The sequence below is a fragment of the Schistocerca americana genome, chromosome 2, assembly GCF_021461395.2.
Source record: "Schistocerca americana isolate TAMUIC-IGC-003095 chromosome 2, iqSchAmer2.1, whole genome shotgun sequence".
NCBI classification, from domain to species: Eukaryota; Metazoa; Arthropoda; class Insecta; order Orthoptera; family Acrididae; genus Schistocerca; species Schistocerca americana.
Genome location: NC_060120.1, coordinates 624,489,507 through 624,903,485, shown reverse-complemented (window position 1 = coordinate 624,903,485; position 413,979 = coordinate 624,489,507). Strand labels below are relative to the sequence as shown.

The 413,979-nt window shown below is 42.5% G+C and overlaps 1 protein-coding gene across 3 annotated transcripts; it reads left to right on the top strand.

Annotated features, from left to right (window-relative positions):
• Positions 1–87,130: 87,130 nt before the first annotated feature.
• LOC124596396 (fibronectin type-III domain-containing protein 3A) lies at positions 87,131–412,225 on the top strand. 3 transcript variants are annotated; one of them, XM_047135521.1, is made up of 20 exons: positions 87,131–87,320; positions 180,208–180,470; positions 309,126–309,289; positions 345,999–346,152; positions 348,171–348,323; positions 348,850–348,998; positions 349,122–349,312; positions 351,215–351,385; positions 353,490–353,672; positions 366,980–367,226; positions 367,499–367,703; positions 368,701–368,919; positions 373,757–373,929; positions 377,157–377,426; positions 378,829–379,082; positions 386,346–386,549; positions 391,698–391,864; positions 393,388–393,515; positions 402,652–402,843; positions 408,933–412,225. In XM_047135521.1, the coding sequence occupies exons 2-20, from the start codon at positions 180,320–180,322 to the stop codon at positions 409,059–409,061; spliced, it is 3,504 nt and encodes a 1,167-aa protein (XP_046991477.1). In that variant the 5' UTR covers positions 87,131–87,320; positions 180,208–180,319; the 3' UTR covers positions 409,062–412,225. The 3 variants fall into 3 exon arrangements, with proteins under 3 accessions (XP_046991477.1, XP_046991478.1, XP_046991479.1); XM_047135522.1 differs by lacking the exons at positions 87,131–87,320; positions 180,208–180,470 and adding an exon at positions 90,209–90,270; XM_047135523.1 differs by lacking the exons at positions 87,131–87,320; positions 180,208–180,470; positions 309,126–309,289 and adding an exon at positions 344,507–344,532.
• The last annotated feature ends 1,754 nt before the right edge of the window (positions 412,226–413,979 follow it).

Below are 413,979 nucleotides of genomic sequence, written 5' to 3'. Positions count from 1 at the left end.
GTTGCGATCTGTAACACCTGGTTGTCTGACCAACCTTCTATGTCAGCTGGTGTCTTAAGATCCTCTATAAATACCAACACATCCTCAGACGCTCTACCAGAGAAAGGAGAAACAAGACCCACCGCAGTGAGCTCCACTCCTAGAGTTTGCAACTTCCACACTTCAATCTCGCGATTCTTTACTGGTAGTTCATTAAACATAATCACATTATCTGCTCACAATTGAGCCACCTGATCCACAAATGACTGCGCCGCTTCTTTATTGAAGACGACTCGTGTGTCTGATTTTACCTCTGCGTCCATTACACACGATAAAAATTACACTACAACAAAACAAAAGCACAGGACTGTTAGTACCGAAGTGCACTACCAAATCACTTCTTGTCTCTAGCCATGGAAATGGAAATGATCGTATGGCATTGTTGACCGGGATGTCCCATGCGGGGGAGTTCTGCCGCTGTATTTCAAGTCTTTTTACTTACCCCACTTCGGCGACTTGCCGGTCAATGATGATGAAAATGATGCTGAAGGACACACAACACCCAGTCCCCTGCCGGGAATCGAACACGGGCCCCCTGCGTGGTATGCGGAAACGCTACCGCTACGTCTGTCACCACGAGCCACCTGGACTCTTTACGTTGTCTAGCCGTGTGCTCAAAATGGTTATAAGTGAAGCAGTTCCGCTACTGATTCAGCACAAGGCGCAGACTGCCCGAGTAAATTAGGCTGAGTGCAGCGTACAGGCGCTAACCATTCATCTTTACCATTACTTCTAAATTGCGACAGATCCACATGTTTCTCTGGTTTCATAAATGTAACATTCGTAAAATCACGCCCCATAAGCTTCGACTCCATGATTACTACCACACAAGAATAAAACAGTCTCACTCAACACAATGATGATAATGCAGGCTGTGGCTTGAACGACGTGCTGCGGGGTTGGCACACGATCCGCTGTTGATTGCTGCGACGTCAGCCCTCCTGACACCACGCTGTATGGACCACTTTGTAGTAGCGACTCTGTAGGTGATTGTGCGTGTGTGGTGATGCCATAGGTGATAGTAAACCAGTGGAAACGCTGTGGGCAATTTAACAATATAACTTTCTTATATCTTCAATTCGTGAACTCTGGACGGTGCAGCTGGCATCGGCTGCTAGGACGGCGCCCGGTGAAGCTGTATCAGGGGTCCGGTCCTGCGGCGAAGGCAAAGCCACGGCCAGTTGCGACTGCGTCACACCCTGGCGGAGCGACATCCCAGGCGGTAGCTCCCTTGCTCTTCGGTGCACAGGTCCCGACCCGCACCCCTCGGATAGGAGGCGGACGGCGGCTGCTGTTGTGAGGCCGAATCCCTACCTGGACCTCGGTGTCGGCGGCAGCAGGCACTGACAGCAAGTCAGTGGGGCTGTGGCACTAAGTCTCTTGAAGGACCTAGTGCGGCGACAGATGCAGCCTGGTCTGGAACTGGAAGCTGCTGGTGGTGCTGCCCATTCGTCTCGCGGTCCGGCGGTGCTCCGGCGTCGTGGTGCGGCTACTCAGCGAAAAAAGCGACTTGCTTGAGAGTGGTGGCAATGACCTGCATACTGCATCGTCCTTTGCTGAATGGAGCAATTTACCGCTGTGCTCAGCTATCCTCGCTTTGCAGCTCACTTGTACAATTGTTGTTTGTGCCCTACATGTCGACATAGCGTGGCTAGCTCTGTTACCGCAGTACTCTGAGGTGGCCTCCATTCTACTTTCAGTCACTTACACTAAAGCTGTAATATTTTTGCCTAAAATACTGAGTAGCGTCGGTACACTGTATACAGTTAGGAATGGTTTGCGGAAAGAGACACTGTTGGTAAGCCTCCGTGCGTACCCTGATCTCTCTAATTATTTGTTCATGGTCTTCTCACGTGAAGGAGGAGGTTGGTTCTTCCAAAAATGTTTGAGTTCCTCCCAGTAGAACTCAATTTGTTTCCTTGCACTCATAGTCAAAATATAACGACGTACCTCAATCGCGGTACTGTAAAAATACAGCTTACTGTGCTGTAAGTTGTTTGCCGCTCTTCTTCCAGCAGCCCTCACCCATAATACGTCATTTTCAAGTGAACTCTACAATTAAGAGACTGTTTGTACCTGACAGAAAAAAAATCGCACTATTCGTTAATCTTCAACATCTGTCTCTCTTTGTTTCAGGTAAGAGCTCACCAGAGGAGATTTTCGGCTTCGTTTTGCCCAGCGTTACCGTAAGTACAAATGTTGGCAGCAGCTCTTTATGCGCGGCTACGTCGCTTCTAATCAACGCGAGAAAATACATCTTCATAGTACAGAAAAAATTAGCTTAGAGAACAATAAATAGAATCGCTTTTGAAGCTAGCAAGATAGCTTTGCATTTATCGATACTTGAGCGTTCATACACGACACTATAAATCACAAGTTGCTGAACATTTTTAGTGTTGAAAACCTCTTTTTTACTCTAATTCGTAACTTACTCATTTGTGGCTGAAATTTACGTGCAGTAGAATTTAGCTTGCGAAAGCTCAAAATCCACGCTTTAGACACTTGTCTTTACATGTCTAGAATGAAAGTCTGTTGTAAGATTTGAATAAACAAGACCGCTGCGACTGTTAGAATTCTTTATTGAAGAACAACCGGTTTGACAAATTAAATTTGCATCTTCAGCTGCTTAAAGTCAAACGATTAAAGGTTATGTTTAAACCGGATAAAACCATTCCCAACATTTATATCCAGGTATTTAAAACTTCTAACTCACGAATGTGCGAGCGTCTATGATAAAATGATGCGGCTACGGCGATCCCCAACCACCATTGTAGGCAGTCTGGGGAGGACGTGTTGCTGTTGTCACCACAAACTCATGGAATATTTCAAATCAAGGAATATTTCGGCTGTGGTTCCCTTACATATAAAGTACTGTGTAGTCTGTTGTAAGTTATAGCTACACAGTCATGCACCTCATAACATAGAATGATGTTTTTCTTAAAGACAAGGTTTGAAAAAGAAACAGTCTTGAGTATCCCACATAAATCAGAACAGCACACGCCTATATTTTGTGTATAGTTTTGTTTTAAAGTATATAGCAAAATTACTGAATAGGCCTAAGGTTGCAAATATGAAATTTTACTTGCGTGTTGCAAGAATAAATAAAAATTTATGGAATCAGTTACAAGTAAGCATGGAAGTCTGGACAATCTCACATAATGACATGTAAGTAAATTGCGAGTGCTTTTTCGCACTTGTTGTGAATAATTCCACATTCGGAAGCTGTTTTATGTGGTGATGGATTTTATTCTGGAGTTTAGCATGGAAGCGAATTTACATTAGTTACACTTAAGTATGACATTTGCAGTCAACTGGAATAGATGTATCACATACAGAAACTTCATTAAATTTCGTGACTAGAACAGGAATGGGGCGATAAATTGTTACCACAAGTTAATTAATTTTCGGCAGTGGCTTAATTAGTAGCGGAACTTCTATCCATTGGTCGTAGTCCTTTTTAAAAAGACTGACTGCCGTAACAAAAACATCCATGCGTAAAGTCATTATTATGTTTATGAACTATTAATAAGTGTGAAAGTATTGAATAATAAAAATTCAGGTTAACTTTCACACTTTAGAGGTTCATTGTCAAATATCATTCGCTACGATTTCTGGTGCTTACACGCACGCTACTGAAATCAATACTGTCACTTCGCACACGTAAGTCAAATATTCTTTTTTTTTTTAGATTATGTGGGAGAATCTTAAAAGAAAGAATAGGAGTGGAGGCTATAATATCTGAAAAACAGAAAGGTTTTATCCAAGGCGCTCGTGTATTGATAGAATATCCACATTGCGGAATCTAACAGAGAAGAGAGTTGCTAATGTGTAGGCAAGTATGAAGAATAGTGGCGTGTTAACCATATACATCAAAGTAGTTAAAAGAGTTCTATGCGAACTGTTTGAACAGCGTCAAAGAGGGAAATTCAGTGTCACCGGAGTTTCCTGTTACAAAAGGACTACGCCAATGGTGTAGTGTAGCACCGACGATATTTAAAATCTGTGTGGAGGAAGCACTTAAATCCTGGAGGTACAAATATAAAGGCATGGTAGGCTCTGTGGATTATAAAATTTGTACACACTTCTCTTCCCTGATGCCAAGGTCATTCGTAGTATGAGACCAGCGTGATGCTGAGTACACGCTTCGGAAGCTGAAAGAGGAGTATGGAAGATGGGGCATCACAATAAGCGTTACTACATACAGGGTGGTCGGAAATTCCCGTTACAAACTTCTAGGACTTGTAGAGGGGAGTGAGTACGTAATATTTTGAATAGGAACACATGTCCGGAAACGTACCGTTTCCGTGCTACAGCCGTTTGAAAACATGTTTGCTAGGTAGGTTTGCAACACGACAGTCATAGTGATGGGTGTTTACGTCAGATCGGCTGATGTCATTTGACATCCTGTCCCATCTCACTGACCTGGTTGAGCCTCATCACGCGTCTGTCACTGTGGAGCAACATGATTGAGTACAAGTTTGCAGAAAACACCGACATGATCTTCCTGAATGGCGAAACTCACGGCAATGGAAGAGCTACTCGTCGCCTTGATCAAGATAGCTCTCCTCAACTTCAGACTACATCGAGTACCCTTTTCGCCACAATCACGCAGCGGTTTCGAGAAAGGGCATCGTCACCAGCAGCAGGCGTGACTGTGGCGCTCCAGGGAGGTCCCGCACGCCCGAACTGGAAAAGGCGTTAGTGCATCACGTTGATGAGAACCCGTCAACAAGTACACGATCAGTCTCATTGTCTGTTAATGAGTGGAACTGTAAAACAAGTGATTTACTGGATCACGCCGAGTCAACTACTTGTAAAAATGGTCGCATTAGCAACACGTTTTCAAATGGTTGTAGCACGGAAATGGTACGTTTCTGAACTTGGGTTCCTAATCAAAATATTATGTACTCACTCCCCACTACGAGTCCTAGAGGTTTGTAACGGGAATTTCCGACCACCCTGTATAATAGTACAAAAAGGCCTATAATCTCACAAAACTATAGTATGCCAACAATGAGCTCTCAGACTAGCGACCATGGTGGACGGCGGGGACTGCGGATAAGTGGCTCTTGGTGCGTATATGGGTCGGCCGGGGAGCGTGCCGAGGTAGTCCGTGCGTTTGCGATAACAATGTGTCCGGATGGCGCCTAGCTCACAGGAGGTCCCAGATTCGAGTCCCCGTTTGGTACACATTTCCACTCGTCGCCGCTGATTTTGCGTGAAGTCCGCATGTAGCTGATATCACCAGTTCGTTCCCTTTCCTTTCCTGACTCCCACGTCAGCCTTCAATTTACATAATAAATAATTAATTTTAATGAAATTTAAAAGATTCACTGTTAGAAAAGAAACGTAAATTGAACTAAAACTTCAAAAGTGATGTGAACAAAAATCTGATATAACACAGGAAAGCTACAGGGTGGCGCACGAAATGTGTTACCATTTTGTTTTTTAATATAAACTTTATTGTCAATACAATCTGAAAGGAACATATACTACAATGAAGAGCCGTCCATGGAGATTTGTTCTAACTCAGCACATGCTCAGTATGTCCACCATTTCGTTTCCTAAGTTCCTTCAAACGAGCACTGAAGTTAGTGATTACCCTACGGCACATGTCTTCCGTAATTTCACAGCAAGCTTGAAGAATAAGTCTTCTGAGCTCCATTAAATCACGTGGACGTTTCGGGAAAATTTTTTCCTTTAGGTACCCCCAAAGAAAAAAGTCACATGGATTGGGATCTGGACTATTGGGGGGCCAATTTTGTCCGTCATAGAAGCGACCTGGGAACCTGAGTGAAATGATCCGCATGTCGAAATGCTCGTGTAAAAACTCCAACACAGTGTTTGCAGTATGTGGCCTTGATCCATCTTGCATGAACCACTGCGTGTTGAAGGGCAAGGCAGTAGCAAGAAGCTGTGGAATGAAGCTATTGCGAAGCATGCTCAAATAATGCTCGCTGTTCACAGTTTCTTCAAAGAAAAAGGGTCCAATAAGTCCGTGACTGTAAATTGCTGCCCACGCTGTAATCCTCGGAGCATAATGTTGTCGTTCGTGAAGCACTTGTGGGTTTTCAGTTGCCCAAAATCGTACATTTTGTTTGTTAACCACACCGTCTAAATGAAAATGCGCCTCGTCTGAAAACCAAACGGTGTTGAGAGTTTCTGCCCTATCCTCCGCCCACTGAGCAAACAGTAGTCTGTGCTGCTTGTGTTCTTCAGTGAGCTTCTGTGCACAGGTCATCTTGTATGGGTACATATGGAGGTCACTTTTAAGAATGCGTTGAACGGAGCGTCTGGATATTCCCAGTTGCACTGCTCCCTTTCTACACGATTTCCCGGGACTTCTCTGTACAGCAACTCGTACCACTTCAATATACTCCGGCAAACTAACAGGCTTAGGCCGAGGTCGCTTCGCTTCCAATACTGTTCCTTCCTGTACAAGTTTATCGTACAACCTGTGGATGGTCCTCTTGTAAGGGACCCATCGTGTATTAAACTGTTGTCGAAAACGCCTCTGAGTCACAACAAGGCTTTTCGCTTCATGAAAATGTAACACAATTGCCGATCGTTGCTGTGTCGTCAGTCTTCCATTGTCAGCCATTCCTGTTTACTAGTCTCCTAGCTGCAGTATCGTGAATTACACGTAATTTCGTAACTCATTTGTTTTTCCAAGCTCTGCTGGTACTGCTGTAGATATCCCAGCGGGATATCTAATGTGCGTCGTAAATTGTGAATGAAACAATTGGTAACACATTTCGTGCGCCACACTGTAAAATCGTGTTTAAACCCAGAATGAAAAATATTTCAAATGTCACCTGATAGTCGTAAAAGATCGTTCCAAAGGTTTTATTATGCAGTATGGTGTTATTATACGTTTTGTATATCTAAGATACATGGGAACTGTGGGAAGCTGCCCACTGAAAGAGAGATACTCTATGTTTGAATTTTCTCTCGTCGGGAGCTCTGTTGGAAAAAGAAGAGCCCGCTTCTGCTTCGACGGCCAGAGTTTTCTTTTTTTGCGGTCCCATTTGTAGCGTGTTTGATCTGAGAACGGAGGCGGGCCGGCACTTTGTAGCGCGCCCTTTTGGATGTGACGGCGGCGATATCCTCGGCGAGCGGCGGGCTGCGGTCGGCTCATTGGCGGTGGGGCAGATTGGCGGACAATCCACAAAACAGCTGTCAGCGCCAGCCGCCGGCCGGCCCCCCGCGGGCCGCGCGACAGCCGATATTGCCTCGCAGCGGCCGCCTCCGCCTCCTATGTGACGTGCAGCCTCTGACATCTTTCATCCCCCATCTTCATTATCCTGCACCAGTGCGAATACCGCCCCGTAAGCCATTTCCTCCTCATCCATTCTTCCTTTGGATTATGGGGCGCACAGGCGCCTGGCGTGAATATTCTCGTTTGGTACGAAGAAGTTTTTATTCCATTAAAGATTCCACACTTACGAATAATAAAATTTTTTTATTTGTTATAATTGTGTAACAACAATAAAGAATTCTTACAAAGGTAAAAGAACTGTGTGTCTCTAATGCGTCTAAAATAAAATGAATAATCTAAAACTATAATACAAAATACACTCTTGGCCTTTAAAATTGCTACACCAAGAAGAAATGCAGATGATAAACGGGTATTCATTGGACAAATATATTATACTAGAACTGACATGTGATTACATCTTCACGCAGTTTGGGTGCATACATCCTGAGAAATCAATATCCAGAACAACCACCTCTGGCCGTAATAACGGCCTTGATAGCCTCGGCATTGAGTCAAACAGAGCTTGGATGGCGTGTACAGGTACAGCTGCCCATGCAGCTTCAACACGATACCACAGTTCATCAAGAGTAGTGACTGGCGTATTGTGACGAGCCAGCTGCTCGGTCACCATTGGCCAGACGTTTTAAATTGGTGAGAGATCTGGAGAATGTGCTGACCAGGGCAGCAGTCGAACATTTTCTGTATCCAGAAAGGCCCGTACAGGACCTGTAACATGCGGTCGTGCACTATCCTGCTGAAATGTAGGGTTTCGCAGTGATCGAATACACGCCAGTATGACGAATACACGCTTCCAATGTGTGTTCACCGCGATGTCGCCAAACACGGATGCCACCATCATGATGCTGTACACAGAGACTGGATTCATCCAAAAAAAAGACGTTTTGCCATTCGTGCACCCAGGTTCGTCGTTGAGTACACCATCGCAGGCGTTCCTGTCTGTGATGCAGCGTCAAGGGTAACCACAGCCGTGGTCTCCGAGCTGATAGTTCATGCTGCTGCAAACGTCGTCGAACTGTTCGTGCAGATGGTTGTTGTATGGCAAACGTCCCCATCTGTTGACTCATGGATCGAGACGTGGCTGCACGATCCGTTAAGCCATGCGGATAAGATGCCTGTCATCTCGACTGCGAGTGATACGAGGCCGCTGGGATCCAGCACGGCGCTCCGTATTACCCTCCTGAACCCACCGACTCCATATTCTGCTAACAGTAATTGGATCTCGACCAGCGCGAGCAGCAATGTCGCGATACGATAAACCGAAATCGCGATGGGCTACAATCCGACCTTTACAAAGTCGGAAACGTGATGGTACGCATTTCTCCTCCTTACACGAGGCATCACAACAACGCTTCACCAGGCAAAGCCGGTCAACTGCTGTTTGTGTATGAGAAATCGGTTGGAAACTTTCCTCACTTCAGCACGTTGTAGGTGTCGCCACCGGCGCCAACTTGTGTGAATGCTCTGAAAAGCTAATCATTTGCATATGACAGCATCTTCTTCCTGTCGGTTAAATTTCGCATCTGTAGCACGGCATCTTCGTGGTGTACCAATTTTAATGGCCAGTAGTGTATATGCTAATCTGAAACGAATCTGTCTGGATAGCCGTGTGTGTTAAAGCGCCGCTTCCGGGACGGTCAGGTGTGCCGGCCGCAGATCGAATCCGCCCGACGGTTTAACGACGAGGGTCGGCGTGCCGACCAGCCTGGATCAGGCTTTCAGACAATTTACCACCCATCCCGCTAGGTGAATACCGGGTTGATCAGTTTCACGACTGACAAACATTTGTAAAACTTCCGCTCGCTTTCACATGGATAACACTACACGCAAACGGTTGACACACATCCCGTCTCGGGAGGTAAATGGGTGGCGGCAAGGTTGGCATTCGGCCACCTAGTAAATTAACCGTGCCAATCCATTCAATAACCTTGCGGAGCCTGCGCCGATGCGTGACAAAGGCACACGGAAAAGAAGAAGACACTAGTGAGAAATCAAAATCAGCGTTCTGAGCTACGGTCCCACTTGGACGAATGAGGTTTTGTTCACAAATTGTACAGGCTGACTATTAAGTATCATCGTCATGACTGTCATATGCGTATGGTGATATCGTCTTGGACAGTTATTACAGTACATTCTATAGCATCGTCATCGACCTAGTCTTGCAATCGTACACAGAGAAGACAGCAAAAGTGTTCATCACTACTAACATTGGTTGTCGCAACAGGTTCACGAATGATGCTGGTGCTGTAGGCTGGAACACAGGCCGTTCTATGGTATCTCATATATGGTCAACAGGAGATAGACGTCGTGATCGTGGTAACAGCGGGACTCGACAGACATCTTGGAGAACCTGTGTGCACAGGCCTCGTCCTACAGTTAGAGCACATCTCCCTCAACTTTTGGAAGAATCTTCCGTTAAAAACGGCACTAATAGCTTTGGAGCGTTGCAGACGACGTAGAACTGATGCCAGGCGGTAGTATGACCCTCCACCGCTGACGAAATAAATGACAACATGACAGTGAATTGTTGAGTATGTGCCAGTCTGTTGTATCCAATCAACGCAGTAAGATGTGTCGACATGGAGATATGACAAAATGGCAGAAAGAAGCTACCGTATTTGGACGTGTCCGTTACCAAGTCGGGAATGAATTTTCTCCATTTGTTGGGGTATCAACGCGGATTGTCTGACGTGTCTGTAAGTTACGGTGCACAACTCGCTATCACGCAACACGGCGAAAGAATAGAGGTCGTAAAAAGACGAGTTTCACTCCCAACCAGTAACAGTCTGCTTCAGATCTGTCCTACTTTGGCTGCTCTGCCACGTAATCTTCAGTTACCGGAGTCGTTACAGTTCATTTTAGCTGACAACGCCTCATTGGCTGATTTAGTTTTGCGTTTTATACATTGGGGGGGGGGGGGGGGGATTGTCATTCTATCTAAGTTTTAGTGCATATCCTTTGTCACTCTGTGTTCTCTACCCTCGTGCTTTTAGGCTGCAGGTTTTAATGTGTTGCGGAGTGGCTGGCTTATCCTTTCTTATTCTCACGATCAGCCAGCCACGGTCATCTGCTCTCATATTTTAATCCCTTCTACCTGTTTCTTGCGTCTCTCTGTGGTTTTCTTGTCTTATTTTGTCCATTGTAGTCTTTGTTGACCTTATGTCGTTCTTGAGGTTTTTCTTTTCTCCCGATTTTGTGCAGTAAGTGTCGTTTGTTTTATTGTTTCCCTAGTGGACTTGTTTTATAGGAACAAGGACCCAAAGACCAAGCAGTTTGGTCCCTTCCCCCTGGCCCCTTAAGCCAACTAACCACTCAACCAACCAACGTGCTAGGGATTTCTGCTACCAGTGAACTCTTGCTCCTGTCAACCAATTTCCGAGCGAACACTACGAAGGGGACTGCATGCAGTGGACATTTCTTGTCGGTACCCGGCAAAATTTCGTTGCTCGGAGTGGCAAGTCCTGCTGAACGCCTTCAGTAAACTGAACAATATAGAATCTGGACAGTAGCCGACTGGACGCGTGTAATGTGGGGTGACGACGAGTCACGGGTATGCTTATTCGAATGACGCATGGCTTGAGTAGCCGACAGTCCAATGATGTGTTCAACTCAAATTGTGCGAAGGGTATAGTTCAGCCTGGAGGTGCTTCTGTGATGTTTTGAGACGTGTTTTCTGGTACGGTAGGAGCTATGAAGGAATGGTAAGGTGTCGGGCTAACATTAATTCAGAAATTCTTCGAAACAAATTTATTAACAAACAACTCTTCCTTAACAGTTATTAAAAACATATTGTTCTACCCCTTCTACTTTCTCTTCTTTCAGAAAGTAGCCATGACAAGGCTTACTCTTAATTGATAATATTTACTTGTAACCAATATCAACGGTAAGGCACCGGTGATACAGTAGAGTCAAATTTGAGCCCAAAGCAGCTATAACATCAATTAAAAGTTTCAGTTCAAGCTTGATAACTACTTGTGATAAAAAATTTAAAATCCTCAATGCTATCTTAATAATGCATCTAGTTACCATTAAACAAATTTATAGTAACAAATTGCCAGCAGTTCAAACCTAAAAACAGTAGTAAATAAATCCAATTTCGCAAAAGTACTTGAAATACACAACAACAAATTACAGCGGAACCCCTTTATAACAAGTTTTGTACACACCAGTTTCTCGTGTCACAATTTAAAATTTGCTCCATTACTGTACAGGTGCACCGAACAATTTCAAAACATGTTTAGGTGCAAAACTCCTTTAGATTAACGCCAAATTAAGAGATATGAACGTTCAATTACAAATGGTAATTACTTAACCCAAGAACAAATCTTCAACATTAGAATTCATCCTCTGCTATCTCAGCAGTTTTACAGAGGCGTTATCTTGCAGTCTTATTTTATTTCACAAATCAGTCTTGCGCACACTTCTTGGCAATACATTAAGCACATCATTAAATTGGCTTGATAAGACCTGAAACATAAATCGGTTAGCACCAGGGCAAACTGAATGACAACCTTGTAACATGAACGGTTAAAACAAACAAATGATAAGTCTCGAAATAGTGGAACTAACGGCTCCTCACAAGGGCAGACTCACTAACAATTTTGCGAGACGAGCAACAAAAACACACAGATGGGCAAGTACTCAATAATAAAGTTACTCAGCTTCACGTGGAGTAATCCAGTACTCGCGTGTAAATGCAATCAGGACGCAGCGACAGTATTGTGACGGCTGTACAGACCCCCAACCGTTGCTTTAACCGCCGATCTGTTTCGGGCAACACCAGCTTTGTGCGGTCGAAGCGCTCTTGCATGCAACAGGGGAACTCCTTTCCAAATTGCAGCTCTCCAAACAATGGCTCTCAACTTCAAATTGACCGCGCTATCACTCCAGGTGCGGCCAAGTAGTTTTCCAGCACATACACGGGCTGCTCTCAGTACAGGGATCCGCTCGCCATCTTCCAAGTGCCGCTGCTAACTCAAGACTCTCTCGCTGTCCGAGCAACGCCTCCTCGCGGACCACATTTGCACCACAAGCCTCTCTGGTAAAGAGATTCTATACAACCAGTGGTTCCACCAGAGAGGCACAAAGTCCGACGATACTAAACCTTTGCGGAAGGTCTCGACACACCGTACATTTTTATAATGATGTAAGCCAATCCAATTAGGTAACCGTGAATACGAACCGAGATATTTATTTCAGTATTTTCTGTGTAAGCGTTTCTATTTCTTCCATATCTTCACAATGATTATATTCTTGGCACTCCTTCTCCCAAAATGACAAAAGCTGTGCTCACAGCTTACTTTCCTAGCTTAACGAGCAATCAGGTACGTTACCGCACCTCTACTGCCTCACTAAATCGTCTGATCTTAATGTCATAGAAAATTTCAGGGGCTATCTGGAACAAAATTGAAATGTACAACTCAACATCCTCTTAATTTGGTAGCTCTAAGGGATGTTATCATCCATGAATGGCATCGGCTGGATATGACCTATCTGAAGAAACACGTGTAGTCTCCTCCTTGCCGAAATGAGGCCATTATCATGGCTAGACGTAGTGTGGGATTGGCTGTAATGTTTTGTTCGGTGTGTTCTTCCAACAAACTTCATAGGTGTACGGTGAATGTAGATCATGCCCCCCCCTCCTCACCCCACTTGAGTATGTCTGGGGTTTTCCCGTATATCGCTGCCTGAAGGACTCTGGCGCATGATCCACACGCATTAAAGTGATCAGAGCCTACGTCTGACGTCAACATGCAATAACCACTTCCAGACGTCAGGTGGCAGCACTAGCAGTGGAGGGTACATGAAGCGTATCAGTGGAACGCGGTAAACAGTGCAGTCGTTATCGTAATGCGGAAACGGAGCGTTTTTTCTGACATCCAAAAGGGCATGCCCATTGGCTTTCGGCCCAATGGTGGAAGCATTTACAAACTGGCTAAGTTGTAAACTGGTCCCGTGCTGCCACGGTTAAAGTATACTGTGTATGGCAAAATGGTGCTATCCAAAACCGGCGCCTAGGCAACTGTGGTGCGACGCGCGCCGCAGATGACAGGTGTGAACGACTGCGGCAGAGACGTGTAGAGGCGAATAGACGTGCAACTGTTGAGCAACTGCCGCCCAGATGAACCAAGAGGCTACCAACAGCTTCTCCTCGACGACCGTTTACCGAACTTTGCTGCGTATGGACCTCTGCAGAAGGCACCTGGTTTATGCACCCATTCTGACTACTGCTCGTGGCGACGAAGGCTGGAATTTGCATACCAGTGCCGCAGCTGGACGCCCAGAGAGTGGCGACAGGTCGCCTTTTCAGAAGAATCACATTTACGCTCCATCCGATAAATGGCTGATGACGTGTACGGCGTGGTACCTCCGAAAGCAAACATTCTGCAACTTTCTGCAACCAGGAGGGAGCATTATGTCTGGGGAATGTTTTCGTAACATTCTCTGGGTGATCTCGTCATTCTAGAATGCAAACTGGACCAATACAAGTATGCATCTATCCTTGGGGACCATGTCCACCTCTACATACCGTTTTTTTCGGCAGCACGATGCTGTCTACCAGCAGGACCCAGTGCATCGTGACACTCAGGTCACAGTGTACGTGCATGGTTCAAAGAGCACCAAGATTAGTTTACTGTACTGCTGTGGCCACCAATCTCCCCGGATTTAAAACCAGTCGAGACTTTGTGGGACCACATCGTTCGCGGTGTTTCCGCCATGGATCCTCGACCAAGAAACCTAGCGCAGATGCCAAGGCAGTAGAGTCCACCTCACTGACACACTTTCTGCAAGTCTCGCAATGGTCCACGCTGCAAATGTTGGTTTTTCTGGATTTTGACAGGTAGACACAGTGTAGTTGCTGCTCTGCTCATCGACGCTGTATTGGCAAAGGGTCGGCCGCGGTGGCCGTGCGGTTCTAGGCGCTTCAGTCCGGAACCGCGGGACTGCTACGGTCGCAGGTTCGAATCCTGCCTCAGGCATGGATGTGTGTGATGTCCTTAGGTTAGTTAGCTTTCAGTAGTTCTAAGTTCTAGGGGACTGATGACCTAAGATGTTAAGTCCCATAGTGCTCAGAGCCATTTGAACCATTTTATTGGCAAAGGATCATCAGCTACGCCCAGATAGATTCGAAAACGCAACTATGTGCCATTTATCGCTGCAGCTGCGTCTTCCGCCACACAATTCGACATGAGACTGAGGTTTTGATGGTTCAAATGGTTCAAATGGCTCTGAGCACCATGGGACTTAACATCAATGGTCATCAGTCCCCTAGAACTTAGAACTACTTAAACCTAACTAACCTAAGGACATCACACGACACCCAGTCATCACGAGGCAGAGAAAATCCCTGACCCCGCCGGGAATCGAACCCGGGAACCCGGGTGAGGTTTTGAGACGTCAGAATAAATCCGGCGAGCGTCACTCTTGTTTGCTGAATAGCTCCCAACAAATGACTCCTAATGCACAGATACGCACACTGTACACAAATTTGGTTATCGTCTGTGTTGCATGACACCGGACTCAACATTCGAGAGGACGGCGGTTCAGATCCCGCCCGGCTAACCAGATTTACGTTTTTTGTAGTCTCCCTAAATCGCAAATTCTGGGTAGTTTTTGTCCTTTCCCATCGGCTTCTTTCCCTGTCCTTACCTACCTGACCTTTTTTGCGCTCCTAATGATCTCATGGTCGACGTAACACTGAACTCTTAATCTTCCTTCCTTTGCTCTTACTAGTTTGATGTACCGATCTAGGTGCGAATGTGTACGCTGGTGATGCCGCAAACCAGGGCGACGAACATGTTCTCAGTTCTTGGATCATCAGTTCTAACAATGATGCACAGCTGACACCTCGCGACCAACTCGTCGGACAGTTATTTTGAGAGATCATCTAGTCTGCCAAGTTGTGGTTAGCCTCAATTTGTTGGTGGTTCAGCAGGGTGGGTGGTTGTAGAATTTTCATGGTGTCGTGGCATTGCAGGTGTTTCAGTTTGTGTCTGATGCTGTCTCTGAATGATGAATGATGACGGCATCTATAGACGGATCCCCACCTTATTTTCAATGGATGTACTGAGTATTCAAATAATCTAATAATAGGGAAAAAGTCCCGAAATCGATAATGTGAATTAAAATAAAAAGGATCTATATTGTGTATTCTGAGAAGTCAATTAATTCAATCGGCGTTTCATCTTTGTGTTAAGGATATTTGGAATTCATGTTCCGCTTCTATAACCTCGGCAACAGAGTTTTATCTTTTAATTAATCTCTTTCCTGTTCATTGAAATTCGTCTCCATCTTCAGTTAGGTGAGCCTTAGGAAAGATGTAAACGACTTTGCACAGAGTTACAATGTGTGTGTGTGTGTGAGGTGGGGAGAGGGAGAGAGAGAGAGAGGGGGGGGGGGGGGAAGGGATGGAGGGAGAACGTATGTGTGTGGGTGTCATACAGATGAATTCCTCAAATTCCTTAATCATTTGTCCGTGCTCTCGAACTTCAGATTATTTTTTACTGTTTGTGCCCCGCAGACCCACAATGGAGTTCATGGACATCAGTGATATTTATTGCTAATTATACCAGTAGGAAAATTACCAGATTGAGACAAGAAGATCTAAATTTCGTTGTAGATCCTTACATAATGATGAATTTCCATCGAGATAAAATAAACTCCAGGATATGATAACGGTTGTGCCACGTCACTGGACACGCGTGAACGTGTGTCTTTTGAGAATTACGATTGTCTGTGTGACGAAACCCCTGATTCTCTTAGTAAATGAGTAGTTTAGTACCTTCAATGTGAATGATACGATTCTCTTCATTGTGATGAAGTCACCGGATATGCCCACAGAAAGTGAAAAACTTCAGGATTAGTGTCGAAACATGTAAAGACTGGCACACCTCCAAGCATTCTTTATCCTGAAGCTGCAGCAGAAGCCGTAAATTCTTGAGAAAGGTGTCTTGCGATCTTGCAGCACCTCTGCCAGCAAATTCCTACTCCCACGTCCACAAAGGTGAAAGCCGCTTCGCCCGTGCCCGATGCGCTGTACTTGGAATGTAGCGAACTGGAGAAGGAGAGAGGCGGCTCCCTGGCGCGCGTTAAAATGGATGCTTTCCAGCAAAGAAAGGCGACGCCGTCAGTAAAGTGGCTACGTCGAGTAGAGGTAACCCACTCGGCGGAGTACCAGTCTAAAATACGTACAAATACACAGTCAATTGTAACATGGAGCATGTTGTCTACATACAGTACCTCACGATGTCCACTAGGGCGAACAGAAAATGAAAAACAGCCTTTTGAGAGAGGAAATAAACTACGAGCAGCTTTTTAAAAAAAGTGTTGTTATTTAGCTTGATGCGAATTTCCTTTTTTATGTTAAGTTGTCTATGTGTCCTCGTTGTTATCGTCCAACAGGACAGCCTGCTTAAATCTGATATAATTATATCACATATTACATGAAGTGCTAGAAATCATTGGCGGAAGATGGAATTATTCTTTCGATTTTAGACTGCAACGAAATCATGGGAGCGGATGCACAGTATCGCCTCACACGTTCGTGCTTTCTTTCCTAAGCATGGTTTGTAGAGTGTCCAAGACAGGAGGTATTCTGGGGTATAAGACGATTGAAACGAGGGTTTTCACTGACCACGTCACATTTCCACAACATCCGATTAACCGACCAGGAAAAATGAAAAAAAAAACAGAGTCACGTGCGTCATGTGAACATGAAACGAGACCATCACTACCGCTGATTTCTCAGATTCCTAATACAATGGCGTGATGGGAAAGCGAACATCGCAAGCTGTTTATTTTTCTTTAAAACTTCATTTGAGCTATACACTTACTAAGACTTCCAATGACGGATGCTGGGAGCGGTAGAATAGGTTGATTCCCTTATATTCTGTCCCAACATCCCCCGAACGAAACGCAGAGTTACATTCTGCCGATAGTAATTTCGTTCATCTCAGCGCAGCCGTAGGAGGATCCGAGTGGAAACCGTCATCAATAATTTGACACCTTGAAAGCAACGAACTCAGATTCTATTTCAAACAGTTTATGGCGGTCTTAGCGATCATTCTGTGTGGGTTCCATACTTTTAAAGTTTTGTTTCTGATAGACATATTTTTCTTCGCAAGATTTCTTCTTTGTCCGCAGCTCGTGGTCGTGCGGTAGCGTTCTCGCTTCCCACGCCCGGGTTCCCGGGTTCGATTCCCGGCGGGATCAGGGATTTTCTCTGCTTCGTGATGACTGGGTGTTGTGTGCTGTCCTTAGGTTAGTTAGGTTTAAGTAGTTCTAAGTTCTAGGGGACTGATGACCATAAATGTTAAGTCCCATAGTGCTCAGAGCCATTTGAACCATTTTGAACTTCTTCTTCGAATAATACTATCCTTCCAACATTATTGTCTTGAATACACCATGACATCGCTTACAACAACACGAACGTGGATTACATTGGTTTATAGACTAAAATATTTTGTGCTTATTGTTTTAGTTACCCATATAAGAAAGAAAAGCCCCGACAAATAAGCAATCGCAAAATTCGGTTTACGTGGAAGGCAAATAGGGGGGCTGCGAAATAGCGTGAGGTAACTGGCAAACATCTTCTGAATCGCATCACTGTTTTCCAAAAGGAAATCTGACAGATTCGACGTTATCAGTAATTCTCGGTAATCCTCTAAAGGCTCTACACTGTTGCCACAATATACAATGAGTCGGGTTGATATTCCGAAAATACATATTATTTTATTCAAAAGCATTTCTCGATATGTCAGTGTTATTCCTGGACCCAACATTTTATTAATTAAACATGAATCTATGGCGATGTGTCAGCTCCACTTACAGTTACGATTACAGTAGACCGGCCGCGCTGGCCGAGCGGTTCTAGGCGCTTCAGCCCGGAACCACGCGGCTGCTACGGTCGCAGGTTCGAATCCTGCCTCGGGCATTGACATGTGTGTTGTCCTTAGGTTAGTTAGGTTTACGTAGTTCTGAGTCTAGGGAACTGATGACCTCAGATGTTAAGTCCCATAGTCCTTAGAGCCATTTGAACCATTTGATTAGAGCAGGAAAGACAAAATCTGCAACCATACGAAATCCAGTTGCTTCTTACACTAACATACAGATAAATTCAAAAACTCTTCCTTAGTAGCTTGTTCCCCTTTCCTCCTGATTTCGATAACATGGTATGACTTCACCAGACAGTGGAAGCTGTGGGGACCGATGCAGACTCTTCACGCTCCACGAGCACTCCCAAGTAACATACAGAGATCACTCAGAACATCGATGTACACTGTTCAGCCAGAACATTATGACCACCAATATAACAGCCGGTATGTCCACTCTTGGCACGGATAACAGCTGCGACGCATCAGTGCATGGTAGCAATGAGGCATTGGTTGATCGCTTCCGGAAAGGGGGACAATGAGCTCTGATGCCATGTTCAATTTATAGGTTCAGATCTCGCGAGATTGACGGGGATGGGGAGGGGGTGGGAGGCGGCAGCACATCAGTTAGAACTTGCCACTGTGTTCCTCGAACCAGTCCATCACCCCCATGGCCAACATGATCATCATGATGGGGTGTACGTAGTCTGCAACCAATGTACGACGCTCCTTGGCAGTCATGGTGCCTTGCACGAGTTCCATTGGACCTATGGATGCCCACGTGAGTGTTCCTCAGAGAGTAATGCAGCCGCCGCCAGCTTGTCTTCGTCCCGCAGTACAGGTGTCAAGCAGCTGTTCCCCTGGAAGACGACGGATTCGCGCCCTCCCATCGATATGATGAAGAAGGTATCGGGATTCGTCAGCCCATGCAACGCTCTGCCACTGCACCAACGTCCAGTGCCGATGATCACGTGCCCATTTCTGTCGTAGTTGCCGATGTCGTTAATATTGGCTGTGGAGGCAGATTGTTACGAGTGTTCGGTGCACTATGTCTTCAACATACTTGTACTCTGCCCATCATTAAAGTCTTATGTTACTTTCGCCACAGTTCGCCGCCTGTCCTGTTTTACCAATCTGCCCAGCCTACGACGTCCGACATCTGTAGTAGGGAGCGGCTGCCGAACGTCTGGACGTGGTTTCACTTTGCTTTCGCCCACTGCACTCCTCGAGCACTCGACAAGTCGTGCATTTCCGGAAATGCTCGTGCCGAGCCTCCGGGCCATCGCAATCTGCCCTCGCTCAAACTCAGATACATCGCGCGCCTTCGCCACTACATGCACCGTGCGTAGACCTCACTAGCAGCCACTCCTCGCCAGGTGACGCTGCTATCGCCTGGACGGGTTTATTTCGATAGTAGCACGGTGGCCATAATGTTGTGGCTAATCACTGTATTTGTCAGCGCAGGGCCCAAGGATTGCGCATTGTTTCCGACTGCTACCATGCTGTGTTCAATAGCACTGAAGTGATGTGTTTTTGCAACGGATTCAAATACCTTCATATCCTTGAATTGTTTTTCGATCAAGTATGCAACAATTTGAAATCAAAGGTGTAGCGCATACCTTCAGCGCGAAATGGCGATGAATAGATACGTGTGAATATCATTTTCAACACAGACCTTCATCGGTGCCTGAAAGAGACAACAGCAGATTTGCATTACGTTCTAAATGAGGATACCATCACCGATCAGAGACGGCTTCTACTGGCAACATGGATTCGTCGCTTCAAGTAACCTAACGTTAGTCGTCAGTCCAGGCGTCCTCCGTCCACAATTCGATCGCCGGGTGCGCTGATATTTCATTAGTAGATGTGGGAAAACGCCCGTTGTAGTCCGGAGCAAGGATTCTCAATGATATGGCTACACGTTATTCTTTTCAGTACTGAGTTCCCAATTGACCTTCTGGGCTGAGGTGGTCTGTCGCGGGAGACAGTCCGATCCAGTTGGCAGCATACTCTGTTACCCGGACATTTTTTACAGTAAGTCTTGACCCTGCTGTGGCACCTTTATCCGAATGGAGGTAATCATGGTAGATCCTTAACATGGTGACTGGTGAAAAGACCTGTACTACTATGGAGGTAGAATGCTACATTTGTCTTCCTCCGATTACCTGATCAGGATCAGGAGGACTGATAGCTCCTGTCTTACCTATCCTACGCAAGGATATGCGAACATGTACTACAATTCATCGCCAGAGAAAACCAGTTTCAGTGTTAACGTGAATCCATTAGCGATGTTTGATGTACACTGTTATCTCAAGTACCGTGTCATTCTGATACGAGAGGCAAATTCGTGGGGTGATTGTATCTGTTCGTCATGAGCCAATAGTCCCGGAAGCAGTAGCTTTTTGCCTTGTAGAGCTACTCGACAACGGAAAATTATCCGCACATTGTTAATAGCGCCAGTTTCTTTCATATTGTAATTATCTGATCTTTGAATATAATTCGTTTAGCTACCAATCGAAACTATCTTTCGAATCAAACACGTTAAACGAATTACATTCTAAAGTACTTAGGAGGCAACATAGTAACGACACAATTTAAAACTGCAGTCATGATATAGGTGAGACTCAAACGCTACACCAAAACTTTCGAAATTTGCGATTACAGTAGTTTTCAGCCTCAGTTTTACTTCAGTTGAAGTGCTCACAGTGGAAACATGTCATGGTGATCAGATCTTGTTCATCTTTTGCGTATCTATATCTCAAATAAGTAAGATTCCTATCCCATTCAAGGTACATGATGGGATGTCCTGTTAGCTCAATATGGCAACCCCCTCCCTAGTTCAGTAGTGTGAAGCGTTTATACCAATCACACCATCTCTCTCTCTCTCTCTCTCTCTTAACTAGAAATAATGCAAAGCTCTTAACGAAAAGTATGTATTTATTCATGAAATATTTCAGCGATTGCAAATTACAGTGAAAATAAAATTGATTCTTCATCAAATTTCCAACTTCCCTCACAAGGATGATTCTTTTTTTTTCGTAGTGAGAAGCTTCCTAAATATAAATAGTTCAACTAATAATTAAAAAAGAATCATACAATAGATAAAAAAAATTTGGTTCTTTTTCACTCGCAACTCTTATCATTAAACATACTGTGTTTTCATACGTAAGCAAGATGACGCTGATGAGGCACAAATGTGCTGAAACATCTCTAAACGAGAAATCTAACGTATGAAGAATTTGTTTGTCGCAAAATCAGGCGGAACCTAGTGCTACAGCCTGCGCACTTCCATTACTGCACATACATGTGGATGCATGATAATACAATCGACTTTACTTCCGAATCATAAAGTTATTCCGGACAAATTTTTATCTTTTTTTTACTTGTGTTTTATATACTTATTTCTACTGCTCTGAAATTCTGATGTTGTAATAGCATGTGATGCATCCTTTAAAAGGTGTCTTTGATATCACAGTTTTTATCTGTTATGTGAGGTTTGCTTGCAACGCGTGTTATGCGACCGCTGTGCTAGATAGCAACATAGCCACATTTAAGTAATAGAATTTTTTGACCCAACCTGACATTGTAAGACGGGAACTCAGTATGTTCTTTGAAATTTGCGGGGATAGGTCGTTAGCTAGAGACGTATGTAGGTTTGAGGATAAATTAAAAGTGTTAAGTTGGTCATTTGGCGATTTACCATGCGATGTTTATTGAAGGTATAGTTTCAGGACGGAAGAGCGCGTCCATACACACCTGAAGGTGAGTGAGTGCTGGTCGCGGTCGAATAGAGAAAATCTCTGACGTGACAGGCATTTTTCTTATAAGTGACTTCAGACGTATCTGAAATATTGCTGATATTTAACATGTACTTTTGCACGAATGATTGAGGTCCATGTAGAGTCGCGGTTGGGTGGGATTGCGAACGACTCTACTCGTTTTGACAGTTGTGTACGATTCTGAAGTGAAGTTGCGCTACTACCGTTCACGCTGGCAGCGTATGTCAGACTGTGCCGTAGTCTTCTGTGTGCCTTGTTTTAGTCACATATGATTCATACTTAATGCACATGCAAAGAAGATAAGCGGGGAACATTAGCTCTCCTTACTGCGATGATGTGATGTACGTGCGCTATGCCAGTAGTTTGACACACTACTGCAGGCTGCCTTGGCCTAGTAGACAGGCTGGGCTGCCGTAGAGCTCGGCCTATAAAACAGGTTGGACCTTCTCAGCCATATCCACCAAACTGGAAATCAGAGAGGGGAAATATTGGGATGGTCATTTCCAGTCCCGGCCTGTAACCCATAACCAAGGAAAACCTCCTATAAACTTTAGTTGGAATGGGTGGATTAAAGCTACGCTGGTGTGGCAAACTTAAGAACGTACGTATCTTTCACATGATGTGTTACTGGAAAGTAACGTCGCTCGATGAAACTTGGACCTTGCATAGATAGAATTGCTACTGTACAGTACAGAAGGTAACGCAAAAGAAATGCGCAATGAGACGAACAGAAATAATACTTTTATTCCAAGACAATAATTACACAACAGTTATCGCAATTTGTGATGGTCCCCTGGATATCACGAAAGGTGGTCCATGGCTCTTAATAGCTTGAGTGACCACCAGGAACAGCAACGTGTGCTCTGCAGCATCTTCAATGCTCGCCCAAGGCTATTAGGGAGTTCTTGTGGTAGGGCGTTCCATTCCTCCACCAGCGCGGTGGCTGTAGCACCTGGACCACCAAAACGATAACATTCTACGATGCTCATATGGCGAAATGTTTGAACTCGTAATTCAACCCGAACAAGGTACATTCAGCTGTCAACATTACTGGGACACTCTACCGCTCTCCATGTGCGTCTTTTCAGGGGTCGGTTCGACCCTGATTTCAGTTTTGTGGGTGACAATACGCGAGCTCTTCGATCGATAAAATATTTGACGGACGGACTGGCCTGCCCGTACACCAGACTTAAGTCCCGAGTAGCACGTGAGGGATGCGTTGGGGAGGCGTACTGTAGGATGTCCACATGCACCACCGACCGTGCAGGAGCAGTTGTCAACCGCACTGGTTATAGGAATGGAACACCCTACCGCAAGAACTCCTCATCTACTTTGTGGCGATCATAGAAGCATGTCACACAGCATGCATTGCTGTCCTTGGTCATCACACAGTCTATTAAGAACCATGTCCCGCCTTTTATAATGTCCAGGGTAAAATAGCGGTGACTTCAGTGTATTTATTGTCATTGAATAAAAGCGCCATTTCTGTTGGTCTCACTGGGTGTATCTGTCAGTTATCTTCTGTACTATACTGTAGCTCTTCTGTCTATGTATGGCCCAACTTTCTTGGCAGTGACACATAATACGAAAATTACTTTTGTTCTTAAGATTTGCACGCAAATGTGTTTTAATTTGTTCCTGTGATTATTCTGTTCTAGTCAATCAGTGTGCGTGTGCGTGTAATTAATTATAAGTGTCAAAGAAAATAATCGTTACTTCTCTGTATGTCAGAGAAATAGACAGTAATCCATGTGTACTAATCCGCAATTGCCTGCCACTTCGCGGTCGACAAAGATCCATCTCATTATCGTTCCGATACAATCTGGCACTCTTCTTAATGCTGCAGCGAAGGCGATCTACATCTACATCTACATCTACATTTATACTCCGCAAGCTACCCAACGGTGTGTGGCGGAGGACACTTTACGTGCCACTTCCTTTCCTGTTCCAGTTGCGTATGGTTCGCGGGAAGAACGACTGCCGGAAAGCCTCCGTGCGCGCTCGAATCTCTCTGATTTTACATTCGTGATCTCCTCGGGAGTTACAAGTAGGGGGAAGCAATATATTCTATGCCTCATCCAGAAACGCACCCTCTCGAAACCTGGCCAGCAAGCTACACCGCGATGCAGAGCGCCTCTCTTGCAGAGTCTGCCATTTGAGTTTGCTAAACATCTCCGTAACGCTGTCACGCGTACCAAATAACCCTGTGACGAAACGCGCCGCTCTTCTTTGGATCTTCTCTATCTCCTCCGTTAACCCGACCTGGTATGGATCCCACACTGATGAGCAATACTCAAGTATAGGTCGAACGAGTGTTTTGTAAGCCACCTCCTTTATTGATGAACTACATTTTCTAAGGACTCTCCCAATGAATCTCAACCTGGTACCCGCCTTACCAACAATTAATTTTATATGATCATTCCACTTCAGATCGTTCCGCACGCATACTCCCAGATATTTTACAGAAGTAACTGCTACCAGTGTTTGTTTCGCTCTCATATAATCATGCAATAAAGGACCCTTCTTTCTATGTATTCGCAGTGCATTACATTTGTCTATGTTAAGGGTCGGTTGCCACTCCCTGCACCAAGTGCCTATCCGCTGTAGATCGTCCTGCATTTCGCTGCAATTTTCTAATCCTGCAACTTCTCTGCATACTACAGCATCATCCGCGATAAGCCGCATGGAACTTCCGACACTATCTACTAGGTCATTTATGTATATTGTGAAAAGCAATGGTCCCATAACACTCCCCTGTGGCACGCCAGAGGTTACTTTAAAGTCTATAGACGTCTCTCCATTGATAACAACATGCTGTGTTCTGTTTGTTAAAAGCTCTTCAATCCAGCCACACAGCTGGTCTGATATTCCGTAGGCTCTTACTTTGTTTATCAGGCGACAGTGCGGAACTGTATCGAACGCCTTCCGGAAGTCAAGGAAAATGGCATCTACCTGGGAGCCTGTATCTAATATTTTCTGGGTCTCATGAACAAATAAAGCGAGTTGGGTCTCACACGATCGCTGTTTCCGGAATCCATGTTGATTCCTACAGAGTAGATTCTGGGTTTCCAGAAATGACATGATACACGAGCAAAAAACATGTTCTAAAAGTCTACAACAGATCGATGTCAGAGATATAGGCCTGTAGTTTTGCGCATCTGCTCGACGACCCTTCTTGAAAACTGGGACTACCTGTGCTCTTTTCCAATCATTTGGAACCTTCCGTTCCTCTAGAGACTTGCGGTACACGGCTGTTGGGGGGGGGGGGGGGGGCAAGTTCTTTCGCGTACTCTGTGTAGAATCGAATTGGTATCCCGTGAGGTCCAGTGGGCTTTCCTCTGTTGAGTGATTTCAGTTGCTTTTCTATTACTTGGACGCTTATTTCGATGTCAGCCATTTTTTCGTTCGTGCGACGATTTAGAGAAGGAACTGCAGTGCGGTCTTCCTCTGTGAAACAGCTTTGGAAAAAGGTGTTTAGTATTTCAGCTTTACGCGTGTCATCCTCAGTTTCAATGCCATCATCATCGCAGAGTGTCTGGATACTGTCTCGATCCTCTTGCTGATTTAACGTAAGACCAATACTTCCTAGGATTTTCTGTCAAGTCGGTACATAGAATTTTACTTTCGAATTCACTGAACGCTTCACGCATAGCCCTCCTTACGCTAACTTTGACATCGTTTAGCTTCTGTTTGTCTGAGAGGTTTTGGCTGCGTTTAAATTTGCAGTGAAGCTCTCTTTGCTTTCGCAGTAGTTTCCTAACCTTTTTGTTGAACCACGGTGGGTTTTTCCCGCCCCTCACAGTTTTACTCAGCACGTACCTGTCTAAAACTCATTTTTCGATTGCCTTGAAATTTTTCCATAAACACTCAACATTGTCAGTGTCGGAACAGAAATTTTCGTTTCTGTTAGGTAGTCTGAAATATGCCTCCTATTACTCTTGCTAAACAGATAAACCTTCCTCCCATTTTTTATATTCCTATTAACTTCCATATTCAGGGATGCTGCAACGGCCTTATGATCACTGATTTCCTTTTCTGCGCTTACAGAGTCGAAATGTTCGGGCCTGTTTGTTATCAGTAGGTCCAGGATGTTATCTCCACGGGTCGGTTCTCTGTTTAATTGCTCGAGGTAATTTTCGGTAAATTGAAATCTCCACCTAAGACTATACATGCTGAGAAAATTTATGTGAAATGTATTCCAAATTTTCTCTCAATTGTTCTTCCACTAATGCTGCTGAGTCGGGAGATCGGTAAAAGGAGCCAACTATTACCCTAGCTCGGTTGTTGAGTGTAACCTCCACCCATAATAATTCACAGGAACTATCCACTTCTACTTCACTACAGGATAAACTACTACTAACAGCGACAAACACGCCACCACCGGTTGAATGCAATCTATCCTTTCTAAACACCGTCTGTGCCTTTGTAAAAATTTCGGCAGAATTTATCTCTGGCTTCAGCCAGCTTTCCGTACCTACAACGATTTCAGCTTCGGTGCTTTCTATCAGCGCTTGAAGTTCCGGTACTTTACCAACGCAGCTTCGACAGTTTACAGTTACAATACCGACTGATGATTGGTCCCCGCATGTCCTGACTTTTCCCCGCACCCTTCGAGGCTGTTGCCCTTTCTGTACTCGCCCGAGGCCATCTAACCTATCTAACCTAAAAAACCGCCCAGTCCACGCCACACAACCCCTGTTACCCGTGTAGCCACCTGTTGGGTGTAGTGGACTCCTGACCTATCCAGCAGATCTGGATACAGTACCAAAATTCGCAACATGACTCCTACAAAACAATCCTCGTAGAAGAGTATACACCGTCGTTCTAACACAAATGGTAGAGAGAAAGCGTTTCTGGTAAGTTTATTCTACCTGTATGCTCTTGGTAGAGGAGAATACCGAAACGTACGCCACGTTTCTGGGTCAGTTTTATTTGGCCGCTTTTATCTGCATCTAGCGAGGCCAGCTGACGGACGCGATATCTCAGGAGGCTGGCAGAGTTTGTATGAGAGCGCGCTGCACCGGCGACGCTGGCAGCGGGCACCGGCGCGGTCGTTGCTCCCGCTTTCTCCTGCCCGCCTGCGCAGCAGGTGCACCGTCTCTCGCCACGCTCTCAGCCGTGAGGACACTGCTTACACGCCATTCATTTTGCTACCATCAAAACACGAAGCACCCCACACTGAGTGTGTTGTGAACTCAGGAATGCTGCTGTCAGAATTGAATCGATGTTAATTGGATGGTACATCGCGTACCGCTGTGATCCGCGCGTTCTGTCCTTGCGAGTAGTACGGTAGAAGGTAACTGTCCACTTTGCTACTGCTTATTCTCTAATTTTCTCTCTCCTCATGTTATTCCAGGTTTTCTTCTTATACGAGGGTAAGTCCATTGTTATTTGCAATTTATTAATTATTTTGTTTATTGTGGTGGTACTGTCGTTTTAAGTTGATGACGTATGTTTTGTTTATTTATTGTTATATCTTGGTAATTTTCAAGCTGCTAGGTAAGTTTCGTTATCGCTGCCGTGCTGTTAATGATGGCTGCTCCGCTGTCTATTTGCACCAAAGAAGAGCAACGTTCACTGATGGTTTTTTTGTGGTCATTAGACAGACGATTAACTATTGACAAAGTGGCACATCGTCTGCAAATTATTCACGATTCTGCCTGCGAAATTATCCACAACAGATTTGGATTTCATAACGTCTGTGCAAGATGGGTCCCGAAACAACTCACCCAGTTGCATAAACAAACGCGCTTGGATATTCATCTAACGTGCCATTGACATGTGAACACCATTCGACGGTTTCGCAATACAACACTAAATAGGAATGGTAAGACCAGTGTCGTCGCATCAAGCGAATTTGAATAATGTATTCCTTCGAAGAACAAGTCTATATGCTTCTCATTTACGGAGAATGCCAACAAAATTCAGTGAGTGCTTAAGACTTGTACGCTGAAAGATATCCTCAATGTACTCACCCTACACGTCGTACATTTAAATATGTGTATGTTAAATTGAGAACAACTGGATCTTTAACGCATCGGAAACATATCCGGCAAAGGAAATGGAAATTGGTACCCTTACCACTGTGGCTCGAGATCCTTGCGTTAATTCGCGTCAAATCGCAAGGGAAGCCGGTGTGAGCCAGAGTATTGTTGTTCGTGTTCTGCAACGCCATAAATATAATCCTTACCATATCAGTCTCCACCAATAATTAACTGGTACTTGAACTCTGCCAATAGTCTCAACTTCAGATTCAGAGGGATGACACATTTATTAATTGGATTTTATTTACTGACGAGCTACATTCACGAACCATGGAAATGTCAATTTGCATAACATGCATTATTGGGCAACTGAAAATCCATGTTGGCAAGTTGCCACACCAAAAACCGTGGTCGGTGAATTACTGGTGTGGGATTCTGGAGGATAGAATTATAAGCTCCTATTTCATCGAAGGAAATCTTAATCGTTGCAAGTACACCACATTCCTGCAAGAAACATTAGGACTGTTATTGGAAGAAATACCTTTAGGAACAAGGAACAGAATGTGGTATCAATACAATGGACGTCCGGCATATTTTTTTCGCTGATGGCTAGAAATGAGTTGCAGAGACAATTCCCATATCGTTGAATTGGACACGGATGAGATGTGTCGTGGCCGGGTCGTTCGCCAGACTTGACGCCTCTTGATTTTTTTCTTGTGGGGATTTGTAAAATACATTGTTTATAAAGATGTCCCAAATACACCTGAAAATATGCGAGAGAGAATTGTCAGCGCATGTGCTTTGATAAGTGCCGAAGTGATAAGGAATACCACTCAATCAATGATAAGAAGATTGCAGCACTGCATTGATACCAATGGTCATCACTTCGAACACCTTCTGTAAATGGACGTTCATGCCACCTTTGTGACCTTTGCTGACCTTCAAAGACTGTTACACATCATTGGATTCGTATTGATAGCGGCTATCAGAAAATAAGTACCACACTATAGCAACCCATTTAAAAAAAAACAAAGTTGATACTCATATCTCTGACGCAACCCCATCTAGCAACAAAAAACCAATGTCGTATTATGCCCCAGATTGTCCAAGGCAACTTTTTTCCCACAAACTTTTCAGCTCCTTTCGGAGTTATTCTTGGTGGCAATAGTTAGTGACTCACTCTGTAGTATGATGAACGTAAGTGAAGAGCAATTTGTATGGTGCCAAATGTGTCTCACTTATTTTTATTTGTGAGACATCTTCAGTGGCTTGCAATATATGTGTTCTGTATACAATAATTGCTTTACATAATAATTACAGATTTGTTACTACGTTATAGTTCTTGTTGTTAGGTAAGAAACTGCCTTATGTCACATACATTTAATAAGATTAAATTACTATTTGTTTCAACTTACGATTTGTGACATCATTGGTGCATACGTGCCATCGTGGAGTTGCACTTTGGTGGTCTGCCTACCCAGGAAGCCCCATTTTCCTCGTTTTTATGAATACATTTCAACGTAACACCCCAGTTGTATTCTTTATTGTGTTTTGGTTTGGTGCATTTAAAATATAGAATGTTGCCAATTGTGGCTTTGTGGTTTTTATCTGTCGTTTGTTTGTATCGTGGTGTAGTGTGTGTGTGTGTGTGTGTGTGTGTGTGTGTTTTGTTTTGGGGCGGTATTGTGAGTATTGGTTTATTATTTAATCTGTCTGTGTTCTAGTAACAGTAAATTAATCGTACTGAATGTCCACGATAAAAAGTTGTTTCTCACCTAACAACCAGAAAGCGACAAAAACTATAATGCAGTAACAAATCTGCAATTGTTATATATCACAATTATTATACACAAAAATAGGGCCCTGAAGATGCTTCACAAATAAAAATAAGTGAAACACATTTGGCACAATACAAACTGCCTTTCATTTAGTTGCATTAGATGAACTACATCTCCGAGAATATAGAAGCAACTAAGGAGCAAAACAAACAATATAAAAAGTGCCAATAACATCCATGTCAGGGATTTCGGGCAAGCTACAAAACAGTTTCGAAAACATCCATCTCAGACTACACAACACCAAGCCATGCATCAGATCCAATCAAACATGCGAAATACATTATTTAATCCCTCATTATATTGATGTAAAAGTCAGAAACAACTTATTGGGTAGCACATGGAACGAACGATTTTCCAGAAAAATCTGAGCTGAAAAACACAATCAACTCATTTTATACCAAGAAATCATGCATAATAGAATATAATAATGTGTTCACATCGATTTATAGACATTTACAAGGAACCAATACCAATGATCAACATTATACAAAAAACTGAACACATCACAGCAGTAACACCTAAACATACACAGATAAACGCATATACAAAATTAAAACACTAATAAAGACAACCTGCAATGTAAACACAACAATGTGTAACACATACATCACAGCATATTCCATCCAAACTAATAAACCTGACAGATAGAGAATAAATTGGGAAATATAGACAGGTATTAGGCAAAGGGCTCAAACAAGGCAAAGGGCTCAAGCATGACATAAGTACCAAGATAGACAGCCACTATGTAGAACTGTAGAAATAGAAAGAAACCTGATAGGGGAAGAGAAACAGGAAAATAGCACTGTAAAAGTAGGATTACCATGAGAACTAGTGAAGAATGGAATAAGCAATATAATTACCATGTTGAAGAAAGAGCATAACAGAAACCCCAATTAGAAAACGTGGTCACAGAAAATTAAAAGGGGAACAGTATTCAAAGAACATCATAGTGAGCAGGTTTGATAGAGGGAACGTCACAGTATTGGTCAATAAATACAATATACAGAAAAAAACAAAGAATTCGGCTCATCAAACAATATCACAGTCTCAAATCTGGTCCAAAAGTCCGTTTCGAGACAATCATTAAAAACAACCTCAAAGGCATCAAACATATGTTCACAGACAATCAGAAACAACATACCCCGCAAAAGACCCCAAACCACCAACATTCAGAAGCTAACTCAAAGTTGACAAACCAAATATTCCCATAGGGCCAGTCATGAATTTTAAGATGGACCATCATACTACATGGAAAACTCACAAAAATATCATAAAGTCACACTATGAAATGAAGAACTTCAGAAGAGTGAAAAACACAAATGATCATATAAAACAATCAAGAAACCTACACATTCCACAAACAACTTCACTCTTTTTTTCACGCAGAGAAAATCTACACTTCAGTATCAGTTGTAGACACAAAAAAATTCAAGAGAACCTACTGACATAAACAAAATACCTGAATGTAATATTAAAAAAATATTCAAAACCGTTAAAGAAATCTTGTCCCAAAATTAATTCCAATATGACAAGGAATATTACAAAAAAATGGCCTTCCAGTGGGATCTCAAATATCAGGAACATTGAAAACCATATTCATCAGTCATATAGAAAATACAATTTTAATAGAATAATCACAAAGAAAGGATACAAAACTATTTCCTGATACAGATTTGTGGATGATAAATGTGTATGGTATATGAACCAATGATAAACCTGTGTGGTATTTGAACCAAAAGAGAAAATAAAACAGCTTCATGCAGTATACATAAAAATAGCTAGTACACCACAGAAAAAGAAACACAAAAAAATGAATATACTTCTTGGACATAACAACAAAGAAAGATGAGAATAAGCTCCAATTTGAAATTTGCAGAAAATCAACAGGAACAGACACATTAATACATGACACACCAAACCACCTTCAGAACTAGAAAGTATCATCTTTCCAACACATAATATACAGACTAAATAAAATCTCACTCAGTAGAGAAAACTACGGAAAAGAATTAGCAACAATACAGTTAATAGCCAAAACTGTGGACATAACGCCCACAGAACACAGAAACCCAACCAAAAAATTATAAACCTACAGAAAATGGAAAACAATTAGTGGATGCAAGAGCAACAAAACTCCACGAACAACACAAACACTACAGTGCACACAGACACACAGTACAGGAATACTCATTATGCAAATAACAAAAATAAATGGTACACATTAACATACAAATACAAATCAATATAAACAAGAAACACTACAGACACATTTACAGACGTCAATGGAGAAACTAGATTAATATCAAAAAACTAGTACATAAGTACATAACAGAATGTGAATACCTTAAATCAATCCATCTGAGAATGACAGGCAGCAGTTTCAAAACTAGATATAAGAAAGATGTACGACAACGGAAATATAAAAGGAGCTGATCCACCTTTATTCATCATTTGGTTTTGCTGCATTTAACTGACCATCGTTGCAGATAAAATTCCTGGATGTATTCTGCCTTAGCACTTATTAATGCTTGGACATGAGGTATCTAACATAGAAAAGGACATGAAAATTGTTAGGATGAAGAATCACATTTGAAAACTCCTGATGTTACAAAAAACGTCTAGAATGCAGAAAGTACTTGCAATGAACAAGAAAGAAATAAATGACCAAATCAAAAAAAGTAACAAATCATCGACCATGGTAGCCACTAAAACAATAACGAACAGAGATTTACAACGTAACCGGACTAAATAAACAAAAGACAAATTAAAAACACAGAGCGACAGTTGGCTGTACTACATACAATAAACACATGAAACCAAAACACAGTGAAGCATGAAAGTGAGGTGCTAAGTTAAATGTGTTCGTAAAACGACGAAAATCGGATGTCCTTAGTACGCAGACCACGTAAGTACAACTCCACATCGACACATATACACTAAACACATCGCAAGTCGTAAGTAGAAACAAATAGTAATTTAATCTGACTAAACCTCTGCCGTTCTGAGAGAGATTTGTGGACTAGTGAAAGATAGAGACACCTGTAGGAAAAGGAAAAACCGCTGACTGCATAAGTTGTACAAATCGCTGAACATTGTGGCTGTGGTTAAAGTGAGGATATTGAAGTGATACGGACATGCGATGGAAGAAATTATCACAGTTAACGGACCCAGGGACAGACCACAACTGAGATGGATGACGGAATAAGAGAGCCTATAAATACGATGGGACCAGCTGAAGAAGAACACATGGACCGAAAAAGATGGAGGAGGGCGATTGGCGAAGCCAAAGACCGACTGCGGTTTGTGTGGGCAATCGTCAGTAAGTAAACTTGTGCAATAAAAAGTTGTTTCTCACCTAATAGCATGAAAATAACAAAAGCTGCAATGTATTAGGAAATCTGTCATTATTATCAAACACAGTTATTACATACAAAAACAAACGTGTATTACCGGCCGTTAAGGATACTTCACAAATATAAAGAAGCGAAACGTGTATGGCAAATTTTTATTTAAGTGTTTTGAATATTTGTGTAATATCACTTTCATTTAGTTGCGTTACACCATCCACATCTCCAAAAATATGGAATCTATCAAAGAATGACGGAAAACATATAAACTGTCGAACTTATTAATACTTACATCTCAATAAATTATGTTCGGTACCTTTTTATGCAAATACGTACATAGGCGTTGTCTATTTGTTCAAGAAACCGAATACTCATAAAAACAATAATTCACATTTCTAGATATTCAGCTGTAAAGCAGAGGGCCGCATGCTTCATTTATTAGCTGCAGCTGGAACTTATGGTAATATTGTCTCTGTATAAGTAGAATTTCCGTGTGCATTTCTTATAATTTTTCAAAATGTTTCTATCGTCTCTACATTGTGTTCACGGTAAGAAAGAAAGAGCAATGTTTAATGTCTCATCGTCATTGGGGTCATTCGAGGCGTAGCGCTGTTTGAATTGGTTAAGGACATAGGGAGCAGAACCTACGGCCTGGTTAATGACACTCACTGAATAGAGTTTCGATAACGCATCTCCGGAAGGGTGTTAGGCCTCAGACCACCATAGGGCACATTTCAGAGGATACCAGTTGTGTAATTTGATCTCTCTTTAATCTTTTGCTGTACAGATAAGCGCGATGGCCACATGAAACTGACAGCAGGAAAAGCAAATGCCAGACTGAGATTCATGGGAAGAATCTTAACAGAAATGCAACTCATACACGATGGAAATGGCTCACAAGACGCCTGCTCGACTGATTCTTAAGTATTGTTCGTCAATCTGAGATTTTTGCCAGATAGCGCTGATAGAAAAGATAGATAATATCCAAAGAAGAACGGCGCGTTTGGTCACGGTATCGTTTAGTGGGTGCGAGGTAGTTACAGAGTGCTCAGCAGACTCCAGACGTTACACGAGACGCGTTGTGCATCACGTAGAGGATTACTATTTAAATATCGGGAGACCACTTTCTTGGAAGATTCGGACAACGTATTGCTTCCTCTCACATTCATCTCGCGAAATGAAAATTGGAGAAATTAGAACTAATACAGGGACTTTACCGACAACCATTCTCCCCACGCGCCATTCGCAAATGGAACACGGAAGTTAGTGGTACTAGTACCTCTCCCACATACCGTTAGGTGGCTTGCGGAGTGTGATGTGGATGTACATAGTGAAGTAAAATATTGTTGTATGTATCAACATATATCCTTTGAAATACCATGCTAGGTGTTTACCTCAATTCTGTTAACACAGTATCGTATAAATTTCACGTTACGGCTATAAAAACGAGGTAGAAGGAAATAGTCGTGCAGCTTTCTTCCTTGCCAAAGACCTTTGATTTCTAATTACATTTACAAACTTCTAAGACACTTAAAGGACGTCGGGAAGAAAATTGTTTCAATGGAAATCTGTGCTCATATGTGAACTGTTAAACTGTCATGCATGTCAAATGAAAGAGAAGTAGTAACGCACACTAACTTGAGTTAACTATTACATTTACTACCAATTAAACGACCTGTAATCCATTTTTAAATGTTCGCTAGAAACAGTTGCGATAGCTTTTTAGCAATAAATTTAGATATTTATATGAGACTAGAATTAGTTGTCGTAAATCATTTCTTAGTTATACATAGCGACAAAAATTGTATTCTATATATATAATGCTAGAACTACTTTAATTTGAGAGTTTAAATCTCGGAAGTATAGTATTAATAAATATTTTTTTACTGTTTATTTATGTCAGTTTCTTAAAGCGTTTAACAACGAATCTGTCACCAGTTACAGTTTTTATGTTAGCCGACTAGTTTCGAATCTTACAAGTTTATTTTCAAGCCTGTCCTCCTGAAACTGCACTGACGGTGCCTGATCTCAATAACAAACATCAAAGTGGCGACACATGCTTTATAAATGTTTGTAGCATGGATGCCACGATCCACACATGCCTCTTACCAAGTTAAAGCTTCGACTAAGTAACTGGCATGTGTGGATTGTGGCACCCATTCTGCAAACATTTATAAAGCATGTGTTGCCACTTTGATATTTATTAGTAAGATCAGGCACTAGTCGCCTAAAATACTGTAACTGTTGACAGAATCGTTATTAAATACTTTAAATAATTTAATGAAGTTGCTGGTTCTCTGTCAACAAAGTGTTGAAACTGAAGAAATATGTCAGGTTGTTTCCCACACACTAATTCTGTACGGTAGGTGTATGCACAGCTTAAAAATGTGCGCTTTCACATGTAATTGTAGTCTTCATTCTTCTAGAGCTGTAACTGCTGTTAAATATTTTTAATACTGTTGATGGCAAAAGCAAAGCGAATAAATCGAAGACAGAAAAATTACAACGAGATCTCGTCTACTAGATGAGTTTGCTTCTCAGTTCTCAATTGCGTGTTAATAATTAATGTGATTATTGATACTGTCACATGCATAATTAAATGCGTTTTCGATAGCCGCGTTTCAGTAGCGTAGAATTATATTATACTTGTAAACGTTAGTTTTGGAATATGCTACGCAATTTATTGCAAAGGTTTCTACTTTTTTAGGATAGAAACAGTTCGTCTTATTTGATAGTTCGCGGCAGTGCTCCGATTTGCGCTTAAGATTTTCCAGTTTTGCTATGTCTTCAGTGGCAGTTTACTTGTTCGTGTAATATAAGAGCTGATTACTATTTGCCCAGAGGTATGGCATCATATTGTTTACAAGTTGCCGTGCTTTTTTATATGCTAGGTGCAAATATAGCAACCCAGTACGGTGACACTCTTTATTTTTTAGGGTTGCCAACAAAAGTGTTTCTTTTTCCGGTGGATCGATGAAGATACCAATAACCCCACCGTGTTATTGTAACGTGTTCCTCACTACTTGGGGCGAGAATGACGCTATGGAGATCACTGTCGTGCTAGGGTGCGGGAGGGTTCGTGGGTAGTGGGAAAGAAGAGGGACGGCGGAGATAGATTGATTTCGTTAGCTGCAAGCGTCTTGAATAATTTTCATAATGAATCCGACTTTAAACTGGGAAGAAGCCTGGATAGAATGACAATGGGTATGACTTTGAGGATGCAAGCTCTCAACAGTTTTCGGGCAATGCAATGTATTTACTAACACTTTCCCGAGAAGTATGTGCTTCTGAATAGGATAACACCGGTGTCTGGCATCCGTGCCAATAGTGTGATACACCAAGGCATCAATAGACACCACCGCCGGAGTATATAATGAGATCATTACTCTTACCCTGCACTGCGAATACACGAGAAAAACTATGGGTAAGTAGTAGTAGTAGTAGTAGCAGCTATATTCATCCGTAGATCTCTTTTTGCGAGGATATACGACCTGTCAAAGTATTTACAAGTTTAGACCAATTTAAAATGAGCTAATTCGTATAAACATACTCATTTACAGATTTTTAGTTAGACACAATCATCAGATTTACTCTTGGTATACAATTTTTTTTTACAAATAACTTATTAAATAATGTAAAGCCACACTGTTCACTCATATCTCACTGTGAGTCACTGCACACACTATATACACATTGTTTCATAACACTTCACTCACTACACTCACAAACACACACACACACACTGGTAATCTCTGGGCCATTTTCTGTACCGCAACTTCCCGTTTGCTATCCTGAAAAACTGAGTCAGCATCACCCTATAATGAGTGAGATATTGAGCTCAGAAAGAGGAAAAGGTGTTAGTACTGTGTTATCCATAGGTTGGGGGTAAGTTTTTCTAGAAAAGGAAAAAAAAACATAGTGTGAAGCTGTTATGTGGAACGTTTGATGTTTTATAATCATTATTATTATTATTTATTTGTATAACTTTTATTTACCAATACCCTACTCTGGTTTATCTAAGTAACTCTTCTGTGTATAAAACGTATTGCATAACAGGTACTTTTTAGCTGCCTTTTTAAATAGTCTTATCCTTAGTTACTTGGTCATATCGCAATATTTTACGAATATGTACGTAGTTTTCCAACGTTCATGCGCGCAAAAGATCCAACAGTCGACGTCTGTTATGTCGTATACGGTGTTAGTGTCTAGGAAATTATGACTTTAAACCGACTGTAATGTTTACATATTCAGTCGGAATACCAGTTAACCGTTTAAGATCTATTAAAGAAAGAAGGCTGTTAAGGCAAGTGGATTTTATAGCTATAAAGCGCAACACGAGTACAAAGCTTCTGACGTAGAAAGCGCGTGCCATATTTAAGTGGATGCAGATTAGAGAGGCAGAAGCAGCATTGCTAAGATCTTTATTGCACTTCAGCGTTTTTGTTGCATGTCGTTTCTGTTAAGCAGTGATTCTCTAAATGTACATTCTGAGTCACGTAAAGAAAATCCCAAGTCCCACCACGTGTCCATCTCATCCATTTAATAGGGAAAAAATGGTTAAAAACTATTTCTTGCGCTGTTTTGCACATCCTATAGTTAATCAAATCAGTAGGAATACACAACAGCTATAAAATATTTTTTCTATCGAATTAACTCATTCAGTGTCTCTAAATGCCTCTTGTGAAATTATCGTTGTGAGAACCAACTTTACTGCCTTTCTCTTTTCTTATTGCTGTCAGCTGAGCATGCTGAAGAACTTGTTGCAACTGTCATTCCCTAAATATGCAGAATCCCAATATACACTGTTCACTTTAGTTTACGTAATTAGCCAATTCTTGTGAAGTTAATACTGCTAATTATTCGTATGATGATATGATTTTAACCAAAGTTCTACGATTCTTAACATTTGAGAGAATGTATAAGTCTAACTCATGTCGGGGAGAACAACTAGGCTACACTCAGCTGACAACTGGTAGTGATCTGAATGGCACTAACAGTTGTGTGACTGTTGCTGAAAATGTATTATTCACTAAAGTGAGAGTGGAAACAGTACTTTTCAGGTGAAGTTATTCGGGATGATAAGTAACGTAATAATTCGTGGAACTAAACTGAAGCGTTGCCATTAAATTTCTCAGGGATCCATTTTTTTCATTTTAATGGCCTTTCTCAAAAATTTACAGTAAATATATGCTGTGAAACCCACAACGCCAGTTACAGTGTTGTGTATGATATCGGTAGAAAGGAAGACTAGTTGTCGACTTAGTTTTATTGGAAGAATGCTAGGAAAGTGTAGCTCATGTGTAAAGGAAGCGCGTATAAAACACTTGTGCGACCCATTCACGAGGACTGCTCGAATGGCTGAGATCCCCAGCAGATGAGATAAACGAAGGCATCGAAGCAGTTCAGAGGCGTGCTGCTGGGTAGAGGCCAGCCGTGGCTTAAACTGATATCCTTGAAAGATGCCACAGCGTACTCCCAGGTGTTAATAATCTACGGTGTGTTAAACAGTATGATGAACAGTATTAGGAGTAAGGCAAATAAGTATATACGAAAAGTGTTTTATTGTGCGCCTGTTGTTAGCTGTAATGAGAGGGGAAGGAGATAGGGGACCTAAAAGCCAACAACAGTTCTCTCTTCTCGAAGAGCATCAAGGGAATTGTCGTATGAACTGTTCCCTTCTGACCGGCGGACCTCCGAATGTCATATTCTCTCACTCCTTGAGCATCGGGATTTGCGCTGGGACACTGAAACACAGCCTGGTGGACAGAAATCAAACAAAATCCAGTGTTTCAGCAATAATGTAAAGACAACTGTTCTTGGGAATAAGGATATCCGAGAAAACATAGTTGTGGATGGCAACAGCGGATGCGTGGGCTTTGGAGTTTGAACTGGGAAGCGTGTGTCCAGATAGTGGCGATTGCTTTATCGGCGTCAGGTATGCGTCTTGTTTGCTGGGGCTCCCTGTGTCTATGTCTCATGCACCGCAACCGAGTTCCGACTTCTGGGCGGCCCCGATAAGCGTCGCGATAACTGGCTAACGTCTGCGTATATCCACCACCGGGTATCGGCCCAAGTACATAAAACTGGCAGCCGTAGGGTTGGCGAGCTAAATCGTCCAACTACTCCGCTCTTATCGCTGCATTCTACACAATACCTGACTCATCGCTCCTTTTTACAAACAGAGTGATAAGAAACAGCGAACGTTGGTGTTGAAGCGGTATTCAGACATTCTCCACGCTTCTGCCTTATCTTCAAACTTGTCCTGCCTTATGTTCCTAAGTCGACTTTATCTCACAGTGGAGGAGCAGGATTTGACATAACACGGGAGAAAATAAGAAAGCAGGATAGAACAGAATTTAACATCCAGTCGATTACGAGAAGAATGACTTTTTCCATCCCAACCAGCATGGATTCCGAAAACATCGATCATACGAAAACCTACTCGCCTTTTTCTCACACGACATACTGAAAGTTTTGGATCAAGGCAGCCAGGTAGACTCAGTATTTCTTGATTTAGATGCAGTATTTCTTGATTTACGAAAAGCGTTTGACTCAGTACCTCCCCTACACTTATTCACAAAAGCACAGACATATGGTATATGAAGTGAAATGTGTGACAGATTTGAGGACCTTTTGGTAGTAGGGATACAACATGCTATTTTGGATCGTCAGATGTAAAAGTAACCTCGGGTGAACCGCAGGGAAGTGTGTTGGGACTCTTGCTGTTCATGTTGTATATTAATGAGACTAATGACAATATTAATAGTAACCTCATACTTTTTGTAGGTGATGCAGCTATCCGTAATGAAATATTGTCTGAAAGAAGCTACATAAATATTCGGTCAGATCTTGATAAGATTTCAGAACGGTGCAAAGACTGGCAACATTACTTTAAATGTTCAGTAATGTAAAACTGTACACTCCACAAACGAAGAGAGAAATGGTATCCCATGACTGTAATATCAATGAGTCATAATGGGAATCGGCCAACTCATGGAAATATCTGGGTGTAACACTTTGTAGGGATGTGAAATGGAGCGATTACATACGCTCTGTCGTGGGTAAAGTAGGTGCTAGACTTCGATCTCTTCGCAGAATACTGGAAAAGTGCAATCAGTCTAGAAAGAAAATGCTTACAAATCACTCGTGGGACCCTTTTTATAATATTTCTCAATTATGTGTGACCCGTACCAAATAGGACTAACAGGGGATATTGAACGTATACAGAGAAAGGCAGCAACGAATAGCCCCAGCTACTGCACGGTGATCTGCATAGTATAGACGCAGATGTAGATGTAGATGCCGAGGCCGGCCGGGATGGCCGAGCGGTTCTAGGCGCTATAGTCTGGAACCCCGCGACCGCTACGGTCGCAGGTTCGAATCCTGCCTCGGGCATGGATGTGTGTGATGTCCTTAGGTTAGTTAGGTTTAAGTAGATCTAAGTTCTAGGGAACTGATGACCTCAGAAGTTAAGTCCCATAGTGCTCAGAGCCATTTTTTTTTTTGTAGATGCCGAGCTCTGTACAAGCGTAGACCTTGCTAGGATAGGACCAAGTTGGGACAATCCCAATAGTATTGCTTGAAGAACCGCCCAGGCTTTCATCTTAAGTGACAGGGGAGACAAGTGAGCGTAGTCAAAACATTTTAACGGTGTACGTTTACGTTGTTCTCTGTCTTATGATTATCGAAACATTGCAGTAAGAATTCCGGCGAAAACGGAAAGGAATGGTAGTTGATCCGACAACCAGTAATGTAAACTCTGAGCAAGTCTTGCACCAGTGCTTTATTAGGTCGCCAAAATCATCGAATACCTTGTTGTGATACAAGGCGTGCTCATAGTCTCCCGCGCGACTTTGTCCCATCTAAGCTTACTGCTAATATAGCCACGAAAACTAAATCCTTTAACCACGGAAACCAGTTCCAGATATGTGTCGGTTTATAAAAAAAATCTTCCGTAGGATTATTCGCCGGAAATTGAGCTGAAAGTGGATAAAAACGCAAAAAATGGAAAATAGAAATTATGCAAAAAGAAGGAAGGGAATCAGCGTTTAACGCCCTATTGGCAACGAGATTATTAGGGATGGATCACAAATTCGGACTGAGGAAGGATGGGAAAATAAATCGGCCTTACCCTTTCCGAGAAACCATCTCGAAATCAATCTGAAACGATTTAGGGAAGTTACGGAAAAACTAAGTCTTCATGTTCGAATGGAGATCTGAACAGCCATCCTTCCGGACACAAGTCTGGAGTCTTGACTGTGCGCCACCTTGCTTCAGAACGGAAACTCCAGTACTACCGCTCAACATCAAGAAATTGCTACCAATAATGTTTCAGCGACAGCAATAGATAACTCTGTCAATATTAAAGTAAGGTACTGTTCATTCTTTACCGGAATTCCTCTTTTATTCATACCTGTGTTGATCGTGTCAGGAAAGAATTCCTCTCTGCAGTAAAACCTCCTAAAAAGTCCACTTCTTGAATCACAATCTGCGGAGCCTGTCAGACTATTACGTTGATATTGTTTCCATCTCTCGTTATCTTTCAGACACAGAACACTCTGGAGGTAATCGCTATACTATCAGAATAGGGACTTTCTCTATGTTTTCTCGTGTACTGGCATCCGTTTTAAAGATAATATCGACAGCCGTTATGTAAGCCAAAAAGACGTCAATGGAGAGCGAGTGACACGGGCGTCTTCTGGAAGGAATCGCTGCTTGAGCAGAAATGCATTCATTTGAAGATTAAAGATTAGATATCTGAAACCCTAAAAGCTTTCTGTCATGCGATGACTGCAGTTTTGTGTTATTGATATAATCCAGTGCGTTAAAAATAAGGAACGACGAGGTTATAGAGACGGAGCACGAGCTCGGTTTGGGTAATCATAAGGAAATAAATCAGACACAAACTTTCTAATGAATCAGTATATTTAACGTTTTAGGGGAATCACGAAAATCTAAATCTGAGTGACCGGAGAGGGGTTTGAAACTCCACCCTCCTGAATACGAGTCCAGTTGTTTAGAGCCCCACCACGTCGCTCGGTCAACGCGTACAACCTTAAGAATTCTGTGCAAATTCATTTTTAAAGCTAGATATCTAATTAATATTGAAAGTTTTGTAAAATATTGATGAATATTATCTGATTTAGTTTTCAAGTATTTACATTTTTTGTATAAGTTGGCCGTGAAATTTCAGGAAAAAATATTTGAGCCGTTCTTGGAATTCTTACGATATAATCTTTATAGAAGATGCCTACAGCTGTCTTTGACGCTCCTGCTTCTGCATTTCAGTGGCAGCTGACATTTTACGGCGACGCGAATCAGAAAGAAGAAAAAGAGACAGGAGAATCTGTGTCCTACCACAACAACCGATGTGCACAAAGTGAGAATAGCAAAAATGCCTCAAAGAGCCTTCGCCTCTGCTGGCTTATCTTTCTGGAAGCTCTGAGTTGATTGGGGGAGAGGGGTGGCTATATGACTGCTAAACACATGTTTGTCGTTGAGTTGTGCAATTAGCTACGTTCGTTTATTGGACTAACCAAGAATCCGCTTTGACTGACTGTCTATGATGACAAATGACATCTCCAACACTGTTTTCGTATCGAGGCTCCAGTGAGGTTAGAAGTACCTTCATCCGACCTCTTCGTTACATATGTGGGATCCGCAAATCTACGTTTTGGATCATTGCAACGGGTGCTCGGAAGCCGTTGTGTTTACTAGTTTCCCAGATGGGAAGTGGGGAGTTGATCTGTAAATGGGAACTTCTTACGATACACACGAGAGCTACAGTTTCAATTGACTTATTTGTTAAGAAATGGCAACCGCTTTTTTTGGCCTAAGGAAAAGCCTTTGTGAAGTAGAGACATATCCTTGATTCGGTGTGGTGAGTTACGTCGAATGTAGCTACACTGAATCAACAGCATTTCTCCACTAGATAATGGGCTTCCACGAGGGCAAAATTGGTCGTGATTTATCAACAAATAACTAATTACCTGTGAAGCTGTTGTATTCACAAAGCAAACAAGAAAGATTAGGGTTTATTGTCCCATAAATGACGAGGTCTTAGACACGGAGCATAAGCTCAGAATCAGACCGGCCATGTCCTATTCAAGGGAATCATCTCAGCGTTCTCCTTGACCGATTTAGGGATGCCATGAAAAATCTAACTCTGGACAGCCAGACATGGATTTCAATTACCAAGTCTCATTTCCTATTGTAACTGCATCAGCATCGCCTGATATAATTCAACTACATTCCATCACCCGTGATATTCATTATATCTTTTCAGCTGATTTCCCAAATCATTTGGGGTCTCTGAAAGAAATTTAGTGTGACTGTCAAGCCTCAAAGTTTCTATTACTTCCCCTTAACTTTAATGGTTCAAATCGCTCTAAGCAATATGGGACTTAACATCTAATCTTAATGCCCTTCACAAAGTTCGTCTTGGGTTCCTTTACTGCTTGCTCAGTCTCCAGGTTAAATAATATCTGGGAGAGTCTGCAACCTCGTCTTACGCCTTTCTCAACTGTTGCTTCCGTTTCATGTCTGTCGATTCTAATAATTGCTATCTGCTTTTTTTTTTCAGATAGTCTTTGGCTGCTATTTTGTATCCCTACTAATTTCATAATCTGAATCAATATATTCCAGGTAATATTGTCGAAAGCTTTTTTTAGATCTGCAATCTGTTCACAGTTAAGTTGTAGTGCCAGTGTTGCCTCGCATGTTCTTACATTTCTTCAGGATCCAAAGTGATCTTCCCTGAGACCAGCTTCTGCCAGCCTTTCCATTCTTTTGTAAATAACATGTGTCAGTCTTTCAAATGATAGAGCACAGCAATCAGTCGTCCTTCTCTTTTAGGTTTTGCTACGCAAATCTAGATTTCGGCTAGTGCCTAGCCGTTATCAATGCACTATTTCATGGCATCAATGCATGTCCTAGTGCGTCAGTCCCTGTTTTTCGGGCTTCTGTCACAGTTCGTTCAAGACAACTCTAGTATAACGAACTGTGACAGAAGCCCGAACAATAGGGGACTGACGCACTAGGACATGCATTGATATCATGAAATAGTGCACTGATAATGCCGAAATCCAGATTTGCCCAATAAAACCTGAAAGAAAAGGACGACTGATTGCTGTGCTCTATCATTTAAAAGTAAAAAAAAAGGTTCAAATGGCTCTGAGCACTATGGGACTTAACAGCTGAGGTCATCAGTCCCCTAGAACTTAGAACTACTTAAACCTAACTAATCAAGGACATAACACACATCCATGCCCGAGGCAGGATTCGAACCTGCGACCGTAGCGGTCGCTCGGTGCCATACTGAAGCGCCTAGAACCGCTCGGCCTCTCCGACCGGCTTTGAAAGTCAAATCGCAGTCGTTGAATGTAACCTAATGTGTGTCAGTATTTTGCAGTCACGAGTTTTTGAAAGGATGATACAGTACTATTCATACCCGGCAATACGCACCTTAGTTGGATCTGGAATTATTATATTCGTCTCAAGGCCTGAGGGTTTTCAGCCTGTCTCATAATATATAATGTATGTGGCACACTAGACGGGATAGTTTTGTCATGACTGTCTCAATAATTCTGAAGGAATGTCATCTACTCCAGGGTCGTTTTTTCGACTTAGATTCTTAAGTGCTCTTTCAAATTCCCCAAGCTGTATTATGTATGTCTCCCATCTCATCTTCATCTATTTCCTCTTCTCTTTCTATAACAGTGTTTTCACCGAATATACGTGGGCTTATTTTATCACTAGTCAATATTTGTTATATGCTGAGAACGTCCTAAAGAAAGGTCCCATGCTAGAAAGACGTGCGTCTGGTACACGTCCCGTCTCGTTGCGCAGTGGTCCATTGCGAGCGGTGCCTGGTGGCTTGCGGGCTGCGCGCCGGTCAGCTGACGGAGAAAGCGTCCATGTTTTTCCCGCGGCCTCGCTTTCCTTTGAACCGCTCGTTTATCCGGGATTACCGCCGCGCTGGCAAAACGCCACCGCCTCTCAAAGGGCAATTGTAATTGAAAATCGGCAGTCTATCTTCCGGGGAGCTCGACGAGGCTGGCCCCAAAGACCGTGCAGTAATTACTTTTCCTTTGACCTTCAAATTTCTTGTGATTCAGTTTTAAATCGTTTGCCAGGCCGTAAAGAGATGCGCTCAACCGTGGCGCGCTTTCGCTGCCGTCGCTTCCAAATCTCTACCTTTCTCGCCGTCCCACCAGGCTAAGTTTCGGAGTGTATCTTGCGTTGCTGGAAGATTACGCAGCATTTCAGTCGTTTAAAATATGCCCCTCCGTGTTGCAAGAGGCAAGATATTCAATCTTGTTATAGTAGTTTAAAACGTTTGACATAACTCCACATTCGTTGGGCTAGGGTCCTTTTGTGGCCAGGACCCTTTTGAGACAGGAAAAGAAAATTGAAAGATGCCACAGCTCAATCACATATTGTTGTCTTTTAATACTGGTATTCAGTGAGAGTCCTGCCTAAATTTTCTGTTTCACTTCATATTCCAAATTTATTATTCCCTAAGGTCATCATCAGTCGTATTTTTTAGAGCAAAAATCATCTGTAGATGGTGTCCACAGCAGAAGACGAAATAAGGATGTAATATGTGCTAAAAATCATAATTGCACACATTTCCATTTTGTAAAGCCATTTGACAAGTATCTTCCGCCGTCGTATTTTTCAATTATTTCGGTATCCAAGATACTTACACAACAAAATAACCTGTGTTAACTATGGGAAACATATTTATTATCAGACGAGTGCACTTCTTTAGAACCCAAAGACAACTCAGAAGCTTCTAAGGTCTACGCCATAGAAACAGGAGTCATTCGTACTTAATACGACAAGTAAATCAATTTACTTTTCTTTTTTTCAGCATTTCCTTTTGCTGCTAACTGTATGTGTCCATTTACAGCCATTCTAAGTGCACTTAGATGCTGTGGCATCTTTCAATAAGTGGCTGTTAATATTTTCCATATATAGTTTCCTACAGGTACATCTCATGGTCAATTTATGACTTGACTCGTTCCACAAGTCTGCTGTCATTATGGAATCTATGCTACACGATGTATTTATGCTTTAATTAAATGTTAATATTAAACTGTTCTTTGCATGTGCAGAAAGTTGTCACAGCGCCGAGTCCGTAACTAGAGATATCCTTGTTATTATTGTAAACGGTCTAAGCCACCAGTATGAACAAATATGAGTGTTACTCGTTTATTTTGTAATATTTGTTGTAACATTGATACAGAAAACATTTGACAGAATAGTAGTAACACCCACTGTATTTTGAGGAAATGCACAGCAGTAAAGATTTGAAATGACACCACAGCCTTGACCGTATTTCATAGAACTGGTGAGTGTTACTGAACATTCATGTTAGATTAAAAACTTGTTCCGAACCAGAACTCAAACTTGGACACGTGCATTTCAAGGGCGCTACTTTCCGAATTGAGCCATACAGTGAGATCTCGCGGACGGCTGGGTGCTTTTATCCTGTTACTATCTCTCTGCGTGCATTCCAAATTCCGCAGGCGTTCTGCCTGTTACCCTGCTATTGAGTAGCGTAAACTGTAGCACAATCTAACGTTCATTACAGAATTGAATTATTATAGGAGTTATCGCTCGGTACATTTCAGACTAGTATCGCTATGGTATTATAATAAAGGCGGTTCTCATATTTAATCACCCTAAGAGCTCCCGAAGGAGAGAGAAACTGTCTAGTTAAAGTTATTGCTATTTTTATCAGATATTCACCATTTGAAGGGCGCTAACTGTGCAATACACATGTCTGACTTCGTACCGCTGTTCGACATTGATTTTTCAACTGTGATAAATACTCAACACTGCGAATATTCCGTCGAAAGCAAAAGATTTCAAACACTGATAGTTGATGTTTGAGGTCACAGAGACTGACACTGTCATGTAAAATGTAAACGTCAAACAAGTACACTGTTCTTGTTAAAAGATGATGTTTTTTAATGTTGTTAGTTTTGTTTAGTTAAACAGTCGTTCGCACATTCTAGTGCAGTGCATAGATCTGTTATCTTATCAAGTAACGTGACGAGCCTTACCGGAACAGATCCGCCACCAGTTTTATTGTAGTGTTAGAGCCTTTTTTTGTATCATGCTTTTAGGCAGACAGTCATGGTTTTTCTCATTTGAGCCTGAGATACGTAGGTAAACGGCGGATAGTATGGGCCGCTTGCTGCTTCTCTGGTTTGTGACAAAACAACGGACGCGCGCAATACTTTCAGCATCTGTTTATACTTTTAAAGACAAGAAATATTATCATTCTAATATTTATATTTAAGAAGTATGTATAGTAGACTGTATCGTAATAATGAAGTCCCGCTTACTCATGTCGGTTTCTGTCCGTCATGTTTTAATGTGGAATGTCAGTCGGGTATTAGGAGCCGTACCGAAGTCAGGTGTTACGCCAAAGGACACAACGCGGTTGAAGAAGCGTGGCTGTGAGTATCGAGGGAAGTGGTCCGAGAGTGCAATTAAACAAGCGGTTTCGAGTGTTTTGGAAGACGAAGTGGCGGAAGGGGCTGATGTCGATCGTTTAATTGTTCCTAGAACTACACTGCAAAGAGGATTACAGACAGAATGAGATTTTCACTCTGCAGCGGAGTGTGCGCTGATATGAAACTTCCTGGCAGATTAAAACTGTGTGCCGGACCGAGACTCGAACTCGGGACCTTTGCCTTTCGCGGGCAAGTGATCTACCAACTGAGCTACCCAAGCACGACTCACGCCCCGTCCTCACAGCTTTACTTCTGCCAGTACCTCGTCTCCTACCAGCTTCTTTACGTTATGATATGAGTGTTTAGATTTAATATTTTCAAATGTTCGCCTTGAACTTACCTTCTTCAGCATAATGTATTAAGATTACAGACATCTGTGACAACTCAGATAGGGTTTTTCAAACAAATATTTGAAGAAAATTATGAATGAATGCTTACAGCACACAAGAGGGATTTACGTTCCATGTTAATGTCATTAGCTAAGATTGAATTTCAAAAGTTGGCTTACGATTTGGGGGAAAATTAAATACTGCCTCACAGATCTAAAAGAAAAAAAATTGCAGGCAGAGATTTCTATCAAAAGTTTACGAGGAATACCTCAGCACATAAGTTTAATGCGTTGTCTCAGTTTCAATCGACCACAAGTTGTAAGGTTTTTTAACCAACTGTTTTTTTTTATTATCTTGAGCTGTTGATATATAACGACAGTAATTTGTTTCTGAACCACAAGAAAAGCTTTTTGTTTAGAAACCTATATTTTGTTGTATGACCCATACCACCCGATACATCGGTTTCTATTCTTTACGTCTCGAACTGTATGTCTTTGAAAATCTTTTCTTGCTGCGAATTGTTGTGGTAAAATCTTTTTTTAACCATTTTCACCAAATCAAATGTTCAAGTAAAGGTTTATGCAGTTATAGCTAACTTGTTTCAAAAAAACCACAAAAATTTTATGCCAGTTTCAACTTAAGTGGCCCACAGCAGCTGCCGTTCCCCCACAGGTCCGCTAAACTGAAACATAAATAATGAGCGTGTAAACAAGCACTGTTAACAACATCATGAACCAAGAAAACAGAAAATACAGACAAAATAACTTTATTCAGTTTGAAAGTAGTCTTTAAAGGCTACATTATTGTGTCAACGTTCAAAAACCCGCTGTAAAATATAAGCGAAAGCTTCTGTGAAGAGTCGTTAGAGCCATTGTCCTTAGATGTCATTCGACATGCATTGAAACGTCATGCAGACAAGCTATGCACTGCAACCGTAATGGTTGCCTACCCTACTCCAAACCGAAACGGCAGCAGCAGCTCTAGTCTCTTGTAACGGTAATTTTTGTGGAAGATGGAGTCCGATTACATGAGTCAATAATAACTCCAACAGTTTCCTGCCGTGCTCGATTCTGGTCATCAGTCAGTTCGTACAGCACCAATCTTGAGTAGATCCTTCTCATACCTAAAGGTGATGCAAACTGCAGCGTTAGCTCTGTCCTCGCCAGTTCCTGGTTCTCCAGTATCAACAAAGAGACAACAACTAGTTTCGTGCATTCATCTGACATACTTTCCCTGTCACGGCGTAAAGTTAGCGCAGGAACGCCAGTCGGAAACGAGGGAGTAGAGAGGGCTGTGAAGAAGACGCCAGCCAATTGCACGCTGACTGACACCTCTCCAGGACGACAACGCGACGGCAGCGGCCTCTATGTGAAGAGAACATAAGCACCGCTCCCGAATGGTCGCGGTCCACTTCACAGCAGCATCAACATGAGGCACTTCAAGATTTGTTATTTGCATGTCGCCCTTTGCTCGCGACACTTTGTATTATTGTCAAAGTTAAGTATTGTCATTGTTCATTTCGTAATAAAACTCATTAATACGACTTGCTTGAATTGTTTGTCTAGCGATTCGAGGAAGCAGGTTTCCTAGACACCCCATATTCGACGACTAGGCAGGATTCAACATTCTCGATATTCTCTAATCCTTTCCATCCTTAAAGCGTTAGAAGCGGTCGTAAAGACGACTGTGTTCATTGTTTCTGTTTTGTACACTTATACGAAAGTCAAGCGCGCATCGTAGGCATCTATTATAATTTTTGATAAAGCTTGATGTTTGTGCTTTGCTTCTTTACGTTATGGTATGAGTCTTTAGATTCATTGTTTTCAAATGTTCGCCGTGAAGTTACCTGCTTCAGCATAGTGTGTTAATCATTACGCGGCCCTTCTCTATATGTCTCTCCATTCTCATGCATGCTGTTAACAGATGTTTCCGTTTAGATATCTCTTCATTCACAGACTTTATTTTTAGGCTGCTCAACATAGTCGTAAACTTCAAGCACGATAACGTTCAAAGCTGATAACGCTCCGTTTTTAGATGCCCCTCGTATTACACGATTCATAAACAAAGAGCGGAGACGGTCTTAAATTGGCGTGCCAACGTGAAATGCATTCGGCAAGGAAATAAATACTTAATTTATGAAGAGCGAACGCCCATAAGTTACAGCTCTCGTGAAAGCGGAAGTGTGGGGGAGGTGGTGAGATGAGAGAGGTAGCAACGGAATTAATGCCTACGACAGTAACAGGTCAATGAACTTACAGCGGATGAACAAAAATATGGAAACACCAAAAACACAACGTATCACCATGCCTAATACGGTGTAGGAAATCCGTTGGCATTCAATACAGCTTCCGATCGTTTCGGAATGTCTAAATACAGGGTGGCGCACGGAATGTGTTACCATTTTGTTTTTGAATGTAAACTTCATTGTCAGTACAATCTGAAAGGAACATATACTACAATGAAGAGCCGTCCATGGAGATTTGTTCTAACTCGGCACAGGCTCAGTATGTCCACCATTTCGTTTCCTGACTTCCTTCAAACGAGCACTGAAGTTAGTGTTTATCCTACGGCACATGTCTTCCGTAATTTCACAGCAAGCTTGAAGAATAAGTCTTCTGAGCTCCATTAAATCACGTGGACGTTTCGGGAAAATTTTTTCCTTTAGGTACCCCCAAAGAAAAAAGTCACATGGATTGGGGTCTGGACTATTGGGGGGCCAATTTTGTCCGTCGTAGAAGCGACCTGGGAACCTGAGTGAAATGATCCGCATGTCGAAATGCTCGTGTAAAAACTCCAACACAGTGTTTGCAGTATGTGGCCTTGATCCATCTTTTTTTTTTTTTTTTTTTTTTTTTTTTTTTTTTTTTTTTTTTTAAAAAAATTCTTTATTCAACATTAATAATATTTATACAATAGAACCCACTACCTTAATGATTAGTGGGTCTTAAGTGATCTACATACATGATGTTCAGCAGCTATTTCTATTTATTATTATTATATTATGCTATGTTAGTTATTGTAAGCTACAGACAGACTACTAGAAGACAATAGGCAGACTACAACTAAAACTACTTACTAATTGTTAATATCTTCCTACTAATTAATTCCTAACTGCCTGCAGCGTTACAGGTGTGTCAGCAAAGATATAAACCTACTGCTTTAGGCCCTGCTCATCGAGCTAATCCCGATGAGCGTGCCCCTGACACTGGGCTGGCCAAGACTGTTTGTCGCTGCAGGTTCCTAACTTAATTTCTATATCTAGAGCTACAACTACTACTAACCTACGTCAATTCCGGTGCTTTTTAGTCTTCATTGGTGTACCCTGACCCCCCTAGTCCTGCACGTGGCGGATTGCAACTAAGAAGTCGACCTGTCCACGCGCAGGCGGTATAGGATGAGGGTAAATGGACACATTCGGTAAATGTCACTAATCGTGAACGACCCTCAGGTATCTCATAATGAGACACATTATGTTTATGTCTTAATCATGGAAGTCAGTCAGGTATGCCGTCAATACTTTTCGTGACACCTCGTCTGCCAATTTGTTTAAAGTGTCGAAAGTTCCTTTGTGTCTTAATAAGTCATATGTGTTATTGTGTGGAAGTTGTTGTCTTAGTGTCGTTGCTACATCATCGAAAAGGGGGCACTCGTAAACCACATGGTCGGGAGTGCCCTCCAAGGCACCACAGTCACACTCGGGTGTAGCCTTTTTCCCAAACCGACACAAGTATGTCGGGTAGGGCCCATGACCAGTGAGAAAGTGTATTAGACCCCGCGTTGGCTCAAAGTACTTCATTCCTAGCCTTTCTTTTACGTCTGGCAAGAACTCAAAGGTTCTTCTGCCAGTTTCTTCCATTTCCCAAGACTGTTGCCACAGGTCCTCCCCCCTTTTACGTATTTCTCTCTTATCTATTACCAATATTCCCATGATGTTCTCTGTTTTCGCGTTGTTCCCTTTCTTTACCCAGTACCAAGCTGCTTGTTCCCTAATTTTGATGTCTAAAGGACAAAGCCCCATTATTATTAAGAGTGCATTTCCTGGAGAAGTTCTATACGCCCCTATGGATCTCAAAAGCATGTTTCTTTGTACCCTTCTCACTGCCATGGCAGGCACCACCCTTGTGAGCCTATGTGCCCAGACTCCCGATCCGTAACCCACTACTGATGTTAATATGCTATTGTGATATAACTTGATTAGATGTGGTGGAAGATGAAATCGTTTGTGACCTATTGAGGTAAGATTGTTTAACAATTGCAATGCTTTTTGGGATACGGACTCAATGTGCCTTCCAAAGTTCCACCTTTCATCGATGATGACGCCCAGGTAGCGAGTCTCTTGTCGTCTTATTACTGGTGAGCCTCCGATTCTAACTGTAGGGTTCCTCGCCAGCTGTCCCTTCAGTAATAAGTACGTCGATTTGGTCGGTGAGATCGTCATCTTAGTATTTGTGCACCATAGTTGTAGTTTGGTCATCGCTCTGTTTATTTTTGGTTCGATGTCCTCGCGGCTTCGGCCGCCGACCAGCAAGAGGAGGTCATCCGCGTAGGCTATCACCTCTAGCACTTCTTCACTCTGTTCCAAACTGTCTAAAAGCGGTTCCATGTGGATGTCCCAGAACAGGGGACCTAGTACGGAGCCCTGGGGACATCCCTTAGTTATGGATTTTCCTACTCTGCCGCTAGGGGATGATAGCCAGACCTCCCGCCCTTCACAATAGCTCCTCAGACAACCATATAACGACCCTGGACACTCTTTCTCCCGCAAGCAGGAGAAGAGCGAAGGCCACCACAGGTTGTCAAAGGCGCCACTGATGTCAACCATGATGCCAACTACGTACTTGTGTGGGGTAGAGCCGCAGACCTCAGCCGCCAGAGCGATCGCATCAGTTGCCGATCGCCCCGGCCTGAAGCCGAACTGCCCGCCACTCATCCCACACAGCACTCGGTGTGCAGTCAGTCTGTCAGCTAGCAGTTTTTCGAATAGTTTCCCAAGGATATTCAATAGGCAAATTGGCCTATAGGACTTAACATCCGCTGGGTCCTTGTTAGGTCCCTTTTTGATTATGACAACGTTTGCCTCTTTCCAGATTTTCGGGAATTTTTCCTGTCTTAGGCATTCATTATACAACTGGGTTAGTGGTGCCACCAGTTGAGGTGCCAGGAACTGCACTACCTCCGCCACAATGCCGTCTGGGCCGGGGGCTTTTCCTGTTTTCAGTGCTTTAATGTGGCCAGCCACCTCCTCTTCAGAGAAGGGGTAGACTGCCCTGTTGTTAGCAACTCTATCCAGATCTCGATTTCGTACCTGGGACTGTCCCTCCGTGTCGCTGGCCTCATCGTCGTCAGGGAGCAGGGACCGGAGAAGAACCTCGGCAGTCTCCTGCCAGGATTCTGTCATCCCATCCCCGCACCTGACCGTTGATAGCATCATCGGGGACCGGATCTTTTCCCTCACTAATTTGTAGGGTACTCCCCATGGATCCAGGGCCAGCTGGTCCAGCACAAATCTTTCCCAACTACGTAGTCTGACTTCTTTTAGTTCTTTTTGGAATTTGTCTTTTGCCTCCCGGTATAACTGTAACCATCGTTGTTTTTCCCACCAGACGACACTGCGCTGGTAGTGCCTCCTCAGCCTTCTGACAGACTGACGCATCTCCTGAAGTTCAGCTGACCATGGTGACGGGGAGGCCGCCATGGCTCTCCTCCTGGTTGGTACAGCTGCCTTGACCGCTCTTGTTACTGCGCCTACCAGTTCTTCGGCTCGCTTGTCTATGTCCAAGTCCTGTTGTGCATCACCCTCTGGTAGTGGAGGAATGTCGCACTCTCTCGCTAGTCTCTCCCAGTCAGCTCTCTTGAAATTCAATTGCAACTCCCACCCTGCGGTCCAGTGGCAACCTCCATTTCCTAAGCTGAACATTATAAGATTATGGTCGCTTGTTGTCGCGTTTTCCTTAACTTCCCAATTCTGAATGATGTTAACAGAATTTGGTGTAACTAGCGTTACATCTATATTGGTGCCGCGCCCCCCTCCCGCTGCGTAAGTGGGAGGGTTGCCAGGTCTATTTGCAACTACAAGTTGTAGAGCCATAATCATTTCCTCTACTTTTTCCCCGTTTTCATCTCTTGTGCCACTGTACCACAGGGGGGATTTTGCATTTATATCTGCTGTTATAACCAGTTTGCGACCTCGCAACGCCGTGGCTACTCTGGTCAGGTGATCCAGATGTTGTTCAATGTTTTCCCCGTATTGAAAGTACATGTTTATAAAGGTTATAATTCCCATGGGGGCCTGTACCTCCACGACGTTGCAGTGACTGGTAGAAAACTGTGCCAGTGTTGTTGCTCGTAGAGACTGGTTTGTGATTACAATTGCCGCTTTGGGGGCTTCCCCACTACTCGTTATCTGCCATGTAGCGGCTGCAAATGGGAGTTTTCCAGCTTGAGAGTACGGCTCCTGCAAGCAGAGTACATCAAGCCTCTTCTCCTCCACCTCTCTTCGGAGCTCCTGCATCACTAGTCTGCTGTTATGCGTGTTCAACTGTCCAACAGTTAATTTTGTCATTATGGGAAGTAAGTGTGCATTCTGTCTTCAGGCCAAGTCTTGCTCCAATCAAAAGCGATCCGACCATGAGCTAGGACTGATTGAATGTAAATGTCATTTAAGTCAAACTTCTCCCCACGTCTGTCAAACACTTTCTTAAGTAAGTCTCGCAGGGCCCCGAAGTCGGTGGGAAGATTCACTGACTTTAACTGTATTCTATCCACAGCCTCCATTACTGAGAAGGTGACCTTTCTTCCGTCCTCGTGTCCTACCCGGACCACATGTCTTAAGGCAGTGGTCAGGATAGCCGGCTGCTCCAATCTTGCCAGTTGCATTGTGAATTCTATATTGGGATACACCCTAATCGGATCTACAGGCGGTAGCCTGATTACTGGGGTATCTGCGTCAGTTGGGGTGGTGCTGCTGCTAGTGACTGTACTTTCTTGGAGAGGTTGTTTGGTTTGTACAGCTTCGTGTGTGGGGGCCAGGGAGGCCGCCACCACTACAGGATGCTTCTGCCGTTGTAGGTTGTTGTTCGGCCTTTCTCCCCGGTTTAGGGAAGGGGGAGCTGTGTTTTCGTCCGGAGAATCGGTTTGTATACATCTGTCCACCATAAAGGGATCTGTTTGAATTTCCCTCTCAACTGTCATAATGTTTGAGGTGCCCGAAAGCGACCTTAGAAATTCCTTAAATTTATTAGCCCTCACAGCATCCCTCCTTCTTTTACTCGGGGACTTGTGTTTGAGCATCCTGTTAGCTGCGCTCTGCTCAGCCATAGTCAATTCTTGAGATCAGGCGTTGTTCAAGCATCCGGTAAGTGGGGCAGTTCCGTCCCGTGGCACCACAGGATTTCTTTCCCCGATTTTTACATGGAATGCATACCCCTGCTGTTTTACATTCCTTGCGGTTGTGACCACCTTCACCGCACCTGGAGCAAGCCGACCCCCTGGTGCAGTGCCTCAGAATGCGGTCCAGGTCGCCACAGTTATGGCAGCGAGGTACCACTATATAGTCCCTAGTGTTAATGGCATGAAAGCCTACATAAAGTCTGCCCATTGTTCTTATCCTTTTCCATAATTGCGCAGAGACCTCGGCCACGTGATGTACCACATCGCGATCTCGAGGTCCTGTTTTAAATTTCAGTTTAAAAGAGTTTTTGAATTCTTCCTCATTGATGTCATCGAAATTTTGTGATCTGACTGTCTCATGTAGTTCCTCATTGGTCATAACCGTGGGTACATCGTATAATATTATTAGAGGGTTTCTTTTTCTAGGTGGCTCACACTTAACGACTGCATTTAATTTTTGATTTTTTAAGAGTTTTTCTTTGTCTTCCTCACTAGCAACTTCCACAATAACCGAATTCCTACTTGGTTTGACCTTTTTGATTTTGATTTTATCCTTCACTGGGTCTATTGTTGTTGTTAGCAGCTCTTGGATTCTCTTAACGCTGGTGTCTTGGCCAGGCAGAGTCCTCAAGAAGACTGCTGTGTCTGACCGTTTGGCAACTTTTTCTATAGTGTCCTTTGTTGAAGTCTGTTTAGTTGGCGCCTGTGCAGCCACAGCCGCCCAAGTCTTACTAGGTTGCTTTCTTAGCCTGTCGTTTTCCTTTGTCAACTCCATTACGCGGCCTTCCAATCTTGCATGAGCTATGGCCCAGGCCGATAGCTCATTTTTAATTGTATTAAGAGCCGCTTGACTTATCTTACCATTCTTAACATTTTGCTCTAAGAGCATTGTTATTCTTGTGTGTCTCTGTACTACGCTCTCATCATCTGCCTGTCCCATCACGTCCTGTGGTGAGGGAGCAGACATATTAGAAGCCCGTAAAGGCGCACTCGTATCACTCGCTTCGGTTTCAGCCATCATAGGTAACGAGTGATAAAAGAAGTGGGAGCCCGTCTCTTGCCCCGGACCGGCTCCTCTGGCATGGGGGGGGGACTGTTGCAGCTCGCCCACCGACCTCGCCCCTAGGTCAAGGGCACTCCAGAGCTGCAGGGTTCAACGCGCCGTTGCCAGCGCACTGGTCCCCATCGAAGGCCTCGTCGTCGACGATTTCACTCGACGCTCCTCGGCAAGTGCACCCCGCACTCCGGAGAGGCGGATGCACCCCTCGCCCTTCGCCGCCTACTAGCCCGAGTTTCCACCTGAAGGCCAAAGACCCACTCCTACTCAGGTGGTGGGTCGGTCCCCCAGTCGTTCGGCGGTCTGGGCCCATCTAACCTAGCCCAGGCGATGTCACCACCTCCTGGGTTTGGCAGAACACGCCCCGGTTACCCAGGGGCGCGGCGAAGCACCCTTGCCGACTCGCGCCGCGATCCCACGCCGACAAACGAGGTCGCCGGCATGCAGAGCACCTGCTGGTCTGTGCCCTGCGAACAGAAAGGGACTGGTGTTCGGTCCCTCGACACAGCTCCCCCTGTGCCACGCACCCTTCGCTTTCGCATCGGGTTGGGTCGCAGCTCTCCCTTTTGACGCAAGGCAGAATGCCGAGCTTGACGTCTGGCACCACGGGAAGGCGGAAAGAGCCACTTGGGAAGGAGAGGCTGTAAGAGACGCTTCACTTCCCCGAGTGAGGACTGCCGCGGCACGCCCGACTGGAAAGCGATACGCCCCAGTGATCCATCTTGCATGAACCACTGCGTGTTGAAGGGCAAGGCAGTAGCAAGAAGCTGTGGAATGAAGCTATTGCGAAGCATGCTCAAATAATGCTCGCTGTTCACAGTTTCTTCAAAGAAAAAGGGTCTAATAAGTCCGTGACTGTAAATTGCTGCCCACGCTGTAATCCTCGGAGCATAATGTTGTCGTTCATGAAGCACTTGTGGGTTTTCAGTGGCCCAAAAGCGTAAATTTTGTTTGTTAACCACACCGTCTAAATGAAAATGTGCCTCGTCTGAAAACCAAACGTTGTTGAGAGTTTCTTCCCTATCCTCCGCCCACTGAGCAAACAGTAGTCTCTGCTGCTTGTGTTCTTCAGTGAGCTTCTGTGCACAGGTCATCTTGTATGGGTACATATGGAGGTCACTTTTAAGAATGCGTTGAACGGAGCGTCTGGATATTCCCAGTTGCACTGCTGCCTTTCTACACGATTTCGCGGAACTTCTCTGTACAGCAACTCGTACTGCTTCAATATTCTCCGGCGAACAAACAGGCTTAGGGTGAGGTCGCTTCGCTTCCAATACTGTTCCTTCCTGTACAAATTTATCGTACAACCTGCGGGTGGTCTTCTTGAAAGGGATCCATCGTGTGTTAAACTGTTGTCGAAAACGCCTCTGAGTCACAAGATTTTTCATTTCATGAAAAAGTAACACAATGGCTAATCCGTGCTGTGTCGTCAGTCTTCCATTGTCAGCCATTGCTGCTTACCAGTCTCCTAGCGGCAGTATCGTGAATTACACGTCATTTCGTAACTCATTTGTTTTTCCAAGCTCTGCTGGTACTGCTGTAGAGATCCCAGCGGGATATCTAATGTGCGTCGTAAATTGTGAATGAAACAATTGGTAACACATTTCGTGCGCCACCCTGTATATATCCTGTATGGGTTTGAAAGGCAGTTTGTAGCAGTAGCGTGAAGTTCAGGTAACGATGATGGAGGTGTATAGCGAACACGTAGCCTCCTCTCCAAAGTACAGCACAAAGGCTAAAAAATATTGTGATCTGGTGACTGAGGCGGCCAAGGGAGATGCGACAATTCATCCTTGTGGTCACAAAACCAGTGCTGGAGGATGCGAGCGGTGTGAACAGCGGCCCTGTCGTCTTGGAAAACGGCATCACCATCGGATGGTGCAGCAATACAACCTTGTAGGGACCCTCGGGGGCCATGCAATACCCCGATATCGTTGCCCAATGCATCACCGAAGCCCCGCAATTTCTCTCTTTTGGTATGTAAACTCGGCCAGAAGTTGGAAACAGTGTGAAGCAAGACTCATCCGACCAAATGACTTTCTTCCATTGTTCCAAAGTTCAGGTTTAATTGAATCGACACAACGCTTTCCCTTTACCTGGATTTGCATTTCGGACGAGTGGTTTTGGAATGGCAGCTCGCCCTGCAATTTCGTCCTTGTGCAGCTCCCTCCGTGTCTTGGTACTGAGCCGGCCGAAGTGGCCGTGCGGTTAAAGGCGCTGCAGTCTGGAACCGCAAGACCGCTACGGTCGCAGGTTCGAATCCTGCCTCGGGCATGGATGTTTGTGATGTCCTTAGGTTAGTTAGGTTTAACTAGTTCTAAGTTCTAGGGGACTAATAACCTCAGCAGTTGAGTCCCATAGTGCTCAGAGCCATTTGAACCATCTTGGTACTGACACGGATCGCGAGTGCGACATTCACCTCTTCAGTAACATTCACAGCTGTCGTCCTCTAATTTCTCGTCATAATCCTCTTCAATGACCGTCTGTAACGATCACTCAACACGCAATTCCGTCTGCATTGTGACATAGCGATAACGCTTTTCTGCTTTCCCTGTAAGCGGTGCGAATCTTCGATACAGTCCTCTTGAAGCACCAAGGACTTCAGCTTCTTTGATTACGGAAATACCCACCATATGACCACCAAAAATTTGCCCATGTTCGAAGTCACTTCGCACTCACAACTAAACAGAATACTGTTCTGACCGCGACTGGCACTTTCAACTTGTTGAGGAGGTTGCAGGGATATCATCCGCGGCGAAACACAACAGCGCAACCTGCAGGCTTGGATAGCATCTGCATTTATGTTCAAGCATGCATTTCTCGCATTGTTTCCAAATTTTTGTCCAATACCAGTATATTCCATAAGCCACTGAGACCAACTGGGTGTAGAGCACTTTGCACGCCAGAGCCATTCATAACAAGTGCAGTCACTGGCCTAAGCTAGTTAAAAGATAAGAGGCAACTGAAATAATTACTTCTCTGGAACTGACATGCTAAAATATTCTTTCTTGTAACGTTGTGCTGCCACTCTTTGTACTATAACCCTATGAAAGCTGCGTTTAACATTCTGCTTTATAAAGGATACATGTTTCCTGAGTGAATCGACGATCATTGTGGATACTTTGTGAATAAAGCCGCCTAGATCACTTAATATACTTAGGTAACCAAATACTATGTAAAATTTTAAAACGTAAACAAATACTATTTTCAACACAAACTTGTGTGGTTTTAAATGGACATCCCCCATTATTTCGTATGCAATCAATAGCATGAAAAATCAAAATAATAATGGCGTTTGTTGCACCGCAATACGTCAATTTCATCCCGAGAAGTTGCGAAGAGAAGTTGTCGCTTGAAATAGATGAAGCGCACAGCTAGCGCACGTCGTGAGACTCAAGCGTGCACCCACGCTGCCGGTATTCGTGATGAAATTGACGTACTACGTCAGTGGAGTGTTAATGTATGGTGTGGTATTGTATGACAACACATCATTGGCCCATATTTCATTGATGGCACTCCTAAAGGGGGATAGTTTAGTCCCTTCTTGAGCTGTACCTTACTTGAACCGAGCCACCTCTTATGATGTGTCAAATAATGCGGTATCAGAAGACATGGCTATAGCGCTCATTTAATTAATAGTCCTTTCAAAAAGACGTCGCGAGAATTTTAAACTCGAAATTTTTGATCGAAAATAGAGGAGAATGATAGTTACAGCTTCCACTCGTGATATTAATAACCTGCTTGCTGAGTTTAGTTTCTCATTTCTCCACCCGGTCTGGTGAGTTTGAGGTCTCTAAACGATGATCGAGAACGCAATGTCGCTAATTCGATGCCGAACTATCATTGCAGACAGACAGACATACAGACGTGGTACTGCTCAAGAACCGGGCCTACGCCACCGTCCGATCACATTGCCTATCCGAACTATCTTATCACACTTTCACGGCTGTGACTACCACCCTATTCTTAAAAATTGTAGGTTGATCAAGTACATACAGCTTAAACGGCTTGCAGCGACACTCGGTGGTCAAATACTGCATGTTTCACAAAGTTACTTTTGTTTATTGGTTTTATTCTGATACCAAAAATTCATTTGTTGTGGTATTGGGTGGGGCACGGCTAAAAATCGTACCTGAGAAAAATAATGTAGGAAATTGGAAGAAATGACCGAAAGATAAATAAACATGCAAGGCAAGCTGATAGTTTATAGGAAATGTAAGACGAATTACATGAAACAAAGGAGTCTTCCAGACAAATAAGGAAGTTATATACTAAACTGTTATATATCAGTTACGTTGTACGCTGCAGAATCTTGGAGAGGAAAAGAAGCAACGTACGAGCGAATGAGATGAAGTTCTTGAAAATTGTGATAGGAGTAACAAAAGGGAGAGATAAGACATGTTGGGGATACAACGCACAAGCAAACACTGCACGAGTAAACTGAGAAAGAATTTCCGCACTGCTGCCTAACAAAAACAAACTACAAGCTTGAGGAATATCAGACCAACTGTGTGAAATGGGCAGAGATCTTTTGACTTACAAGGAGATCCAGACGTACCCCACAGAAGTGTTATAGGAAAATTACTTTCTACACTATACTGAAGCGCCAAAGAAATTGGTATAGGCATGCGTATTCAAATACAGAGATACGTAAGCAGGCAGAATACGGCGCTGCGGTCAGCAACACTCATATAAGACAACAAGTGTGTGGCGCAGTTGTTAGATCGGTTACTGCTGCTACAATAGCAGGTTATCAAGAGTTAGGTGAGTTTGAACCATTGAACGAAACATCATCGATATGGGCTTTCGGAGCTAAAGAGCCACTTGTGAACCTTTGACGACTGCACGACACAAAGGTTTACACCTCGCCTGGGCTCGTCAACACCGACATTGGACTGTTGATGACTGGAAACATGTTGCATGGTCGGACGAGTCTCGTTTCAAATTGTATCGAGCGGATGGATGCGTACGGGTATGGAGACAAGCTCCTGAATCCAAGGACCCTGCATGTCAGTAGGGGACTGTTCAATCTTGTGAAGGCTCTGTAATGGTGTGGAGCGTGTGCAGTTGGAGTGATATGGATCGCCTGATACGTCTAGGTACGAGTCTGACAGGTGACACGTACGTTAGCATCCTGTCTGACCATCTGCATCCATCCATGTCCATTGTGCATTCCGACGGACTTGGGAAATTCCAGCTGGACAATGCGACATGCCACACGTCCAGAAACAGAGTAGCTCCAGGAACACTCTTCTGAATTCAAACACTGCCACTGGCCACCAAACTACCCAGACATGAACATTATTGAGCATACCTGGGTTGCCTTGCAACGCGCTGTTCAGAAGAGATCTTCACCCCCTCTTACTCTTACGGATTTATGTACAGCCTTGCAGGATTCACGGTGTCAGTTCCCTCCAGCACTACTTCAGGCATTAGTCGAGTCCAAGCCACGTCGTATTGCGACTCTTCTGCGTGCTCGCGGGGTCCTACACGATATTAGTCAGGTGTACCAATTTCTTTGACTCTTCAGTGTATGTATAAATGATATAGTGGATAAAGTCGGAAATTCCATGAGACTTTTCGTGGATGATGCTGTTGTGTAAAGAGCAGTCGCAACGCTAGACAGTTATAGCGAAGTGCAAGAAGACATACAGAGGATCGATACTTGGCGGAGGGAGTGGCCATTGATTCTTAACATAAACAAATGTAACGTATTATGCATAGACTGGCAGGAAGACCAATTATTATATAATTACAGGATTGAGGAACAGTCATTGGAAATATTTATGAAATAGTTATATCTACAAAATATCTGGGAGTGTGCATACAGAATGATATAAAGTGGTACGACCACATAAAACTAATCCCAGATGAGACAGATATAAACCCGAGAGTCATTGGAAGAATCCTCAGCAAATTTAGTCCATCCACAAAGGAAGTAGCTTACGAAACCCTCGATCGAGCAATATTTGAATGTTGCTAACGATCTGGGATCTGAAACAGATAGGACTGGTAGGAGGCATAGAGAAGATCCAAAGAAGATCAGCGCGTTTCGTTACAAGTTCATTTAGTAAGCACGACAGTGTCACAGGTATCCTCAGTCAGGTCCGGTGGCCTAAGCTCTAAGACAGGCGTTTTGCATCACAATGTGGTTTACTGCTAAAGTTCTGAGAGCGTACATTACCAGAAGAGTCAACAAATATATCGCTTCCTCCTTCGTATATCTTACGAAAACGCCATGAAGATAAAATTAGAGAGATTCGAGCCGACATAGAGGCCTACCGGCAATCCTTATTCAGCTAACCGTTCGCGAGTGGAACAGGAAAAAAGGGATTGACAATGGCATGCAAAGTACGCTCCACTGCACACCGTAAAGTGGTTTGTGGAGTACAGTGTACAGGTAGATGTAAATATTGAGATGGTCATGTGAATAAAGGATAAAAGAAACACGTCTAGGAAGCTTCACGAGATGAGTGTGGAGAAAAGACACCAGGGGGGAGGGTCAAAAGAGAACTGGCTAAGAGGCGTGAAAGAAAACTTTCGGAAGAGATCAGAAGACTGGGCAAGAGTAGCGACAGAGAGAGTATGGGAAGACCTGAGAAGATTAGAGGCTTGTGTTCCTAGCAGACCCTCCTAGTGGTGGCAAACTATACAAGATAATGATGATGATGATTTAAAATCCAGCAGAGTTACTGGTTTTTAGGGTTCCGTACTTCAGTCAGTATAAACGTAACCCATATAGGATCACTTTGTTGTCTGTATGTCTGTCGAACCGACTGTTAAAAACCATTTTTCTCAGAACGGATAAACGTATCAAGTTGAAATTTATGTCACATACTCAAGCCTGCGGTCCCTTGGCGGTGTAAAAAACTGAAGCGTCTAAGTCAATGCATTTATGTCACATATTTTGATACTCGCAACCTCACTCATCGAAGCTTATATGGTACTTCCTGTTGGTGTAGAATCATGAAGTTCGGCAAGGAGCAAGGTTTCACAGTATAACCAAAGGGAAGAAATCCGAAATCTGTAAATCTGTAATTATATCACGCGAAAAACTTTGTCATTTGTCTGTCTGTCCATCTGTATGTTAAGACTCCTTTTTCTCAGGAACGGGTAGACGTATCAAGTTCAAATTTATGTCACATACTGAGGCCTCTGGTCCCTTGGCGATATAGTAAACGTTAGCATGTAAGTCAATGAAATCAAAAGATGCGGCTATTTACGTCACACATTTTGATGCTCGCAAATTCACTTAGGATACTTCCAATTGACGTTCTGTAGATTCATCCAATTTGCCAAGAAACAAGGTTTCACAGTACAAGTAAAGGGAGAAAAAAATCAGGAAATCGTTAATTTTTAATTATATCCCTCCAAAAGTATCTCTCTTGCCATTTGTTATGCGGCGCCAGACTTAAGACTAAAATATTCTTAAAGTCTTGAAATACCTGCTACCTACATCTTGCGAGTACCAGCGCCGATAACAGGCAAAACTGATCGAGATTCTCGATTTCTAGAATGGATGAACTGTTTATGTACACACGGAACTCTCAGAGCGCGAGTCCTTCTCGGACCTGGACAGCTTTTATGTATACACTACTGGCTATTAAAATTGCTACAACAAGAAGAAATGCAGATGATAAACGGGTATTCAGTGGACAAATATATTGTACTAGAACTGACATGTGATTACATTTTCACGCAATTTGGGTGCATAGATCCTGAGAAATCAGTACACAAAACAACCACCTCTGGCCGTAATAACGGCCTTGATACGGCTGAGCATTGAATCAAACAGACCTTGGATGGCGTGTACAGGTACAGCTTCCCATGCAGCTTCAACACGATACCACAGTTCATCAAGAGTAGTAACTGGCGTATTGTGACGATCCAGTTGCTCGGCCACCATTGACCAGACGTTTTCAATTGGTGAGAGATCTGGAGAATGTGCTGGCCAGCGCAGCAGTCGAACATTTTCTGTATGCAGAAAGGCCCGTACAGGACCTGCAACATGCGGTCGTGCATTATCCTGCTGAAGTATACGGTTTCGCAGGGATCGAATGAAGGGTAGAGGCACGGGTCGTAACACATCTGAAATGTAACGTCCACTGTTCAAAGTGCCGTCAATGCGAACAAGAGTTGACCGAGATGTGTAACCAATGGCACCCCATACCATCGCGCCGGGTGATACGCCTGTATGGCGATGACGAATACACGCTTCCAATGTGCGTTCACCGCGATGTCGCCAAACACGGATGCGACCATCATGATGCTGTAAACAGAACCTGGATTCATCCGAAAAAATGACGTTTTGCTATTCGTGCACCCAGGTTTGTCGTTGAGTACACCATCGCAGGTGCTCCTGTCTGTGATGCAGCGCCGGCCGAAGTGGCCGTGCGGTTCTAGGCGCTGCAGTCTGGTCGCAGGTTCGAATCCTGCCTCGGGCATGGATGTGTGTGATGTCCTTAAGTTAGTTAGGTTTTACTAGTTCTAAGTTCTAGGGGACTAATGACCTCAGAAGTTGAGTCCCATAGTGCTCAGAGCCATTTGAACCATTTGTGATGCAGCGTCAAGGGTAAAAAAAATGGTTCAAATGGCTCTGAGCACTGTGGGACTTAACATCTATGGTCATCAGTCTCCTAGAACTTAGAACTACCTAAACCTAACGACAGCACACAACACCCAGTCATCACGAGGCAGAGAAAATCCGTGACCCCGCCGGGAATAGAACCCGGGAACCCAGGCGCGGGAAGCGAGAACGCTACCGCACGACCACGAGCTGCGGACGTCAAGGGTAACCGCAGCCATGGTCTCCGAGGTGATAGTCCATGCTGCTGCAAACGTCGTCGAACTGTTCGTGCAGATGGTTGTTGTCTTGCAAACGTCCCCATCTGTTGACTCAGGGATCGAGACGTGGATGTACGATCCGTTATAGCCATGCGGATAAGATGCCTGTCATTTCGACTGCTAGTGATACGAGGCCGTTGGGATCCAGCACGGCGTTCCGTATTACCGTCCTGAACCCACCGATTACATATTCTGCTAACAGTCATTGGATCTCGACCAACGCGAGCAGCAATATAGCGATACTATAAACCGCAATCGCGATAGGCTACAATCCGACCTTTATCAAAGTCGGAAACGTGATGGTATGCGTTTCTCCTCCTTACACGAGACATCACAACAACGCCGGTCAACTGCTGTTTGTGTATGAGAAATCGGTTGGAAACTTTCCTCATGTCAGTACTTTGTAGGCGTCGCCACCGGCGCCAACCTTGTGTGAATGCTATGAAAAGCTAATCATTTGCATATGACAGCATCTTCTTCCTGTCGGTTAAATTACACGTCTGTAGCACGTCATCTTCGTGGTGTAGCAATTTTAATGGCAAGTATTGTATATATCAGTGCAGAGCATCGACCAAAATAACGTTATTCGTTTCCTTAAAACAAACATAGTATAACTGGAGCAGGAGTACTAGATCTCTAATCACGGGGAAGTTGGAGCGCCAGAAAGCAGTAAAGCGGCCCCGGGCCAGGCATCTGGGTTCCTTTCAACGGGAGTCGCGTGCTCAGAACGGAGTGTTCCCAAAGAGGAGGGCCGGCGCAGATAATGGAACTGCCGGCGTCCGCTGATTACGGCCGGAGGGCGCACCGAGCTCGCCGGGCCAAGAGCCGCGCGCCCTCATCAGGGATGAAAGGCGACGCAGGTGGCCTGCGACGTCAAACTGTCTCCTGCCACGCCCGTCTCGCGGCTCCCGTACGTGACGCGCCGCACGAGACGTCGCGGTTGACGTGAGCAGGGTTTACCCGAACCGCTGACCTTTCTGCCAGTCTGTGGCCAGACGTGGAAACCGCTGCTACTTAACGGAAAGTCGAGACCGTGTAATACGTCAATGTACACTTCACATTATCACTGTTACATGGTTTCTGTCGTTCTCACTAAGAATCTTTTATTTTTCCTGTTCGGAATAAGCTGCGTAAGTCCAGTCAGTATACAGTAACATTAACAGTTTTTCAAGCCGATCCTACTTGACACGGCCGTGCGGTTAAAGGCGCTGCAGTCTGGAACCGCAAGACCGCTACGGTCGCAGGTTCGAATCCTGCCTCGGGCATGGATGTTTGTGATGTCCTTAGGTTAGTTAGGTTTAACTAGTTCTAAGTTCTAGGGGACTAATGACCTCAGCAGTTGAGTCCCATAGTGATCAGAGCCATTTGAGCCAACCTACTTGACACATGGTTGTTTCTTTTCAGTACGCAACAGCATGTGGTCACCGTTCTGTTATTCTCGGCCTATAATTTCCGCCATTGATTGACTGTTCCGTCGGTTCTCGGTAGAATATTTGATGCATTATGAATGAAAACACACACAAGAACTAGAAATCTGCATACACAAAAAGGAACTTGGGGAACATCTACTCAAAGACGATAGCGAAACTGACTTAACCAACATTTTGAAAACCTTTGACAAAGAACTTAAAGCATTAAAGCACTTTTACAAATCACAGTTTCAATTCACAGCAATTAATGTAACCATTCCCATTCATCCCTCAATAAGTTCAACCCGCAAAACATTTACGCGATCTGTTGTAATCTTTTTATATGCAGTAAATGAAATTAATACAGTAAATGAAGTGTGCACGCCGGCCGGAGTGGCCGAGCGGTTCTAGGCGCTACAGTCTGGAACCGCGCGACCGCTACGGTCGCATGTTCGAATCCTGCCTCGGGCATGGATGTTTGTGTTGTTCTTAGGTTAGTTAGGTTTAAGTAGCTCTAAGTTCTAGGGAACTGATGACCTCAGCAGTTAAGTCCCATAGTGCTCAGAGCCATTTGAACCATTTTTTTGAAGTGTGCACATATCTATATTCAGGTGCAGCCCATTCACATTTTTAAAAACAGAAACAAAACATATTTATGTAGATAACCATTTAAATAGTATTTTATCAATATTTTTGTATCCAATGCTGCAGCACATTCATATTTCCAAAAAAGTATATAAAAGTACCTAATATAATAACTGAGTTGTGCACCTGTCAGTATTATTTTTGAAAACGAGAAATATAAATGTTATGTGCGCTGGATAGAAAACACATGCAGCAACAGTAGCACACTTTTTACAACCCTACCACCCCTGTAAGTACAATTCACTGTCAGAAATTCATGTTTTTTAACCTCTGAAGTGCCTTTTCTAAATAAACAATTTTTTTCGTTAGCGGAAGACTCAAGATAACTTACACAGCACTTGGTCTGCTACTGTGAAAAGACGTTTATACTCTCCACCAACATCAGCTATGTAAATAAACTATTCTTCACCTGAAGATGGTGGTGTGAACCATTGAAACGCATAGTGTCAAAATAAACAAGTGAAAACTGTTTTATTTGTACATACAACGCTAGTGTAATATTCTACAGTATTTGTTATGTTATTTTACAAACCGGTATTCAGCTTTTACGCCATCGTCAGGTACCAAGATAAATATGTGTGGCTGTGAAATTTTCGTAGACGTGAAATTTTTGTTTGATCAAGGATTTTAAATTAGTGTATCTACAGAGTATCTCGGTTGCTTTCCGAAGATGACTATTGTTAATATCTGATTTATAGTCTAAAACGAGAGAAATTATTTCAGCGGAAATCCGATGTAAAACTTTTTAAGTTAGATAAAATGTGTGACACATTAAATAATGAATCATATAAAAATTACAATAATTGTTCTGAGAGTAAAATAAACTGTGCAGTAAACTTTGGTGATATGTTCCAAGGGCGGGTTGAACGAGATAATCTTGCCTTTAAAAGGTCCAATATTACAAATAGGTAAGATATTACATGTCATGTAAGCGCTGGAATGAAGATTAAACAAAGTGAACTTGCTAACAGGGCAAGTGAAACTAAAATAACTGCTTAAAGAAGGCCGTTAAGTGCAATATGAAGTCTTATATCACGAAGGAAGATGAACTACCTTGAAATATTCGAAATTAATGAACACCTGTCTAAATGCCTAAGTTTAGTTCTGACTGATACTCCATACAGACTACTTTTCGTTTGGACGACGTCAGTGCATGGAAACGTCAGTAACAAGATTTAAAAACAAATGTTATAGTTTATTAAAACATTCAGTAAAAAGATTGGGTTTAGATTTACAGGTATTACGAAAGCTAGCCCACCTGTTAGTTAATTTTCTACCTTCACTGCGCCTGAATATTTTTGTGTTTGTCTTGTATCATTCAGAACAACATTACGCGCTTTTCTTTCCTTTTTGTCCTACCAGTGTTTGCTTCCTCATGTATCGTATTGAACGGAATTTCTTCATGTGAATGCGTGTGAGCGCATCTGCCAATTGTTTCCGAAGTATCGCGATTGTCACTTTACATCCTTTCATGTCTTGGAATACAGACGAAGTGTGGCTGTAAAGTAACGAGACTGTTGCTGTAATACATTTTATTTCAGAAACATACATATTTAGTTATTGTCACCCTCAATGTATTCCCCTCCTCTACACTTACAATGTTCTATGCAATTTCCCATTGATGGAACAGCGCCGGATGTATTCCTCTGTGAGCTCGTTAATGACGCGTGTTGCTTTTTTTTGCATTGCTTCAACAGACTTAAATGTTGTTCCTTTCATGCAGATTTGAGACTCGGGAATAGACAAGTCACACGATGCTAGGTAAGGCGAGTGGCGTAACACGGGGATAGTGTATTCTGCTAGAAACCTCTAAACAGACAATGCGGTATGAGCCGGTGCGTTCTTGATGTTGAATCCGTGACTTATTTTTCCAGAATGTGGGTAGGTTTTTTTGTTTTATTATTTTACTAGCGGGGTTGAACAAGAATCTGAAGGTTGTAGTGTTGACTAATAATTTGAGCTTCAGGAACCCAGTGAAGAAACACAATCGGATGAATATTGCAAAAAAATATCGCTTTGAATCTTAATTTGATCATTCGAACTATTTTCGCTCTCTGTGAAATTAGGCTCTCCAACCGCTTAGTTTCTGGATCGTTAGTGAAAAACCAAGATTCGTCATACGTTACCAATCTTTCCAAAAAATTAAGATCATTATCAGTTGTATTCAAACATTTTCTCGAGCTTGTTTTTGTTCAATCCCGAGAATCTTCGGCACCAGTTTCGCACACACATTTCGCACACACATTTCTCGAGTTAAATTGATTACGTAAAATTTGCCTTGCGCAGCATTCTTTGTCAATTCCTAGAGTTTCAGCCATCGATCGAATACTCAACCGATGGTCATACCGAATCAGTTTAATTACTTTCTCGATATTTTTTTAGTTTTTGATCTTGAAGGGTGTGAGTTATCTTCAGCATATTCTCGAGCATCTTCGAAACTCTTGAAACACTAAAAAACCCGCGTCTGTGATAAACAGTCTTCGTCATACACTTCTTTTAGTAGGAGATTGGTTTCAGTAGCAGTTTTTCCAAGCTTTGCGTGAAACTTCACGACATTGCGTTGCTCTATTATTACACTTAACATTTTTCCGGTAAAACACAATTACAGCACGTACACAAAGGAAGGCCACGGCCACGCTGATTTCTCTGTAGACACCACAGATGCCGAAGTCGACTGAGTACGCTCCATGCTTTACAGTTACTGGTCGTTCATCTTTGGCAATGAGTATTTACTCTGTGCCAGCGTGAGTCCCGCAATTTTACAGCCACACTTCGTATAACGTACTCATAACAGTGTTGTTCAAAAAGCTATCGAACGCAAACTTTCCACGCCATTTTACTACTTTTCTCAGTGGACTCCTATATGCACTCAGCAGATGAGAAAAGTGAATAGCAGCTTTTCGCTTATTACTGTGCGGCTGGTCCCGGCGGAGGTTCGAGTCCTCCCCCGGGCACGGGTGTGTGTGTTTGTCCTTAGGATAATTTAGGTTAAGTAGTGTGTAACACTACTTAACACACATCCATGCCCAAGGCAGGATTCGAACCTGCGAACGTAGCGGTCGCCCGGTTCCAGACTGTAGCGCCTAGAACCGCTCGGACACTCCGGCCGGCCATGATTTAGTATGTCACTTATTTTGTCTAAGTTAAATAGTTTTACATCGCATTTTCTTTAAAATAATTTTTACGTTTTAGTCCTAAATCAAACATTAAAAGTTGTCTTCTTTGGAGATCGACTGTGATAATCTGTAGACACATTACTTTAAAATCTTTGATCCTACAAATATTTCACAGCCACACACAGACTGACGGAAAAAAACCGCGGCACCAAAATGGGAGTCGTGCAACATAGACGAAAGTTGGCAGGCGTGTTTCTACATCTGAAAGAAGATGTTTACTCCAGTTTAGCGCCAGTCTCAAGGGTAGCGCTAGTGGAGCCACTGTGAGGATACAGATCAGGATTACTTTAAATAACGCTGTAACGGTCGTGAGACTGGGCGTGGCGAGTTGGTGTTAGTCAAGAATGCCTTTAAAGCGACAAAGACGATGTTACCAAGACCGCACAGAAACTGAACGAGGTCGTGTAATACAGCTACGAGAAGCTGGATGTTCCTTCTGCGATATTGCAGAAAGGCTTAGCAGAAATGTAGCCACTATACATGATTGCTGGCATTCACAGGAACGTACGGCCGCAAGAAGACGGGCTCCGAAAGGCCACGTGGCACTACCGAGAGGGAAGACCATATTGTTCGACGTATGATCTGGTACGTCGTACTGCATCTGCAGCAGCAATTTGAGCAGCAGTTGGGACCACAGTGACACAACGAACTGTTACAAATCAGTGACTTCAAGGACAGTTTAGTGCCAGGAGTCCTGTAACGTGCACTCCACCGATTCCAAACCACCGCCATTCTCGATTTTAGTGGTGTCAAGCGAGAGCTCATTTGAGGACAGGCTAGAGGTGTGTTGTGTTTTCTGATAAAAGCTGTGTCTGTCTCGTTGGCAGTGATGGCCGTGTGTTGATTAGAAGGCCAGTTGAGGGCCTGCAACCAACCTGTCTGCATCCTAGACGCACCGGATCTACACCTGGAGTTACAGTCTGGAGTGCGATTTCGTATGACAACAGAAGCACTGTCGTGGTTATCCCACGCATCCTGACTGCAAATTTGTATGTTAATCTGGTAATTTGACATGTTGTGGTGCCATTCATGAACAGCATTACAGAACGGTGTTTTCCAGCAGGATAACGCTGGCCGACATACTGTTGTAACCCAACATGCTTTACACAACGTCGACACGTTTCCTTGACCAGCTCGACAACCAGAAATGTCTCCAATCGAGCACAAGTAGGCAATCATCGGACGACAATTGCAGCGTCATCCACAAACAGCATTAACCGTCCCCGTATTGACCGACCAAGTGCAACAGGCATGGAATTCCATCCCTCAAACTGACATCCGGCGCCTATACAGCAGAATGCATGCACGTTTGGGTACTTGCATCCAACACTCTGGCGGTTACACCGGTTATTAATGTACCAGCATTTCACATTTGCAATGACTTATCTCGCGCTTACATTAGCCTGTGGTCTTGCAATGTTAATCACTTAAATATGTTACCTAGACAAATGTATTCTCGAAATTTCATTACTCACCATTATTTATGTTGTGTTGCAATTTTTACGTCAGTGTGTGAGTAAAGCATAAATGAATCAAATCAGAATTAAATTTATGAGATGTTGTCATTGTCTAGATCACACTTTATTTTTTGATGATGTAGTAGAACAGCTTTCGATTTATCCACTAGTTTTGACACTGTTAAGTTTCTCTTCTCCATAAATCTGGAACATCCGATGAAACAGACCCATGTAGACTTAACATCAGAAAGTATTTTCTTTTACTTTGTAGCATCAGTCTACTGTGTTTTGGCAAGAAACGAAGAACGAGGATCTTTGGTAGCCGCACTCGGACAGCTGCAGTTCGATATCCGTATTTACATTTACGGTGTGTTTTGAGGTCCTGAAAAGCAGTCTCCACTCCACTTTCCCAATTTACTTCCATACATTCAGCCCTACGTACATTTTCTAAAGGAGCGTCTTCAAATCCGAGTCCGGCTGTCCTCATCCATGTTTCTGTCGATTCCTTAAACCACTTTTCAACGAATGCCTGAATGGTTCCTTCATGACCACCGCACGATTCTCTGCCAAATCCTTATCCAGCTAAACTGGTGCTTAGTCTGTACTAAGTTAAACGTCTACGGGACTTTTATACTACGTGCTTTCCTTCTGAGGATGAATTGTTTAAAATCAAGACACAAAGGAGTTACTGACATTAGCTGCCAGTGGGCACTGATTTGAATCAATGGAGAAAGTTGAAAAATTTATGCCGGACCAGGATTCTTTTTTTTTTTTTTTTTTTTTTGTAACCATATATATTTATTTAAATATTTTAACAACGATACATTTAAAAAAAGACATTTTATTCTATTAATCTATTATCCTAGTGATGGTTAATATTATTGTCATTTTATATGTTTTCGTTTTTCTCTTATTGTTTGTTCCTTAAACCCTTTTACATGGCCATTTGTCGTCTTTTTTTTTTTGAGGGGGGTAGACATTGCAGGACAGGCATAACAGTTTATATTTGGCATCGTTGCATTGATTTGAGTTTATGTTTCTGTATGTGATGCACTTGTGATGACACAGGCACATTGTGTATCCTGGTTTGATCTCTTCCTCTAGTTACACTGTTTAGTGGGACAGTATGAAGGACCGTCACCATGATAGGTGGAGCAAAAGTGGAAGAAACTTTTTTTTTTTTTTTACATATACTACAGAATATACCTAATTGAAGAAGAGAGAAAATTTTGTCATATTACATAAGAGAAGCAGAAAGGATAGTGTGAGTAATCAATAGAATTTTATAGGCACAAAGTAAAGGAAATCAAAATATCTAATAATAATGAGTAGTTGGCACTTTCCACTAAGGAGCACTTTGTGTCACTGATTCCACTAGGAAGAAACAGTTTATACTACTATACTTCACTATTTGATGCGAGAAGAGAAAGCTCTTTATCTTTTGTGTTGCACTTGTTGTTCACTATCACTGCACACGTTATTCTTGTGGTGAGTGTGGTGAGGTGGCTGGTGGCGGTGCTGAGGGTCACAGGCTGGGGAGGACTCTGGCGATCGCTGTCTGCAGTGGAATCTGCAGGAAGTTTTTGAAGTTCTCGCGGTATCGCCTGTGCTGCTGGGCCGTCTTGTTCTCCTCCCAGAGGTCCATCAGGAAGGCCAGCCGGTCGGTCTGCCTCCGCGCTACGATGGCGTGTGCCGTCATGGCGAGGATCCAGAGAGTCGCCAGTCGCTTGGGTCGTGGAAATGGGTTGCAGTCTGGGGCGGTGATTGCTTCCACTGTGATGCTTCCCGGCGCCGTTCTGTGGATTCGAACACGGGTCTCCTACTTACTAGCCAGATGTGCTGACCACCACGCCATCTGGACATAGTGGTCACAGCAACTGCTCCGACTACCCTAGTATGCCTTGCGTCAGACCGAAATTCTCACCGTATATCACACATTGCTGATTAGCCTCATTACTTGCGACACCTCGCTGATTCCCGTAAAAGTTCGCACTTGGTGTACATCTATACTGAAGGGATCATTGGCCGGACATATCCGAAAGAGCGTAAACCACATATGTAACTAAGGTGAGGACGACCAATTGATCACTTCAGTTGGGGATGCACACCAGGTTCGAACTCTTACGGAATTCGGCGAAATGCCGCAAGTAATGAGAATAATGGGCAAGGGGCACTACATTAGTCACTAGTAATGTGAGAATAAGTCGAGAATTTGGGTCTGACGAGAGGCGTGCTCGGGTAGTCCGTGCACATGCGATGACCACTGTATCCGGCTGGGACAGTGGTCAGCGCATCTGCTTAGTAAGCAGAAGACCCGGGTTCGAATCGCGATCCACCACAAATTTTCAACTTTCCCCATTAATTTAAATTAATTCCCACTGGCAGCTAATGTCATTAATTCCTATGTGTCTTGATTGATTCATAGTGGCTGCAGGATCTTTCGGACATATCCGAAGAAACAGATACCACATATAGAATCTATTTTACTTGAATCAGAATATTCTGTGAAAACAATAAGTGACTGCTTCAAACCATGCAGACAAGGAATGTTGAAAGCGAATGACTAACTAAAGCTTTGAAATGAGTTAAATGCTCTGAAAGAAATCGAATAGACAAACAGTGGTGAAATAAATTAAGATTTAATGACACCGTTCACGGGTTAGGCTTTAGGCCTGTTCTGACGACAGACTGCTGTCTACAAGTCACTACAGGTAGCGATCTATGATCGCGGGACATGACATCTATATGTCACCAGTTCCTCCAGCTGGTATAGCCAGTAGATGAATCCCGATGGCGCTACTGCTTTCTTTGTCAAGCAGCACCTAATTTGGCCTCTCAAGGACGGACGGACCTCGCGCCACACCTCTTTGCCACGGAAAAAGTCTGAGGAGATACCAGAAATCGAACTTGGGTCCTTTTGCACCGAATGTAATAAATATACTGGTATATTGACTGTTAAAAAATTTTGCTAAATTCGAACCTGGATTTTTTTCTTCCCGTGACCGCCATTTCACTTCAGTGGATCTGATTCATTTGACATACATCCCTTGTGACAGGTTAAGCGACGGTGCTCCGCCGACTTCTTTCCAGCTTGGTGTTAGTCCGACATACCCTACCTTGTAGGAGAACTGGGATCACTGGTGGAAAAATCAGTGACAATAAAAGTTTGAGTCAGACCTGTGTCCATACTCAACCTAAGAGTTATAGCATCTGTTCGCTGTAACCATAGAATCCCAGTTTGGAGCACAAGTTTAGCACAAATTGTCAATTGTCTCTGCATATCGATTGGAGACGTTGAGCCAGTAGGTCAAGTGTGCTCTTTTGGCTCAGCTTTAACTCGTCACAAAAGATCTTTTCCTCTCTTGTTTTGATCAGCACCGCCAAATCCTACTAATGCTTCTGTGCACATTGAAAATAACAGCGCAAAAAGCTTGGTTACATAATAAGGCATATGCAGATTTATTCTTCTTATCAACTATGCAGTTTTTTTATTTATCGGTAGCAATTATTTAATGGTAAACATAATTTTAAAAATCGTGGCAAAACTTGTATAGTATTTCATTAAAATTCAGAATCTAAATATTTATATATTCCCGAAAATTTCCAGAGTATCTTATCAGAACGAAAACAGGCTTTGATAGAAACACAAAACAGTGAACTGGCATTTTTGTTTAGCTCACTAATTGAACAGTTAGAGCAAATTGTTCTTTAATGCTTGAGACCCTCTAATTTCGTTAATAAAAGATTGTAACCTTCACTCTTTTGATCTTGTGGAGAATTTTCTGCATTTATTCCCAGAATCTCGTCCTTTGAGCCACAATGATATTCGTTCGGCGAAACTTTTAACAAGCCGAGTTTCACGAAAAAGACCGCGAAAGCATTGTAACACGAAGCTGATTTTTCCTGCGATTCCGTTCCAGCTTTTTCTGTCTAGTGGTGACGATTCTTAATACAGGTAACATAATATAGTAAGTTTACAATAAGCTACAGCCAGGTGCATCCTGTTGTATTAACTCTCAGGGTGGCCACATGTAAGTGTTGTCTTTCATAGTTAATATATCCATTCACTTACACCCAAAGAAGGAAAGATGGCTGCACCGAGCTGGCTTTTTACGCACGTACTTTGTCATTTATGCGTGGTTAATCATGAAGTGTGCTACGCTAGTCGTCATATCCTTCCCCAAATCCCGCCCCCTCCCCCTCCTCGCGTTTTTCATATGCGCCGCACATATTCACCTACACAAAGACCTGTACTGTGAAAACATCGTCTCCCTGTTCAGAGTTTTCGGGCAATATAGCGATCAATAATTCCAATGGAATGGCATCCGTGTTTGACATCGGCCGACCGACGCAGTGCAGCCATGTAAAAGACCAATAATGCAGCGTTGCTGTCGACCGTTCATAACGCACACGGGCGAGCCAACGGCTAAAGCTTAACACAGACTACGCTACTTTAGTTCCGCGGTAGTCGCTAAGCACTGTGGGAAGCTGAGCTGCCGGCCAGGGTGGCCGAGCGGTTCTAGGCGCTGCAGTCTGGAACTGCGCAACCGCTACGGTCGCAGGTTCGAATCCTGCCTCGGGCATGGATGTGTGTGATGTCCTTAGGTTAGTTAGGTTTCAGTAGTTCTAAGTTCTAGGGGACTGATGACCTCAGAAATTAAGTCCCGTAGTGCTCAGAGCCATTTGAACCATTTTGCAGCTGAGCTGAACAAATCCTTGATAGGCAACGTAATTCCGTGATGATGTTACAAACTTTCAGGCGTGATGAAGAGGGGTAAATGCATTAATTTTAATTAAGGGGCCCTGGACCGAAAAACGACGGAGACGAAAGTTATAAGCGAAAATCATTCTGGTTCCTCTGATAGTGAAATACAAATGGTTCAAATGGCTCTGAGCACTATGGGACTTAACAACTGAGAACATCAGTCCCCTAGAACTTAGAACTACTTAAACCTAACCAATCTAAGGACATCACACACATCCACGCTCGAGGCAGGATTCGAACCTGCGACCCGCGGTAGCGTTCTCGCTTCCCGCGCCCGGGTTCCCGGGTTCGATTCCCGGCGGGGTCAGGAATTTTCTCTGCCTCGTGATGACTGGGTGTTGTGTGATGTCCTTAGGTTAGTTAGGTTCAAAAAAAAATGGTTCAAATGGCTCTGACCACTATGGGACTTAACTGCTGAGGTCATCAGTCCCCTAGAACTTGGAACTACTTAAACCTAACTAACCTAAGGACATCACACACATCCATGCCCGAGGCAGGATTCGAATCTGCGACCGCAGCGGTCGCGCGGTTCCGGACTGTAGCGCCTAGAACCGCTCGGCCACACCGGCCGGCGTTAGTTAGGTTTAAGCAGTTATAAGTTCTAGGGGACTGATGACCATAGATGTTAAGTCCCATAGTGCTCAGAGCCATTTGAACCATTTTTTGAACCTGCGACCGTAGCGGTCGCGCGGTTCGAGACTGAAGCGCCTAGAACCGCTCGGCTACCACGGCCGGCTAGTGGAATACACGTAACGGTACTGTTGTTGCTACGGTTGTAGGACAGGCAATCCCGTCGAGGATTCGTTCTTTGTCAACGGCTGTGGTTCTGATATGATGGAGCTCCACTTCGCTTTGGACTGAGGGTTCGTGAATACTTGGATCAAATATTCCCTGAACAGTGGATAGGCAGAGGAGGTCCTGTTTCGTCGCCAGCACGTTCACCTGATCTCAGACCCACTTGATTTCTTTTTGTGGGGACATGAAAAAAGTCTTGTGTACGAGATGTTTGTCGAGAATGAAGAGGGTCTCCTCGCAATTATTCTCGCTGTCTGCGACACTTTTCAAACGACACAGAGAGTATTCGAACGCGTACGACAGAACTTTGTGGACGATGCCATGTCTGCATTGACGCTTGGGGACACCATTTTGAACAACTGTTGTAAGGATAGCAGTTTCTGAAACTTCTGAAGGTAAGTGGGACTCATTATTATTGTAGCGTAGACTTACGATTTTCAGTCTCTCTGATATCAAGTTACGTGTGCCGTTATTAGTCCCTCAACAGGGGGAAATTATCTGAGGCTATTGGAGAGTATTCAGCGAGAATTCTTTACGTCACGTCCAGGATTCGGAAGTTCTTGGGCTCTTAGTTTGAGCGCTGCGCAAGGCTGAAGCGGAACTTGAGTGGATTTTCGGTAATACCGCTACACTCGATCGTTTCCTCACACTGATACGTTTTCTCTTTTCCCTCATCCGTGGAACTCTGTAACATCATCACGGAATCGCCCCGTTGTATGCTGTCACTATGGCTACAAAGTGGTGCCACGACGCCAATGCATTGATACTGTAGATATTCCATGTCGCTATAACACATATTGTTTCCGTGTTGTCTCCTTCCCTTCGTCCACTCGTCCATGACTATAGTCGGATCCACGAACCACGACGATTCGCGAGTATTATCGAGGCACGGACGGAGATCGTATTGTAGGCGATTCCAAGTGACAGTTGCGGTACGCGCATGAGCGTGCTTTCTGCTTGAAGAAAGATTATATCCTGCAAATTATGTCTCTCGCTTGCTTATGCAGAATTTATCACTTACACCACCATCAGCGATGACAACCCGCAACAAAAGAATAGAAATTCACTAAAGAACTCTCTACGATCGTGTTTAATACTCGCATTAGCAATAGCATTCACAGCAGTGCTCATAACACTTGCGAACGCTCATTGGCTGTCGGAAAATGCGTGACGTAAGTGGGCAGAACAAGCCTAAACTCGATCGCCATCGTTCATGACTCCAACTATAGTAGAGAGGAGTTGAACTGAAATATAAGAAATATGGAAACAAACTTTCATGTACGCTGAATTGACACGATGAATTTTACCATGATTTTACCATGGCGATGATGCTGAGCTTTTCTGTAGGCAGGGGCCGTTGCCTGTTTATTGTCTATATTTGATTCGTTCCCGGATTGTTTCGAGCAGTCCTGCTACTGATGTAATCTCTACGATACTATTACCGTTATTCTTGGTGGTTTTACAATCTCTTTAATATTGGTAGTATAAGATGTGTAACAGTCTGCTGCAAATGTGAGAAGCAACGAAACACGAGCCAAGCAGCTGAGATAAGTAAACTGCAGGTAGAAAACGAGGGATTGTAAAGTATACGGCAGCCCTGTCAGGAAGGATAAGAATCTAATCAAAGCGAGTGGCAAGAAGCTTTTGAAGGGAAGTGAAAGTAAACCATCGTTTCTGCGCTGTTGGAGGAGATAGTCAGCTAAGCTTAAGGAATGTATGGCTTGGACTGCCAACTAAGTGGGCATTCAATCGGAAAGTTCTATTCCGAGTGAATATGGTACAGCGTAAGGACTGTTGTGGTGGGGTAGATGTTATCCAGCAGTCGACAGTGGACAAAGAGAACTTTGTTAAGAACGTGATCATTAATACACAGGGTTACTATAAACGATTCATTTTTTTTTCAAAGTTCTCTACGTTCGAAAGTATTTCATGTAAAAATAATACTGATACATTAATAGAACCGTAAACTCGCCGAGTTTGCATTGTGCCCACAGCTGGCGTTAGCAGTGCAGTGCATTAAATGACAACGGAGCAAGAATAGAGATTTTGTGTATGGGAATATGCGCGATGTTTATCTGTTACAACGGCGCAGCTTGCGTTCAGAAGGAAATATGGAACAGAACCGCTACATAAACAGAGTGTTGTGCAGTGGTATCGATAAATTAGGCACACTGGTCATCTCTGTAAATAGGAAAGTACCTGTCGAACAAATGTGCCAGGTGCAACCGGGGAAATGCTGAGGAAGGTTCCGTGCGCTGTACAAAAAAATCAATGGTCCGCGTAAGCCAAGAACTCGGAATAGCGCAGCGACTGTCTGGGAAAATTTTACTATGGTGATGTCATTTCAAACCAAACCGTATGCAGCTCGTGCGACATTTAAAAGAGGAAGACTATGGTCGGCGCCTTCAATTTTGAATCACAGTGCAGGAAGTACTTGAGAATGAACATTTCGGCTCCAAACTGATATTCAGCCACGAAGCAACCTTCCACTTTTCTGGAAAGGTTAATCACCACAGTATGAGAAAAAAATTGGAAATTTGTAGTAAGGTCTTATGGGACCAAACTGCTGAGGTCATCTGTCCCTAAGCTTACGCACTACTTAATCTAACTTAAACTAACTTACGCTGCCGGCCGGTGTGGCCGAGCGGTTCTAGGCGCTACAGTCTGGAATCCTGCCTCGGGCATGGATGTGTGTGATGTCCTTAGGTTAGTTAGGTTCAAGTAGTTCTAAGTTCTAGGGGACTTATGACCACAGCAGTTGAGTCCCATAGTGCTCAGAGCCATTTGAACCATTTGAACTAACTTACGCTAAGGTCAACACACACACACACACACACACACACACACACACACACACACACACACACATGTGCAATCGCGGCTACCCGTGCGGCCAGTATGCAGTATGAGAGGTTGCGGCGCTAAGCATTCTCTGAATTTGTGGTGCTTGAACGAGATTCACCGAAGGTTGTTTTCGGTGTAGTGTCAGAGACGAAGTTGTATGGGCGGCTTTTCTTCTGTGAGAAGACGCCGGACTTTCGCGTCGCTGGATTGGGCGTCGTAGCGAAGACGATGTAGCTCTGTTCTGTTCCCTTGCCGCCCCTCCCCCCCTTCCCCCTCTCCCATGTCGTCTGACATAAAGCCTTGTAACCTTTTCCTTTGGGGGTACATTAAGGATCCTATTTAAGTAACCCCTCTGCCAAGAGCTCTGGAACAGCTCAGAGAACGCATCAATGCTGCTGCGATGATTGTTGATGGGATGTTGCTACGTAAGGTATGCACCGAACTTTACCTCTTGGACGTGTGTCATTTAAATAGAGAGGCACTCATAGAACTTCTGTAGAGTTCAAAATGCAAACTTGGTGAGTTTCCGGTTCTATTCATGCACCAGTCATGTTTGTTCGTGTAATACTTTGGAAAATATACAGTTTTAAAAACGAATTAATCATTTATAGTAGCCCTGAAACTGACGGGAGCCATCGTGTGCGATTAGAGATGCAACACTGAGGCAAGGGGGCAAGAATTAAGATTAACACTGATTTAGAAAATGCACTTCAGTTGCTAAGTTCGGCATCCTCAGAGAATGGACCGAAATATCTCTGTTGATAACTGAAATTGCAGCGCTGAAGATGGAATTTAGTTTGCTTGACTCCTAGAAGGCAGAGGCCGGTTGCATGTCAAATAAGGCGCGTTACGTGCATCTTATCTGATTATCGTACTGTAGCGGACACTGTGCTTGGACGGTTGCACCGGCTGGTCTGAAGCCGTACTATGCGATATCGCTGTGACAGTAGACATCGCTGACAAGTTGATTTTTGCGAGAAGCGTCAGACCGTTTAGAATCAACCAGAACTGGTTACATACACTACCTTACAAAAAAAGGGGAGCATTCAGATGATATAGCCGGATGACAATGTAACTTTTTACACGTATAGATCATCGTCGGGTATACAGGTTGACTTTTTTCTACCGTGTACAAACTCTAGAGACAGATCGATGAGAGGATACGGAAAAAAAGGTCTGATGAACTTATGTCCGCAAATGCATGGTGTCCATGCTAGAGACCATTTATTCAGTCATACATTGTTACAGAGACTGCGGTCTAATACGCGCTGTACCATGCAACCACAGTTACAGTATGTGCTGAAAATGGTTTCCATGTGTCTCAACGCATGCGTGTACGCTCCGTAGCATGTTCTATCTCACACTTTCACATCGGCTAGGCTGAATCCGAGCAGTGTCAAAGGCAACATGAACACGCTGCTCCAGTGTCGCCACATCTGAAATGGGCTCTGCATACACGATACTTTTGAGATGGCCACATAACCAGAAATCGCCCGGGTTGAGATCCAGTGAACGAGCAGGCCATGCTACTGGCCCCGCTCGTCCGATCCATCGAAGAGGGAAGACGCGGTTGAGATGCGTCCAGACGTTAATGGCGAAATGGGCTGTAACACCATCGTGTAGCAACCGCATAACCCTTGGAATCATCAATGGCACTTCTTCCAGAAAGGGGGACAAAGTCAACCGCAAGAAACACCGACAGTTCCAGTCTGATAGGCGACGTGGGAGGAAGACTGGTCCCAAAATACGGTCGCCAGTTATCCAGGACCGCACGTACCGGCTGCACAGACACTGATGATTCTTTTTTTTATCTTACTGGACTTAACTGCTAAGGTCATCAGTCCCTAAACTTACACACTACTTAACCTGAATTTTCCTAAGGACAAACACACACATCCATGCCCGAGGGAGGACTCGAACCTCCACCGGAACCAGCCGCACAGTCCATGACTGCAGCGCCTTAGACCGCTCGGCTAATCCCGCGCGGCTACTGATGTTTCGCTATCACCATACCATGGGGGTTCTGCCTATTATCCCACGGATAACCGTTATGTAAATTGAAGATACCACCCCGCATTAAGATGGCCTCATCTATGAATAGGATGGATGATACACATCCCGGAATCGTGATTATCTGGTGAAGAATACAGTGACAAAACTGCTCGTGATGTAGAAAAACTGTCGCTAGTAAGCCCTGCTCACGCTGTAAGTGATAAGGGTAGTAACAATTGTCGTGGAGAATGTTCCACACGATCGTCTGGCTTATCGTGGATTGGTGGGCCAACTGCCTGGTACTGACACGGCGGTCGCCTTCCACAGTGTTAACCACATTTTCCTCCAAGTCTGGTGTTCCAACATTTCGGATACGTCCTTCCTGATTTCCTGCGTCCTGAAACGACCCTGTCTCAGACAAACGGCGAAACGCTTTTGCAATCATTGAATGCTGCGGTTGTTGTCGGCAGGGTTTTGGTACAACCTTGCTGCCCGCCGCCCGTTTCCATTTGCTTTTCCATAAGTAAACAGCATGTCGGCAAGCTCTCGATTAGAATACGCAACCAGTATGTACAACGCTGTATCACATCCACTACAAGGTGATTCAGCAAGAGAAGTGAATCGGACACAACATTACCAATTACTGTGGCAGGAGAGCGCTAGGGCATGACGTATGAGGAACAGTGCCACCCTCTAGGAGGAAACCATGCATACTGTAACTGTGGCTGTATGGTACAGTGCGTATTAGACCGCAGTCTCTGTAACTAAGTATGACTGAATAAAAGGTCTATGGCATAGAAACCATACATTTTCAGACATAAGTTCATTAGACATTTTTGTTCCGCATCTTCTCATTGATCAATCCCTAGAGTTTGTACACGGTGGAAAAAATCGCTCTGTATAAATGGTTTGTTGTAATTACTTGTGACAGGTAGAGCAGCCAACAGAGTGCATTAGTGTCGATCGTGTTTGGTGTTGTTATCAGATCTGGTAGGGTATATAACGTGCGCGATCAGCATCAGATGTTGAGTGACCACTGTGAAGGAGACAAATATGACGTGCATTCGTATGAGACAGCGTTATCAGCACCTGACAGACTTTGAAAGATTATTGTAAGTTTGCAAGCGGCCGTCAAGTCGAATCGTGCTTTATCCAGACTTGTGGAGTATTCGGATGTGACGGTGACCCGATGATGGACTTCAAGGGAACGTGAGGGAATACTCGGCGTCAAAGTTCCGGTTGCGCACATATAACATTGTAACCTCTGCACGTCTGCGCCTGCTATCTGAGAACAATTAATGGACTCCTCGCAGCCTTGTGTATCATTCCGTCCAACTCGTCGGTGTCTAGCAGCAGCCGTACGAAGGAACTACCGTCCCACGCGTAGGGTGCCCGTAAAGCCACAAACGGGTGCATCTGGAATGGTGCCATGTCTGGGAAACATGAACCGCTCAAGTATGGCTTCGCATCGTCTTCAGCGATGCATCACAGTTCTGCATTGCCCCGGATGACCATGATTCACGGGTATTGCGGCGATCTAACGAGAGTTTCTACTTTTTTGAAAGGGCACAATAGTGTTACTCCTGGCGTGATTGTGTGGGTATGACTTCATGTCACGTTTGGTAGTGATTGTGGGAATTCTGACGGTGCAACTATAAATTACGAACATTGTGCGTCCCCGGGTGTTGTTACTTCACATATGAGAGTATCGTGGTGGCATTTTTCAACAGAACAATGCTCGTCTACACAGGACTTATCTCTGTGAACTGTCTACATGATGTTGAAGTACTTCCATGGCCACCAAGATCCCCAGATTTGTCCCCAATAAAACATGTGTGGCCCCAGCGCAGATGCCAACTCCTTCCCCGTGTCAATATCCAGTATATCAAGGACCAGTCACAGCAGCTGTGGGCCAGCTTTCCACAGGTGAGGATACAACGGCTTAGTGTGGACCCGTCCACATGTCGCCAAGGTTGTTTCGAGAACGCTGCAAGATTTTCGCTGGGAAGTCCTTAGTCCTTCCACATCCTTCATACAGTCCAGACCTCTCCGCATGCGATTTTTACAATTTTGGAGCCCTGAAGAAAGGCATTCGTGGGTATCGATTTGCCTCGGACGAAGAAACGCACGACTGCGCACAAACGTGTTTCCCAGGCAACCGCCAACACTTTTCCATGAAGGCACTGTCTTGCCCCACAGATAGATAAATGTATTAACATTTATTCCGATTTCTTTCGAAATAATAAACAGTTTACTTACTTTTTTCCATCGTTTTCATTAGAGTGCGCCTTATATATGGTAATATATGTTAAAAAACAGTGACTGAGCATAAATTGTCTTTCACTAGTAACTAGCTCGGATTATTTGCTGTAAAATGCATGTGCTTATGATGTCGTTCCCCTCATGTCCTATGAACCTAGTGCTAGTCAGCAACCGATTAAATGTCAGTAGAACGGTCAGGAAAACAGTACACGAAGCAATGAGTGCGAGGGGTCGAACAGGACTGATGAGTTTAAGACAATATTAAAAATACCGACAGTCATCGTTAATTTCAAGGCAAATATTTGGTAGGAGCAACATAAGCGCAAAAATTGCAGTAGGCAATTTGGTCACCCCTAATCGTACCACATAAAAATGATTATATAAATATTATTTGTTCCTAGACGGAAAACGCACTTCTGTATGTTTTTGTAAACACGCAGAATGCAATAATGTCCTATGTTACATGGCAGGAAGCAATTCTCGTTACTGTTTCGTAAAACGGTCTCCATAGCTCTTCACTAAGTTTTTTACCTGTATTTTTTTAATAGCGTGTTTGGCGTCTCACATCACTTTCTAGATGACTCAAATGGGTCTTGTCCGTGTACCTGACGCCCGACTTGTGTATAATTATGTCACCAACCTCTCCTTACTGCTGGACTCCAAAGGCGATATTATCTTTCTAGTTGTTGTACGAAAGCTGAAATACAGGCGCAAATTGTTTCCTACACAGGTCGGCTTTATGTGTGGTGGATACGCAAAGAAGCTTAGTCAGATCTGTAATAAATGACATGTTATCAGCCACCAGTATTTGATATTTTAATTCTGAACTATTACTTTTTCTTGAGTCAGAATCAGGCGCTGGTATGCACATACAGAATGGGCGAACCTGAAGTGCAGCAATGAATCTGAAATCACCCGCGTGTGACAACGCGTGTTTAGTTACAAATTTTGAATGTTACAACACAAACAGATGCAAGACAAGAATATCAGTGAAAGTTAACCGCCCAACCTCATATCCTTTATATTTAAGATGATTCCTTGTATTCAGTTCGATCTGTTATTACTCTCAATTGATGATCTGAGGACGACTTTTACGTAGTGATGATGATTAATGGGTGACCAAACACAGATACTGTTCGTAAGTAAGATTCCAAGTAAATGAAAGATGGGCGTTAATAAAGAAGAGTACGTAGTACACAGTTCGTTTCTGCCCTCTGTATTTGCATATGTTTGTCCAATCCCGTATCTAGGTATGCTACTGGGAATTTGTATCTACGAAACCTGATTTATTTCTCATAGTTCGTTGTCTGAATCTGTCAATAAAAGACACAGGTCGCATATTTATGACGAGTTGTGTAATTGCTAATGACATACTATACGATGTTCGTTTTTTACTACTATTCTAGCAAATTTAAAACGTCGTCTAGGCATTGTTTGTAGGAATACTATTCCAGTGTAGTATCGCAATAACGAAAATATTGAAGAATACTATACAGACTCTCAACTTTGATCAGCAACACTGTCGATGAGCATTGTACTATGATTTCATACGGCCATACGTATCTTAAATAATAAAGTATCGAGAAGTTTGAAGGAATATGGATATTTTTTGCGGGGAAGTTCTTGTTATGAATGCCTTCAAACATATTGAGAACTTGAAGCAGTCACATTGTGATGGGGAAAAAAGAGTTTTTTTTCCATCTGGGTTAGAAATACAAACATGGACTGTGCAATACATAAAAAGTATTGCCATGACACATTCATTGGATTCGCCAATCCACATCTAAACTAAGACCTTCCAAACTAACGGCTACATCAGGTTGCCCCAGAATTCAGTCTGTCATCAAAACTTTCATTGAAAAGAACTTCCTTATGTTTTTTAGGTATTTGTTGGGTCGTCCACTCACAACCAAACGGTCACCTACCAGTTTAACCTAGACCTGAGGTAACTTTACAGAACAGTCTGTCGCCTCAGCCTCCATTTAAAATAAATAAACAAATAAATTGTACACCATATTGCGTGACGATACTGATCAAACAAGAATGGTAGTACTGCAATCATCAATACGCCCGAGAAAACGACCCTGTGACTACACAAATGTGCAAATCGCAACGGCAAGGCAACTACAAAGTGCGGTCCGTCTAAATATAGAATGGTTCATCCTGCTTGCAACAATACATCGGTCTGCGCAACGAAATTCGCTGTCGTGAAGCCATCTCTTTTGTCGCCCCGCTCTGCCACGTATGCAGTCAGTGAAGACTTTTCACGGATTCTCTTCACAACACGAAGACATCTAGCCGAGAATGGCAAAGTAGACAATAGGAGTGGACCGTTCTGTTCCGTTCGTTCATTGACTCGAGCATAGTCGAGTGACTGACCTTCTAGAGTAGACTCGCTTCGACGCGACGGCCAGACGCGCGCGCCGCGCTGCGGCTGGCTAGCGAGTCTCTCAGGCCTTTCCCCGAATCCGCGACACGTAAGCAGGCTCAGTGAGTCCGTGTGCTTCGTGGCGTGTGGACGTGTGCCGTTGTGCAGCGTGTATTATCTCAAAACCTTGTAGCGCAAGGCCCCTGTTTGCCCCGCCGAGTGCAAGTTTCTGTTTACCGCACGCGTGGACGCCAGTGCTGTGACAGATAGCGTGCGTTAAGCTGCGTGTGTGCCGTGCTACCGGTGCAGCCTACTTCAAACGTCAAGTAAGTACTTCACAGTGCAGTCGGAGAATCCACAGATGTAGAAATTCAAGTACAAAAATTCTGCTGTACGTAAGAAGTGCGTTTTTAGTAGGTCAGTGATGGTTTTGTCAGTTTTAAGAAGGTGTAAGCAAAAATCAGAAAGCAAGTGTGTTCAGTGTCACAGATAAAATAGGAATTACGTACTTTGGATAAAAGTGTAACGTTGTTATGAGCAGCATCGCAGGTGTGGTGCAGTGTATTTTTGTTACTGTAATGACTTGTTGATTTTAAGTTGTATGTGTTATGTAATGCAATGTGGCCGCCAACCACAGCAGGAGCATTTCCCCCCGTCCCATGTAGCGAGCCAGGCACCGTTATGCGACACGACCTCGATATCTCCCGTCCGGCGGCGGCCAGCGGATGTTGTAGCCGGGTCTGTCGCGGCGCACGTTGCCGAGAACGTCAGGGCGGCTGCAACCCCGCCACGCCCAGGAAGGCTCCCGCCCGCCTCAAGGCTGCCGCAGCCATGCCACGCAACAATAACACTTTGCCATGTGCGGGCAACATGTTTGCGATCGGAGCCGGGCTGCCCTGGCACGCTTGTTTGCGCGTGGGAGTGAGTCTCTTTGCAAATGTCATGTCCCTCTCACGCCGACTGCCCGTCCGCTGTGCTGTGCGTGACGCCTACGCTTCTCACGCGTGCGGAGCACGTGTCGACGGCGCGTCGCCGCGTGTCAAACTTCCTAGGCCTGGGCAGTGCCGTTCGTAAACGTTTTTTATCAATTTTGACAGACCAAGATGGATGCGTGTGATTGCTACCTTCATTACCTCTAAGGGTGATTGAGGTCTTGTTCTTGTTTTTGTAGCAATTGCGTAGTAAAACCCCGTTTCAGTTCGTGTAAAGTATGTGTACATAAAGATACTTGTTGGGGGCTTGTCCATTATCTAATACATGTTTTCTGAATTTGCCCTCGGATGTTTCGTTTTTATAACGTAAAATTCGTAAAATATGATACAGAGCGTTAAATATGGCGCTTAAGTAATCACTTGCGCTATAGTTCGATTTATTACCACAACCGTTACTTCGCATTCACTTTCGTCGACTTCTCCAACTCTCAACCAGATTATCATCATCCAACCTAACCTAGAGCTCGGGCTACTCTACCGACCGGCCTGTCAACGCCTCCAAGATTTCGGGGTTTCGAGCTGGGTGGCGGTTTTTTTTTTTAATAAATAATAGTTCATCAGGAACTACTTTACAATGCAGTTGAAGCATCAACAGACGTAGAAATGCAAATAATAATTGGTGGTATACGTAGGGCGTCAGTCTTTGTCAGTTATAAGAAGATTCGAGCAGAAATGCGGAAACATGTCTCCATTGTTTCGGAGAAAATAGGAATTAATACAGATATTAAAGTATTTGCAACCTCAGGTGGATACAGAAAACTTTTAAGTTTTATTGTATACGTGTGCATCCTGAGAAAAAATCCATGTATCATCATTGACTTGTAAACATTTGTATTCTCTTGAAGATGACTGCATACACCCGTGTTGCAGCTAGAATGTCATAGGTTCTGATACTGGTGTAAATATTATGTGATTTCAGTTCATCGTCGAGGCTTTCCAAGATAACATTCTTTCGTCGAGGACGTAAGGCTATTATCCTCATCTTTTATTCGTTTTTTCGTGCTCTCTGGGAGGGGGAGGAGGTCGACAATCCATGAGTTTCATGATGGATGACGAAATCATTTTTTTATACTTCGCGATAGTTGGAACTAGGTATATACTTGCTACTATTCAATGTCCATTTCATGTTCTGGCTTTCTTCAGATTGATGCTGAATTGATAGACCTACCTAGCGAGAACAGTTTGCACATTATTTAATGTCTGGGTACACCCTTACTACCTCGAGCGTTAGGTATAACTAGCCATGGTAACTATGCTGTACACAGTACCGGAACACATTCACAAAATCTCTGTTAAAAAAAAGCACTTCGAATTTTTGCATGCATGTTTGTTGACGCCTAGCATGAAAGTCTCTATTAATGTTGTGACGTCTTAAAGCGGACATAAAAACACGCTGTAATGGTTGTGAAGTCCAACGATATTATCTGTTCAGAATTCCACAAATTGTAATGTTTTCGTGTACTGAACAGGCCCTTTGCAAAAGGACTGATTGCATTAACTGCTGACAACGGTCTTTTCTTCAGTCAGCTAAATGTGTGTCAAAGTATTATTTATATGGGTGGAATTCTGACTGCTAGTAACGTTCAGTGTTAATGATGTAGAGAGGGATCGGTGTTAACGATCCTGCGAGATCGTTTCGTGTATGGTTATGTTAAGATTCTCTGGATCACTCCTGTCATATGTCACAATAATTCCTTCTGGAAAAACGCGGCAGATTGTTTAGTCCCATACCAGTTGGTGAAGTAGATCTCCAATGTCTCATTTATCGATTGAAAAGGGGGCGGGGGCAACTATAAACCAAAAGGAATCTCTTCTGTGGTGTATGAATCGTTTGTCGTCACCCGAACGGTAATTCAAAGCACGATTGACACAATTCCAGAGCTGGGTTGCCATAACACTGAATATTGCAATATAGTTGTTCGCATACACCATTTCCGCTACACAGCTTTACCATTTCGTGTAGTCTCCAAGTTCATTATTAGAACTTGGACACCATTGATTAACTTCGATTCCGTAACACATCATACGGGTTGATTATTCATGAACTTTCGAACAGGTAGCGAATGTATGATAACGCGCTGCAGTTCTATGGAGGCTAGCAGTTGCAGGACGTGTCAGCGCTGAGCGAAAGGAAGGAGAGAGGCCGAAGGTTGAGCCTGTGTACGTGGCAACCCGCTGGATAGCAACAGCAACTGCTGCCGTGGCTGTCACAGCTTCCAGTCTCGCGCTGCGTCCTGCCGTGCGACCGAAAAGCTTCCATCTCTCGTGGCATATCGTGAGGAAGGTATGGCTCTGACAGTCAACTTCTTAACACACACGACATACTAACAAAAACAGCCACACAGGTACTATTTATGCGCAAAAATGTACTCTGGGCGATTCAAAAGTTGTGATTCCGCATATCAGACTGGCAACTCGGAGCTCATGTATCTGATAGACTCTGTTTTAAGTATAAAAATTCCAAGATTTAAAGAATGTGTTGAGAAGCAGAAAAAGGTGATTGCTAGTCACCAGTAGTTGAATCAGCTGTCGCGGATAGTGTGTCGCTTTTCTTGTCCTTGTAAGTTTACATGTGTGGTGGCACTGGTTGTTTTAGCCTCTGAGTAGTGCTGTGTCTTCATTCTAGGTTCTATGCTGCTACATTAATTGATGGTTGCCCATCCAATAGCATGTCATAATATTCACAAATTCTGTCATACTGCTCATTATGACGGAATTATAAATAAAGAGCACCACTTTCGGCGGATTCTAGATCACTGTTAGTTTCCTGTGTTTTATACTTTGTACAGTATACTTCCTGTTAGTCCCATACGTGTACCCATGCAGTCGTTCCAATCTTTTTTTTTCTGGAGTGGGGGAATGAGAGTCTGAGTGAGACGTGCAAACAGTGGGGCATATAATGTTTACAATTATACGGTGCAGCGTTGCCGCTGATTGAAGTTCGTTCACATAATTTAAGATTAGCGTCACACTTACCTTCCCGCGTCTAACTGCACTGGTGAAGGTCTAGCTCCTCTCTTCTATACCTGACTGGTAATGGTTTGACGATACTGTCGTGCTTGACGATGTCATTGATGAGCATCCCACCTATGCAAGTGCTGAAGAGCCCACCGTTCGCAGTAACATCGTTTGCACCTTACACTGTTGGTCGGTAGCAGGCTAGTCCTGATCTTTGTATTTCTAAGTAAGTTATTCGAATCTAATGATAATCCGCGATTAGTTTGTTGCTGTCTCTTCTTATGACACACTCATAATTTTTTTCTTATTACAGCCACACATTCTTGAGTCCCTACACTAAATATCTATATATATCTGAAGCTCATTATAATGATACATTTCTGTTCTTGTTTTTCGCAAGAGATTCCACCGTTGTTTAAATCATTTTATTAATCTCACTGATGCTGTGAGCTGCTACGCTGGATATTTCACTCAATGATGAGTAGGTAATGACGCTTCAGATGCTGTGCAGTTCTCCGAGACGCCCCATACGTACTGATATTTCAGAAGCACTTAAACCGTAAATCGTCGCTCGCGCGTATGAATCAGAACAGTAAATGACGAATACGAATTATTTATAGCACATGCTGACTAGATTAGCTCTGCTCACCACTAGTAATATACAAAATAAAAATACTGTAGTTAGAGACAGTAGCTTTTACTTACAAAAGCTTTCTTTCCTTTTGGATATTTCATCGATTAAATCGCCGCAAGTGTTGGGCATAGTTCGTACAATACCAAAGTAACTGCAATAATCAAAGAAAAAAATTGTTTGTTTGTTTACTGGTAAACGCCAAAACATGCATTTCAGATCACCACTCCACTGATTTTTCTAATATTTTTATCATGATATCCTTTGCATTCAGGCACATTCATTAGAGATACATTTTTTCATCACTGATACCTCGTCGAAATGCCACTCTCGGAGTTTATTGGTATCACGTGTTTACATTGGTAGTATTCGCTCTCCTCGCACAGACGACTCAAGTCCGCAAAGCGTGTGATTAAATACATCAAATGTTACAATTTGATGTAGGTTGATTCTTTCAAAGAAGAAGACAGCAACCAGCCTCTATTAATACTACCGTTTATTTAAGTAAATAGCGCCGTAACCGGTTTCGAACTGACAAGTTGATCATCAGACGGCTGTTCACAAGATGCACTTTACATAATCGTCAGTTTTGTGAATCTTGTGAACAGCCGTCTGATGATGAATGACAGTATTTCCAATACTTTAAATGTGCGAATAGGTTGAATTGCAAACTTTCGTACAACTTAGTAGTATTTCCTTAGAATTGTTATTGTTTCGCCAGTGGGTGGAAGTAGTCACCTCAGTACTCCCCTATTTCGAATTTTGTCAGATAGACCAAGATAATGTGATTAGTCTTCGTCGCCTCTGCTCAAATATAGCCAACTATTTTCTTCATCGTCTGGTGTACATCCAAATCCAGTGACATCCGTTTTATAGTAAACGCTTAATTAAGCGATTACTTAATCAATATTTTTATATGAACTTTACATTAACCCTAGTTCAGGTTACTGAGGAGCCCAAAATAGTAGTGTCAAACAGTTTTGTAATTATGCTCCAAGGCGTATATAGTTTGTTTGTATGACTAGGTTATAACAACATTAAACACGATGTGTTTCCTGTGCATTTTCTCATTTTTGAGCACGCAGCGTGGAGGACTACTAAATTTAGTTTTACACAACTCTTAAGATCCCTTTACAACGGCTTATTGCTTGTAAAAAGTAGGCGGAAGGGGGGTCGTTATTCAACAACACTTGGACGTTGGCATCATGTGTTCCTTGGCTTCCATGATGTAAGTCTCTCAGCTCGTGTGAATAATGAATTTGCGTTACGGATTTGCATATGCAGAGCGTTATGGTGGTAAGCATTCTTACAAACTTTTGATATTCTAGATTATGCTTAAACTGTTTATTAGTCCTGTAATATTGCCACTTTACTAGTTTTTTAAAATAATGCCCCCATGTTGACGTTGTCGTAATTGTGTATCCCTGTAGCACAATTAATAACTGACTGGTTATGCGATTCAAGACAGTCTGTGTACAAATATTTGGCCAACAGTGTCGAAACTACTAGTGTGTTTCTTTTATATTCGAACAAAAAATCATCAATGGCTGTATACCTGTACCAGTGAACCCGACTATGTTTCGCTGTTGCCAAATATGTGTGGGAACTGCATATTCATCCTAGACTCCTCCCCCTCACCGCCACCTCCGTCTGCCGATCTCCTCCTTCCCCCTTCTCTTTGCCCTTCTTCTCCCCCTTCCCCCCCCCCCCCCCCCCCCCCACCGCCTCCTCTGTCCAGTTGCTCCTCCCCCACTTGTCCTCTTAACGGTCCTCTCTGACTTGAACCTTGTGTGTTGTTATTGCAAACGAAACCTTCATTGTGAACTGGAGTCGCTTAAAATTAATCGATAAATCGGTTGGGATCATTGGTATGTGGGTATGATATGGGGGTACGAGAGATACCTGTCCCGCTACTGGTGGTGGTGATAGTGCTTCGTTGACAATATTTCCAATAACAGTTTTAATGTGCGAAGCCGTAAAGTCACCTTTCCTGTTGTCTGTATGTACGGAGAAACAAGATATATGGGAGAAAGAATGTCTAATGGTATACATGCCCTGCTACTGTGGCTGAGACTGACTGGAAGAAAGAAAATGAAACCGCACATCTTCACGGCGCAGCATTTTCTTTCTCGCTGTCGATTTTGAAAGAAAACCTGTACGCTGTGTGCGGTTTTTTTTTTTTTTTTTTTTTTTTTTTTTTTTTTTTTTTTTTTTTTTTTTTTTTAAAGTTATAGCTTATGTCCGTCAGAATTTTCATTAGAGTATATATAAAAATGAAGCAAATCGGGTTTTTCGAGACTTCTGGTATATGTATTTACTGAGTTTTCAATTGATTTTAAACAAAGTAACAGCATAAACAAACTGAAACAGTGAACTATTGAACAAGTGATAACAAAACAGTTGGCAGTAAAATAATTTGGAACTGTTGCCAATGTAAATTATACGCCGAACTCTGCAAGGTTGACGTTTAGAAAATTCCCAAGTATTCGTGTTTTAGAGAGTGCTGGCAGAGTAAAATTACGACGTGGTCTGGTGGAGTCGTCTCCCTCCCGTGGTGATGTTCGAAGGGCGCTCCCCTTCGCGATGGATGGCGCCCGCGGCGACAGAGCTGTGGGGGCGGCCGGCTTATTATGGTAGCCAGCCTCACACACTGGGGCTTTGTCTTTCGCGAGGCTGTACGACAGATAGGAACTGCGCTGACACAGACCTGTATGGAGGTGGTGCCGTGCGGGCGCGCTCCATCTCGCCGTTAACATGTTCATGTCATTTCTGATTCACAACTGAGGGTGTAGGGGAATACCTACATCGCTCGTTAACGGTTAGTTAATATCTTAACTGATGCAATAAGGTGACCTAGTGCCACATCACGTTATTTTTGTTTGTTTACATTTAACTCGCGTTATGACGTAGTGTGTATGTATTGGACGCAGTAATTAAGGAAACATAAACGCAAATGGTTCAAATGGCTCTGAGCACTATGAGACTTAACATCTGAGGTCATCAGTCCCCTAGAACTTAGAACTACTTAAACCTAACTAACCTAACATCACACACATCCATGCCCTAGGCAGGATTCGAACCTGCGACGGTAGCGGTCGCGCGGTTCCAGACTGTAGCGCCTAGAACCGCTCGGCTACTCCGGCAGGCACATAAACGCACAAAATACTCTGACAGTCTCACCGTCTCACCATAATTCCTTGTACCTCAACACGAGAACGTGTAATTTGGTGCAGTGAATTACAGAAGACAACCACATTGTGTTTGCGGTGACACGTAGGGTACAGGGTGCTGGCGTTCTTAATGCATTTTGTGTGCTAACATTTTCTCATTTTGGCTACCTTTTCTTAATTCACATTTCATTCGACACCCATTTTTACGGTCTCGGAAATGCCGGAAGTACTTATCTCTACGTGTTTTATCCAAGTTTCAGCTACAGCACCATGTACGAGTCTGTAAGATTAATTAATTAAAAATATTATATTGATTCGTGTTTTATCGGCTGTCAACTATTGGGTTAATTAGTTCAGATATCAGTTCGTGTCATGTGACAGGTATGCTGTTCTTTTCAACATAACTTCTGCACCGTAATCAACAGCGATTCGCCTTTTATCTGCGCATCTTTCCTTCCACTTTCCCTCCAAGTAAAAACTCGAATCGTAAAATACGTAGAGTCTTTCTCACTGTTGCCTTCATTATATTCATTACCCTTGTTTTTCTTGTTGAATTCTTTTTTTCTTAATCAAGCAAACCATATTATCTTTAACAGTCTCCTGTAACACCACATTTCATAGGCTTCTAATAATTTCATTTTAGTCTTTCTCCATTGTCCATGTTTTACACCCACAAAAAGCCGTGCTTCACTTTCTGCTCTTGTGGTTTTTATTTTAGGATTTTAGCAGCTGTCTGTTTTTGTAGGAGGTCCGCTTACCTATGTAATGATTGCTACTAGCCATTTTTGTGTTTTACTTGTTTATCTCTGCTACTTCTAGAGTAGTAAAATTGCGTTTTTGAAGTGGTAAGATTTATTTTGTTAAGTTTCTCCAAGCTAGTCGGAGCTTTCGGCTTTGAATTTCAGCTGGCAATTCATTATTAGTGGAATATGTTCATTGTTAATCTCGGGACCTTCATAGCTCTGGCAGGCATTATTTTGATTCCTGAATGTTTGTTGTACCAAAATGTAGTCAGTCGGATACTTCTTTCATACCGCGGTATCATCCACACATGTTTCGTCCTCGAAGAGTCCCCGAAAAATGTATTCCCGTCCAGTAACTCGTGTCCAGCACAGAATATTCCTCCCTTGTCATTTCATTTACCGAAACCAAACACCGTTATTTGCTGTTCCTCACCTTCACCGAAGAATATACTCCAACCCCACTTTACGATTAAATTCTCGTCTCTTTTGAATATTTTATGAGTTCATTAATGTTATACGCTTCTTCAGTTTCATTCTCATCTGTAGCTGTGATTGATATGTATGATTGTGATATCTGTTGCATATCAATTCAGTTTCTCCATCAACGCCTTTCTCTGTTGGCTGCAGGTAATCCTTAATAATATTGTCAGTTTCCTTATTCATCATTATTCCCAGCCCCTGTAAGAGCCTCCTCCCGCACAGGCCATGTGGGCCCAACGGTACCGACTGGCCGACGTGTCATCCCCAGTCCACAGGCGTCACTGGATGCGGATATGGAGGGACATGTGGGCAGCACACCGCAAGAGCCATGTATATAGACCTAGAAGTATTAAAGGCTCCATTCTGACAGTCTATTCTTGGCATTATACTTGTAGTTTTTCTCGTGACTTTAACTTCCGTCATTAAATGCCTTCTAGCTGAGGTTTTAACATTTCCGTCAATCCCCCCCGCGCTTCTCTGTTATACTTAATACTCGGTACCGCCCAGTTGTTGAATCTCATTTGGATCCCATGCACCTGAGTGGTATTAGCGTGTAAGTCTTTAGGTAGTGAAAGCGAGGATATATATGACGATTTATCCATATTGAGTGGCAATGCAAAGAATTCTGACCATCAAACGGAAAATTTGACTCAACGTGAGGAAATGGTTTACCATTGCTCGTTGTTTATAACGCAAAGGTCCGTTTCAGTTACATAACTGCAGCATGTTTTATGAAGGACACAGAGTTATCACATGTGTTTGATGTGCGAAGCATTAGTGAAAAGATAAGTGTCGTACAGCTTTGCCATTTTATCCAACGTCCCGTTCCACTGTTAAAATGTCTCCCCTTCCAACACCTGGAACACTTTTGTCTATTTACTTCACAATGTTTTGAAAAATAAAGTGAATAGGAAAATCTTCTGCAGCCAATATCAAAATGGTTCAAATGGCTCTGAGCACTATGGGACAACTTCTAAGGTCATCAGTCCCCTAGAACTTAGAACTAGTTAAACCTAACTAACCTAAGGACATCACACACATCCATGCCCGAGGCAGGATTCGAACCTGCGACCGTAGCATCCGCGTCGTTCCGGACTGAAGCGCCTAGAACCGCTCGGCCACAGCGGCCGGCTTCTCTTATTTGACAATGACCGGTTGCGACAGGATCTTGTTGTCAGAATCAGATTTTCGGAAAGCTCTTATTAACGTGCTTACATGCTGCCACTTCAATGAGAACGCCTTCCACTCGCAGGAAACATCACGATGGCTTGTGAAACACATATAAACAACATATAAAATATAATTGCAACAACTGTGTGCCGAGGAGTGGATGTGTACTAATAGAAAGTGCATTCAGGACTCCAGGAATGGACCACAGGCACAGAAATGTTATGTGCGTGGGCTAATGCTCTTTCTGTGTGTGCACATCCAGTCCTGAGCATCCAGTGTTCTTTTTATGTGTATGACAAGCCAACGTGATATCGTTTCTTGGGCGTGGAAAGTGGTGTTGTAGTGGCAGCATGTATGCATGTCAATAAGAATTTTCCGAAGATCCGTTGTTGACAGAAGAGTCTGTCGAAACTGGTCATTGTAAAATAAAATACCAAGCTATCTTGGCTGCAGAAGGTTTTCCTTTTCACCAATGATAGATCGCTCGCTGCGAACATGTACAGCCGGCCGGGGTGACCGAGCGGTTCTGGGTGCTACAGTCTGAAACCGCACGACCGCTACGGTCGCAGGTTCGAATCCTGCCTCGGGCATGGATGTGTGTGATGTCGTTAGGTTAGTTAGATTTAAGTAGTTCTAAGGGAGTGATGACCTCAGAAATTAAGTCCCATAGTGCTCAGAGCCATTTGAACCATTTTTGAACATGTACAACCTATAGAAAAGAAATGGTCTGCATCATCGCAAATTTGTGCTTTAGTGGTGAAATTCTGCTAACCTGAATCTTATGCTACACCTCTGTGTACGACAACCGCCTGGCTTTCTTGGTATATTTTCAGTATTCATTCCCTTTATTTCTTTGTAGCTTGTCTCACTAATGTTAAAATACATGATTGCTAGTGGAGGAGACATGACTAGGAAATGTGTGAAAGTCCAGTAGTATCTATGGAGAGACAAGTCAGGGTTAATGTTTGTGGGCAAACGCCATAGATGGTTGAACGTCGATTTAGAGACGTATTGAGCATGTCCAGGTTCTCGTGTTGGCCAGTGGGTTCCATTCGAAGTCTTTGGCCGATTTTCAAGCTTAGGTTTCCTCATACTAATATTTAGTCCGTAGTGCTGCGTGTCTTCATTCTTTAAAAGAAGCTTTAGTTCATACTCATTATAGATAGGGAGGCTAATGACGTCAGCAAACTGCAGTTCGTTGAAGTTTCTTCTGACTGTCAAGGTACCACCACGCCAATGATTGAAAGAACTTTTCTGGATATTTTGAAGTACCAGTGCAGTAATAAAAATAACCTACTTGGTCTTGTTACGCGTCCGCTTGCTTGAGCAGTCGAAATCGTAAACGTGCAGAATATGAAAAAAGCCGTTGCCGAACAATATGTGCGTCCATATCCATCAAACCGCTTTTATGTTTTATCCTGAGGTTATCTCCCATTGTAACATATAGTAAGCTACTACGCCGTCTCATTCGCCTATAGAGCGTAGGCAGAAGAACGCATAAATTCCTCTGTCTGCAATAATTAACCTAACCTTGTCTTCCTGTCCCTACAGTACCGACACATAGGGATCTGTTCTATGTTCCTCACTTAATACTCGTTCTTGAAACTTTGAAAGTGTGCTTTCGACCAGTTTCCGTAGCTCGGAAAAGCCTGTGTCCATTCATCCTGTCCTTTTTCGTATACTTCCAATATCTGTATTGCTATTTGATGTGGTCCCAAACATTTGAGCAGTATCCTACGTTGAGTCGCTGTAAGATGATCCCTGACTGCAGTGGGCTGGGCACAGCATCTTCGCTCGTCTTCTGCAACCAATCTCGTTACTCAATTTTGTAAACGTCTCTGTGGCATCGCTTCAACGTTGCTGCTGGAGTTCTACAGATGACTTCTGTTTTCAGCTGCAGCCGTTTGAGCTCCATAGTTGAAATGTGGTAACGGCATTGCCAAATGTCAGGGATCAACGTACGCCGACTCGACTATAGGATGGCTCACTGGAGGGCATAGTGAGCAATCTCCTTAGCAGGTTGACTGAGTTTTCCTAGTGTCGTCCTAATGAACCGCTCGCCTCCGTAGCTCAGTCGTCAAGGTACGCTATGTGGAGGACCTTAGTTCGCTTAACGGTAGTGCCAAATTTTTCCTCGGAAGGGGGGGGGGACGCCGGCCGCTGCGGCCGAGTGGTTCTAGGTGCTTCAGTCCGGAACCGCGCTGCTGCTACGTTCGCAGGTTCGAATCCTGCCTCGGGCATGGATGTGTGTGATGTCCTTAAGTTTACTAAGGTTTAAGTGGTTCTAAGGCTAGGGGACTGATGACCTCAGATGTTAATCCCGTAGTGCTTAGAGTCCCTCTTTGAAGGGGGGGGGGGGCAGCGGAGGGTGGGAGAGGACAGGACAGGACAGGCCTGCACTAGCCTTGTGAGACCAACTGGGGAGGTTCTTGAATGAGAAGTTGTAGCTTCTAGGTCACGAAAGCCTACAACGGCCGGAAGAGCGACGTTCTGAACCCACGCCTCTCCTTATCACATCTGGATGACGTTATTCGCGGAGGCTGATGTGACGATCGGTTGGTCCCGATTGGCCCATTAGGTTCAGAACGCGGAACTTTGTTTTGCTAGCAATCAACTGAATTCTGCCACTTGCTGAATTTGATCATTCAGTTTCATATCCAAACTCGCATTCGGGAGGACGACGGTTCAATCCCGCGTCCGGCCATCCTGATTTAGGTTTTCCGTGATTTCCCTAAATCGCTCCAGGCAAATGCCGGAATGGTTCCTTTCAAAGGGCACGGTCGACTTCCTTCCCTGTCCTTCCCTAATCCGATGAGACCGATGACCTCGCTGTCTTGTCTCCTTCCCCAAAACAACCAGCCAACCAATCATATCCAAACATCAAGGTAATTGTGAATCACTGGTCTTGTAGTCACAGGATATTACTTCTTGAAGTTTGCTAAGAGCACAGTTTTACATTTATGAACGTTTAAATCAAGTTACAAATCTTTCACCACTTCAAAATCTCATCAAGATCAGACTGAATATCCGTGCAGATTTTTTTCAGACAGTAATTCGTTATAAATAACTGCAGCATCGGCAAAAACTCTGAGGTTACTGTTATTATTGTGTCTCGGGTAATTAACACGCAACATGGACAGCAAGGGACCCAGCACACTTTCCGGAGGGATGGCTGCAGTGACTTCTACATCCACCGATGACTCTCCACCTAAAACAAGATGCTGTGCCAGTCCTATTAGGAAATCGTTAACCTAGCCACAAACTTCGGTTGGTACCACATACGGTGATACTTCCTTTAATAAGCGTTTGTGTGGTACTGAGTTAAGTTTTTTGGAAGTCAACAAATACTGCAGTCACCTGTCTTCCTGATCCAGTGTCTCAGTATAAGTGGGAAGAGCGCAAGTTAGGTTTGGCGCGAAACACTGCGGCAATTGCACAGCCGTCAGAAAGGCGTGTGTATTTGAGGAGGGCGCGTGGCGCGGCAATTACGAGCCGTAGTGGTCGCTACGCCGGCCTGAATGGCGCTGCACTGCCTGCGGGTATCGATCGGCAGGGAGGGGCCCGCCCTAGCGGCCCGGCATGGCGCTGCCCCCACTCCTCTCCTCTCCACTAGTGCGCTCTCCTTCCGGACGGTACTCGCCCGTGATGCGGCGTAATTTTGTTACCCTGTAATGTCCCGCCATCACCAGAGCCACTCTAGACACAGGACATGTTCAAACATCACGGCCACTGAGGAGCACATAGACCACCCCCTTTGGGAAGTGGTCTCCTTCCCTCAGCAGAGCTCGCCCGACATGTTGGCTGGGAATGAGAAATATTACTTCGATATCCCAAATGGGACGGTTCTTTCTCAATTGACCATAATAGTATCCTTCTATTCTGAATTACGGTCTTGTTGCATCTAACGTATGCCGACTCTACAGCAGTACTCCGCAAACCACCTTATGCCGCCCTCACTCGGCACGTGAGAGCGAACGTGGAAGTGGAACTGATAGACTTTTTTTTGTAACATTCGATCGTGGAATTTCACGTTGCGAAGAATTCAAACGCGTAAAATGTAGAATCTGACATGCCAGATTTTTACTTCGTGGAGAGGAACGTGGACAGTGAGATGCAAGGCCGCTTTCACGTAAAGAGCAGACTATAGGAGATAATATAAAATAGGGTTTTGACGTTCGCAGTTGAAGCCAGCATTTAATGAATTCTGTAACTCCCTTATTGTGAATATATGCTATTTCAAAGCACTGACACTTCGATAATCTCTCTAAATCGCGTCGTTTTTGATAAGATTTTCAATAATTTAATTATGGGAGACGACACATTGTCGGTTAGTCTTCTTGTATTTGGTGCTTTGCATATTATAACTGGCGAGCTATGGAAGAACGCCATTTCAAGGCACTGCCGCATTTTAGATTTATCAAAAACGCGTCATTTTTTGTAAGATTTATTACATAGTTTCAACATTGCAGCCCAGTCAGCAATCATGATAACCTAATATATAAGAAACTATCAGCCTCGATTGCGGTAAAGAAACCAACCTTTACCTAGGTTTCAGCCTAAATAATTGAGCCTTCTTCAGAAGATATACCTGAATCTATAATCTAAGAGGGCATGGCCTATACATAAAAGGTCTAGGTAAAGGTTGGTTTCATCACCGCAATCGAGACTGATAGTTTCTTATATATAAGATTTATTATAATTTTTCAGCTACTGACATATCGGTTGTTTAAGTGTTTAGAACACAGTAAGATAAAAGGCAGACTTCGGCTGTTGTAGTGTAGTAGACAGAGGTGCGGATTCTGGTTCGAAAGCGTGCCAGTTCGCAACCTGCGTAGTGCTGTTTTTTTCACTTTCGTTTTCAAAAAAAAATCTCTTACTTCAATATTTTGATAGCAGTATGTTCTGTAATATTAGAAATGAGTTTGTTCGATTTTGTGAACGTACCAGGGGTCATGGACCAATGAATTGCAACACTGCTCTCTGTCACTTCAGTTTTTATTTATTTACTAACCCAAAATATATTTAGAATTATGGAATACGTCAATTATGTATAAATATTTATGTATACTAACTCTGTCTCTCTCTTACAGTACAAAATATTTGTAAATAACATTACAATAAACAATAAATAAATGACCTTTTCTCTTCTTTATGTTCAAGAGAGAACGAATTATATGCAACAGGAAATTTTACTCTTTCATGTTTCAAGTCTTTTTTACATCATATGTTCTAAAATTCTGCTGCTGAGGTCTAATAAGAAAGCCCTTAAGGTTTTACTAAAATGTGACAATGGTGAAATATTTTTACGTTATGTGGAAGACTGTTGTCTGTCTGTATCGCATTATTCGTGATCGAAGTTTTAAAAGCTGATGTCGTTACTGAGTGGCACGAGACTTTTCTTTTTGTCTTGTCAAGTGTTCATGAATCTTGAATTTTTTCTTTGTGTGTACTACACACAGAATAACATGGCTAGCATATGGACAAGGGAGTAGTATATGAGCGTTTTAGTAGACCTAACTTCGCAATTTTACGCACGGGAGAGTGCTGCGATCGCAAATCACAGTGACAAGCACGTTCCGTTTGATATTGCAGCTCGTTTCTGAACGTGCACCAACCACGATGGGAAACATGCCCCGTTATGACGGCTGTACGGTATGTGGCGAAGGGTAATTCAGGTACAGTTGCGATTCCCCGCTGCCCCCATTCCTGATTCATTCGCGATTGGTTCGCAGGAAGAACGGCTGTACGTAAGCTGAAATTTTTACATTCATTCGCGACATGTGTAGGAGAGAAACTATTAGGTTGCTTGACTGTTCTCAGAACGATCATACTCGTAACTGTAACTTAAAACATCGCTCGTGAGGCGCCTCCCACTGGAATTCGATGAGCATATTCATAACGCACTCGCGTGTATTAAGCAAACCTGTGTCGAAACTCTGAGCTCTTTGACGGATCTCCTCGATATCTTCTATTAATCCCTGGTACGAGTACCAAACAGACGAGCAATTTTCGGCCGAATGCGTGGTGTCCACGTCATGTTTTTCGTAGATGAACTACATCTACCTCCGCATACTTCCGGTGAATCTGAGCATGGCATCTGCTTTTGCTAAGAGTGTGCAAGGAGTTGTTTGGTTTTCTTCGGCTGCGGGATGAGGAGTGAAAGTAAGGTGTGGTTTCGAGGCTTTTTATACTAATAATGTAAATACAAATGCTTTGAACTCTCACTAAGCGTTGCGAAATTTTGGCGACAGCCTTGTTTTCGTTTTTCTGTTTGTGTGAGAACGATGAGGCTAATTCCAACGTGAATATAGATATCTCTGCCTGTTCTCTATTAACCCGAGTAAAGGTTACACGAAAGTGAGAAGCAGTTAGTTACTTCAGCCAAACACCTTATTAATTATAAGGGCTCCTCAGTCGGAGAACATTCATGGGGCCGTCCTGTGCCGATTTAATATTTGGCCTGTTCCGAATGCATCACTCGGCATACAGATAATTGTGCTGAAACATCCGAAGTAAATGTTACGTATCTGTAACAGTTGCCATACACTATAGAATAACGTACGGGGACTTTAACGCAATTCCCACTTTAAATGAGATAATTGGCTCTCTTTCTCTTTTAGATTTAAATTGAAAAAAGTCTTATCAGTGGTTGTAACATCACAACTTAGCCTAGCACGTAAAAACTTAGATTAAGCGAAGAGCTATGGTTTATTGTACCGCAAAGAACATAGGATTTGGGTAGAATTGTTTCATGAACTTCCGGAATTTTCTTTTCCTGAGCTGTAGAGCCAGAAGTCATTCCATCCAATGTAGTATCTGTAGTAGAAACACTTTCCGTAAAAGTATTTTCAGCAAACAATATTGTCGAGTAGGTGGAGAATGCTCGTCCGTTGTTCTGAAGCCGCGAACACATGCACTCTTCGAGGAGATTTTATTTAGGAAACGTCTGGTAGTTGGGACTCTAGAACGATGAAGAACTGCCTCATAATCCATATACCTTCTGCAAACGTGTACGGATAATTTTCTTTACTTCAGCCCGTTGTTTCTGAACAGCCAGCTTTCCTTACTTGTTTTACGAGTTTTACAGTGTTACTCTGCAAACTGTTGCGATTCCCGTCGTGCCTTTCTGGATCGTGGTACTGCCTCACACGAGATGTACTACTATAGCCATTCGACACAGACCAATGTGTATAGTGCACTGAAGAGACCACTTCGTGTTATATTTTCCTGTTCCATTCGCAAACGGAGTGAGAAGAATTTACGCCTCGGCACAAGCCACAATCACTTGGCTGTGTCGCGTAAGGACTAGAATTACAACCTCTAGACTGAGTGCCAATGTTTTGGCAAAGGGCTGCCATACTATATTGACCTCTTGCTTGCTCTCTGTCTTCAAAGACCGTTGCTGAAATGATCATTGTGTGTGTCACCACAAAATAACATTCAAAATCCTGCGTGGTTGACAAAGATATGAATTGTCTTGCTCAAGACGTGAACCAGGACGAATATTAACAGGCTCTCTTGGAGCGTCAGGTTCACGCCATATCACGGAAAACCGCATCGAAACCAGTCTTCACTGGACCTCTCATGTAGTTGCCTCTCCCCTGGGGCGAGGATTGGGAAGTAGCCCAGTGTTTGCCTCAACGTGTGCGATAGGCCGCCTATAGCAGAGTCGACGTCGACAGTTGCTGTAGGTCACGTTGGCTACTTCGCGCGGGTACCTCATCTAGTACGTAACACGACTTTGTATACGTCTGTATGTCAACGTTTGAGTTTTGTCGCAGCTCTGTATTACCCGACCACAATATTATTGCTCGAGACCTACCGTGGCAGTTATAGAAAACACCGGGACTCTAGAGAAATACGGGTCCCCGCAACGAACTTGTGACGTCACGCCAGGCGGCTTGTCCGCTACACTTCGCGAACGCTCGGCTTCATGCAGTGTCCACCGGGAATCAGTTGATGTTATTGAAAGGATACGCGCTAAAGGTCTTAACTTTTTCGTATACTATCCAGAGCGTGCTTTCATTTGTAAACTGGCAGTGAAGAATTATTAAGCTCAATCGTTACTGGGTCCTCGCCGGAGACGGCTCCTGGCAGTCGTAAGACTTGCAGTGTCACGTGCCGTGACGTAAGCGCCACACCGCCTACTGGTGCACGGCGCACTCGGTAGAGAAAGCGAAGAATGTAATAGCTTCCTACAAACCTCAGTTAGAACAGTGGATGGCCAAATGGCGCATCAAACCCAATCCAACAAAGAGCCAGCTGCTACTTTTCAGACACCGCAACCAAACGCAAAGTGCCAGACTAAAACAAGACGACCTGCACATAACCCTATGGCAAAAGAGTCAATCCTGTCCAGAGTGCAAAATATCTACGGATGACTCTCGACTCTACTCTATCATGGAAGCACCACACCGAAAACATCATCAGCAAATGCAAACAAAGAATGAACCTTGTGAAGCTAATCAGCTCAAAATTCGGGGGCGCCAGCCCAGATGCAGTGCTACACACCTACAGAACATTTGTCGGACCTATCCTAGAGTACGGTGCCTGTCTGTGGACAGCCTCCAGGGCGCAGTATGAAAGAGTTGCCGCATTTGACCGCCACAACTTGAGACGAGCGGGAAAGCTGCACTACACAACCGCCAACGACTTAGTCTACGCGGGCACCAACACCTGCCCTACATTAGACAAGATCACTCCTGAGGTAGCCAATTACGGCCGGAACAGAGTGAGAATGGATGGGATAATGAAAGACATAATATGCAACCCAATCCACGAATACAGGATCACCCTATTTCGATACCCCTACCCCCCAGACTTCATTGCCCATGCCATTCAACGAACATACCCAAACAACAAAGAACTTATAGATAAAATTAGAAAAAGAAGAGTGTAGTAAATACAGTGAAGTGAAGTGGCCCATTATCTCCCTCCAACTCTCTCTAACCACCCCAGTGAAGTGAAGTGCAACGACCTCCACAAACCGTCGAACTCATAACTCATAATTAGTTAGAATAAGCTAGGAATAGAACCCACCAATTAAACTATTAGCCAGACACATTCTAAAATAGAGCAGTAGGTTAGACGATATAAATAACTCTAGAACAAAACTCTAAACAGAGATGAAACAATCTACCAATAGATCATTATTTAGTATAAAACCCTAGCATAATAAACACATTTCAACAGACGATAACCCAGTGCCATCCCGACTGGGGTTTTGGTGGTTTCCCCCAGTTGTAAGGCGAATGCCGGGATGTGGAATTCCACCACTTAGACATAAGAAAACTGACTATAAAATGGCATGAGCCAAAACATACAGAAATACCAAGTAGGCAGGTTTCCCCACTGAATCTAATAAACAGAGTCCCAACAGCATCAAACAACCCCAGGCTGAGAAGGACCCGAGTCCTCAGCAGCCGCCATTACCCGAAAGGGTATGGCAATCCTTAAAAAAAAAAGGCCTGCCTTTCCCGTGGGTCTCGCGGAAACATGCGGTGACGTTACAGTAAACGGATGTAGCGGTGACTAAGGAAAATGCATCGCTTTGTGAATGATTTCAATACAGTTATACATGATTATACTATCAAAAGGTTCGGTGTGTTCTCGTGAAATATCACGATAAATATGATAAGCTGAACGAAACGCCCTCACTGCCGGCTGCAATTATATTGTGGCCGACTAATTGACGACTATTGTTTTCGCTTGAAGCCATTTGCGCTTCATAGCTGAAAGCAGCGCTGACGGCTGTCAGAGAATTTGTTTCGCCAACTCTATTGTAGAAACCACGCTCGTGCTAGCAGTGTACCACACCAACGATGGGTAATACGCCAAGCAGATTCGATTCTGGGCTGCCTCAAGTCCCAGTCTCGCAAACTTGATCGCTGTGCGTTAAGCTTAACATCTACAAACATACTCCGTTAGCCGCCTTATATACAGTGCATGGCGGATGATACCCAGTACACGAGTTCCTAAAAGCCTCCTTACGAGCCCTAATTTCTCGCGTCTTATCTTGAAGGCCCTTACGTGAAATGTGCGTTGCCGGCAGTAGAAACGTTCTGCAGCCACGTTGGGTGGCCCCACGGTCAGAGGCGGCTTGCCACGGTTAGCGCGGCTCCCCCCTGTCGGAGGTTCGAGTCCTCCCTCGGGCGTGGGTCTGTGTGTTGTCCTTAGCGTAAGTTAGTTTAAGCCAGATTAAGTAGTGTGTAAGCCTAGGGACCGATGGCCTCTGCAGTTTGGTCCCACAGGAACTTACCACAAATTAAAAGAAAAAAAATAACCTTTCTGCAGTCGGCCTCAAATGATGGTTCTCTAAATCTGCGCAATAATCCTTGCTGAAAAAGCGATTGTCTTCCCCACAGGGATTCCCGTTTGAATGCCTAAAGCATCTCTTTAATAGTTGCATGCTGACCAAAGCTATCCGTTACAAATGTAGCGGCTCACCTCTAAATTACTTCGATGTCTTCCTTTAATCCGACCCGGTGGGGATCCCAAACACTCGAACGGTACTGAACAACGGGTCGCACTAGCGCTCTGTACGCTGTACCCTTTATGGATGAGCTACACTTTCCCAAAATTCTCCCAGTGAAACGAAGTCGAGCATTCGCCTTACCTTCCGCCATCCTGATATGTTACCTAACTGTTAGTCGTTCCTTTTCCTCTTAGGCCCGCAAATGGAGTGAGGAAAAAATGCTTCCGCAGGTGCCCTTACTTCTCGCTTCTTGCCTTCTGGGTACTTACGCGAGATGTGTGTTGGTGGCGTTAGGATCGTTCTGCAGTATGTCGCAAATGCCTGTTCTCTAAACTTTCTCAATAGTATTTCGCGAATGGAACGCCTTTTACTATTCAGGGATTCCTATTTTAGACCACGGAGCATTTTTTAATATTCACGTTTTGATGGAACCCACCGGAAACAAACTTAGCGGCATGCCTCTGAATTGCTTCAGCGCCTCCCTTTAGCCCACTTTGGTGGGATCCCAAACAATCGAGCAGTACTCTAGAATGAGTCGCACAAATGTTATGTACGCAGTCATCTTCATCGACAAGCTGGTGACCTATAAAGCGTGTACAGTAGACATTTGCTACCTGAAAAGGTCGAGGAAAGGTGCACAAATTCCTCTGTCCGAACTCCAACTGGTAGGCAGAAGATCTGAGGGCTCTTACGTGTTGTGAGAGGAAGAGGACTGGATATGCTCAATCAAGAACTGCAATATTAATATTTTTAGGATCGAAAGTGATTAAATTTTTTCTGTCGAACGCAATCACGATGTTTTTACTTACGACTAGGTCTACGGAAACTACAATGAAAAACATAAGAACCAAGTTACAAAAAAGGAGTTACATAATGTTTTATTTACAGTTGACAAAGCATATTTTGAAAATATAAAAAATATGGTCCATACTAGCGGTTCAGCAGATCTGTGGTACGAGTGGTGTCAACTGAGTTAAAGGCCAGTAGTACGAAAGTATGTTGGTGAAATAAACTGTACGTAGCTCTTCCTCCCGTTCATAGCGCTATATCGCGTGTCCTCTGTATGTGACTCCAAAAATGAGAACAATTTTCTTTATAATAGTAATAATAATAGTTATTATAATTCTGCATGTTATTTACATTATGAGCAAGTGGAAGAGGGATTAGCATTATAAAATAGTATAGTAAGTAAGTTATTCCTTAAGAGGGCAGAGTACCATCATAGAATACCTTATTCAATAACAAAAAGAATTTTTAAAGTGACAATGCGTAACTTCGTTTTTCATATTAGGACAGAGTACGCATCATAAATGAAAGAAAAGCAAGATTTAAGCGTTAAAACAACTAGAACCAGTGCAATATGGGTATGAAACATGGCATATCGTAGAACTTTGTGTCGACTATTGTTGACGCTCGTCTTTGGTACGAGCATATTTACATTGCTGGTCACTTGCGTGGTGGAGTCGACGCGACTCGGACTCCGCGGTAACACCACCTCACAGCGGACGTACTGAACGTCTCCGGCGAAAGAGAATTCTCAGGTGGAAGTTGTCCGTGCCCCGTGGCTTAGCGAGCATGTAGTTTCCACGAATACTGGGCGAAAACACAAATTTCATACTTTTGTTGTTTTCTTAAAGGGCACATTTTTTCACTGTCCACTGTCCTAGAATTTTTCTAGTAAACCGAAATAATCATCCGCGTTTCCTACAACTGACTTAACGTGCTCGTAACCATTTCATATCGCTTTGCAACGTTACACCTAGATACGCGGGAAGGTCCCTGCTCCAAAACCGATAATGTTGTGAATAAAAAGACGCTCTGGTAATAAATACCAAGACTGATGAAGCACTGCAGCTTTTAAATATCATTTAAAAGCTGCATTACTTCATCAGTCTTGGTATTTATTAACAGAGCGTCTATTTTTTTATTTTTTATGAAATTTATTGGATATGAAATTAGACCGCGATCTAGGTTTTCCGTCGTCATCCTCAGAACACGTGAGACGGGTGTTCAGGTGGGTCCTTAAGATGTTTCACAGAGCTAATGAGCTCAGTATTGTCAGGACCATGTCCAATCTTACTTCCGCCGCCCTATCTCCGATCACGTGTGGATCAGGAGTAGTTGCTGTTAAGTGGGCCCTGGCGTTGCTGGCGCGCAACAGCTGTGTCCGGCCGGGCGCCGTGGGAGCGGCGGCTGAATGGCCGCTGTTCATCGCCGACGCGGGCACACAGTGCAGTGCAGCGGCCGGCGGCAGCCGGAACAGGATGTTGGCGCGGATAGCGCTCGCGACTTCCTCTGGCGCGCTCTATCTCGCGCCTTGTTACATCGCAGTCGCAGCCGGGCTGCACGCGCTGCCCTCGTGCTGGACCATCCCCTCTGCACAGTGGAGCACTTCGACAAGACTTAACAATGGAATGCTCAGACTGACACAGGACGATTTTCTGATACTTATAAAATGTGAAGGTCGTGTCCGGGCATCAGTTACCTAAAGCACGACGGAATTCGAAAGAAAGAAAAAGAAAAGACTTCGAAAAATAGATTTCCTACCTACCAAACCAATTTGGGCTATTACTACAACTGCTGGTAGCTGAGTACGTAGCGCAAACGTCTACTGATCCTATAGCTAATGGTTCGAATCATGTTGGTAGCAATTTATTACTATTATTTAAAATTTCCTATTCATTAACAAATGGAGATGTCAATTAAAACAATGAATTATAAATTTAATAATTGTATATTTTTCTTGTTAATTGCTAATCACGTAAAAATGAGAGTATTCACAATGAATTAAAATCCGAAACATAAAACAGAGTATAAGATACTTTTTGGACTTTATTTTTCTTAGGCTGGAGCGGATTGTATACTGGGTGATTCTTACTATTGTTCAAAAAAAAAAAAAAAAAAAAACGGAGCGACGTACATGATGCCGAGACAAGTAATTTAATAGAAGACACATGGGGCTGCGAATGTCGGGAAATACCCCAAAAGTATCTGAGTGGTCAGCGCAACGGAATGTCATACTTAAAGGCCCGGGTTCGATTCCCGGCTGGGTCGGAGATTTTCTCCGCTCAGGGACTGGGTGTTGTTGTCCTTATCATTTCATCCCCATCGACACGCAAGTCGCCGAAGTGGCGTCAACTCGAAAGACTTGGACCAGGCGAATGGTCTCCCCGACGGGAGGCCCTAGCCACACGGCATTTCCATTTTACCACTACCCCGAGCTCTGCCATACTACATTGGATAATGCAAGAATGTTTGTAGAGTAGCCGTGTGGAGGAATGTGTAGAACTGCGCCCACCAGTGAAGGTAGGATCGACAAGCCCAACCACTCCACACGCGGGGAGGTACGTCATCTATCAGATGTTCTACATTTGTCATCTATTTTGCGTTATATCCCGAAATTTGCGGCGCCTTGTCTTATATCAAATTACTTGTCTCAGCGTCATCTACGTCGCTTTGAGGTGTTCTAAACATTAACAGGAATCACCCAGTAGATTTCATTTATTATGGGTTGCGGTTGTGGGTAATGGATTGTGGGTTACAGGTTATTTGTGATGGGTTGTCATCAGCTATGGATTTTGAGTTACGAGTATTCAAATGGTTCAAATGGCTCTGAGCACTATGGGACTCAACTGCTGTGGTCATAAGTCCCCTAGAACTTAGAACTACTTAAACCTAACTAACCTAAGGACAGCACACAACACCCAGCCATCACGAGGCAGAGAAAATCCCTGACCCCGCCGGGATACGAGTATTCCACTATGCACTGTGGGTTATTAATTATGCTTTAGCATATCTATCATATTTTAATTTATTTTCATAGTAATTGAGAGTAGAAAGGTGTTATTTGAGTTCAAAAAATTGATTCAATATTTGTCAAAATTTCCATTTGCTAATAAACACGGAATTCAAACAAACTTGCTACCAGCAAGATTCAGACCAACGATTTTACGATTATTTGATGTCAACGCTAACAGTCGCCCACTAGCCATTATATTAATAACCAATAAATGTTAGGTATGTAACGTCGGTTGGAAATTTTCTAATTTTCGAGGGCGATTTTTTTTCGAACGTTTCTAGAACTGTTCACGTGCCAGAAGTATGAAGAAAACTGAAGAGAACCAGTCTGTAAGGTCTCTTGTTATTGTATAGCTTTCTTGCAAAACAACAAAGAAACAAAAAAAAAAGACAGAGAGCGACCTATAGCCTATAGGTTGCGACTTCAGGTTAGTACGTTTGGTGGAATGAGATTTTAGTTAATCAACAACAAAAGAAGTATTCAGTGCTCATCTGCCGCTACTTAAACTTATTCAAAACTCTAAAAGTTTTTATCATAAAGTGTGTTAAGGTGAATAATTGAACTGTCACGAATATTGGTATTTTCCTGGTGTAGCGACGAATTAAAAAAAATCCGACTGCAGAGAGGTCTTCTTGCGAGTTGATGCCAGGTGCTGAACGGTCCCGTCTAATTACTGGTCCGGAACTGTGTTTGTGTGCGGCGAGTCGTGTTTTGAGCCTGTCGGCGGAAGGATTCCCTTGTCCGCCAGTTCAAGGCGGAAGCGAAGTAGTCCGCGGTTGACAGTGTTCCCTATTGGCAATTGTCGACTTCACAGGCGGACGTACGACGCGTTGAAGGAAGTAGCGCGGAAGCAGAAAGACTTGCGGGTTCGTGAGCGCCATGCGGAAGTTGCCGCACGGGCCTGAAAGAAACCGGGTGGGTGTGTGTATATGATGGCAGCCTCAGGCGGTATTTGTTGCGTCCCTCTTCCTCGGCACGCAATAGGGGTAGCGTTATAAAAGTAACGACAATTTTAACCCTGTCTCGCGGGCCAAAGCGAGACTGGCGACACTATTTAAACCGATTTAATAGTGAATTAGTACAGACTACTCATCCACTTCGTCCAATACACATTTCCGATTAAATCTGCAGATTCAATGATCGCGTAATTGTCTCGCACGCTCATACCGCGAAGAACGCGTGTATTGTGTCCGCGAGAAGGACGTCGTGCGTGCGCCGGAAGCTGTGAGGACGGACGAAAAGAACGTTCGGTAACACTTGATCGGGCATGGCTGAAAGGTGGAATGCTTCACCGTGTCCGTCGTTTCCGCCGTGGCGTGCGGCGGTCTATGGGCAGCTCGTGTGGACCTGCGGACGCTGTGGAGCCGGCAGCGGCGCTTCCGTTTTCCTCGGCGCCTAAGTATAGCGGCCTCCGTTTCGCCACGCTATTTCAGGACCTCCTACCCGTGGCCCGCCCCACGCTGTTTCTACCCGCCGCTGTCCCTATGATGGAGGTATTACGTCAGTGAATCTTCAGAGCATCCAAAGTAATTCACCCATTATGACGTTTTATGGAGAACCACAATCTCTTCTGTAAAGATCAACGTGGATCTCTCGGAGATCTTGCGAAACTTAGCCTGCTCTGTTCCCTTCTGATATCCATAGAGCTGTAGACAACGGCGCTCAGGTTGACGCCGTCTTTCTTGACTTCAAGAAGCCATTTGACGCCGTCCCGCAATGCCTGTTAGTGAAAACAATACGTGCGTAACGAGTATCGGACCAGATTTGCGACTGGATTCAAGACTTCTTTACAGACTGAACTCGACACGTCGATCTTAAAGGAACAAAATCGACAGATGTTAAGGTAAAATCAGGAGACACCAAGGAAGTGTGGTAGGAGTGTTAGTGTCTACAATGCACGTAATAGAGGAGAGAGTGTGGCAGATATGATACGCGAGTTGGGATGGAAGTCAAAGCAAAGGCGTTATTCGTCGCGGCGAGATCTATTTACGAAATTTCAGTCACCAACTTTCTCTTCCGAATGCGACAATACTTTTTTGAGCCCAACCTACATAGGTAGGAATGATCATCAAAATAAAATAAATTGGAGCTCGAACAGAAAGGTTTAGGTGTTCGTTTTTCCCGCGCGCTGTTCGAGAGTGGAATGGTAGAGAGATAGTATGATTGTGGTTCGATGAACCCTCTGCCAAGCAATTAAATGTGAATTGCAGAGTAATCATGTAGATGTAGATGCATATAAGCGATCTAGTAGAAAGCATCGGAAGCTCTTCAAGATTATCTGCAGGTGATGCGGTTGTCTATAGCAAAGCAGCAACGCCAGAAGGCAATATCGATTTGCAGAATGATCTGCTGGGGATTGATGAATGGTGCAGGCTCTGGCAGTTGACCCTGGTCGTAAATAAATGTAACACATTGCATAGGAAAAAAGTCCACTTATGTACAACTGCACTATTGATAACAAATTGGTGGTAGCAGTATATACGGTAAAGTGTCTACGAGTAGCTATCCAGAGCAGACTTGGGTAGAATGACAACATAAAACAAATAGCGGGAAGGCAGATGCCAGACTGAAATTCTTAGGAAGAATCTTGAGGAAATGTAAGTCATCCACGGAGGAAGTTGCTTACAAGACTTGTGTTCGGTTGTATATTGAACATCGTTCATCAGTGTAGGATCCTTACCAAATAGGACTGGTAGGGGAGAGAGAGAGAGAGAGAGAGAGAGAGAGCGTTAACGAGACGCTCAACAAACTCCAGTGGTAAACGCTATAAGAGGTGCATCACGGAGAGGTCTAGTGTTGAAAAGAGAGAGAATAATGTCCGGAAACAGTCGGGCACCAAAGATATTACTTCCTTCCACAATGACCGCATTCCGCGCGCAATGACCACGATGAGAAAATAAAATAAATTTAATTTTTTTTTCATAATGTGGGGCCACAGTCATAATATATTTCTTTAAAGTCAGTACCGCCATTAGACTATTTTTTATTTGCAGAGTTACATTTACACGACCATGATTTCGGCTTCAAAGTACCATTATCGAGTGTTTTAAGTGTTATACAGTGCCTGAGATGGCATACTGTCGTATTTAAAATACACTATTAGGCACATTGTCTATGGGTCGATATTTCTGGCAAAGCCTACTGCTTTGTTTTATCACTGAGTATACCATCTTGACTCAAGATGCTGACGAATAATAAGTGGCATAGAGACCCTATAGGCTAATCTTGGCTCTGAGCATTATGGGACTTAACATCTGTGGTCATCAGTCCCCTAGAACTTAGAACTACTTAAACCTAACTAACCTAAGGACATCACACAACACCCAGTCATCACGAGGCAGAGAAATTCCTGACCCCGGCGGGAATCGAACCCGGGAACCCGGGCGCGGGAAGCGAGAACGCTACCGCACGACCACGAGCTGCGGACTAGGCTAATCTTAGCAACAACAGTACTGGTGTATGTATTCCAGTACTGTTGTTGCTGAGATTAGTCTATAGGGTATATGTATTTCACTGTCAGAGGTATCAGGAAGATATTCGCTCACAACTTTCTACCCGGTTTTTTCCGCACCAGGGTCCCTTTTCTCAAATTGATAGTTTCCCCTCTCCATCGTCCGGAAAGTTTGTAACATCTTCGAATGCTATGTATCGCTTGAGCCTTGCCCCGCAGTGACGCAGGGTCAGCAATCGTTAATCGGACTTGGCATGTTAATGATTAAGGGGTGGCCGGATGCCCTTCCTGCCGCCACACCGTACCCCCCAGGACGGAATTAGTGTACCCCAACTGTCTGCGTCGAGTGTAATCCATGGAATAATGCGAAAGTGTTCAGATGTCTGTGAGCCGTGTAACTGAGGCGGAACATGGGGACTAGCCCGGTATTCACCTAGCGGGACGTGGACAACCGCCTAAAAACCACATCCAGGCTGGTCGGCACATCGGCCCTCGTCGTTAACCCACCGGGCGGATTCGATCCGGGGCCGGCGCGCCTACCAGAGTCCAGAAAGCAGCGCGTTAGCGCTCTCGGCTACCCTGGCGGGTTTTGTAACATCTTGGAATCACTGTGTATAATTATCTGTTCCTTTATTCCATACATGACGATAAGTACTTTCTTAAATAAAGGTCTCTCTTGGCATAGATATTTTGGTCAAGTAACAGATTCGAATTCCCCCCAGGGGGTCCACAACTCTTTTGTGGATACGTGCGTAACGAGCACGGGACCCCGAGCTAATGTGGCCTTCCTTCCTTTCCGGGCTGCATACCTTCCCTTCCCCATCCCCCATCTTCGCCCCCCCCCCCTCACCTCCGCCTCTTTCCTTCCCTTTCTCCCCCTCTGGGAGTATGTTTTGTGCCTACGTCCGGAGACGGACTCTCGAAACTGTAACAAATTCTTTGCTTTCTTCGCTTTCAAGTCTTCGTCCTTCCTTTGTCCTTCCTTTGTCCTTCTCTTTTCCTTACCTCTTCTCTTTGCCCTTTTCTCCGCTGCGGCGTTTGAAACCTCTCTTCTTTCCTTTCCTTTTCTCATTTTTCCTCCCTGTGCGTGTCTGAAGGCCGACCCACGCATTTCCATGCGTAGCCGGTGACGGGGTAACGCGTAATTCCCCGCCCCGGGTAGACAGGTAGGACACGTACGTACCCCCTGGTAACGGCCAGGCCCAGGGAGGGGTGATTACCCGAGCTGATACCTTCCGAAAGTGCCGATTGGTCCCTCCGTCCGTTTGTCGGGAGGTGTGACCTGAGGTGTGAACTATCACCTAAGGCGGGAGTGCCCTCAGAGAGGGCCCCCACAAGGTAGGAGCGCGCCATCGGAGACGCCGGTAATCATGGGGGATACTTTCGCAATGGTTTCCTCATCTTCTATGTCAGCTCACAAGCGTAAGTTCAATGAGTCTCAGCCACAGACAGTCCTTCCATCGTTGCCGCAGTTCCTTGTTGTTTCTCGGTCTGACGAAGGTCATGACTTCTCCACAGTCAACCCTTTCATTATTCAGAAAGGTGTCGACGCAATTGCAGGTCCTGTAAAGTCTTGTCCCAGATTACGAAATGGCACCTTGTTGTTAGAAACAGTCAGTGTCCTCCAGGCACAAAAATTGCTGCGTACTTCACTGCTACACACCTTCCCTGTCTGGGTGGAACCGCACCGTACTTTAAATTCATCATGGGGGGTCGTTTATACACGCTCCCTCGACGGATTGTCCGACGAGGAAATTCAACACTACCTGTCTGACCAGGGCGTAACGGCAGTTCATAGTCATGAAAAGGGTTGACACGAACATCATTCCAACCCGCACTGTCTTCTTGACATTTGACAAAGTTCAACTCCCATCGAAAATCAAAGCAGGCTATGAGATAATTTCCGTTCGCCCTTACATCCCAAACACTACGCATTGCTATTGGTGTCAGCGGTTCAATCACACCAGCCAGTCCTGTTCCAATCCGGCCAAATGTGTTACGTGTGGCAAGGATGCCCATGAGGGTGCTTGTCCATCTCCATCAACTCATTGCATCAACTGTATGGGGGACCATGCTGCTTCCTCTCGAGATTGCCCCATTTTTAAAGACTAAAAGCTCATTCAGGAAATAAGAGTGAAGGAAAAGGTGTCGACCTTTGCTGCTCGAAAATTATTCGCCAGACAGCCCACCGTGCCTCAGACATGAAAATACAGCACTGTCCTTGCCTCTCCTCGGCCAACAAAGGAGGCGGCCACGCAGACTTGTGACTTTACCTTTAGTGCCACGGTCGTCAGATCGGCCAGCGCAAAGATCGCCCGTTCAACCTCCCCACTTTCGCCTGCCCACTCTATGGCTCACCCTTCATCGGGTTCTCCTAAATCTCGAGCCCAAAAGTCAGACACCAAGACTTCGAAAAAAGAACATACTCGTGAAGATTTTTTACGTACCCCAACTTCACAACCATCGGTTCCTCCTTCATCTAAACATCATGTTTCCAAGAAGGCTAGTAAGAAACCCAGTTCGTCTCCTTCTCCACCAAGGCGTGTCTCATGTACAGCACCACCTGGCGGTAATCGCTCTCGGCCGTCTTCTGTGTCGCCGAGGCGCACTGCTGGCGACCGATCAACCGGCCGATCGCTGGTGGCAGGAGCTGCTCCTGAACAACCTATGGATCAGGATCTTCTGCCTTTGGCTGAATGCCATTCCATGCTGTCGGTCGCAAGCTCTGAGCAGTCGCTGAGTTGACGGCAACCTTGGTCACTGTGGTGTCACCGCCAGACACCACACTTGCTAGGTGGTAGTTTTAAATCGGCCGCGGTCCATTAGTACATGTCGGACCCGCGTGTCGCCACTGTGTGATCGCAGACCGAGCGCCACCACAAGGCAGGTCTCGAGATACGGAATAGCACTCGCCCCAGTTGTACGGACGACGTAGCTAGCGATGCACACCGACGAAGCCTCGCTCATTTGCAGAGCAAATAGTTAGAATAGCCTTCAGCTAGGTCGTAGCCATTGACTTAGCTGAAGGCTATTCTGACTATTTGCTCTGCAAATGAGCGAGGCTTCGTCGGTGTGCATCGCTAGCTACGTCGTCCGTACAACTGGGGCGAGTGCTATTTCGTATCTCGAGACCTGCCTTGTGGTGGCGCTCGGTCTGCGATCACACAGTGGCGACACGCGGGTCCGACATGTACTAATAGACCGCGGCCGATTTAAAACTACCACCTAGCAAGTGTGGTGTCTGGCGGTGACACCACAGTCACATTACTCCATTTTCTGTTCACCCTATGTCTATTATCCACTGGAATATCCGCGGCCTTCGAGCCAATCGGGATGAATTGTCGATCCTCTTACGATCCTACTCACCGGTCATCTTCTGTCTTCAGGAAACAAAGCTGCGTCCCCATGACCGCTTTGTTCTCCCCCATTTTCAGTCCGTCCGATTTGATCTCCCCTGTGTTGAAGGCACTCCAGCACATGGAGGACTCGTGATTCTTCTCCATGATACTCTCCATTATCATCCAATCCCTTTAAACACTTCCTTCCAAGCTGTCGCTGTCCGTCTTTCCCTTTCTGGATATACCTTTTCTCTTTGTACTGTATACATTCCATCGTCCACACCAATGGCACGAGCTGATCTCCTTCATCTTCTTGGTCAGCTTCCACCCCCCTATTTGCTGGTTGGGGACTTCAATGCCCACCACCCGTTTTGGGGATCTCCACATCCTTGTCCGCGTGGCTCACTATTGCTAGACGTCTTCCACCAAGCGGATCTAGTTTGTCTCAACACTGGGGACCCTACATTTTTGTCTGCCTCCACGACAAATTTCTCTCATTTGGACCTTTCGGTCGGTACTGTTCCGCTAGCTCGGCGCTTCGAATGGTTCGCCCTTGATGATACACACTCGAGTGACCACTTTCCATGTGTCCTTAGACTGCAGCCTCAACAGCCATATATTCGCCCGCGACGCTGGAAGTTTGCCCAAGCCGATTGGACACTTTTTTCGTCTCTAGCGACATTCGATGACCGTCGCTTTCCTAGCGTCGACGATGAGGTCACACATGTTACAGACGTTATTCTTACAGCTGCGGAACGTTCAGTACCACGCACCTCCGCATTGCCCCGGCGCCCCCCAGTTCCTTGGTGGTACGCGGCATGCCGTGACGCAATACGTGAGCGGCGACGTGCTCGTCGCGTTTTCCGCCACCATCCTACTGTGGACAACTGTATCCGCTATAAGCAGTTCCGAGCGCGATGCCGTCGCATCATCCGCGATAGCAAGAAGGAAAGCTGGAAATTCTATACTAGCTCATTTACCACCTTCACTCACTCCTCGGAAGTTCGGAGTCGGATTCGACGGTTCTCAGGAGCGCCTAGTTTCTCCCCGGTCTCTGGGCTCACTGTCGCGCATGATACATTAGTGGACCCCGTCGCAATTTCTAACTAATTGGGTCAACACTTTGCTGAGATTTCGAACTCTTCAAATTACCCGCCAGCGTTTCTCCCGAAGAAACGTGCAGCGGAAGTGCGACCTCTTGCTTTCTCCTCTCAAAATCGCGAAAGCTACAATACTGTTTTCTCCATGTGGGAACTCCAACATGCACTCCCTTCTTCTCGCTCCTCCGCCCCAGGACCGGATGGTATCCACATCCAAATGTTGCTGCATTTATCATACCATAGTCTGCTTTACCTCATTCGCCTTTATAATCGAATTTGGACCGACAGTATTTTTCCCAGACGATGGCGGGAAGCTATCGTTCCTGTTCCGAAACCTGGAAAGGACAAACATCTCCCCTCTAGCTATCGCCCCATTTCTCTCACGAGTAGTGTATGTAAGGTTTTGGAGCGTATGGTGAATTGCCGTTTAGCTTGGTGGCTGGAGTCTCGCAGTCTTTTAACACCTGCCCAATGCGGTTTCCGAAAGCATCGTTCTGCAGTTGACCATCTTGTTGCTCTCTCCACTTATATCATGAACAATTTTCTCCGGAAACGCCAAACGGTAGCAATATTTTTTGATCTGGAGAGAGCATACGATACCTGTTGGAGGAGAGGCATCCTCCGCACACTGTTCTCTTGGGGCTTTCGAGGTCGGCTGCCCCTTTTTCTTCACGAATTTATGACAGAGCGCACATTTAGAGTGCGGGTGAACACCACTCTCTCCCGTACTTTCTCCCAAGGAAACGGGGTACCCCAGGGCTCCGTGCTGAGTGTTGTACTGTTTGCCATTGCCATAAATCCGATTATGGATTGTCTCCTTCCTGATGGCTCGGGTTCCCTCTTGGTGGACGATTTTGCGATCTACTACAGCTCTCAACGGACAAGCCTTCTTGAACGACGTCTTCAAGGATGTCTCGATCGCCTCCACTCTTGGAGCATCGAAACCGGCTTCCGTTTTTTTCCCAGTAAGACCGTTTGTGTTAATTTTTGGCGACGTAAGGAGTTTCCTCCACCCTCCTTACATCTAGGACCTGTCAACCTTCCGTTTTCGGACGTCGCTAAATTCTTGGGTCTTATGTTTGACAGAAAACTGTGCTGGTCCTCCCACGTTTCCTATCTTTCGGCTCGCTGTCTGCGATCCCTCAACACCCTCCGTGTCCTGAACGGTACCTCCTGGGGAGCCGACCGAGTGGTCCTTCTCCGCCTCTATCGCGCCTTAGTGCGCTCGAAATTGGACTATGGAAGCATAGTTTACTCCTCTGCTCGGCCGTCTATTCTTCGGCGTCTCGACTCTATCCACCACCGTGGATTAAGTTTAGTGTCTGGAGCTTTTTACACCAGCCCTGTGGAAAGCCTTTATGCTGAGACTGCTGAACCTCCGCTGTCCAATCGGCGAGCTGTCCTTCTGAGTCGTTATGCTAGCCATCTGTCTTCCATGCCTGCTAATCCGTCCCATGACATTTTTTTCGACGCCTCCTTGGATGTAGGGTATGCAGGCCGCCCTTCCTCCCTACTACCACCGGGAGTCCGCTTCCGTCAACTGCTCCATTCTCTTTCCTTCCGCTTTCCTAAAACCTTCTTGACAACTTGGGGTACAGCACCGCCTTGGCTCCGTCCCCGGATCTGCCTGCTCCGTGACCTTTGTCAATTTCCCAAGGATGGTACCCCTTCACTTATTTATCGTCGGGCATTTGCTGCTCTATGTCCACAAATGAAGGAAGCCACATTTATTTACACTGATGGCTCGAAAACATCGTTAGGTGTAGGGAGTGCCTATATTGTTGGCGACACCCCAAATCTATTTCGGCTTCCCGACCAGTGTTCGGTTTATACTGCGGAGCTTTACGCTGTTCTCCAGGCTGTCCAATACATCCGCCGCCATCAGCGGATACAGTATGTTATCTGTTCAGATTCTCTCAGCTCTCTCCTCAGTCTCCAAGCTCTCTACCCTGTCCACCCTCTGGTCCACCGGATTCAGGACTGCCTGCGCTTGCTCCATTTGGGGGGCGTCTCTGTGGCGTTCCTCTGGCTCCCAGGACACGTTGGTATCTGTGGCAATGAGGCGGCCGATATGGCGGCCAAGGCTGCAGTCTCTCTCCTTCGGCCAGCTATTCGATCGATTCCCTTCGCCGATCTACGGAGCGTTTTATGTCGTCGTGTTGTTCTTTTATGGCACGCACATTGGTCGACACTTCCCCATAATAAATTGCGGGACGTGAAAGCTCTTCCCTGTGCTTGGACCTCTTCCTCCCGAACGCGTCGTCGGGAGGAGGTAATTTTAACTAGACTCCGGATAGGGCACTGTCTTTTTAGCCATCGACATCTTTTAAGCGGCGATCCTCCCTCACTCTGTCCCCACTGCTCTCAGCTGTGGACGGTAAGACACCTTTTAATTGAGTGCCCCTATTGGACTCCGTCACGCGCCCGTCTACAGCTGTCGCCTGATATATCGTCCATTTTAACAGATGACACGCGCTCGGCCGATCGCGTTCTCGAGTTTATTAGTGCCAGTGAGATGACATCAGTCATTTGAAGCTCTTTTTGGGGACAACCAACCCCTTTCTGTAGTGGATTTTTAAGCCTTCCTTCTGCTTTTAGTTTCTCCAATTTTTTGAGTTTCGGTCCCATTGCTGCTGCTTTCCATTTTCGTTTTTTTACCGTTTCCTAAGTCACAGACCAGGCGCTAATGACCATAGCAGTTTTGCGCCCTAAAACAAAAAAAACAAAAAAAAAATCCAATTGACAGTTACACCTTTTACGCATTAATACTTCTCGCAAGTTTAGAACATATACGGTTCTGCAGGTATTTTTTCGAGTAACAGTGCCTTCAGCTAACATACATGGAGGATATGGTAAAAATTAGGCAGCTGTAACCGAATTTAACTTGACAATTGTTTTAATGATTCTACGCTGTAGTATATTCACGTGAAATTGAGGCGTCTTCGTGATTTTTATTCCTCTGCAGCGCTGACGCAACTCTTGCCACTGTTTGTGTAGTGACAATCGCCACGAAGCCGCGCCAGAGGTCGTTATCCAAATCAGCGCCCGCTATCACTTGACCCTTGTTTATGAAAATGTTTTATATAACAGCCGTGAACTGGCCGGCCGTGTTTCCTTTTATGACTCCTCAATGAATGTCAAATGTAATTCGCACCGACAGTGCCCGCTGCTGTAAAACCTGCAGTAAAGACTGGTCAGTCTGATGTACTATTTGAGATGCTGTGCCTTTAAGTCATTTGAAGGGACGTTTATTGCACCTGTTGAACTCGCCGTGCGAATAGCTGCAGACTTACTGGAACGGTAGCATGGAATCGGAGACTTGTTGCACTAACGACTTCTTAGGAATAACGGACAGACAACTAGTTGCAAAAAAATGATGGCTTTCAAAAGATTTGGTTGACTGTCCTTTATTCCTGCTGTTCTGTCCTTGCTGTATTGCAGCCATGTTCAAAATATTGAAGTAACGAGTTAGTAATGTTTTCTCGTCTTTAAAGACCTGACCAGTGGTTATGGCTAGGGCAGCTGGACAATAGCGAAAGGATAATGCTTTATAATTGTGGTTATGAATCCCTATCTTCTTCGTGTAATATATCACATGTCGTCTGCTGTGCTGTCTACACGTAATACTTCAATAGGGATTGGACAACCTCTTGTCCGAAGAATATATTGGGTTGGTGCACAACTTCGTAGTGTTTTTCCGTAAGTTCAACAAACACAACGGATACACATAAGAGACTTTAGCCGTAATAATATAGTCTCCTTCACTATTTGCAAGTGTCTCACAACGCTGGGGTAACTTTCCTATTGCACGACTATAGAAATCACGAGATTTGGAGGCGAAAACTCGTCGAGCCATGTTCCGATCGTATTTTCATCTCGAAAGGAATTTCTTTGAAGATTGTTCTTTAAAAAGCGAAAAAGGTTAAAATTTGAGAGCACTAGATCAGGCGAATAAAATAGGTACGGAGTGACTTTCCAAACCAACTCCCGTAAAAATTTTTATGTCAGTCTAGCAGAAAGCGGGCGGGCATTATCGTGGGGTAGCATCGCTTCACGCAGTCTTCGTGGTCGTTGATCGTGGATTGTCTGTAAGACGTCTCATTTGTGATGGTTACACCTTTGGGAAGCAATTCGTAGCACACCAAACCGTTGCTACTTCACCAGATGCGTAACATTACCTTTTGTGGAAGCGCGCGGGTTTTTGCACGGGGAGTTGCTGCTTTGTTTGGGCTCAACCATTATATTCTTTTTCTTACGTTAGCATAAAGACGTCATTTCTCGTCACCAGTAACGATACAGGATAGGAATGGTCGGCGCTGTTTACGAGACAGTTAATGACGAGCAAGTAGACCTACACATGTGGCCATCCACTGATTTTTGTGATTTTGGCTTAGAGCATGAGGTACCCATATACCTGCTTTTTGAACCTTCCCCATAGCCTTCAAACGTCGCACGATGGTGGAATGATCATAGTTAATCACATTCACCAGTCCTCGAGTACACTGACATGGACCATTGTAGATTAGTTCATTTAAACGATCTTAATCAAACCCAGAAGGTCCTCCTGAATGTGAATGTGGATAGTCACTAATGTTAAAACAATCCTACTTAAAACGAGAAAACTATTTTCTTGCTGTGCTCTTTCCAACAGCATTACACCCATACACGGCGCAAATGTTTCTGGGCGCCTTGGCTGCTGTCACCTTTCTATTGAACTCAAACAGAATAATATATCGGAAACGTTCCGATTTCCCCATTTGGCCATCCATTTTCTAGCTTCCACAACTCCACACATTCTCCAAATGACAATATGCAAACTCAAGTAGCAACAGTGAACTACAAACAAAAAGTAACCGATAAATAAACCCAAAGCAACCGGAATGCCAACACGCGAAACAAAAACGCTACGAATTTACGCACCACCCTAATAGTTACTGAGACAATGAGATATTAGACATAGTGAAGTTAGTAAGCTTTCTTCCACCACTAGATGAATCATTAAACATCTATACAGGGTGTTCTATCTAGCGGGAATTCACGTAGTTAATCATACAGCTTAAAGACATTTGAAACGAAGATTTCGGTGAGTGACAGTCGGCGAAGAGAGAAGTGGTGGTGGTGGTGGTGGTTAGTGTTTAACGTCCCGTCGACAACGAGGTGATTAGAGACGGAGCGCAAGCTCGGGTTAGGGAAGGATTGGGAAGGAAATCGGCCGTGCCCTTTCAAAGGAACCATCTCGGCATTCGCCTGAAGCGATTTAGGGAAATCACGGAAAACCTAAATCAGGATGGCTGGAGACGGGATTGAACCGTCGTCCTCCCGAATGCGAGTCCAGTGTGCTAACCACTGCGCCACCTCGCTCGGTAAGAGAGAAGTACTTTTGTGCGTGAGTAGTGGCCGTTAACCACCTGTTCGCAGAGTTTAACGCTCAGCGTGCTCGTTCGCGAGACAAACGTAGGCAGGCTTGAATCAGCCTGCGCGCCAGCCAGCCTCATCTTGTTTTTCATTGGTTTTCCATATTCGTCGAGCCAAAGGCCGCGCAATTTCCTATACGTACATCGGATATACAACATATAATCTGTTAAAATATGAATACACACATAACAAAAGTTTCACGTTCTGACCCGACTGACCGCCATGTCATCGTCAACCACTGGCGTCTTCTGCTACAGCTATGAGGACACATGTGGTCAGCACATCGCTCTCGGTCGTTGTCGGGTTTGTTGACCTTAGAATCTCTTCTGATCGTATAAGTAGCTCCTCAGTTGGCCTCAGGACACTGAGTGAACTCCGTTCCAGTCCTCCCACCAAGGAAAAATCTATGGCAGTGCCATGAATCAAACCCGGGACTCCCTGGTGGTAGTCAGCCGCGATGACTACTCAGCTACGGAGGCGGACACACACATAAGTCTATACGATTCACAATGGGCGCATACGACCTTCTTCCCTTACGTAATCCAAAAGTTTTGGAGGTGGAAGAAGATCTGGACACGGAATTCAGAGGAAAAAAAGATAACTATATCGTTCGTGGTTGAATACTTCTCATCAGTGGATCGTGCCACAGGTGAAACAAACTCCGAAGAAGGAGAAGAAGAACGTTCTTTGTATTTGACTGTAACGACGATATTTTTTTTCGCCAATGATATACACACATCAAAAATGTTTTGCATCACCCCGGTTTCCAGATCTCCTATAGATAGATGTTGACTGTGGATATTTTAACACAGACCTAGTCCCTTTGACTGTTCAGAGATGTCACTAAACCCGCCCAACGACGTACACAGCCATGCATGAGCAGCGCCTATTAGACGGAGGGGGCCCGACAGCCGATAAGTTTGTCACTCCACCAGGAAGAATGTACACGGCTCGTGTTGTCGGCAGTTCAAGCATGCCTACACGGTCAATACCGTGGTTCGATCGCGTCCGCATTGTTACTTTGTGCCAGGATGGGCTCTCAGCAAGGCAAGTGTCCAAGCGTCTCGGAGTGAACCGTAGCGGACATGAGGAGATATAGAGAGACAGAAAGTATCGATGACGTGCCTCGATCAGACTGCCCAAGGGCTACTATTGCAGTGGATGACCACTACCTACCGCTTATGGCTCGGAGGAACACTGACAGCAACGCCACCATGTTGAATAATGCTTTCGTGCAGCCGCAGGACGTCGTGTTACGACTCAAACTGGGCTCAATAGGCTGCACGATGCGCAACTTCACTCTCGACGTCCGTGGTGAGGTCCATCTTTGCAACCACGACACCATGCAGTGCTGTACAGGTGGGCCAACATGTCGAATGGACCGCTCAGGATTGGCATCACATTATCTTCACCGATGAGTGTCGCATATGGCTTCAATCAGACAATCGTCGAATACGTGTTTGGAGGCAACCCGGTCAGGCTGAACGCCTTAGACACACTGTCCAGCGAGTCCAGCAAGGTGGACGTTCCCTGCTGTTTAGGGGTGGCATTATGCGGGACCGACGTAAGCCGTTGGTGGTCGTTGAAGGCGCCGTAACGGCTGTAAGATACGTGAATGCCATTCTCCGACCTATAGTGCAACCATATTCGGCAACATACTGGCGAGGCATTCGTCTTCATGGACGACAATTCGCTCCCCCATCGTGCACATCTTGTGAGTGAGTCCCTTCGGGATAACTACATCGCTCGACTAGAGTGACCAGCATTTCTCCAGACATGAAACCTATCGAACATGCCTGGGATAGATTGAAAAGGGCTGTTTATGGGGGACGTAACCCACCAACCACTCTGAGGGATCTACGCCGAATCGACGTTGAGTGGGACAGTCTGGAGCAACAGTGCCTTGATGACCTTGCGGAGAGTATGCCACGATGAATACAGGCATGCATCAGTGCAAGAGGACATGCTATTGGGTATTATATGTACCTGTGTGTACACCAATCTGGACCACCATCTCTGAAGGTCTCGCTGTATGGTGGTACAACATGCAATGTGTGGTTTTCATGAGCACTAAAAAGGACGGAAATGATGTTGATGTTGATCTCTATTCCAATCTTCTGTACATGTTCTGGAACTCACGGAACCGAGGTGATGCAAACTTTTTTTTATGTATGTACTTTTTTGCTGCTTTTCAGTAGGTACTGGAAAGAGTAGTACACTACTAACATATGCAGCTGTGGATGTTTATAGTTGATCTTCCCTTTCTAAAAAAAAAAGCAAGAAAATGTACTAAAAGTGAAGCAAAAGTCTGCAGGCACAGGCAATCCCAAGTAAACCGTTGCAAAGTGAGTTCTTCCAGTGGACTGCCTCCCAGGTAGCATATTTTCCTGTTATTTTTGCGAAAATTTTGACCGTGAACATTGATACTTCTTACGCTGTTTCCTCCGCCCCCTTTTTTTTCTCAAATTAGGTCGTATAACGTTTAAACTTAAGAATGCCATTTGATTTCGATGCATTATAAAGTAAGAGCATTAACAATTTGAGGATGTACTCACCCTTTTGCACTCTGCCGGAACCTTTGTATACATACTTGAAGCAGTTTATGGAACACTAGATGTTTCGAATGTACGCGGGGCTTCATTTGTAGTTAGAGACCGAGTCTTTTTGGTATGATGTTCACTTTACAACTAAGAATTTTTATGCGAATATGACTCTTCTTAAATTTGGAATCTAATAATGGCTTTTATTATGCTTACGTTGCACGACTGTATGTTTACAGATGAAAAATTTGTGTCCTTCACATCGGAAGTTAACTTTGTGAGAGAAGCTGGTACTATTGCGACGCGACTGGTATTCAGCTCAGCGGACAGGTATGCGAGGAGTGGAACTCGCTAACGGGACATGTCTGTGCCACTGACATCACACCGGACGGTGTTGCTATTTGGCTGCGGCACGGCGGGAAAAACACGTTGCTAGCGCACATGCCACTGCTGACATTTCTATGCAAATGTAGATGAGAATATACCCTCCGACAAAGTAAGCAGGCAGTCAGTCAGCTACCTCGCAGCACGAACACGAATTATTGAATCAACTTGAAAATAAATCCGAGTTTTAGATGTGAAAATAGTGAAAATCGCCTCAGCTCTGAGAAATATATGTATATTTGTGTGCAATTCTTTGTAGATTACTCACAATTTCGGAAATTGGAACTACGAATGCACTACAGCTCCCACAAACATGCGTTTCTGGCGCGTTGACATCGCGCTGAAGATGCTGACAGGACAACAGAAGGCCCTGATGATGAAGCCTTTTATTCGAAGCGTACATTGACACCAAAAAGTATTGGCACAGACAAATTTTCGCACCTAATACAAGATGTATAAATACTGGAAACATTAACTGTACCATTAACTCGGACTCAATGAGGAAAAAATTTGGATATAACAATATTTTCCCAACACAACAGAAACACGTGTAATCATTAAACGAGGTTTTCTCCTGCTCAAAAAAGTATTGGCCCACTGTAGGACATTTGTTATTGTGCTTGACAGCGCCGCGGGTACCAGATTTGTGCAGATAAAATTCACAAACAGTTCCGTCGCTTACCTGACGGCTAGTGTAAGGGGCATTCACTTGACATAATGAGTCGGAAGGGGCAGGTGCTTTCTGTATCATTCCGCAACAACCATAAGGTAAAAGTCAGCGTGAGATTGGTAATGAACGCTCTGTTAATTATACAACAATGCGGGAAATCATAAAGAACTTCCGAGAGTCTGATACAACAGGCAAAACGCAGATCCGACGTCCAAGAATTCTTACGTGTAGGGAGCGTCGGATGGTAGTTCGCCTTGCACAAAAAGAGCGCTTAAAAATGCGAGGTCGTTTATATCGGACATCCAGTCAGCGTCCATCAAATCAGGTCATTGCTCAAACTGTTAGGAATGTTCTGACCGCAGCTCATATTCATGGCAGATCTCCTAGAAAGAAGCCATTATTTCGGAAGTTAGCAGAAGGAAACGCTTGTAGTTCGCTAAAGATTTTGTCAATAATGTGGATGAATTGTGGAATGCTGTGCTACTTTCTAGCTAATCGAAGTTTAACCTGTCTGGATCTGACGGAAAGGAAAAATTGTCGCGCAAACCAAATAAAGAGTTCCAATCACATGTCCTATCTACAGTAATAAGAGGGGGAGGAAGCATAATGGTTTGGGGTTGCATGGCAGCTTCTGGTGTTGGTGACTTGGCAATTGTGGAAGGTGTCGTGGATCATCGTCAATATATCGATGTGTCGCGAGGCCACGTACGTAATAGTGCACAGAAACTGGTTCCTTATGGCGTCTTTTACCCGCAACAGTACAATGACCCTAAAATAAGGCTCTGAGGACTCGTGAGTCGTTATCACGTAATGCTCCAAGAAGGGTTTTCACTCCACCACAGAGCCCTGATCTTAACCCAATAATAATGGACTCGCGTTCGGGAGGACGACGGTTCAAACCCCCGCCCGGCAATCCTGATTTAGGTTTCCGTGATTCCCTAAATCGCTCCAGGCAAATGCCGGGATGGTTCCTTTGAAAGGGCACGGCCGACTTGCTTCCCCATCCTTCCCTAATCCGATGGGACCGATGACCTCGCTGTTCGACCCCCTCCCCCCAAATCAACCAACCAACCTTAACCCGCTAGAGCATCTTTGGGCATCCTTGGATACAAAAGTTCAAAACGTCGTTCTACAGAGAAGGGGAAGTTTCAGACGGTGTTAGATGAATGGTCGAAGAACTTACCAGATATACTCTCACTGGGTGGCCGAGCGGTTCTAGGCGCTACAGTCTGGAACCGCGCGACCGCTACGGTCGCAGGTTAGAATCCTGCCTCGGGCATGGATGTGTGTGATGTCCATAGGTTAGTTAGGTTTAAGTAGTTTTAAGTTCTAGGGGACTCATGACCTCGGCTGTTAAGTCCCATAGTGCTCAGAGCCATTTGAACCATATACTCGCAACTTGGTCGTTGCCATGCCAAGACTTCTACAAGCTGTTATCAATTACCAACGTTATGCACACAGGCTACTAGAATTAAGTGAATTAGGCATTTACTTCATTTTTGTGCAGATGTGCCAATATTTTTTCGATGTGCAGAGCAACTGAATTTTTTTAACTAATATTTTTGTGGAGAGACAATTATCTAGCATAATATGTTTACAACTGTGCGTTTAAATAAATGCAACAGTTTCTTGGCATCATCATTATTTGTTTGTAATGTATATATAATGGCAGGTATGCCAATGCTTTGTGGTGCCACTGTAGAAAATGCTATAATGACAGCAGATGAATTTTGTTATTAAGTTTTCGAATTTTAATATTGGTTGTTTAATGATGCATCGGTGTCGCGCAAGTTCCCCAGTTTTTATGTAACTGGGAAAGTCTTTGATGTTCAGTTGTCACAACTGCCCCGTGGCCATGTTGTCTGGCCGAGATGTCCCAACGTCTAGTGACAGCCCCGTGCGTTGTAATTTCGCTGAATACGGCAGAATTCTCAGGAGTGTGTTTCCCTGTTAGATAAGCTCAGCTCGGCAGCAGCAGAAAAACTTCAGTCCCTGAGCCTTTGCTGTGTGCCCTGCCCTCTCGACCCGGGGGTCACAGTCAGCGTCGTAGCAACAGCGGAGTCCGGCGTCGTGAAATTCCATGAGTAATAAGAAGCAACTAATGATACTCCTGGTGACTCATGTCTCTCAGTATTTCACTTTGTAATGGTTCCCTCCGATTTTCTGTTGAAAGGCATATGTTAATTATCACTACATGGATTTAAGTATCGTGCCGTCAATGTTGTGGCAGTTCCCACAGGCTCTTATAGTTAAAGGACAAAGCTTCCTGCCGACTAAAACTTCCACACGTTCTGGGTTCAGGTGTTTTGACCATAGGCCATTGTGGAGTGGTTAACTTGCCTCTCTTTCGACACGCACAGCTAAGGTAGTGAATGCACTTCTGTACCGACATCAAATCACACTCGCCACATGGTATAAACGTCACAACTCAACAATCCATACTCATAGGTGACTAAATGCGTTACAACGCTTTATTATACGACTCGGTTTTTTTAAAATTCTGTTATATTTATGCATTTCTGTCATAATGTATTGAGATCTTTCTTTTGGGTGACATGCAGTTTTGACCTATCATGTTACGGAGTATTTTTGGTCGGGTTTGATTAGAGATCTTGTAAGCAGTCTCGAGCTGATATCGGCGTATGCTAAAAGCAAAGATTTTCTTTCGGAATAGAGGTGTAGCTTCGTAATTGTGTCGACATTTTCTGTTCGCTAGTTTGTTTCAGTTCGCGAATTTCCTTTAGTTCCCTGCCAGCTGTCTTATTCTGACTATTGTGTTTATAAGATATTGAACTGCACGGTTAAAAGAGAAGAATGAATATTGTAGCACGATGAAATATGAATACTGTCTCTTCTTTACGGGTCCAATCAATGTTGATCTTCGGTCGTTGTGAACCAACTCATTATAGATAGCTGCTTCCAACGCTTGCTTTTGTGGTTTTTTTCCATTAGCACTTTATGTACGAAAAGGCAGGCTACAGTTACACAACTTTGATACAAGGGCAGTTTGCTTTTTGTTAGAAGTTATATATAAACGACGTACCGATGGAGGTGGCGCAGTGCTTATAGCACTGGACTCGTATTCGCGAGGACGACGGTTCAAATCCGCGTCCGGCCATCTTGTTTTATGTTTTCCGTGATTTCCCTAAATCGCTTCCGGCAATTGCCGGGATGGTTCCTTTGAAAGGGCACGGCCGACTTCCCTCCCCACCCTTCACTAAACCGATGGGACCGATGACCTCGCTGTTTGGTCCCCTCCCCCAAATGAACCAAACAAACAATCAACGATGGTTTCGAGAAGTACGTAATTCGAGAAGCAACGTGTTTATTGTTGGTGTCACAAAATGAAACAGCAGCAAGGATTCGCTAGCGTCCTGTACGAAAGCACTACTTGAATGTGGCAACCTGAAGCTGAAAGCTGTAGTTTATGAACTTGCAGTAGTGCCGATAACATTAATGGAAGCTGACGGATAGCGGCAGTGCAGTTAGACTACGCCTCAAGGTTGCAAACCACCGGCCAACGGTCGCCATCCGTTTCGCGGAAACAGTATGACGCAAGTGTTGCCAACGCAACGAGGAAATGCTATGCTCGAACAAGTAGCGATTAATCCCATCTCCCATAGGGCGTTTCATCATTTTCTGCGTACGTGTTTTTGCAGATGGATCGATACAACTACAATTGCCATGCCGTTGGTTGTAATTTACATAAAGAAAATTTTCCATGTAATTGGTTTCATTTACAAGTGCACGACCGAAAATGCCTACATGCATCTTTAATTTATTGAGTCGCCTTGGTTTTTATGGTATATACAGTGGTTTCAATGATAACTGCGAAAGCTGTCTTCTAGTACGTCAGTAAAGAGTAACGTTTTTTGTCTGTATGCCTAGAGGACTGTGTGGCTCCGTAGCTTTTTTTCTCATTCAGAGGGCAGGTGTTCCATTCCCGGTTAGTGATATTATTTGTGTGTCACTTACCTGTTCTTTCACCTCTGGCAATGTTCGTTGATGTGAAAAATGTCGAGTTATCCTTGGTTTGGGGTCCACGTTAAAATCCCGATTACCCGATAACCAGCTGGCTAAGTCAGACCAAAGTTGGGAGGAAGTGAAGGGCATATCACTTCAAATATATTCATATCTATATAGGAGTAGGTGGGTAGGACAAAAATATGGAAACACCGTGAGAAACGCATGCCTGAATATAATTAATAATAAATATAAAACCTGCGAGTTGCGCTGCTATCTTTGACCACGAACGGCACCTGTTCAGTATTCTCAATACGTTGAAAATGTCAGTAGTGGTCAGAACAGCGTTCTGTGTAGCTGTGACTGCATTATGTCGGACATAAATGACTTCTAACGTGGGCAAATAGTTGTTCCTCGTATGATGGCTGCTTCCGTAACCAAGTCAGCCGAAGTGTTTGATGTTTCAAGAGGCACCGTATCGAGGATTCACACCGCATACAAGGAAAATGGAAAACACTGTCGGCTAAGCCACAACTCTGACGAAATTGTGTGTTGCGATCGTGACGGACGATCATTGAAGAGTATTGTAACGTAAAATAAGACCATGACAGCTGCTAAGACCACTGCAAAACAGAATCTCGCGCCCGCGAACTGCTCGCCAGTGATGCAAATGGCCGTAACAAGAAAACGTGCTACCGAAGCAGAAAAACCTGGGTTATGAGACAGCGGAGGAAAGTAATATGGTGGAATGAGTGTTGTTGCATACTGTTTCCAACTTCTTGCCGTCTTCACGGCCCAAAAGTGTTGAAAAATGTTTCCGCCATTGCAAGATGGCGATGTTTTGTTAATATTAAGATACTATTTGGTTTTACGAACTTGATCGCTGTGGGCCTGCTTAAATCCTTTTTTACACGAGCGACAGTCCGGATAAAATTAACTATTCTTTGTGGGTACGCGCCATATGCTTCTGAGTTAATTCGCCGCCAGCCATGTCGTGAACAGGTCACTGACCTCCAGGATCTGTTGAGTATGGCGTTCAGATATCTTGAGTATGCTGCAGACTGCTCTTGCACAGAAGGACGGGACTGTGGCATCTTCTGCTACACTGGAAAGTAACCTATTGTCGCCGAACTCACTTTGCAGCGTCTTAATCTTTACTTTGTTGTTTCCTTTGTTATCGTGATACAATGCGAAGGTTGCTGGATGGCCTTCTTCCGCAGGAGAGCAGAAATATCTAAAAGTAAAACCGTATTTATGCTTTAAAAATTTGGACAAAAAAGCTCTACACCACGTAAATAACGAGAGAACTAATTTCGGTGTTACTTAACACTTACAAAGACACCGGCGCTATTTTTTCCCTTCTAAATATTTGTAGATTTGTTTATAAGTGTACACTTTCTTGAGAAAATCAAGATATTTGAAATCCTGAGAGAACACTTGGTCTATTCCTTCAGTTTTCAGGAGTGCCGAGAATTTACATTTCTACCTTTGTCAAGAACATCCACTACGATTTTTGCTTTTGTTATTAATAAGCTCTTTCATCATACTTGCTGTTACCTTCTGGTGCCAAATTTTGATTTCTTCGTAAAAACTATATTCACTTGTAATCTAACATACACGTTCAGGTGCAAAATTGCACTGCAGACAGCTCTTACAGCACATGCAATTTCGCGCTGCCGTGTAAAAGGAAATAACTACTCATAACAAACGAGATTCAGTACAGGAATAAAACGCCAGGGGCGCTGCGGTAAATTTAATTAAGGGTTGTAGATTGAGACAATAAAGTTACCCATATAAAAGTTACCCATATAAAAGGGGCCTAGGAGAAGTTGGTAGTCATGCTATAAAGTAAAAAGCAAAGGGCAGTAACATGGATGTTGAATAGCTTCGGGGAAGTGTTGTATGTTGCACAGAGCAATACGCGGAAGGTTGCCTTTACGGGAGATCTGGAGCTTTTTGCTGGAGCGCGCGTTGTAATCTCACGCAGCAGCCGCTGTTAGCCAATCGGCGGCGTCTGTGTCGGCATTCCAAGTGACGTCACCGCCGCCGGGCTGGCCGTTGCTGCCAGCGTAAACAGTCGCAGGGCTCGCGAACTGCGATGATGTAGCCGCAGCTCAGAGACCGGGAATAACGGCACTCTCGTTTGCAATTGGCGTCGACCAAAATCTGTAAGAGCCAAGCACTGCAGCTGAAAACTACACGCTCAAATGAGAAAGGTCGTTAAGGTTGACTGTAGCTGTGCAGCCTGTTTCAGGAATTAAAACACTGTTCGTCAAGATTAATATTTCATATTCACTATGCGCTGCAGACCATTAACTCCATCTTCAGGCGACAAAATTTATTTTTCTTTCGTCAGCATTGCTTTTAACAACGTAGCGCTTTTACATATTCTGCAGTTTTGTCCCATTTGCTTTGGTTATTTTCCTGGTGAGCACTACCTGTCGAATGTGTGTTGTTATGTCGCCAACAAAAAGAAGCTCCCCAATTACAGTTTCAAAGCACGATCTTAGTGTCACCACTCATTACTGCCATTAATGTAAAAGTTAGGATTACCTTGGTGTCAAAGGAGGTGGATAGCTGTCGTATTAAGTGCAGCACATAGTTTTGTACTAACTTCATTCATTAACTTTTGTTACTAACATCGAAGTATTTTCGTTCTCATACAGCAATGCACTTCGCATTTTAGTACCTTCTGACTCCTCGCGAAATGAGTGCAGAATACGACTGTGTCTTAGAGCACAGCCACATAGTTTTCTTTTTTACTCAGTAAACCTGGTACCTTGAACACTCCTTGTTACTCTTTCACGCAGCCTACAGATTACTTTAACGATCAGTGCACCAGCTTTATTAGCGACTGCTACCATTGTGATGCAGCTCATCCTACAATTGGGTTAGATAGAGCAGCAATCAGTCGTGGAATTAAGTTGCTTTAATATGACATTTATAGTTACAACGCAGATCAAATTTCGACCTGTGTCAGGTCATTATCAATGCAGTGCGGAATTGTAGCAGTTGTTCGTGCTCAAGTGAATGCTTACACAGTTCGACCATTACGGTTAATGGTGGTGACTATAAATGTCATATTAAAGCAACTTAATTCCACGACTGATTGCTGATCTATCTAACCCAATATAACCACAGTCGTTGCGTGCACCCACCACATGGAGGGCAACCTGATGGTCATCCTACAATGTCTTTGTGCGCTTCATATTCCATGTTGTTTACTGCGTATTATTTCACATAAACTGAAACACTACACAACAGTGCACGAGCACTCGTGATAGTGTTAACTGGTGAACATCTGCCTCATCTAGTGAACGCCAATGTACTTGGCAAAATGACTCATTCTTTTTTTGGAATGAGCGACAGTAGATGCATTGTTGTTTAGCACTGTTGTTGTAATGTGCTGTATTTCATAGTGTTCGACGGAGAACATCCTAGATTTCATGACAAGCTGATCTGGATAAATTTGCTATGTATCAATATCCATTACATATTCTTACGTTCTTTTGTTACTTGGCGTGTCGTGAAAATAATGAATCTCAAAGCTGATAGTTAAGTGACGTACTCATTTTCCATCTCGTGCTGTTTGTAGAGAAGTAACGGTAGTTTTAAATGAAACAAGAAGCATAAATCCATTTACGGAGATTATTTCTGTTCATTTCTAATTCTTTGTCTTGGTATGACCCTCCCCTTCGCAGAAAGATCTTCCACATTAACGTCCTCCAAAAATCATGTATACCGAGTGATTCGCATCTATTCTCAAGGCGGTAGAACAGCTCAACTCGGGTAGTTGTTTATGATCTTGCATCTAGATGGCGCTGATTCTCCCGCATTTGAAGGTGTCCACAGCAAACTCGTCATGCAGAAGTGGAAGAAAGGTCAACATTTGATCACCGAGAATTTGCAAATAAACAACCTAGTTCATGTTCACTATTACCTGACTGAGTAACGGTGCGGAAAACTTTCCCAAAACATGAGAGAGCCACCTTCGCCTTGAACTACATTCTCCACGTACTACAGATTAAACACCTGATTTCGCCGTCCATGCAATTGACGCCGTGCGCTATTTGAAAAGAAGCAAAGTCGCTACTCGTCGGAGCACCCAGTCATGTGATGTATGTTTTCTGTGTCTGGACCACTGAAGACGTGTAGCTTTCTTTGCCGTAGCGAGCAATGGCCTCCTGCGGGGTACTAGACTCCAAATGCTCATTGCGACCTCGGAAACTAGTTGGGAAGGACTTTAGTCCGTTGACAGAAAGCAGTTCTTGTCGGATTAGAAACCAGTTGTCATTGACAAGGCGTGACAATCGTCTCCGGTCTCTGTCCGTTAAGATATTTTTGCGGCCACTGCTCTAAGGCTGTGTTCCATGTCCATAGAACGCGTTATATACTTTACTCGCCGCGACAACAGGGCGAGAGATTTAAATTTCGCTAGTGAACTTGTCCTAGAAACTGGTTGTCCTAGAAACTCATACTGAAAGGGCCTTAAAAATCTGTGTTGCTTTTTAACTAGCGCTCCAGGCTCCCTGTGACTGTTCATTATAGTTTTATCCGCCAACTAACGCCGTTTTGGCTCCGTGTTAACTGCCTTCAAGAACCACTAAGTGCTTTCCTTGGAAAACGCTCCATTTCAGTTTACGATATTGGCGCTTATCACCTTGGTTGTTTTGCATCGTAAAGCCCCAACATGGAGGCGCTACAGTAACCCTCAAAAACAAATTGGACAGTCGGCGTTGATACACCAAGAAATCTGGTAACTCGATTCACGGCGTAGTCATGGGCACATGCAATCACGATGGTGTTCTGTAAGTTGTATCCATGTACCCAGTGAAATTTGTGCCCAGGATAGGTGCAGCAAAGGTTCACTAATATGTCCGTCCAACCTGCGCAACTTGCTTGGGCAGACGAAAGTGCCGAGGACTCTAGACGCGTTGACACGATTCATATTTTACGCCAATGTGCGACCACAATAGTGTTCCCGGCAACATTGCTGTTATGTCGTTGCAGTACGTGGCAATATTGCTGTCTGGTAGGGCAATATTGCTGAAGGGACAAGCTGTTGCGTGTAGCTGCGGACGCATTGCCGAGTTTTTGCCCGTATTGTCAAGTCACGTGACTCTTTTTGCTCCACTTCGAAAGTTGGCGCGCGTACCTAGTGATGCTCTGTGTTTGTTGTCTCATGAATATAGAGGTGGGCAAACAAGACAACCATTAAATCTATGAATGTCCGTTATCAAGGAGCAGAGCTAAATGTTCAAATGTGTGTGAAATCTTATGGGACTTAACTGCTAAGGTCATCAGTCCCTAAGCTTACACACACTACTTAGCCTAAATTATCCTAAGGACAAAAAAAAACACACACACACACACACACACACACACACACACACACACACACACGCCCGAGGGAGGACTCGAACCTCCGCCGGGACCAGCTGCACACTCCATAACTGCAGCGCCTCAGACCGCACGGCTAACCCCGCGCGGCAAGCAGAGCTATGGAACACAAAAAGTAACAGAGACAGAAATCTGAAAAAGAGCATTCTTGCTGCTACTGTCTAAGAAGAAGATCTGCACTAGTGTACGGTTCCACAATTTTATTCCACATAGGTTCTTAAGACCTGTAAACTTTACTGAAGCTTCATCACGTTTGTCAACATGGTCATGTTCCGCAACGGCTGTTATAATCAATAGTTACTGTTTTCTCCGTCTTAATGTTACTGCAGTTAGACTATTTTACGCCAGACGCCTTTCGCTTTTCTTTACAAAGCATTTTCTGTGGTCGTGTGGTCGTTGGTGTTTTTGCTGGTTGTCTACATGTTCTTAAAACAGGAATAGCAGGTGTTTAGAAATGTAAACAAGAGTGAAAGGCACACACGACCACAGAAGATATTTTCTAAATAAAAACGAATCATGCCTGCTGTGAAGCACTCTTTAATTACAGTAAGTTTGAAATGCAAAGACCAATAATAATTGCTTCATCGCGTGTGTTCATGGGCAGCAGTTTGCCATCTTTTTGTACAGCTGTGCTTTCATACATCTCTTCTCATGCCCTATAAGTCTGGTCGTAGGTGTAACGCATTTATGAAATTAATAGATTTTCCCACTGTGCTGGTGAAACACAATAAATTATTAGCACAAACATTTCATTGTTAATTCAAACCACTTTAATAAATTCTTTGAGCCGTTGCACTAAAGCGTTGCAAATGCTTTGTACCAAGAGACATATCGATGAGAAGTTCGCTTTAAAGAGGTAAATCAGATTTCTGTGTGAATCACAGCCAGCCAAAAACTGAGACTCGAACTTGTATACGGGCATTCCTATCGATATTGGTCTTGCCAATTCTTGTACAAATTACTCTGAAATGATGTACTGAAAATCGTGTGCTGAAAAATGTATTTATCCAGTATCAGTTCACGAATTCAAAGTTTCGAAAGCAACTCGCATAATTAGAAAAGAAAGCATTCACGTAGCCAGATTTCTCTTCTTCTTGCAGGTTTTTTCCGTGTGGAATGAAAGTTCAGGAGAGCCGCACTCACTTCCATTATCACGCCTCCCTGTATTTCTCGACCACGATGTGGCTCGTTTAGCCCCGAACGCTGCCGAGCAACAGTGGTTGCCAATGTTATCTTACAAGAGGCTGCCATTCGAGTGGCTGAAATGTTGCCGGGCAGCTCTGCCGGCAGGACTTTCGTAGTGCAAGTAGACCGTGTCTCAAAGGGATCGTTACTGGTGGGCGAGGGTTGTTGGGTTTCAGTAGCCTCCAGGAATATTGGGCGCAAATTTAACAGATTTCTGTTTGAGTGCAAATTTAACAGAGTGCAGTTTTTCATACAGCCAATCACGATAGCTCCCGGCCCGTTTTACTGCGCTGACTCCATACAACTGACGCACATACATACTACTTCAGTGCCGTGTCTTTCGTCAGCGATGGAGGATCACATGACTGCCTGTTACCAGCTCTTCACCGTCGACAGCGCTCCAGAGCGTTGGACTCCGTGACACTTACACGGAGTCTAGGGCTTTTCAAGTAGCAACAGGCGAGTACAGACATCCTAAGAATTTGTTTCCTGTCTAGGGATGCAGCACAGTGTGCTGTAGTCTGACACATGTTATAAGGAATTAGTTTTAATATAAAATTTAAGACAAACGACGCACCATGAAGGAGTTACCCGAATGGGTCGGAAATCAGTAGATGTAGTGTACAGACAAACAAACAAATGATTACAATTTCAGAAAAATTGGATGATGGACAAATCGAGGAAAGAGTTTCAGAAATTGAGCAAGTCAATAACCCCTTGGTCCACCTCTGGCCCTTATGCAAACAATTATTCCTCTTGGCATTGATTGATAGTTTCTGAATTTCCTCCTGAGTGAAATCGTTCCAAATTATTTTCAATTGGCGCGCTGGATCGTCAAAATCCCCTGTTGATAGAGGCCCCTGCCCAAATGCACCAAACGTTCTAAATTGGGGGGAGATCCGGCCAAGAAAGGGTTGGGCAGTTTCACGTATTTCTTGTCATATGCTGTTATCGAGCCACTGGTTCACCAGATAGTCGTAAAAGTCGTGAAGCTTATTGTCCTCAGGCGTGGTTTCTTCAATACACAGCCAACAATCATCCAGCATTTCCAGAAGATGATGTGCAAGAGCTGAAGACATTCTTATGTGACAGCGAATCTCATTTCCCTTATAAGCAGGTACAAGTCCGTGGCAGTGAACTTGTTTTCACAGACATTGATTAAAATGATAATTACAACTCGCAATCCCTGTTTCAAAACACAAACTTGTTGCTGAATCATATATATGTTTCTCGCTATTTGTTTGGCGGCAAAGCGTAGAAGCTAGAACAGTGTTTGTTTCCTCCCAAGTACTCCTAAGAGCTGCATGAAGTGTAAACAACTGTCCAAATAGCTTCCTCGAACTCTTGAACGCTGCGTCTACAAAAATTGACTCACAGCTTCCCTTTTCGCTGACGAACGTCAATATTCTGTTATTTGGTCCTCTGCTGTCATCTGCAAGTAAAACTTTTCTGCCATCGTTCATCAGTAAATTACGTACCAGCTTGAAAGAACATTCCTCCAGCATCGATCGGACGATGCGTAGGTTCCATAAGTGTTCGCGTAACACGACGCAGCGATTGTTTTACACTTCTACGTGACTGTAACGATGTTATTAATTCGTAGCCTCGACTGAATAGCTGCCCTACTACTTCAGCGTAATTTGATGAAATCGTAGCATCTGATTCTCTCGCACGCTCATTTGCACTTACGAAAAGTTTTTGCACTTACGAAAAGTTTTTGCACTTACGAAAAGTTTTTGCACTTACGAAAAGTTTTTGCACTTACGAAAAGTTTTTGCACTTACGAAAAGTTTTTGCACTTACGAAAAGTTTTTGCACTTACGAAAAGTTTTTGCACTTACGAAAAGTTTTTGCACTTACGAAAAGTTTTTGCACTTACGAAAAGTTTTTGCACTTACGAAAAGTTTTTGCACTTACGAAAAGTTTTTGCACTTACGAAAAGTTTTTGCACTTACGAAAAGTTTTTGCACTTTATTTGCTGCTTCATTTGGGGTACAAACATAACTGCCTTCGTCTACTAGTATGGTATTTGTATTAGCGGATAGTCTTCCTTTGACGTACTCTTTTTTATGCTTTGCTCAACGCCAATATGTTACATCCAATTTGTTGGTATAGTCCACAAAATACTGATGCCCATTGTAAACAATTAAGGCTTTCCTTCGGCAGTCTCGATGAACACCATCTCCACAACACTAAGAACACTGAACATTACTTGCCAGCCAGATATCAACTGCAGTACTGAACTCCGGAACAAAGCAACGCGCCATGTCCATTCGAGTCCGTGAATAAACCGATGCGCGGGCAGGGTTCTTAGGGCAGGAAGTGGACTTTCCCAGTACTACTTGGCAGGTAGTGCGTTTAGGCCGGTGTATCCTGCTTCTGGAACAACCTGTTCAGAGGCACTACTACTTGAAGTGTCATGGGCTCTGCGGAAATGTCAACACATTCTGACTGCGTGCTAGTGTCACAAACTCGCGCTCCAAGGCGACCACTGTACCCTTTCAAGGGGATGACTAACATCTAGTCCTCCGAGCTTATGACATCAAGTTGTGTTGAGTAGGCCTACGGGCTGCCGGATGGGATTCCAGGGATAGCTGGGCGAGACGAGGGTAGGTATTTCGCCAGCGGGCGCGGCATGCCGGCCGATAAGCAGGCCTGAGTACATTTTTGTGTCTGGCCGGCGCCTTATCTTTATGAGCGAGCGGCCTGCTGACGATACAGCACGCTGGCGCAGGCGCACCGGACGCTGCTGCACTCCTACAGGAATGTCCCCTCGATTCGCACCGTCAGGCTGCGTGCACCTCGATAGTTGCAGGCCAGGAGTACTTGTAGCATTCGTGAGGAACACATTCTGCCGCTCACTCATTCTGACACGGTGATAGGCAGTTAGCATTCGAAGCAAGCCATTCGGAAACCCGCCGTCTGCCTTACTAACTAGCGGCATGAACTGCATGATCGAAACTGAATGACAGTGTGACAATACTGTGATACAAATTTGACTTTTTGACTTGTAAGATTTGCCCCCTTAACTATTATGGAGGAAGGTGCCAGGATAGCTGTCTCATCCTGGATTTTTGCAAGTGATCAGTCAGCTTCTTACTCGTACATCTTAGTTCTTTTTAACATGTGTGCTATAGTTCAGATCGGATTTTAACAGCACTTTTTTGTGACAGGATAAGACTGGGCAATTGAATGGGAGTGAAAGTGGAAGTGAGTGTAATTTTTTATGAAGTTAATGTCTCGTAGGTATAATGTATTGATCGTGAGTGCATATAGATAGGATTTAGGAACTATAGGAATATATGTATTTATGTATATGTACCGTAGGTTTTTAAACTGTACCTTCTCCAAAACGAAATGCTTTTTTTTCTAGTTACCTTCTGTGTATGCCGATTTATTTCTGTAAACATGTTATGCCAAAGTTTCTTTCTAGACATGTAGGTGTCGAAGTATGTTTGGGTAAATAGAAAAAAAAATAGTGTTTTGGAAGAGATGGCGTTCGGAAATCCCAATTTAATCCACAAACACGAAAAAAAAAATTCAACAGGAGATTCCTTTGCAGCGAGATGAATATGTACGTTATTCAATGACGAAATAAATATCTTGTTTCGTTTAATATATTGAAGAAGCTGGTGTTTGGGTTGATCACCGTTTCTTCCAATCTTTCGTAAAATACGTGAGCGAAAGGCTACGTATTTTCTGCACTGAGATTACTTAATACAATATAGGCACTGTTCACTCGCCTGTGGTTTCTAAGTGGTGTAAGTGCGTAATCGCGAAAAATAAATTCTTCACAGCTTCGTGTTTCATATGCTGAAGGACAACATTCACAGTACTAGAGCACTGAGCTCTTCGTTGACCTCGACGCTATAGTAAGATGTTCTCTTTCGAAGCCAATTCATTTTCTTGAAGTTTTTTAAGTTTCAGCCCCTCATCTCTGAAGTATATTCTCGCTAAATTTTGAGCAATTTCTATGTCTCAGCATGCGACACCCGCTTGTATTCACCCCTCAGTGTCCCTCCACAATTTTTATCCCCCACATTCTCCTCAGTTACCAGTCTAACGATTCCTTGAGGCGTCAGGATGCGTGTGTATAGACTGGCACCTTGTTTTTTAAATTGTGTTGTACATTTCTTTTTCCCACATTTGATTCTATACTCATCATTACTTATTCGATTTGCCCACCTAATCTTCAGCATTTATCTCCTGCAACTCATTTTAAAAGCTTTGATTGCTTTTTTGTCTGAACTGTTTGTTGTGTACTGTCTCTTTCGTACAAGGGTGCACCCCAGACAAATACCATCAGAAAAGACTTCCTGACTCTTACCAGATTATTTTTTCCCCGTCAATAATGCTGTCCTAGCTGTAGAAAATCTTTATTTTATTTCCCCTCGTAAGTTATTTTGCTACACAGATAGCAAAACTCTCCTAGTACCTTCAGCGTCGCCTAATCTAATTCCACTACATTCCATTACCCTTATTTTACTGTTGTTGACGTTCAGGGTATAATCCCTTTTCAAGGCACTATCCATTCCGTTCAAATGCTCTTCCTTGCTGTCTATAAACCTTAAAGTTTATATTTCGTTTCCCTGTAATGAACATGGGGCCAAGCTACGACCTCGTCTCACCCCCTTCTCAAATACTGCTTCCCTTTATATCCTAAGACTCTTATAACTACAGTCTCTACAGTCTAGTTTCTGTACAAGTTGTACATAAGCTTTCGCTCCATGTATTTTATCCCTGCTACCTTCAGAATTGCAAACAGTACATTAGTCAACATTGTCGAAGGTTTTTCTGAATCTACAAATGCGAGAAATGGAGATTACTATGTCTCCAATTTATGATGATCAAAGGTAAGTTGAAGGGTCAGTATTGCCTCGAGTATTCCCACATTTCTCCGGAATCCAAACTGATCTTGCCTAATGTCGGCATCTACCTGTTTTCCATTCTTCTCTAAATTATTCCTGTCAGTATTTTTGCAACCGTGACCTATTGAACTAATGGTTTAGTAATATTGATATGTCAGCTGACATGTCGCTTGTAACTGTCGGATAATTTAGGGATGCTTACAAACAAACCTCTAAGACTAATCTTTTACTCGAGAAGAACGGCAGTAGTGACTTACGTTGTGGTCTGCACGAATTACAACTTGGTGTTCGATAAGCAATGTTGATAAAGAACAGTATAACTTTTTACGTAAGACTAGTTGATCTTTTATGCGGAGAGACGGTAGATACAAGACTCGATAAGAAGTTACTAGTTGAAAGCGTTTACGATTCACCTTCTGACTCCCAATTAGCCTCAATTTTGAGCGCAATGCAGAAGTTAGATGCATCCCCGGCGGGACTGCCATTTCATTTGACACGGCAAAACACGCCTCACCGCTAGCCACTCACTATTTAGGTCTGTCCTTCGCGGAGCCGCTGTCTCTACCGTCTGACATTTCGTGTACATCATGGTGCTACAGCTACATAAATCTCCACACTGACACAGTTCCGTTCAATCTCTTCACTGCGTGGCGCCTTCATCTTGTAACAGGAACTCTGCGCTGTGTAGAAACATTTACCGGGCTTACGGTAGATGGAGTTGTTGGCTGTATAGCATGTCCTCCAGTACGCATAGAGATTGTCACTTCCGCGATGTCTGTGTTAAAGTAAATGTTTTAAATATCTATTTTACATTCTACATATTGTCCTTGAGACTTGAACGCCATCCATTGTGATTACGGCCGGCTAAGACGTGAAGATTTTTGGTTTGAGCAGTCTCGCATTAAACACCCATTTAAACAGCCATTTGTTTGCAACTATGAGGGGTATCAGGTGCTGTTAGAAAGGAAACAATCACAAATGTTAGTTGTCATTAATAGGCCCGTAGCTCTCTGATATTTTCAAAGATAATCTGTCAGCTTTATTTTCAGCAATCTTTTTCCGGTTCCCCCAAAGTCGCGTCAAGCCATCGTCTTTTATTATATGCAACGTCCTTCATTCAGTTTCAAACATTGGCCTCTAGGATGACAAGTACATGTTCATGATATTTTTGATGGTGGTTCTTATTTAGCCAGCACGTTAGACTACGCAGGAATTTACTTTTATTTACCTGGATGTTGGGATTTTTTCTCCTTTGTTTAGAGGCTCGTGATCTAGTCTTCCTTTCAAACATCAGAATTTTTAATTTGGTAATTTAAAAAATTTAGTGGCATTTTTGCTTGCTTCAGTCATTTATACCTCACGACTCTCTTGCCGTGTAATAAGGAATTTAGACAGTGGTAGCACGTCCTAGCAGCGTGTTTTACTGGTTTTCATTTCCAGTTCGTATAAATATTATCAACTATCGCAGTACCAGAGCTTCACAATCCACCACACGCTAGGTCTGCTGTCAATTGCAAAAACTTCCGACATGTCACCTGTTTCTTTGTTCTGACGGCTAGCGTGTAGATGTATAATACGTTTCTTCAAATTCCAATCCTTCCACCCTTTATCGTACCTTACATTACAGACTTGAGCACATACTCAAATATGACAACAACAGGGCAGGAGATAGCCCGACACCTTCCCGAAGGAAACTTCTCAGTATTCGATTTAAAAATGTGCATCATAAGAAAAACAATTGAAAAATTAATCCGGGACTGCTGACGGAGGTTTGAGCCCCGTCGTCTCGAAAGTGTGTCACTGACCGTTGTGGTGGAGCATTCGAGAGGAGCTCGTTTCAAGTTCCCGTCTGGTGTTCTATTTTAAGTTTCCCCCTTATTTCACAATCATTGCAGCCAGCTATTCGAGTGGTTTCATTAACAGTGACACAGCACAGTCCTTCCCTCAGCGTTTGCCAAGTAGTTCTAACTCTCCATCTCTATCGACACACCCCTCCCCACCCCCACCTCCCGCCTATATTACACCCTAAACGCTCTTTCCTATTTTGTGGATAACGGGTACGCGTCCACAGCCCAAATTTATTTTGACTTTTGGAAATACATTCGTGCGTACCTGTCGGGTATCGCTACAAAGGTGCGTTACTTAAGATATTTTCAGCTTGTACAAAATATTCTCCGACTACGATAAAACATCGAGATTTCGACGAATACCTCCATCGTCTTCGTCAGGAGAAAACTGACTGTCAAAACTGTTGCTGTGGTGGCATTCATAGCCCGTTTTTACGTGCTCAATCGATAGGATAATTTCACCCACTCAGATATCCACGCGCGCTAGCATGCTGCTTCCGGGATTCAGGGAGGCGCGCCGGCCTCGAATCTAATCCGTTGGGCGTATTGACGACGATGGCCAGCCTGGATGTGGTCATTAGGTGGTTTCCTACATCCGACTAGATGAATACCGGGCTGGTACCCACTTGCCGCTTCAGTTATACGATTCGCAAACACACAAAAAGAAATTGCCACGTTTTCACACGGGGCAACACACAGTTGGAGTGCACAAATTACGCCCAGGGATAAAGGGAAGGCGACAGAAAGGGCAACTGGCAAACGTTCCATTAACAATGCCAAGTACAATCTACATATACATCGATACTCCACAAGCCACCGTCCGGTGCGTGGTGGAGGGTACCCTGTACCGCTACTTGTCATTTCCCTTCCTGTTCCACTCGCAAATAGAGCGAGGGAAAAACTGTTGTCTATATGCCCCCGTAAGAGCTCCAATTTCTTATATTCGTGCTCCTTACGCGCAGTGTATGTTGGCGGCAGTAGAATCGTTCAGCAGTAAGCTTAAAATTCTCCCAATAAACCGAAGTCGACCATCCGTCTTCCCTACCACAGTTCTCACGTGCTCGTTCCAGCTCGTACCGCTTTGCAACGTTACCCCCAGATATTTAAACGACTTGACTGTGTCAAGCAGGACACTAGCAATACTGTATCCGAACATTACAGGTTTGATCTTCCTACTCATCCGCATTAAATTTTTCCACGTTCAGGTCTAGCTGCCATTCATCACACTAACTGGAAATTTTTTCTAACTCATCTTGTATGCCCCTACAGTCACTCAACAACCACACCTTACCGTGCACCACGGCATCATCAGCAAACAGCCGCAGATTGCTGCCCACCCGGTCCGCCAAATCACACTTCCCTGGGGCACTCCTTCTCATATCTGTGAACTTATTCCATATGCTCGTACCTTCTTTAACAGCCTGCAATGGGGCACCGTGTCAAATTCTTTCCCAAAATCTAGAAATATGGAATCGGCCTGTTAATTATAGTCACGGGATACGGACCAAGAAGAAGAAGAAGAAGAAGAAGAAGAAGAAGAAGAATTGGTAGAATTGTGTGTTATTTGGCGATTCATTCGGTTCAAATATTTTCGACCATGGCAATAAACCATATGATCATTCTGGTCATTGTTTCTGCAACCAATGAAGAGACATTTTGGCGGCACACTTTAAACCGTTACTACTTCCGAGGCGTGGATACATCTCCCCATCCCCACTAACTCTAAACTTTCCAAATGCTGGTCCGGTTCCATTCCAATTGAACCATTTTTCTTTAATTGCCCTTTTATCACTGAATATACTGAAACAGTCACCCTACACCACACATCAGTAGGTGGCCGATGGGTCATAACAGTTGAAGACGACCAACCGACCGGCGACAGGATAATGTTTCCATTATCGGTTATCAAACAGTAATTGCTTGATGGAGACGCTGGGGTTCAGTGCGTAGCTCTTGAACTGCAACCCACTCATTTTCGGTTCTGTACTGTAAGGCATCTAACGTACCTCAGGGCCACTTACTCATTTCTGCGCAGACACAGAAAATGACTCTCAGGGTCGCACCAGCTAATGTTCGCGGCCACCAAAGTGCTGATTAGTAATTCGTTGCAGACGTGCTTGCTAATAACGATTCGAACAAGGTCTCTCAGACGAAAACACGAAAGAGGCCGTACCGCTCCCTGAGGAGCTGGAGTTTGTAGTGCTGGCAGCCGTGAGCCGACCTTATAGCAGCGCGGGTGACGTCATTTATGCAACCGGGAGGCCTTAGCCGTCTCAGTGTCAAGGCAAAAGACGGCCGCTCCTTATTGGGAGAGACTGACCGCTGTGGCGGACGCACGTCTCGTTCCCACAGGGCACAGGTATTGTGTGCAACTGCCTCAATCTTTTGCTGCCAGCTGCTCCAGGGACATCGGACCATCACTCCGATACAGAGACGACTGCAGCGATAAGCAAGAAGTCGAGACTGGCTACTAAGACCGAGCACTATCTCAGTGTTTCACGACTTTGTGGCATTCGCCTGAACTGGGGAAACCACAGAATTACAAAATTATGATTTTGGGTCGACGATATGAAGAATGCTCCGCCCAAATCTACCGACACACTTCAGTAGACATATCATTTTTCTCTCTTTATGGAATTATTTCCCTATTTAATAGCATTAGATGCCCTTTAATGGAAGAGTGTAGTTGCAACCGACGTAATTTTCTGAGAAAGAAAACCTTATGTTAACTTCCACTTTCGAAGAGTAAATCGACGTTTCAGCCTTATTCCATGTTGATATCACAGTGGTAGTGAATTAGCACTATGTCAACAACGGTGGGTTTCAGTTCTAGCAAAAAGCAGCTTTACATTTGCACAGCCTTTCACTAGAAACATTAAACGCTTCGTACGATCTCTAAACATAGTGTCATACGTATCCAAATGGCAAAGTACCTCTTTTTAATATTGCGTTGCCATTCGTAATGAAAGCCTTTCGTTCGTCGCTTGAAAGAAACGGTAGAGCTACCCTCACCACAGATTCTGAGTGTTTCCCCGCTACAGAGGTTTAATTTTTACGGTTCCGTACGTCAGTCGGCAAAAACAAACCGCAAGAGGGATCGAATTGCTACAGTTCTCTTTTTAAGACTACCAGATACATTTCTGTGCTATTACATTTGGATCAGTGTGATCGATAGACGGTATGTTTTACGATGTTTAGCTGGACTGACTATACCATTTTCATGTACAGTATTTCTACGGATAATATACTCTTCTCTGCAAGTGCAGCACGCACACGCGTAATGTCATCGACTGCAAGACCTTGCGAAGATGGATAGGTAAGTCGTCGAAATATTATACGTAAAAGTGGAATCTAACTCCACTGGACGCTAGAAAAATTATCAACTATTCCTTACAATACTGGAAAAACCGCGCCCCTCAGAAATGTTTTACTCGTAAATTTTCACTCTTTCCCTAAATCGTCTAAGGCAAATGAAAGGATGGTTCCTTTAAGTAGATCTCGGTTAATTTCCTTCCTCATCCTTGTGCTGCCCGTTCTTCTGCTCCGTATCTGATATCACCATTGATAAAATAATAACCTTAACCTTTCTTCTTCTTCTCTTTCATCTTCCGAATGCGCGTCTCCAGCCCTGTACAGCGGCTTAATAACGTAGGAAGATTTTCCCCTTCAGCATCTGTTGTCACACTAAAGAAACAAGAAAATCTCTCAGGGTAACTTAGTTCTTATAGCAGCAGATCTCTGAGTTTTAAACTGTGACAAGTTTCATTACATAAGTATTCAGCCATTTCGTTGTATACGCGATGATGAACCAATACCCCTTTTCTTACTTGCGATGTACCTAAGAGGAATGTAAAGAGCGTTTGCGTATGTAAAGCAAACCTGTTTAGGCATTACATAACTTCCAAGACTAATAATTGATCCATACAAGTGTCAATTTTGGACATTAGCTATGTACTAATACATGATCAGCTTGTAGGGGCTGTTGAAGGCATAGAGTGCGTTAGGTAAAAAATATTGATAGTATTCAGTTCGGATTATGATTTCAGAACTTCACGCGTTGGTTGCAACCGAGGTGATAGGTCGGTACCTTTTATGAAACTGAGGGCGAACCCGTGCAGCCAGTCACAGTTTAATTTTCACCCGAATGCGCCGTCTTTCCTGCAAGAAGGTATCTCGCAGATCACGTGCAATTTTGCATTCCATTTTAGCTAATAGAGTTGAACGTGGATTGCAGCGTAACGTTTTATATTTCATGAGGTTCAAAAATGGCTCCGAGCACTATGGGACTTAACATCTGAGGTCATCAGTCCCTTACACTCAAAACTACTTACACCTGACTAACCTAAGAGCATTACACAAATCCATGCCCGTGGCAGGATTCGAACCTGCGACCGTAGCAGCAGCGCGGTTCCGGACTGAAACGCCTAGAACCGCTCGGCTACAACGGCAAGCATTTCATGAGGCCTCGCCCCCAAAGTGACTGGCATTCTAATCAATTTTAAACAATTAGGCCACGTGTATGTGTATACGTGCAATGAGTTGGTCGTCGGAGGGTAGAGGGGGGGGGGGCGGAGGCGGAAATTAGTTTATTACTCTCGTCCACTTTATATATGGAGCCCTGGTAGTTTTCCTGTTTGTTGTACGACCTAGTTCTTGCACCCAGTTTAATGCAGAATTTTCTTGTTTCACCTACACAGAGCATCGGCAGGGATGAAAGCTCCGTCCTGTCGCCAACGAAGTTGTTAGAGAAGGACCAAGTAAGAAAATCATTCGTGCCTTTTCTAATAAACAATCCCAGCGCCTTAAGACCTTTAGGTAAATTTAGCTCCCAGACTGGTATTTCAATACTGTCCTTCCGAATTCGGGTGAAGTGTCTCACCACTACTCAACCTCACTTGGTGGAAAGAGGAAAACGCATAAGAGAAAGGGAGGGGGCGGGGAGAGGGGGAGGAGTAAAGAAGGAATGACGTCGTGTTTCCTGGCTTAGGAAGTGCCTCAGGGGAGTGTGCAGGCAGATGATGCCTGGTGTCTGGTTTCGGTTGTTTGAGAAGTGCGGCGTCTGCTGGCGGCCGGAAGTGCAGTCAGCGGCGTTCTCGCGTTGCAGCGGCGCTGCTTTCCGCACACGCCAGATGCTGGCCCCTCATCTCACAGTTTGCTGCAGCCAAGAATACGGCACACACTCCTGCCCGGCGCCTCTCGAATGCCCAAGTACCTCGTTTAATATAGCGTTTCCATTCTTAATGAAAGCCTTTTGTTCGTCACTTGAAAGAAACGGTAGAGCTAACCCGCTATAGAGATCTCCTATTTACGGTTCCGTACGTCAGTCGGTGAAAACATAACCCTTATAGGATCACTTTGTTGTCTTTTTGTCTGTATGTTATAAATCCTTTTTCGAGGAACGAGTAGACGTATCAAGTTGACATTTATGTCACATACTAAGGTGTACAGTTATTTGGTGTAATAAATACAGGCTCTTACGTCAATGCAATCAAGAGATAGGGGCGTTCAAGTCACATATTTTGACAGTCGCAAACTCGCTCATCAAAGCTGTAGGCTACTTCCATTGGCCTAGAATCATGAAATTTAACAAGAAGCAAGGCTTCACAGTACAACCGAGGGGAAAAACTCGAAAATTGTGAATCTGCAATTGTATCACAGAAAAAATGTTTCTTTCGTCATTTGTTATCCGACTTCAAAATCAAAACCTTTCGTAGGTCCTGGAACTTCTAGAACCGATATTTTCGCAGTATCAGAGTCGACAACAATACAAAATCGCAGACATTCTCGTTTCCCGTGATTGATGAACTGTATATATATAATTATGAACTGTATATATATATAATTAAGTTTGTGCAGAACCCTCCAGCACGAGTGCTATTCGCACCAGGCCAATTTTCTGTTATGGAGACGAGTCAACCTCCTTGCAGCGAAAGCCACAGTTCCTAAATTATCATTTTATCTTAATGGCAGTTTTCCGTGCCGTTATATAAACATTCCATCGTGTTTTTAAAGTCTCGTAACCCTGCATGTTGGTTTCCCCGTAACTATCGCAACTTGCGTGGTGTACCACTTCTCTCTGCTTTGTCTCATTACATCGACGCTGCGCCAGTTCAATTGCAGTTCTTGTTTTTTACATCCCTGTTTTCAATTGAGCTCACAGATTTCACCGTTTCCAAGCAGACTTCTTCCTTCCCCTGCCGCTGCCTTCTCCCCTTTCTTTACCCAAGTTAAAACTAATTTTTTTCACTGAAGTCCGTACAGACATTTCTCAGTGCATTAGGAATTTTTAGTTTTTCAAGGCTGTTGCAGCGTCAGATCACATTTATTTAAAAATTTCATAATTACTTATATTTTGATGAAAGAGAACTGCCATATTAGTTGTTAGTGGTTAATGACATCTGATTAACTGTTTTAAGAAATCAATCTAATGGTTTGTATTCAGTTATTATTCGAAGAAAAATTGTGATTGATATCACCTTAATTGTGTTGAATCAGGGCTTCAAGAACATTTTGGTTGTGTTTATTCATAATATGTCTCTTCACTGCGTATTGATGATTGATATTCATCTTCTCATTAGCGTAGTTACGTATAATGTAGCCGTCAGGTCTGAAAACGGTAGTAAGCCGTTTTTAAATGTGCCGTTTTGAGCCGCGGTCTTCGCTAACTCATTATCTCATATTTACGTTAGCACGCTCTTTATCCACATAAATTTTACCTTCTCCTCGAGATTTTAGTTTTCCTTGGTAGCTGTCACAAATCCATTACAACTAAATCGGGTTTCTTGAGTAGCATCCACAATCCTTTAAAAACCAAATTGTTTTGTATTGTCAAGTTCTGCAAATAATGTAAGCAATTACCGGCCAAGGCTGACCATGGTGTGTTAAAATAACAACTGTGTATGTCTGCTTCATGTATCTGGATGATTAAAAATTGCGCAAAGACTGTCTTTCACAGTATTATAGTACAATAACGCAATAAAAATCGTGTAAACGTAAACTTTAAAAACTATAAGTGCGTTCTTATAATTTGCGCTTTGTTGAAAAAAAAAAAATAATCCTCAAATCGTGCAACTTCATGTTTGTAAACCTTGCTTCTGTTTACTAGTCCCTTCGTCTTATTATGCGTACAAATTTACAGCGTGAATGGGAATAATTTGCTGCTTTGTTTGTTTGTGGTAGTTTGGCTAGAAATTCTTTCATCCGTCACAAGCTTGTAATTCAGTCTCCGACCCGTAGTTCGGTTTGATCTCAACAGCGAGTGCGCCAGTGCAGGTACAGAATCACGGAGATTATAAAGGCAACAGAAAAACTGTGCCAGTCGCGAGAAGAGACATTTCTGTGTAATGGTTTGGCATCTCGTCGACTGCTGGGCTGGGATTGTGAAAGGCAATGCCCATGGTCTTGTGGAATGAATCTGCCCATTTCATCTTACCTGTTAGCTAATTTAGAAAAGACATGCGTAATTGTGACTCGGACGGCCATATTGTGACTTGAAGCTGGTTTCTCCTAAGAGATTATTCTGTAGTGACAGGCTTCACTAAGCTTGATCAGTTTTATTGTCATTTACTAATGGTAGTGATTGTTCATTCCTACTAAAAAATATAACTCTACAAAATTCGAACCATTTCTATTGGATTACCTTCTCCCAAAGAAAAAAAGAAAGAAAGGGAGAAAGATAGAAGTCTAACGACGCGTGGACGATGAGGTCATTAGTGACCGAGCGTAAGCCGGGTAGGATAAAGTTAGATAAGGAAAATTTGTCTTACAACACTTCGTAAAATCACGGAAATTGGAGATCTGTATAGTTCGATGCAGATTTGTGAAGCCCATTCCTCTCTCATAAGCAGTCACAACTCTTACCTTTTTTGGATAAATATTAGCTTTAGCTTCAATTTAACTTCCGACACCATAGCAACTGCATTTTGACTTTTATGTCATAGTACTTAGAGTATTGGACTCAATAGGTAGGTAAGTCACGCACGCACTTACAGAATTTCTTTTGCCGTTCGGGATATACTCCAACCCTCCATTAAGAATGAACTTCTTTAGTTACAAGAAAGGTTACACCCCTTAGGTGAACATGGGTGTATTGATTCCAAATCGTACAAATTTCAAAATTGTAATTAGTATTTCTCCCATCGAATAACAAGAAGCATGATGCTGCTCCTTGGTGATTGCTAGGGCCCTTCTGGATGTGAATCTGTAGCGAACGACGCGAAAAGTACGGAGTGTTTCCCATTTTTCAGTATAACTGTTACTCCCCTGGTTGCACACCGTCAACTCTCTACCACTCTGAAATACAGGTACTATCATCATCCTACCATACCTAAATATTAAAATATATAGAGGACCGTTCAATTAATAATGCAACACTTTTTTCTGAAAGCATATTGTTTTTATTCGGGATTCCAGTGCACCATATTATTCTCCACTGTTTTGGATACAAAACCCTGTTTTTCAACATAATCTCCTTTCAATGCGACGGCCTTATGCCAGGGCCTGCATGCCCAAATGGTACCGCTCTAGCCGGCATGTCGGAGTCGACATCATGCTACGTCAATAAATCCCCACCATCCACACAGTGCTTCCCGCGGAGTGCATCTTTCATTTGGCCAAAGAGATGGAAGTCTGAAGGTGCGGGATCTGGGCTGTAGGAGGGATGAGGAAGAACAGTCCAATGAAGCTTTGTGAGCTCCTCTCGGGTGCGCGAACTTGCGTGAGGCCTTCCGTTGTCCCGGAGAAAAAGTTCGTTTGTATTTTTTTGGGGCAAAAAACACGATGAAGTCGTTTATTCAATTGACTGAGGGTAGCACAATACGCTTCAGAGATGATCGTTTCACCATCAGGGAGGACATCAAACAGAATAATCCCTTCAGAATCCCAGAAGATCGTCACTCTGACTTTACCAGCTGAGGTACGGCTTTAAACTTTTACTTCGTAGGAGATGTGTTGTGGCGCCAATCTGTGGATTGCTGTTTTGTCCCGGATTCGAAGTGATAACCCCTTGTTGTATCAGCTGTGACGATGTTCGATAAAAAATTGTCACAGTCCTCCTCGTAACGCGCAAGCAGTTTCGCACAGATGGTCCTTCATTGCTCGTTGCGTTCTTCTGTTTGGCGACGACGAATACAACATGCACACACCTCTGAGCACCTCAACTGCTGGATGAGTGTATCAGCACTACCAATGGAGACGTCCAGTTGGGCAGCGAGGCGTTTGATTGTGATCTATCGGTCACCTGGAGTGAGAGTGTCCCCACGTTCCAACACTGCAGGAGTCACAGCTGTGTGCGGCCGGTCGGGACGTGTAGATCGGACAGGTTTGCACGACATTGTGGCGATGGCGGTGGTGGTGGTGACGACCATGACAGACGCCTCGATTAACGACTCTCCGCGCTTTTGTTCACTGTCAGCTCTCCGTAGACATTCTGCAAGCGCCTGTGAATATATGCGATGCTCTTGTTTTCCGTTAAAAGAAACTCAGACTGGTCTCTACTTAGAATGCACCTCCGTTACTGACTCCATTTTGAAGGCTACGTACAGCACTGCCAATTTCGTAAACTGTAGGGGTCGAAGCCGAAATATTCCACGATGTCCTACAGCAAATTTCGCATTTTTCAACCGAAACTGGAAGAGAAAAAGGAAATGTGTTGCATTCATTGAACGCCTGTCTCATATTCCCCTACACTGCATGCGTACCGATGCTTGTGACGTATTTATCACGCCCCTTCACGAGTAGCAACTAACCTTGTCTTCTCAATAAGCGGGTGTCAGATGGAAGAAGCCTACTGTATCATCATCGATTTTACGGCTCACTTTCTTGCGGTTAACGATTAAGTGTTCGCACGGAGGACAGTTTTTTTTTTCCTTCTCCCGCTAAAACGAGTTGCAGAAAAGCGCGCGCGATTGTGTGTGTGTGTGTGTGTGTGTGTGTGTGTGTGTGTGTGTGTGTGTGAGCGGCTGCAGCTGCGGAGGGCTGCGTGTGAGGCGAGCCAGGCAGCCAGGCGAAGCGAGGAGAAGAGAGGAGCCGCTGAGGCCGCGGCGGCCGTTGAACTCTGAGCTGGCGGGCCGGCGGCTGCTGGAATGTGGTGCTGTCTGCGCGTGCCGACACCGCCGCCAAGCGGCGCGCCCAAGTTCAGGACGCGCGTTTCGCCGCTCTCCCTTATATGGGCGTTCATTTTGCGACGTCGGTGGTTCCTTCGTGTGGACGGCAATAAATCACACAATGGCCGCGCGTTAAGGCACACGCAGACATTGTGGAAAGTATCGCAGAAATGAACAGAACTTCTTTAATAATTGACGCTGAGGATTCGGATTAAACATGTAGTCTAAGCAAAACTGTTGTTGTTGTTGTTGTTGTCTTCAGTCCTGAGACTGGTCTGATGCAGCTCTCCATGCTACCCTATCCTGTGCAAGCTTCATTATCTCCCAGTACCTACTGCAGCCTACATCCTTCTGAATCTGCTTAGTGTATTCATCTCTTAGTCTCCCTCTACGATTTTTTACCCTCCACGCTGCCCTCCAATGCAAAATTTGTGACCCCTTGATGCCTCAGAACGTGTCCTACCAACCGGTCCCTTCTTCTTGTCAAGTTGTGCCACAAACTCCTCTTCTCCCCAGTTCTATTCAATACCTCCCCATTAGTTATGTGATCTACCCATCTAATCTTCAGCATTCTTCTGTAGCACCACATTTTGAAAGCTTCTATTCTCTTCTTGTCCAAACTATTTATCGTCCATGTTTCACTTCCATACATGGCTACACTCCATACAAATACTTTCAGAAACGACTTCCGAACACTTAAATCTATACTCGATGTTAACAAATTTCTCTTCTTCAGAAACGCTTTCCTTGCCATTGCCAGTCTACATTTTATATCCTCTCTACTTCGACCATCATCAGTTATTTTGCTTCCCAAATAGCAAAACTCCTTTACTACTTTGAGTGTCTCATTTCCTAATCTAATTCACTCAGCATCACCCGACTTAATTCGACTACATTCCATTATCCTCGTTTTGCTTTTGTTGATGTTCATCTTATATCCTCCTTTCAAGACACTGTCCATTCCGTTCAACTGCTCTTCCAAGTCCTTTGCTGTCTCTGACAGAATTACAATGTCATCGGCGAACCTCAAGGTTTTTATTTCTTCTCCATGGATTTTAATACCTACTCCGAACTTTTCTTTTGTTTCCTTTACTGCTTGCTCAATATACAGATCGAATAACATTGGGGAGAGGCTACAACCTGTCTCACTCCCTTCCCAACCACTGCTTCCCTTTCATGCCCCTCGACTCATGTAACTGCAATCTGGTTTCTGTACAAATTGTAAGCGAAACTACGTGTACATAATGCTGTAACTCAGTATAGTGTCCATTAAAAGGGATTCATGTCCATACTTGGTATTTTTTGTTGTACATAGGCTTTACACCATTGTCTAATTTACGTTTCTCTGCCTAACATTTGGTCCAGTAATAGGGATTCTTCTCCTCGTCCTCCTCCTCCTCCTCATTTCCAGCTTCTCTACAGGGCCGGCATTTTTATGTGTGTTTTGGCAATGTTAGTGACATTTGGTGGCCGGATGCCACCACTCCCTCGAGGACGGAACCTGTGTACCCCATCCGAATATGTCTAGAGTAAATCTCATGTCCAAATGTGAGAACATAGTCTAAATGACTGTATTGCATGTAACTGAGGCGGAAAGTAACAGGTATTTACCTAACTCTGCGGTTCCCGACCCGGGGGTAATTAGAGGGATTGCTACGACTCAGTTCTAATGCAAGTCGTGCTAAAGTGTCCCTGTTTCGCTGTACACGATATGTTCTGTTCATTCCTCATGCTCTCTGCTTAGATGTTTCATTAATACAAAAAGTTCATGGTCATTGCCCTCAGGCGTGGACTTAAGATTTCCATGTGCGAAGTAACCTATTAGAGTATACAAACTGGAACAAGCGACTGAATTCTCGCTGTAAAGTCAGGTAGTGAAAAAGAGAACCCGTGTTCCAGAGGTGCAGCTTGGAAACGAGCACCCACTACTCTATTCCCTGCCCTGACTGAACCTCAACTTTCGGATTCGCCACTATAGGCGTGATTCCACCTTGTCTTCAGAATCACGGTGGAATAGGTCAGGCGTGATGACAGACTGGTGCCTGTAGCACTCAGTTAAACTGTGTCGTCATGGCGCGTAAACAGCAGGACCATGTGGTGTGGAGACTGACAGTACGAGCCACCGAAAACGCATCTTGATGACAGAACAACTCGGGGACCTAGTGAAGCAGACCTCTTACTGCGGGGTTTATTTAAAACTTTGGATTTCGAAGGAAACTGTCGACTGCTTTTCGTAACTAACCTGTAAGAGTCGCACAGAAATATACTGCGAGAAGTTCATGCAAGAAGTAAAAGCAAATGCTAGCCAGGCCTGAAAGTTGCGCTGTTGTTCCGGTGTTTGACCGCGAACGTCACCTGTCAAATCTCCTCAAAACGTTGCAAGTGTCAGTCGTCGAAACAGTGGTCTTTGTAGGTCAGTGCATTATGTCGGAGCTAAGGGACTTCGAACGTGCGAAAATTGTTGCTGCTGGTATTGTGACTGTTTCCGTAACCTAATGGCCAAACGTTTCGTGTTTCAAGAGGCACCGATCCTAAGATTTAAACCGTATACAGGGAAAGCAGAAAACACATCATCCGCTAAATCACAACGCTGACGGAAGTGTGTGTTGAGTGATCGTGACAGGCGGTCATTGAAGAGGATTGTGACGAAAAATAAGAGGACAACGGCAAGAGTCACTGCAGAACTGGATGTCGCACTCGCGAACCCTGTCAGTGCCAAAAACAACTCGAAGGGAGCGCCATGAGCAGGGCATTACAGGGCGAGCAGGAATTGCAAAACCACCTCATCAAAGACGCAAAGCCCCATAACAGGAAAACATGGTGCCGAAATCATAAAACCTGAACTATGCAGCAGTAGATCATTTGGTCGGAAGAGTCTTGTTTCACTCTCTTTCGAACTTCTGGCCGAGCTACGTCCGAGGAGTGAAACATGCCGGGGGTTGGGCGGTGTTTTGGGCAGCCTTATCATGGTATTCCACTGGCCCCATTGGTACTCTGCAATGTCTCATTACTGCTAAAGATCATGTGACCATTTTGGCTGATCAGGTCCAACGAGCGGTCAGTGTTCCTGTTCGCACAGGTCCAAATGGCTCTGAGCACTATGGGACTTAACATCTGAGGTCATCAATCCCCTAGAACTTAGAACTACTTAAACCTAACCAACCTAAGGACATCACACACATCCATGCCCGAGGCAGGATTCGAACCTGCGACCATAGCGGTCACGCGATTCCAGACTGTAGCGCGTAGAACCGCTCGGCCACACAGGCCGGTTGTTCGCACAGCTCACATCGCCCAGGACAGGTTTTGTGAGCACGAGGATGACTTTTCGTATCTGAACTGGTAACCATAATCGTCAGATCTGGATGTTATTGAGCCTTTATGGTCTGCTTTGGGGAGAAAGGTACGTGTTTGCTATCCATCTCCATCATTACCCGAACAGGTCACTATTTTGCGGGAAGAATGGCATGAGATTCCCTTGAATACGGTAGAGGACCGTATTTGTCCATTCCGAGACGACTGTGAGAACGGGGCGTGAGTCGTGCTTGAGTAACTCAGTTGGTAGAGCACTTGCCCGCGAAAGGCAAAGGTCCCGAGTTCGAGTCTCGGTCCGGCACACAGTTTTAATCTGCCTGGATGTTTCATATCAGCGCACACTCCGCTGCAGAGTGAAAATCTCATTCTGACGATTGGAAGCTATTTTGGATGCCACTGGTTTCCCTACATAGTATTAGGGAAGGCGACGTGTTGTATTTTTATGTTTGTCCACCCCGTGTAACTGTGCTTCTGCACAGTTTTGTGCAGGTTGCTTATTTGCGTTATGTTGCGAGACGGACGACCAAAACCGTTTCCCTGGCGTACTCGAGCACGAAGGAGCGTTCACACTTAGCACGAGAGCTTCTCTATAACGGATTATGACATCTTAGGAAAAAATTGCTTTTGTATTTACGAGCAGCAAAAATTATTTCTACATTGGCGCATCACTACTTTATATCTTGTATCTTTCGTCTGCATACGCCACTCATTTAAAATAAATAAATCACCGATTTAGCTCTATACTTACTAGCCTCAAATGCTTGTTAGTGTTTAATTAACCGATGTGGCGATAATAGTTTACAGCCCCTGAAGAGTATGGCATGACAGTAGGTGCATCAATATGATGGGTTTCGTAACGGCTTCGAAGCGTGTGGTTAGGTGGGGAGCTTGGCTGCGCCTTTTGGCGAACAGACGTCGGTGTGACGGTGCGGCGGCGCGCCGTTCCGGTGTGTGGCCGCCAGCCAGACGGCCGCGAAGGGAAGGGACAGGCGTCGTTGACCTAGGTCGCTCCGCTCGAGCCGTCTGCGCCGCAGGGCCAATCGTTACCGGCGCGCCCAGCCAGCCAAAACTGCCTGCCCACTTCTCTTTAAACACCACCGCGTGCACGAATCCCCAGACAAACTGACTCGTCTCATATTCAAGTAACAATTCCCAACAAAGCAACAAAATTGTGTGTTGGCTGTGTCACACCCGCAGATGTCTGCAGAAATTTTTCCAAGAGGAGGCAAAATTCCAAAATTATCAATTTTGATGTAACTGAGTTGTGTGCTAGAAACACGCCGTGCCTCATTAGCTAAATTTGACAGGATATATACGAAGAGCGTTCAGTAAGTAATGCAACACATTTTTTCTCGTGGAATTTCAGTTGAAAAAAAAAAGCCATATTTGTATAGTGGAATATTTCCGCTTAAGCCCTTACAGTTTCATGAAGTTCCGATAGGTGCCCGTAGGACTGTTGACATTTTTAAAAATATCGGGAATCCAATATATCGATATTTAAAAAATATCATAGATAACATTATAGCCCGTCGATATATCGAGAAAACGTAACGATATATTGAATTATCTACGGTATACATATCGACTTACAGGCGTATAAAAATATCGGCTGCATATTGTAAACACACTGCCGGTTTTAGAGCTGTATATTTGTGTTGATTTATTATTATTAGATATTCTGTACATCTGCTTATCCCCCTTAGAGCAAGAATCGAAAGGAAAGTGATGCAGCCGGCCGGAGTGGCCGTGCGGTTCTAGGCGCTACAGTCTGGAACCGCGTGACCGCTACGGTCGCAGGTTCGAATCCTGCCTCGGGCATGGATGTGTGTGATGTCCTTAGGTTAGTTAGGTTTAAGTAGTTCTAAGTTCTAGGGGACTGATGACCACAGCAGTTAAGTCCCATAGTGCTCAGAGCCATTTGAACCATTTTGAAAGTGATGCACGTTCACGCTTGGCGAAAACCATTTTGTCAACAGTGATAACTGTATGCAAATGGCAAAATAAAAGGAGTGTTCTAGCAGTGGTGGACACCAAAAGATCCTGAGGAAGATCCCAGCAGAGGGGTCGAAACGTCGAACATTTTAGAAGAAACATGACGCGGCCTAATAACCCAGAAGATTTTAAATTCAGCAAAATAAAAGGTGTCCGATGGGTCCGTCTTTCGGTTTCTTCACATATCGCATTTGTCCGGAACACTCCATCTCGACTTCCCTGTTGGTTCTTTTTTTTTCATTTCTACAAATGCTAGCGACCTTTAGTTTTTTAACTTAACTGGCGTGCTATTTCTTCATATCGGGAAACTTGTTTTCCATGCACACTGCCACCATTCAGTGCAATCGGAGTTCTTCTTTGTGCCACCTATACTTGCTTCACACAGTCAAAGAGAAAGATTGAACGCGATGAAAGCTCAAAGCAGTAAGACTCCTTCACACAGTGAAAGTAAAATAATGTTCTATTGCAATTTCAAAAGAGCGATTTCAAATATATACCGAAAATTGCGAAAAAAGTTTAGTATAAAATAAAGATATCGGCGCCCGATATTACCATTTCTATATCGATGAGGAATATATCGCAGATAAAATAGGCAAAGTTTGCAAAAAATATCAATATATCGATATTTTATCAACAGCCCTAGGTGGCGGCACTGTACATGGTGTCTGTAACGGAGGAGCGTTCCAAGGCGACAGCTGTCATTGAGTTTCTTTTGGAGGAAAACCAAAGAATTGCAGATATTCATAGGCGCTTGCAGAATGTCTACTGATAACTGGCAGTGAACAAAAACACGGTGAGCCATCGGGCGAGGCGTCTTTATTCATCTCAGTGTCGTTGTTTGACAAGAAGTTCCATATTCGAATCTATGAATAGCGCTATTTGTTTATTATTTATATTCATCTTAATTCTATATCTATATAATACGCGCAGCATTCAGTTAACTTCCACACTCTTTGCGAGCAGCGACATCGTAGCGGTGGAATTTTTCCAGCTTTTAATGCAAGCATAAGAACTTTCTGCTGTAAGTAATTCGATGCTGCAGGAAACTGCCCGTCAGCTGTCATGACAGCAATTTCACTGCGTGACGACGTTTCTGTTGAGACACGTTCGTAGCAAATGAATGAAATAACAAGCACACTAGTCAAAACCTACTGTTGTCTACAACAGGAAAATTCTTTCAGGGCGAAAGATAGGTATAAGAAAAGGGTTTTACAGCATTTAAGCAGCTATAAAATTAAATAGTTTAAACCAGGGTCTTATGACCTGCCTAGGAACACACTGATTTTTACTGTAGGAGCTGGGAAGAGCTGCAGAAATTTTATACGCATTCATTGCCTAAAACTGAAGACCAGGCATCTCACTTACACCATTTCGTACTCTTCAGGAACATGCTGTCTGGATGTACGTACGACTGAAATACAGCACACTGGGGGATCCTTTCACCCGAGGAGGACATCACCTAATACGGACGCAAATGTGAAAGCCGACTTGCAACTAATGTTCAATTATTCTCAGCGCGTTTGCCTCTGCTATATGTAGCTCTTTACAGGTTATTTATTACGTTTTGCCTTTGTTCTGTCTTGTCCTGCTGCATGCTGAGGTACCGATCTTGTTTCGTTTACTTCAGTCTGATCTGTCCGCTTCCCTTGCCAGTGCCAGCTAGTAGTTGCATAATTCATAAGATTCTGCTCCTAACATTTCACAGCTGCCAGAGTGGGCGGTATAGTTCCAGCATTTCACTCCTCATATAGCAAGAAGAGGATCGCACGGGGATTTCACGATATTGTTTTGCTTTTCAGCGTCTTTCTCTTGCGTTTCCCCCCATTTGTCAGGCATCATACAGTAACTTTGAAACACAATTAGATTTTCTATTGTCGTTATCGTCGTTATCGCCATTACCATTAGTGAGGTTTTGATATATTCTCCGTTTTTGCCACGGCAGACTGAATCTTTGCTTATCTATTTCATCAGCGTCTCAGAATTAATTTTATGAAGTTAGTCTTGTAATATATAATGATTGTGTTCTGGTTATGGTTTTATTTTTCGTATATATTACTACATACATTGTTTTCTTATTCTCAAAGTCTACGTTCTTATCTAGTCTCTGAACAGCCTGCTCTGGGTTTGCATAAAGATAGTTTTGTTGAATTTTTCCACTGACTTTTATTTCTCTCGTTGTACCACTGAGATATCTCTCCTTGAGGACTCACAAGTATTATAATATCTCATTTGAAAAATTTTACTATATCACCAATGGTGCCCATTTCCACGTTCTGGTCAAGATTTTCTGGGGGTTTTCCTTGGTTTTAACCCACATATTGGAACTATAAATTACCCTCCAAATATTCCCAATTATGACTTCCATAACCCCACCACCAGCTCGCTGGTACTTGGCTGAAAAGTCCTGACAGCCTGCTGTATTTCATACGTAGCTTACTATCTCCTACAGTCATTTACCTTCAATATTATTGTTTATATCACTAGAATACCAACAAGAAGCTTTTATTTCGTTGTTTATTCACTAAAGAGTTTTACGTATTGTAGAAAATTTTGGCTCCAGATGCCGTGCATATGTTGCATAAAATTGCTTATAGACTACATTCTTCTGTTGTGGTCAGTTTTTATTCTTTACCATCAGATAATCTTATCTCCGATCCTTGGAGGGATGAACGTTCGTGAATGGGAGCTGACTGGCAGATTTCTAGTCCAAGTCAGGTCACATTTCAAATAGCGATACATTTTTTAAATTATATACGTATAATAATGCTAGGATTATTTACGTACCTCATAGTATTCCAGGGTTTTCCGCTGACTTGAAAACTGACGAAGAGAAACAGTCTAAGCCGCTCGGTATCTCTTCCGATACGACATATGTTCATCCCATTCCATTATTTTAATTTAGCTGTTCTGCAGGTTGAATTACAGCCTCGGAAATGAGTTTGCAGTTTGTAAAAAGAAAATAGTAAATTATACATATTGACTGAGAATGCTTTTATGGAGCCATTCACATTATTTTACAAACGACGAAAGTACGAACATTGTTCAAACTAACTTCTAACGCAATTTACAAATTTCGAATATATAACAAAGACCGGTTGAAGAAGACGACTAAATCTGAAAAATGGGCGCTAATAATTTTTTTTGAAAACAAGTGGAAGGCTTAAAACTTACTTACTTCAATGCCTGTGCAGTTAATGACATTGTAGCCTATAAAGGGAGAACGAAGAACGGCTGCACCAGCGCATGTGGAAAAGACGGTTGGTGTAAACGAGAGGTTGAAATGCCTTAACTGGATCTCAGTTTAATAAACTGACTCAAGTAATCGAAATATCGCAGAAGATATATGTACTACTTTCGCCAGAATGTTAAACAATTACATGAAGTAACAGTTGAATGTGACTTAGTCGAATACCTGTTTGACGTAAATGTCGGTTTAAGTAGCGCAACACACACTCAGGCCAAAGATTTGATTGCCGTACTTACAAGAGGTCTGACAAACTAAGGTAAGTTGGGGGGAGGGGCAGAAGACAGGGGGGGGGGATGGCAGGAGGTGTAAGTTCCTGTCTTGGTGGACCAAGAAAAACTATGTACGCTGACATAAACCGCCGTTGTCATACGATCGCCTCCCTACTGAACATTATACATAGCGGAGGTACGGAGTTACGTTAGCAAGTGAATCGCTCCATTCTTCGACTTGCTGGCCCTATCAGACGCTTCAGAGAATAGCGTAATTGAGATTTATTGGCCATTATATCGGCGGTGGAAAATAAGTCTGTCTGGCTGCCGTCGTCTGCAGATATAGACATTGAACCTTGTAGACACCGTGCTCTATCACGGTTGTAGGTTGAACGAATTGTTCTCGGCTATCTTAAAGATCAACCTTGGTAGCCGGAGTAAAACTTTGCCTGAGATAACATTCCAGTCACCTGTATCCGCACTTGAATAAGCAGTCAATTAATAGTTTCAGTGAAATAGTTTGAGTGAAGATATTTGTAATAAGGAATGCTGAATACTTGATTCCCAAAGACAGACATAGTATTTCAATAACGTGCACATTTATCGCACAATGTGCCTGAGAATAGTCCACCAACATTTTTATTTACAAAGTTGTATTTTTCTTAGAAACCACAACATTATATGTATATAGCGTCGTAAAAATTGTACAGTTAACTTTGTTGCCTCGGTACTGTCAGGAAGCAAATACAGTCCTCTGAAATCGTTCGGGCAGGATCGTGTTGTTGATTGGTACTGAATGTGCAACAAATATCTAGTACGATGATGGGATACAGTTGACTTTTAGATGCTTTGGTATCAATCTTCAGACGTTCGGATAAGCAGATTAATTCTTTTTCAGAAGAGAGAATTTCTTAAAGTTTTGTCAAGTGAAGTAAAGAGTGTACTCGGAGAAAGCAAAGAAATTGGTCGGAAGTTGTTCTGCGAGAAGTTGTTTATTTGCACTTAATAAGCTCGCTATGGGTGTTTGTTATAAGCAAAACAGTAGTGTCACCAACACAATTCAATTATCTTCATCTGGAAAACGGAAAAGAATTTATCTTTTCGTGAAGTAAGATGGCAGAATATACTATAGGAATAAATCAGATAATACTACTGTTCAAAAAGGGGAAACAATTGAAAAAATTGTGAGAACAGACTTACGAGACAGCCTGATAAAGATTTTTGTATGGAGCATAATGCCACGAACCGAAAAAGGGAAGATAGAGGCAGCATATTAGACCAGCCTGGTGTTTATGGAGAAAGATAAGAATCTAGGGGATACATAGCATAAGCAAGAGATAACTGTACTAACTGGAGGATTCAACTTCCGTAACATATTGACTATAAGAGTAGTGACATGAAATTGTTGTATACGAAAATAAAAGAAAGGAATCGACTGCAGAACGGAAGATTAGCAGAGACGACTTAGCTAAAGTAGTCTGATCAGCTAAGAAACAAAGGCCGTTGTATCTACAACGTGCCGGACACTCGTCGAAGACAAAAAGTGATCGACAGTCAAACAGAAAAACCTGCAAGCAATACTCGGAATGTCGGCGAACACTGGACACTATTAAAAGTGACTACAACAGTCTCGTGCTAATGTATTTATCAATAAATTAACTGCTTCGATGTGTAGAAACTGGATAGTAATTGATGAAAATATTGTTTGATACTGCAGACAGAGAATGGAACAACTCGCTCATAACACAAATGTTTCCAGACATATTGATAATTTAGTTATAGTAAGGCCGAAGCAAAATTACATCTTTTATTTGCGTAAGCAAGGGAGGAAAAAGTATCCCTAGAATCAGATTTATTAAGATACACGAACTTAACGGTGTTCATTAATTGCGCACGTGCTAATCATTTGTACTAGCAAAAAATGAAAATTCTGTTTTAAACTCTGAGATATAAATGTCAGTTAAATTTTTGTAGCGGCCATGATGGTGTTGCTGCCTGTGCTACCGTGTATCCACAGCTCATTCTCTTTCTTAGTGAACAAAGTTTCTGCTGGAAATCAGAAGTTGGGAGGAGGGGGAGGTCTTTCTTCCGTTGAATAAGCTAACTGAAGTCGAGAGGAAGCAAATACTTCTACTTATACTGTAGTTTGCTTGGAGTAATGAAAAAAAATTCATCTTGCGTAAGGGCCAAGGAATCCTTTGATACAAACAAATTACCTAAAGGAAAGCTTCCTGATTTACGGTTTCCATAAGTTCCCAAAACCTCTTCAGACGAACGGGTTGATGATTGCGTCCTCCATTCTCTTCAAATGAAATAGTGTTCGGTCTTTAATAACCTCGATATGGTTAGGACATCATCTTTCATTTGTCATTTATCCCAGGCACTTGCACCAAGTGAGATCACAGCTGTTTGCCGCTGAAGTATTACCAGTATCCCTTCATTCTCGTGAAGACGGTGCCGTATCTGTGTTGTCACGCTATGCGTATAGGCGTGAACTCTTGTTCCTGTTAGCGGGCATACATGTAGGACGTTGCGGCTAGCGGGGAACCGGGGATGCATCCTATCGCCACGGTAAATATTTACGCACGATTATGGCGCTACAGCGGTGGCAACACGGTGACTTGGGAAGCCGTCCTGCTCCCAGCTAAAGATGTCCTCAGGCTGCCGGCAGGAGAGATTCCATTCTGCTCCAATTGGCACGCTCGCTCGCCTTCATTATTTCACAGCCGAGCTCTTGGTCGGCAGCAAATTTCTGTATCGGCATTGCGTTGTGCCAGCAGCCGATATTCATTCTCCCACCCTCTCCTTCCTTCCTTCCTGTGTGTGTGTGTGTACATCCTTCCAGTACAGCATTACGGCATTCGATAGCGGAATGCCGTAAATGATCCTGTAATTTATCTAAATTAAAACAAAAACCAGTTTTGTGGTAATATGAATTGAGTGTTGGCGAGGTTTACGTAAAATAGCCTGAATCGTAACAGTTATAAATTTTTCTCGGTGGACTGTACCTTCCTAAGATATCCAAAAATCATTACGTTTATGTAACTGTAATTCGATTTGTACGAGTATTTATGGCTACGATGCGCAACACCTTGCTTAACCACCCCTATCCTCTTCCCCCTTCTCCTCCCATCTCTCGACGCCCAAACCCACCTCCATTTTATGTCATTAAGCACATCTCAGAAATATGACGTTCCCCACTTCAGTTTTCATGCCAGGCAATAAAACATGATCCCTAAATGAAGGGGAAAATTAAGTATTGGGCATAATAGATGGAGGAGCCTAATGGCTGACTGATACAATGTTTTGGAGCATTACGGATTATCAGATTCCTTTACTATCGCTAGAGCTTTCTGCCTAAGAGAAAACAACAAAAAACACGACAAACACTCTTGAATAACGTACCAAAAATTTATTTGAAGATAGGGCATTGCAATAGTCAAAGAGCATGCAGATAGAGTACTACTGATCCGGAAGAAAATAAAAAATCGGTCAACTATTTTGTGAAATTATTTGTCTAAAAGTGATAAATAAAATCTTTAGAAAAACATTTGATGCACCTCATTTGCTGTACATGATTTCGAGTATCACTCAGAGGCGCAGCAGATGTCTCTCTAAACTGTTTTATTCTATACTTTTAAATAAATCATTTCGTAAAACATTTGACCGATTTTTATTTATTTTTTTATTTTAGATTTACGTTCAGAAAGCATAATCTTGTTGACACGTCATTTTCTTTCCTAGTGTCTTCTGGTGTCGAAATGTCCTGAATTTAGTACTTGATTCCAAGGAAACCATTTTGACAGTTACATGTAACACCAGTGTTACTTTTTATGCTCAGAACAGCTAGGCCTAGAAGATATGAATTTCTCAACACTTCATTTTCAGTTTTCCCTCAAATCGCTAAGTTCTTCCTAATTGTCCTGATTACTTTCAAGCAAATAAACCCTTGTTCGCTAAACTAGACTTCATGCTGGTCAATTTGATATCCCATTTATCCATTTCCCATTCTTCATTTGGATATGAAAATTCTGAGATAAACGCTTTATTTACTCGTAATTTATTTGGAGACTTGTTTTCGCTTAGCGCAAACGTTTGACCGAAAATGCAACTACATTGTCGATTCCGAGCAGACTATTTGGGGACATGTAATGACTATGTCGTTAAAATTGAAAACTGATGCTAAACTGTGACTGAAACCAGGATTTCCCGCTTTTCGCGAGCAGACGCCTTTAGCATTAGATCGTGATACCACCAGGCTTGACGCCAACTTTCATTGGCATCGTTGTGACAGTCTAAGATTTTCGAGCACAGTAAGATGAGGCACTCGGACGGATGGTCGTAATACCACCACGGAGGAAAGGATTTTAAAGACGAGAGTGGTTTCCTGCTCCATGAACATACAGGGTGAACCAGAACTCCGCCGACCAACTTTCGAAGGCAGTAATGTGGAGCAAAACAAGAAAGTAAGTCAGTCTAGTAAACGTAGGCTCTGAAATACATACCTTAAGGGCTATGAGCACTTGAGTAGATGTTTCACAGTACGCTAACGAAGATAACACTTGAAGGTTGACCACCTAAAACAGGTCCTGTCTTAGATATCTACAGACTGGAAACTGCAGATATTTATAGATGATAGGCAACCACGCACTTAAGCTGCCTATAGCTCAACTAGTTCATCCTGTATGTATCAGTTGAATTAAATTCAGGTAAATGAAATCAATGGGACCGAGGGAATGAAATCGGCAAAGACGCTCTGATATGAAATATCATGAGAGAGACCCATTCAGAAACGTTTTCAGGTTAGCCACAAATTTATGTCTGTCATTTGTCACAATGTTTAGTTTCTTGCAACTTCGGCGTTTTTGAACGGTTTGCAGTGATTTCATTTCATGTCATCGCATCTTGATTGATTTAATCCTTCGTTTCCTTACAGTACATTTCTTCGTTTCACGTGAGGGCAGTAATAAAAAATTCCTCTTTGACTGGTTGTAAAGCAGGGATGGTATTTCCGGTTTAGTGTTCTGCCACTGGAAACGTAGAGGTGGCGGAGGAGGAATTAGGGAGCCGTGTGCAGAGGAAATGTGCGGGAGGTGGGAGGTGGCGGGAACCTCCCACGCGCCAGCCGGAAGCACGGCACACCCTTATCTCGCCCGCTGCCGCCCGGCATCCGCTCCTGCTTTCCCCGCTGCCTCATTCTCCTACAGACTTTGCTTGGCTTCAGCTAAGCTATAATTGCTGCCCCCCCTCCTCCCATATCCACTGTCTGACAAAACAGTTGAAGCACCCAGAAGGCATGATCGGATGTTACGTAACATTGTACACAAACATGTCGTCGCCGAGTATCTAAATTGTTAGAGCTGTAGTTCTCTGTGACACGCAAAACGGCCACCAGAGTGCATTAGTGTAGTTCGTGTTTAGTGTTGTTCCCAGGCCTGACACATTATTAATGGCTGTTCACAACGTCAGATATTGAGTGATCACTGTGAAGGACGCGGAAACGGTCGATTTGTCGATATTTAGATTTGGGGGTCTTCGAATGTGAAAGAAGCCCGAACATGGGCTGCATGGGAACGTGAAGACAGGTATTCTCGTCTCCAAGGTTCTTGTCAACCACATCTCACCACCACAGGGGACGATCGCCTTATTGTGTACCAACCCCATCGGAACCCTTTTACATCTGTGATTGCCATTCGAGAACAATTTGTGGACGACCTGCAACATTGTGTCATCCTGCACCATTGGTCGGAGACTAACACCAGCTGGACTAGAGATTATTGTACCATGCATAGGGTGCCGTTCACACTGTAATAAGAACGGCTGCGAATGGCGTGGTGCCGTGACGAGGAAACGTGGACTGCTGATGATTGCGGCGTCCTGTAGTGTTCAGTGATGAATCTGGGTCCTGCACTGCCACGGATAACAGCGTTCGCGACCCGAGGAGAATTCCCATTCTATCTGCGTTTTGGAAGGAGTCTGTGGTGATCCACCGGTGATTGCTTCAGGTTATGGTTGGTGGTGATGGAGGGAAATGTAAGTGCACAACGGTACAACACAGATATCCAGTTTGGTCTTGCGTAACATCTCGTGCTTCAGTACCGTGGTTTCATTTTTCGATAGGACAATGCTTTTCCAGACATAGCATGTGTCTCTATGAACTGTCTGCGTGATATATTCCGGTGCTTCTGTGGGCTGCTTCTGTCACCTATCGATCATGGAGTGCACCAGTTCGGGCGTGAACTGTCCCAGTGTCATCAGCCAGGATATCAAAGATCAGTCACGACAGTTCTGGCCAGCATGACTCAGGAGACGATGCAACGGATTTGACACCCTGCGCAACGGAATCAGTGCATGCATTCAGGTCAAAGAGGGTGCAATGCCATACTGATAAGAGCCCTCATAATGCCAAATATTTGTAAATTTTATTTGATTTTGTAATCTATGAAATAACATCACATACCCTTTCATATAAAGTTTCATTTCGTTTCGTCCTTTCCTTTTCGGTGCTTCGCTTTGTCAGGCAGAGTATATAAACATAAGATATCCAATAGAGATTTTTCTATGCATTTATTACCGGACTAGTATCGGGCGAACATGTCTATCATCAGCGGCTGAACACCACATGTACAAAACAACGCGTAATGCTCATTCCCGACACAGTGCAGGTCTGTAACGTTCGTTTCTCTTCTCCTGTCGCTCTGAGAGGTGTGGATGTTGTACGAACAATGCACTGTGTTACGGTATGGCCGCAAGCTGACAGATATCACATGCTGACAGATATCACATATATAGGTTGTGTACCGGTGTAATCCCAGCAGTTCTACCGTAACGTTATATACGAGCCGGAGACCTGAAGCGACAGCAAATAAGTTCATACATGGCTTTCCATAGCTTAGAATGAATAACTGCATCATCCAGTTGCACGACAGTGAAACATGGAGCGGGGTGCGGTACTGTTCAAGACACAGGAGCTTCATTCAGCAGCACTGGGACCGAAATCCAGGCCGACCATCTACATTCAGATTTTCCCTAGTTTCCCTAAATCACTTCAGTCAAATCGTTCCTTTGCTTCCACTTTGACCGATTTTTCTTCGTCCTTGCCCAACTGATTCAGTGTAATCAGTATAATTAGTGTGATTTTTAGTAGAAAATGTAGTAAAAAAAGATAGTTGGCTGGCTCCACGGCATTGGTTAAATGTCCGTAAGAAAATAAATCAAACAAAGAAATAAGTGCCTTGTATCCGTTATTAGTTTCTGCGAATATTAATTATGATTTGGTAGTAGTGTATACAAACAAGCATACATTTTATGTAATGGAAGATAAGTGTCACACAGTATCTCTGCATAGGACCCAGCAATATAACTGTCGAGTATTATGTCCCACCTCCGAGCCGACATTCTGGTGAGAGTGAGATCTTAGTAATGTCATCAATTTTTGACCGGACGTTAGCTGCTCATCCAGACTGGTGCTTGTACTTACTGAAACGTCGTCATCTTTAGGAATGATAGCTTTTCATCTCTCTGATGTGTGTACTACATCCACAATTGACCTAAGAGTCGAATATCGTCTCATATGCGAATATGTAACCTGTTGAGCACCTACGAGGGGCGTTCAGTAAGTAAAGCAACACATTTATTTCTGTCAGCAGATTGGTTTTATTCAGGATTCCAATACACCATACTGTTCCCTACTATTTTGGCTACTAAACCCTGTTTTCAACATAATCTCCATTCACTGCGACGGCATTACGCCACATTACCTGGAGGACCTGTATGCCCGCATGGTACCACTCTACTGGCCGACGTCGGAGACATTGTCTTGCTACATCGTGAATTTTAAAATTTTCCGTGCTAATTGAATGTTCAAACAAATTTTCGGGTTACAGCCGGTCACCGTTTAATTCATCACACAATATTTTGACTGGCCAGTGCTGAGGAGACAAAATACCGTGTGACGAATTAAATGTTGACCGGCAGCAAGCCCGAAATTTGTTGGAACGACCTCACCATCATCCAAGTACTGCTTTCCGTGGAGTGTACCCTTCAATTGGGCAACCAAATGGAAGTCGGAAAGTGCGAGGTCCAGGCTTAGCGTGGATGGGTAGGGACAGTCCAATGGATATTTGTGAGCTCGTCAGGGATGCACGGACTTGCATGATACCTTTCATTGTCATGGAGAAGTAGTTCGTTTGCATTTTTGTGGCGACGAACACGCTGAAGTCTTTTCTTCAATTTCTTGAGGGTAGCACAATACACTTCAGAGTTGATCGTTGCACCATGAGGAAAGACATCAGACCGAACAACCCCTTCAGAGTAGATGATGGTCGCTCGATTTTACCAGCTGAGGGTACGGCTTTGAATTTTTTTCTTCATAGGAGAGGTGGTGTGGTACCACTCTATGGATTGCCGTTTTGTTTTCGGTTCGAAGTGTTGAACGCATCTTTCATCATCTCTGACTGTGTTAAATAACAAACTCTTACAGTTAGCCTTATAACACGCAATAAATTCCGCACAAGCGGGCACACCTTTCCAGTACCCCGATGGTGGACGAGCGTATCAACACTACCAACAGAGGCGTCTAGTTGCGCAGCTAGGTGTTTGATTGTGACCCGTCAATAATCTCCAATGAGTGTGTCCGCACGTTCCAACATTGAAGGAGAGACAGTTGTGGGCTGCTGGCGGCACGCGGAGAGATCGGACAGGTTTGCGCGACCTTGTTGCAATGTTGACAGACACCTTACCCAACGACTCAACGTGCTTTTGTTGTTCACTGTCAGTTCTCCATCGACATTCTGCAAGCTCCTATGAATATCTGTGTTACTCTGGTTTCCCGCCAACAGAAACTCAATGACAGCTCTCTGCTTGGAACGCACATCCGTTACAGACGCCGTTTTGAAGGCTACGTACAGCGTCTCCACCCATCGAAACTTAATAATACTATGGGAGCTGAAGCAGAAATATTCCAATAATGCCCCACAACAAATTCCGAATTTTTTCAACCGAAATTGGCCGAGAAAAAAAATCACTGCATTACTTACTGAATGCCCCCCTTGTAACATAGTCACTACCAAGAACTATATTGTCGAAATGATAACAGAAGAAAGGAAGACTCTGAATCTGGAGTATACAATATTTACTGCAACTTAACAGAAAAATCTCACTAAAATAGTGCTCGTGGGACGTGAAGAAACCACCAATTAAATCCTCATCCCCGTTCCATTTTTCATTGCATCCCTCAAATTTCCTGCTTTTTTATCGATTACTATGTCATCGTAGTGTTTAATAAAGGTCACTGTTAAGTAAGGAATCTACAGCTTTCTGCGACGCTTCACGTGGCATCCACTTGGAATAAACGCTTCTTTAAGAAGAATCTCGCCGGCCGCTTTGGCAAAGCGGTTCTAGGCGCTTCAGTCGGGAACCGCGCTGCTGCTACGGTCGCAGGTTCGAATCCTGCCTCGGGCATGGATGTGTGTGATGTCCTTAGGTTGGTTATGTTTAAGTAGTTCTAAGTCTAGGGGACTGATGACCTCAGATGTTAAGTCCCATAGTGCTTAAAGCCCTTTGAACCCCTAAGAAGAATCTCCTTAGACTACCACTGTTCTCTCGCCTGGCATCTTTTTCCGTTTAAAGACACGCGAACGTCTTCCACCTCAAGCTGGTTCTCGGTCACTCCCATCGAATAAAACAGCGTGCCGCTGGTTGGAAAGTTAATTGTCCGATGACGTCCTAATTGCGGTATTACTGCCGCTGCGGACGTCAGCGGCAAGAGTTCGGAGTGCCGCGCCTTACAGCGAGTGGCGGTCGCAGCTGCGTCTGCAGATGTCTTATCGCCTGGAGAAACACTGCCGTGTCTTCTAAGATTTTCACTGAGGTAACTCACGTTGCATAAGCATCATGTTCGTTTAGCAGAGGAAACTGAAGAGTATTGCGAATTGGGAGACACTAACTATTTTGACCCGCGTGATCGTCACAGAAATTTTTAAAAATCTAAACTGGCGACACTTAAAAGGCACAGGCACCATCTTCAGTAACATCAAGACACTATACCGGACACATTACAAACAATATACGGTACTGTCGGCTGCCTGCAGCTAACGGCAACTGCAGATTTCTTGTAACTGGTGATTATAGCGGACAGCTTTGCCGGCGAAAACTGAAGTCTGTCAGCGCTCTCATCATACTACGTGCTTAACAAGATTGTATCGAAATCAATAGAAAGCTGAAGTGTTAGTATAACTATAGCTTGCAGCAAGGTTGGCTTATGATCTCACTGTGTTAAATATTAATTATTAAGCTTAAATAAAGTTATACTTGTCGCCGGTGCTCATACGCGAGGTTTTTTAAACATACATTTTATCACAGAATCACTGTCTCGACTCGACAGACTTATTCCCACGCCTCTGGCCCCTGTGTCCTGTATCTGTAACACTTCAACTATTACCCCTGAGAAGAGTATCTGCACACATCAAAAAAAGTTTTGCATCACCTCGATTCCGAGAGTTCCGGAACCTGGAATAGAGATCTACGTAAACATCATTTCCGCCCTTTTTATTGCTCATGGAAACCACACATTGCGTATTGTACCGCCATACAGCGATACCTTCAGAAGTGGCGGTCCAGATTGCTGTAGACACTGGTACGTCTAATACCCAGTAGCACGTTCTCTTGTGTGGATGTATGCCTGTATTCGTCGTGGCATACTACCCACAAGTTCATCAGGGCGCTGTTGGTCCTGACTGTCCCACTCCTCAATGGCGATTCGGCGTGGGTGGGTCACGTCGTCCATAAACAGCCCTTTTCAATCTATCCCAGGCATGGTCGATAGGGCTCATGTCTGGAGAACATGCTGGTCACTTCAGTCGAGCGACGTCGTTATCCTGAAACAAGTCGTTCACAAGATGTGCACGATGGGGGCGCGAATTGTCGTCCATGGAGACGAAAGCCTCGCCAGTATGCTGCCGATATGGTTGCATTATCGGTCGGAGGATGGAATTCACGCATCGTACAGCCGTTGCGGCGGGTTCCATGACCAGCGGCGTACGTCGGCCCCACATAATGCCACCCCAAAACAGCAGGGAACTTCCACTTTGCTGCACTCGCTGGACAGTGTGTCTAAGGCATTCAGCCTGACCAGGTGCCTCCAAACAAGTTTCCAATGATTGTCTGGTTGAAGGCATATGCAATACTTGTCGGTGAAGAAAACGTGATGCCAATGCTGAGCGGTCCATTCGGCATGTTGTTGGACCCATCTGTATCGCACTGCATGGTGCTGTGGTTGCAAAGATGTACCTCGCCATGATCGGCGGGAGTGAAGTTACGCATCATGCAGCCTCTTGCGCACAGTTTGAGTCGTAACACGACGTCCTGTGGCTGCACGAAAAGCATTATTCAACATGGTGGCGTTGCTGTCAGGGTTCCTCGGAGCCATAATCCGTAGGTAGCGGTCATCCACTGCAGTAGTAGTCCTTGGGCGGCCTGAGCGAGGCATGTCATGGACAGTTCCTGTCTCCCTGTACCTGCTACATGTCCGAACAACATCACTTTGGTTCACTCAGAGACGCATGGACACTCCCCTTGTTGAGAGCCCTTCCTGGCAGAAAATAACAATGCGGACGCGATCGAACCGCGGTATTGACCGTCTAGGCATGGTTGAATTACATACAACATGAGCCATCTAATAGGCGTTGCTCATGCATGGTTGTTTACATCTTTGGGCGGATTTAGTGACATATGTGTACAGTCAAAGGGACTTGTCTATTATACAATATCCACGGTCAATGTCTATCTACCCGAGTTCTGGGAGCCGGGGTGATGCAAAACTATTTTTGAAGTGTGTATATTAAGTGAAGTGAAACAGATGTAATATATGAAATGATGTAAAATGGCATAAACACTACAACCCTACATCATCTTACATACTGTACAATTCGATACGAGACCTTTAAAGTCGGCCCTCTTATATGCTACTCGTGAAGAGTATAATAGTAACTACATAATTCCATGTATTTCGCTGTCGTTCACAGAATGTATCGGGTATATCACACTTAATGGCGTAAACGGATGCAGTTAAATGTACACGATAGTAGAAGCAAAAACAAAAAAAGTCTCAGTAAACATGGACTTTAAAACGCATAGGTTAAGAGCTATGAGCACTTCATCTTCGATTATGTGTAACAATTCTGTTCCACTGCAAGCTCTTTCCTTTCCATATTTCCGAGTCCTCCCTAGGGCATGGGTGTATGTGTTGTTCTTAGCATAAGTTAGTTTAAGTAGTGCTTAAGTCTAGGGACCGATTACATCAGCAATACGATCCCTTGGGAATACATATACAATTGAACTTTCCATATTTCGGGAGGTGATAGTATGGACTAAAACAAGAATTAAAAAAGTCCAGTAAATATGGGCTCTAAAGAGCAGTCCGTGAGAGCTATGAGCACTTGTTCACTGTAGGGAAGATGGAGTGATCATAGCTCTTAACGTATGCATTTTGGAGCCCATGTTTACTGAAACTCTTTTTGTTTCTAGTATCGTGTACTTTAAGCTGTAGGCGTGTACGCTCTGTAGACGTAAATGCAGAATCTGACCACAGGAGAGGGGTCTGCCACTTGCACAGTCCGTCCTGCTAGGTGCGTCTTGCGTTTAGACATTTTGCCGTTGTAATTTGTTGTCGCTCGTAACCAAAAACAAAAGATAATATTATGTTCGTGGACAAACTGAACGCACTGTTCAGAACATATGACGGAGAAACTTGTGCAATCATAATCGCCGGCGTTGACATTTAAGAGAAAGGAAAATTAGGTTCTAATGTATTTTCGACGACGTCATGGAATGCAGAGTACAGTCACGGATAGGACAATAATGTGGCAAGTAATCGGCCATATTTTTATGTGGAATCAACTTTTTTCCGTATGTAGTACAAAGAAGATACGGAAAACCTGGGTAGATATGGCTGGAAGTGTATTTAAACACCCCTCCTCCCTAATGCGAGCGCAGTTCCTTAACTAGCAACTGTCTCGAAAAGTACGTGTATACAGGGAAGTCCAAGTAGACGTTTTGGGGTGCGCCGAGGCCTGATGTTCTTTTGTATATATGAATTAAATAACCTAATACGATGTTAGACTAAGACAATATTTTGTGCTGCAGTGTTGGCGAAATTTTCACACTGCGTTACTATTGACAGCAGAATGTGAAGATCTTAAGAGTATTGGATTCGCTGCTGAGGAGAAATTACATAGAAAAAATCTGGGTGTGTCTGTTGCCTTTCAGATGGTACGGTACTGTCGTCAGGCTTGCCCATTCGTTAATAATTTTTCTTTCTTTGCTCGGAGAAAACCTAATGAAAAGGTTAATTTCCCAAGCGGCCGCACAAAGAAGACGGTATGAGAGAACCCTCGTGTCTGACGGCAATTAGCAGGGCGTGGGCGGTGCTACGCTTAGCATCGGCGCTGCTCATATGTTGAGCATACATTCTTATTGCAGATTCTCGAATCCTAGGGTAGCAAATTAGAACTGAGTAGAAGAACTGATTTCCATTGCATGTACAGTTCCAGTTTCTCCCACTACAGTGACAAATATTTTGGCAAAATAGGTACCGTAGAATTCTGAAAGTAATGGAGAATATGACACCAATTTCGTTAGATATTCATTTGGTAATAGAACATGTTAGGTGACATTCTTCATCCGCTAACACGGTTTGTTTCTCTAATAAACCAGCGCGTACTTTTGTTCACCGTGCTGTTACTTTCCCGCTACTCACATTGTTTAGCATCTTTCACCATGACTGGATTAAATTAGAATCGCAGCTCATTTGCGGTTATTATGAGAGGCAGTCAAATGAAAGTCAAACACCCGCTATAACGGAACCATCGAATGGTTCTATTCAAAAATAATCAACAGACGCGTTGAGACATTCCAACAGCTGACATCTCGAGGACAAACGGCAAAACCAAAAGTGAAAACATCCCACAATGAATGTGCAGCGCTCTCAAGACACTTTTCAGAAACTACGAAGCTCCACAGTCAAAATACCCGGGAATGCTGTCGGACGGAATCATCTTGGTGCACATGGCTTCCTCCTACGGGGGGAGGATCCACCTTTCTGTGAAGTTTGTGGCGTGCCGCTTTCAGTTCAGCATATTGTGGCTACGTGTGTCCTGTGTACTGATAATAGGGCAGCCCTCGGTCTCCCTGGAGATCCTCGCAGATACCGATACCAGTGTTTACAGAGTGGTGAAATTTTGTGATCTATCAGGCCTCATCCCTAAACTGGTGGGAAAGGGCGGCTGACTTTAGTACATTATAAACTGCTCTGCATGTGGGGACAGCCTTCGTCCCCACCCTTGAGATTTCATGTTGACTTTTCGTCAAGGCGCTGATGACCGTGATGTCGAGCGCCCCCTCAACCCAACTCATCATCATTATCATCCTGTTGCACGGTAATGCCAGCCCCTACGCTGAAGGCTACGTTTCAGCGATTTGGTTGGGAAACACTGCAAGATCGTTCGTACAGCCCGGATCTTTGGCGACTTCAAGAAAGACGTGCGTGGACGTAATTTCAATCGGGCGAGGAAGTGCAAGAATGGGTGCAGTTGTGGATCCGTCAGCCGCCGACCGGACCAAACAGGAAGTGATCGTCCCACATCCCAGTGGGATAAGTGTCTTACGCGTATGCTGAATAATCTTGAATGCAACCATTCCATCGTCTCGTTGTGACGGGTGTTCTTTTTTCATTTGACTGCCCTCTTATGAAGTACATGCATGTGCCCAATATCAGTTCAGTGAGTCGATGGTCTTTTATCTTGTGAATGACGCTACTATTATACAAAGTGGTATTACCTTCGAGATAAGTAAAAAATATTTACTGTTTTGGCTCCTCGTTCGATATGGAAGGTGCTGCTTGTGTCTGTCTTCTCCTGGTTTAAGAAGACGCTCGACTGTGGTTAGAATTCGTTTCATTCTTTATACTGATCCTCACGAGGATATTTACCCCGTAGGTGTATCGACAAGCTCCCATTAATGGTATCTCAAGAGTTTCTTGCTCGTTTTCATGTATTGTGCATTTACAAGTGTACTTATAGCCAGATGGATGAATGTCAGAATTGAATACCGTGACCATATAACTCCAACAGTGGTGATGAGCTAGTTGAAACTGTCAGTCAACTATGAAGATCAGTTTACATCTACATGAATAGTCCGAAATTCAATTTTGCTGTGAATGAACGAGCGTGTCTTATTAGTCGTTTTCTTCAGGAATACATCTCGGAAGAAATGCTGTATATTCCTAAGCAAAAGCACACTTGTTAAGCCCAATCGTCTTCAACTTTTGGTTCTCTTGCGAAATATGCAACGGAGAATACAACGTTGTTCTACAGTCCTTGAAAAACTGATTCTGTAATTTAAATCTCTGCCATCTCCAACTATATCTGTATAGTATAAATCTTTATTTCGGTTAATGCTCAAAACATTTAGAAGGTTTACCAGTTTCTGCTGCCAATAACATGACAAAAAATATCCGTTTATATCTCCTGAGTACATACTATCGGTGTAAATGTGCCACTTACGACCGTATCACGGCGTGACAATGGTTATACCGGCTTCTACTGCCGATAACACAACAAATATGAAAAAAACTTTATATTTCCGGAGCCCATATTTTGGGTGCGAAAGTGTCGCTCACAACGGTAGCATGTCGTGACCCCGGCTAGGGCAGCTCTCCTGCGTGGTTGGCGCCGGCGTGCGGCGGGCGCTGATGGTGTGGTGTTGGTTCTAGATCGAGCGGCGCGTGCCAGAGGGACTATGTACAGTAGCGTTGTGACGTGACGCGGCCCACGACAGCAGCAGCGCTCCAGCCCAGCAGCCACGAGCCGGCGCCGCAACCTCCCATGTTGAAGGCTATGGTCGCGGGGCAGCCGGTGGAAAACCATAATGACATGTATTGCTCTCCATATGACTACTACCCGGCCGACTTCTACCCGCAGCCGCAGGAGATGTGCCCCGCGCACCCTCACATGTGCGCCGTGCACGGAGACTACGGTAAGGCCCGCCCTGCACCTCTCTCTCTCTCTCTCTCTCTCTCTCTCTCTCTCTCTCTCTCACACACACACCAATCCGTACACTGTACTCATAAATGGGAAGTGCCCCAACGGCTAGTGAGACAGGGTTCAAGCAACATTCGGAGTCTACCTTACATTATAAAACCATGTAAACAGATATTTTAATTTGGTTATCATGCTTGGACAACTAATAAAGTACTTATCCTTAGTGTCTCCTGAATGATTCGACGAAGAACGCTTGACCCGAATGACACATGTATCACCAACCAGCTTAGCGCCCGCTGCTTCGCTCATGTAGACGTACAGTCCACGCACATTTTTCTTTTGTTGTTGTTTTTCTTTAATCGAATTTTATGTTCACAAACTGCAACAACTTCTAAACTTTTCACGCTAATTAAGGCTAAACGTGGTCTTTCCCGAAAGAACGTCTGACGAAAAAGCAATCCTGGTAGCTGGAGTCGAAGGTTTTTCTTAATCATGCCTTTTTCGTTCTTGTACTGATATTTCTATAGAAACTTTCATCCCATAACACACATTTCTTTACATCTGAGAAGTGAAATACCAGTTTTCATAGATTTAGCTTTAAAAATATTGTGATATAACAAACATTTTCTTAAAAATTTTCTTTCCTTATTTCAGCCTCACAGGGGTTGAATGTCCAAAAGCAGTGAAACAAGTAATCTTTTTCGTTTGCAAAGCCGGATTCAAAATATTCGTAGGTTTAGATTTAAAAATGCTGTCATAATAAAATATTTTCATAAAACATTTCGTCCCCTATTTCAGCCCCTTGCGTTTCCAAAGGCAGTGAAATATGTATTTATATATTTATAACCGAGAAGTCTTTCCGTAAGTATAGCTTCAAAAATGGTTTGTAGATCAATAATGATATATGCAGAGAAAAAACTTTCACACTCATATCCGTAAAATTCCCAAAAACATTGAAAGACATATTTCTTTATTTCTGATCGAGGAAACAGATACCAGTTTTCGTAGGTATAGCTTCAAAATTGTCTTCATGGCGACATTTTCAAAAAACCTTTAATCTCCTTTTTAACAACCCCCCCCCCCCTCCCCTCCCCTTAGAAATGGAATTTTGAACAGTCCTCCCTTAAACGATGCCTACCTTCTCCAAATTTGAAGTTTCTATCCTTAGCGGTTTCGGTTGGGCGATGATTAGTCCGTCAGTCAGGGCATCACCGTTTATACGTTTATAGATTGCTGTGTCCACACAGTTATTAAAAAGAACATTAATCAGGCCTCTTTTGTCGCTTGATAGTTTCTTCTTTTATTATCTAACATTATCAGACGGTGAACGGTGAGGTGGCACTTTAAGACACTGGACTGGTACTACGGAGAGGTAGGTGCAAAACATGTCCATCCAAAATGATTCAGAATTTTGTAATGTTTCTTCTGAATAATGCGAATGAATACTTACTTAAACACTACAAGGCCGCTTTGGCACCACCCTAATTCATCTGAGTTGCAGCTCATTCTACAGGGTGGAGAAAAACAACGTGATAGTAAGGTCACAACAGGGTAGCGAATGCTCCATTAAATTTCGGGTGCCCAGCCGCATAAGTTGAGCTTCTTCTAATAATTTCGACGTTCTTGTACAACGTAGAATGCCCAGTGTCAATACAGTTCTGTGCCACCGTCAGTTTGTTGGGTTGTGAGACCCAGGTGTACATGCGGTGTTCTGCGCATCTTTCATGGACGGTACGTGTCGTTTGTCCGATGCATGAAGGGTCACACTGACACGGGATCTTGTAAACCCCAGGCTTCCGAAGCACCAAATCATCTTTAATGGAACCCAGGAGTACTGCTGTCTTCGGTGGAGAGTGAAAAATCGCTTTTACTTTGTGGTTCTCAGGATCCGTCCTATTTCACATTACAGACAGCGGCTTCCTTTCAATAGTAAACTTCCAAACAAGTCGCGACAATAAATCTCAGTGTGATACATTGACATCCCACATTGGATCAGTTGCACAGCCACAGATATAATTCATGCACACTATACTTCTCTGCCACCGATTAACGTCTCTGGCGCCTGTGAACCAGTGGCCGCATGCGCAGTGGCGTGGTCCGCGAGTTTAAAGATGGCTGAACGACATACAGCCGAAATAGCAGAAGCTGAAACTGATTTTTTGCAACTGCATACCCGAAACTTAACAGAGCAGTCATTGCGCCGCGAAAACATGAAAATACAAAGGGCAGGGATAGTCGAATCGAGCAAAATTTTCCATGCGTTTGAAATCCTCCATTGTGGAGCTACGGCGCTGAAACGACAGCCAATCAGCAAAGTGCGTGTTCAACTAACCTGTCCTAGCTAACACCTGTTATGCTAAAGTGCGCGATTAGTAATTAAATTAGTCGTAAATAATGATTTCAGCAGAAGAGCGAAAGCTAGGCAGATTTCAAATTCCTATGCATCACTGCTTACGTTAGATGCGAGTTTTCTGTGTTTACTCGGTGAAGCTTGACTATTAACTCTTTCGCGGCGGCACCCGAGTAGGACTCTTGCAATGTTAGTTACTCAGGTGGACGCCGTCCGAGTCTCGTTAGTGTAGTGCTTAGCCGCCATTGCGCCTATCGGTAACCACGTAGACAGCACAAGGAAGAATTTCTGCAATGTGCTGCCACGTAGTGTTCGAATTCAGTCATATCTATACTAGAATACAGCGCGTTATCCAGTGCTGCTCTGTGTTGTCTCTATACTAGTCTCGTCTGTCAATAAGAGCCAGAAGAGGAGAACGTGCCCAAAAGAAACGTCCTGATTGTGTCCAAATCTTGCTGTAGCTCTTTGTATGCGTTAGTGTTTCAAAACAAAACGCTATTAGGCAAGTTGTGTAAGAATAGCGTGTACAAATTTTCTTTCGGAATAAAAATATGGTTCAGTAAAACTGTATATTTACTAATTTTACTATCTCATAATTCACCTTCTACGAAAAGTTAAAAGGAGGTTACATCGTTTCAAGTGACACATCACACAAATTTATTGCATGTATAATTGCAGTGCTATGATCGCCGGAAAATGTGTTGAAAGAAACGACCCAGCGGCCCCAACCACGGTAGCTCAGGCCTGTCTCGAAAGCGTTAAATCAACTCAGCAAAAAATACTGTAATCCATTAATTGCTTAGTCGGACAAAACAGCACTGCTAGATGCACTCATAAACACTCTCGCACTCGTCACTGGTTGGCTGTCTTTTGTGCCCATAGATTAATAGCAGTGCATTTCTCGTCTATAGTTATCCAAATTTTTGCTTAATTGTGCGTCCTCTGCTCTGCTCTAATCTTACCAGCCCTCCCCCCCCCCCCCCCCCCCCCCCACCCTCGTCCCCCTACGCCCTGTATGATCAGCGCGATGTAGAAGAGACATTAAACTTTAATCTAGTTCCATTCGCTCTTTACAGAGGAATATTTGTTGTTTTATTTCTGTAATTTGATGAAAGATTCCGGATCCGGACTGTATACTGCGTTAGGAATACTTTCACAGATGTGTGTTTCTTACAGTGTTGCAGTTACATTAACTATACACCTACAGTCACACTTCCATTGCCGTGCGGTTTCTTTTTTTATTATTATTAATTTTCTTTGTTGAGAAAATGGAAAAAACAAGCGTCAGTGCCTTTACAGTTACAACGTGAAAGTTAAGTTCGTTGGAAAGGTTTTTCTGTTATACCAGAACGTCAATCTCTGCCACAATCATTGCTTGTAAAACATCAAGGCAGTATTAGAGTTCTGCACATGTACAAGTCAACTGTTTTGATTGCTTTATTGATTCCTGCACGAAAGGTAGCCATGTTACTGCCATGGCGTGTACATGCGATCCTTGATGTAACCCTACAAAAAGACGTCTAACGACATGGCATGGGGAGAACGCAGGGACCATGCGATAGAATCATCACGGTCCATCCACATCTCAGAAAACGTTTACCGCATGCTGTTCAAACTCCAATATCCGGGTGCATCATCATGCTGAAAGATGATGGATAGCTACAGCTTTTCGGTCTGTGGTAGAAGAAGCTGTAAATATTTCCCATTATTCCCCAGGACGACATGGCATGGGGAGAACGCAGGGACCATGCGATAGAATCATCACGGTCCATCCACATCTCAGAAAACGTTTACCGCATGCTGTTCAAACTCCAATATCCGGGTGCATCATCATGCTGAAAGATGATGGATAGCTACAGCTTTTCGGTCTGTGGTAGAAGAAGCTGTAAATATTTCCCATTATTCCCCAGGACGACATGGCATGGGGAGAACGCAGGGACCATGCGATAGAATCATCACGGTCCATCCACATCTCAGAAAACGTTTACCGCATGCTGTTCAAACTCCAATATCCGGGTGCACCATCATGCTGAAAGATGATGGATAGCTACAGCTTTTCGGTCTGTGGTAGAAGAAGCTGTAAATATTTCCCATTATTCCCCAGGTAAATATTTCCCATTATGGTTTTCCCTGCAAGAAAATCGCCCTATCATCCTATCGTGCATTAGGCCACACCAAACACGAAAATTCGGGTTATCACAGCTGTCTTAAAGTGTATTTGTGGGTTTTCGTAGACCTATAGCCCTTTCTCCTGATCTGACGCCATTCTGTTGCAGCCCAAGTCAAATCTGCAGAAAATGACAAAGGATAATGTCGTTTTACTAGAAGCCACAAAGCAGTCTCTCTAATAAGTTTCCAAGTTACAATTTTTTGAAAAGCATAATGGAACTTTATGGACACAGTATTTTAACAATCATAAATTCTTGAATATATTTTTGATGACAAAAGTTAGCATGACGAAACAAGTTGGTTTTTATCCTGAACCTTGTTGGCTGCTGTCCAGAATGAAAATATTTTGAATAATTACGGATAGAAGGATTTTACTACCTCGTGAAGATAATGAGGTATGAATAGTAAACCAGACTGGAGAAAGGAACAGGACGTGAAATATTCAAAGGAAGCGTCCCGGCAGTTGCTTTAAGCGGTTAAGAAAAACCATAGAAAACTTAAATCTGGATGGCCGAACGTGGATTTGGAGCCCTGCGTCCCCCACAGCGGATCCAGTGTCTTAATCAGTGCGCCACCTCGCTCAGACTGAACACACACACACACACACACACACACACACACACACACACACACACACACACACACACCATCCTTAGTTCTAACGTTTTTGGTGTAGGATGCTGCAAATATTAGCTAACGTAGAGATTAATGGTTCAAGTGGCTCTAAGCACTATGGGACTTAACATCTGAGGTCATCAGTCCACTAGACTTAGAACTACTTAAACCTAACTAACCTAGGGACATCACACACATCCATGTCCGAGCAGCATTCGAACCTGCGACCGTAGCAGCGGTTCCGGACTGAAGCGCCTAGAACCACTCGGTCACAGCGGCCGGCATAGAGAATAATAACTAGTATGTCGTCTTCTAATCTGAGTAGTTTTGATACACTGTGTGAGAAACGAACTTTCAGTAAACAGCATGTTATGACAGGATATGCGTTGTTGTGACACATGACAACTTGTTAGTTCAATAACAGTAACTATAGTACTCTAAATCTGAAGTCCCTATTGCTAGCAATTTTTTGGTTTTTAGAGAACTGTAACATAAACTCATTAAGTTATGTGTTGTACTGGCGACGCTATCATTAAAAATCAGAGATATGGACAAAATTATGACCTAAACAGTGAAGAACTTGCCCCTATAGGTAATGTTATTTATCAATTTACTTGCTTCCGTATCTCTATTAGTGTGCACGACAAACTTAGTAGTAAACTCCTTGAGTCTTCTACACTGCTTAAACACACTGCAAGTCAGCCACCCCTACGTATGGGTTTTACGCAACGTGCAATGCCTTCAGGTACCACACGCAAGAGTTTCATATTCTCTCGATGGTTACGAGCAAACTGTCAGTGATACACAAAAATTAACAAGATCTTTTCGTAGGAAATATTATGTCGCTGAATTTTGTATTTGGATACGTTTTCGCTGGAGACCGTAATTTTCGAATTGTTCAAGGAAAACGGATAAAAGTGACCTCCTAACGCGTTTTTCTCGAGTGCCTCGAAAACCGTGATCTCCAGCATAAACGTATTCCTGTACAAAATTTGACTACATTAAATTTCCTACAGAAAAGACCTGTTCATTTTTTTCTATAATACTAATAGTGTGTGCTTAGATAGCGAGAAAGTATGACAATCTTGAGCATAGTTTTCGAAGACTTTGCGGATAACATAAAACCTACTGGTAGGGGCAGCTGAACCACCTTTTATCTTAGTCTTACCGTGGCACTAGTGTGACTTGATCTAGATCCCAGAGAAGCCGACAGCAGACATCGAAGGAATCCTGACACACTTCGCTAGGATGGTAACAGGTCATTACAGCTCAGGCGAATATCTGACAGAGATGTTGCTGGTGAATATTCCGTCGATAAGACTCAGCGGACCCAGGAGCACATCTGAAGATGTCCAATGCAGCTCTGTACGAGAGGTCACCAACGATGATACAATCTGGGAGATTCAACAGCTACTAAGTTTTCATTTTACGTAACAAAGGAACTCCGAAAACTTAAAAGGGAATGCCTGAAAAACAGCCAATTTCGTTCTTTCGAAACACTTTTATGTGGCATTCGGGAGGACGACTGTTCAATCCCGCGTCCGGCCGTCCTGATTTAGGTTTTCCGTGATTTCCCTAAATCGCTCCAGGCAAATGCCGGGATGGTTCCTTTGAAAGGGCACGGTCGATTTCCTTCCCCGTCCTTCTCTAATCCGATGAGACCGATGATCTCGCTGTCTGGTCTCCATCCCCAAACGCCGGCCGAAGTGGCCGTGCGGTTAAAGGCGCTGCAGTCTGGATCCGCAAGACCGCTACGGTCGCAGGTTCGAATCCTGCCTCGGGCATGGATGTTTGTGATGTCCTTAGGTTAGTTAGGTTTAACTAGTTCTAAGTTCTAGGGGACTAATGACCTCAGCTGTTGAGTCCCATAGTGCTCAGAGCCATTTGAACCATTTGAACCATCCCCAAACAACCCAACCCCAACTGTTAGGTGGATCGATATTAAAGGCACACTGTGCAACAGTTCTGGAGACTCCACCTTGTAGCTTGCGCAGGGATCATAAGAATAAGTTAGGCAGAGAACTGGTTGCGTACGAATGCACGCAGGCAGTCCTTTCTATCAGCGAATGATACTGTATACGACAAATTACTACCATGCCGGATAAAGAGCTTTACGAGTAAATACATAGCTACATGGATGATACCATTTTCTGTAGTCAAACGTTCAGCAGAGAGAGAGAAGATGGGGGGCATGAAGATTCTGGGATTGAAATTTCTTGCTGGTCACCCAGATATAGGTTTCCCTACATCGTTAAAGGTAAATACCCACCTTTGCAGAGGACACGCTCGATTTCCTGCCCTGCTGTTCCCCAGAGGTCACGTAAACGAGTAACAGGCTACCGTTACAAAATTGATAACGGCTCGCAGTTGTGATATTTTGGCGGACGCGCGACGACCGGTGGACTGCTTTTCGCATCGAGCGGGGCCTGAGAGAACGTGCCTGGCACATATCGGCTATTTCTCCCCGCCGCCGCCGCTGTTCTGCTGCCGCAGTCAGTCTGAGAAATGGCCGTTCCCCGCCGTCTCCCCGCTTGCTTTATTCTCGGAGCGCTTGCGCAAGCCTCCCGTAACGCTATTTGTCGCCAAATTCTGGATCGTTACTTGTAGCTGAACTGCTAAGAGATGTGCCATTAGGTAGGAGAGGTGGGGGTAATTGAAGGGTTAGGCTTAAATGAAGGGGGATATACTCAGCTTAAAGTAGAGAAAATATGGATTCTCACTACTGTAGCAGGTGCGTTACAGAATCACATAATCAAATTAGTGTAACGATTATAACCAATGTGCTAAAAATGTTGAGCGATTTGCAGCGCAGGAAGAAGCCTGTATTAAACTGCATGTCGATTGCCACTGGGGTGGACAATTTTGATGAAATTTAACATGGTATAGTGATAACGTTCAGAATCACTTGAGCCACTTTGTGGACTTGTTACTCAAACATCAAAACCGTTTGCGATACACACATTTTAGCACTATGAGAGACTGTTTTGCACGCAGTGGCACGATGAACTCCGAAAATAAGTTCGGTGCTCAGAGAACACTAGGTCCCTACGCTATATGGAGTTAGCATATTTTGGACATCCAGAATGGGGATACCATCTACACAGGTTACAATGACAGTTGTAACTAATTAACACACAAACCATATTATTGGATTTGTTGCAGATTTCGCCCATCAGACGCGAGGATCTTCTGGCCTGATAACAACACGTTGACAAACTCTGCTTGGCGCCAAATTCAACACGTTCACTCCAGGCAAAACTGCAATGAATCAAATAAACGTGACATATACCGACTCATATGTACATTAAATATTAGGCATCTCCGTATTCCCTTCGGTAGGCGGAGTTTTCTTCCTCCACTCCCCACCACCCCTCCCTTTCAGGCCCCACCCCCCTCCGCCCCACCCACCTTACTGCTCGAAAACTATCAAGACGTCTTGAACAAACTATTCCTAAACAAGCCCAGTGCACAGTCACCTATCGGGTTTCCTATCTAACAGAATCCGCTGCTGACAGAAATTTAATTTTCAGTATTTCATATAACAGTTTACTGACTGAATTTAAAAATTGAAAATACTGACAAAATCCACTCATTAAGAGGTATAATCTTACGTTAGATTTTACACAGTAAGACAAGTATTAAAGCTAGCAACTAGATTTGTCTTGAAGCAGTGCAACTCGTGGTGCACAAATACCCAGATTATATTCATCCTATATTTGAGACTGAGAGCACTCAGCGACTTCCAGCAGACTTACCACAGTTTCAGATCTTTTCAAAACGTTCTCGCGTACACGCTTAACTCACTTGTAAAGTAATCAGTAGTTGTTTTGTACATGGGAGTTGGATTCTTCAGAGTTTTGTGTTTTTATTGGTATGTTCCTAAGAGCTGCTTTAACCTACCTTAACACAGCCATTACACAGTCAAATAGAAAAATAAAAATTGAAAACTAGGCTGTTTAGAAAAATGCTATGAAAATTAAGTTCTGAAAGAATTTTAATGCGTTTACACGGTTTTATGAAATGGAATTTTTCGAGTCGATTTCCGTGATTCCCTCCAAAATGTAGGTAAGGGCTATCGCTTAGATTGCGACCAGTTGAGTGGGATCCGCAATTTTTTAGGTAACGTTTGTTCTTTATTGGCGTTTTCCTTGCAGTTCGTCGTTGCTTTAAAGGCCCGATTTACGACACATAGTCGCCGCATCTCAGGGACGAACGAGAAGATCGTTTACAGAGCGCAGAAGTGGCTTCTTTCCAAGTGGGCCGCTTGGCGGCATTCCATTAGCCGCCGGGGTAGCCGGTGCGGTCTCCACGTCACAACACCAACTCAGCCGGACCCTGGCCACGCACAAGTAACTGACAGCTTCCACGAATAGCTCTGATGCGCACACTCACGCCGCTCGCAAGAGATGTTACTCCTGTTGACAGCGTGAAATACGTGTGAAACCTTTGGTCAGATTACACCTGTGCAGATACCGATGTTACATTCTGTCCCCAGGAGGTAGAGTGGTGTCCGCGAAAGGTAGAAACACTGTTTTCGTAATGTTCCGAACCCACATCCTGTAATCTCTCCAGAAGATTAGTAGCATCGCACATCCCTCTTTATAGAGTGTGTTTAGTTTTATTCTGCCACCGTCTCCGTTTTGAACGCTTTTCAATTGTGTTCCCTACCAGAGTAAGCATACGGGTGTTATAGTAAACGCAGATTGTAGGCTGTCATTGGCAGAATCTTAAAGAAATGTAACTCATCCCCGAAAGAAGTGTCTTACAAAACACTTGCTCTACAGATTCTGGAGTACTGCTCATCAGTCTGAGACACTTACGAGATGGATTATTAAGAGACAGGGAAGAGCCAACAGAGACTGGCGCTTTTCGACAAGGAGTCGTTTAGTGGGCACGACAACGTTACGGAGGTGCATACCAAACTGTACTACTGAGTGAAGTGGCGCGGTAGTTAGCACACAGTACTCTCATTCGGGAGGACGACGGTTCAAATCCGCTTCTGGCCAGCCTGTTTCAGGTTTTCTGTGATTTCCCTACATCGCTCCAACCGGGATAGATCCTTTGAAGCGGCTCGTCCGATTTCCTTCCCCATCCTTTAACAATCCGAGATTGTACTCGGTCGCTAATGACCACCATGTCGACGTGACGGTCAAACTCTAACCCTTCTTTTTTTCCTTTCTTCCTTTCTTTCTTTCCTTCTTTCGAAATTCTAGCGGTAGATGCTACAGTAGAGGCGCTGGGGATCTCTGAGAGGTTTACTGATGGAATTCCGAGAGCGTGCGTTAAAGAAAAAATCGGGCTATATATTACTTTCTCCCAGTACAATAAGTACTCTTCAGCACACTCCGTAAGGTGGCTTACGGAGTATAGATGATAGATATAGAGAAATGCAATGCTGTTGGCGATTTCTGTGTGTTCAGATGTTTACACAATAAATCTCTTTCTGGAACGGAACGTGTGCTGTCTTGAGACTTCCTGAGAGGTTGAAACTGCGTTCCAGAGTGAGACACTCTCCCGGAGCTTCATTTGTGTACATTGTTCTTGCGAACTGAAATATGCAGGTACGACTCGCGACACGCCCCCACAGTCTCAATTGTGCCATTCTCTCTCTCCTATTATTTAAATGGTACATTTTTTATTTGGTCTGTCTTAATGAGAATATGCGTGTTATAAACCTCGCGCATTTAGCATTTCTTAAAGCTGATTAGTTATTTTAGTTCAGTTTGACTTTGAGGGTGGCAGGCGTTCGATATAAAATCCTTCATACGACAGCTCTGTACGAGGTACCGCTATCAGCAGCGAGAGGTCTCTGCTGGGCAACGTCTGCATTGGCATTCCGCTGTGAGGTGCCGGGCACTGTTGACGTCAGACGAAAATGTTAGCTCCCTGCACGCTGCACTGCGGGCGTGTCTTCCTGGAATCCGAATGGCGATACAGACGTCGGTTGTTTCTGAACACCACATGTTTGTCCAGTGTTAAAGTGGACTGTCGTTACAGCGCGTATGTTTCGTCTAGCTATTAATAGTCCTAACGCGCCGCGTGCTATTTTTCGAGAATGTGTGGTGAAGCGGAGCTGGATCGAATTCGCCCGGCGGATAACGATCGTTGATCTGGTAGACGAACCAGCCTGAGTGGTGTTTTTAATCGATTTCCGCGCTCCTTTAAGGAAATACTGCTCCATCTGTGGCTCAAAATATGATACACAAACAGTTAAAATAATTTACCAAACAGAACAAAATTTACACAATTCAGATGGATGGTGCAAACGACTATTCTTCGTAGGCTAACTGCCGACTGTGACGACGGGAAGGATATATGGCCACAAAGTTAAAATAATTTTGCAAGATCATGAAAACAGCAAACATCACTTTTATTTCAGCCATCAGTCGGCTAACTGGTTTGACGCGATGTATATGTACGTACATAAATACATACATACATATTCCGCAAGCCACCGAACGGTGCGTGGCAGAGGGAACCCTGTACCACCACTAGTTATTTCCTTCTCTGTTTCACTCATAAATGCCTTCGTACGAGCCCTAATTTCTCTTAGCTTCGTGATCCTTACGCGAAATGTATGTTGACGGCACTTTCAGATACCGATTCTGTAAATTTTCTCAGTAGATTTCCTCGAAAGGAACGTCGCCATCCCTCCAGGGATTCCCATTTTAGTTCCCAAAGCATCTCCGTAATACCTGCTTTTTGTTCGAACCTGCCGGTAACAAATCTAGCAAACCGCCTCTGAACTGCTTCGATGTTTTCCTTTAATCTGACCCGGTACGGATCTCAAACATTCGAACTGTACTCAAGAATAGGTAGCACTAGCATTGTACACGCGATCTATTTTACTGATAAATCACACTTTCTCCAAATTCTCCCAATAAACTGAAGTCGACCACGCGCCTTCCCTACTGCAATCCTTACGTGCCCGTTCCATTTTATATCACTTTGCAACGTCACTCTTAGTTTTTAATCGACTTGACTGTGTCAAGCAACACATTTCTAATGCACACATTAAGGTTTTGTTTTTCCTGCTCATCCGAATTAAATTTTTCTACGTTTAGAACTAATTGCCATTCATCACACCGACTAGTAGTTACGTCTGTCATCGTGTAATCGTGTACCCTCCCACAGTCACTCAGAGATGACCCCTTCCCGTACACCACAGCATCATCAGCGAAAAACAGCATACTGCTACTCATACTGTCCGTCGTATCATTCATGTTTATAGGAAATAATATCAAAATGGTTCAAATGGTTCTGAGCACTATGGGACTTAACATCTGAGGTCATCAGTCCCCTAGAACTTAGAACTACTTAAACCAAACTAACCTAAGGACATCACACACATCCATGCCCGAGACAGGATTCGAACCTGCGACCGTAGCAGTCGCGCGGTTCCGGACTGGAGCTCCTACAACCGCTCGGCCACCGCGGCCGGCGAAATGATATTTGTCCAATCACACTTCCCTGGAGCACTCCTTACGATACCTTACACTTGTCTCTGCCGTCAAAGACAACATACTGGTTTCTGTTACTTAAGAACTATTCGAACCACTCACATATGCGGGAACCTATTCCATATGCTCGTAGCTTCGTTAAGTCTACAGTGGGATACCGTGTCGAATGCTTTTAGGAAATCTAGAAATATGGAATTGTCTGCCCGCCCTTCATCCATAGTTCGCAGTATATCATGCGACAGTCCCCGTCTGTGACAACCTGTTTATCTCAGAGTAGCACTTACAACCTACATCCTCGATTATTTGTTGTATGTATTCCAATCTGTATCATCCTCTCCAGTTTTTATCCTCCACAGACCCCCTTAGTACAATGAAGTTTATTCCCTGATGTCTTAACACATGTCCTATTATCTTGTCCCTTCTTGTTATCGGTGTTTCCTGTCTGTCCCTTTCTTCGTTAATTCTTAAGAGAACTTCCATATTCCTTACAAGTCCACTTAGTTTACAAGTCTTCTGTGCACATCTCAAACGCTTTGCTTCTCTTCTGTTCCGGTTTTCCCCACTGCCCATCATTCACTACCATACAATGCTGGGCTCCAAATGTACATTCTCAGAAATGTCTTCCTCAAAGGCCTTTGTTTGATACTAGTATAATTCTCTTGGCCAGGAATTCCATTGTCTGTGCTAGTCTGCTTCGTCCGTCATGGGTTATTTAGCTACCAAGGCAACAAAGTTACTTAAAGTACTTCGTGATCACCAGTATTGATTAAGCATCCTGCATCCTGTTTGTTTACTTGGCTTATTTAGATCTGTATCGAAAGACTGTAGATGAAACTTTAAACAAAAAAACTTTAAAGAACTAACAATATCGTTAACTTAAACAGCGACTATTTTCAGATTAGAAATATTTCTGACAGCATTAACGCACGCTAAGCAAGTTTGTGAAATACTGACGATGTGGCGCTTGGTTGGTCTGAAGACTTCGTAGAGTACGTACGAATGCTATGTCAATTCGCACACCACCAATTACGCTAAAATACGGTAGCAAATCCATGATATGATCCATATCGACATAATTTTGCGAAAAGTGGCTGCATGCAATTACAAAACTCCTTCAACGAGAGATGGAATGATTAAGTTGCGCGCACACACGAGAGTACTATTCTCCAAGAGAAACTCGCAAAAAGGTATCGTAGAAGCCTTTTATTATTCTCCATGACAGTTAGTCTCTCACAGTATTTCTCTTCAACAGCAGAGCCGATAAGCCGTCCAGTGAATGAGAACCTATAAAATGACACTATTTTAGTGTGTGTCTCTCCATGTACAGCACCTGGCTGACATGCCGTCGGTAGGTACATGTAAGAGACGATTTTCTAGCTTGTTTCTGAATAGGATGACGAAAGGAATAATCGTGGAGGTACGACGGCTACTCTCTCTCTCTCTTGGAGTTCTTAGCAAAAATCAAAATTGGCTTTGCAGCTCGAGAAGCTTAAACAAAATTCCACCAAACAAAAATTCACTGCTTCACTTCTCGGTATAGACGACCGTTGTCTGATGTCGAATAACGTACTCGGAGTTTTTCACCAGTCTGGTAATTGCATTTATTTCGCTGGCACCGTGCAGGGCGCGTGCCAGCGATATGTGTAGGAGCGGCCTGCCGTAGCTCGGAGGAGGTCGGTGCTGTGTGCGTCGCCCAGGGAGCGCTGGGAGAAATAAACTGCAATTGGCATAACTTGAGAGGCGGCCCGGCGTTGTGCTGACGTCACGTCCGGCCGTCTCGCTCAACCCGTTCCAGCCCGGGGTAGCGCCGGCGGCCGGTCGAAGTAAGCCCGGCGGCTCTCCAACTTGATTTTCTTTATTGTTTGCCTTTCACGGCCGGATACATTTTTCCTGGAGTCATGGTAGTTGGATTTACTCGAACTGATCTATATTTATCATACACTCAGTACTTTGTCTCAGTAGGTCGATACTCGCCCAAGAGATGTCAGGATAGTCATAAATTTAGATTTATATATGTATATATTTATTTAAATCTATGTTTGGAAAAAATTGGATTTTCGGATGTCTGGTTTACAGTAAAAGTCTGCTGGAAGAACCAAATGTAATACGCGAAGAAGAATGTAATTGTTCGCTCACTTCTGCTGTACAGGTCCTCAGCCCAAAAATCAGGGTTTCACATATTTGTGTGCATAATACATAGCAACGTCTCTAGTCACGCGCCCTCCTAAAGACGATTACATGAGTAGCATTCTTTGAACATATGCCTTGAAGCTTTTTTACTTTTAATACAAAAGGAGGACGAAGTGTTCTTGTTTCCGTGTGTCTTTTTAGCTAGATCATGATAGAAACTCTAGTGTTAGTTTTCTTGTGCAAGTAGCTTTTTGATCGAGATACGTGTAAGATATGATTAATCTACAAATATTTGTAACTAGCTTAGCGTCCACACTTCGCTCGCCTACACTGTATGGCCTGCCTAGGCTGCTTTATTTATTTTATTTTTTTTTAATCGAATTTGTTCACAAATTGCAACAACTTCTGAAATTTTCACGCTAATTAAGGCCGTAGAAGCTTGGTCTTTTCCGAATGTACTTCTGACCAAAAAGCGATTCTGCTAGCTGGAGTCAAGTTTTTTGTTCATGATGCCTTTTGCGTTGTTGTGGAGATATTTCCATAGAAACTTTAGTCCACTAACACCCATTTTTTTATATAATAGGGGTTAAATGCCCAAGAGCGGTGAAACATTTTTTTTTTTATTTCTGACAACAGCCAAATTCAAATTTTCATAAAATTAACTTTGAAAGTGCTTTCATAGTGAAATAATTTCTCAATTTTTATAGCTGTACCATTAAAAATGCTTTAATACATTCTTTAATAATGATTTATTTTTTTAAAAACCTTTCAACCACTATTTTACCCCCTTAGTTGTTGAATTTGTTTGAGGTTCGCTAATGACATTGTAATTCTGTCAGAGACAGCAAAGGACTTGGAAGAGCAGTTGATCGGAATGGACAGTGTCTTGAAAGGAGGATATAAGATGAACATCAACAAAAGCAAAACGAGGATAATGGAATGTAGTCGAATTATATCGGGTGATGCTGAGGGAATTAGATTAGGAAATGAGAGGCTTAAAGTAGTAAATGAGTTTTGCTATTTGGGGAGCAAAATAACTGATGATGGTCGAAGTAGAGAGGATATAAAATGTAGACTGGGAATGGCAAGGAAAGCGTTTCTGAAGAAGAGAAATTTGTTAACAACGAGTATTGACTTAAGTGTCAGGAAGTTGTTTCTGAAAGTATTTGTATGGAGTGTAGCCATGTATGGAAGTGAAACATGGACGATAAATAGTTTAGACAAGATGAGAATAGAAGCTTTCGAAATGTGGTGCTACAGAAGAATGCTGAAGATAAGGTGGGTAGATCACATAACTAATGAGGTATTGAATAGAATGGGGGAAAAGAGGAGTTTGTGGCACAACTTGAGTAGAAGAAGGGATCGGTTGGTAGGTCATGTGCTGAGGCATCAAGGGATCACCAGTTTAGTACTGGAGGGCAGCATGGAGGGTAAAAATCGTAGAGGGAGACCAAATGAATACACTAAGCAGATTCAGAAGGATGTAGGCTGCAGCAGGTACTGGGAGATGAAGAGGCTTGCACAGGATAGAGTAGCATGGAGAGCTGCATCAAACCAGACTCAGGACTGAAGACCACCACAACAACAACAGTGGTTAAATTTCCAAAAATTCTGAAACATGATTTCTTTCCTCTCTTTATTCTATTAGTCCTAGCTTAAAAGCTACTTTAGTAGTGATATATTTTCAAAAAGCATTTCATCCCATGTTTCAACCCCCTTAGGAATGGAATTCCGAACAATCCCTTCTTAAACGATGTCTGAAGTATATGTTCCACACCCGCTCCAGATTTTAAGTTTCTGACTATAGCGGTTTGGGCTGGACGATGAGGAGTCTGCTTGCATGTCTGGACGAACAGACATTACTAACAACTGACAGCCGTCCGAAATTAATTCGAAGCAAATTCACTAGAAGCGAATATCTTGGCGTCAGCTGTATTAGGTTTGTTTCACTATAAGAATTGACCAGCACTAGTCCAGAACATAACATCGTTATATTCACACACGGATTAATCCCCACTGATAATGATTTTGTGAACAAAAACCGAAAATTGGATAAATTTTTCTTGGATTGCCTGCCGCTTCAGATTTTCCTTCACTCGCAATCATAACTCGTTCATCTACCTGCTAGAATTCTGTCATCAGAAAAGCCGTTGATCAGAATGTGCAACAACAAACTTAACCGAAACACCTCTGTGGTGCATGGAAACGAGCGCTTGATGCTGAAAGACTGAGGGGAAATAAAGCCATGTAACGGGATCAGTATCGCTACCAATGTTCCTCAAACAAAGGTATCGACGCACTCCGTGGTAGCGTCGCCATCATATAATTCGGCCAACTACATAAGCAAGTACCACGTGGCTTATTAGTACGACAGTTAACTCCTGACGATGCCGTCAAATGTAATCGTTGAAAACTTCTGCTCTCAAACAAATCAGATGTAGCAAGTAACCACAGAAACACAAAATTCGTAATATTCGCGTCTTGATCGAACAAACGGGTAACAAATCTAGCGGCTTGCCTTTGAATTACATCAGTGTCTTCCTTTAATCCGACACGGTAGTGGTGGGTATCCCAAACACTCGAACAGCACTCAAAAATGGGTCGCAATGGTCTTCTACACGTTATTTCCTTTGTAGATAAGCTATAAGTTCCTAAAATACTCCCAATAAACCTACTTCCGTACTACTGCCCTTACGTGCTCGTTCCATTTCAAATTGCTTTGCAACGTTACGCTTAGATGCTTAATTGGGGTGGCTGTGTGAAGCAGCACACCGCCAGTGCTGTATTCGAACATTAAGAGAGAGTTTTTCCACTCATCTGCATGAACTTACATTATTCTTCATTCAGAGCAAGCTGTCATTCATCACACAACTAGAAATACTGTCTGTCGCCTCGTATCAACCTACAGTCTCACAACGATGATACCTTCCGTTACACCACAGCGTCATCGGCAACCAGCCAAGATTGCTGCTGACCCTTTCCGTCAGACGGATGATACACAGCAGTTTATTAAACATACTACTCCGGGTCAAACTACTCCTAAAAAGAAGGAATGACACGGACGTGTGTTTTATCTGTGTGCGGATATTATAATATACGTAACAGTCGTTGCAGTCCAACTTTGTGTCTGGCTTAAAATGTAATGTCTATTTTACACAGCAGGTTTGTCATGAGCAAGGTGTCGCAGACGACTGCTCCTTTCGCCCTCTGCGTGACTTTGTTTTGTACAGTTTGCAATTTCACATGCGGCCGTAACCACAGGTACATACTTGTGACGAGAGTGTGCTGCCTCTTGTGTGTTGACTCTTCTTCCGGAATGAGCTCATGTGTGGCGACGTGTAACGTGGTGTTTCCAGCACGCTGCATGAACCTAGCATTACCAAGAGGAAGGTTACCGCGTGTCCCGATGAGCGTGTGTCCAGGGCAGCGTGTAGTGTCGACAACTGTAGGACAGCCAGCTCTTCTAGCTTTTTGTGAATCTCGTATGGCATATTTTAGCTGGGGTGTCACACCGACTGCGTTTAGGTGCCTGTTCGCCCCCCTCCCTTTCCTTGCGAATATGAGCGCGGTGTCATATTTGTATTGATGATGATGATGATGTGAAACGTGGATCCAGCCCATAGCATGCTCCTTTCGAATAGCACGAGGGGGCTACCAAGCTTAATGTGCCCATCCGACGGACACATCACCATCAGTAGTGTTACGTGCCCTCACTAAATCCGACACCATGGATATATTTGGAATTTAATCCAGGACAAAGATTGGTGATCAGGAATTTTATGCCACCATCTCTACTCCCCTTGCTGGCCAAACACTGGCAGTGACAGTTTCATCACCACCAGGAATCGAACCAGCTTGCCTCAGTCGAGCGCCACTGAGCAGTAAGCGACCTCGACTACGAAGGCGAGTACATAAGCTATTGTTTGCGCTTCATTCGTGCTCCGTTTCAGAATAGCGTGCAGGGGAGAGAAGAAAGCGATAGTCACTGCCTCTCACACAGTGATGCCCTGCCTGGAAATGAGAGATGTATGCAGAAGCAGAAGAAGCAGTCAGAATGTTCCCCGTTTGCTAAACTGCTACATTTGTTGTGCAAATTTTGGATATTCTGTGCGGAAACGAACGATTAAATCTCTCTTAGCCGTTTACAACCGCCACCTACTATTCCACGTTGGATAAAAAGCTTCCATTTCGCTTATATGAAATCATTTAAACGTTCGTTACTTGTGGATTTTAGCGTCAGGTTAACACGTAACACCTCTCAATTCCAGGCAGGGCATCACTGTGTGAAGAGACTGGAACGTACTGCTTCTACGTCCTGTGGAATCGTCGCTATCTTCTTCCCCCCCCCCCCCCCCCCTCCCTGTATCGCTTACGTTGGCAAGGAATGTTATTTTTCAGATGTATTCAGACATCTACCGGCTCAGGGGTAAGAATCCGACAATGAGAAAAAATGCGTCGGCTATAAACGTAGTGTGTCACGTTTTGAAACTTCCTGAAAAATTAAAACTGTGTGTCAGAACGGAAATTTTCGTTTCGTGAGCAATTCTCTCAGCGACTGAGTTATCCAAACACGACTCGCAGCAGCCCAGTACGTATCTCCTACTTTCTTATCTTCACAGAAGCTGTCTTGCGAGTCAATCCGGTGACGTATACAGTAGAACATCTGTGGAGTTTGGAAAGTGGAGGTTATAGGCGCTTCAGTCCGGAACCGCGCGACTGCTACGGCCGGAGGTTCGAATCCTGCCTCGGGCATGGATGTGTGTGATGTCCTTAGGTTAGTTAGGTTTAAGTAGTTCTAAGTTCTAGGGGGGACTGATGACCTCAGCTGTTAAGTTCCTTAGTGCTCAGAGCCATTTCAACCATTTTGAAAGTTGAGGAGAGGTACTAACAAAAGTAAAGCTGTGAAGGCGGGTCGTAAGTCATAGCTGTATGAGTCAACTGGTAAGAGCATTGCTCGGTGAAGTGAAGGTTCTGGGTTCAAGTTCCGGTCCGGTATACACTTATCATCTTCCAGGAGATTTCAAAACAGAACTGACTGTATTATAGAGCAGGAGACTCAGTCTAGAGAGGTCTCATTAGTGTTGATATGTTAGATTGTTTCCTTCTTACCCAGTGCTTGTAGGGGGAAAAGGGGGCAGAGGAGTTTGTCATTAAGGCTTGGACAAGATAGTGACAGAGAGCTCTGATTAACGATGAACTGCTGCAAAAACAATGAAGACGTGGGAGACAGAGCACTTCATTTTTCCTTTCACCCGGCGTAATATCAATATTATTTGCGGGCTGTTACACACCTAACAGACGGGAGAATTCCACAGCCACACTTCTTATCCACAACGTAATTCTTCAGTCTTTACATTTTTAATTTCTGTTTTAGTGAAAACTTCTGCTACAGTAGATCACTACGTACATCCATTGCTCCGTAAAGCAGTTTCAACATCGATTTTACGAATCGTTTAAATGTTCGTTACTTCTTCTATGTAATGCCGCCTTATTATGGATGCGGAGCGTACGTTTCCCGACCCACTCATTCGATGGCACCTTGTGTTAAGTGTGGAGCTTATTTCTTGTACTCCACACAAACCCCACAAAAATGTGTCGAGAATAATTGATACGACTGTGAATGTTGGAGTTCTCCCTTCGTTTTCCTAAGTACCTTGAACAACTCGTGACACTTTTTGGCTACTCCTACCTTGATTCAGGCGAACAGAACTTATCAAAAGAGACATTCAATGTGAACTATTGATGCGTACACCCCCCCCCCCCCTCCTCCTTCACTACTGGGATTCTGGCAAGCTGTTATCATTTGGCGCCTGATTCTAGCATGTACGTTTAGCTGGGATTAAGGCCAAAGTGTTGACGGTTATGGGTATGGGAATGCATTTAGCCAGTGCCTGCTGTAAATCGTAACGATTTGGTAGCTGCTTTCCAAATGAGCAGGCCGGTTTAAAATAAGAACGGCATAAAAGTTATACTTATGTACGTAGAATCTATTGCAGCCCTTGTTAGCGTGCCGTATGACACGCTTAAGTAAGAGTTCACTTGATGGGCACGAAATCTTAGCTTTCGCTCACGCATGACAACTCGAAGCGCCATAGAGACCTGACCCTAGCCGGCCGCTGTGACCGAGCGGTTCTAGGCGCTTCAGTCCGGAACCGCGCAACTGCTACGGTCACAGGTTCGATCCTGCCTCGGGCATGGATGTGTGTGATGTCCTTAGGTTAGTTAGGTTTAATTAGTTCTAAGTTCTAGGGGACTGATGACCTCAAATGTTAAGTCCCATAGTGCGCAAAGCATTTGAACCATTTGAAGACCTGATCCTATATTCTGGAAGCTGCAGGAAGCACTGATGGTGGCAATATGAACAGTGTGCCTTTGCAAACAAATGATATGATAGAACATGCAGCAGCCTCCACGTTGACTCAGTGGGTGTACAACGATAGCTGGATGCGTCACAGCATGATTCTCTCTAGCGACCCATTCGTCTCTATGACGCACTAGGCACTATCGTGGGTATTTCTGTTTTTGCCATGTTATTTCTTTACCAACTAATTCATTACTTTCTGATCCAATTCAAAATTTCACGTACTTGATAGAATAAATCAAGGAAAGGAATTGAAGTGTGTCACACGCAGCCCACTTACATTTCGTAGAGTTATTCTTTGTTTTCATTCTACCAGGCAGTTTTAGTTAATTTTGCTCGAGCCGTGTTTTCTGTCATTTCTGAACGCGAGAATACCATTAAGGAGACGACAATGAAAACGCTTGGTCAGAAGAATACCGAAATCTGCTACTTTATTCAAGTGCGTTTTACTGAGCGGCTCATTTAATCAAATTTTGCGGATGTTCTCCACAGCCTCCCCGGGAATGTTCGAATTACTCAGTTCTTCCACATGAAAAACAGTTTGCCCAAATTATTATTTCACTCATTGTAAATCATTTAAAAATCCTGTAAACAGCAAAAAAAAAAAAGTCAGCCACTTGAAGTTCACCCTTCTAGATACCTATCTGTTTGCTTTCGCTGAGGACGCTGTTGTTTGATTACAAGGTGATGGTCAATTGAAGGGGGTACCTTCAAAAATTCGCAGAATCGAACACTATTTCTTAGTGCAAATAATCCGTTCATACTTCCCACACTCGTCTTTCGAAGTACGCTCAAACACACCACTAAGCTACATTTTAATTTGTTACGCTTTTATGATTGTGTAAATTTTGCGATCTGAACATCTTCGTTTTACGACGTCTCTAAGGGCTTGAAATGACTGTGCTTTTCTCCAGAATGCAATCATTAGTTGTCTACCCTTTTTATTACCTCGAAGTATCTTGATTGTTAATTTTCAGCTATTTTTAATTGACGTCCTCAATTTCGTCTTCACGTGTATTCTTTACTGCATTTAATATTATCCCCTTTGTTTGAATCTACAGTAACAAATATTTAACGACTTGCTCGCCTAATCGTTACTAATGACCGCCATCAAAAACACTAAAAGTTGTAAGAGATAACCTATCCGTCAGCACCGATCGGCCCTGAACTTGGCCACTGGAAGGCGAGAGTCCCTGATCCCTACCAGCCAGAGCTAATGACCCTACGGAGTTACCTTGAGCAGACCGCCGGAGCCTTTGACCTGAAGCTGTGTAGTGGAGACACAAATATTTGTGCATCATGTAAACATGTTACTCGCACGTCGTTGGCGTGGTGATTTCCCACTGATTGCTATGGACCTGGTGCTGCAGAAGAGGAAAACTGTCTGAAAGCAGGCCAGCTAGCCCAAGACGAGTGAACGTTGCGTCAATTGCGCTCCTAGCCTTTCATTACATATATGAATATGACTCCTTTCTCCTTTACAAACACTTGTAGAGAGCCTCCGAGAGTAACTTAGACAAACCGCCATTTTATTCTCATTTACGTTACACGAAAATCAGCTGCCTTGAGTGATTCGCGTCCTAAATTCCAAGGCTCCTTACCAACCACATAGTTCTTATTTCAGATTTTCGTTGATTGTCAGAGGTTCTGTATCTTGGTTCTATTACCTGCATGAACACTTCACTGCAGTTTTTCTGCCATTCCTTTACAGTTGTTGTTTCCCTTTTTTCTTTTCTTGTTTCGAACGGGACGGTGAATAGAAATCTGCAGGTCACTCAATTCCACGGCGCCGACTTCGTGCCCCGACGTTACTTATATAACTTAACCTTTTCTTAGTCCCTTTTATTTTTATTTCTCACTAGTGCATAGAACAGGTACAAATCTTTCGCATTCGGCTCAGCCTTCTGTACGTATAACGAATTTCTTTCGGATCCCGCAACAACCCTCCCACCACTCTCTCTCTCTCTCTCTCTCTCTCTCTCCCTCCCTCCCTCCCTCCCTCCCTCCCTCCCTCCCTCCCTTTTTCTTTTCTTTCTCTCTTTCTCTTTGTAACTACGCTCGCCGTGTTCCTTTTTCATTATCCTGCATTCACTTTTAGAAAATCGTTTGATATATGTATTGTTGATCTGGAGGCTATATCTGTCAACAATTTTCCAAGCTCAAAAGACTGTACGCTAAGCTGAAATTTAATCATAGATTTCTGGCTAGTTTCTCTTGGTAAATGGTGCCCGCAATTGTAAAGCTCCGGACAAGCACAATTTTAATCGGTTGTGTATGTTAATTTCAATGGATTGCACTCCGCCTATAAAACGTTTTCTTCAGAAATACTTCTGTGAATAAAATATTACCAAGCATATCCTTTTTCCTAAATATGGTAATCTATGAAGTTCGAGGAAGCAGCATCCTTAATGACAGATTGAATCTGTGGTAGACTGCACTGCTGGTGCAGTGTTAACCGTCATTTATAACTGTAGGGACTCGATTACCAATCTGGTACAGTCTTAAAGTTGAGAAAATATACAGCAATCAATCGCTAATAATCTGTTCATTGCAGATCTAGATTTCAACCACTGCTTGGCTATCATCAGTTTAGTAAGACGCAGGGTAAATCATCGTTACTGCTTGCCCGCAAAAATAACCACTACTAGACTAACCATATCGGTAGTTCGGTTAAATTTTAACTTGTCAAAAAGAGAACATTACATTGTGTAACGGTGAAAAACATATTGTTGCCACAATTAGATGTTTTTTTACGGCACAGAACATATTTTCTGTATGTCTTTAACAACGATTTGACGCAGACGTCCTCCTCTTTTAGTGCTCTCAGTTTTTCAGGTTAACTTTTCCCTTCCGTTAAGTTTTCAAAGAAAAAAAAACGTACTGTTTGATTATTCCTTCGCAATATCTTCCAGTGATTGTCCTGCTTTTACCTCTTCTTCTGCATTATTCCAGTTTACCCCCACTAAGTTTCATTTCTCTTGCGGAGTGAACTATTCATTCCTAGAGTATGTTTGTTCTTCATCTGCGTTTTACAGACGGACATGCGAATAGAAAAAGCTATTTTCCGGTGTCGTCATAGGACGGAGTGAAGTGACTGTGTTAAAACACTGGATTCGCTTTCAGGACGACGGCGGTTCACTCCAGATATAATAAATGCTGGAGTGGTTCTTGTGGAAGGGCACGGTCCACGTCCTCCAATCCGAGCTCGTTCTCTGTGCTTAATGACCTCATCGACGGGACGTTAAAATCTGTTTTCCTTTGTTCCTTCTTTCCGGTGTCAAATTAGTAATGAATTTGATGTGCAGAGCGTGTTCATGATCCATCTAGCTTCGTTATTATATCTCTTCAACCGGGTGGTGGTGATTCTGTAATGGACTGACAGAATATATGCAAGATTAAAGTTTCAGCAGGTCATACGCTCATGCTTGTGTATTTGGATAGCACAGTGAACAGCATTATTTTACTTTCATATTATGAACGTACATATGGCACTATGTTAGAGTTGCTGTTATTGTTACTCACTTGAATTACAAGAAAGGTCCAAGGTCACGAAGGTACGTACATGTAATGTGCAATAATCCGTCTTGAACTGGCTTGCTTAGTTAATTATTAAGCGAACGGAATAGATCCAGTATTAGTGAAACATTTTGTATATGTCCAATTGTCGGCACAGAATATCTTGAAGGTATCTAGATGAGAAACAAGCCAACCTGATACAGCCACAAAGGTAACAACGCTTTCACTATTTTTCTCGTAAATGCAATGCTCAGCGATACATTGGCTTCTTTCTTATACTGGTTCAGTCCAGATGTACTAATGCCATGGCAGCGACTCGATAAACCAGGAAATGTTAGTTGTGTAACGAACTAAACTCATCCACCGAGCGAAATGGCGCAGTGGTTAGCACACTGGACTCGAATTCAGGACGACTGCTCTAATTCGCGTCGAACCATCCAGATTTAGGTTTTCTATGATTTCCCAAAATCGCTCCAGTCAAATGCCGGGATGAGTCCCTTGAAAGAACACGGCCCGATTTCCTTCCCCGTCCTTTCCTAATCCGATCTTGTGCTCCGGCTCTTAATGACTGCTCTATCAACTGATGTTCAACTCTAAATCTTCCTTAATTTTGTGTTCAGCCTTTCGGGATTGGAATTGGTGCATTATTTGACGTACTGGAAAGGGACTCAAATTTCGGCTGGTCAGCATGAATTTCTCTGTGATGATGGTTGGCATGGTTCTGAAAAGGACGCAGATGTTGTTTCTGGTGTGTAAGGCTTCGCCGGCATTTATGCCGTTGTCCAGGGAACGCCTGATTGCTTCATCTACTGAGATTCCCAAGCAGACCACGATCTTCTTGCAGGTACTTTTTTCGTTCCTCATGTTGCTAAACAGATTGGTATCCGGAATGGGAAGATGCAAGGACAATAAGAAAAGATTGGTGCTTTAATACTGATAACACGTAGCCTGACTGTGGACAAGAGCAAACCACAAGCCGCACGCTTCAGTCCTCGTGCTCAGCATCCTGCCTAGAGGTTTATGTCATTCTTGGCATCCCGAGTGCCTTAGAGATTCCCAAGTTCTAGGCTCATGGGATAAAGCTCACCAGATCTCTTATATTTTCCCAGTCTTAAGTTTCCTGTTTACTGATTGTCAGAAAATACGTGTATTTGTATATTTCTGACTCGAGAGTAAATAAGTCGTCACTTTACCTCGCTCTCGGTTTCCTAGAACAAATTAACGTTGATATTAACACGATTCCATGAATTGATCGCAGGCGATTCTTTCATTAGTTCTTCTCTAATTTTGCCTTCATTGACCTTGCCATCGGCAGCTCGTTAAACTCTGATCTTTCTTCCTCAATTCCTAGGAAAGAGGAGACTCGCGGTGCCTAAACTTACCTTGTGTAGCACAGCTCAGGGACCTCATGGTGCAGTTGCCTGAACAGTGGCTCGGGGAAGCTGTGGCCGCTCTTTTCAGGGTGGGGGCGCGGCGACCCAGAAGCTGATAATCCGACTGGGGTGTGCGTCCCAGTGGTGGTGGCTGTTGCAGCTGGCTGCACCGGAAGACCTCTCTTCTGAGAAGTCACGCAGTAGCCAGGAGCAAAGCACTGCTGCCTCTTCCCTTCTCTTTTCACACGTCATCTTTCTTCTGCTTGTTGTCACTTCATTTCCCGCTACTGACACACTGCCGCTTTTCTTTTGTTGCTGGGTCGAAGCAGGAAAGAGTTGGAAGGGAGGGAGGGGACCTTGACCCAGAGATAACACCCGGTATTCAAAACACTGTAGCCGCAGCAACTTGTGTTCCGAAAGTGTTTCATACATATTCCGGTTGAAAGCAACAAAATTTAATCTCCTCGGTGCTCGATCTCTTGCAAAAAATAGGTTCACTTCTGCAGCGATATATCTCCCCGTTTTACTACATAAAGAACTTTATTGTTATATTATCCATGGTTGCGCTCCGTCAACTTCGTGCTTGTTAGCCAAATAAAGATAGTTAAATGAACACAGAATTAGCGTTGAGTGTGGCTTGGTGGCTAAGAGGGTGTTAGAATAGTCCTGTAATAGTCTGGAGTTCAATTCCCGCTCGATCCTAAGATTATTTCTCTCTTTTATCTTTTCGTTCAACTCTAGCAATGGTTTGTTTGTTTGAAAAAAAAAAAATACTATGTTGCACCGTGGTACGGTCCAAGTTAAACTGTAGAGCCTCCAACACTGGCTCATTCAGTCAGTTCAGAGTTGGGAGGAAGGCAAGGCCATATTATCTACAATAGGACAACGCCTATTGAATCACTCTAGTGATCAAAAAATTTAGGATGACATCTTTTGGTTTCTTTCATAACTATCCCATGTGTGCAGCACAACAAATGGCTATTTAATAAATTCTTTCCTAAATATCAGAAGTGGGGTTAACATCTAATACTACTCAAATACGAAATCAACAGACAACACATCTACATCTACATTTACACTCCGCAAGCCACCCAACGGTGTGTGGCGGAGGGCACTTTACGTGCCACTGTCACTACCTCCCTTTCCTGTTCCAGTCGCGTATGGTTCGCAGGAAGAACGACTGCCGGAAAGCCTCCGTGCTCACTCGAGTGTCTCTAATTTTACATTCGTGATCTCTTCGGGAGGTATAAGTAGTGGGCAGCAATATATTTGATATCTCATCCAGAAACGCACCCTCTCGAAACCTGGACAGCAAGCTACACCGCAATGCAGAGCGTCTCTCTTGCAGAGTCGGCGACTTGAGTTTGCTAAACATCTCCGTAGCGCTATCACGCTTACCAAATAACCCTGTGACGAAACGCGCCGCTCTTCTTTGGATCTTCTCTATCTCCTCTGTCAACCCGACCTGGTACGGATCCCACACTGATGAGCAATACTCAAGTATAGGTCAAACGAGTGTTTTGTAAGCCACCCCCATTGTTGATGGACTACATTTCCTAAGGACTCTCCCAGTGAATCTCAACCTGGCACCCGCCTTACCAGTAACTAATTTTATATGATCATCCCACTTCAAATCGTTCCGTACGCATACTCCCAGATATTTTACAGAAGTAACTGCTACCAGTGTTTGTTCTGTTGTCATGTAATCATACAATAAAGGATCCTTCTTTCTATGTATTCGCAATACATTACATTTGTCTATGTTAAGGGTCAGTTGCCACTCCCTGCACCAAGTGCCTATCCGCTGCAGATCTTCCTGCATTTCGTTGCAATTTTCTAATGCTGCAACTTCTCTGTATACTACAGCATCATCCGCGAAAAGCCGCATGGAACTTCCGACACTATCTACTAGGTCGCTGACAATGTAGTCTGCGTATGAGACGGCTATGCAGGCATTCAAGAACAGGCATGACCGCCCAGAAACCGGTTGTGGTTTGAAGATAAACCCTTTTCACTGAATTCTATCAATATGTAACAAAACCAGTTTCCTATTCGTCCGCCGTATGCTACTCTTACCCTTTCCTCACTTCCCAATTAGCCTTTCCGTTCATCTACATACACTGACGAAAAGAATGGTGACACCAAGAAGGAGTTGCGTGACATAAATGAAAATTTGTAGGGGTTTTTGTACGTCTGAAAGATGACTACTTAAATGTCACGACAGTCACATAAGAGTGGCGGTAGTAGCGTCACTATGAGGAGGCAAATCAGATTTTTTTTTTTAATATACACTGCAAGAGTCGTGAGCTTCAGTGTCCTTTACGACTGGACGTGATGGGTTGATGTTAGTCAAGAATGCCTAATGCCTTTAAGGGGACAAAGACGCAGTTAACAAACATTTCAATGAAATTGAACGAGGTCGTGTAATTGGGCTACGGGAAGCTGGATGTTTCTTCTGCGATACTGCAGAAAGACTTGGCAGGAAAATAGCCACTAAACATGATTGCTAACAAGGGTGTTCAAAGGAATGTACGGTTGCAAGAAGACCGGGCTCCGGACGGCCACGTAGAGAGGAAAGATCATCGTATGCGGCGTATGGATTTGGCGCATCGTACTGCAGCTGCAGCAGCAGTTGGAACCAGTCACCCAACGAACTGTTACAAATTGGTCATCTCAAGGACAAATCCGAGTCTGTGGTGTGCATTCCATTGACTCTCAACCACCGCCATTTGCGATTTCATTGGTGTCAAGCGACAGCTCATTGGAGGCCAGGGTGGAGGGAGCTCTGTTGTGTTTTCCGATGAAAACTGGTTCGCCTTGGTGCCAGTTATGTCCGTGTGTTGGTTAGGAGGCGGCCAGTTGAGAGCCTGTAACCAACCAGTCTGCGTGCTAGACACACTGGATCAACACCTGGTTTTATGGTCTGGGGTGCCATTTCGTATGACAGTCGGAGTACTCTCGTGATTATCCCACTGACAGCAAATTTGTACGTCAGCCTGAGGCTTCGGCCTGTCGTGGTGCCATTCATAAAGAGTATTCCAGTTTTTTCCGACAGGTACGCTCGCCCACATACCGCTGTTGTGTTGTAACTTTACATGCTTTACAGAGCACCGACTTGTTGCCTTGGCCTGCTCAGTCACCAGATCTGTCTTCTATCGAACACACATAGGACACTATCGGACAACTCCAGCGTCAAGCCCTAACAGCATTAAACGTGCTTGTTTTGACCCACCAAGTGCAACAGACATGGAGCGCCATCCGACAAATTGAGATCCAGCACCTGTACAACACAACACATGCATATTTGCATGCTTGCTTTCACCATTCTGGTGTTTACACTGATTGTTACTGTAACAGCATTTCACATTTGCAGTGGCTTGTCTCGCACTTAAATTAACCCGTGATCTTGAAATGTTAATCACCTAGATACGTTACCTGGACAAGTGTATTCCCGAAATTTCATTACTGGGCATGAATTATTTTTTGTTAAGATTTTTTTCGGCAGTGTAGATAGTGCTTTCGATTAAAAGATATAGTTCCAAAGTTTCTCTCCATGCCACGTTTACCGTAATGCGAATTCTGTAACACGTAATTCTTACGACACACACGTTTATACTTAAGACTATTATTATGAACAAGTATGGCAGCTCTTTAAGATATTAGATTGGTGTTGGGACACCATATGCTCTGTGGTAAATTGTAAATTCTATGTGTAGGTAAACCTTTGTCGTCAGATCTGCCGCAAAATGACGCCTATCCTGCTTTAGGGAGCGGGCAAGCCTCCGATCCCTATTTTCCTACCGAACGAGGTGTCGCAGTGGTTAGCTCACTGGACTCGCATTCTGGAGGACGACGGTTCAATCCCGCGTCCGGCCCTCCCGATTTAGGTTTTCCGTGATTTCCCTAAATCGCTTCAGGTAAATGCCGGGGTGGTTCCTTTGAAAGGACACGGCCGACTTCCTTCCCCACCCTTCCCTAATCCGACGAGACCGATGACCTCGCAGTTTGGTCTCCTTCCCCCCACCCCCCCCCCCACCCCATCCCCCCAAATAATTCACTAAACCCTATTTTCCTTGAAGAGGCTGGGGGCGCTAGGACCATTCTTGTTGTGAACTAGATATTCCCACAGTACCACTACACTGCTGTGTTGTTTCCCAGAACCAGTAAAAGTTTTGCAGTTTATTCAAATATAATTGTCTTCAAGGAAACACACTGTGTTACTTTGCTGCTGCTTTAAATCGTGTCGAAAGGAAGTTAAATAAGCGAGACAGCAGAAACACACAAAAAATGAGTACGTTTTCGAAACTACAGAAAATTTAAATTCTGGAGAATTACTCTCAAAGCACTTTGAAGGCATGGAATGTAAGGTTTTGCACTCTTGTAATGAATCCACCACCTTTTTTTTGTTGTTCAGTAAGGAAATATGACGAGTGCATGGATGTTGCAGAAAATATGAAGTCCATCAGAGATCTCTCAATTTATTGGTCGCATTCATAGTTCATGGAACACGAAAATAAATCGTACGAAATTTTCGAAGGAATGCTGTGGAAAAAGCATTAGGATGTTCTCCAGGTTTTGCTGTTGGCGTATGCATTACTTCCCTAAACCCAACGTAAAAAGACTGGAGAATGGTGTCTAGAACCACTATTGTGCCTTCTTCGTATCCTCTCCCCGGATGCTGTGAAGGAAAATCTGCTCGTAAGGATCTATGTGTTCAAATTAATCTTCGTCTAGCATAGCAATTTTAACGAGATTTGTGCGTGTGCTTTATTATGAAGGCACACTCGTCATTTTAGTACAGTCGTTTTTGGCAGAAGGAAAAAACCGTTATGAACCGCGCTGCTTTTGCTTGAAATTTTTATCTACTCACCGCAGACTCGAAAACAGGCCTTCAGTCAGAGTAGTGCTCAAGGATGCAGCACCCGAATGCCTTATAAACTTCTGTGGTAGATAAGCTTCGATGTCGTCAGTATGTTGAACAACAAAGCCGGCGTTGTGCGATATGCAGCAGCGATATAACGTTAGACGTCAGGCGTCAGGCGGAGAGAAATTCCTCATCCTGTCAAGCTGGTGGAGCTGTCTAGCTAAAACGCCGAATTACTGCAGCAGCCCGAAGACACACTGTGATCAGAGACTACGACGAATATCGCAGTGTATGTTGGTTAGAACATCGAAAAGAGCGCTGTTAAAACCATAGCTCACAGCCTTGAGCACATTCGTGAGCGGGTATTGTTTTGGTTTTCATTGGACTGCGTGAATCTCCTTTTTTCTGACCTGTTGCACGTCAACACAAAATTGTACGTTAGTAAGAAACGCGTTTATAATACATTCATAACGTTCGGACGACGACGAGTCGCCATTGTACATTAATGGGCAGTTTCATTGGAGCTCGATTTCACTATGAAGACAAAAAACTTTTGTTACTTCATCGTGTGCAATAGTTCACTGTGGCATTTGGGAGTCACTCCATGCATTGGGAGTAAACAGCGATGTCTACCGTCTTTTCGTCTACAGTATTCCTCAGAAGACTAATTCTTTCTGCAAGTGACTGCAGTGCAACGATCCAGAAGTAGCAGGACAGCTCGATGAACACTTTACCTACGCGAGGACCCTTGCCTTGTCCCAGGGGTCTGGGATTTATGAGGAGATACGCGCGTCTACACTTCTTTTTGTGTATTGAGCGTTCGTCTACCGTGATCCCGTTGAAAGCGATTATTATGTACTATTATGGAGGTATATTGAGTTGCAAACATTAGAGGTTAGGCTTGACCTTCACCGTCATGAACATCAATTTTGAAACTACAAATTACAGTACCAGTCATTTATTATTTTTCTCACTACACATTTCGGAGGACTGTACCACTAGCATCATATAGATATGTCACATAATAAGAAATGTATGTGTTGCATGTGCAGTTCTAGATAACATATTTCACTGTCTTTCAGTGGTCACAGGCTCGTCTGCCATTTGTATTTGTCATATAGGATTTGTGTACACTATAGTGCAAGCGTTGATGACAACGGTATACCACCTCCTGCTGCATATCCATCCATTCATTTCTAAACATCTGTTAGAGCACCAGGCTCTAGGCACTTGCACCCATGGAAATAGGCAACGTATTGGTGTTTAGCTACATTTTGTTTGATATAAATTTGTTTTGTCTCATTCGTTGCAGTGTATATAAAATAAATTTGATGTACGTACGACCGTAAAATGAGTCTGTGATCATTAAAACAGAGTGCCATAGGTTTCCCAAAATCCATACGTACAGTACATACATACTTTATTTTTGTACATAAAAATTCAGCCTGTTTTTGCATGTGCTCACGAAACTCAAAAAGCTGTTGGTCGATTTACTTGAAATTTTGGCACAACGTTGCATTCGAATACCCCTGTGTTTTTATGTACTTATTTTTCTAATATATATAATATACAAATAAATGTGTAAAATGCAAAGGGAAAAAGTTGTTACAAATAATCTCGAAAATTCTTGAGCAATTGACTTCAAATTTTTACATGTTACTGTAACAACGTTTGGGCGCATTTGGGCTATACATGTTTAATATACAACATTTCACTACATAGAGTGAAATGTTGTTACCAAGTCGGACAGTTATATTTATAGATTATCGTGTTATTATTAGAATACTGCGACGAAATCTGAATTCGTAATAACAGTAAAAATAAGGCTCAAGGGCAGAGAGAGGGGGAAAGAGGTGGTAGACAGAAGTATGAGAGGAAAAGGACAGAGGGAAAGGGCAATATGAGAGAGAGAGAGAGAGAGAGAGAGAGAGAGAGAGAGAGAGAGAGAGAGAGAGAGAGAGAGAGGGGGGGGGGGGGAATTAGAAGATGGACAGAGAAAGGGGGGAGAAGGTGGTGGACAGAATGAAGGGGGGATGAGAAGATGGACAGAGAGAGAAGAGAAAAGCAGGAGATGGACAAAGAAGGGGGGGAGGAGATTAGACGTATATCCAATTCCCATAGATATTTAGCAATTTTTTATTTTACCAGACTGAGTCACAGCAACACGTGGTCGGTTACAGCTGGTTAACTGATATAAATTCATTCGCTGACAGAGGTGTAATCCTCAGAAACCCGTAGTGGAAAGTATATTACCATAAATGTGACTGGTCACAGGAGCTTTAACATCGCTAGAAACTAGTTGTGTATTAATATTTTCATTGTCGAATCGAACGGAACTAAGGAAAAGTGCGAGCCACTCCTGCACGGCAGAAATCGGTGCTTGGCAAAGTGGTTCCTTTTCCCTTACGGTGTGTGAGGCGGCGACATGGCCGGCTGCGGGCGGATGTGGCGCGCGGGCTGTTGCCGAGTGACTCACGGCGCGTGGGCTGCCTAGCCTCACACGGCCCTCCTCCCTACGGATCATATGATTCCAGCACATGCCACATACCTACGACGGCAACCAGACAGATCCTCACCAGCGGGAGACTGTGTTTTCTTTAGCTCAACGACATGCTTTTTTAGGCCAGTGCACTTTCTTTGGTTCAATGCGTAGATTTCATCCCACAATAGAGATTATGAAAGGTCAGCAAAACACACACATAGTACTTCTGTAACCTCTCCTAAGATTGTAAACCTTTTCTAGCCAAACTAGTGACTTGTCCCGGCTCCGAGCTGGACGACATAGCGGTACTCAGTAATATACTCAAACCTTCCTCGTGAATCAGTCTCTGTATTAATGAAAATTCCCTGCAGTAGTTCATGAGATTAGCCTTCACGTGCAGACAGAAAAAAGCTGCGAGGGGCTTTAACTTAGTATTATGTATAGGTGTCAGAATCAAATGAGTGACACTGGCGCCAACAACAGTTAGAGCTACATCTTCCTTTGTTATTTCGTTGCCTTGTTCATTTTTTTTTTCCATTTGTAGGCCCTTGTCTTTCGTTTCTGTAGTTGGTCCAGAAGAGCTACTAGTATTCGGCACACACTTTGAAAGGCAATCAGTATCAAGAATCACTTTGAATTTCTGAAAAAACTATCTATAACCTTTCCACCACGAGTAAAGTATTTCGCGTAACTCTGGTGCAGAGCTACCATTCCTATTCACAGATGTGACTCTGGTTTCATTTCTGGCTACACGTGGTGAACTGGCATCTGATAAATTGTAGCAAATTGACGAAAATTATTAATTCTTCGTAGTAGGTTTAAACACGGCTGAAAATTGGATAGTCCATATTGCTTTTAGTTAGCTTGCAACAAGTTCGGCAGCGCTTTTGAACAAAGCTCCCTGGTGGTTATTTCTCAATGTAAAACGTACAATATTATTTCTTCTTATATGCGAATGCATTGGCGTTTTCGTACGCCAAAAGCATACTATGTATTACTTCGAAGTTTTTATCAATAGTTGTAGCTTTGTGGCGTCATTCACGTGGATTACCTTCCAGGGGAAGGTGGCCAGGTTTAAATCCATCAGTCATTTCTTAAATCTCGTAAACGAAAGAGCGGAGTTATTATATAGCTTCGTCACGTTTAAAAATGGTTCGTTGACAATAAACCGACCTAATCAAAGAATCTAAAGGCACCCATGGTGAAGTTCGTTCTTTTGAATGAAACGTACAAGGGTACGTTAAAAGTAGATACAATCAAATTTCTCATGCAGCTCAAATTGACAGTTATGTAAGAGCACAACATGTAATAACATAACAAAAATGGCTTTCTCTTCCGCGCGAGGAAAATAAATTTACTCCTTCCTCTACATAAATATTCATCCATATTTCCATCATTTTCAAATGTTTTTACTAGAACGCTAGGCTGTGGGCACTCGCTCGCACGGAAAAACCACAAATGCTTTACCTACGTTATGAAGATTTTGTCATAAATATGTCTTACCTCATTTTTATTCGTTTAAACTGTTTCTAGGAGGTGGACACTGAAATCTAATTTGAACATGTGCCGTATTTTGTGGAAATAATGTCCCCGGTTCAACAAGCCAATCTGTTGGCCCCTTAAGGTTTATAAAGTAAGACAGTAAAGAAAACAATAGATCTACGGATCTAAGAGGTATAATTAACAAATTCATTCTCTCTCTCTGTCTCTGTCTCTCTCTCTCTCTCTCTCTCTTTCTGTTTGTTTGTTTCTGTCTCTACCTACCTACCTATCTATCTATCTATCTTTCTTTATCTTTTCTCGTTTAAGAAAATTCGAAAATTAAATAAACTGGCACTGCTCGAATCTCCTGTCTAGTAACGCCATGTTTGTTTGAAACCTGTGAAGTTCGTAGTGTTAACCAATTTAACGAACGCATAAATTAAAGTGATGCGGTACAAAAATAATAAAAGCAACAAGCAGTGTTACACATTGGTTAAGATTCTTGTTCAACACCGCTCAATTTCAAGTTTAGGTTAGCCGTCTTTCATTACCCTGAATCTCTCCTTGCGAGTGCTCAAACGGTCACGCACACAACCAACTGAAAGTCGCTACAACGATTGTTAACCATTGATGTCTTTCAAAGTTCAACAGTATTATGTCAATGCTAGTTTAATTTCTGACTGTATACCGAATATCAAAATTTTCAGAAAAGGGTTGCTTGGATGTCGCTTCGTATACCAAAGTCCTTGGAGGTACTGCACCTGTGTCACGAGTTAAACATTTTTTGCTCCCAGGGTCTCACTTAGCACGGGTTCATAGACAGATTTCACGACTGCTCTTAAAATCTCATCGGAATATATTATCACAAGGCATCATGACTGCCTAAATGCGTTCTGTCTTGCCGTAGCAAATTTATTTTATTTGCGACGCGCGTCGTTGCGTGTACACTATACAGCCTAGAAGACACATCATCACTCGGTTGACATGTTGGTCCGGGACAGCTGTTGCCGGCTCGCCTCGCGTCCGCCGCTGCGCAGTTGACTTTGGTTCCCGTTAAGCTGGCCTTGTGCTGCCCTCGGTTGGAATGAAATCGCATTCGCGGCGTTCCAACGCGCTGAGCCGAGCCAACGCCAGCCGACGAGTTACCGCTGCCTGCCTGGGTGGCTAACGGGACGCTGCCCGGCCTGACCTCTTGACCTCCACGCACCTGTTTTCTCTAGCAGCCTCGATGAGAGATGTATAGTGGGAGATGGTACTGGGCTGCACGTGCCTGTGGTCACCGCCAAGGTGTCATCGCACAGTTTGGCGCTACACTGGTATTCGTTTCCCGTCTGAAGACATTGTGGCTTTTAGGGTATGATTTGCATGGAAGTACGAACAATCGATTTATAACGTTTTTAAACTGTTATTTGACCATTAACCATTGCAGGTAGATATTTTAACCATTACCTTAAATTTCACTACGGATTCGGCTTTAACACACTCTTTATTGGCGAGCAATTTGCTCGGGAGTAGAAGTGAAAAACTTTTTTGGGTTTGAACAGTGTCCTTCTGCTGTGACAGGCTCCACAATCACGTCCAACACTCCATGACGTAGGGTTGGGGCAAAATGGACAATAGTAAATTTATCTTATTCGTTCTTGATACTGAACACGGAGCCTGTCGTTAAAATTATTTCGATGGAAACTGCGACCGATATTTTGTAAGGCTTTAAAAATGTTGCTGCTCCATTGGCTTTCGACTCATTGCAGCTTCTTAATAACGCAGTGGGCATTTAAAAAGTACAGTGCAGTTAATCGCTGGGTTCGTGACACTAGTGAAAACAGTTCGATTTATATCGATTCTACCGAATTACATACATAAAATATAGGGATGCTATTTGAAACTTAAGTCATGCCATCGCAAAATCGTCCGCTTTATTTAGTACATTTTGACGAACGAAAATAATGGCAAAGAACACGATGTCTGAAATTTCTAAACTCATAGTTATTTTGTTATCTTTAGCGGTAAAGTTAAATGTTTGTACGCTGGTTATTAAACAATGTGTATCTACGAGCTGTTTTTTCCAAGCTGCCATACAGTGGATTTTTTAAAAGTCAAGGAGATATTGCTGTTAAAGTGTGGTATGCAACAAGACGTCCTTTTTCAAATACATGCCTGTACAGTTGCGGAGTACGCAGCATAAAGGACTTCCTTTTAAGTGCTAGATTCACAACATCTATTATTAAATGATCAACAAGCGAAAGAACCGAACAGCACAATTGTCTTTTATTTATGTGTGTATGTAGAATCAGTATAAAATTTCGACCAGCAGTACGAGCACACCTCATGAACACAGCTGGCCAGTGGAAAAATAGAAGTTTAAAAATAAACCACTGATCTTAATCTTCCGCTGTTTTAACCATAGTCGCGGTGTTCAGCATTCAGAATGAATAAGATTAAATCAGTTTTTACTAGTTTATTCTACCCCGTTGCCAACTGGAAGTGGTAGAAACGTCTATGTGAAATGCTCGTCCACTGCCACCGAGACGATCGACTGTGAAAAAACAAGCGCAAGGGCCAAAAACGGTTGCGCACTAGAGCAGTGAGACAAATAGTTTCTTAGTAATGCGAGCAGTCTTCTGTCTTTTCTGTCGAGGTAGATCTGTATTGAAATTTAAGATCGTTATTAAAACGTCTGACCTTAATATAGTCATTGATTCTGCTACATTCTTACAGGAAGCCGTACCACAACTGTCAACGATCGCGTGTGATTCAGTGGACGTGTGTAGGTCTTTCAGTTGGAGTCACTTCGGAGATTTGCGTGTCCGTAATCTACCCCAGCCGTCCAACCGGGGAAAGGGGATTTACCAGACTGAAAATTTCCCTGGTTTGAGCTTTGCCAGTAACACCATGTCCGACCGTGCGCACAAATCTTAGTAGTAGGATAAAAGCACTGCATGGTAATTCTGAATCCCTCCCTTGCACTTCGTTGAATTTTGTGTTTCAGCTAATTTTTTGCAGCGGTCACTGCTTAAACTTTCATATTTTCCTCTAAGGTATCAGCTATTTCTACTAAAGCGTTCTCGTTCCAAAATCGCCATTACTTCACCGTGGCATAACTGCTTTTAATGGAATTATCGTAATGCTTTTTGTTGCTTCGATATAGCATATACATTTATGATCTGCGTATAACTCCTATAGGATGACACCACACACGTATAGCAATCGCTTGAATAGGTGTTTAATTGCGATAACTTCGGACTTAATCTTGCCAAGCCGTTATTCACTAGTGAAACACCTGTTCTCTGTTGACTGAGTGTACCCAAATACCTTTTAGTTTATACCAATATAACTACTTCGGAATCAGTTACTGAACTGTAAGTTCCACATAAACACCTGGCATTGAAATTGATTTCGGTCGACAAGGTTCGCAGGAGAGCTTCTGTAAAGTTTGGAAGGTAGGAGACGAGATACTGGCAGAAGTAAGGCTGTGAGTACCGGGCGTGAGTCGTGCTTCGGTAGCTCAGATGGTAGAGCACTTGCCCGCGAAAGGCAAAGGTCCCGAGTTCGAGTCTCGGTCGGGCACACAGTTTTAATCTGCCAGGAAGTTACATTAAATGTGCCGTCTACTCGATCTGTTTCATCCTAGGTGTAAGAGCACCTGCAACCTTGTGCACTCGCCCTGGGTTGCGGCCTTCGTGAAGTCGATTATTATGCGGTACGTTTGATCAGGAAAGGCACATCTCCTTTGCACGAGCCGATCTGTTCCAGGTTCGACAAAGAAATTCAGCTGCAAATTCAAGTAGTTCGCCGCTGTCTTCGGAGCAGCAAATCTTCGCCTGTATTTGCGGCATATTATTATTATTATTATTATTATTATTATTATTATTATTATTATTATTATTTATTCCCTTTCTCAGACGTTATGTCTGGTTAGAAATGGTAAGTGACGCGGACCTTCATCAAGCGTGACTTCCTTTTAACTGTACGCTATATGTTACATTGCATTTAGGAACTTTCGGGTAATTGAACATGTATCAATAATTACAGATTTCTGTAGTTGTATTGCGTTGATGTACTGGTGGATATTGTGTGGTATGACACCTGTAGTTGATAGTATAATTGGTACAATGTCAACTTTATCCTGGTGCCACATGTCCTTGACTTCCTCAGCCAGTTGGATGTATTTTTCAATTTTTTCTCCTGTTTTCTTCAGTATATTTGTTGTATTGGGTATGGATATTTCGATCAGTTGTTAATTTCTTCTTTCTATTGGTGAGTATGATGTCAGGTTTGTTATGTGGTGTTGTTTTATCTGTTATAATGGTTCTGTTCCAGTATAATTTGTATTCATCGTTCTCCAGTACATTTTGTGGTGCATACTTGTATGTGGGAACATGTTGTTTTATAAGTTTATGTTGTAAGGCAAGCTGTTGATGTATTATTTTTGCTATATTGTCATGTCTTCTGGGGTATTCTGTATTTTCTAGTATTGTACATCCGCTTGTGATGTGATCTACTGTTCGTATTTGTTGTTTGCAAAGTCTGCATTTATCTGTTGTGGTATTGGGATCTTTAATAATATGCTTGCTGTAATATCTGGTGGTTATTGTTTGATCCTGTATTGCAATCATGAATCCTTCGTCTCACTGTATATATTGCCTTTTCTTAGCCATGTGTTGGATGCGTCTTGATCGATGTGTGGCTGTGTTAGATGATACGGGTGCTTGCCATGTAGTGTTTTCTTTTTCCAATTTACGTTCTTCGTATCTGTTGATGTTATGTGATCTAAATGGTTGTAGAAGTGGTTATGAAATTGCAATGGTGTAGCCGATGTATTTATATGAGTGATTGCTTTGTGTATTTTGCTAGTTTCTGCTCGTTCTATAAAGAATTTTCTTAAATTGTCTACCTGTCCATAATGTAGGTTTTTTATGTCGATAAATCCCCTTCCTCCTTCCTTTCTGCTTAATGTGAATCTTTCTGTTGCTGAATGTATGTGATTATTATTATTATTATTATTTGTATTATTATTATTATTATTATTTTCAAACTGTTACTCTTTCCTGAAGCTTCTACATCTGGCATTCCTATGGCAACATTCCAATAACGTCAGTCGATTACCTCTATGTAATATCCTTCGTGTTCTCGTGCTACACATACATGGAGTTGGCCACCTCGAAGGAAATCTGCTCTGCATAACTGAATAAGAAAGTGGCGGTGGTATCGAGAGTCTAAAATAGCCACCGGAAACTGAAGCTAATATAGATCGCCCTAGGCAAGGAGAATGCGCTGTGAGTATCGCGGATGGCGACTGCTGCGGGCAGCGGAGGCGGGTGCTTCTGCTTAGCATCCCCAGCGTGCGGCGTGCCTCTAATGCTGTTCGCTACTTAAATATTTATAAGTTCGCGGAACAACATACACTGCATATTACAGTTTCCTGCCGTTGCACACGTGTCGTCGTCATGACGGCTTTGTGACAAGTGATGCATCAAACAGTATCTCGGACTCTGCAGATCTGTCATAACCGTAACAGTACACATTCTTATGCACTAACGATACATTGCCTAAACGTCGAGGTGCTCTTCGCCGAAAGTCGCCAGTCTAAAATAACTCCTCCACCGAGTTAGTAGACAGCGACAAGACATCGGCCCCGCAGTTAGCAAGGTGATGGTTCAAATCCCCGTCAGACCACTGGGTTTTCCGTGCCTTCCCAAAAGCACATAAGAGAAAAGCCGACATAGTTCCTTTGTAAAGGACACGACAGATTTCCTTCGCTTCTGAGCTTGTGCTCCATCTCTAATGACTTCGTCGTCAGCGGGACGCCAAACACTAACGTACCTACCTTTCTTTGCCCCTCCCTATGTTCTTTCGTGGTTCCCCAAACAGCGTCTAATCTTTTCGTAAACAAGTGACGTTTCTTTCTGAAACTGTGAATGCCACTTACAAAACTAACTAAAAAATATAGGCCGTTAGTGTCTCACAAAATTACATCGTTGTTTTACCATTGATTACGCTTAAAAGTTCTTTTCGTTTCATATAAGCAGGAAATTGTAATAAGTTGCACAAAATTGAAGGAGCCGACGGAGAAGTCGAGCTACACCAACAATTGGAATAGGAACTTACATTCTTGGAAGTAATCTTGTGCCAGTGAAAGCTTTGTTATGTCAGAAACATTGACGTATTGTTTCTGTGAACGTACAACTGCTTGTAATTCAAATGCATTCCGTCTAGCCTACCCGACGGGAGGCTCTAGCCACACGACATTTCATTTTTTTACTGACGTACAGTTAAGGTCTTGTGTATCATTTGCTGTGAACGTACATCTGCTTTTCAATTGTGCACATTGAGATGGATAGTAGAGGTCCTAGATTAGGGTGACCAAACGTCTCGGAAAACCGGGATTGTCCCGGTTTTTATCCCAGTGTTCCGGTCCCGAAAATTTGTTTCGGGACGCTCAAAAGTCCCGGAATTCAGTTTTTAAATACATTTCGTGAAACTTTCTCAAATTTTTGGGATTTCGCTATATTAAAGGAAATACAACACAAGAAATTAATATATTTTAGCTTATTTGTCTAAAACCTCCATTGTCCCATACTAGTAATAACAGTATCAGTATTGATACACTCAGGCAATAATTTACTTTGAGCAGTACTTTGGCCAACAAGTAGTAAGTTGTATTATTGTAACAGCTATGAAACCGTACCATTGTCGCGCCACTTACTCAAACACTCATTGTCAGAACAGTGTAGTAGTTGTTTTGTCAGGCAAACTGCAATAGTTTTTTCTCATATTAGTGGTATTATTGCTGCAGTACTGTGAAACGCAATGCAGAAACGTGCCTGCAAGTTCAGTGACTGTTATTCCAAGGAATGGAATTTCATTAAGAAAGGTCGTTTTGATGACGAAGCAGAGTGTTCCGTATCTAACTGCTTTATTAGTATAAGTCATGGTGGACGTTCCGACATAGTTGATCACATCAGGTCAAAGAAACACATTAACAGATACAGTGCACCAGGCTGCAGTAAAACTCTACAAAATTATTTTGTGAAACATCAGTCAAGTGAAGAGATGAAAGTTCGAGCAGCCGAGCTTAAACTAGCCTACCACACGGTAAAACATCACCAAACATATAGATCTAGTGATTGTACTAATAAGCTTAACAGCATTATGTTTGATGATTCTTCCATTGCAAAAAAAGTTTAGTTCAGCAAGAACTAAAGTGTCAGCCTTAGTGAAAGGAGTTATGCTCCCCAGAATGTAAAGGAAAGCCTTGAATACATCAAAAAGTCTTCTTTCTACGGGATATCCACTGATGTCAGCAATCATAAGGCCACTAAAATATTTCCGTTTGTTGTTCAGTTTTTCGATATTAATCAGGGAATTCAGACCAAACTTTTGAAGGTGAGTTCCCTACCTAATGAAACATCTAACGAAATTTCAAGATTTTGTATGAATACTATCGAAATGTTTGATCTTGAGAAAAATAAATGTGTGGCATTTTGTGGAGACAACACCAACACAAACTTTGGTGGTTTAAAAAAGACAAGGCAAATGCAACGTATTTGCCAAATTAAAGGCAACATTGCATGAAAACATTGAAGGCATAGGGTGCCCTGCACATGTTTCACACAATAGCGTGCAGACATCTTCTGACAGTTTAAGCTGCGATGTTGAAGTCCGCAGCTCGTGGTCGTGCGGTAGCGTTCTCGCTTCCCACGCCCGGGTTCGATTCCCGGCGGGGTCAGGGATTTTTTCTGCCTCGTGATGACTGGGTGTTGTGTGATGTCCTTAGGTTAGTTAGGTTTAAGTAGTTGTAAGTTATAGGGGACTGATGACCATAGCTATTAAGTCCCATAGTGCTCAGAGCCATTTTTGTGATGTTGAAACTATCGTCATGAAGGTATACTCACACACTTACATATAAACTGTTAGAACAGAGGCTTAAGAAGTTCTGGGATTATGTGGGAACTGAATATATGAATGTAATGTGTCACTCGAAAACTCGCTGGTTATCACTGTTTCCAGCAGTTGAAAGAGTAATCCACCTGTTTGAACCGTTAAAAGATTGACAAACTGCCTATTGGCATCTGTCTCGGGTTCTTCGGCCGACGTTCATCTAATGATTTTTCTGACGCTTCGCCAGCACGAGTGGCTGGCATTGTCAAAGCTTCACCCTCCATTGCCGGTGGTGAACTGGAGCCGAGCTCGCGGCCGCAGACTATATGTACCTGGCGCGCCAACGTCCGAGGGCTTCTCCGCGGTCATTTCCGGTGCGGTTCTCCTCTTGCTACCTGCGACGGTCGTTCGCTGCAGTACGGGAAGCCAGGATCCGTTTACCTTAAGGCTTTCCTCTTTCTTGTTGAAACTGTTCGCGTGTTTTTGTATTTCTACAGCTTCTCTAAACAAGCGCGTGTGATAGTGCTTCTATACAGCCAGAACTTCCGTGTCGGCGAATTTTATTACGTGGTCGGTCTCATTCAGTGCGTGGTCTGCCACGGCCGATTTCTCCACCTGCCCCAACCTGCAATGTCGCTTATGCTCTTTGATCCTGGTGTTAATTGATCGTCCAGTCATTCCGATATAAACTTTTCCGCATTGTTGAACTTGACGCTCGTGTACATTGATTGGGACGTTAGGAACAACAACAACAAAGCTTTCACTGGCTCAGGATTACTTGCAAGTCCATAAGTTCATATTCCTGAGTTGTTTTATTTCGACTCTACCGTCAGCTCCATTACTCTGTGCGCAACCATTTGAATCGCCCTGTATATCCTTAGGATACAAGAAGGAAGATTCGCGAAGGCAAAGTCTGTGCTGATGACCTAGTTGAGATTAGGCGATTCTGCAGTGGTAAAAAGGAACGTTCGACATATGAGAACATTGCATAAGGAATAAGATGTGATAAAATGGACACGGGGTGTTTCTTTTATAGTGTGTTGATCCCTTTAAATAAGTATACCCCGTAAACTCTGCCAAATCTGTACTGGTACTGGCCTACATTTGGATACATTTGCGACCTGTGTTGTTGAATCAAATCAAATGTTGAGTACTGAGGTTAAATAAATCTACTGGCCTAAGATTTAATTAATAAGATGTAAAATTGGGTCGTCATGTCGAGCATTTTCAAAACGTATTTTGTAATAACAATTAAAATTCAAGTTTTAAATTCTGTGTTTTACAGTATATGCGGAAATAAAAATGCAAGAAAACGATGAAATAAAGCATCCGCTTGATATTTCAGAGAAAACACAGAACACGGCAGTGACGTACGCAGTGATTGTGAATAAGAACGGAAAAGCTGCTCTGTTCTTCCAAATTCACCTCGCAACAGATGTGAATGTATGGGACCTGTTACTTAAAACTCTGAATCTGTCCGTGAGGAGTGCTCATCTAGCGCAGATGATATATCGTTGTATGTCATGTTTCAGATATAGTCTCAGCGAGGAACGGAAGCTGTAGAACCAAGGGGTTGAGCAACGCTTTAGAGGAAAAATTCTAACATGCTTTGGGAAATATAGATCAATACTAATATCTTTTGGGATATTGTTTAATTTCAGAATCAGTACATTTTTGAATTTCTGAGGTATATAGAAAATACGACAGCACTTCCGTGTATTGGAGAAGATATTTCTTCAGTCCTCCCCAGAGAACAAAACAAGCATAAAGATATGTAGCCTCTGAGGCAAAAGGGAAAGCTATGGCCTCGAACATCAGCAGGCAATCTCTTCTGATGGGAGACTAATGGATTGGAAGTCTTGGCCGGCACGCTCTCTATACCCAAAATAGACTGTGCTTATGCAACTCTTGCTTGAAAGCTAGAGGACATTTTACTGCTCGAAAAAACGAAAAACATCAGCTGTAGGGAGTTTGTCTTAAATGTAATTTTTTTTACCTCTTTTTTTCCGCTGTGTAAAATATAGGGCATCAGTTTAATCATGAAAATGGGAAATGTCTGTGTTTCTGGTCTTACTAAATATATTATTCCATAGTCAAATGCTTGGCACACTAGAAGTTGGTGGTATAAACGCAAGATATCAAAAGTAATTTGAGATGTAATGGTTTTGTCACACAGGTAATGCGGACGCGTAATTGAGAACACACACGTGACGTTGAGGACACTGAAGAAACGTGGAACAACTAGAGGTCAAGGCAGTGGGAGTTGCAATTAGGACTTTGTTATAGGAAGTTGGAGTAGTGAGAGATAGCTAATACTAGGCTTGGAACCATTTTGTTTTTCTTGTATGCAAAAAACATTGTCTTGTATTCTATTTAAAAGATATAAAGCAATGAATGTGTGTTCCGATTTATGGAAAATAAGTGTTTTTGTTGGGGATGTGGAGATTGATTGTTAATATTGTGCTTACTTTGAAAAGTGGAAGTGGCTTCTGCACTTTACAGGAACGTAGTAGCACTAACTTGTAAACGAATTAACCTGAATATAGCGTTGTGGTAATAGCGTTATTGTCATGGGAGTATTTTATTGCAGGAAGCGCCTGTTCGCCTGTGAAAAGATTGATAAGAGAACTTTAGTACCATGTTAAATCTGTAAGTCGCACAGGAACACGAACAAAGACACATACATCGGGCAGAAAGCGGCTGTTACAATGAGTAACCAGAGCAAAGTTTAATCTCATATTTACACACTGTGGTCACAGTCACCCCCCACCCCCTTCGCCCCCATACTTCTCCTACTGACCCATAACTCCTTTCTTATTTATTCTACACTTTTTACTCTTCTCGAGTGATTCAAGTCTACCATAAACAATGCAGGATGCCCGATTTATAAGTCGGTCGTAATGCAAAACGTGTTGTCTTACTTAGTTGCGTACCTCCGTTCGTAGAGTATCCGCTTCGCGTGTGAAAGGTCCCTAGTCCAAGCCCTAGTACACCTATAACTCGACTTTTCTCCTCCTTCGTTTTCTTCTTCTTCTCCTCCTCCTCCTCCTCCTCCTCCTCCTCCTCCTTCTTCTTACTTTATACCCTTCGTGGGTCTTCGCCACCTTAACAATTTTTTTTCCATTCTACCCTCTTGATTATTTCTCCACCCTCTGATTCCTAGGGCTCTGACGTTTTCCTCCATGTTGTCTAGCCATCATTTACGAGATCTTCGTTTTAATCTTCTTCCTGTCAGTTTCCATTGGAAGATCTTCGTAGTCCTTGTGTCCTGCATCCTTAGGACGTGCCCCAGCCAGGATATTTTACTTTTAATCAGCCTTACACTATCATAGACGATCTAACTCACAATTGGTCCTTGTTCTCCAAGTATCATCATTATTTCGGATCCCTCCATTAATTTTCCATAGTATTCTTCGTTCGAATAATCTGAGCTATCCATTAGTGTTGGTTGGCGTCAATGCTTCACATCCAGATGTAACCACTGGTCTAATAATAACCTTATATATATTCATTTTGAGCTGTTGATTTACTATCCTGGATATTAGCTTTTTAAATGTGTAACACATATCACCCCTCAAAATGAGGTCTTTTATTTCAGAGCACATGGAATTTACTTTGTTAACATTAGCCCCTAGGTAATCAAAATCCTCAAAATTAAAACCTGCTGCTGAACAGTTATGCAGGTTGCTGTTCACTGTTGTACGGAGTTTCTTAAAGTTGGTTGCTGATTCGTTAATTTCGTCCCCTATGCTGTGCGTCTTCTTTCTGTTCCAAAACTAATCTCTCTGACGTTCTTCGTCGCATCAGCATATGCAGCCATTTGCGTGGTCCTTACACCGATGTGCCCAGATGTTTGCAGTTTTCGTGTAATTCCTTTTAAGGTCAAATTGAAAAGCATTGTGGAAAGAGCATCACCTTGTCCAACTCCATTGTTGAGTCTGAACCAGTCGGTTGATTCACCAACCACTTCCACCATTGCCTTGGAGCCTGTCAAGGTTGCCTTAATAACCGAAATATATTTGAATGTTATGCCAAGTAGTTTTATATCTTCTAACGTATCTTCCATATTTAGACTACTGAAGGCCCACTTGTAATCCACGTAGATATTGTTGAGTTCCATATTATATCCATATGCTTTTTCGATTATTTGTCTCAGGTCGAATAATTGGTCCGTAGTTGATCTATTAAGCCTGAAGCCCAGTATATCTTCCACTCTTCCGCTTATGGGATTAGTCTATTGTGTAGGATTCCGGATAAACTCTTATATACTACAATCAACAGTGTGATCTCTCTGTAGTTAGAGCAAAATGCCTTGTCGCCTTTTTTATGTATGGACTGAATTACACCTGTAGTCAGTTCTCCTGGAATTCTTTCTTAATTCCAGATTAAACAGATAATTTTGTGTGTTCCTTTATGTAAAATAATGCTTTCTCTGTTGAGCAGTTTTGCAGTTATTCCATCTCTTCATGGGGATTTGTGTGGTTTTTTACACTTTTTGCACTTTTGCAAGAGTAGGCTCTTCTATCTTTCGTTCTGCTGTATCGTATATTTGTAGCTTGCCGTCGTGCGATCACCCTCCAGCATTTCTTTAAAACATTCCTCCATCTGTCCGTCATTTCCCCTTTTCTGCCCCCAGGTTTCGATCTTTGTCCTTACTGCAGCCTGTTCCTTCTGTTAACTTCTTATAAGACTTCCTACTCTCATCTCTCCTATGGTGCTCTTTCATATCTTCTGTCTTCATTTTAAGGCCTCACTTTTCTTCCTTCTGCATATCCTTGCCGCTTCTATTCTCTTTTCGGTATATGACACCTGGTTAATTTTCGTACGTTGGAGACGTAATCTTGCTTCTTTGCTCTGTTGCACCATCTGTCCACTTTCATTATAATACTAGTTCTCATTTCTAGGTCTTAAAGATTCCCCTACTACGTCATTTGCCACAATTATGATGATATTCGTAATACATCCCCATTCCTTACCTGTCATTCCACTACTTGAAATTTCATTTTAATTTATTCTGGCTTTCAAAAGCTGTATCTCTGTCTTCCATATTTTCTACGTTCCATTTCAGCATTCTCATAGTTTTCTCTTTATATGCCATAGCATTCCTTTGCCTCAGTTCTGCAACTACAAGGTAGTGGTTCGAGTCTGAGTTCGCTCCCTGGAAACTGCGAAAATTTTCAGTATCACTTGGCCATCTTTTGGATACCAGTATATTGTCAATTTGGTTTCTATCGTTCGTTTTCCAGCTCCCTTTGTGAATAATTTTTCTTGGGGAAGCAAGTGCTTACTGCTTTAAGATCATTGGCAGCCGCGAGCTGGGCAACTCTCAGCCCATCGGTACTTGTTTCCTGTCGCAAGCTTTCCTCACTGAACAGGGCGTAGAAAGGTTCTTCTTTTCCAAGTTTTGCTTTATAATCTCAGAGGACTATTCTTGAATGTCCAGGTATCCTTCTACAGATTCCGTGTAGTTAATCGTACAAGCTATCCACCAGCCCCCCACCTGAACTTATTGTTGGAGCATATGTTTACAAAAGTCGAATTATGGGATCTTCTTTTAATTCTGGGAGTGCATGTTATGTAACTCTATGGTGTAAAGGCTTCTGGTTGCAGCAAGGAACGTATATTCCATGTTGCAAAATTGAGATCCCTGTTCGTATGCTTGTTCCTTAGCTTACCTCCTCTTCGTGATGGCCGCCCTGCTGTCTCTGTTAGTTATTCACAACAATATTCTTTTTTACTAGGGCAGGGGTGTTGGCCCTGCGCTCGACCCTCTGTTCTTCGGAGGACCATTTCTCCCGCTCTCGTCTGCCCTGAGCCTGTTTCCCACCGGGTTTAGGTACGCAATCTTTCACAGGGTTGCTCAGATTCGCGGGGTTCACCAATTGGGAGGTGAGAGAGGGAATTGAGTAGGGGTGACTATGTCACTCATTTGTCTCAAGTCATGTTTTACGCATCATTACTCCATATGAAACCCTTATCTCGTCTTTTAGTTACGTAAAATGACTAGAAAGGGCAGCACCCGTGGAGAAGGTATAAAGCCGAAATGTCGATTTACTTGTGGCATCGGAGGTGTTATTTGAGATGACCCACTTTTATACTTCTGAACATCCCCGAATCTGTAGGGCCAGCTACAGCGTCATTTTCTGATCTTGACGTCTCCTTGTCACTCCACGAACGAGCGTATCATTTTGCATTGGACAGTATGCGTGTTTTACTTTAAAATCAGCCTATACTTCTATAGTGATATGCACAGTGAGCAGTTTCATTAACATTGTTGGAAATGTCATGCAGTTCTAGCAGGCTTATGTAAAACAGTAGTTGCTTTTCCGCAAAAATGTGCTTCAAAGGAAATGCTTAGTGTGTCTAGTCATGATGAATAAATGAAATTTAATGGCTGTGAGAACGGAATTCGGATATATGGGGAAGAGTAGCTGGAGATTGTGATGATTGGCGAACACTTATTATCAAATATATGATGTCTTCCAAGAACGTTGTTGACTGTGGGTCTTCTGGTGTGTATATATAAAGACAGATTCTAGAGACATATTCTTCTATTACACACGCGCGCTAGCTAGAGGTTCTGTCATTGGTGCCACTCATGTTGAACTGCCCGTCTTGCCATACTACGAGCCGAGAGAGAATTCTCTTAAGAGAGCGTTACTGAATTTTCTCGTAACTGTCAATGTGCCTCTTGTGCGAAATCCAGATTTTACAACCTTACGTGAGGATCTAAAAGCTGATGCATCGGTAACTCGATTCGAGTATTGCAGGACTCCATCTTCCGGCCCCCACCGAAAGAGCAGATGCTGTAGGGGGAGGTGTTGGTGCGATGGGACATGCCATGCTGTGCGTAGAAGCTGTGGACTTGTGGGCCGAACCTCGGCAGCATCAATCGAATGGTTTTGGAGGGTCTTGTGTGGCTGCACTCGGTCTGTCCACACTTGACGGCAGAGCAGTTCATTTGGCGCGCCGAGCCAAAACAAGCTGTCAGGAGGCGCTGGCACACATCACGGGCCGTGCGTCGCTGCTCCCTCCCCACGCATTGGCCTCAGCTGTGCAACATTTCCCGCTACTGCCGCGCCGCATGAGCTGACGTAACAGGCAGTGCACCTTCTGACACCGTTTTGCGTAACACAGATGCAAGAAGGAAGAAGCGCACGCGTGTATGTGTGTGTGTGTGTGTGTGTGTGTGTGTGTGTGTGTGTGTGTGTGTGTGTCAGTCACCCACCCACAGTGTACGACTAGCCGGACGCATTTCGAAAATGAAAGACCCTGAGTGTCTCTGTTGGCATGTGTTCGTGAGTTGCAGGCTTTCGCGTGACAGGAGCAAGCAGTTTTTCACAAGAATGCGGATTTATATGTATAAACTCTCAGGGACGATGTTAACTTTGTCTATTTATCTTGTGTATTCAGATCACTGTACCGACTATTGTCGCGACGCCGAAGCTGTGAAAAGAGGCAGTGTTTTTCACGTACGATGCACAGTTCCTGTTCTTGTACGGCGACCAGCATCAAGGAGGCAGACTCAAAAAAGACACAGTTATTTCATATTGAACAGTGCAAGAGCGTACACTTCCAGTGCGTCTGTGAAAAGTATTAGGAGGTGCTTTTGAGAGGAAAACTGTCCTCGTGATGTACTACTGTCATAGACTTCTTGGCACGTGTGTTCTCTGGCACTGTCATGCGTGAAATAACCGTAGGTACTTTCGTCAGTTCTTTGTTCTCTGAGAAAAGGTTGCGGTATATTGTTGACATACCAATCGGAATCCGTGATTTGATGAGAAAAGGCGGTCCGTTAAATGCACATCACACTGCTGGTTTCACGTATACAGAGGCTTTTTATGTACCTGATGAGAATTTTCAGTTGATTGTTCTGGGCCTTCACGTGTCCCAGTAAATGCAGCCATACTGCATCAGCGGAAAGAGAACATTTCAGAATCATTATCGCCGTCATACAAAAACTGCAATGGCCAATTACATTACCGATGTCGAGCAATGACTTGATCAGTCGATCCATTACACTCACTTTGTAAGGCTTCATTTTGTGTTCGTATATAGCTCTCTTAGTAGGTGCTGCTGATACATCAACCTGAAGGCTTTTCTCCCAAGGCCGTTGCCCACTCGTCTAGCTGCGCTTATCCCGATACGCCACTTGAGAGTACAAGGAACAGGCGGCAGTGTATGCAGCACCCGCGTTCCTGTCTCTACATCTAATTTACGAGTACATGCATACTCTCGAAGCCACCGTACGGTGCGTGGTGGTGGGTGCGCCGTACCGTATCTAGCCATTTCCTTTTCTGTTCTACTCGCAAATAGAGCGACGGAGAAACAACTGTTTCTATCTTCGTAACCCTTAAGCGAATTGTACGTTGGCGGCACTGGAATCGTTCTGCAGTCAGCTTTAAATGTTGGTTTTCTAATTTTTTTCAGTACGTTGGCGGCACTGGAATCGTTCTGCAGTCAGCTTTAAATGTCGGTTTTCTAATTTTTTTTCAGTAGTATCCCTCATAAAGAAATCGCCTTCCCTCTAGGGATTCCCTTTGAGTTCCCGAAACATCTCCTTAATACCTGCGTGTTGTTCGAACCTACCGGTAACAAATCTGGCAGCCCGTCTCTGAAATGCTTGGATGTCTTCTTTCAGTCCGATCTGGTGCGGATCCCAAACGCTTCCTAGGGCACTCCTGATGATAGCGTAGCCTCTGATGAACACTCGCCGTCGAGGACAGCGTGCTGGGTTCTCTTACTTACGAAATCTTAAACACACTCACATATCTGGGAACCTATTCCGTATGCTCTTGCCTTCAAAATGTCAGCAGCGGGACACGGTGTGAAATGTTTTCGGAAATCTAGGCGTATAGAATCTGCCTGTTGCCCTTCATCCATGTTCCGTGAGATTTGTGTTGCTTCCCTCTCAACGCCTGTGTAATCACCACTCAAGCCACACATCAACGCCGGTTACTAATTCGTTCCTTTAGGAGTTACGCCGGGTTACCTACACCGAAGCAAGATGCTTTCACCTAAGGCTTCTCGTAGCCACACGTTAGTATTTACCATAGCTTAAAGGAAAACTTTTCCGGCATTTCGAAAGGTAATAGTTAAATATTAATGAGGATCTCGAATTATTTCGAGGAACGTAATATCAACATTTCGCGTATGGAGAGCCATACGAATCCGTAGAAAGGTAAGTGCCCGTCCATGAGAGCTGTGAGCCGGCGCCAAAACATCTCAGTAAGTGGAAAGTGCAGCAGACTACAGCGGTGGAAAGTTGGAGAGAGCTGAGTACCAGGAGACCACAGGCCAGCTCAGAGGGAGGGCCGTGCATAGTCGTGAGCGGTCGTTTATACTATAGTTCAAACTTTCCGATTAACACATCTCCCCTTATACACGTCATTTGTCACAACTTCCAATTATAGGTTGGCTGAGTGATACTTGCCTGAGCAGTCTGCACTCCCACATTTCCTGTTCCAGTCACAAATGTTAAGAACTATTTAATAGGAGTTTCACTCCCCCTCCCCTCCCCCCTTTCTGTTGCCGTCAACAACACTGCTCTGCCACACTCGTGCAACAGGCATCTGGACTAAGTTGTTTAACTTAAGACACAGTTCTCTTACTTCACCAAGGTGAGCCAATACGCGGGATGCGGGGGTGGAGGGAAACTTTCTTCTTAGGCTGCTGAACCTATCCGTGGAAGTCTTGCGGATAATAACGCCTATTGGGAACGTATTGTTGCTGCATCGTTCTCAGCACCGGCAATGTCGCTGAATTTTCAGTAGGTAAACGTACTCAAAAGTTCCCAATACTACAGTGCTGTGAAAGTCATCGTTTTCTTTTGCGTTAACAATACTCGCTGAAAATGTTTTTGAGAGCGTGGAATTACGATCAGCTGCCAGGAATCTGAAGATACGTTGCATAGCCTTGGCGCGAGATAAACTTAAGGAACGCGAAACGATACTGAGAACGTAGTTAGCCTTAATAAGGACGCGCAGTTTGAGACGAAGGAAGAGCGCCTTTCATTAAGATCTTCCTTGGGGACGATGCATTTTCATTTCAGTGCCAGTTATACTCCAGCGTTTACGGATTTTCGACACGGTTAGTCAGCCAGCCAGAGGGTACACGTAGATCGTAAGCAAGGTACAAATGCCTGTTAATCTCGGTACATTTATCTCTACTGAGAGATCCCCTTGCCAAGACATTGGTTTCACATTGGGGAGGATAGAGTTCCAAATTCCCGTTCCTCCATCCAGATTTAGGTTTTCTGTGGTTTTCTTAATCGCTTAAGATAAATGTCGGGATGCTTTCTTCGAAAAGGATCCGAGCTTTCTCCTTTCCAACACGAGGTTTTGATCTGTGATGTTAAACTCTAAAATCCCTTTCCACTGATCTGTTCTTAACACTTCAATAACTAGCCAAGTAAACGAAAGACTATAAAATTCCGTCCAAGACGAGGACGTTACAGACAAAGCCCAAGTTGAGATAGGGAAGGTACTTGGAAGAGATCTTTACAGTGGATCTTTCCCGACGTTAGTGTTAATCTGGGGTAACCAGGGCTAACCTAAGTCAGGATAACTGGACAGGGTTTGAACTTCTATCTTCCCGAATGAGAGTCCATAATGATAATTACTGCGCTACATCGTTTGGAACATTAATCATTAGTAATTTGAACTCTGAAGGGAAATTTTGTTACCATAATATTTACGTAATAATTTAGACTTACATTACAAAAGTAGTTTCCCTGCTACAGCAATAGCATCTTTGTTGAGATGAGTAACACGATTATGACTTTCACTTCCATTATTGTCGGAACTTAATAGCATTATCACGAGCCATATAACACAATAATCATTCGAAAGAAAGTGCACACAAGAACTTTGGAACGACTGTCTTTCTCACCTCTTAGGCAGAACGACGTTCGTCTTATTTAAAAGTAACTTAAACGCGGTTAACCATGTCGACTTGTAATAGTGTTTGTAGACTGCTGGCATTCCTTTGTGTTACAAAATTAATACCAAAATAGTTCAGTGACACAGCTTTCGTGTGACGACAGCTACTGTCCCCGTAGGTACCACCGACTCGTATACAGTTAGAAACTTACTGTAAGTGCTGACAGTTATCGAACGGCGCCTTGAATACTAGAAGCCAATTTCTATAGCCACCTGTAATGAACGGAACTTTTCCTTGTAGTTGCTAGAAATAAACTGAGGTAACAGTATTGAGGCAAGCTGCGCTGAGTCAAAAAGAAGGCTCTCCAACTCTCATACTTCATGCTTTCAGATCCTCTACCTATAATTGTCTGCATTAACTTTTACTGCGCGTTAGCTGCAACAGAAGTAGTTTTTCGCAATGAAAACCTGAGGTAAACATTTGTGAAAGTTCAGCGTTTTATCATGTCCAAGTGCTGCCAACTGTTGGGCATCACTATGAAAATATCAGCAAGTCATTGTAGTAGTGCGCAGCAGCACGTGATCACCAGAATACGCGGATGTGGTTGGTTCGCTATATTCCACTGTATAATTGAATACTGTTATTGTTATATTGTTAGTTTGCTTGTTAATTAATGAACTATTATTTTACTATTTGTTACAATAGAGGATATTTCGTAAGTAGTTAATTTAGTCCATAAAATGAAGTCAAGTGTACAAAGTCTTCTGATAATGCGTACGTATTGTTGTATAAAATTTGTATATAAAATCATCAAAAAATAACCTAAGAGCATATGGATATGGATAAAGATGAGATGGGAGATATGATACTGCCTGAAGAATTTGACAGAGCACTGAAAGACCTAAGTCAAAAAAAGTCCCCGGGAACAGACAACATTACATTAGAGCTCCTGAAAGCCTTGGGAGAGCCAGCCGTGACAAAACTCTTCCATCTTGTGCCGAGGAAAATGTATGAGACAGAAGAAATACCTTCACACTTCAAGAAGAATGTAATAATTCCAGTTCCAAAGAAAGTGGGCGTTCACTGGTGTGAAAATTACCGAACTATCAGTTTAGTAAGTCATGGCTGCAAAATACTAACACGAATTATTTACAGACGATTGGAAAAACTTTTAGAAGCCGACCTCGGGGAAGATCAGCTTGATTCTGTAGAAATGTTGGAATACGGAGGCATTACTCACCTTAAGACTTATCTTAGAAGGTAGATTAAGTAAAGGCCAACCTACGTTTCTAGCATTTGTAGACTTAGAGAAAGCTTTTTGACAATGTTGACTGGAATATTCCCTTCCAAATTCTGAAGATGGCATGGGTAAAATACAGGGAGCGAAAGGCTATTTATAATTTGTACAGAAATCAGAAGCCAGTTATAAGAGTTGAGGGGCAAGAAAGGGAAGTCGTGATTGAGAAGGGAGTGAGACAGGGTTGTAGCCTACTATTCCTGATATTATTCAGTATGTACATGGAGCAAGAAGTAAGGGAAACAAAAGAAAAATTTGGAGTAGGAATAAAAATTTTGAGGTCTGCCGACGACATTAAAAGTCTGTCAGAGACAGCAAAGGATCTGGAAGAGCATTGAACGGAATATACAGTGTCTTGAAAGGAGGATACAAGATGAACATCAACAAAAGCAAAATGAGGATAATGGGGTATAGTCGAATTAAATCAGGTGATTCTGGGGGAATTAGAGTAGGAAATGAGACACTTAAAGTAGTTAACGAGATTTGTTATTTGTGCAGCAAAATAACTGATGATGGTCGAAGTAGAGAGGATATAAAGTGTACACTGGCAGTGGCAAGAAAATTGTTTTTGAAGAAGAGAAATTTGTTAAAATCGAGTATAGTTTTAAGTGTCAGGAAGTCCTTTCTGAAAGTATTTGTATGAAGTGTAGCCATGTATGGAAGTAAAATATGGACGATAAACAGTTAAGACAAGAGGAGAGTAGAAGCTTTCGAAATGTTGTGCTACAGAAGAATGCTGAAGATTAGATGGGTAGATCACATAACTAATGAGGAGGTACTGAATAGAATTGGGGAGAAGAGGAATTTGTGGCGCAAGTTGACTAGAAGAAGAAATCATCTGGTAGGATACGTTCTGAGGCATCAAGGGATGACCAGTTTAGTATTGGAGGGAAGCTTGGAGGGGTGAAAATCATAGAGGGAGACTAAGAGATGAATACACAGAGCAGATTCAGAAGGATGTAGGTTGCAGTAGTTACTCAGAGATGAAGAGGCTTGCACAGGATAGAGTAGCATGGAGAGCTGTATCAAACCAGCCACTGGACTGAAAACAATATGTTGCACATGAGAGAGTAGCACGCAAATAACGTTATTAAAAGCACATTTAATTACTTTAAGATCTATTATAGTATTATTAAATTTTCCCACCTGTAAAGACACTGTGGATTCTCCAGTGTCTTGTCACATTACAGTGGGTGGATGGGCCCGCGCACATGCGTGTGTGCTTGTGCAGTTTAGTTAATTTACGTATAAACTCCTTTCTCTTTTAACTCGTATAGTGAGAGGGCTTGCAAACCGTATTGGTATCCGCAGCTGTAGGGAAAATCTCTGGAAGCAGGGTAGGGCCTGGAATTTTCGGGATGAGTAAGGACAAGAGCGGTATAGGTTTAGTGACACATTTTGGGCACAGTGTCAGCGACTGGTAGAATAGGTGTAGTGCCAAGATGCGGCAGTGGGGATCCCGTTACGAGGGCGGGTGGCGCCGCCGGCCGATGGGAGCTGCGGTGCGCGACTGATTGCTCGGCCGGCCGTCGCCAGTGCCGTCATTTAGCGCGACACGACCCTGTTGCCAGACCGGCGCGCTGCCGCGAACACGCGACAGCAGACGCGTGCTCCCAACCAGCTGCGTTTTCGCGGGCCGCTGGCCTCGTCTAGTGCAGATTGCCTTTTTCGGGCCACTTTCCTTTAATGTGCTTTTTGTACGAAGTCTTTGCTTCTGAGAAATAATCGAATAGTCTAGTGGAACATGAGCACTGGTTACTTCGGAACATTAGTCCCACATGAAGTTTAGCTAATATATAATACGAGGGACCGTCTCTGACCGTAATCGCTGAGTCGTGCACTCAGAATTGGAGTCACTAACGAGGCGTTCAAGTTTCAGGCTTGTTCTGGGCTCTACGTCACGCATTCTCTGGCAGCCAATGAGTGTTCAGATTTGTTAGGCCCACTCTGCTCCGAATGCTAATGCGAGCATTAAACATGACCGTAGCGAGTTGTTTAGTGTATTTCTAATCCATTTATTGCGAGTTACTGCTGACGATGGTGATAAGTGATAAATTCTGCATAAGCAAGCCAGGGACGTAATTTGCAGGACAAGCGCTTCCTTAAAGCGCTAAGCATGCACATGCGCTTACCGCAACTGTCGCTTGGAATCACCAAAAATGCAACCCCGGTCAGTGCCTCGACATATGTGAACCGCCATCGTTCGTGGATAACATTGTAACGGATTGTCATGGACAGAAATTTCAGTTTCATGCATATCTTCTCCTGTAGGTGTGATCCAGTCCTAGAATCGCGCAGACAAGCTACCATAAAAATCTCTATCTACAGCTCTTCTTCGCAAGCCACTGTAAGGTGTGTAACGGAAGGTACTTTACGTACCATTGTCAGTGCCTTCTTCACTGTTCCGCTCGCGAATGGTGCACGTGAAGAACTGTTGGTTAAGCCTGCTGTGAGCTCGAATCTAACTGATTTTACCCTGATGGCATTTCGCGAGATAAATGTAATATGATGAAATAAACGTTCCCGGAATTTCAGCGGTAGACCACAATGAGATGCACGAATCCCCGTTGTAGCGGCTGCCACTGGAGCTAGATCAGCATATCTTTGATGCTTTCTTCCCTACTGAACGAACCCGTGACAGCTCGATGGTCTTCCTCGTATCTACTGTAATTCCTCTATCAATCCTGTCGGTTAAGGGTTCGCTACTAAAAAATCAGTGTTAAAAATAATGGTCAAACGGTGATTCTGTAAGCTACCTCCATTGTGGGTGAATTAAATCTCAAGAGTGTTGATCCAGTGAATCTGACTTCAGGCTGTGGTTGTTCACACCTTGATGCTCGATGGTGGTAGCATCTGTCGCTGGTTGTTACTCTTCGGCATTTACGTGAGCAACACTTCACTCATCACCACCGTAGCCACCACTGCGGACACCAGAGCTGAATCTGTTCGCATCACGAAACGCAACAGTGCGCAATTTAGTTCTCCCGTTGCGCCTTCCTTATCCATCACAAACACGGCGATTACGTTTGAGAGGAAGCTTGGCATGCAGAACTCTAGCTCTAAGCCCAGCTTTCCATTGGTGTTGGCAGGTATTGTGGTTGTCCGCACAATAGCAATGGTTGCTCATTTGAAGCGACTTTTGTATTGATATCGCACTGGTGTCCGGACCTAGGACGATGAACAGGTGAACTTGCTTGCACAAACGGCGCGAACACTGTGGTAAACAGCTGACACCGCACGATGAGCGGGTCGGGAAATTCTTCAGGACCGTGTATAGCCTCCTGCAGTCTCACAATATTATTTCGCTGAAATTAAATTATGCCTGTGATGCCGTCCTGATATGTCCACAATGTTTACTGAACCACTAAGGCACTCGAAACAGAACACACTTTTAAAAAGTCCAATACAGTAATGAGTTAACTGTTCTGACGTTTAGTTCGTTGTTCCTACATCTTAGATGGCGATTTATATCCTTACATTCACTGTCTTCAGACAGTGCTCTGTGCTAATATAGTGTTGTTTTTTCTTAACTGACCACTAGTGAACATGCCTCTCCGCTTTCCGGCCGTCGACATACACTTAAAAGTCCTTGAAGTTTTTAGGCCATGACCTTACTTCATTTCAATGTTTCGGTCCTAGTTATAGGCAAAAAGTGGGAATAATTGTGTTCTGGATCACACTTACTACTTGGCATTTGATCATCCTGCATGTGAGTTGTTGCAAATTTTTGAGATGATGATAATCCATACCTCACTCTTAGCTTGCTAATGAGCTATTGAGCAGCCTCAACTCCGATGGTCAGGTGGACATTCTCGTGACTAGAAGTCCATGAACGTATTCTTTACAAAATGTAGGACAAGTGACGATCCGTTATTTGAATGATTTCTGTGTGGGAAAACATCCTAATTGTATATTCGGAGAGCAAGTGTCTTTGCAGAGCTCGGCTGTATACGCCCCTTTGACATCGTACTTCTTAGCCTGTTTACCTGAATTTATGTATTGCTACACACCAGTACGCATTGCCATTTGAATAAAGAAAGCACAGAAGCGTAATCTTTTCCGCGCAATTACTTCGGGTGCATTGTACCTCCAGCTTCGCTGTAGCAATTTATCTGAATAGTGTGAACAATATGGGAGATTCGCGAGCAGCGAGAGATGTGGAGTGTGGAATATCCTATCGAAATCACTGTTTCACCGACGCAAACGCAACTTACTCCAGAACCATGTATAAGCTGTCTCCGTTAGACACAGGTGACTAGGTTTTTGTTTTATTAACGGCTTAATACCCGGACTTGCTCGAAATCGAAGTTGGTCGAAAAGTTAGCGCCCAGTCTTTAATAATGTGAGCAATGGCATACTGCTAAATCGTGCTGGGAATTGCTTTTGCCAGTTTTTGTGTCGTTTGGTGCATTGCGGATTCCAATCTTCCATAGTAGCTATTTATGACACCAATTTTTCCAGTGTTATTTCTAGACAAAATATTTGAGGAAGCAGCTGATCCAGGTCACTTTCTCCTCCTCTTCTGGATCTAAAGAAATTAAAGAAACAGGGTTGTTGCAGGAAAGACGTACGCTGTCCTCTCGGTAAAATAGTCTTCTTTCGTGAGAGTATTTGTTATTTAAAACAGTAATTCACTTTTAATTGGCAAATAAAGCCATTAGGCGTGGTGCTGTCGCATCAGTAACAGCAATCCTGACGAGAAAATGTGCTTACTGATTGTAACTATCGCCTTCTCGGAAGCGGGCTCTTAGCCTAAGCTTTGAAACTCGCCGTCAGATGGCTATTATGCCGTGGTTACTATGTCAGAGAAATCTTTTTATGAGTTCCAGTCTCTTTCTCAAGCTGTTTTTCATACCCCACAACAGCCAAAGCGAAAGACCTGTTTTGTGTCGGTGTTGTAGACAAACTTCTTGGCGACATTTGGAATCCGGGCCTCTCACAGAAACCAGATTTATAACCGGAAATAACATGTAGTTATATCGAAGACGAGCTTCAGCGTCATGCCATGACGTTGTCAGACAAGTGTATGCAACGACTGATGATGTCCAGTTTATCTGTCCCAGTGGGGCAGGTGGCGTAGTGGCTAAGACATTGGTCTTGCCGAGGGGCGGAGTTATCCCGTTCATTGTTTCTGATTCAGTTTTCACGCGCTTTCCACAAATTCCTTAACGATCGAATAGCCTCTTTGAGTCTGTGTAAAAGGTTTCCAATTAAAAATTTCACATTTGGAAGCACCTGCATCAGGATATGTTAATAGTGCCGGCCAGTGTGGCCACGCGGTTAAAGGCGCTTCAGTCTGGAACCGCGCATCCTGCCTCGGGCATGGATGTGTGTGATGTCCTTAGGTTAGTTAGGTTTAAGTAGTTCTAAGTTCTAGGGACTGATGACGTCAGATGTTAAGTCCCATAGTGCTCAGAGCCATTTGAACCATTTTTTGTTAATAGTGTCTGGTCTTGTGACGTCTGGCTGTCAGCTGAACCATACGTTGCGCCGCTTCCTAGTTAATTAACATTGAAGTCAGTCAATTAGGCCGTTACGCGCATAAATTCAAGCGTCCCTCGAGATACAATTCTCATAGCGTAGATGGTATCGCACGAGTCTCCTCAGCTTTTGGCGCGGGTTCGATCCTTACTACCGTCCTATGTCCACTTTTTGTATCGCTCTCTTGTTCGGTTTTAGGAAACTAAATGAAGTACACGTCTGGCGACATAGTCTCACGGGACGCTTGAATTTGTGTTCGTAACCGCCTGATTGGCTGACTTCAATGCTAATTTACCCGGGAAAGGCGCAACGTATGGAATGTTTTTCGTGAACAGTTATTTCTCAACACAACCTATTTTGCAATTCCCTTACAAACCTTTCAGATTGTTTCTGACCACCCTGTATTCGCAGATGATCTGTGCGCAGAACTACTGTCGATGCATCTATGTATAAGATGAAATTCATGATCACTACACGAGACGTGAATATCTAGTCTTGGAATTAAGAGTATGCCTGTCTGTGACGTACGACGTCCTTTCTGAAGCGTTTCCCATCGGAGTTTGTTGAGCATTTAAACAGCACTCGCAGCGGTACAACTTTGCAAGACAGCAATTGCAACAGAAGTGGAATATTTCCCAAAAAACGAAAGGTGGATATTATGCGGCTTTACAACCTCGAATTACTACAAGGCCGTGGTTTACGACAACCCATTTGGACCGATCTAAGATTTCCACCATCATTCGGCTCCGCTTTAACCATGCGTCGTTCCCTTTGCATCTGTATAGAATCAGAATATACGATTCTTCTGCATATGAATGCGATTTCAAGTCAGAAGCTAATGTAAACCTATTTTATTTTCATGTTCCGAATTTGACAGTGTACGACCGAAATTTCTGAGGATTTTGGGGAGTGTGGGTTACCTTATCCCTCAATAAGCGTCTTCTCTTTTGCTTTCTAAAGACTTTAGTCTGTATTAAATAGTTGTCCATTTTCTTAAGAGCATAGGGAAACATACCCAGGATTCATATTTTCATTTATCTGTATCAGTTATTAAATTTAAGTAGTAGTGTGAACTGATTACATAAATATGTCTAGTTTACTTATCAGTCTATTTGTGAAACATTTGTTGTGGTAAAAGCTTGAGACTTCTATTCTGTAAATATGCATTTTTGTATTTTGTTTGTACAAATTATGTATTCTGTGTAATCATGTGTTCTTGATGGCTGAATGAAGTACAAACTCTGAAGGCCAAATAAAACAAACGACTTAGCAAGGATCCAAGACTGAGAAACGACACTAAAAAATCGGCTGGACGAGTACTTTGAAAGCGAGCACCTACGTGAAAGAATTAGACTTTGTATTCTCCCATAAACGTGGCATCGGTCTTCCCAAAAATCTGATTTATGTGATCAAACCAACTTAATTTGGCTCCGCCGATACCTCTAGATAAGTGACGGCTATTTTTGACTGTAGTGACTGATCGCTGTACGTGTAATGAAACAAAGTTGTGTATTTTCACCTACTCACATGCATCGCATCATTTTTTCGTGTCGGGGCTAGCCAGCAGCCTTTGCACCAAACTAAATCACTTGCAGATCTTCCTTGTTTTACAGGATTTGTGTAACGGTGCGATCATAAAGTACACAAGTGCAATGTCCGCGACCTGCGTAAGAGTGTTTCTGATGAAATCTATAAGGTCATTATTTATATACTGAGGAAGTTTACATTGGTGTTCTACCATAGTCCAAACCGCTCATTTGACTTGGAGACGGTACTGGATAGATACTAATGGTTTGAGTAGGAACCACGTCTGGAAACGCAATAGCAACAAATGTGTAAAATAATGTTTCATTTTCTCACATTTGCTGGACGAAAGACCAATAGTAATTTTATTAAATTATTGCATTAATAATCAACTAAGGAATGTAATTAAAATTTTCAGTGCTACCGCTGTAGTAACGGAAGTAGGTGTCTTCGATCAGTATAAGACTACACACGAATTTATAATGTGACAGGTGAATTTTTTTAAGTTCAGCGTGAAGCATGAAGACAGCACGATATTTTTTTCATATAAGACTACACGTTCATTTACTTCGAGCAGCAACTTGTGCTGTACCATTCACACATTGGTTATGTTTCAGAGTTCTGTTATCGACAGCTGTCGTGAACAAAAGAATATCACATCATGTGAAGGTAGATGTGGGGACCGTGGGAACTTCATACATAAGCATATTACACACGTTCTGTGTACTATTAATAAAGCACAGTAAATAAAGTCACAAACTGCTACCGCCTCTCACTCAGTACACGGAGAAGAGTGGACAACATTATTTTACATAGCTAATCGTATCTGATTATTGTTGCCTACATACTTACGGAGAAGTGATCGTTGCGATGAGAGAAATCAGAGCTCGTACAGAAAGATTTAACTATTCGTTTTTTCCAAGCGTTCGACTGTGGAACGATGGAGAAATAGTCTGAAAGTGGTTCGAATAAGCCTCTGCGAGTCACTTCACTGTGAACTGCAGAGTAGTCACATAGACGTAGTACAGAATCGGCTAGTTTCCAGACGTGGTTTCCTTTTCAGATAGTCTTCTTCTGACAAGCGGCCTCTACATGTCCTAAGAGTGATCACATTTTTTCCGTTATCAGTCTTATTACTGGTTTGACGCGGCCACCATGACTTCCTCTTCATGTCAGAATATCACTTACACCCAGCGTCCGCAATTATTTGTCGGATATATTCCAATTTCTGTCTTTCTCCTAGAGTTTTTCCTCTCTGCAGCTCCCTCTAGTACTGTGGAACTTATTCCCTTATTTCTTAACGCTTGTTATCCCTCCTTGTAGTCAGTGTTTTCCAAATATTCATTTTTCACCGATTCCGCGGAAGACCAGTTCATTTCTTATCACACTACTAAATTTTTGACACCCTTCAGTAATTCCACATCTCAAAGCTTTAATTCTATCCTTTTTCACCTTTCACACGTTTTGTAAGAATAATATATTAAAGCATTATATATTTCGACGAGGAACGAGAGTCTTGTGTCTGGTGAGAGACCTTGTTTGCTGCAGAGAACAAAATCTAAACGAACATATTTATGACTGATTTCGTACGAAGCGACAACTCTAAACCGGGCACTCTCATTAGGAAACAACACAAAAAAGTGGATCTTTACGAACCTGCGCGCCATACGCCAGAAAGCTCCCGGCACTAAATCTGAGCTAAAGAGCGTTCGTGAGAGTTATTCCTCGGCCGTAGTAGATAAGAGTGCCGAGTTCGCACGCGGAATGAGAACGCCGGCTGCATATGTGGTGAGCCGGCGCACCGCTTTCGCCCGAGTTCTCAGAAGAATGCGACGAAAGCGCGAGCGGAGGCGTTGATAAGCGAGGGCGAAAGCGGCGGCGCCAAAGCCGCGGTAGGAAGTATGTGGGTACGGGAGGTGCGGGCTGCCACGGCCGTTCACCTTCGCCACGCGCTGCCTGCTAATGCCCGCCAGCAGGTGCGACTGACATCACCACGTACTAGGCTACTACCGGGGCTCCCCTCCCCTCTCCTCCCCACACTGCCTCGGAGAGGTGCGCGGTATTCCACTTCGGAACCGCTATTTTCCTCGTCCGGAGACATAACTGGGATATCTGTCCTGCACTTGAGCTGGATTATTAGTTGCTGGTAGATCTTCCGAGATGGATGGCTGCGGTCCACGATACTTCCCCGTTCCTAACGTTCCCGACTGCGAAGTCGGCAAGACTCAGCAGAATCTGCAGCACCTCCTCAGATGCCCAGCGTAGCTCTGGACGAAACCATAAGAACGGATAAATTTCGTGGACCACGACCATCCAGTCCGGAAAATTTACCAGCGCTCAAGACATCCGGTCGTGCAAGCCTTCATTGTATGCTGGAGTTTTAGCCCGAAATATGGTGATTCTCTTGGTAACCACAGAGGCTATTCTTGGCAAACATCGTGACAATGAAATAAATGAAAAATTAAATAATTTAATCTCTCTTCTGCCTTTTCAGTACCATTTTTAGTATGCCATTGTGCATTTCGAAGTCACAACTTCATCAACAGGTCTTCAGTTCTTACGTAAGGACTTTCACCGCGATGTCAATAATAAGGAAAGCATATCATCGAATTTTGTTGGTTCTTTTTGTATATGATACCTCAGTGAAGATAAACCCACATGTTTCCTACACTGTTATATTAGAACTAAAGTTTTGATGATGCAATGACTTCGAAAGCATGGTTAAAAACGCTATCTAAAAAGTAGCAGAGAGATTTTATGAAGTTATTTACCATGCTTTTCTTCAAAAAATAAAAAGTTAAGTCAATATATACAATTTTACCAGAAGATTTTAGATTGTTCTTTTTTCTGCTTGAATACCAAATTTAGTACGTAACGGTCCTTTTTTTTTTTTTCGCGGAGGGGCGGGCGGAATGTGTGATCTGTGCAGAGGACTGTTTTTCCACTGACCTGTAGAATTCTATACTGAACATTCTATTTGAATGAGGAGGGAGGAGAGTTTGAGCTTCCAGCTAAACATAATAGATCACATCTAAGTATCGTGAGCGAGATCTTGTTCTTTCTCACCACTACGTTCACACTAAACAAAACAAAACGTAAAACTGTTAGCACTTTCGCTAACATGTCAGCGTATGTACATCACAAATGAGATGGGAGAGAGATGGGGAAAAAGAAACGCTGTAGCACTGTTGCTATGCCATATGACTTTACATAGTACGTTTTATTTGGTGAGAGGAGGCGGAGAGTATAATCCAGGGTTTCATGGTCAGTATGTACATTCCTAAAGGTTTCCAGAACTGCAACCAGTCGCTTGTCATGATGGTGGAATTTTTTCTTTACTGGATCCAAGTCGCTTAGCGATTCATCATCAGACGGTACAGTTCTATAGTGCCGTTCGTAGCATCGTGAACGTCGTCGTACAGAGTTATTTGATTTCGCAGGGACTCCTTTTGCACATATCACTTTCGAAAACATTGTTGACGTTCAACAGCTACGTTAATTATACAACACTGCACGTACTTCGCCAAATGTAACAACTTCCACGTACTTTGTTTCAGTTGAAAAGCGGAGCAAAAAGCAGTGGCGATAAATATATATCTCCTCTCCAAATGGTTCAAATGGTTCTGAGCACTATGGGACTTAACATCTGAGATCATCAGTCCCCTAGAACTTAGGATTACCTAAACCTAACTAACCTTAGGACATCACACCCATCCATGCCCGAGGCAGGATTCGAACCTGCGACCGTAGCGGTCGCGCGGTTCCAGACTGAAGCGCCTAGAACCGCTCGGCCACCCCGGCCGGATCCCTCTCCCTCCCTCCCTCCCCGTGATATTAGAGCATTGTTCCTTGCCTGAAAATTGATGAAATATTGTTTGAATACACTCACTTATATGTTTGCTGCGTCGTAAAGAGGGATCGATACTAACTAGGGTTAATTTTATTGGGGCACTAAAGTCGTATTTGGGAGAACAGCAGCTCGGTTTCCCATCTGCTCTTTCAAGGTTTGGTTTCTCGTGATTTCTATAAATCGCTTGGGGGCTTAAACCGGGATAGTTCCTTTGAAACGAACACGTCATATTTCCTTCCCCCTCTTACCACAATCTAAACTTGTGCTCCGTCTCTAATGACTCAATCGTTGACGGGACATTAAACCCTAATCTCCCTTGCATCCTTCCATTCTTCCTTCTGTGCTCGGGAAATAAAACTGAAACTGCAAGGAAGATGTGACAAAATGCCTTTTCTAAACGAATTGGACCGTCTGCTTGCTTAAAATAACGTTCCACTTGCAACATCCTCTATTACGCACAGTGCTGCTCGACAAGCTTGCTAACTGAACTCCATCTAGCAAGCGGAGACACCGTGAATGTGGCCCGTTAACTGTAAAAATATACTTTACTGATAGTTAAGAGCTATTTATTATTTCTTTGTATCATGTTTTAAATTGCATTTGTGGTTACTGTTCAATCCAATGGTGTTGCTTACTTGTTTACATTCTGGTGTCATTTTTGTCTTTTGGTTATAAAGATAAATGCTTAAATTTTTAATTAGTGCAATAGCTGTTAAATGTGATATGTGAAATTTAGTCAGCGCTTTTAAGAGAATTAAAAAAAAGTCCATTGTAAGATGAAAAAAGTACGAATCGAAAGACAGTAATGATAGATCACCATTACAAATTCTTTGACACAGACATCTCGTTATATGAATTTGTCCGTTGTCCTTACAGTCAGTCACTAAGAGCTTGGATTTCTTTCATGGCCGCGTATGAACAATATCAAATAGGAGTTGATGGTGGTTGTTAGGCTTTAATACAGACAGCGAAAACTTGAGCGTCGAATCAACTGCTCAAAGCAGTGAATTTGCGAGGCATCATTGTAGGAATCGTCAATCATTTGCCTGGAGTGATTGAGGCAACCTACGAATAATTTGTACCATCATGATCGGGTGGTTAAAAGTGAACCGCTTCTGTTCATTTGTTACTGCATCGTTGAGTATGACAGTGACCGCATAGTAATCTCCGTCAAGCGTATTTCTGAAAAATTTGGGCTTACTATTAACATCCAAATCACTTTTGTCAAGTTAAGTTATGTTGTACAAGAAGCTAACGCACTGCGCATAGAGTAGTATCAAAGGCTCGTAAAGATTTCATGCAATTTCTGTAGCAGAGTAGCACTTAACTGCTCTTGTTGCCTAACGTGAAACTGTTGGCGTTGGTGCTCTTTGGTCGTTACGAGGGCGTTAAGCGTATGCAGAAAAGCGACCTCTGAGGAAATATTTACCCGCTTTCCCGCAAGAAACTAGGAACGGAGCAGTGAGATTGTTCCGGGAAGCTGTGTGTGTCTGAGGCGTTAATGAACACTGCGGGAAGAACTGCTTCTCAGCAGTGGCCTCACAAAAGCCGTGTTTGCACACCGTGTCCGAGAAGCGCGGCTAACTGAGGATGCCATGCATTATTCCCGAGCTCCAGCGTACCGCTGCTTCAGTTTGTCAGCAATTTCAGAGAGAGACAACGATGTAAAAACCGTAGCAGCTCGTGTAAATTTTGCTTACCCCTGCAAAGGCTTATTGTTCCTGATTTACATTGTAGACGTCACGAGAAACAATAGCATTCACCAAGAACTATTAGGGTCTCTCTTCTGTATAACCCGTTGAAAAAACTGAGAAATGAAGTGATTTATCTATTCTCCGCAAATGGTTATTTCATTAATGGCTGGCATATCTTGTCCTTGCTAAAACAGTGTATACAATAGTAGCAGTAAAATTCGAATTGAAATCCTGCCTTACGCCAGACAACGTTCATTTTATTTTTCTTTCACTTATACATTGTACAGTTTCTTTCGTGAGGTCTGCAGTTGGTTATTTTACTTTACTGCCCGAAAAATTTGCTGAAGAATTATTTATTAGAAATAAAAAAAGCACATTTTTACGATTTTAAGCATATTAATTCGATTCTTCAAAGCGGTTAGTTAATGTCAGTGATACATTTTGTCATATTATTTAACGTTAACGAATGTTAGTACTTGAATTTGGTGTGAAAACTATATCTAGAAATAAATCAAATCAGTTACTTCATACAGAAGTAGCTACTACCTTGTATCGACACAAACACACGATATGTAGTTTAAGCTTATTACCTGCTGCTACAGTTTTTTCCTTTAGGTTGTGTTCAGTACTGAAAAGATGTATGTTTCCTAGGCGGACAATAAAACTTATTTTCATGCTGTGCTTTTGGCTGTCGGTGCTTTCTTCCTATTTGAACTTGAGGTTAATCTATTTAGAAGCGAATCAAATTTAGTGATTGTTTAGCTACCCATAACGGCCATAATATTTCTTGACACGTTGCGTTCTCTCTGCTTCGGATTTTGTGCGTAATTACGGCTGTTTACATATACTATTAAGGCGTAAGGAATATTGGGGTTCAACGTCCCGTTGACAATGAGAACATTAGAGACGGAGCTCAGTCTCTGATTGGAAACGGATGAGTAATGACATCTGCCTCAAGCTTTTTCAAGGAAACATCCCGATATTTGGCTTTCGCGGTATATGGAAACCACGAAAAATCGAACCCTGGATAGTCAGACGCGGAGTGTTTGAGCTTGGAAGGAAAGCTGCAATGCGTGGAAAGACAAGTTGGTATAAACTGAAAGGGTAGGGAGGTGTTACTATGATTTGTTCATGGTGTGTGTCAATTTATTTGTGATAAATAGTGTTTTGCTACAGAGTGATGTGTATAAATACCAACAATATTCATTGTAGGTACACCCAGTTTACTCTCGCTATTCATTTCGATGGTTATTATTAGCCAGTAGTAATTGTATCTTAAATGGTAAATTCAATTTTTAAGATTCACATGAGTTTGTCTTAGAACTGCCGAGTCAATGTTACGTGGACGTTATCTTCTGCGTTGTGCTGCTAATGTTGTGTGAACTCCACTGAATACAACACTGAACGTGGTGAGACGGTGAGACGGGTAGGGCGAAGTAAAAACAAATAATGAAATCTGCGCGGAAATAAAAAAAAACTAATATTTTCAGAAGCATCTCAACATATTCGTCATGATTTAAAACCTTAGAATCAGCTTTAGTTCCCTTTCCAGATGAGGAAAATGAGTGATAGGTGACCATGTTCTGGAACGGAACTAGTATGAGGGACAAATCCTTGTGCCAATATTTTGAATCCTTTCTGAAAATACAAAACCCGAAAAAAGACAGATTCCTTCACATTCCTATCAAACATTTGGAGAGTTATCTGTTTTTATAGAGAACAGAAAGCTTCATAATAGACCGTAATCATAACGAATTAACTACCTATTCAAAAAAGAAGACTGGCCGCTATTCTGTTTTCCTGAAAACTGTTGTAAGACCTAAGGCTAAATAACGGGGAGGAACATATCAGCACTGCAATACCCAAGTGTGAGGGGCTTTTAGAAATGAAATATTGTTTTGATACAAAGATATAAACGGTTTTAGTGATTGAAGAAAACAAAAGACTCGAGGGACATCATGTGAATTGCAAACATCTCTACAGAATGCATCCACAACAGCTCAGGAGGGAAATAATTTTGACAAAAGGAACATCATTTGGGTTACTGGTGGTACTGAGGACCTACACGAACGAGTCAGTGGCCGTACATAGTGGATGGAATACTGATTCTGCTAAACTCGTCTTCCCAGAAGTCGACAAACGCAACGCTTCAGTAACCTCTAGAAGTGAACTAGAAAGAAGTCGCCCGAGAAAGAAAACGTCATGCCAGACGGCCAAAGAAAACCTGTCATCAATCCGAAGGTTGCTTTGATCACAACAGTGTTTGAGCAAGCATGCCCGTGTTGGAGGTCCTATGCCTTTGCATGTCTCGGACCTTCGAACTAACTTACCGTGCGAGGTATACCGGGTGCTATAGCTTAACGTGGATAAGGAACAACTGTGCAGCCCAAATCATTGCCAGAGATGAAGGAAGTAATAAGTGAGGAAAAATACTCGGACCGACTAGAGCGCAACCTGGAACTTTCGAGTTGTGGTCTGACACTTACCGGCCACCGATGCATAAAAATAGCAGTCGCTGGAAGTAATCAGCGTATTCAGTCGACCATACTCGTCAGGAATAACATAATTAAAACTACAGTGTTTCTTCGTAAATGCAGAGCGACGATGATGCCTACATGCACCTCCGTCGGAGGTAGTCCTCCCTCGGGCATGGTGTGTGTTGTCCTTAGCTTAAGTTAGCGTAAGTTGGATTAAGAAGTGCGTAAGCTTAGGGACCGATGACCTCAGCAGTTTGGTCCCATAAGACCTTACCACAAATTTCCAAAATTTTCTACATGCAAATCTACGCTTTGCAGAGCACTGTAAGTGCTTGGCAGAGAACACTTTCTATTGTACCACGACTTATTAGGGCTTTTTTCCTGTTGCTTTCGCATATGGAGCGCGGAAAGAGAGAAACTGCTTGGATGCCTTTGTGAGCGTTATAACTAGTCATATCTTCCCCATGGCAGCGACATGCGGGGAGCTGTTACATATTCCTAGATTCCTCACTTAATATTGTTTCTTGAAGTTTTGTAAGTAGTCTTTCACGTTATAGTTGGCGTCTATCTTCATGGGAATAGCGTGCATACCACACGTGCTGCCTTTCTCTGTGTACGTTCAATATACTGTTCGCAGTATCATGTGTGAGTCCCAAACACTGCAGGAATAGTCTAGAGTGGGTCATTTGTGAATTTTATATGCAATCTCCTTTTCGGATTTTGTTTTCATTTTCCTAGTATCATACCCTCAACCGCAAGTCTTCCTACCACCTAGACTATGTGATCATTCAATTTAATATGCCCTCAAACTGTTACGTGTGAGTGAACTGTGTTCAGTTTTGGCTCATTGATATCGTCGTCATAGGTACCAAGTGTTGCATTAAATTAAACTGCAAAATTTTACATTTCTGGGCATTTAAAGCAAGTTACCAATCATTGCGTCACTTTGAAAGCTTATCAAAATCTTACTAAATATTTGTGCAGCTTTTTTCAGGCAGTATTTCATTATAGGTATTGCTCCATCTGCAAAAAGTTTGAGGTACATATATGTTTTGTTGCTACAAAACTTCGAGGGGCTGTAGAATGTTTCTTGAGGACCAATTCGAGAGGAACTCCTGTCTGGAAATGTCATCCAACGACGTAAGGTGTGTCAAAGTTATAGGCACCAGCGCCTGCCACTATAGGACATCTCTTCGGCAGCAAACGTGACTTCGTACGATGACGGACTGTAAGCGGAACGTCTCGCAATGTTGTTTGTTATTTAGTGATCGTGACTGATGGCCAAGATCGCCAGTGGAGAAGATGGAGCTAGCTGCTGCCTAGACAGGTCGTGTCTCTTATGAATGAGATGTTACGTTGCCTTGGTGGATGATGGTTCGGACGCGGATTTCCATCCTCAGTTTATTTTTCTCCTGTACACAGAAAACCATTGGAGATTTTAGAGAATTCCAGGAGAAAAATAAACTGCGGATGGAAATCCGTGTCCAAAACCGTCATCCACCGAGGCAACAGAATATCGCATTCATGAGAGACGAGGTCTTTCTACGCAGCATCTGGCTCCATATTCTCCACGGGCGATCGTGGCAATCAGTCGCGATCACTGAATAACAAACAACATTGCAAGACGTTTGCTGCCGAAAGGGTGGCCTGATGGCAGGCGGCGGCGCCTGTAACTTGGACGCACTGTAGCGTTGTTGGATGACGTTTCTGGACACGGGTTTCTATCCTCGATCTGTCCTCAAGACACCCTTCATACCCTTCAGAGTTCGTCACAACATTTCTGGAATACCCTGTACAAACATAAAGTACGAGGGTCCCAGGTCAACATTTGTAGTTATTTCTACCTCTGTCGATGACAGTCCATCCAACATGACACGGCCGGCCGCGGTGGTCTCGCGGTTCTAGGCGCGCAGTCCGGAACCGTGCGACCGCTACGGTCGCAGGTTCGAAACCTGCCTCGGGCATGGATGTGTGTGATGTCCTTAGGTTAGTTAGGTTTAAGTAGTTCTAAGTTCTAGGGGACTGATGACCACAGCAGTTGAGTCCCATAGTGCTCAGAGCCATTTTTGAACCAACATGACACGCTGTGTTCTCCATACCAAGAAATCCTCAGTCCAGTCACAAATTCGTTTGATACTGCATATGATCGTACTTTCGTGAAGAAACGTTGGTGCGGTACTGAGGCATACATTTCGGAAGTAAAGTAATACTTTGTCCGCTTGCTACCTTGTACGATGGGTTTCGTGTGTGACATGTTACAGATCGCCGCTGCTATGTCCGTCGTACCATTAGTGTTCGCCTAACAGGACTGCAGCAGTAGCGTAGCGTTCAACTTCAGGCAGATACAGTGTTTCACCGCTGTCTACATGGCTGTTATGGAAGCTGCAAGCAGGCATTGAAGTCTTGCAGCCCTTCGGCGGGCCACTTGGGTACGGACGAGGGGACGCAAGTGCGCTGGGGGAAACAAAGCAAGACTGATTAGCGAAGGCAAGTGCCGCACTCTCGGCGTCGACACGCAGCGATCTATCTCCCTCCCCCCCTCGTGTCGATGAGGCTTACTACGTGAGTACAGAATGAGTCAAAGAATCGCAGCACACACGCGCTCCGCAACGAATCGTCGATTTGGCTTTTTAACAGTCGATCTGCTCAGACGAACTTATCACATTTACTATTTCTCATCTTTATTATACACTGTGCTATGAACCGCGGCAGTATTTGATCTTCTTTCGTAATGGCGATTATAAAGCTAATTTTCGTAATTTCGTGGCAATCATCTAATTATTTACGGAAAGAAGTTTGTTCCCAACAGCTGTTTTTCCTTTTATGCGCTTTGTGTTACCAAATGAGCAAGCGCGGCACGCCTCTTCGATCGCTTCAGAGCTTCTTTCTGGTAGCACCACTGTTTTGCCTTCCAAAGCTCAACAGAAGTCCTACGGCATACGAGATCGAGATGAAAATTTTTCGACGTAGCGCGGACATTGTGATGATATATATTTATATATACCATCAATGAAACTCTACTTCTATGACGACGTGCTGAAAAGTAATGCCTCCAAATTTTTTTGTGAATATCCTTAAAGATTTTTAAATAAAACAAACGTTAACTTTGTACATCTTTATTCGTCATATTTACTTATTTGCGGCTCTCTACCATTAGAGGGCTCCTAAATGTAATGCGTAACATGACTGCTTGTAATGTAACTATGTCTGTGCGTGAGAAACAGAGTGCTGTAATCGAGATTCGAATTCGAAGAGTTCTTCTACACTTGAAGCATCCTCTCCTTCAGCAGGGCAATGATAGGCGACACATGAGAGCTTCGACATCTGCAACAATCCGACGTCTTGGAGTCTGTGCCATCCATCATCCTCAATATAGTCCCCACTTGACCCCACCCGATTTTAATTTGTTCCCAAAACATAAAGAACACCTTCGAGGACTTCTCTTTGATTGTGATGAAGCGTGAATAAAGTAAGACATTTTACAGTGACGCTATCAATAAACTGCTCTCTCATTGACAGAAATTGTTTTCGCCGCAAGGGTGACAATATTGAGAAATAAACACGTAATTGTGAAGAATAAATATGTATAATGTTAAAACGCTTGTTTTATTTGAAAAGCTTTAAAAATTTTCACATAAAAAATTCGGAGGCATTACTTTCCAGAGCGCTCTCGTACTATCGTGATACAAGTTGCGCAGTAAGTAACTTTCAGCATGGTATGTCAGTTGGTTCGTTAGTGCAGCACGTAAAGGGGGAGGGGGGTGTGGGGGGGGGGGGGGGGGCGGCGAACTCCTCATGAAAGTGATTCACGTGCAACACTTCCTAAAACTGCAGTTGCAGGTGAAACATCGACAAAGTTAATACTGAATGTTGTGAGACTAAATTTCTGCATCTACAACGATACAGGGCAAGCCACCGTACAGTTTCTGCCGGAGAGTAATTTGTGTACCAGTGTCACTTCCCCCTATCCTGTTCCGGTCGCGAATGGTTCGCGGGAAGAACGATTGCTTGTAAGCTTCCAGGTGTGTTCGAATCTATCTAATTTCATATTGATGGTATTTTCGCGAGATATACATAGAAGAAAGCACTATTTAGTTTGACTATTCTAGGATTATGCAGAATGGACGCTGACCAAAAATAGCAAGTTTCTCGGCTGTGGCGGCTTCTCTTCAAAGAATCTAAGTGATTTTATGGGCTGTTTTCTTTGCGGGGATGACTTTTGGCCTTCCGCCAAAAGAGGCGAAGTCGTTTCGAACTGTGTTAAAAGTTACGGCTAGTTCTCGGATGTAAAAAAGACTGAAGGTTATCTTGCAAACGGTTAAATAACGTGTGGCGAATTATGTAAAAGTATACTAAACCAAGTTGGTGAAAGTATGTAAGAAGTGGCTTGGATCGCTGGTGTCAGATTTTTGTGAGCACACATCCTGTAACCATGCAGGTGCTTAGAAAGAGAGAAGATTGACGTATTTAAGGTACAGACTGTTTAAACACCTACCCTAGTCGGCAGCACCCTCTGACTGCATCATACTGTAGCATCCAAAGAAATTTGCAGCTTGAAAACATTTTTATACTAGTGACGAGGTTGCGAAGTTGTAGATTCATTTCTTAGGAAGCTTAGAGAATAGCGATTCAGGAATGAACACAAGTTTGTAAGACAGGTGGACAAAATGCACTGAATCGGCACTACATCGAAAAATTAGTACACCTTTGACCTGAAATGAGAAACCGCGTTTCACTACAGGATATAGGAGGACACATCAGTACAATCCTGAATGTTGTGAAATATCTTTTGGTACCCTGTATATCAAAATCTGTACTCCACAAACCACTTAATGATGTGGGTTGGGTTGTTTGGGGGAAGAGACCAAACAGCGAGGTCATCGGTCTCATCTGATTAGGGAAGGACGGGGAAGGAAGTCGGCCGTGCCCTTTCAAAGGAACCATCCTGGCATTTTCCAGGAGCGATTTAGGGAGATCACGGAAAACCTAAATCAGGATGGCCGGACGCGGGATTGAACCGTCGTCCTCCCGAATGCGAGTTCAGTGTGCCAACCACTGCGCCACCTCGCTCGGTTTAATGATGTGGGGCGGATGGTACTGATTGTACTTTCATGATCTTATCATGAGACTGACGTAGGAGAAAGCAGCAGGTTCGTTGACTCTTGTACGAACGCACCCTCTTGGAGTTTCAGCTGATGTACAATGCCTCTTATAGCGCCTACCATTAGAGGTAGGCGAGCACTTCCATGACACTTTCGCGCCCATTAAACGAACGCGGAACTATCTGCGTTGGTCTGCTTGAATCTTATCTGTTTCGTCTAAATTCCTACTGGTAAGGGTCACAGACGGATGTGTGTGCGTGTACGTGTGCGGGGGGGGGGGGGGGGGGGGTGTATGGGGGGAGAGATATACGAGTTTTATACGCTAATAATCTTTTCATTGGTGGGCTATACTTCCTGAGGAGTCTTCTATAAATCGAGCCGTACGCAACTTCCCAAATGTTTAATGGATGTGGCTGTTTCCACTGACTTCTCGACTATAGGGTAATCAAAGAGTAATGAGTCTTCCAGCTTATTTAAGCGAAATGCGTTACATTTGTTGATATTGAGGGTCAAATGTCAATCCCGGCTCCCAAGCATCGGTCCTTGCAGGTCTTCCAGCAATTCACAACAATTTTTAAGTATTATGGCTTTCGTATATACAACGCCATCAACCGTTAACAGCTTCTCGGTGCTTCCAGCGCATTCCTCTAAGCCATTTAAACATATTGTTACCATTAATAGAACATACGCGGTTACTCAAGATTTGTCTCCGTTAAGAACGACACACCGTGTTCTAAAAGTCTAAAATGTTAGTTTAAACAAGAATTACTTCTGTGGGCCGCGCGAATACCAGATCTCATGCAGTCGCAGAAGGGCAGCAAGTGCAGCTGTGTGCGAACTGCTGGCATGTCCCGTCATCCCGTTCCCACAGTGTGAGCTATATATAGCCGCGATGTGCTCGCCGTCGCGGACACGCGCGGCCGCTAACCTCGCTAATAAACACGAATCTCCCCCACTCTCCTTTGTGTGCGTGCTAACGAGCCACATTTAATCGCCCGTCGTGATTCATCTGTGCCAAACAATTCATCGCCTTATTTAAAAATTATGTCCTGTTTAAATGCGTGTATCTCCCTTTTCTGTGTGTGTGTGTGTGGGGGGGGGGGGGGGGGGGGGAGGAGGGGACTCCTCATGAAAGTGAATGAAAGTGATTCACGTGCAACACTTCCTAAAACTGCAGTTGCAGGTGAAACATCGACAAAGTTAATATAGTATGCAGAAGAATGAAAGCGCAGATTTTCAGTAGGTAAATGAAATAGGATTCCAGGAAAATGTTTCTCGTCGGGAGGTAAAGTAGTCATTTCTGTAGCTGCTTACGTTGTTCTACACAACGATTTGATATCTGTAGACCTATCTGTTGATTTAAAAAAAAAAATGTTGTCCCTCCCCATGTAGGGACTTGGTACATTGTGTAACTTGCAGAACTATACAAATCTTTTATCAAAATGAAAGGCAGTCGTCAACACTAAGGTTTAGTTGAATAATACTGTGTTTAACTGCGCGTGGTCCTGTTAGAGGTGGTATGTACTTTCTTTCCTCTGACCAGAGAAATTGCTTTCCCAGTTAGTTATGCTGATACCTGCAGTTTCACACCTCTCTCTCTCTCTCTCTCTCTCTCTCTCTCTCTCTCTCTCTCACACACACACACACACACACACACACACACACACACACACACACACACACACACACACACACACGGGTGTGTGAAGTGGTCGTTACCACATTGTGATGGTGATCAGGGCATCTCCAGTCTCCGTAGGTAGTATCAGTGTATATTTCAAGGAGAAAATTAGAGCTATATTTCTAATATTCTCGAGCTCCAACGAATATTCTTAAATGTTTTCGAATGTTCTAGGTTACTCTAGGGTGTTTTATATTGTTCTGGGGTGTTCTTTAACGTTTTAGAATGTTTGAGAGTGTTCTCGGTGTTCTGAGAAGAAATGAATAATGAGACTAAGTACTTTATTTCAAATTAGGGTAATGTTGACTACTTAAATGGATATAAGACTAGTTAAGATTATTTTTGAGCATTCCAGAATTTTTTTTTTTTTTTTTTTTTTTTGGCATGGTGTATTAAGTATTAAGATTTTTATAGTTTCCTAATTTTCTTCTCTAATGTTAATCTTTACGACTTTTTCAGCTTATAATAATAATATTTTCATGACTTGTCAGCCAATATTACCTGTGGTCGTCACACATTAGCTTTGATATACAAACATGTTGCTTACCTGGAAGAATTTAATATTTAACTCTTCTAAAATACAAAAGCAACGTATGGTAAATGTACGCATGGACAAAGTCTCTAGACATGGTAATCCAATGCATATTTGGTCACACTGGTAAAGCAACTGCATTTCCTGTTCATCGTTCTCCTTCGGCATCATATAAATTCTTGCACACGAAGTATCACACCTTTAGTGTAGCAGTCCTTTCGACTGGTGTGTGACGTGTGAACGAAGATCAACTGTCAAGTCATCTGAAGCTGTGGCTCACCGCTAAATACGGCTGGTAGTAGGAGGCACTAGCTGAAACGAAATGTGAAACATTACAATACTTCACACCGGCCTTGACGGCGTTCCGCAGCTTCGAGCTGTCACGAACTGCCGTTAAAGCATCAAAGTTCTTCGCGTCAATCACGATGTTGGCTAAGGACGTCTAGGAAAACTGTCTTTGTAGCTTCTGAGGAATTTTCCAAGGATGCAGCAACAGTGGAAGGCCGTGACCTCAGATGTCCGCCTCTAAGAGACAACTGCAGTTCCGGGCGCGACATTTATTCGCGCGCACGTGTGTGTGTGTGTGTGTGTGTGTGTGTGTGTGTGTGTGTGTGTGTGTGTGTGTGCGCGCGCGCGTGAGGGTGAGATGTCGCTGGTTGATTGGTTGAATTTTGGGAAGGGACGAAACACCGAAGTCATCGGTCCTACCGGATTAGGGAAGGATGGGGAAGGAAATCGGCCGTGCCATTTTCAAAGGATCCACCCGGCATTTCCCTGAAGCGATTTAGGGAAATTACGGAAAATCTAAGTAGGGATGGCCGGACGTGAGTTTGAACCGTTGTCCTCCCTAATGCGAGGCCAGTGTGTTAACCACTGCACCAAATGCTCGTTGTGGTGTCTTTAGGTGCGTACACGACGACTGATAACTCCATGCCTTCAGTTATGTGTGCGCTTTAATAATGGATCCCGAGGACCTACTCCTTTCTTTCGTCAGCAGTTAATGGGTGTCAGAACTATTCTTGAAATTGCTTTTATTTAGCCATGTGAAAATATGCTCCCACAATATGCTCTCAAAGAGAGAAAAAAATAAAGTTTATATAGAAAATATTTCGTGGGAACACAATGACAAGAGAATAATTTCTTGAGGTGTAGTGGGACGAAATAGTTGTAAATTTATAGACCACATTGTTAAAATTTCTTTCTTTCGTCGGTGGAATCTGGTGCTAGGCGCTAAAGGTTGTACGATATTGTCGTTGTCGTCGTCGTCGTCGTCGTCGTCGTCGTCGTCGTCGTCTGCTTCATCCTTGAGTCCTGCCCCACCCGCCCTCTCCCACCCTTATTCAATAGAAATTATTTATGCTTTTTCGTCGCCAGGAGCTATCCCTCCCTTGATTATGTGACACCACGGATGAGCTAGCTAACGAAGCAAAGCAGCACAAGTCCTTACCTGCTGGGTTTGTTGCGTTCGCTTACTTACAGCTAGCGTCCTCTGCCCAGCCCAGTTTTTGATTGGGTTCCATAAAGCAAGTAGCGTGCTGCTTCACTTACGTTGTGAATGCTCTTGACTTACGTGTATTATCGTGAATCAACAGTTTAACGTTATAACACCTTAGGGCATTAATGAAGTAAAGTGGAACGTATGAAAAAATGGTCTCTTCCTTGTCGTTATCTCCCCTGTGGTCTCTCTCGCGTTTATGGTGCTTTTGTTTCTCGGTGTTACTGAAAAAAGGCGAGATTGTCGGTGCGATGAGTATGGTGACACAAGTTTTCCAAAATTTCGTTCTGTGCCTGAGATCGCTCGATTAGATGTGAGACTGGATTTAAGATGGCGTGAATAACGTTGTACATTATTACGGGCCTTATTGCCTACACCATAGGTCTCACTGAGTGGACAGCCAAGGCGCTTAGAGTGGGCAGGTATGTTACGTATCGGACTTGCTTGTTCAGCAGCTGGATGACTGGATCGTCATAACAAAACGCCGATCTACCCTGCTCTCCCCAGCTTCCTTGTGTGTAGCACTGCCTGCGATTGCCAGTGTTTTTCCTGCTCGCGGCCGAGCCGGAACTGGCGGGCAGCCACCGGCGCGTCGTTCCCACGTACCCAATACCGCGCTTGGCCGCACCGAGCCGGCCGCTGCCCGCCGGGAACCCAGCTACGCCGTGGTAGATACCTCTGCTGTTTCTTGAAACCTCTCATGTAAGCGTTGCCAGCAAGTGTTCACATGCGCGAAGCGCTAAAATCAGTAGGAGTAATACTGTTCATATAGAAATTCACAAGAAGCAACCTTTTTATTTAAGGACGATTATTGACGTAGTGCTAACGTAAAAAACAGGTAGTTTACCTTCAGAGGTATATGCCATGTGTGTAGTCATGCATTGCCAAAAAATCTATACTATCTGATCAGCAGTACCCAGACATTCCTATGTAATGCGAAATTGACCACGAGGTGCCGCGAGAGACTCATCTGCCAATACAGAAGGAAGCAAAGAATATTGTATTGTCAGTCCAAACCCCACCCTCCGTCTCCACATACACAACTTTGAGTGTCGGCCCGACTTATAATATTCTCGGGGTGACTATGGACCAACGCCTCATATGGTCCTGAGGATAAAAGCAAGTAAAAGGCTGCACGCACTATACCCCACACTAAACAGAGAGAGCAGCCTAGCAGCCGAAGTAGAGATAAAGGTGTATTGCAGTCTAGTACGCCCCATTGTGGAATATCCCTGCCCTGAATGGGGCTACGCTGCAGAAGCCCACTCCAAAAGACTGCAAGCGGCCCAAAACAGAGTTCAAAAAGAGCCATACATGTAGACAGCCTTTTTCCCACTGCAGACTTGCACGCTGCCGTCAGTATAGAACCTCAGAAAATAAGGTTTAAAAGTCTCGCCGAAGTTTTCTACGAAAGAACCAGGCAATCCCCGAACGATGTAGTAAGTTCCCTTTGGCACTACAACCAAAGACTTCAGGATCAAAATCCCCAGATCACTAAGTGAAGATCAGTTATGTGACCACACACACACACACACACACACACACACACACACACACACACACACAACCCTAATCTCTGGTTAATCCAGGAAACCCACACACTTCTCTCATAAACGACAGGACCTTACAAAAAAATACAAGACTGTTTGTTACCACTCCCCACCAGAAGGAAGAAGTAAATGTCGTAAAGACAAAGCACTTCACCAAAATCAACCTTCAAAGCAATTCTAACAGTAACATAGATAGATAGATAGATAGATAGAGAGAGAGAGAGAGAGAGAGAGAGAGAGAGAGAGAGAGAGAGAATTGTCATTAGAGAAGCGTTAACAGCAGACTGGGTCGATCAGGAGAACTCACAATGGAACCGCGCCTACTCGTCATCACCGATTTCGACCAAGTTTATGGTCGAAGTGACAGCAGTGGGTGCTTCACATGGCCAAGTGTTTAGGAAAAAAAAAAAATTGCGAGAGCCGAGTGAGTCACGAGCCATTTATGACAGCGTCGTTTCCGGGCAGCAGTGGGCGTTGGTGAAGTACAGAACGGTAACGAAGCGTCGTGAGATTGAATCAGTATGTGGTAACTTTTTTCTTTTTCTGTTCAAGTTTTAAGTTACTTACACTGCAAATAGTTCGAAACAATGCCCTGTATATAGTATTCATTAATATTTTCACAAAAAAACATGAAAAGGAAAGGCCGAGGACAGTTTCGGGTGTACAGATAAATTTCCAGGAAGGGATTGTAGCCATACACGAGAACCTCGTATATAAAATAAGGTACTTTTAATATTTCACAGTTGATGATTTTCTCATACTACTGTGATTATTTGCAGAGTCCTCGTGGACGATGTTAGAACAATCCATTTCGAAAATTTGAGTATGTGTAGGGAATTATAAAAAATGAGGTTCTGCTGTCGAGCAGGTCTCATAAGCCACATATAGTACAGTTAATGCTAAGCGACGTTTCAGGTAGTCGAAAGAGCGGCACGACTTGACAGTGGATGACTGGGAACGAATGATGAATCACGTTATGCCCTGTGGTAATATGATGGAAGGGTTATGCGTTAGGGGAAAACCTGGAGCACGTTACCTAGTATCATATGTACTGCCATCAATGAAGTACAGAGTTGGGTTGTGTTACGGTATGTTTTATTTTTTTCCGTAGTTAGGGTATTGTCTGCTTATCGCGTTTCAAAAAACGCTAAATATGGAAGGTTATGGCCATACTTCAAAGCATTGTGTAATCCCTAGAGTAAAGGAACAGTTCGGAGACGATGACTGCGTCGGCATATGATAATGCTGCCTGTCATAAAGCAGTATCTTTGCTGAGGCAATGGTTTGTGGATAATAACATTCCTGTGGTGGTCTGGTCGCACTAGAGTCCCGATCGGATCAGAATCGAACCGCCTATGGGCCGAGTTGGAACATCGACTTCCCTCCAAACATCACCGTCCATCACTAACTTCCCTGGTTTCGGTTGTTGAGTAAGAATTGGGCTGACGTTCCTCCACAGACGTGCAGACACCTAATTGAAACTAGCCCCAGTAAAGTATAAGCCGTCGTAATGGCGAAGTGTGGGCATATCCCATACTAATGCACACTAATAGGTTCCCGGAAACGTTTAATCAGATAGTGTATATAAAAGACTGACTGCCATCTCTTGGTGAAGAATAAAATTTATAGTGCAATTTTTTCATTGCATAAGAAGGAAAACAACTTTCGCTGCTGACAACACTTTACAAATAATTGATTTTCATTTTTTCTGGTAATTTTAGAGCTATTGTTTCTGATCAGTGTCTTATTTTCCACAAAAAGTCGATTAAATATCGCCTGTAATTTATTTACGTTCATCTTAATCATTAATCGTGAAATGAATATAAGCTAAACCTAACTATACTTTTCGCTAATTACTCAAAACTGTGTGCTCTCGATGTTTTCCTATAGATACTTTCTTTTGCAATCTGACTTACTTCGGGAAATAGTCTTGTTCACTACGTGCATATTTTTTGCTTTGACACAATGAAACATGCAAAGTTTGACAGCAACAGTATTACTTAAACGAATAGTCATATAAGTACAAGGAATGCATGACCTAGCAGTTGGTCATTCTATGGAGGGTCACCATTGAAAAATTATAGCCTCTTGTCCTGCATATGCTGGCTTGTTTCCAGGACAAGCAGTGGCGCAGAGACGTTTTTAGAACACTACACGTATAGCGTCTAGACTGCTCGTGTTAAGCGTCGAACGTTGGCGTAGGAACCGTATCCATTTTTATCTCTAGCACGCAGATATGATTAGACTTGACTCCACAAAGAAGAATGGCGATTAGCTTCCTCGGTCTATTACAGCATCTTCTGTGGCAAGCGCAGTTGCATAGACTTTCGTACGGATGGAAGACACGTGTGTCACCGATGGGGCCATGTCCCATTGACAGTAACGTATTTACTGCCGGACCCGTATCTCTATTAAAGATGGACAGCAGTCTCTGGAGACTTATTCGAAGAATGTTCCTAACATTTGGTTTTAGTAATTTAGGGGAAGGACGGAAGTCTAAATCAGAATAGTCGGACTGGGATCTCTGATACGGATTTGTCGTTTAACAGTCTACCATCTCGCTCCAAGTCTATTTCAACGACCCGGCCATCCAAGTTTGGGTATTCCGCAGTTTCACTTTTGGTGAACACCGGAAGGAATACTTCGGGTGTTTCAAGTCAGATTTCTTCCGTATTATTGCCCAATTATGCTCGGCACTTCCTCACCACTAATGTAAATGTCGACGGTACTTAATTCCAACCTCTCTTCATGCCTTATTTATTTCAAGCTCAAATAGAGAAACTGCTCAGCATCACTTCGGGTACTGCAGTCATGGTGAGAAGAATGTTGGTTTGTGGGTTATTAATTGATTAGACAGTACGGAATAAGAGTGGATTAGATCCTCATATACGTGATAATTCAACAGCCAGTTCCGCCCCACCGGCTAATGCTTATACATTGTGTTGCTTCATGTAGTCCTGGCTAAGTATACTCCACGTAAAACATGCCTCTCTTGCTGGAAGACCATTCGATGTCGAATAGTAGAATAATTCCACTCACTAAAGTCATCAACGCGTCTTATCAAGCGCGTAAGAATTTTACCCTGATTCGATATTTCGACGAGTTTCTAATTCATCTTAAGATAAAAACTGCAGATGATGATGATGATGATGATATGATGATATGATGATGATGATGATTTAGTTTTACGTCTCATTTTCATGCTTTCTTTACTGGGAGCTTAACAAAATCGTCGCTATGGCGGTATTTCTGAAATTATAAATGAGCACTGCGTTGGGATTACAAATATCCTACTTTAATTACTGTCAAGTAGGAAGGAAGGAAGGAAGGAAAACTGGGTTTGATGTCCAGTCGACATGAGGCCATTAGAGGAGCAGCTCAGGCACGGATTGTAACAAGGATGGGGGAAGGAAATTGGCCGTGCCCTTTCAAAGGAACCATCCCGGCATTTGCCTGGAACGATTTAGGGAAATCACGGAAAACTTAAACCAGGACGGTCGGACGCGGGTTTGAACCGTCGTCCTCCCGAATGCGAGTCCTGTGTGCTAACCACAGCGCCACATCACTCTGTAAATACTCCCAAGTTTATTTTTAATGCTGGGCTCGCCAAGATTTTCATTTAACGTAATCGGCACCAAATATGTATAGAGATTGATTTCAGAAGTCTGTAATTATTTAATCTCATATGGAGCACGATTTAATTCTGTCTGTGGAACTCCACTCAAACAATGTGTGTTCCTCTTTGGATTATAAAACAAATGACAGAGGAAATAAGTTTCACATATCTGGCATGATTCTGTAATGCTTGAATTCTAACAATTAACGTGATCGTTCTTTGTTAATAACTCGTTCAAATCTCACTGACACAAAGAGAATTATTTTAGCTAATTTCAATTTTCATGGGGATATGGGGTTGTCAGAAGGAAACTCATCGATACGACGAATAAAAGTGAAAGTGTTATTTACTCGGAATGTTTTCGTAAACGACATTTATCGAAAAACCCTACATTTACATTTTTTAATGATCTAAAGGTTTTCTTCTTTCGCAACCAAGTGTATCTATAGTTAAATAAGATGTTCGTTATGTCAGCTTTCGACGTCCTTTAGGGTCACATGTATTAATACTAAACATTTGAAATAATTTTCAGTTTAAAAACTGTTGGGTAAACGATGAGATTTCTGCCTATACACTTTGTGCCATTTGCGCTTGTTCGCCAACTCGTATTTCGGCCTACCAATGAAGGTGCGCTGGACGGTGTACGTTCAAATTTTGAGGGCGCAATTCTTAAGGAGATCGTCACAAGTCTCAGAACACGTACATAGTCCTCCACTAAAGTAATTTACCCTGTGGGCTGAACAAGTATATTATTCCTCTAGGTCGTCCTCTCTCGCGGTGTCTATGTAGAAACTGCGAGGACTTGTGAGCGCAATAGAAGAGCGAGTAGTGCAGCCGAGATTGTTCAAAAAATCAATAGCGGTCTGCGGCCTGGGCCCGCGGGCGGTCGAGAAATGCGCTCGATGCGATTCCTAACCTCAGAGATCATTACCACCCACATCGCGTGAGACCGCGCTGCGCCCAAAACAGACGCCTCGCGTGACTGCTTAAAGGGCAGGCAGGGCCACAGCGTGCGTGTCGCAGCCCCTTCCCTGCTTAATGCTTAATATATAGCCGTTGACAGCGACCACTTCAGGCACGCGTTAATTGAGTCTGTGACTAGCTGTTAGCATTGTTTTGGAATGAAATTTGGTTTGTTAAGTTACTATGTTACTGATTTTTAGGTTAGGACCTATGTATGCAGCTAAACAAGGGTACCATTTATTTTGCCAGGAACGTTTCGCGTAAATTTATTAAGGCACCGTCCGTGGCCTGAATAGATGAATTTCAACTTTCATATTCTGCTACTGTACATGCAGATTCGAAACTGATCTGAATCAGGCACATTTTGTTCTATATATGTTTTAATAATTACTTGTATGTTAATGCTGTTTTGCATGTGCTCTCGCTGTTCTGCTGGTGAAGCTCCTGCTCTGCCTGTGGCACTAAAAACAGTTTTCAGCGCAGGTGACACTCATCCAGTCAACTTGTTCCTGTTATGTAGTGTTGGCAGCTGCGGGGCGTATTTCGATGTCAAACGTCAGAGGTTGTGTGTGTGTGTGTGTGTGTGTGTGTGTGTGTGTGTGTGTGTGTGCGTGTGTGTGTGTGTGTGTCTTACAGTGTTTTGCAGTACCAAGTACATTACATTTGTGTGTGTCTGGTCATTTATCAGTAGTCTGCTCTCCGCTATGGCTTTTTGAATGTGGCATTTGTCTTGTACTGGGATGAGATATTTACTGTGATTATTTATTCTGACAATTTTCGTGTCTTGTTATGAAAGAAAAATGTGTATGTGTTGAAGGCCAATGAGATGCTTTAAAAACTGGGACGAAACGCGTCTGGCAAAACAAATATTCTCTTTATTCAGTTGCATACTGGCGATCCTATCCCAAAAATTACTAATATAACATTAAGCGCCACTGAGGATGGACAGATCAACAACATTAAAGGTATTAAAATCTGTAAATACAGAAAAATCAAACAAATATTTACGACTATTACAGTGTTTTGCAGTACCAAGTACATTACACAAGTTAAATGTTGTGCGTTGCTGAAGTTGCCATGTGCTAATGGCATTTGGTCGCAGTGAACTGCAGTAGCTCTACCCGTTTAGTTTTCTAAGACTGGTTTGATGACATTCTCCACGCTAGTCTACCCTTTGCAAGCCTCTTTGTCTCTGCTGCGACCTATATCCACTTGAACCTGCTTAAATACAGTCGCGTCATGGTCCACCTATAAAATTTTCAGCCCTCTACACGTCGGTTCGTTGGCAAATTGACATAATATCAATGTTCCATGGCGTGTGCTATTAATCTTGTGTTCCACCTTGGTAAATTCCGATATTTGCGGCTGAAAAATTAAAGATTTCAGAAACTTATTGTGTTCAGAAACTTTGCGAATTAAAGTATTCTGTAATGAATTACTTGCTCTCCTTCTGTGCGGAACCTCTTAGAAGAACTGGACAAATAAGTTAAAGAATTCAGCCAGTCCATCAAATTGTCTATGTATGATACCAACAGAATACTTTTTTTTAAACCTTGACAATTTGCGAGGCCTTGGTAGTCCAGTTGCATTGCTGCTCTGTGTGCTTGTTTATTGAGCAGACAGTAGGTCACAGTTGACGATTTCGTTGAAATACTGGTATCTCAACTTATTTTCTTTCATTACATTCGCTGTAAGTGATTTATTCCGCGGTAAGGCATGTGTGAAGTACGTGTTTTGCAATGTTGCTAGTTCCCGTGATACAGAGGCGGTGTGCCGGACGATATCTCGTCCCTATGAGTCACACGAGGAAGTATAGTTGTTCGCGTTTGTATACTTGCACTGCTTAACTTCAGGCAGCGCCGGGATGTACCAGCTTAAACACATCAGACCTGCTTGGAGCGTATCCCAATTTTCTTGTTAACTGGTATCAGACTCTAATGAGAGAGTAGGGAAGTCTCATCATTTAGTATGTTTCATTTTGTTGTCATCCTCCATAAGTTACATCTTAATTAAAAAACGTATGATGACACAGTAGTTATATTTAAGTATGACGATCGACGAAAGCCGAATTTGTACCAGTGTTACGATATTAACGTGGATCCTGAAACTCTTCAGCTGCTGAACATCAGACGAGCCATACCGCCGGTGGCAGTCTAATATTTTGTTATGGACAGTTAAGTCTTATAATTTTTACTAAGTTTGATTTCATAAGTCAAAATGAATCATTATCTATTATCTAAGCAACATTCTAGTTGCAGTAGTAACTTTACAACGTCCTAGATTTAAAAATAAAATTCCAACCACGACACCCATCATTCACATCTTACGAGTAAAGAGTCGTCGTTATGATGGTACTTTCATCAATGTTCCAACTGTCTACGGAGAAAAAAGAATAGCGATAAACTCAGGAGAGATAGCTAGACAGAGCCTGACCTTGGTTCACGAGAATTTATAGAGAAGTAAGAATCCCAGCGAGCTAATCACCCCCGCGGCAACAGCTGTATGTCGTAAACGCGGCCTTGGGTAAGCAAGCAATTACTTCGAAAAGATAGTGCTGCAGTACCACCATGCGAGTGCAATACATGCTTCTAGCAATTAAGTTGGCGGTTCTCGTTTACTGAAATGGTTCGGCTTCATGACGCATAAATCATACTCTACGTTATCCTGCCTAGCCCATTTATCTTCTGTAATATTACACGTCATGAACTGGACTGTTGGGTCCAAGAAACAAAGGTACAAAGATCGTGACTTGAGTTTCTCGGTAATGGGCTCTCAGCTGGCTCAAAGCTAGAGATGGAGCATCTATCGGTCTTTTGGTAATTGTCTTGTTTTCTTCCGTTGCTCTGAAATAAATATAATCTTCGTAGAACACAGATGTAATCTTCGATAGGCTTGTATTCACAGCTTCCAGTATAATACTGCTTGGCTATTGTTCACGTTTATCAGTTAAAAGGTAACAAGTCATAAAGAAGTAAATATTTCTAATACTGTCAGTTAACTTGTAAAGTCTCGTAAATGCTACGCTCAAGTATGCCTGTTTATCAGCGTTCTGTGCTGTAATAATAATAATAATAATAATAATAATAATAGGCAACTCGTTCTATTTGCACTGCTACAGATACGAAACTTCTTTGCCACCCATCACGTAAACGTTGACTGTCTAGTTAGGAGCCACATTGAACAAAAAAAAAATTTTCTGAGGTTTTACGTATGCTAGTTATTCGTTTTACACGCCATAATCTAAAAATATTCGCTGCTGTGACATTTCATTTCCAGAAAACTACATCGTCGTATCTGAATCCACAGGGAGACATACATAAAGTGATCAAAAGTATGCGGACACCTGTATGAAAATGACTTAAAAGTTCGTGGCGCCCTCCATCGGTAATGTTGGAATTCAGTATGGTGTTGGCGCACTCTTAGCCTTGATGGTAGCATCCACTCTCGCAGGCATACGTTCAATCAGGTACTGTAATTTTTCTTGGGGAATGGCAGCCCAGTCTTCACGGAGTGCTACACTGGGGAGAGGTATCGATGTCGGTCGATGAGGCCTGCCACGAAATCGGCGTTCCAAAACATCCTGCAGGTGTTCCGCAGGATTCTAGCCAGGACTCTGTGCAGGCCTGTCCATTACAGAGATGTTATTGTCATGTAACCACTCCGCCACAGGTCGCGCATTATTAACAGGTGCTCGATGGTGTTGAAAGATGCAGTCGCCATCGCCGAATTGCTCTACAACAGTGGGAAGCAAGGAGGTGCTTACAACATCAATGTAGGCCTGTACTGTGATAGTGCCACGCAAAACAACGTGGGGTGCAAGCCCCCTCCATGAAAAACACGACCACACCATAACAGCACCGCCTCCGAATTTTACTGTTGGCACTACACACGCTAGCAGATGACTTTCACTGGGCATTCGCCATGCCCTCACCCTGCCATCGGATCGCCACGTTGTGTACCGTGATTCGTCACTCCACACAACGTTTATCCTCTGTTCAATCGTCCAATGTTTACGCCCGCCTAACTGTTATAGTACTTTCAGTGGATCCTGATGCAGTTTGGAATTCCTGTGTTATGGTCTGGATAGATTTCTGCCTATTACACATTACGACCCCCCTTCAACTGTAAGCGGTCTCTGTCAGTCAACAGACGAGATCGGCCTGTATGTTTTTGTGCTGTACGTGTCCCACTATCACATCGGAAACAGTGAATCTAGAGTTGTTTACGAGTGTGGAAATCTTGCGTACAGACGTATGATACAAGTGACACCCAGTCACCTGACCATGATGGAAGTCCGTGAGTTCCGCGGAGCGCTCCATTATGCTCTCTAACTATAGTGTATATACAGAGTATCATGCAGTCTTATTCTTCAGCGATGCTACGTTTCGAAATACGAGATGCAGGAGGGAGGGGGGGGGGGGGCATTTTCAGTCACTTTAGTTACTGATTTGAAACGCCTTCAGTTTTGTTTAGCATTTACGCCCATCAAAAAAGTTTTGCATCACCTGGGTTCTGAGAGTTCCGGAACCTGTACAGAAAATTGGAATGGAGAGCAACATAATTATCATTTCCACCCTTGTTATTGCTCATGAAAACCACACATTGCGTGTTGTACCACCATACAGCGAGACCTTCAGAGGTGGTGTTCCAGATTGCTGTACACACCGGTACCTCTAATACCCAATAGCACGTCCTCTTGCATTGATGTATGCCTGTATTCGTCGTGGCATACTATCCACAAGTTCATCAATGCACTGTTGATCCAGATTGTTCCACTCCTCAACGATGATTCGGCGTAGATCCCTCAGAGTGGTTGGTGGGTCACGTCGTCCATAAACAGTCCTTTTAAATCTATTCCAGGAGTGTTCGATAGGGTTCATGTCTGGAGAACATGCTGGCCACTCCAGTCGAGCGACGTCGTTATCCTGAAGGAAGTCGTTCACAAGATGTGCACGATGGGGGCACGAATTATCGTCCATGGAGACGAAAGCCTCGCCAATGTGCTGCCGATATGTTTGCACTATTTGTCGGAGGATGGCATTCACGTATCGTACAGTCGATACGGTGCCTTCCATGACCACCAGCGGCGTTCTTCAGCCCCAAATAATGGCACCCCAAAACAGCGGGGAATCTCTCCACCTTGCTGCACTCGCTGGACAGTGTGTCTAAGGCGTTCAGCATGATTGGGTTGCCTCCAAACACCGCTCCGACGATTGTCTGGTTGAAGGCGTATGCGACACTCACCGGTGAAGAGAACGTGATGCAAATCCTGAGCGGTCCATTCATCATGTTGTTGGACACATCTGTAGCGCGTTGCATGGTGTCTTGGTTGTAAAGATGGACCTCGCCATGGACGACGGGAGTGAAGTTGCGCATCATTCGGCGTATTGCGCACAGATTGAGTCGTAACACGACGTCCTGTGGCTGCACGGAAAGCATTATTGAACATGGTGGCGTTGCTGTCAGTGTTCCTCCGGGCCATAATCCGTAGGTAGCGGTCATCCACTGCAGGAGTAGCCCTTAGGCGGCCTGAGCGAGGAATGTCATCGACAGTTGCTGTCTCTCTGTATCCCCTCCATGTCTGAACACATCACTTTGGTTCACTCCGTGACGCCTGGACACTTCCCTTGCTCAGAGTCCTTCCTGGCACAAATTAACCATGCGGACGCGATCGAACCGCGGTATTGACCGTCTAGGCATGGTTGAACTACAGACAACACGAGCCGTGCAACTCCTTCCTGGTCGAATGACTGGAACTGATCGGCTGTCGCACCCCCTCCGTCTAATAAGCGCTGCTCATGCATGGTTGTTTACATCTTTGGGCGAGTTCAGTGACCTCTCTGAACGGTCAGAGGGACTGTGTCTGTGATACAGTTTCCACAATCAACGTTTATGTTCAGGAGTTCTGGGAACCGGGGTGATGCAAAACTTTTTTTACGTGTGTTTTTTGTGCATTTGTATATATACTCTATCCGAGCTAGGTTTATCTAGGGGAAAGAGAGACTTAAATGTGCACCATGACGTCCCTGTCTTATAATGCCGGATTTCAGTATTTTCCAGATTTTTGCCATTATTGGCAGTTTTTCTCTTAGATGGTATTCTCAGTACAAGGTAATTACCGTATACTCTTACCGCAGACCTGCATTACAAATGCTTGACTTGCAACTTTCTATAGTGGGCTGGCCATATTTAAAATGAATTGGTCTTCATCGCACGGGTTTCCGTGGTAGTGCGGTCCCCGCAAGAAAATGTTTACTACTTAAATTGACTTTTGTCGCTATGTCAGTTCTAGTCCAAATTTCCTCTTCTGCAGAAAACTATCTTCTGCAGAAAACTAGTGAACTGTGGTGTCTAAGTTCACCCAATGCCGGTTTTCACTTCATCCCACATAGTCGTAGACGCTTCGAAGTATCACAGATAAAAATACGGATTGTGATTCGTGTAGCTCTGGTGAAGACGTATTGCTGTCATTTGAGAATAGGAATTCATTTGCCTTCTACTACGAGGAGTGTCGCGGAACAGACAGCTCTGCAGTGGTTCGGCTTCCTCTTTGATGTCTGGTAGTCTGTGTATTGATACAATCTCCACAAAGTTAAATTTATTTACCGGATAAAGAAAGTTTTAAATAACGAGGGTATCATGGTGTAACACAGAATATTGTCCATTTTGAACATATATTGTGATCAATGTAACTTATTCTTGCTAAATTGCTCTCGCAAGCTATCCCAAGCGAAGACGAATGTTAAACGGCAATTTGTGCTCCATCGTTCCATATTTTTGAGCTGTGATGTAAAATTTCTGATGCGATCTTAAGAAGTTGTATTCCTGTGCTTGTTTCCCTGAAACTCCGCAGACAAATTTCCTGCACTCCCCAAACCGAACTCTTCTGGAACGATCAGAATGTTGACAGAACGTCGTGTCCTGCTTTACTTATGCAGCGGTCACCGGCACTGCACCACTCGCTGCCTCAAGAGTCTCCATTGCATTCCGTGCGTTGGTGTTTCTAGCAGACTACATGGTTCACATGAAAATTAACTAGCGACATCATTTCTTCATCCTGACAGAGAAAATCGTGAAAGTGTGTCGTTAATATTGAATCTACTGATTTCACAAGTCTGCTTCGACACATGTCATCAAAATTGTGGACATAAACATCCTGTCTAAACCCAGTATAGATAATATACGTTCGGTAATAATTGCAGTTGTTCTCGTGACATTACGTTCTTTGGATTCTCCGTATTAAATTGTCGTCATTCAATCTAACCTAACTTTCTTGCTACATTATAGATCGGCCCGTCAACACGACGTACATAAAAATTGGCAATTTTATCTCCGCTTAGGTATATATGACTTCATACACGACATTTTTAAGTCGCTGGTTGAAGTTGACGTCCCGTGTCAATAGTTTCAACAGGCAGTTTTCCTACATTCAATTTTTCAGTCTCTTCTTAAATGGCTCTGAGCACTATGGGACTTCTGAGGTCATCAGTCCCCTAGAACTTAGGTTAGTTAGGTTTAAGTAGTTCTAAGGACATCACACACGTCCATGCCCGAGGCAGGATTCGAACCCGCGACCATAGCGGTCGCGCGGTTCCAGACTGTAGCACCTAGAACCGCTTGGCCACCCCGGCTGGTCTTTTTTTCAATCGTGGGATGTTTGCATCCCATGGAACATGCTCTGTTCCTTAATCTGAAGCTGTAGCGCGAAAGTTGTATAAACGATTGCTAGTCCCGGTCTCGAGGGAAGTGGACCAGTTAAAGCACCAGCGTTCTGCCTGAGAAGCAGCTTAACGGTGGACCAGTGGATGCGTGCAGCCGTGGAAGCGGCGCCAAAACAGTTGCGCCACCCGCGGCCCGGTCGGTAACGCGAGCGGAGGTTTCTTAACCGAGCTGCCTTGTGATCTGAGACTAAGTTCCCGTTAGGTGAAAGTCTGCCTGCCTTTATATAACAGCCGTGCGCTGCGCTGAGCTGCGGCACGTTCCGCATTCTTCTGCCGGCTGCAGCGCCACCGCCGTGTTATGCCCGGCAGGCTGCATGCACCACGGACGGCGGTGTCGCGCCTCCGGGCAAGGGCTACGGAGTGGCGCAGAAAGGCACACGCGGTAGTCGATGGGCGTAACTTAAGTGGTACCTAGAGACTGCAGCGGGCTTATTTGGGGAAATCTGTTATTTCAATTCGAGTTACGTGAAAATTAGAAAAGGTTAACACCGTCAAGGATTCAAGACTTCTATAAAATCTGCAATTCACCATATTTTACAAATGCACGAATTTGGTCGGTTATAAGAGAAACTATGCAATATTTAAAATAACTGTTTTGTAGTGTGCCTTTGGCTCAGTGTCAAATTACGGATCCAAACGTCTTCAATTCCATGTACAGTCAGTTCTAGGATTTTATATTTCACTTACCACTTTCACCTCTAGCAGTAATTGATACGGTAAAAAACGCTGAGCTGCAGGGTTCGAGAGTCGAAGGTAAACTGCAGTTCATCCTATGAGGTGCTGGCTAAATGACGCAAAGGCGTGCTACCTCCAATAGGACCATCCCTGGTAAATCCGTACGGTAATCAAACCCGCATTGGAGTTGATGATAGCTTTGCCTTTTTTCATCTCCATTAAGGGACATAATTAAGTAAACCAACACAATATATTATTACTCTATATAATGGAGCATGTTAATCGAATAGACAGATGATACAGAAATTGCAAAATAGACAGTATAGAAATAAAGGTTCTTTAAAGTTCAACTACTTATTCACCATAAATTACTATACGCTCATTGTTCTTAGGTTCGCTATACTTCGGAGTCGACCGACCGAGGTGCCGGAGTGGTTAGAGGAGGACGGTTTAATCCCGCGTCCGGCCATCCTGATTTAGGTTTCCCGTGATTTCACTAAATCGCTCCAGGCAAATGCCGGGATGGTTCCTTTGAAAGGGCACGGCCGACTTACTTCCCCGTCCTTCCCTAATCCGATGAGACCGACGACCTCGCTGTCTGGTCTCCTTCCCCAAACAACCCAACCCAACTTAGGAGTTGGTACTCCATTTTCAATGAAGTCGGCTTCTTTCTTACACGTTCTTCCGCTTGTTTCTCACGTGACAATAACAAAATAAAACAGTTGTAAATCTAATGTCCATCTAATGCACGTTGGAAGGACAAATAAATAAAAACAACTGTACTCTGACTAATGTTCGAAACTTTTCCCTTCAGTCTTTCTAATCTGTTCAGATAGAAATAAAATTAATAGGTTTTTGTTTCAACAACTGCCGAGTAAAAACATAAGTGTATAATGCTTAAAAAAAATTTAAACAATATCCCTAGATAACTTCAGAATCTTCAACAAAATGTCAAAATTTAGTAATTTAATAACATTATAATTGTTGAAATATTCTATCATACCGATAAGTCACGGCCCACACGTAGTAATGAACTGCGTCTTCATAACATTAGACTTTAGTGGATTCATTCGTTTGCGCTTAGTAGAATAATTTCATCTTTAACAATGAAAATTTTACCTAATCGTCCGTTTTCTCAACTCTTCCATTATTGTCTGGTCCCATGTTACGTCACTATTTCGTTTTGAATTTAGTGGTGTGTTTCAAATGACTCTGTATTCAGTTGTATCATATGTACGTCTTCTCTATAAGTATGTGCAATTCTTTCTTTTTATATAAACCGAAAAGTTACTTATAACATGATGGTGATTGCTTTGTCACAAATTTCTATTTAGTTTTTACAAAATTTGGACTCCTAATGTTGTCTGTTCTTTCGTGTCCAACGTTCCGACCTTTATATAGCGTGACATTTGTTTATTTCTTGTTTCAGTATCTTCAGAGTGTAACTATTTCACTGTCAAACATAGTTCTTACTGTAGTCACATATATAGAATCTTTCGTGTAGTTAGTTGCTCAATAACTTCTTAGTATATTACTTACCGATAATCAGTTAGTTGTGATAAGCTGAAAACTGAATCACAAAATAAGTTTACATTTTCATTGTTGAACATAAAGATAGTTGCATTATCGGGTAAGGTGCTGGACTAAAAATATGGCGACCGTAGGATGTTTCGCTACAATTGTACGTTCATCTACTTACTACATTAGCAAACGAGGTGAGACACTGGACCCGTTTTCAGCAGGGTGATAGTTAAAATCCTCGTCAAGCCGTCAGTATTTCGGTTTTCTGTAGTTTCCGTTAATCACTTAAGCCAAATGCCTCAATGTCGACGGAACGTTTAACTCTGCCTTCCTGCATGGGACGTAGCTTTGTGTATCTCTAAACCACAAAACTAAGGCAGAGTTCGGCTTCTACTTTCAGCTGTTTGGTCGTCCTGTAACTGGTTGGATAGATTGGTTTTCAGATGGTAGCACACTACTTCCGATAGAGCTGTCTTCCCAAACATTATGCAGTTAAACTCAGCTTTTAGGTTGATTATTGCTTTACGTAAAGCATTATTCGGTGGAACTGTTGTTAGGTCATCTGTGCTTATATTCTTTCATAACAATTTCATCTTGTTAGAGTTGTTACAACTGGTCGATATTGTATGACTTTGAAAATTACCCACATCTATGTATTTCGGTGTCATCTCGGTAAAAAAAAAGCCGTCGATTAAATGGACCGACACGGAATAAGTATTTACCGTCTCATATTTCTCTCTGTGCCTGGCCTTGCTCTTACACAATATAGACTTCCTTTTTTAATAGTTTATGAAAGTGTTCTCAGCCTGTTACTGTGGTTTTCTGTAATTCTTGTCAGCAATTTACTAGATTACAAAGATAAAATAGATAATAATTGTGGTATTTTACTTAATGCTGTCATTAAATTGCTGACTGACCCGTGAGAGCCATGCGATTTAGCTAGTTACCAATTATCAGTTTTTACTATAGCACGTAATGTAGTTAAAGAGCAGTCCCTGAGGGATGTAACAAAATACGTAGACACTTCAAAATTATCTACCAGGAGAAGAACACGCGGATAAGATCAGAGGTTAGAAAACAGTTGTTAATTAGGTCTCTTTTGGTTAACATTCTGTAACTGTACATTCCATTTATATTACGCAAGTGTTGGAGACAGACGTTGAAGTACGTACTGAACTGTGAAAACATAATTTCCTTTCCGTAATGCTACACATCAAAGTAATGTCAAAAGCCAGTGGCGCACAGAAATATCAGGATACTTAGGACGTGGGATTAAAGAAATTGTTTTTTAACTGGTACTATGGTTGTCTTGACAGACGTATTTACTCAGTCAAGGTGCGTCTGTATGGCCAGTTCTTGATCCTTGTAATTGCATTCCTTTACTTTCAGGACTAACGATCACACATATTTTAATAAAAAGTCTGAAGAGCTGTTGGGGTAATCTTACTTTTGTTAAATCTGTAATCTCTCATAAGTGACCGGAAACTCATACTGTTGGTATGCATGGAACATCACTTACCTCACTAATCTGTATACTAATTCTTCTTCATGTTTAGAAACCTCTCTTTCTCTGTTTCGCTCTCCCTCCCCAGTCCCTCTGTTGAATAACATTGTGCATGTCAATTCCGCTCATTCTTCTTACCTTCCTGCAAAATGCCTCTTTATTGTTCAGTGGAACGGTAGAATCTTTGGACAGTAAGGGAAGGTCTGTATTCTGAAAATTCTTTTTCTGTCCTGTGGGTAACGCTAATCTTAGGTCGGCCGCCCGAATAAATTAATGTGCCGTGAAATTGTGGCTCAGCTCGACTTTCTCTCCGCGGGCAGTGCCAATAGAATTTGCACGGTCTGCTGCAGCGGCACGCCTGCTTCTATTGGATTAAGGCAGGTGCTGTCCCTTTCCGTTTATCGGTGAACAGCTTCACCCAGGACGTTTCGTTTAAGCTGTCGTCACATGGTAGTCAGGCCTGCTACGAAGACTTGGTGGTATTCCGGCTTACATCTTTATCTCCACCACCGAGTTTATTACGCCGTTATGTGATCGCTGGAGGAGAACAAGATTAAACCGAATTTATGAAACCTGCAAGTAAAAAATGACTTATAGATATCACTATGTCTTCAATTCGAATTTTGTATCTGTACCTTCTTACGAAATAGTTTTCACTGTTTGTGCTTTTGAAGAATAGCAACTTCTTGGTTGTTTGTACTGCATTGTCCTTTCTTGGGTTGCTGAAGTTTCACCCTTCTCTTTCCCTTTCCCTTCTCATTCTCAATCTACAAACACTGTCAGTATCAGGAGGATTTTGTAGCAGTACCAAAGATTCAAGGTTACAGACCAAAATGAAAAGCAGCTCAATGCCAAGGGACTTCCAGCAGAAATTACACCATTATTACGGCAGAATGATGCAGCACACGTTGAGATGTCACGGATACATGACACTATTTTTCAAGACAGGCACCAAATCTCTCTAACAACGATCGGACCGCTCTGCCAGTCGTTCAATTCCTTGACGATTGAAAACCACTTTTGGTCACAGAGACATTCCCCCCCTGCGGGTCCGGGGATTAGAATAGGCCCGCGGTATTCCTGCCTGTCGTAAGAGGCGACTAAAAGGAGTCCATCCCCCTCACGGGGGTAGTTCGCGCCTGCGTCCGGAGACGGACGGTTCCACGACCTATCATCGTGGTCCTTTTGGTTTTTTCACTTCTCGTTTCTTCCTTCCTTTTGTTGGTTCCTTTCTTTGCTCTTCTCCACCTCACTGTCTTCCTTACTCTTTCCCTTGCCTTCTCCTTGCCTTCTCATTGCCTTTTTCTCCTTGCCTTCTCATTGCCTTTTTCTCCTTGCCTTCTCATTGCCTTTTTCTCCTTGCCTTCTCATTGCCTTTTTCTCCTTGCCTTCTCATTGCCTTCTTCTCCTTGCCTTCTTATTGCCTTCTTCCCCTTGCTTTCTCATTGCCTTCTTCTCCTTGCCTTCTCTGGTCTCCGCCTCGGCGTTTGAGACAGTCTGTCCTCTTTCTCCCTCTCTCTCTTCTTTTTCCTCTTCTTCCTTCCTCCCTGTGCGTGTCTGAAGGCCGACCCACGCGTTCGCACGCGTAGCCGGTGACGGGGTAACGCGTAAGTCCCCGCCCTGGGTAGACATGTAAGGCACGCGCGTACCCCCTGGTAAAGGCCAGGCCCGGGGAGGGGTGATTGCCTGAGCTGATACCTTCTGACCATGCCGATTGGTCCCTCCGTCTGTTTCTCGGGAGGTGTGACCTGAGGTGTAAACATTCACCTAAGGCGGGAGTGCCCTCTGAGAGGGTCCCCACAAGGAAGGAGCGCGCCATCGGAGACGCTGGCAATCATGGGGGATTCCTCCGCAATGGATTCTACTCCATCTCTTTCGACTTCGACCCAAAAACGGAAACGTGACCAGCCAACAGTGACAAAAGTACTACCGCCTGCCCCACAGTTCCTCGTAGTTTCTCGAACTGAGGACGGAAAGGATTTTTCCTCTGTCAACCCTTTCGTTATTCAGAAGGGCGTAGATGCCATAGCCGGATCTGTCAAATCCTGTACCAGGTTGCGTAACGGCACCTTATTACTGGAAACTGAGAATGCCTTTCAGGCACAAAAACTGCTTCGGGCCACCCTCCTGTACACGTTCCCTGTCCGGGTGGAGGCCCACCGAACTTTGAATTCGTCTCGTGGTGTGGTCTATACTGACTCCCTCGACGGATTGACTGACGAGGAGCTTCAATCATTCCTCGCTGAGCAGGGCGTGACGGCTGTCCATAGGGTCATGAAAAAGGTCAACAATGACCTTGTACCGACCCGGACAATTTTCTTGACCTTCGATAGTGTTAAGCTGCCATCGCGCATCAAGGCGGGCTACGAGGTTATTTCTGTTCGCCCCTATATCCCGACACCTACGCGCTGCTACCAGTGTCAGCGTTTCAATCACACTCGACAGTCTTGTTCCAATGCGGCTAAATGTGTCACCTGTGGCAGGGATGCCCATGAGGGTGACTGTCCACCTCCGTCTCCTCGTTGTGTGAACTGTCAGGGTGACCATGCAGCATCCTCCCGCGACTGTCCTGTCTATAAGGAAGAACGCTGTATCCAGGAAATTCGGGTCAAAGAGAAAGTGTCCACCTCGGCTGCTCGCAAGCTATTGGCTAGTAGGAAGCCCACGCTGCTCCCAGCGGGGAAATACAGTACTGTCCTCGCCTCTCCTCGGACTACCCGGGAGGTAGCAACCCAGACATGCGATCTGACCTTCAGCACCACGGTCGTCCGTTCGGCCAGTGCTAAGATCGCGCGGTCGACGTCTCCTCTTCCTCCCATCACCCCACAGACACGAGCACCTTCTTCAGCTTCTGCTAAAACGAAGACACCGAAGTCAGATGCACGGGCCTTCAAGAAGGAACCATCCCGTGCAGACTTCCTCCGTACCTCGACCTCACAGCCTTCGACCGGTACTTCCACTACACGTCCTTCCAAAAAGGCGCATAGGAAGCACAGTTCTCCTTCCCCGCCACGGCGCATTTCTTCTCTTGCGCCACCCAGCGGCTGCCGCCCCAGGCCGTCATCCGTTTCGCCTGGCCGCACCGCTGGTCGCCGTACATCTGGCCGTTCACTGGCGGAGGAAGCTCCCCCTCCCGGCCATCCTCCCGAGATGGCCGATGACCCTATAGACCCAATGGACGATGACTGTCCGCCTACTGATAGCGGCGGCAGTGCTCGCTCGAAGCCAGGCCCTAAGCGGCCTTCGAGGTGACCACTTCTCTCATCTTTCTTTTCTTACGATGGCACTTATTCACTGGAATATTCGCAGCATTCGCTCCAACCGAGAGGACTTGAAGTTGCTGCTCCGCTTGCACCGTCCGCTTGTCGTAGCCCTCCAGGAAACGAAGCTACGCCCATGCGATCACATTGCCTTGGCACACTACACCTCTGTGCGTTTTGACCTACCCCCTGTGGTAGGTATCCCAGCTCATGGAGGGGTTATGTTGCTGGTCCGGGATGATATTTACTACGATCCCATCACGTTGCACACCGGCCTGCAGGCAGTTGCCATCCGCATTACTCTCCCCACTTTTACGTTTTCCTTTTGTACCGTTTACACTCCATCGTCATCTGCCGTTACCAGGGCAGACGTGATGCAACTTATTGCTCAGCTACCTGCACCATTTTTGTTAACTGGAGACTTCAATGCCCACCATCCCCTTTGGGGCTCTCCAGCATCCTGCCCGAGGGGCTCCTTGTTAGCAGACCTTTTCAACCAGCTCGATCTTGTCTGCCTCAATACTGGCGCCCCTACTTTTCTTTCGGACACATCTCACACCTATTCCCATTTAGACCTCTCTATATGTACTCCCCAACTTGCACGCCGGTTTGAGTGGTATGCACTTTCTGATACGTATTCGAGCGACCATTTCCCGTGTGTTATCCATCTCCTGCAGCATACTCCCTCTCCGTGCTCCTCTCGTTGGACCATCTCCAAGGCAGACTGGGAGCTCTTCTCTTCCAGGGCTACCTTTCAGGATCAAACCTTCACAAGCTGCGATCGTCAGGTCGCACACCTCACGGAAGTCATTCTCGCTGCTGCTGAATATTCCATCCCTCACCCTACTTCTTCTCCACGTCGCGTACCGGTCCCCTGGTGGACCGCAGCATGTAGAGATGCTTTACGTGCTCGTCGACGTGCTTTACGCACCTTTAAGCGCCACCCTACAGTGGCGCATTGTATTAATTATAAACGATTACGTGCTCAGTGTCGTCGTATTATTAAAGAAAGCAAGAAAGCCAGCTGGGCTGCTTTCACAAGCACCTTCAACAGTTCTACCCCTTCTTCTGTTGTCTGGGGTAGCCAGCGCCGGCTATCTGGCACTAAGGTCCACTCCCCAGTTTCTGGCTTGAAGGTCGCGAATGAAGTCCTTGTGGCCCCTGAGGCTGTCTCCAATGCCTTCGGCCGCTTTTTCGCCGAGGTTTCGAGCTCCGCTCATTACCACCCTGCCTTCCTCCCCCGCAAACAGGCAGAGGAGGCTAGGCCACCTGACTTCCGCTCCTCGAATTGTGAAAGTTATAATGCCCCATTCACCATGCGGGAACTCGAAACCGCACTTGGCCGATCACGGTCCTCCGCTCCAGGGCCTGATTCTATTCATATTCAGATGCTGAAGAACCTTTCTCCTGCGGGTAAAGGTTTTCTTCTTCGTACATACAATCGCATCTGGATTGAGGGACATGTTCCCGCATGCTGGCGCGAGTCTATTGTTGTCCCGATTCCTAAGCCGGGGAAGGACAAGCACTTGCCTTCCAGTTATCGACCTATCTCGCTTACCAGCTGTGTCTGTAAAGTGATGGAGCGAATGGTTAACTCTCGATTGGTTTGGCTGCTCGAGTCTCGACGCCTACTTACCAATGTACAATGTGGATTTCGGAGGCGCCGCTCTGCTGTTGACCATCTGGTTACCTTGTCGACCTTCATTATGAATAACTTCTTGCGGAAGCGCCCGACCGCGGCTGTGTTCTTTGATTTGGAGAAGGCTTACGACACCTGTTGGAGGGCGGGCATTCTCCGCACCATGCATACATGGGGCTTTCGCGGTCACCTCCCTCTTTTTATTCATTCCTTTTTAATGGATCGACAGTTTCGGGTACGTGTGGGTTCTGTCCTGTCCGACACCTTTCGCCAGGAGAATGGGGTGCCACAGGGCTCAGTTTTGAGCGTCGCTCTCTTCGCCATCGCGATCAATCCAATAATGGATTGCCTCCCAGCTGATGTATCAGGCTCCCTTTTCGTGGACGATTTTACCATCTATTGCAGCGCGCAGTGTGCACGTGTCCTGGAGCGCTGTCTTCAGCGTTCTCTTGACCGTCTTTACTCCTGGAGTGTCGCCAATGGCTTCCGTTTTTCTGCCGAGAAGACGGTCTGTATTAACTTCTGGCGCTACAAAGAGTTTCTCCCACCGTCCTTACGACTCGGTCCCGTTGCTCTCCCACTCGTGGAGACAATCAAATTTTTAGGCCTTACCTTTGACAGGAAACTTAGCTGGTCTCCACATGTGTCATATTTGGCCGCCCGTTGTACCCGTTCTTTAAATGTCCTCCGTGTTCTCAGTGGTATGTCGTGGGGAGCGGATCGAACCGTCCTACTTCGTCTATATCGGTCGATCGTCCGCTCCAAGCTGGATTATGGGAGCTTCGTCTACTCCTCTGCACGGCCATCCATCTTACGCCGCCTCAACTCCATACAACATCGGGGTTTACGACTTGCGATCGGAGCATTTTATACCAGTCCCGTAGAGAGTCTTCATGCTGACGCTGGCGAATTGCCACTCACCTACCGGCGCGATATACTGCTTTGTCGGTATGCCTGTCGGCTACTGTCAATGCCCGACCATCCGTCTTATCGTTCCTTTTTTGACGACTCTCTTGACCTTCAATACGGGTTGTATGTCTCTGCCTTGCTACCCCCTGGAGTTCGCTTTCGTCGCCTCCTTCAACACCTTCATTTTTCACTCCCAGCAACCTTTCGAGTGGGCGAGAGCCGCACGCCACCTTGGCTCCAGGCTCAGGTCCGCGTTCACCTCGACCTCAGCTCGCTCCCAAAAGAGGTCACCCCCGGTTCGGTCTACCACTCCCGTTTTTTGGAACTTCGTTCGAAGTTCAACAACATGACTTTCATTTATACAGATGGCTCTAAGACCAATGACGGGGTCGGGTGTTCCTTTATTGTCGGGGCACAAAGTTTCCAATACCGGCTCCATGGCCATTGTTCGGTCTTCACAGCTGAGCTCTTTGCCCTCTACCAGGCTGTTCTTTACATCTGCCGCCACCGACATTCTGCTTATGTCATCTGCTCAGATTCCCTGAGCGCCATCCAGAGCCTCAGTGATCCGTACCCGGTTCACCCTTTCGTACACCGGATCCAACGCTCTCTTCAGCAGCTGGTGGACGTCGGTACGCCGGTTAGCTTTATGTGGGTTCCTGGCCATGTCGGTATCCCTGGGAACGAAGCTGCAGATGCCGCGGCCAAGGCTGCGGTCCTCCAGCCTCGGACAGCTTCTTGTTGTGTCCCTTCGTCCGATTTTAGCAGGGTCATTTGTCGGCGCGTTGTGTCGCTGTGGCATGCCGATTGGGCTGCACTTACCGACAACAAGCTTCGGGCCTTAAAACCTCTTCCCGTGGCTTGGACGTCCTCCTCACGCCCTTCTCGGCGGGAGGAGGTCGTTTTAGCAAGGTTAAGAATTGGACACTGCCGGTTCAGCCATCGCCATCTGCTGACGGCTGCGCCGGCGCCGTTCTGCCCATGTGGGCACTTGCTGACGGTTAGACACATTTTAATGTCCTGTCCTGATCTTAACACACTGCGCCTCGATCTTAACCTGCCTAATACTTTCGATGCCATTTTAGCGGATGACCCACGAGCAGCTGCTCGTGTTCTTTGTTTTATCAATTTGACACACCTCGCTAAGGACATTTGATGATGTTTTTTAATCCTATGCCTGTCAGTCTGTCTTTTATTGTGTTTTCCCTTTTAGTTGTTGTTGTCAACTTGTGCCTCGCGGTGCATTCTTAGAGTAGTCAGGGCGCTAATGACCATTGAAGTTGTGCGCCCGAAAACCACAAAAAAAAAAAAAAAAAAAAAAAACAGAGACATTCAAGAAGCGCAACGTGAACGGCCTCATCGATGGAAGCTCTTCCTCCCGCTTCTCCTCCTCCTCCTCCCCCTCCCCCCTCCCCCCCCCCTCCCCATCCCAAATTTTCATATTCTTTCAGCTTACCGAAAAGATGAGAGTTCTCTACGGCTGGACGCGACATTGCATTCTTTCATATACCACCAAAATTTCAAAGTGAATCTGTGTGCAGTTTAGACGTTTTGCGTACGTTGGCGTACGGTTGCAGCAGGCTCGTCATTTCACTCACACATTGTGATGCACCTATGATGCTTTCCGCAGCAGAACTGTGTCGGCTGAACACCCGGAACATTTACAATGGCCCACCCACATCGCGCAATGGTGTTAGCTTGGAACGACATGTGTAACGTAATTTGTGATGCCCCATACGTGCAAATATCATCTTCAGTAGTATTGTAGTAGAAGATCTGATGAGAACAGAAGCATAATTAAGTGTACTACGACCAAATACATTAGCTTTAATTATTTTATTTGTAAAACCCATATAACAAATGGTTCAAATGGCTCTGAGCACTATGAGACTTAACGTCTGAGGTCACCAGCCCCTAGAACTTAGAACTACTTAAACCTAAGTAACCTAAGGACATCACACAAATCCACGCCCGAGGTGGGATTCGAACCTGCGACTGCAGCGGTCGCGCGGTTCCAGACTGTAGCGCCTAGAACCCATCTAACGGATACTTCTAATTTAGGACATATTTACGTAGCAATAACATGTACCGTTCCAGTTTTACGATCGTGTATTGACTGATGAAACGATTTAAAAGTTCTGCATCCGAGCTTTCATTCTCATGTCTAGTGTTGTGCTTTATATGACCATTCAGTAGCGATGGAATTTATTTATAGTATTGTAGTTACTTTTTAATCACTGTGTGAAACACGTTTCGTGCACTATGAGCACGTTTATACCACTTGTGCAATTTTCGAAGTTTTAATAGTTATGTCATACGTTGTATATTTTTAATGTAGTAATATATAATTTGACAAATATTTCGCAATACCCAATGAAATTACCATCGTATGTAAACGTTGTTTAGTGGCACCAAAGTTGGTGTCCAGTCGCTCTTGGATAACACAGGAACTGAAATTGACAGTAGCAAAGCAAATGCTTATCTGTTTTCAAATGTTCTTTTACAAAGGAAAACTCAGGAGTATCGCTTCAGTTTAATTCTCGTACTACGGAAAAGATGAGAGAAATAGGTATTAGTGTCAGTGGCGTTGAGAAACAACTGAAATCATTAAAACTGAATAAAACTCCAGGGTCGTGTGGAATCCCTATCAGATTCTATACAAAATTCGCGGGCGAGTTAACCCCTCTGTTAATTATAATCTACCGTAATTCCCTCGAACAAAAAGCTGTTCGTAGTAGCTGGAAGGAAGCACAGGTCACATAAGTCTATAAGAATGGTAACAGAAGTGATCCACAGAACTACCATCCAAAATCCTTGACACCTATTTGTTGTAGAATCTTAGAACACATTCTGAGCTCAAACACCATGTATCTCAAACAGATCGACCTCGTCCGTGACAACCAGCATAGATTTCTCAAATGACTTCCTGAAAGTCATGGATAAAGGCAGTAGATTCAGTATTTCTCGATTTCCGAAAAACATTTGACCCAATGACACACCTACGGTTAGTATTTGTGCCTTGATTGAGGATTTCGTGGTGAGGAAGGACATGGCATGTTACCGTGGATGGAGAGTCTTCGACTGAAGTAGAAGTAAAGTCGGGTGTACTTAAGGGAAGCGTGTTGGGTCCCTTGTCGTTTGTTGTCTGTCAGTGGTTTTATAGACAGTATTCATAGTAACCTCAGACTTTTCGCAGATGATGCAAGAATCTATAATAAAGTACAGTCCGAACGAAGCTGCACAGTCTTTGATGATTTCAAAGTTGTCTAAAGGTTGGAAACTTGCTTCACATGTTTAGAAATTTAAAATTGTGCAGTACACGTAACGAAGGAGAAATATAGTATCCTATGAATATATCAGCGAGCCGCAGTTGGAATTGGTCAACTCGTACAAATACCTAGGAGTAACACTTAGTAGGGGCATTAAATGAAATGATCACATAGGTTCCGTCGTGGGGAAGGCAGGTATCAGACTTCGGTTTATTGGTAGAATACTAGGAAAATGCAGTCACTCTGCAAAGGAGATCGCTTATAAATCACTCGTGCAACCCATCCTAAAATATTGCTCGAGTGCGTGGGACCCGTACCAGATAGACCATAAGGGTATATTGAAAGTATACACTGAACAGCAGCACAAATGATCACAGGTTTGTTTGACTTGCGATAGTTTCACTGAGATGTTGGAAGTACTGGACTGGCCGACTCTTGAAGATAAACGTAAAGTAGCCCCAGAAAGCCTACTGACGAAGTTTCAAAAACCGATTTCGGTTGAATTAGAGCTCAGACTTTTATGATTTTTGACGTCGATGTGGTGCTAATCTCTTTCTTTCTTATCCCTGCCCCCTCCCCCAAATCGTTTTCATGGATCATTTTGGATAGGGGTATACTGTTATCACAAAAGCTCACGATATCAAATTATCAATCATTATCGTATAAAATAACGGCTTACACAGGAAAGGTTCCGTGCAGTATGTATGGACATACGTTCCCGTTTTAGGCATCTACAGTGACACGGGCAACGAATGGGCTTCAAAACTGCATTATCAGACATATTGACACTAAAACTGTTATCACGGGTTTACAGACTTCACAAATTACGTCAGGAAATGAGTTAGCGAAGACACTTCGGGGAACGGGCCTGTCACTTTAAAATTAGCGACGGCAAGGTAACGAGCTGGCCTCTATCCGCTAACGAAGCAGCGAGTAACCGTGTCTTCATTACGTTTCACGCGTGCTAAGTAGGCCGTCCTTTTCTAACGGTATGCGCCTACGCGAACGCACTTTCTGCAACATTCTCTCTCTCTCTGTCTCCCTCTTATTATGCAAAGTGAGTGGAGGGGATGCTCGGATGCGTTGATCTTCCTGGGTGCGTTTCTTTCCTGTTGACTTCTATCTTCTTAATGGATTTCAAGAAGCGATATGTTGGTGGGGATGTAGCCTTCCTCTAGAGGTGTCGTACTACCGACGCCTTGCAATTATCTTGCGGGACCGGGCTAGTGCGATGCTCTCTTTTTCTCTCATGGGAATTCACTACCACACTGGGCATGAGTATTGTTTAGAAGCCAAGAGTAGGAGTACGCAGGTTGAACATAGGAACTTAATATTGCTGTTGTGTGCATTTACGTTCTCTAAGTGTTCCTGTAGGAGAAGGTACGGTCGAGAACTACTGATAATTTTTAATTTCTTTCTACGGCCATCGAAAGCACGAAACCCAATTTTTTCCTGGGCTAAGGTACAACGAGAGCGCGAAGTAGTGCTGTCAGCGTATATCCATTTGATTAACGCTTAAAACCTGAACAGGAAAAGCTGTGTGTCGAATTTATAAAAATATTTCGACCCCTTACTGGTACGTCGGTCGAATAAAACTGGTGCAAGTACACTTGTTACAGGCCTCCACCCGCTTTTCTTGTTCTGAAATGTAACAGTGGATCGACGTTTAGACGTAGGCGTTGGATTATCCGCACATAGCCAGGATCGATAGCTCGCCATTCAAGGCAATAGTCACTGAGAAACTGTGTCTCCTTCATAAAAATGCTTAAGTACAGTAACTGCATTTGAACTGCTGTAGAGAGGAAACATTTTTTCTTTCTGCTCATTTAAATTACTAGCGAATTCAGCAACACATCGCAATTTTTAAATATGTATGGGAATTGGGTGTACATCCTAAACTCCTTCTCTCTTCTCTCTCCTCTCTCCTCTCTCTCTCTTCCTCCCTCCCCCTTTTCTCTGTGCATCCCCTCCTCACCCCTATCTCTGTCCATCTCCTCCTACCCCTCTTCCTCTGTCTCGTCCTACCCCTCCCTATGTCCACTTCCTCACCCCCTCCCTGTCCATCTTCTCTTCTATCTCCTCTCTCTGCAGTCAGCCTCAAATGCTTGGTTCTCTAAATTTCCTCAGTAGCGATTCACGAAAAGAACGCCTCCTTTCCTCTAGAGACTCCCACCCGATGGTTAGCACACTGGACTCGCATTCGGAAGGACGACGGTTCAATCCCGCGTCCGGCCATCCTGATTTAGGTTTTCCGTCATTTCCCTATATCACTTCAGGCAAATGCCGGGATGGTTCCTTTGAAAGGGCACGGCCGATTTCCTTCCCCATCCTTCCCTAACCCGAGCTTGTGCTCCGTCTCTAATGACCTCGTTGTCGATGGGACGTTGAACACTAATCTCCTCCACTCCCACCCGAGTTCCTGAAGCATTTCCGTAACACTCGTGTGATGATCAAACCTGTTGTTGTTGTTGTTGTTGTTGTTGTTGTTGTCTTCAGTCCTGAGACTGGTTTGATGCAGCTCTCCATGCTACTCTATCCTGTGCAAGTTTTTTCATCTCCCAGTACCTACTGCAACCTACATCCTTCTGAATCTGCTTAGTGTATTCATCTCTTGGTCTCCCTCTACGATTTTTACCCTCCACGCTGCCCTCCAATACTAAATTGTTGATCCCTTGATGCCTCAGAACATGTCCTACCAACCGATCCCTTCTTCTGGTCAAGTTGTGCCACAAGCTTCTCTTCTCCCCAATCCTATTCAATACTTCTTCATTAGTTACGTGATCTACCCATCTAATCTTCAGCATTCTTCTGTAGCACCACATTTCGAAAGCTTCTATTCTCTTTTTGTCCAAACTATTTATCGTCCATGTTTCACTTCCATACATGGCTACACTCCATACGAATACTTTCAGAAATGACTTCCTGACACTTAAATCAATACTGGATGTTAACAAATTTCTCTTCTTCAGAAACGCTTTCCTTGCCATTGCCAGTCTACATTTTATATCCTCTCTACTTCGACCATCATCAGTTATTTTGCTCCCCAAATAGCAAAACTCCTTTACTACTTTAAGTGCCTCATTTCCTAATCTAATTCCCTCAGCATCACCCGACTTAATTCGACTACATTCCATTATCCTTGTTTTGCTTTTGTTGATGTTCATCTTATATCCTCCTTTCAAGACACTGTCCATTCCATTCAACTGCTCTTGCAAGTCCTTTGCTGTCTCTGACAGAATTACAATGTCATCGGCGAACCTCAAAGTTTTTATTTCTTCTCCATGAATTTTAATACCTACTCCGAATTTTTCTTTTGTTTCCTTTACTGCTTGCTCAATATACAGATTGAACAACATCGGGGAGAGGCTACAACCCTGTCTCACTCCCTTCCCAACCGCTGCTTCCCTTTCATGCCCCTCGACTATTATAACTGCCATCTGGTTTCTGTACAAATTGTAAATAGCCTTTCGCTCCCTGTATTTTACCCCTGCCACCTTTAGAATTTGAAAGAGAGTATTCCAGTCAACATTGTCAAAAGTTTTCTCTAAGTCTACAAATGCTAGAAACGTAGGTTTGCCTTTCCTTTATCTTTCTTCTAAGATAAGTCGTAAGGTCAGTATTGCCTCACGTGTTCCAGTGTTTCTACGGAATCCAAACTGATCTTCCCCGAGGTTGGCTTCTACTAGTTTTTCCATTCGTCTGTAAAGAATTCGTGTTAGTATTTTGCAGCTGTGACTTATTAAGCTGATAGTTCGGTAATTTTCACATCTGTCAACACCTGCTTTCTTTGGGATTGGAATTATTATATTCTTCTTGAAGTCGAAGGGTATTTCGCCTGTCTCATACATCTTGCTCACCAGATGGTAGAGTTTTGTCAGGACTGGCTCTCCCACGGCCGTCAGTAGTTCTAATGGAATATTGTCTACTCCGGGGGCCTTGTTTCGACTCAGGTCTTTCAGTGCTCTGTCAAACTCTTCACGCAGTATCATACCTCCCATTTCATCTTCATCTACATCCTCTTCCATTTCCATAATATTGTCCTCAAGTACATCGCCCTTGTATAGACCCTCTATATACTCCTTCCACCTTTCTGCTTTCCCTTCTTTGCTTAGAACTGGGTTTCCATCTGAGCTCTTGATATTCACAAGTGGTTCTCCTTTCTCCAAAGGTCTCTTTAATTTTCCTGTAGGCAGTATCTATCTTACCCCTAGTGAGATAGGCCTCTACATCCTTACATTTGTCCTCTAGCTATCCCTGCTTAGCCATTTTGCACTTCCTATCGATCTCATTTTTGAGACGTTTGTATTCCTTTTTGCCTGTTTCACTTACTGCATTTTTATATTTTCTCCTTTCATCAGTTAAATTCAATATTTCTTCTGTTACCCAAGGATTTCTACTAGCCCTCGCCTTTTTACCTACTTGATCCTCTGCTGCCTTCACTACTTCATCCCTCAAAGCTACCCATTCTTCTTCTACTGTATTTCTTTCCCCCATTCCTGTCAATTGCTCCCTTATGCTCTCCCTGAATCTCTGTACAACCTCTGGTTCTTTTAGTTTGTCTAGGACCCATCTCCTTCAATTCCCACATTTTTGCAGTTTCTTCAGCTTTAATCTACAGGTCATAACCAATAGATTGTGGTCTGAGTCCACATCTGCCCCTGGAAATGTCTTACAATTTAAAACCTGGTTCCTAAATCTCTGTCTTATCATTATATAATCTATGTGATACCTTTTAGTATCTCCAGGGTTCTTCCATGTATACAACCTTCTTTCATGATTCTTAAACCAAGTGTTAGTTATGATTATGTTGTGCTCTGTGCAAAATTCGACCAGGCGGCTTCCTCTTTCATTTATGTCCCCCAATCTATATTCACCTACTATGTTTCCTTCTCTCCCTTTTCCTACACTCGAATTCCAGTCACCCATGACTATTAAATTTTCGTCACCCTTCACTATCTGAATAATTTCTTTTATTTCATCATACATTTCTTCAATTTCTTCGTCATCTGCAGAGCTAGTTGGCATATAAACTTGTACTACTGTAGTAGGCGTGGGCTTCGTATCTATCTTGGCCACAATAATGCGTTCACTATGCTGTTTGTAGTAGCTTACCCGCATTCCTATTTTCCTATTCATTATTAAACCTACTCCTGCATTACCCCTATTTGATTTTGTGTTTATAACCCTGTAGTCACCTGACCAGAAGTCTTGTTCCTCCTGCCACCGAACTTCACTAATTGCCACTATATCTAACTTCAACCTATCCATTTCCCTTTTTAAATTTTCTAACCTACTTGCCTGATTAAGGGATCTGACATTCCACGCTCCGATCCCAGTTTTCTTTCTCCTGATAACGACGTCCTCTTCAGTAGTCCCCGCCCGGAGATCCGAATGGGGGACTATTTTACCTCCGGAATATTTTACCCAAGAGGACGCCATCATCATGTAATCATACAGTAAAGCTGCATGCCCTCGGGAAAAATTACGGCTGTAGTTTCCCCTTGCTTTCAGCCGTTCGCAGTACCAGCACAGCAAGGCCGTTTTGGTTATTGTTACAAGGCCAGATCAGTCAATCATCCAGACTGTTGCCCTTGCAACTACTGAAAAGGCTGCTGTCCCTCTTCAGGAACCACACGTTTGTCTGGCCTCTCAACAGATACCCCTCCGTTGTGGTTGCACCTACGGTACGGCTATCTGTATCGCTGAGGCACGCAAGCCTCCCCACCAACGGCAAGGTCCATGGTTCATGGGGGGGATGATCAAACCTACCAGTAACAAATCTAGCAGCCTGCCTCTGAATTGCCTCTATGTCCTTCCTCAATCCGACCTGATAGGGATCCCAAACGCTCGAGCAGTACTCAAGATTAGGTCATATTAGTGTTTTATAAGCGGTCTCCTTTACAGATGAACCACGTCTTCCCAAAATTCTACCAATGAACCGAAGACGACTATCCGCCTTCCCCACAACTGCCATTACATGCCTGTCCCACTTCATATCGCTCTGCAATGTTACGCCCAAATATTTAATCGACGTGACGGTGTCAAGCGCTACACTACTTATGGAGTATTCAAACATTACGGATTCTTTTTCCTATTCATCTGCATTAATTTACATTTATCTATATCTAGTTAGCTGCCATTCTTTACTCCAATCACAAATCCTGTCCAAGCCATCTTGTATCGTCCTACAGTCACTCAACGACGACACCTTCCCGTACACCACAGCATTATCAGCAAACAGCCGCACATTGCTATACACCCTATCCAAAAGATCATTTATGTAGATACAAAACAACAGCGGACGTACCACACTTCCCTGGGGTACGCCAGATGATACCCTCTCCTCCGATGAACACTCACCATCGAGGACAACGTACTGGATTCTATATATAGGCAGGTTGTATACTAAAAGTCTACTTGATATTTGGTGCATGGCGGCTCCTTGTTGATGCAGTTTAATACCCAGCGCTATACTTAGTCGCCTTAGGCATGTGATACCCTGTATGCAGTTACTTGTGCAAGCCCCATTCTTTCATGTGAAAGCTGATACATTTGTGATCTAGCTTGTCACCATCGATCTATGAAAACCCCTTAGAACAAGATGTCCTTTGGAAACGGCTGCGGGACGTGGAATCCAATGACTGGAAAGAAGTGCGCTGAGCTGTGACAGGCAAGTGCAGAAGGCACGGCGGTAGTGACTATCGAGCCGGGGCGGCGGCGGGCGGGAGCGGCCGGGTTTGTGGACATCGTCTGGTTGCCCGGGCAACCGGGCTGCAGCGCTGCGCCCGGCCGGCGCTTCCAGGAACTTGGCGGCCGCGGGCTGGGGTCAGGCGTGGCCCACACGTGTCGATATCGCCTCCTCGCTACCTGCCACGCACACCTTCTCCGCTGCGTGCCCCCGACCGTCTCGCCAATGCATAAAACATTCCATCCCGCCGGAGCAGTCGGAGAAGCTTTCAACACTCTATACTTTTAGTTGATCTATTTCTCTGAAGATGTATTATTATAAGATTGGTACTCTGCATATGCACAGATAATAAAATTCAGAAAAAAATTTTTTGAAATGCAGCTCATGGTGCGCATCAAGATGTCCTTTACGTTCAGTAATATCTACGAGGGTCAATTATCATCCGCACAGTAGTTATAAAATTTCATTGTAATCAAATAGGAAACTTACAAGAACATGATTTTTTCGACATAGTCTCCTTGCGTTTCAACGTACTTCGGTCCATCGTTGTACAAGCTTCCTGATGCCCTCATAAAATCGTTGTACAAGCTTCTTGATGCCCTCATAAAAGAAGGTTCTCTGTTGAGTTGCGAACCAGGAATGCACAGCTTCTTTCATTGCTTCGTGCGAGGCAAATCGACGTTCCCTTAATGTCTGTCTGAGTGGACCAAACAAGTGATAGAATGGGCAAGATCGGCATTATATGGAGGATGATCCAGTACTTCAATTTTGAGTTTCTGGAGCTTTTCAGCAGTGTGGGAAGCAGTCTGCGGACGCGCGTTGTTGTGCAACAACACAACACCTTTTGACAGCAATCCTCGGCGTTTCCTTCGAATTGCAGGCTTTAGCCTGGCAGTAAGCATCTCACTTTACTGTTAATTGTTGTACCCCTTTCCCCATAATGTTGCAGTACTGGACCTTGTGCGTCCCAAAAAAACCGTAAGCATCAGTTTACCTAGGACGGTTGGCTCTTGAACTTATTCTCGCACGGCGAATTTGGATGTTTCCATTCCATACTCTGCCGTTTACTCTCCGGCTCGTAATGATGGACCATGTTTCGTCACCAGTAATGATCCTGTCTTAAGAAGTTGTCCCCTTCGTTACCATAACAATCCAAAAGTTTTTTGCATATGTCCAAGCGCGTTTGTTTATGCAACTGTGTGAGTTGTTTTGGGACCCGGCTGGAGTGGCCGTGCGGTTCTAGCCGCTACAGTCTGGAGCCGAGCGACCGCTACGGTCGCAGGTTCAAATCCTGCCTCGGGCATGGATGTGTGTGATATCCTTAGGTTAGTTAGGTTTAATTAGTTCTAAGTTCTAGGCGACTGATGACCTCAGAAGTTAAGTCGGATAGTGCTCAGAGCCATTTGAACCATTTTTTCACAGACTTTATAAAATCCAAGTCTGTTGTGGATGATTTCGCACGCAGAACCGTGACCAATTTGCAGACGATGTGCCACTTCGTCAATAGTTGATCGTCTGTCTAAGAGAATCATTTCACGTGAACGCTCAATAGTTTCTTCATTTGTTGCGGTAAACGGTCGTCCATCTCCTTCATCGTGCGTAACACTTGTGAGACCATTTCGGAATTTTTCAATCCATTCGTAGACACTCCGTTGTGGCAAAATACTGTTCCCATACTGTACCGAAAGTATTCGATTAATTTCGGCCCCCGATACGCTTTTGACCACAAAAAATGGATCTCTGAACGTTGCTATTCTTTGGTGCAAATAGACAGCGGAGTAGCCGTGATTAACAGCACGGCAGCGATAATGAAACTAACCTAGCAGCTTGCAAATTGCAAAGATATAACAACAAATAAACAAAGCATGCGTCATCAACGTAAAACGACAGTACTACCAAAATAAACAAAAATATAACTAAATTGTGGATAATAATTTACTTACCCTCTTACATACACTGCTGTGCAAAATTAAAGGATGAAAGTAACTTCCGCATAACATAGCTCGAAGAAACTTGGACTACACATAGAATGAATTACTACATTGTAGTACGAAAGGTAACAATACTTTTATTCAAATACAATAAGTACACTGATGTCACTGCGATTTATGACTGTCACTTGACATTTCAAAGGCGGGATATTGTTCTTAATATGGTGTGTGATCACCATGGACAGCAGTGCATGCTCCGGAACATGCTCCCATACTCGCCACAAGCTTGGTACGGAGTTCTTGTCGTAGAACCTTCCGTTCCGCCACCAGGGCGGTTGACAACTGAGGCACAGCTGGTACGACGCACATGAAGGAGTAGCACAGTGCCACAAATAACGTAACCGATTGTTTCGGTGGTCCAGGTGTTACGGTGTGGGGGGCGTAATGTTAACTGGGCGTACTGACCCCCAAACATTTTTTTAATTTTCAGTCTATTGGCTTTCGATTCGTGCCCATGCAGCCATCTCAGTTAGCGGAAAGGCAACACGACAGTGTGTTTGAGGCGATTTTCTTGTATTTAATGACGATACGGTTCTGGATGACACTGCGCGACCGCAACGAACAGCTGAGATGGAGCAGCTCTTGCAACAAGAGGATATGAGGCGAATGCACTGGCCTACCCGTTCTCCAGGCATAAACCCCGTCGAGCGGTGAGGAGACGAATTGCAGCAAGTTCACGCCCACCAACGACCATCCAAGCAGTTGTCAATTACGCTGGTGAAGGAATGGAACGCCCTACCACAAGGACTCCTTACCAACCTTGTGGACAGCAAAGAAGCACGTTGAAGAACATGCACTGCCTTACGTGGTAATCGCAAATACCGTACCCTACCGTTTATTTTTCAGTTCCAGATGCACTTTTTTTTATACGAAAGTGCGTCTGAGACCGAAAAATAAAAGATAGACGAAAAAGTCAAATATCAGTACAGATACTAAAGTCTTGCGCGACGAATTTGTAGGCTATAGTGACAGAGACGAGTGTTTAAACAGGTCCAGTCAAACATGTGTTCAGTCTTCAGTGACGTCACCTATATGGCAGGCTGCAATCATTTCCTTAACTTAGCATTTTTAGATCGTTCTTACATAAAGCGTTCATCGTAGCTTTGTTCTAACAGTTTTAGTGTCTCAAATGTGTAATATCGATGACTGTAAAGAATTCGTTCTGAATGTGATGTGTTGTAAAGAGAACATATAGACAGGAACGAAAGGAAGAAAGTAATGAAAACCATGAAACTCAACAATGGCACATTGTCTGTTCAACGAGCACAAGTACCCTACGCCCACACACGGATCACCACCAATTTGTCAAATTCTTTCAGTGCGAAATACTGTGGTGGAGAATTAGTGTGCGATACTGCCATAAATTTTTTTTCCAAATGCAGACAGGTTTTAACAGAGTAGGTATTCCACGAAAAAATAGTAGTTAGGTTGTATGAAAACACTGTCATATCTCAATGACAGGTCCACTCAGCTCACTGTTAAGTCTGCTTGATCTTATTCTGTAAAAGCGTCCTTCAAATCCCCATCTGTGAATCGTAATTTACGTTCTCCGTCGGTTCCGTAAATGACTTAAACTCTGAATAAATTGCAACATTTCTTTTTTTTCTGTTCCTTTCTCCATCTTTCTTTCTTTCTTTCTTTCTTTCTTCCTGCTTAACCACTTACCTATCTTCCTACCTATCTATCTTCATTCCTCCTTTCCTTCCTTTCTTCCATCTGTGCATATCTTCCAACAAAACGTAGGAATGGTTTTGGTGTTCAAAAGTAACCCACTATTTGCTACGATTGTCGAGTATGTGACACATTTCTAGATCTTTAGAATGTGAAATCAAATGATTGTGGACTAAACAAGATCTTCTCAACGTGTCGTGTGCGTCCAGAACAGCAATATTCAGTTAATTTCTAACTTTGGAAAGTAATACAAACTCTGCTCATTATACCAGAGCAAGCGTCTGTTCATGTCGTATTTGTCAGGTTTAAACGTCATACACACATATAGTTTACATTCTGTGTTTACATTAACACCGCTTGAAAAGAATGGGTAAGGGTTGTCATTACAAATCGAAATTAAAATTTCAGGAATTATTTTCCCAACAGTTTTTCTGTTAGGTTTACGTATATAACTTATAGACGTTGGATAATATTACGTAATTGCTTTCGACATGCAGCAATGGAAACAACTAAGTTAACGTCATTCAGGTTGACAGATTCCTTAAATCACTCGGAGATAAAATTCTGACGTTGAAAGGTTAATGAAAGAGATAGGTACTGTAATAAGACGATAGTACTCGAGGAAATACAGCAAGCCAGAATACGATGATCAGAAAATTGCTAGAAATGTAACGGAATTTCAGTGTGATAATTAAGAGGGAATACAGCAGTCAGGAAACTCTAAGAACAGCCTCAAGTTTGTCGCTATCGTGTCAGAAACGACTCTATTAAAAGTTCTTTCGGTAATATCCCACTGAAAAATTATGTACATATCGGATTCCGTTCAGTTGTAATAAAGAAACTGGTCGCCTTTCGAACTCTTTTTTTTCCTCTCTGATTCCCTCGTGGCATCCAGGTGCTTTTGCGTACTGCGTGCACTTGACGGTTCGCTGCCCGCGGACAGTTCATCGCGTGTGTCGTTAGCTTGAGCACGCGTCTACCACTGCTTCGTCGGAAGGCTGTGCGCCACAGCGACCTCCGCGTTCAGACATGTTAGTCAGAATGACGGCACACTGCTGTTCGACGGGCGGACTGCGCAAGTGGTTGTCGTAGGATATGGCGTTTTATCGGCCTGAAGCCCACGAATGACAATCGCCGCAGGACAATGCGTGGAACTCGGCCGCTTTCACCTCCCACAGCCGTTTCATCTGCATACAACGGTGCACCGCTGAATCATTTTAGACGGCAGTTTTCCACTGTTCTCTTTCTCTGCATCGGGGTAGAAAGGATGCTATCCTATCCTGCAGGTACAAAAGTAATAGGAAAGATATTAAGACTTTGATTTTCTGGAAGTGTAATAGACGAAGTCAACGTAAATTTTGACAAGGTTTGTGCGAAATAACATTTTCCTTAATCGATGATGGCGAAATAATAGGTGCCTTGTATATGTCGTGACCTGTACTTGTATTAACTCGAAATAAGACTTTGCAGAACAGACAACGGTAAAAGAAGTGCTCAGTCTTTCGTTTCACAGAAAGTATTAGTTGCCCCTGTGTTGCTGTGAAGGACCTCTTCGTTGATTTTAGTGTATTTTATCACGAGAAAACCGAGTGAGGTGACGCAGTGGTTAGCATACTGGCATCGCATTCGGGAGGATGACAGTTCAAACTCGCGTCCGGCCATCCTGAGTTAGGTTTTCCGTGATTTCTCTAAATCGCTTAAGGTTAATGCCGGGATGGATCCTTTGAAAGGGCACAGCCGATTTCCTTCCCCAATCCGATGGAACCGATGATCTCGCTGTTTTGTCCTCTCCCCCAAACCAACCAACCAACCAACCTATGGTGAAAAATTCAGATATGGAATCGTAGAGAGACTTGCCGTAATGACTCTTAATGTCCTAGGAAATCAAATCGTGCCAGTAAACTAGTAAATTTAAATGTCGTATGACTAGGGCCTCCCGTCGGGTAGACCGTTCGCCGGGTGCAAGTCTTTCGATTTGACGCCACTTCGGCGACTTGCACGTCGGTGGGGATGCAGTGATTATGATTGGGACAACACAACACCCAGTCTCTGAGCGGAGAAACTCTCCGACCCAGCCGGGATCGAACCCGGGCCCTTAGTATTGACATTCTGTAGCGCTGACGACTCAGCTACCGGGGGCGGAGAGTAAACTAGTAGTGCCTCCGAATATACCGCTAACTTAACCAAAGTCTGTTATGATGGACAATGCTAGTTTTATTTTACCTTTTAGCAACTACTTGGCGAGTGTTCAGCGAAGTATTACATGTCACTTGTAAGTGAAACTAACTTTAGGAGTCTGTTTTGACGCTCGTCTGTGCTCTCGAATTCGATAACTGTGGAAGTCAACGAGTTCTGTAGTTGCTATTGTGTGTTGCCAGTACATGGAACATTCTCGCTGTCGAAAACGACCGTTTTCTAATTATTTTTTCTTATATCTGAGAAAAACTCTGTGTTCTACAGCTGCTGATGGCGATGCGCAGCGACAGATATTCACACATCAATACACTTGCATATACACATGGCTTTAATATTTGTTTGTCTGGGACACATCGTCCCAGAATTAAAGTAGAACTGATCCCGTCCCCACGTTGTGACCAGTCTTTTGGGGACTTTCCCTCGATTGTAAGACAAATGGTTGAAGTGGAAATGCTTGTATGACTGTTCACGCTCAGTGACATTAACGTTATTGGAGTGCGTAATTTGCTGAGCGCAGCAGAGTCATCAGTTACAGCCGGCGACTGGTGATGGCGTGAGGAACATTTAGAAGCGTCACCCGAATGTCTGTAACTACAGAGGCAGCCTGCTACTTACTGGCAGCTCCGATTTCTTTCAGTACTTGCTTCACATGCAGTCTCCGGGAAGCAGACATTTAATTTTTCCTCAGCAGAATTCGCAAATTTAGTCACGTCGTCAAGAGCGCCAGTGCTATCTTCTCGCAAGAAGACGGTGTCCATTTTACGGAAAACAAACAAATATTTCCAATACTTCGTCGGTTAAAGGTGTACCAGATACACTGCGGCAGCTAATGTTCGCTTCTGATGTTTCCTTAAGTTTTATTCGCTATTACAGTAAGACTTTCTATTTCCTCAATAATATGAACTTTCGTTATAAATGTAAAAATGGTTCAAATGGCTCTGAGCACTATGGGACTTAATATCTGAGGTCATCAGTCCCCTAGAACTTAGAACTACTTAAACCTAACTAACCTAAGGACATCATACACATCCATGCCCGAGGCAGGATTCGAATCTGCGACCGGAGCGGTCGCGCTGTTCCAGACTGTAGCACCTAGAACCGCGCGGCCACCCCGGCCGGCATAAATGTAAAACAAAGAGCCTTTCTTTTAAATTGCGAGTGATCCTCGACTCATAAGAAAGTTCCCAAAAGACTGATCACAAACTGGGGACGGGATCAGTCTTAATTTAATTCTGGTACTAGGTGTCCCAGAGAAAAGATATTAAAGCGAAGTATGTTTGCAAATGTATTTGTTTATAGGTATAAAGAGTGAATCGGATGACTTACACATGTGCAGTAACACTTTGACGGGATATGAAACGGAATGATCACAAAGGGTCAGCAGGTGGTAGACTTCGGTTTATTGGCAGAATATTGGGGAGGAGCAATCAGTCTACAAAAGAGACTGCTTACAAATGACTCGTGCGACCAGTTCTATAATATTGCTCAAGTGTGGACCCGTACCAGATAGGACTAACGGGAGATATTGAACGTGAACAGAGAAGGGCAGCACGACTGGGGACAGATTTGTTTAATCCATGGGAGTGGCTCACAGAGATAGTGAAGGAACTGAACTGGCATACTCTTGAAGACAGACGTGAACTATCCCGAGAAAGTCTGTCATCAGAGTTGCAAGAACCGGCTTTAAATGTTAACTCTAGGACTATTCTACAGCCCCCTACGTATCATTGACATAAGGATCGTGAGGATATGATTAGAATAATTACTGCACGCACAGAGGCATTCAAATAATCATTCTTCCACCGCTCCATACATGAATGGAACAGGAAAAACCGTAATAACTGGTGCGCTCTACCATGCATCACATGGTGGTTTGCAGAGTATAAAAGTAGATGTAGAAGCAGATAACCAACTGATGTAGATACAACGTAAGTAACATTCTTCAGGCAAGAAATCAGAAATGTAGATTATGAGAAGTTGTTTAAGAACATGGAAGGATACCATATTGAATTACGCAAATAGTTCCGCACCTTATAAAATGAAGATTGTAAAGACATTCTCTCTTCCCCCCTTAAGATCTGAGAGGGAGGGATGGAGGGAGACACACACACATGTATCGGAAAACAAACAGGAATAGAAGAGAGAACAGACGACGACCTATTAGAAGCAGAATCGATTACTGTAAAGTACATGGATACCAATACGGAATCCTATCGTTGAAGACCTTAATGTTTGGAAAAGTATAGGGTGCCTTTAGGTATCAGTGGATATCTAGATGTTGTGGTTTGTTGATAAACTGAAGAAGACAATGAGGGGGAGATGATGCACAAGGCAGCACTTATTAGACGTTACTTCCTCCTTTGAAGTAGGACAGATTAATAGATAACTTCACTTACAAACTTTGGTAATTGAAATGTAGGAGACAAATTTAGGTAGATCTATTTATTTAACACGATGAACGTCACAGCTATCGAAAGAATTATGTCTCAATTAGATACAACTGTAACGACCAAGGCGAGGCAGTGGTTAAGGCTCTAGACCCGCTCTAGGGAAGAGTGGGGAAAAAATTGTCCGCGCTTTCATTTAACCTAGTCGCGGCAGGCGTTCACGCGTCGTTATTTGGTTCGGTAGTCAAGCTATGCAGGACAGCCTTTCTGCGCACTTTGCTCTTCTTCAAAATATTCTGCAGAATGTCTTGAACACCCGATTTAGAGAAGTTCAGTTCGTTGCTGCACTGCGATTTGTGACACGACGACATTGACACACAACGGTCGCGTCTCTGCTGCTTAACACTGTCTGCTCACAACTGACTGGTCGAAAACGTATCTCTTCTTTACAGGGTTTAGTTCAAGTTGCCACCATAGTTACTGCGCTGGCGTCATCTATACACTAGGAATAAAATCAGTCATGGCCCATTTTGGACGGGCGGAGTACTGCGAAGTAAGTGTTCAGTCTCCTTCCTAATGAGCGGTTAGCTATGTGCCAGGGGCGTCCAGTCTCGTGGCACTGCTAAAGCTTTTTCGCTGATGGTAGTGCTGGTAAGTGGTCCCTTCACAAAGGAAACTGAGAAATTCCTCGAGAAACAGCAACTGCAGCTCTAAGTTCCGGCGAGGAAATGCATCCTCTTTCGAGAGAAGGGAAGCCCAGGGCCTCGTCCTACCACAAGGTAATAAGTTTTCTCTGGATTCTCTGAATCGTTTAACGTAAAGAACGAATTCCGGTATGCTTTTCCCGAAGAGTGAAAAAGCCGCCTGCTTGCTTTATCCTTTTGTAATTCGATCTTGAGCTGCGTCTCATGTTAACTCGTCGTTCACGAGATGTTAAATCCTAAACTTCTCCCGAAACGGTCCAGAGGGCGACATGCTAACTAGATGCGTCCAGTAGGAAAGTGCTCGGAAGTATCTCAGTTTTCTTTCCCGATTAATGTAAGCTCGTTTTATTCTATTCCCCTTCGATTTGTAGGTGTCAGCCCTGGAGGTTAATTTTACTTCGTAAGCGGGAAGGAGAGTGGTTGCAGCTTGCTACGAGGAGAAACCAGCGCCACTTTCTACTGCTATTGCAGCTGAGCGCTGCTCGGCCTTGGCACGCCGACAAAGACTCCGTCGCCTGCAGCCAGTTGGCGATTGGCTGCATCGCCTCCACGCCGCCGAGGCCGGGCACGTATTGTACACGGCGCACACTGCGAGAAAAGGGCTTTCTTGTGCTGATCAGAGCAGCAGTAAGTGCGTGCGGAAAATATTGACTCCCATCGAAAGATAGGAGCAAAAGGAAAGAAAATCTGAAAATTAAAGGCTAGAGGCGGGCCAATGGCTCTAGTCGCAGTAGGACGGGAGAGGAATTGCACATGGCCAATGATTTTCTCACTATGAAGAGTAATAGTCGTAGAGAACTGTCTAAATGATAGCGCTTTCGCCATTTGCAGACACTACCCCACTTCAGCATTAGTTCATTATTACAACGTTACAGATTACAACATAAAAAGTCATACAGAGGCTACCGCTAATAGGTATATACTTAGGCGTCCGCAAGAGGGAGCAGCTGCCCCTTCCTGGCACCTGCGTATAGGCTTTTTCTTCATTACAGTTTTCCCTCGAATTTCTAACAGTCACTGTCTGCGACTCCACTGAACGGCAACTTTAACAATGCTGCTTCAGCAATCACTACATATCTAGGGTTTTATTAACAAGGGAAATTATGGCTATTCTTTGGCGCGGCTTCCGTTTTAACGCTTTACTGTAGTCAAGTGGTTGACCTTTACAGACCAGTGCCGATGTAACATCTTCAATTTTTTTCTGTGTTTTCATTGTTCAGCCATCACCGTGCTCAGGAACGGTCTCTTTCAACACCCACTCGCACGGATCCCGACGCCAGTTCCCACTACCTCATACCTGCGTCATCCATCCCCGATTCTCATAATGCACAATGGAATCACAACTGTCTCTGGACAAGGAAAACACAAGTTGCGTTGCTGAGTCTGTATTAACTTTAACACAGCAGAGCTACGTATAGTAGTGCAATCGGAAGAACACAACCATACTCTTACGTAGGTGTGAACATCTATACTTAAGTTACAGCCCCAAACACGTTAGCCGAAAGAAGCAAATACTATTTCCTGTGTTAGAAGAAATGGAGAAAAGTGTGAAACGTTAAGATCAAAAAAATTATTCTCCAGGACTGGGATCTTCACAAAGTCTGTGAGTGCAACAACGCCACACGCATTCCCAAGTTAGGGATTACGCATTCCAGTTGCCATGCTGCGCAACCGTGTAACAGACTGCCGGGCGAGGATTATATTGGTGCAGTCCTAGGATGCTAAAAGCTTATTCTACAGACCAGTTTGAGGGTGGTTTTGATAAGTTACCAGTTTGCTGTAGTGGTGCATTTACCACTGAGTATGTTTGACCTAACCAACCCACATAAATGGAGCTTTCAAAACACATTTTGTTCAACTTCAATTATGCCAGTCAACACTAAAAAATATAAATCATGAATAATGCAATAAATCCGCTACAGTGAACAGATGTGATATTTCATAAGCAAACAAACTGTTATAGACGGGATCAAAGTAAATTAAGTATAATCAAAGTTTATTATCTGTTTCTCTGCTTCGAGGGGTATTAATGCGATATTTTTGTTGATATCCAACTGGGTTACGTCACGTATTCTGATTTCTTTCCTCTTTCCGATTTTATTATTTCTGTTTCCGCCGAACATGAAGGGAATGTGAATACACAATTTTTTTAATATTTTACTTCACAATTCGTTGAGATTTAATCGTAGAAGGATGTAATTTTAGATCGTTGAGTAAAAACAAAATGGCATTTATATTCATGCTAATAACCTAAATAGAAGTACCTTTCATATACTATCGAAATATGTTTACCGTTCACGTACCAAAGTAATCTACTTCAAAATTACTATGTATTAACTGTCAATCTTTTGAGATACAAGGAGTGTTGTTTACTTCTTGTCAAAATTAATTCTTGGGGCACGACACGTTCTCCGACTAGAGAATTAGTTGAAAAAATGGAGCTTTGAATATTGCCCACCCCTCCCATTCTCTCCCTCTGAAAAATTTTTGCGTACACACACGAGTGCTTACCATTTCATTGTCTTATTGAAATTAGTTACATTTCATGTCGTGTTATATATTCATTATTTGAACATACAGGGATCTTAAACCTGTGTTGATTATTAAAGTTTTTAAATTACGTATCAGGTTACCAGCAATTCTGTGGGAAACAAAACCGCCAAAGATGTATTTTACATACAATCTCATTATGAAATTACCTTTGATCCTAAAGCAGAAAAAAACCTAACAACATACATGATACTTTCATTACGCATCCTAACAAAGTATATAATAAAATTAGTAGACAATCCCTGTATTGTCAAATAATGTATATTACGGTCTTTATATTTATCGCGACATAAATGCAACGTGATTTCTTGGTCGCGTCTGTGTGCGCTTCCTGTGGCTTTCGTCTGCGCCAAGGTCGCTGTCCGGGGGTGATTGGCCGGTCTTTCCCTAATCCCGCTAAATGGGTTGTTGAGGAGACCTAAGAGGCTGGCTCAAGGGCTTGTGGTTTCCCCAGGACGGGCAGGTGGTTCCAAACACCTGCCGGGAAATAAACGCTTCAAAAGACCGGTGGTAGGCAGTATTTGCAGTGGAGTGGTTAGCGTGAGTGGCGAAGGGCCACTGAAACTACCTGCACGCGGCTACCGAGTGGCCGAAAAGCCTAAATGTTAAATAATTTCGTGGATGTGTTTTGGAACTTGCGAAATCAGAAGTAGTCGGCCTGCAATCCCGTGCTGTGAGGGGTCATGTGTCCACTGGGGCGGATGTGGTGTTTTCCTAAGAAAATTCAGGTGTTAAAGATTTTGAGTGATCACCCAAGTTACTTTTTTTGTAGTACGAGCAGTCTGAAAGCATTCGAAAGTGCATTCCCATGAGCCAGCGTAGAGTTGTACGATTTCCTAGCGAGTGTTGCCTTTCAGCGAACGCGCACGTTCCCGTTAGACAGGGCTCTTACATCAGATCGCGAACCCAGTAACTAACTAAATGGTGGTGCTTTATTGAACAAAACTGTCTTGGCGAGGGTGCTAGAATCCAATTAACTATATTTATTTCCGAGGAAATTTGAAAGTGATGTTTTTGCGTGGCTTTTTCTCTTATTGACGCTGAAGTGTGGGGGTGTTGGATTAAGTAGAGATTATCGGTGTAAGTAGTCAGGAGCCAGTTGGAGGTGGCGTAGGAACTGTACGCGGTGTTCGTATTCCATTCCAGTGTCGGATCTCGGAAATGTTCCGCGATTGGATTCCTAGAGGCCTTTTAAATATTGGGTTTGTAACACTGAGAAGTTTAACCCTGTCTCGTGGGTCAATTCGACGCTAGCGACCCGTTCTTAACTAATTTTGGATGTGCAGCAGCACAGAGAATCCATTAGGGTTCGCCAATATAAGTTTTCGACTAAATCCGCAAAGCAGTACGTCGCGTAATTCAAGTCTGTCTCGTGCGCCGCTCGCTGCTAACAAGGGGACCGCACGAAGCTCCCCTCACCGATTTCATTCATACTGACGAGACGGTGTTCGACCCTCATTACATGTCGCAGTAATTGTTTTCCAAGTTTTTACAATCCGTGTCATCCAGATTCGTGCAGTCCTCAGTAGTTTCCACGTTATACGACAAGAAGAATCGGAAAGTTAACGCACAATAATTTTTTACTCCCCTGATACTGCAGCTGGGTTGTTGAAATTTCATTTCGATATAGTTTGAAGTTCGCGATACAGATGTTACTTTGTTGTGCAGCCCTCGTTTCAACTACGAAACACACATGGCGGGCGGGCATGTAACCGTCGTCAACTTGTGAAGAGCAGGGAAGTGTAGTTCTATATTTATGGGCCAAATGTCATAAACAGAGTCAAATTCACGGGTATGTGCGTGGCGTGTTTGGGGACCACTGTATGGACCGTAGCGATGTCTCCAGGCGATGTGCATTGTTCCAAGACAGCCCTGTGAACTTTGGTGATTCGCTACGCTCCGGGCTGCCGGTAACAGCTGCAACCTCGCAGAATGTCAGTGCCGTTGAAGCAGCAATTTTGAACGACTGGCTTGTGTAACTGCGAACCTTAGCGCAGCAGTTCAACATTTCCTATGGTTCAGTGTGCGATATCGTTCATGACTCTTTGAAATGTCATAAAGTTATTGCACACTAAGTGCCTAGAACCTGACAGATGACCACAAGTGCCAGCGAATTGTGACAAATTTGGATCACTTAACGCGTTATGTCGCAGAAGGGCACGACTCACGACTTTCTGAAAGAAATTGTCACTGGTGCTCGAAGCCAAGCAGGCCTCTGTGAAGTGGAAACATGCTGGTTACCCGTACGAAAATAATTCGAAGTGACTGAATCTGCTGGGTAAGTGCTTGTGGCAGAGTTCTGGGATATGCGTGGTGTGTTATTGGAGGACTTAGCTGAACATGAGATCACTGGGAATGTTGCAGCCTACATTAAAACTCTGATTAAGTTGCGTCATAACCTTCATGATAAACGCCACAACAACTGCCTGTATCGTCTTCATGACGATGCCCGCCCCCATGTTGAAAATTATAACTGAATCATTAAATGTTGATAATTTCTACAGTAATACTAAATCTGTTGTTAGAATTGCGTTGGAATGGAGAAAATAAAAGTACCAGCAGCGAGATTCGATCCAGTGATCTCGCGCTTACGAAACTAAGCGCTTACACGCTAGACTTCGGAGTCCTTGAATACTAGCGACCATACAACGTACACATTTTGTCAAACTCGATTTTCTCGGAAACTGTTGAGAGTGCGTCTTACATATATATTGAAGTCCTAATCGTGCCTTAAACACTCTGTCAGTAAGAATCAGATTAGTGAGTGGAAGTTCGTACGCTCTCGCAAGTGTGCGAGAGATCTGACAACGGCCACAAGTGGCGCCCTCCATCGGTAATGCTGGTATTCAATATGGTGTTAGCCCACCCTTAGCCTTGATGACAGCTTCCACTCTCGCAGGCATACGTTCAATCAGGTGCTAGAAGGTTTCTTGGGGAATGGCAGCCCATTTTTCACGGAGTGCTGCACTCAGGAGAGTTATCGATGTCGGTCGGTGAGGCCTGGCACGAAGTCGGCGTTCCAAAACATTCCAAAGGTGTTCTGTAGGATTCAGGTCAGGACTCTGTGCAGGCCAGTTCATTACAGGGATGTTATTGTCGTGTAACCACTCCGTCACAGGCCGTGCATTATGAACAGGTTCTCGTTCGTGTGAAAAATGCAATCGCCATCCCCGAATTGCTCTTCAACAGTGGGAATCAAGGTGGTGCTTAAAACATCAGTGTAGGCCTGTACTGTGATAGTGCCACGCAGAACAACCACCGCATTGTGTACCGTGATTCGTCACTCCACACAACGTTTTTCCACTGCTCAGTCGTGCAATATTTACGCTTCTTAAACCAAGCGAGGCATTATTTGTTTACCGGCGTGATTTGTGGCTTATGAGCAGCCGCTCGACCATGAAATCAGTTTTCTCACCTCCCGTCTAACTGGCATAGTACTTGCAGTGGATCGTGATGTAGTTTGGAATTCCTATGTGATGGTCTGGATAGATGTCTGCCTACCACACATTACGATCCTCTTCAACGGTCGACGGTCTCTTTGTCAACAGACGAGGTCGGTCTGTACGCTTTTGTGCTGTACGTGTCCCTTCACGTTTCCACTTCACTATAACATCAGAAACAGTGAGCCTAGGGATGTTTAGGAGTGTGGAAGTCTCGCGTACAGACGTATGGCACAATTGACACCCAATCACTTGACTATGTTCGAAGTCCGTGAGTTCCGTGGAGTGCCCCATTCTGCTCTCACGATGTATGAGGGCTACTGAGGTCGCTGATATCGAGTACCTAGCAGTAGGTGGGAGCACAATGCACCTAATATGAAAAAAGTATTTTTTGAGGGTGTCCGGATACTTTTGATCAAATAGTGTACATGATAGCGCACTTCACTGCTCAGCTTTTGCCTCGGTTCGATCCTTACCTCCCTCGCATGGTCAGATTTTTGTATGACTCGTGTTCGATTGTATGAAAGCAAAAGAACAACACATTGCAGTCCCTGGCTGGATTTTGGGCATGCGGAGGCCTGATTGGCTAACTTGGAAACGGCGCAACGTAGAAAATTTTTTTTATTAACAATTATTTCTCAGCACAATCTATCCTGCAACATCCTTACAAGCTTTCCAGACTGTGAACAGTAATGGTCCAGTAACAACTCCCTTGGGGTACTCCTGAAGCTAGTTTTACATACTAAGAGTCATTTTCGAGAGGAGTGGCATGCTGCGTCCCAAGGAACAAGCTCTTCTGAATTTCGTACGTTTTCTTTTATCTTTTTTTTTTTCGCTAGGCAGCAAAGAGGAACTGCATCGAACACCTTCCAGTATACAAGCAACACTGAAGCAGTGGACGGTGGTATATACTGCTTTCTAGGTCTCGTTTACGAGCAAGGCGATCTGAATTCCACAAGATCGTTGTTTTATTGGGGCTATTCGTTTATTAAGGTCCGATCGGTCCCGAAATGGAAACCACAGTGTTACTCCGACGAAGTTGTGCGCAGATGAGTTGCGAGTGTCCCTAGTATGTTCATCGATTTCTTCATATCGCCCTTTACAGTTCTAAGTGCAGAGTGAGCATCTAAAGATGCCTAGAAAATGTTGTCTGAGCGATGTATGAGTGTCTGTTGAAAGACTTCGCCTGATTTGATGCAGTCCACATTACAAAACTGGCATGCAATTCCTTCGTCATGACAATTCTCTGTCACGCACTGCAGGGGCAATGGAGACAACCCAGACTTGGCTCCTCCGATACAACCCAGACTTGGCTCCTCTGATTTTCATCTCTTATTACATGAAAACAACATTGTGGCACAGACAGCGAGCTGCAGACCAGCGTAGAGAATTGGCGGAAAGTACAGGCGGCTACCTTCTGTGGCGAGGCAATTGGAAAGTTGGTACAACGCTGCAACAAATGTCTAAGTTGGAGCGGCGACTGTGTAGAGATACAGCGGGAAAATGTAGGTAACGGGTGTAAGTAAAATATATTGTTTTCACTGATTTCCATTTAGCGATCGATCGGACCGTAATAAACTAATAGCCCTCTTAAAAGCCATGTTGATGCGTACAGCTAATGTTTTTGGTCTTCAGGAAGGTCATAATACTGTGGCTGTTCTGGGAGTGTGTGGGTACTTACGGAATACGTGTGTTCCAGGTCCGGTGACGGTGCCGATGGTGTCGACCAACAGCTCGCCGCCCATCGCGATGCCGGTGCAGGTGCCGCCGGGCCACGTGGTGCAGCAGATCGTGGACGAGAGCGGCACGCTGCGCCACGTCATCCTGTCGCCGCAGGCCATGCTGCCCATGCCGCCCCCCTACGTGAGTACTCCAGCCTCCAGCCTTGTGCACGATGTTCATGCTCTGTGATTTCTTATCCCGTAAGTTACACCAAAAGAATGATGGAACGCTCGATTGTATTGTGCCTCAGAATACCAATTGTTCTGAGGTGGGATAAGTCACAAACGTTGCACCGGGATTCGCAATCGTGATGTTTAGTTTGCAGTTACGATAGAATTTAAACAAAACTCTCTGCTGAAGCTGGTTCTGCACTTTGTTACCAGTATTTTTCCGGCTATGACGAAACCAGACGCAGAGATCGCTGTAGGAGAGCGTTAAGTTGGGTTTTAGTCAATCGTGTTAAAAAGTAGCACAGTGCTATGAAATGTCGCAGTGCACAGCAAGAATAATCGGACTTGGTATAACAAGCAATTTAGACCGCGAGCTCTAAGAGAAAGGATGCAAATATGCATCTGATAGAACGTTGATTGCGTGTAATCGTCACATCATCTTTTTCGTTTCCCAGCGGAATTAAACTGCTGAAACACGTAATACACTTGTACAGACACTAGTGATTTTTAAGATGTGACTTCAGTACACACTGATAAGCGAAAACATTATGACCACTGCCCGCTGCCACGTTGGATGCCGCTTGGTGGCGTTAGGGCACGTGACGCCTTAACAAAAGTATGTAAGCGGAGCAGCCACGGACGGGGATCATCCTAGAGAAGATATGGGGAAATCCACTGAGGTAAGCGACTTTGTCAAAGGATACATTATTACGCAGAGCCTGTGAACGAGTATCTCGAAAACAGCGAAGCTGGTCGAATGTTCACGTGCTATTGTCGTGAGCATCTACGGAAAGGGGTAGAAGGACAGTGAAACTACCACTAGGCGCTAAATGGTCAGACGTCCGCGACTCTTCACAGAGCGTGGGGTCTGGAGGCTTGTCTGCTCCGTTAAGTGGGATAGATGGTGATCTGTGCCATCTCCGACAGAGCACAATGCTGGTGCACGGACAAGTGTTTCGGAGCATACCGTCCATCGTACATTGTTGAACATGGAGCTCCGCAGCAGACCACTCCTATGTGTTTACATGTTGACCCAACGACATCGTCAATTATGACTGCAGTGGGCACGAGACCATCGGGATTCGACCGTCGATCAATGGAAACGTGTCGGCTCTTCGGGTGAATTACACATTTGCTACACTATGTCGCTGGTCGTCTCCACAAACGTCACCGAGGTGAACGGTGGCTCGAAACGTGCAACACGTCACGGACGCTGGCTGGTGGGAGCAGTATTACCTTATGAGAGACATTCTCCTGCGCTTGCGGCTTGCATGGGACCTGTGGTAGTAATAGAAGACACGCTGTCAGCTGCGAACCTCCTGCTTCCCTTCATGCTTGATGTGTTCCCTGACGACGATGTAATCTTTCGGCAGTACAATTGTCCGTGTCTCGGAGCCAGACCTGTGCTACAATGGTTTGAGGAGCATTATAGCTGAACTCACATTGATGTCTCGGCGACCTAATTCGCCTGATGTAAATCCTATGGAACCCATCTGGATCGCTATCGGGCGCCATCACAGACTACGCAAATCAACGACCCGTTATATCCACGAATTACATGACCTGTGCGTAGACACCTAATGCCACATACCTCCAGAAACCTACCAACAAATTGTCTGTCTCTGATACGCAGAATCAGTTACACATTTCGTTCTAAAGACGGACGAACACTGTCATAATGTTTTGGCTCATCACTGTATAATAGGAGCTCAAGTCATTTTAACTCAGTAGCAAGATTATTATTCACAATTAATGTAAAATTACAAACGTGGTGATCTTTGATGCGTCTAGACAGAAAAAACATTATGAAGTAATTACGAATCTAAGGAATTTAGAGTTTCCGTTGTTTCATATTAAAGAAAGGAAATTATTCCATCGTCTCTAGCCCATGAAGTTCAAGGATACACATAACTCTGCATACTACTTAATCAAACGACAGATTTTAATTTTTTTACAGGTTCAATTGCTATATACATAATTTTAACTAATTTTGTGAAAAGAGGAACATTGGTTGTCACAAAGGACATCAGTGAATTTACGTATTGTGAGGTACTTGGCAATATACCCAGTTTTTTGAAGAGGTGTCTGCAGGACGTTCTTTAATTAACTCCAGGGTTAACATTCTGAAAATACTATTCATGTAACTTGAATTTCTCTAGAATATGATTCCATAACAAACTGACTATATCCTGCCTCTGGGCTGAAAAACTTCGTTAGCGTTGCTTGTACTGGCATTGGATATTTTCTCACTCGTGGAACCTTTTCCGTGAAATGATGACACGGGTGACATTAACGCCACTTAAAACCTCGCCCTAATTGTGTGTCGCCTCTAATCTGCTAACTAACAAACAACTTGTATTGTCATTAAAAAAAAACTCACTACACTATACCACGTTCTCGTACTGGCGCGCTACATCTGTCAAGTATTTTCATTGTGTCCAGGCAACAGCAAAGACCGCCCATTGCCAGCATAGCGAGTTTTCGTCTGATTCAAAGACCACATGATTTACTGAGATGAGAGTGGTTATATCAAAGAGAGACAGACAAAAAGAAAGAGATTATCTCGACACTGAGGAGGAAAGTTGTTAGTCCTCAGCAGATCAAAATTGTTAGGTTTCTCTGAGCTTTCTTTAAGGACTTCAGGCGGTAGTAGAAAGTTCCTTAAGTACTATAAAATGTACTCAGTCTGTGTAGAACTTATCATATTCAAGGCGTTAAATACGGGCAGAAAGTTTTATCAAGATGGGAAAGCAACCATAGTTGTTATGAAATAAGTCAAATATCCACCTACAAAAGACATACGGATGTCACAGCAAACCTTAATTGTCTCTGCACGACAGATTGGTGGGTACTGACGTCATCAGAAATTCGGACAATGAAAATTAGGTACCTCAGTTTTTCACAAAAAAGGATGAATTGATGGTAAAAATTGGCCACCTATGACGTGAAATATTTATATGTGCCAGAAGATGCTTACAGCTTAATTTTAAAAACTTCAACGTGACCCTACTGTCAAATTTCCAGTCGCGCTGCTTGAGAATAAAGTCCACTGAAAAGAAAAGAAAAATGTTTGACTGTTATGTCGGCTGTTCTGTATTTAGTACCATATTTTACAGAATTACCGTTGTGATATGTTTTGACAGTGGTTAATTATATTTTGACTTGGACAAAATACGCAGATCAAGAACTGCTTGGGGGAGAGGGGGCGGCGGACAGCGGCAGAAGCAGCTGATGATGGTGTCGAAAACATACGTAGCTAGTCACAGGCTATCTTCAAGAAGCCGACGCGCTGTGCTGTATCCACTCGGGAGATCCACGTAGAAGAAAGCGTTTGTTGAAGTCACGTTAATCTGCTGAATTACGAAGAATTGTTACACGTGAATTTTTTGTGAAAAATTGCAAATCAGAGTGCAGCGCCGTATGGAACGTAATAATTTTCGGTAGCACTGCAAATGAAACCATAAATATGGCATCCCCCATTTGGAAGGGAGGGGGGGGGGGAGGGTTGCGTAAGGGGGAAGGCGGACCTTGAGGTTCACTTTCGCTTTAATAACGTGGAGGGTGAAAGGCCGCAGCCATTGGAGTAAAGGAGCAACTTTTGTGGCCGTTTGAAACATTGCTTGGCGGGCACCAGACTGTTAAACCGGCGGTGGCGGCAGACGCCGGCTGTCGAGTGCGGGAGCGGCAGGGGTGGCGGAGTAAATCACGTTTACAGCCTCCACGGCCACGTGCGCCGGAGCCGCCACACGTGTGGTCGGTTACAGCTAGCTGCGCACATTTACTGCTGCAGTTTCTGCCTCCCCTACCACCCTTCCTGATATCGTAGCCGCAGGCTAATGATGATTTCTGCAGCAGTTAGCGTTTAAGTTGCACGACGAAGCGCAAATTATTCGCCTCACATTTGTTTGTAAGCACCGAAAGAGGCGGCGCAGTTCTTACCACACTGGACTCTCTCTCAGGAGGGCGGCGTTCAAATCCCGTCCGGCCTTGCAAATTTAAGTTTTCCTTGGTTTCTCTAAATCGCGTACAATAAATTCCGGGATAGATCTTTCGAAAATTACACGGCCGATTTCCTTCCCCCATTTCGAGCTTCTGCTCGATCGCTAATAGCTTTGTCGTCGACGGGACGTTAATCCCTACTCTTCCTTCATTTTAGTAAGTAAGCTCCCAAGTGCTTCCTACGGCGATTTGCTGGTAACCAAAAGGGCACCAATACTAGGGGCATCGTAGGGATGGGTCAGTATCTTAGTGTGCACATCATTCCTTAGTGTGTTGTCTTTTATTTCTTTTTGGCGGTGCCTTCGCTAAAGTATGCATATCCCTCACGAGGAACCCCGAAGGCTGATTTTTTTTGTTTCCACATTCATTAATGATGATCTATCTATTAATCAGTTACATTTATTGCTAGACTTCTGGAGTTTATCGTAAGTACAAAACGACGATCCTCGGTTACGGTTAGGGAAACTCAAGACTAAAAATACAGGGGGATTCAAAAAGAATACCACAACTTCAAAAATGTGTATTTAATGAAAGAAACATAATATAACCTTCTGTTATACATTATTACAAAGAGTATTTAAAAAGGTTTTTTTCACTCAAAAACAAGTTCAGAGATGTTCAATATGGCCCCCTCCAGACACACGAGCAATATCAACCCGATACTCCAACTCGTTCCACACTCTCTGTAGCGTATCAGGCGTAACAGTTTGGATAGCTGCTGTTATTTCTCGTTTCAAATCATCAATGGTGGCTGGGAGAGGTGGCCGAAACACCACATCCTTAACATACCCCCATAAGAAAAAATCGCAGGGGGTAAGATCAGGGCTTCTTGGAGGCCAGTGATGAAGTGCTCTGTCACGGGCTGCCTGGCGGCCAATCCATCGCCTCGGGTAGTTGACGTTCAGGTAGTTACGGACAGATAAGTGCCAATGTGGTGGCGCTCCATCCTGCTGAAATATGAATTGTTGTGCTTCTTGTTCGAGCTGAGGGAACAGCCAATTCTCCGACATCTCCAGATACTGTAGTCCAGTTACAGCCACCTTAGCATCAACTGACGCTGACGCCTAGTCAACAGCGCCTCAAGCGAACAAATGTACAACTAAATGAAACTTTATAGCTCCCTTAATTCGCCGACAGATAGTGCTTAGCTCTGCCTTTTGTCGTTGCAGAGTTTTAAATTCCTAAAGTTGTTGTATTCTTTTTGAATCACCCTGTATATTACAGTTCTTGTGAAGGTACATAAAATGCGTCCTTGTTCTAAGAGACTTCCGTATTTTCAAGGCCACATACACCTGCTCCATGTTTTAGCAAGATTCTACAGGAAATAATCTGCCATTGCTTCACCGTGTGGATTTTTCTCTGCTTATGGGCTGCAATGTTGTGATGGTGGCACGTGACAGAGAGAGAGAGAGAGAGAGAGAGAGAGAGAGAGAGAGAGAGAGAGAGAGAGAGAGAGAGAGAGAGGGGGGGGGGGGGGGGAGGGGGATGCAGAGAAGTGCCACCAGAGCTTTTCCTCGTGAAGAACTGAAGGAGCTTCCATACTGATGCCCTCCTTCCAAGCGATAATTGCGTTTCGGTTACATTCTTAGGATCAATAGCCTACAGCCCTATACGGTGCCAACTTCAGACAGTTGATCGCAAAATTTAGTAATGGAAATTTTCTATCATCACCACGAGTTGAACCGGTCACTATGTTGAGTACCTGTAACACTGATGTAGGAGCGGAACACTATAGTTTGCCACCATATTACAGAAAACATTACGTTTCTGAAAGTGGTCTGGTATTTCGGCATTTGGAACTTTTGCACCAAAAGAATGTGTGTCCTTATACTTCTTTAGATTCAAATTTGGTTAGTAAATTAGGTAGATAGCTACTTTACGATGTCCATTATGTTTGCTGCTGCATACACGGATGCTGAAACTGCCGGTATTGGACGTTGTGTTTGTTCCGTGACGTAATGATGTGGTTTGTGACGTTATATGTGTGTAAACAGATCAAGGGACTGAAATCTTCTGTGTACCTAGGATGCGTACATTTCAGTAAACACGTCCCCTATCTTCCGATTGCTCTTCTCTCATTCTTAGGCAGAACGCTGACTATTCGTTCCGGATTTGTATTATCTTTTGGACTGTAGACAGTGGTGACAGAGATCTGTAGCGTACCCCTTAATCTACGTGGGGTTGATCTGATAAAGTTTGACTGACAGTTGGGAAAAACAGCGAATGTGGTGTCATGAGACTAACTATAGCTGTTAGACGCATATATGGTTTATGCGCCTCCCGCTCCCCGCGTCTGATAGGATTTTTTTTTTCTTTTTTTTTTTTCCGCGAACCAGACTCGCAATTTGCCCCGTCAAACACACTGACGTATCAACTCAGTATGAGCTTCAAGAAAGTGAGCACGTGTAATGGATATTAAATATACTATCTTCAAAATTACTTTAGGATTGACAGCTACGAAGAAAGTAGTGCGGTGAAATTCACACCTGAAGCACGCCACGGCGTCTGGCAGATCCACGAGACTTGGAGCCACAGCAACCGGCCAAGATTGCCGGCTGGCACGTCACCTGCACCACTTCCTGCTTGCACTTTGCCTTAGTTTGTGGGCGGGTGTGACGGGGTAGGACGCACTTGGCTGCTTCGACGTTTAGTAACCGGAAATAGACATCCCGTAACCCTACTTTCAGTTCGGACTTCGCTGCGATGACGGGTTACGTAGCAGTCACGTCCCTGTCGGCCACTGTAGACCTGAGCACAGCACGCGCTGTGCAGTTTTTTCCCCTCATTTCCTTTACATGTAATTTTGTTTTTACTATTTGTTGTGTGATACTGAACAATGCCAGAAGCAAGTTTATGAAATATTAGCCGTGGAAACTTCGACGTCGCTCTCTTGCGCAGGAGATAACCATAAAATCTCAGTCGTTAATTGCCTTCTTCGAGAAAAATTAATGATGGTCCGCTTCTCTCCGTTAGCAAAGTGGCCTAAAGACCTCAATGTAAACAAAAAATACTGGTTTGGTAATCTGCAAGGTTATTTCAAGAACAAAGAGGAAGCTGGAAAATTCTCGAAGCTGAAAACTCTTTTTTTGGGGTGGGGGAGCGTTGAATGGGTAAGCGGATTACGCCTTCATATGTACTCGTATTATCGCAGAAGGGAACATCAGACTCTCTCCAAATTATTGGTAACTTTTAAGAAACAAATCTTTTCCAAGACAGAAACATCATTACTTATAGTACTGCACGTCCTGACGTTTCACTGTGGACAAACCTAGGCAGTAATGTATCGTTAAAGACGGAAGATATAGATGCGAGGCTAAACATAAATCGTGTAAACCTAATTATCTGCTTCTCGTAATGAAATCAAGTGGGCAAACACTTAGTTCTTCACGCTCTTATGCAGCATTATATGCCACATTTACCTCAAATTACTTCTTTATAGATACCTTTAACAAAGTTCCGATTTGGAACAGCAGATATTAAGAGCTATACTGAACATTTCACTTGCGTAATGTATACACCTGTTTTCAATAGCAAAAACATTTCTCATAATCAGAAAATTCAGTAGTTTAAGTAGGAAATACATTTTCATAAACTTTCCCTGTATCATCTTACAAATTAGCTGTTGCAGTTAACTATAAGATGAAAACATAGTGCAGCTTCGCTTAGAAGATAGGTTAAGGAAACGCGAACTTATGTTTATAGCATTTGTAGACTCAACTAAATCTTATTGACAACATTGACTGGAATACACTCTTTGAAATTCTACAGGTATCAAGGATACAATACAGGAGCGAAAGGTAACTTACAACTCCTACACACGTAGTTACAAGAGTAGAGGGGCGTGTAAGGGAAGCAGTGGTTGAGAAGGGAGTGAGATAGGGGTGTAGCCTATCCCCGATGTTACTCAATCTGTACAATAAACAAGCAGTGGAGGAAACCAAAGAAAAATTTGGAGTAGGAATTAAAGTACAGGGAGAAGAAATACAAATTTTGACATTTCCCGATAACATCATAATTCTGTCAGAGACAGCAAAGGACTTCGAAGAGCAGGAATGGACAGCGTCTTGAATGGAGGATATAAAATGAACATCAACAAAAACAAAACTAGAATAATGGGATGTAGTGGAATTAAATCAGGTGATGCTGAGACACTGAAAATAGTAGATGAGTTTTTCTATTTGGGTAGCGAAATAACTGATGATAGCCGAAATAAAGAGGATATAAAAAGTAAACTGGCACTGGCAAGAAAAGCGTTTCTGAAAAAGAGAAATTTGCTAACATTAAATATAGATTTAAGTGTTTGAAGTCTTTTGTGGAAGTATTCGTATGGAGTGAAGTAGTAAGTAGATCGTTTAACGAATGAGGAGATACTGAAGAGAATTGGAGAGAGAAGAAATTTGTGGCACAACTTGACTAAAAGAAAGGGTCGAATGGTGGAAAACCTTCTGAGACTTCAAGGGATCACAAACTTAGTATTCGGTGAAAATCGTAGAGGGAGATCAAGAGATAAATACAGTAAGCGGGTACAGAGGGATGAAGGTTGCAGTAATCATTCAGAGATGAAGAGGCTTGCACAGGGTAGAGTAGTATGGAGAGCTGCATCAAACCAGTCTTCGGACTGAAGGTAACAACAGCAATAATACAGCTTTCCCAGAACTCACTGATATCAGTTCAATTTCTGTACATTGGATTTTTCACGAAAAGTGAATGAAATTTAAGCTTATGCTTGTGTTCGGCATGAGATGTCTGGTCGCCTCCGCGTTTATACACGCCCCGGCCTAACTGTCAGTCTTATAGTAGTTATAGTAGTTTTGAACAGAGTATACTAGCATGTACCAAGATACACTTGATGTGAAATCTCGGAGTTTTTCATCAGTCACAGCAAGACTAATACGAGTTGCTCCCCTCCATTTCACACCCTTGGCACGCTCTTGGGTTTATGCCTGCCATTTTGATGTCGTGGGTCAGTTCGTACGTTCGGTATCGATTGGTTCAATATATCTTCTATTATCGTTGTAAATTCCGGCAACAGGTGCACTCTTGGAATAAGGTCGTCTATGATGACGGGAACGGTTGTGCATCCATAGCATGCTGCAGCGCCTCGGGTCGTCCGCCATGTCGAAGGTGAGACCGGAACTGCGGGTGTGGGCGGACAGTGACTGTCAGCCGGCTTCCCGGAGAGGCTTGGCGCAGGGCAGGACAGAACGTGCGTCTCAAGGCCGCAGCGGCCAAGGTTGCAGCGGCGAGAATAGGACGGCCCACCAAAATACCTGCTCTGCTCTCTCCCAGCCCGGCGCACCGCCGCTCGCGGGTTCCCCTTATCATTTCCGCCGTCCCATTGTGATTTAATCAAATCCTGTGTGTGCTTAGGCTGCGTGTATTTCAGTAAATACGTTCCCCTTCTTTCGATTGCTCTTCCCTCCACCTTAGTCAGCTGCCAAAAGCTGAGTGACGCAGGCTGTGTTGTCTTCGTTAAAGACGAACGGACCGACAGTCCACCATATCATCTTGAGACAGTCGGAAGTTAGTTACTATGGACAGAGAACAACTGATGTAGCCCTTTGAAGACAGTGTGTTGGAAATGTGACTTTGTTTCCAGCGATTATACAGGATGACTACAAAAAATACCATCAATTCTAAATACAGCTATCTCCCATTATTGGAATACTGCTACTCGTCTGAAATTTCTGGTGTAAAGACATATATCACAAAATCATTCACCAGTTGTATTACGTAGTGATGCTTACGGACTGGGATTTGGGCAGGTAAGTGACGCAGATATAGCGGTGCAGTAGAGACAGAGAGCGAAGATGATGCGATTCGGAAACCCTGTCGTCACACTCATCGACTGACTGAAAGTCTCGTCAGAAAAAAGTGAAAAAAAGAAACAGGAAAAAATGGGACGATTCATTCTCGAAAGTGAACTGGAAGCAAGTGATACGAAATATTGTGTTCTTAGGATAATTTTGTAAATGCGTTGTCAATTTGTGGAAAGTAATGCGTAAGCACTGTAGTGGTCTTTCGCATGTGACATGTAGCTGTTTTACAAATTCAGTCGATTACAGTTCGTGGTAAAAACTAGATTTTGAATATCTTGTTCTTTGCGTTATCTGCACTGTCTCAGGTTCCCATTAACCAAGATAATCGGGAACGTGGAGTACTTGAATTTCTCGAAGTGGTCGTGGTACTTGATTGTAAAGAAAAACTCTCAGAATTTAGCCACATAAAATGTTCCAAATGATATTTACGACTTTGATCTCACATATTTCAGAAATGAGATGGGTAGAAAGGTACTGTTTGTGGAGTAATGTTTAAACACACGTAAAGTTTTAGTAGCGTTTAAGAAATTTCAGTGTGTGCGCCATCTGTAGCACACAGGAAATGTTAGCGATATTCCAGTTCCTCCCATGTCTGGCGTAGCGTGTCCTTATTAACGCGTGCAACTGCTGCTCCGATGAAAGCAAGCTTCGTCCATGTGCATTACGTTACATTAATACTTCTTCCATAGATCATGAATACGACATTTCGTAATGATGTAAAACGTGTCAGTTTAACTTAGTTTTTATTACACAACGAAAAAATTTTTTTTTCACACTTGCTTCATATATTGAGTAGGAGGAGTTGTCATTCAGAGATTCTTTTAATCTGTTACCTGAAACAGGTAAGTCTGGGTCGTCATCGATGCGACTCGCTCTCAATTGCAAATACTCTATGCTTTGGTTTTGCATCACATTGAAGCTGTTGCAGCAGCTGCTGCTTGTGGGCTGTATACTTCAGACTCTCGTGTAGCACCCTGTACACTGTGGTCGGTGGTCGCCGCATCTATCGCGACGATTAACGGGTTGATTTGGTTGGGCTCAGGATTAATGCTTGTTGCATCCATTCCACTTATTCATCATTCGTGCTCGGACGCCTGGAATTCGTCCTTTTCACCACATTTTTAGGTTCCTTGATCCTCGTGTACCAACACTGTCTGGGTGTCTGTCAGCCATTCCACACACTTTGCCATATGTGGTGTGGTGATTTTCGTCAATGATTAAATAATAATTCTCGAACAGAAAAGGCTTTAAGTGTGTGAACATCATGCTGCAAACGACAGCATTCTACTGTTCCAGCTTCTGAAATATACGTCAGAAAAATTGTAAGGATCGATTTGAAACTGTCTATATTTTCAAAAAATCCTTTCGTCAAGCGAAGCATGATGTACACACAGATCAGGGTTCTGTCGACAGACGTTCCTGTGTGTCACCACTGATTGACATGAACACAGCAGTAATACAGTTGCTGCTAATGATGGTGGTAAAGAAATTTTTAACATTAGCGAAATCTTAAACTGTAACATGACGAGACCGACGGGGCCACCTAAAGACTGCCGGCTCATCCTCAGCACAGTCCCCAATCCCGGCACTTTGGCAACTCAACATTCAAGTGGTGGCTCTTTCTACTGTACCAGTGAACTGTAAAACTTTTTTTTTTTTTTTTTTTTTTTTTTTTTTTTTTTTTTTTTTTTTTTGACCGTGTGAGAGATGGTGCAGTGGTTATGAGAGAGGCATTTGAATGCTGATCGTAAGGAATACAGATCCAACCCGGCCATCCTCATTTAGACTGCCTAAGTTTTTCAGGTGAACTCCAGGATTCCTTTAGAAAGGACGTCACAGAGTTCCTTCACCATCCTCGTCTAATCATACCATGTGCTGCGTCTTTACTGACCACGACCTCTATAGAAAGTGGACTCTGTAATTTTGCTTATACGACGGAACCGTTGGTTCCTTCCTCTTCAATGATACTTCGGACAACATATATTTGTATCACAAGCAGGCCGGCCGATGTGGCCGAGCGGTTCTAGGCGCTTCAGTCTGGAACCGCGCTGCTGCTACGGTCGCAGGTTCGAATCCTGCCTCGGGCATGGATGTATGTGATGTCCTTAGGGTAGTTAGGTTTAAGTAGTTCTAAGTCTAGGGGACTGATGACCTCAGATGTTAAGTTCCATAGTGCTTAGAGCCATTAGGACCATTTATCACAAGCAGCTCGCAGTCAACAAAATAAGAAACGCTCATTACTCGTATTCGATTCTTCCGCGTCCTCAAAGATAAATGCTGCACTTGTCGAGCAAGAGTACAGTGTCTTTTTTTCCATTTTTTTCGCTAAGAGAAGTCACTTTGTGGAAGATGCTAAATCAGGTAATGACGTATACATCAGACGGCCGGGCCTTTGGTGTTCTACCGAATGAGGAGGTGCAGTGGTTAGCTCACAGGACTCATATTCGGGAGGACCGGGGTTCGATTTCCCGACCATCCATCCAAATGTAGATATCATGAGGTTTCTCTGGCTTTGGAAATACGCCTGGATAGTTCTTTTGAGAGGTACATCGCTCCTTTGCTTCCCAGTCCTTCCCCAGCTTGCTCTCTTTGTAATGACGTTTTTGGCGGTACAGTATTAAATTGTCCTTACACACATAGCTACGTTTTATTGGGTAAAGTCAGATCTGCATTAATCATAAGTTCAGCACTTAATTTTACGTGATCTGGTTTGATTTAGCAAGCTGAATGTACCTATTTTGTGTTGGAGAGCTGCTTTTATATTATCTCCAGCAATTTATTTTCGGTTAACGAACATCGATGTTTAACCAGAACTGATCCACTGCTGGGATTCTTCTATTCGCTTTTAGGTAAGCAGTTTCGTAGTGAAACTCGATTAACTTTATTTATGAATCATTGTTATTCCCTCTAGGTTAACACAACTTCAGGAACTCTCCTATTGAATATTTGTTTATTCGTTCGTTTACTTTCGTAATCTTTTATGTAAACATGAATATCTCGCATGCAAATTAGTATTGGGTGTCCAGCGAAGGAATCCTTTATTTCAAAATAACGTTTCTCGAAAACGGAGATCGATAGAAGATTATAACAAACGGTATGTTTATTGTGAAATCTGTAAGAATTTTTATATGGAAATTATACACTAGTTTCAAGATGGTTCTAAAAGCTGCGAACAGTTGGCGCTGTAACCGCAATACGTAATGCCTAGTAGTAGTGCGTTGCAGCTCAGTAGTCAGTTCCACGGCTGAAAGGTGAAAGGTTAGCGCGTCGAAGGAAGAGGTTGAAAGCATATATTCCATTGAAAGATGTGTTGTCTGCTACTGGAAAACCACTGGTTAAAACACAATCCTACGCATGTAGTCACAGTGTTCAGACTCGTTTTAATGTTCCAAAAGCTCCCGATGCGAAAACTATTCGCAAACTCTCCGCCAAATTCCAACGGACAGGCAGTGTGGCTCGTGATCTAGCGAGGTCTGTTGCCCCAGGCAAACTGTAGCTACTTGTGAAAATGTCGCCAGTTTTTGGAATTATTCAGCAAAGGCAGAGGAAATTCCTCCGTAGAACTGCAGCAGAAACTGGTCTGAAGCGTTACAGCAAGCAGAAAATACTGAGACATATCCGAAAAATATTTCCATTCAAAATCAAATACCACAAGGCCATATCTGTACGAACTAAGTGACAAAGAGCTGACTTTGCGAACGAGATTGGCAGAGTGATTGATAGTGAAGGATTTGATGCTGGCTGCATCTAGTTCATAGATGAAACACACACAAATGGCGGTTTTTCGAGTCCTAAAGTCCCCATTTGTGTGGAGCGAAACCATTATATTCTCCCTAAAGTTTGTTGGGGCTGCGGTACGTAACAGAAGCGTTAAGGCCGTTTTTTCGTGTGAGAAGATCAGAAGTGAACGTTACGCTGCAATTTTGGAACAATTTGTCGCCACAGAGCATTGGAGAATTGACCAGGCACCGAGTGGTCTAATCAAGAAGGTGTCCGATCACATCGCAATGAACGGGTATTTCGATTTCTTGTTGAATACAGAGGAATAGTCATTGCGTTGGATTGCTGCAAATTTACTAGAGCATGGACTGACTGGCCACCATATTCGCCCGATCTGACTCCTTGCGACTACTTTTTGTAGGCCACGTTGAAAGGCATTGTTTACCAGAACCATCCTACCTCGCCGGACTAGCTTGACTCTGCGATCTGTGTCATCTGAATCTATTTTCCGTTGAGACAGTACAGTATGTGACAACAGATTGCACTGTTGGTTTGTGCCACCTCCGCATTGCGAATGGTGGAAACTTCTTAAAGATTGTACTATGATTGCAAAAACTCCTCGCAAGGGACGAGTTTAATTATTCACGCTGATACCGTACGAGCTGCAAAAAGCTGTTAACAGCATTTCGAACTATTCCGAAACATCTGTAAAACTTTTGTATAAAATTCTTAAAGCTTTCACAATAAACATACCGTCTGTTGCAATCGTCTGACTATCTTAGTTTTTGAGGTATTTAATTTTGAAAGTATGGACTTCTTCGCTGGACACCCTGCAGCTACACTTTTTTATAGCTGTCCCGGCGAAGATTTCCATGAAGTTGCGCCAAGAAAACAACGAAACTGTTATTCAGTCTCTGAATGTGAGAGGGGAAATGCAGGGTGGAGCAAACAGCTTGGTGACTAGCTCAGAGCAGGGTAGGAGACGTCGTTCGAGCAAAATTTTCCAGATAGCCATAGGTCGGAAATGCACGTTGTGGTGCTACGGCCATAAAAAGACAGCCAACCAGCGACGAGCACGCAGTTTATCCGCTAAGCGAACGAGTTTAGGTGTGTTTAGCATTGCGGTTTCGTAAGACTTAGCAGCCCTGTTATTTATTATTGTATGTAGCGATATTGGTCGCAGGAATTACGAGCATTTGCTGTTTAAAAATATAATTTGAGGAAAAGTTGTTTAAATGTTCTGTTTTCTTTCTCACTATTGTTTTAGTTCTCACACATTGATCTACTGGTGTATTTGTTAGAACAAAAGCTCGCTGAGCTTATTATCTGAACGTATTAACGACATTACGGTACCACCCTAGTTGATTTAACAGCCAAGCTTTTACCCCATAAACCTCACTTAAAATTCGCCTCTAACTTAACCAGCCATGGATAGGAATTTAAAATTTGCTTGTTTTTGACTGTTCAGCTGAAACCATTACATCAGCTAATTTTAGCAACTGTGCTCGTTAGCATAATAGGTATTAGGCGGGACAAGTTAGTCTAAATTCACACACTTCGATGCGCTCGTTGCCTTCTTAATGCCGTAGATCTAGAACGCTGTATTTCCGACCTATTTGGTAAATTTTGGTAGATTCCATCTCCCCCAACTGCTCTGACCTTATCTAGCCGTTTCTCTCCACCCTAGATTATAAACGTTGGCGATCTCTTCTTCAATTACATCTCAAACACAAAAGTCAGTGACAGGTTAATAGTTCAGCAGTTTTTGTCAGAATTCAAAGATCTGATAAGTGATGTTGCAATCTTCTTGAATAAAAGAACTGTTCTGTTGTATGAGTTGGGCACTTTCAGCGGAACGAAAAATGATACGACGTCAGTAAGTGAACTTTTATGAGTTCTCCGTCACAAGAATCGCTTTAGCCTGCTTCATTTGTCCTAGTCTACAGTCTGTACCCTCTGCCAGGAGAAACCAATAAAATGGCTATCGAACGTGTGGCAGATGTTCAGTGCCCCCCCACCCCCACCCCCTCCCAACCCCGAGGGCTTTCGCGCCCGGTATGATCTTATACGGTTTCTTCCCAAATAGTCGTAAACAACAGGACGGTTAAATTTCCCCTTATGGGAATTGCGTCAAAAACGCCATAAACTGTTAAATACCACTGGGAGAATTCTCTAGCCTGGGACACGTCTCATAGTATTAAACACATCCGGCAGTATAGTACTGAAAATCTTTCAGATCGCCGACCTCAATGGTTTCAGTGAAACTAAAATAATCCTTAAGAGGTGAAGAGAGTATACAGTATTTAGCGGACGAAACAGAAATGTCATAAATCCGTGCGAGCCAGACATCAGGAAGAATGAAGAGAAGACGTAAGAAAAACACTCATAGATACCCGAAGTACAAATAATGTAAAACAAACAGAGAAGGACTCATCACTCAGCATATTAGGTGGCACCACTATGAGCGACAGAGGTGCTACTATGATGATGTTCAAAGTAATAATAATTGATACTTAGTATAATTAATCGACTTCTAGAGAAACTCAGGTAATAAATTTAGAGAACGAATGCCTTTCTGGAATATTGTCAGTGGAAGAAAATGATGCATTCGATACAGGCAAAAACGACAAATATCCGGAAAAGACGAGATGATAAAAAAGGTATTAAAACGTGGGAGACTTGTGAGAAACTGAAACTTTGAATAATTATTCGCGGAATACCTATGAAGGAACAGGATACCAAATATTTGGAACGAAAGTGTGATGTTGTTAATACGCCAGAAATAGTAATGTCCTCTGTAGCGTTTCGCTGGCGATATACAATGTTTTTACCAAAATTCTTAGTAATGGTATGGAAAATATACTTGATCGAGAACAGGAAATGACTGTAGTATGATGGCTCATCTGTAACGAGAGAGAATAGTTTGAGACGTAAGCGATGAGTGTGGGTTTCAGCTTTGTCTGAAGTTACTGGGTTTTGATTTAGTTTGACTCTGATCTCATAAAATCTGTGATGATACCAGTCGAAAACCATAGAACAAGTCCACAAATAACATGCTAATCGAAATTTACGGTGAACCTGCCTTTTCAGTTATAAGGCACCAAGACGGGGGAAATTATGGAATTAGAAAGGAAGTTAAACAAGATGAGTACGTTTTAACATCTATTTTTCTGCTGTTTTTAAAGACTTTTCCAAGTTACTGATTTGGGATGAAGTATAGGGGGCGATGAAAAAGTTTCCGTTTTATGGCCGTAGAGTCCAGAATGGGTATAGCAGTCGAACAAAATAGCCATGAGGATTCACGCAATCATCCCATCGATGCACCAGGTTGAGGAAACCCGTTTGGTAAAAAACGCCGTCCTGCTGCGTTAAGAAATCCGTAACTGCCTCCTGCACATCCTCGTGCGACAGGAATTGTCAACCCTTCAAGGTCTCCTTTTTTTTTCGATAATCGCATGGAGAGAGAGGACTATAGGTCGGGTGCTCGAGTATCTCCCGCTTGAGTTGGCGTAACTTCTGCGCCACGACGCCACGACGCTTGCGATATTGCCTTCACTGCACGCCGTGATTCCTTCAGCGCTGCGCGGTACTGCACCCCAGTGATGGAGACCGGCGTCTTGTGTCGAATCGCGACCAGCGCGAAACTTGGCACACCATTCCACAACGGTGCTTTTCGACAGGGACGTTACCCAATACATATTCTTCATTCTCCGATGGACGTCTATCGGTGTTTGTCCTTCGACAGTCCAGAAAAGAATAACAGCACGTTGGTCGTGTTTAGACGCTTTGGCAATAACGTCGCCTCAGTTCATGTTACTGCGTTTACCCCACGCAACTCATGAAGACACAAATACCACATAAATCCCTATGGATGAACTCGATAAAATATATTCAAGAATAGGACTGAAAATTAACTGCCGTAAGACCGAATTGTGTGCTGTACAAACACGCTCATTTATTGGTCACTTTCTAAGGGTCCGTATTTCAATCGGTAAAAACTGAACCCTTATAGGATCACTTTGTTGGCTGTCAGTCTTCTAAGATCCCTTTTTTTCAGGAACCTGGTAGAGGTATCAAGCTTATTACTCATACAGAGGCCTACAGTCTCTCAACAATGTGAAAAATTTAAGCTTCTAGGTCAGTGAACTCGAAAGATTCGACCGTTTCTCACATATTTCGATACTCGCAAACTCACCGTTTTAACTTATCCTTCATGTCTTAACGATTTGAGGAGACGCTTGAAACAAGACGTGGTTCTGATTTCACGTTAAACTGTAAGTTCCTTTCCCAGGCTGAATAACAGGGGTAGGTTAGGAGCACGCTGGTCGCGGAAGCGGCGTCCAGTGGAAAGACTTGCACCAAGCCAATGAGCCACATACAATTATTATTGTTCTCTGTTACATAATAAAGTTTGTACATAACGCTCAGAGCGCTAGATTTACTCACACGTGGCCCGTTTGTTTTGTTTTGTTTCACAGTTTCAGGTTTGCCCTTTACAAGAAATAATATTAGGAGAATGTAAATTGTGTATCGCTGATAGAATTTACAGGGTAAGCTGATGCGTGATGGCTAATGTCGTTAAGGAAGTGTCTCTCATCAATGTTTCTGTATTTCTGTGGCGCTGTCACACTTATCCAACAAGCTCATGTCGAACCTTATAATACTTTCCTGAACTTTGTCTTCATAAAATTTGGTAAAGGGCCCAGACTGACGAACTGTTGTGCAGATCAGATCGATTGAACGCTTCTTAAGCGACCACGTTTGTGGCTGAATTACACTTATTCACGATTCTTTCAACGAATTTGGCTAGCATTCGCTGTTACCTGATACAGATCTGTGAAGACGCTCCAACTCCAGATGTATGCTCCCACATAGTTTACTGTTTCTGGTTACTGATAGACAACAGTATTGTCCCGTATTATCATCCCATCTCACCTATTTGTCGGCATTAAATTGTATTACATTTCGTTACATTGATTAATATGTCAGTTTAAGTCGATGAAGTACTTGTAGGTACTTTCTTTCTCCCAACTTCGTCTTAATGAAACTGATCACGACATTTTCCTACACGCTACTCAAACTATATGATCTTTCCACATCATACCTCTATGTAGTATTATTCCAAGGGCTTAAATCCTGGGAGTTTGGGGGACAGGGGAGTACGCTAAACTCATCCCGGTGCTATTCGAACCACGCATGTACACTGCGAATGTATGACATGTTGCATTGTTTTGCTGCTAGATGCCACAGTGCCGAGGAAAAACAAAATGCACGTAGGGGTAGGTATGGTTCACAAGGATAGACGCAGACGTATTTTGATCCAGCGTGCCTTCCAAAATGACGAGATCACACAGGGTCTGCCTCTGGCAGGGACCTTCCCGATTGTTGTAGGATGCTTGCTTTCAGACGTGTCACACCGTACATGCTGACAGACATTTGCCCAATGGTGCGTAAAACGTGATCTGAACGCCCAGTAGTCGCCACACAGTGGACGTCTAGTAGTGAAGGCGTGAATTCCAGGCTTCATCGCCGGTGAACCAGTCAGCATGGGTGCACGAACCAGGCGCCTGCTGCACAAACTCATGCGCAGCAATGTTCTTTGAGCAGTTGTTGAAGAGACGCTGTTGGTAGTCTCTTGCTTCATCTGGACGATCATTTGCTCAACAGGTGCACGTTTATTCTCCCGTACACCTCTCTGCAATCGTCATTCGCCCCTGTTATCTACAGCTTCACAGTTGCCTCGGCGTCATTTTTGGATAGCGCCAGTTTGCCATGCACGTTATACTTTAACCACGGTCACACGTGAACAGTTTAAAAACTTAACTGTTTCGGAAAGGCTTCCACTCATTACCCCGAAAGCCTAGTATCATGTCCTCTTGAAAGTCAGATAAATCGCTCAGTTGCCGGCCAGAGTGGCCGAGCGGTTCTAGGCGCTACAGTCTGGAGCCGAGCGACCGCTACGGTCGCAGGTTCGAATCCTGCTTCGGGCATGGATGTGTGTGATGTCCTTAGGTTAGGTAGGTTTAATTAGTTCTAAGTTCTAGGAGACTGATGACCTCAGAAGTTAAGTCGCATAGTGCTCAGAGCCATTTGAACCAAATCGCTTAGTTTCCGCATTACGACAGCGATTGTACGGTTTTACGCGCCTTCCCTTCCGACACGCTTTATATGTCCTCCACTGTTAGTGGTTACCTGCACGTTGACATCGAACGTAAGCGGTGGTCACGTTAATGTAGCTGGACTGTGTATTTAGAATTTATGAAGGGTACTGCTTTTGCCATATTAGAGCTAGTTTATACACTCCTGGAAATGGAAAAAAGAACACATTGACACCGGTGTGTCAGACCCACCATACTTGCTCCGGACACTGCGAGAGGGCTGTACAAGCAATGATCACACGCACGGCACAGCGGACACACCAGGAACCGCGGTGTTGGCCGTCGAATGGCGCTAGTTGCGCAGCATTTGTGCACCGCCGCCGTCAGTGTCAGCCAGTTTGCCGTGGCATACGGAGCTCCATCGCAGTCTTTAACACTGGTAGCATGCCGCGACAGCGTGGACGTGAACCGTATGTGCAGTTGACGGACTTTGAGCGAGGGCGTATAGTGGGCATGCGGGAGGCCGGGTGGACGTACCGCCGAATTGCTCAACACGTGGGGCGTGAGGTCTCCACAGTACATCGATGTTGTCGCCAGTGGTCGGCGGAAGGTGCACGTGCCCGTCGACCTGGGACCGGACCGCAGCGACGCACGGATGCACGCCAAGACCGTAGGATCCTACGCAGTGCCGTAGGGGACCGCACCGCTACTTCCCAGCAAATTAGGGACACTGTTGCTCCTGGGGTATCGGCGAGGACCATTCGCAACCGTCTCCATGAAGCTGGGCTACGGTCCCGCACACCGTTAGGCCGTCTTCCGCTCACGCCCCAACATCGTGCAGCCCGCCTCCAGTGGTGTCGCGACAGGCGTGAATGGAGGGACGAATGGAGACGTGTCGTCTTCAGCGATGAGAGTCGCTTCTGCCTTGGTGCCAATGATGGTCGTATGCGTGTTTGGCGCCGTGCAGGTGAGCGCCACAATCAGGACTGCATACGACCGAGGCACACAGGGCCAACACCCGGCATCATGGTGTGGGGAGCGATCTCCTACACTGGCCGTACACCACTGGTGATCGTCGAGGGGACACTGAATAGTGCATGGTACATCCAAACCGTCATCGAACCCATCGTTCTACCATTCCTAGACCGGCAAGGGAACTTGCTGTTCCAACAGGACAATGCACGTCCGCATGTATCCCGTGCCACCCAACGTGCTCTAGAAGGTGTAAGTCAACTACCCTGGGCAGCAAGATCTCCGGATCTGTCCCCCATTGAGCATGTTTGGGACTGGATGAAGCGTCGTCTCACGCGGTCTGCACGTCCAGCACGAACGCTGGTCCAACTGAGGCGCCAGGTGGAAATGGCATGGCAAGCCGTTCCACAGGACTACATCCAGCATCTCTACGATCGTCTCCATGGGAGAATAGCAGCCTGCATTGCTGCGAAAGGTGGATATACACTGTACTAGTGCCGACATTGTGCATGCTCTGTTGCCTGTGTCTATGTGCCTGTGGTTCTGTCAGTGTGATCATGTGATGTATCTGACCCCAGGAATGTGTCAATAAAGTTTCCCTTTGCTGGGACAATGAATTCACGGTGTTCTTATTTCAATTTCCAGGAGTGTATGTGTCTGATTGTCGATGCTGCGTTCGCGAATAAGACTTCTTCCTAAATGAGACCATCATTTGGTGAAGACTGAGACTTAAATAACATTACCCATGAAGCTTATATTGTAACAGGTGGTTAGAATTAAAGTGCAGCTGCTCACAGAGATTCAGAGTGGGCTGTAATTATCGTATGGCAGCGAAACTTATTTTTTCTAAGGCATTAATGCGGGACCGATTTACACTGGAAAAACGAAGTTCCAGTTTTGGTCAGCATGAGAAAATCGGGCACTGTGAATGCAAGAACGAATTATAGAAATGTTTCCATATTTAATGTGTTAGGAACGGGACGTGGGCAGAAAAAGTCAAACAAGTGAGAAAGGCATAATGTTGGTTTTGTTATTAACCGCTGCATACACAGTTTGTTCAGTATGAGCACTGGACGCATGGCGAGATGCTGCATCTGTAAAACGTCGTGACCAGCATTTGTCCGCAGCAATTCCGGTGGAATCGGAACAACATGTCCCTGTGTACTTGTCTTCAGATCAGGTTGAGACCGGATGTGTCCCTGGTAAACACGTCCTTTTAGATATCCCCGGAGCCAAAAGCCACTAGGATTCATATCAAGTGGTCTTGCAGGCCATGCACGTGGAAACCTCTGGAGATTACTTTCGTGGAAGGTTGTACTAAAAAGATCTTTCACTGGGCGAGCGCCATAAGGTGTTGCCTCATCTTCCTTGAAAACTGTGATTTCCGCACAGCTGCTTCCTCAAACCAGGCATCACATACTGTAAAAAAAAAAGGTATCGGTAACGTGCAGACGTTACGGTATATCTGACAGGCCCTCTAAGTGTGTTCTCGTCAAAGAAGAACGAACCGACAATAAAGGTGCTTGTGAATCCACACCGCTAGTCACATACGTAGAGTGCAGTGACGCTAGGTGCGCAACACGTGGTTTAATAGTACCCCATATTCGGAAGTTCTGTGTATTCATTACAACCTGTAGTGTAAAATGTGCCTTGTCACTACATAGACTATTGCCCGATCACATGTAATCAGCTTCGATGCGTGCCAGAAACCGAAAAGCAAATTCAGAACGTTGCTGTGGATCGTGATGTTTCAGTTGCTGCACCCTCTCGGTCTTGTACGGCTACCAGTTAAAAGAGACCGCAAAACTTTCCGTACCGTTGACCATGCGATGGAGAATTCTCGCGTCACTGCACGAACAGTAACTCTGCCCGGGACACGTGGTGTATGGTCAGTTATAGCAACATGAACCTCGTCAGGAACTTCCACCCGAGGTTGAACGCCTTCCTGTTCTAGGTGCCACGCCAAGTTCACCTGTGTTTCCGGATTCCTTTATCATCATCTTTAAACCATTTGACGACATCGAGCCTCTCATCACACCCTTCAGTCGGCGGCACTCTCTCAGTGCAGCACTGTAATTTCTTCCGTTAACATAGAACACTTTCACTAATAGCACACGATCTCTCTTCTCGACAATCATACTTTTCACTCTCGTTATGGTTTGTCAAATGACAGCGTGGATGTCATACCATCACACAAACAATGCACTGCGCCACATTTGTACCTGGTGAGCACAGTGGGAACTAATTTGTTTTCCAACGTAAATCTGTCCCGCGTTGACGCGTTTGTATATCTACGATGTTTCGCTGCCTTACGATAATTACAGACAACACTGGACTACGTGAATAGCTGCACTTTAATTATAACCACCCAGTATGTTAATAGTCCTATCGTAATTAGCTGGGTTGGATGTTGTTGTCTTCATTGTGAAGACTGGTTTGGTGCCGCTTTCAACCTTATTTGTCGTGTACAAGCCTCTTTATCTCTGTATGATTACTGCAACCTAGGTCAATTTGAACCCTCTTAATGTTGTCAAGATTTGTACTTCCATTACAGTGTTTACCCCGTACACTTTTATCATTTACCAACCTGATGATCCTTAAGTGTCCTAGCTCTTCCTGTAAACCAGTCCTTTCTTTTAGTCAATTTAAGTTGTTGTTCTTTTTCCTGGTCTTATCCCATATTATTCAGAGATGCATCCTATTCTGGATTTGGCAATATTGGTGACTGGGTGCGCTTTCTGTTGCACCCAATGTAGCGTAGCTATGTTCTGTGGTCGCACCCCCTGCGTCCAGTGTTATTCCACGTGATTGTGTGCAAAAGTTTGCTAAATATCTGCGATCGTTTATCTGATGTAGGACGTGGGTACAAGCCCAGCATTCACGTAGTGAGATGGGAGAAGCCGCATAAAAATAATTTCCAGGCTGGCCGGCACACCGGTCCTCATCGTTTATCCACCGGGCGGATTCGGTTCTTGGCAGGTGCACCTCCGCTAATCCCGGAAGCTGTGTTACCGCGCGCGGACATCCCGCCTGGTCTTTCCGTTAATTTCAGTTGTGCCTCAGATTTCTTTCTTTTCGTAATTCGATTTAATACCGCCTTATTAGTTACTCAGTCTACCCATCTAACAGTCAGCGTTCTTCTGTAGCATCGCAGAAGCTTCTTGTCTGAACTATTTATCGTCCACATTCCAGTTAGTCACAAGGCTACAATTCAGACAGATAACGTCACAGAAGACTTCCTAGCACTTACATTTACATGCGATGTTCCAAATTCCTCTTTTTCAGAAATACTTTTCTTGTTATTGCTTACCTGCATTTTGTATCCTCTGTACTTTGGAAGCCGGCCGGGGTGGCCGAGCGGTTCTAGGCGCTACAGTCTGGAACCGCGCGACCGCTGCGGTCGCAGGTTCGAATCCTGCCTCGGGCATGGATGTGTGTGATGTCCTTAGGTTAGTTAGGTTTAATTAGTTCTAATTTCTAGGGGACTGATGACCACAGCTGTTAAGTCCCATAGTGCTCAGAGCCAACCTGCGAGCACACAGAAGTGCCGCGGCACGAGTGACATGTACTCGACTAACGTCTGAAGTAGTGCTGGAGGGAACTGAAACCATAAATCCATAAGATTATGAGTGGGTGGAGATCTCTTCTGAAGAGCACGTTACAAGGCATCCCAGATATACTCAATAATGTTCATGTCTGGGGAGTTTGGTGGCTAGTGGAAGTGTTTAAACTCTGAAGAGATTTTCTTGAATCGTCGTTGGTTCCGTTCTTGCAGGATCTTTTTCCAGCCGCAGCGATATCGGAGATTTTATGTTTTACCGGATCCCTTATATCCACGATACACTCCTGAAATGATCGTACGGGAAAATCCCCACTTCATTGGTACTTCGGTGACGCTGTGTCCCATCGCTCGTACGCCAACTATAACACCACGTTAAAACTCACTTGAATCTAGATAACGTGCCATTGTAGCAGGAGTAACCGATCTAACAACTGCGCCAGACACCTTCTTTTTGAAATCATTGGAAGTTATTGTTCTACAAGGAAGGTTTTTGTGTTAACATTCGTCCAGTCCGGACATATACCGTGCTTTCAGTTCTTTAAATACCGAAGGAAAGACCTAAGTAAAATGAAATACGCATGTTATATTATACAGCTATTCGATTTAATCCTTTTCACGGATATGGCTCGGATAGTTTAACTTCACTCAAATACTTTAAGATACAGCACCATATCAGAATTTTCCGGACGTCAGTTTGAGTATTTGAAGACAGTATGCCATTATATGTAACTTAGCCCCATCCATACCAGAAATGGCTATAGAACGGCCTTTCCCTCACAGGAAATACCGTATCTCATTTCAATTGCGAAGAGGAAGAGGAAAAAACTAATGACACAAAACACCGAGAAGTCCACACGAGACAAAATTGGGATTTATACAGTAGATTAGGATGATAACACAAAAACAATTAGTTAGGTAAGAATAATTGCGCAGTGATATGTTCCTTGATTTAAAATTTGGTATGAAGCGGCGTGAAATTCCGATGTACTGCAATCAGTCTAAATCAGTGGTTGTAAAACTATTTTTGCATAAGAGCCGACACTGGCACTGCTGAGCGGCATCTCGGGCCATATTGGAAGAGAAAAAGGGGGGGGGGGTTGATTTTGACCTAACCGTAGCTATTGTTAAAAGCATACCACTTACAAATTTTGAATCTAAATTTTATAAGGTATCATGCGGGTACTGTAATCAGTGCCATCTCAGCAGGATGCCATCTTGGTTTTTCTGATTTCCGGGCACATTTTCCAATCGTCTTCACACTCTACTATCTGAAAGAATACCAGGCGGCTCTTATCAGTTTTCAATCGGACTTTTGTATTAGGTCGAATAAATTGAACAGAGACGATTTTAAATAGTTTAACTTAATTCATTCAAAAAATCACAAAAGGATAGAACGGCGGCTCATACAAAATGGTTTAGAAATTAGTTTTACGTGTTGCGTTATGCGTGTTTTTTGGAGGTAACTGTTATTGGGGTGATCGCCTTGGCTGCTTTTCCCGACAGTGTGGCTACTTTCCCTGATCAAACGCCATGTCGACATCAGAGATCCATAGAAGAAACTGCCAGACTGAAATAAGTAAAAATGACCTATATTTATGGATCAAAAGACGTTGTGTAAACACAGATATTGAAACAGAAATGATTACTTTGCAAGAAAGTACGTTAACAAGGATATTATAAATGAATGACTTACCGCACACCAGAAGACTCAAAAACAAATAAAAAAAAATAAAATTACTGAAAAATAACAGGACGAGCTTCCTCACTCATCTCATGACAACACTGATGATGTATATTGTAACTAATCTGACCACTTCTCGGCAAGCAGCAGCAGTGTTCATGGTACAAAACGTGCAAAGGCCGCTTTTCCTGTCCTGGCCACTTTACCAGACCTGGCCACTTTACCAGACCTTCCGCTACCGATATTACTATTAATTAGTAACCTACATAAATTAGTATGTTATATTAATTAACAACAGTAATTGCATTATTATACACGTTGACAAATGTTTACTAAATGTTTTGAATGTCATTTATCTATTACTCAGTATTGCAGTACACGTTACATTGTACGACTTTTACAACTGCCTTACCTCGGGCATGGATGTGTGTGATGTCCTTAGGTTAGTTAGGTTTAAGTAGTTCTAAGTTCTAGGGGACTGATGACCTCAGATGTTAAGTCCCATAGTGCTCAGAGCCATTTGAACCATTTTTGAACAACTGCCTTAATTTGATTTCATACTACTTCCTACAGACTTTTACCACCTTTGAAGATGACCGTCTCTATAATGCACATTCATGAATCCTTTTCACTTCCGTTTGCAATTCATACCACAGCATCTGATCGGTACTACTTGTGCACGCTCTTGAGTAGCCAGCATTGGAAGCCAAACACCCTAAAATATTCCACTTCTCATTTGTATTAACCCCGCAGTCACTGCACTACATACCTCTCTGCCTCTGACGCAATCGGCGAACTTTACGTAGTTGTTGTAGTTGTGGTCTTCAGTCCTGAGACTGGTTTGATGCAGCTCTCCATGCCACTCTCTCCTGTGCAAGCTTCATCTCCCAGTACTTACTGCAACCTACATCCTTCTGAATCTGCTTAGTGTATTCATCTCTTGGTCTCCCTCTACGATTTTTACCCTCCACGCTGCCCTCCAATGCTAAATTTGTGATCCCTTGATGCCTCGGAACATATCCTGCCAACCGGTGCCTTCTTCTAGTCAAGTTGTGCCACAAACTCCTCTTCTCCCCAATTCTATTCAATACCTCCTCATTAGTTATGTGATCTACCCATCTAATCTTCAGCATTCTTCTGTAGCACTACATTTCGAAAGCTTCTATTCTCTTCTTGTCCAAACTATTTATCGTCGTTTCACTTCCATACATAGCTACACTCCATACAAATACTTTCAGAAACGAATTCCTGGCACTTAAATCTATACCCGATGTTAACAAATTTCTCTTCTTCAGAAATGCTTTCTTTGCCATTGCCAGTCTACATTTTATATCTTCTCTACTTCGACCATCATCAGTTATTTGGCTCCCCAAATAGCAAACCTCCATTACTACTTTAAGTGTCTCATTTCCTAATCTAATACCCTCAGCATCACCCGACTTAATTCGACTACATTCCATTATCCTCGTTTTGCTTTTGTTGATGTTCATCTTATATCCTCCTTTCAAGACACTATCCATTCCGTTCAACTGCTCTTCCATGTTCTTTGCTGTCTCTGACAAAATTACAATGTCATCGGCAAACCTCAATGTTTTTATTTCTTCTCCATGAATTTTAATACCTACCCCGAATTTTTCTTTTGTTTCCTTCACTGCTTGCTCAATATACAGATTGAATAACATCGGGGAGAGGCTAAAATCCTGTCTCACTCCCTTCCCAACCACTGCTTCCCTTTCGTGCCCCTCGACTCTTATAACTGCCATCTGGTTTCTCTACAAATTGTAAATAGCCTGTCGCTCCCTGTATTTTACCCCTGCCACATACAGAATTTGAAAGAGAGCATTCCAGTCAACATTGTCAAAAGCTTTCTCTGAGTCTACAAATGCTAGAAACATAGGTTTACCTTACCTAAATCTGTTTTCTAAGATAAGTCGTAGGGTCAGTATTGCCTCACGTGTTCCAACATTTCTACGGAATCCAAATTGATCTTCCCCGAGGTCGGCTTCTACCAGCTTTTTCCATTCGTCATAGGCAAATTATCCACCGTTAGTTAAAATTAAGCCCATCTTAAAATATTACTGCCTACACACGTATTTTTGTTTGTTACTAAGTAAGAAAAATGTGCTCTAAGAAACTTATAACGCTAGCTGATGTGTTTGGCTGTTAGTTGCTATAAGCACATTATTATAAAATACTCCTTACAACCATGGTCCACACGAACATTTGATTCGGGCCGCAGCCGCAGTTAGACTACCACTGATCTAGCTGGTTTGGATGTTTTTTTTTTACATCTCTCATCTGACTACAAGCGACATCTCCTAGTCATCTTCAACCGGGTCTGGTGCGATGGCGTCTTTCCATCGCAATGGCCGTAGAGCACCATCATTCCAGTTCCGAAACCCGGTAAAAACCCGCTTGATGTGGATAGTTATCGGCCCATCAGCCTCACCAACGTTGTTTGTAAGCTGCTCGAACGTATGGTGTGTCGGCGGTTGGGTTGGGTCGGGTCCTGGAGTTGTCTCTCCTACATGCTCCATGTCAGGGCGGCTTCCGCCAGGGTCGCTCTACCACTAATAATCTTGTGTCCCTCGAGTTTGCCATCCGCACAGCCTTTTCCAGACGCCAACACCTGGTTGTCGTCATTTTTGATTTACGAAAGGCATATGACACGACCTGGTGACATCATATCCTTGCCACATTATACGAGTGGGGTCTCAGAGACCCGCTCCCGATTTTTATGCAAATTTTCCTGTCGCTTCGTACTTTCCGTGTCCAAGTTGGTGCCTCCCGTAGTTCCCCCCCATATCCAGGAGAATGGGGTCCCGCAGGGCTCTGTATTGAGTGTCTCTCTATTTTTAGTGGCCATTAACGGTCTAGCGGCAGCTGTGGGGCCATCCGCCTCGCCTTCTCTGTGTGCGGATGACTTCTGCAATTCTTAACTGCTCCTCCAGTACTGGTGTTGCTGAGCGTCGCCTACAGGAAGCCATTCACAAGGCGGAGTCATGGGCTCTAGCCCACGGCTTCCAGTTTTCAGCCGCGAAGTCGTGTGACGCACTTCTGTCGGCGTCGTACCATTCATCCGGAACCAGAACTTTATCTTACTGACGAACCACTCACTGTAGTGGAGGCATACCGATTCTTAGGACTGGTTACCTTCGTCTGCTTAAGCGGAAATGCTGGCAGCACCTCAATGCCCTCCGCTGCCTGAGCAACACCAACTGGGGTGTGCAGGTCGCTCTAAGCTGTTGCAGCTCTACAGAGCCCTTGTTCAATCCCGCCTTGACTATGGGAATGTGGTTTATGGTTCAGCAGCGCCCTCGGCGTTGCGTTTACTCGACTCAGTGCACCACTGTGGCGTTCGCCTAGCGACAGGTTCCTTTAGAACGAGTCCAGTGACCAGTGTCTTGGTGGAGGCTGGAGTCCCCTCCATTGAATTCTCCTGCGCATCCGAACTACCGTCTCCTTTTCCCACCCGCGGCAGTCCGTTTTCCGCATCGGTGGCCCATGTCAGGGCTAACGATCGTGCGATCCCTTCTGTCTGAACTGGAGTCCTTCCCTTTACCACCTATACTTGAGGTCCATTCACGTACACCTCCATGGTGTACACCTAGGCCGCGGCTTCGCCTGGACCTTTCACATGGCTCTGAGGACTCAGTTAACCCTGCGACTCCCTGCTGTCACTTCCTCTCGATTCTCGACACATACTGGGGACATGAAGTGGCTTACACTGATGGCTCGATGGCCGATGATCACCTTGGCTTTGCCTGTGTTCATTAAGGACGTATAGGACAGCACTCCTTGCCCGATGGCTGCAGTGTTTTTACTGCAGAGCTAGCGGCCATATTTCGTGCTCTTGAGCACATCCGCTCATACCCAGGCGAGTCTATTTCTCGTGTGTACTGACACCTTGAACAGCCTAAAAGTATCGACCGATGCTACCCTCGTCGTCCTTTGGTAGCGACCATCCAGGAGTCCATCTATGCCCTGGAATGGTCCAGTCGTTCAGTGGTGTTTGTCTGGACCCCAGGTCACGTCGGAATCCCAGGCAACAAACTTGCCAACAGGCTGGGCACACAGGCTATGCGGAAACCGCTTTCGGAATGGGCATCTCTGAACCTGACGTTCGTTCTGTCTTACGCCGCGGGGTTTTTCGCCTTTGGGAGACGGAATGACATAACTGTACGCAAAACAAACTGCGTATCATTAAGAAGACTACGAATGTGTGGAAGTCTTCCATGCGGGCCTCTCGCAGGGAATCAGTTGTCCTCTGCCGGCTCCGCATTGGTCACTCTTGGGCGACCCACCTGCGCCGTGAAGACCCGCCTCAGTATCAGTGCGGCGCGTGGTTAACAGTGGGCTCTCTTCTGGTGCATTGCCCCACTTTGACTGCCCAGCGACGGAGTATTGGGTTACCGTACTCGTACTGCTAATTTTATCTGACAACGCCTCGTTGGCTGATTTAGTTTTACGTTCGTGAGCGTGGGTTTTATCATTTGGTCTAAGTTTTAGCGCATGTCCTTTGTCCCCACAGCCGCACGGTGGCTAGTCGCAAGTCGTACAGGTGTAAACGCACCTTTACACCACTTCGATGCAGAATTCAGCAATGGCGACGGGGAGAGCGATCGAAAGGAGTGTTCCTATAGCACGACGATGTGCGGCCCCACACCGGCGACGCATGAGTGCAAAGCTGACATCACTGAGATTCGTTGCGCCACACGCACCATATTCACTAGATCTCGCTCCATCCAATTATACTTCATTCGACCACATGAAGGTAGCGCTGCGAGGTAAAAGTTTCAACAACAACAACAACAACAACAACAACAACAAGGTATTGCTACCAGCTGTCCACGAGTTAAGTGCGTAGTACCCCCAAACAGTGGCTCCGTGGTGCAGTAATGAAGTTGCCAGCGGTGTATTGAGGTTGATGGGGAGTATGTTGGGAGATCCCATGTGCATTGACTCGCATTGATTAGTAAAAGAGGTACTAAAAATTACTGTTCTAAATCATTTCCAAACACTGTGATATATAGCACCAGACTTCTACGCACGGGCCACACGTTTCCCGTTAAGTTATGAGCAGCGGTTTGTGGGCCGGGAATAGGCGCCCGCTGGCGGCCTAAATATGTTCCGCCGATTTCAGGTCAGTCGAGTTTGGTGACAAGAAATCAATGTGAGTTCACTTGATGGTTCTCAAACCACTGTACCATTTGTGATAAGGACAGTTATGCTGCTGGAAGATGCCATCACCGTCGGAGAAGGCAAGCGTGAAGCGATGGAGTGATTCGTGGTAATGCGGTACCATTCGCGTGACCTGAAAGTGAAACACACAATTAAAGGCTGTACAAGACAGTCGCTGTGTTTTTCTAAGCCTTACTAGCATAGCAACAAGTTACATTTTCTAAAACTGAGCACAAAGTATTCTGCTACTACGGCTCCTGAGGCATTTAATTACCGTGGTAGACCTACCGTTGACGTTTACCTTCGTCCAAATCATTTTGCATTCCAAATTTATAATAACCTCACTAGATGTGATCAAGCTCTTTACGGCAATACGTACGCCGCCACTATTGAAGTAAAGCCGTTCTTTCGCCATATACCTCGCAGTATTAGTTTCACATTAACACTTAATCTTTGATGTGCAAGGATGAGCGATTCCCTCTACACTTATGTAGCTGATCTGTATTACCAGACATAAGTGATAAAGTGATCATAGATCCTGGAAAAGAATTGGACTTCACGTAAAAACAGTACATTTGTACACCATGCGCTCTGTGCTACCCGACACACGAGTCGTGCTTCAGTTCTGCGTGCTAGGGCAAACGTCTTCACCAAGAAGTTTTCTAGGGGAGCTGAGGGTAGCCTCTAAACAGAGACGTTAGGTACATTCGTGTTGGCATAATAGAAGGCGAATAGGTAGCCTTCAGAGATCGAAAGGCAGCATAGGATCAATTAGGAAAAAAGACAAGGTCTAGTAGAAATTCATGGTTAAAGCACGAAATATTGAATCTAATTGGCGAAAGACCAAAATTTTAAAAAAGGCAGCCAAAGGGAATACAGAATTTAAAAAAATTAATGGTGGGAAATGAAAAATGGCAATGCAGGAATGGCTAGACGAAAAATGTAAAGTTGTTCAACCGTGCATGACTATGAGCAATATAGCTGTAACACACATGGAAATTAAAGACACATTTGGAGAAAAGAGAAACACTTGTATAGAATTCTTGAGTGTTTTTGATCTGTCATTGCAATTACAAAAATGCGTAATAGTTTTCACCATAAGCGTTTCGCTATATTGAGGTAAAGCATCATCAGTGGTCCGTAATAAAATTATTTACATTTTGATTTGCTTTTAGATCGACATAACCTTAAGGAAAGACGATGATAATAAAAACACGTTTGACATATACAGAAAACCTCACAAGTGACGTTATCTTAAATGCAATTTCAAACCACCTGCAGAGCCACAAACAAGCAGCAATCACGTACTTGAGACTTCCTGGCAGATTTAAACTGTGTGCCGGCCTGAGACTCGAACTCGGGACCTTTGCCTTCTCGGGCAAGTGCTCTACCGACTGAGCTACCCAAGCACGACTCACGCCCCATGTTAAAGTCGTACTGACAGTAAACCTATTTTGTGGGTTTCTGAATGAATCATGGCATATTAAGTTATGAGCTTTATCATGCAGTAATCCATTTGAGGCACTGACAAGGGAAACCCCCCTTCGACCCACCCCCCCCCCCCCCTCCGATTTCGTGTTAAGAGGGCCCAGTGGACTGCCCGTCGAAACCTGAACACAGATTAATCATGAAAACAGGGAGAACGTGTTCTGAACTGTGAAAAAAGCGAAACAGAAAAAGTGCACGGTCCAAGGAAAAGAAGTGCAATATACAGCCAGCTGCAAGAACGACGATGTTGTGGTGTAGTTGTCACTGTATGCCAAAAACGAGGTGTAAGGAAGGAATTTATAATGACAGTTCATTCTGCACTACTACTGTGTTAGCAGTCAAAAGGAAGTGGCTTTCGAATGGGAACCGCTAACGTTTAATGGTGTGTCATACACAGCATTAGTGACAGTTGTCTCATATGATAGGAATCTATAACCGATGCACCTGGTTTGGACGCCTGGTGAGTAAGATATGCCTCCTTGCTCGATTTAAGTGTTCGTATGAATGAGAATGTGATCACTCCCAAGGAAATGATGAAAACGTAATAGTTTGTCACGTAAGTTGCAAAAAATGAACGCAACAGATTCACTATCACGTAGTTTCTCTGTACTCTTTCAAAACAAATGTTTTTAATGTTTTTGAAGTTGCGTTCCGTTTTGAAGTTTTGACTCTTGAATTTCTTTGTTGTAACGTAGTTCACACTCGGTTATTTTTTGTTATCATTTCTGTGAGACGTCTATGTGGTATTTCGCCTGCTGTCACTATTCATTACGTTTACTTGCGACGGTAACGTATTCTTACCATATGACTCATATTCTATTATCAATGTATAGTACGACAACTGCCAAGACTACGGAAAGAGAACAAACAGTTCACTGACCTGACGGACAGTTCATAATGTTGCGAAAAAAAGAAAACCTTGCATGAGAATTTTGAACACGACTCATCCTCTTCACACAGCATCACCGGGACCGTTTAACCACGACGCCGCGCCTCTGAATATATGCGTAATGTTGCACTTCTTAAGCACAGACCGTTCACTGTTTCTATTTTGATTTTTTTTATAGTTCAGTTCACCTTCTTCCTGTTTCCATTCTTGGTCTGTGTCCAGCTTTTGATGAGCTATCCAATGTCTTACCACTAAATCTGAGGGGATTGCAATTGGGAGTTTCCCTTGTGAGAATCATTAAGGCCTAAAGCACATCAACGTCGACTGTGATGTTGTGTAGGATTTATTCATGCTTCTGAAATCTGTTCATCTTACGGTGAGTCAGGTTTATCTGTGCTGTAGGCCCACATAGCATATATGAAAATTCACGAAAAGCTGTATCACTGGTTTCTTCGATATTCACTTAGATGCGGGATCGACAGCGGTGTGCTTTATGCCCTTATGGATCTCGGCGCCTCATTTGTATTCTAATCAAGTGATCATGTTGGTAGACATTACTACTCGAGTTTAATCATTTCCACAAACGGCACTTTGTGTTTGGAGTTGGTTGTTTACTGGGTGGGAATTGGCTTTCATGTACAATGTAAACATGAACTATGTTGAATCTCATTTAAACGCTAACAGAAAAGTAAAGGGTCGTGAGTCGTGCTTGGGTAGCTCAGTCGGTAGAGCACTTGCCCGCGAAAGGCGAACGTCCCGAGTTCGAGTTGTGGTGTGGCGCACAGTTTTAATCTGCCAGGAAGGTTCGTGTCAGTGAACACTCCGCTGCAGAGTGAAAATCTCTTTCGGGGAACAGTAAAGGAAGAGTTAGCTGCAAATGAACTAGTGCCTCCGAGAACAGAATCTTTGGTCGAGAGAGTGACGAAATAAAATAAGCGTGACTACAAACGAACATTTAACAAGGAAGTGTGTAGTTAGCGCAAGTTGTGTGGGTTCAGCGTAAGAATATTTGATTTTCAGTCCGGAAATAAATTCGTGATCTAATACATCCCTTATGGAACTTGTACGTTTGTCCGAAAAATGGAAAAGAACGAGAACTCCCACTTGCAAAAAATGCGAAATGGAGAGCTGCGAAAGGTTACACATTATTTCGTTATTGCTCTAAAGTGTACTTAATTATGTACAAAACAACAAAATTCCACAAAAAACAGTTCTTTCTTTTGTCAGTTAAGTTATGCGTATTATTATTATTAATGTTGTTATTTGAAATGACTGTAGTTGTATAAATTTGTTGATAAGCATAACTGTTATACAGCAGATGCTATTAATTACACGCTCTCAAATTGATCTGAATCTAGAAAGTTGTGGACTCCCAGAATGTATACTCAGGAACCGCCATTGCTTCAGTCCAATATTTCTATTTATCCTTCACAGTACAAAAAGCCACTCCTTCCATAATTAGCCGAAAATTTGTAAAATCAAGAAACCTGACAGCCCAAGCACGTTTCAAAACAGCTTGCGTTTACATGGGAGCGAAAATCGATTGCGGAATTGGAAAATCGGCAACCAGGAGCGGATTTCCAGAATCGTTTTTGAAGTGTTTACATGTCCACCCAGAAGAGAGTTGGGAAACGGTTCACGAAATCCGGTTTTGGGAGCCCCCCTTGTGATTAGCAAACAATTTGCTACGTTTCATACGGCAGCGCTACGCAACAGTTGGTAGCCTTGGCAGTAAGGCGTCTTCCAGATAAGTTTGTTGTTGTTGCCAGCGCATCATAGCATGAGATGTGAAAGTGTTTGACACGGTAAGCAGCTGATATTTGCTCTAAGTCGTGCGATAACAACCGTTTACTGTTCGTTCACAAATCAAGCGCGAGGAACTTACGCAGATATCTCGTGCCACTCATTTAAATACTAGTAATATAGCATACTGCAAACCATCTCAGGTGCGCACATCTGTCAGAACAGACAGTGATCCGTATTGTAACAGAAAAGTACTGTGGAAGCTGCTGTTATTTACTTATGGCTCTACAGTTTGTGTTCAGATAATGTAAAAACAACGTTTCTATATTCAGAAAATTTGTTTTGTGGTACATTAGTGTAGGCCTACTGAGATTGCCTTACGCTAGTTGTATTTTAAGTGAACTATTTAACTTTTACTCGTGTTCTCCCTTGACTCCCAATTCCGAAACAGAGCTTAATCTACATATGAATGTGTAATGTAAATGTAAAATGACTCGTTCAACATCATTACGATTAATTGTACAAACTATCCACGGAACGCGAAATGAACATACGTATATTAGGAGGAGAAACTTCAATAGCGTAGTTACTTTTATGCATTTACAAATGTCTTTTATAGCGGTTGTTAAATCATCGTTGCATTAGAGATCTTAACTAATCCGAGAAAAAAAATTCATTTGTTGTCAACGCTCGCGTTTATTGTTGTGACAGTGATGGAATCCTGATTCATTTAAATAATTTTAGTTGTCTTGTCGCTGTGGAATTCATCAAACCATTATTATGTATGGTAATGCATATACTATGCATCAATTTTTCGTAATTTGGCATATGTCAGTGCAAAAAAGGTGTGGTCAGGTCATAATGCGTAGATCTTGAGTAAAGATGACAAACTGGTGTGGGGAGGGGGGGGGGGGGTCGAGAGACAGTATAGAAAACCCTGGAGAGAGAGAGAGAGAGAGAGAGAGAGAAGCCACTCATCTCAGATTATAGGGGACTATGCCTGATGACATATGGATATGTATTATAATCATTAGTGTTATTGAGACAAACCAGTTGTGCCCTTGGCACTGACGTGGCAGGGAGAGGAGATAAGCCTAGAACACAGTGTTGGTTTTTCACTACCAGTTTAACGTTTTCTCACTCATATAAATAAAACGGAACTTAATGGGACTAATGTTCAAAATAAACTGTGACAACAAAAACAGTTCTCAGGAAAATAAATTGTACGCAGTTTAACTGATATAATTCGTCATTTTATCGGTCATCATTTCAAGAGAATAAACAATTTTGTAAAGCAGGAAATTGATAGCAGGTAATATTGCACGTAGTTGAACCTGTGGAGTACAATAATAAAACCAACAGAACACCATAAAGGGAATTGGTAAAGAGCATGACACATATTAAAAAGTTGATGTAATATTCTCCCAAATGGTTTTCAGAAATATATTGTATTTAGAATGCATGAAATTACCAATGGTCTCTGTTGTGTTTCTTCCACATTTTGACAGTAAATTTTTTTCCCTTCTAGGGTCCTGGCCCAGGGACTAGCTCAAACCAGCCACACCAGCCATTCTTTGCACCACAAGGCCTACCTCCAAGTTTCCACACCCCTCATTACGGCAATCCTCTACAGCCTGGAGTGATGAGTCATGTGCCACCCTCCGCTACTACAGCCCAGCAAGGTAGCTATTTTCTTGATGAAAGGATCATTAAATGTGCTATTTTTTGTTTTTCAGATATATTGTGATGACTTACTTTTAATTTTGGTCATAATACCAGCTCATAAGCTTTTCATAGATTCATCATGTTCCATGTATGCCATTTAGAACAACTGCTAAGACTGTGGAACAAATCAAGTATATGTCAACAAAAGATAAGCATATCATGAGAAATGTAACCTGTTTACCATATCAAAAATAAAGTACGGTATCAGTAAATTGGAGGAAAGCTACTACTCAGAATAAACTCGGCTATGTCCTTGGTTACTCTACGCAGCTGCTGTTTATCTCCTTAATATTTACTTGATTACATCCGTATTTTTCAAAGAAAAATGGGGTAAATGTTATTTATTGGCCCCTCCCATGCATTTTTCAGTATGGCACAGATGTAACTGGTTAGTTTTTTTACCACAACTTTTATTTGGCTTTCACATTCATTGGCTATGCCAACTCTCAACCAGGTTGTCTCACCTTGCAGCATAAACTAGAACTTCACCTGTGTTGCAGACAAGTCTCTCACAACAACCAGAGAGGGGGGGGGGGGCATTGTTCAATACCACATTTTTAACTGAAATTATCCATACTGAGACATGTGTTACAGTACATTAATATTTTCATACAGCTTTACACCAAAGACTGGTACTTGCCATGTAGCTAACAGAACTTTCGATACCATGAATCTAGAAATGCAGATGATATGCAGGAAGAATGGCTAATGAGGTATATTTTTAACTTTCCTTCTGTTATAGGGCATGTGGTTCTCTGAACTCCAGATAAGGGGACAAAATGTACAGAAAAATTATTTTTGACTTCTGTTGTGATTGCATACATCACAGTTCAACTGAAACAGATCACTGTTAAGTACAAAAATCGTTATGAAGTAATTGTAGTAGTAAAGAGTGTAAGGATTCCAAGATCCTTGAAAAGATATCTGCAAGACATGCAGTTATGTACTTAACACAATATTTTCATTTCAGCTGGAAAAAAACACTATTTTAGCTGTGCTTTCCCAGATGTTGATATTGCAACACAACAGGAAGTGAAATTATGCAAAATAAGCCAACTAGTTTGAAAATGAATGAACAGGTTCTTGCGTATATTTCAGCTTTTCTTTTAAATTACATTTTCTTTCCTTCTCATGAACAGTGTGACCACAAATACATTCATGGCAATTTTGTGAAGGGGGTGGGAGTGGAAGTTTGATAGAGAGTTGTACTTCAATAAAAAGTTTTATTTGCTGAGTTGAGTTATGTATTGTGATGCACTGACTAGGGTAATATAATCCCCACCTCTTGTGAAATCGTTGCTGTGAAAACACACTGACTTGTAGGTAGTGTAACCGTTCTTTATCCGATATAGCTATCCTCTTTTTCTCTCCACTGACCAAAGGAAAAGTTACTATGTTCTTCCCTCCAAATCAAAAATTTTCCCTCTTTAGGGAATTGGTTTATTTACCAGTATTTAGCATATAGAATCAGCTATTTTTTTGCAGCTGGACACCAACCAACCTAATCTGTCTTTGAAGTTACAACTGTAAAATGTAATTATTTGGGCTTCAATTTCACTGTAAAACATCTTTCTGGCTCTGATATGGAGCTGTTAGATTTGCATTTAGCCACTATACTAGATTCTACTATGCCTATATTAATTTATTTTTTGTTCATATTCTACTGAAGGCCTTTGAATGTGGTAAGGTCTTGCCCATTCAAGAATAATGAATGAAAATAATTTTACACTGCTTGTGTTAATTTCTGAAGCAGTGTCAGTTACTCCACATGTTTGTAGAACTCTTTAAGTAAGTGCATACTCGTTCCACTCCCACCATACCTTAAGTACTATATTGTAATTATACTTGAGTGCCTCATGTAGTTATTTTGTAGAAAAAACTGCATTAAATCATGTTGCATTGTTTTCATAGATAATATTTCTCACAAATTTTGCATTATACTTGTTTAATGCATATAACATATCTTGTATTACAGGTCATTCCCCACCTCCACTTAATTTTCACAAAGATGAAAGAACCCACCGCCAGTATATAAAACTGAAGAAGAAGCTTGAACAGAAACAGTTAAGAACTGAAAATTTTATTGTTGGTTCATCTCAGGTGACACCACCTGCTTCACCTAGAAAAGGTAAATTTGAAAAACTGAAGGGTTCTGTATTGATTAAGCAGCTTGGCTATAGCAAAAATGTAATAACATTGTGTTTTGTTACTTGATTTGTTGAGATTCACAGTTTCCGATCAAGCAGACGGATTACATATTACAAAGCTCCAGACAGATATCCAAATAATCATCTGAAAAGTATAGAAATGTTATTGAAATTTCATTCAGAAAGCTATGGTTACATATACTGGAACAAAAAATTTCATATTTAGTTCACAGTGCAACCAAAGGTCAAACTTATAATTCAGCTTATAAAATTTTCACAAAGAAATACTAAAGTACAATATGTTTTTCAGAATCATTACTTTTGTTCTGTATGCTATGTATGTTTTCGTTGTGGAGTCGACATGGAGTCACATAATTTCAGAATATGTTTCATTCATTTTTACTTTTAATCATAGTTCAATTCTATAGCTTCCCTTTCATTAACACTTCCTCTGTGCATCACAGATGGTTTTTCTCTGCATTCAGTAATGTCTGTCTTCCTTTGCAGAATTAGTGAATGGTATGAGAAGAAGCAAGGAAAGGGGCATGAGCAGTGTTGGCACATCAGAAGATGGGGAAGAAAGCAGCAGTGTACAGGATGATGATGATGATTTTCATGTCATTTCTGAAATTTTATCTACTGTCAAACCTCCCCAGGTGAGATGTTTGTATGCTTGATTAAATCTATTTTTTAATGTATATTTCAGTTTCTCTGTGTATTACTTTGAGTTTTCCTAGCTGGCTGCTATTTTTTCTGTAATTTTTCATTCTGATGTGTAGGTAGCTGAACTGAACTCTCGTAGTGCCTTAATGCAATGGTCACCCCCTGAGAGGCTTGCTGATAGTGGACTGGAAGGGAAGACTGAGTTTGACATTTCAGAGTCAGATCTTCGTTATGAAGTGCTTTTGAGTGACAAAGCAAAAGAAGGGAAATACAAGATGATTTACAGTGGACCATCACTTTCGTGCAGGTAAATGCTAAATTTACCAAAAAGTGACATAATTTGTTTGTCATAACTAACTGTTTTTAATTGTGTTGTAACAGAATATGGTTGCACTTAAAATTTCAAGGTTGTAGTTAATCGTTTCTAAACTCTCATGAAGATTGTTTGATCATCATCTCATATTGTTGGTATTGTCATGGAGCTTTTTTTTTTAGATGTCAATATAGTCATTAAAATTATTTTGCTTTGTAAATAAATGCAATTTTTATAAAATTTAAAATGAGAATGTCACATGCTTGTGATTTTCTGTTCCATTTTTTGTCTAGTCAGTTTTTGCAGAGAACAGTGAAATCAATGAATTTATAATGGACAAGAGTAACTTAATAATCTGGCAGCAGTTACAAAATTTATTTGAGACATATATTTAACAGAAAACTTTATGAAAAGCTTACATTGCTACTCACCATATAGGAGAGATTTTGAGCCACAGATAGACACAACAAAAATACTGTCAAACAAGTTAGCTTTAAGCCAAAGGTCAGGAGGAGGCTGGGGCGAGGACGGTGAGGGATAGAAGGGTTGGGGTAGGGGTCAGTAGAGTGCTGCTCGTGGGAGTGTATAGGGCCGAGGTGAAGAAATACGGTAAAGTAGGGAGGTTGGAGGGGGGGGAGGGGGATGTTGGTGGTGAGGGGAGGAAGGAGAAATGTAAAAAGACTGAGAGTGCCTTGGTGTAATAGAGGGCTTTGTAGTGCTGGAGGGGGAACATAGAATGAAATAAGTGGGTGATGGACAATGAATAACAAAGATTGATGTCAGGAGGGTTATGGAAACGTAGGATATATTGCAGAGAGAGTTCCCACCTTCACCATTCAGAATAACTGATATTGGTAGGAAGGATCCAAGTGGCATATGCTGTGAAGCAGTCATTAAAATGAAGAACATTGTGTTGGGCAGAGTGCTCAGCAACTGGGTGGTCAAGCTGTTTCTTGGCGACATTTTGTCAGTGGCCATTCATGCGGACAGACAGCTTGATGGTTGTCATGCCCATTAAGAATGCAGCACAGTCGTTGCAGCTTAGCTTGTAGATTACGGCTGGTTTTGCAGGTAGCTCTTCCTTTGACGGGATCGGTGATGTTTGCCACCAGATGGTGTTGCATCTAGGACTATTACAGGGTTACAAGTGATGAGGCAAGGGGTTTGGGAGCGGGGTTTGTGTGGGAATGGATGAGGATATTGTGTAGGTTCGGTGGGAGGCGGAATACCGCTATGGGAGGGGTGGAAAGAGTATTGGGTAGGACATTCCTCATTTCAGACCATGACAAGATCCATCGAAACCCTGACGGAATGTGATTCAGTTGCTCCAGTCCTGAGTGGTACTGAGTCACAAAGGGAATGCTCCTCTGTGGGTGGACGGTGGGACTTCAGGATGTAAGAATGTGTCACTGCATACTCCAAAACACCCAGTCTAAAAAAGATAACGTTTCAAATATGCCATGCACCTATGACATGACACAGCACAGTTACATTACGGGTTAAAGCAGAAGGGTGGTATCGAACGCTCGAGTTGACCTACATTTGGCACACATTTTCTGATAAATAAATGGAGTAATATTTATGTGACACTAAACAAGTCTAATGTTAATATTGTTTTGCTTTGTTTTAGACTGCCCGTTCTGTAAGATATGCAGAGACTGTAGGACAAAGTAGGGATAGAAGGATCCAACAGTCTTAACATTGATCCTATGATCCAGCATTCTGTAGCATGCTCAAATGAAGGCAAATCATGAAAACGACTTTTGCTGAACTTGGTCTTCAAATTAGAATTTATGCCAGCTGTTTGCTCAGTGATTCCTATATAATAGTATTTACAGGCACGATTTCATAAGTGTTCAGCATCAGATCTATCAGAATATAATTGTTCTTAAACAGGATTCAAGATCTACGACCTGGGACAGAGTACTCTGTATGTGTGGCAGTCAGTCTGGATGATCTGAAAGGATCAGTATCTATTCCTACAACTTTCCGCACGCCACCTTGTGAACCAGAACAGCCTCTCCCTCCAAAACTGATCAGCAGATCTCGCACCTCTCTCTTGCTCAGGTAAGTTCTTTAAAAGACTTTGTATTGATGATTTTCAGTATGATCAAAAATTTTATGATATGCTTATACATGCTTGCAGTTTGTGCTCTTAATTTCAGATGCCAGAACATGTTCATGTTATTCTTCTTGCCAGTGAAGTAGGATTGTAATAGAGCTATTGCTAGACCCTTTGACTGTGTATATATGCTGTACAATTGTGATATGGCCAGCATATTCTCTACTCCCCCAAATTACGATCCGTTTCATTGTAATTTGTTCATGCATTGTATTTTTACTCAACTATGCATACGCTTCGTTTAAATTTTGAAAGAACTGGAAAGCAGTCAAAATAATAACTGGGTGATATTAATGATATTAATATAATAGAGGGAAACATTCCACGTGGGAAAAATATATCTAAAAACAAAGATGATGTCCAGCGCTTTCGTTTGGTAAGTCACATCATCTTTGTTTTTAGATATAATAACTGGGCGAAACACACAAAACTTGCACTCATTTTATTTCATGAGCAGTTCAAGTTATTTCAATAATGTTTTTGGCAAATTATAGTATAGAGAGAAGCATATGATTTAGTTGCACAAGTAATCCTCTTAACTTAAGTAACATCTTAGACATTGTAGTAAGTGTGATTTGTTTTAAAAGCATTTGAAAGCTCTGTAAAAGAAAGGGTACAGCGAGAAAATCTTTGTTAGCATTGGCTTTGAAACTTTTTGCAAAATTGTCAGAAATGTGTTAAAGAATAAAGGTAGGGCAGTAAGTCTGATTTTGCAGTATTAAGTTCACCAAAATTGGGCTCTCATGCCAGGCTCTGTCATTATATACAGCATGAAGTTAGGCCTATTGTACTAAGATTAAACCTTTCTTCTTGGCTCAACTTTGTGTGACATAGAGGCAGAGTCAGGTACGATTGTCATAAACAGAACTTATGCTAATTTCAAGCGTATTAGAAGGGGCTTAGGAAGACTATTTCAAATGTGTGTAAATACTCACGTTTAAGAGAACAGCTGTTGTGGAAATGGTTAAACACTTAATACAGCCATGGAGTCTGACATGAGATCCCCACTTGGTGGTGTTTACACCACCAAGCCATTTAATTTTAGCACATTTCTGGAATACTTCAGCAAAAATTTTTAACAACAACATTAGCTAGCATTAAAGCACTATACTCATGTTTTCAAGTGCTTTCAAATGCTGCTATGAAAGGGTTTATCATTCTAGTTCAAAAAATCCATGCTTGCTTCTCTATCTTGCTCACCAGAATTAAGAGTATTCCCCATAGAACAAAGTAATGTGTACCTTCTTTTTACTACCATTAGACGAAAACCTTCTTTTCGATATCTTGAGCTGTTCACAAGATAAAAATGGTGCAAGTTTTAGGTAATTCACCATGTATATATTTGCCATTTTGGGAAGAAGTCATAGTTCATAGAACCATAATTTGTGGGGAAAAAAATTATTCATTTCACACACAGGAAAATTAACCAGGAGTAACCATGCACAGTGATGATGTTATGATTATGTCTACATGCAGTTCCTATCTTATCCATATTCCTCTTAGATACATCAGATTTATTTACCATGCTGTATTTTTGGTGTCGCTGAAATTGTATCCTCTTGAACTAGATGTGGGCAAATAGCAGTCTGTGAGCCACATGCTAATAGTTTTTGTGCATTCCTAAGGAACAGAGTTTTTATGCAACAATTTCTACCTTTTCTGTAATTTAAAATTAACTAATACATGCAATCATTTTAAAAGCACACCCCCTCTGCTAACATCTGCTTCCACAAAGTAGCCCCTGAGCAAAAACTGTTGCCCATCCAAACTGTGCTTCTGAGATAAAGTTTCTATCATCTCTGAAACCAGACTGCACAACTCTTTTACCAGTCTGGTCTTAACTAACAAAATTGTGACAAAACTTAAAATTATTAAAGAACACCTTTACCATTTGCAATCAGAAAAATACAATTTCTGTAACAATGAAACCACATTACATAATTCCATGCTTAACTTTCTTTTAAACACATAGCCAGCATGGGCTTATTTTTTGCAGTTTACATTTAATAGTTCAATGTATGATTGCCAATAATAGTTTTTCTGTTTTAGATGGAGTCCAACAGGAGACAATGGTTCTCATATTACACACTATATTTTAGAATATGATGAAGGAAAAGGTGGTGGTTTCGTAGAAGCGTACAAAAACCGGGGAAAACAGCACAATATGCTTAAACTTCAGCCTTCGACGTGCTACAGGTTCAGATTAGCTGCTGTAAATGAATGTGGCAAAGGGTAAGATACCAGCAGTTTCAAATTGTTACTAAGTGGAATGTTGATGTTTCAAACACGAATTAATTCTTGGTGGTTGGAAGTGCAACTTTCTAAGAATTTATTATTATAATAATTATTGCGATCATCATTATTATTTTGCTGTGACACACTTCAGTGTAGCAGTTTGGGGGGGGGGGGGATGTGTTGAGATCTGGACTGTACTGCCTTATTGATATGACACAGCAAACCATTGCCCTGTGTCCGTTACGGAATGCTTGGTGTAATCCATTTTGATTTGTGTTCTACAGTGCTCATTATTATCTTTCCTTGTTGTGAGATGAGTGAAGGTAGTAATCCTGGTCCATTGTAACACCAATGCAGGCTGTAAGTCCTGCGAGAATGGGGTTGGCGTGGGGCTGTTTTCCTGCACTGTTCCTCTCCCCTTGGGCAGTCTCACTTGATAACACATGCAGCCAACTGCCACATTTACTTATAAACAAAAGAATAAAATTTGGGTGTTTTGGGAAATTAAATGTGAACATTTTTGCATTATTCGCTTTAACAATGTGTTAGGAGAAAAAATAGGTGAAGCATCTTTGATATTTTCATACCTGGATGTCTTTCAATCTCTCTCTCTCTGTCTCTCGTATTTAAAAAGATAAAGACACACACCATTAATGTTAAAATACTGGAGTATTTGCAGTATCAAACAATGGAAAATCGAGGATGGAACGTAACAATATCATAAGGATATTGCTACACACCATATAGCGGAGATGCTGAGCCACAGGTGGGACACACACACACACACACACACACACACACACACACACACACACACAGAGAGTGAGAGTGAGAGTGTGTGTGTGTGTGTGTGTGTGTGTGTGTGTGTGTGTGTGCTGGCTTCAGAGACTGTGGTCATGTGTGTGAGAAGGAGAGTGAGAGTGAGAGAGTGTGTGTGTGTGTGTGTGTGTGTGTGTGTGTGTGTGTGTGTGTGTGTTGGATTACACTGCAAGATTTACTACTTAACTTGCTATCTTGGAAGGAGTGGGGAAAATGCTGATGCAGATTATAAGTTAGACCTCCCATGTACTGTAAGCATGCACATAGCTCAGTGACAAAGCAGACAACAGTGCAGTTGACAGCAGTTTAGAGTTCATTGTGCAGTTGGCAACAAACACCTGCAAATCACTACAGTATGAAGTTTCCTGACTGCTACTGGTCAGAACTGGAAAGTCCACATGCCAGGTTATAGTTCCCATATAGTACTTGTTATTTATTATTGTTTTTTTAAATATTTATTTATTTATCACAGTGGAAGTAAATTGGAGAAGCTGAAGAATTGGTCACTTTTAGTCACAGTCTGTTGTGACTTTTTAAAATTGTTGTTATATTTGTCAATTTTTTTGCTCTTTTAGGAAGAGAATAAGTTATTTAATTTTTTCCCAAGTTTCTGTACTCACGTTTGCTCATTTAATTTTTTGGAGTTCTCCAATGATGAAACCAGAGGATCTTCCGCAATTTGAGAGAGGTTGTTCCTCTTGGATTTTTTGAGGGTTTTTTATAATTTGTGCAACTTCTGTTAGTGTCAAATATTCCTCTGTTATAACTGCTTCTAGTTTTGTCCCAGGTTCTAATTTTACTTTAGTAACAAAACTGCTGCTATGATACTCTGTTCAGTTTTGAAAATAGACCTTCCTAGATGTGGAGAATGTAAATTCTGTACTGCCTGGCTTACAAAGACTGAAAACATTAGTGAAAGTGAACTATTTTGCAGTGTGTGTTCCTGCTCTTTTAATTTTAAGACAAAAAGTTTTCTGGCAGTTAGTAACCAATCACATTTAACAACACATTCGAAATTAAATCACATCAGTTGTGTTTAGAACTTTCAGATCGGACACAACCTGCAAGTTTGGTACATGTGCCAACATAACAGATAGATCCACTACTGCTGAATTGATTTGGACAGTGGAGTCAGTAATTCCTAATTACTTTATGGATTTGTCAAATGATATTTGTTAAGTTTTTAAGATGATGATTCCTGCCAGTGTTCCACATATTGCGTTTCGGCATAAGAAACATTCTTGATTACTGATGGACTGGCTCCATGTATCTGGAACATGTTAGAAGAAGCAAGTTCATTGTATTACACACTGAGTTTTGACGAAACTAAGAGTGTTAAAGATAAAATAATTAATAAAAGCAATCATTCTAAGAATTTCTTTATAACCAAAGCGGATGGTGAAATGAAATGTTACCTTCGAAATTATGTAAAGCACTTTCTGAAGCCAACTTGCCCCTAAAATAAATGCATTATGCTAGGATCAGGTGGACCTAACATCAGTAAAGTGTTTAGGCATTTAGATAGTGACGTCCAGGAAACTCGTGGCAGACAACTTATAAACATCTGATTTCGCAACATTCATACAATGCATAATGCCTATTTAAAGACTTTGTAATGTTTAGGAGAAGAAGCATCCGAATTTGTGGTCAGTGTGTACCACTATTTTGACTGTTGACATGTTCGCTGGGAAACATTAGAAGGAATTTCGTCTAAGTTTCAACATTCCTCATCGCAAGTGTTTGAGGCATATAGCCACAAGATGACTTGCTGCTCCCTGGTCCAGATTCTCCAATGCTAGTGTGAATGCTTAAAAACTTCAGTGAAAGCAGAATGTCCTTCCATAATTTTATGTGCAGAACTAGTCTGTAAATTCAGACATTGTTTTCAAAGCCAAACACCTTGATTTACAAGTTGCACACAGAAATAGTACATATACTTCAAACCTTTTTTTTTCATGGTCTGATAGATTCTGCTTTGAGGAAAAATGAGTGTGTTTCTGAAGTTCTTTATAATGAACTTTTTACATTGGACAATCTGTATCCTGATGAACAACTACTCGTTTGCAGGCAAGTAACTGAAGAGCTTAGTAAAATGTAAGAATGTGAGAAGTTTTGATTAGTAAAGGTGGCCCAAGGACTAGATGGAAAACACATGCTTATCAAGTGCTCCACTGAAAAGTTTTAGGTTTTTAGACCTCAAAGAAAAAATACAGAGCAGAAGCTACAGAGACATCCTAAAGATTGTAATAATGATGTCTTTTGATGCCTGGCAGGATTCTAGGACTCTTGTAAGGTTCTACAGTTTGGAAAAGATAACCCAGCGTTAGATAACAAAGGTTTTGACAATTAGTGGCAGCAACATATCTCAAACAGAGACTCATCATCCGTAGAGTTAAAATATCCAGACGTTTCAAAACAAGTGAAAGCTTCTTTTAATTGTCCTGTAGAAATGCAGGCTTAGAGAGAAAATATTGTGCCTTGAAGTGCATAAGGCAGTGATGTCCGAAACTTTTTTAAACAGTTGTCTGGGAAACTAGCCCCATTTTCTGTTTGTGTCAGTTGAATCACAGCTCGTTACTTGTGGACAGCAAGCACATGCAATTTCTACTGCTTATAAGGAAGAATGTTAAAGGAAAATAAAACTGGACTTAGAAGAACAGCAAAAAGTGGAATAAAACTAAAGTTATCCTGAATTAAGAAGGTGAAAAACAAAAAAATATCAATTGACTGTGTCAGGTGCTCCAAAAGAAAAGAAAAAAGAACATTAACTATCTAAAAGAAGCATGAGATGAACTTCTCTCTCAAGCTTCAGCTGGTGGTGCACAAATCTTTCAGTAGAAGGAAGAGTGACCGAAAGGGATGTGCAGACCACTTAGAAAATTATTAGGAAAAATAAAATGTAGTATGGTTATGAACACATTATTCTGGCCAAGATAGACACCAAGCTCGCACCTACTACAGTAGTACAAGTTTATATGCCAACTAGCTCTGCAGATGACGAAGAAATTGAAGAAATGTATGATGAAATAAAAGAAATTATTCAGATAGTGAAGGGAGATGAAAATTTAATAGCCATAGGTGACTGGAATTCGAGAGTAGGAAAAGGGAGAGAAGGAAACATAGTAGGTGAATATCGATTGGGGCTAAGAAATGAAAGAGGAAGCCGCCTGGTAGAATTTTGCGCAGAGCATAACTTAATCATAGCTAACACTTGGTTTAAGAATCATGGAAGAAGATTGTATACATGGAAGAACCCTGAAGATACTAAAAGGTATCAGATAGATAATATAATGGTAAGACAGAGATTTAGGAGCCAGGTTTTAAATTGTAAGACATTTCCAGGGACAGATGTGGACTCTGAGCACAATCTATTGGTTGTGAACTGTAGATTAAAACTGAAGAAACTGCAAAAAGGTGGGAATTGAAGGAGATGGGACGTGGAAAAACTGACTACACCAGAGGTTGTACAGAGTTTCAGGGAGACCATAAGGGAACAATTAACAAGAATGGGGGAAAGAAATACAGTAGAAGAAGAATGAGTAGCTTTGAGGGATGAAGTAGTGGAGGCAGCAGAGGATCAAGTACGTAAAAAGATCAGGGCTAGTAGAAATCCTTGGGTAACAGAAGAAATATTGAATTTAATTGATGAAAGGAGAAAATATAAAAATGCAGTAAATGAAGCAGGCAAAAAGGAATACCAACGTCTCAAAAATGAGATCCACAGGAAGTGCAAAATGGCTAAGCAGGTATGGCTAGAGGATAAATGTAAGGATGTAGAGGCTTATATCACTAGGGGTAAGATAGATACTGCCTACAGGAAAATTAAAGAGACCTTTGGAGAAAGGAGAACCACTTGTGAATATCAAGAGCTCAGATGGAAACCCAGTTCTAAGCAAAGAAGGGAAAGCAGAAAGATGGAAGGAGTATATAGAGGGTCTATACAAGGGCGATGTACTTGAGGACAATATTGTGGAAATGCAAGAGGATGTAGATGAAGATGAAATGGGAGATATGATACTGCTTGAAGAGTTTGACAGAGCACTGAAAGACCCGAGTCGAAACAAGGCCCCGGGAGTAGACAATATTCCATTAGAACTACTGATAGCCTTGGGAAAGCCAGCCCTGACAAAACTCTGCCATCTGGTGAGCAAGATGTATGAGACAGGCGAAATACCCTTCGACTTCAAGAAGAATATAATAATTCCAATCCCAAAGAAAGCAGGTGTTGACAGATGTGAAAATTACCGAACTATCAGTTTAATAAGTCACGGCTGCAAATTGTAACGCGATTTCTTTACAGACGAATGGAAAAACTAGTAGAAGCCAACCTTGGGGAAGATCAGTTTGGATTCCGTAGAAATATGGGAACACGTGAGGCAATACTGACCCTACGACTTATCTTAGGAGCTAGATTAAGGAAAGGCAATCCTATGTTTCTAGCATTTGTAGACTTAGAGAAAGTTTTTGACAATGTTGACTGGAATACACTCTTTCAAATTCTGAAGGTGGCAGGGGTAAAATATAGGGAGCGAAAGGCTATTTACAATTTGTATAGGAACCAAATGGCAGTTATAAGAGTCGAGGGGCATGAAAGGGAAGCAGTGGTTGGGAAGGGAGTGAGACAGGGTTGTATCCTCTCCCTGCTGTTATTCAATCTGTATATTGAGCAAGAAGTGAAGGAAACAAAAGAAAAATTCGGAGTAGGTATTAAAATCCGTTGAGAAGAAATAAGAACTTTGAGGTTCGCCGATGACATTGTAATTCTGTCAGAGACAGCAAAGGACTTGGAAGAGCAGTTGAACAGAATGGGTAGTTTCTTGAAAGGAGGATATAAGATGAACATCAACAAAAGCAAAACGAGGATAATGGAATGTAGTCGAATTAAGTCGGGTGATGCTGAAGGAATTAGATTAGGAAATGAGACACTTAAAGTAGTAAAGGAGTTTTGCTATTTGGGGAGCCAAATAACTGATGATGGTCGAAGTAGAGAGGATATAAAATGTAGACTGGCAATGGCAAGGAAAGCATTTCTGAAGAAGAGAAATTTGTTAACATCGAGTATAGATTTAAGTGTCAGGAAGTCGTTTCTGAAAGTATTTGTATAGAGAGTAGCCACGTATGGAAGTGAAACATGGACGATAAATAGTTTGGACAAGAAGAGAATAGAAGCTTTCAAAATGTGGTGCTACAGAAGAATGCTGAAGATTAGATGGGTAGATCACACAACTAATGAGGAGGTATTGAATAGAATTGGGGAGAAGAGGAGTTTGTGGCGCAACTTGACAAGAAGGAGGGACCGGTTGGTAAGACATGTTCTGAGGCATCAAGGGATCACAAATTTAGCATTGGAGGGCAGCATGGAGGGTAAAAATTGTAGAGGGAGACCAAGAGATGAATACACTAAGCAGATTCAGAAGGATGTAGGTTGCAGTAAGTACTGGGAGATGAAGAAGCTTGCACAGGAGAGAGTGGCATGGAGAGCTGCATCACAGCAGTCTCAGGACTGAAGACGACAACAACAACAGCAGCAACAACAACAACAACAACAGCAGTATGTAGTTCATTTTTTGCCAAGGTTTCTATAAGAAACAGTGAGCTAAAATATTTTTTAATCATTTTCCAATATTTGGAGTGTAGAATATCATTAGTTGTAAAATGTGATGTTGATTTTGTTTGTGAATTAAGATTAGAATATCAAATTACCAATGCACCAGTATATATTAATAAATCTATAAAGGAAAAAATGGTCATGCACCATCCAGGATCCTAACAGAGAAATATATTATAGTCTTCACTAGCCAGTTTGGTAGGGCATTGTAAATAATAAATAATAATAATAATAATAATAATAATTTTGTGCCATGCCTGTTCATTGAAATATTTTGTCACCTTTTTCAAGTGCCACGGTGGTTCCTCGCCCTGAAATTGGTCATTCATTAATGTATGTACACTTAACTACCAAAGAAAGCTAAATTAACCCTGCTAAAAACATTTTATTTTTCATTTATCAAAACCTGGTCTATACAAGTCTCAAGATGGCATTGGGAGTCCTGAGAGGAAAGAGCTCAAAGTAAATTACTTATGCAGCTGGTAAACTATTGTTTTGCAACTCCGAAAAATTATTGGAAAATTATGATAGGTTGGGCGTGCATTAGAAAGCTAGTCTGGCTAGGACATGAAGGTAAATGAGTAACACCTTTTTCAGAAAATAATGTAGTCGTGGCATTGTAATGGAAGCTGGTTGGGCTAATGAGGCAGTAGTTTCAAATTCCTCTGCTGCTGGAACAGCATTCCCCCCTCCCCCCCTTGTTATGGGCAATATACTAAAACGGTTCACCCTCCCCCACTCCTCTTGTGTACTAAAACAAATGTGGTAGTGTTTTGAGTCAGCAGTACAGCTATGTGTTGTATAGATTTGCCATTATATTGGCCTTTACACACTTCCACTGTGAGAACAGTCACCAATTGTACTGTGTGTGTAGATGCTGTGTTGCTAGCCTACACAACTGAAGAGAAACTTCATCTACTAAGCATAACATTAGAGAAATAACAGCAATAAAGTAATGTTACTGCTGATGTTATCACTTGTGCTAAAAGTTATTTTGCCAGATAACTGGAAGTTAGGTGAATGCAGAAAAGTTTCATTAGTGCAAGGAGACAGAATCTTAACATACTCCACACTGCTATGTATGCACCTCGACAATGCAGGTGCAATGGCGATTTTCCAGCAAATTTAATGAATAAGTGTGCAAAAACTAAGGGCCTACAGCATTCCCATAACCATGAGAATCTTGCAACCGGAATTTTTTTTTACTTTTCCTAAAATGATTTCTGGTGTTCGTAATAAAAAGAATTTGTTTCACAAGAGGTTTTTTGTTTAATATTTTATGACATAAAATGATTATGAATATTTTATAAATAATTCACTTACAAGTGCTAATCCTGAAAGCACTGAGGTACACGGAGTCTTTGCATCACCATCTGCTTTCTTTTCTTATCCGTTTGCCAGTCTCTTTCTTCCAGTCCTCAGAGCAAACTTTGCCGTAATGCATAGTATTTACTTTGTTGGCGGTGGGAGGTACTTTTTCTGGAAAGTGATGGCCAAAATTTCTGTCCAGGCTAGTGCTTATTGTTGGTTCTGAAGATAAAAAGTCTCCTCCTGTTGCTACCAATTTCAAGCTGGTTTTCTTTTTTCTTTTTTTTTAAAAAAGAAGAAGTCCACTGGAGGGATTTTCTATTTATTGACGTCTCTGTACAAAATTACACTGTTCACGGCAGACATTACAAAAACGCGAAAGAAAAGTTTTTCCACCACTTCATTGCTTTTTGTGCGAATGGGTAGTAACTGTACGGCTGATCCACATGATCTACACTAGTCTTTCAGAATGAGATTTTCGCTCTACAGTGGAATGTGTGCTGTTATGAAACTTCTTGGCAGATTAAAACTGTGTGCAGGACTGAGACGTGAACTCGGGTCCTGAGTTGGAGTCTTGGTCCTGCACACAGTTTTAATCTGCCAGAAAGTTTTACACCAGTCTTGTTCATATTGTAGTCAGTCTGGTTTCATTAATATTGTAATACCACCTTTTGAACATACTGGAATGTCTTCTGTTGTACCGAGCGAGGTGGCGCAGTGGTTAGCACACTGGACTCGCATTCGGGAGGACGACGGTTCAATCCCGTCTCCGGCCATCCTGATTTAGGTTTTCCGTGATTTCCCTAAATCGCTTCAGGCAAATGCCGGGATGGTTCCTTTGAAAGGGCACGGCCGATTTCCTTCCCCATCCTTCCCTAACACGAGCTTGCGCTCCGTCTCTAATGACCTCGTTGTCGATGGGACGTTAAACACTAATATCCTCCTCCTCTTCTGTTGTAGCCTGATGTTTTGTGGATACAGTATACGTCACACTTATTTTTCCACTTCAGCACTAGAATGGGCCCATTCCTCAAAAATATCTCATTTTGCTTCAGTTTTATTGTTTTGAAGCTTGTTGGTAAGCCTTTTCTGTTTTTCTTTACAATTCCAACAGCTAATGTATTTTTCTCCCACAACATCAGGAACACTAGTGTAATATCTGTCCATGTAAATACAGTGGCCTTCACCGTAATATGGAGAACAGAGTCTGTCTAATAATGCTGGAATATGGTTGTCAGTCCTTCCTGCTGATCCTGTGTAAACATTGCAGTTCACAACATAGCATGTTGCAGCATCACGAAGTGCATAAAGCTCTATGCCATATTTATAGGGTCTATTTTTCATGTAAACCCTAAAGCCAACTCGTCCATGAAATGGACAAATAACTTCTTGACAAAAATGTTGAAAACAGGTCTAATTTTGTGAAGAAGATCGTGATTTTCCTCTTTTTTTTTTTATTATGTTGAGTTGTCATTGGCATGCAGCATGAACATAATACTGGAAAACCTGTCATGGCTCAACAATCAATAAGCAAAGCCTGTTTGTAAAAATGAATCAGTTGACCAATAGTCAGTAAGCGTTGGTAATTTCACAACACACTTATGCAGAACTGCTGCAAAAAACCAAAATATTTCTTGTTGTTTTACTGGATCTCATTTGTGCCACATAGTGTTCTTCTTTATTTCATTTCACTGTTTCGTTGCAGCAATTTTTGTACCGGCATATCTGTTTGTCTCGGTCTTTATGTTTCGGATAACATTGTCACTAAAAAACGTTCAAAAAACAGTCGTAAACATTAGTTCCTGTTCACAAACAAGTGGCTCCAGATGCCAACTGAAATACTAGAAGCTGAGGGTGTGCACCGTGCTCCTGCCAGTTGTCAGCATTGTGTTCAGTAAGACCTACTGTAGCATTTGTTGCTGTAACATTTGCTTATCGTTGCAGCTCCTCATCTAATGGAAGTTGTATATGAAGAAAAAAAAAAGATAGTGTGTTTCCTTTACAAATTATCCATATAAATTAGCAACAAAATTGAGGAAAATATATTAAAAACTATTACCTGATTCACTTGAAACATTTTCTTGCTCGTGGTTACTGTTGTCATCACTGACGTCAATATCAGATTCATTTTATCCTAATAAAATGTCCAGAACTTGACTTTCCAGGAGGCCTCTGGCTGTCATTTTTGCTCAAAACGATAATTCACAATCACAAAATTATGGTTGCGTGCCAAGTGAAAAGTCGTCAAAGGACCAATTGCTATACTTGCAGATATTCTACTCGTACAACTGATACACACAACTCATCGACTCCTGCTGCATCTAGTGGACAAAATATGAACTACTGCAGTTATCTTACAGCCACCAGCCATAGTGCAGTGAAAAACACCTTTCAGTGACCGTACGGGATATGGGTGCCGTCCACGCGGCTGAAACATGCGTGCTCGAGTGGCGTATGGACGTAGTGTTGAATGTGTTAACTATTAGCCAAATGAAATACAGTCTAATTGAATGAGTGTATTTTTGTGATATTTCCCGTGAGGAAACATGTTTGCATATTGAGAAAGCAAGAGGAAACATACCATTGAAACATGCATAACTCTTTAAAATGATGATGAAAAAACATACCTTCTTTGCCCTCTCCAGTGACTAGAAGTGAATGTTATTGAGCTGCTGTTACCAGCCTCCTCCTCGTAACATTTTTCAGAGGAGTTTTCATGAATAATGATTTATCTTTTTGGGAGAATGTTTGCCTTTTATTGCTGTAAAACATAGGGTGTGAGTGTTACTATTGACTCCTGTAAACCTTCAGTCAGAGAATTTACTACTTATCACATACTTTATTTGGACCAGTTACCTGCTTTTGGCATTATCTGTTGACTGTTATCTGTATTAGTTAGAATATTCTGTTCATAATATTACTTGAAAATACAGCTCTTCGGTTGCAAAGGTAAAAAATTTTCAACTTTACCTAGGTTTCAACTGCTCTAAGGCAGCTTTCATCAGAAGTAAAAAATTTTTACATTACCTATTACAGAGTTTTGGAATAATATAAAAATTATTAAATTAAACATATGTAATAAAATTACATCATAACTAACTGCTACGGTACAATAGACAAAGAAAGCATACTTACATAGAGTAAGTAGCTATGAAATGGTTTAGAGCAACAGTGCTCACGTTAAAGATAAAAATATATTTGTACATTATAAAATTTTCCTAGGAATGCACAACTTGACTAAGACGCGCTGCTAAGGGTCGCGTGTGCGGCCAGCACTGTAAGCAGCATCAGACTGACAGGCGCGCGCGTCGTCGATGTTAGCAAGTCGGCACCTTGTATCGCGCCATCTAGTATTGAATGCTTGTAATTTACAGTGACAACAGCTGTCAGAAGCATTGGAACAGGAGTGCACGTAATGTGCTGATTACATTATGTCAGATAGTATGTAACAGATCGAAAGTTGAACAAAATATTATACTGTAAAACAGGGAGAGAGAGAGAGAACAATATTTAAGGCTACAGTACGGGAAGCATAATAGCAATATTCTGCATTAAGTGATTTTAAGCAAGGGCTTTACACCATCAAAGAAATTACAATTACGTGATAAAAACTATCCAGTTCACATCCCCACATCACTTTCACCGTGTGTCACTCCCCACCTTCTACGATGACTGTTCATCACATGCCTAGCCCTTGTACCTGCCAGACTTGCTTCCCACATTTCTAACTGGCAAACCAGCTACCTCCCTCAGAGGAGCAGCCACCCACCACCAATCCCCGTGCCTGCCTTCTGCCTCTCTCTTTCACTGTCCATCACACCTGACACAAGCCGTACCAAAAACCTAGTCCACCTGTTGAAATGCAGCACTGGTACTGTGCATCCATCCAGCACCATGTAGGGGCAGACATACATACGTGTGTGTGTGTGTGTGTGTGTGTGTGTGTGTGTGTGTGTGAGAGAGAGAGAGAGAGAGAGAGCAACTCACCACCATCCACTTTTTTGTGAGTCGTCTTCTTTAATCTGAAACTACGAGATACATCCATGTTCCATTTGGTTATATAAACAAATGTGTACAGATACAAAAAAATATTTATTGTACAAAATTCTACAACTGTTAAACTACTTTTCAACATAGTTTCTGAAATTTTGTAGGCACTTGTCATAGTGTGGCCCAAGTTCTTGTATGCCTTCTTCGTTGAAGGTTGTCGCCTGTGTGTTCAACCATGAGGCAACATGTTGTTTGAGCTCGTTATCATCGTTGAAGTGTTGACCACCAAGGACAGATTTTAGGTGTAAGAGGAGATGAAAGTCGCTAGGAGAGAGGTCCGGGTTGTACGGAGGATGATCAAATTCGTCCCAGTGAAATTCCCGTAAGAGTTGTTTGGTCATATTCGCCATGTGAGGTTGGGCATTATCATGGAAAAAACACCACCTTCTGACAGTAATCCTCGGTGCTTGTTCTGTATTGCGCAGCGCAATTTCTTAGTGGTCTCACAGTAACTGTGGGTATTGATTATTTGGCCTCGTAGTAAGAAATCAATCAGCAAAATGCCTTTTCTGTCCCAAAAAATGGTGCACATGACTTTTCAAGGTGTCAAGATTTGCTTAGGTTTAACCTTCGTTGGGATGAAGTGTGCTTCCATTCCATTGTTTGCTGTTTTGTTTCAAGGGTGTCGTACGATATCCAAGTTTCATCCCCCATGACTATCCGAGAAAGAAAACCATTGCCTTCTTCATTGTAGCATGTCAAAAACTGAAGTGTACTGCCCATACATTGTTTTTTGTGTTGTTCAGTAAGAATTTTGGGTACCCAATGTGAGCAAAGTTTTTGAAATTTGAGGTTTTCAGTAACAAGTTCATGAATTAGTGATTGTGAGATTTGCGGAACTTCCATAGCAAGGGCACTAAGTGTAATCTTACAGTGGTTTTTAATCTTCTCTTCAGTTGCGTGAACCAGTTCATCAGCAACCACAGACGGGTGTCCTCTTCGTCCTTCATCGTGCACTTGATCACGTCCATCATTGAACATTCTGACTCATCTTTGAACCATTGAATCACTCATAGCATTCTGTCTGTAAACTTCACAGATTTGTCGATGAATTTCCCTTGGTTTAACTTTCTTTGAATTCAGAAAATGAATTGCAGATCTGATTTCACACGTGACGGCATTTTCAATTACGGCTGACCTTATAAAGAAGTGCTACAAAGCACATGTCGGCAGCAGCGATCTGAAAATAGCATACATGTCTTCTCGTTGAATCAAAGTAACTGCCGTGCATGCTCGGAACTGCGATCATGGTGCTGCTGCGGATAGAAATAGAAACAGGACTTACTTTGTGGACAACCCTAGTAGTTACATTCTACCAGAATTTTCCTACGACATTTCTTGTCTATTTGCTCGACTTGCACAACTTGATTCGTACCAACTTTCTGCTCTTTTACATTCCTCACTCGCTACTGCGTAAATTGAAAGTTATGTTTAATTGTTGCTTCAGCATAATGCTAGTATAAGTGGACTGTTTAATTTTTCTCTGGGAGTTTTCTCATTGTAGTATGCTTCGTTGCAGGCCATATTCAGACATAGTTCAGTTTTCAACATCTGGCAGTCCACCTACGGCTCCTGCTTCTCCAGTACTGAAGGAAGCGACTGTTTCATCACTGCATCTTGCTTGGCAGAAACGACCTAATGATGTTGAATTTTGCCTGCAGATGGATGATTTGGTTTCAGGACATGGTTTCAGACCAGTTTACAATGGACCTGAAACTCATTATGTCCAAGATCGCCTTTACAGGCACACAGAATACAAGTTTAGAGTGAGTCAGTTTTTCCATCTAGAGTACATTTAATGCTACATGTTTGCTATGTGTAATATATGTAGCTTAGTTTAGATTTAATTGCTGAAAGTGAACCTGTATTTTACATTTTGTGTTTATAGCTCCAATAAACTACATCCTGTTTCAGCGAAAGATGCAAATGTAAAATTTTGTTCTCTTTTTGTTGTGCACGATCATTAAATTATATTGCTAGGAAAGAGTTTATCTGCCACCGGCACAGCTTCTCTTACATAATGGCTCTAATTTTACAGCTATGTGCACATAATGAGGAGGGAAATTCTCGGTGGTCGGACGAAGTGTGCTACCGTACTCTACCTGGTAGACCAGCTGTTCCTTCTAGACCAAGTGTGAAAGGTCGCATTCATACACACACCTTTAAAATAAAATGGGAACCACCAAGTGATACTGGTGGTGCTGAAATAACTGCCTATACAGTGGAGCTGAATGGTGGAAGAGGTAAGGAAGAATTGTTGCTATAGTAGTAGTAGTAGTAGTAGTAGTAGTAGTCTCTTAACAAAATTACTAAGTGTAAGTGGAATGGATTAAGAAAGTTTGTGCTAAAGCAATCATGGCCCTTAAGTCATGAGCAGCTTATTATGCATTATTGCCTTTGTTCTAATTCACTGAAATCAGTGAGAAGGGGATGGCATTGAAATCCCTTTCTCCATCTTGGCCTTGGGTTCCTCTTCAACAAGCTATCATTTTACGGTATATTGATAATTTTTACTTATGGACCGTCTGACAGCAACTGAATAAAACACAATTTTAGTGCCATACGCATTTCGCCTTTATTTTCTGCAAGGCATCATCAGTGGCAGGTTGCGTGGACAATTTATTACGTGTAAGAATACGCATTTTGCCTTTATTTTCTGCAAGGCATCATAGTGGCAGGTTGCGTGGACAATTTCTTACATGTAAGAAATTGTCCACGCAACCTGCCACTGATGATGCCTTGTAGAAAATAAAGGCGAAACACGTATGGCACTAAAATTGTTTTTTTTTTTTTTGTTGCTGTCAGACGGTCCATAAGTAAAAATTATCAATATACCGTAATATTACACGCAACTGAGGAAGACAGGACTATAAAAGTTGAAGATGTCAATACAGCTATCATTTTGTTGGAAATAACATGTTTATGAAGCTTCATAGCATAACCTGCTTTAGAGCGCTATTAAACAATGTCCACCTTATAAATAAATTTCTGATGAAATGAAACATTGATGTTTATATAATGAATGAATGAACAAATGACTGAACAAATGTGTCAAGTGAACACACTTAATAAATATTATTCTGTTCACATAACATTCAAGGAATGTTTCGAATTCTGATGTCTTGCACAGTTAAGTAAACACAAATGAGGCTACAATATCTGTGAATGATTGTGCAGTAATGATCTTTCACTAACACTTGGGATTTACAGATAGAGATTTACCATTTCTGTTTGTTTCAGGTTTTGAGAGAGTCTATACTGGCCCAGAACTGGAGTATGTATGTGATCGGCTGATGCCTGGCACAACATACCAAGCACGAGTCTCGTGTAGTAGTGCTGGTGGCTGCAGTGATTACTCAGAGCCTTGCATTGTTACGACTGAGGCAGTGTGTCCTGGGCAGTGCTCACCTCCTCGCCTACATGGAAAGGCCCGTGCCACATCACTTGCTTTAAAATGGAGTAAGTTGTTATTCCTGATTTCTGTTCCATTTCTTCAGTGTGACACTGTTTTGAAGAGTGTTGGAAAAAACAAGGGTCATAATTGTGTACAAGGAGGGTAGCAGAAATATCCACTGTCAAATTCCTTGATACTCATTTGTTGCAGAATCCTAGAGCATACAGTAAAACCCGTTTCTAGTCATATCTAGGGATTCAGATATTTCTTCCTTAAATAGGGGTTTTCCTTAAATGGAGGTTTTGCCACAGAACATGAAAGGAGTGACCCAGAATCATAAATGTGGTGATGTAAGTGCTATATAATTACAAAATTTGCAATATAATGTGCCATAAATTTAAATGCAGCAAATATATAATAATTACATTTTTCACAGAGCGTATTATTTATTTGTCAGTAAGTCTTGTTTATTTGGTCCTTCCAGTATATTGTAGTGAAAGAAGTTGTTGCTCCAGCTGGTGAATGTTAGAATTGATCCATCTACATTGATGGAGAAAAAGAAATTCTTGACAGTACCAGTTACTTGCACAGCAGCAGCAGCAGCAAAACTTGATGCTATGCCCCCCTCCCCCTCCATCAAAGTCACTGCCAGCTTGTACCTGTGTTCCTTCATAAGCATTTCACTGACACCAATGTCTGGTATGGAAGTTAGAACATAATCACAACAAATAATGCTCTGGAATGTTGCATTTTTGGAAATATCTGTTTTTCTACTCCATTCTTCGTCTGGAAGAACATTGTCTTCAACAACAACTGATGTACCACAGACAGCCTTTGTGAAACAATTTAACATAGTCTGTTGTGTTACAGAATTCCAGGCAGCAACAAACATATGTTAGTCTGTACAATGGTGAGTCTCATCACTTCCTTCCTCTCAAAGAATGAAATCGACTTCTACACAACTGCTACTCTGTATTTGGATTTAACAGTGTATTGTGCCCAGGTCCAGAGGCTGAAGATGACTTGTGCAGTTTGGAGAAAGGAACACAACTTTACATTCTGAAATTACATTTCTTTAGGATGGACAAGGCATAGGTCAATAATAAGTACAATTTTCCTTCATGCTGCACTCGTCTTGGCATCTAAATGCCCAAAAATGCTGTAAAGATGTCTGATATCTTCAGGGATTGCTATTGTACTCATAAGTTCAAAGTAGCGTTTTTATGTTTTGGAAACACATGGGAACTAATAATGCCAGCAACTTCTAACTTCCATTATTATTTACACATAATAGCATTGTCATTTTATTTACTTTGTATTACTCCTGTGTCATTTTTCTCCCATAATAGAATATGATTTTGCAGGAAGTAAATTATAGAAGACACAACTTTCATCAGCATTCAAAAAGTATTTGGGCTCATACTTGGTGCCAAGCGTGGCAGTTTAATGTTCATCCACTACTTCTCACTTTCTGCGACCAGAGCTTTACTTTCTCCACGTACACTTTGAAACAACAGTTTACAGTGGTTTTTATTTATTTTTAAAAATTCAACCAGCCATTCCTTTTTTGGATTCGCAGGAATCATCAATTCAGAAATGCTTCCATATGTTTCAATATGATGCACATGTAGACAGTACTAATTCGTATTTCTGCACCATGTTGGAAAGATTCATTTTAAGATTGTCATTGTCTGTTTTTGTTGAACTGTAAGCTTTCTACATTTGCCTCCATAACTATACAAAAATAAAATTGATAGCTTCAGCACTTCAGAAACCGAAGAGTTACACTTTTAGCACTTCATACTTGTAGCCTCAGTGACTGTGATGTCAAATCACGCGACCTCTGTTACATGAAAATTGATTACCAATTCTTTTAACGGATTTGGCGGTATCATTACAAGCTAAGTAGAGTTACTGACTACAATCTAGGCACACGTCGACCTGTTGAATTAGTTACCATTTACAGCATCATAAGACAAAAATTATGACTTGCGTGAAGCGGAAACAAATCGAAAGCTTACCAGAACTTAGGAACTATGTAAAAACCGGATTTCAATTTGCAGAATGTTTCATTTTTATTCCTTAAAAGTGGACCTTTTCTTAAGCGGGGTCCATTAAAAGCGGGGAGAAATAAATTTTTTATGGGAGTTTTGCTGTGACCGATTGAAATATTCATTAAAAGTAGAATTTCCTTTAAAGTAGGCTTGTTAATTCAGGGTTTTTCAGTACTCTGAACTCAAATTTCATGAGGTATTTTGGACAGAATGTCCTTTTCCATTCTAGATAGCATGTATTCCAAAAACATTGATCATATAAAACCCAACTCTCACTTTTCTCGTATGACATCAGAAAGTTCTGTGAAAGGTTTTACACTGAAGACAGCAAGCCTGCCACATGTTTGTCAGTAAAAGCTTCGAAAGTTATTTGTTACAATTCTGATGATTTGCTGTGTTGACTTCTTGGGTCCGTAAGATATTCCTTCATCTGTGAGCCTTGTCATCGTTCTCCTCCTCCTCCACCTCCTCCTCCTCTTGTTGTGGTCTTCAGTCTGAAGAAAAGTTCAGTGCATCTCTGTGCTGCTCTATCCCGTGTAAGCCTCATCATCTCCAAATAACTACTGCAACCCGTATCCATTTTAACTTCCTTCCTGTACTCTTCTCTCGGTCTTCCTCTGCAGTATGCACCCCCCCCCCCCCCCCTCTCCCCCTCACTTCCCTCCAGTACTAAATTGGTGATTCCTTGATGTCTCAGCAACTAGTCCCTTCTTTTAGTCAAATTATGCCATGAATTTCTTCTCTCCCCAGTTCTGTTCAGTGCCGCCGCATTAGTGTGATTTACCCATGTTCAGCGTTCTTCTGTAGCACCACATTTCAAGCTTTTGTTCTTTTCTTGTCTGAACTGCTGTTGTCCATATTTCACGTTCACACAAAGCTACAGTACAGCCAAATGCCATAAGGAAAAGCTTCCTAACATTTACATTTATATTTGATGTTAAGAAATTTCTGTTCTTCAGAAATGCTTTTCTTGTCATTACCATTGGCATTCTACTTTTTATGTCCTCCCTACTTCAGACATCATCAGTTATTTTGTTACCCAGATTTCAAAACATCAACTACTTTTAGTATCCCGTGTCCTAATTTAGTTTCCTCAGCATCATGATTTAATGCAACTATATTCCATTACCCTTGTGTTACTTCTGTTGATTCTCATCTTATATCCTCTTTTTAAGGCACTATCCAGTCCATTCAACTGATATTCAAAGTCCAATGCCGACTCTTCCAAAATTACGATGTCATCAGCAAACCTCAAAGTTTTTATTTCTTCTTCTTCTTCTTCTTCTTAAACTTTGTAATTCCCCTTCCAGATTTCTCCTTGGTTTCCTTTACTGCTTGCTCAATGTGCAGACTGAATAACATGGGGCATAGGCTAAAACACTAACTCCCTTCTGACCAGCTGCTTCCTTTTTGTACTCTAGGCTCTTAAGACAGCTGTTTGGTTTCTATAAAAGTTTAAATAACCTCTTGCTTCCTGTACTTTACGCCTGCTACCTTCAGAAGTTTGAAGAGAGTATTACAGTCAGCATTATCAAAAGCTTTCTCTTAGTCTACAAATGCTAAAATGCAAGTTTGCCTTTCTTGTCTTATAGGATAAGTCATTTGGCCTGTATTGCCTTGTGTATGCCTACATTTCTTCAGAATCCGGTCTGATCTTCCCCGAGGTCGGGTTCTACCACTCTTTAGTAAATAATTCCTGTTAGTGTTCTGCAATCTTGACTTATTAAACTGATAGCTTGGTGATATTCACACCTGTCAGCATCTGCTTTCTTTGCAATTGGAGTCTGAGGGTATTTTGCCTGTCTCATACATCTTGCACACTAGGTGGAACAGTTTTGTCACAGGTGGCACTCCCAAGGATATCAGCAGTTCTGACAGAATTTTGTCTGCTCCAGGTGCCTTGCTTTAAATTCAGTCTTTCGGTGCTATGTCAGGTCGTTCTAACAGTATCATCATCATCATCATCATCATCATAGCCCCCCCCCCGCCCCCCCCCCCCCCTCTTCGTATAAAATTGTCTTAAAGCTCATTTCCTTTTATAGCCACTCTATATATTCCTTCCATCGTTCAGGTTTGTATTCTTTGCTTAGTACTGGTTTTCTGTCTGCGCTCTTGATATTCATACGGCTGCTCCTCTTTTCTCCAAAGATCTCTTTAATTTTCCTTTGGGCAGTATCTGTTGTTCTTCTAGTTATACATACTTCGATAGCCTTGCATTTGTCCTCTGGCCATTCCTGTATGACCATTTTGCACTTTCTGTCTATCTCATTTTTATAGTCTGTCTCTCATTTACTGGCTTCATTTGTTGCATTTTTATATTTGCTCCTTGCATAAATTAAATCAGTATCTCTTCTTATATCCGAAGATTTCTAGTAGCCCTTGTCTTTTTACCAATTTGATTCTCTGCTTTTTTCGCAATTTCGTCTCTCGGAGCTATCAATTCATCTTCTACTGTAATTTTTTCGCCTGTTGGTCAGTCAGTTTTTGTCAAATGCTCTCTCTGAACAACTTCTGCTTCTTTCAACTTACATGAGGTATGAGGTTCATCTTTCTTAATTTCCTGCCTTTTTGCAAGTTCCTTATCGCCAGAGTCCATATCTGCCCCTGTAAATGTCTTATAGTTAAAAATCTGGTTCTGAAAGCTATCTATTACCACTATATAACCAATCTGAATCTTTAGAGTCTGTTCACGTCCTTTCCATGTATACAACTATCTTTCATGATTTTTAAATCAAGTCTTGTGTATTGACTTTGCTGTAGCACCTGTAAAAATAAGATACACGCAAATTATTTAAAGTGGCTATTATTACTTAATTTTAATAATTGTTAATAATTTTTTACATGCTAGGTGACCCTGAATATGATGGTGGATCGCCACTGACTGATTTTGAAGTTGAATTGACCCAGGCGGATTCTACCAAGTGTACGGTGTATAGAGGCAAAGAAGCTGAATGTGTTGTTTCAGAACTTTCACCTGGTCAACTTTATGTCTTCCAAGTCCGAGCATTCAACAGGGTTGGTGTAAGTATCTAATATATCTTGTTGGTACTTGAGAAGGGTGGGGGAGGGGGGGGGCGGAGACACAGTGAGGGTACTGTCAGGGAAGTTCTTACACTAACGAGGAAAATAACAAGTAACACTAGTTATTTTTCACGATTTATGTAAAGCAGGGGTGTTCAACTGTTTTAGGCTTTAGATCTCCTACATGTAATTTAGTCCATTTAGAGATCAAATGAGTTAAAAATTTATAAAGCTGTAAGCACAAAACAACACTGTAGCCAAAATTAACCACTTTAACTACACAAAATACATATAAGGTAATTTTCTCTCTATCTTAAGATGTAGGCCTACTACCCAGTTCTCAAGTTAGTATGCATGTGAACAAAATTAAAATGTACACCATCATAAATATTGAGAAAAGGCTTAGTGAGATGCTTGGCTTTGTGTATTATTGTTAAGTTTATTATAATCTGCTGAATAAATTCTCAAACCCAACCTTCACAGTCTGCAAGATGATATCAGTTAGTTTCTTTCTACACTTTGATTTCACAATGTCCATAGTTGAAAATGCTGCCTCACATAGATAAGTTGATCCAAAAAAGGATTAAACATATGATACCACTTTTATATTGTTCCGAAAGTTTTCTACCTTAAGGAAATGTCATTTTGAAATCGAATTATTTTCTCTTCAGCTTTTGCCCCACTAAAACAGAAAGCAGTACTCATTTTACATTAAATATCTTCCACATCCACGTTTTGTGAAGATTGAGCTACGAGCTCTAGAACAAGTTCTATCGCCTTGAAATCTGAAACTCGGTTTTCAATCTCCGTCTTCAGTGCTGTCACATTGGCTGTATACTTCTTTGCAGCTCCTTGATCTAATGATGTTTGTTGATCCAACAGTTCTGAGCATATTCAAGGAAAATGTTTCACATTTAATTTCTGTAAGTGTGCTCTCCTAAGGTCAAGGTTTTGCGTGAAATACTTTATAGAAGATGTAAGAATTATGACAGTACATTTTTTTTCCTGGAAGCTCATTGCTTCACTCATTTTAACTCATATTAGTTACAAATGCCAGATGCATCAACCAGCTCAAATCATATAATTCTGAGTAATCTTCCTCTCTTCAAGACGCAGAAGATGTTATTGCTGGCAGAAGATGTTATTGCTGGCAGAAGTTCTCTATATATGGTTAAAACCATACTCAGCTACTGAACTTTGGTGTGCAGTAGGTGTTCTCCATATTGGTTATCCAATTCTTCTAATTGCTCTCTAAACTTTTTTTCTCTGTAGTGACTGTGAGCGAATTGAATTCAATTTGTGTGACAATACTCATGTACCATTTTCAAAATATGTCCACAACGCACTTGCTGATGCACAATACAGTGGTACTTAAAGAAAGGCAGGTAAGATTTGTTGTTCACACAAAAGGTAACAAATCCTTTGTGATTGCCTCCCGTGCAAGGTACTCATCAGTACTAATAGAGACTAGTTCCTAAACTGGCAAACCATATTCCGAAATAAAGGATTTTAATGCATTGTAAAAGTCTTCTCCTGTAGTATCTATCAAGATCAAAATTGTAAGCAAGTCTTCTTTTACACTGAAATCCGAAAATGTCAATATTATAAAAATTACAGCTTGGAGTGAATCAACACCATCTACTGACTCGTCTAATTGCATTGAGAAACATAAGCAGCATTGCAAATCTGTTATCAGTTAACCTTTTACAGTTTCTACCATTAATTCCACTTTTATTGTTATAGTAGTCTTGACACAGACATGTCTCTGATGGCTGATATTATCTCTGATTTGTTTTTAAGATTGGAAAAAACAAGGACTCACTTGCTGCCAGAAAGCACTCCTTAATAACTGTGCCATCATCATATGGTATTGCAGGTTTCATGACACACGAAATAATGCAATGTTTGATGAAAGACTTTTATGTACAGGCTTTACAAAAAACACTGCTGTGACTGTAAATTACTTTTAACACTACGAAATTTCTTCCTCTTCATGTCACTACCAAACTGGTATTTTGCAAAAATGGCTCGTTTAAACAGATTTCTGACAAATGACTTCAAAGATCCGCGCATAAAGCTATGGCGATCGACCAGTCATTTGTGATTGATGGGTTGAGCACCCTTACTGTAAAGTATTCTCCTACAGCTTCAAAGTCCCCTTAATTTGGAGAAGGCTAGAGATTGGTGATTAAGAATAGGAATTTAGGGAAGAACGAAGTTCAAAGGCATTATATGGAGGTAATAGTGTTAATGATCCAGCAGTAAATAAGAGTCCTTACTTTTTCTCATATGCACAGTGGTTTCAATCACAGGTGCATTGTAATGATAAAAGGCACTTTTTCTTCTGAAAGCAATGTTTCTCTTTGTTGATTTTGGGGTTCACTTTGCCCATAACAACAACAAAGTGGCACATGCCCATTTTTATTGTTTGATATGATGAGAATAATATTCAAAAATTTCTTAAATGAGCGGTTACAGCCCCGATCTTGTGCAAAGTACAGTGTCTCGTTTGAAGTAGATCCCACAGATTGCTTTTAGTCTGAACAGTATTGACAGTTTCCCTCTTTTTTTAATCAAATTGTCTTCCATGCAAATACCATTTTTGTTTGTAATGATTTATGGTAATGTCTCACCTCACAGATACATTAATTATCATGAAGGCTAGTATGCCCAAATTTAAAGATGTGCATCACCTTAACATTAATGTAACTCGAACAACCCTGGAACCTAGTGTACTGCAGTGTTCCAGGCACATTAATATTTGCTTTACAAGACAAGAATGTGTGTGTGTTGTATCATGCTATACCTAAATGAAACATTTCAAGTATGATAAGTCATTGCAATTGAGTAATGCGCAGTTGAATGTGTGTCTTACAGCCTTAGGATAATCAGTATGTGACAGAAAGTGATAGTCAAAATAAAAAGATAAGATAAAATTAAGTACAGATGTGTATTGTATGATGCAGCTCTTAACCATTGTGAAAGCTATGCAAAACTGCCTGAACAAAATATTTTTTCATGGTAAATATGATACTTGTCTCTTTCTCCACCACCACCACCAATAACAACAACAACAACAACAACAACAACTACTGCTACTACTACTACTACTACTACTACTACTAAGTACATTAACTGTACAAATTATATTAATTTATAGCCAGGTTTACAGTATAATACATATTTACTGAGTTTCGTGACCTTATACTTTAATTTTTTTGTTGTAGCCTGGCCCCTGGTCAGACCCTCTAGAAGTTTTGAGTGGAGCTGCACCTCCTGAGACACCCTCACCACCTCAGGTTAACTGTCGTTCCTCGCAACACGTATTCGTCCATTGGTTGGAGCCTGTAAGCAATGGTGCAACTATCACAGACTACCGCCTTGAGATGAGTCAGTCTGACAATGAAACTGAATTTTGTACTGTGTTCCAAGGTCTTGCTAATTCCTGTCATATCAAAGAACTAGTCCCAGCTACACCATATTATTTTAGGTTGCAGGTGAGTAATATTTATTTTAATAACAATAGTTAATATCGCACTTTAAAATAGCTGAAAATTTCCTTACAGTGTAAGCTTCTTGCCACCATCATTTCACAAATACAGTGCCAGCAGTTCCATTATATTTGAAATTAGTTGCAAAAAGCAGATTGGCTTGCTGTGTTGTTACCTATGATTTAGGTATTGACTCTGCCTTACTGTTAATTTGTAACAGGTAATAATTGTACTATTATTGAAATTGGAAGTAGAAACTGAAACTAGGAAAAATGAAACTTTGCGCATAAATAAGCCTTATTTTTATTAATAAAATGATATGTAGAAAAAGTGTTAATTGCACATTAAAGTTCATTTTAATTCGTTAAATTAGATTTAAATTTTTTGGAACATTGTTTCAAGAAACAGTGATGTAAATTTATAATTTATTTAGTAAAAACAGTTGTGATCTTGAATAAGTTGTTACTTTTTGTATCTGGATGACTGATTTTGATCAACAACAAAGATCATCAGATCTACATTCATTTGTGATAGTAGGGATCCCTGGCATGGAGCAGGCCTGCTGCTTCTGCTGAGCAGTGTTCTCAATGCCAGCATGGTAGGGCCTGCTGCATGCCAGAGGTCCCTACTATCACCAAGGAGTGTCGATCTAATGATGGTATCTGTAGCAGATTGAAACCAGTTATTCAGAAATAAAAAGTGACAGATGTGAACATGACAGTATTTACTAAATAAATTAGACTTAAATGCTTCAAATTAGGAACTGTATTTTGTGTCCGTGATGTGCATTTGTGAGTGAAGTAGACTAGAGTAGCTGTTCTCAGAAACATCCTTTGCCTGAGTTTAACTTTCATTTTTGGCGTGGAGACTTTTTGGTTTATCTATTACTACACACTGTTCCTGTAAAATAAAGAAGTACTAGAGCAACTACATACACACAGTAATGGTGTGTATGGTGTGCTAGTTCTGCAAGGTTCGCAGGAGAGCTTCTGTAAAGTTTGGAAGGTAGGAGACGAGGTACTGGCAGAAGTAAAGCTGTGAGTACCGGGCGTGAGTCGTGCTTCGGTAGCTCAGATGGTAGAGCACTTGCCCGCGAAAGGCAAAGGTCCCGAGTTCGAGTCTCGGTCGGGCACACAGTTTTAATCTGCCAGGAAGTTTCAATGGTATTGTACATTGATGGAAGAATAAACTCATCCCAAGGAATTAGATAAAACAATAAAGTGTATCAGTATACAGTAATCAATCATGAGAGGGGACATTTGGACTGAAATTGAAGCACATTTGAAAAAAAAAATGAAAGAGCAGAAGTTATTGCATGTGACATAAAAAGGTCTCAGGTTTGTTTGTATGTTGGTTAAAAGGATAAGTAGATATTAAATGAGAACACTGTCGTTTCCTTTTGTTTCAGGCAAGTAACAGTGCAGGTTGGAGTGGATTTTCTGACAGCACACTAGCTGTAACACCACCCTCTTCCCCATCAGCTGTTTGCTTGCCTCGCTACACAGCCACTCCATTGACAATCTCCCTCACATGGCAACAGCCAGATTGTCATGGTGCTGAAATTCTCCACTACAATATTGATTTGGGTGACAGGGTTGTCACTACTTGTGGACCTGTATTAGAACATACATTGGAAGGGCTACAGCCAGAAACTACTTACAGGTTTGTGTTACTGTAAATTTATGTTGTCATAAATTATTCATTGAAAAAATGATTGATACTGTATCCTTATTATAAGACATGGCAGTGGTTGCCACAGTTCCACGAGTTTCCCTGCAGACACATATATAGCAATAACAAATCCTCAAAATTTGATAATTGCAACGTTTATGCATGGTGTTTCTATGATAAGAGGGAAATCTCTCAAGGATGATGGAACAGTGAAAAAGTAGCAAAATGGGAAGTAACCTTGTCAGATATTCAACATTAAAATTGCTTCTTGGTGATAACCAGTAAGAGAAAACGCAATCCTTTTAACATGTATGAGCATATGAGGGCCTTTTTGGAACTGAAGTATCACAACAAATGCTCTGCCAGGTGGGGGCTGAAAGAACCTTGTTAACTGATTTACATCGCCGTTTAGATTATGGAGGATTTGGGTAGACGACAAGAAACGTTTGTTGCTAAAATGCCACTATTGAGATTCCAGAATGACATGTCACAAATCTTCATCTTTGTAAGCATCTTTTACCTGTTGTACAGTCTCTAAACTGTTATATTGAACTGCTTGTAAATTGTAGCACCTTTCCTTACACTCTTTCTTGCACAAAGAAACTTAGGGTTTCCCCAAACTTTTGCATTTCTTTGTCCCTGGGTACCATGTACAGCAATTGTAAGTGGTGGTGTTCCTGCACTTTCTAAGGAAAATTTTATTTTGCTCATCAATATCTAGGAGATTCTATTTCAGTCAGCATTCTTCTATTTCAGGCAAACACTATATTGGAGTTTTCTTTAATTTTGAAATGAGATTGTAGTTAAGCATCCCAAAGAATATTCTCTGCTACCTTGTGTTGTTTTTGTGCATACAGACTTTGAAATCCCTTGAGAGTTACACAAAAATGAAAAAGATTCTCTAGCTTTGAAGCTGACTGTGCATCACATTATTTTGTATGAATGAATTGTGCAGTGTGAACCAAAAGATGAGCACTGCCTATCCTGCTGGATGATAAAGATTCTGCTCTGGTGTAAGTGAATGAGCCATTAAATTGAATATAAGAGGAAATGAGCAATTTCCTGTTTCTTTTTTAAGGAAGTTTTCTGAAAGTAGTCATTCATTTAGTCAGGGAAGGCATCTGAAGCGTTAATCTGAATGTTTTAATGTTTGTGTGTGACCTTTGGCTAGTTGAACATTAGAGATCAATATGGCTGTGGGTCATATTCAGAATAGTTTCGTTCAACACACAGCTTTGTGTGATCTACTCCCTAAAGTAAAGGCTACTAATTTTTATAGGTTATTTATCAAGCTTGTAAATCTAAGAATACATTCAAATAATGCGGGTGATAATACATCTTTCTCACCATTCAGATCCATGTTGTGATTCTTGTTGAATACACACAAAGGCATGCATCACTACATGAAAATTGTACAGTTTCAGCATTCACCATGCTTCATAACTTTCATACGTGAATATCTGAAAAATCAAACAGTGGAAAATCCAGGATGAAATGTAACAATACTATGAAAAGGAAAGTTGCTAATCGCCATATAGCGGAGATGCTGAGTCGAAAATAGGCGCAACAAAAAGACTGTCACAAATGAAGCTTTCGGCCATTAAGGCCTTTGTCAACAATAGACATCACACACACACACACACACACACACACACACACACAAGCATATGCAACTCACTCACACGACTGCAGTCTCTGGCAACAGCGCCAGTGTCTGAAGGGACTGGCGACTGAGTGGTGGTAAGGAAGAGGCTGGGGCGGGGAAGGGAAGGGGAGTGAAGTGCTGCAGGTCAGACAGAGTGCAGTGACCTTTGGCTAGTTGAACATTAGAGATCAATATGGCTGTGGGTCATATTCAGAATAGTTTCGTTCAACATACAGCTTTGTGTGATCTACTCCCTAAAGTAAGCACTACATAGCTGTCATTCCACCATCACACCCAGTCTTTTTACTTTTCTCTTTCTCCACTCCTTGCGCACTTCCTCCCCCCCACCCCCCCCACCCCCACCCCGTCCCCCCACCTCTTCCATGCCCTCCGTCTAACCTGCAGCACTTCACTGTCCGCTACCCCACTATACTATCCCTCCCCCTCCTTGCCTCAGCCTCCTCCTTACCCCCACCCAGTCGTCACTCTCATCATGCACTGGTGTTGCTGCTCGCAGTGTGGTTTCAGTTGCCCGAGACTGCAGTTGTGTGTGAGTGAGTGAGAGTGTGTGTGTGTGTGTGTGTGTGTGTGTGTGTGTGTGTGTGTGTGTCTCTGTCGTCTATTGTTGACAAAGGCTGTAATGGCCGAAAGCTTTATTTGTGACAGTCTTTTTGCTGTGCCTATCTGCGACTCAACATCTCTCCTATATAGTGCGTAGCAACTTTCCTTTTCATACAACTAACACCTAAAAAAGTTGCTCATTGAATTTCTGACAATATTACCTAAGTCAGTGAACTCTTTTCAGTAAGCAGAACCCTGGTTGCATACACTTCCTGTGTGTTTGCTGTTGCATACAAAATTTATGCTTTCCATTGGCTCTGTGATTTGTGGCTCTGCTTTTGTGCCAGGTGTTTTTCTCTCTATTATGCTAAATGTGCTTAACTTACTCAGTTTCTGTACCAAATCCATCTATAAAAGAACTATTCTTCCATTTTGCCATCTTTATTCTGCGCCTGATTTACAATTCATATAGAGTGTTTTGTACTGTGCAGGGATTTTCCCTAAATACATACACACTTTGGACACAATATGCTGCCACCATTTTCAGGTAATTTGTGGATCTTATACAGAAAAATACGTGGTTAAGTGTTGGGGGTTCAGCATAGTTGGAACATTCCATGTCAAGCTTTTACTCTCAAGTTGTCCTTTATATTCAGAAAAAAGAATATGTTTTTCTCACTTCATCTACATCTACATCTGCACTCTGCAGGCCACTGTACACTGTATTGCAGAGGGTACTTCACGTATCACTGCCACTTGTTCCCATTCCTGTTCGGCTCGCAAATCGTACGCAGAAAGACTGACTGTTGATAAGCTAGTACATGAGTTAGGAACCTCCACTGATTTTATTTTCATGCTGTTTTTGTGAGTATAGGATAAAGCACTATGTTTATTGATTCTGCTTTTTGATGAGACCCGTGGCAAATGTATCAAGTGAACACTGGCCTTCTTACCCAACTTACCACTATTTCCTTGAAGGATCTGTTATATGCTTACTGTTCGAACTACCAGTGTGCAATAAGCCCACTCTTTGCATTTGCCCAGATCTTTCAGGAAGATCAGCTCAGTCCCAGCAGACAGGATATCCTTTCGTGTCTCAGATACCCTCTCACCGAAGGGCAAGAATTCAAACCCAAGTTGTGAAGGGGACAGGCTTGCAGCTAGTACAAAGTTTAACCTTCCACACTTAGCTCCGTGTCCCATCACATTTTGTCATTTGCCCTCAGGTGTATGTGGACTAGTCATGTCAGGCATATTGGGAAGTGCTTGAAATAAGAGGTCACAAGTGACAACACTGCCTGAGGTGCTGTGGCTTTTAGTACAAGTACCTCATTGCAACTGCATTGCGCAGGGCCGGCCTGATGCCTGCTGACTGTTAATAACACAGCATCCAACTGCTTCCATGCAGTGACCAGTTCCCCTTGCATCTGTGCACAGCAGACACAGGCTCTATCTAGCTTTACCTGCGTTCTGCTGTACAAAAACAAATACACTATTATCCGAGGCACTGCTGCTCTACTGCTTGTGGCTGTCATTGCAGTAGAAATTCAGCTCGCATGACACTATAAAGCTGTGTAGAACTAGGTACTGCTGGCGGTTTTTCACTGATCTACCATAAGACCACTACTGATTTGGATTATATTTTAACAATATCACGAAAAGGATACTGTATTTACTCGAATCTAAGCTGCACATTTTTTTCCAGTTTTTGTAATCCAGAAACCCGCCTGCGGCTTAGAATCGAGTGCAAAGTAAGCGGCAGTTCTGAAAAATGTTGGTAGGTGCCGCCACAACTAACTTCTTCCGTCGAATTATGTAGCACTACACAGGTATGCTTTGCAGGCACACAGATAAATACTGGCGACAAAACCTCTGTGTCAATTTTTTTTAAAAAATAGTGGAAGACGAGCTTTTTTTCACCGCCCCGAGTTTCGACCATTGCATTTTCATACATTATCCAACGAAATAAATACAAATTCCGTATTGTTCATCTTCGAATGTAGCAGCATTTCAGCGTACTACGAAAATCCGACTGGCAAGATTGCTTGTCTGCATTTTTTCCTACCTGGGACAAGAGATCATTGCTAATAAGAACTTTTATGAATTGTGAATCATATGCAGTATTCTCTTCACCATAAGAATAATACGAATATAAACATTTTGCCATGTATTCTTTCGTGTTTGCTGCTATCTCATTTAAATCCTGTCTGCCTAATAAACTACGAAACTAGAGTGAGACAACAGCAAACGCGGAATAATATACATATCATGTCATGTTTATATTCGTATTGTTCTTATGCCCAATAGTGATACAGTCAGAAATGAAGCACGGCAATTGACAAGATTTTTAAATCTAAGATGACTAATTTCTGTACAGAATGTAATGTACTACAGAGATGTCTGCAAAGATTTTCAACCAGAGAAAAATTTTCGCTAAACTCTCGTTCAGAACATCTTCTATCATACGCAGTCTATTATTTGGTTCTTGTTGATCATTATCAAAGAAAGCACCAGTGTAAGTAACAGCAAATAGCAAGCAGTCTCTTGCTATTGTTCCGCTAATGAGACGATTCCTCTTTTTTTTTTAAGCGGCGGTTGCGCCCACAAAAGCAAGCCATGCCGCGAACGGCGGCAGGTCGTAAACACTCATTATCAGAATGCGACAAACAATGCATGACACAGTACAGTAATGCATTTTCAGCTTAGAATGACGCGAACACCTATAACAAAGAGAACGGGACGTGCCAGATCAAAGAAAAATAAGCAATCAATTCAAACCAGACGAAGCACGTGTTAAAGGAATGGTACCCGTATAAATACGGATGGAGCACCTGTCGCATAGCAATGGCTACATGATAAAGCTTAACTGCTAAGCTTAAAACTCGAACCAAACTACTGTAGCTGTATCGTCATTCATTCGACCTAAATTGTATTACAATGGACCAACTTTGTTTCGATTTGGATGTGCAGCCTAAAACTCTTCTCTCCCTTGGAATTTCGTGTCTCGAATTTCAGGTGCGGCTTAAATTCGGGAAAATTTTTTTTCCTGGATTTCGAGTCTTATTTCGCAGGTGCGGATTAGATTTGAGTGCGGCTTAGATTCGAGTAAATATGGTAGTTGCTACTCACTATATGGAAGAGATGCTAAGTCAAAGATAGACACAATGAAAATACTGTCACACTGTAAGCATTTGGCCAACAAGGCCTTTGACAAAAATAGACAATAGAACAAATTAGTCTGGTTTCAGCTGCCAGAGACTGTGGGGTGTGTGTGTGTGTGTGTGTGTGTGTGTTTATTTTTGTCAAAGGCCTTGTTGGCTGAAAGCGTATTGTGTTAGTCTTTACGTTGTGCCTATCTGCGACTCAGCATCTCCGCAGTATGATGATTAGCAACTATCCGTTTCTAATATTGTTACATTTGACACTGGATTTTCCATTGTTTGATTTGGATTATATTTAAAGGCATTGTTTTATTTAAAGCTTCCTCACTTAGTGTTACGTGAAAACACTTTGATCTCAAATATTTACGTTATAGAGACTGAAATTGTAATCCACATTTGTGGTTGTCTGCTGTTATAAACATCTGTGGAACCCTACTTTTTTAGTCTATATTATATCTTTGTTCTCAAAAGAATCATATTACGAGGGCTGTTTGATAAGTTCTCAGCCTCACCCCCAAGATCTCGCCACTACTCACATGATTTCCGCCCCCCCCTTCTTACGTTGCTGCGCGTGTTAGTAGATGTCACTTAAAATTGCAAGTCATTCTAGGCAGCAGTTGGCTGTAGGCAGTCATTTAAAGCAGTTGTGGTGTGCATGGTGTTGAAAACGGAAAAAAATCAAGCATTGTGCAGTGATTAAATCGTTCGTAAAAGAAGGTTCAGCACGAGTCAAAATCCATTTGCTGCTTGTAAATGTATGTAGTGCCACTTCACCTTCAATTTCCAGAAATAAATTTGAAGAAATTGGCAGCAGAGTTAAATGTGGCCGTGAAAGCATTCTAGGTGGGACATCCAAAAAGTGCAACCACACTGGAGATCATCAACTAAGTGCTTAATATGAGTTTGGAAAATTTACTTATAGAGGTACATAAAATAGCAAAAGCACTAGGGATAGCAAAGGAACGTGATGGTCACCTCTTGCACCAGGAATTGAACTTAAGAAAGCTTTGTGAAAAGTGAGTGCCGCTTGTGCTCACTGTGGATCACAAACGCATTTGCACAACACTTTCTGTAAAGGGCTTGGTGTGTTTTAGGAAAAAGAGAAGTGACTTTTTGCATTATTATGTGACAGTGGATGAAACATGAGTTCACCACTACATACCCAAATCCAAACAGCTATCTGTGCAGTGGATAGAAACCAGTTCTTCAGCTCCAAAGATGGCAAGGACTGTGCCATCGTCAGGAAAGATAATGGTATTGGTGTTTTGGGATGTTAAAGGAATTTAGTTGGTTGACTGTCTTGAGAAAAGCAAAACTGAGAGTACTAATCTAAACTTCTAATGAAACGGAATGCAAGCATTCGTGAAAACAATGGGGAAAAAATCACCAGGACTCTTCCCCAGCCCTCAGAAGTGTCTTGGCAATGGGGAAATTGAGGAATTTGCCCTATGAAGTGCTGCAACATCCACCCTATTTCCCAGCTTTGATTCCCTTGGGTTTCCATCTGTTCTCAAAACCAAAGAAATTCCTTACTGGTCAGCACCTCTTGTCCAGTCAAGAAGCCATTGCGGCAGTAGGTGGGTACTGTGAGCACCTCTGAAGGAATTCTTCAGAGGGGTTAATAGTATTGGAACACTGTTGGATAAAATGTATTGATGTTAGAGGAGATGATGTTGAAAAATAAACTTCTTTGAAAGCATAATTTGTTATTTTCACCATGAGGCCGAGAACTTTTCAGGCTGCCCATGTATGTTAAAACAAAATAAATAAACTGAAGAAAATAGCTATCCCTTCTTTATAATGTTGTTGTTGTTTGTTAGAAACTTGCCTAATTAATGGCCGTGTACACTATTAGCTGTCAAATAATTATTTCTTTATATTTTTCAGGATAAGGATTCAGGCTGTGAATAGTGTTGGCCCAGGACCATTTTGTCCTGTACTGCGAGCTTCTACCCTTCCTTTACCACCTGCACCCCCTAAACTTGAGTGTGTTGGAACTGGACATAATTATCTGAAATTTAAGTGGGGTGATGGTAAAAACCTTGACTTCACACAGTATATTTTGGAAATGGAAAATTCTTGGTCAAAAGAGTGAGTGCCTAACTATAACATTTTTTATATTTAGTCTTAAGTGTATTTCATTACTATTAATATACGCTGGAGTGCAAAACTTTTGGATGGAAATGGTTTTCACATGATGTGTCACTGCCAAGTAATAATAGTTCAGTGAAACTTAGACTATACATTGAAAGAACTGCTATAGTTTAGTACAGAAGGAAAAATACCCAATGAGATAAACAGAAATGACACTTTCATTCAAAGACAATAACTGCACTAAAGTCACCACTATTCGATGATGATTGCCTGGACATCACAAAAGGTGGGACTTGGTTCTTTATATGACGTGTGATTACCATGGATGGCAATGCATGCTCTGCAACATGATTGCATGCTGGCCACAAGTTTGGTTATAAGTTCTTGTGGTAAGGTGTCTCGTTCCTCCACCAGCACAGTTGACAGCTGCTGGATGGTCATTGATGCATGTGGGTGTCCTGCAGTGTCTCTCCCTCAATCCTTCCCACACATGCTGAATGGGATTTAAGTTGGGGGTGGGGAATCTATACGCCGAATATCCTCCCAGGCCAAGAACTGCTCCACCTGAGCTGTTCAATGCCATCGCGCTTTCTCATCCATACAAAGACACAGGCCTGAATGCAACCCTGAAAAAGATACTGTGTTGAAAGATTTATAGGTCAGTATGCCCATGAAACATCATTTCCTCCACAACATAACACATGGACCATCAGAATGATAATGTTCAACAATCCTAGATGTAATACTGAGGAACATTGTTAAACATAATCGTTTTTAATTTTTTTAAATTTATTACTTACTATTTTAATCTTATTATAGTTGTACTTACATGTACTATTATATTTTAGTTATATTTTTATGCTCTACTAATTTTTCCTGTTTGCCATTGAAGTTTATCTATGCTAGAATCAAAGAGTACTGTATCATTATAATGTGTACTGTATCATTATAATGTGTACTGTATCATTATAATGTGTACTGTATCATTATAATGTGTACTGTATCATTATAATGTGTACTGTATCATTATAATGTGTACTGTATCATTATAATGTGTACTGTATCATTATAATGTGTACTGTATCATTATAATGTGTACTGTATCATTATATTGTGTTTCAATAATACCTTTTAGTGCTCCAGTTAACAAATTGAAATGCTGAAAAAAATCTAGTACTGTTGAGAAAAGGGAACTTCTTTGCTGGACTCCTCACTATGTTCTGAATTTCCCACTATCCTGATAACCGGAACTTTAGCGGACACTCAAGAACATTTAATCACTTTCTTGTTTCACAAGTGCAACCACTACAGCTTTTGTCGCAATTGATTCAAAGCTTTCTCAATTCTATGAACATAAAGAAAATTGTAATTCATACTCATTACTCTGTTCTGTAATTTTTTTCATTCCTTGCAACATTTTCTTTGTGCTATACCCATCTCTGTAAGCAACTAGTTCCTTTTCTTGATTGAAATCCAGTGTTTTCCCTTTGTTATTGATAATTTTAGTGAATATTTTTTACATTATAGATAGGAAGTTGTTTGTCTATAATTTTTATCTTGTTTGTAACCTTTCTTGTGAAGCAAAATAATTAAATTATTGCTCCAGTTTTAAGGAGTGGATTTCTTTCACAAACTTTCTATAAATAATCTAGCAAGTTCCTTGTTTATAAATTCATGTCAGCTGTAATCACTTCTATTGAAATACCATAATCTCCAGGAGTCTTCCTTGACTGTGTCTTCGTAATGGCTCTTTACACTACATCAACCACCACTTCTGGTGTGTGTTTATTTTCTTATTATTAACTATTTTGGGTTTGTGATTCATCTCTTGAACTGTATAACCTTTCAAGAAAATCTTGCATTTCTTACATGATTATCTCTCATTTGTTGGTTACAGTGGCAGTTGCAGTATTAACTGATAATGTCATATGTACCAAACAGAAGTTGGTTTTGTCTGCATTATATTTTCATTGTTTTCAATTTCTCATGCCAAATTTTTATTGTGCCATTTAACATCCTCTCAAAGAAAATTCTGAATAGTTCCATTGTTTTAACCTGTTGTTATCATCAGTATTTTGAAACCCATTCCTTTTCTTTAGATATAAGTCTTGGTCCAATTGAGATGTTCTTGACATTTGGCTCCTTTATACCTGCAACATATTTTACTGTTTTCTGAAATACTTTGTTAAATAATTGTCACTTTTGACACTGTTTGTGTTATACTCTTCCCTATACTTAGGTAAATTCTCAAAATTTGTGTTTCTGTCATCCTGTCTAAAATGTCTCTTTCTAGCTTTCATTTATGTAGATTCCTAGCTTGGGTTTGAACATCTGTGGGACTGTCAAGTGCTACATTTGCTACAGAGTGATAGATAATGACATTGAAGATTCAATCAAATGGCACATCACCAAGTGGAAAATTGATGGTAGAATGAGAATTTCACCAAAGTTTGTCGGTTATTACTGCTATGCTTGACTTTTCGAAGATTAGTGCTCAATTGGTTCCACAGATGCCCGTGCCCAAAATGAAAGACTGCAGACTTCAAATTTGCCGGCAGATGACAATGTCATACAAGACTGAAAGTGTTTCTTCCTACAACATTACAATTTCATGTGAAACTCCAGTCCACCATTATAAACCCAAAAATTCCAGTCCATTTAATATTGACATGGATATATGCTACAGAAAAAAAGTTCAAAAATGGCCTTAAATTGGAAGATAATAATTTTAGTGAATATTTTTTGCATTATAGAGAGGAAGGACGCCAGTAAAGTTACCCGTATTGAATTTGTGCTTCTACATACAACTTTGTATGTCTCCGGAAAATTTGATGGGAAAGAAAATGTTTTGTTGGAACAAGATCACATTGGGCTGTACACTTAACACATCAGCATGAAAGAGTTTGAGGGTGAAACATGTGGAAATACTGTGTCCACCATACAAATCAGATTTTGTCTCCTGTGGTTTTCATATATTTCCTAAAATGAAGTAAGTCTTCTGTTGATGTAGGCCTAACTATTACTTCAATGAAGAATCACAGACAGTGATAAAGACCTGGTTATAGATATAGAAGGCGGAGTTCTTCCATGATGGCTTCATGAAACTTGTCATTAGCAGAAGTGCATTTAGTGGTCTTGAAATAATATTGAAAAATAATATGTCCTTAAAAGAAGAATTCATAGGAAAAGTTGTTTGATTTACTATAATATTCCCATCCAGTCATATATACTGTTTACAGAAACATTGCTTTTCATTAGGGACAGGAAAAAATCATTTTATTTTATGGCCAAATTCTGTGCTATGTTTTGCCACAGCCAGTGTTACATTATGTCAGATTCAGCATTACATTTTGTGAAATTATGTTACTTTTTTGCCGAAGTTGGTGGTTTTTGTCAAATGCAGTGTTATTTCCGTCATGTCATGACAGTTCATTACAGCAAATGAACTGTCAGTTTAAGATCGTACGCAAACCTCAGCCTTGATGAGCTAAGATGTCAAAATGCAGCTTTTAGATTCAATAACTATCAGTTATGAATATTAGTAAACTGCTGTCCACAAATTTATAACAATTTTATGTTGCAAAATCACAAAAATCTTGATGTCCGTAAAAATTAACACTTTCACATTATTTTGCTAAAAATGGCTAGTTATACATTTTTCCATCTTATTGTTTTCACAGATTCTTCGTGTCCCTAATCATATCTCTCACTCGCTCTAGACCTAATGGTACTTTCAGGCACATAAATTTATTGGTTTCCCCTCAGATCCTCATCATTGCTTTTCTGTCGTAGTAGGTGTTGTGACTTGCTGACTTCTACAATTTACATCTGGTGCTCCTTTTCCCATTCAAAGCATTCTCCCAGAAAGGGCATATGCAAGGAAGTCACCAAAATAGGTCTTCTTCAGAGCAAACTGGTGGTTAATGGCAAGCTTGAAATTATGAATCACTTTAATCACTACTATCAAATAAATGACTCACTTTTCCAGGTACTTGTGTCATATTAAAGATAGTCTCAATGACATGGATTGTCAAATGTTAACCTGTTGGCTATGGAAGTGCTAATATTGCTGTTATGTCTATATCAACAGCAGAATGCCTTACAGACTTTGTGGGTCCAAGAGAGAAATAAAGAAAGCATGCATCAGCTTAATTCATCCAAGTAGAATGTCAATCGAAAGGATCACTGGGAGAGTAGATCAGCATCAGATAGTGAACAATGTAGTGGAGTTAGTCAAAGCATTGCCCATAATTGGTAAGGTTCTGTGTGTAAGAATATTAGTCTGGCAGTGTTTTAATCTGTTGAAAAGCTTACAGAGGTATAAAATTGTTACTTCTGTCTTGTGTCTCACAACAGGTACCTTAGCCTGATCTCTCCCATTCAGCATAAGCAGTTGTGTGACAAGTTAAAATAACATTCCTCAGTATTTTAAACAGAATTTGTTCACATAGCAATATGCAACCAATGTGGAGCCAGTTGCATACTTGTTTTCGAAGCGTAGGAAGGATTCTATTCAACTGTGCCATTTTTGCCACAGTGTGGCCAGTACGGCAAAGACTTTAGTTTGGATGCCATGATTTCTTCAAACAAATTTTGTAACCATTTATAATAAAAGGTTTGGGAAAATTGTTGGCTCACTCCTATATTTATGTGAAAGTAATCTAACTGAGATACTTAAAGAACCTCTGAACAAGAATCCTTAAGGTTGCATACATCCTCAGGAAGTTGACTTGGGGTGTATATAGATACTGTAGATTATATTTTTCAAATTATAAAGTATACAGCCATCTGGTTGCACGAGTTTAAAGTAAAAACTTTGACCAGGTTTTGATACACCTAATGCTATCTTCAGAATGAAATCATATAAATTACATGACGTTAGAATTTGTGAGACTGAGAAGATATCCTTAGTGGTATCAAAACATGTTCAAAGTTTTTACATTAAACCTATGCAACCAGTTTGCTGTATACGTTTTACATATTGAAAATTTATTTACGGTTGCTGCTGTTAGCCATGTTTAAAACAAACTCCATTCATATCTACCATGACTTTACAAAATGTATTTATGTATCTCTGCCACTAATATTGGTAAAACAGTTTTATATGTTTTTTGTTTTTATTTATTATTTATTTATTTATTACAGATTTCAGTGTGTGTATCAGGGTGCCAGCCACAGTTACAAAGTTAACAGGTTGCAGGAACTAACCACATACAGATTTAGAATAGCAGCTAGCAATGATGCAGGACAAGGGGATTTTTCTGATGTTGTGGAACATACCACTTCAAGAGCACCACCACCTGCCCTTAAAGGTAAAGTTGCCATGTTATGGACAGAGCTTTCCTGTCTTGTCAGAATAAAACCAGCTCCAGTATTAAAGTCTATACTTATAGCTATTGTAATGTCACCTGCTTGTGATTTGCTGCTACAACATTACGAGAAGCCAGACTATTATTACTACTATTATAGCAAATTTTGCTGCTTGAAGAAATAATATAAATTGCCTTAAAATGATCAAATATATTATAGGGGCCATCTAGGACTTATTAGAAAGAGAGAAGTTGGGTGCAAGTGCTTGGATATAAAATCAGGTGCAATGTGCCTATAAAATAAACAACAAAAAATTTTCAAACATTAATTGGGTGTTTAAATGAATTTTATCAGTATACATAAGTAGTTCTCTGTTGGAAAATCTGAGCAACAGTGACTAAAGTGGCATTCAGTGGTATATAGCACTATAAAGTAACTTAACTTCTTCAGTGGCACTGCCTGTCAGGTTAATCTAGGTTTATATAGTTTTATTATATATAAAATCAAAGATGAGGTGACTTACCGAATGAAAGCGCTGGCAGGTCGATAGACCTGTGTCTATCGACCTGCCAGCGCTTTCGTTCGGTAAGTCACCTCATCTTTGATTTTATATATAATTTTTCCCACGTGGAATGTTTCCTTCTATTATATTTATATAGTTTTATGTACAAACATTGATGTTGCCAAGGTATTTACCAAGTATTTAGTATATTAAATTGTTTGTCTTGCAAATTTAGTGCACTTAACACAGGGCTGAAGTGTAAATAAATACTTTTTTATCGGTATGTAGTTTATTGAACAGAAGCAAATGCAGCAAAATGTGGAGACCTCTGATGTTGATTTCTTAATTTCTGTCCAACCAAAAAACCTTTATGTAGTTTGTGGCTTTCATAATTGATTTCAAAATGTTCTTCTGTTTATAAAATTGTAAAATTTGTAGCCATGGTTCAGACTTCAAAGTACTGATAATGAGCTGCGTATAACCTTGAAATATCACAGGAGGAGTGTTTTGGTTCAAGTGGCAGAAATTAGAATTTGGGCCCTGTATGCATTGACCACACCACAAGAGTGTATTCAGTCTTATACTAATTTTCCTTTTGATCTGTATAAGGAAATTGAAAGCTTCAAGGACTGTTGTGGTTCTGGTATCAATTTGTTTCTACTGTCTTTACCGTAAATTATCATTTTCACCAAGTAATGGCACAAGATAAGTTACTGCTAAATTTCTAATTTTATTAATGGGTTACTGTTGGAGACTTTATTATTATGTATTACTACTCTTAATAAACATTTTATTTGTTACCAAATTGAGTTTTTACTTTTAATTTTCATCAAATTCTGTACCTTATTGTAATAACTTAGTTAGAATTTTGTATAACATCTTAGTGCAGTCTGCCAAAAAGAGACCATCTTCTTACCATAATAAGTATAGATCATGAAATAAAGTATTGGTCTTTTTTATTGACAAAGGGATTAACATGCTAATTTTCTTTTTTTTTTTTTTTTTTTTTTTTTTTGTTGTTAGCTCCTAAGACAACTGAAATCCAGCAGAGAAGTTGTCTGGTGGAGTGGAATTCTTGTAAGCCAATTGGGGCTGATCCTGTTATATATCAAGTGCAGCTTGCACGTGTAAGAGACCAGGATTACAAGCAAGTATGTGCCTACACGTTTTAACATTATTTTTGCAGTTCTTTTCAAGTGGTTGTTATTATATAAATTAATCTATTAATTCTAATTTTGTGATTTTTGTGCTGCATTGGTATTTGTTAGTCTTGCATATTGCACATACTGTTGCTTTATTGTACCTCTAGCCAAAACTAAAATACTTCCAGTTGTTATGTCATGTAAAGACCGTGGAATGTTTGTTTGCTTTGTCACTTTTTAATATTCAGGCCAGACAATTTTGAAGATTTTGTCATAATTCTCAAAAATAAATGTGATAAATATGGTGGCTCTGTTTCGAAGCTACTCTTGGTTACGGGATGTATCCATTGTCTTCTGTGACATAAGTTGAAAACTGGGAAACAGCATTGAGAGGTTTTGATTGGAATTACCAGAAGGCTAGAAACCTTTCTCCTACAAAAGTTCATTTTGAAAAATTTCATTGATGTGATCATTGTTATTGTTGTGTTCTTTAGTCTGAAGTTGGATTTAATCCACTTTTCCACACTAGTCTATCTTGTGCAAGCTTATTCAACTCCACATAATTACTGTAACCTGAAACTGCTTTCTACATTCAAGCCGTGGTTTCCCTCTACATTTTTTACCCCTCTACTCTTACCTCCATTATCAGATTGGCAGTTTCTTGATGTCTCATGGTGTGTCCTGCAACCAGTAAATCTTAAATTTTGCACCAGTAGTTCTGTTCTTCATAATTAGGTTCAATACTTTTTCATTAGTTATTTGATTTACCCATCTAATCTACAGTATTATTCTCTAGCACCAAATTTGAAAATCTTCTTTACTCTTCTTGACTAATTTGTTTGTCATCCTCATTTATCTTCCTCACAAGGCTACACTCCAGCAAATACTACCAGGAAACACTTCCTATATTTGATGTTAGCAAAATTATCTTTTTCAGGAATTCTTTCCTTGCTTCAGTGTTATTTTACACACATGGATGATGTTGATGTCCAATAACAAAATCCATATATTACTTCTAATGTATCATTTCCTGATCTAGTGCCCTCATGATGATCTAATTATGATTCAACTTTTTTACATCACTGGTATTTTTCTGTTGTTAATATTCATCTTATGATCTCTTTTCGAGATACTCCATGTTGTTTGACTGATCTATCAAGTTCTTTGCCATTTCCAACTGAATTACCATACCATTGGCAAACCTCAAAGTTTTTATATTTTTATCCTTGCGCTTTCACTCTTTTGTCAAGGATGTCCTTGATTTCCTTTACTGCTTGCTCAGTGTACAGATTTAGTAACATTGGGGATAGGCTACAGTCCTATATCACTCTCTTCTCAACTAAATCTTCCCTAATTCCTTTCACTCTTAAAACTTTCAGTTCCTGTTTTTTTATCTCTGCTATCTTCAAGCCAACATAGTCTCAAGCTTTCACTAATTCTAAAATTGTTATAAACGTAGATTTACCTTTCTTCATTCTATATTCTAAAGTAAGTTGTAGGGTCAGTATTGCTTTACATGTTTCTACATTTCTCCAGAACCCAAACTGATCTTCCCCAAAGTCAACTAGTACCAGTCTTTCCATTTTCATGCATATGACTGATGTCATTATTTTACAACCACCTCTATATTGATAAATTGATAATTTTGATTATACCTGGGTCCACAGAGTTCATGAAATTTTTAAATGAAATTGTTCTTCTTTTGTCTGGTAGAACATTGTTTTTCACAATAAGTGATTTTTTAATGGCTAGAAGTGGAATGATTTCATTTGAAAATATTAAACTGAAGTACCGTGGTCGTTTCTGTCTGTATGTTCAGGCTACTCACAGGAACTACTTACTGCATGTATTTTGACACCATTTCTTGATAGGTAGACAAACTTACAAGGAAGGTTTGTATATATAATTATAAATTTTTCATGCAAATTGTCTGAATTATGATGAATCAAAATAAACAACTGATGTGAAAACGGTTTTTTAATCCTTCAGTGGTGAATGGTAGAACTTGCAGCATGAGCTGTTGCTGCAGGATTGTGTCCATTTCATCTTCATCACTCCCTGCGGCTCGCTGGTTAACTGCTCACTCCAAGACATTATTGTTGCGGTTGTGTGACCTATTGTTTCTTGTTCTGGGTTTTACACATTTTGTAGAGTCGCCCACACCTTCATGGATCAAGTCAATACTGTCCAGTATCGACATGAAGTGGCGCCTAATTGAAAGACTTGCACTAAAGCATTGAGCCACCCTAAACTATTATTACCAGAATCTATACATCTGTACATGTCTTCGTCATCTATACATTTTATAAATTAAATTCCTGTGTCATATTTTTCTGTCTGTATGTAAAGACTAAACTCAGATTTAGATACACTGATTTTAGGTCAACCAGGCAGTGCAGTAGCCTGCACTTCCATCACTACCAAGAGATGTCGCTTCTTCTTCTGTGGACTGCAACGCTTGATGGGCCTGCTCAACGATCTTCCTCCATACATCTCTTCTCTGCTATCTTCCATCCTCAGATCTCCATTTTGGTGAGGTCAGCCAGCACATTGTCCAGCCATCTAGCTCTTGTCAGCCCATCTGCCTTTTATTCGTTTGGGCATCCTGTCTTCTGTTATCCCCTCCATAGTTCCCAACAAACATATTCTTTGAGATCAGCAAATTTCACTGTATCTTTCCCTTGTATAAGCTCTTGTATTAGCTCTTGTATTTCACAGTTGTAAATTACTCTCCACTCGTCTGCATACCTCACAGGCCCATACATTTTTCACAGGATTTTCCTTTCAAATGCCCTTAGGTTTTTCATTATCTGCTCTTGTCATTGTCCACATTTCTGACCAGTATATAACAATTGGTTGCACAAGGGAATAGTGTACTCTTAACTTGGTTGATCTTGTAATTAGAGAATTCTTGAATACTTTTAAGTTTGCATAATAGGCTCTGTTTCCTGGTTGTGTCTTTTCTCTAAAACATTGTCTCATATTATTATTGGTGGTTGAGGGGACACCTAAACCATGGAAGCAGCTGACAGCTTTGAAACATTTATTAGAGGCCTACAGTTCATGTGGTGGTCTTCTTGCATTACAACTAAGCATGTATTTAGTCGTGCTTTTGTTTACCATCATAAGTTCAGTTTTTGCTCCTTCTGCTTCCATTATTTTGTACATTTTTTAAAAAGTGTTTACATCTCTTGCCACAATTGTGATATCACTTGCATATGAACATATCAGACTCCATTTCATCATTATTGTTCCTCTCTTGTCTATTGTTTTGTTTCAGACTTTGCAGTGCTATGTTGAACAGCACTCCCAGGTCACACATGCCTAGTTCATTTTGTACTTTATACAATTCTAGCAAAAGCATGTTTGAAATCAACAAACAGGAAGTGGAGCTCTGTGTCACATTTGTAAAATTTTTCCATTATTTGTCTAATGACAAATAACTTGTCAGAAGTGCCTTTATTTGGCTGAAAACCACATTGTTATTCTCCAAGGGTATTTTCAGTGCACTTCTTTATCGTTTCATTCAGCACTCCAGAAAATATGTTGTAAGCTTTAGTAAACCTCAACGTGTGCTCCCTTGGTAGCTCGGAGAATGTTGAGGCAGTATTCCAGTTCCCGCCAGGTGTTTTGTAACATGTGTTCTGTCACAGTACCCACGGTAGCTTGTATCCTAGCCTTCAGTTCCTTGACATCGGCAAATGGTGTGATGAAGACTCTGTCCTTGATACAGCCCCAAAAAAAAAGTCAAGGGGCGTAATATCTGGAGAGCGGGGTGGCCAAGGTGTTGGACCATTCCTTCCAATCCACCGATCCGGAAATGTTTCATCCAGGAAATCATGCACTATCATGGGGCTATATCAAGGACAAAGTCTTCATCACACCAGTTGCTGACATCGGCGGACTGAAGGCTAGGATACGAGCTGTTGTGGGTACTGTGACAGAACACAGGTTACGAAACACCTGGTTGGAACTGGAATACCGCCTCGACATTCTCCGACCTACCAAGGGAGCAAACGCTGAGGCTTACTAACATAAGTGGTCTTAAAAACTAGTAACAGTAACCTATGTAACGGCATCAAATGTAAATTATTATGTCAAACGGTTATTCTGTAATAAATTGTTGTAATCCCGGCAAGACTTTGTACCCATCGTGTGTGTGTGTGTGTGTGTGTGTGTGTGTGTGTGTGTGTGTGTCACAATGTTACAGTCCTCAGGCATGCTTTAATTTTCCTAAATTTTATTTATTAGTTCATGTATTTCGTGTATAAGAGGATCGGCCAGACTTTGAGTTCTGACACTATCCTCACTTCACCAGGTGCATGGATATTTTTCAATTTATGTCATTGACTCCATCTCTTGCATTGTTATTTCTCATGTTTCTTCCCTTTCATTCTCTCTTACCTCTTATGTTCTTTTACTGTTATTGTAGATGTCTTGAGACCCGGTTTGAGTTGGTATTGAGCATATCTTCAAAATATTCTGCCAATCTCTGCAATATTTTTTGTTTACCTCTGATTGTCTTGCCATTTCTATTTTTGCATTCGTTTTCTCTGCATTTTTTCTCTTTCCTATTGCATGAGAGAAGTTTGTTTCATTGTATTCCTTTAGTTCTTCTGTCTCTTGAAATTTTGCTTTCAGCCATTCGCTTTTCATACATATTCTATCAGCATTAGACCTTAGTTACTTACACATGCCCACATTTCTTCTTCTTCTCTCTCTCTCTCTCTCTCTCTCTCTCTCTCTCTCTCTCTCTGCTACCTCTTTCATCTCTTTCTGGACCTGCCCTGTCTATCTGGATGTCTCATTATTTTCTTGCTGGCTGCAGGACATCTTTAATTTTTATTTCATATGCTTTTACATTTCCAGTATCATTCATTTTTTTTTTTTTTTTTTTTTTTTTTTTTTTTTTTTTTTTTTTTTTTTTTTTCAAATTGCCTTTTTTCCCATTCCAGTTTTATGCGTAACCGCCAGCTTCTCTCTCACTAAGACTTTTATAGCATAGTGGTCTGAATCACACTTTGGACCCCCTACAGATCCGTACATCTATGACTGGTGTAGCATATCATAGTTCACTACACATGATCTATTGGGTTAACTACTCCATTTACACTTGATTTCCATGTTCCAAGATATATTCTTTTGTGTAGAAAACATGTACTTTTGAGAGTAAATTATTTCTAGCAGCAAACTAATGTGTCTCCATCCTCAATACTTTCTTCATGTAATGTGTATCTCCTTGGTACTCTTCCACTCTCATTTCCCCAAACCTGTGTGTTAAAGTCATCCAAAATTGGCAGTAGATCATAGTTTTGTACTTTACTACATGTATTTTCAAGGTTTTCATCAAAACTGTTCTTTTATTCCTTCTTCTGATCCTCTTCTGCAACCCCTGTTGGTGTATGTGCTGTTGTTGTTGTTATATTCCTGCAGTTCTCTTTTATTCTCAGTCTGCTGAGTCTTCTGTTGATAGATTCAAATTCCAAAAGACTTTTCCTAAGCTCTTTTGTTGTTATAAATCCTATTGCAAATTTGTGTGTTCGTTCTGGTCTGCTGTACAGTACGGAATACTGAGGCATATCTATCTGCCCTTGCCCTTGCCACCTCACTTCTTGTAATGCCACAATATTGTACTTAAACTTTGTAAGCTCTTCAGTTATTTCTTTCATTTTTTTCAGGTTTCAATATTGTTCGTATATGCCAAGATACTATTGCCAAATCTTTCTTCCTTTTTCTCTGCCAAAATCGTGTTCTGTGTATCCCATCTATTATCTGAGGCCCTTGTGGGTCCTCAGTATCACGTTTTTATTGTGCGAGGTTACTGACACCGTGCCCAACTCCCACCCTAGAGAACATGGATCTTTTTAGGGTTTACTCTCCAAGGAAGGGTGGCTTCCCTACACCTTTTGAGCCCTCCCTGTCCTATATTGTGGGACACACCTTGTCTGGCTCCTCTGTCAAGACAACTCCAGCTTGGGTGGGGCTATATATGCTACCGCCGGCACAGCCCTTGACTTCATCAGTGTGTGCAAACCCTCCTGCCTATCACTGAAGGTGCCTTCGATAAGGCGCCCTTGGGAGGGACTAGATGCCAGTTAGATTTGGACCTCTCAACATTCATACCTCCTGAGAGCATTTGTTTGTTATAATGAAACTGATATTCAGTTACCTAACATTGTTCCCTGAACTTTAATCATATCTCTGTGCAGTGGCCAGAAAACAAAATTACCGCCATGCCAAAGAAGTTGTCTGCTAGTTGATACTTAGTTCTACCTGTACAAATCAGGGGTGGGTCATTAGTGATTTATTAAAACAGGTGATTCAGTAATATTCATTCTTTTCAGGTCTGCCTGTCTGAGGCTATCTTGTCAGTCGGGTATATCCTGCATACTAGGTGGAATAATTTTGCCATGGTATGTTCTCCCAAGGATCATAATAATTCTATGGGGAATCTCATCTACTCTTTGTGGCTTGTGTGGACTTAGAACTTTCAGTGCTCTGTCAAATTATCCTTGCAGTTTTCTATAATATTGTCTTTTTAATTTCCCTTGTGAAGCCATTCTATACAATCCTTCTGCCTTCCAGCATTCCCTTCTTTGCTTAATACTGAAATGCTATCTCAGTTCATGATATCATACAGCTGCTTCTTTTTTACCTGAATATTTCTTCAAGTTTTCAGTAAGTGACATCTCTGTTGACCAGTCATGCATGCTTTTCCAACTTTTCATGTCTTCTCTACTTTGCAATTTTATATTTTCTGTCAGTCTCATTTTTAAACTACTGGATTCCCTTTTGCCAGCTTTATTTTTATATTTTCGTCTTTCAGGTATTAAATTATATATCTCGTGTCCTTCGAGGAGCTCTACTGGGCATAGTCTTTTTGGCTGTATGATTGTCTATTGCAGCCAATATTTTTCTTTCTCAAAAGTACTCGGTTGCCTTCTGTTGTTGTTCTCGTTTTTTAGGTTTGCCAGTTGTTGGCTAATGCTCCCTTGAAAACACTCAGCATTTTCAATTTATTCAGGCCCCTTCTCCTTAATTCCCTTCTTTCATGCAATTTCTTAAGTTTTAATCTGCAGTTCATAATGATTAATTCTGGGTGGGACCTACATCTTCACCTGAAAATGTTTTGCATTTAAAAATCTCATTTCAAAATCCCTGTCTCATCAGTATATTAACCTGTCTGAAAAATTTCTGTGTGTCAATGTCTCTTCCACTTCTACAAAATTCTACAATGGCTCTCAAACCACATTTCAGAAGTTATTAAATTGTGATTCCCCCTACCCTCCTGGTCCATATTTTCTTATTCTTCCCTTCACTTCCTTTTCCTATAGTTATACACCAATCCCCTGTCACAGTTAAGTTTTCATCTCCAGCGATGATCTGAATAATTTTCTGTATCTCATCGTATATGCTTTCAATCTCTTCAGCATCTACAAAGCTAGTGGGCATGGTAACTTTTACTGCAGAAGTAGGAATAGGGTTTATGCCCCTTTTGGCTATGATCATGCTTCTTTTATATGGTCATAGTAGATCACAAGCATTCCTATTGTCTTACTGATTATTAGACCTACTTTTGTATTACACCCAGTGTGGTTTTGTTTTGAAAACCCTTAGCCTCCTGATCAGAAGACCTTTTCTCTTGCCACTGCATTGCACAATGGGCAAGTAGATTACAAAACAGGCAGAACTGAATAGATATTTTAACTTAATGTTGTCCTTTTTGAAACATGATTGTTGTCATACTGTCCTACATTATACAGTTACATAGTTACTTTGATTGTATTGATCTAATATAAGAATGCTAATATTTAAGGTCACAAACATTATTTTGTTAATTTGTTTATCATCCAGCCCCCCTTAGAGATTCAAAATAAAGCCCCATTTATTGTATGCCACAATGTACCAGTAAGAAATACTTCTACTGCAATCCTGTTCCAAAAACAGATGCACAAAAATTTTATTGCAGGCCAATTTTGTTGTGCTCTCTTCAAATATTAATGATATTACAATGTCTCTGTACTAGCACAAATGTTGTCCACATCTACACAGCACTGCTGCTTGGAAAGAATTACTACAAATCAGGCTGTTGTAATAGTGCTTCTCTATGGCCCATTGTTTGTGATCATTGTTATGTTTTTTAATTTTTTCAACAGCTGAATGGTATTTGACCTTATCATATACCTACCGTTGATAGCTGGCCATACTCCATGTTAATGAATAATTAATAATGAAATATAAAATTAAATAAAATCATGTATTTCAGCATCTGCAAAGCTTGTGAACATAAAAACTTTAACTGCTGAGGTAGGAATAGGGTTTATGTCCCTTGGCTATGCTGAAATAGTTGTCCGCCATTACAAACTGAAGATGAGTCACAATTACAGGATATTAGAGCAGCATTCTACTCAAAGAATTCACAATTAGAGAATTAACAAAAGTAAAAAGATACAGAATTAAAAGCATAATGAGAGAAAAATTTTAGAAGAACTGTTTGCTTTATGCATTAAATTTAAAATTTGCACTTTGGTTAGGCATTTATTTTCTGTGAATGATAGTTTCGTACCGCTACTAATGGCAAAAACAAATGCAGATGGATGGTGAACTATTCAGATGAAATAGTACTGAATAAACACTAAATGGATATCTATTTTTAAATTGTCTGGCAACATTTTGTTGTGTGTTTTAGATTAAAGACTGAGGTACTGGCTTCACATATTTGCTTTTGACAACATATTGCATAATATGTACTTATAATGTGTAAATATTGATATGGTTAGACAAAAGGGATGTACATAAAACAACTGTTAGGAAGTGAATCAAAATTCTAAATATTGTCTTTGTAAAAGCTATAAAATTTAAATAAATTCACAATTTAAGATAGCTATGCATGAAATTTACTTAAAATTGAGACAGGAGAGGTTGTGAAATCTCATTTGCATTGAAACATTTAGTTGAGCTGAGAAACTGCTCAGGCGGTATATACTTTTCCCATAATGTTTACCAGTTTGAACAAATTATAGCTCATAGTATTATTGGTGTCAGTTAACTCATTTTGCAGTTGTAGTTGCCAAGAAAAACTGTATTAACATATAAAACATTTGACATGAATATATTCAAGTCATGTTATATGTAAAATTTGTAGGTTTATCGAGGACCAGAAACAAAATTGCAGCTGAATGACCTTGAGCCTGGTACAGATTACTGTGTAAGAGTTTGTCCAGTGAGGCAGGCAAATTCAGGAGATCTTCCAGGGCCATATTCACCCCCTGGGACATTTTCAACAGTTGCGCCTGAACCTGTAGCTTCCCAGATGCCAAAGTCTTCATCTTTACAGGTATTTAAAGATGTCTCCTAGTTATGTATTGTAAGTGTCTGAAAGATTGAAGAGAATGAGATTAAAATTTGCAGGATAATCTTCAGTTTCTTTGCATTGCTTGAAAAATGTTAATTTTTGAACAATCTTTCCTTTTTTGATATAACTGTCCTTAGCTATATGTTTAATATCTGCGCATAGGACATTTATCCTGCACAACTGTCCATAGTGACTGAGTCTCCTGCACTTAGGTAGGCAGCCTATGAAGAGTCGTTTTTTTAAGTCCATATATTTGCAAGTGTTACTCATGTAGTTTTACAAAAAAGTCACTGACATTAACTTTCAGTACAGGGAGTTCTGATGCTGCCATGTGAGGCAAAAGCATCCTGAGATGCCCCCAGCTTGCCCATGGGCAGGTGCAGGTAGGTAGGCTAGGTTACCCACCGGACAGCTACCCACCAGACAGCCCTATTGCACGTGTTCTGCACATTCACCAACAACTTGTAGACCTCTGCCAGCAGTCTCTGTGCCAGGGCAGTACGGTTGTGTAGGTCATGTCCCAGTTTTCTGATTACTAGTGCATCAGCTGATTGCCCACCTGTGCCTTTAGGTACCTCACTGCCTGCAGACAGACACTCGTTTTGTACGATCCTGCTCTAATATTTGGGCTGAAGTAGTAGTAGTAGTAGTAGTAGTAGTAGTAGTAGTAGTAGTAGTAGTAGTAGTAAAAAGTCACCCAGTAAAACTGGCTTCAGTGTGGTTAAAGCAACACTTTGGCTACTATTTTTGCTAAGACAAATCCATGTATTGTGGAGTCTTTATGGGTAAAGTACATTAGGTGATGTAATCCTTGCTGCTGCTGCTGCTCCTGCTTCTGAATACAAGGTGGCCACAAAACCAAGGAAACAGAATTATCAGAATTTCATGCAACCAGGAAATAATTTTCTTGTGACCCCCCCCCCCCCCCTTTTTTTAATAAAGGAAAAAAAAAACTGCATGGAGGGTTTTTTTTTTGTGCCAGCATGATCTTCACAATGTAACATGCATACCATCTGTTGACTACAGATGAAAAATTACTAAGCTTGTTGTCCTGTGGTATAGACTCTGGAAACTTTGAGTCATGGAGTGTACTATTCATGTATAGCAGAGTTCTCCAACTAATACAGGTCCCTGCTTTATTTTTTATGCACAGTACATTGGTTCAGGATTCAAAATTTTAGTACATGCTGTACATTTACAAGCTGCTGTGAGGCTTCTGGACTGTATAGACCTGGTAGTTTACTTTCGTATTTTATGTTACAAATATGTAAAATTTCTGAGAAGGACCGTATCTATAATGCACTTTTGAAAATCTTTATTATTTTCATGTGTTTTCATGGTTTATATTGTCAGGTAAATACTGTAAAAGTAAAAATATCAAATAATATAATATATTAATTACATGGTATTGCACTGAGCATAAAAGCACACTTTCAAAGCTATTGGTTGACTGATCCGGATTTGAAGTTTTGGATAGAAGAAGTTAGAAAAGAGCGCAAAATGCAAGCATTGCAATGTACATTTTCTTTAAGTAATATGGTTATAACAGCTGTCAAGAATCATGCTGAAGAATTAAAACATACTACCAAAGTTAAAATCTACAAAAGTATCACTCCTCCTCTTCAAAGTTTTTTAACTCGCAGTCAACATATCACTAATGAGACAATGAAAAATGATTTGTCAGAAAAATTAACCATTTATCAATCAGTGCCAGATCAAAAAGTGAACCACAAATTCTGAACTTACAAAATACTGTTAGTATACTCAGGTACTGATGACTTAAAAGTTAGTGCACTCAACTGGAAGTGACGTATTGTTATTTTAAAAAATGTTCAACAACAGTGAAATAGCCAGAAGAGTGGAACTGCAGCGAAATAAAATTGTGTACTAATTTCTGTATGGAATTGCTCTGTTATAAAAATAGATTGAGGGAATCTATTACAACTTATAATCATTTTGTTATAGGATTTGATGAGTCACTTAGTAAAGTTTGTCAAGAAATCAAATGGATGTAAATGTCAGATTTTGGAGCAATGAAAGAAATGAAAATCTACTTTTCTTCATCATACAAGAGCTTATCATCTTCCTCTGTGACTCAGGAAAATGCCTTAAGAAATTTTACAAATCTGAATAGATGGACCAAATGTTAATCATAAAATTTTCAAAGATCTGAAATCGAGTTGCAGTCTACTAAAGAAGTCAATGATCCAGTGATACTTAATACGGGCAGTTGCAGTCTTCATATCTCACATGGTGCATTTAAATGTGGAACTGGAATATTGTTTAATTTTTTTAGGTAAATTATCATATGTTTAAAGATGTACTGACTTGTCGTGCTTAAGTAACAGAGTATTCAGGATCAAAACTTTATCCTGAGAAATTTTGTGCAATCCATTCGGTAGAAAATGGAAGTGCTGCTGCTTATGCTGTTGAAATTATTTGGAATTATTAAAAAAATGGCGGAGAGATTACAGCATGATAAAAAAGAACTGACTTGCACCATCTACATAATTGCAACAGGGCTGTTTCAGATCCTTTTCTGCCAGCAAAATTCCAATTATTTGTCATCAGCAGCCAAGTCACAACCATTACTACCGTTTCTGCACAGCTCTTTAGTGACAGTTGTTTAAAATATAATGTGAAGATTTATCAAACCAGATGTACCGAACTCTGTTGATTCCTTATCAGGTACAGACGAAGATTTGATACTAACAAAGTTAATCAAAGAATTAAAAAGTAGTAGAAAAGTCACCAACCTTATGATTTTTACGACTAAGAAAAGATCCTGCAACTGCTTTCGTACCTTTTATAGAAAAATTTGTTGGCATCATCACTCTTGAGACTGAAAATTCTACTCACTATTTTGAATGGAAATAATTGGATAAGTGGTATGCGGCTGATGAAATTACGCAAGATTTCAACAATTTATGTTCTCAACCTTCAGCACAACTACTTTTAAAAAATAATTCACTGGCCTACAAATGCCTAGATCATAGATCGTGTTCGGAATGAATTTATTCTTATGCACACCAATCCATAATCATTAGTAAAACTTTTAAAGATAGATATGATTTTATCTTGTGGCAGTGCTAGTATTGAAAGAGGTTTTACAGTCATTTCTGAATGCTGTTTCGAATATGAGAAATGAAACTTTAATTGCTCAGTGATTAATATGTGACTCCGTCCTAAATGAAACAAATGGAGATGTTGTAATTCTTGATGTTCCAAAATCTTTAATTCATTATTCCTGGAGCTTGCATTCAGCATTGTCAGAAGAAACTGAACATCAGAAAAAGGAAGCTGCAATAACTGAGACAGAAGATTTGAAAAGCAAACATGTAGCAAATGGAAAAAAAACATTTGAGGTAAAAAAATGAAAGCCAAACTGTTAGATAAGATTCAAGTTATTGATGAGCAATGTAAAAATCTTCATAAGCTGATCTATCAAGTATTAGAATTTTAATTTGTACTAGTTCATACTAAGAGTCATTAGCTTATATGTGTGTAGCTCATTTTAAATTATGTACATTTTATAAGTACTGTAATAAAAAATAAACTTTAAATAAACATAGTTAAACATATATTTTTAATTGTTGTGAATTTTGTAGCAGATTTAATTATTGAAAGTTGAAAACATTTAAAACTTTGTCTTTATAATATGCATACAATTTCAAAATCAGGGAACATCATTACCAACTTTACTCTTTGTGGCCACCCTGGAATAGTAGTGTCTCTTAAAATCTATTATGGTAAGACTGTAAACTTTCCAGAGGCTGACAGAACAGTTGAGTACATCATGGGGAAGTTCTGCAAGATTATCTTTGCAGATGACTAGTTCTGTTATTCCTTTACAAAATCTTAAACATGGCTGCGATTCAACATGTGTATAAATTTGAAGAGTCTGAAAAAATCAACCAAACAGTTGCAAACAAAAGGTTTATGTAGCCCCTGACCTAGGATTTGATATTTATAAAAATATCTTCTTCAGGAGTGGGCCTTGTTACATCACATTGTGGTAAATTTCATTAGCTTTACAATATAACAATCATATAATCGAAGACATAATATTACTATTTGGATGGGTCCTTGATGGCCTATATGTGGAACTTGTTACCAGAAGATACCACATCCAACAGAGCAAATTTTTGAGTAGATCAGAAAAATTCCCTGTAGTCACAATAATACTCATTTGAAAACTATAGTTTGTATACAGTTTGTCTGGGATGCACTAATATGTTTTTGAGAAAAATTTAATGTATGCTACATTATATTGTAAATTTATTAGGACATTAATTGGTACTTTTTGTCATAAAAAGTACTTTAAAAGTGTACAAATTTTATGACTTTCATTGCAAATGACTTTAGAGGAAATGTTTAGCAGTCGAACATTAATTCTCTGCTGACGTAGAATGGGATTTAGTTAAATTTATACAAAATTATTTTGTTTGAGTTGTTAAGAGATCCTATATTAATAGTGATTATACATATAGGAACCCAATTTTCCTAGTATTACTGATATTTGGTTCAAAACATCAGTCACCATAACTAATGATTATGATACCACACTTTTGTAAAAAGGGATCTGGCTCAATTCAAAGTCAATTGCAGATGACGTTGTTGTGGTCTTCAGTCCAGAGACTGATTTGATGCAGCACTCCATGCTACTCTATCCTCTGCAAGCCTCTTCATCCCTGAATAACTACTGTAACCTACATCCTTCTGAATCTACTTAGTGTATTCATCTCTTGGTCTCCCTCTACCATATTTTTCCCTCCATTATTGCACGCCTTCTAATACATTGCGTAAGTAGATTACATTGAATTTGGGCTCCCCCCCCCCCCCCCCCTCCCCAAATTCTGTTCTCTGTGTTTAAACCTTGTTATGTGAGCTGTAATTTCAGCATGTAGTTTCTTCATATCACAACCAGACCTTGCACCACCATTTGTTTCAGAAACTACTGCTCCATTTCTCATCAGCTGCATGCTCATATTTCCTTCTCCCAACATTAAAAATGCTTAGGAATGTAGATCTATAAACAAGAACCTTCCCCTGAAGAACAGTTGGTATGCTTCAGCTTATAGTTTTATTTTTGCTGGCATTCTTTCGTACCTTAATTGGGCCTTTTTCTTTTGGATAATTCAGATCAATATACCCCCATTATAATGTTTCTCCATCTCTCAGCATATGTATTGTTCCAGTATCTGTTATTTTCAGCTTTCATGTTATCTTCTGATAAGCATAATGCTTTGCAATAATTATCATTGTGTTTACATGTGATTTGAGCTTTTGCACTTGCAGCAGCATAATATTTCATATTTTAAAACACTCCACTTTCGCATATTTAGAGATCTTTTAATTTCCTTGGCTTTTCTGTAAATTCAGGCACATCCCCATATTCATAAGATATCAGAATTCATTTTAAGTGTTCACAATAAACAAACACAACAGAAAACACAAGAATATTATATGAAATAACACAAACAAACTGAAGGCAGCCATTACTCAAACTGTAATCACTTGATTGCACACTCTCTATATTGGCCCACTGCGTTTGTGATGTCACAGCACCCAGCCAGACCATTGCAAGAGAATTTGGTACTTCTTGCTATGAAAGTTGGAAGGGATTTGGTATGTTTTGGTTTAAAAAGTGGGATTTGATGACCTATGCATAAGAGATTTGGTACTATTTGCAAGGAAATATTTACATGTTAGATCCACCAAGCCGTTAGGTAGGGGCTGTCATCTCTGTTTTGGATTTGGTACTTTTTGGAAACAATCTCCACAAATGGTGTTAAGGTATATTAATTTGAAATGGAAGTCCTAAAGGAAATAAAGCAATTGTATCTGGAATGACAAAAATTTGTTTATAGAAGGTGTACTGAACAGCAAGTAGATTCATAAATACATTATTAGTGATAAAGCTTAGCAATATAACTTGTATTCTTTATCAGAGCATACTTACCAAAGTGACTAGAGAGAATTTTTAAAAGTAAGTCATATTACTGAATTTTTAAAAGTAAGTCATATTATTATAATAATGTATAATTAATTGTCATTACTTGTTTTTCTAGGTGTCTGAGAGAAAGGCTCTAACAGATCAGCAGTGGGCAATGATAATATTGTGTGGATTTGGATTCTTCTCAGTGTTAGTTGCTGTGATAATGCAACAAGCAATTCATTGGAGCAAAGACCATACTTGAATCTAACCGATCCAGAACGATGTAGGTTGTAATAATGCACCATTAATTACAATGAGTTGTATTGGTGTTGTATTTACTTCCTCATATTCCACAAAATGTGATCAGAAATTTTCACCTATTTTCCTCATGGACCATTTTTATATCATAAAACTGCTTTCCAACCAGAGCTTTTGCATGACAAACAGAGGGATGCAGAACAATGTATGTTGCATACTCACTTGGACAGAATGACTGTGAGAAACTACTTTTAAATTGAAGTAACGAACTATATACATGTACATATAATCCTTTTGTTTTCTTATGTGCATTTCATATTTATTTGACAGATTAAGGTGCAGTATATATTATACTATAATTGAGGTGAATATTTGTTCAGCTAATACCAGTGTCATTTCTTTCGTCAATGTCCTCATGCTGCTGCTTTTGCCCGTTACTGCTGGCTTCAGGCGTCTTCTCCTCTTCAGTTATCAGAATTTTCTGTTGTGATGTGTTACATTGTCTTCTTAGGTCTGTTAGTAGTACGGTGCATGATATTTAGTGATACGTTGTTTAACCATAGTCGTGCCACTGCAATGACTGATGGTATGCCGTAAAACTGCATAAGCTCTTCAATGATTTTATATTATTTCTGATTAATTTTAGAGAGGGTGGCAGACTGATACTATTTTACTGTAAAGTACTACTGGTTATGAAGTTGCTATCACTGTAACTTCAAATACTTGTTGTAACATTCTTTTGATTTGAAACTGGTCATCAGCATTCAGTTATGTTACAACTTTTGGTGAACAATTGTCATATGGCTGAGTGATTGTCTTTTTTTAAATGTGCCTGGAAGATTACAGCAAAATATTTTTACAGTGATTGTAAGATCGTGAAACATAATTTTTGTATTTATTGTAAGGAAGCTTAGCACTAAAATTATTGATCCTGAGTTTTTAGTAACTTTCAACAACACTGAATTTCAATACTTTCTGTGAAACTTTTATCTGGTTATGTGTAAAAAAAGGTTAAAAATGCTTCATATTGTGTAATGTACAAGGGAGTGTACAGTTCGTGTCTAAAAGTGTAATTTTGAATACAGAATAGCACCTTTATATATTAGATTGTGTTCTAATTGAGATAACTCGCTGAACATGAAAACATGGAAGAATATATTTTCTTAAATATATAGTTTATCCTCATCACTGTGTTAATAAACTACATATAGATCTTTGTGGCTTGTATCCTGTATAAACTACTAACATTTGTGTATAAATTTAATCTTGTATCTTTCTGGTAGTATTGTTACCTCTCCACTGCATTGTTTGTTGTAGTTATGTATGTTGTGATGGAAGAAATGCATTCCAAGAATCAGATATGTCTAGCGTTGTAAAATAATCTCTCAGTTAATTGTTCTCTTGGATGTATCTTGAAACAAAGAAGAATTTTTTTTCAATCGTAGTGCTACATCAGACAGACAATTTACAAACTTAACATTATGGAATGTCAAAAATTATCCCTTAAGTTTCCCTGTGTTTGTCATGTTAAATCTACTTCCGTATCATTAAGATGAAAAAGACATGGCCCTAATGCATTTTATTAAACTAATTGAAACTGTCTTTATCTATGGACATAATTTTTGCCACCTGTTTATGTATTCAGTTAATGTGAATTGCCTGTATGTTTGTGATGTTGGAGACGGGCTTGCATTAATGAAGTATTCTGATGTGTTTCAGGTAAACACAGATGGCAAGTAATGTTTGTGGTGCTAATATTGTTGCTATTATGACAAGTTTATAGTGAAGTTTACTTATTAGCAATGAAAATATTTAAAGGTTAATGGGATTGCAGATGTATTTTTTATCATATAAACTTTATACAGCCTCTTTTGTGAGTTGGGTTGGGAGGGGGGTAATATTGAACCAAATGTGTTGTGTATGTGTCTTGACAGTGATTTAATTGTAAATTGTGTATGAATTTTGTAAATTTGCTTGCTGCCTTATTTCCATATGTGCAGGACATTGCACAAATGTTGTTTGAGTCAGTGTGGTAGAAGTATGTTTAAGTCAGTGTAATAAAAGATTTCTCAGCATAGTTCATATTGAGCTTTGCACAAAAGTATTGATGTGCAATTAAGTTACCTACAGATTTGGTGCCGTTATAGATGTGGTTGTTGGAAGACTGCATAATAATTGTGGCTGATATATATGTGCATCATATATTTGTATATAATATGAAACAAAGAAATATATATATATATGTATACACACTTGCATAAGAATTTATATACATATACATGCGAAAACAGCAGTTATGAAGGTATTAAATTATTTCACTCAGATTTGCAGCCAAGTATTACATTAAGAGATGATTTATTATTTGTGTATAAATAGTTTAGTAAATATGTAACGTGTTTATTGGTTGGAAAGCAGCAAATGTTAAACCATAGATAATATTAATCTACTAAAAGTAAAATATATATATATATATATATATATAAATAGCTGTTGAAACAGAACCAAAGTATTTTCGGAGGGAATTTAGTGCTTGTCAGATACATGCACAATTACTTGTTCCCTGCGCAAAATAACAGATTTGGTACTGATGTTTGACGTTACTCAGATTCTATGAGTGCATATAAATATATAAATAAATAAATATATATATATATTATACATACAAATATAATATAAAGTGAATATATTTTATGTAAGTGTATCAGTGATACTCTTCTGAACTATAAGTCAATTTTCTGCAGAATAAAATAAGTAAAAAGCCAAAAATTATATTGGGGATAAAATATTTGTCTGTCTGCTAAAATGAAATTGTGAAGAAGAAAAAAAAATCATCTTTGGGAAATGTATTTTGTATGGTTCATCCAATTTATGGATTAAATATGATGTTGCCTAAACTTTGTATGTCATGCAACATATCCATAGTTTTCATACCTTTTTATATAAAAAAAACTTTCCTGTTGTATGTACACAGTGAAACATCATGCAAATACCCAAAACTGTTTTGTGTGCAGTAACCCATTTACAAGTGATTGAATTTGGGCAGTGCCTGTCTTTCAGAATTGAATCTGTTTATTGTTGCCAGTCACATTAGGTTGTGTTTCTTGCTGTTTGAAAATATTATTGAATTTTGTTGTATCCCAATCCATAATTAAACAAAATGCTACTTTTTGTTTGTATTTGAATCTCACAGTGTAGAGAGAGAGAGAGAGAGAGAGAGAGATTCCTTTTGATTCCTTGACTATCCTTAGAAAATGCATTCAGACACAACATGTGTTTTAAAAAAGACAATTAACTGCTTGATCTCTGAACAACCTTGCAAACAGAATGCCATACAATCATTTAATTTTGTTTCGCCTGCAATATTACCACAGATACATGCATCAATTTTTCACCTTAAATAGATTCCCCCCCCTCCCCAGTAATACAGGGTTTCTGACTAGAAATCATATTTGACTATATTAATAACCAATGTGTCACTAGTCATATTTGTTGGCTTTGAAAATAAAAATTCCTGTCATTTGCAATTACAGCGAGTTATTTCATTTGTCATTATAGAAGGTTATGATGTTGGATCCAATGTCAACTGTGCATCTTTAGTTAAGAGTGAAGCACAAGAAAAGTAAATGAGTCATACTTTTAGTAAAGGCCAAACATTTTGCACTATGAGGAAGTGACAGGCTTTGCACTCAGGTAGGGAAACCTGTTGGATTTCACTGAGCACCAAATACCAGCATTATCTGATGTGTACAGTTACACAATTTTGAAACTGATAAGAGAGCTGAGATATGGAATTATTTTTATTGGCAACAGTACGTAGTTATACATACCATCAAAACCCCCAGAAACCATATCTTAACTGCGTACATCTCGCACTTCTTATAGGCTGAAATCTTTTAAGTTCTGGACTGGATGAAACCCTCTGGCAGCAGGATTCTTTACAAAGGGCTTAGAAAAAGCTTGTTCTGTGGTGCCAAAGCTGAGTGATGGATAATGTTTGTTCTGTTGAAGACTTAGAAAGCCCACATCTCTGGGCCTCATAATATTCTACATTTTTGTAACACTTTCTAGATTCCTAGCCCTTTTTGCATAAACCCAGATTTAAGCATGTTGTGGGGCTATTAGACCTTCATATTAAAAAGTCGAGTCATGGAATATGTTAGCTGACCATTGTACCATTTACTAACAGGTTGATGTTGGAGCTCCTGAGCCCATCCTTGTAACAGTGAACTGCAACACTCATGCCATGGCAGCACATAAAATGTATCCTAGTCCTAAGGCACCTGTGTACCATACCATTGACTGACTTCCTTTCGAATGAGTTCATTAAAATACTTTTGACTAATTATCAACACCAAAATAATTTCTTCTTCTTTTACAAATAGTGATAACAAAGCTAATTTTTGTGTCATCTTAGGTAACATCAGTTTTTCAGTTTCAACACACTGTAGTGAAGTGTAGGGATGTACACTTTGTTGCTCATTCATCTTGCCCAACTCTGTCTTCAGAATTTGCCACCCAAACTAGTTTATTCTGTACAGTGCAAAAAAGGAAGTGACTGTGATGACTTGGAGCAGATGATTGTTTCAATTAAGGTAGGGTCTTCCCATGTGATATTATTTCTCGAGAACAATTTCAAAAGTGTAACTGTGTTCAGTTGTATCAGAATCAATAGTGATCAATGTTCTCTGATGCAGAACATTTGGACATGATGCCACAGTGAATAGATAAGCACTATTAATAAGCGTAAACTAAATATCAGCCTCAAACTTGTCAACGAACACATGTCAAAATGAATTATTAAAGATACGCCATGTTCAGAGCTCAAGAGGATCCTATAGTCTTATAAAATATAGTTTTGTAGTAGCAGTAGCAGTATGCACACACATTCAGTTTGAATTGCTGGTTTGGTTTTGGTTTTTTCC

Coding starts and splice junctions, on each gene's coding strand:
- LOC124596396 (XM_047135521.1), top strand. CDS start 180,320: ATGTTGAAGGCTATGGTCGCGGGGCAGCCGGTGGAAAACCATAATGAC. Junction 348,324..348,849: donor ACCTGCTTCACCTAGAAAAG/GTAAATTTGAAA, acceptor CTTCCTTTGCAG/AATTAGTGAATGGTATGAGA. Junction 373,930..377,156: donor GAGCATTCAACAGGGTTGGT/GTAAGTATCTAA, acceptor TTTTTGTTGTAG/CCTGGCCCCTGGTCAGACCC.